Raw genomic sequence first — 505,000 nt, 5'->3', positions numbered from 1 at the left:
ATATATGAATGTGTGAGCACCGAGCAGTGCACATATAAAACGGTGTTGTCCAATTTGCAGACGGTTCAGCCATCCATGGCCTGATGAATAAATTAAATGGTGCCAAAGTTTCCAAAAACACACATTTGCAAACAATAAAATGTGTGCTGAAAGGAAGAAGGCGTTAAAACAGAAACACTGGATCATGCTCCCATTGATATGTATTATATTGCCACCAATGGGTGAGGTTCTGAGAGCCAAGCTGTTCCCCAGAACAAAGAAGTGCTTCAGGATACAAATCAGAAAGGATCGCCTTCGGCTACTGCCAAGTATTGCTGACACTGAACAGAATTTTGCCGATGCCTTAGCTTGGGCATGCCTGCAATCTCCAAATATGAACACAAGTAGTTTACATTTGTAGCCAAGCTGTATAATAGCATCCTTAAGACGCTGGAACTTAAGCACCGTGGTAAGGAATGCCTCTTCCAGACTGTGGTCAAATGTACATGCCACTTCCAAAATGGTCACTTCTCTACTGTCCTCATCAACAACAACAATATCTGGTGTATTAGCTGTGACACACACCTGCCCTCTGCAGTGCTCCAATAGCCCTTGAATATGATTATACTGTCATTATGGTCAACACTTCACATAGCACACACCATACCTGTAACTTTCATTAGCCCTCTTATCCCAGAATAAATAAATAAAAGATTATTATTATTATTTAAATTCTTCCACAGGCCACAAGGGAGCGCTCCGAGAGCATCCGGTATGAATCATCACATGTCATGCAATACCAAGAAGTACAATTTATATAATTTGACTATTAAATTTAGAGGCTCCTCTGCTATCCCAATTAATGGGTGTTAATAAACTGAAAGGTTCAATAAAGGAAGTAGCCCATCTGTGACATTCAGAATTTTGTGCAGTGCTGTGAAAACGATTTCCTGATTTTGAATGTCACAAAAGAAAGAGAAAAAAAAGGAAAAATTGATGGTGTTTGACTGCTTTGGAAACCACATACAAGTGGTGATCCATGACACATACAACTTAAGTATTGAATATGTTTGGTTTTGTGTAGTTAAATCTCATTCATTATTGACAGTGAGGTGTGCATATATATGCAAGCATATAACAGTTAACAAGGGTTGATCATATAGGCGGAGCTGTGGGGAAAAAAGCATGTGAGCAATAGTTCCAGGATGTGAGCAACCTAGAAACATTAAAGAGGAATGTGCACGGAGGTGTGGGCCCGGTCACCTGCGGAGGTTTGCACCATAGAGTATTAAAAGGATAGAGACTGAACTGGCGCGAAGCTCCGCCCCCTCCGCTATTTATGTTAGTGGAAGTTGCTCAGTGGCGTTTTGAAGCCCGCCGGAGGGACCGTCTATTTCCGCCTTTTTGGCGCATTTCCGCATTTGACCTCCAAAATTTGGAGGTCAAATGCGGAAGTGCAACCGAGCGCTCAATGTTAAAGCTCAGCTGCACAGGGTTTCCTCGTCATGAATCCAGGGGTCCGCCTGCAGTCCTTCCTCTTACCACTAGGGGCCCAGCGCTTCAACATTGGAGTGCCTAGCTGGCCCCTTGGTTTGCACCTGCTCAGTGTAAACAGGAACTGCGATGATGGAGTGTTCCAGCAGAGGTGCTAGATAGAAAGCTCATAACTTGTGATAAATAATGAGATCCAGAACAGTTGAGATGTTTTATATCATCCCACAGCACTTGAATGAACAGCATCCATGTTCATTTGTCATTTTACAAAAATAAAAGTTTGACACATGTACTACAATCATCATCGCAGTTCCTGTTTACACTGCACATGTGCAAACCTCCCGCAGGAGCCCTGGCCGCACCTCCGTGCACCTTCCTCTTTATTTTTCCTATAGTGAGGAACCAGGAACATCTATAATGCAGGAAGTGAGGCAACCAGGCGTTCCATTTATCAAGAGTGTTTGGTGGTGGTTTGTGAAAGAGACTCTTTAAGGCCAATACTAAACCACTATCAGAAATGGATAACCCACAGAGTAGTGGGGCTGGGGCTTTGAGATCGGGAAGAAGAAAGTTTGGTCACAGAACATTTCTGAGGGTTTAGCTCTGAATCCCTTCATGGCTTTTGGCCAAAGGGAAACCTGCTGTGGCCTCCTGACTTGAAGGTTGGGTGAGGATTCTTTTTTTTTCTCTTTTTGAGCAATGCATTGCCTTTTTATTTGATGAATTTACGGATGACTTGATTTTTGTAAAATATAAGATCTACAATTTTTGGTTATAGGGCCTAGATTACTTTTGGATACTTGACTCATTCGACATAAGGAACTTTGCGTTGCGGGACAAAACAAATCAGAGATTGAACATTTGTATTTTGAAATCTTCATTGTTCAATTTAATTATTTTAAGTCAAGTCTAAGTCAGATAAAGAATATTGCAATTTTTACTTCAAAGGCAAAAGTTTTGTGTTTTCCTTTTGTTCTGCAATACAGTGTGGTTACAGTATAAAGAATTACTGATGCAGGTACAGGACCTTTATTTATTTTATGTCTTTAATATAACGATTTTATGGTTCTGATTGTATGGTTCTGTGTGAACCTGTTAATGCAGATATTTACTATTTAGAGAGCACATTATTGAGATTCAGATGAAGCTAGGTTCACAATGCTCGCACACTGATTGCAATCAAAGTTCATCCGATTTCAACACACTTTCATGGCGTGCGGGCCACATACATTTACGTTTAGCGTTTTTATTGATTACTTTCAATCACCTTTCTATCCACCCGGACAATAGATCAGGGCCTGATCATACTGAAGTTGATCACATGACCGGGGTTTTGTGGCCTGATCATCAGGCCACAAAACCCCGGTCATGTGATCAACTTCAGTATGCCTCTCCCCCTCCCCTCCTGAAAAAGGCACTTTGTGTTTAGAGTATCCCTAATGGCGGTGTCTATGCCCTGTATACGATCTTAAAACTCCAGTCAGCCTGAATCACACGTCACAGTCACTGCATCCAGACTATAGTGATTGTAAAATTTTATTATTCATCATAATTGCCGCGATAAGACCGCAATGGACGCGTCGGGGACGTCGACCCGGTTCTAATGAACTTTTCCGCATCCTAAACGGTTTATATACGTTACAGGGGTGTTCATTGGGGCGACTGTGGCTCAGGAGGTAGAGCAGGTCGTCCAATGATCCATGGGTCGGCGGTTCGAATCCCGGCTCCTCCTGTCTACATGTCGAAGTGTCCTTGGGCAAGACACTGAACCCCAAATTGCCCACGATGTGCTGGTTGGTACCTTGCATGGCTTCCGCCGCAATCGGTGTATGAATGGGTGAATGTAATGCACAATCTATGTAAAGCGCCTTGGATAAAGGCGCTATATAAATGCACCATTTACCATTTTCGACAACGCGTTGCAAACTGATGATCGCAAGCTGACTAAAAAAGCCAATTACTGACGAACGGTAGATGGGATCAATGTGTTATTTTTTCCTCATGAAAGTAGACATTCAGGGCTTTCATTCGTGTTTCATGTGTTCAATTTGAAATCTGCCTGTCAATGTCTTTGAGACAAAACTGTGAATATCTCAGCTTTCTGTTCAAAAACACCACACGTTAGGTCAATAACTCCAGATTGGATGATCTTTTTTATTAGTGCCGACAACATACATTTTCTGTGGTTATTCTCGCTACAAGACGACGTTTGCTGTGGGCCTTGGAAAAACTTCTTTGAACCTAATCCCTCAGCACCCTGGGAGTGGGAAAGCAGTTTTCTGAAATGCTCAGCACGCTGTGTGTGTTAAAGGTTTATTCAACAGTTTCATTTAATGTAATGCCTAAAACACACCCATCACTAATTCAGAATCTAAATACAACCTCTTAGCCGAATTAGCGCCTGGCATGTGCCACCTTAGTGACCAGATAAGCACCATCTAACTCGCTAAATTGGCAGAGAAGCACGCCCAACGCAATTGCACTGTGCCCAGCACGGCCCATCGATCATCTTAATAGTGCCATCAGAGTGTTCGTTGAACAGAAATTGAGGATGCTCTTATACCGTATACAGTAATTAAGAGTAGGCTATAATAAGATTTGGCTTGGCAATAAAGCGTAGTTCAGCAATCGTCTCGTCCGGTTGCGAGTAAAAACAATCTCCTTGCATGGACCTCGCAGCCTTTAGCTAATATGAGTAAGGCAACAGACCTCCCTACAAAACATTTTTAAATAGTCCATGATCAGACAGGAAAATCACACCCTCACATCTATAAATGCACCAAGTCTCTGTACATACGTGTATTGCAGACATAGGTTTTCCAGAAGACTTTTAGGATTTAGAAGACTTTATTTTAGAATCGACCTCAGGACTAAATGGCTTTGTTAAAACTGTAAACAAAAATGACTACTGTATGACTCGCAATGATTTAGGAACAGTTCTCATGTATTCATTCATGTTATATGGTTTTCACTCTCGCCAAATGGCAAGACGGGCTACGGTAGCCTACAACAGCACTCATTCATCCCCTTATCAATTAGTGTTATGAACGATAATGTTTGTGTCATGTCTATGTGAATGACATGTCTGTCATCATGTACTGTAATCGTGTAAATAAAAGATGTCATTGTGTCCACCAGGCTGAAGGCATGGGGGGAGAGTAGGCCTATGTTGCCTTCCAAAGTTCCAATCGTCCGATTGTGGTGAAACTCTGCACATTTCCACTAGGCTGAGGAATAAATTATACTCTATATTTTTCAATTCATGGTGGTGCTATAACAGTCCCAGTCGTGTATCTGTGTAAAAGTTTGTATGCACACTCCCTAGAGGCCAAGGAAAAACGTCTGCCCTGCATTAAAAAAAATGTGCCTTGGCTTTTATAGCGCCACCAAGAGGCTAACTTATATAAAACACATTTATTGGTCCTCTACATTTTATCTAGCTCTGGTCCATAGCACTAATCATAGATCAAGTCCCGACATACGTCCCAGTAGGCTGTAGCTACCCTCGATCAGTCCCATTAGGGAAAGACCAGGGCCACACAATCCGTTGGAACTACTCCAGAACTACTCTGGCAGGGCTGGGAGGTACAGTACGCTTCTGGCGCATGGAAGGACTAGGCTCTGTGGGTTGACTCCTGTCCAGGCCCCTCCTATATGTCTCACCAGGTCCACTCCTGCTCTCACCAAGCCCAGGCACTTCATTCAGGAGTGGTGGATTCCTAAGCCGCGATGTAACATGTAAGCGATTGCGGCAACCACACTTTGCAATTTTCCCAAAATTGCGACTTTTCTAGTTGTCATTGTTTTTGGGTGCCCACAAAAGTGTTTCCACAGGGACAATAACATTCTATCATCTTTTATCATATCTTATTTATTTATTTATTTATTATTATTTTATCTTTTTTAAGTACCGGTAGGTTCGTGAGATTTTGGTGTATGTATATGTGTATCTGGGTGTGTGTATCTCCGGCAACTAAAATGATAGCACATGAGTCATGTCATGCAATATACTACAGTAGGTGCTTGACAAGGTGACAACACAAATTGTGGTCCTCCCCAAAATTGTGGTGTACATCCCCCCCCCCCCCCCCCCCCCCCCCCCTATACTGCACCTCTCCTCCCATATTGTTGCATGGTGAGGCCCCCAAAATATCAAACTCGAGGAGAAACTCACCACTGCTCCTTGGGAAATTGTCCATTATTCGGCCGTCCGCTGCGAGCCTCACATCAATGTGCCTGCTCTGTGCCAAAATATGGCCCTATGCAGCTCCACAATATTTACTCCAAGACATCAAAGACGACCTTGAAGCTCCCACACAATGGATTGGCAAGCTCCTTGCAACTCTAGCCTACGCAATCTGTCATCTACAGTAGATAAATAGAACCACATGTTAAATATCACAGCCCACACTGTCATGCCTGTCCCAGGTGAATGCACTGTTTTAGTGCTCACAAAGACACATCCAACGATGACACTCTAAAACGTATTTCCAGAAACGAGAAACACAATGAATTTTCAAGCTGTCTGAAAAACAATGCATCAAATTCTTTGTTCTGACAGCGCAAAGATTAATTTATTTTATGAACAATAGACACCCAAAATGAATTTCTCTCAGTTGGAGTTGCATTGCATCAGTACAAAATGTCTTGGTATATTCTGTTGTTTAATTTATCGATTTCAGCATTACTGAACCCACTGAAAAAGTTCAAAGGTGCAGGGCAATTTGGGCTGTGGCTTTGAAGTATACTGTACATAAATCTGGATTGTTTTATTTAGAACATAATCCAGTGGTAGTGTTTTTGTAGCTTGTTAGCCGGTGGCTAACTGGAATGGAACTCTGGGATCTGCATTATGAAAATAAACTTGATGTGGGTGCCAGTTTACCACATGATCCGCAGGATTATCGGCCCTCGCCATTGACCATGGGAGAAGCAACCCCCTTGCGTGTTGAAGCACATTTCTTCACCAACCACCAGGTCACCACCAGGGTTTGAGAACCCTTACTGACTTTAAACCCACCCCCTCCACCAAAGACTTTATCCCCCTCACTTCCCGACGAGTTAAACCATTTTTACTACAGATTTGAGCAGCAGAGAAAAGCCTCAACAACCTGCAGCTGGCAATACTAGCCCCTACTAAACCCAAGCGTTTAGGTTCTAAACACTTATTTGTAACACTTTTTAAACGTGTCACAGTGTTTAGATTATAAACAGAACAATGTTTAATCGTAACACTTTGCTGTTTTGTTGTTGTTTTGAATGTTTTGAATTTGCTATCTATGCTGCTATCTATCTATGCTATAGCTGTCTGAAGGAAGCCAAACAAAGCTTTTTAGGGCTCTGTTTGAGAGAGAGGGGAGAGAGAGAGGGGAGTTGCACCACTCGGTTCACACGGTTTAAATACGTGTGGTGGGGGGGCTGCGGCCACCTTTGTTTTGGTAGCAAAAACGTTCTTTTTATTTACACTAAAGACGAGAGGCTGGTCTGCATTCATGCGAGCGGCGGAAGTCGAGATTAACATATAGCTCTAAATGCAACGCATTAGAGCTATGGACCAGAGCTAGTGTTGAATATCCATATCGGTGTCTCCTTTATAAAATACTGACTGATTGGTCAACTAATTTAGATACTGTATACTGCCAGCTCTGTTTGGTTCATGGCCAAACATCATTGAACCATTTTTTTAGGTGCCTACGTAATGTTTAAAACTTAAATTGGGAGCGATGGACGGTTTATATATCATAGTCCAGCTTATGTGAAGCACTCAGAGCAGATACAACTCAATTTTATATATAAGTCTTGTCAAGGACAACTTAAGAAATACAGACTGACGCATGGACACAAAGAAATTTACTGCTGTCCTTGGCAGACATCTGCTCAGGGTCCGTTTTGCGTCCACGTGGACATGTAGCGGACCCAAAGCACACCCACATCCAGCAAGGTCGGCGCAGCAGTCAGCTTGTGTACATCTATCTGCATAATTTATGCAGTGTCCCCCCACACTGGGGAAGCACTGGGGAGGCACTGGGGGGGACACTGGGCACTGCGGAGACACTGGGGAGGCACTGGGGAGGGAGGCCCTGGGAAGACATTGGGGAAGGTACTGGGGAGGCACTGGGGAGGCACTGGGGGGACACTGGGCAGAATTTCTTCTATTCATGAACCCCGAAGCGGCTGCTTCGTCGGCCTGTAGGAAGGGCCGGGCCTGATTATTGGCTTATTATGATCTGGGCCTAACAGTGAGAAATACTTCTCATACAATAGGTCCTATGGGTCCTATACTGATCTTGGGAGGAATCTGGCACTTGTCCTACTGAGTACCTGTAGGACAAGTACCAGAAGATAATTTCATATCATCTGAAACAGTCACAGGCCACACAAGACTACTTGCACTAACACTGCAACACATTGTAACGCGTCGATCATCACGTTCAGGTTTCTCTCTCTCTCTCTCTCTGATTGGACTCTGGTCTTAGACTTTCACCTCACCTCTTAACGAATACCAGAACACCAGAACACTGGCCTCAAAACAGCCTTGGTTGTTAATCTGGCGGAACGGTAGAACGGTCTCTGGAATCAATTTCCTAAACATAACCTCAATGTTTGCTTTCGCAATCTTTGTTGAAGAAGAGTCTGGGCAATTAAGATTTAGTCTTACTAGAAGTACTAAAAGTGGTCATGGTCTGTATTTGAATCTAAATGGCTTTGTGTTTCTGCTATTGTCCTGGCTCTGCTCTAATTGAGAGTAATTTAGAGGTTTAGGATTCAATGGTTTGTTAGGGTTAGGGTTAGGTTTAGGCTGTCAATCACAGTGACTGGCCAATCACAGTTTCGTCGACTGCACAACCCGTGTAGGCTTTGGTATGTCGCGTGTGCACCGCCACTAGTTTCCTCCTTGCAGAAAAAAAATAAAGATAGGGGAGGAGGCACGGTTGGGGTGGGGGTGTTGACAGAGAGAGAGGGAGGGGGGGGGGCATACATCACATCACATTACAATTGTCATTGTATCGTGCAGGCACAGAATGTACTTGGGTGGGGGGCAGGGCGGGTTGTAGGTCTGGGCAACAAAAAAAAACACTACCCACACACGCCACCCTTCTGGATGGAGGGGCTGCGTGCGCGTAGGAAAAAAGTGAAGCACAGCCGGAGCAGGGGGGATGGTGTACGGGGGGGGGGGGGGGGGTGTAAAGACATGTGTGTCCATGAGAGAGTTAGATGGGAAAGTTCATTCTCATGTGTTTGTGTAATTGTGTTCCCGAGCATATCTTCCGAAGGCCATGTCACGTTGCCTCAAAGTCCTGCGCTATCATAGCGGGTTCAGTGGAAACGTCCTCGAGCACGGCCATAGTCCGAAGACACAACAGGTGTCAGGGAGGAGGGGGGGGGGGGGGGGGGGGGGCTGGGGCGTGTGATTTCTCTCCGCTGTCTCCTCTCTATCCATGAAGGGAAGCCGATTCAATGGCCGGTTAATCAGGATTCTTTTTAGGCGAGGAGATGAACTTTAGTCACCCTCTCCTCTGTCCAGCTGTAAGGTTCCAAGGTGATGTCCATTTTCCGGTCTTGGGCAATGAGTCTTTCAGAAAGTCTCTCCAAGGTGGTGTCCAGCATCCGATTAAGCTCCAATATTGCCGCAGACTGAGTGTCCAGCTTCCGATTAAGCTGTCTGAGATCCCACCACTCTGCACAGGTCGTTCACCACGGAGGTCAGCTTTGGAGCCCCCTCATCTGCTCCTGTCGAAATCTTCCGGTAGGTCAGGCCCAGGCCCAGGCCCAATATCACCCAGCCTGCTACCATAAATCCAATGAGGTAGAGGTCTTCCACATCTTCAACGCTGAGTACACTTAAGCACAAGATTCCCCTTTTTTCGTAATAAGGGTCTCTAACATTACCAGCAGAAAATGTCCCCTGCCTTTCCGAAAAAGTTTTGTCAAATGCGCTCAGAGACCAACTAATTAGTTCCATATTTGGCGAGAGATTTAGATGAGAGAGAGACTGTGTAGAGAGACACGAGTAGCAGGGAATACAGACAGGGAGGGAGAGAGGAAAGAAATGCGACCGCCCTCTTCAAGAGGCAAGCAGAAAACCAAATTTCTAACCTTATCCTCATTAAAACAAAAACACCAAGCGGTCCATCGGGAAAAGAAATAGAGCGAACGTGGCAAGCTTTCCGGTTACCCATTGGAACGAAGTTTGGCCAGTAGATGGTAGAATGTAGGGGGCTTTTGGGGAGATAGAGAGTGATGTTAAACAATGTAAGAATAATTATTTGGGCATAAGTCTTCTTTTTGTCTGTCTACAGGCCAGTCAGAACAATATTTTATTCATTTTATTATGTTCTGCCAATGTAAAGTCAGTGGTCGATAAAGTACTCACTTACTCATTTTTTACTTAAGTAAAAGTACCAATACTGCAGAAGTCCAGAATTACAAAATGTACTCATTATGCAGAATGTCTCAAAGTTTTCAAATGTATAAAAATCTTTTGAAAATAGCATAAAATAGCTCATTGTGAGCTTGTACAGTAGATCGGCTATTTTCAAATGGCTGAAATGTATTTATGGCTGAAGTGGTTAATGTATGTTTTCAAAACATGTTTTGTAATAATAATGAAAAGTAACTAGTAACTAAAGTTTTTAAATAAATGTAGTAGTGAAAGTGAAAGTATTAGAAATACTAAATGTTGTAATCTCTAATTGGACCCTTGTCTGGTTCTGACAGACTGGTATAGTGTGTGCAGGCTGGGTGGTGTGTGATAATCCGGTTGAAGTATTCCTTGTATGACTGCCATGGGCCCGGGAGAACAATAACGCGACACGAGACAGTATTACGCTAAAGGTTCACAGTTTATTACACAAATAGGAACATATAGTGCTGGATCATAATGACATAGTGACAATAAGATATGAGACAAAGTACTGTGACTAATGCAGCAAGGCTGACCTTGCTGCCTCTGAGATATGTCTCTCGTAGCCTATCTATAAAGTATGCTACAGTACGCTGTATCTCAAGTTCAAGTACACAGACTTAGATGTACATGGGCAACTCATAATATATCACTAAACTACAAATACCTAAAAAAAAATTATAAGTACAGTACTTGCGTAAATGTACTTTACTTTAAACCACTGTGTAAAGTGAACTGCAGCCTGACTAGCTAAGTCAACATGCCTCACCAAAAATCACGGGCTCAAAATAGAGACGACGGGAAGGTACACGCAATAAAATGAAAGGAGCAGAGAGGCAGTGGCCATGTCTGGCCAGAAAAAGTGTGAAGAAACACCAAGTGAAACTGAATGTTACAAAGGAGAGGAGCTAGGGGGAGCCTTAAGCCTAGCAAATTTATATTATTAATCTTTTAATCTTTATAACCACAAGAATGCTATAGTGTACCTATTTTGGGCTGAACATTCAACTAACTGTACAGTAGTATAGAGCCCATGAAGGACCCCATACAGCTAAATATATTTGGGTTTAAGTGGTTAATCTTTATGTAACATTAGCATACTCACTTTAACTAGATGGAAAAACACTGTTTCACCTTATAAATGAAGACTATTATATTGCAAGTTGCAACCTGCTGGTATTACTAATGCTTGCAATTAGCAAATTGTCAGCAAGAAAATGTTCAGACTGTCCCCATGATATCATCCTCAGCATCAGAAACTGAACAATACACTTGTGTCCCACACAGAGCAGGTCCACAGAGAGAGAGAGAGAGAGAGAGAGAGAGAAAAAGAAAAAGTTGGAGGTGAGCGCACATTCAGCAAAATGAAACTCATTAAAAACTAGATGCACTTCACCGTGAGCCAGGAAAGACTCACTGGACTTCATGCCATCCCCTCCATTGCGAGAAAACTAGTCCAAAGACTGGACTCCCAGGACATTATCATCAGAGACTTTGTTGCAAGAAAAGTCAGGCGACATTTGTACCAAATCACTAGTCAGCAGCACATCACACGTAATAGGATACAGGTGCAAAGATGTTACAATACAGCATCATCAATCATCCATTTGACAGCCATAATATACCCTATGTACAGTATTTCAGTTTTGCAGCCCTCAATATTGAATTTGATAGATGAAGAGTACTTTTATTTGTTCACTCATAATTCAATCTTATTTATTGCCTTGCAGCAATTTGATATTGTTGCTTTAAATGTTCTCCAACCACTCATTCTTATGGGGGAGGTTTTGTCTCTCCTTTCTTTTTAAGGTAAAATGATGTATATAACTGCCAGTCTAATTTGAAAGACACGTGTTCTCTGTGTTTTTAAATAACTGACTTTATAATCAAATTGAGTGTATTCAAAACAGATGGGTCTATATATCACTGGATTTGTAAATGGTTGTTAGAGACTCCATCTGTGTCACTACAGGCTTAATGCATGGCCAAGAGCTTATTTGAAATTGCCCGTGTTGGTATTACAGCTAAAGGGTGGGTGGGTGGGTGAGTAGTGGTTGTGTCGGAGTGGGTGTGGACGAGCATTGGAAACTGTTCATAATGTCTAATGGCTGGCCAGAATGCACCAACCTCATTGAGGCAGATTCCTCATATGAAGCATGGCCTGGTTTGTCCAAAACAGCACAATGTCGTGGATGGCATCAAATGATAATCATATAGTACAAGTCTTTGGTCTCTTCCTTAGGGGAATTTGCTTATCTTCCCAAATATTGAGTGAACTATCCCTTTTCCCCCCCTTTTTAATTATTATATTTTTTTATTGGGTGCCATTCATATCCAATTTGTCTGTACACACCATGAGGTATGGATCCACCAACACCATGTTGTTTAACCCAAAGTGCCAATGGCCTCTTTCATTGTTCGCGTTTGTGGTGTGTGACGTTGGGACTGATTTACAACATTTATAGCATGGCAAATTATACTGTAAAAAGCACCAGTACGTGTTTGGAATGAGAAGGAGATAATTAATAAAAAAGCCCACTAGCTCCCATCTCGCTACCATCAACACCATAAACAAGTAATGGTTATATCAGTTTAATATTGTGCCATATTTTATGGTGACAAGAGAATATAGTTTGTGGGGGGGGGGGTCTTTTTTGTTATGGGTTTTGTTCCTTAATTACTGTCCTATTTACTGCATGGTTAGGAGTAACTAACTAAAATTGTCAGGAGCCTTCCTTAAGGCCGTCCATGCCAAGCAGTCTCAAACTTTTCTGAGCTTTCTTTTCTTAAATGAAAGCTTTAGAACTGGGCCAAAGGTTGTGTATGTCCTTATCCCCCAGTGTTGTTCTCTTTCTCTCAATCTCCCCTCATTCCCTACATGTCATGTGTCTTTGAAGTGAAAGACAGCTTTTAAACTGAGTCACTTTAGGGGAAATGGTTGGTTTGATTGCAGCACTTAATCAAAAATCTAGAGCTCCTGGCACAGTGTGATGTGGAAAAAAATGACTTAGGTTTCAATCTGTCGCAGGCTATGTTATATACACACAATGTCTACAGTATGAATATATACTATGGTCACATACACCTCTCCACAAAATGAGGTGAATTAAAAGTCTTTAGGACAATATAAATTGCCCATCTTATAATAACATATTTCCATATGCTTTCATGCTGCCGTTACCAAGTTACCAAGTACATGCATTAGGAAAATGCAAGGAACACAATCAGTGCTATGACCTGAGAGAGAGGGAGGGAGGGAGGGAGGGGGGGGGGGGGGGTTGTAGAGCATGCATATCCATTTTGATGATCAGGTGCAGACAAACGGAAGATCAGCATAAAAATAAAAATAGAGTCCACACACTGTTGTTAACTCCCCACTGTTAAATGCAGATCAACATTTCCATCCTATTTTTATTTTGCGTGTGCGTGCATATGCTTGTGAGGAAAAATTATTACTGGTGTGCACATTTCAGCTCCCGCTGTTTATTGCAGAAAAACATTGTGTAGTCTGGGACCTGTAATGTGGATGTAGTAGATATAGATATGGTATGTGTGGCTGGAATGTTCCATAATTAAATTTCTATATTTCAGTTATCGTCACAAACACGCGTGATATTGCTTTTCTTAAGTTAGGCAGAAAAATAGCCGAAAATCCCCTTGAACAATGAACTTCAACTTGGCCCCTAGTTAATTGCTGTTATAAGTCCCTCTTGTTGTCCCGTGGAGGGTGCAAACATGTCTCCTAACGATACACATGGAGTCACCAGCTGCTGCTTTTCCCACAACAGTGAGGAGGAGCTGCACCAGCAGGGTTTAATGCATGTCGAGTAACGCATACGCATTATGCCTCCCAGTTCTTCTATACCTGATTGAACAGGCACCCTAATCAACCTGTAGGAGGTGTTGCAATGACAAAGAACACAAGCCTCTGCCATGATGCATGGGCTAAAGTTCCTGTCCACCGTCATGAATATCGAGGTTTGTGTCCACTCATTCCCAGCAAGTGCCCGGGGCCCCTGCCACTAGGGGGGCCCCGTAGGCCAACAAACTTTACCCAATAACAATGTATCAAAGTGTGGAAAACACACAGCGGCCACAATAACCGTTTAATTTACAATGACGTCTCAGAAGGAAATCTCCCTAAGGGCCCCCCCCTGCCCTGGTATAGCATAGCACTGTAAGAGGATGAAGTTAAATATAACAGTAAAACTACCGGTAAGCTGAACTAAGCTGAATTCTATCTGTCTTCTTCTAATGTCCTGTAAACTGAATCATATGGACTGGTACGTACAGTTGTACAACAATGAAGACAATAGAGAATAACACAATTTTCACATAATATTGACGAGGCAACAATGTGAAAAGAGTAGGCCTATTGAGCATTCTAATCAGCTAATCAGTTCTTCAATTCTTACTTTTCTTTGTAGTTGTTACGTCCCCTGCACCAAAGAGGTCGTGCAAAAGCTCCTTATTGACTATTTCCCCTACCATAAGCCCTAAATGAATTGCATTGAATTGAATGGGAATTGAATGGGGCTACGGGTTGTTTTGACACTTTACTACTTATTTCGATGGAAATAAGCGAATTAGCACAACACCCCATAGCCCCATTCAATTCCCATTCAATTCAATGCAATTCATTGAGGGCTTATGGTAGGGGAAATAGCCAATAAGGAGTTTTCTCACAAAAAAACATCTGGACCTCTTTGGTGGGGACGTAACGACTACAAAGAAAGGTAAGAAAGCCTTCTAGGATGGAATTCTCCTTTAACAACAGGTCCACGTTATATATATACATTTTCGGTGTGATGTTCTAACATTAAAATGAAGTGAGGGGCGCTCTTATCATCATACATCATCAATTCATCATACATCACACTCAGCCATATCATTTCCGTGGTACAAACACACAAAGCTGCATGGACATCAGTGTTGTTTTCGTCGACTAAAACTAAGACGAAAAATGTTCGTCGACTACCTTTTTTCACTGACGAAATGAAAACTAAGCTATGATGACTAAAACTAAGACTAAATATATTGACATTTTCGTTTACAAATAAAAACTAGACTAAAATGTTAGGAAGGGACTAGCGGACAAGAGATCCAGTAAGTCATTTTACACTTTGCATACTGAAAATAGCAGATCTACAAGCTCACAAAGCGTCGCAGTAAAATCTGTCATTACGACGGATTCAAGGTCGACTGTAGATTTAGTCGACTAAAATCTTATGACATTTCGTAGACTAAAACTAGACTTTACACAAAAACATTCCAGGTGACTAAAATGTGACTAAAATGAAATGAAAACTATTCAAGAGACTATGACTAATAAAATCAAAATTAGCTGCCAAAAACAACACTGATGGGCATAGGAGCGGCTAGCTTTAAAAAGGCCCCAAAACGTACACCCACAGGCGGTTGGAAAGCTGCTCCTACAGGTTAAGTCACCTGTTCAGCGGGGAGCAGAACTGGGAGGCATAACATGTTTCTCTATACACATGATGAAATTAAAATGCATGGTGATGAAACATCACAGTCGGGTGAAAGAAAAGCGTCTTTCGACTTCATGTGTTTGTTCAAGAGGAGGTTGTCTAGACTCTCCCCAAGACCAAAACATAAGGGTTGGCAGTGACAGGGAGTGGGACTACAATGGGGAATTAGCAGAGACCACACAGTCTCTTTAAAACATTTTCATGTATTTCATTGCATATCATTTTTGTTTTTTTTGGTTTTCTTTCTTCAGTAATTTGGAATTGGTCTTCTGCATCTAATCCACGATTTAGAGCAGAGGAGAGCAGAAGTAGCTCCAGCCCTAAAAACCAATATAGGAGTAACAACTTAAGGCAGCACTGTCATAGGAATTGACACTTGACAGTAGCTATCACCTATACAGTATGACCTCAGCTGTCATTCATAGCACTCATATTCTACAGCATTTACACCGCTCCAGAGTCTGTTTTATTCTCTCATGCATGCATAGTTACATACATCAAATTTCATAATAGAGCAGTAGCTACAGATAAAAAGTAGGCCTACTTAAGTCATTCACTATTACCAGAAAATCCCACAGCACATTGCATAACCTGCTAGTAGTTGATTATTGGTTCAAGAATGGTAAGAGTCAGGAGAGCTAGAGTGACAGGTGGAGAGGTGAGAGATGCCACTAATGGATATATAAATCTATAGTGGCAGCAAGCATGTGGGGTGCATGTATGAGTATGTAGCTCAGTCCATAGGGATTTAGCTTGGGAACTGGGGAGTGACTGGATCAAGTCCAGTACTGATCACAGTAGTGTGGATTGGCAGCCAGTGTTAAAATGTTCGTCGACTACCTTTTTTCATTGATGAATTTATTTTTTTAACTAAGCTATGGTGACTAAAACTAAGACTGAACACAAATAAAAACTAGACTAAAATGTTATGGAGGGACCAGTGGAGAAGAGAACCATGTGTAAAATCAGGGATTACGACGAAATCAAGGCCCGCCAAAACACATTTTGGTCGACAAAATCAACTGTAGATTACTATACACTAAAACATTTCAGATGACTAAAATATGACTAAAACAATTTTAGTCATATCAACACTGGAGACTGCAGGTTCCAATTCTGTCCCTTGAGCAAGGCACCAAACTATAAATGCTCCCTGGCAGAAAATCACTCGGCCATCTCTGCACATTACATGTCTATAGGCCCTGTGTGCTGTGTGTGCAATGCATGTCTGTATTTTGGAAGCGACCCTGTTTTTCCTACCCAGTTTCACAGCAGTGAGGGGTGGGAGGGGCTAGCCCACAACGGGCCGCAGCAGTCATCATCCTGTTGTAGTATGCATTTGAATAAACGTGGAACAATGGCATTTGCAAACACCTTGTCAACCTTGAGCATAAAAGGCAACTCGATTTAGAGACCTATTTTTTTTTTTTTTAATCATAGCGTAGCCATGTAGCATCTAAAACAGAGTACTGACATTTCCATCGTGATGCTATCTGAGCTAATAATTTATAGTTTTTAATACCTGAAATGAACATGGATGTGGTGTGTGGTAGGCATGCACTCAATATTTTCAAACGCTTAAATGGTCTCATCTAAAAGCCGGAGGCTGAGTTTCTCAGATGACACAATTGCCAATGTCCTTAGATATCTTGACTACCGTTGTTAATGCAGTAGTTTTTAGAAAAGGAAGCGGTTTTGGTTGTGTGTGCATGTTCGATCTTCAGCAAGCAAATGTAGTTTGATGGGGCCCGGACGGTTAGCTCAACCGTCTGGGCACCTATAGGCTGCTGAGCCAGCCTGACGGCATGCTGCGGGTTCGACTCACGATCCCGACGGCCTTTGCCACGTGTCTTCCCCCATCTCTCTCCCCATTTCCTTGTCAGATTACTTTCAACCTATCGACAAAATAAAAGTTTGATGGGGGTACTGTTACTGTAGATGGCGGGAAAGGGCAAACGCATGGGCTGCATTGGCAGATTCCGGTTCACGCTGCATGCATGCTCTCCTTCCCTGGTAAGCCTCTCCTCCGAGACTGCATTAAAGGATCCTCCTGTGCGCCCCGGCTCCTCTGAGCCGCTTCTGCCTCACTGCTGGGGTGTCGTACTCCACAATGAGATGGAAATGTGACACAGTTATCCAGGGGCTCCTGCCTGGGCCTGTGTGGAGGAGAACTAGGTGTGTTATGTGACACATTTCCAGCGACTTCTGGCTGCTCCCAGAACAGCTGCCGAGGACTGTTATGACAGCTCTCCGCTGAGAGCAGAGGAATCCGTCTTCCCACCGTGACACTTCCATTCCAGTTTCAGTTACCATCGTTTGTTTCTTCTCCCTCTTTCCAGAGCATTTGAAAGTGTGTCATTCAGCCGTCTAGATTTGGTTTGTCATGATGAGAGAGGGGAAAGTAATCCAATTCTAAATAGGCCTACCTTGTGACAGGTATAATTGCTCAATTCCGCTATTGGTACCAGATTTGAAATCGCATAACATGGCCTCTCTGAATGTTCTAACCACTTTGAACCAGATGGAGCGTTCCTCTATGATCATGGCATCATCACCTACCTTTTCATGTCACCGTTGACAGCTCTTTCAATTTAAGATAACGCCTTTGCACAAAGCTGACAGTATCAAATATAAGAACTCAAGACAAACCTGTATTCAACGCTTGAAAGGAATGTGCGGAGGCAATGCATATCTCTTAGCTTTTCTGTTGCTTCATCTAGCGCAATACTATGATTAATTTAAGTCACTGGGGAAAACATGCAACATGTAGGCCTATCTGTTTTCAGAGCCTTGATCTGGAAATTTGGGCAGATGTGAGCTTCTAGACACGCTTATTAGCTAGGAAATTTTTAAATAATAATAACACTCAAAACAGGCTAATTAAAAAACTGTGAGACATTTTGTTGGCACATAATTGTATTTCTATCTCTCAAATAGTTGACACTCTTGTTCTGCTGATATTATCATGCTCTGGGTAACAAAGCTGAAATATTCATCTAGCATTTGTGCATTGCATATGAATACAAAATAATAATAATACAAATAAAGAAAGAAAGAAACAGGTTAGCAGGCCCCCAGCTGCAAAGGCACCACTACCAGAGAGAGTGACCTCTTTTACTCTAAGTAATCCGTAAAACAAACTACATACATGAGTGAGACATCCGTGGTTGATGTTTTATCCATCTGACCACAGGTAGGTACATCACTCACAGGACAAGGATTACCTTGCCTCAGACATAAGCGAGCAGCAAGATGGAATGCCAGAGGAGCATTAACATTTTAAATGATGTATGATCTACTATCAGAAATTCTGAAATGTCTGATATAACCAGTATACCAACTATGTCCACAGCTGCATGTGCACCTTGGTCTGTTCCCTGAGGGCCTAAATATTAATAAGAACAAGGAGAGAATGATTACATGTTGTCTTCACTAAGCTAAACAAATCTTTTGGAAAACCCCAGATAAACCAGTTATCATACAATGGTTCAGGGGCTGGTCTTGCTCTAGATAAATTGACGAAGGAAAACATGACATCTTTCATGAAATATGGGGACATTTCCTACATTTTATTAAAAAGGATCAAATAATCCTTTTGAATTTGTATTAGCTAGACATGTGGTACTGTAGCTTTTTCGTATCGTATAATGTTGAAATGACGGTGTTGAAAAGGTGGGGTTATGCATTTTATAGTTTTCTGTCATAATCTATGATGTTCAAAGGCAAAGAAATATGTTAATTTGCAAACCAGAAAGTATTTCAATGCTGCTAAAGAAGAAATAAACAACAAAATTTTTTAAGCTTTGTGTGAAGTGACATGTAGCATATGCTTACTGGATATAAGTATTGTAACTCTAGCTACTGCACTTAAAAGTTAGGTGTGATGAAAATATTAATAATATCCAGTCAGGGTGAAGTCTTGACAATTTATTGAAGAATATTTGAGCAGAGACACGTACAGCATTTACAGCGCCTTGTAGCTTTGCTTTGAAAGGTGCTTTATAAATAAAATTTCCTGAGTTTTCATCATGGACACTTAACACAGAGATTTTATCCTCACCAAAATGGTCATATAAGGATAGGAGAAAAAGACTTCAGAAGAAAGATGATGCTGACTGGTTAAGTTATATAAAGACGTCCATGTATGTAATGTACTAAGGGCAGATTCTGCTGAGAGAGTGTAGTCATATTAAACTATCCATGGGGGGAGTCAGCTGCAAACTAGCAAAAAAAAGTGTTTTCAAACGCTGAAACAGGACTGGCTATACGACCGATCACTTGACATGCGCGTTTACAGGTGCATGATGGGAAGCCGGGTTTTTGTCGCACTGCTTAAACTTCTAGGGCTGGATTTTGAAGGTGCTAAAACCTATAGTGGTAATACATAAATTGGCCTCGCTCTGCGTATTATGAAAGCCTTATCGGCCCGTGTTGAACGCACACACATATGGCATACGACGTTCCTGAATATTTTAGCATCGTGGGAGTGTCCATATGTTAATTATTTTCGCTTTGCGCAATTTGCTATTAAGCCCCTTGACCTAAAAACACTCAGCGCATAACGATAAGACGTGGGTCTGACCACCTCTTAAATGCAAAAAGCACTGTTTGGTTTTACACTTGAGCGGCTCTGGGAGGCTGCTGGAGTGTTGCCATGTCTGTTTATTATAAGCGGCGTCTTTTTCTGTAAAGTTATTTGGGCTTTTCTCTGTTGTTTAAACCAGTGCTCCTCACACAGCACATTCCCATGTCAAGGATCCCCAGATGAATGCATTTGCCCAACTAAGGACGGCTAATCCAAAAATTAAATTCACATTTTCCAAGATTACTTTTGAAAATAGCAGATCTACCAGCTCACAATGCATCACATTAATTTATTAAAACTATGAACTCTGACTGCAGGGGGATATATAATGATCATTATAACAATGTGCAAGAACATATATTATTTAAAAAGAAGGAAGAACTTTATATTTGTGGACAATCAAAATATGTTTTTTTATTTTAATGTGGTGTCATTAAAATGAATCTGGATATGGCAGACTCACTATCTAGAAAATAAAAACATGGCACTTTATTTAAAATAGGTTACAGACCCCTGTTATATGCGCTTATTGTGGGATTATCTTTATAGACCTATTTACTTGTTTCTATGAGACATGGCAACAGCGCTCTTTGTTGCGTCTTTTTTTGGTAAAGTGTTGAGATTAGAAACGGCCATAATTCTTTCATTTCTCAACCTTTAAAATAAATAAAAACATTTCCATAATCCTTGGGAAGTTTGCTTTCATACGCTGTATCACAGCCGATTCAAGTCTTCTTCAATAAAATGCTACGAGCGAAGACCATATACCATCGCGGGCCACAGCATTACGCACCACCCAACTCATTACTCATTTCAAATATAATATAATTATAATTTAAATTAAAATATAATTTTACTGGTGTTTTTCAATAGAAACAAATTATTTTGAGGCATAAAGGTGACAGCATGCAGTGCAATAGGAATAATTAACCCAAATGTGACAAAGTCATGTCATGTCTTCTATGGTGCCAGCCTGAAGAAATGTAATACCACGATCCCCAAAGTGCGCATTCCGTATGTGACATCAGCTGACTGGTAAAGAGAATAGTACGGACATGTTGATTGGGTACGTCTCAAACACTCCTTAAACACTCCCATGACTAAAGGCCGTTTTGCGCAATCCACGGGGTGTCGAAAGCGCTTCTTAACATGCCCAAAATTGCTATATGACATTCCACACGCCCCCAGCTCATAAAACGGTAATATTATATGTAATATTATTTGACTTGCATAATCGAGCCCCTAGTGTTCTACAATAGCAGACTTTGGGTTAGTCCTGTTGTCCTGCCCTGAAAGGAACCCAAGGCGGTGGCATGAAATGTTTCAGGTTCTCCTGATCCATGTCTGTCAAGTTGTCATCGACCCCCGGGCCCAAATTAAGGTAACACAGGGCCAGGGAAACGTCAGCAAATGTGCTCTGCATAGAGGAAGATACTAAGGTATTGCTTGCTCTGTACGAGCCAAAGGTGGCGCCTCGCAGTCACGACTTGGGCCAAGGCTTTCCCATGAGTGAGAGGTTCTCCCTCCCCTGACCTGAGGCAATTAAGCTCTGCAGGTATACGCATGGAGGAGCATCACTGCATTAGAAAGGTTCAGGAAAAACTGAGCAGAACAGGCAGCCATTAGGGTGCCTCACCGCTTCCTCTGCATGGGCAAGCCCCAGGCAAAGCATGCAGGATGCATGCGCATTCCCTGCGGGAATGTCCCCACTGCACTGGACACAACATGGCTAACATCCTGTAGTGGACCTGTGACCCTGGCACGCTGTAATTCCCATAGTAACGGAATTGCTATGGGAGAGACCCAATGACAATTTCCGCCCGGCAAGTGTCACACAAACGGCAACAACAAGCATTGACCTTGAAGCTGTATACACTCTACTGGAGACAGTGGCCCTCATTTATCAAGGAAACATAGAAACCAGCTTAAATTCGAGCCCTCATCTTAAGACCACGTCCACGTGTGATTTATCAAACAATCTTATAGCCGATCTCAGCGTACTAAGAGTCTGAGGCTTGATAAATCTTAGGGCTGAAGCTGACCGTCATTTAAATAACACAGCCTTAAATATTCTCCAAACGCCCCGATTTTACGACACAAAGAACCGGAAGCAAAGCAAGCAAAGCATGGTCCAGTAAGAAAGAGCAACTTCTCCAATGTGGAGAGTTTCCTCTGGGAGAGTCGCACCTCGCAGAGTCACATCTGCTCCCAACTCACTCTCACACACACACACACACACACACGCACACGCACACGCACACGCACACACTTTCAACATCGGCGTCCTGTGAAGTTTTTCTGCTCAAGGCAATATACACGAGTATAGAAAAGGTGCTGCTGAACTTCAACCACTCACACCAGGGGTCTTCTACAGGGGGTTCGGGACCCCTAGGGGGTGCTCAGAGCTTTTTCATGTTTTTTTACATTAACCACTTCAACCCTAGCATCCCTATTCAGAAGGGAACATTAGCCCAAAAATGCAGTTAAATAATGTCTGAAAATACACAACATGAATTATGAGTACAAAAATGACAGTGCTGTTAAACAAGTCTGCCATCTATGAAAAGGTTTAATAATATGCAACACAATACAGACGCGTAAGCATAGCAGCAGATGATCATATTATGGATATTAGTTAAGGTGCAAGAATGATAAATATCATTATTCATATCATATCGTTGTACATTAAGATGTCGAGTGTAAGGAGTGTCAGAGCGTGTCAGTAAGTTACTATGTGACCACATAGTAAGTTCAGCCTGACGACAGGTGGTGATCATGCCTTGTCTTGACGGTAACCAGTTGCCCTTGCCCTTAGCACCACATTTCTACATTTTTGAGTGGTGCAACCATGAGCTATGTGTGTGGCTGGCTGGGTCTGAGCACGAAAACAGGTTGTTTTTCACCACCTGTGCGCACACACACAAACACACACGCACATATTAACTGTGTTGATTTCTGGTGTGCCAGTACAGTACAGTACAGTACAGTACAGTACAGTACAGTACAGTACAGTACAGTACAGTACAGTACAGTACAGTACAGTACAGTACAGTACAGTACAGTACAGTAGAGGGACCCCCACACGGTAACTCTGTCATTTCTCAACCATTTCGGACGTGGGGCGGCTTGCCGGAACCGGCCCGGCACCCTAGGTGTGTTCCTGTGGGTTTGGAACTTCCGGGACCCCCCCCCCCCCGCCCCCCCCCCCCCCCCCCCCCCCCCGGGGGACCCCCACACCGAGTTGCACCACGCACTTCACACGGGTGTGATTTTATATTTTACGGCTGCTGCCAAAAAAGAGTATTTGGAGCTCTCAACCCACCCCTGCTGAGCCATCAGAATAACAGAATTACACATTGAGTTAGTTTCATATCTCTCTCTTCTTGCCTTAGATATTTTCTACCACTACTTTACTGAGTATGCCTCACAGCACTGGCAAGACATCTCTCTCTCTCTCTCTCTCTCTCTCTCTCTCTCTCTCTCTCTCTCTTTCTCTCTCTCGCTTTCTCTCTCTCTCAATGTCTGTCTGTCTGTTTGTCAGTCGACCCCCTCCTCCCCCTCTCTCTCTCTCTCTCTCTCTCTCTCACACACACACACACACACACACACACACACACACACGTGTGCGCGCGCGCTGTTTTAATGCATTCATAACCATAACTTGTATGCCCATGTTTTATGGATGGGAAACGTAAACAGGATGCGCAAGCCATTTATATGACACACTTGTGAGATCACAAGACACAGGAGATTAGAATGGTCAAGCAAAGCTTCAGTGGGAGAAGGGGGGAAAAGAGAGAAAGTGAGGCTCCTGCCTATAAATCTGGTTCATTTTTCTCACTGCTATCCTCGGCGTGTCGTCTTGTAACCAATTACATTAAGCTACCACTCCCACTCTGGCTGGAAGTCTATTAAAACCGGCCTTAATCTAATAGAGGGCTTATGAATGTGTTGTTGTGATAATTATTCCTCTCATTGAGGGTGATAGCACCTTCATCAAACACAGCCTGGTTCAATAGGAGCTCCCTTTGCACCACTAAATTAAAATAGCTGTGCGCGCCAGCATTGTCATGCACTGCAGTTTTATGCTTGTGTGAATAATCACTCCCAAGGTTAGGAAGGGGCAAACTATTCGCTTCTCTATTAAATGATCCCCAACTTTATGGCTTGGATAGTATTCAAGACATCAAAGGCCCACAGAGCATTTGCCCTAATGGTTATGGAAACTTGGACTTTTTAACATTGGCCCAGGTAGTGGTATAATTGCAGTAGTAAAATGTCCTCTCCCTCTGAAAGTGGTCAGCATATTATGGTTTGATTGAAGGATGAAGCTCTGTGTTTGTCATAGACTAGATGTTTTTTTTACAAAGCTTTCCCAACACTGACCATTAGATCAAACTCGTTTAGACGGATACGGAATACTAATGTGAAACTTCTAGGACTTTCATGAGAAAATGAGGCAGTAGTATAAACCAATCTATTGTTCCAAAGCTAAACCTACTGCAACAGAATTGTAATTTAGTAATTTACCATTTCAGAAAGTTAGCGTATACTAATGATGTGCAGTTGGGAGTTTTGTGAGTGCAGGCCTAGGCAATGGATGCAGAAGGTTATGCATAATTACTGTGTGATGAGCAGTGGATGTGGCATAGAATCCAGCACCACTGAAAATACTTTGTTTGTGGTCAGCACATGAATTTTAGATATCTCACATGCATCTAATAAGCTAAGCAGAGGTCTGAATTTTCTATAACAGACATATCATGAAAACGGTGAAAACCGGCCCACTAAGAACCACCTATCACACCACGGTAGGGAATATGAAACATTTCATACCACACTCAGGGTTCATAACATCAAAGGACCCCGGCTGATGATAAGATCGCCAGAAAATTCCAAGGCCTGGGGAGAAAATTACACATATCTAGACAGCAATATCGCGGCCGAAATGAAAGTGATAAGTCTGTAGGTGAGAATAAAGCTATGAATATATCAGCGTGTTAGGTGACAATTTTTTACGATTGTTCAAATGGATTTGGAGCTTGAGCTTCATACATTATTGATATGGGTAGAATAAGGCGACTATGACCTTATTTACCAAATATGGCATGAGTGGTAAATCAGAGCAGCTTGAGATATGGAGCAGCAATCAGTAAGACAAGACATCAATACTGTAAAGCCTCTTCATGGATGTGATATCTCTGTAGACATTATTGTTACTCTGCCTTTTTGGACCATAGTACAAGTGATTGGAGATACCCTTAAAAGTGAAGATAAATTCTGAGGTAGCATTAATGCTTGCCGATTGGGTGGCGATTCCCATGGTGTTCATTTTGCTACACAGACAGACAACACAGAGATTATTTATTGATTCTTTCTTTCTTTCTTTCTTTCTTTCTTTCTTTCTTTCTTTCTTTCTTTCTTTCTTTCTTTCTTTCTTTCTTTCTTTCTTTCTTTCTTTCTTTCTTTCTTTCTTTCTTTCTTTCTTTCGCCAGCAGCATTACAGATTCTTACAGGGAGCTAGCTCAGAATGAATATCACCTTCTCTCCTGGGAGGTCCATGCCACATCAAATCAGAGTGGGGAGGGGGGACAAATCATTTCTTTTCTTGCCTTCGTGCATCTCATGGCCGCCCAAGACTGCAGGATCATGGTCACAGATGCCGTTCTAGTTGACTATAAGCACACTGCAAAGTCCTGAGTGTTCATTTATCTTTGGGAGTCCTTACGGATCCATGTTATGCACTCCCTGAGTTAGATTTACGCTCAGCATTTTTGCACCGCGCTGGTGCAATTTTTTAAGAACCAACTGCTGCGTTGCCTGTCAGCGGCATGACAAATACCACTCGGGGGTCCTCAGGCGCACCAACTTCTTCAAGTTGGATAAAGATGAATTAAACTTCTCAGATATATGCATAATTCATTATCATCCTTCTTTCTATCTTGTCACTCGGCGATGCTTTTGAGTTCAAGGGCAAAGATGAAATGATAGTGCAAAAGAGGTGGAATAACTCACAATGGTAAAATGGCATTATATCTCTTCCTTAATGTTTAATCAACCCTGTCACTGTGCCCACGCAGGCCTCAGTCATGCTACTCTATTTCAATGACTCGATTGAGTCCACTGTGTTTGTGTCTGCCTGCGTGCACGCGTGTACATGTGGGACTGTGCATTCATGTGTTCGTGTGTCCGTGTCCGTGTGTGTGTGTGTGTGTGTGTGTGTGAGACACCGGCTAGACCGCTAGACGAACATTCTTCATAACGTGTCCTAGAAACTTTCTCTTCTGTGAGCGTAGTTTTGGTGCAGAATAAGAGCTGCAAATCACCAATTATAATGTCAAGTCGCGAACCAGCAGACAATGACTGACTTTCATCACATTTGATGCAAAATGTTTCTCATATATATTTCATAATTACCTCACCAATTAATTTAATTGATTTCCTTGCTTTGATCCAAAGTAGACACACTGAACCACCAAACTTGAGTGGCTAATTCTTCAGGGAGAAAATTGTTACAGTCCGGTGGAAACCTTGTATGCACTAAAACTGGAAAAAAAGAACCTGTATTCCAATGCAGTTTCCCAAACATTAGTGGGTCGCGGACACACTTAACCATTCATTTAACTGGTTACATGAAATGGTTATAATATATATTTTTTAAGTCAGACTTAACCCCTTAACGACGGTTGGGTCAAATTTGGCACATACCAGTTAATGGCCAAATATAGGCGAGGTAGAAAAGGAAGGCTGTCAATGTCTATTGGGTCAGTTTTGGCACATGCACTTTGGCACCATCAAGTCGTTTGGAGAATAAATTACATTAATTTGAAAAAGCAGGAAGTGCAGACGACAGCACGTGGCTCTAGGCTGCCAGTGTGTGACTTACTGCCCAAATCTGAGATTAGTTGTGCTAAAATAAAAATACACACGAGCTAACTCGATGACTCAACTACAGATATATTAAAGTAGATTACATTTGACCTTGCATATTGTTTGAGATATTTGGCAATGTCTGGCTAATTGTCATCACAATAATAGAGATAGTAGTAACTGTAATAGTGTAATAGTGTGATTGTGTAATAAGTGTAATAGTGTAATGGTATAATAGTGTAATAGGTGTAATAGTGTAATAAGTGTAATAGTGTAATAATAGTGTAAATTGTGTAATAGTGTAATAACCCTAAATGTATCTATCTAAAATCTATTGTCTGTGCTAAATTCAATTTGAGTAATTATAGCATCTGATTGATGGCAGAAACACGAAGAATTTATTTTCATCATTAGAAATTAATTCCACCCAAAAGGGGTTAAAAGTAGGGCAGTGATTTTCCCTCTGTTAAAATAAGTATTACCTCTATTACTCACATAGTAATCAATGCTATAGACTTCACTAGAGAATAGTGTTTGTTCAGTAACAGGTCCCGCCTCTCTAGCTCTTTAGTAAACAGAATGCATTCATAGGTCAGGATACCAATTTTATCCAATCAGGAGAGAGAACTCGGACAGGATTAAGGATTAGCAAGTGAAATTGGAAGTGATGACACAAAGAAATGAGCGGACAAAAAAAAGACCCCTGCTACTGAACAAACACTATATAGCAATGACTTAGCAATGAAGACTATTTCAAGATATCTTAAAAGTATAGTGAAAATAGAAAATCAACAATCTCACAATGCATCACATCGTGACACGTACACTTTTATATTGGCTATTTTCACGATTGTGCAACGCTGTATGAAAAAATATAACTTTTTTATTTATAACATAAAAATATGAAATATGGAGTGTTGTATTTTCTAAACTGGACCCTCGTCTGGTTCTGACAGACTGGTTGAATTATTCCGTTGGTACGGCGACTGCGGGAGAACAATAACGCGACACGAGACGATATCACGCTAAAGGTTCACAAAGTTTATTACACAAATAGGAACATATATAGTGCTGGATCATAATGACATAGTGACAATAAGATATGAGACAAAGTACCGTCACTAATGCAGCAAGGCTGACCTTGCTGGCGCTGAGATGACTCTCGTATATCGCACAATATATGAAAAAACTATTAGAATATGCATTTGCAGGATTCAAATATTTGTTTGTCCTTAACATAAAGATGATTATTTTAGTCGTTATATGTCTAACTACCGATTAAGAATGTTGTTGTACATTATTGTTTAATGAAGATTCAATTAAATCCATCCATCCATGTTAGATTCATTATCTTATTTTTCTCCATCAGGCTGAAGGCTTGGGGAGAATATTTTGCATGCTGTCCATCCATCCGTCCGTCTTTCTGCGTACAGCTAATTACAGCTAATCTCCGGCACTGTTGTTCAGGTCGATGCCAAACTGCATGCCAATTCCGAACCTATGCCCCAAATGTTCCAGAACTGCCTGTTATAGTGCCATGAGGCTGATTATTGCAAAACACATTTTTTAATATTACTCCTACTGATTTTGTCCATTATCCATATACATCACGTAAATACACTATATAGTCCTGTGATCAACACGGATCTGACTGTACGATTGTCCATATTCCATAGCCTGTGTTCCAGCCTGAATCCCTGCATTCTGTGAATCTGTTTTGTCACTCTCACTACTCAGTCTGGCCAGCAGGCAGAGTGGTATTTCATAACGTCACCTGTTACGTAGCCACGTTTTGCTGATACATCATCAGCCAGCGGCACTCTGTCCATGCTTTTCTTCTCATTCGAGACTCGAGAGTAAAACTAAAACCTACGGTAAAAAGTAAACCCTAATTTGACTTGTCCACTGTGTCAGATTCAGTAGTAGGCCTACAAAAAAAAAACTGCCGGCTGTGTGCTGTGAGTTTAGTGAATGATACATATTGCAGGGCAACAGCAGTGCAGTATAGCAGTGCAGTGCACTGCACTAAATCATTTTTAGTGTTTACATGCCCCCCTACTTTGGAGATAAGACCCTTTCCTGACTGAGTATAGCAAGTGACAAAACAGATTCACAAAACGCAGCGATTCAGGCTGGAACCTATGCAGGCTACATATTCCATCCCAATTGCCTACGGTTGCCTTCCAGAGTTTGCAGGATTGGTTTTGAACAAAATGCCTCAAATCATGGACGCAGCGTGCAATTTCTGTGGAATTTTGCACGCACATTCCCACTAGGCAGAGGAACCAATTTAACATTGCCCTATTACAGTGCCACCAGGATACACATGTTTATATTACTCCTACACATTTTGTCCAAACGTTCCTGACCTCTTGAAGACTTATTTATGCTTGAAGTCTACATCATTAAGTTCAGCAGTTTATAAAAATGTTGCTGCATTCTTAAGTCACTGTTTCAAAGCATCTCACATCCTCTTATATTATTCTTTGATCATGAACAGCATTACTGTAATGCCATTACTTTGAGCATGTGAATCCAATTTCAGTCCATGCAGGCCATGAAGCTCATCTGGATGCACAGTATTGCTCTGCAGTAGACTTTTGAGATGGCCTAATGGGAAGTCATTACATCTGACAAGAAAATATCACTATCATTTCCCTTTCAAAAGCAGTCCCTTGAACACAAAACAAACAAGCCACGGCATTACCATACACAGCATCATGGGAAGAGGAGATTATGTTCTCTTGACAAGTCCTATTCAACTGTGTGCAGTAGAACACATTAGGCTCTTTATTTACTGTCTCTCAAGACATTAGGAACACTTTGTAGCGCTAGAGTGGCCGCCAGATCCGTGTCTCGTGTTTAAGATTCCAGGCTGCGAGTGCCTCCAATATTGGCAATTTGTGGGTACATGTGTAAACAACTCTATTTTGAAGTATTTAGAGGTGTGTGTTCATGATGCTGCATCAAACTGCCACCGTTGGCGGACGCTGATTATGAATAATTAGCATTTGCTATGTTAATCTTGCATGGAAAAGTGTCTTGTTGTTCATATGTGGTTTGGGGAAGTTGGAGGATATCTATACTAATACTATACGCCTTTTCATGTGGAATGCATCGTTCTGTGTGCCCATGTGGTGGGAAAAAAGTACTCACGTTTTACTTGGTAACAGGTCAAGTGGGCACCTTGGACATCTGGGCACCTCGATGAAAAATTGTATACTTTACCATAAAATAAATAAATAATAAAATAATTATATATATATATATGTGTGTGTGTGTGTGTGTGTGTGTATATATATATATATATATACATACATACATTACACGCACATTTTGGACAAAATAGCCAATTTTACATTGAGGTGCCCAGATGTCCCAAGGTGCCCCTTGACCTGTATCCGTTTTACTTATACTAAAAGTACCAATACTGCAATGTAGAAATACTCTGTTTGTTAGAAATAAAAGTCCAGAATTTACTTAGAATTAGTACAAAGGTATTGGTATCAACTTACTGTATGTTTTGTGATAATCAAAATCTACAAAGTAACTAAGGTTTTGAAATAAATGTAATGGAATAAATTACAATATTTGGATCCGAGTAGAAGTAAAGGTATATTGTAAATTGGATAAGCTCAAGTACAAATGCCTCATAGGCCTACTTAAGTACAATACTTTAGTAAATGTACATAGTTACTTTCCACCACTGTGTGTGTGTGTGTGTGTGTGAGAGAGTGCCAGTAGTACCACACCGGAGGGTGGACCACTCAGGGATGCTAATACTGTAGTGCTGTCCAGTCAGCAGCCGGGAGCAGAAAGACATCATCCAAGGGTCTTTTAATAGTGTATCTTCTTCCATCTCACCCAACATTGGAGGGGATTGTGTGTGTGTGTGTGTGTGTGTGTGTGTAAATGATGCATTTACAGTATAGCGCCTTTATCCAAGGCACTTTACATTCACCCATTCACCATGCACATCAGGAGCAATTAGGGGTTCAGTGTCTTGCTCAAGGACACTTTGACACTAACTCTGGGGGAGCCTGGGGTCGAACTGGCAACCTTGCGGTTACCATCCAGCCACTCTACCCATGAGCCACTGCCGCTGTGTGTGTGCGTGTGCACGCACATGAGTGATATGGATTGGAATTTGGGGGAGTTTGAAGGTGCTTCCAGCTCCCATGTTGTCAGGACCGCGGCAACCGATCTCGACCAGATGTGACTGCAGAATACAAAAGAAGTCAGGATTTAATGACCCTGGCGTCGTTCCAGAGATGCCCCCCCTACTCTATGAACTGTGAAAGTTACCTGACCGGGGAAGAGCAGAGCACTCTCTCTCCCACTGCACCCCAGTCAATTTGTGTCTGGTGTCTGAGCCTTTAGAGATCCTGCTGTTTGATGCAGCCCTGTCAGACCTCCTGTCTGTTCCTATGTGCCTTGCAGCGGCATCCACGGTCATCTCCCGCCTAGCGACCGAGGCAGCGTGTCACCTGTGCCCCGCACAGACACTACAGCATTTCCATTCACTCGGTTCTAGACAGGAGAACACGTCAACACAGATTCATCTCAACAACTATTGCATTTGTGTGAGTGAAGAGGGAGAGGGTGAAACGTGTGCGTGGATGCATACAGCATGTGCAATGTGGTTGTCCATTATGTTGTCTGAGCCAGTTTAATTTAAATTAGGAACAAAATAGCATACTCCTGAAGAATGAAGTCATACCTAAATACATGACGACGCCCAACTATCCTTTTGGATCCTACTTGAAAATCTTCTCAAATGGTGAAAATCTTGTATGGGTAAGTTGTAATCCAACTGAGAAACTGTGGTTGCGACTATTGTGACACGGTCCCAAATTGGTGTGCAGAATGATGATCAGAATAGCTATTAAAATGTTCTAACACGAAAATTCAATTGAAACAATTAGATACAGTATATGTGCCACACAAATAACCTAACCTTTGTCACTTGACGAGTTATGATAAAAATGTATAAAACAGTATAATTACATAAACCGTCATTATGTGTAATTATGCCAATTAGATCATGTCTGCATTTCATTATTCCACAATACTAAAACAATAAAAAATCCCTCATTCACTACTAGCTACAGTAGTTTTATTGTTGGTTTACTCTTGGCTTAATTACTGCAATGCACTTTTTTCTGGCCTGCCATAGAAAACAACTGACAGATTGCAACTCTTTCAAAATGTGGCAGTCAGAGTTTTAACTAAAACTATTAGATGAGACAACATATAACTCAGTTTTTAGCTTCACTGTATTGGCTCTCGGTTATTTTTAGGATTGATTTTGCCAATGGTCTGGCACCTTCCTACCTCTATGACTGCCTGCCTAGATATGTTCCAAACCGCCCCTCAGGTCTTTATTGATTGAAAACTTTATTGAAAATTAATTCAAAAGGATACAGACACAAGAAAGCCGTCAGGCTTGTTTCCGTTGTGGTCCTTTTGGGGAAAGGGGACATGGGGAGTAACAAAACAAAACAGACAAAAACAAAATACCATTTGTATGTTGCCCTTACCCTGTTCCTTTTAGGGAAGAGGGGCAGGAGACAAAGACATAACAAGAAACAAAAACGCATCGTCGCCGTATGTGTATGGCTTAATATTAAGAGACCATACGACGGCTCGACACATTGGCTGTTAGAAGAGTTTGTTGTTCTCGGTTTGACCTGAGAATTTAGTTGTCTTTCGTCTTCTACTGCTGTCCTTCTTGAAGTGCTTATAATGGCATATACAAAACACGGTGAAGCAGCTTTCTTCTTCTAACCTAAGTCAGGCAGCCTTTAAAACACAGCTCAAGACCTGTTTCACTCTTGCTTATAGCTGGATTTAAATTCTCTGTGTTGTTATTCATGTCCTTACTGTTTTGCCTGATTCACTGCCTTTTTTGGTATGTGTTATGCTTTTCTTTTTCTTTTTTCCTTTATTGAGCTGTAAAGCACTCTGTAGAGGTGCATGTCATGAAAAGTTTATTATTATTGTGGAACAGTCAAAATACAAATTTTCTTTTCTGTTCTGTACTTTTTGGGGTCAGTTCCTTGACCCCAAAGTTTGTATCTTCTAGTGATTCTGAAGTTTCTTGTGACTTCCCAGTGTGTGTTTTTGGGAATAAAACCTTGAGCGGCGATGGCTCAGGGGTAATGTGGCCGGATGGTAACCAAAAGCTTTGCCAGTTCGAACCTGGCCTCCCCCAGAGTTACAGTAGTATCGAAGTGTGCTTGAGCATGGTTTCCGCCGCCATTATGAATGTGTGTGTGTGTGTGAATGGGTGAATGTAATGCGAATGTAATGCACAATCTATGTAAAGCGCCTTGGATAAAGGCGCTATATAAATGCACCATTTACCATTATATGGTAAATGGTGCAATGGCGGCTTGCATACTGTGGTTTTCTATACTAAACAGAAATTTGCGTGCACAAGGGCTGCCAAAGTAGGCTATCTTTTGTTTTTCTTGTTTTTTAACCCCTCTCTTCAAAGTTAGACTGGGCTAGCTCTAAACTGACTGGGCCATGGTCATGGACCCTACGCCGGTGATATTCACTGCTCTGTCTATATACCTGTTCTTTCTGTAGTTGAGTCCTGTACACCTCCCAAACCACATTGTAACAGTTTTATAATATTTAATTAACTGATTTTGTTTGGTTTTCTTGTTTGGAAGTTCCTGAATTTATGGACTGGATCAAGTTCATTGGTGATCTTCACTTGTGATGTTCGGAACTGACGGAACTTTTCAGTTATTTGATGCTTGTTCTCTATAGAGCTTATCTTATTTTGTTGACTTTGATGCCTTTCATGCCCGAAGAAGGACAGTGTGTAGCTGAAACATCAATCAGTCAATAGGATAAGATAGTTAAACCTTCATTGATTCCTGGAGGGATTTTTTGAGTGGTGCAACCACTACTATAGACAGCTACGTATGTGTGTCCCTGGGTCCCTGGCTGGCTGTGTCCGAGCACGAAAATAGCGTTTGGTTGGTTTTCACTTTTCACCACCAAGTGTCACTGTTGCGCAGCCTAACACACATACATATTAACTGTATATATGATGATTTCGGGTGTACAGTACAGTAAGTACAGTGACAGTACAGTACAGTACAGTAGAGGGACCCCCTGGGGACCCCCACACGGTAACTCTGTCATTTCTTAACCATTTCGGATGCAGGGCAGCTCGCCGGAACCCGGGCCGCCCCCATGGGCGCGTTCCTGGGGGTCTGGAACTTCCGGGGACCCCCTGGGGACCCCCATATGGAGTTGCACCACTCACTTCACACGGGTGTGATTTCCTTGGACCTTTGTTATTTCTGATTAGTTCCAGTCAGACCCTCCAAAGTACTACTTCTACCTTTTGTGTGAACTACCCCATTGATTGCTCTGCTTTTTAAACAGTATCCTCTAAAAAGTAAAACAGGGGTTCTCAATGTTTTTGGCTGGGGACCCCCGGAAATGCTTTGGCCATGTCTCGTGACCCCCACCCCCAATACTGCTACAATAACCTTAATAATAGAGAAAATACATCATACATAAATACTGAAACCAGATATAATCATTAAGGAAAGTTTAATTTCCATTTTCCAGCCATTCAGTTGCCAATCTTCATTCAGTTTATAATCTAAGGACCCCCCCAAATAATTTGGCGACCCTCCCCCCCCCCCCCCCCCCCCCGAGGGGTCGCGACCCCCAGGTTGACAACCCCTGCTCTAAAAGCACCTATGCACTGAAGTGAGTTTCAGTGATTTAAATCTGTAGCATTTTGATGAGCATTGTAAATGCAGAGGGAGGAGGAAGGAATAGATAGTTTGCAGGTATGTAGTTAAGTTATCATGAGTCAAATGTTAGTATGCAATGCATTCATGATATTTGACAATTAGGCTTACATATTTGGCACCAACACCTTACCTGTCCTATTAATGTTTATTATTGTGTTATACTTAATTAGATGCCTCAAAGCCCTTTGTTTGGGATTCTTGCCTCCTCCAAGGCACACTTCCCTTCCTCTTATATTTTGTGTACTATTTTTGTATTGTTTTAAAAATTGTACAAAAACATATAACGTAAGTGTGCGTGCACTAAGGCTGTCCCAGAACATTCAGGGTTCGCTCGTTAGGGTTGCCACTCGAATCTTATTAATGGGCTTGAAGCCTTAATTGAACCATTCGTTTTTATTTATTTTTATTTTATTATTATTATTTTACTCGAAAATATGCGATATGCATAATAAGAGTACTATGTTCATGTTGTGTTTACAATAATTAGAAAGTCCTGCATGACAGCAGAAGAGACAAACACAGTGACACACACACACACACACAAACACACACACACACACACACACACACACACACACACACACACACACACACACACACACACACACACACACACACACACACACACACAGTATGTAGAGAGTAAAGAGAGTAAAGAGTTGAATGTGCACGCCGTGCACATTCAACTCTTCACAACTATTACATAGTTCCATGTTTGCAGTGCACAACAAATATTGCGACTTTCCCCACAGATCCAAGCTATGGTTTCATGTTTCAGGAAACAAGCCTACAGTATAGACTATTCTGGTTACATCAGAGAAAAGTACAAAAATGAAGGCAACACTCCTTTTTTTTGCACACAGATTGTAGAGCACAGTGACATTTTGATCCCCCCCTCCAAGTTTCATATTAATGATTTGGCTTTCGATGGGGACCTTCATAGACTCTGAGCCGCATGAGTGCAATTTCCGTCCGGGGGATGAAAGCACATCGATTGCCCTCTGATGGTTTTTATCCCATTCTGACCTGAGATCAGATTCATACGAGGTTTCCGCCGGACACACACTGGTCTGATGAACCCATTCTGACCTGAGATCAGATTCTAAAAATGTCAGTCGTTTTTTTTTTTTTTTTTAAATAGCAGACCTACAAGCTCGTATCGCGCCACTCGGTGGCGCGATATGAGCTTGTAGATCTGCTATTTTTAAATAGCTAAAGCATAACGTGATGCCGACACCAAAATGGGTGCCCGGTCAGAATGGGTTATGGGGGGCTGCTTTCATCCAGACTAAGACTATATTGAACTGATTATTGAACTGCGTTCACTATTAATGCCCCGGGCTGATTCAAGGTAACTACTATATCAACAGGAGCGCAAACAAACATTCAACATACAAGACTATGCAGTTATTGTGTAGTAGTAGGCCTATAGGGTTTAGGATTGAGGCACAGATGGCATGAGCTTCAATCTCAGTTTATACTAGTGGTTCATTTGAAACAGTGACTAGAAAGTAAAAAGTGACATATGGATTTCGATCTATGGAAAAGACACCAGAGCTTAGGGTTGGAAATTGTGGTTCAATGCACACACATCCAATGATCGTGATGTCCATTCATTAGTGCTTTATGTAAGGTAAAACGGAACAGCGACTCTTCCTCGGGTGACTGAGAGAGTGAGAATGTCAATGCAGGACCTGATCGGGCTGTTCTAGTTACAGTGCATAAACCCCTCAGTACAAAGACACATGTACAGTACATGTAAGAGTTCAGTGGTGCAAAAATGAAAGTGATATGGTCACATGAGTCAACCTTCACCATTGTTCTCATGTGGGAATAATGTGTGGGGAAAGTGCAACAAGAGAATGGTCCAATACCGGCCAGAATGCATGACATCTTCAGTTGACTCTGTTATGCTGTCAGAGGTATCCACTTGTCCCCTTGGAGGGAAGGGTCATCACCACAAATCAATACTATGAGTGATTTACCCTTAACCTATGACGAAACATTTCTAACCTGTTCTCTGAGTGGTCCCTTCCACGATAGCAATGCCCCCATCTCCAGAATCACTTTGAGTATGAAAATGATGTGAATCGTATGCTGCTATGAACTTAACACCTTCGAATCGATATGTTTATTTAGAGTTAGACAGATCTAGCTCCAGCATCAAAACATCAAATAAGGGAATATATGGTGTTCCATCCCTTCCACAATCTATGGCAAGGTGCAGTGAAGCTGTTCTGGTAGCTTTTTTAGTGTCCCACTCCCAGCACCCCTACTAAGTCACTTTACTGTCAGTTTGTCTTATTTCAATTTGTCACCCATGTACAGTATGTTATATGACAAAATAAACATGTTGTACTGAACGGTTCAGTACAAAATGTAACCTCTCTCTCCCCCTTTCTCTCTCTCCCCTTTCTCTCAGTCTCTCCCCTTTCTATCTCCCATCTCTCCCTCCCCCTCTCTTCCCCTTCTCTCCCCCTCTCTCTCTCTCTCCCTCCCTCCTCTTCTCCCCACCCCTCTCTCCCTCCCCCTCTCTCTTCCCCTTCTCTCCCCCCTCTCTCTCTCTCCCTCCTCTTTTCCCCACCTCTCTCTCCCTCCCCCTCTCTCTTCCCCTTCTCTCCCCCCTCTCTCTCTCCCTCCCTCCTCTTTCCCCACCCCTCTCTCCCTCCCCCTCTCTCTTCCCCTTCTCTCCCCACTCTCTCTCCCTCCCTCCTCTTCTCCCCCCTCTACCCCTCCCTCCCTCCCCTCTCTTCTCCCCCCTCTACGTCTCCCTCCCCTCTCTTCTCTCCCCTCTACCTGCCCCCCCCCCCTCTCTCCCTCCCCCATCTCTCTCTCTTCTCTCTATCACTGTTCTCTCTCTCTCTCTCTCCTTTTACACATAATCCAACTTGGACCAGCTCATATTCTTACAACAGTTTCATGTAGCTTCTGGACAGCCTGGTCAGCTCTCTGTAAGGGTGTCATCGCTCGGTATAGCAGCGTCCTTGAAGTTCAGTTTAGTTTTGTTGGGTGAATTTACAAATGAGGTGCTTCAAAGCAATGGCGCCAACCCAAATGAAACGAGTGGGGTATCCAAATGGCTTCTCAAGAATTGCCTGCAGTTCCGCAGCCTGAAATCCGAGAACAACAGGCACAAGAAGACAACTACTTCCACCAGACAATTAGGCTTGCTAACAATAAACACTAATGGCTATAATTTAAACACATCAGACACAGACAGACACCTGACAATTTATATAATATGATTGTACAGTCTGATTCTGAGTTCAAAGGTTATCTAAAGTCCAATAAACAGGCTGTAAACATAAGTCAAGGGAACTTAAGAACTGGCATATTTTAATGATTAGGCTACTGGGATACAGTATCCCAAAATGAATGGGTCCACGTGATATGATATGAACAGCAAATTAATATAGATAAAAGCAGATACGACCTGTTATATGACAAATCTATTTTCCGATCCATGGTCGGAGCTCTGACGTGTCTTTTCTTTTTCAGACACTCCTCCTCCCGTCTCTCTGTGACCTTGCTAAGCACAGCTATAGGGTGCACACTCTTATAAGTACTGCTAACTCCTTTAAAGGTCTATACTTTATATTATCAAGTCATGTAAACATACTGTATACATACTTGTTGTATCACAGATAAATGTACTTTTGTAATTATACATACAGTGTTTTTAGAAGTAGAAGTATAGTACACATTTAGTTATTTGTATCTCACTACTTTCTTTTGTTATTCTAATAACACATTCTGAACGGGAACCCATTTTGGTGTCAGCATCATGTTATGCTTTAGCTATTGAAAAATAGCAGATCTACAAGCTCATATCGCGCCACCGAGTGGCGCGATACGAGCTTGTAGGTCTGCTATTTTTGAAAAATCGAAGAGCGACTGACATTTTTAGAATCTGATCTCAGGTCAGAATGGGTTCATCAGGACCAGTGTGTGTCCGGCGGAAACCTCGTATGAATCTGATCTCAGGTCAGAATGGGATAATTGCTATACGATGCCAAGGAGCCAATTCACATAATGATGTACTGTTGATCAGGAATGTGAGCTAGTATCATTGACTACTGCTTATTGAGCTAGTATCATTGACTACTGCTTATTGAGCTAGTATCATTGACTACTGCTTAGCAACCAATTATCCTGACAATCTCCGAGATCTGCTGCCATGCATAGTTTTTAGATTAACGTCCCTGGACAGGGATATGAATCATAAAGGACAGGAAAGCCGGCAACAGCTGCACTTTGCAGTTATTCCTCCAGCCATGTTGGCAATGGGAACTAAAATGCTAATTCAGGAACTAAAGATTAAGAAAATGTTTCACAGCAACAGTCGAACACATCTGCCTTCTAATTAGCCATCGTTTGACTCCCTGTACATGTATGCATTTAAACTTTTCTCAACTTTTTTTGGTCGCAGACTCGCAGCCATTTTGTTGCCAGGCGGTTACTCAGCATAGCCCAGTTGGAAATGAATGACTGCCGGCCACTACTGTATGTTGTTTGTTGTTACTGCTGGTATCTGGCGTGAGTGAAAAGCATACTGTGAGTACAAATTCTCCAATAAGTGTTGTGTTGAGAGCTGGTGACTGCATATAGGCCATAGCATTATGATTCATCATTTTCATACTCCTCAAACTATTCAGTGTCTCCTCTCATTGGCCCTGTGGATGGGGGCATTGTCATCTTATAAAAGATCACTCCCCCCTCTCCATCAGGATAGAAATGTTTCATCATAAAGATGACCACTCAGAATAACTTTGTATTGATTCCCTTGGTCTGAAAATTGGAAAACCATGCCAGGAGAATGCCCCCCATAGCTTAACAGAGCCACCAGACCACATCCCTGGAGGGGTCATGCCTGTACCGTTCTCTTGGTGTACACACTATACACACAGACTCTTGCCCATTGTTGAGAATATGTTGAAGGATGAATACTCTGACCTCACATTTTCCCCCACATTGCTGTAGACCAGTGCTTTTTTTTGCACACCAATGTACACACTTTCCAACACAATTCCTTACTTATTTACTGATAGCATTGAATTCCCATAGATGGAATTGTTGGTGTCACTTTAGTCGCACATACTGTTCCTATTGAAACTTTAGCCATTTCAGCTGTCTTTGTGATTGAAGCTCCTGCCATCTGTGCAACAACAATTACAATTTAGGCATTTAGCAGACCCTCTTAATATAATGAACCCTATTTCATAGTCACTGTCACAGCTATATTGTCAATCCAATATATGTGCAGACATATAGAGGGCTGAAATCGCCTTTTCACTCAGCTTTCAGGAAGAAACCAAAAATACACAGGTAAGACATATTTGAATACTAGAAATGCACTCTGTCGAGATGCCAACTTGCGCCTTACGCACAAGTAGGCCATGTTTGGCCTATTGTGCGCAAGCAATGCGTGCCATGAGGTGCGCTCACCACTGGCATTGACCTATCCTATACCAAGCTTGAAACGTACCTTAGTTACGTCATCAAGAATGGTGCTCCCTTATTGGCTGTTGATGGTGACATAATGCTGGTCCCTGATTGGCCGGTGGAGTACACCGACATACATTCATACCCAGCCAATTGCAGTATTTGGTCCCTGATTGGCCGGTGGAGTACACCGACATACATACATGCCCAGCCGATCGCAGTACTTGCGCACTCTGCTTGCGCAAGTAATTATAACCACACCTGGGGGTCTATTAGAGTAATGTTAACTCCAACAGAAAAAGTACAAAAATCTGGACATTCCATCTTTAATGGCACCAATGGAATTTTTATTGTTCGTTTAGAGCACGTAAATAGTTTGCCAGATAATCTATGGAATTTGAGTTTGTTTAGAGCACTTTCGAGAGCACTTTATAACCAGCCAAGTCTATGGACTTTAATCCTTGTTTAGGGTACTAAATGACGATTTAAGTCCTCACTGTATTTACCGTATATCGACCACATGCCGCCTTACGTTGTAAGATAAAATGTGAGGACGCATAGTACTAAATTGGTAGTTGGAAATAAAGAACTTTGAGCTAAGAACCTTGGCTGTTGTCTGACCTACCTTTGAGCCTGTCACAAGGCTTATAGGCCTATAGGCCTAAGATTTGCATATATTGCAATTTGTGTGAAATTATTTATTTAACTACTATACTACTACTATACCTCACTTTCTTGAAGGGCACTTCCATACTTCGACAAAGCTCAAGTGATCCGGTATTAATACAGGTTGCAGGAAATCAACATAGCAGGCACACTGCCGTAAAAATGAACTTGTCATTCCCTGTAATTGATTAACAGTGCAATTAGACATTTCCAATTGGAAAACCCTTCTGCATTCACATTAGGGAGCTTAAGCCACTCTGCGTTGCAATGGGATGGATGCTGCTGGAAGCCTGTCAGCCTTCATGAATTCATTCTCAGCGTCTGTTTGGATTAAGGTCTCATCCGCAGCTGCCGCTGTTGCATTGATGGGGTTTTAGCTTGGGTTAAATGCTGAAATGAGCTCAAGTGATTCCCTTAAAGTCCAGACCTTATAGTGAACCAAGCCACACAGACATGGGGGAACGCAACTGTCGAAATGAATATGTCTAGACAAAAACTGCTCTTGCTTGAAGACATGTCACTAGTGCAAGTTGTGCAGCAATGTAGCCTGCAGTATATAGCTTGCAGTATAAGCATTAAAGCTTCTAAAGAGATGGATGTAGATTTCAGTTGGTGAAAATTGGCATATAGTGTTGCACAAATGCATTAGACCGTCTACTGTATATTCATTGTGGTGTATTTTAAGAGTTAATAATTTGTTTAAAAAAATGCTCCATAGGGAGCATGTTACTGTTATCACTATATGGTGATGTGGTGTATAGTTATACAAGGTCACAGTGACACTGACACACCACATCAAGTTCCAATTCCACAAAAAAAAATTACAATGGCAACCATCAGATGCAGTGCCTCAAGTTATGTTCAACATAGAGTTCATACATAATAAAAAAGGGAGGAGAGAAATATATTTAACAAGCTCCCATGCCAACTCAACTCAACAGACATGCAATATGCATGCATGCATGCATAGCTAACTGGCACAGCTGAGCGCTTTGTTGAAAGATCATTTCATCAATATTGGCACAGTATGGTAGAAATGACCATTAAATTAGTACCATTGGGAATAGCCTCCTTTTGCTTGTTAGTATGTATTCACTGTTGTTTTGAAGCAACAATTTTCTTCTGGTTTTCGGTCAAATTCAAGTGGACAGCATGGTTGCTGATATTTAGCACAAAATACAAGAGTGCAGTGTCTGCATGTTTTGTTTTCTTCTGGCACATAGAGTAATGACCTCTGCTCTTTTCACTTCATTTGCTGTCAAAATATTAATATGGAACACAGCGGACTCACATTTGTGCTCTCAATTGGCACAGCAAGAGGTGAGCTAGAGGGCAAGGGTGAATTACGAAGTCAGACATGTTTGCATTACAATGATATAAACACAGCCCTATATGTGTCAAGAGGTCTAATTAAGTCCTGCATTAGAATAGTCTGTAACACTTTATATTAAGGTCGCCTTAATATATTAAGGGGCACGGTGGCACAGTTGGTAGTGCTGTCGCCTCACAGCTAGAAGGTCCAGGGTTCGATTCCCGCTCGGGACGCTGTGGGTGCTGGCGGCGTGTTTCCTCCTCCGCGTCATCAGTGCCCATACCCGAAGGCGGGGTTGGCGAAAGGGTCTTTCTGTGTGGAGTTTGCATGTTCTCCCCGTGTCCCCTAGGGTAGGTACCCTCACAAAAAACATGCAGTAATCCTGGTCACTAAACTGCCTCCCCCTGGCCAGCCGGGGCGCCTGATGGAGGGGAAAGGAACTGGTTGGAATAACGTGTTCCTTCCACGCGCTACGTCCAACCAGGGAAACTCCCCCCTGTCAGGTGTAAAGGAGCAACTTGGACACTCAGGCATGAAGGAAGCATGAGTTCAAGTCCGTTGCTCTCCCCATGTCCCCCCATATATGGGGACTAGGTTGGTGGAGGGTGTGTAGAGCCCAGGATCACATTAGATGATTGACACAGGGGTGAAAATGGGTTACAAAATCGTGGGATGAAAAATATAGAAAAAAAAGAAAAAGTCGCCTTTATAATGCATTATAAGCTCATTTATAATGCATTATAATGTGCTTATATAACACTCGTTATAAATGTTTGTAATAATGTATAACAACTTATAACCACGTTTATAACATAAGTGCTCGTCATAATGCATATATGCTCAGTGGAACAGCACATTATAACTATTATAACTTAGGTGGTTATAAAGGCACATAGAGAAGTGCTGTAATGTCTGTGTCATAATGCATTATAACCAATGTGTTTATTAAATGGAATAATGTCTTATAAACATCAATAATATGCTATAGCATATTATACAAAGTTTTGTCACTTTACTTAAAGGTCACAAAGTCATTCTGCTATAGCATATTATTGATGTTTATAAGACATTATTCCATTTAATAATGCTAATAACCATTAAAGAATGTTGCCACTTTACTTAAAGGTCTCAAAGTTCTGCTATAGCATATTATTGATGTTTATAAGACATTATTCCATTTAATACACATTGGTTATAATGCATTATGACACAGACATTACAGTACTTCTCTATGTGCCTTTATAACCACCTAAGTTATAATGTGCTGTTCCACTGAGCATATTAATAATGCATTATGACCAGCACTTATAATATGTTATAAACATGGTTATAAGTTGTTATACATGATTATAAACATTTATAACAAGCGTTATAATGCCTTATGAGCACATTATAATGTATGCGCTATAAGGCATTATAAAGACGACCTTAATATAAAGTGTTACCGAATAGTCTACTATTTACTGTGTACAAAGCTCTCATAGTCAAAGAGCGTTCCTTTGTCAAAACATTATCCAAAACACAGAGTGGAGCATCCTCCCCGAAACAATCTATAGCAGATCATTAGTGGCTGTACTCCCCTGGATGATCCAAGACCAGCTTTACCACCTCTGTCTCATATATCTATCTAATAGTGAGAGGTTAGGGAAACATAACTGACACTCGAACAGACCTGATCACCCACCACACAAATCAGCACACCCACAGGGCATCTCATCTCATCCAATTTGCAATCTTGTTCCATTGCCTGTTCAGTTCTTTCTTTGTGTTTCCGTTTTTTTCTCTCTCTCTCTCTTTTTTTAATATATATCTCAGCTAAGACCTGCAATCCCTTCAGAATCTCAAGGGGCTTAATCAGTGTCTGTGTCAGACTACTTCACCGCAGCCTTTGGCCACAGCGGATATTATCCATCTTTTCCCTCTAACAAATCTGTCAATCCACGCAAGAGGGAAATGAAACTTCACATTTTGCAGACAAGCAGACTTGTTTGTCTGAAACAACACCGAAGAAGAATAAAACAATATTCAGGTTTACGTTAATAAAAGAATAATATGTGAGTGCAGTATAAGTCGCACGATATCAGGAAAAATAATAGTCTGAAATCTGAAATCCACATTGTGTGCAAAAGGGGAACCAGCCGAGGGAAGCTTGCTTTGATTTATCAGAATTTGCATAAACCCTCCCAAATATGCTTTTAATAAGTGATCTGCACCCAGGGAGTTGTCGGAGCATGCATGGAAGATTAGCATATCCCAGACAACATAACCATTGGTTAGTAATAAAAATAAAAATAAAGACAAGTAAATAAATAAGTGTGTGTGTGTGTGACGTCACATCAACTGACATCATCTCCCTGCATGCACGCATGCACGCACACACATTTACGGAATTATCTGTAATAGGCATGCAGATTGCAGCATTATCCTTACTGATTTTGGTGACCTTTCCTTTAAGCTACCGTTCAGGTCAGTGTAAGGAGCAGCACAGCCTCCAGGGCTGTTGAACAAGGCTTTTAAATGAACTATTCTAAGAAAACTCAGGGGGTAGAGAGAGGGGATGACATGGAACACAGGTCAGGAGCCGGATTAGAACCCAGGATACAGAATACTCATTGCCTATTGTGTGTGTGTGTGTGTGTGTGTGTGTGTGTGTGTGTGTGTGTGTGTGTGTGTGTGTGTGTGTGTGTGTGTGTGTGTGTGTGTGTGTGTGTGTGTGTGTGTGTGTGTGTGTGTGTGTGTGTGTGTGTGTGTGTGTGTGTGTGTGTGTGTCAGCAAGGCAATAAGTGAGTGAGTGAGTGTGATGGGAATAGAAGGTTTTAGCAGCGTGAGAGGGGAAACTTATCCAAAAGACCTATTTGTTTTTAAATTAATTCAGATTAACTGCACCAAGCGTTTACTCTCCCCCATAGGCCTAGAACTCCCATGTGAATGGCTGTGTTGTTTCACAGTGCCCCCTAGTGGCGTAAAGTGGTTCACTACTTTGTCAGTGGCGAAACAGATTGCTCTGAAAGGCAAATGGAGACGTGTTCACTACAACGAAACAACAATGCATTGCCCTTGCCCAGTGATTAGAAATGGCGACCTGGACCGTCTGTCTCTATGACTCCCACTGGGCGAAACATGACGCTTCAACGCCAGTAAACTACAGCTGTCAAAGTAAGTTTAGAGTAATATTTGAATTAATTGAATATGCTGAAACGAAAGCGTGGCTTTGACGAGATCGATGTGGATCTTAATTCAATTTCACACTAGGGGGGGCTAGATCATTGGAAGCAAACCACAAAGTGATTTTACAGTCTCTCTCATAATGCTCTTCTGACTGCTGTAGGATACGCTCTAATTCAAGAAGCTGATTCCTCAGACAGTAGGTGAGTATGCCTAGTGAGATATTTGCATTGACTCATGGTCAAATACCAAACTGTTACAGGGTCACAAGATTATAGGCCTACATATTCAAGTCATTTAATTAATTTCCCCTACCCTGGGGGCAATATGAGACGAGACCATGAGAAAAAAATAACAGCTCAGCTCAGCTCAGCTCACAATTCTCATGAACTTCTCAAAAGACAGAAACGAATTGGTATTACCGGTAGATTTTTGTAATTTTGATTGGGGAAAACCATCAGAGATCAGTATTGGCAGGTGCAGCCAGCAACACACAGTCTCAGAGTTATTTGACTGCCCTCGGCGGAGAGAAAAGTTTTAGTAATTATTAAAGTGGAAGGCGATGGCGTAATTAAATCCATATTTAATCACACATTCTAGGGAATTAATATTTACAGGTTTATTGTAGGAATTGTAGGCTATGACATCATGCCATGCAATGCATGCATTCAAAATCAATTTAAAGAACCATGGCATTGTATTTAGGCTACTGCCAATTGCATTTTATTGGCCTGTCATTTGATTTGATTTGACACTATTCTTTTCTCTGTCAGAGAGACTGTGTCGCAGGATTTCCATTATTAAATGTGGGACATTCTTTCTTTGTTCCAACTCCAAACATGACAGCTCTTACTCTTGAAACAGCAGGAAAAGCAGGCATTGTGGTAGTGGTAGCCTACTGGTACTGAAGGACAGCGACTCCATCTTCCTTGATCTTTGGCGACACTGCGGCGTCCACAGCCACGCACGCACGCGCGGGGCGCGCGCTCGTGCACATACACACACGCGCGCACACACGCACGCGTGCACACACACATACACACACGCAATTATTAGCATCCTTAACCACTGCAATCCCAATGACATAATAAATGAATGAGACTTTACAAATATTTTTCAATGTTAAATGAATAGCATTCTTCGCTAATGCAATGATGAATTCACACTTTTTCATTGAAGCAGAGCATTATGCTAATGCTTACAAATTGGTTAAAGTGTGGTGTGTGGCCATGCATGCAGTGTCCCTGTTTTTCCTACCTGATTTCTCCCCAGTGAGGGAGGGAGGGGTGGCAGGGCGAGACTCCTGTATGCAGATTCAAACACTGCCTATAACAACCTACAATTCTTTTATAGGTTTATAGGTTCAAGATTCATAATGCTATTGGCTGTTTGTATTCTTTTTGGAAAAATATAAAAAGATACTAAAGGCTATATTGTTTTACTTATATTGACCCTATAAACAATTTAGTATACTTTAGTATATATGTAAGGTTTTGCCCAAAACAGACGATTAGTGAGCTTGTATATAGATCTTCTATTTTTGGCTAATGTTCCTCTCAGAATATAGGGATATGCTAGTGGTTTAATGATATACTAAAAAAGGTTCCTATCACACAAGATTTGAAAGAAAAAGAAAAACAGCTCAGGCACAACACTATTGTAAATAAAAAGACGTACAAAGACGTACAAAAAGATATACAAAGACATGGCAAGAACAATTAACCATAATGGCAATAAGTGGCTATTGACAGACTCCCATTCAGGAAATGCATACATACTGTATTAAAAAGACAGACAATACAGTCATCGTAGGCACCAAATTACAGTGAGAGTAGACACATGCATAGGCGGCAAACCCCCCGGCAAACCCCCCCCCCCTCCAGACGGCAGGGGGGGTTCAAGTGGACTCTGAGGATTTTTTCCTGTGTGGATTTGGTCAGAGGTTCACAGTGAACATTCCACCCAAGGCCACCAGGCTGATTCATTCCAGTTTCCTTGACAACCAAAGCATGGCACCGTCAACGCTCTCCTCAACTGTATCCTTGGTGATTACGTCTTACGGCTATTTGTGTGACGTGTGAGTGCTTGGAAAAAACAATGAAGGAGAAGCAACGCTGCTGCACAAATAGAAAAAGTGTTAATTTATCAATTTGCAACTCTTGCGAGTGCCCAAAATGTAACATTTGATTTGTGCACTCTCAGTTAGGACTTTACTTTGTGTTTTTATTTCTATTTTCCATTGTCCGTCACTAGAAGTGTCTTGGGGAGCCTGTGTGTGTGTGTGTGTGTGTGTGTGTGTGTGTGTGTGTGTGTGTGTGTGTGTGTGTGTGTGTGTGTGTGTGTGTGTGTGTGTGTGTCAGTTTTGCAGTGTGAGTGAAGACAGATGTACTGTAGTGAGGTCTGTAGTGAATGTGGACAGTCATATTGGGAGGCACTGCTGAATGCCTCCCTCCTTTGCATTGGCAATTCACAATTTGCATATCCTTCCAATACCCACACTTCAAAATGCCATGATGCGCATTTATAATCTGATGGGTTTTGCAGGGTTTTCCGTGTGTTTATGACTGAATCCCAGTCAAAATTGCACAAATTAATTTTGCCCTTTAAAAAGAAAATTCATATAGAGTGGAACTTTCCCCAAAAAACCTTTCAAGTACTTACACAGTAACCGTGAACTCTTCTACTAAATGAAATCCAAATAATAAAGGTCGTTCTGCCGCTTCCACTGTCTCCTTTCTCAGACAGAATTGCACGGACCAAACGGCATCCGAGTAAAGAGGCGTGTTGATGTGTCTTGGACAACACTCAGCAGGTGAAATGGGGATACACTCGCCCTGCACAACCTCCAACCCGGGGGATCACAACCTTGCCAAGAAAGCAGATGATTAACATTTGTCCAACCCCCGTGAACAGGTCATGTCAGGGCCAACGTGTCGACACACAGGACAGCCTCAAACATCAAAGGTGAGCCTCATCAGTAACGTCAGCTGCTAACCACGTCTCATTTCTGTGTGGTCTATAAAGAACTCTCTTTGAAAGATTCCTGGATCCACAGTGCCCTTCCTTATAATGACAATGATTTCATAGATGGACTCTTTGTATCTGTCTGTCTGTAGTATACTGCCCTACGCCAAAGTGCAGTAACTGCGCTTTTGGACACAACTGACTTCGTGACTTTGGTTGATTTTGGATTACCTCAAGAACATATTTACAATTAGTGTACAGTAATATCACTTATTTGCCGATATCTCATTTGGCTGACCAGTTGAAACACTTTTAAACCCAAAATCGGCCAACTTTTTCGGACAGTATATAAAGCATGTATATGTATATACTGTGTATATACATACACACTGTACTGTACATATACACTGCACACACACACACACACACACACACACACACACACACACACACACACACACACACACACACACAAAATATAGGCAATTTGTCGACTGTCCTGGGTCCCATGTCATCCCCTCGCTCTACCCCCCTGAGTTTTCCTAGAATAGTACCATTAAAAGCCTTGTTTAAAGGCCCTGGAGACTGTGCTGCTTCTAACACTTGACCGGTACGGTAGCTCTAGTCTAAAGGAAAGGTCACTAAAATTTGTAAGGGTGAATGCTGCAATCTATTACAATATCAGATATCTTGTGTGAAAAGTTGACATTTTAGCTTGAGGGTATCGTTAGAGAAAAGGATGTGTATAGTCACCAAAACCAGTAGGGGCTTCAGGGAGCATGAAGGTGCACAATAAATTCCATGTGTTTCCAGTCAGTAGTGTTGAAGATCTTCTGTTTGGGACAGATGTGTGGTGGAAAGATAGACCGACGGATCACCATCCATCGTTATACACTTACACCCTTTATAGGATTAAAATGTCTTCACCGTTTCACAACATTGCGTTGTGACTTGTTGTTGTGAGCTTGCTATTTTTGGTGAATGAATGCCCCCCCCCCCCCCAATAGGGAGGCTGTGGGTCAAGGTGAAACCACACTGTTTTCAGCTCTGATGCTTGTCGATGATAGAAAGCATCACGCTTGTACTGCAAAACCTAGAGGTGGTGAAAATAAGGTTGAAGGAATGCATAATGTGGTTAGCGTTATGTAAGCCTGTCGTGGACCACGAACAAAATGTGAATAAGCATCTTCTATATTCAATGACAGCCCGGAACTCAGAGAATGTGCAGCACACTTCCCAGAAGAGAGTTGCATGTAACAACTAAACATGCAGTTGCTTGCGGGTGCACGCACGCACGCACGCACGCACGTCGCACGCACGCACGCACACTAAATTGAGGGGTGCATACTTATTTTAGACTAGTCATTGGTTAGACATGGGTTAAGGTTAGGTTTAGGTTTGCTGCCCCGTGGGAGGTTAGGGTTAGGGTGAGGGTTTGAGATAGGTTGTAGTTGTAGGACTAATGACTGGTCTAACCAATGACTAGTCTAAACCAAAAACTGTCTAAACTAAGTACTGCACCCTAAATTGATGCCTTACTCATAGTACAACCATAGACTGTAAAAAAAATATGGACAAAGCGTTCCCCGGGTCTAACATGGACGTAAAATGAAGCCTGTTATTCCTGCACTGTAAGTCGCCATCTTTCTAGATCGGCCGTTTGGGCCCAGCTGGCCATTGGCTGGCTCCGTTTTGGCCCAGCTGGCCATTGGCTGGCCCAGACACGAGGCGGGACTTCCCCCCTTCTTCTCCGTTGGTTTTTATTTTGACTCGAGTGGGAGGGGAATCCCGATCATAGACTGTAACGGAACATGCGCGACTTTATGGTCATTCTTTTAATAAATGGGACCATCATTTTCCAAAAAGAATATTATGACATTAGAAATGAGACTTTAAGCTAGTGACTGGAAGCAGAAAGTATTCATGACCATGTTTATTAAGGTAATACAGTCTAGGTGAAGTTGGGCCCAAATACATGGACTTCTATGGGGCTATGGGTTTTTCTGGGTCCAATGACAGCGCCACAACAGGCCATTATATGAACTTTCAGGAGTTTCAGGCTTCACAAAATATCTGTCTGACTGCCCCCCTGAGTACAACGCATTGTGAGCTTGTACTGTGGATCTGTCGGTGGGCTTTAGGCTAAATATCAAACCAATTAAAAGTATTAACAAGAGCCTGTGACTAAACAATATCAACATTGGATCCATTGGAACAAAGGTTCTTTTTTACATTCCCTGAAAAGTTACAGTTCCTGCCAACAGCGAGGACATACAACCATGCATTCGTAGTAGGCTACTCGTGAGAGCGCCCACGGCTTCGGTGAATGACAGTCAATACGTTGAACTTCTTTGCACCGGAGGACAGTGAGTGACGGCACATAACTCTGGACGTCCATTGCCCAGCCAAGCATGGAGAGGTTTGATGGAACATCTGTTTGGAGAGCGCTGGAGCAACAGGAGGAACCGGAGTGGAAATCTGGACTCGACAGTCTGAACGCTGGCATGCACATAGACGTTATACCATAATAATCATAACAGTGGAAAATTAGACTAAAGCAAACAGGAGTCTTATAATGTAGAATTAGAAGGAACAAAGTGAAGCCATTTAAGAGCATAATATGTGCACCAGCTGTATCAGAAATAGGCTCCTTGGTAGTTCTAGTGGTAGTTGGTTGAGGATGTTATAAAGGTGAGACAGTAGAGTAGCTAGAGACTGGAGGAAAGAGGAAGTTGAACTGTGAGTGCATGCGTGCGTGCATGCATCTTCGAGTTTGGAAGATATCAGAGAGAGAGAGAGAGACAGGAAGATGAAAGATGGGCGTGAAGGAAGCAAAGAGTAATTTAACCAATGTAAACTAATTTGTATTTTGCAGTGTGCAGCTGTCAAGCCACCATAGCATGGCCTTCACCTTGTTGCCAGGATAATTTAATTGCGGGGCACCTTCAATGACAAAGCATCTCTTACAGACACGGAGAAATCAATACCATTGAGTGAAACGTATACTTCATCTTATTATATGCTGACTTTGAAAATAAGAAATTTGTCTCATCCTGACCATTGAGAAACGTCAACAATAATAACAATAGTATGTCAGATATTCAATGCATGAATACTTATGTATAAAGTACTGTAGAACCGCCATCTCAACCACTGCTAATTCTAGGGCAAACATCGAGGGAAAATACTGATATTATTTCCATTGTCATCTTTCTATAAGCATAGCCTCCCGAATACATTTGACTACGGACGTATTGTTTCATGGTCAAAGCGAGAGAGAAAACATTCATATATTTCAGACAATTAAAGTTATGAATTTTTCATTAGAAGCAATTATCTCTGTGCTTTGAGATAATTAATCACAATGCCCTGCAAGGCAGCTAGCAAATTATTAAGTGTAGGGGAATAAAGCAAGACTAAAATATCGACTGCATATGAAATTCTAACTAATGATAAACTATAGTAATTGTATGGGTTCTAAAATAAACTAAACAGTAAAACAACTCAATTATAAATGCTTTATGAGTTGCATAACCAGTGTGGTACTGAAATGGCAGGGGAAAAAATCACTTGTCTTCGGGGAAATTCTAATGCAAATGTACTACTGAATTACTACAAGATTTGAACTAATTAAGACCAGAGCATGCCACGCTATGCAGATCTGTGTGGAAATAACTTTAAAGGAGAATTCCATGCTAGAAGGCTTTAGTTGTAGTTGTTACGTCACCACCAATGAAGTCCAGGTGTTATTTTGTGCAAAAGTGCATTATTGGCTATTTCCCCTAATATAAGCCCTTGATGGGGGTTGGGTTTTTGTGCTAATTCGCTTATTTCCATCGAAATAAGTAGTAAAGTGTGCCGCTTTGGATACTATTATTACAACATTTTAAACATACAGAGCATACACATTATGAAATTGGTTATGACTGATCCAGAAAATAATTATTATAACAACATAACAAATAACTGTGAGTAAAATGGATGATGCATTCTCATATACATTTTAACAGCAGGAGCCTCAAGAAGAATTTGGACGAAATTAAAGACTACTTAGCCAAGTTTAATAAATTCAACATCATAGCCCTCTCTGAGACCTGGCTGAGCGATAAGACAGACAAACAGACAAACAGACAAGAGGGGTTGCACTGTATGTGAACACAGATCTAAACTATAATGGAGTGAAATGTACGACTAACAATATTGAGGATATAATGGAACTCAATCTAGAAAAATCCAAAAATATTGTAATAAGTTGTGTGTACAGAAATCCCGGATCCTGCTTAAACACCTTTACCAACAAACTATAGACACCATGCTTAGCAACAAAGTACACATCGTATGTGGCGACTTTAATGCTGATTTATTTAATCCACACAGTAAGAGCAAAATAACAACCTTCGTTGACTCCATGTTCAGCAATATCCTATTCTGTGATCACTAAACCACCAGAATAACAAAAAACACAGCCACATTGATAGATGATGAGTCAAAACTCAGAAATGGACAAAATCTGGTCAGCATGACATCTCACACCTCAGAAACTACATCTCCCAGAATGCAGCAGCAAGATGGCTGCTCGTTACCTGATTAGGAGCACCTTAAAAGGAATGGAGCTTCAGTCATTCAAACAAACACCAGATGCAAACAGCAAAGACAACTCTTGCGTTCTACCTCCAAAGACGCCAATGGTCGGTGATATTGTATTGTTTTATTTATACTCATGTATGCACTGCAGTACTGTTTGAAATCTGGCTAATTGTGTTTAGTAGCTTCAACTGCTTCAGTCTGAAGTGGGGAGGGAACACATTAACTTGCTTGAGAGTTGGATTTCATTTATGTTTAAAAGGATCTCTTTACAACATTTTCATAAATACAACAGAACGTGAAGTAACAGCTGGAATACTTATCAATGATAACTGACCATCTCCCAGTTTTTGCCACTTTTCGTCATTTTCCAAAGAAGCACTCCTCAACAAACAAAACATATCTGCTAACTCGACTTATAACTCCTGAAGCCATCACTGCCCTCAAGGAGGACCTTAACAGACAAACATGGCATGATGTCTATGAAGTCAATGACCCTAATAGATCCTATGAGGTATATCTGTCAACAATCCTAGAGTCTTACAATAAACATTGTCCTTAAGAAAGTCTCCAAATAAAAACCTTGGATAACCAAAGGTATAGAAAATGCCTGTAAAAACAAGAATATTCTCTACAAGAAATTTCTAAAAAACAGAACTAATGAAGCTGAAGCCATATATAAGATGTATAAAAATAAATTAATAAATATTATAAGATTAAATAAAAATAATTATCATCACAAACAACTTGAACAATATAGAGGTAATATCCAAGCCACATGGCGAATTCTAAACAGTATAATTAAAAAGGCAAAGGGTGCCTTCCAAATTATTTCTTCAAAGATAACAGTGATAAACACAAACAAACAAAGTCAATCGCAAATTAATTCAATTTCTTTTTGTCAATGTTGGACCTAGTCTTGCAAATGAAATACCAGAAAATAGAGATAGAGGCTTGGAGGATAAAACTGTCCAGCAAAACTCACATTCCATCTTAATAAATAGTGTAACTGTAACTGAGATAAGTATTGTCAATAACTTTAAAAAATGTAGATTCAGACAAACAAAAGAAATCACACATACACAAGGTTCTGTACTTGGCCCCAAACTATTCATAATATAAATTATATATGTGCAGCACAGCACTGACATCACTTAAGTGTGTCCTATTTGCGGATGACACTAAGCTTATACAGCTCAGGAAAATACCTGAAACAGCTTATGTGCACATAGAGCTAGAAGCACTTAAGAAGTGGTTTGACACAAACAAACTATTGCTGAACTTAGCTATATAGCTATATAGCTATATTATATAAAATAAATGACCTAGTAAATAAAGATTCCTATACACGTTGTATTGTTCCCTCATACTTCCATACTTATTTCCATACGTATTGTGTGGAGGTATGGGGGAACACATATAAAACTATAACGTAACCAATTTTCATGTTACAAAAAAGGCCATAAGAATAAATAAAACTGAATATCTTGCAGCTACAAACCCACTATTCATCTGCAAACACACACTAAAATTTTAAGATATAGTCAACCTAAACACTGCAATATTCATGTACAAAATAAAATAAAAATACTACCATTATCCATACAGGAGCTGTTTGAAAGAGAGAATCCCAGTACAACCTCAGGGGGACATGTGTATTAAAACAAAAGGGGCATCTAAAATAGGGGTGGACTTGTTGAATAGCCTGGATAATGAACTAAAGCTATGCACATCACTTATCAAAGCTATTTAAAAGTAGGGTATTAAATAGATATAAAACATTATCATAAGATCATTATTATTATCATTATTAAACATTAACATAAGATTATTATCATATACTGTAAGTTCTAAAAAGATAAAGAAATGCTTTATTACTTCTTTGTATTTTGTTTCTTTTCTTAAAAAAGACTAGGCAAAATAAGCTTTGGCTTCAGCCTAGAGTCCCTAGACCTTTTCGGTGCCACTTCTTTGTAAAACCTTAAATGCAAATGATGAAACTTAACATGTAAATGTAGAGCACCGAAATAAACTATTCATTCATTTATATTATGAAGAGAGGATATATACAAAAAAAATATTTTTGAGCCATGGAAACAAGCGAATTAGCACAACAACCCATAGCCCCATTCAATTCAATGCAATTCAATTCAATTAATTGAGGGCTTATGGTAGGGGAAATAGCCAATAATGCGCTTTTGCACAAAATAAGGGCCGATTCATACTCCTATTTTACCACTGTTTCGGCGCTGTAGTGCCGAAATGATTTCGGCTCGTCAGAATTTTTCAGTAGCACCGAAGAGCCGACTTTAGGACGGTACCCGCCCCCCCGAACCTCAAATGACGTCAAATTGTAGGCTTTACAGCGCCGAACCGACTTTTATTCGGCTCTAAAATAGGAGTATGAATCGGCCCTAACACCTGGACCTCTTTGGTGGGGACGTAACAACTACAAATAAAGGTAAGAAAGCCTTCTAGCATGGAATTCTCCTTTAAATGGAATGGAAATTCCTCAAGGTTTCTATCATAAACACAAACATGAGTTGCCAAAGGCAAGGATATTAACAGCAGAGCACTCTCATCTGCAATCATTTGGTAGAAAGGAAGAACAATTTCACAGTTACAGGGAGTGATTTTACTGCATTAACTTATTTTATGTCCCACAACTCTAAATTAAACCCTTTTACTGATCGTCAACAAGGACAAACAACAAAGTCCCTCAAGCCAGCTTCCAATGTATTGTCAATGGATCTGCTCCGGTAAGAGTCTCCAAAAAGTTTTAGAAAGTATATATTATTTTATTGGCCACCTCTTATTCCAGTGATGTATGACAGGTTGCATTACTTGCTCTAGTCGTTTCAAGCCTCTCTCTCCTTGCTATGTCTTCCCTGCCGGTGATTTATGTAGGAATGGAAAGATTGCAATGTCGTAATTGCGTTCTCTGTGCATGTCACCTGAGGACTAGCATGCATGAAATCGGCCTGTAAAAGCAGATAGTAACGGCTTCACTTTAAAAAGCAGTTATTTACCCAGTGTGTTTACACAGACTAATTGTTGTATCAATATATAACAGAATGAGTAGCAATACTGTATAATTATGTTTTTGACATGCAGAATATCTAGACTCCTTCCATTTGCCATGTGTGTCAAACCATACACATTATAGAGGAGAAGGATTTTGTACTCAATGTACATCCTGTTTATCCATTACAGGCTTATGGGACCAAATGATCGGCTCTCAAAAGTGGCATTGTTATACGGTTTGGCATACGTGGATATTACATAATGTTCCTTATACTACCTTAAGTGTACTTACTCAGTGTACTTGCTGAAGGATGGCCCCTACAGATCTTAGTGACCCAATGACCTTTACTCTCACTCCACCCGTAGGCCAACCTTTCGCTGGCAGCCTGGCACACAATCAAAAGGGCAGTTTGTAATGAAACTCAGAGTGCATTCATGAAGATGAACCCTAATTATTTAGTAACCCCATCATCCAACCTATCTTCTAGTCACCTAGGGCTCCATTTTCGTCTGATCTTTCTAAATGCACTGTTTTGGGATTTAGCAGTGCATGGGGAAGGGGTGTTCCCCCACTAAAGTTGGTATTTTGGTTACCTGTCTAAATCCCTAAAACACCTCCGTTACCCGTTATATTATGCATAGGTGTGGTTTGGGCGTTACAATAATTAAACCAATCACCAGTCCACGTGCCATTGCCTTCAAGAGATCCATTATCCGTTGCCCGTTAGTGCTATATTGCTTCATAGCCTTACGGTCTATAGGCCGTGGAAGAGTGTTGCGTTGCTGCCTTGAAGTCTCACTTATGCCGTTCTTTATTTTTTCTCCACCCACACAGAGCCTATGTAAACTACGAAATTCGGGCTTTCATTTGGTATATAGATTGTGCGTGTAGGTCGTCTCTACAGAACGGTATGAAGCGAAAAGGAAAGTTCGGTCTAGATTAAACCCCATTTGCTGCTATGGGGTGATGAACTGAACGAGCAAATGGAATCGCACGCTGCACAAATAACCCTGGCACAAATAACTTCTTTGACTATACAATTATATAAACACAATGAAGTGGCAGGCACTCACTTCTGCTGATTATATGAAAATTACAAAGAGATGCAGGCATAGGAGAATAAGGAGAGATGACGCAGCCTGCACTACGTGGACATCTCCATTGAGGCGTGGTGCGCGCCGCTCTTTACCAAATTTGGCATACGGTTTCCCAAATGTGTTTGACCAAAATAGCAATTTAGGGGACCACACCTCTAGGCGCAAATACCGGTGTCGGCAAAAAAGATAGCGGGTGATGCTAGACAAATACCATTAAGGGACAGAGACAACTCCTATATTCGTAATTTTCGGGCAGCGGCTGAATTGCGGGCCGCGTTGCGGGTAAAGGCGGCGACGAAATTGGAGCCCCTAGTGACAAACTCAGGCCAAAGCATTGACTTTTCACCAAAAAAAAAATAATCTAATAGGCAGAGTGTAAGGAGAAGCACAGACGCTATAGGTCAAAACAAAAAACACCCCAATTTTTTTTGACCATTTCTGCCAAATGTATGCCGAAAAGGGCTACTGTAACTTAAGTGATGCATGCAACTAGAAGTCGAAGCCCTCTCTGCTGTGTGAATACGGTAAGGTGCATCTTTCTCTCTCTCTACCCCTACTATACCCCTCTCTGCTGTGTGAATACGGTAAGGTGCATCTTTCTCTCTCTCTACCCCTACTATACCCCTCTCTGCTGTGTGAATACGGTAAGGTGCATCTTTCTCTCTCTCTACCCCTACTATACCCCTCTCTGCTGTGTGAACACGGTAAGGTGCATCTTTCTCTCTCTCTACCCCTACTATACCCCTCTCTGCTGTGTGAACACGGTAAGGTGCATCTTTCTCTCTCTCTACCCCTACTATACCCCTCTCTGCTGTGTGAACACGGTAAGGTGCATCTTTCTCTCTCTCTACCCCTACTATACCCCTCTCTGCTGTGTGAACACGGTAAGGTGCATCTTTCTCTCTCTCTACCCCTACTATACCCCTCTCTGCTGTGTGAACACGGTAAGGTGCATCTTTCTCTCTCTCTACCCCTACTATACCCCTCTCTGCTGTGTGAACACGGTAAGGTGCATCTTTCTCTCTCTCTATCCCTACTATACCCCTCTCTGCTGTGTGAACACGGTAAGGTGCATCTTTCTCTCTCTCTATCCCTACTATACCCCTCTCTGCTGTGTGAACACGGTAAGGTGCATCTTTCTCTCTCTCTACCCCTACTATACCCCTCTCTGCTGTGTGAACACGGTAAGGTGCATCTTTCTCTCTCTCTATCCCTACTATACCCCTCTCTGCTGTGTGAACACGGTAAGGTGCATCTTTCTCTCTCTCTATCCCTACTATACCCCTCTCTGCTGTGTGAACACGGTAAGGTGTATCGTTCTCTCTCTCTCTACCCCTACTATACCCCTCTCTGCTGTGTGAACACGGTAAGGTGCATCTTTCTCTCTCTCTACCCCTACTATACCCCTCTCTGCTGTGTGAACACGGTAAGGTGTATCGTTCTCTCTCTCTCTACCCCTACTATACCCCTCTCTGCTGTGTGAACACGGTAAGGTGCATCTTTCTCTCTCTCTACCCCTACTATACCCCTCTCTGCTGTGTGAACACGGTAAGGTGCATCTTTCTCTCTCTACCCCTACTATACCCCTCTCTGCTGTGTGAACACGGTAAGGTGTATCGTTCTCTCTCTCTACCCCTACTATACCCCTCTCTGCTGTGTGAACACGGTAAGGTGCATCTTTCTCTCTCTCTATCCCTACTATACCCCTCTCTGCTGTGTGAACACGGTAAGGTGCATCTTTCTCTCTCTCTATCCCTACTATACCCCTCTCTGCTGTGTGAACACGGTAAGGTGTATCGTTCTCTCTCTCTATCCCTACTATACCCCTCTCTGCTGTGTGAACACGGTAAGGTGCATCTTTCTGTCTCTCTATCCCTACTATACCCCTCTCTGCTGTGTGAACACGGTAAGGTGCATCTTTCTCTCTCTCTACCCCTACTATACCCCTCTCTGCTGTGTGAACACGGTAAGGTGCATCTTTCTCTCTCTCTACCCCTACTATACCCCTCTCTGCTGTGTGAACACGGTAAGGTGCATCTTTCTCTCTCTCTATCCCTACTATACCCCTCTCTGCTGTGTGAATACGGTAAGGTGCATCTTTCTCTCTCTCTATCCCTACTATACCCCTCTCTGCTGTGTGAACACGGTAAGGTGTATCGTTCTCTCTCTCTATCCCTACTATACCCCTCTCTGCTGTGTGAACACGGTAAGGTGCATCGTTCTCTCTCTCTATCCCTACTATACCCCTCTCTGCTGTGTGAACACGGTAAGGTGCATCTTTCTCTCTCTCTACCCCTACTATACCCCTCTCTGCTGTGTGAACACGGTAAGGTGCATCTTTCTCTCTCTCTATCCCTACTATACCCCTCTCTGCTGTGTGAACACGGTAAGGTGCATCTTTCTCTCTCTCTACCCCTACTATACCCCTCTCTGCTGTGTGAACACGGTAAGGTGCATCTTTCTCTCTCTCTACCCCTACTATACCCCTCTCTGCTGTGTGAACACGGTAAGGTGCATCTTTCTCTCTCTCTATCCCTACTATACCCCTCTCTGCTGTGTGAACACGGTAAGGTGCATCTTTCTCTCTCTATACCCCTACTATACCCCTCTCTGCTGTGTGAACACGGTAAGGTGCATCTTTCTCTCTCTCTACCCCTACTATACCCCTCTCTGCTGTGTGAACACGGTAAGGTGCATCTTTCTCTCTCTCTACCCCTACTATACCCCTCTCTGCTGTGTGAACACGGTAAGGTGCATCTTTCTCTCTCTCTACCCCTACTATACCCCTCTCTGCTGTGTGAACACGGTAAGGTGCATCTTTCTCTCTCTCTACCCCTACTATACCCCTCTCTGCTGTGTGAACACGGTAAGGTGCATCTTTCTCTCTCTCTACCCCTACTATACCCCTCTCTGCTGTGTGAACACGGTAAGGTGCATCTTTCTCTCTCTCTATCCCTACTATACCCCTCTCTGCTGTGTGAACACGGTAAGGTGCATCTTTCTCTCTCTCTACCCCTACTATACCCCTCTCTGCTGTGTGAACACGGTAAGGTGTATCGTTCTCTCTCTCTACCCCTACTATACCCCTCTCTGCTGTGTGAACACGGTAAGGTGCATCTTTCTCTCTCTCTACCCCTACTATACCCCTCTCTGCTGTGTGAACACGGTAAGGTGCATCTTTCTCTCTCTCTACCCCTACTATACCCCTCTCTGCTGTGTGAACACGGTAAGGTGCATCTTTCTCTCTCTCTACCCCTACTATACCCCTCTCTGCTGTGTGAACACGGTAAGGTGCATCTTTCTCTCTCTCTACCCCTACTATACCCCTCTCTGCTGTGTGAACACGGTAAGGTGCATCTTTCTCTCTCTCTATCCCTACTATACCCCTCTCTGCTGTGTGAACACGGTAAGGTGCATCTTTCTCTCTCTCTATCCCTACTATACCCCTCTCTGCTGTGTGAACACGGTAAGGTGCATCTTTCTCTCTCTCTACCCCTACTATACCCCTCTCTGCTGTGTGAACACGGTAAGGTGCATCTTTCTCTCTCTCTACCCCTACTATACCCCTCTCTGCTGTGTGAACACGGTAAGGTGCATCTTTCTCTCTCTCTATCCCTACTATACCCCTCTACTCCTTTCTGAGCATATTCAGATGCAGACTGCATACCGTTAGATGAGTTTTTAGCAAACTGAACTTAGCAACATGCTGAAATGTAGGCCTAAATGTCTTTTAGCTATATATATTAGAGTCAGCTAATTAATATAATATTGATTTGTCTATGGCCTAAGGTCGGTGGTAGAGTACATTATCTGGGACTGGGAAGTACATTATGTGAAGCTGAAGTCTAAATAATTATGATTAATGTACTCAACTACTCTACTTAAGTACAATTCTGAGGTACTTTTACTTTTACTACACTACAATTATTTGAAACTTTAGATACTAGTTATCTTACTAGATTTTGATTATTATTATTACAAAACATAATTCACATTAGAAAATATCAGATTGACAATTAGCTTGTAGATCTACTATTTTCATTTCATTTTGTATGCAAAAACTTGGGACATGGAAAAATGGGACATTCTGCATACTTACTTTTTTACTTTGGCACATTGAGCATATTTGGATGCCAGAACTTTTGTGGACTTTAACTCATGTGAATTGTGAATAACAGACTTTTACTTGTAACAGAGTACCTTTTACAATGTATTGATATACTTTTACTCAAGTAAAGCATTTGAGTACTTTTCCCGCAAATTGGACATGAGAGAAAAATTATGAACTAGAGTTTATCCAGCGGATCAAAAATGATGCTTTAATGTGCTCCATACCAGGCCTTAAAAAAAGCCAACCCAGAGCACCTAAACTCCAAACTTGAACACATGGATTGGTGTTCAACAGTTTTGCTCTGCCAGACCTGACCAAAGTCAGTCAGTCAGCTTGACAGAGAAAATATCTTCAGTTAAACAAAACAATGAGAGCCAGTAGGAATCTGCCATCATACTGCAATGATGTATGGGCACTTTTAGTTGCACAATAAGCTCTATAGATAATTTCTAACATCACATGGACTATTGAAATAATGCATAAGTTAGTGTTATTAAGGAGGAATGAAGTAATTCATTTGTTACCTCTATTGAACAAAATGGTCACTTAAGTTTGTTTTATGTGCTTTATCCATGCTATAACATTATACGTTTACATAGAGTGCTTTAATTATGCATTAGCCTAAGGGCTGCCAGGACCACCTTAAATATTTATTGACTGTAAATGTCATATTACATTGTAAACACTCTTCCTTCATGGTTGGTTTACTCTGAGCTTCAGTTAACATTCTGACAGGTTTGCAGTTAGTTCTCTAGTTCAGCAATGCTTTACAGGGTCTATATTGGCCTTGCTTTAAACAGTTTATAACACAGTGCTAACAAGAACAGAAAGATTGTAAACAGGACGGCTACTCTCCCACATATTCCTGTTTCTTCTACACAGTGGGGTTCACAGGTTTAAGGGATTCCATGCTCAGTCAAAGAATGTAGCCTACCAAAAGAAAGGGCGAAAAAAATCATTTTTACGGAAGTGTCTCTTTGTGCCTGGATGTCAATCCTTGCGGAAAATGACATTCCATCACAAGATGCACCATTTTAAAATGACCACAAAATACACACACTGGCTAATGTTGGCCCCTAAAATAATGCAGCTGCCACATGTGGTGCGTTTGGCCAAGGTTTTTAGTAGAAATTGAAACATGCCTTTGTTTAGTCTTATTAGAGAGGACAGTTTTCTGGCGTTCATGTTCATTCACTTCCTGTGGAGCTGAGAGTATGTGGCTGCTGTTTGATAGAAGATGTACGGTGATAAATCCATCTGGTGGGTTTCACTGCAACATTCTTAAGCCTGCCTGATTCATTATTTGTCACACGGCTGTGAGAATAGCGGATCTACAAGCTCACTACAAGATAAATCAAACATCAGAGCAGATTGGAACATTTGTGGAATGGAGGCCATATTTGTATTAAATTTCTTTGCTGTTATACATAATTATTGTAAATTCACAATGAATTTAAATAATCTTACCCCGGCTTTATGCATGAATGCTTACCCTATTATTGTGAGTTATAGGCCTCTGTCCTGCCATTATTCTTTATGTATTGCTTTGGCAATTTGCATTTCATTTACAAAGGTAGTTAGTAAATTATTATTTATAATACATCTTACAATAAATGCACTGAATCTCTGTACATACAGTATGTACATATGTGTAACTCGAGAACCGTTCACCCCACTGACTTCAAATTTGACACACACAGATGATCCGGGTGAGTGCAGTGCCCAGCGTCGGGTCAGTCAGATATATAGGCCAAAACCACCAGAAATGGCTCTGGCCGTGGCCCAAATGAGACAATTGATTGCCATGGCAATAGCTTGATTTGGCAAGTTCTATTGCCAGGCCCATACTGATAACATCAGTATGGACCAGTAAGACGCCCTGCAGGGCGAAAAGTGCACGCATGCACAAGTCGTGTGCACGATGCGCCTGGGTGACAGCAGACGGCAGACTGCTGGGCGAGCGCTGGCGCTTTGGCATGGGGGTCAGATCAACATATGGAATGAACAGTGTTAAGTCCCCAAAAGTCTTACTTTGCATTTTCAACATTAGCAGCCCCCCCCCCCTATTCTGCATTGTTTATTTAACTCTGCACTGTAAATATATAATGTACTCTTTAAAATAAATATATATATATATATATATATATCATTTTTATCCCACGATTTTGGAACCCAGTTTTTTTCACCCAGTGCCAATTATCTAATGTAATCCTGGGCGCTACACTTCCTCTGCCATGAACCTGGGGGGGCAGCGGACTGACCTCATGCCTCCTTCTATGCATGAGGAGTCCAAGCTGCTGAGAGGAGGGAACTTGCTCCCAGCGCCCACAGTGTCCCCAGCGGGAGTCGAACCCAGGACCTTCTCGCTGTGAGGCGACAGCACTACCGACTCCGTGCCCTCTGTTTGTACACTCATTTGAATTCAATTAAGACTTTTACTGTGTATGAATTCATAAATTACAGACTAAATGAAAACCACAACTGGGCTCAAAATTATAATGAAACGCAATCTTCTGTTGTTTATTAAAGCAAACAAATTGTTATAGCTGCTTAAAGAAAAAGTTGGTCACAAAAGAACAAGGTGCTATAGGGCAATAAGACCACCATATAAACAACCACAGGTTTCAACACTCTATATACTGTATAAGTTTTAGTGCCACTACGGCATCAAATAACAGCCAAACAAGTATTTGTATTTTGAGGAGGGGACAGAATGGCCAGACTGGTAACAAGTTAGAATGTACAGCAGACCTGCTGTAAATAATCCAGTGGTCTCTGAGGTGCTGACAGCCACTCAGAAGCAAGCATCTCACATGGCTGGACACGGCAGAGCCATAGATCAATTGTTCAAATGCACATGGCTGCTGATCGTATGTCATACGTTGGGGTCCGGAGACCCAGTTATGACATAATAGCAAAATTCCATATGGTCAATAACAATATTATAGTTAACTGATTTACTCTTAGTAAGGGTATTTGTGATTCACTGAATAATTTGAACACCAATAGGTGATGATTGTTTGAATTAGGATCTGTATTTCGTTTTTAGGCAGTATATAATAACAAATTATTGTCCTGTTTTTATAAATGCTATGGCCTGAAAGGTCGTTTCTGCCTTTCCTGTAAACTGTAAAGTATTCTACTCTTATGCATTGCATTTATCCCTGCACTGACCTTTACACAGACTTACAGTGCCTAGTAACCAATTTCACTGTAACAAGAGTTGACTAATCAAATACAGTTAAATATTTGACACTGCAACTGTAGTCCCCGTTCCCAGTTACCCTTCATGGAGTGAATTTGTCCTGTGGCCCGAAGGCAGAATTAAGCCCTGTTTGCTACGTACAGCTCATCTCTCCAGCCTGCTCACTTGTCAGCTATAGCATAGTAAAGCAGGAAACCTATAGGGTGCCATTATCTTGGTTATGATGGAGATACACTCATAGATAAATAAACTATTCTTAAAATGAGTTACCATGCAGCAGCAGCAGGTCCTCTGCAGAACAGTCAAGCCTACCACTCCTCTTCAATATAGCCACAGTCGGGACGGGATGTGGAGACTGGAGAGACGTTAATTCGCATCCCAAGTGAGTCACCATAGTCTCTCGGTTCATTAAACATATCATCATTCCAGCAATGATCCTCCAGTCCCACATTCTCTGGACGAGTCCACGCCACTGAATGCCAGGCAAGATAACGTCTAAAACCAAAGCTAATGAAGCTATTATGGGTCCTTGGGTTATACACATAATCCATAGCGCCAGAATATCAGAGTTACTCGGACAACTGGGAAATAAAGAAGGAGAACAAATTGGATCCATGTGATGCAAATTCGGGAGAAACCCACTTGTTCCGTGAAAGGCAGTGAAATGTACTGCAGGGAGAATGCAATGAGCACAGATTAATCACAGGCATTGGTGTGAACGATTTGTCAAGTGTCTGCTCTCAGATCTGCGCTGTGCCCGAGGAACATCCCATGTTAGGAACCTTTCCCTTGGTGCTCTGCTCGCTCGTTTTATTTGTAGTAAAAAGTATCAATACTGCAATGTAGAAATACTCCGTTACAAGTAAAAGTCCGGAATTCAACATTCACTTGAGTAAAAGTACAAAGGTATTGGTGCCAAAATACTTAAAGTGCCCAAAAGTAGAAAGTACTCATTAGGCCCCTCATTGTGAGCTTGTAGATCGACTATTTTCAAATACCGGTAGCCAAAGTTTAAATAGGGCTGCTGAAGTGGTTAAAGTAGTACTTAAGCATACTTACAGTAAGTACAATTTTGAGGTATGTTTAATTTACTGGAGTATTTCCAATTTTCAATACTTTTTACTCCATGCACTACATCCTAGCAGACACAAATGTAGTACTTTTACTCCACTACAGTTATTTGAAAACTTTAGTTACTACTACCGGTAGTAGTACTTTGTAGATTTTGATTATTATTATTACAAAACATACACATTAACCACTTCAGCAGCCCTTTTTAAACTTTGGCTATTTGAAAATAGCCAATAGGCTACAGTACTAGTTACTACTAGTTACTTTACCCCACTGATACTGCACTCTTATCAGAGCTTGTGACGGTCTCTGTTGGCACTATTATCTTAGTCTGGTATTACTACCAGGTTGTGCGTCGTACTGTCACTGATTTCCCTACAGTCATTTATCACCTCCTAATTTGCCTGGCGGACTGGGCTGATATTTGACTGCCCCCTCCCGCTGCACCAGCCCCGGTCTATATAGGATCATATGATGCTCTTGTGTATTGCTTTGTAATGTTTTGCACATGGCCATGGGGCGAGCTAGGGTCCAAATCTCGGCTGAATGGTGTTATTGTTCGACACAGATCCTCCAGAGGAGTAAAAAACTGTGCACACAGCAGACTCAAACGAGGCTGTCGAGATGTCCGCAGGAGGCCCTATGCATGCACGCCAAGCAGATACACCACCACACAGCTGCTGCCTAGCTGCCAGGCATCCGTCTACAAATAATCTACTGTGGGAGGATGGTGTCAGTCACTATACTGCCAGGCATATATGGTAGGCTAGTACAGTAGTAGATCTATCCAAACCATATCTGATTATTGTGTGTTAAAGGTTCGGAATTAGCTTTGACAATCCTTGCTGAGTTTGGTGGGATTTTTGCATTTTTGCCATTATTGATATGGAAAGGAGGGGGAAGACATGCGGCAAAGGCCAACGGGCTCGGGACTCGAACCCGCAACATGCTGTCGGGCTGGATTACCGGCCTATAGGTGCCTGGACCGCTCATCCGCGGTCCAGGCCCATATAATGCTTAAATTGTTATAGATTTGTTTGTTATAGACATTGTTTTCTGGACAAGTTGCGAATAATGTGAATAATATCAATATCAAGTCTCCCACAAAATGGTAGTAGGCCACTAGGCCTACACAATGGCATAACAATTGTATATTTAAGACATTGAGCGAAACAACAATAATCATTGAGTCTGTCTCGTAAACAATATTTAGCCGTCAAATTCAATGCAATGTGATAGTTCTTTTGAGACATTTTTTGTAACTCAAGCCATCTTCTTTTATCATTAGGCCTACATTGCACATCACTTGTGCTTTCATTTGCTGATCAGATTTGACAGCCGAGGGATCAGGTGACATGTCAAACCCAAGAATGTACAAGCCACAGATAGGGGCCCTTGCAAGTAACCTCCAAAGTGGTCTATTCACATTTGTATTATTTTCTTCTTACCCATTCTGACCTGAGATCAGATTCATACGAGGTTTCCACTGGACACAGGCCGGTCTGACGAACCCATTCTGACCTGAGATCAGATTCTAAAAATGTCAGTCGTTCTTCGATTTTTTTCAAAAATAGCAGACCTACAAGCTCGTATCGCGCCACTCGGTGGCGCGATATGAGCTTGTAGATCTGCTATTTTTCAATAGCTAAAGCATAACATGATGCTGACACCAAAATGGGTGCCCGTTCAGAATGGGTTAACCATTTCCAGTTTGCCGAAATGCTGGTTTGGCCATCTCTTTAATTAACCATCTGGAATTCTTATGCATGTTGTTTGGTCTTATAGCGACTTTCCCTCTCCGGGGATTGCATTCAGAAGTTTTCGAGACAAGTTTACCAGCATTAATTTATATAAACAGCATGAGAATGCTGCATACGCTGCCAGCAAGTCGGTACAGTACAATATCTCATAGTACTGGCTGCCAATGAGCGTTGTGTAAACACTGAGGTGAGGAGGCAGATTCTGAGAGATGCCCACATGGGGATCAGAGGCTATAGCAATGATGCCAAGTTGGCACCTCAGGAACCAGACACTAGAGTAGCCATAACAAGTTGCTTCTCATGATCAAATGTTTAGGCATTGTGGTCTTCAACTGGGAGTCCGGGACCCTAGGGGGTCCTCAGAGTTATACTAAAGGGGAGCCGGCAAATCTTTGTGTGATATAGGAATCTTTTTTCTGTCTTTTTTTACATTAACCATTTGAACCCTATAGCATCCCTATTCTAAGGGGAACATTAGCCAAAAATAGCAGATCTACAAGCACACAACGCCTCGCAGCGAGCTTGTAGATCGTCTATTTTCAGCAAAGAGGTTATAGGTGTAGTAGGCGCCAACGGTCAAGGTTACTTATACTATTGAGTAGGCATGTAACTATATATCGTATATCGATATTATTTCCCGACGATATGTATCGATTTATAAAAAATATATATTGATTAAAAAAAAAAGAAAAGAAGAAGCTGTAATCATATTCCATCATATTAACGTGCTTTTGGACAGAAATGAGACAAACTCCATGCAGTCACTTTCAGTAGTAGGCCTGCAGAGGGGAGCTGTATGTGTCTGTGACACAGGTGATGGTCGTTATTGATGCTCATTAATAGTACATCAAGGAAGTCAATTATGTTTCTGCACTGTCAAATAGGTCTACATCTATCCTAAAATGCCATCAATGAAAAGAAGAAATGTTAACTCGAGCTAGCTAGTTTAAAACATGAAAGCATGTTTACAGTTGTTGCACAGAAATTAAGTAATTTTACATGAAAAGTAATGCTATACTTTTGCAATGTAGTTAAATACAAATTGTGAAAAAAGCTTGGGGGTGGAAGATAAATCCTTAAAAAAAGCCATCTAATGCCATTAGCTATATGGACCAGACTAGAGCTATGCCGGCCCTCCAATTAGAAGATGAGATGATAATGTTACCCTACAATAAGTTTAAGTTGTATATAGTCTAGTCTATTATTTTAGAGCATAACACCTGCCTACTATTTGTTCTGTTTTGCTAAGCCCCGCGGTGGTGTCCTCTGCTTGTTGGTGTGGTGATCCGTGGGGGGCCTGGGCCCCAGGCCCCCCACGGAGCCCTGGGGCTCCAGAGTCCAGACTCAAAATGGATCGCCTTCATCTCCAACCAGTCAAATTAATACATTAATTTAATACACTGTGGGGGAAAAGTCCGATTTGAGCAAACTTTTTATTTTCCCGTTTAGAGAATGGAGACCTTGTTTTAGTGGAGTTTGAAATTGAGCTGCCTGGAGAAACAAAAGCAGTCCACGTTAATAAATAAAAATAAAAATTGTCTCGACTCTCGAGTCGAAGCGCCTAAAGGGCTGTGACTCATGCAATCTCAGGTAAGAGAGTAAAGAGACTATTTATCGACGAGGACTCGAGGAGGACAGTGACATTCTTGGAAACCAAATGATCTTTGCGGAGGCTATCGTCCGGTGAAACCCCGCCCCTTATGTTAATTTCAATGTGATCTTGCAGCGTGTGTGTACTGTGCTGTGTGTGTGAGAAGAGCTGGATCCAGGCAGCCCGGTGTCGATGAGCCTGCATCACACACACAGTCACACACACGCACACACACAACCTGCCGCTACAGAGAAGGTGCGTCCGGGACCTTTATGAGCGCAAACAGCCAAAACGTGACCGCGCCGATATTATGTAGAGACGCAAACAGTGCAGTTCCCCGTCTATTCCCTGGATCCTGCAAAACCACCTTGCATCAAACCATGGGAGGTCAGATAACCAGGAATTCCTTTTACGGTAAGAATATTTGACATTTTAGACGCGGATACGTTTTACATGCTTATTCAGGGTTCTGCCTCTCCTATTCGCCAAGAGTCTGATTATTATGAAGTTTGATAGCCTTCTTGTATTTCTTGAAATAATATAACATGAATTTAAGCTAAGTCCCCAATTTATTTCAAAATACCCTGAGGATTTTGAACTATAGTCAGTGTACATTTGTTCAGTTTGAAATAATTTCGAATTGTGTTGACATGTGTATTTTTGTTGACAAATGGAATTGAAGCTGGTGAAACTGCTATGAAAGTGCTTGTTGTATAGGCTATAGCCTACTGTATGTAGCCTACTCTGTCTCATAAATTGAGTCACTTTCTGTAGGGGCAAATTAGGTGGCTAACTGAACTTCTGAATAGGCCTACTTCTTTTCTCACAGGTCAAGTAGGCTTATTTATCATAATAAGAAAAGTGTTATTGTTCCTTAAAGTTGAATTACCTCCAAAACAAATGACACTATAATTGTCTTTAGAAGTAGTCTAGAAAAGCATAGGCTATTTGTTTTCACAAACATGTTATTTTCGATAGTCAAATATATTTTTTATTGTCTCTACAATCTATTATAATTTTAAAAGTAGGGTAAGTGATTTTCTTTGGTTAAAATAAGTGTTAAATAGCTCTATATTGCTGTATAGAGTGTTCAGTAACAGGATTCTCATCTCTACAGAAAAAGCATTTTCTTTATACCAGTTGTATTCAATAGAGAACTCTGCAGTCGGAATACAGATTAAAGAAGTGAAATGGATGTGATGACACAAAGAAATAAGCAGACACAATTGGAACTGGAACACACACACACTATAACAATGAAGCTGATAAATAGATATACTCTCTCCTGATTGGCTGAAAAAGTGTCAGCTACTTGAAAATGTATTTTGTGTTTATTTAAAGACCTGGAGAGACATGGGAGACCCCTGTTACTGAATCAACACTCTAGTCTATAGTCTATATGATTATCAGAATGTAGTGCTTTAACAAAAAATATCACAAATATTTAATTAAAGTCTTCCACAGGTACCAATATTGTTTCTCCCAGCAGTTGAATCATAACCATACACCAATTGAAGGAAAGTGCACACATATCCTAAAAAGTCAAAACTAAAATGAACCTTTTAAAAGTGACGTGCAAGGGTCATTATGGTTTGATCATCATTAAAACTCTAAAAAAAAAACATAAATGTTCACCAGTTCTTTAGGATGATGCCCTGCCCTGGGGTGCTGCTCCCGTCCCGTGTTTGAGAGCCACCATGTCTTATTAATATCAATGATAAATCACATTAAGGGCCTACTGTATATACTTGGCTTGTTATTAAAACCAGGACAGAACACAGGACGTAGGAGGCCATGTGACAGCTGGCCAGACGTCGTCTCTCCAGTGTTTTTCCTCTACAGTTAATGACAGCAACCACAGTCATAATGTGTACGGCGGTGGTGCACTATTAGTAATATTATCCTTCCTTAACCTGCACGTCTGAAGTTTGCCGTGGCACCTCTCTTTATCATGGCGGGGGTCTGCTCAGTGTCACGCTTGACATCTCTGTCGTCTGTCAGGTTACATGGCTTGGTAGACACATGCTCAGCCTGTCACTGTGCCACCAGTGATGTAGCACTAACCAGAGCTGTTTTCGCTTCTTTTTTTTTGGTAAGTCTTTCGGTACAAGTCCAAGACTTGACTTGGACTTGCACCAAGTCCTGGTTTTCACAACTGCAACCTGACTCAAGTCTAAAGGGACGTTCACACCATGCACTCTAACTGCATCTATGAAGATAAAAATAATTCTATCTCAGGTGGATAGTGGAGTCCACACCACCACTATAACAAAGGAAATGTGAACGATATAGTTATCATCGTTGGAGTGCTTGTTGTGAACGGCCCTTAAGTCTCAAGTCTACACCTCTGGTATGCTGTTTACCTCCCGTTTTGGTGTTTTTAATTGAACCAGCCATTGTGGGTATGAACTGTAGGACCAGTGGTTTTCAAAAGTCCAAGTGTGCCTTTAGCATTTTTTGCAGCCGCAAGAGTTGAAATTGGCATATTGAAAAAGGCAAGATTGTTTCTTTAGAGCTGTTTTCGGCCATTGAATGGAATTCTGTGTTGAGTGGTTTGTCATTGATTGAGTACAATACACTGGCATTGTTTCCTCAAAGCCATCACGTATAACATGACATCAGGCGTACAATATGGTGAACAGACTTGTTATGACTTCATTTAAAGGCATTGTGCATAGAGCAACATTCGACAGTGTTCAGACGCCGTGTGAGGGCCTCAAGGCACCCATGTATTGTGTAAACAAATACTGTATGCTTTAACACTTGGCAAAGGCCGACTGTCTTTGAGAAAGAAAAAAGCTCTTTTGCTCTGCATTTGTGCCGTGCCTGAGGTCTGCTCTCAGAAGCCACATAATGAGTCTTTGTCTTCAGAACAGTATAGCGTCCCTCTTCAGTGGGGAGAATATATGGCAAACAGACGATCTATAAGATCTACAAGCTTCGGCAAGGATCTTTATGCTGAGTGAAAACACGAACAGGCCTAGTATTGAGCCCTGGGGACTCCAAGGTACTGTAGTATTTAAGTGGTTAATGAACCATACTGCCATTAATGTACTGTATGCATTTATTCGCCCATTATATCATTCGTCAACAAAGCTATTGTTTCCTTTTAATGGATTTATTTTTAGATTTACTTCAAAGTCATTAAAACCTTGCCAAACTGACCGGAATAATTGGGTCAGCAACAAATAAATAATAATACATGTTATTTGTCATGCCCAAAGGTATAGCTAATTGTTATGATCTGCATGATACTTCAAGACCCTTACATAACTGTTGCTGTGTTGTAAACACTTTTCTTTAACCTTCCGCATAATACTACTAAGCAATCATGCCATAGATGAGAATAAACTACTTTCAAAGAAATGCCTCAGTGATAACAGTACCATTGGCCTTGTAATAATGCTTTGAATCATGTGAAAATGTGAATGTGGAGTCTGGACTTTAGCTTAACCAAAGGGAGAGACGATGAATTTAGAGCTCACAATGGCTCCCAGCCAGGTCCTTATCGGTGTAAAAAGAAAAAAAGCCAGATGTGGAAACAAAAAGAAGTATTTTAGTTGTTGTACAAGTAAAGTAGACCGAATCATAAGTGGAACTTGTTCATTCATGATTATGTGGATTTGTTGTTGGCAGGTAACTGTAAGAATGTGGCTAGACAATGAGACCAGTTTTTCTTGATAAGACCAACTTATCGTGTGAAATGATCACAATGATACTGTCCTATTGTCTCTTCTACACAAGGTACGTAAACATAGATGATTGAATCCCACATTTGACAAACAACGATGTGCTTACATCATATTTTACAAAAAATAACTTACTTAATGACAGGCCTTGAGGCCCATAGGTCAGGAGCCTGTCTCATGTTTCTGTAGCGTGAGGCAGCTTGATGTACAAGTACACCCCCTGGACATGACACTATGTCACAGCGACTTACCCCAATCCAACCCTTGATGCTGAGTGACAATCAGGGAGGTCCCATTTTTAGAGTCTTTAGTATGACCCAGTGGGGGTTCACTCTTTTTTGTGTTCGTGAGATACTTGTACCGCATTGTCCCGAATATAAGACGACTCTGATTATAAGATGACCCCCATTTTTCAAGACTCAATCATTTGTGGAAAAATAACATTGAATGTCAAATAGTCTAGTCCCCGATTATAATACGACACAGTTCTTTTAGGATATTTCCATTGGGAAAAAAACGTAGTCTTATATTAGGCCAATAGGGGTATTTCATTTTTTATCATTTTTAACATTCATTGAAAGTCTTTTAACTCTCTCGTTTATTAATTTGATGGTTTATTGGCTTGTCTGTGAGGGAAAGTTATAGCTAATGGTACTGTAAAAAGTCTGCTCTAAGATAAACAGCCCATCAAAGAGACTTGTGCTCTCTTTGGGAGACACAGGTGGCGCAGAAAATAAAAGGACTAATCAGCCAATCTGTCCATGTTCTGTTCAGTGCATTCACTGTAATGTTAAAGGAGAATTCCATGCTAGAATGCTGTCTTACCTTTCTTTGTAGTTGTTACGTCCCCACCAAAGAGGTCAAGGTGTTTTTTTGTGCAAAGACTCCTTATTGGCTATTTCCCCTACCACAAACCCTCAATGAATTGCATTGAATTGAATGGGAATTGAATGGGGCTATGGGGTGTTGTGCTAATTCGCTTATTTCCATGGAAATAAGTAGTAAAGTGTGCCACTTGGGATATTATTACTTGCGCAAGCAGAGCGCGCAAGTAATAATTTCGCCCGGTCTTCGTTCACCGTGACAGCCAACCCGCCATTTGATGTGTATGCAAAAAAACAGCAAATCTGTGCCTGGTTTGCTGGGACCAGATCACATAAATGACCATATGTCTTACGTCATCATTTAGAGCTAGTCATACGTATACTATATACATAATCAGTAAAATAAAATAGCAAATTGTGCCTGATCTACTGGGACCAGAGTACGTGGTGTGTATATGTATGACTAGCTCTCAATGATGACGTAAGAAATATGGTCATTTATGTAATCTGGTCCCAGCAAACCAGGCACAAATCTGCTGTTTTATTTGCATACGCATCAAATAGCGGGTTGGCTGTCACGGTTTTCGGCGCAAAGTAACCACAGTATACCGCTAATCAACTTACAAGTATTATTACAGAAATTGAAGTTAGAGACACATATTACTCTGATCATGATTTAGTATTAATATCACTATATTCCAAGATGAAATACATTTAAAACAATTGCCAATTTAGAATAAATAATAGAATAATTATACTGTATAACATATTTTAATTCAGTTTATATACTTTTTTTCATCACATATCAATGATTTATTTTTCTTTAAAAAACTAAAAAGGGATCCAGAATATATCTACATCGATAAAACTGTATTTCTTATATAGATAGAAACTTGAACCATACTTAATAATACTAGGTGTTTATATGCATAAAGTAGGTAGGTAGCAAATAGTTACACCTAATAATTAGACATTTCAAACGTTCCTTCACAGAGATACTGAGATTCCACAGTTTACAGCGGTCGAAAGTACTTGCGCGCTCTGCTTGCGCACTAGTTGGCCATTTATGGCCTACTAGTGTGCAACAAGCAAGTATGAACTCGACAGAGTGCAGTTCTAGTTTACATTATGAAGAGAGGATATATACAAAGAAATAATAATTTTGAGCGATGGAAATAAGCGAATTACCACAACACCCCATATCCCCATTCAATGCAATTCATTGAGGGCTTATGGTAGGGGAAATAGCCAATAAGGAGCTTTTGCACAAAATAACAACTGGACCTCTTTGGTGGGGACGTAACCACTAAAAAGAAAGGTAAGAAAGCCTTTTAGTATGGAATTCTCCTTTAACTTAACCACTTGACCACATTCTGTCCAGTGAATTGAGTGTATAACCTGACCACTTTCTGTCCAGTAAATTGAGTGTATAACCTGACCACATTCTGTCCAGTGAATTGAGTGTATAACCTGACCACTTTCTGTCCAGTTAATTGAGTGTATAACCTGACCACATTCTGTCCAGTGTATTTATTCACTGTAATGCGAGGCTGCCATTATAATGTGCCTCTTAGGAGAACAAACCGCTACACTAAGTTCTTAATTCCTTCCATACACCGACAGCAGTCATTTTAAATGACTGTTACATTCCTTATGTACTTGGATAACTTCTGATGGCTTTCACTATAGTATGTACAGAATTGCCAATCCGTGTTATTTCACCATGTTGATCCGGGTGAGATCAGGTTTGATATTATTTACAGATTGGCTGATTAGTCCTTTCTGTGCTATTGGGTTACAACTCGGACAGGGCTGAGTCAGCTCTACCGAACTTAGCAACGTTCGACTCTGCAATACTGGTGTCTCTCGTGGCTCAAGTTTGGTATACGGTGCCCCTCCGCCACAGACAGTCTATGGGGAGGATTTCAGTGTAATATGTACGGAGTTTGGGGTTTTCTATATGGAATATATACTTTTATATATGGAAATGCCAATCTGTGCTATTTCACCGTGTTTGAGTGAGACTGGGTCTAATATATATATTTCTTTACTGCCATTTGTGGTTTCCTTACAGTATCTGTCGCCTCTGACATATTTTGTAACTAGTACTAACTGCTGTGTATACAGCAGTTGTAAGTTGGAAATTAATTGCCCTTTTGGGATAAATAACGTTGTCAGCATCTGAATAACCAATTAGATATATTTCCCCCCCAAACAACTGCATTTAATGTCTGCACAAAAAGTAATTTATTCTGAATTCATCATTCTATGACAGAATACTGTTTCTGCCAGCCGCCTGCTTTACTCTCATCATGTCTCATGTATGAAAATAGAGATTCACACGGTTCAATGCAAACAATTAAACATGGCCCACATCTAGGGTTTCACGTCATGAAGGGGGTTGCTGTAAGCATCTACTGTACATGTCAAGACCGACACTCACTCTGTACTGTTGTACATAATTGTCCTCTTAATACAATGAGTCTCTTAATGCTACACTAATACTCATTGTATGGGGCCGTTTACCTTGGATTATGTTACCTTTCAACCTTTCCAAACATAGAATTTTTCTCCTCCCTTTCATATTCACATGGTTATTAGTAACATAAATGGTGCTCGGTCACAGGGAGAAACAAACAGGCAAGTTTAAAGTTGGCAAAGATGAAGAAAAACAGACGGGTATTACAGGAGATTACCAATTACTGAAATTACCTCACAGCTACACAGTCTCCTCGTGAACAACGAACCCGGCTCTATATTTTCTCATCCAAGTAGAAAGTCGAAACAACCAACACAGCCATTGTTTAATTTAACCACAACTTTCAAGTGGATTCCTGAAAATAGTCCAATGTAACCTACTCTGCATACGCCCACTTGGTGGTTATACGGTGCAACGTTTTAGAATCTTGAAGCGTGGCCTGAGAGATTTTTCTCACAGAACACATTTCTTGTAGGCCTACGATGCTATTGAATCAGACAGTAACAGGTAGTACCTGTACACAAGTAAGACGCGCAAACGCGGGAAGCGAACGCAGCTCGTGTGTGTGTGTGGTTGTGTGTGTGGTTGTGTGTGTGTGTGTGTGTGTGTGCTACAGCTGCGCCCTGTGTGTGTGTGGGTGTGTGTGTGCTACAGCTGCGCCCTCTGGTGGCGGGCGGGTGGTGTCACAGCGGGACAGACACAGACACACACACAGACATGATCTGCAGGGTCTCATAGTTAGTGCTCATTGCGTTCGCAATCACTGCGTTCGCAATCACTGCGTTCGCAATGAGTAAGGCAAATGTTATGTGACAAGTAACAGGTCAAAACCTGTACCCAATCTCATGACAATTAAAGTGCAGTATAATATACTACAGTGCATCTAATGTATTGTAACTCCAGGTTGAAAGTGGATAATGGGCCCAAGCTGATAATACCTTTCTCCATCTTTGTGTTTCCACCTAGACTCTCTGGGCGGGCCCTTCCCCACCACAAGCCACCGATGCCACCACAAGCCTAAGCGCTGCCTGCCCATCCAGCAGTGTGGCAGCATGGCACCCTTCCCCCTCCTCTTTCACCCCAGCGCCAAGGGATCACAGATAGTCATGGACATGTCCCAAAGGACAGTCAAGAGACAAGCCAGCTTCTGCAACGCCATCACCTTCGGCAACAGACCCATCGCTTTGTATGAGCAAGTTCGACTGAAGGTAAAACAAACAGAACCTGAAGCGCTTTGCAGTGGGCAAGTATTTTTTTCCTCCCTCTTTTTTACCACTCTAGTGTCTCACTCCTGTCTCCCCCGGTGTAATTTTGGTCAGTTTTTCCCTGCTCCTGTGTGGGCCAAAGCAGCAGCTTAGTGCAAGTTTCCACTTCACCTATCAGGCCATCTATGTCTCTAAAGTGAGAGAACAGGGCAAGCATTGCCATGTGAGGAGCAGTGTTATCTTGCATGACAAATGCAATGCAAATGGGGACTTTCAATGAGACAGAAATAGCTCCTCTACAGGCAATAAACATACCAAAGTACCTAATCTTAGTTGTTGTTTAGTAAATATATGTTGTTTTCACCATGTGTTCAATAGCAGCATACTAGAGAAAAAACATGTATCACTCCATAATGACGTAATTCCCAAATGTTCACAGTGAGTTATCTTGCTCAACATTGCTCAAACTCTGTCCCCCCAGATCACTAAAAAGCAGTGTTGTTGGAGCGGAGCACTACGCCTTGGCTTCACATCCAAGGATCCATCCAGGATCAATCCAGACAACCTGCCCAAGTACGCCTGCCCTGACCTGGTCTCGCAAAGCGGCTTCTGGGCCAAGGCCCTCCCCGAGGAGCTCTCCAACGAAGGGAATGTCATCGCCTTCTGGGTGGACAAGAAGGGCCGGGTGTTCTACCGTCTCAATGAGTCAAGCCCCATGCTGTTCTTCAGCGGGGTCCATGCTTCGGAACCTCTTTGGGCTCTTATAGACGTCTATGGACTCACGCGAGGGGTCCAGCTACTAGGTGAGTCCCCCCCTGTAGAACGACTCGTGCCTTTCCTTTTCTCAATAATGTGCTTAAGTGATCTCGTTGGAGCAATGGTGAATCTCAAGGTTCATGGTTGTGCTTTATTGTTACATCTTACGTACAGGCACATAAGACTGTAAAACCTATTTTGGTTTGGCTTCCTTCAGACAATGCAGCATCATAGATAATAACAATAACAAGCTGTAACCTAACCTTGTGTAAACAACTTAAAGTTCACAGTATATTCTTTTTTTTCCTTCTTTTTTTAAAACTTTGTTCATTGGTCTTTTCACAGAAGCATTATTTAAATACTGGAGTTGAGAAATAATAAGTGGTGGCAATAACAGCTTCTCTTAATAAGTTCACAGTATATTCTATATACACACAGTACAGCAGATGTTGGCAGGTGCAGTTCAATCGTAATAGTGCAAGAAAAGAGTTGTGAGGGAATGGGCAATCAGCTGAAAATTGGGTTTACATTTTATTCTTCAAAGATGTATCTATTTACCACACTGAGGTCTGTAGTTTTAGGGCGGTAAGGCAGTGTGTATTGGCAGCGCAACTGATCGGTTTGTAATTTGGTACATGGCAGTGGAACCAGTACAGCTGTTGCTAATGGACGACGATCCTAATGAAAACAGACAACTCACCACATCCCAATTGAGAAACCACATAGAATGCATATGATTTCTCCAAATAAAAGGTTGCTGGAGCATTAGAAATGGAAGTAATTTGTCAAACTTGAACATCAGTGGAATATTGCTGACACACCTGCCACTTCCACAGCAACAGTTTTTACTCCAAACTTTGGAATCTTTGCACAGACGAGAAATTTGAGTAGTAGATGCATGGAAGTAAGAGAAAAGTTGTTATTGGCTGCAATGCTTCAGTTGGAAAGTTTTATCAGATTCGAGTTTTGATTGAGAATGATTGTGAGTTGAATTTTACATACTGTATAGCTGCTCTACTTTTCCCACATCCCACCAAAAGAGGCTAGTGGAAAAAGATGGTGAGAGATTAGAGAGGCTGCATAATAACCACCATCATTAGAATCAAAGAAATGTCTTAAAGGCGGAATTTGAAAATGGCTGAAATCCATTTTGAAAAGTTCACCTTTGTGTTTGAAGGGTTATTAGGTGAAAGAATTTTCCACACATTAGGACAAAATAAATTCGACACAGTCGTCACTTCTTTCCCTTTACAGTAAAAGAGCTGTTTTTGGTATTTTCGATCTTACGCTCAACGCAGCTTTGTTAAACTCATCAATTGAAATTATGGAATCCAGGCAAAAGTCTCTGGAAGTCTGCCTATTAATCTGTTTCCAAAAATTATGCTGGAAGCCAAAAGGAAGCTGTCAACACTATCAATAAAAATAGAAGAGGCTCCCCCGTATTGTGTAGATAGTGCCATTTAACCTAATTTCTTGTGGTGTTGGCTGACAACGAGCGACTGTCTTATCTTGCTTTGGGCTATTTGGTATCCATCGCCTGAGTGTGACTATCTGGAGTTCAGTGGCCTTGGCGGTGGCAAGACACCAGGTAGCTTACGACTCTAATTCTATGACGGACATAAGGAGAAATTATGTCAGGAAATAACACATTTTGGGACATTTTGAATGTTCCACTTTCTAGAGTCCACACACGATCCTACTGTATATTCTGGCTGTGTACAGGCAGGACATGAACTTGTGCAGTTTACTATAGTTGGAGAACCTGTACTAAATTCTGCCAACTGGATGCTTTAACCACTTTTAACCTGGGGTTCCTATTTTGGGCATATTATTATAGGTGAAAACCTATAACCTTTTCCACAATCATTATGTCCAACAAATGACAAATAATTTAGATTATTATTATGTTTTTCATCCAAATGAGTTCCAGTAACTGGCAGACTTCAGTAAGACTCTGGGCTTTGATTCTTCATTAGCCTATATTCTACCCTTACGCTATTGTTCCCACATAGATCTATACATACATCGCCTCTGTCTTGAGCAGATGAGCCCCTCATCCCTCAGTCAACATAAGGGTCACATCGCTATCAGCCTGCCTCTATAGCCCGAGAACGTCAGTAGTCAAGAGCATGGTATATCTCAAAGTCCCAGTATTGCCCCGGCGGTTGGCTGCAGTTCAACAAGCACTTACTGCCTGAAAATATGGGTGGACACATCAAAGTCTCTTGCGGCAAAGCGGCACATGCGCCTAGTTGCCTTTAACACAGGGCCATGTCGTTAGACTTAATGATGCTTATAATGTGGGCTGGCACTTACGCTGGCACTTGCGTTCACGTATCACATGAACAATTCTGCCAAATTTCACCTGTTAATGGGCAAAGTCGTTCATCATACAATCAGTCCATGAGGGATTATACCAGGTCTGGTCGGAGCAGATGTTTTCTTCTGGGGTCAAATGGAGGGTGCTGCTACACGAACAAACAGACTTGTACAGACTGTAAGGGATGGAATTGGTTAGAATAGATGACCTTGATTTGGCCCTCGCACTAAACGTGCAAAACAAATGGTAGTTAAAGAAGTTGAGTAAAGCAGCATTAAAAAGCCAGAATGTTTTTTTTCCTTTTTTTTAAGATTAATTATAATGTCAAACGATTCTTTTTTTAATCAGATTAATCACAGCTTAAAAATTTATCACCATTCGAACTATGTCCAAAATATGCCTTTTCTGTATATTGTTCTGGGAAAAAATAACAGAAGGCAATATATACTATATATACTGTGTGTGTGTGTGTGTGTGTGTGTGTGTGTGTGTGTGTGTGTGTGTGTGTGTGTGTGTGTGTGTGTGTGTGTGTGTGTGTGTGTGTGTGTGTGTGCATGCGCGCACGTGCGTGCGTGCATGTTTTATTCTTAATAACAAATGAAAATGCAAGTATTAATAATTATTCGATTTCCTATTAACCCTTATGTCATGGCTCTTGTCAGTGACTTCATTCTCAAGTTGAAATAGCCTACAACCATTTCCTATCCAACTAAACTTCATTCTCTTCCTATTTCAGTCTTAAGAATTTAACTGTAGTTGATAACATCCCTTCTCTGAATGGCTGCCTCGCCTTTCATGTACAGTATGATGGATTGATTTTCAAAGTGTCCCTGATCACATGTCAGGGCATATTAGTATAACCTCAGCAATGCCACCATGTCGTGCCAGGGCTCTATGCTAAAAATGAACACAACTCATGCCCCTTGATATTTGTTATGATGGAATAATCAAATGATCCAGTGGGAATGTGTGGTGCTCAAATCTAGGTATATTGAAGAGAGTTTAAGGAACATGAAATATTGCTGCTGTCATGGTGGAAAAGACCTCGTAACACTCATTGCATTACATGCAGAAATAAGTGATCATTTACATGTGGAGCAAGATGTATGTCCCCAGGCCTGTTGAAACTGACACACTATTGCTTTCACTGAATTCCTGAACGTTTGTCTAGGGGGGAGGGGGTAATTGCATTGAGCACATGCTTCACAGGATTCTTGCTGATATTGTACAATATCAAGGAGTTGACCAAAGGCCCTCACAATCTCTCAAATTTGTATTGCATCAGACCATTCTGATGTCTAAGGAGGATCTCTACAGTATTAAAGAGTAGTGTAATGTTTCTTCTTCAAGCACGGGGAGTGCAGTTCAGTAGTTAGCCACCCATGCAAAGAGTCAAAGGTGATCACTAGCCCAGTGAGTAACTTATAATGCCTGAAAGCTGAGATGGTGTTGCATAAGTGGAGAAGGCTAAATGAATCCGCTGTAATCAAACTGAGCCTCATGGGGTGTTCAGACCAACAATAATTGCCCCCGCATAAAGACAGACATGTTGCATCACCGTGCTCATATACGCAAACTGAAGAGCCCTGCTTTTGAATTGTATTAACTATTAACTGCATTGGATTGTTGGCTGTTAGGCGTCCATGTGGCACTCTGCTACAGGACACATCAGTCTGAGACCCACAAGAGGTCTCCTCTAATAATGAACATGATATGTTTTGCTTTCAAAGCGTTGATACGCTGTGGAATGCAGTCATATTTTTGTGCCTGCCTGTCATCTCTATTCAATGGATCAGGATGTTTCCCTAGGAAATGCAAAACGTTCAGCGATTAACAGTTTCTTATCAACACTTTATCCCTTACAGCAGGGGTTCTCAACATTTTAGGCCGGTTGACCCCCGTAAATGCTTTGGCCATGTCTCGCGATCCCCGCCCTAACCCCCTACACCACCCCCAATACAAACTGACTGCAAAAATAACCTTAATAATAGAGAAAATATATCATAAATGAATACTGAAACCAGATCATTAAGGAAGGTTTATGCATGTACTATGTGTACTATGGAAACTCAATTTCCCATTTCCATTTTCAGTTGAAAATAATTTGGGGACCCCCCTAAATCATTTGACGACCCCCCCGATGGGTCGCGACCCACGGGTTGAGAACCCCTGCCTTACAGTGGCGTTGTCCTCCACCTCTTTTTGACCTTCTTGGATTCTGAATTGTTTAATGTGTTTGAATACAAATGTTTTTAAATAGATGCCTGATGCCAAGTTCTCAGCTTTGCTGATGTTTTCTTGATAAGGTTTATTGAAAACGACCATGACAAATCAGGAACTTAGCTGTGTTTTACTCTCAGTTCCCAGAAGCAAAACACATATGGGAATGATACACCCTTCCCCTGATCCAGCTTAAGGGTGTCTGGAAATCACAGTTATCCATACTGTAGATACTGTATGACTACAGCCTTAACAGGATGAGTTTGTTTATAGGGGTGAATCCCAAGAGATCTCATGGCATCCACAGTTTCACTACAGGTGTGATGGATTTCCTACAAGGCAGATAAGCACGCCGAGAAGTTATCTTTTGATGGATGAGGGACTCTCCTGTTGGAGGATTGTTTACTAGAGGCAGATGAGTCACTTAATCACTGACAGAACGGTAGTGAACCGCAAGGGCGGCGTGAGCTAACATCATCTACAACCTGTCCCACTAGTCATTAGAGAAGAATCCAAAATGGCTGCCAGAGAGTTGAGGAAGCTGCGTACCTCTCAGGTGATTAAGTGGAGGCTATTGACATCAATCATCTGTGCGGATGATGGCACTGCAGTACATTAGGCCTACGGAGCATCACGGCAGGGAAAACTATGGGCTGTACGCCTTGCCTAACACTCCAGGAGCCATTACTAAGTCTGCTGCTTAGTAATGGGGAAAGAACTGTTACATAAATGCTGTGGCCTTGGTGGTGCTTGTACACTGTTTTTTGTTGCTTCTAGCATCAGGTGCGTCATCTGTGATACGTTCAGCTGTAGAATAACAGCCGGTATAGCCTAAATAAAACTCAAATGGTTTGAAACTTGTTTACAATTTACTTTACCTTTAGCTGATACGTTTTTGTCTTTCCTTAACTGATCGAGAGACAACCTGGAAATGTTGAAAAGGCCAAGTGCACAAACATGTTAAGAGCTGTCTGGACACGATTGTACTGCACTTTCCTTGCTTTGTGTCTATTTCTGTGTTCTCTCGCACGAATGCACGCACACACACACACACACACACACACACACACACACACACACACACACACACACACACACACACACACACACACACACACACACACACACACACACACACACACACACACACACACACACACACACACACACTATAGACCTCACTCATTGTTTGACTTGTCATCACTGATGCTATCTGCAAGTGCACATGGCTGTGATCTAGGGATAGAAATAGTTTTCAATCAGGACAAATCAGATACAGTAGGTGCAATCTGGCCGCAATAGAGAGAATGTCAAGTACAAGGCACTGTTGCAGTCAACCCATTTTGTACATGAAAAAAAGGCAAATAAAGAAAAAGATTATAATGTATTATAGTTAAAACTTAAAAACAGTACAAGCGCTCGGTGGTAAAGTCTATATACGAACACAATTGGCCCGTGTTCGGGGAGGGAAGACGGGCAGGGAGAGTGATAATTAGCCCTTCTCTAAATCCCATCCCAAAAAGCGATTGACCTTGCTATGCAGGTCAAGATTTTTCCACCTCATAGCTGTCAATGTTATTTTGCATGGCTGTGTTGTTGAACATTTACACTGCTTGATGTCGGGAAAGTTACACGACTGACCCACCCAGGTGATGGCAATAATACTAATTACTAATGACCGTAGTCTTACCGTGCATTGACGTGCAGCATGAAAACTCTTGTTGGGCAGTCGTTAAAAATTTATTTCTCCCTCATTTCCTCATATATTTCTAGTTTATTTAAATAATGTCATGCACATTTGCCCAGTGCGTAGCTTACTGCAGGCCTGGTTGACTATAGATTTAGAAGACATTTTGAAGGTTTTGCTTCTGAAATTACCCATTATTTATATGGAGAAATCCCGTCATTTAACATGCATCTCAATGGGTGAGAACAAGGACAGCTTGACCTGTCTCTTAGCTTCTAACGTGCCTAAGGGCAGGTCGGGGAGGGACTTAGCGAAGGGCTAATTGTCATTGCACATAGTCCTACAGGCTTGGGCGCCACCTGTCAGCAGGGAGTGTTGGGCGGGAGGAGTAGGACGAAGGCTTTATGTCCTCCCGGTGGGGGCTCCTCACTGGCAGGTGACTCAGTAGCAGAACGTAGACGACTAAATTGTGGAGAAAACTGAGGGAGGAAAAGCAATACTAAATACTTGCTTACAACTGGAGGGACATTTGTGAATTTGTTTTGAATTTATGTTGATGCTTTATATTAAATTATGTATTTAATCATCAAATTTGCTATTATGCGTAGAACATTGGGTTCCTTCTATAGTGTCCATGGGGCTGCATAGTGCATACTAAATGAGGGACCACAATAAGCTCTTTTGTTCATTATGATTGATGAAGTTATTTGATAAGCCTGAAGGATCTAACTGTACCCAAGTGAACTGAGTCTATACTAAATGCATCTAATGACTGGTCTGGTGCTCGCAAGCAAACCCTCCAAAAACAATAAACTGGAAATTCAGCATGGTAATAACAATGTGCAATGTCATCCGTCAAAAGTGTGTCTCCAGCCAAAGGCAAACAGCAGACACAGGAGAGAGACGGAGAAAGAGGCAGCGTTTGGGGAGAGATGCTAAGTGTCTCCATATTATAAACATTTAGCGATTTCTCTCAGCAGAAGTCTTTTGCCAGAATTACGAGAAAACTATGAATCATACTCGGGCCTCTTGTCTCTCTCTCTTCCTCTTGTTCTCGCTCTCTCTTTGTCCAGAGGTAGACTAACATTCTCTTTCTTGGTCTGCTGATCGAGCAAATAAATCATCTGAAAATGTGTCCTGTTTTAATGATTGGAGATTTAAACCCGATTAAAGTTACATTAAGGTTTTGCAAGAACAGGGACCCTGCTCCAACTTCCCCGATTTTAGAAATCACTATAATCTGCCACTTGTTTTGAGAACATTCAAGTCAAAACGCTACTTGAGACCAGCTGGTCGCCTTTCTGGGGTCAAATGCTTTCACGATAGGAGGGACTTGGGGTGCAAACATAAATTATCTTTACTTCTACATTATGAATGGGAAAGGATCAAATATTACTCACATATTAATACCCTGACAACAGCATAGTTAATTATCCATTTTCCATTATCTCACTTGTACCTCATGCACAATCTATAATGCTCATTTACATTTCCAGAGTAATATTGTTTGGCTAAACACTTTTTTTTGCTTCTGTATTTTAGATGGACATAATACCATGTGTTTATACCTCTCAATGTGACTCTGCACTGGGATAACACTCCTTGTTAAAGGACCACTTCACCACTTTTCAACATCTCTTCATATAATTGGTCCTCACTAATGTTCATGATAAAACACAACCATTTTTTTCTACTCTGTCTGTGTCTCATAGGAGGGCTGTGGGCAGTTCAGACACCCGTCCACCAGTGACATCATCGTTAGGCAGATTTTTTTTAAACAAGATTGGTTGTGAAATATATTTAGATTTTTATTATCGTGAGAACGATGGCTTCCATTATCGCGTTGCAACTTTTCAGGAAAAGAAAGCCTGCAGTTTCTATTAGCTTGGATTCCCGATCGACATGATGTCACTGGTGGACGGGTTTCTGAACTGCTCACAGCCCTCCTATGAGACACAGACCGAGTAGAAAAGAATTGTGCTTTTTCATGAACATTAGTGAGGACCAATTATAGGAATGGTGAAGTGGTCCTTTAATATTACCAGAATATTTTCTATTTGGGTTTTGTTGTACTTTTGAACTGAAGTAACATCGTTCTGTTGCTCACTATGAGATTCTGGTAGAAAGTTTCTAGAAACTGAAATGTTTTCAGGTCTAGGATATAGGATAGGCTACAAATGGTTCTGTAATGCATTTAAAAGAGCTCTGTCTCAAATTACCTCAGTGGTCAACTTATTTATTTTGAATCGTCAAACAAAAGTAATGGCCAGTCTTTGCACCTCATCCATGAGCCGTTCGGCCAGAATGGAATCAAACAGATTAAGAGAGAAATCAACATAGATATCATAATAGTGCCTGTCAGCTTTGGATCTGTGGAGCTGGGTCATACTGGGGGAAGCCTTCGAGGGGAAGTTAATCACTTTCAGATGGCTGTGTGTGTGTGTGTGTGTGTGCGCGTGTGCGTGTGTGCGTGCGTGCGCGTGCGTGCGCACACAGTACATTTCACTGGGGGTTTGCCCCGTCTTTCCTTGACCTAAACAATGAAATGAGACTGTAATTGGAGAAATGTTTGAGAAAGATTGAAACACCAGAGACCTCCGAAATTATCTGCTGAAATGAAAACAGTGAGGACACTGCAAAAAGTGAAGGGTTTGACAAGAATGTTAAATGCCTGATTGGGAAATTTACATTTTTATACTCTGGGGGCCTCAGTGTGGAATAGTCTACCACTTATACTGCTTTAAGCGGAAGCTAACCATGTTAATCACTCTTTTGGGCATGTCATTAAACATGGCATGTTGTTCCAAAGTACAGATAACCGATTTACAAGCTCACAACATGTCGCATCGGGAGCTTGTAGATCAGCTATTTCCGCCACGTGTGTAAAATAGGGCTTACATAGGGTAAGGGTTCTTGTGTGTTCTTGTAAAGCAAATTGTGTGAATAGATCTTATGTATTTATTTACTCCAGTCCAGCCTTAGTAATACTAGAGCGGTGCCTGTTGGATCCTCTACAGAGGTGCCCGCTGGGCACTGACCTACTTGGAACGATGCAAGTTGGAAATGCATGCCCCACCCAGATATTATTTATGTCTCTGTCGCTTTTATGCCCATATATGGAGTTCTTTGTCAGGCATGCCCAAATTTGGAGTCTATGCAGACGTCAGAGTGATGTCAGAACAGGCCAGCTCCATATATGGACACTGGTGTTTTTGGGTCGGTTCTGGACAACCGTGGGTCCGACACCGGGCACTGCACCCCCTGTGGTGGGGTGGAACGCGTGTCGAATTTAGGCAGATGTCAGAATGATGTCAGAAGTCGGTGGGAGGAACCCGTCATGGCTCTGGAACCCGTATACGTGGCGTCTATAGTGATGTCAGCTGTGTCCCCGTGTATGCCCATATATGGAGTTATTTGTTAGGCATGCCCAAATATGGAGTCTGGCCCCGGGAAGAGGCCTTTGTGGCGGTTCTGGACAACCGTGGGTCCGACCGACCGACATAAATTTACAACATACTTGATCATACGTACAGCGTCACACAAAAACATGAAGAGTAACAAATCTACAAGCTCAAAGCGTTTTGAGCTTGTTGACCGATATATATATATATATATTTTAAACATATGTTTATTCATTTTCTTTACAGTACAAAGAAGTATTTTCAAAACAATTGACATATATTTTTTTCCCCCACATCCCCATGGCAGCACACATATAAACAAAATCTTATCACAAAATGTTTTGACAATAATAAATACAGAACAAAAATAAATAAATAATAATGACAAAACGAAAAATAAAACGAAAATAAAACACATTACATACAGTTAAACAAACTAATGCCCAATGTCCGTCACAGTTGACCGATATTTTTTTAATTTGAATCCAGAAAAGTAACAGTTTTGGACATGCAAGGTTTCCACCCGGCAATGCGACAAAGACGATACAATGTGTAAAATAAATCTGCCATCACAATAGAACGACCAGAAAGAGCACAGAAACAACTCTTCTCATATGGTCTGATTACAGCGAAAAAACTAATTCTGACACACTGGAAGAAGGAGGAGGCTCCTGCATTTAAGCACTGGTTAAATGAAATGACTAGTACACTTCATCTTGAGAGAATAAGGTATTTCCTGAGAAACAGGGAGAGACAGTTTGATAAGGTTTGGCTGCCCCTTGTCCATTACCTGAGTAGAAACGATTAATAGACAGGATACCATTGATATGGTTGACTGTACGCCATTTTCTTTTCAGATGTTTTCCACGAGCTTTCTATCATCTTATTATATAGTATGCAGTGTCACTGAGCAGTATGGGTGGGAGGGTTAAGGGATTTCTTTCTGTCTTGTTTATTTTTTCTTTCATTTTGTTTCATAAAAAAAGTATTTCATATCATAATGCTTGTAATAATTTATAATCTGTTCAATAAAAACATATTTGACAAAAAAAAACAATAGAACGACCAGAGATTTGTCCAAGTGCACAGTGTTTTGTGATCAGAGATCTATCCAGGTGCACTGTGTTTCGTGATCAGAGATCTATCCAGGTGCACAGTGTTTTGTGCATGTGGTGAACTCACACACTTTACTGGCTTTTAAGTGACATTGGAAACGTGGTACTCTTGTGACATCGGCGAAGTGCTGCGCGTGCCTTTCTCTCGCGGCCGTCTATCACATTCAGCATGCCACCTATTTCCTTTCTTTGATGGCCGCCCAAAACATGTGGAAACACCTGGCACCAGGCCAAAGAATCTGACTGGGTCTCGCTACGTGTGTCTCCTGTTGCATTCGGCATGTCAGACATTCAGGGTTCATTCAAACCCATGGAGTTACTCTGCATATCAATAACTAGTTGACCCCCACCCACCCACAGAGACCACCACCACCACTTCTCCACACACACACACGCGCGCACACACACACACACACACACACACACACACACACACACACACACACACACACACACACACACACACACACATCTGTATCTGCACTGGGATAACACTCCTTAAAAGCTCATCAACATGGATGCTTCCCTCAGAGGTTTTTCTTCTTTTTTTTCATACCCGATAAGCAAAATCCCCTCTCTCTCCTTTTCTGGAAAGACAGACACTCCCCACTCCAAACCTAGCCCCCCCTCTTCTCACGACAGATGACTTCACTCTCTCTGGATGAAGCTGGGGATAGGCCCTCTAGGCATGCAAATCCTCCAACACACGCACGTACGCACGTACATGCACACACATGTAAGCTAGCACACATTCACACTCTCTCTCACACACGCGCACGCACCCACGCACGCACGCACGCAAGCACACACAGAGAGACATTTGGAAGAGCTGACTTTGTGTGTAGAGGGTGCAGCTATACTAAAATCCCCCAAAAGCTCCCTAATCCAGTTCCACTGGGCCAAGGAATGAACTGAACCATCACTGAACCGTACCTGTTCAACTGCACAGCAACGTCTGAGACTCTGAGTCACAGCTGCTGCAGTCAAAAGTTAAAAAAAGGCACTGAATGTATGGAATCACTGAGATCAGAATCAGTCCAGAATGATACTGCGTTGAGCTTGCGTTGGCATCCTGCAAAAGGATTTGACAGGCTGGGGTTTTGGATGATTGACACATACAGTTGAAGAGGGTAAGGCTTGCTGTTGGTACATCGATATTGAAAAGGCTCATGTCTCTACAATGAGACCTGATTTTGTTTAAATTAATTTGTTTAACCTGTAGAAGCAGATGCACCTGTTTGAGGTACTTATGTATTTAGGATCATCAATAGAGAAGAGAGGCAGATTTCTCCCCTTGTGTGTATTGTATGTATATTGTCTTGTCTTGTTTTGTTTTGTTTTGTTTGTATTGTCAATTGTCAGTCGTTTAGTTTTCATGTTTGTCTGATTTAAAATTCAATAAAAAGTCTATTGAAAAAATAAAACAAAAGGCTTTTACAGCTATGATAAGTGAACCGTTCTAATGGCATTCATGTTTGTGAAGAGAAACAGGATGCCACGTCCGATAACCTGGACGGCCCCCATTCCCTGTGTCTACATTCAACGTGGCTTGTTTTACTGGTTTGGGTTTAGAGTTTAGACTCTCTGGTGGATTTTCCCTTGTTTGAAGAGAAAGTAAACTAAGAATAGGTAGGGGTTATTTCTCCATGTTCCTTCCTCCTCCTAGAAAAGGAGTTCCTCCCTAACCTCCCAAACCGTCAACAAGGATGCATTGGGGAGTTCTCAGGCTTTTTCTATTTCGTTTTTCTCACGGCTCCTGTGGTAATAAGACGTCATTGACCCCTGAGAACAGGATGAGTTAGCTGTGTATTCCACAGATTGAGTAGCTGGAACTGTTCAAAGCCATTTGACAAAGGCACTTTAATCGTGCCTGCAACATGTATTGTCATGACAAAAAAGCGATTACAATTTTCTCCTGCCATTCAGAAAACTTTACAGTTTCAAAGTAGAATATAATTGCCCTTAATGCTCAATACATTGTATTATAAAACCACTGGCACTTTGCCAATGTACGCTGTAAAAGTGGATGGACAAGGGGCATCACATGAGGCCATAGTGAATGTCTCTGAATGTCAGCGTTAATTTCTTCTGGCACAATAAACTGCAAACAATCTTCAGAGGACAAAGGATGCAGGCCCACACCTGTCAGTGTGTGATTGACGTTTTAATGAGGGGAAACAACAAGACTCAGGGCACTCCATCTAAAAGAGGAACCAGTTATAAGCCCTTCGCTACCACGCTACTCACACAGTACTTGGCCTAGTGTCAACAGTAATAAAACAACAAAAACCTCTTGCTTCAAATCAGGACATAATAGAAGATGGTAAGCCATTAATTGTGTTAAGTGACATACGGTATACACCATTAATTATCTTTTAAATAGCACTTCCCCTTGGCAACAGAGCGTCACTTTAAACTTTAAGGTGACTGAGGGCATATCTGCATGCCCACACACACGCACGCGCACACACACACACACACACACACACACACACACACACACACACACACACACACACACACACACACACACACACGTGTTACCACACATGTTAACACAATGCAGTGCATAAAATACAAACAGGTTCTTGAATAAACATTGTATTTTATGCTGACACAGATCTTTCAGAATGTTTACGGCTTGTATAAGCCTGTGTCACAATCCTTTCTACAGTTTAAAACACAGTTCAAAGTCTCATAATGAATCGTGAGCTCCAGTAGGAGATCTCTTGGGAACCCCAAGTGCTCGGGCTAACTCTGCCTTGAAGATGATAAGCCTTCTAATAATAAGACCCTCATGGTTGTTTGTGCACACTCTGACTGAGGAAATAATTAAGGTCAAGCAGTTTATCTGTGGTGGGCCGGAGATGTGCTTGCTTTGTGTGATAAAGAGGGGGGGGCGGTGGGTGAGGTTGACTCTGTCTGCCGCTCTGCTCACTTCACCCTATCTGTTTTTCATTCTCCCTTTTTTCTTTCACACTCCCTCCCCATCTATTTCCCACCCGGGATACCTAAGAGAGAGAGAGAGGTTGAGAGCCACACAGCTTTAGCCATCATGTTTGTCATTCCTTGGCCAGTGTATGTCCAGTCTTCTCAAATGTCCAATCAGGCTAATTTTAGCCCATGTTTGGAGGGCCAGGCAACGTGTCCCTAAGCTGGCTATGATGCAGATCCGTTTGTACCAACCAAGGAAAGACATTTCCGGGTTGGTTATTTACATGACGTTGATCTTCCCACGTGGTTTTGTGTTCAACCGTTTGCACGGTGAAGGCTATTTATGAGTTCTTACACAGCACAGATAGAAATGTGATACAATTACAGAGTAGCTACAGTATCTTAGTTACAGGACTCCAGGAGTGAGACATTTTTTATATCCGGGTGCTGCGTGCATCATTCAAAGTTGTAAGGAATACAAACTATCAATGCAAATTACGCAATATAACTTAAACCCAGGACATACACATAAAAGCGTAATGAAACACTTATTTCCAACGTGGTCCTGTTTAATATGTCATTACATTTGTCTGCATTTCCTACTCCAGCCCCTTAAACATTCCTGTGGGTTACCGCATGTGTGCATTATCATGAAAAACCAAAGCTATGGGGACATACTCACCCATCTGCACATACTGTTGTCTAAAAAGTTACATCACTAATAGACAACAGTATGTGCAGATGGGTGAGTATAAATCAAACTGTTCACATATCACGTGCGGAGTGCCGCAGGGCTCAATACTAGGACCGAAATTATTCATATTATATATTAATGATATATGTAAGACATCCAGTATCATGAAATTTGTTATCTTTGCCGATGACACCAATATATTTTGCTCTGGAAAAGACATTCAGCAGCTGCTGGAGGTGGTAAAAACTGAATTGGACAAATTAAAGGTATGGTTTGATCAAAATAAATTATCACTTAATCTGAAAAAAACTAAATATATGGTCTTTGGCAAACAAAAAACACTGATGAACACAAACATTGAGGTCAAAATTGATAATATCATACTAGAAAGAGTTTTTGATAATCTGTTTTTAGGAGTAATAATAGATCATAAGTTCTCTTGGAAACCCCACATTAATTATATCCGGTCTAAATTAGCGAGAAATATTGGTGTCATGGGCAAAACAAGAAATGTCCTTGAGTCTAAATCACTATACACTCTCTATTGCACCCTTATAACACCATATCTCACCTACTGTGTGGAAGTGTGGGGTAACACTTACAAAAGCAACCTTCAGCCAATATATTTACTGCAGAAAAAAGCAATAAGAATAGTAAATAAAGTAAATTACTATGAACATACAAATCCACTGTTTCTAAATTCACAAACACTAAAGTTTTTTGATTTAGTTGATTTTAAAACAGCACAATTATTATTTAAAGAAAGACATAATCTGCTTCCTGGAAATATCCAAAAAAGGTTTAGGGATAGGGATGGGAGGTATGAGCTGAGAGGGGAACTAAACTTCAAACAAATAAGTGTTGAATCAACCTTAAAGAGCATGTGTGTTTCTGTCCATGGGGTTAAGCTGTGGAATAGCTTGTCTGAGACAATTAAGCAAAGCAACAACCTTAAACAATTTAAAAAGAGGCTCAAACAGGAATTATTGCATGGATATAACCTGGAATGAGTAGGGAGCTGAGCTATGTTTATGCCATGTAGAGTTGGACTTAGTATAACATTTGGCTTTGTCTGTTTTTTTGTCTTTTTTTCCTTTTGGTTTGTTTAATTTTCTATTCTTCTTTTTTTTTCTTTTGTCTTTCTCGTTGTCTGTTTTTATTTTTCTGTTTTTGCTTTTGGTTTGTTTAATTTTCTATTCTTCTATAAATGTCATTTGTTTTTTGTTTTTTTGTTTTTTTGTGTTGATTGTTATGCATGTCTTCAACAGTATGTTGGAGCACGTTGAGATAAGGATAGGCACTTATAAGCTTTAAGCTTCTGCCTATGCCCTTTTGATCACAAAAGAAAAAGTAAACTGTTTTTGTGTAATGTCTCCCTCTGAAAGATCGAAATAAACTATTCATTCATTCATTCATACAGTCATAGTGAGACTTAGCGGAGTGGTGTCCTGTGTTTTGTATGTACAGTAGGCATGTCACAACTATTATTGTACAATACATAATCGCCTAATTGAGATAATCACCATTATTTTTGCATAATTGTCGTTTCCACGTTGAAAAATGTATTTTCAAACATTTTCAAAAATAGTGGAAATAGCAGATGTACAAGATCAGTTATTTAATGTTTCCCTAAAAGTTATTAAATATGTCAGTCATTTCTTTAGGTTATTTTTCAGATCTGCCCTGTGCAACTTCAAAGCCTTAAAAGCCAAACAGAAATAGATTTTTTTTTTCATTATGTTCCGGTGTTCAGCAACAAAAACACAATTAAATCGTTAATCGCAATTATCTGTGTGACAATTCATCGTCAAGTGACATATCATAATCGTGACAGCCCTATTTGAATGTGGTTCAGCTGCGACAGGCTCGACTCTGACACTGGGTATCACTGGAGTGCCCACTACACACCTGAGCTTCACAATGTTTTTTGTACTGTGGCTTCAACTGTGATCATGGCCGTGCCTCTGATGTGTGCAGCTGTGACCAGTTAATGGTGTGCGGACGTCTGGACGATGAATGTAACAAGCTAATGGTCTGCATGAGAACACATAGAAAAACATGAAGATAGGTGTGCGACCTTTAGATTCGATTTTGTTCACGGTTATGCTCTGCTCTTCAAGCACTCCGGTAATTATTGTTGAGTTAATGTGTGTTAATGTGTGTGTGTGTGTGTGTGTGTGTGTGTGTGTGTGTGTGTGTGTGTGTGTGTGTGTGTGTGTGTGTGTGTGTGTGTGTGTGTGTGTGTGTGTGTGTGTGTGTGTGTGTGTGCGTGTGCGTGTGCGTGCGCTTCCATAGACAGTGAGATGGTTCCCATGGACTGCCTGCGTCCTCGGTCATTTACCGCTGCCCACCGCACCTCCATCCGTCGGGACGGAGACGACTCTCGCCTGTCCATTAGCCTGTGTGACCTCAGCCTCCAGCAGCACCAGGACCTCCAAGAGGAAGTCGCAGATGATGATGATAACGAGGAGGAGGAGAGGCTACGGCCCCTCAGCATCTCCTCCTCCTTCTCCTGCCATGTGCCGCAAAACTCTCAGAACTCCCAGCAGTGCTCCCTGCTGCCCGCCCTGTCCGACAGCGACCTGCGCTTCCACGCGGTACGCGGCGCCCACGTCATGGCCCTGGACGAGCAGACGGTGGCTCGGCTGGAGCCGCGCGGCGAGGAGAGGACTCTGGTGTTCACCAGCCGCCCCCTGCGCTGCTCCGAGACGGTGTTCGTGAAGGTGTCCAAGGCGGGCGCCGTCGCGCGGGTCGGGTCCCTCTCCTACGGCGTGACGTCGTGCGACCCCGCCGTGCTGAGGCCCGGCGACCTGCCCTACAACCCGGACGCCCTGGTCGACCGCAAGGAGTTCTGGGCGGTGTGCCGGGTGGCGGCGGCGCTCCAGAGCGGGGACATCTTGGGCTTTGTGGTGAACGTGGACGGGGAAGTCGTGATGAGCCATAACGGCGTCAGTGCAGGAATGCAGCTGTGCGTGGATAACTCCAGGCCTCTCTGGATGTTCTATGGTCTGCACGGCAACATCACACAACTCAGGATCTTAGGTAAGAGAGAGAGAGATTCTTTATTCATCCCAGAAGGGACATTGAGATTATGCTTAATACAAAGTACAATACAAGTCTCTGCAGTGTAATGTAACTATAGCATCATAAAGCAGCAAATAAATCAATGGTTTTGCAGAGCCCACTGTCACATTTATTATGTTGGAGAATGTAATAATGTGTGTGTGCGTTTAAACTTTGTACAAACAAAGTTAACTAACTAATAGTTGCTAACACACTGTGTGAGTGTTTCACTAAATTCTTCCGTTCAGAAGTAGAGCCTCTGGACCTTGAACGAACTGGGACGGCTGGATTCCAGTTCACCCACGACATGAAATTTCTTTCTGTGTTTGGCTTTTTATCATCGCGTATATCTTTCTTGGCATTCATAACTCCGCCCATAGTTTGCAAATGAATGCAAACTTTGATAAACTGAAACTCAAGAATGTCTGACAACTCACTTGTGATTTGATTCCAGGAGAAATTTTATACATCAATAATGAAATGAAATAATTTATAACAATCAACAGTTCTGGAATTGTTTATACACTCAATTACTAGGACACACATGCACACGTACATGCACACATTGTTGCTGCTCATTGTTCCAGACATTTGTACAAACACAAAAATGATCATACATTTTTCTCTTCTCTACCAATCCTGCATGAGCCTGTGAATACAGGTCTTGATTAATGCCTTGATTCAAATGTGGCGTTAAGATGCCAACTCGATGATTGTGGGGTTAGCTTGACCTTAATTAGCTTGACCTTGGAAAGGGGATGTTAATGGTAGATCATTTTTCTGTACTCTTTTTATGTCTACATTTTGCTATGGCTTCGATACAAAGGCTTAAGTGTCATCATTCTTGCGAAATTGCATATCGTAATGATGGATGCATTATTTGGATTTGAAGGAAATGTTCTGTTGATGTTCATGAGGTGAAACAAATGGTTATGGTTATGGTTATGCACTAGTAATCATATTTGTCTCGTTTGCCTCAGAAAGCTGGTATGCCTCAAAGCTTGCTTCTACTGTATGTCAACGCAAAACCAACAAAAGGCTTTTATTTCATTGATTTATTGACTCTGAAAATAGTGTTATTGTGTGCAAGTGCCTTGAGTGGAAAATATAAAAAACTTCCCAGTCAGCATGTCAGCACATCAACTGTGCATCAGCTTTTTATGGGTGGAGGGTCAATATGAATTGTGGAATCCTTCATATCACCTTTCATAACCACACCAACCCTCTCCCCATTACCAAGGATCACTGACACCATCAATACATCATTGTCATTAACTAATCACAGTTTCAGTCATACAGTATTCTGTATGAGTTGTTTGTTTACATTTTCTCCATGGGCATTAACCCATTTAGGCCTGACGTCGAAATAAAAAAAACGTTCGCTCTGAAAGAATTTATATTCAAATATTTGTGCCGCATTTTTAAGATTTTTCAAAAATAGCAGACCTACAAGACCTATGAGCTTGTAGATCTGCTATTTTTCAATAGCTAAAGTATAACATAATGCTTAGTTAAACGATGTAACGATGTAATGCTTCTGATGTGTTTTCCAAATCAAGCCATGCTGCCTGCATTTAAGTCAAAATATGTGCACTATTCATTTATTTACAAGCCCTGTAGCTCTTTTCTGGTTTTGCATTCCAAGTTAATGTTATTGATTCTGTCTCAACTTTTTGGGCAGTTCTCTAAACAGAAGCTAATGACAGTAGAAGGGAAAGGAAAGTTTCCTAAAATAAAAAGTATTATTTTAATTTTTATCATTATATTCAATTCGCTCACTTTCAAAGCCAAATGGAAATGTACTGTCTCTACTGTCTCCCTCTCCTCTCATCGGCTCTCCTTGTAGTCTGTTCTGTTTGACTGGGATAGAGGAGGTTTCTATCTTGCGTGGGCTCCCTGCAACCGGCATCATCTATCCGGAGGCGGCTGCAACATATTCCTTCGTATGCATTATTAAAATGTAATTGCATGTAGGTTTCATATGCTGCGTATGAGCGCTTCTCAAGCCATTACCCACTCCAGCTCGTGGGTGGAGTGCACTTGTGATGTCTCATGGCTCGCCCACTCGCTGCACCCGCTCAGCCACAGGTTACCATGGAGACGTGCAGCCACCTAGCAAAGTGACACGGTTGTCCCTGGCTGTGTGAGATGGAACAGATTGGAGTCGACCGCTTTGTTTCATACAGCCATTTAGTAACATCAGATATATTGAGATTATTCTAATCACGCACATCACTTTAAAAGATCAGTGAGTTTTAGCTCTTGCTGCATTTCAGCTTCCCCATATTGGCGAAGGTACTTTTATGCTTTATTTCAGATTGGTCAGAGAGAGAGAGAGAGAGAGAGAGAGAGGAAACCAAGAGAGAGATAACTAAACTATCCGTGCACTAACTGGCTGAGCCTCCATGCCAGGCCCCCCTCTGTGTGTGGGTTTTTTGCATGAGATGGGTCAAAATACCTTGCCAGTGCCAACACAGAATTAGAAGGGGCGCTCTTATCATCATAGATCATCATACATCATCTCATTCCGGGCCAATCAGAATTTGCGTCCTCACCTTCGTCTTCAATATTTCTGTTACGCAATGTTTGTGTTTACACAAACACTCAAAATTGTCCATTCATTGTCAATGGAATTTAATGTTTGTGTAGGACAAAGTTTGTGTTTACACACACACCAAACGCTGGACATAGGAGCCCCTCAAAAACAACCCAGAGAGCAGAGAGCCCTGCATTTGATAAGCATGTGATGAAAGCCACCATGAATTTGCTACATCATCACCAGTGGTTCTCAACCTTTTCAGGCCGTGACCCCCTAAAATAATCATATTTTAACAGGGGCTGTTAAACTGTTAAACCCCCCCCCCCCCACCCCCAGGGCTGTTAAACACCCCCCCACCCTGACAGGTGGGGGGTGGAATCGTAGAAGTTGGAATCGTAGAAGTTGGAATCGTAGAAGTTGAGGCATTACATTTTGTTTGACTCGTTTCAACAGATAAACATTGTGAAAATAGCAGATCAACAAGCTCACAACGCCTCTCGTTGCGAGGCATTGTGAGCTTGTAGATTGGCTATTTTCACAATGTTGGCCTCTTTCTTGCCAATGTTTGACAGAGTTTGTATTGTAGTTTATTGATTACCCCCCCCCCCCCCCCCCCCCCGCCCATCATGTGGGGACCCCCCTGGGGTACCCCTGTGCTACTACAACCACGCTACATTAATCTGGGAACAGGGAACCCCTATAGAAGCCTCTTATATGCATCAAAACACATGGACCTAAATGGATTCATTTGAAATGAACACTCAGTATTTCATAGTGTACTGCCTGCATACCCACGGACATTCATAGGCTTCCCATTCCTGGTCCAGGGGTGAATTTGCACTATAATGACAGAAGGTGAAAGCTATCCTACGATGTATGAATAGACATGAAGGGCATCTGTTCTCTTATTAGAGGGGACCAGGATATCCGTTAACAGCTGCTCTATCACAAAGGTCATGTTAAGAAGGTCTTAGTAGGGAGTTGTTTTCATTTGTACTATACACGGTGTAGTACAGTTGTTGAATTGATTGAAAAACAGATGACGCAGAAATATATTTAGTATGTCTGCTGTTAGCCACAAACAGTGGCCTGCTTTGTTATTATATGTCCAGTACATATTGGGTTCTCGGTTTTATTATTTGCATCCAAGACATTTAATAATACATTTTTAGACAACAATTAAGACAACCAAAGATTGCAGGAGAGGTCTCTGTCAATTTTGAATAGATAAACAACAACACTGCCCTGCATATCAAATGACCCAGTGTTTATTTATATGTAGTTTATTTATGTGTAGGTTCAGACTACAGCAGCTGGCGTGGTCTAAAAAAACAACAACAAAAAAAGACCCCAGCCCTCAGGGAAATAGTGTGTCCTACAGTGACCTTAGGATGGCCACATTTGTGGACCATATTTACGTAGGTCTGTTTTTATCACACAATATCCTCCATTCCACCCCTCCCCTCCTCTCTTATCAATTGATGCTGATTATAATCTAATATGATCGGTTAAGTGAGCACACGTCATGAGATAGGCATATTTACATTTGTGCACTGCTAAAATTGCAAATAGCAACTTTAGCACATGGAAGATACCATGCCACAGGTTACTGGCCCAGCCAAGTAACACTATTTTTGTCAGGGACAGCTGGAGGACAAAGTGTAAATAACAATGTTTTGTGCCTGGCAGACGCAGTAGGGCAAAACTAATCTGTGGGTTTTGGAGTTGGCATGGAGACCTGTGAGACGAGATAAGGTGATTTGCCAGCAGGAGGAGCAATGTCAGCCTAAAGGCCATGGTCAGGTAGTGTCCATGGGGGTGGGTGGGCTGGATGAGGATGGGGGGTGTTGGACAGACAACAGCTACTTTACAGTGCAGCTAGAGGCAGTGTTGATTTCGTCTACTAAAACCAAGACGAAGAATGTTCGTCGACTACCTTTTTTCACTGACGTAAACTAAATAGAAACTAAATGAAAACTAAATATACTGACAATTTCGACAACAAATAAAAACTAGACTAAAATGTTAGGAAGGGACTAGTGGACAAGAGATCCAGTATAAGTCATTTTACAATTAGTGAAAAAAAGTGAAAAACATTGTCATTACAACAGCGTCAAGGCCCGCCAAAATACATTTTGTTAGACTAAATCAACTGTAGATTTAGTCGACTAAAATCTTATGATATTTAGTCGACTAAAACTATTCAAGAGTCTATGACTAAAACTAAAATCAAAATCTGCTGCCAAAAACAACACTGGCTAGAGGAATGATGGGGGCTAGAGGTGGGGCGGGGGTCCCTGGTGAGAGTGCATTACCACACAGGCGCGTACAGTAACTCACCCACACACACCGTTGACTCTGACAGAGTCATCTGCAGAAAGATAACACAGACTTTGTGTTTGAGTGTGTAAGTAATGTGCATGGCTGTGTGCATGTGTGACAGGGAGAGAGACAGGGACACATGAGGAGATGCGTTATTTGCTAATTATCGGTTGTTCTGGCGCATGTGTCAGTGCAGTGAATGACAGCATTGGTTTCCAGTTACACCATTATGGCGTTGGGGCTCTGCATTAAGAGATTACAGATGTTGTCTGTCAATGCTCAGGAGCTTTGTTATGGCTGCTTACAGAAGAGTCAATTAGGCACAACGCGCTTGAGCCAAAACATTGTAAAAAGATGTTCGGTTGCTGACACTAGAACATTGGAAACACTTGATTGTCTGCTCTCACAAGGATCAATTCCATTGCTTTTTGATGCACAGCTGCAGTTATGTATTTCGTCACTTAGCCTTCAGATGCATGCAGGGACAAAGAAAACATGTTTTTCTTGCTGAAAAAAAACACAAAAATATGGTTCCAATCTTAGACTTTCTGAGCCAAAATGTAATTAATCCATTCATAGACTTGGAGCAAGTCATTTCCCAATCATTACGGGTTGCTACTTGCTATAGTGCCTTCCGGTCTAAATATATAATCTTTTCAAATTGTCCAATCTTTAATGCCCCATCTTTGACAGAACAAAATCGTAAAGCCCCCCCCTCCCTTTTCTGGATATAAAAGTTATAACTCCCCCTTTTAATGTTGAGGTCTGAAACTGTCCATTTTACTGACCATTCCAGTGAAATGTGACATTTGTGTTTCCAATGTATCCATGTATAGGCTCATCTCTGCACCCGGACATCCGAGGGCCATCAGTACCCAGCTCCCCGTCCTGTACTCCCAACGCATCCAACTCGGAGACCAACCTTGACACACACTTGAACATAAACCTCAACACCAGCTACCAGATGACCTACAGCTGCTCCACCGGTTTGTTTGTTTTCGACCTGTTGCACCACTTTCAGGCAGCTCTCACCGAATACACATTGCAGGGGAAGATGAATAAATTGATTGCAGTTGTACTTAGATAATATTTCTACCCAGACCCATATCGCTTTCCCTACAACAGCACTTATAGATAACTTATTGGCCTTCCTAACCTTATGAAACTGCAGTAAAATCAAATTGGGGACATGTTTTACCCCAAATCTGTTTGTCATTGGGATATTTGCACATCCCTAATGCATCCCTGTTTTGTCGTTTATCTCAGGTATGACGCCTGGCTCTCCCTTCTCCAGCCACCTGGAGTCGCCCTCCTTCCCATCCTTCTCGAGCTCGTGGAGTGACGAGTGCACCATTTGCTACGAGAATGCTGTGGACACTGTGCTTTATGCCTGCGGACACATGTGTCTCTGCTACGAGTGTGGGCTCAAACTCAAGAAGATGACCAATGCTTGCTGCCCCATCTGCAGAAGGACTATCAAAGACATTATAAAGACTTATCGAAGTACGTAGTGTGGCAAAGGCCCTCAAAGCCATTTGAAAGACAGGGGCCACAACACATCGACTTGAGACCTGTGTGTGCTAATCATGGCTTAGGTACACTGTCCCGACTCCCAAGACAGCAGTTGGGCCTACCAAAGAGTACAAAAGCCATTTGTGCATGAAATCTTGCTCAGGTACTGGAAGTCAAGATCTACAGTATATTAAATGACAATTACACAGTATGTCATGTCAGTATGTCTACAGTATGTCAGCCTTGGAAGTCTTACCTGGGTAACAGCCTGTGGTGTCTTGTTAAGGATCCAGCATTGATTGGTGATCATAAATATGTCATCTGAAACATGGTCAGGTCAACAAAAATAAAACGGTTTATCGATGCTCAAACTGGGGCTTCAGATTGTTCAGAACCAGTCCGAGAGTCTACTTATGACCACTGTATATGCCTATGGTCTCTGTATCCTTTCTATAGAGCAGTACTCTGAAGCTCTCTAACTCAATGCACAACAATAAACTCACTGGTGATAGCACCACTGCTAGGTGCCTTGAAAGTGGAGAAGCTGTCTTGAGCCGGGAAGGCAGTGAGGAACCACCATCTTGCTGATTCCATCAGGCACTACCCTTCATCATTCCTCAGAGGTCTCCACATTGACAAGTGTTGTTGTTGACAGCCATTAGAGTCAGTCTCCTGGCAAATCGAGGAAAAAAAATCAACACTAAACACTTTTATCTGGGATCCTGCAAGGAATCTCTCAGGAATAAAAAGGAGGAACAAAGAGGAATGGCCGTTGGTTTAAGTAGAGAGAGGTCATGGGAGAACGCGGTCATGGGAGAACCTGTACGTATTATAAATTACTGTAATTATAATTTAAGGGTTAAGGGAGATAAAATTATTATTTGTCAAACAAAAGCATAATTCACACAGTATATTTCCGCTTACTGTGCTCCAAGTGCCCTTTTATCAGATATGGCAGACTTGTGTGAAGGAGAAAATGTGTGAACGATCTCGCCTTAGAAGGTCACACAGTGAGCTAGGATGTAAATCAATGAAGAGCAGGGAGAGAGGAGGTGGAGAGAGGATGTCGCTGTGTTCACAGAGAGAGAGAGAGAGAGAGAGAGAGAGAGAGAGAGACGAGACACAGCGTAGGAAGGGGCACCTTGGCTGCGTGTCTGCAAGAGCGCCAAGACAAACGGTTTGCTCAGAGACACGCCACGGATATATCAAAGCTCCCATCTGATGGCTTGTTAAAATGTGGGCTCTGCGTACCTGCGTTGCATGTCCAGTCTCTCTGCCGTGTCTGGCTGCTTAGAAAGCTTTGGTGGATGGTGTAATGGGAGAAGAGTCATCCAAAATATAAACAACTGAAGGACAGTATAGTATTTTCTTTTATGGCTTATGTTTAAAGAGCGCACGTGGATGATGAATCAACCTTCCTGTTATAATAAGGTACTCATAAAAAGAGGTTATTATTCCAGTTTAAGGGTTTGCTTACTTCAGATTGCACATTTCTCTTTTAGAACTGTGTGGTACTGCATGGACAGTAGTAATGTAATGAAAAGTAGTGGAAAGAAATTAGAGCAGGAGATACAAGTTGTTTTGAAGACCATTGAAAAAATAAGCAAAACATGATTACAGTGGATTTGGGTGCACCATGTTTACATTTGGAGGGACTACAAGAGGGAGGGAACCATGTATACTTTTCACACATGTGTACAGTCAGTGACAAAGATGTAGCTTGTTATTGTTGGATGGTGTGTGAGATTTCCATTTGCATATCCATTGCAGAGTGCTGCTTCGTGTCTTTAAGGCAAATGTTTTTGAAGCTCTGTGGACATGTTCACATGAATAATGAGAATACATTATTGCTCTGAAATGTAAAGAGAAAAAAAGCCAGTTTTGTTGGTTATTGAATTATTTGTAAGATATTAAGTGGTGATTCTCCATGGTGTTTACTCGTGTCATCTCGCCACTCTTGAAGATAAATTATTAAAGGATCAGTGTCACAGTGATATCTTACTATTTCTGGGTGCCTTTTAAAAGAAGAGTCTTGGCAATGAGTCAGTTACAACACTGTAGGAACCAGTAGTGTATTGGGAAGAATATCCAGGTAGTTTCGAATCTGCAGTATACAACATAAATATACATTATAGCTATGTACAACCCACACAAGCACAAAGTTATGGTGTGATTTCCAAGAAAATGTTTTGGTGTGCTTAATATCAGTGTATTCAATTGCTGTATTGAGTGCTGTTAAATATCGCCAGAACCCAGCTGTGTCTTTGCATAATACTGGAATTTTATTGTGCTCGAGAAATGCCCAGCTTTAAATTTTTCTGCCCTTTTTGTTTTTCTGACCAAATGAGACCTTTCAAACATGAAATGCTATGAAACTTTTTAATAGAGAAGAATTATATTGGTGATATGTATAGTGTATAGTAAGTACATTATGAGATTTATTTATTTTGTCAATGTTGTTATTCACTATTTGTTCATGTATCATGTCAGATGAAACTGTTAAAGTATTGCTTATTTTATAGCCACTGAGGTAAATATGTTTGTTTTAGCTGATTTTCACTATAAAATATGCTTTTCACATGGGAATACAATACAGTGAAGCATTTGCTTACCTAATCTAAATATTTTTTGTATTGAAAATTATATTTTCCCACTTAAGCACATTTCAAGACCATATTGCAATCCTACAGTATCTGCGTTGAAGTACAGCAGTAGGTCTACTGTATGAATTATGCCAATAGAGTAGACATTCTGATTTGATTTTGTTTCTCAAATGTGACCAAAACCAAACCATTAGGCTACTTAAGTAAGAGGATTGCCCATGGCCTGGAAAAAGATATTCAGAATTGCTTTTCATTGATTGTGTGCTTAGATCAACATACATTGAATAAAACTGCTTTAAAGGTCTACTCTAAATATCTTTGATTTCATATTGCAATATCTAGCCCCACGGCCTCGAGATGGCGCTCTTGAGTCCTGGCTGGGCCTACTGATTAATCTGGAGAGATTGATACTCAACAGCGCCATCTCGAGGCAGTGGGGGGCCCACCCAATGTTGTCCAAGCACCAATATATTTTTTATTGAATCAAGCAAGAATGACTATAATGACAAAGGAATCGTTCAATGGAAGAGTAGGCCTAACGGTATATACCTATAGTATATACTCGAAGGGATAGCTAGGCGGCGCCATCTTGGGAGGTTTTCGCTATTTCTTTCAATGGGGTGACGTCACGTTCTCTTAGTAGGTCACTAGACGTCTAGACCTTAGAACAAAACAAAACCGAAAGCTCACCAAATCACTATATAACCACCAGACACTAATATAATTTATAAATGAAGCTGTGCTTTTAAAATAGTGTTAAAAATGAAAACCACGCGGTCCAATCATCACAACATAATGCTTGAGTGCACTGACAATATTGTTGCCTGCACTCGCTGCGAATGAGCAATGTTTTGTTGACCGAGGACAAAAGGGAGCTGGGTGGTGGAGAACACGTCTGCACCTGACTTTGATTTACTTCAGGTAGGTTTGTCGTTTGTGCATGGAAGGAGGATTACGTTTCTTAATGATTAAATGCATACCGTATTATACCGGTAATGGAACTTACCACACCGCTTTGCCACATTGAATTTACTAAACCATGCTGTTCGGATGGGCCGCCCCGCCCCCTGAAAGGTGTGTGGCACTGCCACTGGCATGTGTTCAATAAACTAATTAAGCTACGTTTTGATATCTAATTTGGATGACTGGATCTTGCTGACAAGTGAACCAAATGCTAGGAGCATTAAATAAAGGAAGACAAAAACCAAATTGTAAAGCTAGCTGAGGTGATTATGCAGTGTTTGTGTACATTATGCTGAAATAGTCAGCACAGCTCCAAGTAGATGTTTGGCACCATGGGGCTTAGCCCTGAAATATGTTGACTGTCTGTCATGACTGTCATCATAGCGTCATGTGAACCATGGCTACATGAAGCTCCATCATGCTACAGTACATTGCCTATTTCTAAGGGGACTACATTGCAAGAGGTTTTAGAATTTTATTTTAATAAGTACTGAAATGATAATGATAATGGATTGAACTGACGGGGCCTAGAAGAAGGACCAGTGGATCACCCATTTTGAGTTTGGATAACATTCAAATTCCCTAGCTAGCCTGTATGAATTAATGTATGTAAGATCACAGGCATTTTTGGATTAACAAGCAAATATTTATTATGAGGACTATAGTGATAGTCGCTCATTATCCAAACCCTTGTAACAGTTATTGTTATGTAGTGACTCTTCCTCACCCAGGACATGAGGAAGACAGATCAGTCATATCAAAACTTGATTATTGTAACTCTCTCCTTAATTATTGTCCGGCAGCCAACAAGCTTTTTTTGTTCAAAGTGGGAAATTTGGTATATCGTTTTATTTATTTATTATTTGTCAATATCGTTCGATCAAGGCATATGAAAATATATATATTTACACCCAAAACCAAATGATATTTATACTTCATGGATTGATTGATTGAATTGAAGTATTTATTAACAGTTTACAGTACATTTCAAGCACAACTCAATACAAAAACTGTTAACTGTGAGTGGATGACACCATAAAAGCATTACACTTGTTTACACTTCTATAGCCAAAAACAGGAAATCATAGAGGCAAAAAGGGAAAAAAATAGGGTGAGGGGAATAAGGGAGTGGGTGGGGGGGGGTGGGGGGGGGTCAGACTTTATGGGGGCCAGTTTCGAATTGCAGCTGTCCGTAGGTGCCCTTTGAGAGCGGTTTTGAAAGAGCGGTTTTGAAGGAGTCAAGGGATTCGCATGTCTTAATGACTGTTGGTAGGGCGTTCCACATTTTGGTGGCATAGGAGCGAAATTAATTTAGTCTCTTGTTAGTGCCGAATCTGGGTTGCACATGGTTTGTTGCGCTCCCTCTGGTGTTGTGGGTGTGAATTGTGAATGAATGCTTTTATGACATATTCAAAGTCAGGGCGTGATCTGTGGCGATGACACTTAATCCAACTGAATGGAATCAAGTATATGGTACAAGGGAGTCTCTGAGTCTGTATGGAAACAAGTCATTTGAAAGGGTACTTCCTTGTATATGAACATGAAGGACAGCCACCAGTGGTGCCTGGAATTGGACAGTTCCCAGTAACAGAGTGTTTACATCTCAATTCTGACACCATTGACAGTGTGTGTGTATCACTTGATGCTGTGACTGCTGTCTCAGTCAGAAGGTACCATACTGAACATTCTTGAGGGTCAATCGGTCAGCAGACCCCTCTGCAGGGCTATAACTGTCCGGCTCCTTCACAGAGATCACGTCACATGTTCATTAGATCATGCTGTATGTGCTATAGCTGGATGCGATAGCTTAATTGTGCCTTTATACCCCTCGTCTACTACAACATTAAGGGAGTATTTAGACAGGTACATGGGTATCTTGGTAGTGTATCGAATCTTGTGGACCAGACCCATTGCAAGATACTGTACTCTGGAGAGGGCGGCTTGGGTTGTCTGTCGAATATGTCCCGTGTCGGAATGGCGGGACCCTTGAAAAAAAAAGTAAAGTACCGCGGCCATTCCAAGAATTAGAAATCAATGTCGGTGTGTCGGGATGTTGAAATTGGAGGCTGATCCCTCAAAGGTTGAGGTTTTAAAATTTTCATGATTCTGAATCCATTCCTAGCATTAGTTTTGCACAGAAAACACTCCTTGGGCTAAAAATGGCAATAGCCAGTTAGCCACTTACCCAAATGTGCTGACCACATCACATTTGTGATGACGGATATGGCCGTTTTTTAGCCCAAGGACTTTTTCTTGCTTCATTTGGCAGGTGTGAAGGCTCAATCGAAGTCTGATGCGTATCAAGAACCGCATTCTACTCTGCCAAAAAACGGGGAGGTTTGCTTCGCTTCACTTCGATTCACTGAAGGTGTGAATGCAACCCGCATCAAATAAAGGAAATGAAGCAAACAATGTGGCAGATGAATGATGAGGAAACACAGTTGGAGACGGAGAAGGCATATTTTATGCAGCGGAAAGAAAAAATAAATTCTGTCTTGTCTGTAGTGCGTAAACATGGAGTGCTGTCACTGTCACTGTGTGGGGAATAGGGACTTTGATCTCGAACTTGTAAACGTCAGAGGTCGGATTAATTTTGCGCTGCTGTCTGTGTTCAGTGCGCTCAGCGCTGTGCCTCCATGCCGATAGAGGGAGAGAGAGGCCCGACGACACACTGCATGCACGTTACCGTAATTTTACGTGACGTCCTAACTATTAGTACTCTGAGTATATTTTTTATATGCATCATAGATTTCACTGTGTAGTTTATGAATTGAACACATTGATGAAGGTCCCTGCTGCATTTCCAATTGCTACGGATGACAGCACAGTGTGATGTGTGAAGGCAAACGCAGCAAATTAAATATGCAAAAATGATGCAACCATTCGCATCGAGTCTACCGAATTAGAGGTGTGAATGCGACCTCAGGCTATCAGCTGGATATCAGCTGTACATGTGCGCAGATTGTGCATGTAGGCGCGTGCGCGCGATGTGCCGTAGTACCGGGGGAAAAAAATCACCATTGATCACACCACTGATCTCGTGTTGCCAGACTGTTGCTCTCGCAACTTTCAAATGCTTCCGTCATACAGTCTGGTTGCAGTCGCGCAAATTTAATCCTAATATAATCACCTAAGCATATATAGCTTGTTGCTTAGCAGAAAAGGAAATGTAAAGATATTTAAAATATATTTTTGTGAACGGAAATGGCAGCTTCCTTTCCCTGGATTTCGGGAGGTGTAGTTCCAGAATATATAGCATTAGTGGAATAGTTGTCTGGCTACGTGAGACTACATGCTACCGTACGTAAAGCATATAGGTTGTTAATGATATGGTCATTGGTCACATAGATATAACCCCATATAAAATAAATTGCTCAATGGCAACAGCCGGTCAGCATGAATGTATACATATATAGACATTATTTTAGGGCAATAAAAAAAACTATATACGAAATTCCCACGCCCCCCGCCGGACTATTACTGGTTGTAACGTCCAGAGCTCCTGTATTACTGTATGTGGCTCAGGAAAGGATTCCCACTAGGCTATGCCTATTTTTGTGTTATTGTTTGCCATGGGAATGCGTTTGGGCTGGGATTTATGTTCAAACTTGTGATTAATGCACTTGTGGTTGAAGAGTCTGGCGAAGAGCATTTTATCCTCTGCCAACAACTTTTTCAATACATTTGATTTCAATATATGTACTAGGTTTATTGTTCAGTTAACCATGTTCAGCACCGATCAGCACCGAACTTGGCGCAAACACTGGTTAGGGCTTAGGCCTTAGGGGTCTGCCATCCGAATAGCCACACCAGTGGCCACATTACGGGCCCCTGGGGGCCCGTAATGTGGCCACAATAGCCGCACATGGGGGCACATGTGCTCCCCAGAATATCACACCATTGAAAGTAATTGCTAATTGGCATTGCCATTTACAGAGTCAGAGTGATAACTGATAAGATGCGATATAGAGTATTTTGCATGTATATTAAAACAGGTGTGCCATGAGTGTTTGACTTGCCTATGTGGTGTGCCTTGGGCGCAAAAGGTTTGATAAACACTGGTATACTGTATACACCAATGGACTGTTTATCACACATGCATCACAGACTTCTGGGTTGTATGCTGGGAAGAATGATTGATGCCGCTGGTTTATAATAATTTGTGTCCTGTGACTTGCTCTCTCCCTCCCTCCCTCTCCATTTGTGTGGCTGCCATTGATTGTATAAAGGTGTATGTTCATGGTTCATCACTCAACTTTCTCCTTCTCGCTCTGTTCCACAGGTTGAAGAGTACATGCTGCATGACAAGAGCTTCTCTTCATCACAGAGATAAGTCCTGCCCCCTACAGGAGTTTTTAATTTCCGTCAAACTCCCTGGTGGCACGAGTTGTAACTGACTTAGAACTGCCAAGAACCTGGATAGTGACGTTGCAATGATCACTCGGTCTTGTAGGTTTACATTTTACAACATCCGGAAGGATCAGACACTTAATTCTCACCAAGGAGTCTGCCTACAGTGCCCAGCTCCTTATCCAGGCTTCAGTCATCTACACAGTTGACTATTGCCAACTCCCTCCTTTTTGGAATCCTAGCATGCCCTTACTTAACTTCACAAAATGTTCACGTCTCCTCCTTTGTGTTCCCTTCATTGGCCTCTGCGTGGTGCCCGCACCCAGTACAAATCACTGGTGAGGCCCTACAAGGCAGCCAAGGGCATGGCAACCAAATATGTTCAGGACATGATCAAACCCCCAACCCTTCCTGCTCACTTAGATCAGCTACCACCGGAAGGCTGTTTGAGCCTTCCCTAATACAACCTGGCCGTCTCTCCGCACATCCTCTCTCCTGGCTCAAAAAATGTGGAATAAACTCCCACTTGTAGTCAGAACTAGGAAGTGTAAAGGGTATAAAAATCCAGGAATTCCATAAAAAGTCCTTGAGGTTAAGTTAAATTTAAATATATTATTTTGAGGGGAAAAAAGCTAAACTAGGTTGTAGGCATGTTTAGGTTAATCATGATTCCTATATACTCTGGGCATATACAGTACGTAGGTCTACTTTTTCAAAGTGAGAGACGCCGATGGACATACAGTAACATGAGAGAGGGAGCTCCTCTGGTCTCGTGGAGCCAGACAAGTAGCGGTATTCCACAATCTCTGAATGCTATATAGAGCCTGTACACCTCCCAAATCCGAGGCATATTTATATATATATTTTTGATTTTTGATTTCCATTTCTGCTAAGAAGCAAGCTATACTGTACATTATGCTTATCACAAAAGTTCAACTCAACTAAATGAGATCTGACAGTGAGGAAGTACAGATATTGAAACCTGAGGACCTCCTTAATTTATGTTTTAAAAATGGTATTCAAGAGTTTTGTTTTTCACGTAATTTAGGTTAAAGTTCAATTTAACTATATTGTTGCCTCCCCCTGGCCAGCCGGGACGCCTGATGGAGGGGAAAGGAACTGGTTGGAATAACGTGCTCCTTCCACGCGCTACGTCCAACCAGGGAAACTCCCCCCTGTCAGGTGTAAAGGAGCAACTTGGACACTCAAGCATGAAGGAAGCATGAGTTAAAGTCCGTTGCTCTCCCTAGGTTGGCGGAGGGTGTGTAGAGCCCAGGATCACATCACAGGATGATTGACACAGGGGTGAAAAATGGGTTACAAAATCGTGGGACAAAAAATATAAATTGAACTATATTGTTGTTGTTTTGAATGCTTTAAAATTATTTCTGCTTATGATATACCGGTAATACAAGGTTTGTTTATATCTGGCATGGTATATTTCCATTTACACCTTGAAGTTTCCTGGAATTTTGCAACCCTTCAGAACGTCACTCACTCGCAATTTTCTATCGCTGTCTGAAGACTCACCTATTCAGAATCACTCTATCCTTATTGTCAACTTTTATTTTTATTTTTTATTGTCACCTTTTTCTATAGATGCTAGTTATGCATATATGTTTCATTTGTTTTACCACAAATGTTAAGAATGGATATTTGGATAGCATGTTATTTAGACATAATTGCTAATTTTGTCCACGACATAATTGCTAATTTTGTCCACGTTTTTTTCTCATTTTCTTTTATCTTATTATCTTCTTTGCACTTATAGTTGACATTGAAAATACTTTTGATATATACATGTTGGATGCTGCTTTGTGATGCAAATGTTTTTGATGCTTTATTCTTTTTTATTATTATGCTTTATTATTTCATAGATGCTGCACTTGAGCATTTGTGGTATGCCCAAGCCTTCTCCAGGACCACCTGCTGTCATCTTGCTTCTAGCTACATCATCCACTGGTAAGGAAAGACTGGGAAGAGATGATATTGTCTTACATCATGTCAGCTTGCTTGAAACAGACAACCCCTGATGTTCCCTCAACTTCTCGTAATGTTTTCAAAGAACACAGCAGCAAGACACAGAAAATACAACTAAACATAACACAAAATAAAATTGTTAATATAAGGCTGGGAGCGGAAATAAAAGAAGGTTGCATTGCCATTCCCGGCTTGAAGGAATAATTCCTACGGCTATTATTTACATATTTTTCAACAATTAATCACATCTTTGTCTTCTTTGAACGTATGCCTGTGATCCACACAGAAGTCTGGAAGTGCAGCTGGAATGGTAAAAATGTATTCAGAGTGAAGCAACCCTTAAATAAATATTATAGCATGCAAAAATCTTTCCATCATTAATGGCTCCATGCTAGTGCTGCCACCTGGTAGCAAAGACAACGGCCATGTTTGAAATATACGTGACCGTGATATACATTTATTTCTACTAGTCCTTACCCTTTCGAATATATGAACACCAAATTATGTACAGTGTGGGCAATGCGATTTAATCATATTATTGTATGTATTTTGAGGTGTAAACAGTCTGGTGTCAAAGGCACGTCGGGCAAGTAGTACAGAAACAATTCTGGTGAAATTTCAAAATGTGGTTGGCTCAAAGGCACAGACTCCTTCGGGAATATAGCCCCCTCCCACTGATTTAGCTAGCCAATTACAATGTCCAGTCACCCCTGTGATCGTATATAAGTAATTTGGAGGGGATTTATCCCCCCAAAATCATGTTTTTGCAACAAACATTTATTTGGGGTGGACAAATTCCGTTTGTGATTTGGAAGCCGATTACGGCCGAACGATATGGACTCAAACTTCTGCCTGTGGTGTTTTAATTTGTAAGATTTGGACAAAATCTGTAGGTGTTTTGAAGAAAATTCAAAATGGGGGAAAATCGATCCTGATGGCTGAAGCAAATGGGCCTATATGGGGAGATGTGTCATTACCCAAATAATCCAGGGAAAGAAATATTTTGATTTGATGACCTATGGTTCAAGACATATTAGGCAAAATGTAAAGTGGGCTGTTATAGCTCCACCATGATGTAATTATTTATTACATTAATTTTAATAATTATTAACCTTCCGGTTTCTGAGAGAAAAATACTTGAATGTGACTTTTTGCATTTTCCTCACGGTTTCTGAGAGAAAAATACTTGAATGTGACTTTTCGTATTTTCCCTGTATAAGTCTATGGAGAAAATGTATTCACTAATTACTAATACATTTAATTAACAGTGTTAAATTTGTTGAGTTGAAAAAAGGGCTTTGTTAAGAACTCCATAATGTAATGGTCAGTGCCTGTGTGGAAATTCAGAGCGATTGGTGCAGCGAGTGAGGATGTGTGTTTCAGATATTCATTCAGACAGACTTTCCTTAAATTATGTTAGCTGTATAGCTACATTGATACTGTCAGTATTTATGATTGACTAACGTATGATGGAGATTACACAATTGTACAACATACAGAATTACCTGGGAAATGAGTATTGGGACTCTAGTCAGTAATTTGACTGTTATATTTGTGTATATTGAATTCATGCCCGGTTGTGATAAACCAACACAGACAGCAACTTGAAATGCTTTTCCTGTGGACAAATTAAGCACTTAAAATGTAGGCCTATAGCCTACTTTGTGGCACCGTGTTACTCAACCGACATAATGCATTTACAAATATAAAAGTGCCATCATGACTCACAACACTGTTTTCCCAAACAGTGGGTCGGGACCATAGAGTATTAAAAGGATAGAGACTGAACTGGCGCGAAGCTCCGCTATTCATGTCAGTGGAAGTTGCTCAGTGGCGTTTTGAAGCCGCCGGAGGGACCGTCTATTTCCGCCTTTTTGGGCGCATTTTACCTCCAAAATTTGGAGGTCAAATGCGGAAGTGCAACCGAGCGCTCAATGTTAAAGCTCAGCTGCACTGGGTTTCCTCGTCATGAATCCACGGGTCCGCCTGCAGTCCTTCCTCTTACCACTAGGGCCCAGCGCTTCAACATTGGAGTGCCTAGCTGGCCCCTTGGTCGGGACCCATATCTGGGTCATGGACCATTGTTTTAATTATTATTTCAAAAGATTTTCAAAACGTTTTTTTTTTCATTTATTCCAATATTTAGAGGGGAACAATTAAGACGTAGTAGTCATACAAGCTTGTAGATTTTGGTCCGGAGGAGACATCAAATTTCTTTTTTTAAGTCTCAAGCTAAAAGGTTTGGGAACCATTGGTCTAGGTCACAACCTCACACTACTGTGATCAGTGTGACGTTGATAACAACTAGGGGTGTGAAAAAAGTAATTAACAATAAATATTTAAAGTCACTTATTTAAACTGAAACATACAAAGGAATGTGTTGCCTATGGCCAGGTGTAATACTAATTTAGTAGTAGGCCTACATTGATAGGCTCTGTGCATAACTGTAATTCTGGGTTTCCAGAAGGTGTATGACGTGTAACCTGTTCCAGTTCATTTTCCCATAGCTAGATTTCAACTGGAATCACATTTTTCCATGTTGTTCGTTCGGTAGTACCAAATGTGGATATCAATATTATTGGCCATTTTTAAGCTGGGCATATAGCAAATTTTAATTCAGAACCCCTTGATAGTCTTAAAAACCAAATCAATTTGACTTCAGCACAGCACATTTTCCACAATTCTGCCTGGTCTACAACACTTGGTATTGGCTTTTGATACGTGCAAATTTCTTATTTGTTGGATAACATTGTTTCATGCAGTAATTTGCAGACAATTTCTTATTTTTCTAGCTAAACCAAGCACTTAGTTAGTTTACTAAACTAGTGTACTAGCACTACATACTCGTGTGTACTATTAATCCATTTAACGTGGAGAATGCCCCTGTACCCTGGGGATTTGGGCTAACTTGGACAAAGCCCTTATAATGCCCTTAACCTAGGCCAATACTTGTGTGCCTGTATCTGAAGAGACTATAGCATTTCCAACAGCTCCTACCTCATTGCTGTCCCAGTCAAGTGTTTAATGGAATTACACTGATTTTCCATGGAAATTTAAATGGCCAATAAAAAAAGGCAGTCACGTTTCAGCCTCTCTAATGCTCAAAGGGACCATTCTGCACGGTAGTATGCCTTGTGTTACATCCCAGCACATGAATAACAACGACAAGAGGCTTTTAGTAAACAGCCATAACTCACACAGAAAGTGTTTAGAGCGGAGGTATGTAGACCTGGCCAGAGTGAACATCATCTGTTATTTACTACTCTGCTGGCCTGGCGCTAATGTGGGACTGTTTTACACTGCACTCCCATACGTACAAATACTGCCCTGTGACGTCTGGATATGAAACAGGCAGCGGCGGCCATTGTTCATGGCCAAGTATTCTCAGGGGATGGATGTTGGATGGGGGGGCTGAGTGTTGGGGCATACACAGCCGGGGTTTGTGAAAGTGACATGAATACAGTATATCTCTCTCTGGTGTCTGTGTGTACGCACAGACTTTCCACTCAGACCTCTCAGTGAACCTGGCCACCCTTTTTCGAAAGGCTTAAAGGGCCTTGTCTGATATCTCCTCTCACCAGTCAAATGGTCAAATGCATTTGTGATGTGACAGGATTCAGGAAGGATATTGGATTTGTATTCCAGAAAGGTGGCGTACTAATGATTTCCACCCTCAATCAGACATCACATGCTGAGTGCTTGTGTTTGTGCATCAGCTGCTGCTAAGACTTTAAGCTTTGGGTGTACTGTTGGACAAGAAAGCCCTTTCCTTGAGCACTGAGAAAGAGAGACAGAGACAGCAGAGGCTGTCAAGAGCCAGCCTCTGCTGACAAGTGCAATTATATCAATATGAGCAAAATGTTCTCATTTTGTTCTGAGAAATGATTAAAAAGCAAAGTCATGATAATGATGATTGAGATTCCCTCACACACCATTGTCTCAGTTTGTTGATAAAAAGAGGGGAGAGAGAATTTCATTGAGCTGTTGGTTGTTGCTGCCCTCCAGAGGCCATGGAGAGTTGTACCGGCTTAATGTCTTCAGAATACATTAGCGTTGTGTTGTGTCAGCCATTGTAATTTAATTGCAAATGAGCAATCCATTCAGCCACTAACAGCTAAGGCTGTTAGGCCTATATAAAAGATTTATTTTCAACTACATAGAAAAATCATACTGTAAGCTCCTATTTGTGAAATGTTTGAAAGCCTGCGGCCCTGAACATAATGAACATATCAATCTTTGACCTTTCATATGACAAGAAACACAAGCACTGAACACAACCTGCCAACACTGCCATACAATTAGCTGAGCCAAGGAAGAAAGTAACTTACTTCAACCTTTTGTCGAATTGCCTCAAGAGGACATGTTTCTCACATTGTGTAGTCTGGCCTTGTACCTTGTGCCACTTTTCCTGTCTTTTAAAGATTATTTTTGGAAAGCATTTCTTGCTTTACAGTACAGTAGGAAAGAGTCAGAGAGAGGGTACTAGGGTAGGGACACTACTATTGGGCCTATGTACAGTACATCTATGTTATATAAATATGAACTGATTAAACAATCTAATATCCTAGCTCTCAGTTTTTAAGTGACATATTGTACTTAGAGTTTCTTTATCTTATTTCAGTTTCACTGCATCAGCCAGGTAAAGCTACGCAGGTCGAGTGCATCACAGAAACGGGACAATGGCAAGAGAGGACACTACATCTTCATCAGGAAGATGTAGTGTACCTCAAAACGTTGTCCATCTCTGTACTCTGCACTGCACCTATAATAAAAAGGCGGCAGAGTCACTCCAGTGCCTTCCTTTTCACCTCATTGTTCTTTTGATTTTGAGGATTTCCATTTCCATTTCAAGCAACAAACATTCCGAACGACAGGTGATATCTAAGACACTCATATAACTTACGTAGCACTAAGCTGCAAAATCTTGTGTCTAGACTGAATGTGGATGAAGTAGTCCATCCAACACATTTGACATGATAATCCTACAGGGTTGTACATTTTGTCATATTTCAGGTTAATACATTTCAGGTTCAGCATACAATGCTGTTTTCCAATGTTGGAAAATACACTTGTGTAGCTTCTGACTGTGGGACTGCAATGCCACGTTCATAATTCAAACCTTGACTCTGTCAGATGCTATCTTAAGCTGGCCACTGACCACTGAAAGAAATCCAGCCAAAGTCAAAATACAGGTCTTACTAGAACAGTGTTTCTTGGGAGAAGTGGGAAATGTTGTTTGACAAAAGCAGGAATTCATGTTTAAGGTAAGTACCTTAAATATGAATTCCTGCCTTTGTCAAACATTTCCTTTACTTTGAATAGACTCAACGAGATTTTCACTCTGTAACTTTATTCTCATTTTTATCCGTTCTGTCAGTCAAGTCATTCTGTAATTCTATCTTCATCCATGTTTCTCCTCAGCGAGTTGGCCAGTTGATCTGAAATTCACTGACCAGTGACATTACAGTATAGTACAGTATGTTCATGTTTGTTACAGCCCACTTTATCCAATAGTGCTGCACGATTCTTGCTCAAATGTGATTCTCATCTCATTACTACATAAAAAATGTGGCACATGGAGCCAACTACTGTGGCTTTAAACAGACAACATCAAAGTGCTTGACTTAAACCTCTTTTAAAGTCTCCCTTGTAGCAAAAACACGAGTAACTAAAATGAATTGGGCAGTCAGCTAGTGCTGCACGATTCTTGCTTGCTTTAGAAAGGAGATTGCATGGATGTCTGAATCTAGATCTCGATTTTTTCAATTAATTGTGCAGCACTACTTTCCAACCCGTTATACGCAGTATAACGGGTTGGAATACTAAAGCCCATCACACACCGCCTGCGAACGCCTCCGTTATTTTCAATGAACCTATCCCACACCGACACACGTTCACGCCTCGCCTGACGCTCCGTCCAATACGCCACTGTTCTATACTTCTATTTTCCAGGCGTTGCCGCGTCGCTGCACACCCGGTGTGTGTTGGGCTTAATACTATCCCCTGTGACCAAAACATTGCCCTTAGACCCAAATGCTCATAAATTGTTCACGTTATGGCACATTATCTTTTATACCAAATAGATGCCATATCATTTAGCATTTTGGGCACTTAATCAAATCTAAAAAGAAATGGGTAGTAAAAAGTGATGCTTTACAACACATACTAAAGAGAAGGTTCAGCGAAACTGCTGCTGATGCACTGCAACTTGCTATTCACAAGCTGACGGTCCTTGGCCTGCTGCTTCATGTCCTAACATAATGATTAAAACCATAGCATGACTAACAAAGACACAAAGAATATCACATACCTGTGAGAAAAGCAAATTAAAATGATGCACATCTTATTGTGCAAAAGTGCATTTATTTACTTCATTCATTTGGCACTTCATTATCATCATTGGTCACATAGTTACCATGAAACAAAAGTGAGTTTCCTGACACTACTCCAGTTTAAGCGTTGTGTCAGTTGTACTGCCCAGCAGAAACTTAGGTTAACATGCTTTATATTGAGTCCTTTTGGGGATAATTGTTGTAGAACTTGTAGTTGTGAACAGTTGTGAATCAAATAATAATATAGGAAGGAAAGAAATTATGCTGATATACGAGAACATTTCATTATCCAGACCATCATGTACAAAATGTGTTTTTTTGAGTAATGAATAAATATCGGTTACTCAGGGGAGTAACATTTTTGACAATTATCTAACAAATAAAGAGAAGAAATTACTGATATTTTAATTCAAATCTATATTAGGATCATCAGGGACTTTTCTGACAGATCCTTGATGGGCTCTAAACAGATTGAGGAATAGGGAAATCTCGTGACAAGCAGATACATACAATATATTCATTAGGCAAAATATAAAAAATATTGAAATAGGCAAAATATTAAATTTCACATGTAGGTAAAAGTAAATACATGCAAAAAGACAATATCAGGGAGAGACTAACACAAATAAGCTCTGGCAAAGACATATTAGACTATTTTACTTACAAAATACAAAAAAGATGTTTTACGTTATTTTCAACAGCCCAAGGCATTGTCGTTATAATAGAAGCGTTTCAGACATGCTGTAAGCTAAGTGCTTTAAAGTGAAATCAAGAACATAACCATATAAAATGAAAAGAATGTTCAAGGATTTAAAACTGAAGAACTGAATTACTTTCAGACGGTTAGGGTGTTTCAAGTTAACAGTAATCTCTTTAAAATGGTATAGCAAACTACTTAAAAGGTAAATAGTTGCTTGCTCGTATTGGTGTTCTTTTTTAGTCATCACCAAGCCTTAGTATCGCTCCCATTGCCTGTCCCAGGTGCCGTATCAAACAGATTACTTTTACACAATTTCACTTTTGGAGATATCACAAGTTGATCTGCCAGCTAATGCTGGCAGAGGTACCTATTATGGTTTAAATTCTTACTTGACATTATATTGTTAACCTTTTTATAAAACACACAAATAAATGCCTCTGTGTAAGTAGTCTTTACACACGTCCAGAGTTCTGCCAGCTCCAAACATGAGTGCTAGTGCTTTCTCTCAAGGTAATTTGAGGGAACCCATCCTTTCCTTGGCCTGCCACTGTCTAGAACTTTGCAGTACCACCAGCCATTGGGGTTTCGTTCCAAAACCTCCAGAGTGGTCCCCTCTGGGAATCCCATGGTCTCCTCATCACCATGGTAATCTGCTATGGAGACATACATCTCTCTGAGGTTGTTATGGATGATGTGGGGCTTTGGCTTCACTGTGGATACCGGGAGAGCGTTCTTGGGAGAGACGTGGCCGAGAGACTCTGAGCTACCAGTACCAGGTCTGCTCCTGTTGGATAATACTGTGTTAATGATTGCCTCTGTGTTGCGTGGCGCCATGCCGAAGGAGGCATTCCGCCGCACAGTGGGGCTGGAGCGTGGGTGGTCAGTGGAGTTGAGGGATTCATTCCTCCTGAGAGAACTGACGGGACTGGGCCGGTCCACGATGGGGGCTGATATGAAGACAGACTGAGGTCTGACCACCTGCTGCTGTTTGATAGCATTCTGCTTCAGAGATCCGTTGACCAGACTGGTGGGTTTGGAGATCCCCCCTGGTGGCTTGGAGGGTATGGGTGGTGTGACTCTCTTCAGGTTCTGGTTGATGTTGTTCAGGACCTGGACTCTCTGTTCATTCTTCTCAAGGCTGTTAGACTTGCTCAAGCTGCCCGGTTTGGTGGGGGTACCATCGGACTCTGACCCAGCAGCCATGTCATCTGGCTGCCTGACAGGCTCCAGGAAGTAAGTTGGAGCCCAGCCTTCGCTATCGCCCCAACGGACGAACCACCAGCCACTCTCCTGCTTCTCCACAACTTCCACCTCCACCCCTGCAGGGAAGCTGAGCTCACATTCTTGGACCTTGTCATAAGGGTCTGTTGTGCGATAAAGGCTGCAACCCTCCAAGTCAGAATCTCCCCGGCTGCCCTTGGAATAGATGGAGATGTCAGACGTGCTTTGGGAAGAGAAGGAGTCCTCAGAGGAGATAACCGAAGCAGTTTCTGAGTCCTCTCCTTTGGAGGCCTTGGTGCCATTCTTTAGCTGCCCTGTTGGCCTTAGCTGTCTTCTTAGGGTGCTGATGTCCATCTTTTCTGCACTGGAGGTCTTGGACAGCTGGGGTTTAGGCCTTACTACCGGCTTAGGTTTAGAAGAAGATTTGGTGGAAGAGGGCGTCTTGTTCTCCTCTTGGTCTTTCTTAGGTCTGGACTGCTGGGACAGGTCTGGTGTGGATTCATTAGAGGCAGATTTATGACTGGAGGCCTCCCCAGCTTTGGTCGAAGACGTGCTTCCATTCAAGTTGATCTTGAGCTTGTTCCCTCCAGCTCTTCTTCCCCCTAAAGTGGTCTTTAAATTTGCGGCCCTTCCATTTTCAGACAGGACACTTGTCTTGGAGGAATTAGAGTCTCTGCTGCACTGCCTCTCCGGAGTCTCTCGGAAGGGCCTGAAGCCGTCGTTCTCATAAATACACTCTTCCTCTGCCTCACCCTCTTCAAACGACTCGCCCATCTTGAAGGAGGCACTGTGAAGCGACGAAGCTGGGGAGGGCTTGGGAGAGGGCTGAAAACCCTTCTCTGATGAGGTGTCCTCATTCTTGCTATCCACCAAGGAACTGTCTCCTCGCAGGAATTCAAACTCGGACTCCATGTCTAGGTCGCCAATTGCCGGGACATCATATTCTGGCTCCTCATACACAGGCCTGCCAGGAGACACAGGGGATTCTGGAGCCTCAGAGCCAGGACTGCTGGGGGGTGCAGTCTCTACTGAGTCCTGCTTCTTAACGGGTGGAGCTGGAGGTGGAACTTTGGGTCGGCTCAGTGTGCTTGTTCTCCGGTTCAGGTTTGGCTTTTTCCGTTTGTCAATATAGGCGCAGGGAGCCCAGCCCTCCTTCTCTCCTATCTGGACATACCACCAGCCGCCCGAGTTCTTTTCAATCACCTATGATACATGCCCAAGAAAGAGTCAGTTTAATATTGGTGGCAGTGTAATATCCTTTAACTTGTTCTTTAACACAAGCTAGTGCCATTGCTAAGGTGATTCCACTGCTTTATACATATGTGTGTGATTATTATGCAAGAACAAGATGGTCATGTAAAGGAACATCTTGAAAATCTGATTTAGCTTACCTCAGCTTTCTGTCCTCCATTAAAACTGATACCATCTGATATACATGACTGAAATTCTGCAATAGTGTAATACTCTGCTTCAACAGTAGGGGGCTCTGGAGGTGAAGGCATTTGGAATCCCTAAAATGAGAGTGGCACAATTAATTATAATGCTATGCTGTGGACCAAAGAAAATGTGTGGAAAGGGGGAAGAAAACATACCAAGGTTGCATCTCTTCGGGGTGGTGGTTTTTGCCTGAGAATTGGTGAACCTGTTCCCAAAAACAACAGATGCATGTGATTGGTATTACTACTTTATGGGCAGATGCCATGCCAAGTATGAGCAAACAGTCACACAAATGCAACGTACCGATCTCAACTCTGTGAGGAGCAACACGGGCTACAGCTGGGGAAGCAGGCTCTGCTTTGCTCTTCACTTCTTGTGGTGTGTTGCCAGGGCTGGTGTCAGAGCAGGGGATAGGCAGGCTGATCTCCCTCCTAAGCACACGGGGGCTTTCCTCTGGGAGGCCCTCAGTCTGCACATCCTTTTCACTCAGGGCTTTCTTGTTGAGCAGGTTGCTGATCTCCATGATGTTGCCAATAATCTCCACTGGACCAGTCACAGTCTTCTTACGGGGGGAGAGCTCATCCTTCGCTTGCTTTAGATAGGAGGCTGGAGCCCAGCCCTCCTTATCTTGGTACCTGGTAGGGCAGAATTGGCAAAAGAGGGATATATATTATGTATATATTAGATATGCATAGGAAGTGAACCAAATGTCTCATGTCTGCCCTGTCACATTATCTGGAACCGTGACCCGACCATTACCTGATGAACCACCAGCCTTCTAGGTTCTTCTGTATCACCTCCACAATGACTCCTTTCTCAAAGGCGATCTCATCCTTCCCCTGGCCGGTGTAGGGCTGCACTGTTACATACTTCTCTTCTGCCAAGGTCAGAGGAGAAAGGTTATGAGAAAGGCTCATGTCAGTCTGGAGTAATGGCATATTATTCAAGAAGATAAAAAGATCTAAAGGTCTTTTATCTTGAGAGAGAAGAAAAAAGGAAGTGATGCATATCTAAAAATGTCATAATGGTATCATCAGAATCCCAGGCAATATGTCTTTCTCGTCAAATACATGGCACAATGGTATGTAATAATAGTAGTCGGTAGTCACTGACATTTACTTTGATCAAGGGTAACTACGCTGTGAAACTCTATGGTAAACTATTTGACACGTATGCGTCAAACACAAGTACAATAAGTGACACTACACAGACTTCTGGCTTTGGGACAGCTAGCATCTCTTAACTCTGCAGGTAGCAGCAAACAGAGGCACCATGTTGATTTGTGACTTCCCAAGAGGCCAAGGGGCAAACTCTTGACAGTCTTTCATACCATTACAGAGCAGAGGTCTCTCCTCACCATATAACAGCACAGGAAAAAAAAGATCATTTAAAATAGAAGAGACAGTAAGCTTGTAAGCGAACCTGTCAGAATAGAGGACTGTAAATCTTTTTGATTTATTTTTTAACCGTCGTTCCTTCTCCGCAAGTTCTAAAAGGGGTGAAGGGCTTTGGGATAACTTTGATATCCTACCTGTGAGTCATTTCAAACCCTATAGTCTCCCACATGAGAGACCACATTTCTACCACTCAGGCAAGAGTCACTCCTCACTTGGCCTGGGGAGATAATTTGTGCTCATGAACTTCTGGCAGTACAACTTGTTAACCAGTAGGTGTCCTACTCAATGGAAGAGTGGGTAGACCACCTCCAGATGTGCCACTGCAGATGTGCCATACTGTAGTTATATTGTATTAACATATTATTAATTATATTAATATGTTCATATTATTAACAAGGAGTCTATAGACTTTAGATCATACAGAATGGTTAATGTTCTGAACTACAGATTTAAAAGACAAATCTCCAAATACAGATACTGGTATGCAAATGGGAGGTTAAAGGACACATCCTGCATGCTTTGCTCTGCTCTCTTCTGAATTCTGGGTCTTCCGGTCTCCTTGTTTCAGAGGTAGTAGAACACTTCCCACTCAGGGAAACCCTGTTCACGTGGCTCCCCTCAACCTTTAGTGATGTTTAACAGTGGGGGGAAATTCTGAATCAGATATTATGTTAACCTCCTTTTTTTTGTGTATTCCGCACAATTACTTTTTTTCTTTTTAAGCAGGATTTCGTTCCTAGGGTGGAAAAACCTCTGCATTCCAGAGACACCAACTTTCACTTGTGTGGAAACAGGCACAGACGTTAGGCGTGAACTCAAATGGCCTATCCTTGCACTTCTGTCAGTAATCCAACTACATATCCTGTCAAAATACCCCTTGGTATTTTGGTAAAGGGAATTATGTGCAAGCACATTCTCTCTTTAAAGTCTTTATAGTCTTTATAATCTTGATTGCTATAAACACCACAGCAGAAAACATGTTGAGGTTCCACCGCACTGTGAAAACGACTACATATGTACATTTACATTTTTCATTTGCTCATAAAAACTCAGAACATTGCAAGCTATAACATGGCATATCGAGGTCGTTTACGCCAATGAGAAGGAAGGAATTTTTTCCCCTTCTGTAATTCAGAAAAGATGGTTTTGGCACATTCTGCTGATGATAATAAACCACTTACAATGCATGGAGCAACTTTGTTAAATAATGCTGGTTCACTTCTCTTTATTACTATATAAAGTTGCTGATTCCATCTTTGCTTACATGCTTTGCTTGCGTTTGCATCAGTTAGTGGTTACTTATGTGGGTTTCTGGTTCGTGATCATGACCTTGACAGTAAGGTAACGAGACTGAACATGCACTGACATTTTGCAGACCTGGCAACTTTGAGTTTTCTCTTTTAAAATATTGGACATTCTGTAGGTCACACACACAGTGGAATCTTAAAAACCAAGAATGCAATTACAATTTTAAGAATCTATGTATCTTAATGCCATACTGTAGGTGTATGAAGTCATGATGTACATTGCATGTACTGTATTTGTCGAAATGAGCCGATCTACAAGCTCACGCGTGGTGTTTTCCCTATTCATTGTTTAATAAAGTATATAGGGCATTGCATGATTGTATGTAAGGGCTTAAGTGGCAAAGAAAATGTCGCCCCCTTTGTTTTCTTCTTCCATATTGAATTCTGAAAGAATGGGGACGGCACGGCAGAGAATGATAAACCTCCTGGGTTGACCAGTGACAGAGCGATGATGATGACAATGGATGGTAGGGAGGGGGGATGGGGGTGGAGGGCGGGGGGGTCAGGAGGTGTCGCAGCATCTCACCACGGCTCTGTTGCCTGCTGATGACGCCCCCTAGCGTCCATCTGCGGTCCAGTCTCTTCAGATGGGCCTTACGGCGCTTAGTGACTGATGGACACAAATGCCGACCAGACACACACACACACACACACACACAAACAAAGAAACAAACATGGGGAAACATAAAAAGCAGGCACAAACAACATCATGATTGTTGACAGGGTCGCCATTATTAGTTACATGGATGGAAGACATGGAGGAAACAGGACCACAATCGGACATGATGAGGCGGCTGGTGAGGAGAGTTGAGTGAATGTTACAGAGGAAGTGTTAAACCGAGCTATCATCTCTGGGCCTTGTAATTAGCAGCATGGTTTTCCCATGCTGTCCTGGTTGAGCATCTGGGACACACATTGCTGTTCCAGGAATGCCATCGCATTAATAACGAGGCTGAGAATTCCACTGGTTGGAGTGGTGTGTGCCACAACAGGTCTATAATTCTCCACAGCCTTTTCTTATACGTAAAACACAGATGAGAATGATTAGCACCAACAGGAAGACCTTTTGTCATGTGCCAACATTTGAAATTGCAGGGTACACATTAAATTGTCTTAATTTAAGGAAACACTTTTATCAGTAAATGCCATTGACCGTATTCACACGCATCGTTCCCAAGTAGGCCACGGCGCCCCGGTCTAGTAGTGGAAATAGCAGATCTAAAGCTGATATTTTCACTATATTTGAAATGGGGCTTAAGTTGTTCATAATGTGATGAGTTGTTCAAACAGTAAGTATCCAAAAATACAAATACTCAAGTAACGTACACATACTGAAACAAATTATTTTGTTACTGTCCACCACTGAATTAATGCGGTATGAAAAGAACCTGCGCATCACTAACCCATTGATAAGGCAAAACCAATTAATTTAATGGACTACAATTAATTTATGTGTGAAATATGACCACTGGGAGGCAGAAGATATACACAGTACTGTCATCTTAACACTACTTTTAATAAGAAGAGGGGGGGGGGGGCACAACTCAAACTGTTTTGAGCTATCAAAGTGTCCATATCTTGGCTCTCGAAGACTTTATCATGAGCTCCAGATCCAGGTTTCCAGAAACGCGTCCCCATTTTGGTGACAGAGAGGTGGCAGAGGCTGCTGCAGTCTATGGGATTGACAGAACGATGGTGCTTTATGGGCTGTGGGCAAATCCCAGGGCTGACTAGACACATAAACACTAATTACACAGACACGTCCCCCCCCCAAAGCACTTTGGCAGCCTGCTATCTGCAACGTGTGTGTGTGTGTGTGTGTGTGTGTGTGTGTGTGTGTGTGTGTCATGAGTGCGTGTGGTAATATTTCTGTGGTATGCATCAATCTTGGATTGAACAGGGGAATGAAGACGTTCTGTAGTCTATACGTCCCACTAGGGAGGCAAAGGGCTAGTCAGCACATTGTGAAACTGTAGAGCTATTTAGCCAAATGCATTCTGTTTCCCTCCCTCCTCAAGTCAGAAGATATAAAATTGCCAAAGGGATCCGGGGTCCCATTGTTAGGGAATACACAAATCGTACACACAAGATTTCTTGGCTAGAGTGCTGGAAAATCTGAATGTTTGTTTGGAAGTGTAAGATGCAATGATTTTTTTCTTCTTTCGTACAAATATACTATAAAACATTAAATGATAAAGTTTTCTGAATTTGAATGTGATATTATGAGGTTGGAGTTCCATTGTGCTAGGGCAGGGCAAAGTATCACAATAACCAGAAGAGAAAATGGATAAATATCAGAATATAGAATCACATATCAAATTATGTAGTTATTATAATTATCTTGACTGCTTGGTATTTGGCTGGCATTCTTATTAGGCCTGGCAGTAATAGGCTACCGGTAAATAAATATGACTTTGTAATCGGTAAAATCTCGATTCACCTTATTTGGAAAAATATGATACGATTACAATAAACAAAAAAATGTCAATATGTTACCCAGCCCTGCATTGCAATGAAACTTTGTCTGAGGTTACAATGAAAATATTTAAAGAATGCAACAAGGATATTGGATTGGCCCAGAAGCTGGCTTGATAAGTGATAATTGTGAGAAGAAATCAAGATGATTGCGTGACTGAAGTCTATCTTTGCCAGCTTCTCATGTCAGCATGGTTGTCTGGCAAATTGGGTCCTACCTGCCTGTTTTATTAGGTGTGTTCCCTAGCTAGTATGAAAATGTTTTGAAATGAAAATGTTTTGGGAAACAAAATGTAGGAAACCAATTAAAGGGACCCATAAAAATTGGTCTGTGACCCAACCTTGGGTCTCGACCCAGTGTTTGGGAACCAGTGCATTATGGCGTCTCATGCAATGTCCTCACACTGAACTAAACACTGGTGGAAATAAACACCCCAACGCTTTTCCTGAGTTTACTCAGTAACTCTGTGGAGGGTCACACGGTTTTTAGTGTTAGACTGTGTCTCTCTCTCTCTCTCTCTCTCTACTGTACAGTGCTTCACTGTATGGCACATCACTCAGTACACGGCTGTGGCTTGGTCTCCCCCGGCTCCGCTGCTCTGTGTTTACTCAAGGCTCAATCCGCGCTCTGTCTCTGGGATGCTTACGATGGCAGCAGGACAGAGGGAGTTGTTCACGCCGACCCCGGGCGTCAACCTTCAACGTAGGTCGGCGCTGGCTCTTTGGGTGGGTTCGCTGCGTTTTGTCTGACACGGAGGACTGAGTGCATGAGGGTAGAGGTGTGTGTGTCTGTGTCTGTGTGTGACTGTGTCTGTGTGTGTGTGTGAGAGAGAGAGCTTGTAGATGCTTACATACATGGCATGCACGTTTCTACAATAATGAGATCAGCTTACGTGTCATACCTTCCTCGGCTTTGGAGGCCCCCAGCTCCAGATCGTCTCGCGTTGCACTGTGGGAGTTGAGATAGGTGGCAGGAACCCAGCCCTGCTCCTCCGCTGTACTGACAAACCACCAGCCTGAAAGGGGGGGGGGGGGGGGGAGAGCAAAATAAGGTCAGCAGGGTCAGTTCAGGGCAAAGTAGAACAAGGCCATCAGGTGTACTTCCTGAGGGAAGGAAGTTAAGGTATCGGAAATGTACTGTATAAAGTACAGTACAGCACAGTCATGGTAATGTAATAAGGGAAAATCATGTTGTGTCCTGTTTTCATACATAAACATGTGCTTACACTGACCCTGACATGTTTTGTGACTATAGACGAACATCTTACAATGTGATTCCTAGTGAATGTATGATTTGAATGATGCTACTCCTTTACCCCATTGCCGGAGTTGTTTCTGTTGTAGTCAAACAGAGCCATGATTGAAAACACTCATTTGGATCATAGGGGATCACATAGAAATGCACATGAGCATGCAGACCATGTAACCTTGATTCCGTTGCCAGCGGACTGCCTCTATAATGGTTTGGGGGGCGACGGGAAAGTCGGACTGACCTGCCTAGCTATATCTCACCCGGTGATGAGGTCCTCTCTTTCACAAGCATCAATCATAATTTCAAAGGAATGAACTGCATGGCCAAGATCTCCATTAGGCTTGTTGTAGCTTGATGTGATTGGATTCCTTGGGGTATGACAGCATCGATTTGACAGCTGCTTCGTGACAAACGTTGTGATTGAAGAGCTGGTGGACATGGACAACACAGTGAACACACTGCATTTCTTCTTTACGAAGACAATGAAACAAGCAGAGTGGGTGGAGTAAAGTGATACTGTGTTACATTAGGTGCATTTTTATTAGGCTTTTGGGTGAATTCGAGTCTGTATTTGATCTGAAACAGGAGAAAAAAGATAAATCACCTGCTAGCAGCGGGTGATTTATCTTTTTTCTCTGTTCTGTCTCTGTTTGATTGAAAGCATTAGGGAACTTTGTTTGTTGTAGCGGCCCGCTACAACAAACAAAGTTCCCTAATGCTTTCAATATTACTTAGGCCTAACTTACTAACCCCATGCAGCTCTGCCATGACATTCATTTAAAACGCCCACCGCAACACTTGACGTGATTTCATGCCTATTCTCTGCAGGGGACAGAAGTGACAAAGACATCACTTAAATAGTCCTGGACATGGAATGCCACATACACAGTATTTGTTGTGGTAACGGAATACAATATGGCTGCCAGCCCTCTTGACAACCCATAAAGAGGCTATGAGTGTTCCACCACGTATGCACAGCTGGCCCATGCTTCCAGTGTCCACTTTTCAAAGGGTAGAATGGAGCGTTTTTGAGCATTGTTTAGCTACAAAGGGATAGTAGTAGTTTGTCCTACAATAAATTAAAATGTCTGGAACATACGTAAATGTTGGAATGGTTAGCTTATTGCACCAGCTAATACATAACATAACAGTACATACATAACAGTACTAATAAGTAATGACGTCATAATACAATACATAGTGTTAGTGAAAACTGCAAGGTGAACGTTCAGCAAATCGCTCTTCTACAGCAATCAGTTCTCATCCAAAAATGTGTCTCTCTTGTCTCTTTGCAATCCTTAATGCATTACCCTCAGACAGGTAGCAATTAAATGTCTATTGGTGAACCATTGGGATTAAGGGGATAAGTGCAGGGACAATTACTGGAGGCTGATAGTGGTTTGAACTCTCCACCACAAACCCCCAAGCAAGCAGAGTGCAGGGTGAGAGCCAAGTTGCAGGCTCCACCTTTAATCATTTTCAAAGACTCACTTCATCATGTCCATTATCTGTTGGCAGAAGTTCCAGATTCATCCATCCATTGTTGAAACGTACACACATACAGTACATCTGTCTGTGCCACACAAGTCGCACCCTCAGTTGAACGATGTGACTACTGACTGACTAAACTTAGCTTATATGGAGTTTGGGTAGCTCCACACACACACACACACACACACACACACACACACACACACACACACACACACACACACACACACACACACACACACACACACACACACACACACACACACACACACACACACACACACACACACACACACACACACACACAGATGATAATGCCTGTGCTTGTTGGGTCCTCCTGGCCCTAAGCCTAGCATTGGCCAATGCTCAAGGACCTAACAAGCCATGTAATGTGCTCAATCTTTACACCAAAGCTGTGGCTTCAGAGAAACCTTATGCCAATATATCACACTGAGAGCTGTGAGGTAAAAAAAATAAAAAATAAAAATAAAATGGTGACATTTTCCTTTTCCACCTCAGAACTGAAAGCTCATGCACATGTGCCGGCGAGTAAAGAATGATTATTGGAAATATACAGAAGATTCCAGTATTTTCCCTTCATGACATTAATAGTAGGTGACATGGTAATTGTCATGTGTTCCCAGCAGCATAGCCACATTTGTTATTTTCAAGATGTCAAGATGTCATTATTTACTTCCATCGGTCATTGCAAATTATACAAACTGACATGAGATTTACATATGCTGATATTGACCTGACTGCGACAGTGATGAATAAAGTAAAATGGGCCATTATAGAGCTTGGTAAAAAGTTAAAGTCCATAAAGGAAAAAACTGCTCAAGTTGACAAATTGCCATTCTCACGTTGGCATTACAACCTGGGCAAATGTCATTTTCACACTTCTGCAACCCTGTGAGTATAGAAGTGAAAAGTAAGCGTGGCGATGATGTGTGTGGGAATGCACCTTCATTGAAAGCACTTAAGCAAACACCTGAGTATATATTCTGAGCAATGACAAACTGTCACGTTAAGAGGACTGCGTAAATAATATGCTGTTATTGATGGCTAGGCCCGTCTTGCCTGCATTTTTCAACCCTGATCCCATATAGCAGGTGCTTAGGTTGAGTTCACTCGGCCTCAAAAGAGGCAATAAAAAGCACTTTCAAAAACACACATCCACTACACGATTGCTGATTTCCGCAGCTTTATATCAAACAGGTGGGAATTATGAGCACACACAGCTAAAACTCGTCAGTGAGAAGTCTGCTTCGTGTCTTTCATTACATGCATCCATTCAAAGATCAACTGAAACCCAAGCTCCCACAAAAAAGAAAAACTTGGCTCAGCAGCATTATTTGAGTTACAGAACATAGACATAGACAACAGTGAATCCCATCAGCAGTGTAGTAGGTAAAAGTGAAGCTGTTATGACAGGTGAGTGAATGGAGTAGAAATACAGTAGATCCAACTGTGGGAAGGTGAAATGGGAGACAGTGGGAATGAGATTAGGAGAGCTAAAGCATATATTTTCCCCTTTTCTGAGTCACATGGATTGCCTGTGCAGACTGCAGATGTTGGAGGAACGTGTGTGTGTGTGTGTGTGTGTGTGTGTGTGTGTGTGTGTGTGTGTGTGTGTGTGTGTGTGTGTGTGTGTGTGTGTGTGTGTGTGTGTGTGTGTGTGTGTGTGTGTGTGTGTGTGTGTGTGTGTGTGTGTGTGTGTGTGTGTGTGTGTGTGTGTGTGTGTGTGTGTGTGTGTGTGTGTGTGTGTGTGTGTGTGTGCGCACGCAATGTTGGTATGTAGTTGATGCATTGCATTTACCATCTTGACTCCCGAAGCAGGGAGATCTCCCTGCATTATCTGTTTGTGTACTTGCTGAATGCTTGTGGACTATCATCTCTTATCTGTGGCCTGCCTGGGTCTCATGCAGCCGAGTCTTTTAGCCTATAAAGTAACTCTCCACTTCTCTATCACTTCTGCCTTGTCATCTGTGTCAGGGAAAGATGGATCACAGAGAGCTGCTGAACATTAGTTCAGAGATGTTCACCTCAAAGAAACACTGATTTATAATGTAGGCATTTAACACGCTGTTATCCAGAGCGACTTACAAAGTGCAAGTATAAGAGTTGGCACTAAGAACCAACAAATATAAGTGGTTGAGTAATTACAGTACTCAGAAAACAATTATGCCAAATAGCAATGCTAAACAATAATCGGTCTCACGATTACAGTGCTTCAGTATTTTATAACATTTAAACGGTGTTTATTATATTTCAATCCTCACGTTTTGGCCAGTGGTTGATGGAGACAATAGTCAACGACCGCAAACCCCTGGCAGGGATCTGGTGTGCCACCGCTACACCATTCCATCACGACCACAACCTCAAATGTCACAGTCTCAAACTGGGAAAGTCCAAATGGTTTGTCTTGACGACAGTGCTGCTCTGGACTATGAGGAGATTGTTTGGCCTTTATGACAGATATTGTTGCTGCCGTGGCAAAAAACTGTTTGTATTTTCAAGGCATTACCCCAGGTGAAGGAGTTTTAAGTATCTCGGGGCCTTGTTCACGAGTGAGGGGAGGACGGAGAAGGAGATCAGCCGGAGAATCGTAGCGGCAGGTGGCGGTATTGCAGTCGCTGTACCGCACACTTGTGACGAAAAGAGAGTTGAGCCAGAAGGCAAAGCTCTCTGTCTACAGAGCAATCTTCATTCCTACTCTCACATATGGTCATGAAGTGTGGGTCATGACTGAAAGAATAAGGAGCCGGCTTAGGTGGTTCGGGCATCTGGTTAGGATGCGTCTCGGGCATTGATAACTTGGTGAGGCCTGCTGGTACAAACACAAACTAGATGCTTGCCAATTATTCCAAACCGACAAAAAAAGGCTAATTGACAGAATTTTCAGAGACCAATAACAAACGGCTAACAAGAGGGAGAGAAAGCAAAGCTGGCTGCATTGTTGTAATGTGGCAGCAGGGGTTGGAAAACTTGCCATTTGAGATGTATATTCCTGGACGGAGAAAAAGAGCACGAGAACAGATGCCTGGCCCAGAGATCAAAGTAATAAAGCTTTTGCTGTACCCCCATTTGTCCTACATTCTACACTATCTCTGCGAGCAAAAAAGACTCCCAGACAAAAGAGAGGTGAGCTCACTTCTGAGCTGTATTTATCTCCCATACTGTACCTGCCATCTGGAATATCTATCAGGTTAAAGAGCCATGCCTCCTTTTTACTGTAATCAACAACAGATTCTCTGCTGAGGCAAAGAATTGGAGGCCTGCCATCCATGTTGGATTTAGTTTTTTTCTGCCTTGAATGTATTGACCAAAGATCAATATATAATATACTATATAGCTGTACCATGCCAGGTAGTTAAACGCATGCATAATGGATCACAAATGTAACATTGCTCTATATAAAACATCAACAGGATGTGATCCTAAAATCTATCCCTCCTCACACAGTACAGCATGCATTTGACCTAGAATCATTTGCACTATATTTCAATCCAAAATATTTTTTTACAGGGTCTGAAATGAGGAATGCAGTGGCTCAGCAATCCTGTAGATATAATCTGACACCACTGTTGTGCACGACGGGAAGGAGGGAGGTAAGACAACACACACACACACACACACACACACACACACACACACACACACACACACACACGCCACAAAAATGTCCAGCTTCTGTATTTATTAACAGTATATCCACTATCAAAGCTCAGGGGGGGGGGACATATCCAGCTCAATGCACAGACTATAAGTTCCAGTTTCCATAAAACACTGTGTTTCAATTATTTGCGTGGGTCTGCTACAAGGGGAGGTGAAAACTGCACAAAACGACTTTCAAGAGCTAATGTTGACCCAAGCAACAACCTACTCTCTCCCTCCCTGCCTCTGAAAGGATCCCCTATGGTCTACAGTACACCAAGCCATGGGTCCTGTCCTGCAGTCTGCACTAGAACTACAGCATAGTTAGAAACCCATAAAATACATTGGTCCCTGACAGCACTTCTCCTTAAAATGCTCTTTACCTGTAGAGAGAGAGAGAGAGAGACAGCTGCGATGTCCACTTTGATGTTGATGCTACAGTGTATGCACCAAAATTAGGCCTAATTGTTAAATTCAGGACTTGTTCTTGCCTATGGTTCTCACTTCCCTCTGTCTCCACCTCATTCACAACCACGTGGTGGTGTTGTTGTTGTAAGTTGTGTTCATGGCACTTCATTGGCAATCCATTCTTTGTAAGACACTCTGGATAAGAGTGCTTGCTAAATGCTTAAATTGTATTTGTATGTAACATTGTTGTCTTCCACATCAGCCACTGTGTCGACATAATAACGTAATCAATTACGTTACAAAGTACCAGTTGTCCTGGCTCTTTAAGTTTGAAGACAAGATCACTATCACTTAATTTACATCCTTAAACAAGGTTCTTCCTGAAGTCACCTGCAGACCATGTACCACCATGTATTGTACACACATTGGTGGTGTGGGGTTGGCCCCCCTCTAACACAGACAGACATTCCTGGAGTTCATTTGGCAAATTACAATTCAGAGAGGGTGATCGAGACTTGGAGCGTGGCCAAGGTAAACCCAGACCAGCCGGTAGTAGAGGGATATTTTCTGGGTCAGACTGGTCAACGCCAGCCCTAACAGTGCCCTTGATGTGTAAGCAGACAACAGGCATCTATATATAAAGTAGAACTGCACTTCCACAGTGAAAAGAAACTGCTAAATTCCCATATCTCTCCCATGCACGACTCCCACAGCACGAGGTTTAAACTGTTGACCACAGTGCATTTAGAGTGATCTGCAATGCAGCGGGGGCTGTGGCGCTAGCTTAGCTCTGGTTAGCATCCATCCTACATACTGTAAACTGAGGAGGCATCCTGGAGGATCCATTAAGCCATTATAATGAACCAACCTCTCTGAACCACTAACTTTGGCAGGAAATGGCTTTTTCCATATTCCCTCCGAGTCTTTCCCTGCACTCTCTACTCCGGGCCAGCGCCTCTCCCTGGCAAACTCTCATAAAAAAAATAGACAAATAAAATGACCACAATCACACAGTTAGTGCAAGGACAAAGCTAATATGACTGTCAAACATACTTTCACTTAGTAGTTACGGTACAGTAAAGTCTTAAAATTACAGTCATGGATTATCTTTATGTATACGTTTTCAATTGAAGGTCGGCAAATTTGTTGAATACTTTACCAAGGTACTAGGATGCCTTTAACGGCATCAGGGCCTGCCGAAGAAAACTAGTCTTTCAGCTTTCTCGGGTGAATTTATTTTTCAAATATATAGACAGCTAGTGTATATTAAATCAAATTAAAATGATTGAATCACCACCCCAGAACGGAAGGCATCAACATTACACAGCCCATTACACATTTGCCCATGCCCATTTTAAGGCTGCCTTGAAAAGACACTTATTCTCTCATGGCATATAGTTTTTGATTGTTGTTGGTGCATTTTGTAAAGCGTCCTTGGGTTCATGAAAGGCACTATATAAATTCAAGCTATTATTATTGTTATTATGCCCATGCCCTTCCGTCCCCTACTGATTTTAGCACCATACTGTACCTTGTTCAAGTAACAACAAAGACAGACATGGTCAAACTAGTCATTACAAACTATTACACTTCACTGTACTGCGCTCCAAAATATAGGCCAATAGGCACACAGCGCAGCAGCATCGGTAACGGAAAATACAGCCTTGGCTCGGGACTACAGGCTGGAAAAGTAGAGAAAGCTGAGCTTGCTTATAGGTCTGACCTAGATTCAGTGCCCTGTCAAAGGCATATATTATCTAATCCAAGGTAAGGAAAACCACAGCCGGCGCACGAGGCGCAGCCACAGCATACAGAACAATGGCTTTATTCCAGAGTGAGACAACAGTTGGACAACTCCTATTAGTTTAACTGTAAGTAAAAAAGCTCGGGTGCTGTGAAATGTCAACACTAGATCTATGGCACGATGGCAATCCCGCTCTGTGCACTCACAACTCTTGTTGCACAGCTCATATAAAACAAATTGGGACCATTGAGATTGAATTAGATGAGAATATGTCCATGTGAGGAGATTTTCCGTACGGCCATCCCAAAATCTCTGCAGGGGAACCATGCTGACTTAAATGCGTGGTGTTGCTTCACACAGGAAAAAGTCCATGTTGTAGGCTACAGCTCAGACATCCATAAAACCCAATTCCAACTTTTTGTCATGATATCTGACATTTTAGTGCCTCAAGTTCATAAAGAGCATACATTCACCACTTACTGTAGCTCTGTGATTCACAGATCAGTATGTCAGAACCTATAAAAGGTGCACAATTGTGCTGCTATAGCCATTGGATGCTGAACAAAACGAGACATGGATTCGTTAGCATTAGCTGAAGGATAGAATGATGTCACTTAACATAACAGCTAGAGGTGCTTTTAGCCTGCTTCCAATGCAGGAGGCATCAACGTTTGAATTAGAATCCTTAGTTGTGCTCATGGAAACAGCCCCGCAGCACCTTGTATTTACTTCAAACCACTGTGGAACTATCAAGCTGAGCCTAATATAATATGTCCAATAGCCTTGGGCTCTGTTTTAAGTAGCAGAGACCAGTGTGGACTACCGTTTTGCTCTGTGTAAACTGGCGACAGATTTGGAATAGCACACAAGATAGGAAAATGACTGTATCAGAACTGAGAATGATGTCATATCAGTTGCGAGAAAGGGACAGGATCTTAAGGGTCTAAGTGACGAGGTTCAGTAGTGTAGTATCGCCACACAAAACACAACATGGCAACGACAACTGTTGAGCTGAAATAGTGAAGAGGCATAGCATTCTGCTAAAACCCAATGCACACCAAGTTCAAGCAGATTCTGGAGGAAGGGCCTCATATAAGGCCCCTGGTAAAAAAAGGACTTCAAGGTGTTGGAATATCCGCCTCACGGAGGCTCCCCAGTGGGTTCAAGTCCTTCTAGACCACGGAGAGAAAACAAATAGGCCCAGTCAAAAACGGACACACGTGACACTTCAAAGCAGTCCCACTCTATTGACTCTCTTCCGTAAGGCCACTGTGCCTTGGGCTTTCACTCATGCCCAAAGTTGAAACCCAAGTCCAGTTGCTTCCATGGTCACCATTTCTCCTCCCTCTACCCTCTGAAGAACACATGAGGCCCATTACTTTTTTACTGTCTCAGCACACCATTAAAGCCATACGTCAAACCCTGTTAACTGACTGGACCCATCCCTCTCCCTTCACCCCACTGATGAAGAAGACATATCCTATTAAAAATAGAAATATATAAGTGGGTATCCTCAAGCTGCTTTCTATGGTGATTTGAGGTATGGTCTAAAAGGTGCATTCATTACAATTAGCCTAAAGTACAAAACATAATTGATCAGTCTTACTGGTGCAAGATCTAAGAACCCCCCCACCCACCCCCAATTTAATTTGTAATGTTTACGGGGAAAATGTATATATTGATTTATTCATGATTTGAAGGTACTTTTCTTTTAATATTTTGGCTATTTTCCAGAATTAGCACATGAACCTAGGCTAGTATCATTATGTTCTCAATAACTCAATAATTAAATGGACAATCTGTAGGTTGTTTACATACTGGAGTTTGACACAGTTGACACACTGATTGTTGAATAAGTTCAAGTTTGCAACAAAAGCTCCTCCCCACACACGTGCACACACACACACACACACACACACACACACACACACACACACATGCGGAAGGATCATACCGTAGATATTCCTGCAAAGTGTTCAACTGTATAATGTGCATATTCTATCAGTGACAATCAGCAATACTTGTAACAGTAATGGCATAATGCTCCTAAAAGGCAGCCTGTTTCCTAGGCTTCTCCTGTGGTTAAACAGCTGACTAAGGACTCTTCCACAGATGGCATTTGTAAATCCAGCATTGCCTTGCCTTTCTTTCCGTTGGAGTAAGGCAGAATAATTAATATATGAGCCTGGAAGACATTCCTCCTGCTAAAGGCAACATTCTGGCCCACAGCCTAAACCAACAATGGGGGGGGGGGGGGGGGGGGGGGGGGGGGGGGACAGGCCTGACTGCAAGCCAAAGTGAGCCTCCAGATGGGGCTAAGGCACAGCTAGCAGGCTGAGGACAAAGAGAGAGATGCTGTAGTAGAGTGTATCATAGAGAGAGGCTAGTTTAGAGGATAGGACAGAGAGAGAGAGATGGGGGGTGTTTAGGAGGAGGAGTGAGGGAGGACTTTTGGGGATGCAAGAACGAAAAGGAACCATTGATTGTTTTCATGGAAACGTCCGTGTTTGTTTATTTTGGAGAGGTGTGTGTGTGTGTGTGTGTGTGTGTGGTGTGTGTGTGTTGCGTGCACGCGCATGTGTAGTGTGTACTGCATAATGTGTGTGCGCCATGCGTCCGCACATCACTTGTTTCGGCGCTCAGTGTGTTTTGTTGTGAACACTCACCGGTCTCGCTCTTGTCAATGACGTCCACCATCTCGCCGGCCTGCAGGCTGATCTCGGCCGGTTCCTGTTTCTCATAGTTGGCCACCACCACGTACTGCTCCAGCAGCATGGGGTCCGAGGCGTCCAGACCTGGGGTGGAGGGGAAGAAACACGCCGTCAGCCAGCTGCCGGCCATGGGCCCGCGAGATCGGCCGCCGCCGGGCACCCGTTGTGCCATAGGCCAATTTGTCAGCAGAGCTGAGCCAATGGGAATACACACAGGAGGGCTCAGTACATCTTCCTAAGAGTCTGGCCATAGAGGTGCATCCCTCTCTCCAGCCCAACAGTGCAGGGCAGTTGGAGAGCTTGAAAGCATAGGGGGTGAAATGTCTCTACTCCAGCAGTTCAAGCATCAATCGGTCAACTGAAAAGAGTCCATTCTACGCCCGTGGGTGGGGGTGCTTATCCATCTGGTCCAACAGAGTAGCTAGATAGAGGTTAATGTTTTCAGGGGGAAATGGAGATGGTAGAAGAGGATAGAAAACAGAGAGAATTGGGAGAGAGAACCGTATATAGGATGAAAGCGCAAGGAGCTATTGCCAGTTGTGGACAGGACAGTGGAGTGGGAGAGAGAGTCGGTTTCCCCTGGAAAATAAACAGTCTGCTTAAAAAGCCTCCTTCTTCTCAGTTGGGGCTGGAGCAGGAAGAAGGGTAGGGGGTTGTGTACGCCAATCATATGAGTCGACACTGGAGGCCTTAAATAGAACCATATGAAGGGGCTGGAGCTGGGCTCTGAGGGCGGCCCTCTGCCTCCGTGAAACACTAGAGCTCTGACTACGGCATGCTAGGCAAGCCAATGGAAACCTCCTGCATTTCTCTGCTCCTCTAGGTTAACCGTATGAGCTCGGGCAGTGACTTATATCTTGGGAAGACATTGAAGCATTACAGAGCAGGTGAATGACAGGAAATTATTCGTTTTTCATTTGTCAAGGTGTATGGGTGAAATATTGTGCCCAAGCATAAATGAAAGCTATACTGTATGGTCAAATCATGCACCTATTGGATTGAGCAAGATCTATTGACGTGCCCTATATATATGCCCTGCTGGAGTTTATAACTATGAGTGATATCCCATACGTACCCAACCTAAACTCTAGATTTAGAGCCTGACCAATGCCAGCTTTTTGGGTCAGATGCTGATCCCGAGTCCCGACTATGTTTTGTACAAAGAATACATAGATACCGGTATGTAAATAGTACATCATTTAATAATATTATAATATTAATAATATTTTCACGTTCAAAAACAGCTCACAATGCCTAGGATCATGATGTCTTGAGACCCTAAAAAAAATCAGGACATATATTGCTGCACAATAAATATTGTTACCGACGTAGTAAAAAAAAAAAAAAAGGCCGATATATTGGCCAAAGCCGATAAATCGTTCAGGCTCTACTAAACTGAGACGACCCTTTTTTTAGGAGCAGAACTAACAAACATCAGCTGGAGTTGAGAATCAGCCACACAGCTGAGATTCAGTTCACACATTGTGAGCTACTGATAGCCACAGAGCTCACAGACCTAAGAACACAAGGGTCACATCCAATCCACGCTTTAATGTCAAGGACCCCCCCAAATTCTATATATTTGGCTGCGGACCCCCGCCCATCTAAAAATATTCTATTCCAGGGACCACCAAAGCAAAGATTTAAGTAAATTAAAATCTTCAAAGATGTGCAAATATAGAAGATTTACAAGCTCATAGCCCCCACAAAGTGACACACTATGTGCTTGTATATCTGCTATTTTGAAAGAATCGTGACACCCACACATATCAAATCTGTTTTCCCGGTCTTAATGATTTAATATGCATTTCTAATCCAGCATCTCAAACTGATCTATGAGATCAGTCTGAATGGCAGTATACGATTTACAAACACAGAAAGACAGAAACCGTTAGGAAAATATCTTTCACCTAACTGTCAGTGAGCTTGCCGTGCTGCATCTCTCCTATTTGAGATCAATTGCTCACGAGTCACGAGAAATATTAAATATGTGAGGTCTTAATCTTGAGAAATGTCTTGGAAAAATCTGCCCCGCAAGCAGATCAGAAAAGCCAAAAACAAGCCCCAAATGAAACTATTTTTCACAGGGTAGTAAACTGAGTTTCTGGAACAAGCAGCTCCCATTTAATTCAGAAGATGGAAAATAACTAAAATCCCATCCAATAGACAGACGGTCTTAGGCCTAGATAAGGAGTGTTTCAGACAGATGGGATTAAGATGCCAGCTCCAAAAAGAGTCATCCAGACAAACACTGCCAAAACAAGAGATTAACATTTCTGCAAATTAGGATTATATTCCCATTCAGCATTCCCATTCTAAATATATGAAATGTCAGGGAGCAAATAACACGCAAGGGTGAACTCACAACATTAGCGCTAATCTTGCCAAAGATTCTGACAGTGGATTTGTGCGGTGTGTCTCTGGTTTTTGAAGCTTTCACATTTTGTTTGTGCGAGATGTTTCATTAAATTGTGAGGGTGGGTGCAGAAAAATGGGAAAGTCAAATTTATTTTAAATCTGGGTAATATCTTCGTGGCCGTACTTTACTGTATGACATGACATAAATGACTACCAGTAAGATGTCTGAGGGTGAGAAGCAGGTCGCGTGCACGTATCCGCCTGGGTGACAGCAGACTGATGGGCGAGTGCTGGCGCTTTAGAATGGGGGGTCAGATCAACATATCCGCCTGGGTGACTGCAGACTGCTGGGCTAGCGCTTTGGCATGGATCAGATCAACATATGGAATGAATTCTGTACTGGCCATATATGGAGTGTGTCTTGAGTGTACAGGGTTTGATGAGGTCTGATCAACATATGGAATGTCAGAACAGGTCAGCTCCATATATGGAAGGGTGGCAGTGAGTCCAGTGTCTTGAGTGTGCAGGGTTTGATGAGGGCCCAGGTAGGGCCGGGCCTTAATTTTCGGGCCCGTTGAGAACTCTAGTTTTCGCTGCTGGGCGTAGCTGCACTAATAACTTTGGGCAGGCCCGTCTAGAGTTTAAATGGACCGGTATCAGTCAAAAGGGAGACATCGAAGAGGAAGGATGGATGGGGAAGGATCAACATATGGAATGTCAGAACAGGTCAGCTCCATATATGGAGATCTAAGGGTTTGAGGTTTGAGGTCAGATGTAGAGTTGTTGGCCAATATTGATGACATCAGGGATCTCCATCCCCGTGATGATGTCACCATATATGGTACCAAACAACTGACTGACGGGAAATGCACGATTTCATAGTAAATGCGAACTGCAGTCTCATATAATACACATTACAAAATGTCCACAAAATGTTTGCGCATCCCTACAGTAAATGATTAGAGTACATGAGTAACTGAATGAAAAAAAACCCCCAGAATAAAACAGTTTTGTTGTAAATATTGCACATACGGTACGTACATAAGAGAAACTACTGAGTGAAACATGCCTGTGGTTGTCCATTCCGTTACTTTCATCCAAAGTAGAGTCTTGGAAAAACACTAAAATATTTTTTATGAGCTGTCATGAGTCGTTGTAAGAGGAATGGCTGACAACCCATTATCAAATAAATGGCATATCATGGACACCATCATATCAGGGATAGGAAACAAGTTTTATATCACCTCTCTCATTTCCAGGAAGATGTGCGTAAAAACCTAGTGTCAGTGTGTGTTGGGTAATCGACAATCTACGTCAAAAACATCATTAAAAGAAGAGGTTTGCACAACACATACAGTAAAGCCGAGACTCTGGGCGAGTCAGTAAAGACTTTGTCAGCAAAGTCAGTAGGCCTGAAAAACAAAAGCTAATATTTTCAGCTTCATACAGGAAATGAAATGTTTTGCATCAGCAGAGTCAGAATGAGGAGTACACGAGTGAGAAAAAGGTGGTGAAACAACCTTGGCCATAATGCTGTAGTGTGTTTTTTGAGTAACTAACCAGATACATTATTTTGCTTCATCAGTCAATTACTGAAAGATGTGTGTGCGTGCGTGTGTGCTTGCATGCATGCGTGTGTACGTACGTACGTACGTGCGTGCGTGCGTGCCACATAGTTGTGGACATTGGACAAAGTACACAAACCCTTTACTCCTGCTCAAATATTTACTTCACTTGAAATGAAAGCTTGTTCAGTAAAAGTAGTTGAAAAGTAGTTAAAAGGTTAAAACACAATGATAGTCATCATTGTTATAGACCTGAGTGTTGTAAAAGGAGTCTCCCTGTCTCTCCAGCTCTTTGATAAACAGAAAATATTCATTTTCAGGTAGTTGAGAAAAGGTCAGCCAATCAGGAGAAAGTACCCATTTATCAGCTTATATTTAATAGTATTCCAGTTCCAATTTTGCACCGTACAGAAGAACCACTGTGTTACACCTACAGTATAGTCTCTATTGGTGTGTAACTTCTTTAAGAAAGTGTCAACTTTATTTCTTTCCTACTAATTTGGCATTGATTATGAATGATAACACAGCTATCCGTGTTTATTCGTATTTAGACTAAATATTGCATTTATAAAGCGCCTTTATCCAAGTCCCTTTACAATGTGCATTACATTACCAGACACACATTCACACACCGACTGCGGACTAAACCATGCAAGGCTTATCGGCAGAAGTTAGGGGTTCAGTGTTTTGCTCAAACACGTAACTTTGTCATAGTAGCTTGTTTACAACTGAAACGGACTTCCTGTGCACTAACTTCCTCTTCAAAATAAGAGCCACATGTAATGATTAGTCAACACTAGTTGTATTTTTAAGTCTACTTACAGGACATTAACATCACATTTGAGTTCCTTTTTTCCTGTTGGTGCGCAAATGCGCCTTGCATGCCTTTGATCTACGGGCAGAAAACATTTTGACGACGTATGCGCACTGGCGCATCGGTTGTGTGCCCCCCTGATTATTAATAACATCTAAACATGTAACACGTAAACACAACATGAACATAGTACTCTTATTATGCATATCGCATTGTCGCAGAGAAATATTTTCGAGTTAAAAAAGGGGGAAATAATTAAAAAAAACAAGAACAAAAACTAAAAAACAAGTCCATTCATTAAGATTTCGAGTGAAAATTTAAATGCCAACCCTAACGAGCGAAGGTTCGAACCCCGAATGTTCGGGGACAGCCTTAGTGCACACTGCACACACATGTACATCTATGTCTGCACAGTGCACACATGTATTAGTCAGTCTCCTCCTGTAAAGTGCATGCACAGCAGCATATAGGCCTATACACTTACAGGATTTATGAAGTGAAAGAAATGGTTCAGCTCCGGGCCGCCGTCATCAGATAGCCATATTAGCCACTCGCTTTGTTTATGTCGCTCCCCTCTCAGATTTATACATGTGCTTCCTGCTCCCACCCTCGCGCTCCTGGTCGCCACCGACCCCTCCCCTCCCCACCCATCATCATCTCCGTCCGGGAGGACGGCAGTTGGCAACTTTTGCAATAATGCGTCATGTAGCGGAGGAGGAAACCAGGGAGTGAGGGATTTGAGGCAGCCTGCACTAAAAAATCCTCAGTGTCAATTTAACTTCCGACTAGTGTACAAAATGGACCCGTGACATTTAACACTGCGTGCTGCTGCGAGCACCAGTGGCCCTTTTTGCTTTGCTTTCATATTTCAGGATCTGACTGTGACTGCCGTCACCCCTGACTCTGGGGTTAGGTATAGACTCCCCGTGTAAAACGCTGCCATGCTTTGAATGTTGCGCAATTGTTTCTAAGGCAGACCTAGCCGTTGTGGAGTGAAATTTGGCAACGCACGATGCCTTTGTTTGGCTCATGATCAGCTGCAGATGTGTACAGTAGGTGGACGAGGAACGGACTCTGCACTGCCGTTCAACAGAGTGTACAGATGCACTCATGTCAGGGAATCAGTATGTGATCCCTTAAGGGAGGGGGCGACGACAAACAAACGAGCATGTCCAAAACAAACTTACAGAGAGGAAAATGGCTTTCGGATAACACTGAAAGCTGTGTGCACGCATGGCATATTAAGAAGCATGTAAAGTTTTCATCAAGCATTCTTTTCCAATCAGCAGACTCCCACGCAGCACTGCGGCATTCTTTCAACATGCCGACACACACAACAGCAGCTGTACACTAACTCAGAGAAACCGCCAGACCGTCCTCCTTTTGCCCCATTTAGTGTCGGGAGGATTTCGTAACCTTTTCTCTTTTCTGGACTGCGCTGGGTGTTTTGGACATGAAGCTTGCTTTGCATGCTGCTGGGCTGGGAGGGTGGGAGGGTTGGGAGGGTGTCCTCCGGGCTGGAGTCAACACTGACAAATGGTCACTGTCAGAAACCGTACAATCTCTGGCAGTGTTGGAAAAAGTGCATTTTGAAAGTAAAATGCCAATACCGCAATCCAGAAATACTCAGTTACAAGTTAAAAGTCTGGTATTTAATACTTTACTTGAGTAAAGTACAAAAGTAAAAAGTACTCATTATGCAGAATGTCCCATTTCACGAGTTCAATATGTGTTCAAATCTTTTGAAAATAGCAGATCTACAACAGTAGATCTACAGATCTACACTTCGGGCTAACTTTCCGCCTTAACTGTCAAGTTGATTTGAATTTAATTTAAAAAATCACACCCGTGTGAAGTGAGGGGCACTCTTATCATCATACAGTACATCATCTCATTCTGGCCAATCACAATCTGCGTCCTCACTTTTGTCTTCAATGTTTGTGTTTGCACACTTTTGTATAAGCACAATTTTGAGGTATTTGTACTTAATTTCCAGTACTTTTACTTCTACTTCACTACATCTCAAAGGCAAATATTGTACATTTATTTGAAAACGTTAATTACTAGTTACTTTGTAAATTTTGATTATTACGGCAAAACATACAGTAACGACTTCAGCCCTACTACATTTCAGCCATTTCATCACAATGCGTCACGATGCGATGCATTGTGAGCTTGTAGATCAGCTATTTTCAAAAGATGTTTATACATTTGAAAACTTGAAATTGCACATTCTCCATTCTGCAATGACTAATGAGTAATTTTACTTTTGTACATTTTGATGCCAATACATTTTGAATTCCGGGCTTTAACCCATTTTGGGCGGGAACCCCTTTTGGTGTTAGCATTATGTTATGCTTTAGCTATTGAAAAATAGCAGATCTACAAGCTCATAGCGCGCCACCGAGTGGCGCACTACGAGCTTGTAGGTCTGCTATTTTTGAAAAATCGTAAAAATGTGGCACAAATCTTTGAATATATATTCTTTCAGAGCGAACGTTTTTTTTATTTCAACGTCAAGTTGTAACAGAGTAGTAGAGTAGTTCTATAATGCAGTGTTGATTTGATTCTTTTACTTTCTCCACCACTGTCAAAGGGGCTCAGTATTCAATAGCTGTTTATTGAGAATGTATTTGTGTGTTATTGCCGAAAAAGTGGACAATAGTTGGTTAGGGAGGGCTCATTCGTCATAATAATTCTCGACGCCATGCTACAGTCATCTGCACACGCAAACAAACATACACGCACGCACTCACCTGTGCATGTGCAGGATTGCGCACACAGAGCGATACGGAATTTTGTGACCAATACGATAACCGATACGATAGAGGGTATACAATCACCGATAACCGATATGCAACCGATATAGTGGTATTTTTTACTGGAATAAAAACAGGCCTTTTCTGTGAGGATTGTGCAAAGATTTTGCAGGTACAGTCACAGTGACAGTAGTACAGACAGCCCTGCTTTCTTAAACCAATGACTTTATCCAAGGCTTTATTCAAATCAGGGTCCATTTGGTTCCATTTGTATGCTCTTGGAGTACACCCCCCCCCCCCCATCATATTTTAGTGATTTCTATCCTTGATAGTCTAGTCTAGTTTAGTCAGTTTTAGTCAAAAATAAAATATGTATTTTATTTTTGACAGTATTAGCGCAATCATATCTTAAACTAGAAAAAGTGGTCACAGGTCTCCACCAGGAGGATAGGAGTGTGTGTGATGCTTGGCAAAATGTTTAGGAGTAATATATGTTTTTTTGTTTGTTTCTTGCAACAATTTTCTTCATTTTGTTGAGGAAATGCAGAGCCAGATCACTCATAGCATCTCTGAGGATAGAATTCTGGATGAGCAGGACATGTGCAGCATTTTGTACAAAACGGGCTACTCCTGAAAACTAGAATCTGAGAAATCCAACAGGCTCGTCTTGATCACATGACTACAGAGATCATGTGTACCGATTTGCGTGAGATTTGGATGAAATCTGTGCGACTAACATAAACAATGTGTTTTGCAGAAATCGGCCTCATGGTGGCGCTATAATCGGCAGATGTGGAGGGATGCAGGGAAAAAGTTTTTCCATGGCCTCTAGGGAGTGCGCTGCGCGCATACATAAGTTGTATACAGATGATGCAGTTATAGGTAAAAACAGGCATTGGCCTGTTATAGCGCCACCGTGAGGCTGATTTGGGGAAAAAATAGTGGCATGTCGTCCGCGGCCTAGTGGAAATGTGTGTGTATAATTTCATGGAAATTGGACACTGTTTGTGATTTGTGGCATTTTGTTCGAAACGGACCAATCATGTGAGTATGGGGTGGGATTCGCAGTGAAGAACACTCTGCTTCCCATGATAACCCCACCGACAGGAGGCTCTGAGAGGATCCTTACAATCCGCCTTTCCACCAGTAGCGGGCCAGCCAACCTGTTGAGTGCCTATGCCCCGACTCTGCTCACCACCAGAGTCAAAAGATAGGTTTTACGAGGAACTTGATGCGGTTGTCAAGACCTTCCCTAAGACTGAGCATTTGCTCCTCCTGGGAGATTTCAATGCCAGGGTAGGTGCTGACCATGAATCCTGGCCTGACTGCCTTGGTCACTTTGGAGTGGGTAACATGAATGAAAATGGACAACGTCTGCTAGAATTGTGCTGCTACCACAAGCTTTGCATCACCAACACCTTCTTTCAGACAAAGCCCCTGCACAGGGTCTCCTGGAGACACCCCAGATCTAAACGTTGGCACCAACTCGACCTCATCATCACGAGGCGTGAGGCACTTAACAGTATTCACCTCACACGAACGTTTCACAGTGCTGACTGTGACACAGACCACTCGCTAGTCCTCAGCAAGGTCAAGCTACAGCCAAAGCAGATCCATCACACCAAGCAGAAGGCTCGTCCACGTATCAACGCCAGCCGTTCTTCCAACGCTGATGTCACACATCGCTTCCTCCCCTCCCTCGACCAAGCGCTCTCCACATCTAACCAGCGGAGTGCTGTTGACAAGTGGAACTGCCTACGAGACACCATCTATGACCAAGCCATTGCAGCATATGGAAAGAGAACAAGAAGAAACGCAGACTGGTTTGAGGCAAATGCAGCAGTGATGGAGCCAGTCATAGAGGCTAAGCGTACTGCTTTCTTCAAGCACAAGGAAAACCCCTCCCAAAGGAACCTTGATGCCTTGAGAGAAGCTAAGAGCAAAGCCCAGCGATTGGCTCGATGCTGTGCTAACAACTACTGGCTTGAGCTCTCCTCAAATATACAGGTTGCCTCAGACACAGGAGATATTAGGGGCATGTATGAGGGGATAAAACAAGCTACCGGCCCGTCCATCAAGAAAACGGCGCCACTCAAATCTAAGTCTGGTGAAGTCATCACAGATCGCGATAAGCAGATGGAAAGATGAGCTGAACATTACATGGAGCTATACGCTACAGAGAACACAGTGTCAGAGGAGGCTCTGAATAGAGTTCCAAATCTGCCCGTCATGGAGGATCTTGACAAGGAACCCACGCAGGAGAAGCTCAGCAAAGCCATCGACAGACTTGCTTGCGGCAAGGTCCCAGGTGCAGATGGGATAACACCTGACATCATGAAACTTGGGGAAACCTTCCTTGCTTCCTCATCTTCATGACCTCCTCTGCCTCTGTTGGAATGATGGTGCTGTCCCCCAAGACCTGCGTGACTCCAAGATCATCACACTGTACAAAAACAAGGGAGACCGCAGTGACTGCAATAATTACCGTGGCATCTCTCTGCTCAACATCGTGGGGAAGATCTTTGCCCATGTTGCCCTCACTAGACTCCACGTCCTTGCAGAGCGCGTCTACCCCGAGTCACAATGTGGCTTTCGGGCAGAAAGGTCCACAGTGGATATGATCTTCACCCTTTGACAGCTACAGGAGAAATGTCGGGAACAGAGGAGACCCCTGTATCTCGCTTTTGTCGACCTCACAAAGGCCTTCGACCTTGTCAGCAGAGATGGTCTCTTCAAGCTGCTTGCAAAGATCGGATGCCCCCCAAAACTCCTTGCCGTCATAAAATCCTTTCCTGACAACACGCAAGGTTCAGTCTGTTGGGAAGGTGAAACATCAAAGTCCTTTCCAATCCGCAGTGGCGTGAAACAGGGTTGCGTTCTTGCACCAACCCTCTTCGGAATCTTCTCCCTAGTACTGTCAGCTGCTTTTGGCTCATGTCCTGAAGTTGTCTACCTACACACCAGAGCTGATGGCAAACTCTTCAACCTTGCGTGTCTGCGCTCTAAGACCAAGGTGACCAGTGTCCTCCTGAGGGAAATGCTTTTTGCTGATGATGCAGCACTAGCATCCCACACCGAGTCTGGACTCCAGGGGCTGATGGACAGGCTTTCATCTGCTTGTAAGGAGTTCTGTCTTACCATCAGTATAAAGAAGACCAATGTCATGGGACAGGATGTTGGAACTCCACTCTCCATTGACATCGAGGGTCAGACTCTGGAATGTGTTAACACCTTCACATACCTCGGATCTGCAATCTCCAGCGATCTTTCCCTTGACACAGAACTGGGCACCCGTCTTGCAAGAGTCGCCACAGTGATGGCCAGGCTGTCACAAAGAGTGTGGTCAAACAACCACCTATCTACGCGCACAAAACTCCAGGTCTACCAAGCCTGTGTCGTCAGAACCCTGATGTATGGCAGCGAGGCCTGGACCATATACACCAGACATGAGAAACGACTCGACAGCTTCCACCTGCGTTGTCTACGTCGCATCCTGGGAATCTCTTGGCAGGACAAAATTCCCAACACAGAAGTCTTGGATCGTGCTCACTCCACCAGCATGTTCACCATGCTGAGCCAGCGCCGCCTCAGGTTGTTTGGCCATGTCCACAGGATGGACCCCAGCCGGCTCCCCAGGGCCGTCCTGTATGTCAACAGGCTCCAGACCTCTTGGTCGCCCACGCCTGCGCTTCAGGGACGTTTGCAAACGTGACATGAAGCAGGCAGGCATTGACCACAACAGCTGGGAGGAAGCTGCAAAGGCGTATGGAGGCGGACTGCAAAACATACTCTCTCCCCATGCCTTCGGCCTGGTGGAGACAATAAAAATATGTGAGCCTCTAGAAAGGCTAGAGACAGTGTTGCCAAGGTTGGTCATTATAAGCTACTTTGGACTTGTTTATCTGTAATGTTTCTTTAAAATATTGGTGGTCCTTGACATGAAAATGTTTGAGAACCACTGGTCTAAAACAACATTGGACAACGGAGTTTGACAGTCAGCCCTATAGTTGCTTATTTTAGACTTAGACTAGATTTTCTGACTGATTGATCTGGCCTATTAACATTTTCATAGACCTGGTTGCTTGTTTCTCTCTAACATGTGGCAACCCTGGTCAAAGCGGTGTTTGTTGGATGTGTGCTTAGCACAACAGATAGCAGGAGGCTGCAGCAGGCTGCTGCCGTCATGAATAACAGTATTTAGCGCAATTTTCTGTCCCAGAACTTATGAATATGTGTGCCTGCTCCTCTTTCTTTTCTAGAAGTAAAGCAAACAAAAGTACTTTTAACATGTTGTGGCTGTTTTCTGTCAGCATGGAGTGGAGTGCAGTGCGGATCAAAGTCAATCAAAGGGTGTGTTTGTGTGTGTGTGAAGATATGTGAAGACACACACGCACACACACACACACACACGGGACACCTCGGTGCGCTCTGCTGGAGAAAATAAATCATTACGCTAGGTTCTTTTCATATCGGACGGCCCATATTGGGGAGACACACACACACACACACACACACACACACACACACACACACACACTTACTCCCTTCTTACTCCCATGCACAAGCTCTCATACAGATGGATACACACACAAAAAACACAAATCCCACACATTGCGATGTATGTGTTTCATTTAGTCTTGCTGCCCTTTTGGATTATGATTTATTACAGTTATGTTTTTTTTGTTTGGTCATCTGCATCGGTTGGAAAGCGCTTTGTGTCAACTCCTGTTGTTTTTAAATGTGCTATATAAATAAAGGTGACTTGACTTGCATAAGTTGCATTGACTAATACTTACCCCCCCCCCCCCCCCACACACACACACACACACACACGTCCACTCCCTACGGCCCCCCCTGAGCCCCCAGCTCAAATAAAGACAGCAAGGCTGCACACATAAACACACTCCCTCAGTCTGTGCGTAACACTGAAATGGTTTCCACTTGCCACGTAAACCTCCTCTCTTCTCTCCATCTGCTTTTCACATGCACTGCGCCCCCGAGTGCTCGCTCGCTCCCTCTCCCTCTCTCTCTCTCTCTTGCTCTCTTTCACTCTCTTCCCCTCACCCCTTCTCTGTTGCACCCTCACCATGTGAACTATCCCCAACGCTCCGTCGGAAATATAAGTGTGAAAATTGTGTGTCAGTGATGACCATCACGTGTACAATGTAGCGGGTCCATTTGGTTCCATTTGTACACGACTCTGAGTTCAATTAACATTGCTTTTGGGGGTCCCAGAGACAGAAATGCCCTTAAATGGTGGGCGTCCGTAGACTAATGCATGTCAAACAGGGGGTCCTTGAAATTAAACGGGTTGACAATCATTGCTAGAGCCGTAAAAATATTCTCTTGTGGGGGGTCCCTGGGGTCTGCAGGCTAATTTGTGTCAATTTGGGGGTCCTTGACATGAAAGAGTTTGGGAACCACTGCTTTAGGACATCTGAGATCATCACACCATTCATTTCCTCTCCCTTGTCCCTGTTCTTTTCCTTTCATCTAGTAGCCTAAAGACTGAACCAGGAGTTAACACGGGGCACTTTTATTTTACATCGTTTTAAAATGACATGATTATGTTTTCAAGGCATTTGAGGATGATATAGCATGACGACTATGTTTAGGATACTAATCCTATCCCTTTATGCCTAGTCTTTCCAGTAAAACAGTCGGACGGGGGCGGTGATAAAATACTCTGCTTCGACAACATAAACATTCCATCATATCTCAGGCAGGCCAGACGGTACTGTAGCTCTGCATGTCCTTTACTGAACCTCTAGAAGATGGAGGGCTCAGATATGGTGTTGACTCAACAGCATGGACCCCGTCCAGCCAAGAAGAGCCCCATAGGGCTTCTGATTTGATTGCAGCGGAGGTCACAGTTGGAGAACAATAACTGAGACGCAGGCCAGAGTCTTTACTGAAACCACATGATAGGATGAGATCCCCTAAACAAACACTAGCAATCCACTCTCAAAGCGGGTTGGGGGCCGTTCAAGTTGTCTCTGTCATCTATCAATCCCTACACGAGGAAGACATATCCACCGAGAAAGAGAGGATAAAGAAAAGACACAGAATGTGAGAGAGACGGTTATGGTTGGGGGGCAGTGATGAGGATAGAGGCTGGCCATTCTTTGATGGACTGCGTTAACCTAAGGCCACTCTCTCGTACGTCTGTGATTCCTTCTTCATGCCAGGTAAACAGAGTTCCTAACCCGCGCTCTGACCACATGCAGTTTTGTGGCTGGGGGCAACATTCTCCAGTTAGGGCCGGGGCTTAGTAAACTCTTAGGGGAGACCTGCACCGTGTAATTATGGCCACCATAAGCTGCAGCTACAGCACAAATTCACCACAGACTCACGGTGCAATTTCTCCGCTGTGTCCGGCTCTAATAGAGAAACGAGCAATATTTCAGCTGCAGTTTAAACCCCGTGTCCAGCACAGGAGGCCCCGGTGAAGGTTTAGAGGTGTTGGCAGTGGCGGAAATTAAAAATGTTTTTTTAACCTAAGTAAAAGAATCAATGCTGCAATGTAGAAATATTCTGTTGCAAATAAAAGTTCGGAATTCAAAATGTACTTTGTAAAAGTACAAAGGTATTGGCATCAAAAATGTACAAAAGTTAAAGTACTCATTGTGCAGAATGTCCCATTTCACAAGTTCCGAGGTACAAGTTCACAGTGCGTTGCATTGTGAGCTTGTAGATCTACTATTTTCAAACTTTGTTTTGTTATAATATATAGGCTCATAATATATAGGCTCACTCCACAAATTAGGTTCTTAGTTACTTTCCACCACCACCTAAACCTTAGTTACTTAGCCGGTGTCAAAATATCAGATATAAGCGCATTGTGCGGTGAGACATTGTGAGCCTGTAGATCGGTTATGTTGGGTATGCAGTCGATGCAATGTGCAAACGAGTATAACTACTGTGTATATACTGTATAACCAGGCAACAGGAATCATGGAATTCCTTTTTCCACTGAATGACTTGAGCCCTCGTGTCAATTACAGTATGTGCTGCAGGATAGATACTGTAGGCTTGACGCTCTTCATAACAGACACACAGAAAGCAAGCCTGCATGTAATTAACATTGGACATTTGTCATCTATGCAGAATAGACCAGCTGACTGTCATTTAAAACCACACATGTGAATGAAACACACGGCATGAGTGAGTTTCCAGGCAGCCAATCTGTCTAAGTGGGAGCCAATCTAATATCTAGCACAGTCTGAATGTAGGGCTACTACGCACGCACACGGTGCGCGCGCACACACACACACACACACACACACACACACACACACACACACACAGCTGAAGCTAAGACAATCTTTCCATTTCACTATGTGGCTGGAATTCACTCTTACGTAAAGCCCCAATACCATGGAGCATATAATGAAATTAGTAGGAGTCTTATTTCATTTGGAGACGGCTCCGTTGCAGCCTTTCAGCAGAGAGGGTCTCCTGGAACAAAATGAAATGACCCGGGTAGAGGACACTTAGAAAGATTACCATATAGCTAGGCTACATCATCACACATGGAGAGCAGCAGATCGGTAACGAGCCTAGTTTGTACTTCGTCGTACGACAACGTCACTCGCCGAATACCTGTTATTTTTCAGCGAGCGCAGCTGTACAATCAAGTATGAATTAGCTTTATTTAATTACTGTTGCCAAGTAATGTAATGTACTGTATGTGGGCTTGCTAAGGTTGTCTGCAAGTGTAAACATGCACAAGGAAGTATGCATGCATGCGTACACACACGCACATATTTATTATGCACGTGCACGCATGCACACACAATTTGTACTGTACGCACGCGCGCGCACACACACACACACACACACACACACACACACACACACACACTGCACAACAAGCACAGCTGTTCATTAAACTCTCAGTCTCCTCCCTCTAAACATGTTCCAAGTTCTTGCTCCCATTGACATCAGCTGAGTCACACACATAGTTATGTGCACACACACACTTATGTACTGTACACCCTTACAGTACACACACACACACAACATTTTTAACAAGTTAGACCTCTGGGAGATTGCTGAGGTGGAGCGCCACACCTAATACCATCAGCTCCCACTGAGTACTTACCACCTGTCTAGTTACCCAAGCCATGCTACTACATATACAGGACGCTGAGTTGGCAGTGCCCGCGATTGAACCCAGAACCTTGCCATTCAAAGCACACACACACACACACACACACACACACACACACACACACACACACACACACACGAGAGAATCAGACACACACACACACACACACACCCAACCCCAAGCCCAGTGGATACAGATCATAGCTGCAGTAACAGGTGGTTGCTCCCAACCATTGCTGTTTGCTTAACCCTTTCATCACAATAACACTGGGTTCACTCATGGGTGTGTATTGTAGGCACAGTGTACTGATACTGTATGGTAGACTTGCATCCTTCTGCACTTTACTTTTCTCTGCTTTGTGGAACAAAAGGTTGCCAACTGCTGTCAAGTGCTCCATTGTTGCTGTCAAGTGTGCAATTGTGACCTTTAAACCATTTTGACCTGAGATCAGATTAAAAAACATGTCTTCTACATCCTGACAGTTTTCTGAAAAAGCTATGTTTCTATGTCAGTCGTTCTTTGATTTTTCAAAAATAGCAGACCTACAAGCTCGTAGCGCGCCACTCGGTGGCGCGCTATGAGCTTGTAGATCTGCTATTTTTCAATAGCTAAAGCATAACATAATGTTAAGACCAAAAGGGGTGCCCACCCAGAATGGGTTAACACAGACTTTATTTTTATTATCAATCAACCCTATATATATTCCCTCGTGATAAATGATAAATTATTGAAATACAGTAAGAAATGTATTAATCTAGTGTATGTAATATGCCTAATGTAATACTCTGTCATATGTCGGTATCCTACGCTGACAATATCAGACCTACAATCTCACAGCATGTGACGTTGTGAATTTCTAGATCTGCTAATGTCGACATGGGACACCGTCGCACCACTAGCATAGAATAAATACGTTTGAATGCAAACGGAGGTGTGGCTGATTTGACTGATGGAGGTTACATTATGCTGTATAGTCTCTGAGGTTCTCTTACCTGACTTGCGCTTGCAGGATCCTCCACAGTCTCTGAAAAGGAAGCAACACCACAGAGGCATGGTCAGTGTACATACAGTATGTGTGTGTGACTGTGTGTGTGTACTGTTAGTCTCAGCCCTTTAGAAGGACCATCACAGCAACCGGCACACTCCATACACCCAAACCTGTCACCATAGAGCCGCTATCAGCGCTATAGACAGCGGCCAAACCCTCATTAAGAATGCCTGTAGAATTTGACCCACTCTCTGAGAGAGGGGGTGTGATAGGACACAAATAGGGGAGTGAAGAGCAACAGTGACTGAGAGAGAGAGAGATAGAGAGAGAGAGAGAGAGACGTTGTTTACTCAAGTAAAAGTATCAATACTGCAATATAGTAAAATTCCCGAATTCAAAATGTAGGTCTACTTGAGTAAAAGTGCAAAATGAATGCAGAATTTCTCAAAGTTTTCAAATGTATACAAATCTTTTGAAAATGTCAGATCTACAAGCTCACAATGCGTCGCATCACAAGCTTGCAGATCGGCTATTTTCAAATGGCCAAAATGTATACAGGGTTGAAGTGGTTAATGTACCGGTATGTTTTGTAAATTTAAGTAACTAGCAACAAAAAAAAACGTTTCAAATATTTGTAGTGGAGTAAAAGTACAATATTTACCTCTGAGATGTATAGTGGAGTAGAATTAATAGTATTGAATATTGGAAATAGTCCAGTAAAGTATTTTAAGTACCTCACAATTTTACTTAAATACAGTTCATGTACTAAGCTCCTGGTCCATATACTGCCGTGTCTATATGTACTGTATATGTGGACAAAAATGCATGAGTCGCCGCTCATGTAGTTCACAGCATTGCATTCATGCTTTAGTGTTGTATCCTCTTGTCGTGCACCGTTCAATTGCGTGTCCCATTCGGGGGTTTCAATGTCAAAGTGCCCCTCTGTTCCAGAGCTCACAGTAAAGCACGTCTTATACTGAATGCATGGAGCTAGTATAGAAACGCATACTGTTCCATTCTGTATAGCAACACAATGACCGCGCTCTGTTCTCTGAGCTGCCCCAACCCAGAGGGCCCAGTGGGAGGGAGGAGACGCTGTGCGCTGCGCATGCATCGCAACTGCCTCTGGGACGCCTAACTGTATATGTGTGTGTGTGTGTGCGTGTGTGCATGTACACACATACCATTGTATGTACATATATTTCACCTTTTTTATGTTTTTTTCTTTTTGTAAATGCGCCTAGTAATTCATTTTCAATGAGAGGCCTGCGTTTTTTTCCAAGAAGTTGAGGGGCGACAACGCAAGCGTATCTATTCACGAGGGCGCGGTCCCGTGAAATTGTCGCGCGCGTGCTCATTTTGTGCGCACGCCCGCGACTGACTAGACCTGGATTTTGTCGAGCTTTTTGTTTTCTCCCGCTATGCGAGTCACACCCCTTATGAGCAGACCTGTCGTTGATCCAGGCGACAACGTCTGCGTCACACACTCCCTGTCTGAAAAGGCCTTAATACTACCGTGAAAATTAATGCCCTAGGCCTGGGCCGTGGCTCAGAGGTCCAGGCACCTTGGCTGGTAATCCAGTCTGGCAGTGTGCTGCGGGTTCGACTCCCGATCCCGACGGCCTTTACTGCATGTCACCCCCCCCCATCTCTCTCCCCATTTCTTGTCAGCCTACTGTCTGTCCCTCCATAAAAAATATAAAATAAAGGCGAAAGCCACAAAAGAATACATAAAACACAAAAAAAATAAAAATGAATGCCCTACTTATCACAGTGTGATACTACGGTGTCACAAATTAAAGTAGTCAATCTATAAGCTCAGGGTTAGAGCATGTAAATCTGCTCTGTTTGCTATTTTAAATGTCTAACAAGATCAAGCTTTTGACTACTATACTTTATTATTGGAACACAGGTTCTTTTGTTCCGTTTCCTGAGAGGTAACCGTCTTGGACATAGAAGGTTTCCACCCGACAGCGACGGTGATGTGTGTGCTGTGTAAATCCTGGCAGTCTGCCGGTCCTTATGCAGTTACGGAGGACGCACTGCAGTGTTGCCATGTCTGCTTATTATAAGAGACTTTGGGCTTGTTTTTCTGTAAAGTTGCTGGAAAATATTGGTAGTTTCTTTGGGGGTGCAATGCATACGTTTGTTAGACATACTAACAGTCCGACAGGCACTAGTCTGACAACACCGTCGCTCCCGACATGCAGGTTAAAACTAACCCGTGGCCGTGTTAAAACTAACCCGTGGCTCCCGACATGCGTGGCAAGTTACAACTAACCCGTGGCAGGTTAAAACTAACCCGTGGCTTCCTGTGGGTTAGGTTTAGGGTTAGGGTGTCGGACGCATGACTGTAGGACTGTTAGTCGGACCAAACACATGCATCCGTTTCTTTGGCCTAAAGTGTACAGTTGCTTGTTTTGGGCTTGTTTTTAATGTTACTTAAACCAGTGGTTCTCTTAACATTTTCAAATCAAGGACCCCCCAAATGTACTAGAGTACAGACCTGTACTAGACCTGTGCCCGTCGGGCACCGGCCTACAATACATACCCCACCCTAGTATGCAAGACCCGTTATATTCACAGTACCCGTTTTAACCGTCTGTCTGTCATAAGTCCTTGTGCAGTGGTAAACATCCGTGGAGAATGTATGAAGAGTGCAAACTGACTGAAAAGTAGACTGACTACGTAAGTAATCAAATGGCGGGATTGGGGAATAAGGCGGTGGTTGCCATAGCAATCAATTGGCCTGGAAACAGGTCTGGTGATTAGGCTCATTAGGTCCACTGGCAGAGCCTGCCCAGAGCCTTTTGTGGCGGTTCTGGACAACCGTGTATCCGAGCGACTCAAGGCCGGGCACTGCACTCCGTGTGGTGGTGTTGAACGTGTGTGTCGTATATAAGTGACTAGTATTTGAAGTCGGTGGGGTGAACGGTTCTTGAGTTACATGGATTACAGACCTATGTACACACACACACACACACACACACACACACACACACACAGAAAGACATGGTGCATTTATTGTAAGATACCCCTGTATCATACCCCTGTAAAATGTTTCCAAACGTATTCAGATATTTTCTTTATGTAGATCGACTATATTCAAATATCCGACGCATATAGGTTTAAAGTGCTTATGTGGCCTCGTCGCTGTTTTCATAGACCTCATTGCTTACTTCTCTCGCCAACGTCCTCTGGCAACACTGCGGTGGTGCTGAGAGAGCGAAGGTCAAGGCAGATGGGGAACAGACACACCTGGCTCGCTAGCGAGGCCAGCAGCAGGACTATGGAACCTTGTGGGCCAGCTATGGATATGCAAACATGTTTGGATAAACCCTGTCAAACATTTCCCAGGTCGTGGCCTGTGGGTCACCTTTCTCTGTGTGTCACTGGAGTACAGTAAAGCCTCAGAGAAAAAAGGGGGATTTCAGGTATTTGTGACAGACAGGTCTGGGTTTTTTATGGACTTGTAGGAGCCTTTTCCCTTAGAAGTCCATCGGAAGTATACTATGTGTTTCCCTGTTCAGTACATTTTTAAATAAAAAACCTGAGGACGATTCTACAAATGTCTTCAAAATCCTAACACTTTTCTGAAAAACATATGTTTTATCAGAAACCTTTTCATGTCAAGGACACCCAAAATGATATGTTTTTGGCCCGCTGACCCCCATCTCAAAATATTTTGTTCCAGGGACCCCCAAGAAGCAAAGATTTGAGTTCAAAAGGTTCACTTTAAAATAATAATTAAATCACGCTTTGAGCTTGTATATCTGCTATTTCCCAAATCCACAGTTTAAATGGTTTGAACCCTATGGGCTGTATTTTGCGCGTCTTAAGTACCAGGTCTTATTCCCTAACTTGAGTAAACTAAAGACCTGGAGTCGTGATCAATGCTCTTTGGCCACTCAGAATAGCCAAATGGCATTGATCACGCCTCCAGGTCTTTAGTTTACTCAAGTTAGGGAATAAGACCTGGTACTTAAGATACGCAAAATACAGCCCTATGGGTGCCATTAATTGTTGTAGGGAATACATCTCTTGGTAAATTAAAGCCGGATTGGCAACAATAACACATCTCTTTTTCTTAAGCGAAAGTCATTTTTTGAACAAAGCTTTCCAATTTCCAGATGTATGACGAAAGCTGCCATGAAACATCTCTCACGAGGCGTGTAAATAGCCTGTGTGCTTCATAAAAAATACAAACAAATTAACTATTACCTCATATTGAAATATAACTCTATACGCACTCAGCTGTGCGGACATTTGTTTGCAATTACTGACGTGAAACTTTATACGGTAAAAGAAATGTTTACATTAAATGCACGTGTAATGTCCACCATGCTTTAGGAATTTCACAACTTTCTATATGATGAGTGGTAGGGGAAATCATGTGTATCGCCGATACTCAGCCAACACAAACCGTGTTTGCAATTTAGTGCTAAAATACAGAAGAATTTACACTCTGAGCTAAATGATGCAGAGTCAGAGTGATAACAATAGCTGTTAAAGTGCCAAGATACATCAAATAATACGGTTTACTACATGTTATGTAATAAGTTGCAACGCTAAAATGTCCTCTTATATGAACAGTTCACATGGTATGGTAAGAAAAACCTTTTATTGATGCCCGTTCAGTTTGAGTTATCGGGGAGATTGTGGTATGGAGAGAATCAACTAATGGCGGTAATTATTTAAATAATGCAGCACACGCGTGAGATACTGTGCACTTATAGGAATACTTCACCGCCCAAATGCCCCCCCCACACACACACACACACACACACACACACCCATCCCACCCATCAATTACTCCCCCTGTGAAGCCTTGAATTCATGGATAATTCTTGTTGTTGACTCATAGTCATTATTGCGGTGAATGGAGAATCTCAGCACAAAGAGAATACTTGCCTAAATAGTTGCCTATGATTTAGCAGCAAAACTATATAAAGGTTCATGTGTTGTGGAAGTAGTGAGGACATGGACCAATCTAAATGCTTTCGTTGGATTATATACTGTGAGAGGTGGGTTGGGGTTCATGAACGAATGTTCGCTTTAGTTTTTCTTCGATTCATCATGTATTTTCTTGATTCTATTTTGTGATTCTTCATTCACTGTAAAGGAATGTAACGCGAACAAAAAACATCCATGAATGAATACAAGGCTCCATATGGGGTGAGTAATCGATAGGATGGAGGTCAAGCATTCCTTTAATGTGTGATTGATATTTCTCGCCACTAAGCTGAATATCCCTATAAGTAATAGGATGACAAAGGGAATACAAAGCCTTCGTTATTAAAAAAAAAAGAAAAAAACATTCATGACACATGATGCATGCTCTAAATGTCTTTGCCAAGGACACGGAGGCTTGGGGTGTATAGAGAGGAGATACTGTATGGGACTGGCCCTGCTACACTAAGTGACCCATAGCACAGACTGGGAAGAATATTCTTCCCAGGAGGAGACTGAGCACACAACCCTGGCTCTGTGTGCGCTTTCCTCTCGACGCCTGTAAAAAAAAAAAAAAAAAAACCCAATAGATGTGGGGAAGGTAAGGGGTGTGAGAGGGAGGAGGAGGAGGAGGAGGGGGCGTAAATATGTCCAAACACTATTAAAATGTTTAAGACTTTGTAGCCTGTGTTTTCTGAGCTTTTTGTTGGTTAACTGCAGGTAGTCTAGTCACAGAAGTCAGTGGAGATGGTTCAGTTTGAAACCCCACTGTGAAGTGAGGGGTGCTCTTATCATCATACTGTACGTCGTCATACATCATCTCATTCTGGCCAGTGACAATTTGCGTCCTCACTTTTGTCTTCAGTGTTTGTGTTTACACACTTCGGTCTTCAGTGTTTGTGTTTACACACTTTTGTCTTCAATGTTTGTGTTTACACACTTTTGTCTTCAATGTTTGTGTTTACACAAACCCTCAAAGCTGGACACAAATATATATAGGCTACATATAATTTCAAAGATCACAAGTCGTTTGGATCATAACTTGTTTGCAACGCATTGTTAACTTAGATGTTCTATTTACGCTATTAAAAAAAGATCATACAGCGGAGTATATATGGCTTAAGATCATAGACGTTTGGATATGTACATGCGCGTAAGCGTGCGCATGTATGTGTGTGCATTAGACACACAGTCACACACACACTCTGCAGGGACTGAGCACATCATTAAAATCCAACCCTGGGTTGATCCCGGGTTTGAGTTGAGAATAACCATCTGTTTGCGCATAGCTGCAGCTCACTCTTTGTAGGTGGGCCTATTAGACATGGAATGTGTAAGTTATTAGTCTTTTGTTCACGCTTCTCCGCCATCTTGGGTCAAAGCCAGAGGACCAAAGTGTCTGCTCTGCTCTGGGGCTTACACCATACAGACGCTCCCGCCCGAGGATGACCTAAGATTAACCCCTGCAAGCGTGACCTCCGACTCTGGGGTCAGTGGGTCCATGACATTGGACAGGAAATCATTATGATCAATAGGGAGCTGGGCTGCACGCGCGAGTGCATGTGTGCGCGCACGTGCTTGTGTGTGCGTGCATGCACGCTCAAGCATTCATGTCCTTGAGAAAGAAATGTGATTTGTATAGCAATATAGAGACACACACACGCACACACACACGTACAGCATTATATACCCACAGGTATATATTATATACAGGCAGAAACGTAGTGTATTAGATTCATAGACACACAGTCACACAGCTCCAACAAAGCTGGGTCTTGATTGCACAATGATGTCAAGGAGAAAGAATGTTAGTTTTACCACATATCGACCACTAATGCCACCCCATGTGGTGAAACACTGTTTCAGACTCGCTGAAGCCCATGAAAGACTGTTTACTGCAACTGTAATGACACTCACTGTAATTTTCTTCATGATCGATGAATTGTGTGTGTGTGTGTGTGTGTGTGTGTGTGTGGTGTGTGTGTGTGGTGTGTGTGTGTGTGTGTGTGTGTGTGAGACTATATGTATACCTGCATTGTAGTGGAAACAATTCTACCTTTGCAGCTTATATTCCAGGAATTATTTGAATAAATGAAACGTTATTTTAAACTAACCTGTGTGATAGATCACTGCTATAATCTGCAATGGTTTGGTCTCCCAACTCTTCCATTGAAAAATGGTTGGCCCCGGCACAGTGTTTTTGAATAGAATGTTTTTCAATCTAACTACCGGTAACATTATTTGACCATTAAAAGCACAAGGAGGAAAAAGCACAACTTACAATATCACATTTCTTGTTCTTTCCTCGTCCGAATATACAAATATATATAATATATTCCCCTCTTTTTGTTTAGTTTCTTTTTTCTTTTTGGTGTTGGAATGATCAAATCCTGCAAATGCACTGCATGCCACTGAGCAGGACTTCCTAACGAGTGTTGATTCTGACAGCAAAATTAGGTTTGGTTTTGGTCATAGTCTTTTGAACACATTTTCATTTAGTTTTAGTCAATAGTCTTTTGAATACATTTTCATTTAGTTTTAGTCATAGTTTAGTCACCTGAAAAGTTGTAGTTTTAGTCTAGTTTTAGTCAACTACATATCCTGAGATTTTAGTAGACTTTAATGTACAGTTGATTTTGTCGACAAACATGTATTTTGGCAGGACCTCGACAGGGTCGTAATGGCCGATTTTACACTTGGTTGCACTCTGAAAATAGCCGATCTACAAGCTCACAACTCGTTGCAGCAAAGACACATTGTGAGCTTGTAGTGCAACACCCAAGCGCAACCAAACATAACATGCCTTGTCTTTTAGTTCTACTGGATCTCTTCTCCACTAGTCCCTCTAGCATTTTAGTCTAGTTTTATTATTATTTAGTCTCAGTTTTAGTCGTCATAGCTTGGTATTTATTTAGTTTTTGTTTAGTTTTCGTCAGTGAAAAAAGGTAGTCGAAGAACATCGTCATAGTTTCAGTCCGTCCTACCAGTTCCTACCAGACCTTTATGATTAAATTTTTCTCAGAGGCCTGTTATCATCCTCAATAATGATGTGCATGAGAGAGGTATCCGTATCTGTTGGAAGAGTCTGTTGTCTATTTGTTTTGTTTGTTTTGTCGAATAATCTCAGGTGCAGATGGAGATTGACAGCCTAGATCCACAGAAGGTTGACAGGGTACAATTAAGCTCAACAACTGCTTCTTAAATATTAAAATCTACCGCATAACTAACAGACTAACTAAGCAATGCATTCATAATGGTCAAGAGCATTGCTGTATGAGTTATTAGAAGTCAACTAAGTCAATCAAACGATCATTGAAGGACTTCTTTTTAGAAATGCAATGAACAGTGAAGTTGCAGATAGGAATAATACAATAAATTTTAATGAGCCACCTACTGTGAAATATGTCATTTTCTGCTAGAGTCTGAAAACGTACCACCAGTGCCCCTAATTCCTTAGTACGCATGTATGTATGCCATGTACTGTATGTTAGTGAGATAGATGTAAGCTCTTTGCTTGTCCACAGATGCTGAGTATGGTCAAATAGTTGAACCCATTGAAACAGGGAAAGCATCCGTGTCATTTTAGTTTTTAGCTATAACTTGACCGGTGCCCGGCTATAGAGCACTGAGTCGGTGACGATGGAAGTTGGAGATCCATGCCCCACACGACTATGCTATACCCATCCCACCTATCTGTCTGTGCCCTCCATGCCCCACACGACTATGCTATACCCGTCCCACCTATCTGTCTGTGCCCTCCATGCCCCACACGACTATGCTATACCCGTCCCACCTATCTGTCCATGCCCCACACGACTATGCTATACCCGTCCCACCTATCTGTCCATGCCCCACACCACTATGCTATACCCGTCCCACCTATCTGTCCATGCCCCACACGACTATGCTATACCCGTCCCACCTATCTGTCCATGCCCCACACGACTATGCTATACCCGTCCCACCTATCTGTCCATGCCCCACACGACTATGCTATACCCGTCCCACCTATCTGTCTGTGCCCCACACGACTATGTTATACCCGTCCCACCCATCTGTCTGTGCCCTCCATGCCCCACACGACTATGCTATACCCGTCCCACCTATCTGTCCATGCCCCACACGACTATGCTATACCCGTCCCACCTATCTGTCTGTGCCCTCCATGCCCCACACGACTATGCTATACCCGTCCCACCTATCTGTCTGTGCCCTCCATGCCCCACACGACTATGCTATACCCGTCCCACCTATCTGGAGATCCATGCCCCACACGACTATGCTATACCCGTCCCACCTATCTGGAGATCCATGCCCCACACGACTATGCTATACCCGTCCCACCTATCTGGAGATCCATGCCCCACACGACTATGCTATACCCGTCCCACCTATCTGGAGATCCATGCCCCACATGACACGACTATGCTATACCCGTCCCACCCATCTGTCTGTGCCCTTTTGTGCCAATATATGGAGATTTCTGTATCTGTCTCTCTGTATGTGTCCCTTTATTCCTATTATATGCAGTGTTGTGATGTCAGGAATGACCAAATATGGAGTGTTGTGATGTCAGGACATAGAAAAACTGATTTAGTAGACATTAGAATCGACTTAATTAAGGTCTTTTTAGGTAAGCTAAACAGTTAACTGCACTCAAAAAAACGATCAATTGCCCCATTTGTATGGAAATCATGAGAAATAATTATGTTTTAAATTGATGGCTTGTTAAGATTCAAATATAATTTTGTGTTCAGGCAGACAGGTGAAAAATTATCCATGAAAAAAGTAACAAAAGTTAACAAGAGTGGGCAATTTGGGATGATCATTGCCATGAAAAACTACAGAAGCAATGTTTCTGGTAGTAAATCTTAATCATCTACAAGATAATTAAGGATCAAAAGTTCAAACAATTTCAGTTGTTGTACCAGCTGACAATGAACATCAATCATCCAGTTACCAGCTCTCTCATCTCTCAGGTAGATGTATGGCTCCCTCTTGTGGAATGCGATGGTGTTAAATGGTGGAGGTGGAAATGTGATCGATTGTGTGACGTAAACCCACTTTGAAGTGGGATTACCAATATCGCACACTGTTATGTGCATGTACAGTACCCCACTTCCTTAACCCATTCTGACCTGAGATCAGATTCATACGAGGTTTCCACTGGACACACGCTGGTCTGACGAACCCATTCTGACCTGAGATCAGATTCTAAAAATGTCAGTCTTTCTTCGATTTTTTTCAAAAATAGCAGACCTACAAGCTCGTATCGCGCCACTCGGTGGCGCGATATGAGCTTGTAGATCTGCTATTTTTAAATAGCTAAAGCATAACATGATGCTGACACCAAAATGGGTGCCCGGTCAGAATGGGTTAAACGCTCTATTTGACACCTGTATGATGGTGATAATAGCTGACCTACAAGGTATAGGCCTACAACTTGTCGTGACTGCAACGTGGTGTTGTGAGCTTGTTGATCTGCTATTTTCTGTATTCATATAACGACATGCGCAACATGCGCAATCATGGCAGGTTTAATGTGGTTAAATGGAGGCTGCTGTGTAGGTGAGTATAGTGGTAGGGTGACCACTAAAAGAACCCTCACAGGATGTGTTGCTATAGTACAAATAGTGTAAAGTTAAAGTTCTAGGTAAAGAAAATAAAAATCTATAATAATATCAGAGAGGCGTTCAGCTGCAAAGTCGCCACGAGGCAGGCAGCCACACACAGGAGCACATAAATCAAAAAAATCCTAAGCCTTAAGGAGAAACCTCATCGATCAAAGGTCCCGCGACACCCGTCCACGAGGACCACTCTGCAATTCACTCTGCCGTTCCTCCCTCTGACGAGGACCTGACTAAGACAAATGGTCCTCGCCTGATCCCAGAGCCCCCGAACTTACCCTTGGTTCTCATAATACCTTAAGCACCGAGGCTGAGATCAGATGTCACGCCCCCACACACATCATCATTAATAAAACGACACTATCCCTCAGCCCACTATCAGTCACTGCTGAGCCGCGCACTGACCTGGGATCAGGACGGGTCAGTGTCGCTGATGTCTCACCGCCGCATGCACACATGCGCACGCACGTACACGTGTGCGACTGTGCACGCACACACACACACACACACACACACACACACACACACACACACACACACACACACACACACACACACACACACATACAATATGGTACACGGTATTGTACTACAATTGAAATGTTCCCACCAGAGGGCAGTGTTCAATATGGAGGGCATATAACGAATGTTAATGTTTCAATGAAAGGCTAATGTAAACACGCCGATGTGCCTAAAAGTAAACTGCCAATAAAGACTCACTCTTTTGGAGGGTTGAGGTCCTCTGCGTTAGTCTCAAAGAACCTCAGAACCTCTTCGCTTTGGGAGAGGTGGGAGGGAAGTTTCATCAACGCCTGCGGGTTGGGAAGGGAGGAAGAGAGAGAAACGGTTTATTATTCAACACATTTCCCAGTTTATTGAGGAGTCATAGTGCCGTCGGTCTATAGATGAGAGGATGACACACAGACCTTGGCCTCCACTGAAGGGCGTGGAGGAGAAGGAGAAGGGTTCACTTCCCAGAGAGTGGGATGAGAAGACAAGAAGGGACAAACATGGAGGGTGACACAGATCACTCTGCTGCGACTCTGAATGAGCAACGGCATGCATTCAAACACTTCACGCTGTGTCCACTCACTGTAGACAAATGTTTATGTATTGATACTGTACAGAACTGTACTGTCAGCAAAGCTACAGTACATTACATTCATATTATTTGCTATCTGGATGAAGTTATACTGTCATTTGTTTAGTGTTCCATATAGCTCTGTTGTTCATGTTGTATACACATTAAACCGTAGTAGTGTGTGCTAGTGTCACATAGCCAAAATAGCCAAACCAGCTCACAACCAGGGGGGCAGTCAGACAGATATTTCGTGAAGCCACTAAGGAAATCGGGACCGCCTGTTGTGGCGCTGTCATTGGGCCCAAAAAAACCCATAGCTCCATAGAGGCCCATGTATTTGGGCCCAACTTCACCTAGACTGTATTACCTTAATAAACATGGTCATGAATACTTTCTGCTTCCAGTCACTAGTTTAAAGTCTCATTTCTCATGTCATAATATTCTTTTTGGAAAATTATGGTCCCATTTATAAAAGAAATTACCATAAAGTTGCGTATGTTCTGAGGGGTGTGGCTACCATTACAGTCTATGAACGGGAGCCACCCCCCGTTCAGTCAAAATAAAAACCAACGAAGAGTAAGGGGGGGAAGTCCCGCCTCGTTGTCTGGGCCAGCCAATGGCCAGCTGGGCCCAAACGGAGCCAGCCAATGGCCAGCTGGGCCCAAACGGATCTAGAAATATGGCGACTTACAGTGCAAGGAATTACAGGCTTCATTTTACGTCCATGTTAGACCCGGGGAACGCTTTGTCCATATTATTTACAGTCTATGCTCACAACGCGTACATTTTTGCCGAAAAAGAAGTATACAGTACAGTGAGTACTCTACTGTACACTACAGTGAGTCATACTTAGCATCACGCCTGCTTCACACGTTCCCATATCTGACCTAATGGATATAACAAGGTCAGGGGGATAGGCCAGCACACGCTCGCGCACACATGCACGCTCGCACACACACCTCGGGTCCGGTGATTCACTCTCGTTCTGTGTATGTGACGCTTTTGCCCTGTGTGTGCCCCTGTATCCTGTATCTTTTGCCCTGTGTGTGCCCCTGTATCCTGCGATTCCATCATAAGCTGCCTATTTACATGGGTGACAGGAAGTGACCGCCAGCACAGATAGAGCCGCTGCTTTCCTGTGGAGGCTCGTGCTGGCAGAACTGTGTGTGTGTGTGTGTGTGTGTGTGTGTGTGTGTTGGGTGGGATGGAGTCACTGGAGGGTTGTTTGACACATTATGCAGTCAGGGTTGGGAAATGTTACGTTCAATTTTATAGCTAAATATACTGTACATTTATGTGAATTCAACCCGTAATCTAATAATTACTGACAATCAACAGTTTACACTTTTGCACTGAAAGAACCACAATACAAAAAACTTTTCATCCTTTTGACAGATATGTACAGATGTTCATGTATATGCATTTTTGTCAATCAGTCAACAATACGCTGTTAAAAGTAATCCAAAGGTTATACATTTATTATTATTATTATTATTATATATTACTTTAAGTAATCTGATATCACTCATTAGGTTACTGATTACAATTCCAGATACAGGTCATTAGTAATCGTTATCTGGCAACATTTTGAATGTCTTCTTCCCAACGGCACAGTTAACAAATAGAAACTAATAGAAACGGTACTGTGCTGGCTCTGGCAGTGAGTAGAGAAGAGTGCAGCAAAGCAGTGGTGGACAAAGTACTCAATTGTTTTACTGAAGTAAAAGTATCAATACTGCAATGAATATAAAAATACTCTTTTACAAGTAAAAGTATGGAATTCATAATGTATTGTATAAAAGTACAAAAGTATTGGAAATTTGGCATCAACATGTACTTAAAGTATCAACATGTAAAGTAAAGTATCTATATCTGGCTATTTTCAAATGGCCAAAATGTATATGGGGCTGAAGTGGTTTACTGTATGATTTGTATTAATAATCAAAATCTACAAAGTAACTAGTAACGTAAAGTATTCAAAGAAATGTGGTGGAGTAAAAGTACAATATTTGGATCGAAGATGTACAGTAGTGGAGTAGAAGTAAAAGTATTGGCAATAGGAAATACTCTAAATCACAAATACCTAAAAAGAAATACTTAACCCATTTTGGGAGGGAACCCCTTTTGGTGTTTTAAACATTGTTATAATTTAGCTATTGAAAAATAGCAGATCTACAAGCTCATAGCGCGCCACTCGCGCTATGAACTTGTAGGTCTGCTATTTTTGAAAAATGATTTAGATTATATATTTTTTACGTCAGGCCTGAATGGGTTAATAAGTACAGTATACTTAGGTAAACGTATGTATCACTTTCCGTATTACTTTTGTAATGTCAGAGAGAGAAAGCTGTTGTCGTACCTGGCAGTAGTTATCCAGGTGCCGCAGTCGTTTCACAGCCACGTCCCTGATGTGACTTCGGCGAAATAAGACCTTGCCTGCATGGAAAAACACGAGCGTGATGATGATGAACAGAGCATGGTCAATTAGCACTGCATAGTGCGAACAGTTAACGGTTATCATCACAGCAAGGTCCTCAGAGTTCATAACCCCACTGTGTTTCTTATGTCAGTCGTTCTTCGATTTTTCAAAAACAGCAGACCTACAAGCTCGTAGCGCGCCACTCGGTGGCGCGCTATGAGCTTGTAGGTCTGCTATTTTTCAATATCTAAAGCATAGCATAATTCCAAATAACAAATAATTCCATAACACCAAAATGGGTTCCCGCCCCAAAATGGGTAAGATCTGAGGCCGATTCTACAAATGTCTAAATCTTCAGTTTCATCAGTGGGTTCTGAAACGTTTTCATGTCCAGAACCCCCAAAATGGCTGTATTTGGCCGCCGACACCCACCTCAAACAATTTTGTTCCAGTGGTCCCCAGAAGCAAAGATTTGACTTAACATTTTTCACTCATTTTCATCATTTTTCTAGATAACTTGTTCTACTAATTGAATGTAGTTTTGCTGACTGTGCTGTATCTACAGTAATCCCTATTCATAGTGGCACAGTGGACACACAGTAACGTGTTCTCATTATGAATGCATGCTGCTACTCATTTAGAGTGATTTGTATCACCCTGTTTGTCCCTTTGTTCTACAAGCTCATAGTGTGCCACAAAGTGACGCTATGTGTGTGTGTGTGTGTGTGTGTGTGTGTGTGTGTGTGTGTATATATATATATATATATATATATATATATATATATAGCGCCAGGGGCCACAACTGTAGAATGATTGTGTGTGGGGGGCCGCACAGCGTACGTGCACGAAGCGCGAAAATCTGTGGGTTCTGAAAATGCATTTTGTGTTCAAACGCAAAGATTCATTGTAATACATTTTGTGCACAGTATGAGCACAGGGTGATATGTCTATACAAGTATATGCTACCTTAAAATAGATGTAGATCTATTTGACAGTGCATAAACATAAAGGCCTTGACATTAACGAGCGTCAACGAGCACCAGCTGGAAACACACACCAGCAGTAGTCTAGTCTAAAGTGACTGTCTGTCTCATTTCTCAATCCCTTGAATATGATTAAGGATTACTGTCAATTTACAATTTAGGCATTTAGCAGATAATCTCACATCATCATCACATTATCATTATGATAATATCACACTTCACATCGCACACACCATACCTGTAACTTTCATTAGCTCTCTCCAAGCCCGCCCCCCCCCCCCCCCCACAAGGGGGCGGGCCACCATTTGAATACCCCTGCCTTAGCCCATTGGTTGGCTATTCAAAAATAGCAGTATATATACAAGTGATACAGCAACATAGGTTTTTCAGAAAACGGTTGGCATTAGAAGACGTTTTTAGAATCAGCTCGGGTCATAATGGGTTAATTAAAGCCTGGTACACTTACTGTAGCTGCACGCCAGTGTTTTGCGCAACTAAAACAGCAGAGCTTGTAGATCAGTGATGTCCAGTGTGCGACACGCTGGCCGGCACAGCGTATAAATCAGGCAATAGGGCATTACAGTCAGTTCAAAACTGGCCAGATTGGGGCTTTAGAGTTTGACTAAACAAAGGGGCTCTTCACTGCTCTGGGCCACGCTGACTTTTATCAGATTAGATGGATCCCTGTCTCTACCAGCCTCCTACTACATCCATACCAGACCCACCACTGACTGGGCTTGGTTGGAGAGGAAAGTTACTGTAGTAGTAGGCTGTACTGTGTGGTAGGTCAAGCTATGGACAGTATGGAGTATGCAGGCAGCAGTACAAACGGATATCTGTTATGCATAAAAAAAGTGCAAGGCCTGTTTTGTTGCTTTTCTCGTTGCGAAATGTCTTTCCGACCGAAACTGAACACCATGGAGGCACAAGCTAGTGATAGAATTTACAGAATAGATCAGTGGTTTTCAACCAGTGGTCCGGGGACCACCAGTGGTCCTTGAGGGGGTTCCAGCCTTCCAGGTGGTCCCCAGCTATGATGGATAGTTGGTAACCAAATGGAGCCTTATAGATCTTCAACTCTTGAGAGCGTAAAATCAAACCAAAATTTGGTTTCATTTTACACTCAAGAGTTAGAAGAATTATTACTTTGACTGACGTTTGCCATCTCTCCTAACCGTACCACATCAAATATGACATGGAAATGTGGACAAAATCTTATCCAACGATAACAAAATATTCAACATTTTGGGTCTGAGAGGCTAAATGACATCAAGTGGTGGTCCGTGGCTCAAATGCCGAATACATAATGGACCTTGTACACGAGCTCACCAGGAAGGAATGGAATGATCCTCTTCTTGGGGTCTTTCTGGCCACCCTCAATCGGGAATTTGTCGAGGATCTGCATCTGGAGAAAAAGAGAAATTAACTTCATAGCATTTTGCTCGCTTATAGCTCTAGGCAGTGGAGTGGTCTGACAAATCTCCACCATTAATTTCACAAGTTGAGTCATTCAAAAGTTGGGTGGTGCTATAACGGGCTCATTCACGTTTCTTCCATATAACTGCACCGATCTGTGTAAAACTTTGCACTCACACTCCCTCGAGGCCAAGCGAAAACCTTTCATATTCCATCCTAATTGGCTAACATTGGCTTCCAAAGTTTGCAGGATTGGTCTGTTTGGAAAAAATGCCTCAAATCATGAACGCAGTGCGATTTCCGTGAAATTTTGCACGCACATTCCCAGAAGAAATTCCACCCTTTCCACATTGCCATTAGTGCCACCAGCAGGTTGATTTCTACAAAACACATTTTTGGAACAAATGCTTCAAATCATGAATGCAGCATCTGATTGCCGTGAAAGGCCTAAGAAGAAATGGCACCATTTTCACATTGGCCAATTATAGCGCCACCATGAGGCCACAATAACCTACCTGACCTGGCAAAGACCTTTTTCTAATCTATTTATACATTGACTATTCAAAAATAGCAGATGTACAAGCTCACAGTTTTTCTAGCAGTTTTTCTAGCAGACCTACAAGCTCATAGCGCGCCACCGTGTGGTGCGCTATGAACTTGTAGGTCTGCTATTATTTTTTTTGCGTTAAAATGTGCCTCAAATCTTTCCGAAAATTGTCATGATTTAGATTTTTTTTTTATTTTATTTCGACGTCAGGCCTGAATGGGTTAATGGCTAGTAATTAAGTTCAGGCCATCTGTTTGATGGCTAAACCAACGCAAGTTGTCTTTTTTACGCAGCACCAGTTAATCTGACAGAGCTCAGTGGTGGAATCTGATCTGAGATCAGTGATAAAACCACATGGGGGTCGTGAACTCCCCCGCTGCAGACCAACCCCATGTTAAATTACTGCAATACGGGGTGTAATTACATCGCCTCTGAAGAGCCACTACGTTAAGTCGGCAGACAAGAGGTCACTTTGATCTGTGGGGTGACCGAGGGGGGTTACGTCATCTGCAGTTAAGTGAAACCTCCCCTCCACTGCAACTTACTCATAAGAAGCTTAAAGAGTCAACAATCAACTCTGTGATTTGTCAACCATATAGGCCTAAGTGGGTTTTTTCCCCTCACTGTCTACTAAATTAACCCATTTAAGACCCGAGGCCGATTCTAAAAGAATATGCCTTCTAAATCAGTAGTTCTCACTCTTTCAAGATTTTTTCTAAATGTTCCAAAATAGCAGATGTACAAGCTCACAGTGCGGCACAAAGTGATGTGCTGTAAGCTTGTAGATCTGTTATTTTTTAACTCTAATATCTAAAATGAGTCTGACACAGATGCTTTCCTGGTTTTAATGGGTTCAAAGAGAATAAAGACAATTGTTTTAAGCATATATTTATACAGTGACAGCACTCAACGCTGGGAGCAGGAGATTGATTCTCATCCCACAGTTGTTGCAACAATGATATGCACCCATGAAAAACCCAGTAACCGAATAATGTAACTGGGTCAAAGTTGCAGCTGTGCGAGAGCCGAGAGGGAAAGTGTAAACTGTGCAAACTGTGCACAGTCTTGTATAATGACACCATAGAAACACTCACGTTTAGTACAGAAGAGTGTTTGTGTGTTTGCACATACTATACTGTATGTGCAGGTGAATGCGTATGCACGTACAAATACAGCATGTTCCCCAGTGCACTAGCAGAAACTAGGGGCCATTTGGTTATACAGTACATGATGTATGAGATGATTTTGTTGAGTGTTAAGTGTATGTCTGAACCACCTCTATTTTCTTGGCACCTCATCTGAAAAGATCAAATGAATGTGCATGGGAGCCATCCTGAAGTAAAAGAAAATAATAATAATAATAATAATAAAAATAATAAAAAAAGAAAAATCATGCTCCATTTCATAATGTAGCTCCTCCTTGCCCCTGTCTTGCCTCGTTCCAGATGTGCTCTACTGAGCGGCAAAGGCTGTGAGCAGAACTAAGCGAAAGCATTCACACATCTAGGCTGGGCCCAGTAGGCTCTGGGCCAGGGAGTGAGCCAAAAGGAACCAGGTGGACAAACACAATCTGGCCCACTTGGAGGGTAACGTTGGATCCACTCTGTCTGGGAGTGTAGGAGTTGTTTATGGGAGTTTTCCCAGTGTGAGAGGGAGGTTTGGTTTTCTCTTCTTGTGGTTAGTGTACTGTACTCTTTACTGCTCTACTGCCATTTGCTGAGACTCTTAAGTCTCTTTCAGCCCTTGGCATTTCCCCCCCCCTCCTCAAAAAACACAAGACAGCAAAACGAGGAGTGGTTTCCTTTGAAGAAGGCGGCAGCCATTATTGTGTTTTGAGGGTGCGTTGAACTGCCAGATATAAAGAGTTGTTTTGGTTAACCAAAACTGCCTAAATAGGCAGAAATTCACAGAAGGATATTTGAGTTTCTGGTTTTCTTGCTCCTTACATTTAAAAAAAAAGAGAGACCCTCAAAAGATACATGAACCCTGACATTTGACATTTGGCTAAGGGAAATGGCAACAATAACTTAGACAACATTATTTGTGAAAACATTAATAAATGTTTGTTCTGAATGCCAAATGTTTATTGTGGGCATTAATGTTATTGCACTGTGCAGTGTACACTGTTGCATCATTACACACTAATGTTCAGTGGCTGAGCATGAAAAACAATATTTTTTGTAAAACATGTGGTAACAAACAGTTTTTTTTTTTCCTGTTTACGCTGCGGTGTGTGGGTTCCCGTCCAACCGCTGTAACAATGGCCAGCAGTGAAATGGCATAATCCCTCCATATATATATACCTCTATAAAACAATGTGAATGTTTAACACGGCACATGGGGGAATTGGACATTTCTGCCGTGGCCTGACAAAACGAACCACATCGTCTATGTCTTGTGGAAACCCCCTGTGTCCAAAACTGTTACTTCTCAGGATTCAAATTCAATAATATCAAAAGTAGCAGATCTACAAGCTTGAAACCTGTTGCTTCGCGCCGCGTTTCGAGCTTGCAGAACTGCTACAGGTGGGAAAGAACTGCTTTGCCATGGCAACACACCAACACATCTCTTGGAGTGATTTCACTCATTCTCACATTTCCGACTCTCGTAACGCAGCAGCAGCCGCAACTTCGGGCCATTCGTCCCAGCACTGTATGTATTTAATATATGTGTATTGTATCACTTTCCTAAACCGCGTGGGAGATACTTTAATGTGTAATGTCTCTGTGTCAGCCAAAGTCTTCCCGCAGGGAAAATGAACTTGTCTGTGTAGCAACAGGTGCCATGTGCTCATTCTTTCCCCCCTGTATTTCATTTTCTTTCCCCCCTTTTTCTTTTTTTTACAGTAGGTCCTATTCTTTGTCCTACATGTTTTGAGTAATAGCCTGGTGTGCAATGATGTGCTTTCAGTCTTCAATTGTGTCTCTGTGGCTTGACATTGTGACACCCTAAATTTGAGTCATTATGATGGAGGCAAAACACCACTGCAGCTTCTGTATGCTAAGATGATTATAATTTGAGCCCTAAGAGAGAACTGCGGGGAGAGAGAGACAGACAGACAGACGGACAGATAGAGAGAGAGAGAGAGAGAGCTTGTTCTGTGCAGACAAAGACGCTGTTCTATTCAGAATCTCATATGGGGGGAGTTTGGAGGAATGTCGGAGTGGGAAAACAATCCAATTCCATCCCTTGTTTGGGTTTTGACAGCCACTTGACATTTGTTTACTGCAAAAAGGAGCATCTCCAACTGCCCACTTGGTCAGTAACCTTTTCCTAACATACTTCAGAATTCACCCATGAGTATTCTGAGCATTCATCTTCATGTGATAATCTATATGATAATATGAAATCTACGTTGCAGTGCTAACTAGTCTCCTCAACAATAATATAAAACATAAACACAGATTTGAAAAGAAAACGGTTCATTGCTTTTTGGGGCCATTTGTCTCAAACCACAGTCTCAGACTACACTGTTTATTGATTGTGATTGATTGTCAGTATTTGCTTCTCTCTGCCATGACACAGCACATTAACCACTTAAACCCTGGCCTATAGCCTACTTGGTGGGCCACGGCCCTACATTCTATTCTTGGCCCCCACATTTTGTCTCTTGTGAGCTTGTAGAGCGGCCAGCGAATGTTGGCCTAATTTTGTCGAATGTTTGCCCATTATGATGACATGCCAATGAATAAGGACACTAGGGTTCAAATGGCTTAAGTGGTAAAAGCTCAACCATAGGAATGCATATACTGTATGTTATATTGAATGGACATGTCCATTCATAGCGACACTTTGAATCTGTGTCAAACGTTTTTTTTTACAAGAGGAAATAATCAAACCATGCATTGGATATATCATATCCATAGCAATAAGCGTTATTGGGTCCCCAAGCAAAGTTCAGTATGGGCTGTAGTGGTTTATTTTATACAGTATCTATGTAGCTGAAGCATTAGTTCCTATAGCCTTATATGTACCTCAGTTTCAATGCAAGTGCACACTGAGAAAAAAATAACATTGTTAAGGACACAGCTTATGACAGGAATGCGGTGCAGACAAATTACAGTGCAGATGGGGTAAGATCTGACCCTGTTCCAGTTCTACGATCCAAAAATAATGGCGACTAAAGAGATCTTTGGAGGGGGTTTCTTCTGTCCAAGCAGACACCTAAAGGAAAACCAGCTTGCAACACACGCCACAATCCCCTTGTGGAATGCACTGTGGTTGACGGGTGTGGAATGGGGGGAGAGGGTAAACTCTGACACACTGACCAACTCTTACTCCCTTTCCAACATGTGTGGGTCAGAACCCTTTCCTCCTGCCGGTGTTGGTTGTTGGACTGCAGACTCAGCAATGTTCTGCATAAAAAACAAATGGACCCAAACATGCTTTTGCGCTGCACTCGCATGCCCACAGAGCTTTTACGACACGTAGTCAGCAGAAACGCTTAGGGGAGAGGAACCAGATGAGGAGAAATGCCTTATGATTTACGATGATTGTTTCCCAAATGAGCAGTTAAGAGTTACACGATAGTCCAGTAGAAAGGCTCTCAACATTAGGAGCGTGTGTACTTATGACACTGTACCACTTGCAAAGGGATACTTAGCCACTTAAGCCCTATACACTTTGTCATACGGTGAATAGCGGAAGTAGCCAATCTACTATAAGGCTCACCGTATAGCGCTACCCAGCTATTGAGACTACTCCTCAAGACTCCCTCTGAGTAAAGCGCGCCTTCGGCTTTTGATCTGGTGGGAGATTTTGTCCCTAATCTCACATACAAACCACACAGCTAGCTCATGTTGGCATTTTAAAAGATCAGGTGCACAAAACCACCAGTGACCCTCCTCTTCTGCCTAACAACCTATTATCATTCACCTAATATTGTTACATCATATTCATCACTATATTCAGTTCAGTTTAAAAAAAAAAACATTACATTACATGTATTCATTTCGTCGTGTGTTTTTTACACTTTCTTTTAGTTTTTTGTAGAGACCAAAAGGGTTTAGGCTGAAGCCAATGGCTTATTGTGCCTATCCCAGGGGGGGAGTGGGGGACATAAAACTGACAGAGAAACAAACAGAAGAGAGTTTCATCGTGGAGTTGAATTTTCTTTCTAATATATTGCAATGAATACGTGAGTTATGTTCCAGCAGTGTGAGCTCAAAGCAGAAAAACACAAAGACCTCTGTGCTCGTCTCTGGCATCTTGGGCTCCATCTTGTGCCACCCTTATCCCTAAACGATTTTTTTTACCATTTTGAAAAACATTTTAAAATAGTTCAACTAGACCAGTGGTTCCCAAAGTGGGGTCTGGGGACCCCCAGGGGTACTTTAGGGAGTTCCAGGGGGGACCCAGCTAAATTATAATTTGGAACCAAATGGGTCTGTAACTCTGTATGTAACTCTTGAGTGTAACAAGCATTTGTACACTCTCAGAGTTAAACTAACAGATAGAAATGCCATTAAATGGGGGGTCTGTAGTGTAGACTAATATGCATGTCAAACTGGGGGTCTGGCATTTCTTTTCAAATGGGGGTCCGCGGCCTAATAAATGTCGATTTGGGGGTCCTTGACATGAAAAAGTTTGGGAACCACTGAACTAGACGATCTACATCGAGACATTGTGAGCTTGTAGATCGGCTATTTGAACTATTTTAAAAGGTTTTTTTTAAATAGTAAAAAATGGCAAATTAGTTTAGGGATAAGGGTTAAGGGGTGGCGCAAGATATAGCCCCTTGTCTATAAAGTATTGTCACATTTGTAGGTCATAAATATGCCATAAAGTTGTTCAATCTTGATTGAACTTAGATATTTAAAATTGTTATTAATTCAGTTTTGGAAAAGTGTTGTTCAAGACAAGGACGTTCCCCTTAGCTGAGAGACAGATGAAGCAGAGACCCCCACTTCATATTGTATGAAGTAAACCTTTTTCTAGATTTAATAGATAGCTTCATAGACGTGTTTGACAGCACTATCATTGTGTAGTGTTGTGTAGAGACGGTTAACTTAAATAAAATACAACCCTCAAAACATGCACTTGGTCTTCTTTTCTTTCCCTCAACACCAAGCCTCTTTGCCGAAAATAGCCGATCTACAAGCTCACAACTCCTCGCAGTTGTTGATCTGCTAATGATGGCTAATGTTCCCCTCAGAGTAGGGAATCGGGATGCTAGGGATCGAGTAGTTCATGTAAAAAAAAAGTTTAAAAAAAATGCTCAAAAAGGTTCCTATCACACAAAGATTTTGTGGCTCCCCTGTATTAACTCTGTGGACCCCCCTAGGGGTCCCGGACCCCTGGTTGAAGACCCCTGCTCTTTATCTTACAGAGACAACTGGCAATGAGGTTTTACCAGTGCCAATTGTTCCATGACTTTGTTTGACCTGGCTTAGCTTTTAACTAGCCAAATCATGTGAAACAGCATCAGGATCACATTGCATTCGTTCATTCTCAATAATGCATATCAGATGCGATCGCTGTCACGTTTGTCCGTATACTATTTCTGATCCCTTTTCCAACTTCTGGCTGAAACGTGCAATTGTGCATGTGGGGACAGAGTCGTGCAGACTCTGAAAATACTGTACTGTAGGTGTCAGTTGGCGAAGACACAATTTTAGACAGAAAAGCATTGTCTGGCCCCCAAAAAAGGCAATTATTTTGGAGTAAGGCACTTCTTCTGAGGATGAATTGCTGCATCATAAATGTCAGAAAGAATAGCGGGAATGACAGTAGACTTTGTCAATGCAGTACTTAAGTATAACTGCTAATATGGAGATGGTACCTGATTGAATCTACTGAGGGGAAACATCTTTCACCGATTCTGAATAATGAGATCAAAATGGTTAAATGCCAGATTGCTAATGTTAAGATGTGGGACCACAGTACACTTTAGCTAACTACCGGTACTTGCTTTAAGTAGGAGGACCAGTACTTCGTATCCACTATCAAAGCCTGGAGTCATTTCACTCCCCAGTGATTTCATTCCCTGGTAGTCATCTACCCCCCTTCCTGATCACAACTTCCTCCAATTTCTTTCCACCAGCACCCTCTGGTATTTTCCCTGATATCTTCTAAATGGCATCCTATTTCCTTAGAGAAGGTACTGCAAATCATGCCAGACCCCAAAAAGATTGATTTACAGATGGTTCAATCTTATAGTGTGGGATGGTTTTCTTTATTTCATTTGTTTTTCCTGCACCTGCTCACTGTTGACGCTAATGATGGATTCTGGATCAGTGGATCATGGCTGTTCTCCTTCCTGGCATGTATGAACTATATTCATTAGAGAGACCAATACAAATTCACCATCCCCACCCATCTTGTATAGACAGCTGTTGGAAGGGTCACTTTTTACTGATTACCATAGCCAGGCAAGCAGAGCCGGGGTAGTAGGGATCTCTGCACAAGACTAATGTTTACAGAGACAGGAGAGAAGCTCTGTTTCCATCAAACAGAGCAGAGCAGGGCAGGATTTTCCTGGCTATTAGCAAGGGGCCCTGGAACAAAGGGTTTCCTCTGCCGCCTTCAGCGCAGTCAGACCGACAAAGCCCTGGTCTGGTTTGAGTGGGTTGAGCATGTCGTCTGAGAGGATCCAGAGATACATCGTTTTTCAAGGGAGCTACAGACTACATGTCCATTTATTGCATGACCTTCCCATCGCCATTTCCCGCCTCTATCATTACTTACTTGTGCCGTTTATGGCGGGGTTTAGCTATATTTGTCTCCCTCAGTCTTAACAACCACGTTAGTGTAGAAACGTTTGAGCACTGTAAACATGTCCAGCTGTAAACATGGTTGGGTCAGTGATTCAGTGTGGGACATTTTCCCTTTAGTCCCTCTAGTTTCCCTCTATAGTCCTTAGGCAGAGTGAGATATCGGTAAAAGGTGGTATCATTTTGTTCGTCTGACATCCAGGAGTGAGAAAATGTGTGATAGCAGTTTCAGAAGAGTAGCTGAATACTGTATAATCTGATTATGCAAAACCACATAATTCATTGTTGTCTAAACTCCAAAAGTAGTCACTTTTCTGCCCATTTCTGATGTACTGTACGATGAATGGACATAACCAACATCATAATATAACAACAGGCAGGCTGAATTATATTGCTTCTTGCCTGTGCCATTAGAGGGGAGGCTGATTCCAGTCAACTTCCACCATGTAGAGAATGTCTATTTCTCAATGCCCTCATTGCCCTCCGTGCCAATTACCAGACTCGAATATGGAGATGCTCCCTGCAGACTCACCCATCTGCACCAGATCCCATACAGAGTGGATGGACAACTGTTGATTGTGGACAGTTAGCAATTCACTGGATGCGCACAGCCCATGCACCAGATGTAGTTTTGGGCTTGTAAATGTGCACGTCTATGCAAGCTTCCTAACTGCAGTTGTCTCAGCAATGGGTTGACATGTACAGACCTCTGCAAACTCCAGAACTGTACAAACCAAGCAAGATTCATGCCTACAGTTGAACAGGACAGTTCTGAAGAGGAAGAGGTTGCATAGTTCAATATTAACTCATTAACTGTTTCTCTAGAACAGTCTGCACACACTGCCAGCATTTTTACTAATCTTTCAAGACCCACAGAATATTTTGTTCTATGAATTCAGAAAGGTCTCCGGAATTATTATCATCCGATTAGCTTGGGGTTACATTTCGGGTGAATTAGATTGCGATAGAGATTGCGAGTTGATCCGTTAGCCATTTGCTAACTTCCGTTTTATGACCTGGCCTAATTTTCGCCTTAAAATAAGGACCTGACTGAAAAGGCCTTGGCAAGGGGAGAACAGATGGCAAAATAAATTTGGCAGTAAACTAGACTGATAATTTGTGATTATCGTGCATAATAAAATAAACTATCTTGAGCTTATTTGTTGTTTATTTGCTACAAAATGTAATTTCATTTGCTACGTATTATTGAGGACTAGGTCAACAAAAGTCAAGGCCAAGATATGCCAGTTTTGTTAACATTTTTTATCGAAAATGACCTTGACATTGACCTTCGACCTTCGACTGAACTTGAATTGCTTCAGTTATCTCATAAATCAACTCGGCACCCCATAAAACCTATACTTTGATAGCAGAATCATCCAAATCGGCCCATTAGTTGCCGGGTTATGCCATATGTACCAATTTATCAGATATAAGGGCTGAAAACAAATAATCAGCTACTATTTTGAGATTGCTATCATATATTTTCATAAACTACAGACAGAAATCATATGCAACCCATTTAGTGGTACCCAAAACCCCAAAAGAGGCCTCTGGCCCGAGGACTACTAGTCCAGCAAAGCGTAAGCCCATTTTATTCTCCATAGTAATGACACAGTGCTGCTTTGCCAAACAGAACAGAGTGACACCCTTGTGTGATGTAGTATAAATCCAAGCTTCAAGGGCAACTTTGTCTCATGGCACATTCAAGAGTGAGATCATGTTTTCCTCTGGTTTCATTATTTAACTCCGTATGACGCATATAGCTGACAGGATTTCCCCCCCATGTCCCCCGTTTCCGCTCGTGTCAAATGGTCTTAAATGAGACCTTTTCAGGGGGAGGACACTGGGGCACATTGAGGCTTGCCCTCCACCCACCTGACCACCAGCGATCCGAGACTAAAGCCTGGTTTATAGTTTGTCATGTGACCGTGTCGCTTTTTGTCATGCTTGTCAGTTGCAAATCGGTTACTTTGGGCGAGCAGCACGGTCGTATCACTAGACTGTACGTATAATTTCACCATTACATGTCACACACTGACCTCGACCGAGCCCAGAATAAAAACACCAGCAACCACTTTGTTGCACTGGGCTTCCTAACATCACATTCATAGTAGGTCAGTGGTTCCCAAACTGTGGGTCGGGACCCCCACAAATTATTTTGGGAGTTCCCCAGATGATTGGCTAAAGGTGTATTGTTCACTCAACAGTAAACAAACCAACTTACAGAATACGGTAAGTGTATTACAGGGTATCTGCACATTTCTAAAGTTACAATTGAATGATTTTTGTCTTCAATTTTTTCCCTCATAGCTAGAAGGTCCTGGGTTTGATTCCCACAGGGGACGCTGTGGGCATTTTCTCTCCTCCTCCATAAGTGCCCATACCCGAGGTGGGGTTGGCAAAAGGGCATTTCTGTGTGGAGTTTGCATTATCTCCCTGTGTCCCCTAGGGTAGGTACCCTCACAAAAAAACATGCAGTAATCCTGGTCTCTAAACTGCCTCCCCCTGGCCAGCTGGGGCGCCTGATGGAGGGGAAAGGAACTGGTTGGAATAGTGTTCCTTCCACTCGCTCCAACCGGGGAAACTCCCCAACTGTCAGGTGAAAGGAAGCGGCTTGGACTCCTCATGCATAGAAGGAAGCATGAGGTCAGTCCGTTGCTCTCCCCAGGTTGGCAGAGGAAGTGTAGCGCCCAGGATTACATTAGATAATTGACACTGGGTGAAAAAATGGGTTACAAAATCGTGGAATGAAAATTTAAAGAAAAACAGAAAGAAACAATTAGATGACTTTCAATACCCTTTAATACCAAATTGGCTACGTAAAAACAGACGTAAGAAAGAAGCAAATATTGTGAAAATAGCCGATCTACAAGCTCACAACGATATTTCATAAGAAAGAGGCAAACATTGTGGAAATAGCCGAACTACAAGATCACAACGCATCGGCGTTGTGATCTTGTAGAGCGGCTATTTTCACAATGTCTGTGGAACAAATTTAATGTAATGCGTACAATTCCAAATGGTTGTCAGGGTGGGGGGTCCCCAGTTCAAATATGATTATTTTGGGAGAGGTCTTGGCCTGAAAGGTCTGGGAACCCTTGTAGTAGACTTATGTAAAGGCATGGCAATATCTCGGCATTGTCGAATACGAACACAGCCAAATGTCATTTGGATAGAGTGCTGCTGTTAGGACAAAGACGTTGTACCTGTAGGTCGAAGAATTTGCTGTATCTCCTGTAGATGACGTGGCTAGAGGAATCAGAGTAAGTGACATTGAGGAGATAGACCTGTGGGGAGAGAGAGACAAGCGCAAACAAAGGACATTAAGAAAAGCTACTTTGTCAAAGATGCCACGGCACCGGCACCACTTTAGCCGGATTTTCTCTAATGACACAAAGTGCATTCCCTCCTGACTAAACTTCCACAGGTCATCGGAGGTCAAACAAACTAATTTAGGCCTGTCGGTTCCAGCCACACCTCATTAGAAGTTCTGCCAGACGTTCAGAAGAGAGCGGCAATGGGTTTTCAACTTGTTGTGAAATTCATACACGGTCGTCGGTTACACATTAATATAGAGTTTATAGCCAAGTCAGGAAATTGATTTTTTGGGACATGGCAACATTTGTTATTTTCCCTTGAATTCTACACCATTATCTAAGCTCCATGCTATGCAGCAACAACTAGAATAAAAAATCCTTTCATCTGCACGAGCACACACACACACACACGCACAATAAGAACGATTATGTGGATGAGAAACCCTAACGTTCCAATTTCATCGTATAATTCCCAGCTTAGTTACCATTGTACTTTTCAGTCCTTTTTAATTTAGTGTCTAATGAAACACATGTTGGTCCCATTATGTGATATATATAAATTCACATTCAATGTTCAAGGAGATCTAAATCTGTTTTAGAGCAAACACCAAGCGGTGTCTAAAGTTGTCCCAATGTCCCACAGGACACATTTACAATGAACGTTCCACAAACAACCAAGCACACCCTGAGGTATGCAACACTTCCTTGTGGCCATATGGCACTGAATGTATATGAAATGCAACATTTTACACATGGTGACAATCTGCAAAGCCATTGGTTTTCCATTTGTGATCAGGTCTCGAATTTTCTCTTTGCAGTTCATTAAAGAAAGGAGTTTGTGCCTCCCAGCCGGAACAAGTTCTCCGGCAGCTTGCTAATTAGATACAGACAGCATGACCAAATGCTGTAAATTTACGAGACAACACTGTGCAAAAGGCGGGTGGTCTGTGGTCAAGCGACATCCCCATGGGTTTGCGTCACATGTAGTGACCTCCCCACGTGGGAGGTCACTAGGGATGCCTAAATAAGAATATCATCAGGGCAAAAATCTAAAAATGTACTTACTGTTCATCAATTATTGACTTTGCCACCACTGGATCTAACATTTGTACAGTATGTGATAGTTCTCCCTCTCTCTCTCTCTCTCTCTCTCTCTAGTTGCAAGATTGTTAATAGATTATTATCATATTTATAATAGCATTGGTAGCTTATAATTACATGCAATATTATTGATTTATCTCTGGGGAGGGGCAGTGTGGTCATAATATGGTTCCAAGATGCACGTTGCTAAATTGTTATACAACACTAACCTGGCCGTTGATAGCCAGGTTGTGACATAATACCATAGACATTACTTTAAATTCATAATTTAAAAAGTTTAAAAAAAAATGACGAATGAAAACGCAAGGTAAATGGAAACAAAAGGTCCCATCCTCCTCTCTCCACTCTCCACACATCTCCTGTCTGAGTGTGTGTAAACAATTGGAGCTGCCATTTGACCACTCTGGGTCCCAGTGCCTCCGGCAGACGTCCCTCTCGTGGAAGGAAGTAACACTTGAACCTTGCGGACGAAAGACAAAGAGTTTCTTCTTTCCTCTCTCTCTAAAACAGGATGAGCATTTCCAGTTGCTGAGCTCATAGATAATGAGATTTGATCTCCCCCCTCTCTTAGGGGACTTCCCCATACTGACTGACTGACCCATCATCTTCTCCATGTGCCTTCCTCCTCCCAAGGGAAAGTCTCTGTGCTGTGCCTATCGTATAGTGGCCTCTCGGTGAGACCCCTTTCAGCGAGTGAGAGATGGTTTAATTGATCCCCCAACTCTCGGGTTAATTAATCCTATTGAACCCAATTGATTTTTCTAGTTCCACTGAGACCCAGAGCTGCTGCTGCAGTCGTGTGTCCCAAGAGACTTTATATAGCATTATACTCAGCACTGGTAAATGCCACTAGGATTTGTCACTCAGTCAACATTGAACAGCAAGTCAGCAAAGGCGTGCGTGTGCGTGTGTGTGTGTGTGTGTGTGTGTGTGTGTGTGTGTGTGTGTGACACACCTTTTGCATAGAAAAGGGACTTTGACAGACATACAGAGTTTGAACAGCACTTACATAGTGTTTGGAGGGATTCCTTCGTTTCTGCACGTCCACCACATTAACTTCATGAACAGTACGGAGCTGCATCTTGACAGGTCAAGGCTGTGTGATTTACACCAACGAAACAAGCTGTAAGTCCTGCACGGCTGGCTGGTCACCCATGAAAAAGCTGCAATGGTTGGAAGTCATGGGGGGAATGCGCTGGGAAGAGAGAGAGCAGTCACAGGAAAAGAAGAAGAAAAACTAAAAACAAAGTTGTAGTCAAGATGTGATAATGCTGCCCTGCCAGCCAGGAGGTCTGTCTTCGCTGAGGGATCTCCTGTCAATGTGTCAGAGTAATAACACAACACAGGGGCGTTTAAAGCGCCTCCAAAGAGTCTACTCCTCCTTCAAGAGGGGTTGGACCTCCAGAGCCAAGCATGGGATGTACTCTACTACGGTCTGCACTGAGTACTTCAGTCTTTTTCTGCTCTGCTTAAACTTCAAGACAAGAGGAGGGAAGAAAGACTGGAAGGAGAAATTTGAGTAGCCTATTATAGTAGACCAGTCTTGAAGATTGATTTTTTTTTTATATATGAAAAAGTGTATCCTTCACTGGACTCTTTTTTTCTACTCTGCTTAAACTTCATGACAAAAGGAGGGAAGACTGTTAAAACAAACATTTGAGTTGTAGCCTATGATAGTAGACCGGTCTTGAAGATAGATTTTTCTTTTAATATGAAAAAGTTTATCCTTCATGGGGCACATTTGACATTATGTTTTCCAAATTAAGACAAATCTTTTCAGACTTCCTCAGACTGTTTTGGCTGCAAAAAAGGTATAGAATTGTCTAAACAACAGATAAGATGGGATAAGCACTATTAAACCCCAAGGGCTGAACTGGGTTCATCACCAAACCCATGCATAAAAGGCTGATCACTTAGTCCATAAAAACCACAAGAAGGAACCAAACATTCCAAGAGGATGTGAATATTGTCCAGGAGCCAGTGTTCAGTACCACTGTAGGCTACAATGCCAACACAAATATGGAATGATGTCCTAATTTAGGCTAATACAACACAGCCCAATACAGCAATCAAAATCCTATTAGCCAGTCATACACGCAGAGGGAAAGCGGACACGCGATCAAATGCATATAAAACAGACACACAAATCTCCAAATACCTACAATATTTAGATAAATGAGGGAGGGGGGGGGGGGGTACAGCAATATCAGAGATCTGCTTCTCCAATGACTTTGTCACCCTCTAGCGGAGGAGTCAAACAGCAAGCAAATACATTTAGCTTTTTCAATACTTTTACTTCTACTCCACTACATCTCAGTCAGAGACAAATATAATGAGTACTTTTACTTTAGTTACTTAAAGTACATTTTGATGTCAATACTTTTGTACTTTTACTCAAGTAAATTTAGGACTTTTACTTGTAACCAAGTATTTCTCATAGTATTTCTACATTGATTTCAGTATTGAATAGACATATATATCTATTCAATAAATCAGTATCAATACCATGGTATTGATACTTTTACTTAAGATGAATTGAATATGAAGGAACCTAATGGTAGTAATGGAAACAAGCCAGCCATAGTGCTTTCTTGGGTTATAATTCCTCTTAGCAGACGTTGCATGATTGAACTGTACTTTTCTGTGCTTTCCCCCCTTCCTTGTATTCAAATTCAATCAATCAAACCAGTCAAACTTACATGCGGTAAGTACAGTAGGTACTCTTTCCACCACTTGTGGGCGCTCGTTTGCAAAGCAATCATACCTCCAATGTGCTGATGACACCATGACACCACAGACACGTGACTGCATCCCTGTGCCGACTTCTTCCTGGTTCAGTTTTTATGTTGTCCTTTTACTCAATGTCTAGTCATTACTAGTCTTAACGTGTTATTGTTTGTTTCTAACCGCGTTTCTTTTCATGCGAGATGTACGTATCGCGTCACTGTATGAAGGCCTTGTGGAGATCTGTTACGCCAACACCTTTTAATTGTGCTATAGTTTCATCTTCTCTGTGTAAAATACCGTTAACTCATCGGGTGAGCGCCCGGGGGCTCATAATACAGACAAGAGCACACAGCAGGACTGCGCAGACTAGTGAGTGAAATTAAACCAATTCGTCTTTATATACTTACTTTGCAACCATGCAATGGCAATTACTAATTTGAGTTCCACACACGTACCATTTCAGCCTCTCAGATCCAACTATTTACACTCTTGTTGTTATGGCTCACCATAATCTCACCATAAACTTGCTTCACCTAATCGCCTGCTGCACCTATATTAACATAATTTTGTTCACTGGGTTTGCTTTAGTTTGCTTCTTATCCTGATTGAGGCCAGCACTGGGAGGTGTGGAAAGTGAAGTCTTATCTCACAATGTTATCTTCCTCCCAAGGAAAATTAGTACGGAATGGAGAGGAGAAGAAAACAGTGGTAGGTGTCTCTATTCCTTGGATTATTGTTTTTAATATACATTTAAATGGCTGGATTTCTTGACACGATCCATTTATGCTTTTATAAAAAAAATGACATTTACATTTAGAGAATCCATGTCTGTGTTTTTTCAGATCTGTATAGAGGGCAACATTGCCAGTGGAAAGACCACATGTCTGGAGTATTTCAGTAAAACTAGCAATATAGAGGTAAGACAAAGGCAAGGATCACATTCTGATGATAAAACTTTGCAGTTGTCAAAAACACAACAGGGAAATCTCATAAAAACTGTTTTGTTTTGTTATTGTGATGCTGTTACTGTAGTTTGCATCCATCCCATACCTCTTAACCAGTGCATTATCGTCATATATATTCACAGTAAATAATGCCTTGGGTATTGCTACTTTTGGTGTAAGCTTTGCAGCTACATTGCGTATGCAATGGTATAGACTTCAATTCTTTGTTTTGCTTAATGCAAAGTATGACATCTAATATTTTTGTCTTTGCTAAACATTAAATAATGTAAACATATCAATGCCATATTTTACCCCATTGTGCAATTTTACTAAGGATATTAATGTGATCTGGCATAATATAGCCAATACTGATAATTTAAAATAGACCTTGAATCTCAGCTCCAATCTTATAGATCACACCCAAGACATGAATGAGATTAAAAGATACCATGGCTGCCATGTTTTGGATACTGTGGAACAAAATTATGTTAAGTAATTATACTGTACTGTACTGTACAGCTGTTACCTGCCCCTTTTGACAACCATGGAACAATTATTATCAGACAAACAAAATGCTTAAATGAGTTAGATATAGTTTTCTTCTATATTAATTTATTTCTTCTTCCATGCTCCTTTCTTGTCCTATATTACACCAGGTCTTAACAGAGCCAATTTCTAAATGGAGGAACGTCAGAGGACACAACCCTTTGGTACTGTATGAATTCACTGTCAGATAGATATTATTATTATTGTTAATAATAATAATTCTTCAGTATACATTTATTTTTCTATAAAAAAGCTCTTCATAGGTTCAAAGTGACAGATCTGAACCCTAATGGACCCATCCCAGTTACAGGCTACTGAGTCTATTATATCATGCAATCTAGCAGCTACTTCACAGCCTACAATAACTGTACATTATGTGACTAAATCACTACATTATATGCAGACTGCAATGACTATTGGCTCATGGGCATTTTTGTCTCTATAGTGAAGTGATGAAAACCATCATCGAGTAGTGTAATATCTTGTCAAGTTAGCTTCCACATGTGGCCATTTTGTATTAGCCATCCTGAGAAGTCGCCCTATCAAATTTCCAGTGAGCCCCTGTCCCGTTGAGTAGCTATGTTATGTTATTTTTCTCTCTGTATCCTCCAGGGACTGATGTACCAGGATCCTACACGATGGGGCATCACATTACAATCATATATACAACTGACAATGCTAGACAGACACCTGTCGGCCATCGTAAGTCTCTGAATACCTTTCAACAATCGCATCTCTCTCACGCAGGTGCACACATGCGTCAGAGGAAGGATAGATTAAATAATGATGTTTATTGGTGATGCTAGCTAGCTGTGGTACTGCATGTTTTCTCTTTGTTTCTAGAATGATCCTGTGAGGATGATGGAGAGGTCCATCTTCAGTGCCAAGTACATCTTCGTGGAAAACCTCTTTAAAAGGTCATTTTGGGAATTCAATAAAATAATGGCTAATGGGATTCTATGCCCAGTACAACGTTTAATATTTATTGGCTTTCATTTATAGTAGCAAATCTTTCTTAGCATACCGACTTCAAATTACACATTTATGCCAACTTGCATCTTCCCTCCCCAACTGCATCTTCCCTCCCTTCAGTGTCACATAAGTCCTTTTCACGTTTGACACACTTTTTCAATTTAGAAGGCCTGAAGTAGATTTTCTGAACCCATCTCCTGTGTTTTTCAGTGGGAAGATGCCTGAGGTGGACTATGCCGTTCTCAGCGAGTGGTTTGATTGGATCGTGACTAACATATCTATTCCTGTTGATCTGATTGGTGAGAATGCAGCAGAAAGCTTACATGTGAAACCCCGATAGAGGCCTTTCATGGAGTATGTATGCATACTCGTACATACAAGCTCAACTCATGATTCTTGTAGTCTACTATTCTTGTAGTCTACTATTTTCAGTGCACAACATCATCATGGCCATTTATCCTCCATGTTGGAAGAAACAAAGTTTATTACTGGTTACATACAGCCATGCTGAAAGAAATGACTAGAAACACTCTGTGCAAGGCCTCTATTGACTGTTTTCAACATGGGTTCACTTGTAGATTTTTGTTTCTGTCTACAGTAGAAACAGGGCAGGTACCTTGTTTTTACATGTTTCATAATTTTATTTCCTAAAGGAATGCAGTCTTTTGTTTTATTTTTTTATCAAATGTTTTTTATTTTAAGACAAATCACAATAAGACACGTTAACATCATAAATGACTTAAAGAAAACAAAACACATAACAGCAAAAGCAAGGAACACAAAAACAAAAACAAACAATCCCACCCACCCCTCCCCCCCCCGAGACCAAAGATGCCACAAAATGTCATTACTCCTACTACTGTGCAATGGAAACAAAAAATAAATAAATAATGATAATAATAATAATGATGATTAAACCATGCCCTTAACCAAATCTGCAATACCAGACCAAATCTCAATGTTTTCCTCTTTTGCACCATGTAATCTTGCTGTAGACATTTCTAGATAAATGATATCCATAAAGGTCAAAGCCCATTGGCGAAATGACAATGTATGAGGCGGTTTCCAGTGCGAAGCAACCATCTTCTTTGCGGCCGTTACGCCAGCAAAGAAGACACGAATACGGGTGTTATTTAATGGCAACTGTGATACATCATTTAACTAGAAAAAGTGCCCTTCTGGGCACAGGTCTCCACCAGGTTATCCACAGATCCGTGCAGTTAGAGGTAAAAACACTTTTCGGCCAGTTATAGCGCCACCTTGAGGCTGAGTTGAAATTGTTCATGTGGCATTTTGTCCTGGGCCTAGTGGGAATGTGGGTGCACAATTTGACGGAAATCACGCGATGTGTTCATGATTTGCAGCATTTTGTTTGAAACTGAGCACTCCTGTGAACTTTGGAAGCCAATCTTAACCAATCAGGATGGAGTCTGAGAAATCTGAAAGACCGGTTTAGGTCTAGAGAGACTGTGTACCAATTTGCGTGATGTTTGGACAAAATCTGTAGGTGTACTGTGCAAAAACTTGTTTTGCACAAAGCGGCCTCCTGGTGGCGCTATAACAGGCCGTTCTGGAAAGTTTGGGGCAGAGGTTCATCGTTGGCATCCAGGGAGTGTGTGTACCAATTTGCGTGATGTTTGGACAAAATCTGTAGGTGTACTGTGCAAAAACTTGTTTTGCACAAAGCGGCCTCCTGGTGGCGCTATAACAGGCCGTTCTGGAAAGTTTGGGGCAGAGATTCATCGTTGGCATCCAGGGAGTGTGTGTGCAAAATTTGCCATCGACCGGGTTAACGGTGGCCGAGATTAGCTGTTCACGGACACACGGACGGACACACAAACGGACGGACGGAGTGCAAAACATACTCTCCCCACATGCCTTCGGCCTGGTGGAGACAATAAGAATAGAGATGGGGAGGGTGTGATGTTAACTTGTAGAATAGTCGAAAGGTTAGTAGCAACCAAATTCCAAAATGTGAGGACAGTATGCAGTCCTTTTTTTTCAAACTAGAGAACCAATTTCATTGTGAGCTTTTAGATCAGCTAGTCTGACTTTTTCTTTTGTCACGTGCATGAGGGTATGCACGTGACAACATCATCATACCCGGAAGTTATGCAGGAATGCCTACTGAAATGGCAAAAAAACGATTTTCTGGCATTGACTTCCATCCATCCAAACTGAAAAGTCCTATCTGACTGCATTAAACAACGTTAAACTCACTGTGCTACTCTATTTGCCACCATCTATGCATGCATATTTCCCTCTATTGACCCTCATATCATTTTTCTCCATCTTTCTTGCTCTCCAGTTTACCTCCAAAGTTCTCCTGAGACCTGCTATGAGAGGCTAAAACAGAGATGCAGGGAGGAGGAGAAAGTCATTCCTCTGGTGAGACCAATCACATAGCTGCTAATGTGTGCTATGTTATGATGTTAATGGGAAAAGTCTGGTTGGGTTATTAGATACATATGTCTAGGTTATTAGATACGTATATGTAAGGTGCTGTAGTTTATTAAATACGTAAGTCAACTACTATCAATTTCAGTCCATTTGTCACAAACGCCAACTTACAGAGGATCTGTCTCACTGTGTGTGTGTGTGTGTGTGTGTGTGTGTGTGTGTGTGTGTCTATCTGCCCAGGAGTATTTAGAGTCTATCCACCAGCTGTATGAAGACTGGCTAATCAACCGCACTTCCTTTGCACTTCCTGCTCCTGTCTTAGTGAGTAACTGATAGCAGGGCTTGTGGGGTGGGACATTTTGTATAGTCTTTTTTTTTTAGTAAAGATAATGTCTAAATAGTATAACATACATTCATGAATCCACTTGCTGACCGGCTGTCAGTATTGAGCAATTTTTTATAGGGGTTTCTTGTGACCCTACCATTAACATTAACAATATAAGGCAAAAATGTCAAACTTATGGGCCTGGGCTGTCAATCTCGCATCAGGGCCCGTGGGACATTCCCTCTGCCACTGGGCAAGTGGCTATGGCTGTTTTTAGCCCAAGGAGTTTTTTGTGCAAAACTATTGCTTGGAATGGATTCAGAATCATGAAAACCCCCTAGTTTCAGTAGTTTGACAAGTCACATGCTACTTAAAGCATAAGGAGCATAGGATGTTAATGGTAGGGTCACAAGAAAAACATTGCTCAATACCAACAGCCAGTCAGCAAGTAGATTCATGAACGTATGTATATAGACAATATTTTAGGCCAATAAAAAAATACTATATACCAAATTTCCCACTTTAAACAAAATAATCCTGTCGGCTGCTGGACTATACCTTCTGCTGTGCTTCATACTTCTTAACTTTCATGTTGCCACTTAAACCTCACTCTTATTTGCAAACGACTCCATCCCACTGCATAGAAGAGTGAAAACATTGAAATTATCACTTATTTTAACTATGCAGTTTCTGATAGAATGTAAAGTGAGAAATAGGCCATACATTTGCTCAATCTTGAGTAATTCCGCATGTACAGTACATAACATGTAGGCGCAAGCCACGCAACCACCAAATGTAATGTATGTATGTGATGTTTTTTTTATCACATTAATGATGATAATAATTTATACCCTGATGACCCTCATGAAAATCAAATTCCCTCCTAATTATTTGATCTGTGTCACCTCTGTGTTAATATCACATCTTGGTTGCGTGAACATTGCAAAAAGCCTCTGTTGTGAGTGACTAAGATTATTATAATTCTTTTGCAAAAGTAGCAGATCAACAAACTCAAAACGCTACACTTTTTGAGCTTGTGGATCTGAAACTTTTGGTGCTTTTGTGTGACACTAGTGTAGTATGAAAAAGAATGGAGCTAAGAGGTTTCTGCCCGACGGCAGCTTAATGCCTTCTAAAGCTTTTTTTTTACAGTTTTCTGAAAAACATAAATCTAAAACTACACGGTTGCTTTCCAGGTCTGAATGCTTTCAGCCTAATAATTGAATACAATAATGGTGTATCTCTCCTCCATTCAGGTCATACCTGCTGACCATGACCTTCAGAAGATGATTCACCAGTTTGAGGAGAACAGAGACAAGATTCTAGCAGCCAATCACATCTGATACACACAAACAGTGTGTGCTCTGGAAAGAACATTATTTATTTATTTTATATAGTGAGTCTGGCCATTATTTTTCAGGTCAATAATACAAAATATCTCTTGTTTGTTTACCTTTAGATTTTCAAAAAGGACAAATAATCTGAATCATGGCTTTTCATTGCGTTATGTTTTCTCCAGACTCAATTTTAAACTTGTCATGTGACTAAAAACGCAATTTAGACAACAATCATGTTTATGACTGCATTAATATAGTAAATGTTTTGCTATCAATATCAGCACTTGAAGTTGCCCCCATGAGGCATTAAAACAAGATTTTCTGTACCTGTGAAAATACTGTAGTAGTGCAGTAATAATGGGACCATCATCTTGACATTTTTTTTAAACTTTAATCTGTTCCAATGTTCCGGAATACATATAACCATGTTGTATGATTATTTGCTATTATGTAGGATTGTAAGGGAGTCGCTAGTGCGTCGACAAATAATGCACTCCCGCGTCCAGCTTCCCTGTCGCAAACGTGGTCAATTGTGTTTATTTGAAAGCCCAGTCGAGCTGGATGCCTCGTAGAGGATTTCAAACCGATAGTAGTCTCTACGTAGTGGTGAACAGGAACTTTACCCCTGAGACCTAAGTACAACTTCTGTCACTGAATGTACCCTATTACTTCTTATATGTTCTGGACCAAAGTAGCCATGTATGCCATTGGTATAGTTTCCATGGCTAACCAGGATTTACTACAGGGTTAAGCATGGATTACTCATTATTTGTATCCATTGAGATGGACTATCAGTTTATCCTCAGACATGAATAAACTTAAACGAACTTGTATGTAAAGAGTAGTATGGCTTACTGTAATCCTATTGCCAATGTTCGGGTCTTTTTCTATTGCACAAGATAAAACAAAATCATTCCCAAATAGAAGCTAATGGGAACTACACTTTTTTCTTAGTAGTAAACTGTGTTCCTTTTAGTAGATTTGAAAATGATCTGATGCTAATATAGAAATCCTAGAATTCGATATTGTTTGAATAAAGTCAATTTACTGCTTGGATGGACTGAAGCAATTTAAATTACACTATCTGCAATTTCTGCATTGTAAAATATTGCTGCTAAATAAATTCCAATGTCAATTTACTGTTTGGATGGACTGAAGCTATCTAATGAACACATCAAACTATCACAGGATTTGGTTTATTCTAAGTAATGTGTAAGGGAGTGGATCTCACATCAGAGTTGGCCCACACCCCCACAGATCTTAAGGCCAGCTTGCCTTTGTAAAACATATCACTTCAGACATCATTAGCAGGAGGCACAGAACATAAGGCACTTTGCACAATGCACATACAAAATCAGGTCTCAGTCAAAATACAGCAGTGGATCTGAAACACAATCCAGAAATAAAATCTTAAAATACTCAATACATTCAAAATGTCACCCGTATAACCTTAAGCACAAAGACTTAAGATCTTTCTCCTGAGAATAGTGCCACATCACCTTGCCATCAACAAAAGGTGCTATAACAAGCATTATGGCAATATTCAGTCTAATAGGCTGTCATGAGTAAAAATCCATGAAGACATACAAACTGTCAATAGGTTCAACACATTCCATACATATAGTTGACTGAATTATACATATGAATTATATAAATAGTCCATGACTTTGTGGTGGTGATTTGTGCCCGTTTCCGCTTTCTCCTCCACCACCAGTTCCCTCTTCTTCCTTACAGCTTTGACAGTCGGTGATGTTGCAGGTGATCACTGCAGAGGGGTGACACAGTATTGGCTGGTTCCCCTCTCTCGGTCCACCCTGACCTGGATAAGAGCCATCATCATCTTCATCAACGCTCTCCTCGAACGAATACCGGACGTTCTGTAGGGCTGGCACATTGTCCTCTTCATCCTTCTTGCCTGTTCTCTTTTTTTCTTCATTCTTTGTCTCCCGATCTCTTCTCCTTGATGCTTTTTTCCCTTGGTGGATGTGACCTATTCTCTGTGCAAGATCTTCCTCTTCTGTGGAACTCATGGAGGGTTGCTCTTTGCTGGACAATACACTCTTTGGCAGACCTGCAGCAGACAGAATATGGACATTTAAATTAAAAGGTGAAACTTATTTTCCTTTTTGCACAGGCACAAAATGTTGATTTGTATGTACAGTAATACAAAATTGATTATTTTTGTGTCACAAAGCCAGTATGCATATGAAAACAACACAACCTAAAACGTGCTATTTAAACGATTCAGTTGCTTAATATTTACACAAAATGTAACCCCACTTGCCAGATGTTACAGATGTCACTCTCCCTAACCACACCAAAGGGTCGACTCGAGACGGTTTTAGCGTTGTCCCTGCGGTGTGATATGTCCTTCCCTAGCGATTCAACGCATGGAATTCAATGGCCCAAACCACACCAAAGGGTCGAGATGGTTTTAGCGTTAACTAATTGCAACCGTTAGGCTTTAAAGCCTATACTTCGTCGAATAAAAAAAAACTTAAAAAAAAACCTGTAACTATGAATTTGACTTTACCTCCTGAAGACTGGTCCCCTATCCTTGCTACAGCCCTGGGAAGAGGCTCTGGTCTGTGATCTTCAAACTTCAGAGTCTTGTCTTCTGAGGTCTGTGCCTGTGTTGCTCTCAGTGTAATGTGCATAGAAATGGCAGCAGGACCACTAAGATCACTTTCAGAAGAGACACCAACAGTTCTGCTTTTATCACTGCTGCTGGTGGTATCACCACCAGCTCTGCTTTTATCACTGCTGCTGGTGGTATCACCACTACTACTACTATTTTTCCTATCAACACTTGCAACTTGGTTGCCTGCTTTGCAGCCATCGGCATTAATGTTGCTGTGCATTTTACTTGCTTTGCTGTCACTTCTACTAGTCGTGGTAGTTGTGGTAACATTATTACCAGTTACATTATCAGCTTCATCAACACTAGCAGCTTTGACATCATTACCATGATCGCTACTACTGATGTTGGCAGTCTTACTACCGCTACCCTTACTATCAGTCTCCACAGTAACAGCTTTAATACTGTTACTGCTGCTGCTGCTTCCTGTGCGTGTTTTGTTTCGTAGAAGAGGTCGACCCCTGATGGCCAGGTCAGGGTAGTTCCTCTGCATCTCCAAGATGGATCTGTCCTCGTTGAGTAAATGCCTGGTGGAGGACATTGCTGCAGATCCCTGTCGCCACCTAGGTTTGACTTTAGGCTTCGCCTCCAGAGAGAGAGGTACCTGGAAAACACAAACACAATATCTGTTTATAATATGCATTACTTATCATGTTTATTCTGTGATATTACATCATTTCCATTGTACTGCATATAATATCACTATCGCATAATAAACACATTTCTGTGAGCTCATTCTTTTTGGTGGAAGCTACAGTGTTGTGAATAGAAAGTAAATATCCACTAATATTCTACATGCTTCAAAAGAGGACCTTTTCCATGGCATTACTCCTGTTTTCATATATGGTTCATAACAACATACTGTATAAAATGACACCCACCCTTGATGTTTCCTGTATCCCTCCATTGTTTAAAGGAGTAGTTCACCCCCCAAAAATACTGTTGTTTTTTCCCCGTCACATTCCTAAGCAAGCCAACTCGGCCATAAAATTATTGGCTAAGGAATGTGACAAAGACAAATCCATAAATTTGGGTTGTGTAATTTATAGAAAATAAGTAATTGTTTGGGTGAACACAATAGAACGTGTTTTACTTATTTATTTGTAAATGTATTTATATGTTCTCACACCTGTGAGGCCTGGTTGGGCTCTTCCTCGTCAACCTCTTCCTCGTTCTCCTCCTCCTCCTCCATCTCCTCTTCCTCTCCTATCTGGTCGTTCTCTTGTCCAGCTGTTGTTGTCGTCTCTGAAGGCAGTCCTAAGGACTCTACGGTGTGGCTGCCACCATGATGCCTGGCTCTCCTCTGAAGAATCTCTACCCAGTCCTGCCATGTCAATTTAACAATGGTTATGATGTGACTCAGACAAGGCGGGCACACAGACAGGCAGATCCAGTTTTAAAATCGGGGGAAAGCATCGGTGTCATTTTAGATTGTATAGATATAGCAACAGTTTTCAGAAAACTCTTTGGATTTAGAACAGTGGTTTAGAACAGTGGTTCTCAAACATAGCAGATATACATACGTACAAGCTCACGTGTATAAGCTTGTACATCTGCTATTTATGAAAAGTCTTGAAAGTGTTTTAAAAAATCACACCCGTGTGAAGTGAGGGGCGCTAATATATTAAAGTCTAACTCATGTTGATTAGGTGATGTAATGGTGATGTAAAACAAAACGGTGCCAACACAGACATTAAACGCCATTAACAATAAAGAGACAATATGACGTAAACGACACATCTTCTCTTCTGGGGGTCCCTGGCAGGAAACCAGATGGGGAGTCTGTGGGCCAAATAATACATATCAATTTGGAAGTCCTTGGCAAGAAAAGGGTTTGAGAACTACTGATTTAGAAAGCATTTTCAGTATGGGCCTCAGGTCTCAATGGGCTAAGGCCCCAAGTTACCTTACCTGTGGTCCTTGTTGAGCCTGCTCTGTGAGACTCAGGATGTGCTGACATTCCAGCCGGGCCAACAGCAGCTCAAAGCCCAGTGCCATAGCTCTGTCAGGATCAGCCTCCTCACTGAGTCTGTACTGGCTGCTGGTCCTACAGCAAAACACAATGTAACTGCACTAGACTGCATGGTACCAGTGTTGATTTAGTTTTAGTCATAGTCTTTTGAATATACATTTTAATTTAGTTCTAGTTTCGTATCTGAAATGTTTTAGTGTTAAGTGCAGTCTTTCACATGACAGATTTCTTCAAAGGCTGGGTGTAATTAACTTTGTCCTACCTTTGTTTTGTGTCTGTATCAGGCAGATAGCCTATTAAAGCCAGGACTGACTGGATGGTGGAGTTGCTGAGAACAGCCAGGAGACTGTAGACAAATGCGCCTGTACAGGTCTGACAGAGACAAACGGCATGATGAAAGAAAGCTGTCTGCTATGAGTAGAAAATGAATTCCTCTGGTTTATGACCAGAGGAATTCAATGCTTCCAGTAAACATGCAGGAAGTGTCAAACATTGGCCAGCAAGTAAGAGATAAGATAAAACTATAGACAGCCTACATTATGATGCAGCCTACAATAATCTTGCATTTTAACTGCAACATTTTAAAGTGATAATCATCACATTATGCATCATCATTAATTTCAATCCAATATCCAAAATAGATATCCAATCTATACTGTCTACATTACAAGGCTATACAAAATAATCACTTCTACCAAGAAAAAAAAAGAAAGGAATAGAAGGAAAGAATGAAACAAAACAAAAACGTTCGACAATTAAATAACAAATGACCGGCATTTGAAAACTTAAGTTATAGTTACTTTATTGAATTTGATTACAAAACAAACATTTACCACTATTTCAAAGTTATAGCCTACCTATAAATTATAGGTAGGCTATAACTTTGAGACTATAGGCTATAATCTCACAGTTGTGAGCTTGATCTGCTATTTTCAAAGGCTTTTTAGACATAACAGAATAGTTAACTTGTGAAATGGGACATTCTGCATAATGAGTAGGCCTATAACAAAACAAAAAAGTTCGACAAATAAATAGCTTGATGATCGAACCTTTATGGTCTTGAATTCTTTCTTCCACGGATAGAGGAAAAGGTTGACGCAGAGCCGCTCCAGGACTTCTGCCGCTTTGATGAAGCCCTTCAAGTATCCCCTACAGTCTCTGGCAGCGGCAGCTTCACTTATTCCCTCGCAGACGATCCGATAGAAGGGCAAAGTTTCGAATCTTTCCCTCGATTCGGTTTCTTCCGACAGCAAAAACTGCACAGCTTTCGTTATCAGCCGGGCGTCATTACAAACTTTCCCGTGACCCTCGCTCCAAGTGTGACTGTAATATTTGATATAATCTTCTAAAATCTCTTTGCGAGACATGACCATCCCCGGCTGTTCGTCGCCCCCCTCCGAGTCCGCCGGTCCGTTTTTCATCGTTGTATCAGAGAGAATGCGTCGGTTCTGTATTATAAAAGCATGCCGAATCAATGAGGAAGTGAATGCAAGTGTGGGTGTACTGTTAATGTGACAACATTATGAGAAGAATGCTGTTTGACGAGGCGACTCCTCCTGTAATATTAGTTCTGTCAGTAGATGGTGGTAGAGAGCTGTTGTTATGACAAAGGCCTACACAAGACGTATAAGTGCAGTCATTATAAATGTACCTACTACTAGTAATAATACAGTCACCTCCTAAATCGTTATTTCCATCCCTAGCCTTTGGCCTGGCAGAGGGAACAATACCCAATTTATTTCCTTACACCCAGAATTCCTTCTATATAGCCACACCAAATTTAAATCAATATTATAGAAATGATAAACAGCAAATACAGTTCACAGTCAAGAAATGACAGCATTTCTTCCAAGTCTTTGTTCCCTTCTCTCTTCCTCGCCTAATTGTAAACTCAGTGGCCTGAAAGCAATGCATTATCATGTTTGAGTAGTGTCTTCAACTAGAGCAGTGGTTCCCAAACCTTTTAGCTCAAGGCCCAAAAGAGAAATGAGGCGTTTGCCCGGCCGGGCGGACCCACAAACAATGTGTGGGTCCGCAACCCACAAATTGGTCCCGACCCAGTGTTTGGGAAGCAGTGAATTAGAGCGCAGTCTGATTATTTTGCTTGAAATGCATGAATGTGTTAAAAAGTGGCTAGCCTAATGAGACTGGGCGATGCAAGAGAAGTACTCCTGGATGTCTTGGATAGTAAAGTCCATGGTGATTTCAAATTCAGGATAACAGCGGCCAATCAGGTCTTCAAAGTGCTTGTATTTACGGATGAACTCCTGCTCCATGGAGCACCACACTACCTGCAGAAGACCCTCCTCTTCACACAGATGTTTGCCCACCTTCTTGTGCAGGTTTTTGAGGCCTTTCTTCACCTCCTTGCCTGGGTACTTCTTGATCACCTTCCGCAGCTCCTGGTTGGTATGCTGGTAGCTCACCTCGTCATGAATCCCCTGTGCCTTAGCCCCTTCAAAGAAGTGATTGAGTTTATCCAGAGGCTGGCCCAGGGAACTGATGACATAGGACTGTAGGTGGTCTGTGTACTTGCACTTCGCCTCGCGCCTCTCACTCTCCAGAGAGATGATCTTCAGACGAGACAGAGTTGAGAAGATGCGGTGAAAGTTCTCCATCATCACCACATCCCGCGGTGTCCTCTGGCTTTCATTGGCTACCTTCTCCACATTCATGAAGACAGCCTTAATGAGTTTGATGTAAGCAATGTCCACATCTCCCTGGCCCTCCGTGTTAAGGAAGATTGTTTCAGCAAATTTGGTGAACTCCTCAAACCCTGTGACGAAAGGCAGAATTCCCACCTTGCTTTTCTTGGAAATTTTCACCTCTTCCATTTGTCTGATCTGACCAGAAATGCATTTGTCAAAGTTCCTCTTGACAGTGACATGGACATTTCTCAGCGTGAGGCTGAGGTATGAAGCAGGGTTCACATTCTCAGCCATCCACACGTGGTGATTCATCTTCACCAGCATGTACAGCGAGTGAAAGCTGTCGATCTTGACAGCCAGGGCGATGAAGTTGTTGAGCTCTGGCTCAATGCTTTGGAAGATCTTGTTCATCAGACATACTATGTCCATCTCTGATGACAGGGAATGTCTGTATTCTCTCTGAGGAATACACCTAGACTGCACCACTCCATCCAATTCCTCCATTTCTGACTGAGTGAGGGGCGATGATATTGCTGGATGCTGCGGCAGCTTGAAGAAGTCGCTGATGAAGTCTTGTTCTGCGAGACACAGCGCATACAGCTCACTGAGGATCTGCTCAAGTATCTTGTCAAACTTTGTGTGTTCGGCTACATCTATCTCAGACGAGGAGGACTGAGAACATCTGCTGCTGGTGTCCTGCACTGCTAAATTGTTGAGACTGGACGTCGAGCCTGTCAGCTTCTCAGAGCTGCCATGGCTTTCCGTTTCTTGTTTGAGTGCACCCTGTGTCTTTGAAAGTGTGGCAAACTTGACTCTTGCCTCCTTGGTAGTACTCGCCATCTTTATCTTGGCGACCTCAAAGAAATATTTGATTTCCCGTTCATATAATCTGGTCATGTAGTCTACATAGGTCCTAGACAGGCCTTCATACTTCTCACAGTGTGTGTTCTTGAGCCATTCCATGAGCTTAGCGTAGCGCAGCAAGTCTCTGTGGAGAGGGCTGTGTTTTGGCAGGGTGAGCCCAATGGTGTGGTGGGACATGGTGGAGCTCTGGCAGTGGCCCTGGTGAACAAACACATTATTGAGGTGATTGGTGAGTCTTTGGGCAAAGGTGTCTCTCAGTTCGCTGAACAGATCCTGCTGTTGTGTCACAGCCATCAGTTTGTCATGGCCTGGCTGGAGAGCAATGCTCATGCGCTGCAACAGAGCTTCAGAGGCGTTGATGCAGGCCTCGATGCCTTTAGGGGAGGACAGGTCTCCCTCCCGTAATGCCATGACGTGTTCCTTTGATAGGTCCATGTAGTTCACCAGGAACTGGATCTCCTCCAGCAGCTTGCTGCTGTTGGTGTTGAGGCGGTTGCTCAGGGACATCTGATCCATCTGATCCTTGATGTTCTGCAACATCTCATCATAGCTGCTCAGCTTGCCCTCGATGGTGTCCACCTTGGCCAGCGCCTCATCCAGGATCTGCATCAGGCTGTTCACCTGGTTATCTGATGCTGTGATGGACTCAATGATGGCCCCATCTAGCACCTGCAGCTCGCTGGTAAGCTTTCCGGCGAAAGCCTCTGCATTGGAGATGGCGCACTCACACATCTCCATCATGCTCTCGATGTCCTTCTCCTCGCATGCGTTCAGCTGTTGGTAGTCATCCAGAGAGCCCTTGTCGCCCCCAGCAACACTTTGACTCTTGCTGCTTAGTATAGACTCCTCCTCAATCAGGTGAGAACTGACGTTCACAAACTCCACCTTCTTCTTCAAGTAACTCTGACTGAGCTTCCAGATGCAAGAGATGAAGGCGTCCTTCTCAGCTGTGCTGCTGGCCACCCAACGGTAGACCTTATCAAAATGAAGATTAAAATCTGGGGTTTCCTTGCTTGAATCTATGGAATCCACTGTCGTCAGGCCCTGAAGCTCCCAGGCCATATGTCGCTTATAGAAGTCCCCTTCGTCAGACTTCTTCACCATAACCACCTTAGCCAGGACAGGCCTCTCTGTTGTAACTGTAGCACACAAGAAGCGGCTCTTCTTCTTTCCTGCCTTGCAAACATTAACAATGCTGAGCAGGCACTCATTGTTGGGTGTGAAGATGTCCCTCTGGAGGGCATCCTTGATGGCTGTTATGATGGATGCTTTACTTTCCATGGCAGAGATAAATACCTTGTTCTTGAAATGTGCTTATATAAAAACGTCCCTCGCCTTGGTCTCGTCGTAAACATTAAACTCAGGATTGAAAGTGATAGACCACACCTTCTTGTAGAACACTTAGTTAAATGTAAAATTAGGAATAAAAATATGAATTCTGAGGGTCAGCTCATGTTCCTCTGAAGCGTATATGAGGCATAATCAGACTACTAGCTGTCATCTGTGTTGAATGAACATAAGCTGCTCCTGCAGCAGCTTTTATATGACGTCACCCATGACATCTACCACATAGTTCAGACCTTTTGATTGGTCGATAATATTTCGACCAACCTCTTCAAAGATGAGTCTGATGACGGTTATGGCTCTCTGGAGAAGCCATCTTTACAGCCAAAGAGGATCCCCAGATTCTCCACCCCTGAAGTCTGTGACTATGTGCTTTCTATGAACAACAAAGACAGAGTTTGAACATACTGTACATAGCAAAATAACTATACACACACAGACACACACACACACACACACACACACACACACCCCTAATACCACAAACAAGGCTCTCCAAACACAGACTGCTGGTTCTTGCCTCAGAGCGCAGGGCACTGAGAGACAATATGGAGAAGAAAAGGCTTCTAAAAGCACAGAGGTGAAACTGGAAACCAGAGGTGCTGCTTTGGAGCTTTTCATCATGAACAGGACGTGACATCTTTGTTGTTTTTAGTGCAATTCACATATTGTACACAATTGTAAATACCGGTAGTTAAAAACTGACCTTCCTCCACTCAATCATTTTCAGTAATGTTTTTTCAAATGTCATGTAGTAAATCAGTTAATTTGTAATCCGTTTTTGTATATATTGTATATAGTTAAAATTATTTTTGTTTCACGATCATTAAATATAAAACCAACGTTTTGGAGTCTTAGTTAATTTATTCACATTAATATCCCAACATAATTCATATAATATTAATGTAAGATCTAAGGTACAAGCGATCACTGTGCTGTCATATTAGAAGTACTGCCAGTATTAGGGTCAAATATAATTGACAGTGACCAATGTGCCTCCATTTGGAATTATCGAAATTAAATAGTAAATATATATAAATGTGTAATGCCATAACTGAATGAGTAACGATGCCGTCTGAGAAACAAGGTTTGTAGTTAGGATTGGTAAATGCAGATAATACACTTCATGTGCAAAGAAGGCAGCTAACACAAATATCCCAGTGCCAAGATAAGGAAACAGCAAACTGACTTTCAAAGCTACATGCCATTATTAGACAAAGTTATGTTCCAAAGAGTTATGGAAGCCCAGGTTTCCTTGATGCTTGCTATCAGCTCTCCTTTATTTTGGGGTCTGGTGCCCCTCATTTTCCTCTTGATAATACCCCATAGATTCTCAATGCACTGTGATGGCATGGGCATCAAACCAGGTTGTGGTGCTTCTGGCGGAAGCTGCAAGATGAAATCTGCATCTCCATACAGATCCTCAGCAGAAGGAATCATGAAGTCCTCTAAAACATTCTGGTAGACTGTTGTGGTGACCTGCGGTAATTGCGGTGACTGACCGCAGTGTCATGATTTGGGGTGCAATGTCCAGTGCAGGTGTTCGTAAATTCTGCTTTCTTAAATCCAAGGTCACCGCAACAGTCTACCATGAATGTTTTAAACTGAGCACTTATGACGTAAATTGTTTGCCAGCCAAGTCTATGGACTTTAAGGTCTGTTACAATTACTTTCTCGTGAAACGCTAGTTTTCCTGGACTGATAAGGAATAATTCAATCACCACCAAAAGTAGCTTGCGTTAACTGTCAAGGATGAAAGGTTTCCCAATTGCCTAAAGCATTGGTATTAGGAAATACCAATGCTGCTCTTCCACAGAAATCTAATATAAAATAGTAGTTATATTCATCCCTGTAAGATTCCTACATCTTAGTATAAAATGAGAACACATCTAACAAGGTGAATGACATTCACAGCTCAAAAAACTTGAACGTGTATTTTTATCAACCAATGTTTAATCAAGGTTCTCATTGATTTTAGCAGTTTTCCATATTTAATACAAATATTTTCACACAAAAACAAAAATGAATATTTTTTTAAAGGTAAAGCCAAGCAGAGAATACAATTGAACTTGGTTGCCATTGTATGAATCTTCATAACATAAGACAGTAAAAGTCTGAAGGCAGACAAAATATTCGCATATATTTTAATTATACTGTGATTCCGGCAGTTGCCTTACCTTACCAGATTGTGTTTTATTTATTTGAATTAAGGAATACAATTTTGTTGTGAAACTCATTCTCTGGCAGTGGCATGATTTGGTTCACCAATGCTAAAGGTGAAACATGTACATGTACAGACACATACTCATCCCTATCCTATCAGGCCATCACCATGGTTGTACTTCTTTGTCAGAGACAAATTTTCCATGGGGCTGTGTGGCTCCTGGGGCCAGTAGGGACAGGTAGACTGGAGTTACAGCGCCCTCGTCTGGTGACTTGGGAGCTTTAGAACCAGCCATGTCTGTTCTCACCCATCCTGGACAACAGGCATTCAAAAGTATCTGCAATATCAAAAATAAAAAATAAATATGAGCGTAAAGTGCAGCGAGAGAATATTTTGTTAGTTAATTTAAAGCTGTATTTCAGGGCTTACCTGGTCACCTGGTCTCTCTTTAGACAGCCGGCGGGCCAGGATCATTGACAGAGCCTGTAAAATGTAAGCAGGCATCTATGGTTTCTTATTGATTGATTGATTGAAATATTTATTAACAGTTTGTAGAATTTACAGTACATTTTAAGCACAAACTCAATACAAAGACTGTTAACTGTGAGTGGACGACCCAATTAAGCATTACACTTGTTTACAACAGGGTCCACATTGTTCAATTCATCAATTCATCAATTCATCTTACACTTTTATCCCATGATTTTGTAACCCATTTTTTCACCCGGTGCAAAACCTCTCAGGATTTCCATTTTATTGCAGACAATCTGGCATGCGTAGCCAATCTGGCATGCTTAGCCAGTCTGGCATGCTTAAGCATAATGATGTTTCACAATATTCAAGGCAGCCATTGGATTCTATTAATATCAGTACAGTATGAAAATCTAATTGAAGAGACTTGAATCTTTCTTGAGATAAGGTAATTCAAAAATGTATGGTGCCTTTGTTTTTCTGTTGTAATGCATTTTAAAGAACACAACTCAAACATCCATTACTTCTTAAGTACACACTTATTATATGGTTAGCACTGACTTGGTTGTTCAGTCATTTGAATGCCTTTGGAGAAAATGTGAACCAATATTAAATAAAGAAATCACCCCGTGTGAAGTGAGGGGCACTGTTATCATCATATACATCACATAACGTGCTCAGCCAATCAAATCATCACAAATGTAATTCCGGCCAATCACAATTTGCGTCTTCACTTTTCTGTCCTCACTTTTGTCTTCGATGTTTGCGTTTACACAAACACGAAAAGCTGGGCATAGGAGGGGCTAGTGCCCCTCAAAAATAACTGGAAAATAGTCAATGCATGATACATAATCTTAGCCTGGATTCCAGCCTGATTCGCTGGGTTCCGTGGATCTGTTTTGTCACTCGTAGCGAGTGAAATATAATTTAATATGGGAACACATTTCGACACAAAAAATGTATTCAATTGGTTACAATCTGTACACTCATTTGAATGTTAAATTAAGCCATTAAGACCAGAGGCCGATTATACGGATGCCTTGCCTTCAAAATCAGTAGATCTCACACTTTCAAGATTTTTCAAAAATGTAAAATCAAATAGCAGATGTACAAGCTCGCAGCACGGCACGAAGAGGCGCGTTGCGAGCTTGAATACATCTGCTATTTTTTTAATAGCCAACGCAAAAATAGAAAAATGACACAGATGCTTTCCCGGTTTTAATGGCTTAAAAACAGAGTATGTTTCCGTGTACACACCCACCTTTACACTAATTATAATAACAGTTAGATCATACCGTTAGTCCGGTCTTAGACACTCCGTATGCGGTTTCGGGCCAGCCCCCTGCCTTGTGCTCGGCCTTCTTGGTCAGCTGGACAAAGCTCTGCATCATTCCCACCAGCTCGTCCTCCGTCAGGTCCTCACTGCGGAGACGCTCCTGGAGGGCGGGGCTACACTGGTTCAGGGCGCGAGAGCCCACGAAGCTGGAGACGTTCACCACACGACCTATACAAATGCACGCATTAAAAATAAACACATACATGTCGTCCCAATGGTTGCGGGGACCCCCCCACACGGTACAGTTGCACCGCACACTTCACACAGGAGTGATTTATTTTTTAATGGTACAGCAAGATGCCAGGATTGTGGCTCTTTTGGAGCTGGAACTTTGGGGGGTTAGAGGGGTGGGTGCGTAGCGTTACTCCGACATCCCAATAGTCCAACATTACTAACCCTACCCCTAACTGCATGTGGAATCCACGCGTGAGTCTTAACCAGCCACGTATGTCGGACTAACGGGACGTCATACCCCCCTAGAGGGGTAACAACATACACTCTTTTTGTATGCTTTTGTTTACTGACCTGTATGCGATTTGGAACATAGTACCAATAAAGAAACACATACATAATAACATAATACATTGTCGTACCTCCGGGTTTGATGAGCGCCATGAAGTGAGTCAACATGTCCCTGGTGGCAAAGAAGTTGGTCTTCAGAGTCACCTCGGCCTGCACGTCAAATGGATCAGTGGCTGCAGCTACAGATACAGAAGACACGACGCAACAAGACAAGACAGGGAATGAGACATTTTCTGTCTTTCCTATTTGACAATTTCATTTCATTTTAATTTGGGATCGTAATGCCATTACGAAAGCTAAAATGATGATCAATCAGGCAACCTTTAAATGCTATCCCAGCGTTGTTGACGAGGACGTCCACTCCTCCATATTTGTCCTTGAAGTACGTGGCTGCAGTGGTAATGCTGTCCAGGTCATTGATGTCCAGCTGGTGAAACATAGACTTGTGTCCCTCTGAGGCCAGTGACTCCACCGCTGCCTGGCCACGCCCACTGGAAACCAGAAACAAGTCTCAATTTGCAGTCTGCATTTTCTCAGAAACATATTTCTCATAAAGAAAACAAATGTGCACGTAGATTCGTGGTTTTATTTCAGCAGAAACATGATTTGTGAAACTTGTGCTAGTGTCAACAAAAAATCAGGCCCCTGCCTAAATCAATTATTTTACACAATGTAGCCTCATATTTGATTAAATTAAATTATGTAAGCAGAGTTAGTGTCCTCTTTTTGGGTATTCAGAATGTGTCAGTGTTCAGTGGAATGTGACGATTACAGAATCATTGTGCCTTTATATTAAGTAATACCTGTCTCTGGCAGTGATATACACATCTCCCTGGAACTGCTGACAGAGTGCTCTGACTATGGCCAGGCCAATCCCCTTGTTACTGCCTGTTACCACAGCAACCCTGGTAGACATGGCTGCGAACAGAGAGAGGAGTCTGTTCCTCTGAAGGAGGAGAAATGAATGATCCCAGAGAGAGGACTGCATGCTGACAACCAATGGGAATGTTTACATATCAAAATCAAATAAAAATAAAGTTAACGTATACGTGTTGATGGCCCTGTGCTGCTCAATTAACACAAAGATCCAATTGGGAGTAGGAATCCTATGGTAGGAACTAGGAATGACCTGTGTGGTCAATCTAGCATTCAGACGGACCAGCCGCAGTCTCCCACACCCCTCTGTCATGTGCAAAAGTGTGTGTAAGTTCACCATGACTCAGCATTGTCAGCATTGCTCACAAATTACAATATGCTTATCCAGGGCGGGCATCTCATCAACAGATCTTACACGAAAGTTACACAATAATCCTGACTGAGCATTTTGATTGATTGATTGAAATATTTATTAACAGTTTGTAGAATTTACAGTACAATTTAAGCACAAACTCAATACAAAGACTGTCAACTGTGAGTGGACGACCCAATTAAGCATTACACTTGTTTACAACAGGGTCCACATTGTTCAATTCATCAAAAGCATATTAGATCCTGCATACTACAAAGTAATCACAGTGCTGTTAAGTAAGTCTCATTTCAATTAATTTATTCTGTGGACAAACTATAGTACTACCCATTTGATTCACATCAATTATCATCTCATGTAAATGTGCCAGATTTGTCCAAACTATTTCTATCTGCACTGCAGGTTGAAACGATTACAATTAAACAATTTCAAATGACATTGAATTGGATGAAATAAAGATAGCGTAACGATAATATGGCTATAGTTATAGCCACTTGGAAAGTACATGTTCTGCAACATTGCAAGATAGCTTTCAAACTGTGCTATTACATAAAGGCTACTAAAGCTTTGTCTCAAAATGTTCATGCTTATTCAATCCCTATGTCTATTTAAGTCTAGTTAAATAATGCAGCCTATTAATATGCAATCGAAAACTATAATTCCCAATCCTTACTTTAGAATAGCTCGTGTGCTGCTCGACGGGATGTTGTGACTGTGCGTGGTGCTCTGCTCTGGTGGGTGAAAAACCTCCTTTTGTGAAAAACTGGGGAAAAGCGAAAGCGATCGTACAGCAGACAGCAGATCTACAAGCCCACAACTCGTCGCGGCCGCGACGCGTTGTGGGCTTGTAGATCTGCTGTTTTCCGGGCAGAAGAGAAGGAAAATTTCGCGCACTGCGCAATGGGGCTGCTGCGCATACCCGGAAAAACACATGCCCCACATGCACATGGCTATGCATGGCTAGAGCAGAGATATGAAGCAGTGGGCACAGGACTAAAAAGGTAACAAACATACTAGTTACAGACAATATAATTTATTATGTTGATGATTAACCTCTATGTTGACATTAGCACAATATACCCCACTCCCCAGTGAGTTATGGATTATGTTTAGAGCGGCTGGAATGACCAAACTAATCAGCTGTTTATCAACACTGCCACTCAATGTCAGAATCTATTTTTACATATATGCTATGATAGTCTTTCTTAAATAGTTATCGGGTAATTCCAGGAGCTGTCCACTTCCACAAAGTAAAACGTTTAGTTTAATTGCGTAAAATAGATGGATGCTCTGAGCCTCTGAGGTAGAGCTAGATACATTAGCATTGTGATAATGCGAATAAACATAAATGGGCTTTTGTTGATCCTAAATATCGTGATTCGTGTGCTTAGTTTGCATTTCGTGGTCTTACAGCTGCATTACAGTTAAGTGATGTCCTGTGTTCTGAAATATATTCCCATGCAGGTTATAGCTGAATGCAATGAAGAATAAATATTATTTAATAGTTAATACCTGTCAAAAAGCACTTGCAGACTTTGAGACCTTACCTGTATCTTCATAATATTAAGGATATTTTCTCATAATTGTTAGATACCATGCAGCCACGGTTCACCCTCAGACTAGATTTAATATTGCATGAAATCACCAATAGTTATACTCAAAATGTTATTAATGTAATGAATGGTGTATTGGTGTAAAACATTCTTGTTATACCGACAGTGTATACAGTACTTCTATGGGAGTCTTTGTGAAGTCCTTATTGCCCAAATGTTTTCAGGCAGATGTATCAACCTCTTTCTGCAGATGACAACTGTCTCTGAACAGTAAGTAAGTACAGAGAGTTCACGAGTACTAGTAGACATTGCTGTCTTCTCGTCCAACCGTACCTTCTAAGTATTGTGACAGATCTATTAGGCTGACGAGTGACGATGTCTTATTACCACTTCCAACACGGCATCCCTTATTTTGGCATGTAGTAAAAAATAAAAAGTCTCTTGCACACCTAAAGGCGGGTGCATAGGAGACCAAACGAGGGTCCATCCAACCCACTGAAAAAGGAAAAAAACTCCTGCACAGTGTCTTCAAATGCAGTTAATATGGCTTTATTGGAAAATAGCAACGTTTCATCAGGCTATCTTTATGAACCAAACAGAGAAAGACCATCTTTTGTAGGCTGTCTAACCTAAGACCGCCTAGCTAAGGCATGTCATGTAAAGTAGAATACAAATATGTTTTTCTAAAAATTGCAAAAATAGCAGATATACAAGCTCAACGCATCACATAGCGATGTGTTGTTAATTGTGAGCCTAAAATCGGCAAAGTATAACATAGAACTTGAGTGGTTAACATTACGTGCTAATTCGTTTGCAGGTTCTCTTTTTAGCATCTAATTGTATTTATTGCGACCAAAGGTCGCAGTTAACTATGGAATTGTGCGTTTTTTTGGCCGTCAGTGTATCACTCAAACTCCCTATACATGGGGAAAGCCCCCATATATTGTGCCCAGGTCTCATGACATCATCAGGGATGATAGTAAATCAATGATCATAGTAAATGCGATCTGCTGTCGTAATTTAGCCCATATATGGAGATCCCTGACGTCATCAATATTAGTATATGGATATATGTCAGAAACTGTTCTGACATTCCTTATTGTGATCCTTCCCCATCCATCCTTCCTCTTCGATATCTCCCTAACTGGTTGTCTTTGAATTCCAGTTTCTCCAGTTTCTTTCAGGACGGGAACCCCTTTTGGGGTTCTTGTTATGTACAGTATATTAACAGCATAACATTATTGTCATTTTTCAATTAATATTAAATTTAGAAGGTTTGTACTTTATGTCTTGACTTGAACTTTCTTCCTGAAGATATACTGTAAACATGTTAAATGATTGATTCGCTTGATTAATATCACTGATTAACACACAGAACGTTATGAAGAAGTGTGGCTGTCGTACTGGACGAGCCACGAGGAAGAGGCGAAGGAAGAAAAAGAGCTCCTTCCAGTCAGGTAGTGTTTTTTTTCCCTTCTTTTTTCTACTAGGTAATTGTCTCCACCAGGCCGAAGGCATGTGGGGAGAGTATGTTTTGCACTCCGTCCGTCCGTGTGTCCGTGTGTGTGTCCGTGAACAGCTAATCTCGGCCACCGTTAACCCGGTCGATGCCATATTTTGCACACACACTCCCTGGATGCCAACCATGAACCTCTGCCCCAAACTTTCCAGAACGGCCTGTTATAGCGCCACCAGGAGGCCGCTTTGTGCAAAACAAGTTTTTCAATGCCATATTTTGCACACACACTCCCTGGATGCCAACCATGAACCTCTGCCCCAAACTTTCCAGAACGGCCTGTTATAGCGCCACCAGGAGGCCGCTTTGTGCAAAACACGTTTTTGCACAGTACACCTACAGATTTTGTCCAAACATCACGCAAATTGGTACACAGTCTCTCTAGAGCCATTCAACGAAACGGGTCTTTCAGATTTATCAGACTCCATCCTGATTGGTTAAGATTGGCTTCCAAAGTTCACAGGAGTGCTCAGTTTCAAACAAAATGCTGCAAATCATGAACACATCGCGTGATCTCCGTGAAATTGTGCACCCACATTCCCACTAGGCCGAGGACGAAATGCCACATGAACAATTTCAACTCAGCCTCAAGGTGGCGCTATAACTGGCCGAAAAGTGTTTTTACCTCTAACTGCACGGATCTGTGGATAACCTGGTGGAGACCTGTGCCCGGAAGGGCACTTTTTCTAGTTCCTTAATGTATTGTCTTGGTGTTGTGTCATGATGAGTTATGTTGTTTTGTGCTATATGGTTATGTATTGGTTTTTTTAACAGACTGTGAAGAGAAATCACTTCAGGGACAATAAAGATTATTATTATTATTATTTATCCTTTATTGCAAACTTCCCTTCGTCCTTATATACCATTCTTTCTCTCCCTTTCCAGTCTCCTTGTGCCATCAACCCCAGTATGTTTCTTTAATGAAGTTTCTCCACCAGCGTGGATTCACCTCAATTCTGCTGCAGCCAAGCTACTTCTCTGGTAGATTTCTGGTATTCTCTAGTGAACATCCTCTTTCATATTGTGTGTACGTGCATTGACCAATGTCTTTTTTTTTCATAGACATTACACAGCCATCTTATTTTGTGTTTGTTTACCTATATTTCCAGATACAGGCAGAGGGCTGCAGGCCCAGAAGACAATAAAGGTAAATCGACTGAACATTCATTGTGCTATTGAGTAAGCATGATTTACTGTTCACAAAATAATATTTTATGAAGTTGGACGCAGGCCATGATTCCATTACAAAGCTCCATCTGACTGGAACAATCTTCTGTTTTCACTCTTATTACCTCTCTTGGATGGGAGATGGTGCCTTGTGTATTGTGCATTAGTATGTATTTTCTTTTACATATGGTGCCTTGTGTATTGTGTATTAGTATGTATTTTTTTACATATGTGTATTTGTATACAAATAAATTGTTTAAGACGGCACATTGTTGCATGCTGTTCATCGCACATGACATATTCTATCCTTTCATGAATACTGAAAACTAAAATAATCACGGTTTGGGGAAGGGTTTGACCATCTTGTGGAAAAAATAGTTATTTGAAAGAATGAATCAAACAACTTTGAGTATCTTGAAACATCACTCTCTCTCCTGTCAGCCCGGCAAGATGTTAATCTCTCTTCCACTGTCATGCCTCCTCACAACCTCAACTGTTCTGAAGAGCTACCTTGGACATTACATCAAGAGGTAGTAACTCCCACAAACAGTGATGCCTTCTTGTAACCACACATTCAGAACTGCTAGAAATGTGATCACGCTCTTACTCACCTATTGTCGGCTATACTCTTTAAGGAAAGATAATTAATCTCAAACAAGCCTGTAGACAAACATGCATACATCCACATACATTCTGCCTTTTCATTCACAGCTGGAAGCCCCGTCTCTCTCCATTATTATCTCTCTGTGTCTTCCTTGTGTGTGAGCGACACAGAGGAGATAATTCTGACTGGCTCCCATACATCGGCGTCCTGCCCACCACTTACACATGCCCTGCTTATTTCCCTGATGACGTTATGGCTCTTCTGCCGACCAGTGTGAGGAAACAAGCTATTGAGCAGAGGGAGGCGGTGTTAGAAATTCATTCTTCAAATCAGGATTTTTTCAGGTGGGTCTGGTCAAGCAAAGCCAGTTAAACAGTTGAATACACAAGAGGGAGTGCTATACTGTGTGTAGAGACCTTTTGTCCTTTGTGTGTTTGATTTTGAGTACCTTTTTCCACTGACTGGCTTTGTACAGCAAACATGACCAAAAAAGGGAAATGAGGAATGTCCAGACGAAAGGTTAAAGTTGAACTCAAAAGGGTTTATTCCATCCAAGTTGAAAACAAAATACAAATACTTTTAGCATAGAAACTGTAAATTAGAATAGAAGGAGGTATACAGTAGGAGCAACAAAAACCAGATGGAAAAAGCTGTGAACCTCCAATCAACTACACCTGGCCCTCTGATGGCCAGGTTCTTATGTCCCCTCTACCATGTCTGTAGAGGGCGACAAAGCACACTAACAGGGATGTTAGACATGGCACATACATGATGTGATGGCCTATTATATATATATATATATATATATATTGTAGATCGGCTCCTACACTATGACACATCAGCACTGGTAGAAAGCCAAGTGCCATAGATTAGCATTCCATTGCCATTATCACAGTATAGCACAACCTGCTTGGGTGTATTATTGTGATTTGTACCATGAGCCGATGAATATTTATGATAGGATGTCATAACGTATTAGTTTAGTAGGATACATTGTCGATTTGGCTCAATTGAGTTTCAAGGTTGTTGAAAATAGTCGATCAACTTTGAGTTCGGGTTGCACAGTGGTAAAGTGCCTGTCCACCACATCTGTGGTTGTGGGTTAAAATCCATGTGGTGCATCCGGCTTTGCCGAGCGTCTATGTATGTGAACACAATTGGCCTGTGTTCGGGGGAGGGTGATAATTGTCACATACTCCTACGGGATGTGGTTGGCACCTGTCAGCAAGGGAGTGTTGGGCGGAAGGAGTAGGACTATGTCCATAATGTCCTGGTGTGCCAAAACGGAATAAATGGAATGAATGTAGTATAAAAGTCATCCTGGCCTATCAATAATTATTACTCAAACTCCCTATCAATGAATCAAACTTGATACGTTTCTGTGTACAATGAGTGCATCAAACTGGTCCTGCATCAGTTAATTCTAATCTCTATTATGTTCTGATTGGCTAATACAGATCCCTACAGCCAATCCTGAGCAAACCTGCAGGGGAGGTGTTAACGTATGAAGCTTTGAGGTGAGAAGAGAACTATGAACACAGTACACTCAGTGTGCCCAAACAGTAGCATTAATATGCTGCCTAGAGCAGGCATCTCTTCAGGGTTTTTTAAACAGCTGGTGGATTGAAATGGCGCTCGGCTGGTGCGCGGCTGCTACTTGACGTGTCGGCAAAAAAACGAAAATGCTTTTCCGACACGTCAAGTTGCAGCCACACGTGAGCGTCATTTCCATCCACTAGCCGTTTTAAAACCCGGAAGAGACGCCTGCTCTAGGCGGCATCTTGCCGCCTCTTGACGCTTAGTCAGTGTTTGGGTACACTGTCTCACATCCACACAGAATAGTATTATATCCAGATTCCATAGTGATGTCATACAACCATGTACAACCTGTATCCAACTGGAGTTATTCCCAAGTCCTCCACACATACATCTTTAGTTTCTACACAATAAAGACTTTTCTCTATGCAATGCATCATGTAGAAGTTGTTGAGAATCACTGAAGTATTGAGTAGATGTGTTGAGTCTGTGTCTCTCTCTCATTAGATGTGTTGAGCCTGTGTCTCTCTCTCTCTCTCATTAGATGTGTTGAGCCTGTGTGTCTCTCTCTCTCACTCATTAGATGTGTTGAGCCTGTGTCTCTCTCTCTCTCTCATTAGATGTGTTGAGCCTGTGTCTCTCTCTCATTAGATGTGTTGAGCCTGTGTCTCTCTCTCATTAGATGTGTTGAGCCTGTTTCTCTCTCTCTCATTAGATGTGTTGAGCCTGTGTCTCTCTCTCTCTCATTAGATGTGTTGAGCCTGTGTCTCTCTCTCATTAGATGTGTTGAATCTGTGTCTCTCTCTCTCATTAGATGTGTTGAGCCTGTGTCTCTCTCTCTCATTAGATGTGTTGAATCTGTGTCTCTCTCTCATTAGGTGGGCATGGTGCAGCGTCAACACGCGCTCTGTCTTCATGTCCCACCCACCCAACCCCTTCCTGTCTGGAGAGGATGTTTATGCTCTGGCTCCCTTCCTGGACCTGCTCAACCACCGGCCTGACATACAGGTTCATATCACCGTACACAAACCTAGTAGTTGTTAAACCATTTAGATCAGATTCTAAAAATGAACAGTTTTCTGAAAAAGCTATGTTTCTATGTCAGTCGTTCTTCGATTTTTGAAAAATAGCAGACCTACAAGCTCGTAGCTCGCCACTCGGTGGCGCGCTATGAGCTTGTAGATCTGCTACTGGGTTTTTATAAATAACTGACGCTGGTGACAATTACATTGTTTTTAACAGCTGATGCAGATGTAACTTGTAGCAAGTGAAAGCAAGTTATTTGTGTATACTGTATTATATGTGTGTATGTATTATATGTTCTGTGTGTATATTTGTCCAGGTGTCAGCAGGTTTCAATCACGCATCAGGATGTTATGAGATCAGCAGTGCTATCGGGGTGCAGCACTACCAACAGGCCTTCATCAACTATGGCTCCCATGACAACCAGCGCCTGTTACTGGAGTATGGCTTTGTCGCCTCCGGCAATCCTCACAGTGTTGTCTATGTGGACACAGGTGACATGCTACAGTCAGTCAACAAATCCATTGTGGCATGTGGACAATCCATCAGGATGCCACCTGCAATGTTGTCAAACACTTTGAAACTGTTGCATGGCAGGGAATTTGAGTCTGACTAAGGCCTGACTCACGTGCACAACAGATTGATGTACAGTATAGCTGACTTATTGACTGATGCAAGCTCGCAATGCATTTCCAATGGGAGTCACATGGTTTGACACAACATTTTTGTTGTATGAGAGGGATGGGCGCAGTCGAAACACAGCCGAAAGCCGTACAACAAAAATGTTGTCAAACCATGTGACTTCCATTGGAAATACATTCACACTTACCCTTTGTTTACATCTAGCATGCATCTAGCATGCATCAATGTTGTATGCTAGATCGTAAGGTGTGAGTGAAGCCTTAAGCCTAAAGCCTATTATGTTGTTTTTCGCTTGATAAATTGGACTCAAGGCTGGGCAATTATGAACCAAGTCTGTTGATTGTTTTTGTGTCCAGACTGTATGTCAGAATCTTGAATCTTAATTGTATTACAAAGTGTGTTTTCATGCAAGGAATATAACTGGTTGCCGTTTATTGTCACACAATACTACAGTAAAAGGTTAAGAAAGTTAAATCTACTGTAAAAATACATAAAAAGCCTTCCTATTTGGTTCTCCAGGGGTTCTCTGTGAGGTTGTAAGAGGTGACAGAAGTTTGGAGCAGAAGATGAAGTTCCTGCAAGAGAACAACTTCATACAGTAAGATCAGCTTTCTACACTAGACCCTACAGTACGTAGAACTTTACACACCAAACAAACACATTTGGCTTTGGTTGACTGCATAACTTCTGTTGTTTACTGTTAACACTGTCTTAATGCCACCTACGGAAGAACACAGGGTTGCATTTTACATAGATTCAATGATCCCATGGAATGCCTCAAACTTTTCCCTTCTCTTTTTCTATCAGTAACCTAACAGTGTCCAGTGACGGTCCCAGTTGGAGATTGATGACTGCTCTCAGAATTTTTGCACTGCCTCAGACACTATAGTAAGATAATTTCGCTCACATACATTATATAGTTATATTTAGTTTTTAAGGGCCAGATTTACCTGCTCATTCTGTAAAAAGTGAACCTCTCTAGATGTGCTTTTCATTCAGTGTTCTATTTCTTTTCCATCTTCTGGATATTGTATTGATTTACAATGGAAACCCATATAGGGATTTAAGTGTTATCCTTTTAGCATCATTGTAAAATCATACCACTAATAAACTAATCAATCAATCAAAATTAGTCTTTATAAGACAGTAATTATGGCTTGGTCTGTTTCTGTGTGCATCTGTGAAGTCCCCAGTGGAAGTCTGTGTTACTTGGTCAACCATTGACTGAGGAGAGAGAGCAGTGGTGCATGCAGACTGCTTGGACTCTGTGTCAACACTTACTGCTGGACACACACACAGTATTAGATAAGGTAAGTAGTAAGCACCTTTATCCAATATCCACACACAAAAACCTCTGCCTATCCCATCCAATAAGGCTTTAAGAATGTTTGAGTGAGCCTCAATATATTTGTGTGCGCATGTAGATTTCCCATCTCTACAAGCAGTGTGCTGTACCAATCAGAGAACAGCTGGATGTGGTCAGATCAATCAGAGAAGAAGAGAGATGTATTTTGGGAAGGTGTTTGGAGCTGCTTCAAGGCATGCAGAGACAGCCATTGTCATCCCAACCTGAAGACACAACAGTGACTACAGTATAGATAGGGATATCTGACAGAAAGTGTGGACTGTCTCTTGTGTATTTGATTATCCAACTGTCATGTGGTCAACATGGTTTTGCATCTGGTATGAATAGAAAGCGCTCCAGTATCAAAGACTTCCTGGAATGCCAGTTGAAACTAAGTGCGACAGACTGTTGCACAGCAGGGCTACACCTTTTCAGCAATGACCCAGAAACATATCCATGCTGGTCATGAGTCATGACCCAACCCAAGAAGTATTTATTGTTTGACTGCTGATAACGGCAACGTTTTTAATAATAAATAGAAAGGGATAAAGCATATGTGCACAAAAGAAAAGACAGTTTTTGCAGTGCATTCAGGACAGACAAGCAACATGTTGCTAAATGCCAAGCTTTTAAACCCTGCTCTTAAATCTTTCATATTCAACCCATATAAATGCATCAATCAAATGTATTGCCGTATTGTCTTCCCATGTAGCTAGCAAAGTTTATATATCATTGTCAGTGTCAAATATGACATGTTCCCTTGAGAGCTGTCTGCTCCCAAAATCCTATGAACACATCAAATCACAGGAAGAATACATTTTACTGCCTTGTAATGCTTTCTAAACTTGATATATACTGTAGTTTACATATATTTTTATATATATTTTGTCATAATGAACTATGGAAACTATATATATATATAAAACTTGTTAAATTAAATCACTGTTACTGTTCAGTTTGTCTAGCAAAGGTGTGGGAGTTTCACTGGAGGTTGTAACCAATTATGTTTGTAAGTTGCCAAGATATGCCATCCCACACAAATGGTCCCCTACAACAACCGTTGGCGTAATTGCCTCCTAGTCTCCCTGCCCCCCACCCCGTTCACTTAAACATCAAAACCTACCTCTGGTTTCCTAAAGGGGCGAGCACCTATGCCACAGGTACAGGAAATTCAATCGAAGACGGCTAGTCTTGATTTCCTATTGCAGTGGTTCTCAAAGTGGGTTCCTTTTAGGGGGGTGTCTAAATTGACCCATACATCACCTAAAGGTCTAACCCTAACGGGTCCATTTGGTTCCATTTGTATACTGTCAGAGTTAAGGGGAGATATTGAAATTTAAAGGTTTGATTAACACTACTATATTGTATTGTCTTTGCCATAAACTGCCATAAAGCATGTTGTGCTCCCTGCTAAACAGGCACCCTGACCAACCAGTAGGAGGAGCTAGTGCAGCCCGGTTGGCTTACCACCTGTGATAATACATAATCAGGTCGATTTTGAAGGTGCAGTTTACCAGGTCGTGATACATAAATTGGCCTCGCTCTGCGCACATTCGTATTATGAAAGGCATATCGGCCCCGACGGCCCGTGTTGAACGCACTCGGCCCGTGTTGAACGCACACACATTTGGCATACCGCGTCCCTGAATATTTTAGCATTGTGGGAGTGTCCATATGTTAATTATTCTCGCTTTGCGCAATTTGCTATTAAGCCCCTTGACCTAAAGACACTCAGCGCATAACGATTAGACGTGGGTCTGACCACCTCATAAACGCAAAAAGCACTGTTTGATTTGACACTTGAGCGGCTCTGGAAGGCTGGTAGAGTGTTGCCATGTCTGTTTATTATAAGCGGCTTATTTTTCTGTAAAGTTGCTTTGTGTGGTTGCTTTTCTTGTTTCTAAAGTGGTTATTTGGGCTTTTCTCCTAATGTTGTTTAAACCAGTGATCGTCACACAGCACATTCCCATGTCAAGGATCCCCAGATGAATGCATTTGCCCAACTAAGGACAGCTAATCCAAAAATCAAATAAAAAGATTACTTTTGAAAATAGCAGATCTATACCAGCTCACAATGCATCACATTCATTCATTAAAACTATGAACTCTGACTGCAGGGGGATATATAATGATCATTATAACAATGTGCAAGAACATATTTAAAAAGAAGGAAGAACTTTATATTTGTGGACAATCAAAATATGTTTTTTTATTTTAATGTGGTGTCATTCAAATTAATCTGGATATGGCAGACTCACTATTTAGAAAATAAAAACATGGCACTTCATTTAAAATAGGTTACAGACCCCTGTTATATGCGCTTATTTTTATAGACCTATTTACTTGTTTCTATGAGACATGGCGGTTTTGCGTCTTTTAAAAAAAAATGTTGAGATTAGAAACGGCCATAATTCTTTCATTTCTCAACCTTAAAAATAAATAAAAACATCTCCATAATCCGTGGGAAATGTGCTTTCATATGCTGTATCACACCCGATTCAAGTCTTCTTCAATAAAATGCTACGAGCGAACTCAGCGAAGACCATACCATCGGGGCCACAGCATTACGCAGCACGCATTCAACTCATTCCTTCGTCGTGACTTGAATGAAATAAAATATAATAAACGTTATTTTACTGGTGTTTTTCAATAGAAACAAATAAAGAGCGTGTGTAGGCTACTGTGTGCAAGTGCAACAGCTAGTGCATATACATGCATGCACTAGGCTATATTTCTTCCGTGTCGGGATGGTGATTGAGCTCTTCAAGTTCACAGCCCGTTTGGTCTTTCATAAAAAAACGTTGATATTAGCCTATAAACACTCATGGTTCTCTCATTTCTCAACCGTTTTATTAAATGTAAAAATCTCCATATTCCTTATGAATCTTGCTTTCATTCGCTGTATGGTACATGGTTCTATCGTTATCGAATTAATTAATTACGCATGGATTGGCAATTTGCCAATATGCTGCTATCTACTCGCAATTCCATTCCGATCTGAAAGGTGGGTCTGTTCTTTTGAGGCATAAAGGTGACAGCATGCAGTGCAATAGGAATAATTAACCCAAATGTGACAAAGGCATGTCATGTCTTCTATGGTGCCAGCCTGAAGAAATGTCATACCACGACCCCCAAAGTGCGCATTCCGTATGTGACATCAGCTGACTGGTAAAGAGAATAGTACGGACATGTTGATTGGGTACGTCTCAAACACGCCTTAAACACACCCATGACTAATTCAAGGCCGTTTTGCGCACTCCGCGGGGTGTCAAAAGCGCTTCTTAACATGCCCAAAATTGCAATATGACATACTACACGCCCCCAGATCATAATACTGTAATTAGATTAGTAATATAGAAGTAAGTAACATAGAAGTCCTAAATCGACCCCAATGTGTTTGATGGAGCTCCAAATAGCTACTATTAAACCATCAAGACCTGAAGCAGATTCTTAAGCCTTCCAAATCAGTAGTTCTCACACTTTCACGATTAAAGCAAAAGTTCAATAGCAGATATACAAGCTCGCGGCGTGAAATGACACGCTGTGAGCTTTGTATATCTGCTATTTTTGAATGGCCAATGCATAAATCTAAAATGGCACGATGTTTTCTCGGTTTTAATAGTTTAATTTCTGATAAAATGGACAGATTTTAACTAGTCCCAAACTGTACAAATGTGGTTGTGTAGTTTGTTTTGATCTTGACAATTACATCTGGAGATGGTAGTCAGTTGACATTTCCAACCCATTGAGTTTTTTTAATTAAAAAACAACAAAAACAGATGAAATTCAGTGTGGATTACTATTAGTTATGAGTGGGTGGTTACTTCCAATTCAACATTTAGGCAAACTGATTCTTTGATAATTTTTTTAATTTTACGTGGATATGGCTAATCAAATCATTTTGCAAGAGTCCTGTGTCTTTAATGTGGGTACGGATAATCAAATCAGCTGTGTCGGGGTCAGGGAGTCCAGAGAATTCACATCTTGTGACGTACACAGTTGTGCTGCACAGAGGATTGGGCATGTTTGGTAATGGGTGCAGTAGTCTCAGAGTGGATGTGCTGTCATAGCTGAACAACGGCCGTCCTCTTTTGGCGAAGCTGGACCATCTCCATGGCAACCGTGGCTTCATATAGAGGGACCGGCTCCTGAGGCTGGGGTCTGGACAGAGAGAGAAAATTACTACTGATATATACCCATTTCTTTTTTTTATTTTACAATAAAAAAAATTAGATCTTTTTGTCTTTATTGATAGATGTACAATAGCTTCACAGGAAACGGAAAACTGTAGATTTAGTTGACTAAAACTAATGACTTTATTTTATTCACTCCCTATGTCCCAATATACTCACTCATACTGTACATACTGTACGCATGCTTTCTGACTGTTATGACATGGCTGCTTGGATTACCGTAGGTTTTTTTTTACTTAGCGTTTTCTCAATGCTGTAAAGCTGGTTGTACAACATATGTATGACAGTCATAATGCTAGTGCTCCATTATTACTGTATGTGACCGAGTTTGGTTATAGGTATTTCAAAATTCCTATGTCATTATAACCTAGCTACGTAAGTCACACTGAGCACCCTTTCTATATCATCCCCAGAAGTTCAAAAGAAAGCGGTTGATGTGCATTTTAAATCCCATCCGATTGGAATAACCTAACAAGTTCACTTAGGTCTATCATCTCCCTTATTTAATGTGTTTAAAGAATATATTTTCACTCGCCTTCAAACAGCATGCTTTAATCGTTCTTAGCAATTATTCTTAACAAGCTACATGTCTCTAAAGACCTGAACTTAGCTGTCAGAATGTTTGTGCATTTCTTTTTGTGCAAATACATTGTGAATGTTTGGTATTAGTCTTACCTGAGGATTCCGGCTGATAACTTCTCCACAATGTCCTTCAGGATGTCTATTACAATATTGTTAAGACTTATATACGGGAATACGTGTGTTGGCACAAAGGAAATGCATGCATTGTGTGTACAGTATGTTATGAGTGAGAATATTAAAAGTAAACAGCATATATATACCGGTATATATATTAATGTGCATGTATATGCATCGTTGTCGAGGTGTTTTGGATACGGAGGTATCGTCCTTGCTGAGCTGATGAGGCTGTCCAGACGTCACCGTTGATGAAAGACACAGAAGCTGACTTTAAGTAGAGTAGTCTGCTGTCTGGAGGATCCAACTACGGAAGCACAAAAGAAAACGAAAACATCCAACTTTCATAACAGCACTGATGAAAGACAGAGGACACAGATACAAGACCGCATGGTCTTCACTCTCCAGTGTAAAGGCAAGTGCTGCTACAACTATCAATTATTAATTGTATATATATATATCGATTACTTTTTCTATTAACGGAAAAAAATTAGAAGCACTTAATTTGGAGGGGGTGGGGGGGAGGTAATTTAATTGATCAATGAATCGATGTGAAATTATTCAAACTTATGTTATTATCGACTGAATCGACCACTTAAGCTCTACGTCATACTTTGTCGTACAGTACCGACAGTAGTCGATATAAAAGGTCATAACGCATCACGTGCCAAAAATAGTCCATCTACAAGCTCATATAAAGCATCACATTGTCACGTGTCGTGCTCTTCTACAGTACATCTGCTATTTTCAGACTTTTACTATTATTTCTATATTGTGATATTGTCATACTCATATTGATACTTTGAAGTAAATGTAACTGTTGTTACTACTACCTGCAGGTCTTGGTGTGATGTAACCCAGTGCCCCCCCACTCCCAGCACGCTGATTATGTCATGTTTGTGTGGGAGAAGCTTCGTCTCGGCTGACTCATCCTCCTCGTGGAGACGCACTGAACCAACAGGAATACAAACGGAACATTTAACATGTTAAGCCAGAGGTTAGTCAAGTTGTTTCATGTCTCTAATGGGTTAAGCAAGGGTGTGACGACCGTGCTGTGATTTAGACTTCATGCACCACATGAACATAATGGACACACACTCAGTGCTTTTACCTCCAGAGTCTATGACTGTATCCACGCCCAGGCCGCCCGTCTCCTCCAGAACAGTAGACAACAGGTCTGATGAGCCGTCATAGACTGGAATCACCCTGGCTAAAGACACACACAACACGAGCTAGTGGGCTAGTAGCCTGGAACTCACCTATGCTTTCTATGGCATAGGCAGCTCCCGGCAGGATCCACCGGGAGAAACTGTGCACAGCTGCTGGACATGAGACTAATTAAGATTTTGTGTGTGTGTGTACAGGTGTGCGTGTTTGCGTCAATTTAACAAAGGTGAAGACGATCAGAAATCAGCAGAGAGTGATCGACGTTTGCGCTACTCTATGCCGTATTGAAGTGGATTGGGGCCCAGACTTTTTTCTCCCTGGAAATAAAAACGTCTGGGTTTCCGAGGCTAGTGGGCTAGTGACAGCCAGATTGTACTGTCGATGCAAAGCATTAAAAGCCTTAAAAAATCTAATACCAACTCCAACCATACAGTATAAAATATCCTTAAAAACAAAACGTCCCTACAAGCCGACATAGATAGAGCCTAGATAATACAGTATATTGGACAAATATTTGCCAGGGATAACATTAGAGCATCACTTTAGATAGTGGAGACAATTGCATTTTAAAGTTACAACATCCAGACACAAAAGACAAAATTGTTTTACTGCACACACTGATATAACCTTCAGCACAGGATAGATATTAATGATACACAGCGACTTCAAACATTAAGGAAAATATCACATACCGGTAAATGCTATTTACTGTACTGTAGGTACAGGTAAGCAATTAAAGGTGTGGTTAAGTACGATTTATTTTGTGAAAACAAAAGGTTATTTGTTAAATACGTAAAGCTGTGTGTTTGTTCAGTAATAGGGGTCTCCCAGGTTCTCAAGCTCTTTAGTAAACGTAAAGTAAATTTCCAGCTGGGACAGTTTGCTCTTTTCTGGTTACTAACGAACTAGAGACTGGAGCTATAGAGAATTTACTCTACTAGCCCTTACCCGTTGTGAGATATTGCCCCCCCCCCCTTGTGGCCGTGGGGGGTACTGCGCCCTGGGTGCGTTTTCGCATTTTTAATTCACTAATAAATTAATTATTAATCTATAATTTGTTAAGTTGAAAAAAGGGCTTCATTAAGACCTCCATATTATTATGGTCAATGCCTGTGTGGGAGTGATTGGTGCAGGCAGTGAGGAGCTACGGCAGTGTTTCTGGCACACATTCAGACATTTGGTTAATTATATAGTATGATGATGATGATGAAAAAAGGGATTCGTTAAGACCTCCATATTATTATGGTCAATGCCTGTGTGAAAAGTGGGAGTGATTGGTGCAGGCAGTGAGGAGCTACGGCAGTGTTTCTAACACACATTCAGACATTTGGTTAATTATAGTATGATGATGATTATAGTATGATATGATGATGATGACGACAACGATTACTATCAGAATATATAGAAATGTAACACTTTTTTTTAAACAAAAAATCACTTTCATGCACCCCCTTTAAGTTTAGAGCGACAGAAAGAATTGTCTCACCTACTAGAGGTTCCTGAACGCCTGAGGAACAATGAAGGGGAAAGACAATGAAGGGGAAAGGGAACAGGTGATGAAGTAACAGAGGGTAGAGTGAGAAAAGAGATAACAGCAAAGCATGAAAAAGAGCAGAGCCTGGAGAACAGTCTGAAGTTACGTTGAAAGCAGTTTCATTACTGCAATTCAAACTGTGGACAACCTGTGGACATACTATTGTCGTACGGACCTACGCTGGGCCGCAGCTGCTCCAGGAATGTGTGCTGCTGTGGTGTGTGAGATGTGGCCAGGACCTTGACTCCATGGTAACACGCCAGCTGAATGCACAGCAGGCCAAAAGGCTGGGAACACCCAAAGAGGGAGAGTTAAAACACATTATGCAGACAGACAAGCAAATCAATTCAACAGGGACCATGTGCATGTCAGACCTTCCCTGGGAAGAGAACAAGATACACATCATCTATCTCCACACACACACACACACACACACACACACACACACACACACACACACACACACACACACACACACACACACACACACACACACACACACACACACACACACACACACACACACACACACACACACACACACACACACACACACACTTTACTGTTTTTACATACACTAGCTCCATCCATGATCAGGAGTGTGTGTCCGGCTGCCATGCGAGCGTGTGTGTGTAGTGCTGTGTAAGCTTTCACACTGTCCTGCAGTGCACCTGCCACACACACCCAACCCAGCTTCTCTGGCTTCTGAACTGGAGGAGACACAAATTGACCCACACACACACACATTTTAGAAAATGTGAAGTATTCAAAATATTGTCAATATCATATTATCTACTAGCTTCTTACAAGGAAGAATCGATCCAAATGATAATCGAGTGTTTCCTTACAGAGGTTTCTATTGGCAACAGAACGTTTGTTCCCGGTTGCCATGTGGATTAATTCTACAAAACCAACATCCATATGACATCCAACTTTTGACTTTTTATTGACAAATGCATATACATGAATATAAACTCCTCACAAAAAGTTTGGAAACTTAACTTAACCTGCAGGGCCCATGCTTAGGTGTCAGTCACAGGTGTCCACATTTTATTTGTACAAAAGACAAATTGTGGTACTTTACTGAGGATGCTACCACAGGCTTCTCCCTAATGTCTGAAGAGAACTGTGTGTGTGTGTGTGTGTGTGTTGCTATTACCCAGATAGTGTTCATCTATATCAACAACATCGCAGAGTCCCGAGCAACAAGCGTCCAATGGCAGGATACCTGGAAATAAAATAAGCAGGGCAAGATTAGAGTTTCACACACAGAATAGGAAACAAACAAAAAATAACTGTTACAATCACACGTTTCTTACCTACAACCTCATCATCAGGCTGGAAGAAGGAAACACTGGAGCCCACTGCAGGAAGACAGAAAGAAGACAATACAACATCTAATGTAGTTTAAACAAAGATGGAGAGAGCTTTGTTTAAACTGTGATAGTGTTTTCCAGTTTACTTCTTAAATCCTCTAGACCCGGGTTGTAGTCTAGTACTTGTGAGGCTTTTCCTCACAAGTCAGATCTGTACATTTTTGGCGAAGACATTTGGTGTAGACGGGGATCTACACCAAATGTCTTTGCCAAAAATGTACAGATCTGATATTTTTGACTAATGTACCCCCGGAATATGTTAGCTGGGGTTCAAAATGGTATGTGAGAGAGGAAGAGAGTCAGACCTTTCAGAATTACCCCAACCACCGCTCTGCCAACAGGAACTAAATCTCTCTGAATGCCCAGGTCACCTAGCAACTATAGAAACAGCAAGGCGGAAATGAGACGGAAACAGAAATTAGTATTTAATTGTATAACATAACTAACTTCAATAAGGCAAATGCATAATGAAGCTTTTGAACTGCATACTGTAAGCATATATAAGGCAGGCTTGAATCTACTTTTGTACTTTTGTACAAAAAGACCTACATAATGACACCATAACAACCATCTGTTACCATAACAAATAATCTGACATTACTTAATACTTACTTATGTTGAACAGAGTACTGTAATAGTAACGATGATGACGATTATAACAATACTATTATTACATTATTATCATTACGGTATTATAATGACTGAATTACCTTGAAGTTCAGTGGACTGAGTCCACAGGCCTTGACCTGTACCCTGACCTGATGGCTGTCTAATAGCGCTGGAAGTGTCTAGAGTATGTGACACAGACAGAGAGCTTTAGAAATTATATTCAGACACACATCTTCAGTTATTTGTCAATACAGTAATGACACTTGCATTACGCACGTTTTCCAAGACTTTATGACTAGACACAAACACAATTGACTGGTTGACAACACAGACACTGCCGCAGAATGAATAGTAAGACTATTACTAATATTATGGATATATAACCCAGTAAACCCACCGTCTCTTGAATAATGAACTTGGTCTCCGCATCATTTCCTCCGGGTCTGCAGTACAAGCCTTTCATGCTAACTAACTATGCCAGCTAGCTATAGTGTTTTAAAACGTCAACCCTGCAGGACCTACTTGAAACATAAATCTAACCGTGCACTCGATCTTTATACCTTTCAGCAATGCTTTCTTTGTGCTTTTAGGTTCCTTAATAATGGATTTATTTAATTCGCCCGCGTCGCCCGTACCAAGCAAAGCAAGAAAACGATCAGCTGACTGTTGTTGTCGTGGTGGGTCTTCTTCTATCTGCCTTACTATGGCTGAATGTGTCTAAATGATTGCGTTATTGCCTACTACTGGTATTTGTGGATTACTGCACCTGAAAACAATGAGAAACAACAATCAAACCTCTTCATTTTGGGAACGGATATCATTGTTTGTCTTTAAATGTCTCGATGAAATGAGATATTTAAAAAGGAAATATTAAAGTATTCAATCAAACAAACAAACAAACAAACAAACAAACAAACAAACAAGCACACAATCAATCAATAGACCTATACACAGCAAGCAACCACAATGGAAATAAGCCCTTTTAGCACCATTTGTATATCAATCATTCAAAAAGACCAAGAAGAACGGACTAATGATAATCCTTATAGCCATCAACCCTACCCTACTCTCAAGAATACCCATTCTAAAGGACATCCACACTGAAAATTGTAGTAACCTAATATGTTACTACTATTATATAGTCATACTGACATAATTCTCAGAAACTGACACTGACAGATCTACGGCCTGTCTACCACACAGAGCGAAGCTAGCCATAGGCCTACTTCATGATTTCTGACATGTTTCAGGGCTAAGAGAGAACCCAACCTCAGCCCCACCCAATTGCACAATGTTAAAGGAACACTCGAGGGAGGCTCCACTGTGACATGATGAACCCACTATTAACAGAAAGAAATAATTGCTATATTTTATTTCTATATAACAAAAATATTTTCCTAATTACTATGTATTCAAAACAACTTCTGATATAATGTCATTTTTCCCATAGGATAAAGCTTATTTGTATAGTCATTGAATGAGGTTTTCTCATTTCAAATTGTCCCTTTCACTCCCCTCCTGACCTCTGGTCCTGAGAGAGAGAGACCGAGAGAGAGAGAGATGCAAGGCAAGTACAGGGCAAAATATCGCTTTTACATGGAATCTCGCGACACTATAGTAACCTCAGGCAACCTTTTGCAAGATCTCGCGATAACTGGCTCCACCGTTACCCCATTTTCCAACTCTTCCTCGGTCGGGAGGGAATGATTTCATTCGGTTCATCGGGGAGAGAGAATCACAGGAAAGGGTTTCGCTGATTTAAAAAAGGACATAGTTTGGGAGAGGAATCCTACGTCCTATGGTTTCACAAACACACAGCGGACCGCCCTGTCAAACATCTAAGGATGGAAGTTGAACTAGTATGAGGTAAGAGAACAGAATACAGAACACAGACATGTTATTATGATGTGAAAGAATGTCCCCTGAGCGACGGGGCTAACAGTTCTGACGATAGCTTCTAAACTGGTTAGCTAGCTTGCCATTGCTGGTAGGTAACTAACATTATGGTATTGGCATGGACAGTCAATTTTATTAGCGTGTGTAGTTACTAGCCAGCCAGTGTGGGTTGTATATGTGTTGTATACTTTAACATGGTTATCTGATCGCGTTTAGCCTGTGCAACCTGAACCTAGGCAGGGACTGCTACCTAGCCAGCGGGCTAAATCACTGCATCAGCACTGCTGCTGCTGAGTATTCGCGCTGATGTTAAGCTTGTTTTATTTAACACGTACATACAAATATATGGTGGTACTTTAAGCAGAATGTGGGTTAGTTCTTGTGATCTTTAATGTTGACGAATTGTCCAAAGTTATGCATCATCACAGCAGACACTGTCGGCGAACATCAACATCTGTCTCACGATCACGAATAACTGTTGTTCAGCAGCAGCAGTGTAACATGAGGCTGTTAAAGAGAAGCTGCAGTTTAATAATCCAGAGTAAAGCATTCCTGTAAGAAATACAATTATGATGAATGAATTGAAAACGGTGGATCCTCTTGTAAACAAGTGTAATGCTTTATGGTGTCGTCCACTCAGTCTCACACAGTTAACAATTTTAGTATTTGTGTTGTGCTTGAAATGTACTGTAATTCTGCAAACTGTTAATAAATACTTAAATCAATCATGCTATTTAAACTGGAAGAGTCCTTCCTATAGTTGCAATGATGCTTTAATACCAGCGCGAATGCACTCTCACCCCGGTCAAACCAAACCATCAACCACTGTCATAGATTACACACATCATGGTCTGAGACTGGTCTCTATGGGAATATACCGTTATCTCTCATGTGCATCGTGCAACGCTCTAATGTAATTCAATTATTTCACCCCATATCCTTAATTCTTTAGGCTTGCTGGCCCTTTAAAAAGCCAGGGGTCAGCAATGTCACAATCATGTCCAGAGTTGTTAGTATTTACCCTGGGATCTGAAAGGGTGCAGGCCAGGTCAGCGGTGTGTTTGGTGCTATAGGACTCAAGGTCATGATACTCTCGGACAGTCACGGTGTCAGTGACCAGTATACTTGTGAGGAAAAGAAAGGTGGAGATATTATATTACTAAATAAGTGAGGGAAAGAGAGAGTGCGGCTGACAAGAGACTTGACAGTGACAGGACTCCTGTCATCTCAACTTTCACAACTCTGGTGTGTGTGTGTGTGTGTAAAGGAGGCTGTGGGGTCGGTAGCGGTTGTGTGTTAGATGGAAAAGTGCGAGTGTGTGTGTGTGTGTGGCAAGATTGTGTGAGAATGCTGATGATGAAACGACGCCGTAGTTATTAATAATCACGCTGGCATCACCTGACTACTGTCCTCCCGTCACCACACAAGAACACCCACTACATTTCAGAAGCTACAGCAAGCTTGTATGTAACATTAGGCTCTAGGGGAGGGTAGTGACACTCACTTCTGGAATGTACTTCAGACAGGTTCAATAAAGTATCTACAGTATCCAACCATTTTTTCCCCAGTTGTAGCCAGAGGTTTTCTTTGGTTTTCGGGATCTTCTAACTTCATTTGTGGAACGCTAGAAGTGAGCGGGCCGAAGGCCACGCATCGCCAATCGGAAGAAGAAGAATTACGGGATTTCACAGCCGTCCATTTACTGTTTCAGCTCCATTTTAAAACCCTTTATTCTGCCCACATCTATTAGCGGATGGCCGCACATCGTAGACACACGCACACCCAGGGTAAATAGTATGTAGTTTATGTAACAGGGTATCTGCATGTTTAGGCAAGTCAGATTGAAATAGTTAAAAATACTTACTATATTTAATAGTGTAAGTTTGTTTGTCAATCACTGCTGTAAAACAACATTGGACAATAACGTTTGACAGCCAGGCCCAGTTTCTTTGCTTATGTTAACCTGATTGCTTGTGCTTGCTCTAAGCACAAAATCTGGCAACCCTGGCCAAAGTATCTGGTTTTATAGACCCGATTGCTTGTGAAATCTGGCAACCCTGTTTGTTTTGGTGGTGAATGGTGATCGTAGCACATGACGGGAGCAGGATGGCGTCATGAATAAATACAGTATTTTGTGCAATTTCCTGTGCACAAATGTGTGGATATGTGTGGCAGGCTACCGTGCCATGTAAATCAGGTAGGGAAACTGTGTGTGTGTGTGTGTCGTGACTCGTAAGGGGGAAAACTGCTGGCCAGCACACGATGCACGTGTCACGTGGCCGGCCGGAGCCAATTGGAAGCCGTACTGTATATGATCCAATGGGAGGCGGTGAACACGGAAAGATAAGAAGAACTCTCTTGCCCTGCATGCTGTGCGCGTGACACGTGATCGGCCGGAGCCAATAGAAAGACGAATATCGGTCCCCTGTCCCTTCTGGGGTAGCCGGGGGTACAACTCTTCCGCATACGACTGGCGCGTGGGCGTGGAAAAAGTCCAAATGTAATATAGGATGAAAGAATTAAACAATGAGGTATAGTAGTAGTGTTGTGTTGTGATTTCGATTGACCAACCATGTGGTCTTTTAAAGAGTCTCCCTTTAACTAAGGGTGGTCAAAGTGACGTTTCAGTTGAGTCGCGTGCACGCAAACCACGATGACACCGGGCTGTTTCACACGACAAGTTCTTAAGTTTATTACACACAGATATATACAATATTGGACACATGACGTGACCAGAAGATAAGAGACGAGAAGAAGAGAATGTATAGGAATAGAATATGCATCTCATATCAATGACCACAGAGCACAGACATCAGTCTATCTGATAAAGTAGTTGGTGTCAAACTGTCAACTCAAGGGTATATCAATTATGCTTACGCAGATCAGAGTGATTCACCATTTTTATGTACTGGGTCAAGCAGATGAATGAAGGTCATAATTCATAACATTAATGTGTAATACAGCCAGGCACCAGGGAATAGTGACTGGAGGGGGGCGCCGCCGCCGGGGCAGTGACAGCAGGGCAGTAGGGCAGTGCAGTGGCGGGCGGTTAGATGGATATTGGATGGGGAGAGAGTCTGATCCCTAATCTGTATCATGTTTTGAAGCCATCTTTGGAGTCTGTGTATTGTGTACCGTATGTGTATTTGTGTTTATGGTATCTGTATTTTAGGGGCTTATAGACATGCATCTGCCACAGGCCTTTAAAAAGGGCTTGATACTCGCTCTAATTATATTGAGTAATCCCCCCCCCCCCCCCCCCACGCACACACACTAATCAAGCCCACAGACATACAGTACAGTATGTAAACAGTACAGTACACACACTTACTTACACTTCCTACTGTACTTCCTAGAACTACAAAAGGGATGAGTGAAAGGGAGAGAGAGAGACATGTAGTTAACATTTAGATACAAGTCCTGTCGATTTATTTGATCCATTTATTGATGTGAGATTTATTGATATGATCATTTTATTCATATATTTTATATTCTATATTTGATATTTATACTAAACCTTTCCTGTTTTGTGTCAGAATCTAGTCAATTTCTACCTTTTAAAATATATTTTGTTTTTGTCGAGTAATTGTTGAACCCCTACTAGTCTTTCTTGACTCATACTTAACTCTTACCTGTTCTTGGGTTTAACTTGTAGTCTTCTACTGCAGCTGTTGCTTCCTTAGACACCTACATTTATCTCAGGTGATCAAATACATGTTTATCTTCTTATCTTATAAACAAACTGGCTTTTTTTCACAAAGCCTTGTGAATGGAATTGCAATTTGCAACGCTGGCCTTTCTGTCTGAGCTACGCTAGTATATGAAATACAGCCAGGCTAGGAGGTCACACTCCAAAATGGAATCTCTTCATGCATAAGAGAATCCCTGACAGGAATCGCAGCAATGGCCTGGGCACCTAGCCTGGTAATCCAGCCTGACGGTGTGTGGCAGGTTCAAATCCCGATCCCGACGACTTTTGCTGCGTGTCACTGTCACCCCCCCCCCCCCCATCTCTCTCCTGTCAGACTACTGTGTACCTATTAACACTTAAGTTATTGTGCCCAAAACATCCCCACACGTCTTCATAATTACACCAGTAGGAAGCCCAAGACGTCTGGAGATGTTTTTAAGTCACTTTTAATGGTATAAAACATTTTATATATCTTTTTTTTTTACAGGGCTGTTGCTAGGCAACGCCTTGTGCAGCGATCCCGGAAATGTTTTGCGCATGCGCGCAGCCATTCAATTCCTTGTTTACAGGCCGGAAATCTACATCTACATACGCTGTCCATGGTTTTGATCGGAACGGCAATGTTCTGTCCTAATTTCTGACTCTGGAATATTAACGCTTCTAAAGAGAGATCAGACGAGGTAGCGCGAGGTAGTAATGGAACATTACACCTCCTGGTTTTGGGGGGGGGAATGGAAGATGGGTCTGACCCTCTTGGGTCTTGTCAATTTAATAACAAATGTATTTAACTATTTAATAAGATGGGCCCAAATCAACCTACTGGTCCCGTCTATTTTCCTCTTTATACTGTCCCTCATCACTGCTGCTCAAGAGTTGGCTCAATGTTGAGCACCAGGTCCATCACTCACACATTTCTTATCTGTGCTCTTTATTTCTTGTGACATTTTGAAAATGTCAGTGCTGCCAAGTAAAATGGCTAATTTAATTCAAAGGTGACTCTTTTCTTAGATGTCGACTGGCATACAGTATCAGGGAGTAACTGTTATACACAGGCTGTCTGTGAAGCAACAAAGTATCAAGCCTGTGTGTGTGTGTGTGTGTGTGTGTGTGGGGGGGGGGGCTTTGTTTCTGTGACCTAGTTAAGATGGTTATTTTGTCCCCCCAACTCTGATCATAACACACACACACACACACACACACACACACACACACACACACACACACACACACACACACACACACACACACAGAGAGATGCACAGACTTCCAGTCTTCAGAGTGCGAAGAGTTGGTTCTGAGCTGAGTGTATGAAAGTATGTACGTCAGACACCAGGGTGTGTGTCAGTGCAGTGCAGTGAGGCCAGAGGGCGGTGATTCAAGTTTACACACACACACACACACACACACACACACACACCCTTGCCAAGAGTCCTGGTCTGCTGTGCTGATGATCAGATTATTTGTTATTGATATTATTGCATGCCTGGTGGTCATAGAGATAAGGGGAAGGCATGTCTGGATCTGATTAACATAACTCTGCAGATGTCATAGGCTGAGGATTGATTTGTATGTTGTTGATGGTGTTTCTGTGTGTTTTGTATGGCCGGCCCATGTGTTCCCCAAACTATCTGAATTGTGGCAGAAGGAAATGAAGGAATAGCATTTATTTCAAGTAATTTCAATATATCGTTCCATTTGAAATTATGTAACGGACAACTTAATGCTCAGTCATGACAATGGGTACAAATATTGCCTACCAGTGACATCATCGTTAGGCAGGTTTTCTTTTTTCAAACACGATTTACATTTTTGTATTTTGATTATTACTTGATTATTACAAGAATTTGGCTTCCATTATAGCATGCTAACTTTCTAGGATAGAAAGCTTGCCGTTTCTATTAGCTTGGAATCCTGGATTCCCCATTGATGGTAGGCGGTTCTTGAAATGTCCTCAGCCCTCCTTTGAGACACAGAGTCAGACCGAGTAGACGAAAATGGTCCCATTTTATAAAGAGCATTTGGATCAATTAGTACTGTCTTTATCTAATAAAATTAAATGAATGAATTAGACAGCTTAGGGACATAGTATTTATCTTGATGCTTTCTTATTCTAATATATATTGTTAATCAAAACTTGTAGTACTGGGATACATTGGTGTGAATCTGAAGTGTGTCACTGAGACAGAAAGAAACAAGCACCCTATCTTCACTTCTTCAGTCAGTTGCCAGTAAAGGTGGTTAACATTTATCTTCTGTTCACAGCTGACATTTTATGTGGTTTTCACCAACAATAGCTGGTGAAGTGAAGTGGCCTACAGACCAGAAAGTTTGTTTCCTGGCTGCATCGGCTGCTAGCAGGAAAACATATTGTTGCCGCAAGATTGAATGTTTTGTCTGGCTGGCCATGATAGGGTGCTGTAACGGTTTTTCATTTTTAGTTTGTTTTTTAAACTTGTGACCTGTGTACAGTTACAGTATGTCCGTGTTCTTATCAATGGATGTGAGCCTGCGGGTATTCAAACCAGTGGTGTCAAAAATAATCCATTCAGCATTGCATCGCGATTCGAATGTACGATTCTGCATTGATGCTGCAGAAACGTGACAATCGATTTATAGCTGTTTATATTTATTGTTTATTTTCTGGCCTCGGGAGGACAATAAAGTTGTCAAGTTTCAGTTACTTACGGTATTGCACAACAGTTTCTAAATACAATATGTTGTTCAGTATATCTGACTCAAAAATGTGCCATGATGTGTGATGCAACGTTTATGAACGATGAATCGTTAACTGGTGAATTGTAAAAAAACTAAAAAGGGGGGTGCCAATGCACATCTCTAACTCAAAGTAACTGTTTTTTGCTGGAGTAAAATCAATCTTGTGACCACACTCTTCTCCTTGAAAACATGCTGACGTCATTGTTGATAATAATAATATTATCAATTATCAATTAATTGGTTGAATGAAGTTATGTTGTTTGCTATTTTTAGTTTTATATACTTTGTAGTCTACTTTATTTGTCTTGTAAAGCACTTTGCGCTGCACTCGTGTCATGAAAGGTGCTCTATAAATAAAGTTTATTATTATTAAACGGTGGCCAGCTTTCCCACAAAATTGTAGTGAGAAAATACTTCTGCAAATGGAATTTGCTTTCTGGTTGACTGAACGGGGCATGTGGGTTTATCATGTCACCTGATTTTATAAAGTCTGTCTTTCATACAAACATTCAGTAACATTGCAGGATTAATCACTTGTTTGTTCTATGATTTTCAAGTGTAAATATAATCAACTAACCACACAATTCTGTTAAAACCAGTAAGACGCCCTGAGGGGAGGAAGCAACCTCGCCCTTTAGGGCTGAATCAGCAGGTCTGGGAATGCCCATATATGGATTTTTTGAATGGACAGGTATCGGTCAAAAGGGAGACATCGAAGAGGAAGGACGGGTGGGGTATGATCAACATATGGAATGTCAGAGCAGGTCAGCTCCATATATGGAGATCTAAGGGTTTGAGGTCAGATGTAGAGTTGCTGGACGGCTCCATATATGTGATGATCCAGTCTTCTCCATGTATGGCTATCCTGGGTTTGATGAGGTCAGTGTCATGATCTTCATATATGGAGACGGCCATATGTTATGGAGCGTGTCACGAGGCGTGACGTACTGACTTCCATATATGGAGAGTGTCACAGGGCGCGACGGACGGACTGACATGTTTTTCAGGTTTTGAAAATTAGTAATCTCTGACCTACAGTCGCAATAAATCCTAGATTTAGAATGTCCCCTTTTGTTCATCGGATCAGCAACAAAACAAGGAAATCACTGAGGTCTACTCTGTAGTGGTAATGGAGATACATAACAGACTAGTATTCTAAAAGTTTAGTTTTGCATGGGACAGTATTCTAATTAAAAGTTTAGTTTTGCTTTGGAGATGTACCGTGTTCAAACAGACATGTGATGCATTAATATGGACACTGGACAGTAGTGTACCGTATACTTTACATTTTTCAGTTGGCCTCGGATCACGTATACTCACTGCATTTTTTTTAGGTACTGTAGGTAGCAAGCTAATTCAAGAAAACAACCTGCATTTTCCCCTCCGCATCACAGTGATACAGGCCACACACATACTGTAGTATTGTGTGACCTGCACTGATTGATGGGAAAGTGCTTTTGAGACCTTAGTGTCAAACCTTGCTTCATGAGTTGTATTGTGTTTCAGGTCTTGTATAGCTGCAGCAGAAGACTGACTGAACCATGGCGCAGTTCCCCACTACATTTGGAGGTCAGTACGTGTGTCTGTGTGTCTCTGTGACATGCGCATGCATGGGTTTTTGTTGACCTCTGAGTCTCTTTTACTTTGAACTGATCATCGCCCATTTCCTTGAGATCGTTAGAAGATATTCCAAAACCGTTTCGTAAATCCACTTTCCTTTCACTCGCATAACTAGTACTACAAAAAAATCCTCCTCACTTTTGTCTTCAATGTTTGGAATCTCCTGTAGATCCACAGGGACTGAGACAATGGAGAACAATGTACAAAACATATAGATTATCACACAGGCATTTATGCTTTTGTATAATAAAGAGAAATAAAAACAAATGTTCATTGCCTGAGGTTGGATACCGATGGCAATGATGCATGTTGGGCACATAAAACCTTGGAAGTTTTCTATTATGATTATTTTGTGCATTAATCCCGTCGTTTTCCGCATGTCGGAACAATGACTGGTCGGAAAAGCGTACGGATCCCGTCCTTAGCACTGAATTTTGCCCTGCAATAACCGTGTTTGGCTACTGAGGTTTTTCATGATTGACATGGTCACTCAGGGCCTGTGACAGTTGCACTTTGGTTTACAATTTCTGAATGCAACAGATCTGTCCCTATGTATGTCAACAGTGTTAAATAGACCCCTACTCTGGGTCGCTTATTTTGTGTTGCAATACTAGTCAAGTATTATGAAGGTTATCGACTAGTAAGTTAACTAGTCGATAACCTTTGAAAGTATTATGAAGGTATATGCCGTACCTATACACTTCTTTTTCAGTGGGCATTGCGTATACTATACACACATTCTTTTTTTGTGTTGTACATTTTTCAACTTCAATACTTATTCTGAATATTAGATGTTTTGAAATGGTTTCAGTTCTCATATGCAGAACTAGTATCGATGCCAGCTGCATATTTCCCTACGACTGTTTTTGTCTCTACCTTGCGGAAAAGTCAAGAAAACATTAAACAACCAGCATTTTGTTGTCTCCGACTCCCGCAGCAACACTTTGTTGTTGCCCACATGTAGCAGCCCCGCCTCACTCACAGTGCTGCACTCAGCTCTCCTCGCTCCACTTGTTTGTTCCCCTTGGAAATATGCCTGTCAAAAGTATTTCATAATCGTAAGTTATTTTGCGTAATCATAATCGTTTCCATTCATTCGTGTATACAAAAATATACAGGATACGACCGACCGACGGATGGCTGGCTAACGGATGGCTAAAATAGGTTCTTTGGACAGAAGAACTGTCCGTGGGTACTTGGTAACTAAGCACAAGGCCGCAGTAATGAAGCATGGGTGCAGCCTGCCCTTTTCACTGCCTCCATCCTTTTGAACATGTATGACTCACCTTTCCAAGGCAATCCTCTACAGTCTACAACACAGAAGTGAAACCGATGACTAATGCAACGAACACTTATCCTTCCTCCTCTGTGGTTAAGTCATCTGGCTTGGTGGGGAAAATGAACTCTTACCACATATCTTGTTGTCCGTCAGGTCCGGTATCGGACGTCTTTCTGATCTCAGTGGATGAGAGAGCCAAACATGATCAGCAGTTTCACAGCCTTGCCCCTACTGCTGCTGGGTACATCACAGGTAGATGAACACATGTTCACAAGGCACGCACGCACGCACACACAGATAAATACAGTTTGTGTGTGGTAAGCATTGGTAAATAAATAGTCAATGTAAGATCATTATCGACATTACATACGTACTAAACTCCCACATTATACTATTACGTGTGACGTCTTTAGTATATTCCATCCTCCATGTCTTTGCTTGTTAGGGGAACCTTTTTACAAACAAATATATCACTTACACCCCTTTTTAATTGCCCCTTTAAGATTGTCCGTTACTTTGTTTGAAGGTGAAAGCAATGAAAGTAATATACTGTTCCTGTGTTGTCTCTAAGGTGACCAGGCAAGGAACTTCTTTCTCCAATCAGGACTGCCCCCTCCCATCCTGGCCCAGATCTGGTGAGTCACGTGACTACAATACAAACTCTAGCTACTGTAAGATCATTATCCCATTCTGACCTGAGATCAGATTCATACGAGGTTTCCACTGGACACACACTGGTCTGATGAACCCATTCTGACCTGAGATCAGATTCTAAAAATGTCAGTCGCTCTTCGATTTTTCAAAAATAGCAGACCTACAAGCTCGTATCGCGCCACTCGGTGGCGCGATATGAGCTTGTAGATCTGCTATTTTTAAATAGCTAAAGCATAACATGATGCTGACACCAAAATGGGTGCCCGGTCAGAATGGGTTATGAGAGCGGGTTTAGATATCACACAAATGAACACAGAGCATTTGTTTGTCTGTGAGGAAATTATATTAATATTGTATATCAATAAACTTTCTTAATCTCATGGTACAGTTTTCTGAACTTCTACTGTATGTAGGTATTATGAAGTTCAGTTATCCCATTACTCTGTTATGGAGATGGATGGACTTTCTGGTAAACTAAAGTATGGGATGAGAGTGTGAGACTGATGGTGAACTAAATGAAAATACTAGCACTATTTCTGTGTCAGGGCAGTGAGTGTTGATGTTATCAGTGTTGTGGAAGGGACATTCAAACGGGGCTTTGATATTCCATGCCGATTGCCTGTAATTGGCTTTCAAAATGAGTGGGAGTAGTCAACACTATACTGTATATCATGGACACATCATTAGAATGGCATGCAGGGTCTCTACCTTTAACAGCATTTCCACTTCTGCCCAAATGTAAACGGTTGCACTTTGTTCCTGTGTATTTGCAAATGTATAATGCGTTTGTTCGGCAGGGCTCTGGCTGATATGAACAGTGATGGTCGTATGGACATCCATGAGTTCTCTATCGCCATGAAGCTGATCAAACTGAAGCTTCAGGGTCACCCTCTGCCCCACAGTCTACCCCCCAGCATGAAGCAGCCACTGATGGCTATACCACCACCACAGACGGGGTTTGGTAAGAAAAAATGGCACATTTTCATGCTATATAATATGCAATATGCAGATATTTTTCTTGTGGCCTGTTGGTCCCAAAGAATAATAGACCTACTTAAGAATAATAGTGTAGATTTGGGTTAGAATAAAAAATCGATGTTCATATATGTAATGAATGAAATTAAAATGAGCCACTTCATTGTTGTGCATCTGTTGTATTTTCCGTGGGATGCAGCCCATGATTGCCTTACCTTCTGTGCCAGTATCAAGACAATGTATAGCAAGGTTTTTCATTAAATTATGAACAACATATTAATTATGATCTATCTTTTAGGCATGCCCCCCCTAGCCACTGCCCTGCCTCCTCTCCCTCTGCCACCTTTGCCTGTCGGCGTATCGCCTCCCCTCGTGTCCTCGGCCCCGCCGCCCCTCCCCCCGCCCATCGCTAATGGAGCACCGCCATCCTCCATCACAGGCTTCTCCCATACAGGTAACATTTAAAGCCTTGAACCCTTTGACATCTAAGTGTCGTCAAACCGCACAGCTACCCAGGGCTTATCTAGGCAAATTTCACACAGGCTGCCACTTTTTCATAATCAAACATGGTAGGCATGTCTGTTAGTGTTGCGAGGAGCATTACGTCATTTTTGTTACAATTAGTTTGACAACTAGTGTAACGTATTGTAAAGTCCCTTCTCTCTAGCGATTTCTATAAACACTGCAAACAACTTTATTTTGCGGATAAAGTGATGTTTGCTTTGGTCCGACATGCGTTGTGAACTTGTGACGTGCTTGCGGTTATGTTTAGGTTTGGGGTAGGGTTAGTATTAGTAATAATTAGTAATGTTCGACATACAGTACATGTTCACCCACATGCTGGCGACGTGCTTGCGGTTATGGTTAGGTTTGGCTGTAGGGATGTCCCGATAGACTTTTTTCACTTCCCATCCGATACCTCAATTTCTGTGTTAGCCGATACCGAATACCGATACCAGTGTCGTGATCTCATGTTGTGTTTATAGCCATCTAGCTATATATCTCGTGTTGTGTTTACAGCAGACTCCTCACTCAAATGTGCACTTGCAGTTTGGGCAACTCCAAAGCAAACTCCAACATTTTATTTACCTGCCATAGTGTCAACCCCTTACCCCTGTGTGGTATCGGTGGATAGACTGGCATATTCACCGATACCGATATTACCCGATATGACAAATAAGGGCCGATCCGATACAGTATCGGGACATCTCTAGTTTAGGGTTTGGGGTAGGGTTAGTAATAGTAATGTCCGACATACAGTTCACTCGTGGATTTGTGTGGTGCCACTCAAAGTGACTACTGGGTTGGGCTTGCATGTTCCAACCCCTAGCATGTCTGTCAGAAGCAGCTGAGGGGTGAAAACACCCGAGTGCGCCTGCTGCGACCTATCCATTGCACAACAACTGACCTACAGTATGTGTTCACAACTTCACATAGTTTGTCCAACATAGCCTGGAACTAAAACATAGCATCCTCTGTCTCTTCCAGGCTCCTCCCTTAACAAGTCTTCATCGTTCAATCGTTCCAGTAGCAAACTTCAGAAAGGCCCGTCCTTCGATGCTGCCGGGTAGGTCATATACGACCGGAAATGTCTTACACAGGATGCACACTGTACACAGTAGGAATTCCTTTTTGATACACTAATGCTAGTCAGCCAATGTTGGCTTTTGTGTAACAAACTTAAAACTTTGGAGAAAGTAAGCCAGCTAAAAATGTCGAAACGCATTGTTCTCTTTGCCTTCCAGTGCTCAGACCCCTCCCCTTCTTGATTGGGCGGTTCCTCAATCATCCAGGTTGAAATACAGACAACTCTTCAATTCCCATGACAAGATGATGAGTGGACATCTCACTGGTACACATGCACACACTCATAGACGTACACATATTAGCTATGGTGGTACGCCACAGCTTACGTTTGCACCGCCACAACAAAAGATTATGTGCTTAACAAACAAAGAGTATTAACAACGTGGCCTCCCTATCCTATTGCTATTGAAAGCACTTAAAACCATAGCAAGTTAAAAGCAGATGCTCCCTCTGTCTCGCTCTCTCCCTATGACCCTCCCTCCTGTGCCTTATGCGTAATTGTACTTTTTCCCCCCTTATTGTCAACATGAAAATCCCAAGATGAGAAAATGCATTTCACCTACTAAGTATGGTCAGTCTTGCCAGACAAATGTAGCTCATATCCCAGTCCAGAAGCCATAGCTCCATTGTTGTTCAAATCCCAGAGCTGTAATGTAATTATATCAGCCAGGCTTATGTTTTAGCCGTGTTTTTTAAATCATTTAGCTTCCACCAGCACCACAAATGCTACAAATATCACACTTTTTCCACCAAATTAATTATGAATGTTATTTCCTGTAATTGACAATGTGTGGGCAGGGCCTATTTCTTAAAGGCATATCTCATGAGTGCAACATCCAATCGTACCCAATTTGGGCCTCTATACGTGTTGTGCTGTTCATGAACGGTTCATTCAAAATGATTCAGTCTGTAGTGTGAACAGGAATGAATTTGGTCACTTTCTCTCCCTGTTGACACGAGGTTCAGTGAGTCAGTGGCAAAATGCAACATTTTTACTGGATTTGAACGATGTAGTGTACGAAATAATTTGAGCACTGAAATGATTAACGAACGGTAATTTCCCACCACTACTCTATAGATCGGACCTCGTAAAGTGCTTTTACTTTTGCTCAAAGGTGGTATGAGCAGGATAATCAACTCCGAGCTGTGCAGTCAATAGTCATCGAAAAATAATGCATGCTGCGGAGGCAGAGCTTCGCCTCCGTTTCATGCAATTCTTTTTCAATAACCGCATGGCTTGTCATTGATTATCCCTTGCATAATTATATTACATATTTTTCCCCACAACACATTTTAATCTTGTTTGTATGTTTTCCAGGTCCCCAGGCCCGTACTATTCTAATGCAGTCCAGCCTTCCTCAGACCCAGCTGGCATCAATATGGTCAGTACAGTGAAATATTCCTTTAACCCATTTAACCCTTTTTGACCTGAGCAAAGATTTGAGTTAAAAACGTTTGCTCTGAAAGAATCTATATTCAAAGATTTACGCCACATTTTCACGAAAAAAAAATAATAGCAGACCTACAAGATCGTAGCGCTGCACTCGGTGCCGCGTTATGAGCTTGTAGATCTGCTATTTTTCAATAGCTAAAGCATAACATAATGCTTAAAACACCAACAGGGGTTCCCGCCCGATATGGGTTAAACCGGGAAAGTATCTGTGTCATTTTAGACATTTGCTATTTTTCAAATTTTCACCTCGTGTTTAGCACAAATTGCTAATGTTTTTCTAACAAACAGGGCCACTAAGTGCTTGTATTGTACAGTAAGCCAAGGACATGAATGCAGATAATACAAAAAAACAGACCTGGAGTTTAGGAGCCCTGACACAGAACTGGTGCTGTTGTTTTTTTTTTTCATGTTCTGTAGCATAGAGAAAGCTGTTGACATACAGAGAATGATCAGGAGATCCCTATAGATCCCGTCAGGCGAGAGTTTGAATACCCTGACTTGGATTTAATAAAGCAGTGATACATTCAGTGTCACATAATTTCTCATTGATCGCTAATAAGACAATTAAGCATGTTCATTTACACAGCCCGTAGCACTTGCCCTAGCCTTGACGACCTTGCTTATGCAAAGGCAAAAATGTAATTAGATAGCATGTTATGTAAACGGATGCCAGGCTCATTTGTTGACCTGGCATACTATAGTGTGTATAGTATAGTTTCATCAGATTATAGATTTTACCGTTTAGACTGATGATATGTTCTCGGTTTACCTATGATCCTAGATTACTATTGCTATATATTTGATGTATTACCTCGCGTTAACGCTCTGGATTAAGAAAATTGTACACAGAGACAAAAAGAGAGGATAAAGCCTCGCGTGGGAAAAATAGTGTGTTGCGATGCGTTGTATTGAACATGAAGGTGGCCAAATGTTTATCTCTATAGTATTGTCAACTTCACTAGTTTTAAGAGCAGTTTTCTCTTGGATTCTAATCTAATTGTCTCTGTAGGAGTCTGTCTGACATTGACACGGATGGGAAGCTGACGGCCGAGGAGTTCATCCTGGCCATGCATCTCATAGACATGGCCATGTCAGGGCTGCCTCTACCGCTGTCGTTACCGGCAGATTACATACCACCTACCTTCAGGTAACACTGACCCATTGACCGGCCGTCTATATCAGTGGTTCCCAACCTTTTAGCAGAAGGGAAAAGGGAAATTTGATATCTCCCCAGGAACCAAAATGGCAACATTTTGCAGATGTACAAACTCACAATTGGCTAGCTGCACGTTGCTGTATTAGGCCTCAGACATTTTTAGAAACGCTGTTTTAAAGAGGAAACATGTCCTCTTCTTAGTTTGAAACTAGAAAAAGTGCCCCTCGGGGCCAATGTGAAAAGGGTGGGATATATTCCTCAGCCTAGTAGGAAAGTGTGTGAAAGATTTCACATAAATTGCACGCTGCGTTCATGATTTGAGGCTTTTTGTTCAAAACGGGCCAGTCCTGCAAACTTTGAAAGCCAATTAGGATGGAATATGAAATATCGGACAGATCCGTCTTGAGCACATGACTATAGAGATAGTGTGTAACGATTTGTGGGATTCTTGGGGCAGAGGTTCATCGTTGGCATCCAGGGAGTGTGTGTGCAAAGTTTGGCCAATGGTGCCGGAGATTAGCTGGTAACGGATGGAGTGCAAAACAGACTCTCTCCCCATGCCTTCGGCCTGGTGGAGACAATTAACAAAGCTAAAGATTGGGCCATAACAGTAGTTATTAAATAGACAGGACAGCATTAAAAACATCCAGCATAGCATATCTAATATATATAAGGCTTTACAGGAGATTGGCCCTCCTCTCTTGGATAAAACAAAATCAGCCTGGGAACAGGACCTGAATTTAGAGCTGGAGGAAGAGACGTGGGAACTCTCTTTGAGGCGTATTCATACTACCTCTTTATGTCTTAGACATTGCCTAATTCAATTCAAAATAGTACATCGTTTGCATTTCTCGAGAGAAAAACTATCTAAAATGTATCCTGACATTGACTCTACTTGTATAAGATGTCATCTGGAGCCAGCCTCTGTTGGACATATGTTCTGGGGATGCACTTCCTTGAACCCATTTTGGAATAGTGTTTTTGATGCTTTCTCAACCATCTGTCATATGCCAATTGCGCCCAACCCGATAACTGCTATATTTGGAGTTCCCAACGACGATGCACCAATTACCTCTCCCCAAGCCAATTTCATAGCTTTTGCTTCACTCATAGCGAGGAGACTTATTCTCCGCAATTGGAAATCTGATAAACCTCCAACATTTACAAGTTGGGTCAAGGATGTTCTATCCTTTATACCACTGGAGAAGCTCAGATACAACAGGTTCAAATCTCGCCAGAAATTTGTAAAGGCTTGGTCCCCTTTCCTTGAATTCACCCTTTCACTGTCTTCCGACTCACTGTCTTTTGATGATGTGTCCTAAGTGTTTTTCCTACATGTAATTTGGTTCACTGTGTAGCCCCTTAATCTAGTAAAAGGCAAATTTTATTTTATTGTATTTATTTAATTTATTATTTATATCCTTTACTACCTGTTTATTTTATTTTATTGTTGTTTTCTTTTTTTTCTTTTTCTTTTTTTCTTGTTTTGTGATGAAACCGGGGAGGGTGGGGTATATGTGGGGTTGTTTGTCTACAAAAATTGAAAATCTTATAAATAAAGTTATATATAAAATAAATAAAAACATCCAGCATGTACTAGGTCGGCCAATCGGAGGCAGTAACTAGGACGTGCAGCTAGCCAATCACCGCATGGGAGGCGGGACATAAGTCACGGAAGAGAGAATTTCAGAGAAGCCTACATTTCCTATTATATGCTATTATAGGCTTAAATTGATCTACTGCTGTTAAAGTATTGAAATGATTAAATGTCAGTTTTTTTCTTTGACTGTGAACTACTTGGAGGTAACACGTGTGTGTTTGTTTTAGGCGTGTACGCAGTGACAGCATTCAGTCAGACGCAAAGAGTGTCCAAGAGGAGGCGGAGGAGGAGATCCAAGCGTTACCAGGTACTCAGACCCTCACATCTATTACTTAATACTCACCAATGTCGTTGAGACATTGAAGCTGTCGGTAGCAAAGTCTCGTTTAGTGGCTACTGGCTAGCAAATATGTTGTCTTCTTCAAATCCTTGTTCTGACCATTATTTATTGTTTTTTACTTTTCTTTTATGCAAGGCACTTTCTAAGCTATGCTTTAGTTATGTTAAAGCTTGTTTTACCGTACACAATCTGGGAAAGAATCCGACATAAATGGATTTAAAAAAATCAGTTCACCTTATTCAGTCAGATGAGGTGAACTTTTCACTTCTGGTTCCTTTTTCGGTTTTATCAATCACCTAGAGACCGAGAGCTACTCATACGATGGTGAAGAGTATTATCAAACGTAATCAATTAAAAGCAATACATGACGGAATATTCCATCAATGGCTGTAATGTGTTAATATATCATCATTATGGATTCACAAGTGATGTCATAGCCATGATATTTCTTTGTATCTAAACCTGCCTCCTGTCTGTGTTCCCTCCCTCCTCGCCCCCCCACAGTGTCCTTTGAGGATAAGAAGAGAGAAAACTTTGAGCGAGGGAACCTGGAGTTGGAGAAAAGACGGCAGCTCCTCCTGGAGCAACAACGGAAAGAGCAGGAGAGACTGGCTGCACTGGAGAGAGAAGAGCAGGAGAGAAAAGTAAAAATAATATTAAACACAATACCTAAAAAACAATATAAAACACACTAACACAGCCTATTCACACAGCTGCCATCTTGCCCTTATGTCCTACTCATAGACTGTAAAAAATATGGACAAAGCGTTCGCCGGGTCTAACATGGACGTAAAATGAAGCCTGTTATTCCTGCACTGTAAGTCGCCATCTTTCTAGATCCGTTTGGTACCAGCTGGCCATTGGCTGGCTCCGTTTTGGACCAGCTGGCCATTGGCTGCCCAGACAACGAGGCGGGACTTCCCCCCTTCTTCTCCGTTGGTTTTTATTTTGACTCGAGTGGGAGGGGAATCCCGATCATAGACTGTAACGGTAGCCACGCCCCTCAGAACATACGCGATGTTTTTTTTCTTTATGGTCATTTTTTTAATTAATGGGACCATAATTTTCCAAAAAGAATATTATGACATTAGAAATGAGACTTTAAACTAGTGACTGGAAGAAGAAAGTATTCATGACCATGTTTATTAAGGTAATACAGTCTAGGTGAAGTTGGGCCAAAATACATGGGCCTCTATGGAGCTATGGGGCTTTTTGGGTCCAGTCCAGCGCCACAACAGGCCATTATTATGAACTACCGATTTCAAATGAGGCTTCACGAAATATCTGGCTGACTGCCCCCCTGGTCCTACTCCGTCTAAAAGCCTTAATTAATGTGGGATATCAAGGCTTTCCATCGTTTTAAGACCTACTTAGATTACAGTTGATGACAAGGACGCGGCATCATAGAGGCACACACACTCGCTGACGATCAAGGACTGAGCATCGACGACCACAGGATTATTTACATTCAGATTTGTCCAGAATCCAATCCGAAGAATCACAGGTTTGATTAATCATGGCAACACCCCGATTGGTCAATCTGGAGGTGACAGATAAAACTCCTGCAGACGACAAGATGTCGTGTAGCCCATGATGACCTGCCCTAATAATTGACACGTTTTACATTATTGGAACTAGAAAAAGTGCCCTTCTGGGCACAGGTCTCCACCAGGTTATCCACAGATCCGTGCAGTTAGAGGTAAAAACACTTTTCGGCCAGTTATAGCGCCACCTTGAGGCTGAGTTGAAATTGTTCATGTGGCATTTTGTCCTCGGCCTAGTGGGAATGTGGGTGCACAATTTCACGGAAATCACGCGATGTGTTCATGATTTGCAGCATTTTGTTTGAAACTGAGCACTCCTGTGAACTTTGGAAGCCAATCTTAACCAATCAGGATGGAGTCTGAGAAATCTGAAAGACCCGTTTGGTTGAATGGCTCTAGAGAGACTGTGTACCAATTTGCGTGATGTTTGGATAAAATCTATAGGTGTGCTGTGCAAAAACTTGTTTTGCACAAAGCGGCCTCCTGGTGGCGCTATAACAGGCCGTTCTGGAAATTATGGGGCAGAGGTTCATCGTTGGCATCCAGGGAGTGTGTGTGCAAAATTTGGCATCGACCGGGTTAACGGTGGCCGAGATTAGCTGCTCACGGACACACGGACACACGGACACACACACACGGACGGACACACGGACGGACGGAGTGCAAAACATACTCTCCCCACATGCCTTCGGCCTGGTGGAGACAATTATGATATTATGGGTTCAATCTTAATGTGTGTTCTCAGCTAAATCGGAGTATGATGTGAGAGAAAAAAGCCACCGTGTAACTATAAACTTTTGGCGTCGAAGACCAATCAGTTTTTGTACAAGCCATCTTAGTTTATGTTCCTTAAAATGAAGGAAATGAAACAGGATTAACGGTTTGCTTGTGCGTTTCAGGAGCGTGAACGCATGGAGCACGAGAGACGACGACAACATGAGCTTGAAAGGCAGTTGGAGAAACAGAGGGAACTGGAGAGGATGAGAGAGGAGGAGAGACGCAAAGAGATAGAGAGGAGAGAGGTACGGAGCAAAGGAGGGAGGGAGAAGAAAGAGCGAAGTCATCTTTGCTTTTTACAGTTTCTACATTTTATATCAAATGTGTCTCGGGTCTCCTCATACCATAGCTGCTAGAAGCATCTCCATCAAGAACCAATGTCTAGTCTACTGTACATGGGCTTTTTATTTAAAGATTAACTTCCCTAAATGTATTATATATTGACACATCTTTCCCCGGTTAGTTCTCATCTGGTTTAGAATGTAAAGCTAGGATAATGGAATCATAAAAGTGACGGTACTTTGTGTGTGCTTGTGTGTTTATGTGTGGGTGTGTCTTTAGGCTGCTAAAAGAGAACTGGAGCGGCAGCGTCAGTTGGAGTGGGAACGCCAGCGCCGGCAGGAGCTGCTGATACAGAGGAACAGAGAACAGGAGAGCATAGTGCTGCTAAGAGCCAGGAAGAAGACCCTGGAGTTTGAACTGGAAGCTCTGGTACGGTCTCACACCTTCATTAAACTCATTACACTAATGCACACACTACACAGGAGAGCATAGCGCACACACCAAACGCCACAGAAGTACTTGCTGAAACCACAGGCTGGTGGTCTACAACTTCAAGGTGTACCTGTCTCTCTAGAACGACAAGAAATCCCAGCTGGAGGGGAAGCTCCACGATGTTCGGTTTCGTCTAGCGGCTCAGCGCAGAGAGGTGGAGCAGACTAATCAGACCCGGGAGACCCGCATCGCTGAGATCACCCTGCTGCAGCAACAGCTACAGGTCTGCATAACAAATGCATACTATATCTAAACACACATCATTCAGCACAGACACATTCAGCGTCATCTCACTCGAGCATACTGTACACTGTAGCAGCAAATGCAGGTATGTTTATCGTATCAAAGTTGTTAACTAGCTTGCTGGCTGGTCAACTGGCAGTCTCACTAGCTGGCCATAGAAGGGATGACGCCCAGTCCCGTGGACTCGCCTCATGAACAGTGAGATCCTGCCAGGCTGCCAGTGACTCTAGCAAATATTGATCAACATCAATATAAGAAAGGGTCTCAACTGTAATGTCTAAAGCTTGGTTAATGGGTTGATATTGAGGTGAGGTTGACATACAGACAAAGTTTGAACAAAGTGAAATACAGCTTCAACTAAACGCCACAAAGCTATAAATGGCCTTAAAACGGTGGTCATCTCAGCCTGGGCGGTTGGCTCGGCCGTCTGGGCACCTGGGCTGCTGGGCCAGCCTGGCGGCGTGCCGTGGGTTCAACTCCCGGTCCCAACGGCCTTTGCCGTGTGTCTTCCCCCCGTCTCTCTCCCCGTTTCCTGTCAGTCTGCTTTCAGCCTATCAATAGAGGCAGAAAAGGCCCAAAAAATATATCTTAAAGGTGCAGTGAAATGAAAAATAAGTTTTTCACACTTTTACACCATATCCGTGGTCATCATATGGCCATACCTAACAATGGATGCCAAAAGAATGGGAAAATTCTCATTTCTGTGTGTTTTTATATCAAAGGTCCATAAAAACGATTGTTTTATTTATTTATTAAAACGAAAACGTGCTGCGTGATGACGTGTAGAGATACACATCGATAAAAGCCAATAAAAATGAAGCTCACCCATTTAATTCCCCATATCTGCGCATCTGTCCAACACATCCGCATCCGTCCAACACTGATTGCAGAAATCCTCCGTTTTTATTCCCATTCAAGATAACATCCAGACTACTCGGTTTCAACTTAATCATCACGCTAAAATATGTATCTGAAAACATTATAGGGTAGAAATAAGCCACATAACAGTAAACTGATACTGCTGGCCGACAATCTTATTTGTAAACAAACACACACCATGCGTGTTGCGGATAGCATAGCTACCGTCCCTAGCTACCGTCCCATCGCCTGAAGGGATGCGACGCTCTGATTGGTTCAGAAACGTCATACCGGTGTTTCATGTTGAAACTTCTAAATAAATTGATCACCATTTCCGTTTCACTGCGCCTTTAACCCATTCTGACCGGGCACCCATTTTGGTGTTAGCATCATGTTATGCTTTAGCTATTTAAAAATAGCAGATCTACAAGCTCATATCGCGCCACCGAGTGGCGCGATACGAGCTTGTAGGTCTGCTATTTAAAAAAAAATCAAAGAACGACTGACATTTTTAGAATCTGATCTCAGGTCAGAATGGGTTCATCAGACCAGTGTGTGTCCAGTGGAAAACCTTGTATGAATCTGATCTCAGGTCAGAATGGGTTAAAGAAAAGAAAATGGTGGTCATCCCATTATGACCAAATGAGCAAATAATAATACAATTATAGAGAAAAAGGAAGTTTGTGTTTTTTGTTCTTGTTAACATAATTGTTTACTTTTGTATCCAGGACTCCCAGCAGTGGCTGGGCAGGCTCATTCCCGATAAACAGTGTCTCAATGACCAGCTGAAGCAGGTTCAACAGAACAGCCTGCATCGTGAGTACCTCACATACACAAACGCAGACAAAAATGTTAATACTGTTATTAAAGGGATTGTGACATTTAAAACACATTTTTGTAGATTTTTTGGCTTTTTTGGCTTTTCTTGACATCGATGTCACCAAAAAAAAACGAAGTTTGAACATTCAGTGTATTCTCTGCTTTCTGGACTTCTGTGAATAATTATGCAAAAATGTCTCATCTGGTTGGACGGCAGAGATATACGTAGATCTCCGCTAAAGCTCCGCCCCCTCCCCTCTGCTCCCTGCCTAGTGCCTACCCTCTCTTCTCCGCTTCCTCATTGTGATCGCGACTTTGTTTCTTTGTAATACTTACTAATAAAGGCTTCTAGAGAAAAATCAATCTGCTCTGTTGTTGGCTGTGTCAATCAACACAAGTCCTTACACTGGATACCAACTGGCCTAGATGACTCTTTTATTTTTGACGATGACTTCCTACCAAGTTGTCAAAGTAGCACATCTTGGGTTGACAGGAAAGGGGGAATTACCGACATCTACAGGCTAAAATAATGTGTTTTTCCATGGCTTTTCAGGATGAAGATTAGACATACACAAAAACGAGAAAAAAATAAATACTGGAGTGGAGTTGAGTGTTCAAACTTTTTAGACACGTTTGAAGGACCATGGCCAAGACTTTTAATGTTGTTAAAATTATGTTATAAATCATGTCATAATACCTTTAAGGGGTTCCAACTGATTTAACATATTTTCAGTATTCACCTGTCAATGACTTCAACGTGTGTGTGTGTGATAGGAGAAGGATATCAAATGGAACACAACCACCCTAAAGACTAATCATTGTGTATATTCCTGCACTATACCTGCATCGAGTGACCTTGGTACATAGAATTTGATCTATTGAAGATTCTGACCTTCAAATGTACATCATTTTTGTTTTGATTGTATTGCTGTATTGTTGTATTGTTCTTTCTGCTTTGGCAATGTAAACGTATGTTTTCTCATGCCAATAAAGCCCTTTGAATTTAAGTGTGTGTGTGTGTGTGTGTGTGTGTGTGTGTGTGTGTGTGTGTGTGTGTGTGTGTGTGTGTGTGTGTGTGTGTGTGTGTGTGTGTGTGTGTGTGTGTGTGTGTGACGTGTGTAGGTGACAGTCTGTCCTCCCTGCAGAAGGCTGTTGAACAGAAGGAGAACAGCAGACAGCTGCTCAGAGAGCAGCTAGACGCCGTGGAGAGAGAGACCAGGTCCAAACTGCTGGAGATAGACGCTTTCAACACTCAGTTAAAGGTAATGGTCAGATAAAGCTCAAAACCCCAGTTCTGCTATACAGGGTGGAGACACTGGAGAGTTAGACCACGTCCAAGCTATTTAAAATACACACCGTTTCCAACTGATGGCTAGTACAGCTGGCCAACTTGACTTACCGTTTTTATTGGGCCAAACAGGTATGTTTGTTTTCACAAAAGTAAATTACCTTCCCTAGATGAATGTTTTCCTCATTGTAAGCAGGTTTAAGTTAGGTTGATAATCTAAAAAACTATTACTCTAACTAACCAGCTAACTTACTGTTTTTGTACCTCCTTTGTGACTTCTTTTTTTTTTCTTTTTTTTGTGAAAACTGGTGTTCTTTCTTCAATATCGAATGAATGAATGAATGTTTGTTATCTGGTGTTTGTGTTGTGAGATTGTGATGCCTCTGTGATGTGATGCTGGTGGTCATGCTTTTGGAAGGCGCTGCCCATGTAACATGACGTCATACATACATTCATCTACTGTAGCTCTCAAGGAGAGAGGAAATAATGTGGAGGGAAGGAGGGGTCTACTTGACTCCTCTGTCTCTCTCCCTCTCAGGTTGGGTCTCAGCAGTCTGTTTATGCTTCCTATCCTCTGATCTTCTCCACCAAAGAAAGAGTTGTTTTTCTGCTGTGCGCTGTGCGATGAGGAAAGAAGGCGTGATCTGTAGTTTTCCCAATTGTCATAGCCATGTCTAGTAGTTACAGTGAGATGGCAACAGAAGAGCCACTGCTTGAACACATATCATAAACAGTAGGTTTGAGTGCAGGTTTCTGTTGGATAATAAGAGGGTCTGTTTTAATGGTTCCGTAGCCCCAACGCCAACGGTGTTGGGGCTTTGGATTTGTAACTTTGGATTAATTTCAAAACAGATGGAGACAGCTCAGATGTGAACCATGTTTTGACTCTCCGCTCCTGTCCCTAAAATACCTCTCTTACTTCTACGTGGCTGTGCTTCTCTTCTCTCTCAACGCTGCCTCTCCTCTCCTGTTCTCTGTTTCTTGTATGCTTGTTTTTGTCACCGTTCCATCGCTCTACCGTTTTCCCTACAATGTGCCATCTGTCTTGATGGTGTCTCTTCCACTTACTACTGACCTTACTTTAATTTGTCTCATGTTATGCCATCAATAACCCCATCCTTATGCATTTTCCATGTCTGTATTCTTTCTCTTTCTGCTTCTTGGCTCTCTCATTTTGCCTTCTTGCTCTCTGTTAGTGTCTGTGTGAATTCTATGCCAGCCACTGTGCCAGGATAGAGGCCCTGCGACACCACCTTCAGGACCAACAAAGAGGGAGAAAGGTAGAGCACGCTGCCTCTACTGGCCTGGGGCGGTACTGCAGCTGGAATATAATTTTATAGAGAGTATGTATATATATAATGTCTGATTTTGCAGGCCCCTAGAAAGGTAGCCAGGCACCTTTTTGTGTTAGTGTTTTATTCGGCCTATCTTAACATGGCAGTGTTTTCTGCCACTGGGACTTAAACAAGTCTAAAAGATCTTGAAGCAGGTTTCTCATAAACATCCCTGTTTTATATGCATACTGCTCTGTGCTGCCCCCTGCCTGGCAGATTGTGGTGTTGCAACTTGTTGGCGTTTGATTGTAACTTACTCGGAATGGTTTGGTTTGACCACGAACACCCTCAATCACACAAAGACTCATATAAACTAGCCCAGGTGTGCTGTTTGCTGTTGATCTCACGGTACTAAACACATTTATGTCGATGAAGACGGTAGGCGACAATAAGGCAGCGTCTGTTTTGGCCATTTTTTGGATGCAGTGTCTTGTGGACAACAGTTGGAAGATGTTCTGTTTGGCTAGCACTGGCACATTAAAGGGACATTGATTAATTTGCACTGAGAAGCACAAAAAAGCACACACAACCATTTAGGCATTTAGCAGACAGACAGTCTTTTTACAGTATTAAGCAAGGATAAGATGAGGTAGGTATTGGTAATGCATCAAATGCTTATGCAGGCATAGTAATCTAGGATCATAGGAAAACCTGGCAATAACCTATCATTAGTCTAAACGGTATAATATAAAAAATACAATAATCTGTACATTGAAGCTATACACACTATAAGGTGTAGTACAACATTAAGCCGATGATGATCAGTAACCCAGCTAAAAGAGGTAGAGCAGTAACTCGGCATGAAGAAGAACGGAGAGGAATATTATCATGAACCAGAATAACCACATCCCATTCTAGTCCTGGGCAAGATTGGGCGGACGGTTGATAGTTTTTACTCTGAATTGTACACCGATGGTATTGGCACTGTATTTGGCTTTGTTGCCAAGTCACTTTTCCACCTGTTTCTGTTTCACCCATATTTTTGACACGTCATTATAGATGACAATGTTTGAGAATGGAGATTAAATGGTAGTGAAGACCCATAGCCACTGTAGGGACGTCATAATGCTCCAGTCAACCCTTATTTTATTTATTTTTAAACGTTCTAAAACCTTACTGTTTTCTAAAATGGCCAATTCAGAATGTTAAAAATAAATACAACATAACAGTAGAGCTTCTGTTTTCCAAATGGGAGAGGGAACAGTGTGCTTGCCTTGTGCCTGTCTGGTTGTGTGCAACAAGCTGCAGCAGGAGTTTAATTTCCTCAAGCTGCTGCCACCTTCACATAGGAGTGTGATGTGGGACGATCGACAAACTTTGTAGCATAAAGTTTGCATAACCCATTTAGACCTGAGGCCAATTCTAAAACGAAATGGTTTTCTGAAAAATCCATGTTTCTATGTCAGTGGTGCTCAACCTTTTTCATGTCAAGGACCCCCAGAATTATCTGTATTTGGCTGCGGACCCCCAACTGAAAATATGTAGTTCCAGGGACACCCCCAAAAGCAAAGGTTGAGTTAAAAAAAAACGCATTTTCAAAATAGCAGATCTACAAGCTCGTATGTGAGCTTGTAGATCTGCTATTTATCAATAGCTAAAGTATGACATAATGCTTAAAACACAAAGGGGTTCCCGCCCAGAATTGGATAATATCACACGCCTATGTCTGTGATGTTAAAACATGCAACGTGACACATTGTGAGCTTGATGTGCTATTTTCGCCAAGCAACACTGTGGTATACCGTAAAATATAAATCAGGCTTTATGGATTTAGTGTTGCCTATGACGCTGGTAAAACGCTCAGACTGTGTGCTACCACTGTGCAACCCATGTGAAGCAAGACTAATATGATGATGACCCATTTATGAAGACGTCACTCCAGTGTAGGGTTCCCGAGGCTACTCCAGTGTGTCTGACAGTGCCAGGAGTAGAGTGTGGGTTGTCGGTGGGGAGCGACCATAATTCTGAGACGTTCACTTCCCTAATAGCCACACACAGTGCTTAGGTGTGAACTCTAGAGTCCGGTGTGGCTGTGTGTTCACATAGTTGTTTCAAACTCAGCACCTCGGAAAATAAACGATATGCTAGCACTAAAAGTGTGTGTGTGTGTGTGTGTGTGTGTGTGTGTGTGTGTGTGTGTGTGTGTGTGTGTGTGTGTGTGTGTGTGTGTGTGTGTGTGTGTGTGTGTGTGTGTGTGTGTGTGTGTGTGTGTGTGTGTGTGTGTGTGTGTGTGTGTGTGTGTGTGGAGCATGTCTTTGGGTTGGACGGACGTGTGTGTGTGCGCACGTGTGTTTGGTGTGTGTGCTTGCATGTGTTTGGGTTGGACCGGTGTGTGTGGGTGGGGTGCGTGCTTGCTTGCATGTGTTTGGGTTGGATGGACGTCTGTGTGTGTGTTTCAGTGCCAGGTGCATCTACAGGAGTGTTTGTCAGCTGTCAGGGTCTGTCTGACACGGCTAGACTCCATTATTCAGGTGGACAAACAGACCTTCATATCCCCTCTCCTTTTGATTTTCTTCTTTCTCTGTCTGTTTTCCATCTCTGCCATAGTCCATTTGCTCTCTCCACTGTTCCCTCCTTCCTTCCCACTCTATTACCACCTCTTTCCTCTCCCTCTGTCTCTCATTGTGTCCTCATCTTCCTGTCACTCCCATACTCTCTGGTGTTAGCTCCTAGCTACATGGCTATTGGCTAATTACGCTTCTATACCGTGTTCAGTGTTGTCAAACTCGCCACTAGGCCAGTTATGCTAGCACACTCACTGTATGTGGTCCGCATTGCTAAACTAGCAGTTGTGCTAGTTTGCAGGTATCTGAGACTAGTTAACATTAAGCTGTTGTCCTGCTAGGCTAGCGTTCACTTTTATGTTTATTGTTTATATGCTATAGCTTGAGTATGTTTCAGCCAGACGAGTAGGAGAAGCTAGTAGAAGCAGGGTGTAGACCCAGAACCTTGAAATCAAGATGGGTAAAGCTAAAAATGATTTACGTGAGTTTGTGTGCGCGCGTGTGTGCATGTGTGTGCCCATGCTCTTAGCATGTAATGTGTTCATATTTCTGTGCGTGTGCCCTTCAACTCTCTCACTCAGTAAATGTATTTGTAGTTTTCTCTCTCACCAGTTGTATTTTGAATCCTCCAGTGGTTTGCTCTACAATTTGGTTGCTGAAGGTGTCTTCACATTGGTTGTTTGGCTGAAACAAAACAGCTGCGATGTATTGTCATAGTAACGGGGTACGTCCTAACGGCACAGCTGGTTGTCATAGGTGCACAGAACTGACTCCCCCCACTCCTGTCTCTAACCAACCCACCCCCCCAAAGCACGCTTGTGTTCCCTGCAAGCTCCTTCCCAGTGGCCGAGCCACAGTCCTGTGTTAGAGGCCAGTTTAACACCCCAGTCTGTAACCGTCTTTAAAACCCTCTTCCACTGACCTCATTCAAATCATACAAGTGATGTGTTATTGTTTTTCTTTTTCTTTAAACCATGTCATTGCTATCGCAAAACAACATAACGTGACCAGGGCATCTCATGTTGTCCCGGTTTAGTCATACCTGTAAAAAAGAACAACAACATGTGCACCAATCATTCTGAATCCCATTACTCTGAAAAAGCCAATGTCCAGAGCAGAAATACCCCGGCCAACAAGTATGATGTACACAGTAAAATCATCATAAATTTTAACTCGAGAGTGTACAAATGTCACCAAACTCACCAGTAAAGTATGTTTCCGAGCTAACACGGAGCCAGAGGCTGTCTAGTAGTAAAGTTGGCTTGCAGGCATCTAATCATTCCTTGCTATGATGATGGTGCCACACCATGTACACTTTTGGAGTAGCAGACATATAGTTTTGATGTTCACAATATGAATTGTTGAGGTCAATGGAGAGAATCTTTACACTGTACATGCTGGATGTAAATTGAATCTGGTCAGGTGACGTTTGAACGGTGGAAAGGGCTCGGGTGACGCAGTAGAGTTGGGGAAAATAATATGGGAATCAATATCACAATTATTTCACAATTTTGCCCCCGATTATGATTAATGAACGATTATAAAAAATATAAAAAAGACAGGGGAAAAAAGATCTACAAGCTCAACAAGTTGCGATGCGTTGTGAGCTTAACTACTAGAACTTTTTCGTATTGATACGTTGATATATATATTTTTTTTTAAATGGTTGGAGGCTTTACTTCCTTCTGGTGGTGGATCCTTGTTGAGCCAGTAGGGTACAACAGCACACACATAAATGGGGGAGGGTTAATTGACATGACGAATAAAAAGGGAGTAAAAATGGAGTAAAATAATTGGCTTGTTTAGGTCACCTGACCACTACTTACTGCTGCTTTCGTTGTTGACGGTAACCCATAGCGACCAGCCCTCTCTGACCCCACTTCCTCCTCCTCCTCACTGCTGTACCTCCCTGTATCCCATGATGCCTTGCAGGAACTGAGAGAGATTCACTGTCGACAGCAGAGGCAGAAGCAGAGGGACCTGGAGGGAGACATGCACACACACTCTCTGACACACACATTCTCTCACACACACACACCGGTCGAGAGGACGTCTGCTGAGCTGCATGAGGAGAACAGGTAAAGGAGCAGAGCCACAGAGGAGAGCAAATATCACTGTCTTGTTGCATACGCCCCGTACAGTGAGAGAGTGTTTGTCAGTGGCAAATCGAACAGTAACATATAATGTTCAAATAATAATATTAATATATGAATAGTAATTTTCTTGAAAGTCGAAACCAATCAAAAGAGTGCAGTGAAGGCAAAGATTTCCCTCACAAGTGATGGCTTAATCTTATCAGAATTCATTGAAAGGATAGGCCCATGTAATGTCTCATTTGCATGGCGTTACTATAGTTAATAATAATATATACAACTTTGCCATGCCAGTTTTGCCATGTTTATACAGTGAATGATTGAACATTTTTAAAATAACTATCTGAAATAATTATGTTCCAATGAGATCCAAAAAGAATATGGCGTAATTGATACACCTACTGTATGAGAAGACCATAAGACAAAGTTAAAAGTTTTTTTTTTGTCTTCACATGTATCCATGCTGTATGCATGCGCTCATTTGAGGTGGAAAGGTTTTAATAAAAAAGTGAAAGCAATGAAAACATTTTGTCACAAATCGAATTATAACGTGACCCTTTGTGTCCGCGTGCGTCTGTCACAGGTTGTCGTCAGACGAGGGCGTGGCCTGGAGAGATGAAGTGGCGAGCTCTTCCCCCAAGCCACCCAGCCCCGCCTCCAACTCCGCCCCCCAGGCCTGGCTGAACAGAGTGACGCAGGAGGAGGAGGAGAGAAAGAGGAGAGCGATGGAGGAGGAGGAAGAGGGCAGGAAGAGAGGAGGAGAAGAGGAAGAAGAGGGAGGGAGAAGCAAGAAGGACATGCAGGAAAAACTGAACAAGCTGTTTAGCCAGCAGCCTGACCCTTGGGCCTCAACAGGTGTTCATCTCTTGTCGGTTTTATAGTCAATGTAGCAACCGTAAAAGCCAGTGAATATGATTTTATTCATGAATTTATTGTTGCCTCATTTTGATTCCGTACTAGCTGCGTCAAAAGCACGTCATTTAAATCCCTTTTCCATTTTGGCCTGTACTCTGGCTCTTTTGGAAATACAATGGTGAGATTACAAAATAACACAAACGAGCGTGATCCAATAGCTGAATGGTTTGGACTCCTGAACCTGGGTCCACCCCCCTCTCTCCCAGTTTCCTTTCTCTCTGTCCACGATTATCACGATAATCACCTGGCGAAGTCTAGTTGAAATTCTGCAATACAAATGTGGGGCTGCTACTGGCTGCTAGTATAGATTCTCAAGCACTCATTGCATGCATAGAGCCTGTTAGTGTGAAGTGTAAAACATTACTATGCACACACACACACACACACACACACACACACACACACATATATATATATATATATATATAATTATTTATTTTATCCCAATTTTACGTAATACAAAGTTGGCCTAATGTGTTAAAAAGGTGTTTTTTGTGAGTTACTTTTTGTGTTTTAAAATGACATTGGTTTACCGGGGTCGTGAACTGATTACCCTCCGATTCCCAGGCGACCTCTCTACCCACTAAACAGTCAAAGTGATGTTTATTTTTTACAGGTGGATTAGTTGGTAGTTAGGCCTAATTTCTGGGGGACCAAAAGGTTGTGCTGTGGTTTTACTGGGAGTGAAAGGGCTTACTTCAATCGTTTTGATACAAGTTTTCACAATCCCACGTCTTTACTCTGTTTCTGTCGATCAGGAACCGAGGAGAAGGCACCGGCGTCCAGTCTCTTTGAGCAGAAAACCCCAGCCAGTCACTTTGAGCAGAACACCCCAGCCAGTCACTTTGAGCAGAACACCCCAGCCAGTCACTTTGAGCAGAACACCCCAGCCAGTCACTTTGAGCAGAACACCCCAGCCAGTCACTTTGAGCAGAACACCCCAGCCAGTCACTTTGAGCGGGAGACCCCAAACAATATGTTTGAACAGAAAACCCCAGTCAGTATGTTTGAACAGAAAACCCCAGTCAATATGTTTGAACAGAAGACCCCAGTCAATATGTTTGAACAGAAACCCCCAGTCAGTATGTTTGACCAGAAGACACCGGTCAATATGTTTGACCAGAAGACACCGGTCAATATGTTTGACCAGAAGACGCCGGTCTGTAACTTTGATCAACAGCCACAAATCAAGGTGGTCTATTACAGAGCTCTGTATCCCTTTGATGCTCGCAGCCACGACGAGATCAGCATCGCCCCCGGAGATATAGTCATGGTACGTAATGTCACACACGCACATATCCTTTTTAACTCAATACACAGAATTTTTGTTTGTATCACATTCCTTTCTGGTGAATGAATTAATAACAAAAACAGAACTACTTTTAAATTCACTTCTGGTGTAAACCGTGTCATCGAGAGCAAGGACCACCCCTGGGTATGAGCGTTGTTCATGCATGAGATGATTTAATCAGGACATGAAGGGCACAACGTATGGTTTTCTATCTAGTTGCAATTGATCACATACACTACACAGCTCATGGCAGCTGTTTTTTCTCTTACGTTAGCATAATTGTGTGTTTGGAATGTGTCATTGTGTCACTTTGACTTCTATTCACGACTTGCTTGAGTTAATTAATTGTAGAACGCTTTCCCTGTGATTTGGGAGTTGCCCGAGTTATGTTATCATTGTTAAATCCTCGTTTTTAATCAGTTTTAACTTTTAAGTCATACGGGCAATCCACCGGACAGAATATGGGATATGAGACGCGTTTTGATGAAGTCATCGCAAAAAGGTCTGTTGCTCTGACGTGCAAAGGATTATGGGAAATTGAGTCCCCATTGTTTACAATGGGAGAGCTGCCTAGCAGCGCGCAGCTGCCCCGTCCGTTCTGTTGTTGTGGTCGGCACTTTGGAATATTTACACTAAAACAAGCGATTACACCGTTTTAAAGTGGATTTTCATGACGAGCAACTCAGCGATCGCCGATCGGTGCACTGGTTGTTCAAAGGTAACTTTAAACATAGGCAGTCTAGCCTGAAAGACGGCCGTAAATTGTAGGCATTCAAGCTGTCTGACTGGCACTGCACAGACAGTCACACTACTGTACATGCACACATACTGTAGATGCATACATGCGTGGGTGCGTACGTACGTACGTACACACACACACACACACACACATATACATATTCATTACAATACAAATTGACATTTTCTGGTTTCCTTTTTTGTGGGTGTCTGTTGGTAGTTTAAGTCTGTGTGTGCATGTGCATATACGGTATTTGTTTCAGTGGTATCTCCTCTATATATATGGTGTGTGTCTGTGTACGTATATACGCGTGCGTGCGTGTATTTGTATTAACGGTCTCCTCTCTCCTCTGCCGTCCTAACCGAAGGTAAAGGGTGAGTGGGTAAGTTCTAGCAGTGCCTGCCCACTGTGCTGCCTCCACCATTCAGCACGCCACACTCATCTCAGTCCCCACTGTCATTGGTCCATCTCATGCCATCCAGTGGCTGCATGCCATATTTGATTAGTGTTATCTCATGTTGTTCATGCTTTTTGCAATAAGTTTCATTGTTTGAATGAGCGTGAAGCAGGACATTGCGGACTGACTGGCCAGTGAATAAACTGAATATAATTATAATAATGATATAATAGCAAATGATAGCTGATTAACTATATATTCTTCTAAAGTACAAGCGTGTGCTGATGGTGACTTATTAATGTGTTAGTATTACTATATTGTTATAGTAGTCATTCAGTTAAAGGAACTACAGCATGCATTTTAAAACAGATTTTAATATTTAATATAATGTCCCTCAAATTATTTCTAATGGTTTGAGCGTGAATCACCACTCTGATCATATAGATCACATATGTCATTTCTGTCTGGCATCTAAAGCAGTTTTAGTTGCAGTACCTCAATGTCCTGATGTGGTGGGGGTGCTGTGTATGCAAATTATTTTCTCTGTCATACCCTCATCCCAGCTACTCTCCTCCCACATCGTTGACTCATTATAATTAGGCCCACCCTCCCTCCCCTCCCACAGTCTCCAAAGACGAAATGCAAATTTTTGAACTGAAGATGGGGAGGTATTATGCAATGTAGGGAGATAGCGATGACATCACGTGTCGCACCAAATCAGTCGGCCTGTTGTGAGACCACTGTACAAAAACCCAAATATGATGAGAGAGCCTGATTGTTCAAAATTGGGTATTTGTGGGGATAGAAGACATGTAGGCACTGTAGGGGAGCCCAAAAAATGGGACAAGTTAAATGTCATGTTGTAGGACCTTTAAGTTAAATGTCATGTTGTAGGACCTTTAAGTGATCATTGAGTGTAGATGTTTAGTACTGTATGATCTGAGGAAGGGTCACATTTTTGAGTGGACTGATTTGGAACTTTGAAATGGACAATAAACGGTTTGCCTTCGTTTTTGTGTTTATGTCGTCATGCTTTCCCATCCTGGAGTTGCCAGTTTAGTCAAAGTCAAGGTCGTACGATTTGTCACACACATTACCGCAGTGAAATTTGTTCTCCGCATTTGACCCATCTCTTGGAGCGGTGAGCCGCAGCCAAGGGAGCGGTGAACCCATAGACTGTAAAAAATATGGACAAAGCGTTCCCTGGGTCTAACATGAACGTAAAATGAAGCCTGTCAGTCCTTGAATTGTAAGTCGCCATCTTTCTAGATCCGTTTGGGCCCAGCTGGCCCATTGGCTAGCCCAGACAACGAGGCGGGACTTCCCCCCTTCTTCTTAGTTGGTTTTTATTTTGACTCGAGTGGGTGGGGAATCCCGATCATAGACTGTAACAGTAGACACGCCCCTCAGAACATGCGCGACTTTATGGTCATTTGTTTTATAAATGGGACCATAATTTTACAAAAAGAATATTATGACATTAGAAATGAGACTTTAAACTAGTGACTGGAAGCAAAAAGTATTCATGACCATGTTTATTAAGGTAATACAGTCTAGGTGAAGTTGGGCCCAAATACATGGATTTCTATGGGGCTATGGGTTTTTTTGGGCCCAATGACAGCGCCACAACAGGCCATTATATGAACTTTCAGGAAATCCCGATTTCCTGAAATCGAACCCTGACCTCCCAGTTTCAGGGTGGACACTCTAACCGCAAGGCCACTGAGCTGGTTAAGAAAGCTGAATATATTTTCTAGATTCTACAAATGTCTTCTAAACCCTATGTTTTCTGAAAAACCTATGCTATATCTGTGGTTCTAAAATGTTTTCATGTCAAGAACCCCCAAAATTATATGTATTTGGCCGCCGAGCCCCATTCAAAATATTTTTTTCCAGTGACACCCCAGAAGCAAAGATTTTAATTAAAAATGTTTGCTTAAGATATATTATTCAAAGATTTGCACAAAAATAGCAGGCTTATAGAGTGGCTCGAAGTGACGTGTCATGAGCTTGTATATCTGCTATTTTTTAATATCCAACAGATATATTTAGCTAAAATCTGAAGTGACATAGATGCTTTCCTGGTTCTAACGGGTTAAGTAATTGACAGAGAATTCTATACGACATGAGCATGTGTTAAACCTGGTGCTATGTTCCTGATAGGTGGACGAATCACAAACGGGAGAACCTGGTTGGCTGGGAGGAGAGTTGAGGGGGCGAACCGGCTGGTTTCCAGCCAACTACGCCGAGCGGATCCCCGACAGTGAAGCGCCAATCAGCCTGCGCAACTCTGCCACGGGTACGCCCACACCGGCCCAACAACAGCCAATGTCGACGCCTCCCCCAGCCCCTGGGCATCCTTCCACTGCCCCCTCGGCCAATAGCAACTGGGCGGACTTCAGCACCACGTGAGTAACATTTTTCTGTCATGTAGAGATCACTGGTCAGTGGTTCGCAAACGCTGGGTCGGGGACCATTTGTATGGGATCCCTTTATTTTTTGTTTCCCACATTTTGTTTTTAATTATTATTTTGAAATAAAATTTTCCCAAAAAAGCGAAATTGTTCATGAATTGAAAGTAATTTCAAAACTCCATATATATTAGAAAATAGACCTACTATAGAACTACTATTTTCACTAGTCTGTTTTTTTTTTACATTAACCACTTGAATCCTAGCATCCATATTCTGAGGGGAACATGAAAATAGCAATATTTAGGGTGGTTATTTTCAGCAAAGATATATTGAAGTGATTAACTGTATGAAGATACTCAATTACATGAATCCAACACGACACTACACAATGTGTACCGTTACAGTAGCATTGTCAAACAAGTCTATGAAATGTATGAAAAAGTTGAATCTGCAACACAGTTTTATACGATAATGTAGTGGGGATCCCTGCTTCATCTCTAGTCTCGACTAAGGAGTCCTTGGCCTGAAACACATTGAAGACCCCTGATGTAGAGGTTATAACAGATTTGAGTGATACAATTTGTATATAATGCAGTTTAATGTTATAGATTTTTTTCCTTTTCCGTATACCATGTACTGTACCGACGGTATATTGGAGAAAAATGCATAGATATATAGAAAGCTAGATGGCTCACCCGCGCTGCTGGCCAATGAGAGAGACGTTGCTACGTGGCGGCCATCTTACCGAGGGGCAGCATAACATTGTGTCTATGGGCATATACTTTTTAAATAACCATAACTTGCTTAATTTTCAACAGATTTTCATATATATTTATATATATATATATTATATGTTATAAACGTCAGAGACGTCCGCATACTTATATGCTTTTATATGACATAAAATAGCAGAATCATAGCCACGTTGATAACGTTTGTATTAAACCAACCCGTTTGTAAATCCGCCAAGATTTGAGCGAGTTATGACTATTTTAGTTTGAGCTGCCATAGAACATACTGTACTGTAGCCCCTCAGCAAGATGGCCACCGGGTGAACTACGTCAGAGACTCCGCCTTGAGCCATCTAGCCTTTATATATATCTATGGAAAAATGTTCCAAAGTGTCTGTGTGCAAACATATGTGTCCAGTTGGCCCTCGTCTACGGCTAACCAATCAGACAGTGAGGGGTGGGACGCCTGGCCGACGACCTCTTCTACCAATCAGAACCCTTCGCTCAGTGTTCCCTCAGCACAGCTACGGCAACGGTCTGCCTTCACACCCGCTACTATGACAACAGGCTCCTCCCCTTCTCCTGTACTAGGACAGGTAACACACACACACACACACACACACACACAGTAGTTGTCTTATAGAATCTAGAAAAGGCGAGTACTGACTGGTTCCTGAAATTAGGGCTTCCCAAACCTTTTTAGCATGAGACCCAAACTAAAGGAATTTACAAACTTAAAACAACAACAACATTCTAATCACGTACAGTACGTCCCCCATTTCAGAAATAGTGAAAGTGCCAGATCTAGACGCTCACATGTTGCATAGCATACCTTGTGGATCTGCTATTTCCACGTTGCATTTAATGACAGAAATGTGAGAATATTTATACATTGCTGGTCTCTTTATCTTCCCCTCTGTCTCTCTCAGGGAGAGAAGGTAGAAGGTCTCCAGGCTCAGGCTTTGTATCCCTGGAGAGCCAAGAAGGACAACCACCTCAACTTCAACAAGAACGAGGTATTCTACCGCACATGAATGAACCTGTGGGTTTGCCTATTGTAGCTCTCGTGTAATGCAGGCCATACCAGACAATAACAATGCATTATTGTTCTTGTAGATAATTACCGTGCTGGAACAGCAGGATATGTGGTGGCTCGGTGAACTTCAGACCGGACAGAGAGGCTGGTTCCCTAAAAGCTACGTGAAGCTCATCTCTGCTACAAGTACAGTCACCAGCACCACCCCCACGCCACGCAGCAAGAACACCAGGTGAGCTCAAACATTATATTTAAGGGACCAAGAAGACACGCAGTGACTTTGGTCACTTCTTATTTTTATTATCTATTTAAAAATGCTCTCTTTGGTTTATCGCAAGAACTTTGATAACGCACATACAGTAGGGCTCAATTTTCGTTACCGCTAAACCCCTTATCCCTAAACTTTTTTTACTATTTTGAAAAACATTTTTGAATTGTTCAACTAGCAAAGAAGTTTAGAGATAAAAGGGTTTAGCGGTGAAGAAAATGCAGCATTAGGGCCCTATCTTGCGCCACCCCTCTTTCAGAACGACGAGTGGCCCAGGAAATGATTCTCCATTAATTTTCTCCACAGGCTTTTCAAATAGTATTTATTTAAAGGTATTATGACATTATTTATAACATAATTTTAACAACATTAAAAGTCTTGGCCATGGTCCTTCAAACGTGTCTAAAAAGTTTGAACACTCAACTCCACTCCAGTATTTCTTGCCAGGAGTTTTTGTGTATGTGTAATCTGCATCCTGAGAAGCCATGGAAAAACACATTCTTTTAGCCTGTAGATGTCGGTAATTCCCCCTTTCCTGTCAACCCAAGATGCGCTTCTTTGACAACTTAGTAGGAACGTCACCGTCAAAAATAAAAGAGTCATCTAGGCCAGTTGGTATCCAGTGTAAGGACTTGTGTTGATTGACACAGCCAACAACAGAGCAGATTGATTTTTCTCTAGAAGCCATTATTAGTAAGTATTACAAAGAAACAAAGTCGCGGTCACAATGAGGAAGCGCAGAGGAGAGGGGCGGAGAAGAGAGGGTAGGCAGGGAGCAGAGGGGAGGGGGCGGAGGTTTAGCAGGGATCTACGTATATGCCTGCCGTCCAACCAGATGAGACATTTTTGCATAATTATTCACAAAAGTCCAGACAGCAGAGTACCGTATAAACTGAATGTTCAAACTTCGTTTTTTTTTGGTGAAATTGATGTCAAGAAAAGATCTACAAAAATGTGTTTTAAATGTCACAATCCCTTAAAGACGGTTACGCCGCGGACAAAGCCAACTCGGATCGTGACAATGAACACAATGTTTTGGGCCGATCAAATAATTTATAAGAAGAAAAACAAAACAAATAGTGTTGTATCCTGCCTTTATTGATCTGCCCAAAATATTGTCTTAATATAAATACTTTTTGAAAAGCCTATGGAGAAAATGAATGGAGAATCATTTCCTGGGCCACTCGTCATTCTGAAAGGGGGCGGGACTGTGACGCTTAGTCTATATCCATAAACTTACTTGCCATTTTTTACTATTTTGAAAAACATTTAAAAATATTTCAACTAGCCGATCTACATCGACACGTTGTGACCTTGTAGATATATATATTTTTTTAAATGGTAAAAAATGGAAGATAAGTTTAGGGGTAAGGGGTGGCAAGATATAGCCCTTCATATCCAAACTACGATAAGCAATTTTTACCGTATTAATTGACTAACTGGGTTTTTGTCTTGCAGTGAGTCTGGAGCTTCAGAAAGCCCTCCCAGTGGGAAACGCCCTTCACCCTCCCCTACCAAACCCTCCGAGTCTGGAGAAGGTGACACACATGCAAACTACACACACACACACACACTGTCAAGCTGCAACCCCCCCCCCCCCCCCCCTGCAACCCCCCCCCCCCCCCCAAATAATCATATTTGAAAAGGGGACCCGCCCCACCCTGAAAAGCAAGGAACTGTAGGCTTTGAGGCATTATATTTAGTTTGACTCAGTCTCAAACTACAATCTCAAACTACAATCTACAAACTACAATCTCACTGTGTGTGTGTGTGTGTGTGTGTGTGTGTGTGTGTGTGTGTGTGTGTGTGTGTGTGTGTGTGTGCGTGTGCGTGTGCGTGTGCACAGAATTCCTAGCCATGTACACGTACGAGAGCAGTGAGCAGGGTGACCTGAGCTTCCAGCAGGGGGACGTGGTCATGGTAACCAGGAAAGAAGGGGACTGGTGGACGGGCGTGGTCGGCGGCAAGACCGGCGTCTTCCCGTCCAATTATGTCAAACCACGGGACTCTGCTGCGTCTGAGGTGAGAGGAATAATTCTTGAGTTAAAAAAAAGAAGCAAAGATTTGAGTTAATGCGCTATGAACTTATATCTGTTATTTTTGAATTGCCAAAGTATATAATATGGTTAAAGTGCTTAAGATAAGCACATAAGCACCATATAAATAAATAATCGATGATCGCGCTTACAAAATAAATAAAATAATTTCGGGTGAAAGTAAATACGATCGTGCAACACTTTACACAGCCTTTGTTTACTTCCGGTTCACGTGAGTTTTGATCAAAACTAGATTAAAGCAATAACTTACAGCAGGCCATGGTATATTGTCATTATATGACAGTCAAGAGAGTTGCGGGAACAATGCCCCGTAGCTGTGAAAATATGACCTGTTGGTTATTGTCTCCGGGAAGCATACTTAGTTTAGACTAGTCATTGGTTAGACATAAGGTTGGTGAGGGGTGCGTTAAGACGACCGGATTAATTAAGGTTGGTGAGGGGTGTGTTAAAATGACCGGGTTAAGGTTGGTGAGGGGTGTGTTTGTGTTAAGGGTTGGGAGAGGGTTAAGGTTAGGTTAGGTTAAGGCATGGGGAGAGAGTATGTTTTGCAGTCCGTCTGTCCACGTGTTGGTGTCTGTGTGTCCGTGTGTCAGCCTGTGAACAGCTAACCGGCACCGCTAACGCGGTTGATGCCTACTTTTGCACACACACTCCCTGGATGCCAACGATGAACCTCTGCCCCAAAACTTCCTGAACGGCCTGTTATAGCGCCACCAGCAGGCCGACTTTTGAAAAACACATTTTCTTTCCTCCAGATTCTGTCCAAAAATCCCGCAAATCGTTACACACTATCTCTATTGTCATGTGTTCAAGATGGATCTGTCGGATATTTCATATTCCATCCTAATTGGCTAACATTTGCTTTCAAAGTTTGCAGTATTGGCCCTTTTGAAACAAAAAGCCTCAAATCATGAACGCAGCGTGCAATTTACGTGAAATCTTTCACAGACTTTCCTACTAGGCTGAGGAATATATCCCACCCTTTTCACATTGGCCTGTTATAGCACCACCAACAGGTGGATTTTTGCAAAAGACATTTTTGGAACAAAATGCCTCAAATCATCCAATTGCCATCAATGGTGTAAGAACAAATGGAACGCTTTTCACATTGGCCTATTATAGTGCCACCAGGAGGTCACAACCTGACCTGGCCTGGTGGAGACCTGTGCCCCGAGGGGCACTTTTTCTAGTTGCTATATTGAATTGGAATGCAGCATTTGTTTAGTACGGGTAACAACTTGTTTTGTTATTTTGGTCTAATTCTACACAACATTTGTCTACAACCTTTCTCATTTTATGCCTCTCTCTCTAGTGTTTGGGTCCAGCAGGGAAGACTGGCAGTCTAGGGAAGAAACCAGGTAGGCCGGCAGGCACGGTTTACTACAGTTCACTACCACCACACAAACAAAGTTTATTTCCAACTCTAAATGTCTCGTTCTGCTGAATACGCTATATCGCTTTGATATCGACTCTGTCTTGATCAGAAAGTAATCTTATGGTTTGTCATCTACTGTACCAATCGGAGACAAGAACATTAGCCAGGTGACTCCTTACTCCTTAACATCCTGAAATTTCGGCAGACGATGAGACAAAAGTGAGAATCGGCATAACATTTCAACATTACTGTCAGTGATAAATTCACCAGTACTTTGAATTCACTTAATTAAATTGTGTCAGTGTGGGTTTTACTTTGGCTTGTACGACTACGTTTTATTCATCCAGTCGCACACTGCGACTGGATTACCAGTCGGGTGCCCAGACGGTTACGCCACCGCCTGGGCCCACACATACATTGTTGCCCACAAAATTCGCCTTTTACCCTGCCTCATTTTGCTTGTCAGTTAATATTGCGTTTCCTCTTTCAATCTATTTCTCGCACAATTTCGACTCGACTTTTGTTCAGAATTGGCCAGAGTCACGAATCCTACAGTATATGGAACTACCGGTACATGGCTTTTGAGGCGAATTACCAAGGAAAGACGGAAATATTACACGACGGCCCATGGGCAAGCAATATAGAGCACTACCACCCAAGGCTGCTAACATTTGCTGCGCTACTTTGAAATGCCAGTATGATGATGACCAACTCTCAACCTCTCATTGGTTCTGTTTCTGTCCGTCTGTCTCTCAACCAGAGATAGCCCAGGTGATTGCCCCTTATAGCGCTACAGGAGCAGAGCAGCTGACATTGGCTCCAGGACAGCTCATTCTCATCAGGAAGAAGAACCCTGGGGGTTGGTGGGAAGGGGAACTCCAGGTACACTTGCGTACATGCAGTACTTGATTGAATGCATGAATATGACTGAACGTGACTCGTGTCTGGAAATGTGTATGAATAAGTAGCGTAGTATTGACCATGACTGTCGTTCACAGGCCCGAGGGAAAAAGCGTCAGATAGGCTGGTTTCCAGCCAATTATGTCAAACTGCTGAGCCCCAGCACCAGCAAGACCACGCCCACTGAGCCCACCCCGCCTAAACTGGCCCCTCCCAACACAGGTATACACAGCAGTACACGCACACACACACACACACACACTCCATACTCACTTTTAGTAAATAATAATAATAACTTAAATGACCCAGCCCACAAAAAAAGGATATTTGTAGTGATCCCGGGGGGGTAAATTACTACTCTACATTTGACTCGTCCATATTGGAGCAGTGTGGGAGCAGTTAGGGTGTAAGTGTTTTATTCAGGGACATTACAGTCACAAAGCTGGAGCAGCTTGTGATCAACACGGAGACCTTACGGTTTCCAGACGACCACTTCACCTCCTGAACCACATTTCTATTGGGGCGATCAATATTGAGATCTTCATTTCCACTGTATCCCTCAACAGTGTCAAGGACAACATCTCCTCCATTGCTTTCTCTTTAACCTGTACAGAAGCCTGATTTCAGAGTATCTAGGTTTACTGCCGAGTTGTTAGATTCAGGGAATTTAGCGCTTTGAAGGTACTAAATACTGATGTCTCACTGAGCAATAGTCTGCTATTAGACGGCCATCTAAAACCGGGTTATAACTGGTCTAAAAGTGAGAATTTATTTTTGCCGTCCAGGTTTAGCTCAGATGTTCATTAGCTGTTCTTAAGCGTCTATTTATAGACCGTCTATATAGCTGTTGAAACGACGTTGTTTTAACGTCTAATCTAAGCCTATACCACAAAAGTTCTGTTTGTGGTCTCTGTTTGTCGTTATAGCGCTGTGTCAGCTGATCTCTGTTTGTCGTTATAGCGCTGTGTCAGCTGAACTCTGTTTGTCGTTATAGTGCTGTGTCAGCTGATCTCTGTTTGTCATTATAGCGCTGTGTCAGCTGATCTCTGTTTGTCGTTATAGCGCTGTGTCAGCTGATCTCTGTTTGCCGTTATAGCGCTGTGTCAGCTGATCTCTGTTTGTCATTATAGCGCTGTGTCAGCTGATCTCTGTTTGTCGTTATAGCGCTGTGTCAGCTGATCTCTGTTTGCCGTTATAGCGCTGTGTCAGCTGATCTCTGTTTGTCGTTATAGCGCTGTGTCAGCTGATCTCTGTTTGTCGTTATAGCGCTGTGTCAGCTGATCTCTGTTTGTCGTTATAGCGCTGTGTCAGCTGATCTCTGTTTGTCGTTATAGCGCTGTGTCAGGTGATCGGCATGTACGACTACGTGGCGCAGAACGACGACGAGCTGGCCTTCCTGAAGGGTCAGGTGATCACGGTGCTCAGTAAGGACGACTGTGACTGGTGGAAAGGAGAGCTGAGCGGACGCGAGGGGCTGTTCCCTAGCAACTACGTCAAATTGACCACGGATACTGACCCAAGCACGCAGTGTGAGTATGCGCACATAAGACACAGTCCAGCCCCAGCACGTCACTCAATAAATGGATGTTAAAACACGCCATTACACACACACACATGCATCAGGAGCACACGCCATCACCGTGCACTGTCTCAAACAAACATGCACACACACCCTCCCCAGAGCCAGGTGTGGAGATGCTGTCCCTCTCCTAACCTTTGCCCTTTGGTTGTTTTGTACCTAACAACTGTCACCCTAACACCCATAGGGGCCTCTTTGATACCCTTCCAATCACATGCCACATCTGCGTGGTGTGTTGTGTGCGTGCATGTGTGTTGTGTGTGTGTGTGTACATGCAAATGTGAGTGCGTGCTTGTGCGTGTGCCCCACTCTCCCTGCATGTGTTCTTTTCAGCATGATCCACCATAGACTAAGAGCTTCTAGAGTGGATTATTGGACAGTTTTTCTGTTGATGTTGTACAGATGTTTAATTGATTAGATTAGATTTTGTGTTCTACACAATATTGTTTACACAATATTCGTCAAAACAGCAGTAATCGGTGCGCTAGGACAAATAAATCTGGCATTGATCGGGCTCTATTAAACTCCAAAGTTATAAGGCAACAACATTGCTTACTTTTACTCTGATACTCCGATATTGCACTGAGGATTATTGTGCAATTCTGACATAAAACGAATCAGTCTGTTCAGTATCTTGAGAACTCACTCTCTAGGCACTGCCAAAACACTGCCAGCTTATGTTAAAGAGCCAGACTTCATTAAAGCTGGAGGCATTTTGCCAGAAGCTAGAGAGGGTGAGCTCTCAAGAGACACAATTCATTGGAAAGCGTAATGTCTGACTATGACACATCCTCCTCACTGTATACAATGATAACATTCTGGTTACAAATGGGCGAAGTTGCCTTTTGGCATTTCTTGACAGTGAGTGCATTGTCAGCAGGGACATAATGTGTGAAGCCTGATTCATACTTCACCGTTTAGTCCTACAGCGCTGTCGCATGCCGAAATGAGCTCACCTCGCCCAGCTTGTAGATGACATAATCATACCACAGAGTATAAAATAAGCATACAAAATCAATATACCATATTATGAGAAGATATTTTAAATGTAACGCAAAATGACACTTTGGTAAAGGTTTGGTTGTGAGGGTGCCCTTGCCATGATGCACCTCCTGCTATTGGTGAGATTTCTTCAATAGTTGCTCTATTGATAGCAAATCACACCTGTGTGAACTGAGCGGTGCAGGCTGCTCAACAACACCACTGGCTGCCTGCAGTTGCAGTGCTCAGTGTAAATGGCCCTTTAGGCTGCTCAACAGTGCCACTTTAGGTCACCCAGCGGTATTGCAACTGTTCGTACTCCAAACAGACAGACAGATAGACATACACCCGCGGCCAGTCATTGGAACAGTCAGGCACCGCACAAAAATCTGACAGATCCATCTTAATCACATGACTATAGAGATGCTGTGTAGCGATTTGTGTGATGGACAGAATCTGTAAGAGTAATATAAATATTTCAGCTGTTCGTACTTCAAGCAGACAGACAGACATACAGTACATACATACTGTACATACACGGCACTGTCATTTATGATATTCAGTTACATTTAATATTAAACGTCTATGTTTGGATAAATTAGTACTTTTTCACCGTCAGTTGGTGGCGGTGCTTCATATCATATGAGTGAAATCGCCTGGCTGATTTGTTTATTTTTGGAAAACAGTTCTTGACGTAATCTAAGATTTGCGTATGGGAATTCCAATACCAACAATAACTGTGACCCAGGGGGATAGCGCCCTCTAGCGGCAGTGATGTCTGACTTCAGTGCTCTAATAGTACAACATTGCAATATTTTATTTTACAATTTGAATTAAGGAGAAAATCCGGACCGGATCTTCAAATAGTAAAATCAACAAGAAGTTTAAATCTTTATTTAAATAGTAAAAATAAAAATGCAGAGTCTGGTTTAGTAATATTGTCGTCAAAATCGACTTTTCATTAGTTTATGCACTAAAACGACTAAAGGATTGACTTTAGTTTGAGCTCTGTTTCATCTGACAATGCAAGTCATTGTAAAATGTAAAAATCAATGGAGTAAGTACTGAAGATATCTCACCAATATTTGGAGTTGCATCATGGGAAGGTTGAAGGTAACTTCACAACTCAAACCAATCTTAGTTTTAGGCGAGACATTCTGTGGCTACATAGAAACTGTGTCTAGTGAAAGTCAATCTGACATCAGCATGTTGTCCTCTCTAGAACCTCTAGTTCTATGCTAGCGTAGACCACACCTCCACACTTCCTGCCTTGCTGCACGCCCCGCCCACCTAGCACCCAATTTGTTGTTGTTGTTGTTTTGTTTAGTTGTTTTTGTTGATGTTGTTGTTGTCGTCCTCTCTCTAGGATCATATCATTACCCAGAACCCCCCTCTCCTCAAAGCCCTCAAAGAGACCCACTAGGCCACGCCCACTAGGCCACTCAACCAATGGGACAGCAGCAAGAGGTCACATGACCAGGAAATGGCGACTCTCCACCAATAGAAGCCAGAGAGACAGACAGACTGTAATGTTAAAGCCCAATGTTGGCCAAACTCTGTCTATGCATGGCTTAGACTGGACATGGCCAAACTCGTGTTTATTTAAGGCTCTGGCTCCAAACCTGCAATAGGAGGGAGAGCAATAGAGTCACTGCTCCTCTCATATCCTCTCTCCTCTTCTCCTCTCTAGTCCTGGCCTCTCTTCTCCTCCTGGCCTCTCTCTCTTTTTTCCTCGCCTCGTGTTTCCTCCACTCTCCCCTCCTCTCATCATCTATCACTGTTTGAACAATTGGGGAGGTCGGCTCCTTCCCACCTTTTAGATGAGGAAGGAAAGCAGGGTGCAGAGGAGAGGAGGAGATTGATGCAGAGCAAAAGAGTAGAGGCTAATTTGTCCTCCTTTCTCACAGATTGGACTGATTTTACATGAAGTTGCTTGACTGGAAACACATTGGCTGTGTACCTACAGACACACGTTGATACACAAACTCTCTCACGTGCAAACACACACACACACACAGCCAGCCCTATCCTAGCGTGGTAAAAGTGGATAGTGGGTCATTTTGTGGCTTTCTGGGAGATCCTGTCATAGAATCAGTAGCTTAGCCCCGCCCCACCCCATCCCCTCTCTTTAACCACGCTCCCATTGGTTCAGCAGCTTCATTCCCCATGTCAGTCAAAGCGCTGGCCTCCATCTCATCCCCTCACTAACCCTTACCCCCCCCCCCCCCTCCCACAGCTTCACAGAAAGACCCACTATCTGCTGGAGGACAAGTCTCAATGTTGAAGTATTTTTTTTATTCCCTCCTCCACTCTCTCCTCTGTGCCTCCCTCACACAAAGCTGCTGGAGGGCAAATCTCAATGCCAAAGACTGCTCTGCTCTATTCTATACCAGACTTGTCCTTGCTCCTCCTATGTCTCTATCCGTTTCTTCACCTCCCCCTGCCCTCCTGTCCTCTGCCTTCACAAAATGGCTGTGGAGGAGATGGGAGCTCTATAGGGGAGACTGTGAGGAGAGGGGAGACATCAAGGAGAGAGGAGAGGAAGTAAGGCAGTATTGAGATGTGTCCCGCAGCAGCCACAGGCTGAGTTTCAATCCAGAATGCCGTTCCCTTCGATGTTTCACTGCCGATCACAAGGGAGCAGCTCTATCGTTGTCGTCTGTCAGAAACCTTGTATCCATATTTTAAGGTTTTCTTTTTTTCTCCTTTTTTTTCTCCGTAAATTAATGCCCTACTTCTTCATACTACAGGGTCCCACAAAAGTGGCAAAACTAGCAGATCTACAAGCTCAAAGACACATCGCATTGCGCTGCATTGAGCTTGTAGTTCTGCTATTTTGTATGAATCCTGAAAAGTAGTTGTGGATTATGAGGTTTCCGCCCGACAGCAACGATATGGAATGTGACTCAGTCTGAGGCTCAGGACAAAAGTATTTAAAGCCAATGCTACAAGTGCTTAGCATACCAGCTAACCAAATGCCACACTCACACACATTCTGTACACACAGACACTAAACACACAAAAAGAAATATACATGGTACAGAGTTTGTAGAATGCATGTGACTTTTAACAGTGTGAAGGGATCACATACCCAGACATACACGCAACCACACATATCTCTCACATAATATTTTTTTTATCCATAGTAGTTCATTATGTTGAATTATGTATTAACTTTAAATGAACCGTTTTATGCTCCGTTTTTGTTTACATGTTGTATTGTTTTGTCTGTTGCTATGACGATGAGATGCTGTCACTGTGTAGGGTGGTAAGGGTGACTTAGGCCGACGGGACAATGACATTTCACAGACACAGACTTGGTACTATAAGGTGCAGAACGACGGTGCCTTCATCCCCAACTCATCTGGTTTTTACTCCGTTCCACTACGAGTTGGCTGTTTTTATATACTGACAAAACGTGTTACGTAAGCTTTTTACCCGTTTCAGTTCCCGGCCATGCACCGCTGAAAATAAATTAAGCATCTCAACATAATATATATTTGTGCTGTTTTGGCTAACCTGCACTTGGTCATTCGAACCACCCAACCACACTGTGTGTTCATCATTATGAAATGTTGGTAGCTAAGGCAAATGGAAAAACCAGTGTCTTTCGCTCGTTTGGAAATTCATAAATGCTGCTCAATCTTGGAAAAAGCAAAGCTGGAATGTACTGTAGTATAAACTGCGGAGCAAAAACGGAAACAAACGGTTGTGCCAGTTGTTTTTACACCATGGGATGTCCATAAGTTTTGTCACATCAGCTTTTGGCATAAAGTATGCTGCTGCGTTTAGCTAGTTGCGTGCACACCTGCTGTGAAGTGACTGATCACAGCCGTGACTAGACGGGCCAAATTCACAATATGTCATTGTCAGTTGAATAGAGTGACCCAGGTTCCCATGATTAAAGCAGCATGATCATTTTTATCATGTCCGTTCTTTATATGGGAATTGCACCAAATTGTTCCATTAGCGAGGTAAATACCAAACTGTGACTTGTGAATTGTTATACCCTTGCTTGAAAGTGAACAAAAGACTTTGATCCATAATATTATGGTTTGGAACTCATAAAAAAAGGACAAGACAGTGAGACATACTGAGGACTGAAAGGACTGGTCAATTACAACATTTATAATCAAGACACTGTCATGGTACAGATCTAGAGATAAAAATATGTAGACAGTTATTACGGTCAAAGTGTTATCACTGTCTGACTACTTGAATTTTACAGTTTTCGCCTTGCAGTTGCAAGTGTTTAATGCTAAGGTTTGCCAACATGCGTCCCTATTTTGGGCAGTTTTTTATATTTTTAATTTTCTAAAATAAAGAAAATAGCAGATCTACAAGCTCACATGCAAGCTTTTTGTTGAGCCATTTGTCGTTAATTTGCGCAAGGCATCATGTCTAAGGCAATTCAAAGTGCTTTGCATAAAATGTGAAGCATTAAGACATTAAGACTGACAAAATAAGATAAGAGACACAAATTACAGTGCAGAAGAATGATTTAAAAAATAATCTCAATTAAAGGCAGTGGCAAACAGTCCTTTTAAATCAAAGCTAAAAATATTTTGAAGAGTTCTAGCATACCTTCAGTTTTCTGGGAGATTGTTCCAGATATTTGCATAAAAACTGAACGTTGCTTCTCCACTTTGGTTTAGACTGCGGTCTGGATGGTTATACATGATATAGCACAATGTCATTGTGTATATTGGCCTTATAAAGCCACAGTAGTAGTTTGAACACAGAAATGGAATGAGACACAGCCTATTAAAACAGACCCACATATAGCACTGTTCTCACCTCCTTTAACCCATTAACTAGCCCATTTTTAGTTCACAGCGCGGCAAGAAGTGAAGCTCTGCAAGCTTGTGCATCTGCTATTTTTGAATAGCCAACGCTAAAAATCTAAAATGACGCAGACGCTTTCCCAGGTTAAAATGACAGAAAACCAGAGTAAAGACGTGCATGGACACAGGAAAGCTGGACACACAGACAGAGACTGGCACAGTTACAGATGGGCAAAGCACCCATCCCTAGCAATTTATGGTATGAGTTAGTTGGTCATTTACACCCACGGTGTAGCTTTTCCAGACCCACCCTTGTATCTGTTCCCATAGCAACAGACTAGTTAAGTATTATTAGTGTTTGCCATATCAGATTTGTATTTCATTGTTGTTGTTGTTTTGTTTTTTCTTTCTTTCTTTCTTTTTTTCTCCAGACGACAGTATTGTGATTTTAATGTTTACTTTTGAAAATGATGAATGAAATAATGAACTACAGCAGCTTTTTATACAACCAGCAATAGAACTATTATTAACCTGGTTCATTGGCTCCTCAGAGTATTGTTAATGCAATCTTTCGGTGAGCAGTATCAGTGTTGAAGGTGGAGTTGTTCTCTGATTGGGCGTTAAACCTTTTGACCAGTGGTTATTAAACTTTGGCTCCGAGAGTCAAGAGACAAAATGGGGGGTGGATGACTGGTAGTTGTACGTTTCAATGAACCTTGGTCCTAAAGATGAGAGAAGATATTTGTACAGTTGGTGTATCGGAGTATGTATACGTTTTCTAACCGCTGGTCTTGCCGACTCCCAGTCAGCTAGCTGCTGTTCTTGAGATTGAAACAGGGAACCACCAAGACCACAGCCATACTGGACACCGCTTGGGTTTATGTTCAATGTTATGATGTAGCTCCCATTTGCTGCTATTTTGTTGAATCAGTGTTAATTTTGACAGCAAAGTCAGTCTTTTGAATAAAATGTAATTTTAATTTTAGTCATCTGAAAAGTTTTATTTTTAGTCTATTTTTAGTTGACTAAATATACGATTTCAGTCTACAAAATCTACAGTTGATTTTGTCGACGACAAATATATTTATCCTGACTTTACACTTGGATGCATGCTGAAAATAGTAGATCTACAACCTCGCGACTCATGGCAGCTCGTTGTGAGCATGTATATCTGCCATTTTCAACACCCGAGCGCAACCAATAAAATGACTTGTCTAAAGTTCTACTGGATCTCTTCTCCACTAGTCCCTCCCGTGACATACTAAATACAGCTTGTGCTTATAACCACCATGTGGAAGTGCGTCTCGTCTACAACAACTGCACGGAAGAGAATTTCCCATTCATTTTTCATAGACGTTTTGACCTTGAAGAAAAACAAAAATAATTGTACCATGCCCTTTTTCTTCTTTCTAATTATTTGTTCGGCCCAAATCTTTTTGTTTATTGTCATGATTTGTCTGGAGCCGAGTTGGCTTTGTCCGAGGCTTTAAACGTCTTTAAATAAATACTTTCTGAAACATTAATGGGGAAAAATGTATGGGAAATTCTCTTCCGGGCCGCTTGTCAGGGGCGGGACTGCGACGCTCTATAGCAAAACATGTTCTGGCGAGAGCGTTTCCCCCGACTGCCACTCAAAGTGGCTACTGGCCAATCACAGCGCGTCCTTTCACAAGCTGTATTAGATTTATTATGACGCGTCCCTCCCTAATATTTTAGTCTAGTTTTTATTTTTTGACGAAATTGTCAATATATTTAGTTATGGTTTTATTCATCATAGCTTCGATTTTATTTAGTTTTCGTCAGTGAAAAAAGTACTGTAGCTGAAGAAATGTTTTCGTCATAGTTTTAGTTGACGAAATTAACACTGGTGGACTGGATACACGCAAGAGGACAGCGCATTGCTGTCCAAACGTTACGCTGATACAGTAGAACGATTTTATGATGCAAACGAGCTGGAAGATTTTACTGTTTTTAATACACATGCATAGACTCTTAAGCATGGTCTATGGTATGGCTATGGTCTGGTCAGTTAAAACAATTATGTATGATCTATAGTTAAAACTAATGAATGGTAACTGATGCTTTACATTGTTATTAATTGCAAATCTAATGAATGGATGAACAGCCAAGCCAAATGTAACAAGACTGCACTTGGTGTGTGTGTGTGTGTGTGTGTGTGTGTGTGTGTGTGTGTGTGTGTGTGTGTGTGTGTGTGTGTACAAATGAATGACCAATATAGAGTGGACGGATGGATACTAGACAGAGAACGTAACAGATTACTTGAATGAATGGGTGAAATGTACAGAATGTTAGACCACAATCGCTAGCTTTGATACAAAAAGATGTCCGGAGATTTATTGGTGGAAAACTCTGATGGAGAAAATCTGATTGGTCTAATGATTAAACACTCTGAGACAGACTGGAGTCTGCCAGCGTCGTTACTCAAACTCACGTGCGTCGCTCTCTCACACACACACACACACACAGGAAGGCAACGATACATGGGGGCGTACATTGCTCACACGTGCATCAGAAGGCACACATACATGGAAGAATACATTGCACTCATTGCTAGGGCTGCCACGATTACTATGAATGCAATTTTAATATCCGTTTGGTTTTTAGGCTTCATATTCAAATTGCACAGGGCAGAGATGACAAACAACTTAAATATTAAATTAAATTACTGACACATTTAATAACGTGATGTGTTGTACTTGTAACAAGCTTGTAGATCTGCTATTTATTTATTTTTATAAAAAAGGAAACTATGACGTTTATGCAAAATAATTGCGCTTATCTCAAAATGATGTGACAGACCTATGCATATTTTATATACTGTATAATGCAGTCTCAGGCACATTATTATGACACAGTAGATTATTTCAGAACATGCTGGAACCACATACTGTAATAAACTGCACATTTCCTGATGAAGACCGTACATGCCATGCTGTGCTATGTATGTATTATGTTCACACATTAACGTTCAGCAATGTCACAACCCCTTCCCAGTCACTGATGGCAGGTATGTATTAGTGTGGTATGTATTACAGTAGGTTTTGTGAATGTGACCATTGTCGACACCGGTTGGGAGGGGGTAAAAAAAGGTGTCTTTCTCCAGGGGCATGTCCCAGAGAGACATCTTCATGTCACACAATCCAGAAACAACTCTTATTTGTGTTATTGTTTTAACACAATTTGGTTTTACTGGGGACAAAATAATTCCATGACAATGGTAAGAAGATGCAACTGGGAGCCAAGAAGTGGTGTCATTTAATGTGACAGTCAGTTATTGTAGTGACTGTGTGACTCTTAATGGGGCAAGGAATTTATAATATATACACATGAGCTTCAAAACTTATTTAATGATAAATTCCAACCATTGTCGACACCGGAAGGAAAAACACAATGATATGTATGTGTACAGCATCCAAATCCCATTTTTATTTTTTACTTGATATGTCATTTTCTCTGAATATTGTAATGAATCCGCCTCCGGTCTATGGTTGTCTTGCAGGGTGTGCTGACCTCCACCTATTGGACATGCTGAGTCCCATGGAGAGGAAGAGACAGGGATATACACATGAACTCATCGTTACTGAAGAGAACTATGTAAACGATCTGCAGCTGGTCACAGAGGTACAGTATGCACAATCAATGTACGCTAACAAAGTAATGAAGGGGATATAAAACTCCTGGAGAAAAAAAAGCATAGCACCTTAATGACTTAAACCTATGTTACCCGGGATCCCCCAGGGGTCTATACTTGGTCCTCTCCTTTTTCCCCCCTCTACATTGTAGTAGCCTATCGCTTCAACACAAATGGCAGATCTACAAGCTCACAACTCATTGCGTTGCGACTGGTTGTGAGCCAGTACATCTGCTATTTTCACAGAAGGTTTGCCTATTATGACATGCCGGGGGGATAGGGATGCTGTTAAAACACGAGCACATCTGTATCATATTATAGGCTACTGTACCACATGGGAAATCAAACATTTACTGCTCGGCCACAGGTGAATTCCCCCTTGGACAAATGAGATTATATTCTTCCAGGACATTCTCCACTGGTGGGCCTCAGAGCAGTTTCCACTGGAAGGTGCTGCCCAAATAGTTTAATATATAGATAGATTTCTTCATTGAGACGTTGCAGTTTAAACATATTTTGCAGGCAAATTACTGTCCCGGCATAATCAAACATTGCTTTTAACCAGAACAAATATTATGCCAATTTCAATCTATATTTTTATTTATTTGTCAATTCATATACCCAGAAACTAACGTTCTGCTAGGTGCACATACATTTAGGCCATGCTTTAAGGTCTTTACATGTGTTTGTGTGTAGATCTTCCAGAAACCTCTGTTGGAGTGCGAGTTGCTGACAGAGAAAGAAGTGGCGATGATTTTCGTCAACTGGAAGGAACTCATCATGTGCAACATCAAACTCCTCAAGTAAAGCCCCTCCCCAACACACACACACACATGAATTTGGACGGGAAAAACACAGACTAAATTCACACTATGCACAGAACAATAAACTATGCTTCGATCTCCTAACTACTGTAATTGGAGTTGCACACATAAAAAACTGATGCACACTGATAAATGAGGTACACTTATACAATATTAAACTGATGAATTGGTTTTGCTTGCAGGGCTTTGAGAGTCAGGAAGAAGATGTCAGGGGACCGCATGCCAGTGAAGATGATTGGTGACATCTTGACCAACCAGTTGCCTCACATGCAGCCCTACATCAGGTTATTCGACAATAATTGTATTCATGTACCCTTAATTTTGCCCATTAGAGAGAGTAAATGATTTTCTTTGGTTAAAATAAGTGTTAAACTTATTGAACTTATTGAACAAACTCTCTATAGCAATGATTACTATCAGAATATAGTGATTTAACCTTTTAACAAAAAATCACCTGCCTTTAACTAATTATGTTAGCTTTTCTCAATAAAGAGAAAAGTTCATGTTTTTCCCCTTGCCCCTTGATATATCCAAATCAAATTCCCCTATTCAGTTCCTAAACAAAAACAGAGATATCTGTACCTTCTGATAGTCAAATGCAAGAAACAAAACTTAGAAGGCTGAGGTATAAAGTCTGAAGGGGGGGGAGGGGGGGAACACTGTTTGGGCTTTTATTCAGTGGCTGAAAAGGCCTTCCATGATGTAATACTCAACACTGAGTGTCTTATTCAGGTTCTGTTCATGTCAGCTGAATGGAGCCACGCTGATCCAGCAGAAAACAGATGACAACCAGGAATTTAAAGATTTCCTCAAGGTACTGTAGATTGCATGCACTTCAACACATTGCACTAACGCAATTTATTAGTTGGAAGGCATTTTCTCAAATCCTTGTTTTGCAGCATAACATTTGAGTTAGCCTCAGATTGAAGTGATAGTGATGAGTCATGGAACCGATTCCTGGCTCCACCAGTTCCCAACCCTAGTAGTGACCGTATTTGTGTGTGTGTGTGTGTGTGTGTGTGTGTGTGTGTGTGTGTGTGTGTGTGTGTGTGTGTGTGTGTGTGTGTGTGTGTGTGTCTGTGTGTCTGTGTCTGTCAGAGGTTGGCCATGGATCCCAGGTGTAAAGGAATGCCTCTCTCCAGCTTCCTGCTCAAACCCATGCAGAGAGTCACACGCTACCCTCTCATTATCAAGAACGTATGTATACCACATAAACAACCGAAAATGCGGTTATTATTTTACTCAAAACGATGTTAAGTGGTCAGATGGATTGCCTGCTTTTATTTTTGCTTCTGCTATTAATATACTTTAAAAAGTGTCCATGCATCACAATGAAGGCTTTTAATGCAAACATCCCATACCAAAGTCTCAGTGTTTTTCCAATTATTTGGGGGGCGTCCCACTGCGTCCCACAGCTTGAGAAACGGTGATCTATCTTTACATTGTGTGCTTTTGTCTTTCATTGATATGTAGATCTTAGAGAACACTCCGGAACCCCATCCAGACCACAGCCACCTGAAGGCTGCTCTGGAGAAAGCTGAGGAGCTGTGCTCCCAGGTACTGTACACCAGTGTATTGTTTTTTCAGTAAGGTAATGAGAGAGTGAGGACTCAACTCAGTTGTCTGGAAAAGAGCTGAATGTATTGATATTGATACTATTGAATTTTACTGGTATGATACTGTATATTGTTACTCTGTGTGTGTGTGTGTGTGTGTGTGTGTGTGTGTGTGTGTGTGTGTGTGTGTGTGTGTGTGTGTGTGTGTGTGTGTGTGTGTGTGTGTCTCAAGGTCAATGAGGGTGTCAGAGAGAAGGAAAACTCTGATCGACTAGAGTGGATTCAGTCTCACATCCAGTGTGAGGGACTGTCGGAGGTACACGCACACATTTAACAGTCATCTTTATTTGCATTCACATTTTACAAGAAAAAAAACACAAACAATAGTGGATGCGCAAACTTGGAAAACTCTACAACTGTTGAAAGAGCTTCAGGATAAAGATCACGGGTACTGAAAGCATCGCCTTCTCCATATATGGCGACTGCCAATTATTGAACAGAATTTTGCCTATGGCCCAGGCCGTAGCGTAACGGTCTGGGCACCGGACTGGTGATCCAGTCGCGGTGTGCCGCGGGTTCGACTCCCGGACCCGACACGGCCTTTACCGCATGTCATCCCCCCATCTCTCTCCCGTTTCCTGTCAGCCTACTTTCTATCCCTTAAAAAATCAATAAAGGCGTAAGCCGCAAAAAAATATCTTAAAAAAAAAAAAAAAAAAAAGAATTTTGCCTATGCCTTAGCTCAAGGTTCAAGGTGTTTTATTGTCACATAGATGTACAGGTACAGCATTGTGAAAAACTTTCGTTGGGTGATGCTCCACAATACACATAAGTAAAAATTTTAAATAACAATACTAAGTATAATTTTTTTTTAAGTTTTAAAAAGTTTTAAAGGACAGTATACAAGGCCGTAATACCAAGCTCTCGGCTTGGGCATGACGACTGATTTATGGACATTACAGAGACTTCCAAATATGAACACAAGTAGTTTACATTTGTAGCCAAGCTGTATAATAGCATCCTTAAGACGCTGGTACTTAAGCACCGTGGTAAGGAATGCCTCTTCCAGACTGTGGTAAAATGTACATGCCACTTCCAAAATGGTCACTTCTCTACTGTCCTCATCAACAACAACAATATCTGGTGTATTAGCTGTGACATCTGAAAAGGCATCATTATCATTATTGTGCATGAATATGGCAGTTGAAACACACACACACACACACACACACACACACACACACACACACACACACACACACACACACACACACACACACACAGAGAGAGAGATGAGTACTATACATGCCTGTTGAAAACGCAAACAAAGTTGCACTTCTTATGACCAGAATCACATTGTGTATTGAATAATTCTCACAAGCTGAATTCCGACTTATAGCGTTTCTTGTCATTTTAATTGCTCCTTTGTAGACTTTCTTTTGTGTATGTAGACTGGAAGGAGAAGAAGCCCTGTCATGGTCATTCTAAACACTTTCCAACATCTCGCCTTGTCTGTGTCTACAGCAACTGGTCTTCAACTCAGTCACCAACTGTCTGGGTCCCAGGAAGTTTCTCCACAGTGGGAAGTTGTTTAAAGCAAAGAGCAGCAAAGAGCTCTACGGCTTCCTGTTCAACGACTTCCTACTTCTAACACAGGTTGGTGTCATGGAGTTTTGTATTTTATTTTATTTTATTTAGACCTATTGCTGCCCAAGTGGTCAGACTTGAGCGCAGTGGGGGAGCGGTTAACGGTTAAGTGTCTAAGCTTACTCAGTGACACCTCGACACATTGCCACGGCCGGGAATCAAACCTGACATTGTAGATGGATATCTAATGCAAAGAGTGCATGTTAAGCATTATGTGATTCCTCTGGGAGATGGAGCTTCAGCTTTGTTTTGAGCAAGCCGATGGCTACTGCATGTTGTGGGGTGCTTCACATTTTAATGCCAAGAGAAACAGTACATTCTGATGAGCATCTTAAAGTCAGTGAAAATATGTCCAAATCTGAGGATATACCATAGCATACATATTTATCAATTTATCAATCCACCTCAAGGGCCATAACATCTTCTCAATCTCTCTCTGTCTCTCAGGTGACAAAGCCTCTGGGGTTTTCTGGCTGTGATAAAGTCTTCTCCTCCAAAACACACCTACAATATCGCATGTACAAGACGGTAAGTGAACACACACACTCTTTTCTTTCAGTCTGTCTGTGCATTTGTTTATGACAAACCAATTTAAAGCCCTTTCAAGTTTCAACATAAAATGAAATGGCTCCATATCCTGTAAGAGTCCTGTAAGATACATATGACTATAAGATGCGTGTGCCGTCTCACCCCTTCCAGCCTATCTTCCTAAACGAGGTGTTGGTGAAGCTGCCTACAGACCCATCAGGAGATGAACCGCTTTTCCACATCTCTCACATAGATCGAGTTTACACTATCCGAGCTGAGAGCATCAATGAACGGTAAAACATGACACACACACACACACACACACACACACACACACACACACACACACAAACAGGCATAGAACCCTCTGTTCACCCAAATGTTTCTTTTTTTCATAACTGTAAACCTCTTGCATGGAAACGCCATCCAGATGCAGAAATAGTAAATCATAAAGGCAGATTTGAACAACTTGACTTCAGGCAGGAAACTGTGATTTTCAATTCAAAAGCAAAACTGCACATGAATTCATTTCAAGATCGAGTAAGAATGGTGGATTTACAGTATATTGTATTTTCAGATGCAAAAATCCATTATATCCGTTGTATCTGTCCTGACAGAGAGAGGTACAATAATTGCAACAATGCCCGAATTACAATAAAGATGGTAACCCATATATATTTGTGTGCAAATTGGTTCTCCATCTGCTTCAAAGCTGGGTTGAAATTTCTCAATAGAATTAGAGTAGGTAGACCACCTCCAGCCACTGCAGATGTGCTAGTTATATTGTATTCTACAACGTACTCTACAATAAAGATTAGTTAAAATCCCGGATTGTTGTGTGTGTGTGTGCGTGTGCGTGTGCGTGTGCGTGTGCGTGTGCGTGTGCGTGTGCGTGTGCGTGTGCGTGTGCGTGTGTGTGTGCGTGTGTGTGTGTGTGTGTGTGTGTGTGTGTGTGTGTGTGTGTGTGTGTGTGTGCAGAACGGCATGGGTCCAGAAGATTAAGGCAGCTTCAGAACTCTTCATTGAGACGGAGAAGAAGAAGAGAGAGAAGGCCTACCTAGGTATCCATCCCTTTCCCTCCCTGCACCTCTACCTCTACTAACTAAAATATTACAACACCACTCGCACGTCCCTGCCGAGCAGTGAAAATGTGAAAGATTGTATTATTTAAAAATGTATTAATATTTATTATTTAAATATAAAAAACAGAATTCCTAACTCATTTGCATGCCTAACTGTACTGAACAATTACTGCACTGCATTGTAATATATATATATTTGTATATAATCCAAATAAGCAAATGTCGAACAATTGTGAGGCATGCTGTTACAGTAGGTGACTGCAGGATAGTGTGTCGACCACATAATCTTAGCCTTTCCCATTCTCTCTCCTATCCATTACAAATTAAGCAACACATCCACAATTCAGTTCCTTCTGTTTCTCTCAGTTCGTTCTCAGAGGGCGACAGGGATTGGCAGACTGATGGTCAACATTGTGGAGGGAATTGAACTCAAACCCTGTCGTTCCCATGGTACGTACAGACGCCCATACGGTACATACATACTGTACATACCACAGACATCTCCACTTACATCTTGTAATGTTGTTCTGGTGTCTTCACTGTCTTGAATGAGAGTGACCTAACAATCACAAAGCCTGTTTAGTAGTCTTACCGATGACGGATAACTTGATAACTACTGAACTAAATGTGTGTTTCCAGGGAAGAGCAACCCATACTGTGAGGTGACCATGGGTTCTCAGTGCCATATCACTAAGACATTGCAGGTATTCATATTATCATCATTACTATTCCAACCCATTATCCTTCTAATGACTACATAAATCAAATAGAACATAAAACTAATCTGGAAACTTTGTTATTTTAACTCAAATCTTTGCTTCTGGGCGTCCCTGGAACAAAATAGTTTGAGATGGGGGTCGGCGACCAAATACATATCCTTTTGTTCAAGTTTGATAACCACTGATATAGTAACATGCGTTTTTCAAAAAAACGGCTAGTATTTAGAAGACATGATTTGTAGAACCGGCCTTCATGGGTTCAACAATGATTTAGTGTTTAGTATGTATATGTACAGTAGTCATTTTGATGTTGTTACTGTTCCTTTAGGACACATTGAATCCTAAGTGGAACTCCAACTGTCAGTTCTTCATAAAGGACTTGGAGCAGGACGTCCTCTGTGTTACTGTGTTCGAACGAGACCAGTTTTCACCTGACGGTCAGCACACACACACACACACACACACACACACACACACACATATACAACATTTGCTTTTCATGCTAGGGGTTAAAGGTTAAATCTTTTCCAGTTCAAATAAACTGAAATGAACACTCACTCTTATTTCCTCCAGACTTCCTGGGCAGGACAGAGATCCGATTGGCTGAAATAAAGAAGGATCAGGGCTCTAAAGGACCGATCACGAAGCGGTTGCTCCTCCATGAGGTTCCTACAGGAGAGATCGTGGTCAGGCTCGATCTCCAGCTGTTTGAGGAGCCATGATGACAATACCGGACTGGGCTGGACTGGATTGTAGCGCTGCTTAAAGAAACGTAGGATTTAGACTTGACTTCTGGACTCAACTGGACTAGATTAGACTGGACTGTATTTTTTTTTTCATGTTCTGGTCCTGTTTATCTTTAAAGGGTGTTTATAGTGTTTAAAAGAGTTGATCCTGGTTTATATGTCCTGAGGCACGTTGTGACTTGTGAGATTGTAGATCAACTATTTTCGGCACACAGCACTGCTTGCAACAAAGTATAAATCAAGTCCTATTCTAGCTTTGGTGAGTTGAGGAGGGCATTGAGTATTTCAGACCAGATCAGTCTCTGTGATATTAATAATTTGCACTGAGCAATTGATTCAATGCCAGCCAGCTCGTCCTACAACTGGGTAGAGATTTGATTTGTTCGAAAGCTCCACAGTGTTGCTAACTAGCTAGTAACACCCCATGGAGAGTGAATGACCTAATCTTGTCCAGCCTGGCCTAGATTTTTCTTTATCCATACATTTCATTTTTATTTATTTTTCAGTCCAGTACAGTATTCAATTCAGCTCAGTCCATTCCTTTTGGTTTTATCCATGTTCTGTTCCTCTTCTACATCTGACAGTCTTATCCCACTCTTGTGTGTGTGTGTGTGTGTGTGTGTGTGTGTGTGTGTGTGTGTGTGTGTGTGTGTGTGCGTGCGCACATGTGCGCAAATTGAGAGTGAAGAGTTACAGAGGGGTGGGTATGTTAAGGTACAGTTTGATGTTATTTTTCACCCTTTTTTAGTCTTAAGCTAGTCCGATCATCACGTCTTCAAGTTTTAACTTGTCAATGAATCAGCCTTGAGGTACTGCAATTAAAGCGACCTTTGACATTTTGAATTTTAGTTTTAGTTGTGTCACAATATTGTGGCAAGCACTCCTGTTTGTTGTTTCATTGAGTAACATAAGCTAATAAGCTATTTATATTTTCATAATGTGTCCGGTGAAGATAAATAGCTGATTTAAATTCAAAATCTCTATCACTTTAACTGAATAATAATGGTGGTTATGACTGTCACAATTATGCTGAAATGTTAATGAAAGGGACCAGGTCTGATGGTTTGAATTTAGGTACTGTACAGAAAGACTTAAGGTACTGTACAAAAAGTCTTAAAAGTGTTTGTTTCATTCTGATGTGAGAGGCTGAGAGCTAGTATTTTAAGGTAAATTCTTTCACAAACATTGTTACACTTTGCTGCAAGGCAACTGCCACTAAGTCTCTGTGGCAGCTCAGTGAAAGTAAATTAAAGATTTTATGTTCTATTAAAGCAGACGGTGATGTTGGAATCAGGGACCAGCAGGGGAGACGAAAAACAGGACATTTGCCAGTGACACTTGGTTAGTTAGCTAGAGTTTTACTGTAAGATATTTTAGTTACTTAGTTTTCCATTTAGCCAGTGGGTTATTTTAATTAGCTCTCTGGGATAGCTGGGCCATTGAAATGACATGGTTGCATAAACTGCTGTGGTACCATTGAGATGACTGAGAAATATCAGTGACCACTCACTGTCCAATCAACATTCTTCACGATTCAGCTGATCACAGTAGTTTGACCATCAAGGATTAAGTGTATGTGTTTGCGAGGAGAGAGTGTGTGTGTGGCTGTGAATGTGTGCGTGTCCCCAAATCCAGCTACTGTCTGTAGGATCTGACAATGACGATGGATGATGAAGAAAATGTCTTACTATCACCAACCCCAACCCTCTTCTGTATCTTTCTCCAGTATCCCAGTGCCCCTACCCTACTATCGTCAGTCCTCACTGTACTATTACTTAAAACAGTTTAAACCCGTTGCAGTCTACCAGGTTGTGTATAATACTTACTGCTATCTGAGAGTTAATATATGAACGCTAGGGGGCGATAGAGACAGCCTGTTGTTAATTATCACTGTAGATGATGTATGTTGTTGTCTTTCCATGTTGAGAATAAACTTCAGTTGGACCAAGACTGCAGCAAGCTGTAACTGGTTTATATGGCCTCATGTATTTGTGTATAGGTTTCTTGTGGCTTTTCACGATGCTGCTTAAACGGATGCTTTGATGCAAGAAGGCACAAAGCAAAACATTTTTAATAGGCTAGAATCAACTGAGGTCACTGACTGTGTATAAACTGGTTCAACCTTAACACAAGGTTTGTCTGAATAAAAACACAGGTTATGCACACTGGGCAATGAAAATCTGTTATTTTTTTAGATTTCAGAATAAGGGGGAGTATTATTGGACTGATTTACTGTAATCTCATTTACATAATTACATCCCATGTTTATATATCTTATTATAAACATTAAGGCATTATAATCTGCTCCCTATGATCATAGTGCTCGTAAATATATAATCATAATGCTTTATAACTTTAACCATAACAAAGCTTATTATAATAACTTATAATATAATACTTCAAGTTCATATTATGAAGTATTATAATACTTTACATTCTAAGTCATTGGGCTATATATAATGTGACAAAAAAAAGAAAATCAACCAGTTGCTCGATGGAGATGCAAAATATAATGTAAAGTAGGATCTGGTGCTTCAAAGATCAGTGGGACTGGAATACTAAAGACAAGGTGGCGATCCGAGCACCCAAAAAGTTAAAAATGAGGAGATGGAGGATAAAAATAGATTTAAGAATAGATATAATAGTGCAGTACTTTATTTATAAAAGTTAAAAGAAGCCGACATGTTTCTTCCTCAAGGCAAGCATGAATACAAGTATGAATATTCATTACTTGCCCTGATGAAGACTCTTTACTGTTTGAGTCGAAACATGTCGACTTCTTTTATAAATAAAGTACCTTGTATCTATTTGTATCCACCCTCTGCTCATTTTTAAGTTTTTGAGTGCTCGTATCGCCGCCTTGTCTTTAGTATGCTGTATAATGTGTTATAGCAGCCATATACTATAACATTTTACATACAGCATTAAAGCCTGTAGTGCCTTGTCTCTTATGTTCTACCTGAAGTATAGGCCTATATTCTCTTACACTGTTCCTGTATTTCAGTCTTACTATAGGCCTTTGTCCATTCTTGTCCAGAACAGAACAGATTTCCATAGAACTTGCAGGGACTGATCAGTACTAGGCTTCCCTGGAGAGACACATCACTTTTGGTATGAAAATGTTCAAGGTCAAAATCAAGGACAGGTGATTTCCGTGACATTTGGAGGCTGCACGAAGAGACGTTCTGCAAAAAGAAAAATCCACTTAAGAGTCTAGTGAAAAACTACTTTTAGGCCTATAACGTATCCATGCTGAAACCGGTTAAATCCAATTATGTCACGTCAGTCAGTAGGCCTAGTTAGCTAGCTTTAGGACATTTTGTAGGTTATATTATTAGGAGCTCTGTCTGAACATGTTAAAGATGTCGGCCTAAGCTTTTATTTTGTTTGCTATTCAAGCTTGCTTGAAAAAGCTCTTTCTGTCATTAGGCTATTCTGAATGATAACTATACTTACTGATGGTCATTCATTCATGCATGGTCCTGTTTGCCATTATGAATGGGAATGACTGTCCGTTCTATTCATTCTAGTTCTATGAAGCGCTTGCGGACACGCTGCGGTCTGTTGTGAGAGGGGGGCGTTGCCTGTTTGTTTCATTCCACGGACCATCATGCACTGAGTGACTGAGAGCTTTATGTAACTAACCTTAGGACTAGCGAATATACATATACGACGGGCAACTGAGTTATTAAACTGATCTATTTGGTTAAACAAACAGTAGTAGCCGCGTGAGAATACATGATATTTAAGCTGTTTAGTAGACTCGATTTATATCCAACTGAGCGACGTCGGTAGTAGCCTCGGTCTGGCTTACTTATCTGCGTCGGTAGAGTGTCTAGCGTTGGAGATAGCTATCAGTCCGTGTTATTCAGTCTGGTAGTATTTTTTGTGTTTTTGCAAAGTGAAGTTGGGCCACAGTTTTACTGGTGCTCATATCCCAGATTATGCGAATATGCGGTCGTTGCACTGTACATTGCAGAACAGCCATGCTGCTGTCGTATAGTTTCCCTGGGAACATTTAGTTCTGTTCCACCATGACCATGCACATGTCGTCCTCTTGACATTCCGAAGTCCGAACCAGTTTCCATTCCTGCTGCTCCAGAAAAATTTACACTTGATTTGTATTTGTCTGTCTGTCTGATATTGGTTTTATTATTCACTGAGACAACCATGGCTGCAGCTCTGCTCAGAGGAGGAGGGACAGGATTATGTGTCAATGTAAGTAAAAGCTTCACAGTCAGCCACCACCACAACAGGTCAGGCTGTCCCTTTCGTTATCTGAGATTAATATTGTTTTCATTTCAATCATTTGTTATAGTCATATAAAATATATATATATATATATAAGATATATATATAATATAGCTTTTCTGCATACAAAGCATAAAGGGGAATGCAAATATGCACCCATTCAAAATCCAACCAACTGTAGGCTATAACCTTCTAGAGGTTGTTATAAACATTAATTGTTAATCTGATTTTAGGCTAACTGTTTCCATTCCATTCAGCAAGTCTATATTGTGGTTGTGGGTGTTGCTCCGTGTATGCAGAATTACATTAATTTGATCATGATGAGATGATTCTGTGTTTACTCTAGTGCATTCGTAGGGAGTTGTGTAGACTTTCCTGGCGACCTCAGATTGCTCTGCTCAGCTCCAAAACATCAGATCCCAAGAAGCCATTGAGGCTTCCTCGCAGAACACACATCAGTAAGTTATTGGCTGTGCCTCTCTCTCTCTCTCTCTCTCTCTCTCTCTCTCTCTCTCTCTCTCTCTCTCTCTCTCCTATCACTATTTAGTACAGATTGAGATTCAAGGATTCATCTGATTATTATAATGCTGTGTCCTGCCAGAGAAAGCCAAACGCCAGCCTGATGTGGACGTTGCTAAACTCCTGGAGCAGCTGTTCTCTCAGAGAAGACCTGACACATCACCCACTGCTAGAGGTCAGTGCAAATACCCCCCCTACCACTGTGTGTATCTTCTTGTACTATGGAATACTGTGCACAAGGCTCGTTGTTTTGAAGTGAGTTTCATTAGCTGTGTTTTCTTTTTTTCTTTTTTCATGTTATTCTGTATTCCATCGTTATGTGTCCTAAACAGTAAAATATTAGTCTTGAGTTATTTGAAAGCGTTCATTCTGAATGTGTTCTAACTTGACCTCTTTCTCTTGCATATTCTTCCTCCCCATACCCTCTCTGCCCCCCTTTTCTTTGATATCCTTTCCTCCTCTATAGGTTCCGCTTCCAGGACATCCTCCAGACCTCCACTTGAACCACATGTGTCCACCAAGCCTACCTCTTCATCAAAGGCTCCCGTGTCCGCCTCCTCGGCCTTCCAGAATGTCCAGACCTCCTCCACGTCCTCCCGAACAGAGCACGTGGCGCCTGCCATTCCCACTGCCGCTGCTCACACAGCGATGACGGCGCCGTCGGAGTCGCCAAAAACGTCATCCTCTACGATTCTGGAATCTCCAGCGCCAGCCTCCGAAACTAAACTGGAGACACCATCACCTGTTGTTACCACAGCTTCTCCGTCTGGTGATGTGTCTTACACTGCTATACCTCCCGCTGCAACCTCAGTAACCCCTCCAGTCGTCAGCACGCCTGTAGCACCATCAGTGGTTTCGATAGAACTCCCATTAGCTGTGACTATGACAGAAACCACAGTAGAAACATTATCTGCTATCCCTGTACAAGCTCATATCGCAGAGAGTGAAGTAGAGACATTAGAGTCTACACCTGCCACAGTAGACGTCATCATAGCAGAAACTCCAGCAGACCTCACCTCCACCCCAGCCTCTAGCCCTGCCACAGTTGAGCACATAGAAGAACCGATTGTAGATGCTGCTACAGCATCTCCTGTGGGAACAGTAGAATCTGCTGCTGTATTTGCTGAGTCAACGGTAGACCCTACCCTAGGCACAGCAGCGGAATCGGTAGAAACAAGTCTTGAAGACAATGCAACGGCCTCTCCATCTAGTGACGCGTCTTACACTGCTGCACCTGCATCTTCAACCAGTACAGTAGTACCTTCCGCTGAGCCAGTTGAATTATTCCCTGCAGTCCCTGTACAAGCTGCATCAGCTCATATAGCAGAGAGTGGCGTAGAAACATTAGAATATACACCTGCGACACTAGAAGCCTTGGCAGAAACTCCAGCAGCCCTCACCTCCACCTCAGCCTCTAGCTCTGCCTCAGTTGAGCACATAGAAGAACCGATTGTAGATGCTGCTACAGCCTCTCCTGTGGGAACAGTAGAATCTGCTGCTGTATTTGTTGAGTCAACAGTAGAGTCAATGGTAGACCCTACACTAGGCACAGCAGCGGAATCAGTAGAAACAAGCCCTGAAGGCAATGCAATGCCCTCTCCATCTGGTGACGTGACTTACACTGCTACGCCTGCATCGGAATTATTCTCTGCTGTCCCTGTACAAGCTGCATCAGCTCATATAGCAGAGAGTGGAGTAGAAACCTTAGAATCTACACCTGCCACAGTAGAAGCTGTAGCAGAAACTCCAGCAGCCCTCACCTCCACCCCAGCCTCTAGCCCTCCCTCAGTTGAGCACATAGATGAACCAATTGTAGATGCTGCTACAGCCTCTCCTGTGGGAACAGTAGAATCTGCTGCTGTTGAGTCAGCAGTAGAGTCAACGGTAAATCCTACCCTAGATACAGAAGTTGAACCAGTAGAGACGAGCCCTGAAGACAAAGCATCTGATGCCCTCACACTCAATGCCTTACTTGATACTACAATAGAGCCTACAGCCATGTCAGTGAAACCCAAAGTAGAGTATACAGTGGAATCTAGTACTTGCTCAGGGACAGGTTTAGAGAAGAGTGAGGATAGAGGATCTGATCTGACTTTACAGCCGACCAAGCAGTTGGATGTGCCGGAAGCCATGACCCTGGAGTCAGTAACTCTTGCTGAAATCACAGCTCTAGTGGAGTCTTTACAAACTGATGTTCTCTTTCAAACTACATCTGCGCTTGACAATAAAGCTGACACATTATCCCAGGATGCGCAAGCCCAAACTGTAAATGGAACACAGCAGTATAGTAAGGCTACCGCTGAAACTGCTGAGAACTTAACAGAAGCCCTTTTTGAAAATGATTCTCTGTTTGAAGAGGTTGCGGCATTAGAAGCTGAAACAGAACTTTTAATGGAAGAGCTCCTGTTTTCTGTTCTTGCATCAGATTCCAGAAATGACCAAAAGCCAAGTTCAGTCCTGCACTCTGAGAGTGGGAATGAGGATGTGATCGTAGCAGAGGCTATGACCCTAGAGTCAGTAACATTGGCAGAAGTTGAGGCCGATGTGGGTAGTCTAGAGGCTGATGTTTTAAAAGAAACTAAAACTGCCCTTGAACAAGAGGCTGAAATACTATCTAAGGAACAACATACAGGAGAGTACACAGCATTAAAGGATGGTACCACTGTGGTCGAGGAGAAGGCTGAACCTGACAATTTCACACTAGAATCTCTCTCTGACGCTGCAGAGGCACTAGAGGCTGAAACGGACTTGGTTCTTGGGGCCTTGTTCTATTCTGGCTACGGCCCTGTGCCTTCAACCAAATCTACAGCAGTACAACCAGAATCACAGAGCACATTCAGTGATAATGGAGTGTTGGTAACGGAGCAGCTGATAAGTCAGGAAATAGTGAGCATGTCTGTGATTGATGGAGAGGAAGGACACGTTTTAGAGGCCATGACAGTAGAATCGGTGACACTGGCTGAAGTTGAGGCTGTTCTGGGAACTCTAGAGAACGTGGCCCTGACTGAAACTATGGCCCAGTTGGAGAAGGAAGCTGAAGTTCTTGCCAAAGAGGAGAGGATGGGAGAGGAAAGTAAAGTGGTTGAGGATGTTGCTGTGTCTGAGAATACAGAGGCTGCCAATTTAACACTAGATTCTCTCTCTGAAGCCACTGAGGCTTTGGAGGTTGAAACTGATTTAATTATGCAGGGCATGCTCAGTGTTGCTGGTCCAGTGCTAGAGACCACACGAGAATCTACAAATGCACCATCAGAATCACAGAATACAACCAGAGAAGCTGTCCGCAGAGAGGTAGTAGTAGAAAACCTGATTAGTTCAGATTCAGATTCAGAAGAGGAGAGTGTAGGAGAGGAGAAGACAGTGGTCAAAGATGGTTCTGTGTCTGAGAAGACTGAGGGTGAGGTGTTAACTGAAGAAACTCTGTCCGAAGCCACTGCCAGTGGTCTGCCTGGTGCTGAAACGGACATGTTAATGGAAGAATTACACTTTTCTGCTCCTGGTCATAACGCAGTAGTAGATGATTTGGTCAGTCTGGACATAGAAAAAGATGACAAACTAGATGGAATTTGTCGTGAGGAGAGTTTAGGAGGAGAGCAAACTGTTGTGGATGAAGCCCTGACTATAGAAACACTCACTATGTCTGAGGTTGAGGCTCTAGTGGGGGCTTTGGAGGGGGGTGTTTTGACTGACTTGGTAGCAGAGGAGCCACAGGAGCAGGAGATGCGGGCGGAGCAAAAGGTGTCCTCTGAGATTGTCGAAGCAGACATTCCTTCTGAAGCTGAGATTTTAAACAACGCTGAAGTTCTTGCTGAGGCAACAGAAGCTTTGGAACATGCGTCGGCTGTCATTCTGCAGGACCTGCTTTGTTCTATGTCTGGAGCCACGACTATGATGACAATTCAAACTGCACAACCAGACTCGCCACCTCCTCTTACTGCTCCTCTTCCTACACCAGAGCCAGAAGTGTCTCCTTCTACTCTGAATGCGCCATCAAGACTTGGTCAAGAAGAGGAGGGAGAAGGTTCGCCTTCTGTTCCTCCTGCTGGGAAAGGAGAGGAGACTGTGACAGAGGGAGGGATAGAGGAAAGTACACAGACTGAGGCCTTAGCAATTGATGAAGGTACTGGAAAACACACGCGCACGTGCACACACCAACATCTATAATAGTGTGTTAACAGTAGTGTGTTGTGTATGTTTCAGGTTGGGATCCAGTTCAGAGGCTTTTCCTGGAGAAAATCAGAGAATATAACACCAGGAGCAGGTGACGAGAATGACAGACAGACAGGCATATTGTCTGTCCTCAACTTCCTACTCTGTTGTCTAAATCAATCCAAATACTTAAAGAGACTTCGGACCTACTACTTTTTCTATTGATAGGCTGTCTGACAAATTCTATCATAACTGATCATAATTTAACAGTTGCAACTTGCTTACTATTAAACGTTCTATGACAGCAGAGCATATTTACAACCTCTCTTATTCTGTCATTTCTCTACCTCTCTCCTTATCTTATCTCTCCTCCTATTTTCACCTGCTCGCGTCCTCTAAGGATGTCTGGCGGGCCGGTAGAGGCAGGACCAGACTACGAGAAGCGCCTGTCGGAGGAGAAAGCCAAGCTCCACAGACTGTACGGGGGAGGAGACCTGGAGAGCTTCCCTCAGTTCACCTTCACTGGTGAGAGAGATGCTAATGTAGTGACGAAGAATACATTTCACAAACTTTGCCATTAGAAAATATTTTTGAGCGGTGCTAACCACTCCAACATGTGGCTTGGTGTGTATGTCTGTCCACAACTTGCCGTCATGTTGTTGATGTAGTGATGCGCAGGAGCGGGGATTGATCCCAGTCTCCCACTCACCAGACCGACGCACAACCTGTAGTGCCAATTGGGCAGGGCTGTTGTGGGGGACGGGTCTTGGCTGGGGGCTACATAGAGCGTTGCAGTCCCGCCCCCGACGAGCGGCCCATTTTTCCCATAGACGTTTCAGAAAGTATTTATTTAAAGCCTATTTTAAGCCTCAGACAAAGCCAACTCATGACAATAAACACATTTTTTTGGGCCAAACAAATTATTGGAAATTCTCTTCCGGGCTGCTCGTCATCATGAAAGGGGGCGGGACTGCGACACTATAACATCATCAGACATCATCATCATGATAATATGCTTTGAATTGTCAATAATTAACCTGTGTGTCCTTCACTTTATGTTCATGCTACTAACACTGCCCGTACTGCTGTTTACTTCTGACCCCTGTTTCAAATCACTGTACTGTACTAGTCTCAATATGCTTGTCCAAAAGAGTTGGGGGATGGGGGAGTGGGTGGGAGAGGATGAGCAAGCTAACTGTATCTGTACATGTCTGTATTGTCTATTGTGCACCGTCTATCTGTGTAACTGCACTGTACTGTATGTAATGTTTTTCCCTGGACCCCCTCTAAAATGAGATGCTGCATCTCAAGGGGCTATCCTTTCAATAAATTCTGACCAAATTCTGACCATGTTCTATTTTTCAGAGCCGCTGCTGGGTGAGGACTCCTCCAAATAAAAGTCAGAACTTCTATCTCCTCATGTCTTCGCTTTTTCTCTTTTCTCTCCGCTGTTCTATTTGGGAAGAGAGAAGAGGAGGTGTGAGAGGAGAAAAAACTAACTTATTTGAAGTGATATGGTGTAATTTTGAGGGCTATAGCAATAATAATTTCATTAAAACAGAATTTTGGACTCTATGTGTTTGTGTGTTTTTAAAATGCCAATATTTTATTGTTGGATGCGGCGTAAAAAGAAACCAATGTTTCTGCAGGTAACTGGCTGCCTTCTTCATACCCTAGCTGGCTGGCCTGAATGATTTTGTTTATTCTGCCATGGGCCGGCACCATGCACCGGCTATAAAGGACTTTGGTGTGCGTAGCATTCTCCTGCTTTGTGTGTTTAGTTTACACATAATTTTGAAATGACCTTTCATTCACCTTTCAGTAACTAACATTATAACATAGAGAGACAGGAACCATGACCAGCAGGTGGCACTGTTTGTCGCTCTGTCTTTCACCCCCCCCCCACCCCCCCTTTCTCATTTACTCAGTTATTCTTCTTCAACCACCCCTCTCTTTCTTCTTTCATTTTTCTATCCGTGTGTGCAGTTATCTAGTTATCTTCATTTCAGACCTGCCTGTCTAATTATGTGATAGAGCAGCCTTGGGACAAGACTCCACTCACTCAGACTCAGTCACGACTCACACGACTCTATGATGGAGACCGTGTGAGTCACATGCGCAGCTGTAAACTGAGCATTAACACTCAACACCATCCTACTTAATGCTTTACTCTGCTATAACGGGACACGCATAATATACATTACACAGAATCAGTCCTAAAGAATTAAAAAAATTAAATTAAATAATAACTAGAGTAGTTTATAACATGCTAGAACAAGATACACATACAAATAATAGTCTATGGCAGTGGTCTGGGGACCAGGCACCAGTGGTCCTTGAGGGGGTTCCAGATGGTCGTGGTCATCATGCAGCTGTAACTGATGAGATTATAAAATGAAACCAAATGGACGAATAAAGTATTGTTAAACTGCATTACTTAATTTAATTAATAAGTTTATACAATTAGTGAATATAGAAGAATTGTAACTGATCAACCTACCACGTCAATACAGCATTGACGGAATTGTGTTGATAAAACAATCTTATCCAACAATTACAAAATATTCTGTTGGGCTAAATGTGGATCTTTAATGCCAAATATAAATGATGGATGGTCCTTGATATGAAAGAGGTTGAAAACCACTGGTCTATGGTGTAAACAAGGTAAATGTTTGTTTATTTGTTTATTTTTAGATTAAAATGGTACAGTAGACTAACACAGGGGGTGATGCGGATCATCTATAATTAATCATACATAATTACATACCATAGAATTTGTGTATATAATATTACAATACAAACTGTTTGCTCGCTATATGTTGCATATTAACTACGTAGAGGGATGACATTGTCTGAATTTAATACACAATTAAATTAAATGTAATCTCAGTCACGAGAAGAAGAGGGCTGTCATCATCATGCGTGTCATTCACAATTCCAGCTGCGGCGACGACATGGTGACGTCAAGTGGTTTAGGTGGCAGAGTTGCCATATCAGTTTATTATAAGTGACAGCTTGTTTTTTGCTGTAAAGCCGCTTGTAAGTCTCCAATCTGAGTACCCATCGGCAAAACATAAAGGAAAAACAGCGCCCACTTTTCCTTTTTTTTTTTTTTTTCCTTTAATTTGCTCTTGATGCGAGTCACTGTGTTAAGTCACTGCATGGTCGCGACCATCGCGACAGACTGTTGACTCGAATCTGTTGACTGTTGAACTCAAATTCAAAGGTAAAGAGGGCGCTGTTTCTCCTTTATTTGCCGATTGGTTCTCATATTGGTCGCTTGTTGTAGTTGAGGGTTGCGTTTTTTCAGCTTGTTTCTAATCTTAAGTGTAGTGTAGTGTATTTGTGGCTTAGTGGCTTGTTGTGGTTTCATTACCGAGACGGGACCCAATTCAATTCAATTCAAAGGGCTTTATTGGCATGAGAAAACATACGTTTACATTGCCAAAGCAGAAGGAACAATACAACAATACAGCAATACAATCAATACAAAAATTATGTACATTTGAAGGTCAGAATCTTCAATAGATCAAATTCTATGTACCCAGGTCACTCGATGCAGGTATAGTGCAGGAATATACACAATGCTTAGTCTTTAGGGTGGTTGTGTTCCATTTGATATCCTTCTCCTATCACAGCAACTCACAAATCTTGCTGCTGTGTTTGCACATTGTTGTACTTCGCCCAGCAGATATGGGATTTTTTTGTCGTTGGTCATGTTTTCAAAATCTCTGTGTGTGGTTGTAATCAGTGGGAAGTATGTGTCTCTGATGTCTTGGTACAATGGACAGATGGTTAGGAAGTGTAGCTCGGTTTCCACTTCATTTTGTGTGCAGTGAGTGCATAGTCTGTCTTCTCTCGGGATACACGTCTGCCTATGACGTCCTTTCTCGATCGCGAGACTGTGCTCACTGAGTCTGTACCTAGTTAAGATTTTTCTTTGTTTTGGGTCGGTCACGGTGCTCAGGTATTCTGCCACTGTGTATTCTCTGTTTAGGGCCAGATAGCATTCTAGTTTACTCTGCTTTTGTGTTGCTTCTTTCCAATGTGTCAGATAGTTTTCCTTTTGCTGTTTTATAATTTGGTTTAGTCCAATGGGTTTTCTATCTCGTGGCTCTGTTTGTGTTTGTGCCCGGAGTTCCAGGGCCAGGTGGCTGAGGGGGCATCTCTCTAGAGTTTCACTGTGTGTGAGTGCCTTGTTATGGAGTGCATCTAGGTCACTTTCTTTTAGGTGGTTGTAGAACTTAAGTGCTCTCTTTTTTATTTTGATTATGAGTGGGTATCGTCCCATTGTGTTGTTAATATTTCATATTTTCCACTTTTTCCAAAGATTTTTTGAAAATAGCAGATCTGTTAAGCTTGTTTTCACCTTAGAGGTTTTCACAGACCTGGTTGCGTATTTCTCTCACACAATCTGGCAACACTGTTAGGTGGTCGAACAGAGTGCCTGTGTAGAATAGCCGATGTGTGTTCGTATCGTCTGCTGTCTCTCGTCTGTCGTCAGTGCGTGTGGGTGTGCGCGCGTTTCTCTGATCTGTCCTTGGACTGAGTCCTATAATAATGGTGGTCCTAAACTAACTGACCTCAAACGGGGGGCTATATTCAACCGTGACACAATTTTCCGGGTTATTTATAACCTTTTTGAAGCATTGTTTTTTTTGCATCCATAACATCATCCTCTTAATTGTTCTGATTCTGATCGCCTGTGTGTGCAACACATACACGCACGTACGCACGCACGCACACACACACACACACACACACACACACACACACACACACACACACATCACACACAGCCATCGTGACAGTCAGCAGCGGGGCCACAACAGCTGGTGGTCTGGTCAGCTAGCCACATCTAGCTAGTATCAGCGTTGTTGTTGTTAGTGATCTCATGGTTGATCTGTGGCTGTCCTAGCTTGGTGGTTTCATATTGAAATAATAACGGATCGTCATCATCTGCGTCGCTCCTCATCCTCGGCTGGCTGAGAGAGAGTCGCCATGGAATGTCGTGTTCTGTCCATCCAGAGCCATGTAGTCAGAGGATATGTGGGCAACAAGAGCGCCTCGTTCCCTTTACAGGTAAGAAGTAATAGCCACCCATGGCACAGGATGGCATTAGAGTGTGTATATTATAGCCATATAGGCCTTTTATATTATGTTCCATGCCATCATGGCACATGCTAATATAATGGTATAATAACACTCTTGACTTGAGAGTGTACAGTGTACACATGTTACGGATCCGTTTGGTTCCATTTGTACACACGACTCACTGTTTTATACTGTACTCCATTGGTGCTCTATCTAGTCTCAAAAAGTGTTTTTATTTATGTATTTATTATTTTAACCCAGACTTGCATTGCACACTGTCGCCACCAATCAAACGGTGATGAATGTGGCCATGAGTAGCCCTGATGCCAGATGCGGAGGCGGATTCATTTCATTATTGACCAGGCAGGGGTCATTTACACTACGGTATGATGCATATCGTTTGTGTTGAATACTACTAGGCCATATTGTTTCCTGTCATAAACATGACAATACTACTGTACTGGTCATGTTGCAAAATTATCCCATGTGCAAGCCCTATAGTCTTATTACTTAGATCAATGGTTCTCAACCTTTTCAGGCCGCGACCCCCCCAAAATGATCACATTTGAACTTGAACCCTGATAAGCACTTGGAATGTAAGAAGTTGAACAGATCGTTTGTTTGATGCAGTACATTTTAGGTATTAAAAATACTTAAAAAGCCCCCCCACGGGAGGTCCTGACCCACAGGTTGAGAACCACTGCATGGTCTCTATATCAGTGTTCAGCATTCTGCTATGGCATTGGACACGTTGTTACTACTGACAGACAGTGACAAGCAGCTAGGGTTCTAAAGGACACATGGACTTGGAGCTGGCATGGTGATGAATGTGGTTGTCTAATGTCTAATTGTCTATGTCAATTATGTTTACCATGGAGTTGACAGTCGACGGCAATAGTTTGCCACAAGTCTGACAATGTCATTAGATAATCGTGAAGATGATTGATGACTGATGTAGGTGTCATGTCAGGTGCCAAAATATTGATGACCTATGATTATGATTGCTATGTCCTCCTTCACATTTTCTGACAGTTTAACAGCCTTATTTGTCCCACCATTGGCAGTCAATCGTAAGGGCTATTCAAGTCTTTTTAGACTGTAAGTCTCAAGATTGTTACTCTACTACAGTGTGTTTATAGTATGGCTAATATTATCCACAACAGCTGAAAAAGGCCTTTCTAAGACTCTCTCGGCTAGTAACTTAACCTTAACCTCAGCAGTTTGCTGAGGTTAACAACAGCTTAACTGGCACAACTTTAATGACACTTATCAGTCAGTGATGTCGTGTACTGGGGGTGGCTCACTGATAGTCTTAAAGAACATGCCCTCGTTTTCATATTTAGGCTGTACATTTAGGCTGTACATTGCTAGAATTAATATCCCATCTCTCTCTTTCTCTTATGGTCAAATTGTTGTTGAGTTGTGTAGAAAGTGTGTGTCTAGATTTATGCTTACAGTACCATCAATTCACGAACTTCAAAAAATGAACATAAACCACTGACCAAATGCAGGTACATTGTCTTTTGCTGGTCAGCCTGCTTGTCTACTTTGGCAGGTGGCAAGCAAGCATTTGGATAACCTATTAATTGGCCAGTAAATTAGTGACAGTGGCTGATGACTTTTACAATTTACCAGTCAACATAGGCTGAAGACCAAACACTTTTATTCGGCTTATAGTATACGTAGGAGTGCACAAGAGTTATTGGGGATGTTTGTGTCATTTAGATTAGTACTGATAATGATGATGATGACGATAGTGGTGTTGGTGAGTGTGTGGCTGGTGGGTGGCACTCCTCTCACATGCTGTGAGGGACGAGGAGCTTTCTGTCAGAAATTGTGGGAAGGAATACGCTGTTGGGTAGGGGAGCCTGCTGCATTCAGTACACTCAACACTGCTGCACGAGGAAGAGTGAGGAGCCTGGGCTCTGATTGGCTGCCACAGGATTCCTCTGAATGACATCACTGAATATGGAGACAGCAGCTTCCATAGAAGTAGGATCTATAGAAACTGAGTGGACACTGGATAGGAATGTCGATTTGCCTAGTACAGAATTAAACTAGAAATGCACTCTGTCGAGCTGCCAACTTGCGCTTTGCACACAAGTTGGCCATGAATGGCCTACTTGTGCGCGAGCAGAGCGCTCAACTTATGCGCAGTGCTTGACCGTTCTGTTTGTGCCCCGGCTCTCCACCGTCAACTACTGCGCTATAAGCAGACCCCAATCAAGTTATTGAAACATCTGACAAATCAGCAAATTCCCGATTGGCCGAGCGTGTCAGCGACAATTCACAATCTCTGATTGGCCCGAGCCAGTCACGAGCGTACGCACGCAACGCCCTGATTGGCCAAGGGTGTCACCGACATACTCAGCCGAATACGGTACTCACGAAAGTAATAGGGATTATTGTCTATTATATATTTTTGAGGAGCGCTAGCCCCTCCTATGCCCAGCTTTGTGTTTGTGTGAACACAAACATCTTGGCTGATCACCCTACAGTGATGATTTTATTGGATGAGTAAAGTGCATATTGAAGATAAAAGTGAGGGCAGAAAAGGAAAGTGAAGATGCCAAAAGTGAATGACATTTGTGATGATTTGATTGGCTGAGCATGGAATGGGATGTATGATGATAAGAGTGCCCCTCACTTCACACTTTTATAGACTACTACAGTTTTCACTGTAGAATGCAGTCAGACATTTTAGAGACGCTTGTCTAAAATGTTCCAAACACCATCAACATGTCATTGAAATGTTTGTTAAATTGTTAGTAGTACTTGTGGAAACATAATACATTGAATTAATTTATTACTCTGATTCTAATCACAGGTAAACAAAGAATTTGCTGTTCTTAAATCAAAACACTGCCAAGTAAATGTATAAAATAAAATATGTCCCCAAAATCAATAATATACATTATTGTAACATAATCCTCCTACATTTACAATATGACCTTGTACATTATGGTCATAAGTCTTGGGAAGTGGTCAAGTTGTAGGCTTTCAGTGCAGTAGACCGGTTAGATTACTGTGTAAGATGCTGTAAAAGTTAACTAACTTAATTCAGAATGTCAATCTATGATTCATTCTATAGGCTACATTCTATACTAAATGCAACAGAAAGCAATTGATTTATTTGAGCTTTGTCGTCAAATCAGGACGAAATGTTTTAATGTAGTTAACAGTTCATTTTGTATTTTCCTCCCACTCTGAAATCTGAAATTATCTTGTATACAGATTTATTTGATTTTATAGTAGTCGATCTCTATGCACACATTTCTTCCATGTAGCCCATGTTTTGTAATGGCATCATCATGCTATTATGCCCGTGGATATACAGAGTGAACTTAACAATGATAAATTAATATGATAATACCTTTTATATAATCAATCACCAACATGAATTTTGAAGTAGAGTAGTGGGGCGAGATGGAAAAGGGGCGTACCTGTTACCCTTCTATGTAAACCAAGATTCAATAGCCCCCCTCTAAATAGCACCCCCAGTCACAATTCCCTGGAGCCATCGCTGGTAATTGATAACTTTAAAACCATGGATGTTTAGGCTAGCCAACAATAATGTATACAAGCCTATCTCATGAGATACTTTCAACAGGTAGTGTGTCACTTGTTCCTTTCATATTTGTTGACAAGGGCTTAGGCAGCATTTTGCTTAAAAACCTGCACAAAGTTTTGATGTGCACTACACTTCAGTTCCAAAGCATTGACACGACACACACAATAACGGTAACGGCTGCATGCATCGCAATGTTTTGCCGGGGTAAGCTTGGACAAGCATGAAAAAAGTTAAAAGGAACAATTGCCGCTCCATTGTACAGCAACACTGTCAGCTGGGTTATGATAGTTATGTGGTTAATTATGGATAATAATTAGATATTGTATAAACGTCCCCGTAGGAAACATTATATAAGAGCATCAGCAGATTCTTTTTCCCCCCTGAATATGTTACAGGCCGGGGTAATTGAGTCTTTATCTCAGCGTGTGGTACTAAATGTAATGAAATCCAACACTTCATGCTTCCAGACCATAGACTGTAAAAAATATGGACAAAGCGTTCCCCGGGTCTAACATGGACGTAAAATGAAGCCAGTAATTCCTTGCACTGTAAGTCGCTATCTTTCTAGATCAGTTTGGGCCCAGCTGGCCATTGGCTGGCCCAGACAACGAGGCGGGACTTCCCCCCCTTCTTCTCCGTTGGTTTTTATTTTGACTCGAGTGGGAGGGGAATCCCGATCATAGACTGTAACGGTAGCCACGCCCCTCAGAACATACGCGACTTTATGGTCATTTTTTAAATAAATGGGACCATAACTTTCCAAAAAGAATATTATGACATTAGAAATGAGACTTTAAACTAGTGACTGGAAGCAGAAAGTATTCATGACCATGTTTATTAAGGTAATACAGTCTAGGTGAAGTTGGGCCCAAATACATGGACTTCTATGGGGCTATGGGTTTTTCTGGGTCCAATGACAGCGCCACAACAGGCCATTATATGAACTTTCATTTCCTTAGTAGCTTCACAAAATATCTGTCTGACTGCCCCCCTGTTCCAGACATATTGTCAAGTAATTGTCTCCACCAGCCGAAGGCATGGGGAGAGTATGTTTTGCACTCCGTCCGTCCGTGTGTCCGTGTGTCCGTCCGTCCGTGACCAGCTAATCTCAGCCACCGTTAACCCGGTCGACGCCAAATTTTGCACACACACTCCCTGGATGCCAACCATGAACCTCTGCCCCAAACTTTCCAGAACGGCCTGTTATAGCGCCACCAGGAGGCCGCTTTGTGCAAAACAAGTTTTTTCACAGTACACCTACAGATTTTGTCCAAACATCACGCAAATTGGTACACAGTCTCTCTAGAGCCATTCAACGAAACGGGTCTTTCAGATTTCTCAGACTCCATCCTGATTGGTTAAGATTGGCTTCCAAAGTTCACAGGAGTGCTCAGTTTCAAACAAAATGCTGCAAATCATGAACACATCGCGTGATTTCCGTGAAATTGTGCACGCACATTTCCACTAGGCCGAGGACGAAATGCCACATGAACAATTTCAACTCAGCCTCAAGGTGGCGCTATAACTGGCCGAAAAGTGTTTTTACCTCTAACTGCACGGATCTGTGGATAACCTGGTGGAGACCTGTGCCCAGAAGGGCACTTTTTCTAGTTTATGTTTGAGAGGGTCATAAAGACATATTCACATACGTTGTATATGTCTCTCTCTCATAAAAGTAGTGAAATGTTGGTGTGCCATGCCCTGCAGACTGTGCTAACTTGACATTAACTATACAAGTTAAGAAAACTAGGAAAAGATGAATAAAATATCAATCATTATAAATCAATAAAATTATCTTGCTTTAAAATAAATTGAAGGTGAATCTTATTCTCAGTTATGGCTCTGACTCGCACATAAAAATGACAACAAACAATGAATCAATTCTAGAGAGCAGTGTAATGCTCTAGAATTGTTATGTTATGTTGCTAATGGCACAATTGTAATGCGTTCATAGGAGGCCTTAAGTATGTTTCACCAGTTTCAATTGAAACGGGCCTCCACCCTCAGGGGGGCCTCAACAAAATAATGATGTCATAGGTATATGGGGGCCTCATATTTGGTCTTGAAACAGGCCTCCAGATTCCTAAGGCCACCCCTGAGAACACACAAACACACCAAGCTGGCCATAGGGGGCGCTAGCTCCCCTCAAAGAGCCAGAATGCAAAATGCTTGTCATTCAGCCTCACTTTGAGTTGCTCAGTGGACTGTCTCTCACACAGTGATATGGAGAAAAATATCACACCCACGTGACGTGAGCGGCACTGTTATCACCATACATCACATTCCGTGCTCAGCCAGTCAGCTTGAGCACATTCCGCGCATGTGCGCACGCACACACACACACACACACACACACACACAGCCTCAAAATGCAACACAGCTCAGTGTTAGGGAACGCTGTAGAAATTTACAATTTAGGCATTTAGCAGACGCTCTTAATCCAGAGTGACTTACATTAAGCAAGAACAAAAAAGCATGGGAATGCATCACATAAATAGCATTTATCATGAAACATGCATAAGCTAAGAACATAACAGTGGAATATCTATATATATAAACTATATTATAAACTATACATATATACTATACTATGCTATACGTGTGGAAGACCCATAGATCCATAGTCCCCAAGGTAGCCGCAATGAAGTAATAAATATAGCAATAGAGTTCAAAGGGTGCAGATGAAGAACAGCTGCACTAATTGGCGTCGTTAAGGCGTGCATGGCAACAGTTTGTGTCTCGTGTGATTTCACACCAGAACATATAAGATGATGCACCGTGTTGAAAATGACTGTAGACGTCGAGAGAGAGACAGACAGACAGACAGAGTGATGTTGTCTTGGACCGTGTTCAAAGAAGGAGGACCAAAGCGATCCGCTCATGATGCTGTAGCAGTGAGGAACAAACTGTATTACTTTGCAGGGCCCTTCGACAACATGGAACAGATGGATGTCCATGTCTTCAACACAGTGTCTTTATGCTGGAAGAAGTTACCTCCAGTGGAACCTGGAAGAGGGGACGGTCACCTTGAGGTTCCATCCATGCGCTTGGGCCACACAGCTGTGTTGGTTGAAGATACAGTCTACATCTGGGGAAGGGGGCCTTGCTACAATGTGCTTTATGCATTTGATGTTGACTCCCACAGATGGTTCCAACCCAGGGTTTCTGGGACTGTTCCAGAGGGGAGGTGGGTGTACTCAGCCTGTGTGTTGGAGAAGGTCATATTTATCCATGGAGGACGCAACAAGCTGGCTAGATTGACTAATGACATGTACAAGTTGGACACCAGCACAATGGTCTGGACTTTAATTAACACCAGAGGAACACCACCTCCTGATTCATCACTTCACTCTGCCACCATCATTGGTACCAAGATGTTTGTATTCGGGGGCATGAGGGTGTACCAGGGGGTCTACTGCAACAGCAGCATCAGAGTGTTTGACACAGAGACAAACGCCTGGCTGGACACACCTTCTGCACAACTTCTACCAGAAGGACGCTGTTGTCATTCAGCATTTACCTACAATGGAGAGCTGTACATATTTGGTGGCTGGAACGGTAACCAGAGTTTCAATGATGTGTGGAAATTCAGTCCAGAGACCTTCTCCTGGAAGAAGGTTGAGCCCAAGGGGAAAGGACCATGTCCAATGCGTGGTATGTGCTGTTGCATTGTGGGAGATCGTATCATCCTCTTTGGAGGTAACAAAGGACATCACACTATCTCTGATGAGCTGTTCATCTTAGACTTGAGTCCTTCTCTTAAGACGTTATGCAAGCTAGAAGTTATTCAGTACGCTCTGGACATATCAGAACTCCCACACAACATCAGGTGGGAACTGGCAGCCATGGCAACCAACGACAACAGACGACGACAACAATAACAACCGAGACCACATTCCAGACGAAGGAACAGCAGAAAGATCAAGAAATGATGGATCAACATCTCATCCCACCTGATGGTGAGCCACCTCTCAGCATCACTTACTGAGATTCAAACCTCAGGAGACTCCTTCTCTCCAGACAAGCTCTCCAACCATTCAGCTAGGCATCAAACAATGACAATTGTTCCGTCCAACACAATGCGGTGGAAACACAAACCTGTGTCTGTATGTTCCAAACTGAACACGGTAGAACTCTCTTTATTGTATATTTATTTCTATGGTCTTTTTTTATTTAAAGGACCAAGGAGTCCTGAAAGGACTTCTCCTTCTGCCAAAAAAATAATAATCGCGAAACTCGGCCTACAGAAAAAACAAAACTCTTAAGGGCGACTGTGGCTCAAGAGGTAGAGCAGGTCGTCCAATGATCCATGGGTCGGCGGTTCGAATCCCGGCTCCTCCTGTCTACATGTCGAAGTGTCCTTGGGCAAAGACACTGAACCCCAAATTGCTCCCGATGTGCTGGTTGGTACCTTGCATGGCTTCCGCCGCAATCAGTGTATGAATGTGTGTGTGAATGGGTGAATGTAATGCACAATCTATGTAAAGCGCTTTGGATAAAGGCGCTATATAAATGCACCATTTACCATTTAATCTGGTACACAGCAAGCTAAAAGGAATCAACACACCAGCACGCCAGAGACCAGAATACTTCAAACCCAAACAAATAGTTAAAAATAGAACTACAAAACGCACGTTGGAGATTAAACAACAGATAACAGCCAGCACCAGCAACTGTTTATTTAATCACATGTGAAAAATGTGGCTTACAATATGTCAGAGAAACGAGTAAAACAATAGCTGCAAGGCTGAGACAACACAAATACAATATTAACAATGCAAAAAAGACAACTAAAAGGATTGTTCAACATTACATGGCACATGGCATTGAAGCTCTAAAAGTATACCTGGACTTCAACACAATCCCAACTGGACAGTAGGACAAAGACGTTTTAATGAAACGGTGGATCAAGAACCTCAACACGGATTTTCCTGGAGGTTTAAACATGCCAAAATATTAGACAAGTTGTTTTGATTTTGTACCAAAACTCCACAGCCATATATATACATGCTAAACACAGCCAACAATCAATGGAAATCAGACTTTGAATATAGGGGACAAATTAGCACATTCCACACCAAGCTAACCTGGGACACGAAGCAAGAGTGTACAGTGCACTGAAGTCCCCTCAGTCAACCCCCGCCACTCTTGGCCCTCTCTCGCTCACTCACTGCCTTGCTCTCCCACAATGTTAATGTTAGTAAAGTTACACCTATTTTATGTAAATAACATGGTAAAATGTGCAGCATTGGGAGGTAAAGGGGAGACACTTTAATTGTGAAGGGACGACAGGATGAGGAAAGGTGTTGTTGCTAATTGTCGAGAGTAATGGCTGTGTGTGATATTGAACAGTCAAACTATTCGTCTCAATATACGGCTGTATCAACAAAATAATGATGTCATAGGTATATGGGGGCCTCATATTTGGTCTTGAAACGGACCTCCAGATTCCTAAGGCCGCCCCTGAATGCGTTGTGTACATGTACTGTATAATACTGTAACTAAAACTCATGACTATGTCTCCAGGTGTTGGGGTTTGAGGTGGACTCCATCAACTCTGTCCAGTTCTCCAACCATACAGGTGAGACCTACAGTGTGAAACTAAGCGAATGTGCACTTCAAACTGAAGACGTGTGTGCGTGCGTGCGTGCGTGCGATGTCGGAATCATTTCTCTCATAGAGTATCTTGTCAAAGTTATGATGAGATTGAATGAGTTGATGTACCGTAGTCTGATTGTCAGTCATGTTTTGGTGCATCTTATACATTTGTAGGAGCTATTTTAATGTATGTCTCTCGGTAAAGGTTTTTGATTGTGTGTGACTGTGTGTGTGTGTGGGAGGTGGGAACGGGGACAGACCGCGTGTTACCGGCTAATACAGACAATAAGCCACTCCCGACCTACTTTAAGATTACTGACTTAAGATTTGTTTGCCGTAAAGGAGATAACATAAGTATAATATGACTTCAATCCAATCCACCTTTGAATCTCTGAGGAGCGACACATGCTACACAGTCTAGATTTGATAGCACAGCCAGCATCAGTTCAGGTCATGATGGCAGTCAATAGTCATCCTCTCCTTGCCTGCCTCCTCAGATAATGCTCAATTGATTCCCACCAAGCTGCTGGTCAGCTGGCTCGAATACGAGACTGCTCGCCCCTTTACCAACTCGCCCCGGGCATACAGCCGGCGGAACAGCGCGGCCTGGTATTCCTAAAGTAATCTAAGTAAATTATGCTTAAACGGTTAAACCTATGTGTTGGTGCAGGTGATGCTCTTAGTATCATTTCATAATAGACCGTATATTTTTCCACTATTTTCCAATATTATTCCACACTCAAAATGTAAGTATTAATACCAATTCATTTCCACGTGCATGTGACAGCATGTGGATAAATCCCTGGCCATGTTGAAACAGCTAATGTTCTCAGTTCAAACTGCAGATATGGCGTTTACAAATTCCTTCTTTCGCTGTGTGTAAATCCGTATTCCTAAAGTAATCTAAGTAAATTATGCTTAAACGGTTAAACCTAACCTTATTCCTAACCTCAATCTCAGTAAAACGATGCCTAAACCTAACCCTATTCCTAAACCTAACCCCAGTAAAACTATGCCTAACCCTAAACTTATTTCTAACCTTATTCTCAGTAAAACTAAATAAAGAATACAAGAACCGCCCCACCAAGCTGTTGGCGTGAGGTCGGCGGAAGAAAGCTGGGGCGAGTTGGCAAAGGGGCGAGATGACCTGTTACCGCTGGCTCCTCTTTTACTTGACCTTATATCAATGACATTGATTTGTGTGTGTGTGTGTGTGTGTGTGTGTGTGTGTGTGTGTGTGTGTGTGTGTGTGTGTGTGTGTGTGTGTGTGTGTGAGTGAGAGAGAATAATGGATGTTCTGTAGACCCTGCCCAAATCTAAAATAAAGTGTTCTTTACATCTGTTGAACTTGTTTTTATGCTGACAGGGTCAAGGTCTATATTTAATGTGCGGTTGTTTGTACAGAGCCGTTTCTAAACTGGTTTCAGGTTAGTAAATTCAGCTACACCATTAGACTAGGATTGCTATCAGCTTGCAGAGCTGAGAAAGTAATCAGACTTTCTAGTCTAGTCTGACTAGTCACGTGGTCTAGTAGCGATGTAGTGATGAGATTTACATGATTGGCTGGCCTGAGTCTAAGCCAATGGGAGATTACTAAAGTACAATATGCAAGAGAATGGAATGCAAGCTGATATACGGTATAATGACTTGAGTCATTTCTTGTTATTCAACAGGTTGTTTTGTCAGTGTCCATCATGCCATTAGAGACCGCAATAGTTATCATGTAATTTCTTAACTGCCCAGTCTGTTTCTCAGCAGTGTTTACTGTTGACATTGGTGATGTTGGGTTTGAAAATTATGTTTTGACTTCTGAGCCAAGTTATAGTGTAGGGCAGTGGGTCGAGGACCCCCAAATTAATATGTATTTGTCCACGGACCCCCATGTAATACCGGGGAAACTCCCCCTTATCAGCTGATAATAAGCGGCCTGCTCACTCCTCATGCATTAAAGGAAGCATGAGCTCAGTTTGGGGCTCTCCCCAGGTTGGCAGAGGGAGAGTAGTGCTCAGGATTACAGTTTAAAGGCAATTGACACCGGGTGAAAAATGTGTTACAAAATTGTGGGATAAAAATATTTCTTGATCGTTGTAATAAATCTTTAAGCCCCACAGAGTGTTTCTGTTAATTTCTCCAAAATATCTGTGACGAGAGGTGATGAACTGACAAATCCAATAACATGCTCTCTAACATGAAAGCCACATGCTTTGATTCTACGTTCAGTATATGCACCAGTGACGATGTCAAACGTTATTGGTTCACCCATCGATGGAAGGTGGCGTGTAATTTGATAATCCACACTGATGATGATGACGATGTTTTTTTTAAAGTGAACATTTGTAACAAATCTTTTGAGTTAAAAACCCCAAAGTTGAGCTGGGGTTCCACATAGTTGTAGTTGTCCTTGACATGAAAAATAATTGACATTTTGTTGCATCGGCCTCAGGTCTTAACCCATTTTGGGCGGGAACCCCTTTTGGTGTTCGCATCATGTCATGCTTTAGCTATTGAAAAATAGCAGATCTACAAGCTCATAGCGCGCCACTGAGTGGCGCACTACGAGCTTGTAGGTCTGCTATTTTTGAAAAATCGAAGAACGACTGACATAGAAACATAGCTTTTTCAGAAAACTGTGGGTTAATGGCTTAACAGAGGGACAATAAATGATGACGTATCAACACGCAGCTCTAGCTACATGCATATGGCACACTGCGCTTTGTCTGACTGACGCATAATATATCATCTTTGAGAGAATGTACAAGACAGAGGGAGGTCAGAGCAGTGAGATGTAGCAGACTGGGAATTGCGACAGCAGCAAATGATGACGACAGACCACACACACACACACGTGAACACACACAACTGCTCTCTTTTTTTGGGCCCTCTGGCTTTTTGCTGGCTTGTTGCTTAGCAACCAGCACCACACCATGTGACCTGCCTGTGACTCACCTGGAGCTGCGATATCGTCAGCCTGCAGCAACCATGTCACATATCAAAACACACACACACACACACACACACACACACACACACACACACACACACACATACGTTTGATATAACACGCATGCAAAAGTGTGCAAAAACACATACCTGCTCAGTTCTCACAACAACAACAACCTCACAACAACATGTGAGCAGCACATGTGTGACAGACATAATAAAGCATAGTTGTAGAATGACAAGCCACATAAACCTCTCCAACTCAACACACCCATGCTGGGTGATCTGCATGTATAGTTCAGGTGTGCGTATACATACAGTATGTCTTATGTATGTACGTATGTACTCATGTTATGTCTTCCATTTGATTTATGTGCATTAGTTCAGAGCCAGCAGCTTATTAAACTGTCAGTGAGGCTCTCTGCTAACATCCAGTCAGGAATGTAAATGTGTCATTTTGCTGACTCCAGCCACAACCTAGTGCTTTAGTGCGAAAGCGAAGACCGGGCATGTCACGATTTTGATGGGAAAGCTCTGGAAAAAAAACAGACAAACAAACATTTGCATAGACAGACGTGGCAAACGGCATGGCTGAAAACCTGTGTGTCTGGTGGGCCACAGACAAGTGCATTATTTGAACAGAGGAAGAAAACCATCAGATTGGAGTAATACAATTAACTTCAACATAGATCACAGCGGATCACCTCGATCAACTGGGCGATAAGTGCCTGGTTAAAGGCCACCGTGGCAGTGTACATTAGGTAATGACAGCCACTTCGCAGTGCTCCGCTTGAATTTTATCATCCTGACAGTGTCTGTGATTAAACCAATGCCTTTGTGGTCGCTGCTGAGTGTTTGTTGTTTCAGCATGTATCTGTCACCTCAACCCTCTCGGCTGTACATTAGGCCTGGTTTAGATTTTGTTGTACGACCATGTCGTTCGCTGAACATAACAGATCTACAAGCTCACGACGGGTCACCCGCCACGGCACATTGTGAGCTTGTAGACGTTCTGCCTTTGATGAGCAACACCGTTGTAAGACAGCACAATTAAGCAGCTCCTGACGTGGTGTTTGACAGCAGCTCACTATGTTTTTCTACTTCAGACACTTTGGCTGTTTGTTGGTACAGCAAGGCACAGGAACAGATGCTGGGCTATAATGTTAGCTAGCATTAGAAGCTTCATGACTTAAAATATCACATGACAACTGTGTTCCAAAAAGAAACAAATGGACGCGTCGGTTTGGTATGGATATGAATGATCAAATAAGGCGAGAAAGAAACCGATAAGGTTTCCACCGCTGAGTGGCAAACTATACAGAGACAGTTTGTTCGTTTTTGGACCACAATTCTTATGAGACCCAATGTTATTATCCATAGATAATCAACTCTATGGAGGTGAATGATGTTGTCATAAATCATCCTGGAGCGAAAGGACACCACCATGCTAGTTTTAACGTTAAAATAAAATAAATGTTTTGATGAATTGAACATGGTGGACCCTCTTGTAAGCAAGTGTAATGCTTAATTGGGTCGTCCACTCACAGTTAGCAGTCTTTGTATTGAGTTTGTGCTTGAAATGTACTGTAATTCTACAAACTGTTAATAAATATTTCAATCAATCAATGACTCTGGGGGATCCTGAGGCATTCCCAGGCCAGTGTGGTACTGTATAATCCCCCCACCTGGTCCTCTGTCTGCCCTATGGTCTTCTTCCAGCTGGACATCACTGGGAAACCTCCCTGGGGAACTGACCAGGAGGAATCCTCATCCTTAATAGATGGCAGAAACCACCAGCTGACTCCTTTTCTATGCAAAAGAGCAGCTGGCTCTAGTCTACACTCGAGTCCCTCAACGGATGACTAGTGGGCTTCTCCCCAAACCTTTATCCCTAAGGGAGATGCCAGCCACCCTCCTGATGGAGGAAAACCAATTGGGGCTGCTTGCATCAGTCCTCCTCACACCATCCTCTCCTCTACTCTCCAGGCTACTCTCATTGGAAGGGGCAGGTGTTGACGGCAGACGAGCTCCATGTTCTCTATGAGGGAATCAAACTGAACAACGTACACCACTATGATTACGTTCTAACAGGTAACATGGTTCATGCAAACAACACTATAACAGGCAGTACTTAAATTCAAATTTTAATTTTACTTGAGTTTCCAATACTTTTATTTCCACTCCAAATATTGTACTTTTACTCCACTACATGTATTACATTGTACTAGTAGATTATTATTATTATTATTATTATTATTACAAAACATACATTACCTTCAAACCCTATATGCATCGATGCTATCTACAAGCACACAATGCATCGCGATGGGGCGCATTGTGAGCTTGTAGATCGATTATGTTCATGTTTTTTGTTGTTGTCAGGCTACATCAGAGCCTATGCACCTTAACCACTTTGAGCTAACCATCTGGGCCCTGAAAGAGTCTTCTGAATGGATGACAGCTAGTAGTAGTAGATTACAGTATCCTGATTCTGATGAATGTTAAACAATGATTATATGTGGTGTGTTATATTCAGGGTACACCAGAGACACGTCCTTTCTGGAGATGGTGGTGGACATTGTTCAGGAGTTGAAGAGAGCTAACCCCAACCTGGTTTATGGTGAGCAGTATTTAACTCTTCTGTCTTCATCTACATGAGATTTTCTTTTTTTTTAAAGATATTTCTGGGGGCTTTTTGCCTTTATTGATTACAGTAGTTTGAAAGGAAAGGGGGGAGAGATGGGGGGGGGGGGACACACGCAGCAAAGGTCGCCAGGATCGGGACTCGAACCCGCAACACGCTGTCATGCTGGATTACCATAGCCTGGTTAATAAACCAGACCGAATCAGCCGTTGGCAAAAAAGAAAATTGCCTGCCGGCGGATTACGGTCTGGAGAGGCTCAATTGTACGCCCATTTCCTACACCAGAGAAATGGGGCGGCCAATCGGGACACGGTATGCAATATGGGCGGGCTTTGGTACAGTGACTTTCAATGCTTGAGACCTTTGACTGACAGTAGCTCTGACCAATTGCGTCAAAGAGAAAATGTTTCAACCCGCCCCCCTGGAAATGAAATCCAAGCTGAGCCTCCCCAGACTAATATCCCGCGGTCCGTGCGATATTAGTCTGGTTTATTAACCAGGCTAGGATTACCAGCCTAGGTGCCTGGACCGCTCGGCCGGCCCAGGCTATATGAGACTTTTGATTTACTTCATCAAGAAAGCTGACTTAAGACAATAACTTAAAACAAAAAAATCGATTGACAATGTTTGAAAATATGTTATAAAACTTATAATATATTTTTCAAAATTTCAAAATTATTGACTATTATGACGATTATCCAAAAAAGTATTGCGATTATCTCAGATACTTGCAATTAGGCGATTACGGTATGTATATGACAGGCCTAATTTTGAATTCAGTTCAGCAAAACAATGCACTTCTGTAAATGTCACTTCTGTTACTGTGCAGACTATTGACGCAATCTAACCGTAGTGTAGTCAAAATATTTCTCCGTAGCCTAATTAACCTCTAGAAAACGGTGCCTAATCTTCACCTTTAGAACATCCATCCATCTTCAACCGCTTATCCGTAGTCGGGTCGCGGGGGCAACGGCTCCACCAGAGAGCTCCAGACTTCCCTCTCCAGAGCAACATTAGTATTTTCCTCCTGGGGGATCCTGAGGCGGTCCAAGGCCAGTGATGTAATCCCTCCATCTCATCCTTGGTCTGCCCGGGGGTCTCTCCTCCCAGTGGGACGTGCATCGAGGACCTCCCTAGGGAAACGCCCGAGAGGTATCCTAACCAGATGCCCGAACCACCTAAGCTGGCTCCTTTCCAGGCAAAGAAGCAGCGACTCTACTCTGAGTATCTCTCTCGTGACTGAACTTCTCACCTATCTCTAAGGGAGATGCCAGCCACCCGTCGGACAAAACTAATTTCGGCCACTTGCTCGGTAGATGGAGAGCTTTGCCTTCTGGCTCAGCTCTCTTTTCGTCACCACAGTGCAGTAGAGTGACTGCAACACTGCCCCTGCGGCTCCGATTCTCCAGCTGATCTCCTTCTCCGTCCTCCCCTCACTCGTGAACAAGACCCCGAGATACTTAAACTCCTTCACCTGGGTTCGAACTGAGCTCATGCTTCCTTCAATGCATGAGGAGTGTGCAGGCTGCTTCTCATCACCTATCAGGGGGGGAGTTTCCCCGGTAGGACGTAACGCGTGAAAGGAACACGTTATTCCATAAGAGCGTACCAAATTGTGCTCTTTACAGGTCTATTTTATAGGGTCTATTTTATAGGGTATAGACAGAGTGTTTAAGTAGTGCTGAATTTGCAGCTCAACAAAAGCTAATTCATCCTAATGTATGACGGAGGACAATTTCACCATAGATTAAAATCACTGTGGTACTTATCTGTACAATACAGTACAATACAGTAGCTGACACATGTAAAGTAACTAAGTACATTTACTTAAGTACTGTACTTAAGTACAATTTGGAGGTATCTGTACTTGTATATTTCCAATTTCCAATACTTTTACTTCTACTCCACTACATCTCAGAGGCAAATATTGTTTTTACTCAACTACATTTATTTGAAAACTTTAGTTTCTAGTTACTTTGTAGATTTTGATTATTATTACAGCTCACAAGCTTGTAGATCTGCTATATTCAAATGATTTTTGAAAATTTGAACTGGGACATTCTGCTTTTGGTACTCTCATCACATTTTGATATTTCTGTACTTTGATACTTTTGAATAGCGGCCTTTTACTTTACAGCATTGATACTTTTACTTAAGTAAAAAAAAATTGTGAGTACTTTTTCCACCACTGTGACACTCACTGTTGTGTCGTTTCAGTGTGTGATCCAGTCCTTGGAGATCATGGATCTATGGTGAGTTACTGTGTGTGTGTGTGTGTGTGTGTGTGTGTGTGTGTGTGTGTGTGTGTGTGTGTGTGTGTGTGTGTGTGTGTGTGTGTGTGTGTGTGTGTGTGTGTGTGTGTGTGCTCAAGGCTATTGTCTCTGTGACAGATGGCTTGTTATGATGATCCAACAGATTCATTCATTCTGTATGACTCACTGGAGCTGCAGTTGTGTATCTGCGACTGTGCACGTGTGTGTGTGTGTGTGTGTGTGTGTGTGTGTGTGTGTGTGTGTGTGTGCGTGCGTCTAAGCCATGCTTCTCTCTGTCTCCAGTATGTTCCTCAGAACCTCCATCCTGTCTACAAGAACAAAGTGGTTCCAGTTGCTGACATCATCACTCCTAACCAGTTTGAAGCTGAGTTGAGTTGTTGACGTTGAGCGTGTACAATCTATTTGCTGTTTTTCAATAGCCAACGCTAACATCTATAATGACACGGCTGCTTTCCCAGTTTTAAAGGGTCGTATCAACAGATATATATATATATAGACGTTTAAAAAACAGCTAATCATTTTTAGACCAGTTATAGCCCGGTTTTAGACGATGCAATAATATACAGTATATACTCATCCATATGGCTTTGCACAGTATCACTACTGTAGGGTGAGTTGAGGTTGATTTCCCTGTCAGTTGGCTCCACCTAGTGGTGGCTTAGGCAAACTACAGAAAATTGCTAAAAAGGTTATTCAGGGCCAGCCCTGCGTCTGCTTCTAGAACTGGTTGAGAGCTAACACTGGCAATTTGTTTTATGGCTAAATAAATAGTCATAAAAGCATTTTACACATAAGAAAAAAACAATCCAAGTAAAACTACCAAGTGCTAGTTTTACATTTTACAGCTTACATGACACATGATATATAGTCATAGCACGCCATAGTACATATGTATAGCATAGTAGTAAATATGTATAGTTTATATGTATAGTGTATGTATAGTTTCATTATATAGATATTCCACTGTTACTTTCTTAGCTTACGCATGTTTCATGATATTGATAAATGCTTTTATGTGATGTATTCCCATGCTTTTGTTCTTGCTTAAATGTAAGTCGCTCTGGATTAAGAGCGTCTGCTAAATGCCTAAATTGTAAATTGTAATAGGAATTCATTAGTTCATAACTATTTCTTCCTGTATAAATGTCTGTTGCTTTTATTGGCTTTGTGTGTATTGTATTGTTAACAGGATGCTTGTTTCTTTGATTAATGTTAGGTTATTGACAGGAAAAAACATTAGCACGGAGAAAGATGCTGTAGAGGTAAAATATCCACTTATCCACTTTATTTCTGAGTTTTACTGTTTACAGGCTGACTAATCTTCAGACTAACTGACTGTGTGTGTGTGTGTGTGTGTGTGTGTGTGTGTGTGTGTGTGTGTGTGTGTGTGTGTGTGTGTGTGTCCAAGGTGATGGACCTGCTTCATGCTATGGGTCCAGACACGGTGGTCATCACCTCCTCTGACCTCCCCTCCAGACTGGGAGATCGTTTCCTGGTCTCACTGGGAAGCCAACGCATGGGTATGTCTGTCATTGTTGAAAGTGGCTAAGTCTTTGTGTGGGTTTTATAAATGGTATAACCAATGAAACGTTTTAACTGAATAAGTGACTGAATAATGAATACATTTGATCCATTGGAACATTAACCTCACGTCACCAGACTTTCCACCACAGAGAAAAGCCTGGTATTCGTTCTAAACTGGCCTGTGTGATTAGAATTAAAGATGGATCATACCAGCCGCGTCATGTTCCTATAACGGCGGTGGGTGCCCCCCCCCCCACATCTGCTGACACATTCCAATGTCATATATGGGATTTGTGGACTCTACCTCACAATCCACAGGCAAATCAGAGCACTTGTTTGAGCCAGAAATCCCGGTCTGGGCCGTGGCTCAGTGGTCCAGGCACCTTGGCTCAGTTGGCTGGTAATCCAGTCTGGCAGTGTGTCGCGGGTTCGACTCCCGATCCCGACGCCTTTACTGCATGTCATCCCCCCCCATCTCTCTCCCCATTTCCTGTCATATAAAATAAATGCAAAAGCTACAAAAATAAATAAAACCCCAGACCACAAAATCTACTGATTCTCTGCTACTGTAACTGAAAAATTACAAAACTTTTCTTTAAATGTCACAATACCTTTAACAGTCATTATTTAACTGAGATATGCTAGTGGTCCAGAGCTCAAAAATAGATTGAGAAGCACTGATCTATTCCTTTCCCATAGTTGCCCTTATTCTGTTCTCTTAACCTTCCATATTAAACTCATGTTTGATTCATTGCAACACATTTCTTGAGCAAGCAGACACATGCGATTGCATGCGAGGGCACATTTCCTAATAATGGTGATGACTCAACCAGTCAATCCAGTACAGTAACTCTTCTCTGTGGAGACTCCGACTTCCCAGTAAATGACAACATTGACGTGTCACGACATCATACATCACCAGGTCATTTAGTGCAGTTTCCCCACTAGTGGTCGATGAAAACAAATCTTCAATTTCCTACATTACTAAATGTATGGCCAGGGACCACATGATGCAATACCTTCACGGACCACCAGTGGTCCACCACAGACCACCAGTTGAAAATGCGTGATTCAATACTACTTCCGGTCCGGTAAAGACCCCGCCTTCCGACACTGCCAGTCTGCCCCGTCGTTACCAGACTCTCCACCGAGGTGGATAGTCTGGTGACACTGACACGAGGTCACTCCGTGGTGGGAAATAAATATTGCTTGTTGTTGGCATTGCCTTGGGGGAAGTTGCAACTCGAACAGGGCTAGAGTCGGCTCTAGCGAACTTTGCAACGCTCGGCACGGCAACTCGCGCGTGTCTCCCGTGGCTCACTTTTGCTAGAGACGGCGCCCCTCCCTCTCCGTCTAAAACTATGTAATAAGCCAAAGAAAACTAGTCTGCGGTTGTTGGAACATAGTCTAGTGATTAGACCATTATGCTAGTGAGTTGGCTGGCTGAGTTGGAGGCTGTATTAGAAGGCGAAAATGCTCCGCTCTGTGGGCGCCTAATACTTCTTACTCTAGTAGTAGGGAGGGGCAAAGCCTCTCCCTACTGCCAATCAGAGGTAGGCGGGGGGCGGGTCTTTACCGGACCTGAAAGTAGTCTAGTATTAGGCGTTGAAAATCTCGATCCCGATCCCAATGACGTAAAGTTCTTTCCGCTCCAACCGGATCAGAAACCCCAAAAATTGTATTGATCCCAGGCTATTGGAACATAACAAGGTTTCTACCTGACAGCCTGTTACTGTTCAGTTCTTCCAGATGGCAGCCGGACAACGCAGAGAGTTCGCATGGAGGTTCCCAAAGTAGATGCTGTGTTTGTAGGAACCGGGGATTTGTTTGCTGCTATGCTGTTAGCATGGACACACCACTATCCCAATGACCTAAAGGTACACACACACACACACACGCACGCGCGCACGCACACACACACACACACACACACACACACACACACACACACACACACACACACACACACACACACACACACATGTCCGTCCTAGAAGGTGGTCAGCTCTTTCTTTCTTTTTTGTTTTTTTTATGGTGTGGCTCCTAGGGGGCAAGCCATCTAGTGATGATCAACCTTTTCACCCCAAAGTAATCATAATTGAACTGGAGACCTTCTAAAATAATATTTGAACTGGGTACCAACCACCCCCGAAAAGCACTTGAGGAGTTGTGGCATTACATTTAGTTTGAATCGGTTCACAGATAAATGTTGCGAGGCGTTGTGAGCTTGTAGATCTGCTATTTTCACCATTTCTTTACCAGTTTTAATAGTATAGTTTGTTGATCACTGGACCGATCAGCGCTACGGATGGAGCTCGTTAATTTTTTATTGATGATGAGCACCTTATCGATCAGGCTTATTGAACCAGGTTCTTATCGAGCCCACTATTGAGCATTTTCTATTATTTTGTGGAAAGACGAGAGACGACAATAAATTCTGAACAGAACCAGCATCTTTTACTAGGGCCTTCAAATACAGTACTTTTCTAACAGACAGAAGGCAATTGACCTTTTTTTTATTAATTTTTAATTGTTTAAAGATGATGTCATGGGCCGCTATTTCTTTTTTTTTAATACTGTTTTTATTAGGCATTTTTTGTATATGACAACTTCAGAATATCCTTGACAATGATAATGAGTTATTCAGTTATATAAAATGCAAGATAATGACAGGTAATGTAAATTCCACATACAATACATAATAAAAAACAAAAAACAGTTAAACAATGACAAATGTGAACAGACAAACAAAACAAAGACAACAGGACAGACACTCTTGCTCTCAAACTTTCCCAACACGTTGTTGTAAATTAACTGAATTACAGACATTTCTTTTTAAATGAGAAGAAATAAAATAAAGAAGAAATACTCAGTTCCTTTTTTTTCTTTTCTTTCCAATTTTCTAATATGTTATCTATTGTGTAGGAGGGGTTAGCGTGAACCTATTGAAATGGTCAATGAAGGGTTGCCATGTCTGGTAAAATCTATCTTCACTCCCTCTCAATTCAAACTTTGGGCCGCTATTTCTTGATAACAAGCTTGATAAGCCCAACTCGCTTTTACTAAAATTTATTCTGAATACCAGACTGTGGTATTGATACTTTTACTCAAGTAAAACATGTGAGTAGGACTGCTTTGAGAAGGATTAATGCAGATAACGCGACTTGACTCCAGTTTGTTCGTGTCTCTCTTTCAGATGGCCTGTGAGAAGACATTTTCAGTGATGCACCATGTTATTCAAAGGACCATATCGTATGCTCATGGTAAGAACGAAAAATGTAGCCATGTTGTAAATGTTGAAATCACTAGGTTTAAGATTTGGGCTATTATTTCTTCCCATCGGTTATATGCACGAGTGTGTCAATGTCAAATGCTTTAGGCATATTTGTCACCACAGTATTGCCACTTTGACAAACGGACTAAATCGGAATTCTCTGTCAAAATTAACACTGTTTGGCAACATTGGGCCTGATTCACTAAGCTGTTTACGCCCATATTTTGAACAGTCAGTAAATTTTGCGGGAGGTCTATTTCCTGTTGCCTTTCATGGTGTGAAATGGGATGTGGAACAACGCAAACGCACTTCTCGGGAACGCGCTTGTGATTTTACGATCACGTGGCAGCCGTCCAGATTCATCATGACATGATTACGTGATTAGAGAACATACTCTCCTCCTTTTAGTCACTTTATTTACATGTTATTTATGGCCAGCTTACTGAACCAGACCCATTGTGTTTCCCAAGTTTGGGAGTAAAACCGTCCCCACACAGCAACGTGCATCTTTTCTAATATTTGTATGTGCATAAAAACTGAAAGTGTTTTAAAGTTCTTAATATTTCTCTGCCTCTTTTCTCCCGATCTGTCCCCTCCTGTATCTATCTATTCCCCCCCCCCCCCCCCTCTCTTGTTCCTGTCAGAGTTAGCAGGTCCTGGTAGAAGGCCTAGTCCACCCCAGTTGGAGCTAAGAATGGTTCAAAGTAAAGCTGACATAGAAGACCCTGCTATAGTTATGGAGGCCACAGTCATATCCTAACATTAACAACATTCTACACACTGAATCCCTTAAATACCTACATCAAACCTACAACAAACCTGTGTCCCTATAAGTCCCTGAAACCTCATCATTGCCTCATCAACGGTGACATTTCTTAGGCTTAGATGTCTTCATATCCTAAATCCCAAATATCCTTTGGGATCCGTATCCCGTATCCCCCTCTCCTCCGTTCATTCCTCATTATCCCTGACCACTCAAACCTTAACCCATGACCCCTGCATCTCAAACCTGCCCTGTACTTCTCCCAGTTGTTCTGAACCAGTGCCATAGATAGAAGGTTCTGGGCAGAAAGATGGTCAACATTCTGGAGATGTCGGTTCTTCAAGCTGCCGTAGAATCACTGCTTGAGCTGACAGAGCTGCTGCTGAAGACATGATGCTCCATCTCTTGTCTGCTGTATCTCAGTGGTTCTCAACCCGTGGGTCCAGACCCCCAGGGGGGGACCCCGCATGATTTGTGAGGGGTCCCCATGATGACAGTTAAGTGACAATTTATGGACTTTTAAGAGCTTTTAAAACTTTTTTTTTTTAATTGAAAAAAATAACATTACTGTATCAAAAGTAAACAACAAACTATACTAATAAAACTGGTCAAACATTGGCCAAATTGTCAGATAATATAATATAATAATATATTTATCTGTGGAACCGAGTCAAACTAAATGTAATGCCTCAAACCTGAATAAAACGATTTTGAAAAGAAAAGAGAACTCTTACAATTCCAAGTGCTTGTCAGAGTGGGGGTCCCCAGTACAAATGTTATTATTTTGGGGGGTCAAGGCCTGAAAAGGTTGAGAACCACTGATCTAGGGGCTCTGTTCCGATGCCCCGCACCATGTCCCCTACCCCTCTTGAAAACCAATGATTATATGGAGACATACAACCAACCACCAACCCCCCCCCCCCCCCTCCAAAAAAGAGAAAGTAAAAAAACAAAAACAAAAAAACGCACAATGTATAGTTGTTGTATAGATGTTGTACTATAATTGTATTGGACCATTTCTGTATGATAACTTCTATCTGACCTTGTCTATTGGACCATTGTGTTGATTGCTAACCACAATATCATTCCAAACAGAGATGTGGAGCACTTCTGACACTCCATGTGTAGCCTCCTGTAGTTCCACGAGTTGCCATCAGCTAGGTAATAGTTAGCTGTCTTAATAGTCTGTAATATAGCAGGAGCTCATTCATTCCAGGAGTTCCACTCGACCACATCATATAGCTCATTATCGTCTAATGAGCTAACGTATCTGAGCCGTCATAGGCCAGCGTGATCTGTATTAGGAAAATAAAATAAAAAAGATAAGCCTCATCCGTGTCAGAACCTGCCCATAATAAGAAGGCTGAACCCAGAACCCTATATCTCTTTGAGTTGTGCCACTGAATTTTACCAGAGGCCTCGGTATGCAACAAACATGCAACGTGTCACTTTGCAGAGAGTAAACGCAAAGTGCAGACACCGATCACAACTTTTTCTTTATTTTTTTTTCCCAAAGATAATTCTTTTTTGAGTGACAGTGAACAGAAAAGGGCAGGGGAGAGAGAGGGGGATGTCCGGTTGGATTCAAAGCCAGAATGGAAAAGGTGTCACAAAGTGACCAAAGACAAAACTTTAACATGAAACAACAATAAAATCTGCACACCAGAATACTTTTTTTTAGCCTTATGTATGTGTGTTACCAGGTCAGCCATCGGGGAAGCCCCTATAAGCAGCTTTTTTTACTTTGATTCACTCTCCAGTGTAATTATATGAATACAGTACATCATTAAAGATGGAGTGCCACGATTTTTTCCACCCTAAAACATGATAATCAGGTATTATTATACTATAAGGGGGAAGAACTTTTTTCCAAAAAGTGTACAGTATTTGTTAAAATCATACTTTCATGTGGATACGCCCACCAGTTCATTAAGTATGCCTGGTTTGCCTGGTGGGTGGTGATGGGTGGTGATCCACCTGAACTGAAGCCGCACCCACAGCTGTAGTTGTATGATAAAGGGGGAGGGGTTAGGGGAGGGGCACATAGTGTGGTGTCACTATATTACCGTTTATTTTATTGGCCCGTTTGACTGTCAAGGGTTCAGCCTCCAGGAAGAAACCCTAAATACAAAGTTAATACACCATTGCACATTAAAACGACTCCAGGGTGTCTAATGAAGTACTGTCACCTCATAGACACATGAAAAATACAAAAATTGTGGCACTCCATCTTTAACGTTCTGCTTTTCACAAACAAGGAAATGTCGGAATTTGGATTATTATATATATATTTTGTAACCATATTTTTTTAGAACCATTTCTGTTTTATTGGATTATACACAGTGGCGAGTGTGTCTAGAAAGTAGTGTGAACATGACCTGTGACAATATGGTCATGAATGACGAGCCTGATTCATACCCATGATGTTGTGAGTACACGCCACGGCATGTGCCTTAGCCCGCCAAGCTTGAGATTAGCATGATGTAACCCACTGGTTCCCAAACACTGGCTTGGGACCCATTATTTCCTACAATTAAAAAATATATATATTACGGTATTTAAAAAAAATCTCAATTAAAAACATCGAATTTCCATAAATTAGCATATCTACAAGCTCATAACACGTCATATCGCGATGTACTGTGAGCTTGTAGATCAGATATTGTTCACTAGTTTGGGTCCCAGGGAGACGTCAAATTTCTCTTTTTAGGTATCGAGCAAAAATATTCGGGGAACCAGTGTGTTAACGTACTACAGTAGGTTGCTGTGCTTGTCCACAAGTGACGATGGGGCGTCCGGAAATATGCAGATGACATGTAGATCTTTGTTGCATACAGATCTCATTGCTTCCTGACAGAATGTTAGATAGTGAACGCTCAAAAACCTGGAGAGGCCTAAAAAAAGTCCCAACATTGTGTCAGTGTCCCAACTTTGTCAGGTGTATGGCTCTGGGCAGGCCATTGTAATACTGTACCGCTGTTGTTTTCTTTATGGACTGTACTGTGATACTGCCTTAGGAATCTGACATTACGACCACAATAGCACTCACCGGGGATAGATTAAGAAGTAGAGGGAAACGGGTGGAGAGGAAGCGACTCGGGCGTAGCAGAGAAAGAGAAGGGAAATGGCTGGGGAGGGCTGAATATTGCAGTATAAATTGTGCTACATGTAGATACCACTTTTGCTGCATCACGTAGTTTGTTTCATCATTACTCGGATAAGATGATAAAAGATGAGACACTTCTGCTTATAGTTCTTTTCAATATATGCCTTCATTTATTTTTATTTTTTATTTTTTGTTTACTGTAATAAACAGATGTTACCAATGACACAATTTAAGGTTGTGCTCCATTCTGGTCGAACGGCATGTTGGCTCACTGGAAACTGGAAAGACTGCTACACCAGTGGGGTACAGGGACCCTCATGGTTCCTGCGGGGGATTGAAAAGTTTGAGAACCACTGTGCTACACTAAATGGAACAGCCTTAATTAGTATAAGTGGTAAGACCTGTGAAGGAAGTAAGGAGGAGGCCCAATTTCTTTCCAATATGGCTGCTAATGCATAGAGCCTATTTGATTCGGGGCCAGGGATTTGGCCCAGCAACCAGAATACTTAGTTTAGAAAACTGGAAGCTCTTGCTCTTTGAACAATGCAGTAGTCAACAGTGCAACTTTGTAGGACTACTGTATGATGATGATTGATTATTGTGTTCCACAACATAATTATGGATAAAACAGACTGCTGTGTCTGTGCACTGTGCACTGCTCGGATCTGAACATGCAGTTTTTCCTTCTACGTTGGGTTAACAAACTAGTCGTATGTGGTCCAAACTTGTCTGCCCGTAGTGTCTGTGTGTCTGCGTGTGTCTGTGGTGAACGGTCTGTGCTACAGTTGATTTCTGTGTGTGTGTGTGTGTGTGAGCGTGACTAAAAATATTACTGTATATTTCCTTTACGATCACAGGGTTTGTGTGTGTGTGTGTGTGTGTATGTGTGTGTGTGTGTGTAATAGAAGAAATCACTTAAAATCTAATTGACCACTTTCACCCTTCTTTTTAAAAATAGCAAACCTACAAGGCCCCAACGCATTGATGCAAGACGTTGTGAGCTTGTAGATCTGCATTTATTATTATTCTTTGAGTAGGGCCTATTGCCTAATATAAGTGGTTAACAAAGAGGGAGGACATGGGAGAGTGCGCGGCGAGGAGAGAATATGGGTGTTGATTTGGGGAAGGTGGGCAAGGGGTGCATTCGCCCCTTCCCTTGATTAGGACAATCATTCTGTATAGTCAAAGTCATGCCTCCAAGAGGAGTTAGCTGTATGTAAAAATATGCTGTTGAGTCAAGGGGACCTTGAGGAGTTTGTTCTCATGTTCTTAACAACCTTGCGTTGAGTGAATGAATATCATAACCTCTTCAGCGTTGCATGGTTCTAATGCACTCCATCCTCGCTGTTTGCTTGTATAGTTTCTGTTAACAACTTTTCCTGGGCCAGCTACAGCTACATCAGTGGTTCTCAAACTTTTGTCATGTCAAGGACCCCCAAAAGTATTTGGCTGCCCTTCTCAAAAATGTTTCCTGCCAGGGACACCGGCACCCCATAATCTAAATTATGAAAATGTTTCTGTTACTTTCATTAAAGGGGTCGTGAGTCGTGACATTAATTTTTTTAAATAATCTAATTATTTTCTTTAGCTTTTCTGAGCTCAATTGCACCAAACAAAAACTGAACTTTTAACATTCAATAGATGGTTTTCTGGCTCTGATTTACCTGTGAGGTACAGTAAGAGTCCACAAATCACATATATGACATAATACTTTGCCATGTCACTCTTAACGTGTTGAGGGATTTTGCCTGTTTTCATTGCCGGTCAAAAGGCTTCAGAACACCACAGAAAATCCACTGAATGTTCAGGTCTTGTGGGTGTAATTGAGGTCATGAAACCTAAAAGAAGAACGAAAAATAAAAATAAATGAAAATGAATGTCATGAAACCTTAAAAAGAAAAAAAGTGAGCTTGCAGATAAGCTATTTTAGGCATGCAACTGCGTCGTATGACTACATATAAATCCGACATACCCCGCCCTCCCCTTCCGGTTTGATTGTAAACCCATAAAAAACAAGGCTGCCACGAAAATCTGCGATGGCTGAACTCTGTCCGTGGCTGTTGTCCTCTCCTGTCCTCCTAAATAAGACAGTTTCATCTCTTCCATCATTGTTTTTTCTGTTCTTGGTGGCCAAAACAAAAAAACTAATGTGAAACGAGGACATGTAATAATCAATGTTTGGTAACTGTTTTTAGTGCTATGTTTTTGGAGCGTTACGAGTATTTTCTAACATGTTACAATAAAAGATTGTAGTGTACAAATTCACATTTATAAAATATATATATAGATATATATATGAGAAATGTATGTTCTAATGCAATAAAGAGAGAGAGTAAGAGTTATTGAAATCTAGTGTTGTCTTGGTTAATGGTCTGCATTTATACAGTTTATATTTTACAAAATACATTGTACCATGCATTTGATTACATTCATCCATTTATGCGAGCGCACACACACACAACAGGGGCAGCCATGCAAGGCACCAACTGCTTGTCAGGAGTTACTTTGACATGAGGCCACAGAGGCCATGTGTGTGCTGTCCCTATAATTCCATAGCCTGGTAGACCATCCCAGTCGCGGAATTCACATTTCATTTGATGTGAATTCCATGACCAGGAGGGTCTACCAGGCTAATAGTTCCATACATTTATCATATTATTTACCCATAAGAGCTGAGGCCTTCTAAATCAGTAGTTCTCATATGCCAGAGACCCCCCCACCCAGAAGAGAAGATTTGTGTTAAAAACACTTTCAAGATTTAAAAAAATAGCAGATTTGCGCTGCAAGCTTGTAGATCTGCTATTTTTGAGAACCACTGTTCTAAAACACTGTTCTAGTTTTCTGAAAAACACATGTTGCTATATACAGTACTGTATATAGCTAATATGTAAAATGACACTCCTATGTACTGTAGTATTCCATCACGGTTGGGTATGGCCAGGTGTTGACAACTGTAGAAGCCAGTGCTACATTCTTTTAATGTTCTTTAAAATATGAAATACCATCGTGTGCTCTCCTGCACTGAGAATAGTCCTTACATTTGTGTAGGCTTTCTGTTTATAGCGTCGGGACGTGCATGTGTGTGTGTGTGTGTGTGTGTGTGTGTGTGTGTGTGTGTGCGCGCCTGTGTGTTTGGCAGAGTAAAATAAGGTTTGACTACAACACAACTGACCAAAGGGCAATATCCCATGCGCACACACACACACAGGAAGTAGTTAATTGTTTTGAGTGACAGTGACAGATGAGATCAAGTACTCTGTTATCACTCTGAGAAGATCTTCAGGTGATTATTGACAATCCCCCTCATACACACACACACACACACACACACACACACACACACACACACACACACACGTGTATGTGTATTTTAGGCAACACTCCAAAGTTCACTGTAGTTTATAGGGTAGGGCTGTGAAGTTCAACTTCCTCACCTCTCTTTCTGTGGTCGCTTCATGCAGTCTCTTCGGCAGACTTTTACACTCCACGACTACATATCACATATGCACCTCAGGTCTGTTGGTTGAGACACGTCTGAGGTAAGTAGAAATGTTAATACGGCAACATACTGTCTGTAAGATATTAATATATTTAAAATTCTAAAAATGGGCCAGCAAAGTAAGACTACTGTACTTAAATGTAACAGCAACAGCCACAGTGAAAATACTGCTAGTTATTTTGACTCTTTGTCTTGACAGTGTTGAACTCTCGTTGAACTCTTGTTGTTGAATTAACACTCCGAACTTTGCAGTGTAGCTGGAGGCGAAGGGAAAACTTACAGTCTTACATAATCATAATAGTCTTATATAATCATAATAAGTGCACTACATGCATATTGTACATTTAAGGTGAATTACAGATCCAACAGTAAAGCATATACCGGTAGTATGCATGTACAGTAGAGTGATTGATTGATTGATTACTTTATTAACAGTTTGCCAGGCACAGGGAAGTACAGTACAATACAAGGTTTGCTAAATGCAACCAGAAAAGCCTTTCGGGCTCGTTTCCATTGGTGTCCTCACCTGACCTCACGTACTGTATAACTCAATTTAGACAAACATGGGAGATGGAAACACAATTAAAAGGAAAGCTCCTTTTTTAAGGAAGGGAGACAGAGAGTGTATTGGATTCATACTTGATACATTTTTGCACGTTTAACCCTGAAAGTTCATTGCCTTACATCAAAAACTGTGTAACCAGGTATTAGAGCCATCTAATAGAAGAGTTACGATATTGAGGGGGCAGAACCCGAGCGCTCGAGCGCTGTTCCTGAAAGGGGGACAAGCTGGAGTTTGAAATACATTGTTTATCAACGAGGGTGGCGCAAATAAGAGCAATTTTAGGCATGTGAGCAACATGCCAACTGTTTTAAAGAATTGTACAGTAACAACTAAAATCTCTGTAATGTTTATGTTGTACGATTAATACAAAACAATCTAAATTAAAGGGATTTAAGATCATTAAAGCTGGGCTGTTGCCTGGGTCCAATGCATTGCTGCCTACTTCCGGTCCAGGACTGTCCCTATTTGTTGTCCCCGGCCTATTAGCAGGGGAGCCACAGGCCCAAAAGCTCAACGGTTAAGGATTAACCTGTGATGTCATGACACACTTTGTGTTTTTGAGTGGTGCAACCACTCCTATAGACAGCTACAGTATGTGTGTGGCTGGGTCTGTCCCTGTGTCCCTGTGTCTGAGCACGAAAATAGCGTTATAGCGTTTGTTCACCACCAAGTGTCACTGTTGCACAGCCTAACACACAGACACACACAGGCCAGGGAGGAAGTACAGTACAGTACAGTACAGTACAGTACAGTACAGTACAGTACAGTACAGTACAGTACAGTACAGTACAGTACAGTACAGTACAGTACAGTATTAAGGTCCAGAGAATGAGAGGTCTCCTCTGCCGGAAACATCCTGAAAAAAAGTTATGGACATTTTTGTATACCACACCATGCCATAGACAACCAATATAAGGCAACATTTCATCATACTTTAAGGAGCATGTGACATGTCAAACTAGGGGGTTTTCATGATTCTAAATCCATTCCAAGCATTCATTTTGCCGAATAAAAAGTATGTCATGGTCCTCTCAAATTTCGGATGGCTGGCTCCCCGGCTATAATGGCCCCATGAAGTGAACAGAGTTTTCGTAACTCTGTCTTACTCTATGGCTCTGGTTACTAGGGCAGCATCAGCCAGGTGCTCCTTGTTTCAAATTAAGGGTGGGGTTTATTGGCATACAGCTAGGGTTTAAAAGGGCAGGCGCATTCCTTCAAATCCCCTTGCTACATGTGGAACGGCACAAAGAGAGAGAAGCGACACAGAAGTACAGAAGTGCATTAGAACATTTTTATTTTTTATATAGGCTACTTTTAATAATAAAAAACATAACCACTGGTGGGAGTTTATTGTGGGGAACTACAGGTACACTAGTTTCAACCTTCTTTCAGCTTATCTATCAATGATAACTTCCCCCTTTTTACACTTTATTAAACTCTAGGTCACTGTTACCCCTAAAGTCAGAGGACATGTCTCTTTGTGGGGAACTATACTAGTTTCAACCTCCTTTCAGCTTATCTCTATCAATGATAACTTGCCCCTTTTTGCACTTTATTAAACTCTAGGACTATAGGTCACTGAACACCCTGGTGTGCCAGATGGACGGTGAGCCTCAGTCAGAGTGGGTAATTTACAATCAGCTGTTTGGGGTTTGGGCAGGTCAAATTGGGAGACAAGGTATGCATCCAAGGCTGTTATCTGCTGTTGTGTTTGTCAGACACTATGTCAGAAATTGGAACACCGCCAAATGGGTTAAAGGCTCTGTGGGTGTGTGGGTGTGTAAGAGAGAACCACTGTTGCAAGAGATGCAGACAGTACGTACTGTACGGTATTATGTCACACTCAACTCTCGCTTCTCTCTCTGTCTTTCTCCCAAGGTGTTAACAGTGCTTTCAGGCAGTGGTGGTGTACACGTCGACTCGTGGCTGAAGAACTTCACTGAGGTAAAGTGTGAGGATATGGGTGTGTGTTTCTCTCTGTATGGTTAGTACATATCTGTGTATTAACATTTCATCGTGCCTTGTCTTTCAGTGTGTGTGCCGCGCATGCGCATGATCAGACCATGGCGTGGAAAGAATCGTTCATCCTGCATCTGATGTTTGGCCTGGTGTTCGTGGCCAGCGGGCTGATTATCAACTTCATTCAGTTGATCACATGTGTGCTATGGCCAGTCAACAGAGTGCTTTACAGGCGGATCATCACACGGCTGTCTTACTCGCTGTGGAGCCGTAAGTACAGTTTGTTTTGCGTGTTTATGTGTGAGAAAGAGAGCGAGTGAGGTGTACTGTATATGTGATAAGCTTTTGGTGACCCGATCTGACCCTTATCACTCCGTATCTCTTAAACTTTGAGCCCTCTGATAAATGGACTGATAGGTAGATGTTGCAGACCGTAAGATAGACATAAATTAGGTGATTAAGATTTCATCAAACTTGCCTTTTACATTTGTCTTTCTTGATCCCAGATTTCCCCTGTATCTCATAGTTTTGTATGTCCCTGTCTGTCTCTCTCTGTGTGTGTGTGTGTGTGCGCGCGCGCGTGTGCGTGCCTCTCTGTGCCTCTCTGTGCCTCTCTGTGCCTCTCTGTGCCTCTCTGTCTCTCTGTCCAGAGATGGTCGTGTTGTTAGACTGGTGGTCGGGGACTGAGTGTACCCTGTTTGCAGACCAGAACCTGGAGGATTTGGGCAAAGAGCACGCCATCATCATCCTCAACCATAACTATGAGATAGACTTCCTCTGCGGGTGGAACATATGCACACGCTATGGTGTTCTAGGGGTGAGAGAGAGGTTTCTTAGAATAGAGGTTAGAAGGAGGAAAAGCCATGGTGTGCAGATTTTAGAATTTGGTCTGGGGGATGGCGCTAGATGAAAGGCTGTTGGAGCACCAAATCAGTAGGTTTCATTCAGACTGTAAAAAAAAAAGAAAGAAAGAATGGACAGCGTAATGAAGACCGTAAATGAAGCCCATTTCGCAGAGATTTCAAATCAGAATGTGGGTCGGATGGACAGAGCCCAAGGTCTGAGAACTCAAGCCTCTGCTGTGATTTGTTCATTGGGGTATATCATTTGATGGGATTTGGGAAACTGACAGTAGCTGATCACGATGGAAATGTCACCTTCCTGTCAGGAATTATAGGGAGACTGGATCATACCAACGGCTCAATGCACTGATGGGATGCAACTGCTGTTCAGAATAGCTTCAGGGATGTACGTGGCTTGTGCTCGACACCCTCCAAGCCGACCTGTAGCAAGCTGCTCATCTGCTTTGCAAGTTGCAACCATCATAATTCAAGGTTCAATGTTGTTTATTAGTGTCCCCGAAGGGCAAAAGGTTTTACAGCAGGTCATAAGGCTTGAAACAATAAATACATCAATCAAACCAAAGTTATTGCTGCTGGTCGCAAGCGTGCGCTGCGCCCGGCCTACTTGCATCTTCAGAAAATAAAAGAAAAAGGATAGGGGGGTGGGGGGAGGCAGAGTTTGGGTGGGGGGTATTCAGGGAGAGTGAAAGGGAGGGAGAGAGAAAAGGATGCGACTGCCTTCTTCAGAGGCAAGATAGTACAGGCCTCCATGCGAGACAATCTGTTGATTCTGATAATTATTATAGCTGCTATACCGGTCGTGCTGAAACTTGGCCTACTTTCCAGTCAAAGAAGTGCAGCTGATTCCAATTTGACAGTTGAGGGTATAAGTGTGTGTGGTTCGTGGTGATAGACGCACACAAATGGTGTTACGAAGGAACGAAGTGCCTCTCCGACATCATAATCGTGGTGTCAGAGGTGACGTCACCTCTGACACACTAATTAAGCTTAAGAACTACGATCGTGACTTCGACCTAAGGACTTTACACAAGCTCGCCTCAAGAGACCCTATTTCCATCCCTTACGACTGAGCTAAGGTTGGTATCTCTCGGCATCAACTCCCAGACCAGATCAGGCCCTTGACTTAGGCCTTACAAATGGCATAAACCAAATTCACAAATAATAATGAACATGCTTCCCTAATTATAACTGCCAAAACCCACATGCTGTTGATTTGGAAATGGGGTTTTTTTGCGTAAAGAGAAAAGAACAAGAAAAATGCTTAAGTAACTTGAACGCATGTTGCAAGTGGTAGCAAGATAAAAGGGTCTCGTAACATTAATTGGCCTGGACTCTGAAGTTGCGTCCTCCACTCCCTAGCCTCTGTTTCGCACTCTCCCCTCCGTTTACAAGTGTGTAACACTACTAGAAGCGTCTGTAGGCTAACTGATAGACGGAGCCATGAAAGCAAGGCTATTCCTAAACGTAACCTCTCAGTAAAACTATGCCTAAGCCTAGCCTTATTCCTAAACTTCACCTTGGTAAAAATGGGTCCATAATGGATCTGTGTCTCTGAGAGTGTACAAATGTACAATTTCTTACTATTTTTTTTATTCTGTTAATTTCATTCCAATTGTGTATCCGTCAGCCCCAATATTTAACTTTGGAGCCACGTACGCCATTCCCATATATATCACCAGATCCAAATAATCCAAATAATAATTTTACCGTATCTTATAGTAGTGTTCAAGTGTTGGGATTCAGAAGGCATTTTTAGAGCCTCGGGTCTAAATGGGTTTAAAATGAAGGAGTTTGCTGTTAATCAAGCCTCTGCTTCCGTATCTACAGAGTTCCAAGGTGCTGGCAAAGCATGAGCTACTGAAGATGCCTCTGATTGGCTGGTCCTGGTACTTCCAGGAAATGGTGTTCTGTAAGAGGAATTGGGATGAGGACAAGTGTGCCGTGACCAACGGGCTGAATCGGATCAAAGACTACCCTGAAAAAATGTGGGTGAGTGTGGGTGAGAATGTGTGTTATTTCATTTCTACTCTGTGAAACCAGTGGTAGAAGTAACTAAGTCCATTCACTAAAATACTGTATAATTTACTGGAGCAGTTAAAATTGTACTTTTACTCCACTACACTAACAGACTTTAGTTACAGTAACCATATATAAATAGATGCCTCGCTTGTCTTACAGCAGCTACTAAATGGTAAAATGCTAAATGGTGCATTTATATAGCGCCTTTATCCAATGCGCTTTACCATTATGGCGGAAGCCATGCAAGGTACCAACCAGCACATTGGGGGCAAAAAACTATGCCTAAACCTAACCCTAAAATGTAAAACAGGGGAGAGAAACAAATTCATCTTTGTAAGCCCATTGAATCCTAAACCTCTAAATAGCTCTCAATTAGAGATCTGTCTCCCAGGGCAATGGCATAAACACAAAGAGCCATTTAAATAAAGAAAATCTGACCACCAGCACCCACTAATGGGTGTAGAGATAAACATGCTTAATCCCCCAAAGGTAATCACACTTTAAACATTTGAACTCCAGTAACCTCAGAGGTTACTAGATTAAGCCTCAGACCATCTAAATGTAAGATTTAGAAACTTTTAGTAATGCTAGTATAAGACTAAAAGTATTTTAGCAGCTTAGGGTTACTTTTAGCAGCAAATTCTGATTTAAGCTCAGTCTTTGAACACACTATTGAACTAAATAAAACTATAACATAATTGCCCAGACTCTTCTTCAACAAAGATGGTGAAAGCAAACATTCTTTGTTAACTATGGAATCGAGCATTTCCCGTCAGTCAGTGTGTCGGCCACCATACTGAAGTCTGACGTCAATATCGGTAGAGGCCACAAATCCACGGGTCCATGTACTTTTTATTTGGAGGAGGATTTTAGATCAATGTGAAATGTCATCCCGGCTGCTTCACTCGTATGGATAATAAGAATCAACTGACTGAGAGAAAACGCTATTGTTACTGCTACTGAATTAGTTACATTTTCGCTAGATGAGTGACTGACTGTCGCAAACGATACAGAGACACCTCCCTGACAATAACGCAGACAGCTTGTTAATTTTTGGACCACAATGCTTATATGAAACGATTTTAAGATGAGCCCATGTTATTCTCCATAGAGAAATTACTTCCCTGAAACAGGCAGAACCAGGGGATGAGCGAGTGACGTCATGACTTCAGCGTTCTATATGGTGCCCAGTTCTCGTGACATCATGTGACATGGGGCTGCCCCAAAGTTCTTAGTGTGGCCACGCCTGTCAGCCGGCGAAAACTAATTCTCAACAGGCCCGGAAATAACCCTGTACACAAGAGAATGTCCCCGCTACCACCCTTAGATATACTGTATGGAGCTAACCTGTTCTGACATTCCATATGTTGATCTGACCCGGTGACCCCCCCCCCCCCCCCATGCCAAAGTGCCAGCACTCACCCAGCAGTCTGCCATCAATGAGGTGGATATGTGCACATGACCTTGCCCTCAGGCGTCTTACTGGTTCTGTACTTATACATTAATTGTATGGTACAAAACATTGAAGTCCTTAAAGGACAACTTTCGTTTTTTTCAACCAAGGTTCATGTTTTAGCTTGTTATTAGAGAAACTAAAAGGTGAGTGTTAATTTCTTTTCATTTGCTGCTTTCTTTCGTTTTGGGGATTTTAGCAGTTTTTGACAGGGGGGCGGGGGCATTCGAGCATGGGGCTAAATATGTATTTCTTTACAAAATATTATGGCGGTTTATTTTTTTATTATTTACTATAGTCTTACTAGACCCCAAGAAATTACATCTGGCCACAAAAGATCACAGGATCTACTGAATGTGTCAAACTGACATATTGAGCCTATACACACAGTATAAGCCTTCCCCCAGTAGGCTACCTTCACATTCAGTAGATCCTGTGATCTTCTGTGGCCAGATGTAATTTCCTGGGGTTTATTAGGACTATAGTAAATAATAAATAAATAAATCACCATCAAATTTGGTAAGAAAATACATATTTAGCCCCATGCTCGAATGCCCCCGCCCCCCTGTCAAAAATCCCTAAAACGAAAGAAAGCAGCAAATGAAAGAAAATTAACACTCACCTTTTAGTTTCTCTAATAATAACCTAAAACATGAACCTTGGTTGAAAAAAAAAAAAGTTGTCCTTTAAACCAGAAACCTAACCTGTAAAACAAGCGCCCCCTCAGCGACCATAGTCTGCCAAGCTCTGCAAAAAAGAGTCTCCCTGCTGAAGGCATTTGCTGAAGGCCCAAGTGAGGTCACTCATGTGACTCCTCCATGTCTCACGCTGCCACTCAAGTGACTATACTGACCAATCACAGCGCGTCTTTTACGCGACCTCTGTTACGCATGTGGAAGCTTGACAAGCTTCCGCTCATGCTTCGCAAGGATTGTGAGCTTGTAGATCCGCAATGAGTACTTTCTATTTTTGGTACTTAAAAATAAATACATTTTGATACCAATACTTTTGTACTTTTACTCAAGTACATTTTGAATTTCCAGACTTTTACTTGTAACTTGAGTATTTCTACATTGTAATTTTGATACTATTTAAGTTAAAAAAAAAATGTAAGCACAGTAAAGTACTTTTCCTGTCCATATCCAGGTGCTGTTGTACTGTGAGGGCACGAGGTTTACTGAGAAGAAACATCAGATATCTATGGAGGTTGCTGACAGGTAGTTCTTGTATATCAGCTATTTTCACTATTTCTTAGATTTGTTTGTTTAACAAAAAAACCCAAAACTGTTATTTTCATATATTTTTACTTGAGTTGTGACTCATACAAATTGTTCCATGACCCGGCCACAATCAAATTGAATAACATTGATATCACTGCTTGTTATTATGCTATATTAGTAGTGTTATTAATAACATGATGAATCATAATACTATTTCAGTAAAGGGCTTCCCAGACTAAAACACCATCTGCTGCCTAGAACAAAAGGATTCACCACCACACTGCACTGTCTAAGAGATACAGGTATAGTGAATACACACACACACACACACACACACACACACACACACACACACACACACACACACACACACACACACACACACACACACACACACACACACACACACACACACACACACACACACACACACACACACACACACACACACACACACACACACACACACACACACAACACACACACGCACGTACTTACTGTACACAGTGGTTCCCAAAATGTTTAGCTCAAGACCGAAAAGAGAAATTTGCTTGGGAAAACAGCAGATTTACAAGCTCACAATGCATCGCTTCGTGCCATGGTGGACCTACTATTTTCTCTACTTAAACATTTGTTTATGGAATTTATTGGATTAGTTTTATTTCATTTTATTTAAGAAGTTATTTTCTTTATTTAATTGATAAAGTTAAGACTTTTGGTCCCAACCCACTGTTTTGGAAACAGTGCTGTACACAGCATTGCTTCTCAAAGTGGGGTATGGGGACCCCCAGTGGTCCTTGAGGGAATTCCAGGGGGTTACTAGCTAAATGATAGATGGGAACCAAATGGACACTTGTGGGTCTGTAATGTGTACAAATGGAACAGGGGAGCCTGTCGCATGTCCACGAGCTATTTAAAATGTAGGCATTTAGCAGATTCTCTTAATACAGAGCAATTTACAGTAAGCAAGGAAAACACGAGGTAATACAGCAATGCATAGAAATGGTAACCTAGGATCATTCTTTGTTAAACCAAGAACACTGGGATAATGTGGGATATCTGCCCAGTGTCTGCCCAGTGCCCCCCCCAGTGTCTGCCCAGTGTCCCCCCAGTGTCTGCCCAGTGCCCCCCCAGTGTCTGCCCAGTGCCTCCCCAGTGCCCCCCCCAGTGTCTGCCCAGTGCCTCCCCAGTGCCCCCCCAGTGTCTGCCCAGTGCCCCCCCAGTGCCCCCCCAGTGTCTGCCCAGTGCCCCCCCAGTGCCCCCCCAGTGCCCCCCCAGTGTCCCCCCAGTGTCTGCCCAGTGCCCCCCCCAGTGTCTTCCCAGTGCCCCCCCCCAGTGTCTGCCCAGTGCCCCCCCAGTGTCTGCCCAGTGCCCCCCCAGTGCCCCCCCAGTGTCCCCCCAGTGTCCCCCCAGTGTCCCCCCAGTGCCTCCCCAGTGTCTGCCCAGTGTCTGCCCAGTGTCTGCCCAGTGTCTGCCCAGTGTCTGCCCAGTGTCTCCCCAGTGCCTCCCCAGTGCCTCCCCAGTGTCTGCCCAGTGTCTCCCCAGTGTCTCCCCAGTGTCTGCCCAGTGTCTGCCCAGTGTCTGCCCAGTGTCTCCCCAGTGCCCCCCCAGTGTCTGCCCAGTGCCTCCCCAGTGTCTGCCACTGAACCAATGAAATCCTATAGATTATAAAGTACTGTCTGTTCAATAACAAAAATAGACAATTTACAAGTTCATGACACACAAGTCGTGAGCTTGTTAATCTGCTCTGCCAAATATGTGACAAATGTCCACCAAGATTTGATGCATTTGTTGCCTGTTTTTTGCAGAATACTGAGCTATAGTGACTTTCCCCAAATTAGGGAATAGGGTGAAAAATGTGTTTAACAGAAACCTTCTGCCAAAGTTTTTGCAGAGATCTCCAGTGGGTAATTGGTTGCCATTATTCACAATGGCAACCAATTATATATTAGATATTTTCCTTAACATCACCAAATACATCACCAAATATCACTTATTTTTTTGTTTTGTTGTGATAATCCTCCCTACTATAGAGTGTGCTGGCCATATAAGGAGTTCCTCCCTGTCCCCAGTTAACCCATGGGGGTCAAAAAACCTTAGGTTTCGTTTTTGACTCTCTATCCTGATTGGACGAAAGGCTGGGTCCCACAGCCAAAAACGAAACCTAAGGTTTTTTGAGTGAAATCACTGAACATACCTTTAAGTCCATTAATTAACCCTGTGCACTATACTATAGCAATTGGTACAGCTGGTGCATGGTCTAGTCATTGGCTGCAATCAGTAACTAAGTACCTTCCTTAACTATACAAGTGCTTATTGTTTGCAATACACTGTACAATATTGTGGTACTTTTACTTTACTTTTGTTACATCTACTCCACTACAATTACAGCTTTACATTTGACAGCTTTAGTTGTTACTTTACAGATTTTATTTATACAAAACCCACATACAGCCAATCTACAATGTGAGTTATGAGCTTGCAGATCTATTTTCTGAAAACTTGGTACACAAAGTATATTTTGTAGCTAAAATATTTATACATGTCAATTTCATTTTGGAAATCTTTTTAAAGTAGGCTATATTGTGATGCCAATACTTTTGTACATTGTATTTTCATTGGCTCCTAAAACCTTAATTTCTTTCACTTAAAAACTAGTACTATAGATTCCCAGACATTTTCGTGCATTTTGATCAAAAGTCCTGGGAGGAGATACATTTGAACAGATTTTCATATAATTCAAAATGGTGGGTGATCTGGAGGTCAGGTCAAAAGTAAGAGCACAATACTTGTTCGGCATGAGGAGACAGATACTGTATGTGTATCGAAGTTTCTTTGCCGACGATGGTCAAACGGTTCATGAGCTATGCGTGATCACCCTTTGGCCAATGGTTGTAGGCTTCGCATCCTCACCGTTTGGCATGGCCCTCTACCATATTACAGAGTTTCACGGTTCAGCCAGAACTGCTATTTTTGGCAGAAGGAGAAGCTCCGTGCTCAGCCAATCAGCTGAGCACATTCCGTGCTCATGCACACAAAGCTGTGCATTCCGGTCTCATACACACAGCTGTGTCAAAGATCAATAATCTGTACATTGGTGTTACAGTTGGTACTAATTAAGGCTCTGTTCCATTTAGTGTACAGTGGTTCTCAAACCTTTTAATTTCAAGGACCCCCATAACTCTTAGAGTGTACAAATGGAACCAAATGAACCCTGACTCTGTTTGACCACCAGAATGGAACAGAACCTTCATTAGTGTCATCTGTAACACAAGGAAGTAGGGAAGGGGCCAAAGTTCTTTCCAAAAGGCTGGTGTGTCCATAGAGCCCATTCTCCTTTGGTTGAGCAGTAGATGTTTGTTACGTACAGTATGAATCGTATGATGCTAAATAAATAAATGGCTAATAACCAAGCCAGCAGTCGGTTATGAACCTTTTTTTCCTCCTCCCTCCATCCAGTATCGGCGGTGTATGATGTAACTCTAAACTTCAGGGACAGAAAGGCTCCTACTCTAGTGGATATCATCAAAGGACGCAAATTCCATGCTGATCTGTATTTAAGGTTGGTAACGTCACATAATATTCAGAGATTGTACTGTTTTCAAGATATCTTGTTTGGGAAACCTTGGCCTAATGGTGGCGCTAGAGGAAAGATCGTGGGTCACTCAAATCAGCCCTACGCTAGGATTTGAGAAGGTGCACAGATAAATCCATAGCAATCCAGACAGTAGTTTTCAATATGCTGTTTACAGGCGTATTCCAGTTGAAGAGATTCCTGAGGATGAGAAGGAATGTGCTGCCTGGCTGCACAAACTCTACCAAAAGAAGGTAAGGTTTAGGAAAGGTTTATTTTGGAGGTGAATAATAATAAAAAAAGTTCTACTGTTGTGTGTGCAATCTCTCGAATCACAATAAAAAAATTATTAAATGTTACACATAGAAATAGAAATGTAGGCCCAGGCCGTAGCGTAACGGTCTGGGCACCGGACTGGTAATCCAGTCGCAGTGTGCCGCGGGTTCGACTCCCGGACCCGACATGGCCTTTACTGCATGTCATCCCCCCATCTCTCTCCCGTTTCCTGTCAGCCTACTGTCTGTCCCTTCAAAAAAAAATCAATAAAAGGCGTAAGCCGCAAAAAAATATCTTTAAAAAAAAAGAAATAGAAATGTAACGATTTTATAAAACATTATGGTAGCTTTGACGTTCTATTGGCCTCATTTCAACTTCATGCATGGCCAATGATGGTTTAACATTCTTTTGAAAGCTACGGTATTTGTTTCCTCCAGTGGTGTTTCATTAACTGGATTCAGGATAGCTTTGGTCACTTCATTAACAAAAAAACTGTACATTTCTGTAACCTGCTGGTTGGTTGAGTGATGGTTGAAAGGCTGACTGGATAAGGGTGTGTTAATGCCTAGTTTAAAGTTTCACTCAGGCGTCCATTTTGTTACGTCAAATACCTGAATGCTCCAAGGTTGTCCAACTTTGGAGTTTCATAAATAAATAAAACTTACATAATGTGTCTCTCCATGCAGGATGCATTACAGGAAGAGTATTTTACCACAGGCCGTTTCCCTGGCAAGCCTGTAGCTGCTCCACGTCGCGCCCTGCCATGGTCACTCCTCAACTGCCTTTTCTGGGTGGGGCTTTTGCTGTCGCCTCTTGTCCGATTGGCTGTTGGTGTGGTCACCAGCGGCAACCCACTTCTCATCCTTGGCCTCTTGGTCTTGCTGGTTGTTGGTATGCACGCACGCATGCACGCACGAGCGCACGCACGCACACAAACACAGAATTATTTAGCATGTTGACAATGATAACCTATTAGTCTACAGTACAGTTACTAAAGTACTGTACTTCTGTACAGTTTTAGGTATTTTTTTAACTTAGTATTTCCAAATATTGTAGGCCTACTTTTACAGCACTACAATTATTTGAAAACCTTAGTTACTTTGTACATTTAGATTATTACAAAACATACAGTAACCACTTCAACTCAATATACATTTAGGCCATTCGAAAATAGCCGATCTACAAGCTCAGAATGCATCATGAGCTTGTAGATCTGCTATTTTCAAAAGATTTTTATTGTGAAATGGGACATTCTGCACATTGAATACTTTTGCTTTTGGTACTAAATGTTTAATTACGGACTTGTACTTGAGTACTTCTACATTGAATTATTGATACTTTTATTGAAGTAATAGAATGGATTACTTTTACTACCACTGAATGTGTGTCTGTACGTCTCTCCCTCCAGCATCAGTAGCTATGAAGACGCTGATGAGTGTAACAGAGGTGAAGAATTCGGGATCTAGTTATGGGGTCCAGGAGAGCAAGAAACAAACATAAGCACGCACGCACGCACGCATGAGAGAGCGCGCACACACGCACATGCACACTTGAACCAGTCATGCACTCTGCCAGGTCTTCCCATGGTTTTTTGTTAAAAAAAAGAAGGAAAAACACACAATAGAACACAGACACATGCGCACACATGCACACACGCCATCATCATCAGCAATCACTGTCGAGTATGATGGCCCTCTTATTGTGGATCCTCAGATGACTGAAAAGTTCAATTCTGGAACCACACACTTTTGTGCAGTGTGGGCATTTGTATGAGGTGGTATGTGGAACACACAGGCACGCGAACACACACACGCACACAAAGAGTGTGTAACATGTAAATGGTAACTTGTGATGAAACCAGTAAAAACAATGTTGTTACTAAGGACTCCTATATTTTCACTGTGGCATGTATGACATGTATAGTTTTTAACTGGAAATAAAATGTGTTTTAAGCCAGATGGTTTCATGATTCAGCATCCTTCCCCTTGTGCCACCTGTCTCCCTTTCAGCTTTCTCATTGCTTTCTCATTTCTCATCTCCTTTTTAAGTCTCTAAAATAATTAAATATAAATGGGAAGTCACACATATACAGTATATATCAACAACCCCACCTGGTCTAGCTGGCTCCAGCGGCTCCAGCCCCTGAATTGAACTGAAGCCATGCCAATTCAGGAATAATGGACAAACAAAATTAGTCAGCTAGCCTTGGAGACTGCAGGTGTTTTGTAGACTAGACCTGGTCAGGTCATCTAATCTTTCTTGAGAAAGTCCATATCTTTGCCTAATGAACGTAACCAAATAATAAATTGGTGATGTAAAGTATATTGAACATTTGCCAATTAAGGTTCAGATTCAGGTCTAATACTAGGGTCTAATATTTCTACCATTGCTACAAAACTCAATCGAAGGGTAGGCCTATACATTTAAGTCTGAATGTGCATGTTCAAATCATGTATAGGCCTACTGTCTGTACTTTACATCACATTTTACATGGAGGTGCCTACTCTTATTGTAGACCCGAGGTGGACAGGATAGACATAGGACTGCCACAGGCCCACAGCTTGTTTCTACACGAACTATTCATTGTAGCAGATAAATAAATCAAACTTAGCTTGCCACAAGCTGGTATCAAGCTTTTTGTGTTATATTTTTGGCTAGCTAAAATCAGGAAATCATAAAGGAGGTAAAAAAGGGGAAGAAGAAAAAGACATACAGTGAGGGGGGAAAAGGAGTGGGTGGGGGATTCAGGTTTTACAGGGGCCAGTTTCGAATTGCAGCTGTCCGTAGGTGCCCTTTGAGAGCAGTTTTGAAGGAGTCAAGGGATTCACATGTCTTAATGAATAATGACTGTTGGTAGGGCAATGCATTCTGTCCATTTTTTCCCTTGTGGGTTTGCCAATCGATCTGAAGAGCACTTTGAATTGTAGCAGTTGAGGCATTACATTTAGATTGACTCAGTTCCCACAGTCCACAGCTCACAATGCCTTCGTTGTGAGCTTGTAATTTATTATTTGACATTAATTCTGGCCAATGTCTGACCAATTTTTACCAGCTGCGAAGCAGGCTGGTCTACTTTCTATCAGGTTGGTAGTGGCAACTTATCATTTCATTGGCTGCCGTAGTCACCTAGTGGCAATTTATCATTTCATTGCCTACCGTAATCACCTATCTTTCTGATTATAGATGCCTCGTCTCTAGGCAACCAGACACTGCATCTAGCCGACCTGTCAGCCAATGGGATAGCATTGCATTGCAGCCAGCAAGTTGCAACAACAACCCACTATACTGTAGTGTAGTTATTTCACCCACACAGCTGGTAATTATAACTATGTCATCAATTCTTGTTATAGTATTTGTTTGTTGATTAGCCAAATCAAACGCAGCACGCGGAGCGGCGGAGTCAGTTCAGTCAGTCAACCTCAAGGGAAGTTCTTGCTTGCTCAAAGGCCCATACTATGCTCAAGGGGTTAACATGCTGCATTACTATGTGGGAGTATACGTGTGTGCAAGTCTCTCACGTCATTCGCTGATGCGGCAGTCAGCTGACTAAGTGGGCAGGCTACTTAAGCTCACTAGACCCCATGCTCTTCCTGCCTTCCTCTGCTCATGGTTCCCCGGTTGTTGTGATGTTTTCTCCCACCACCACCCCAGCACCACCGGTGGGCTCTGCTATCTATGCTCCCCATGGGGGGGGTTATTGTATATCTATCTCCCTGCTCTTATGTTTTAGGATGTTGCTTAATCATGCCGAGCAGGGAGAAATCCAGCAGAGCCGAACGCCAAGTCAAATATCATATGCACACTCATTACTCATTCTTCAATAAATATTGTTTAATCTATTCGTGAGTTGTCTGACTGAACTTGTTTTAAGGGCCTTTAGAGGTGCTGTGGTAGGCCTACCAGGAGTCCTGGTACCACAGCACCTCTAAGGCCCTTAAAACAAGGCTCCAGACTTCCCAAAACAAACTGGTCAGGCTACTACTTGGCCTCACTCCCCGAACCCACCTCACCCCTGCCCACTTTGACAGGCTGGAATGGCTTAGGGTTGACGACAGAGTACAGCACCTTGCAATGGGTCTGATCCACAAGATTCGCTACACCACCAAGGTACCCATGTACCTGATAAATACTGAAGTCCACACCCACAACACCAGAGGGAGTTCAACAAACCATGTGCAACCCAGATTCGGCACAAACAAGAGATTAAATTAATTTAGCTTCTATGCCACCAAAATGTGGAACGTCCTACCAACAGTCATTACGACATGCGAATCCCTTGACTCCTTCAAAACTGCTCTCAAAGGGCCCCCATAAAATCTGAATCCCCCACCCACCCCTGTTTCCCCTTACTGTAGCCTATATGTTTCTTTTCCCTTTTTACCTCCTATGATGATTTATTTTTGACTATAAGTTGTGTATATTCGTACGTCTCTAAATGTTTTGATGAATTGAAAATGGTGGGCAATATTGTAAACAAGTGTAATGCTTTATGGTGTCGTTGTACTTGAAATGTACTGTGATTCTGCAAACTGTTAATAAATCAATCAATCAATCAAACTAGTAGTATGACGTTTTCAGCTTTCTGCGCATGAACAGGAACTACACCGGAAAGGGAGCCCGTGTGACCAACAGCCAGTTCCGCAAACATTGGAATCACCAACAGCCCTTGCACAAAGGGAGTATGTTGCCATAATTTGCAATATTCCAATACATTTTCGCAGTAAATAGTCGGTCGATACAAAAGTGATGATGTCGGACTCCCCTGACGCCGGCAGCCTGGTGTCTGCGTCCTCTCAGCTCAACTTAATGGAGATCGACGCGGTGAGTGAGTCTGAGTGGAGGATCATCTCACCTGACATGTCTGTCTGTCAGCTGGAGTTGGTTCAGGTTTAGCCTAAGATTTAGACTATCGTAGATGTATTTAATCGATTCCGACATTAAAATACATCTACGACTAGAGTAATACTTTATTTGTACATGCTCATGTGTACTTGTGCAGTGAAATGTCGTTGGTGCAGACCCAACAGACTACATACAAGGTTAGCTAATACAAGGTAAACATTTACTTAGCCCCACAAGTCAGAACCCAATGGTACTGAAGTTTCTGACATTTTTGAGACCCAGCTACCCGGTTCGGTTGAGATTGGGCTGACCCAGGGGGTTCCGAGAGGGGCTAACATTCACTATACTGTATAGTATTGTAAGAAGTGTCAACGCAGTAGAAAATCTTAGTAGACTAGCATCAATACACGTACAGTTGGGAAATGACCATATAGAAAGCATAGCTTCATTTAGAATTGGATATAGAGGTTATGGTTAATTATATCTAATAAGGTGCAGCCAAAAGTAAGTAATGTTTTCTTAATAATACAATATAGAATATGCAGACCACATTATATATTATGTTGTAGGAGTAAATATTATATGAACTTACTATATAATAATAATAATAATAAACTTTATTTGTATAGCACCTTTCATACTAGAACGGCTCTTGTTGTTACATACAGTATGTACAGTATTTCACATACAGAGCCATAGAACACACAGGTTAATTTCAGTTCGGGTTCTACATGGGCGGCCTAAATGTGATGAATGCTCCGTTTGTACTAGCCCATTCAATTATTCCAAAGACGTGGTGTGAAAAATGGTCCTCTAGTTTTATATCCATGTGAAAGTTCTGGCACAAAACGCTTATTTAGTGAATTATCTCCACTTTTTCAAGAGATGCACACGGACATCTTTCTCTCCGGGCGAGGGGGACCGGAAAAATCGATGAACTGATTTGACAAATGCGTCATGTTTACAAATACGTCCCCTCGCCTGGAGAGAAAGATGTCCGTGTGCATAAAACTATAGGACCATTTTTCACTCCACGTCTTTGGAATAATTTAATGGGTGAGTACAAACGGAGCATTTATCACATTTATGCCGCACATTTTCAAATCGACCAGCTGCCGGTGCAAGTCATCTATGCCTGAGATACATGAAAATTTACGAAGTATAATTAAATGATCACAGGCATTCTAGGTCTACTTTCATACATAGTAGTTAAAGTAGTTAAAATGATAGAACAATGGCAAAGAACATAAAATAAATAAAAACAAATAAAAACACCACAAGCAGCAATCAGTCAGGGCAGGGTAGGAAGTCCACACCCACAACACCAGAGGGAGTAATAGCGTAATAGTAAATGCGTAATAGCTTTTACTATCTTTTACTATACCATAACAATTCAAATACAAGAATTTGTGCGAAGAGATGTACAAATTATTGTAAAAAGTAATATATTTATATATATATATGTACTAACCTCGCGTCACCAGGCTAAGCCTGGTCTGTGTTACAACATCTTCGTATGATCCAGTTGGGAGCGGATGATATCGTTACGTTGTGTGTTGTAGTCATTGTTTTGTAGTCATCAGGCCGGAACCATCAATCTGGAACTCACTTTCTCTCAAACCGGAAGAATAACAATAAAAGCATGACTCGTTCTCTTGTAGCCTGCAGCTTTTATTGGGAAAAGTGAAAAGTCGTCTAGAGGGAAAGGAAGTTCCAGATTGATGATTCTGACCTGATGACTACAAAACAATGACTACAACATGACACTCCCGACCGGATCATAAACCCGAAAAGGAATGCAGCCCAGGCTATATAAATATGAATGATATTGTTTGCACTGCATATAGCAGTACAGAAAGTGCTGCAAGTCCGTCAAACTGGTGTCAAAATGAGGCGTGTAGGAAAGCATAACAGAAGTCTGTGACAGATCAACAACATAGAGAAGAGACTTGGTCTTTCTTTGACCAGTTCTACACAGTAAAATCCTCAGTATTAATTGAGTCTACAAAACATTTGTATGCTCTTATTTGACCGTGTAATCAATCACAAGTTCTGTCTGTGCCAACTGCTTTTCTCCTCAGATTGATGACAAGGAGTTTGACATTCCCCAAGTGGACACACCTCCCACCTTAGAGAGCATCCTGAATGAGGTGCGGTAACTATCCTTCACTCTGTAGAAGAACATCCTTGACCATAACCCATTGAAAACGGGAAAGCATCGGTGTCATTTTAGTTTTCAGCTATATAGCAAAATAGGTTTTTCAGAGGACTCTTAGGATTTAGAACAGTGGTTTAGAACAGTAACTCAAAAATAGCAGATATACCCACACCTTCCAACCCACTGTTTGGGAAACGGTGTGCTATAGAGAGTGTGTTTGATTCGTTGTGCTGTGTGTCTCTGCAGCCGGAGGATGAGGAGGAACCGTTTGTCCTGGAGGACACCTGCCTCCTCAACACAGAGAACATAGACGCTCACTCATGTGAAACCTCCTCTCTGGCCAGCTCTGACAGCGGAGACCCAGCGCACCTAAAGCGGTATGGGCACACACACAAACACTTGCGTAGCCAGACAACTATTCCTCAATCTCCGAATGCTATATAGAGTCTGGAACTTCACCTTAGATGATTTCTATTTATATTAGGATAAATTTGCGCAAATGTAAAGACAAAACGGAAGTGGGGAGGAGGCTTAATTTCAACTTTATTTAGTAAATCATTTTCTTTTTTTTTAATAATAAGTGATTAGAGTGCAGGGCAGGCTACAACATTATTGTTCTTAGTAGAGGTAATTACACACAGTGATTAGGTTGTTCAATAGCCTTGTTTGACATTGTTGTTTGTAATAAGAACTTTTGTCAAGCTGTAGCTCTGTAAAAGTGACTCTTTTGACTTGGTCAGACACAAAGAACAGCTATTGATTTAAAAAAATCACACCCGTGTGAACTGAGTGGTGCAACTCCCCTCTCTCCCCCCCTCTCTCTCTCTCTCTCTCATTAGCAGCCAAAGTGCAGCACTATCTCTCTCTCTGTTTCTGGCACAACAGCGCCCCTACTGGTACTAATTGTCATATACAGTCACATAGGTGCATGGGTGGGTTAACGTCACATAGGCGGGTGAACACGGACATTGCTGTTCCTTGGAGTGGTTGCACCACTCAAAAATGTGTGTGTATGTGTGTGTGTGTGTGTGTGAATGAGAGAGAATTTGCACTGGCAACAAAATGTAAACTGTGAAAGTCACAAAAAAGTTATCATGGAAAAAGGAAATCTGTTTTGAATGGGAACTAAGGCTGTCATGCTTAAGTTACTGTGTGTGTGTGTGTGTGTAGGAGGAAGAGGACGGTGGAAATGAATACGACAGTCCACGGCTCTGTTCTGAGACACAGCCTGTTGAAGGGAATATCAGCTCAGATCGTTTCTGCTGCTGTAAGGGACTCACTCACTCACTCACTCACTCACTCACTCACTATTCATTCATGCAATGATTTGCATTGTTCACTGTGTGCCATTTAGGCCTGAGATCAGATTAAAAAAATGTCTTCTAAATCCTGACAAACCTGAAAAAGCTATGTTTCTGTGTCAGTCGTTCTTCGATTTAAAAAACATAGCAGACCTACAAGCTCATAGCGCACCGAGTGGCGTGCTATGAGCTTGTAGATCTGCTATTTTTCAATAGCTAAAGCATAACATAATGCTAACACCAAAAGGGGTTCCCGCCCCTAAAATGGGTTAACCAACATTCCTGCCTAACAATATTAAAAGGAGAAATAATTACAATTATTCAATCTAACAAGCCAACTCACAGAACATAATGATCAAGCCTTCCTGATTGGGTAAACTGAAAGGTGATCACCGATCACTAGCCGATATGATCCGTATGATCCATAACTCCCCCACGTAGTTGTGATTATAGGAAACTACCATTATCCTAAAGCCTGTGTGCGTATCTTCCTCAGGACAAGGTGGATGCTGGACTTCCAACTGCCATAGTAAGTATTGTTTCTTTGTTTAGTTTAGTTTATTTCGAACCTTTCACATAACAATACATAATACATTATACACTTGAGTGGCCAGAAAAGGTGTAGGCTGAAGCTAAAAGCTTATAATTGCCTACCCTACAGAACCAAATAAAAAAGAAATAATAATAATAATAATAATAGACCTGACAAAACTATCAGACAGTAAACTAAGAAAATAAATAACATAATAATAATAATAATAATAAGTAAAGTAAAAAAAGAAGAGTAACAGAAAACTCAAACCTCATACATTATTAGTTGTCAATATGGTCCGTTGCAGCGTGATAATAGGGAAGTATTGCCATCAAGCTGCACCAAACCACACCACACTAGCTACACCACTAGGTGGAGAATCGATAATTAGTCTGACATATACAGTTTGCACATTGAGTTTGTGTATGGAATGATAAGACTCAGACCCTCTATATACTGCTTCTTTGTAATAATACATTACTTACTAATAATTGCATTTGTATATATTTAAATGTATTTAATTATTTGGTTTGGATATTTTATTTACTAATTAAAACCAAATAATTAAAAACATTTAAATATATACAAATACAACATTGCTGCTGTCGGGCAGAAATCTTGTATCTCCATATTTCAACTTTTATTCTTTTTCTTTCATATAGCTTGTAGATCGGATATATTTATCACTTCAGAAAAATGGTGAAAGTGAATGGTGCTTAATCTGCTTATATAGCACCTTTTATCCAAAGTGCATTACAATGTTTATTACATTCACTCATTGTCTCGCCCCCTAGTGGGGTCTATGGCCAGAACCAAATAGCCGCGTGGTTTGCTTGCCACTAGTTCACTATCTGACTTTGTCTGTGACCCGTGGTAGGTCCCCATAGAGGTCCACATTTCTGATGTGGTCATGATGTGACACCTAGTGCCATTCGTAGCAGTCTTGTGTAGACTCCATCCAGGGCCCTTTCCTGTTTCCTCCAACCTGTGCTATGTCTCTCTGTGTTCAGACAGTATCTGGTGTAATCGCTGTGGGAACATCACATGGGCTGGCGCTAGTGTTTGGTGAGTTGCACTTGAACACTTGAATCACTCGGACACTGCCTATGTTTTTTGTTCAAATACAACGTCAAGGAACACACACAAGCAATCATCATCATCCGTGATCACTCGGTGTCGAGTATGATGGTCCTCCTGGGGGGTCCTTATTGTCGGTCCTCAGATGACTGAAAAGTCCAATTCTGGAACCACACACTTTTGTGCAGTGTTGTGCTGGGGGTTGGATGTGGAACACACACACACACACACACACACACACACACACACACACACACACACACACACACACACACGACAATAAACACAATGTTTTGGGCCGATCAAATTATTAGTAAGAAGACAATAAGTGATGCCTTTTTTTTCTTACTAATTATTTGATCTGCCCAAAACATTGTGTTTATTGTCATGATTTGTCACAGCAAGAGTTGGCTTTGTCCGTGGCGTAAACGTCTTTAAATAAAAACTTTTTGAAAAGTCTAGGGGGAAAATGAACGGGGAATTATTTCCTGGGCCCTCGTCAGGGGCTGGACTGCGATGCTCTATAACAGTGTTTCCCAACCTGTGTGTCGCGGAGCTTTGGTGCTCCGTTTGATGTGTCCAAGTGCTCCGCGTAATTTGACAGAAATTAAGTTATAGTGTTACTTTCTGTCAAATCAGGCGGCACACTAACTCTCCCCCGAAAGCAATATTATAGCTACTGGGCTGCAGGCTTCTTATAGTTGTGTCGTTGTTGTCACACGTCTAACCATTAGACGTGCGATAACATCAACACGGAACAATAGACTAACGACCCTCGGCCATTGAAATGTTAATGCTTAGATGCATGCACTGGAGCGCGCAGAGCGCAGCCACATGCACGTAGACAGCAGACACATACAGTCCTACATGTCCCGACCTAGCCCAAACATTTAGATTCTCGTAGTCCCGACCCAAACACGTAAAGTAAACGTGACGTTGTTGTGATTAAACATAATGTGCCACGAAAAATAGCTGTCCAAAATAGCTGTCCATAGATGTCCAAACATGATCGCCTCGTTCGGCCAACAAAATATATCTCCCTCCCTCCACAGAAGCGCAGTGATGCCTGATTTATTCTTCGTCGTACACATGTTATGCTTGCATGCTGAAAATGGCTGATCTACAAGCTCACAACGCGTTGCGGACGCAACGCGTTGTGAGCTTGTCGATCAGCTATTTTCAGCACGTGAAAATAAGCAGGCTGTGAGAACTGAGACCCTTCACAATAAAAGCATGCAGCTTTCACAAGTTGGCCCATAATAAAGACAAGGAAAAGGATTAGGTGGCATTTCACATTGCATATGAGCAATTTTTTGAGAACTTTTCATTCTCGTTATTTGATGAGTGCTGTCATGTGTGTTTTTATTTTATTATATTACTTTTATGTATATATTTACTTTTAGTATAATATATATATATATTTAATATATATGTATATTTTATATATATATATACACCCCCCCCCCCTAGGTGTTCCCCGAGATTTTGAGGCTATGAAAAGTGTTCCCTGGGACAAAAAAGGTTGGGAAACACTGCTCTATAACCACTCCTACAGTTTGAATTGTACATGTACACACGCACATACATACTGTATAGAGCAAATATAGACCTAATGGTGTGTGTGTGTGTGAGACTGACTGTTTGCAGTGCAGTTATTGTCAAAATGTGTTATTGTCACTCTTATTCTCACTCTTATCCTCAATGTACGGTTGAATAAAGGATAATATGTTACTCTATTCATTAGCCTACACGTCTTAAATTGACTAAGGCAATAAATAGGAATACAACTTTTTGTTAAAGGAGCATTCAGTGATTTGTGTGATTTGAAAAAAAAAATCCGGTCCGCCCCGGTAACAAGATGTGCACATGCATGCACTACAGTGGGGGGGACACGCGACAGGCCAACAGCACACACACCAAGGCCCGCCCGCCCCCGCTCGATCATGATTGGTGGAAGGCCCCTCTCTATCCTGATTGGATGAAGGCTTTGCCACCTAGCCAAAAATGAAACCTAAGGTTTTTTTGACCCCAGGGGTTAACTGGGGACAGGGAGGAATATCCTTATATGGTCAACACACTCTATAGTAGGGAGGATTATCACAACAAAACAAAAAAATAAGTGATATTTGAATTAAGTGAAATCACTGAATATACCTGTAAATAAACATTTGACCTCTTATTTTTAATAAACATTTTAAGTTATTTTATACTATTTGGAACCGAAATAGGGAACCGTTAGGAACCGGAATCGGTACCGGGTTCACAACAATCCCGACGATACCCATCCCTACTCGTGACTCCCCCCAGACAGTTTTTGTTTACATCGTGTCAACATTGTGGGTTCCGTGGGTCAGCGAAATAAAGTAAAAGCGCTGGCGGATGAATTAATACATTTATACCTGGCAGTTGATGTGTTTTAAATGTCAAGTGATAAGACATGTTTTTATAGCAGATTAGCACAAACTCAAACGTATCTTTGGGCACTTTGGGAATGAATATGTGAAAAAAGGAATTGATGCATTGACTCATTTATTTATCCATTTGAGACATATGTTGTACAATGTTGTACAATGTTGTACAATGGTCAACATTTTTCCTTATTGCTAAGAAATGTCATGGTAACACTTGTCAGCTTCCAATTTGTACTGTTACACACTTAAACACAGAAAGTGATCAACCCCAAGCACTCTATTATGGTACAATTAACAGTTGTCAAACTCTTCCATTAAACTTTCAACAGATTTGAAATGTATTGATTGAGTTTCATAATATGAAACTGTACCACATATTATGTGGTACATACAGCATACGATGCTTGGTATTTAGTATTTTTGTTTTAATTCTCCCCCAATTTACTCATTGCCAATTCCCCCCATACGTATATAGACGAATCCATAGAGCAGTGGCCTGAAGGCCAGGTGTAGCTAATCAGTACTGCAGAGTAAAGCTGCGCTTAATGGTACACCGCAGCTATGGCCGTGCCCAGGGCACCCCTCCGTGGGTTCGTCTATAGTCCATTTCACTGCTAAGTAGTAAGTGCTAACCCGTACTATTTGGCCCACGGTGGTAAGACTACTTTCCCCCCGGCACCACCCAAACTCCGCTATCCTATTTGTTTAATAGCCATATCCGCCGTCGCCGTAGCCGCCGCCAAAGCCAGGGTCGCCGCCGCCAAACCCGGGGTTTCCTCCGCCAAACCCGGGGTTTCCACCGCCAAACCCGGGGTTTCCTCCGCCAAACCCGGGGTTTCCTCCGCCAAAGCCGGGGTTTCCTCCGCCAAAGCCGGGGTTTCCTCCGCCAAAGCCTCCGCCATAGCCAGGGTTGTTACAGTTGCCGTTGATTTCTACCCTCACTGTAGCTTCATGCCCGTCTGACATGGTGGCGCTTATCCTAACACCTTCGCCATCATACTTAATGGAGGAGCCGTCGGCCTTTCCTCTGGCGAACTTGTCTTCCGAGCCATTATACATGGTATCATAAAGGTTGTAATCGCAATCGAGGCCTCTCTCAAAGATACCCACGGCAAACCAGTTGGAGTAGAGGTTGCGGTCGTAGGGCACGGAGAACATGACAGCCAGGCTGTGGGTGTAGTCATTCGTGTTGGGGTTGATCAGGTCATAGGTGAAGACGCCCACGGCTCCTGTGGCCGCGCCTGTGGTCTTGCTGAAGAGCGCGGTTCCCTCGGTGGAGGGGTCCACTGATGGTGGCAAAGGCACCTCGCAGCAGCCGCTCTCGGTGAACACCCTGAAGCAACACATGTCAAACACCATTGATATTGAAGGAACACATGTCACCCACCATTGATATTGAAGGAACACATGTCACACACCATTGATATTGAAGGAACACATGTCACACACCATTTATATTGAAGGAACACACGTCAAACACCATTGATATTGAAGGAACACATGTCACACACCATTGATATTGAAGGAACACATGTCACACACCATTGATATTGAAGGAACACACGTCAAACACCATTGATATTGCCGAAAGCTCTTATTTCTTGTTCTGCTGTTAATGAACAAGCTGATCTTTCCACTAGAAAGCAGGAAAACAATTCCACAGTACAGCGCATTGGACATTGATGATGTATTGTGAAATGGAAAAGAAAAAGACTCCAAAGAAGTTTTTGGTGAAATACACAGTAAAATTCTGAGTGTTAATTAAACTCAGAGGGTTCCTTTTATACACTTATTACACAAATGAATACTCAGGATTTTGCTGTTTATTTGGAATTATTTGTATAATATAAAAAAAAGATATTACCTTGGGTTGGCAAGGGTAGATGATGACTGGTTGTTAATCTCTATAGAACAGTTGCGATGAACCATTTTCACAGCAGTAGTGCACAAACTGCAGGTTAAGTGTCTGTGGCTGTTGAGAATAGGGTTTGAGTCAGGTTAGTATCAGTTAAATTCAGTCTTTATAATGTAAATTGAATGTGCCGTCCATGTATTAATGGTCATGGTATCTGTCTGTACTGTATCAAGTCAATATGATGTACCGATATCTATTATCTATCTATTACCACAACAGATTGTATCAATATAAAAGTACGCACCTTTTTCGGATACGAAGGCTTTATCCGGGCACTCTGCAGAAAGTTCCCAAATCAGTTGATCTTTGTTTGAGCTGAGAGGACTATGGTTCGATTTCCAAGCAGGTGTTCCGAGCGGCTGTGGTGGTCAAGTCACCTTGAGCAGGCGTATACCTTTTTATTTGCTCAGTTAATCAAAGTCTCCTTATCTCCATGCAGCTATGAACATTCTTCTCTGCAAGACCTCAACACCTGCATCACCAAAGCAAATACATTATACTGCGTATAAATCTCGAAACCTTGCCCCCCCCTAGTGATCACACCCACAGTACAGTAGCGTTATTTGATCCCTGCCAGTGATTGGATCAGACTGATTGCATCCTGGTTGGCTTTTGTTGTATTGAATCCCTTTTTATTTATACAGGGAGTGACGGGGCCAGATCACATTTTAGGTGTGCCCTGTTCATAAGCAAAATACACATCGACATACTGATCTATCTGTGCAAATAAAATATAAAAGGTGTGTCAAATAGATTATCATAAAATAATGAATGACCAACCTCTTAGTTTTATGGCAAGTTTTGGACTTTGGTGATTGTATGGGCCGTGGGCTTTTTTTTGTCTTTGCACATGAATAATGTTAACGACGATACATTAAGCATTATACAGTATGTGATACAAAAGGGCTATTCAGCTAAATTCTTAAGGAGTTCAGATTTAAAAAAATATATTTACCAGGTGCTTGATTGCATGAAAGTTTCTGTGGCATTTTGAGCTAAACGCTCTTCATCAGAATCAAGACTCAGACCTTTTTTCAATGTCAAACAATGTAATTGTTGGGGTGCATTGGACATTGGTCATGTCAATAACTGTTTCATCTTTCGTAGTTGACATTGACATTTATCCAAATGTGTCTGTGAGCATGTGCAAAACTAAGTTCGCTGAGTAGGAGTGACTAACACCGGGGCTCCACCGGGCGTGTCAGCGTCGCGTCTCCGTCACCGTCAGGGAATGTTCCCTTTTTAATCAATGAAGAGTGGCTCCACTGCCCGCGTTGCGTTACGTGAATGCATTAAAATTGGCCCGACTCGTTTATTGACCCACGCGACGGAGACGCAACGTGCCCGGTGGATCCCCGCCGTGAGGCAGAAACATTAGACTAATGTTGTGGTGCCAGATTGCAGTCAGATGTTAGCAGCTTGATTGAATGAAACAATTCATGTTATATGGCAATATTGATTCTCGACATTTACTATAATAGGCTGGTGTACAGGAAAACAGATGATCTCATCATGTTCTGTGCACATTTTTATTTTAGGGCACAAAACAAATATACTTTTATTTACGTTCATTTATCAAAGGGCCAATTTTCATTGTCATGGGATGGATCTGGCCCATGGAGTTGAATAGGCCAGATTAACCCCTACCATATATAGTTTATTGTATGATGAAACGAAAATCGATTTTTGTTGTTTTGGAACATTTAAGTATTTGCCTATAATGATAATTTGTCTTGCCCAAAATATGGATGCCAGGCAGGTTGAAAGTGGTTAATACTATTTTAAACAAAAAAAGCTGGTCCTGTACAATGACCATTGTTCGGTGACATTAACTGGATTATCAAACTCATTGATTGGCTTCTGAGCACTTGCTTTGAGGCCCGGTGTCATCAATATGTCCGTACACGGACAAATGTGTCCGATTTGGTCTTATCCGTGGCAAAGTTTAGATTTTCCTTTATTACACACCATTATAATGTTCGCATTTTGATCATAAGACCCGATTACTGAATGTCAAGTCTCCAGGTTGTTACGGTCATTCGGGGCTATCTCTTTGTGTTCCTGGTAATACTCATTTTGTATGTCTGTCCAAAAAGAATAATTTTGACAAAAATGTCCACCACAAGCCAACATGGCGATGACCCCTGAGGCCAATGTTGATAGGATTGCTTACATTCTGGAAATCTTCAAGAGTCGAGACACATAAAGACTATTGACAGACCGTGACCTCTCTGTTCCCCTGTATATATTGATCTGTCTCTGTTAAAGGAGAATGTAATCAATTACTGTGAACAGATGAACACTAATTTGGTTTGAAAATGTGTCCATCAATAGGTGTTGTCTGCAGGGCACCATCCATGTATTGGTTAAGTGCAGCTCTGTAGAATGATAAAAATGACAAGAGAGGAACACAAGTGAATGTGCAACTCCACTTTTGTTAGATAAACGGTGCATAAAACATAGAGATGTCCCGATACTGTATCGGAAAAGTATCGGTGTCGGCCCTTATTTTTCATATCGGTATCGGCGAATATGCTAATCTAACCACCAATCCGACACAGGGTTAAGGGCTATGGCGGGTAAATAAAATGTTGGGGCATGTGGAGTTTGCTTTCGAGTTGCCCAAACTGCAAGTGCACATACTGTATGAGTGAGGAGTCTGCTATAAACACAACACGAGATATATAGTCTGATGGTTTCCAACAGACATTTAAATTGTTCCAATTTTCAATTTTCAATTTTCAATACCAAAAAAACTAATCACAATATAATAATTAATACTGACAATTAATCGTCAACTTGTAAATTGTATAGTTTAGTGAAATTATTAATAGAAAGACATGGGCTATTCACTGCTTTGTTTCACCTCAGCTGACCTCACAATATTGTCAACACACCTTCACAACAAGGTACTAACTTATTATTTTAACAGACAGAAATACATTTTAGTATAGATGCTTTAAATTTAAATCTTTGTCAATGGGTCCATCCAACTGACAAAATGACAATGTGTGTGCTTCATATAATTCCATGCGTGTTATGCTCATGACCTCACGTAGTGCACCTATTAATGGAAACCCGCTCCTTGTTTGTCCCACCCTGTGTAAATAAAGAATGAATGTGAATGTGTGTTTTTTCCCCACACATGAATAGCAGTATATACAGTATCTGTGACCCAGCACAACCCTGTGCTAAACATAGATACTTGTATAGGGCTGTCACCATTACAAAATATAAGTTGACGATGAATTGTCATACAAATAATTGCAACCAACGATTTAAATGTGTTTTTGGCATTAGAACATATGAATACTAATACAATTTCTGTTTCTGTAATAAAAAAATGCACTTTAATTTTTTTTTTAAACAGCCGAAATAGTTGACACAATTGTGACACTTTGTAACTAACATTAGAGATTAGATGATTACTGTATGTAATAATAAAAGGATTGGCTTATCCTTGTGTACTGACTGAACTACAGACAGAGTGAGAGTAACTTGATGTAACGGAGCAAAAACATTTCCCCTCTTAAAAAAAATAAACTGGCACGTCAGTACAGTTTATACAATCTAAACATATTTGACACATTGCATGTACATAGTAACATTGATCTACTGCAGGGGGTGTCACAGCTGCCATCTAGTGGACGAGTAGATGCTTGCACATTAACACTGATTATAGACCAACGTAAGGGACTATGTGAGGATTAAAATAAACGTGCGTTTTTTGGTGTGCGTTTGACTACCCCCACGCAAGGCACAAACAAAACAGACTCTGTCCAGGCCTAACTGACATTTCATACAATCTGGAAGATTTCATGCATTGTTTGATGGCGCTTCCATTGTAGATTTGTAGTGTTGATACATTGTCTTTTTATACGCTATCCAAATGATGCCTATGCAGGAAAAGGTACTGTATGGACCTTCCTGATGGAGGGTTATGCATGCTTAAAGCCATGGTGACATTTGGTAGAGTCTTGGGTTGTAAGCTACCTGGCCGTGATGTAGACTAAGTTCAATATATCAGCTGCTGCTTACATCTAATTCTTCTGTGCTTCATGAGTGGCTCCGGAAGGGTGATTCAATTCACTCTCATTGGCGATATGGAGAAATCTAATAATACAATATTTTTTGACCAGATACTACGCCATTACTAGGATATTGTGGCGATGACTATTTGGGTCTTTCACAAGACAATGAGTTTTATAAATAGAAAAAGCAATATCTGCACATTCCTTTTTGTTCTTTTGCCTTCTCCTAACTTCTCCTTCTCCTTCTCCTCCTGATTTTTTTAAATAAATAATTATCAGTAGTGCCTACAAATACAAAAAATCTACAAGCTCACAACGCGCCGTCACATGTTGTGAGCTTGTAGATCTACTATTTCTGCAGTCTGTTTCTCTAAGAATAGCGTCTTCATAAGTGGTTCATGTACAGGCAGTTCTACAACCCAAGGATCTACCAAAGTTCAACATCTCATTACTCAACATCTGGCTGGCTGTTGACATCCTCAGTGTTGACACCTTGGTTTTCACCTGGCTGTTGTGGTGCATGCTTTATTGTATTTAATCTTTTCCAAATTGTTCTTTCTTTCTTTCTTTCTTTCTTTCTTTCTTTCTTTCTTTCTTTCTCTCTTTCTCTCTTTCTCTCTTTCCCTCTCTCTCTCTATCCATTTTTTATCTGATCTTTCTTTATTTGGTACAAGAATGTTTTGGAGTTCGGATTATTGATGCTTATCTTATTTTCTTTTTCTATTATTGTGTGTGTGTGTGTGTGTTGTGCATGTTGTGCCAGCCTACTTCTCTGTATTCATCATTAGGTTTGTCGGAATCATTTCACCTTTATGAACGTATGTCTGCCCCCCCTCCTTATTAATGCTTTAATAATTGCTTATCTATGTTTTGTTTGTGTGCTGCTAACCCCCTCGTCTTTAATCACCATAGATGTCAACCAGGCTCTACGGCTCTGTCTGGGTACCACGGCGACGGGGGCGGAGTTTGGAGCTGTGTCCGCCCTCAGCATTAACCATGACTGCTCACGACTGCTTTGTGGCTTCGCTAAAGGACAGGTACATGCAAGCGCAAACACACACGTCACACGCTTTTCGTTGATTTCCACTTGTTGAATTCCATCCCCAACTAACCATATATAACCTTAGTCGTAACACACATTTTAATCTATAGATGGTGTAAGTGTTTTTGTTAAAATTATTGTTAAATATCTTTACATTCTGATAGTGATCATTGCTATAGTGTTTTTGTTCGGTCACAGGGGTCTCTCGAGCGCGGTTAAACGTTTTTAACAAAAAACATTTAACCAAAGCATATCAGTTACAATTTACAATTTAGGCATTTAGCAGACGCTCTTAATCCAGAGCGACTTACATTAAGCAAGAACAAAAGCATTGGAATACATCACATAAAAGCATTTATCATGAAACATGCGTAAGCTAAGAAAGTAACAGTGGAATATCTATATAATGAAACTATACATATATACTACTATGCTATACATATGTACTATGGCGTGCTATAACTATATACAATGCAATTATAGTGCTGTCTACATAACATGCACCACCCTAAAGGTCTAACCATAGCTCCCGTAAAATAATCTCAAAATGACTCTGGTGCACGTACAAAATGTGAGTACTTCTTCCACCACTGGTCAGGTGCTGGTGAACTATACTGAGTGCTTCGTTGTACAGCAGTGATTACAAGTATAAGACTGTGGCGTTTAAGCATGATGTTGAATGTTACTCCGTTACTCATACAAACCTTACTGCCCCTCTGTCCTGGTGTTTGATTGGTTAGATTACCATGTGGGATCTAGCCAATGGGAAACTCCTCCGAACAATCACAGATGCCCACCCCCCGGGAACAGCTATTCTACATGTCAAGGTAACGCATGCACGCACGCACGCACGCACACGCGCACTCACGCACGCACGCACGCACACACACTTTAGCAGAGCTACCAACCTGCACACATTTTGTGTACCAACCACGCAATTCTAGGTGTCTATACGCCTAGAATTTGCGTGGTTGTTACACAAAATGTGTGCAGTTTGGTAGCTCTGCTTTAGTATCATTGGCACAACCACACACTGTTTACCTCTCGACAGAATCATTTACATGTCGGGAGCGACGCAGTACAAAGTCACAAATTACATCTGAATTTTTGATGGCAGAAGATCCACCAAGGACAGCTATCCTGGATTCCGACTTCTGGATTCGGACGTTTGAAAATCCTGCTTGTAACCGATTTAAACGGTGATCAGATTTTACGTCCCATAGCTGGTGGTGATGGAGCGTTGCCATAGCAACCGGACCAATGTTAACCCATTCTGAACGGGCACCCATTTTGGTGTTGGCATCATGTTATGCTATAGCTATTGAAAAATAGCAGCTCTACAAGCTCATATCGCGCCACCGAGTGGCGCGATACGAGCTTGTAGGTCTGCTATTTTTGAAAAATCGAAGAACGACTGACATTTTTAGAATCTGATCTCAGGTCAGAATGGGTTCATCAGACCAGTGTGTGTCCGGCGGAAACCTCGTATGAATCTGATCTCAGGTCAGAATGGGTTAAAAGCTGCCATGGGGCTCAACCATTATATACACAGAGTATATGATGATAAGGTCCCCTAGCGGCGGGATTCGTATATATACGGACCCGGCGCAAAAATATTACAAAATTGGATTTAATTTAAATTGAAAGGGGAAAGTCAACACTCCCCTTACACTCTTGTAATTGTCTCTCTTTTTTATTTTTATAAAGTATATTTATTGGTTTTTAAAGACAAACAAACATTACACAACAAGAACATAATAACAAACAAAAGAAAAGAAAAGAAAAACAGCTCAGGCACAACACTATTATAAATAAAAAGATTGAATATACACAGACATGACAAGGACAATGAACCATAATGAGTGATTTTCAAATTTTCATAGACTCCCAATCAGGGAATACATCCATACAATACATTAATACATATATTAAAAAGGCAGACAACAGTTATCATAGGCACCAAATCATTACAAGAGCAGACCCATGCATGCTCCACTCAAAGGCGGCAACCGCCACCCCCCCAGGCGGCAGGGCCACCGCCCCAAGAAGCGGCCCCGACGCAACGCATCGAGACCCCTGCCCGGGCGACCACCCCCCCATACCCAAAGGGCAGACAAGCCCCCGCCCCAAAGCAGAGCACCCACTAGGGAAGAATGCTGGCATATAAGATATCTAAGGTTGGTACGGAAAACCTCCAAGTATCGTGGCAGACAGTGTGGTTCCAATATGATTCAAATAAGGGTCCCAAATTTTGTAGAAAGTGTCCAATTTAGAATGCAACATGCATGTAATGTATTCACAAGGAATACAGCCTAATTGTCTCTCTTAATTCCTTTCTTTTCTTCTCTCTCTTGTCACAGTTCACAGATGACCCAACTCTAGCAGTGTGCAATGACAGCGGAGGATCAGTGTTTGAGCTGGCTTTTAGGTAATTTCACACACATTTACTGTACTCATCCACTTACCATCTGCAGTGGTTTCCACTAGAGCTGGGACTCGATTAAAAAAATTAATCTAATTAATCAGAGTCCTTGCGATTAATTAATCTAGATTAATCGCATTTTAATTGCATATCATTATTTGACCCGAGAACAGTGAGAAAGCAATTTTTTCAAATGGATTTTGTTATACTAGTTAATCAATTAATAGTGAATACATAAGTTTAAGCAATAAAACATTGTTTTTGTAGTAATAGGGGTAATAATTCTTTATTGAATAATTGCACACAACTGTGCTGTAATCCACGCTACCATCGGATAGCCTTTTAAATCCTATTTCCAATCAACGGGGACAAGCAAAGTGATCTCAGCGACTTCCCCCAGTCTGGTGAACTGTCTGCGGTTTCTGGTGGTGTTATTGTCTGAAGAGGACACGGACACATGGTGCGCAGGTCTGTCTGAAAACTGTCCAGTGACAACGTTCCGTGGTGAAAAAAATAGTGCGATTAAAATGCGTAATTTTTTTTAATGCATACATTTTTCTGTAGATAATTAATCGTAATTAATCGCAATTAGTCCCGGCCCTAGTTTCCACACTTTTTATCTCAAGTCCCACAAAAGAGAAATTAGACACACACACCCCGTAGATTTGTTTTTGTCTGGCCACCCGCCAAACACGTAAACTAATTATTTCACGTAAATCGGTGTTTTGTGCATGTTTTGAATTGATCCGATCATTACTCCTATTAGCATGGAGTGTGACACTGTTGTCAAGTATGACACTGGAGCGTGGCATCTTAACGTGCGCGCGCATTCACGTGCGTTCAATGTGCTGTTTTCAATGGCTTGTAACTCCAAATTGGCGCCCGCAATGACGTTTTTCGGGTCAAAACAAGATTTATTCCACGACCGATAGCCGGCGCTGTGATTGTCGTGGTCATGTTTTTTCTGCACCAAGCTAAAGATCAACAACCGGTAAAGACAATGAACACACACACACCATTACGTCATTGTAACATCCTGTTACGGGTATTTGGCTCTTCAAGATAAGGGTTGAAAGGGGAAAAACCTTGGCAATACTTGTTAAAATAATTAATTTATCCTACCGAGTTTTTCTTCCCTTAAGCATTTCTTCCCAACCTGCAAATCTGGTGTTAGAGCAAAATAGGCCACTGTGTGAATATAGTCTATGGAAGGCAGTGTGCCGCCATGAATAGTTTTTTGCATGTTTAAAGGGCCACGTCACCCCTTTTGCAACCAGATCTTATTTTAATGAAATTTAAAGAACTCAAGAAACTCTTTCCTCAGGTTTGTATGTACTGTAATGTGTGTTTTTAGATATTTTAGTCATGTTCATGACCAAAAGTTGTCATGAAAATGTGGTCTCACTTCCTTCCTGGACTACAAGTCACACCTCCATGCAGCCAGGCACTGCACCAAAGCATTATGGTCATTGTAGAAATTCAGCAATCTAGTCAAACCCTAGTCGAACACACACACACACAAATACTAACAATTAACATTGAGTGACTGCAGTTTCTTTCAGCTGTGAAATGTCCCTTTAATAACTACACAGAAATCGGCCATTACAATAGTAAAAACAACAACAAAACTAATTTGAACAGACAAGACAACAAAATCACAAAAGGGTTATGACTGGTGAGCTCATTTAGTATGTATTATATTATACAGGGTTATATGCACTATAGTGTACATTATTTACTGCATTCTTTTTTTGCTCTGAACCGCTTTGGTTCAGAACAACGCTTTGAAGAAGAAATTAAAAGTGCTGCGACTTCAAAGGGAGGTCAAAGAGCTTATCACAGCCCACAGCAAGTGTCCTCATGGAAGAGGAGATTCATTAGAAAACAATACGTGTGTATCATAATAAGAATACAGTACGTGTATGGACTAATTTGTGATCTGTCTGGCTTTCATACTGTAGCGCTCTGCACCAGACTTTACCAGAAATATCAACCAATTCAGAATGATTTGGACCGAAGAGAAATGTCTGTTTCACATCATTATAATTGATGTGAAAGTAGTAGCACATTCGTAGCTGGTCGGGTAGAATATATAAATTCAAAATGCACCACTGACGTCTAATGCTGCAGTTAAATGTTATTGGTCTCACAGAAAACAAACTATTACAGTCGTGTATGAATAGCAAACTATATCATATTTAAAATTGTTCCTGTATGATCTCCCCTCATGACTCTCGTTAAATAGATCCTAGCCTCAATACCCAGGCTTTCATTTACACATAGATCCTAATATTTAATTATTAATCAGAATGATGGCTCCATCAGAATGAAAATGTAAAGACGCATTTTGGAAGAGACTGATCCGATCCAGTGCGATCAAAAGAAACGTTCAGTCGGGCTAAGAGGGGTGGTGAAAACACTTTGATTATCTGATCTACAGGAATATTAGTCTATAACAACCATATAAACACTTAAACAATTTGTCTCTGGTTAGAATAACCTCATTCATTCAGTGCATGTTTGCAGTGTTATCATTTTGACATGACATTTTTTAGTCTTTTGAATAAAATGTCATTTCGTCATCTGGAATGTTATGTTATAGTGTTGTGACTATTATCATTGGATTTTAGTCGACTACTACCGGTAAATCTACAGTTGATTTCGTCAGCAATAATGTATTTTGGTGGGCTTTGATGGCGTCGTAATGCCTGATTTTATACTTGGTTGCATGCCGATCTACAACGTGTCGCTCTGCAGAGCCACAGTGATAGAAAGGTAGTCCACGGACATTTTTCATCATAGTTTTAGTCGACGAAATCAACACTGCATGTTTGCCCCATGTGAAGGTAACGGTGACAAATTTAATTATGATAATAGTATACTATAGTTCATAGTGTGAACTCAATAGAATATCACTTCAATAGAAGTGAAGCCCAGTCCCACCAGCATATTATTAACCACAGCCTGCCGGGAAGACTATTATAAACAATGCACTGCTGCAACCATGCATTATTTATTACACCCAGAAACAGCATAGAAAATAGTAGAAAATAAATGCTTTATCTGAGTGTTTTTTTAAGCACCCCCCCCCCCCCCTTAAAACACATACCTACACAGTACCCAAACAAATATAATACGTTATCTATAACTGTCTATAAACCACATACCTACACAGTACCTAAACAAATATAATACGTTATCTATAACTATAAACCACATACCTACACAGTACCTAAACAAATATAATATGTTGGTTATCTATAACTATAAATGCACCAAGTCTCTGTGTGTATGTCTGTGATCCAAATAACTCGAGAACCGCTCGGCGCTCGCCCCACCTACTTCAAATTCGACACACGCGTTCCACACCCCCACAGGGAGTGCAGTGCCCGGTGTCGAGTCAGTCGGACCCACGTTTGTCCAGAACCGCCACAAAAGGCCTCTGCCCGGGCCACAGCTGACATCACAAGGCCTCTGCCTAAATGATTAACTGTTCATTGTAGTACTGCACTCTATAATCCAGTGTACAATAACAAACTCCCGGCTGCACTACTGGCTGTGACCACCAGAGGGAGCATTAGGATGTGCTGTATACCACTAGATATATTGACTCACCTGGAATCAAAAGTGTTGTGTAAATTAAAGGACCACTTCACCACTTTTCAAACTATCTTTATAATTGGTCCTCACTAATGTTCATGATAAAATACCAAAAAGGAAGAAGAAACATATGCACACTAGTTTCTAGAGCTCCGCAAGATACTTACTTAAAATTCAATGTTTCGACGCTCTAGGTCTTCATCAGCCAAATATTAGGATGACAGAGAACAAACACAAAAATCATTGATTAATGATCATGCATAACATCTGGGAATGGGAAGGAACACGGCAACCTAAACCAATCCCAAGGCTAGAACCTGTAAGTACAACCCCCAGACCCCCAACCCCCAGATCCCCTTTCCACCGGTTAGTTCTTTTTGGTTCTTAGTCCATGAGCCAGAGCTCCAAAATTGGTGGGACAAAACTAGACCTATATTAAATTGTTTATAGATCAATACAAGTAAATTAATACATGATAACCCTTCCACAGTAGTAGCTTTTTCATATTTTCAATTATTTTGCATATTTTCTACATAATGACTCATTTGCATATTTAAAAATGTAAAATTTGTAATACAATAAATCATGTGTAAGTACTCAAATTTGGAAGTTTCATGGTGATAACAATCTAATATAGGTATGGTTTTGCACACTCAATTAATAATTAACGTTCCAATTTTGGAACTCTGGCTCATGGGCTAAAAAATAAATAAATAACTGAACCGGTTCCCATTTGGAACCAACCGGTGGAAAAGGGGCCTCAGAGGAGAATTACTGTACATTCCTGAGCAGAAAACTTTACACATTTAAAATCAAGTACTTGATTTTTATATTGATTTTCTTTAGTGGAAACTCAGTACTCACCCTACAATTGTGTGATTTAAGTTAATAACAGAACAGTGCCCCTTTTAAAATAATAGCTAATTACCAGCTCACAATGTATACGATTGCAGTGCGTTGTGAGCTTATTTGCTATGATTGGCGAATATTCGCCCCCAGAATAGGGATGTTGGTTAATGGAATGTTTTGGGATCCTTGGTCTCTAGGGGCTGATAGTAGAGAGAGTGGGGTCTTTTCGTCTCAGTTTTTTATTTTCATAAAAAGTTCACTTTCATATATTATATTCAAGGGTAGAGCCAGTTATGTGAATTCATCTTGCAGTTTCGTACCTTACTGTTCAGATTTATAGCTTGCTACGGTTTATTTGCTAATTGATAACATGTCGTGCTACCTAATCCCTCTGAAAGGGAAAACAACTTCACATAGGGTCAAATGTATTTACTCAATTCGCAACCTAAAATAACATAACTCATTGTCTTTATATATTTTTATTATATGATTTCATAACATACATTTAACACAATGAGCTTAGCTCTTTTAGATTGGGTTAGTGATTATAGCCCTTGTTCAGGCCTTTAATTAGGTAAAAAACCTGCATGATGAGACAAATACACATAATACATTCGTCAATTACAGGTTTACAGCACAACACATAGATAGCATTATTCATTAGTTATTGCATGAATTCATATTTACCATTGGTCAATGTGAGGCTGCGTTTGGTCGCTGTGCAGTGTAATACACAGGGCTGGTTCATCGTGCTTATCACACGAGGTTGGATTCAGCTTGGTTTGTTATAGAATCTGGTCCAAGGGGATACAGGCTAGGTGATTTAAGCCCTCTGTTCTGCTAGGCCTTCCTCCAGGGTGTCTACCCCCTCTGGCCATCAGCTCTTCCTGTGATTGGCTGTTTGTGCCCCAGGAGGAATTTGGGCTGTGGTACCAGGAAGTGAAATACATGTGCCGCGTGGCTGTCTTGCTCTCAGGGACAGTGGACTGTGCCCACCCCCGCTGTGAGTTGAAAGGAAGTTCCTTATCAGATCCCATGCTGTGAGCAGGGTTTGGGATCCCCTTGGGAAAGGACATTTTAACCTTCTCATAGTCTTTGTATGACTATACTTCAAGATTATAATCAGTTCAACCCATGACATTACTGCTTTACAATAATTACATTCTATGGATTATTATAACTTGTTAGTAGTTTTAGAAACAGTTGGTGCTTCTACTGACTTCCCTTTGAGAGAGACAGAAGTGTCCCATTTCACACCTCTATGTTAACTCAGCAAGTCAGGGCTCTGGGTCACAGGTCTATAGTGACAGTTTGTATTGGCAGATTTTGCAGTGCACATCTTATTAATAGGAACCCAACGCTGAGCGTCATACTCAGCGCCACACTTACTAACTTACTTAATGGTACAACTCTAACTAGGTCAGAACTGGAACTAAATCAAAGCTCTCCCTCTCCGCTTTGTTGGAGAAACACCTCATCCAAGGGGAATAATGGAGCGCACCAGATATGCTTAAATGCTCATGGGAATAGGAAATAGATAGACTACCCCCCCACCCCCAACACACACACACACACACGCACGCATGCGCACACGCACACGCACATACACACACACTCGCACAATCACACACGTTTGTATTACGATACATTTTAGCGACATTTTGGTACCCCAAAATAGCCGATCTACAAGCTACAATGCGCCACGTTGTTAGCTTGAGCTTGTAGACCTGCCGTTTTTGTCTGTGACACATTGCACACAACTATATGTATCATATAAATAAGGCATAACCCCCAACCCCTAAACCTAACCTATAAATGCCAAACCCCAACCTGAATATTTTACTAATTGTAAGCACAGCTTAAAATATATTTTTAACCATACAACAACCAGTTCGCTTGTGAAGACCATGAAAATGTAGCCTGGCATTAACGCGTGAGTGAATCCACGTTATCAGTATTACTGATAACGTGGATTCACTCACGGTATGGCTAATGCAGACAGTTCTCATAATGTCAATTTCTCAAATTCTACTACAGGATATACTGTATTTGTGGGGACATTGGGCTCTCACAAGTATAGAAATACAAGCATGCAAACACGCGCGCGTGCGCGTCATGTGCGGCAGAGCTGCACTCACAGACATGCAGTGCTAGTGTGTGAGTATGTTGGTGTAATATAATGAGGGGAAAGCGCGGTATAGTCTTGCTCAGATTACAGCAAAAAAAACAAATGAAAACGGGTCTCTATGCTTTACAGCCAGGACACATTGAGTGTGTGATTATGCATAGCTTATTATGATTGCATTCCTGTATATGGCTACAGCAGCGTTGAATGTTAGAGCGAAAGATAGAATAGCTTTACGCTGACTTGTGTGTACTTGCACGTGCCACATCCACCGATGTATGTACGGTATATACTGTGTGTGTAATGTGTGTGAGAGGATGTAATGCAGTAACCCTCAAGGGCCTCAGGCCAATAATGTTGCCTTTACTAGTACAAGAAGTGAATTACACTCATTCACCCACTCTCTCACTCTCACACACACACACACACACACACACACACACACACACACACACACACACACACACACACACACACACACACACACACACACACACACACACACACACACACACACACACAGAGAGAGTGGAGTGCTGGTCTTGTTAGTGCGTTTGTGTCTGACTGTGACGGCCTGTCATCTTGTCTCTCTCTGTTCCGTCAAACCCTTGACCTTCACCTCGACATTGTGCACAGTCTGGGGCCAAGCAGAGTGCACGTTGCAGGGTGCACGTTGTGCTGCTGACTCCCTTGACAAGCTTCATAGATATTTCACAATGCACCACCGTATACTGTATCTGGCTGCCTGGCTGTCAGTGAGCCTAGCCTGTCTGTCGGCTGGTCTGACCGCATTTTCATTCCAAACTTCGATTGATTGATTGATTGACTCAGTTCTTCTCAACCTTTTCAGGCCGTGACCCCCCCCCCCAAATAATCATAGTTGAACTGGTGACTCCCCCAAAATAATCATAGTTGAACTGGTGACTCCCCCAAAATAATCATAGTTGAACTGGTGACTCCCCCAAAATAATCATAGTTGAACTGGTGACTCCCCCAAAATAATCATAGTTGAACTGGTGACCCCCCAAAAAACTTGGGATTATGTGTGAAACATTAATTTAGTTTGACTCAGTCTTACATATCAATATTGTGAAAATAACAGATCTACAATAGCAGATCTGAACTTGAAGATTGGCTGTTTTCACAATTTGGGCCTCTTTCTTTTATTATTTGACAATTTGGCCAATGTTTGACCAGTTATAGTATATCTTGTTAATTACATTTGATGCAGTTATGGTATTTTTTTAGGGGCGCTAGCCCCTCCTATTCCCAGCTTTGTGTGTCTGTGTGTGTGTACCACGGAAATGTTTTGATTTGCTGAGCACGGAATGTGATGTATGATGATAAGGGCGCCCCTCACTTCACACGAGTGTGATTAATTTTTTTAGGTTTGGCCTGTGACATCATGTGTGTGACCAAGTCTGTGTACCTTTTTTTGACAAAGTCATCGCCAAATTACGTCACGTGAAATATTTGTGTGACGTCATGTGAGTCAATATCACAAGTAAGACGCGCAAACGCGTGAAGCGAACGCAGCTCGTGTGTGTGTGGTTGTGTGTGTGTGTGCTACAGCTGCGCCCTGTGTGTGTGTGTGCGTGCGTGCGTGCGTGCCACAGCTGCGCCCTCTGGTGGCGGGCCGGTGGTGTAACAGCGTGACACCACACAGCGTGACACACACACACACACACAGACACTCAGCCCCTGCTGTCATAGTAAGTGGCTCACTGCGTTCGCAATAATACATACATCTTCATGTAAAGGGCGCTGCTCACGTCACACCAGTGTTGTTGATTAGGTAGTGAAATGTCTTAAAAGTCCTTAAATTCAATAAATTGATGTGGCAGTCACGACACAGGTTAAAACCACATGATTAACTGATTGACTGGCCTAGTGGCCTATACTGGATGTCTTTAGCTGAGTGAGATTCAGTTGTTGTAAATCGTGATGCTTGTTCAAGTGCTTTGTCTGCGTATAAAGAATGATCAAGTACTGCACACATCATGGGACATTGCTGACAAAGGCAAACTCTGATTTGTTGAAATCTTCAAAGATCAAAAGAACAGAAAGAGTCGGAACGGAGGAACGAGAGTGGGAAAAAACAGAGAAACAGAAAAAACAGTGGTTCTCCAAGTGGGGCCCAACAAAATGATACTGTATAATATACTATCATCAATTGAACCACTTCAAGGTCACCTAGCTTTGCGATGCAATGCCTTGTGTTTTGCTATACCCCCCCCCCCCCCCCCCAAATAAAATCAAACAAAACAAAAACAAAAAGGAAATGAATGGAAAAACATTAGATATGTTTGAAACATTTGAAACAACACAGATCTTGTATAGGGGCTCCTGTCACAAATTATTTTCTGATTAGGGTCCGTAGCCATATTTTGGGGGTGCTTAGCATGAAAACGTTTGAGAACCACACTGAGATACAGCGGACCTGTCTCAATTATTTTTTGCTTCAGTGCCCCCCATTTCTGGCTCAAAGTAATACCTTAACCCAACTACAAGACGTTGCTTAGAAAATAGAAAAGGACAAAACTATATCTAGCATATCGTTGCTGTCGGCCAGAAACCTTATATCTCCATATTTTACTTTTTTTTTTGTAAATTAATACCCTACTTCGCGCTTTACATTTTGATCTTGTAGATCTGCTATTTTTGTCACTTTTGAATTTGAATTCTGACTGACGAGGAACCATTTCGGACATATGAGGTATCCATCCGATGCCATGAATGAACAATAGATAACCCACCTTTTGAATAATATAACATTAGTGACAGACTTGAAATGAGAGCATCCTAAGCACATTTACTTTAAACCGTGTCCAGCATTTTCATTTTTCTAATTTCTCTCACCCCCTGTAGTACCTCTGCGTACCGTTAGGGGTACACAACGTACCCTCATTTGAGAACCACTGCAGTAGACAACGGAGATTCAGAGTGACAACTGAAACGGAGAGCAAGGGAGTGCGAAAGAGAGGCGAGAAGAGGCCTCTCTTTCACACTCTCACCTTTTACCCCTCTGTTCCAGTTGTCTGTCTTTAACTCTCCTCTGTTTTTCTATTATTGACACATTCTTCCAATGTCTCTATTTTCTCTCGCACTCCCGCTTCCGTCTCCCTTTCTGTTTCCTCATGCCCTTTTCCCCCTCCTCTGTGTGTCCAGGAGGGTGATGGGGATGCGCTCCTGTGACTCTCGTTGTCTGTTCAGTGGGTCCAAGGGCGAGGTGTGCTGCGTCGAGCCCCTGTACACACCCCCAGACCTCAAAGAGCACCCCATCACACACTACTCTCTGCTGGCCATGGCCTCGCTCACTAAGGTGTGTATATAGATTGCCACGAGTAAATTTACACATTCTAAGAGTGAAATTAACACTCTGTATGTGTATTTTATGTATGTGTACTTTGTGTATTGTATTTGTTTATTACTATTTTCATATGGAAAACTCATTGACAGTAACTATCATAGGGCGGCAGTGGCTCAGGGGTAGACAGTCCGGTAGAGCGGCCAGATGGGAACCGCGAGGTTCCCAGTTCGATCCCGGGCTCCCCCAGAGGCAGTGTCGAACCGTCTTTGAATACGACCCTGAACCCCTAATTGCTCCCGATGTGCAGGTTGGTAGCTTCGCGCGGCCAGACTACGGTATATCACTTTTTTTTCTTTTTTTTAATGTTTTTTTTTTTTATATATATATTTTATGGAGGGACAGACAGTAGGCTGACATGAAATGGGGAGAGAGATGGGGGGAAGACATGCAGTAAAGGCCGCCGGGATCGGGAGTCGAACCTGCGGCACACTGCCAGCCTGGATTACCAGCCAAGGTGCCTGGACCACTGAGCCATGGCCCTTTTTTTTCCTTTTTTTTTTTTTATATAATTTTTGCACTGGCAGATTCGTGTCTGGCCATGCGACTCTAGCGGGTTGGTGCCTTGCATGGTTTTCACTGCCATTATTTATGAATGTGTGTGTGAATGGGTGAATATAATGCACACTATGTATTTCAATCTATGCACTTTGGATAAAAATCGCTTTGGATATCATCATAAATCAACCATTTACCATTTCACCATTTACTATACTTTGTGTATACACATCATGTGTTGAACTTAAACATGTTGAATGTGAACAAAGTGTATATACACACACGCACACGCACACTAGCACACTTTTGTGACCTATCTGTTCTTAGGTCACGGAGGACACTGACACAGTCTGAACTGACACATTTCAATTTATTTCATTTCTCTCAGATTCTGGTGATCGGACTGAAGCCCTCGCTCAAAGTCTGGATGACTTTCCCCTACGGCAAGGTCTGAACTCCTATTGTTTGTCCGGCAGCTGTCTGTCTGTCAGTCCTGTATGCTCCTCTGTCTGAATTACCATCTGTTCCGCGAGTTTGTTTATGCATTTGAACCTACGGTACCATAATCACAGTAAATAGTACATTACGGTACCATAATCACAGTAAATAGTACATCAATGGTTACCGGTGCAAGGCTGCAGGCGCGCCAACACATGTTCCACAACGCTGTGTGTGTGTGATTTGCATACAAGTTTAGTTCCATTTTGGAACGTCGGATTATCATTCGAAATCCTTCTCTGATTTTCAGCATGGCTGTTCTTCACTTGGTCTGCCTGTGAGTCTGGCGTTCACGGATGCTGACATTTCTTTAACTTTTTATTATGACTCAGTCCACGCGATATAAATGATGAATTTGAACCCATTAAATCCGAGAAAGCATCCGTCATTTTAGATTTTAGCGTTGACTATTTAAAAATAGCAGATATACAAGCTCACAGCTCATCACTTTGTGCTTGTAAATATTCTTTTAATATTTTTTTGAAAAATCTTGAAAGTTTGAAAACCACCGATTTAGAAAGCATTTGTTATTTGTCATGTTTTCTTTTTTTTTTCTTTTTTTTTTAATTACGAATGGATACGTGTCTTCATATACGCTAAGAAAACAGATTGTGCTTAACTCCCCTTTAAGATGGTGCGGTCCAGTGTCACACTTTACACTGGGATGCTAACAGCACTCGGCTATCGACTCGATCCGATCAAAACATGGATTAAATAATATAAAGACCCTTATCACGTAATTTACGTGGATCGGTGGAGCGCCAGACTAAAGCTTATTTACGGTATCTATGGGAACGGCGGGCTTCGTGTTAAGTTGCGATACGTTTTGGTTGTGTCACTGTGTGTCTCCCCCAGTCACACTCTGATAAGTGTAGAGACTGTATCTGGCGCGAAGTTCTGGTCATGTGTCTCCCTCAGTCGGACTCTGATAAGTTCTGGTCATGTGTCTCCCTCAGTCGGACTCTGATAAGTTCTGGTCATGTGTCTCCCTCAGTCGGACACTGATAAGTTCTGGTTGTGTGTCTCCCTCAGTCGGACTCTGATAAGTTCTGGTTGTGTGTCTCCCTCAGTCGGACTCTGATAAGTTCTGGTTGTGTGTGACTGTGTGTGTCTCTCCCTCAGGCCGACCCTTCCAGTGTCCCTCAGCTGGCCTGGCAGTTTGTTCCAGTCCAGAAGGTGGTTAACCCTGTGTTGGCCTTCTGCAGAGGGAACTCCGTGCATTTCCTCCTGGTAAAACACTCCACTTCAGTTGTCACTTCATTTTGACAGCACATTTTGATAGTTTTGAATAGAATGTCATTTAGTTTTAATCATATTTTTCTGACACCTGAAATGTTTTAGCGTCAGTCTAGTTTTAGTCGACTAAATATCGTATGATTTCAGTCTACTAAATCTACAGTTAATTTTGACGACTAAAATGTATGTTGGTGGGCCTTGATGGCATCGTAATGGCTGATTTTAGACTGTTGCATGCTGAAAGTAGCCGATCTACAAGCTCACAGCACACTGCGATGCGGCACGTGAGCTAGAGCTGCTTTTTTTTTTTTTTTTTTTTCAAACGGGCCAAATAATGTATAGATTTGTCTGTCCTTTTGTGAACCACTGATGCAGATAATGCTGCAATATGGATCAATGTGAATGCATAATCACTTTGTCTTGTTTAATGATTTGCACTAATCTCTCAGCAGATCACAGTGAGGTTATTAATGACAGCAGTTTTCAGACAGGACACATGAGGTTTATTGTTAGAATAACCATTGCTGCAGTGGCTTCAACACAATAAGATGCTGTGCCGCTATGCCACTGGTTACCAAACACTGGGTTGTGGGTCGCACACACATTTTCATGGGTCCCTGTCCCTTTATTTTTGGTTTCCCACATTTTGTTTGCATTAAAAAAAATAAAAAGATCCACAAAAATATTTTTCATGAATTAAAAACAAACATGAAGAAATAAAAGGAAATTACTGTATAAGAAATTCCGTAAAAAGTAGTGAAAATATTAGACGATCTACCAACTCACAACGCATCGCTTCGTACCGCATTCTAACTTGTAGATATGCTATTTGGGTCCCGGGCAAACTCTTTGGGGTCTTGAACTAAAACGTGTGTGAACCACTGCACTAGACACACACACAAAATAAGAGAACTAACTAGACCAATAAATTATACTGAGCACAGCAAAGACAGGAGTACGGTAGACTTCTTGTATCCTTTTCTGACTGAGCGTTTTGAAGGAACTGACTTTGTGCTCTGTTGTTCTCAGGTGAAGAAGGAAGACTCTGGGACCATCCATGTCATCAAGCAGAGACAGCTCACCCTCAACAGTGATATCATCAACCTGAGTGTGAGTACTGTGCACACAAAGTAAAAGTACACACGAGTAAAAGTACAAAACTATTGCCATCAAAATATAGTACAGAAAGTAACAATTTGCGCAATGTCCCATTTCACAAGTTTTCAAAATGTATAAACATCTTTTGAAAATAGCTTACAAGTTACAACGCGTCGCTTTTGAGCTTGTAGATCAGCTATTTTCTAGTTGCCAACAACACGTCACTTTTGAGCTTGTAGATCAGCTATTTTCTAATTGCCAAAGTACATATATAGGGCTGAAGATTAATGTACAAAGTAACTATAAACTAAAGTTTTCAAAGTAAAAAGTAAAAAATATTTTTCTCTGAGATGTAGTGGAGGATAAGTAAAAGTATTGAATATTGGAAATACTCCAGTAAAGTAAAAATACCTCCAAATTGTACTTGCATACAGTACTCAATTAAATACTTTGTTACTTTACGCCACTGGAAATAACTGGCTGTAGCATGCCTTGATTGACCTGGGGGTCAGACATCAGAATTGAGTATTCATCAACTCTACATCAATGTAATAAATTGCATTATTGATCCGTTAAAAACCTGTGATACACGCATTTCCCAGTGGTTCCCAAACTGGGGGTCGGGACCCCAAATTATTTTGGGGGTCCCGAGTTGATTAGCTTAATGTGCAACATTTTCTCACTCAACGGTAAACAAACCAACATACAGTATAGAGTAAGTGTATACAGGGTATCTGCTGCACAATTCTAAAGTTACAATTTAATGACTTTTAAGACTTTTTTTTTAATACCACATTGTCAAATATTACGGACGAAAGAGGCAAACATTGTGAAAATAGCTAATCTGCAAGCTCACTGCAAGGCGCTGTGAGCTTGTAGTTCGGCTATTTTCACAATATTTAATATGCAGAACCGAGTCAAATAAAATGTAATGCCTCAACTCCTACAAGTTCAAGTGCTTGTCAGGGTGGGAGGTTCAAATATGATTATTTTCGTTTGGGTCACGGCCTCAAAAGTTGTGAACCCTTGCCCTATTGTGTCAGTGTGTTTACCTTTCTGAAACTTGTGTGTGTGTGTGTGTGTGTGTGTGTGTGTGTGTGTGTGTGTGTGCGCGCGTGCGTGTGCGTGTGCCTGCGTGCGTGCATGTGCCTGCGTGCGTAGTGGATCAACAGCCGCACCCTGGTCCTGGTGGACAGTCATGAGAAGCTGCAGGTGGTGGACCGTCCCAGCCAGGAGGTCCTGGAGACGCTGGACTTGGACCAGGTGCAACTGGTCTATAACAGCCGACACTTTAAATCGCTGGCCACCGGGGGCAACGTCTCACAGGCACTGGTGAGGGATTCAGAGCAGGGTGCTGGGTGTTTAGGACCAGAGGTCAGTGTAGTTTATGGTTCTGGATTAGGGAGTGGATTTCACTATGGTTCAGGATTAGGTTTCACTGGTCCAGGATTAGTTTTCACTATAGAGCACCGAAGTCCTGACGTAACTCGCTCATCCCGACGATTCCCCTGGTTCGCGGAAGTAATTTCTCTATGGAGAATAACATGGGGTGATCTTAATATCGTCTACTATAAGCGTTGTGGTCCAAAAATAAACAAGCTGTCTCGGCGTTATTGTTAGGGAGGTGTCTCTGTATCGTTTGCAACAGTCAGTCACTCATATATGATACAGTCTGCTTCTAGCGAAAATCGAATAATTCAGCAGCAGTAACATTAGCGTTTTCTCTCAGTCAGTTGATTCTTCATATCCATATGAGTGAAGCGGCCAGGGTGACATGTTTATTTTTCAAACACAGTTGTTATATGAGGCGATCTAAAATCGCCTCAATGGGGATTTCAATGCAACTAAACAAATACATGAACCTGGGGACTGACGCCCTCTACTGAAAGTGACGTCAGACTTCGGTGCTCTATAGTTCAGGATTAGGGATTAGATTTCACTATGGTTCAGGAATAGGTTTCACTATGGATCAGGATTAGGTTTCACTATGGTTCAGGATTAGGTTTCACTATGGTTCAGGATTAGGTTTCACTATGGTTCAGGATTAGGTTTCACTATGGTTCAGGATTAGGGATTAGTTTTAACTATGGTTTAGGACTAGGTTTCACTATGGTTCAGGATTAGGGATTAGTTTTCACTATGGTTCAGGATTAGGGATTAGTTTTCACTATGGTTCAGGATTAGGTTTCACTATGGTACAGGATTAGGTTTCACTATGGTTCAGGATTAGGTTTCACTATGGTTCAGGATTAGGTTTCACTATGGTTCAGGATTAGGGATTAGTTTTAACTATGGTTTAGGACTAGGTTTCACTATGGTTCAGGATTAGGGATTAGTTTTCACTATGGTTCAGGATTAGGGATTAGTTTTCACTATGGTTCAGGATTAGGTTTCACTATGGTACAGGATTAGGTTTCACTATGGTTCAGGATTAGGGATTAGTTTTCACTATGGTTCAGGATTAGGTTTCACTATGGTACAGGATTAGGTTTCACTATGGTTCAGGATTAGGTTTCACTATGGTTCAGGATTAGGGATTAGTTTTCACTATGGTTCAGGAGTAGGGATTAGTTTTCACTATGGTTCAGGATTAGGTTTCACTATGGTTCAGGATTAGGTTTCACTATGGTTCAGGATTAGGTTTCACTATGGTTCAGGATTAGGTTTCACTATGGTACAGGATTAGGTTTCACTATGGTTCAGGAGTAGGGATTAGTTTTCACTATGGTTCAGGAGTAGGGATTAGTTTTCACTATGGTTCAGAGTGATAGTGGAGAGGTGAAGCAAGGCTAGAGGGTCACCACTATGGGTGATTGTCACGTTTGATTTCTTCCTCTGAAGATTCAGTCTCAACTGTAGTGTAAATTAACGATGTCTGTGTGGATCGTACCAATTTGGCAGTGGGGGAGACTGTTCCTTCAAAGGGACTGTGCACGGTCCAATCAGGAGGCAGGGCTCCAAACTCTAATTCTCCAACCCCCTGCCTCTGTGTGTGTGTGTGTGTGTGTGTGTGTGTGTGTGTGTGTGTGTGTGTGTGTGTGTGTGTGTGTGTGTGTGTGCTCTAACATTGTTGATGGGTTTCAGGCTTTAGTAGGTGAGAAGGCCTGCTACCAATCAGTTTCCAGCTACGCAGGACAGATTGTCTATCTGGGCACTAAGGTACTTGTACACGGTGTGTGTGTGTGTGTGTGTGTGTGTGTGTGTGTGTGTGTGTGTGTGCGTATGTGCAAATGTCACTTATGTGTTGTCAGGAAATGAGATCACACATACTCTGAGTTTCCTGCCGACACGGTGGCTGGTTTTGATGGTTATCAATGGTATATTTGGCTCTGTGTGTGTGCAGTGCACACATGCATGTCTGTATGCGTGTGGTGTGTTAACTTTCAAATAAAAAGATAAGAGAGATACCAGGATGCAGAATCACATAAATGTCACAGGGAGTACATTTGCTCACGTAAATAGTGCATAATAGGCTTACATCACTCCGGTGTTCTAGTCATGGATATAAAAGCAGGCTAGCTTTGTGTAGATATGTAGTTGAAAGTAGGCCAGTGTGCAAACAAGCCCAGTAACACACACACACACACACACACACACACACACAGAAGCTGGTCCTGTTTGAACATGCAGTGGAACCTTGAACCGGCTTCGTTTCAAGCAGTGTTCATTTTGTCAACTAAAACTATGAAGAAAAATGTTTGACTACCTGTTTTTCACTGACGGAAACCAAATAAGAACAACCGATACAAAGTAGACTAAAATGTCAGGGAGGGACTGGAGAAGAGCTCCAGTCATTTTATGCTTTGTATAATTCCACAACCGCATATATCGGTATCTGTTGATATCAGTATCGTAAATTAGGAGTTGTGCAGTATCGGGATATTTGCAAAAAGGTTAATATCAGACATCCCTAACTAAATTTTTTATATGACTGAAACACGTTTCAAGTTTGACCTCAAGCCATGCAGGACAGCTCTGCTCCGCCACCTCTGTGTGTGGTGGAAACACATTCAGTGGTTTCAACCGGAGGCGACTGCTGCACCAATTGGAAAGATTCTCTGAGAGTGTGATGATCAGAATGTATTTCTAGTACTCGTTGATCCGTAATTAATGCGTTAAATATTGGGTTGTGTCCTCTTGGTAGAAAAGACATCTGTGTGCTTGCTGGAACCCGTTCCTGTTTCGTGTGTGCGTGTGTAGTGCGTGTGTACGTGTGAGCGTGCGTGCACTGCATATAGACGATTGCGTGCGCGCACATGCGTGTCTGTCTCTAACCAGTGCTGCGTTGCTCTCTCTCTCTCTCTTGCAGTCAGCTCACATTATGACTCTGAGGAACTGGAGAGAGGTATGTGAACCTGAACCAAAATGACATAATTCTGCATGGGTGAATATCATGAATACCAGTTTGTACATGGACTACTGCCTTTTCACTTCTCTATAGGTAGAGTAGCTTTACTACAGTATGTCATTAGGAGCATAACATACTGTACATACCGCTAAAAGTGTAGCGTGAAACATCAGCAAAGTAGAACTATCACCATCAGTGACCAGGGAGCCCATTGTCTAACATGTAGCTTAAAGGAGTAGTTCACCCCCAACAAATTACTTATTTTCTATCAATTACACACCCCATGAAGCCTTGAATTATTTTTTTGTCGCATTTCTGAGCCAATCATGTGATCATCATATCAATAGGACAGAGTCCTATTGATACTGCTATCAATAGGCTCAGGAATGCGACGAAAACAACAATCACTATGAATCCAAGGCTCAGAGCTGCCAACCTGCACACATTTTGTGTACCAACCACGCAATTCTAGGTGTCTATACGCCTAGAATTGCGTGGTTGGTACACAAAATGTGTGCAGGTTGGCAGCTCTGAAGGCTTCATGGGGTGTGTTGATAGAAAAGAAGTCATGTTACTGTGATCTACTCCTTTAAATGCTTTGAATTGGCATTGATTGTGTTTTATTTCTAAGGCCTCCGTCCAGTGTAGGCTATATTATTTATTATTATTATTATCACCATTTCTAGTCGTGGGTGGTTCTGCGATGACTGCTCTCTCCCTTTTAGTTATAATGAGAGGCAGTTAGCACCGGAGTCAAACGGTGTCTATGCATACTAAACAGAGTAGGAGACACAGATGAGTGAGGCGTAGGATCAATGGAGGATTGTGTCATTTACATGGAAACCAGCCAAAACGGGAGACTAAATCTTGCTTTCTCTCTCTCTCTCTCTCTCTCTCTCTCTCTCTCTCTCTCTCTCTCTCTCTCTCTCTCTCCACAGCGTGTGGACTGCTTGTTGAAGCAGGAGCGTTTCGTGGAGGCTCTGTCTCTTGCCTGGTCTTTCCACGAGGGCACTGCCAAGGCTGTGCTGGGTAGGCACACTCAGAACACACATTCCACCAACGCACCAGTCCATCAGCTCATCAATCATATTGGCAATCAGATCTGATACAGCGGATTAATACCTACTGTCACGGATATATATTTACATTGCTGGCCCACAATAACCTATACCTGACCTGGCTGACCTCCCTTTCTCAGATCCACCGTCCCTCTCTCGCCTCCATAGCTGAAGGGAGAGATGATGACATCATCAATATTAATAGGATGTCAGAGATTCACAGGGCCCTTTAGTCCCCATCTTGTTTTGTAAAAAAAATACAGTGTGTGTGTGTGTGTGTGTGTGTGTGTGATCACAAAATGATAATGTTGATAAATATGAGTCCCAGTCCCATTATGAATATAGTATGATGCACCCTTTAGGTCTGACTCACACCTTTACAACAGACTGATGTACTGTATAGCTGATGCATGAGACTTGTTTACTGATGCAAGCTCACAATTCGTTTCCAATGGGGAGTCACATGGTTTGACACAACATTTTTGTTGTATGAGGGGGAGGGGGGCAGTCGAAACACAGCTGAAAGCCGTAGGTCTGTGTTTACCTACAGGCATAAGAAAAGACCCGCCCTACTCTGTCAGACTGTCTCTGATTGGCTTACCCTGAAATCTGGCCCTACGTTAGCCAATCAATGACCTCTTCTGCGACGTGCTTTGTTCATGTTAGGGTGTGAAGCCATGTGGGCTCAGAGTCTAGTATGAGAGGCAGAGCACAAACGAAACTGTCAACACAGAGAGCGCTCTCTCAGCAGCAGTCAGCACAGAGACGCCTGTGTGACAGTCTGACTCGCAGAGACGCCTGTATGACAGTCTGACTCACAGAGACGCCTGTGTGACAGTCTGACTCACAGAGACGCCTGTGTGACAGTGACTCACAGAGACGCCTGTGTGACAGTCTGACTCACAGAGACGCCTGTGTGACAGTCTGACTCACAGAGACGCCTGTGTGACAGTCTGACTCACAGAGACGCCTGTGTGACAGTCTGACTCACAGAGACGCCTGTGTGACAGTCTGACTCACAGAGACGCCTGTGTGACAGTCTGACTCACAGAGCTGCATGGCCAGACTTTTCACTTGGATCACAGAAGTTGACATAGTAACATAATAACGCCATAACGCGGTTAACACACGCACAGTAAATAGAACGCCGTTATGGAATGGGGAAAAGTAAGGCGTTAGGTTACAAGTTATTGCAAATAGTTTTTTCGTTATGTAACGTAACGTGATGTAAGGGCGTTAGTTACAACACTGCTGATGTATAGCTGATGCATGAGACTTATTTACTGATGCAAGCTCGCAATTAATTTCCAATGGGAGTCACATGGTTTGACACAACATTTTTGTTGTATATGAGGGGGTGGGGGGCAGTCGAAACACAGCCGAAAGCCGTACAACAGAAATGTGTCAAACCATGTGACTTCCATTGGAAATGCATTGGGGCAAGATGTAAACAAACCCTTTGCTTACATCTAGCATGCATCAATGCTGTATGCTAGATGCGAAGTTGTGAGTCAGGCCTTAGCCTTCTGTTAAAAAATAATAGACTGTGTGTTTCTGCTAGGTCTGTTTGGAGACCCAGCAAAGAGGAAAGGAGTGGTCGCTGACAAGGTAGGATGAGAGCCTCTGATCATAGTTTCCCACCCCCCCTCAAACCAAAATGTTGTGCGACTTTGTTCTGCTGTCAGTGTTAATTCTGTCAACTAAAACTATGACGAAACCACCCTTTTTCCAATGACAAAAACAAAAATAATTACCAAATAAAAACTAAGCAATTATGACTAAAACTATGACTAAATATATTGACAATTTCGTCAACAAATAAAAACTAGACAAAAACATTTGGTTGTGCAATTTATGCTTGGCTGTATATGCACTGCTGTCTTTCTCCGAAAATAGCCGATCTGTAGTGGTGCGACATTTTGTGAGCTTGTAGATGTGCGATTTTCGGCACCTATACCAAGTATAAATCAGGCAAGAGACATTTTATTTTATTTATTTATTTTACCTTTATTTAATCAGTAAAATCACATTGAGACCATAGTCTCTTTTACAAGTGCGCACTGGCCAAGAGAAGAGGCAAATAAATGTTACACAGCTCAGATACAGGACGTGACAAGACAAACATATGACATCTGTAATACCAAAAACCTACTACTACCAGGGAGGCTCAGAGAGAGTCTAAATAGCTAACCAAGACTGCAGACTAAAAAAAGACTAATAAGAACAATACATCATGAAACTACTAAGCTAATATAAAACTAAGAACACAGCAATTGCTACTCGTCAAAGCAGGAGCAATGGAGAGAGTGTGCCAGAGGTAACCTTTTAAAAGTCACTAGGGGGATCAAGGAAGCCAATTTTAATCTGGTCTGTAGAGCGTTCCACACCCTGGGCCCAAAAAACACAAGGGTTTTTTTTCCCTGCCTTTTCCTGCCTTTAGTGGAATAAAATCGTATGATTTTGTCAACTAAAACTAGCCTAAAACAAAACATTTCAGACGACAAAAATATGACTTGAAGTATTCCAAAGACTATGACTAAAACTACACTTTCTGTCTTTGTGCTGTTCGTGCATCATCTTTCTGTCTGTGTGCTGTTCGTGCATCATCTTTCTGTCTGTGTGCTGTTCGTGCATCATCTTTCTGTCTGTGTGCTGTTCGTGCATCCAGATGGTAGAGATTCTGTTCCAGTTTGCAGAGCGCTCGCTGAAGAAGTGTCCGGAACACGGCAAGATTCAACTCATGGAGCAACACTTCCAGGTGCCAGAACCATTGTTGTTGTTAAAGCTCTTTGAGGGTTTTGACTTTCACTTATTGTTATCACATTTCTATATCTGTAAGACATTACAAGTACGGTATGCGCCTTGAGCATGGCATGAACCCCCTCGAGTATGTCTGCATGAACTAACTCTGCAGGCTACTCTCCATTTATGTTCTATATCTGATGTTTTGGAAACGTCTTTAAAGGCTTTTAAGCTGTAATCAAATCCAATCCAATCTTATTTTATAGTGCTCTATGAAGTTGAAAACCATGATTAGTAAATCCCTCTCTCTTTCTCTCTAGGAAGTAGTCCCTGTCATGGTCGATTACTGTCTGTTGCTGCAGAGGACGTAAGTGTCTCATGCACGCGCACACACACACACACACACACACACACACACACACACACACACACACACACACAGTACACACACACTGTCTTGTCCTGTTTTGCACTTGTCCTAATGCTGAAAATGCACTCTGCTGTCCACCAAACCAAATTCCTAACATGTCATGGCAGTAAAGGCTTTTGATTATGATTAAAGAGGGAGACTGACACAAATAAATTACACCAGTATCTTTTCTAAAAGATTTGTGATAGCACTATGCACAAAAGCAGAACCAGAGAGGCCCGATCACAGCATACCCCAGTCCAAATATGATTATGTAAGTAAAGGGGGTCACGGCCTGAAAAGGGTGAGAACCACCGCTATTCTGCTGTTCAAGTGCATGCCCCCCCGGCACATGTAGCTATATTCTGCTCTCGCTATAAATAAGCCATCTTGGTGAACTTACAGCCTACATGAAGACCTGTAACAACCAGTACCATGTACTGTATTTTGTATTGTGAGCCATGTTTTCCTGAGCAATACTATAGTCTTAAGACTTTTCTTTTCAACAAGGCATTTGGCTAGTTGGACTTTTAGAAGCCCAGTGTGCTTTTAACCTTTTAGCAGAAATGCATGAATTGTCCTTATTTTAGTCCTTTTATATACTTATGCATTATTTTATTCTTCTTCACTCAATGTAGCACTTTGAGATTTGTTTAAAATATAAAGTGCGTTATAAATAAAATGTATTATTATTATTATTATTAGTAGTCCTTAGTTCTGTGCTGTGCAAGGCAGTCTAGAGAAGTCTAAGACACACACACACTGTAATGACATACCCAAAAGAGGGATCAATTAAGATTATCAATATGTTTTTATAATCCTTTAAATGGATTGCGTGCGCGCGTTTCTCTTTCACCCTCCATCCAGCGACCTGCTCTTCAACCAGATCTACGGTCGGCTGGTGGAGAACGTGGTCGCCAAGGGCGTGTTCCTGGAGTCCCTGGAGTCTTACATCATCAGCGAGCGCCTGGGTCACCTGACCACGGCCGTCATGAAGGACCTGCTGGCCCATTACCACGGCAACGGCATGATGGACAGCCTGGAGAGCTGCATAGTGCACCTGGACGTGACGAGTCTGGACATACAGCAGGTCTGCGTGCATGCATGCACTTACACGTGTCAAACAAATCAAAATCTACAAAGTAAATGGTCACTAAAGTTTTCAAATAATTATAGTGGTGTAAAAATACAATATAAACATGCCTCAAAATTGTACTCGAGTACAGTTCAGTAAATGCAGGCCTACTTAGTTACTTTCCGCCATTGAGCTAGATAATGTTAAACAATCATTGGCCACGGTTTTTCCACCGCCATGTGGTCTCCCAGAATAAACGGTTCTCAGATCAACGTCTTTTCTTTGTTTTTATAGTTGATCTTGATCCAGAATACACTACACAATACTGAGGTGTTGTCACTTGTTCTAAGTAACACCATTTTGTGTGTGTGTGTGTGTGTGTGTGTGTGTGTGTGTGTGTGTGTGTGTGTGTGTGTGTGTGTGTGTGTGTGTGTGCGTGTGCGTGTGCGTGTGCGTGCGTGTATTGCTCATGTGACTAGGTGGTCCAGATGTGTTGGGAGAACCAGCTCTATGATGCTGTGATATATGTTTTCAACAGCGGCATGAATGAGTATATTACACCTATGGAGGTAAGACCACATCCTGCCATCGACATGTACCGTGCATTGAAATCAACTTTATTGGACGTTCAATTATCCATGAATTAATATTAACCACACTATGGTATTTAGCCAACGTTGACTAAATTATGTTCGGTTTTAAGCACTATGGATACAATGTGCTATATACAATATTAATATATAATAATTATAATAATAATAATATATAAAAACAATGAACAGAAAGATTTTATGTACGAAATGTGGCTGAAGGTGCGACCAGACAATGAAATATATTGACGTCAGTATGGTCCTACAACACACACACTGTGTACAAAGAGTAGACACAACCCCGCTGTCTCTCTGCATATCTGGAGTCAGGCTGCATCCGTCTTTCTCTTTGTCCTCGCATTCAGTCAGACCTTGTTGTGGCCTGTATTGCCCTCTTTTTCATTTGCTCCGTTTTGGGAGAGGGAGACCTTAAGAGAAGTTGAAAAACACCCCATAAGAACTTGCCCTACTGGAAAACTAATTGAAATTGAACTGAAAGGGCAGTCAAAATTGACAACATAGAAACTTTGTTTTCTATTCGTTTGTATTGACGTGACCTTTGGTTTCGCATGCCGAAGGAAAAGATTAAAGGACTGCCTCCGACTTCTCTCTTATTTGGTCCTGCTTTAAGCAGACTGTTCAATAGAGATGAAAAGGAAGGGATCGAAGAAGACGTGTGTGGGGGTTGAAAGGATGCTGTGAAACATGTCGTACTCGAGCACACACTTGCGTATGCATTCATGGGACTGTGAAAAAAGGGATTCCAACAATGTTTCTTTTTGAGCATTTCAAGTGAAATGTTGAAACTGGATGCATGGAGGATGTGCTAAACAAGAGCATACCTACTGTACCGCATGTCCACTTGATGGTTTTCTGCCTGTTAGCACCGTCAGGACACTGGGAAGCACTTTTTATTTCACTGGAAGCACCCAGGTTGTCAACACACCGCAAGGGTTGACAGACACACGCCAGTAAAAATAAACAGCCTGGCTACCGAGGCTACACAACCAGAGTTGTACTTAACTGTGGAATAATTTGACAAGCCATAAAAGCCAATCTACGAGCCATAAAAAGCCTACCTACCTAGTACCTACCTACCTACCTACCTCGTATAGTGCAGGGCAGAAACAGAAAAGGTTAAAGACTGGTCAAAGTAAAACATTTATACAATATGTTAATGTCTTAGTTTTTAAAATTACATAATTCATACAAATATTGATCACACTAAAGAAGATTTACACATGCCACAAAGTAAGTAAATTAGTAAATGCCATTGGAGTGCAAATCCTGCCCACACTAACATCTCTTGTTCTACTTAACCCCATTCCTGAGATAATGACCTATTGGCCATGGGTTCGATTGTAACCTTGACCATGAGCTCTTCAAATGTAATAATATTTTCTGCGTTTTCCTCACCAGTTCTCATGAACATCTGCACATTCATTGGTTCACACTTATAGACACAAAAACAACACATGTCATTAACCCATTTTGGGCGGGAACCCCTTCTGGTGTTAGCATTATGTTATGCTTTAGCTATTGAAAAATAGCAGATCTACAAGCTCATAGTGCGCCACCGAGTGGCGCGCTACGAGCTTGTAGATTTGCTATTTTTGAAAGTTTTTGAATAGCTTTTTCAGAAAACTGTCAAACAGACATTTTTAGAATCTGATCTCAGGCCAAAATGGGTTAATTGGACAAGATTCATAGCATAAATTCAAGTCTTACTGTACAATAACAGTATTACCATGCTGTAATAACCAACCCCGTTTCATCACCATATTTTCCAGAAACTCTTTGCAGTCATTGGTCCACCACTTAGAGAGGGGAGGGCCCTGACAGGTATTCCCAGACACTACATTTCCCAATAAGAGACACTTTAACAGTGAAATAGTTTTTAGAGGAGTTGTAATTTTGTTTTAACTATCTTTGGACAGATGAGCAGGTGACAATGGGGAACAAGCTGTTGGTGTATATAAGGTAAACACACACACACACACACACACACACACACACACACACACACACACACACACACACACACACACACACACACACACACACACACACACCTTCAGCCATTAAGAGGTTGCTGAGATTTATCAAATGCTTTCCATTTCAAGTTATTTTGCTGTTCTGTAGAATTCATATAAAGGGCATGTGATGCATCACGTTTCACATATTTAATATTCAGAAAAGAAACATCCTTGCCTAGGATTCGTGCTTACTCTGCTTACTCTAATTTTGCACCTGTAAGTCGCTCCGGATAAGAAAGTCTTGTAAGTGTAATGGTCTCTCTCCCTAGTTGCTGTTTGGCTGGCAGAGCCTATCCATTAGGGGACATCCCTGAAGACTTGGTACCTCAAGTCAAGAACCAGGTGGGTGTACTGTGTGTGCATGCGTGTGTGTGAGACGGGGAGAAAGACAGAGCACAACCTTGGGTGAAATTATATAACTGTACAGTAGGTTTGTGATATACGCTTATATTTGTGATGTACATCATTTAACCGATTGGTTTAGTTCAGTGTTGAGAAACTAGTACAGTATACTGTATCTCATTATCAGCCTCCAATACTGTCCTTTAGTGCAATGGTTTGCACTGTCACACAGTCACACACCTATATTTTTGAGCAAGTATATACAACTATATCATTCTGAGTTAGTTAAGAGTATCCTATGCAGCAGTACACACACACACACACACACACACACACACACACACACACACACACACACACACACACACATGCACACATACAAAGATACACCTTCCCCATACCTACCCCCTGCAGAGAGGAGAGTGAGAAGAACATGTTGCTTTTCCTAATGACACACAGAGTGAGCGGGTCATGCTGATCTCCACTGACAAAGGGATAGTGGAACGGAGTGGACCCTGCTGCCTGAACCGATACTGAGCCACTGACTTACCAAAGTGAACTTTACATGGGTTTTATTTTCTGTGAATTTGAACAGAAGGGTGGATTTGTGTGTTTTGTGAAAGAGAAAGTAAGGAGATAAGATGTATGGGGCGTTCAGTTGCTTTTCTATTGCCATGAATATGAGGCTGGCTTTGAAAGAAACTTGCATATCTGATACGGTCCCATTCTGTGCACGAGAGAAGCTTCACCACTTGAGCTTTTGATGTGGAATTTTTTGCAGCATCAGCTCCACATGGCATGGCAGTTTTGACTGTTTGAAGATATCCATAAACTTAAAATGTAAAATCTTTCATCGCTCTTTGTGGTAAATCTATTAGTTCTTTGTGTTGCATTATTACTTTTGACTATTGTGTCAGTATATACATTTATACTTTGACTAGGTCGGAATATAGTATATTCAGGGACTAACAGACACCAGAGGAGTGGAAAAGGGGAAAGGTTTACACTTTCCGTATTGGTCATGGCACGTGGTAGAGTACACTGTAAAAGGGTCAATTTTTTAGATCAGCTATTTTCACCGAGGAGGTTTGGTTTGGTGTACAGCAAAGAAAGAGCAAACGAACTGCAGAGCCAGAGGTCAGATTCACAAAGTATTGAGTTTTAGTCCTTAAATGTCAGAAGATATACATCAACATGAATCCGTATATATAGCGAGGGTGCTTGCTTCATCTCTTTCTCAGGTAGGGAGTCCTCGGGCTGAAAAATGCAGAAGACCCCCTGCTCTAGATGCGTAATACTCAGTGATAGACAAAAGGTGATGTTTGATCAGAAAATGGAACATAATGTCCCCCTATTGTCACTCATCTCATCCATGAAACGCCATGGCAACTACCCTCGGGTGTCAGAGGTCGGGCAATGTACAGTATGTGGTCACCATGGCAACAGGCGGGCCACAGTGGGATAGTCGCCTGTGGTCTGTTTAGTATAGTACAGTAGGGCAGAAAGGAATTGAGAGATTTGGTCAGACCATTGTAGCAGCAACATGCTATTAGTATTAATACAGTGGTTTTCAACCAGTGGTCCTTGAAGGGGTTCCAGTGATGGAGTTGGTAACCAAATGGACCGTTATAGATCTTTAACTCTTGAGAGTGTAAAATGAAACCTCATATGCTCTCAAGAGTAACATGATTGTTCTGCATTACTTACCTTACAAGAAGCAGAGAATGTAGAAGAATTGTTATTTTGATCAACATGTGTGGCTGTTATCTCTCAACGACAACAACATTTCTATGTTTTGGGTCTGAGTGGCAAAATCTCATCAAATGCAGAATAAATATATATATATATATATTGTATATATATTGATATGAAATAGGTTGAAAACCACTGTGTCGATACTTAACCTAAACCTATGCAGCACAACTGAGATGTACAGTAAAGCTTTGCAGACTCTCATGTTAAGCATTAGTGACAGGAGGAGCCTCTGGGGATGGCGTGTTGAAACAGGAAGGGAAAGCCTGCCCATGCGTCACGTGGTTATAGACATCAATCTGGTTCCATGCTTGTTGAAGCTCAGGAGACCAAAGTGATAGCTTTGTTCTCTGGGATGAAAGCCCACCTGCAACATGTCATGTACTGTAAATCAAATTAGACTAGTTTCCGACGAGTCGACTATAGAGGGTATGCGCATGTTTCTATGTCAGTGATAGTCAAAAATAGCAGACCTACAAGCTCGTAGCGCGCCATTGTAGATCTGCTATTTTTCAATAGCTAAATTATTACATAATGTTTAAAACGCCAAAAGGGGTTCCCGCCCAAAATGGGTTAAAGTAAATGGCACATCGAGTGGCAAAGCAACAGGCAAAGTGAGATTAACATTGTTTAATGTTGTTTAATGCAATCAGATAGGACTTTTCTGTTTGGAATGCGTGGGCTGTCAAGGCCAGAAAGTATTTTTTTGCCACTCAGTAGGCGACGTTCCTGCATAACTTCCGGGTTTGATGATGATGTCACGCGCATACACTCAACTATTCAACTAGTCGACTAGTAAATCCACTAGTCGACCTTATTGGTACTAGTTGACTAGGCAACTAGTAAAAATCACTAGAAGTGAAAGCCCTATGTTTCCCCTATTTCATATCCCTATCACCTAGTTTTCCCCTCATATCACTATTCAATATACACACAACAATACACAAAGCATATGAATCATTGCGTCAGATCTGTTACTATACGATACTGATAGTTACATGAACAGGTACTGTCAATGTGAGAGGACAGCAACGTTTTAAACAATTGAAAATATAACTTATTGACCGAATATGAAGAGGAAGATTGTTCCAGTCAGAAGGAGCTTTTTTTTTAAGTAGAGGATTTTTTTAGATACCGTTGGAACATCAAAGAAAACCTGTGCACAATGTCTCAGTTGATGTCTAGAAGTGAAATGATCCATATACCGTTTGTGATACTGTGGATAATTAAAATAAATAACCAACCAGTGCTGCTGTCGAGAGCTCGACAGCAGCACTGGTCTGCTATTTTTGAAAAATTGAAGAACGACTGACACAGAAACATAGAAAACATTCAGAAAACTGTCAGGATGTAGAAGACATTTTTAGAATCTGATCTCAGGTCAAGAAGGTTAGATTTAGACTACATCAGCATAGGGTAGGTACCCACACAAAAATACATGCAGTAGTATAGTGGTATACTGCCTCCCCCCTGGCCAGTAGGGCATCTGATGGAGGGTAAAGGAAGTGGTTGGAAAGGAAGTGGTTGGAACATGTTCCTTCCACGTGCTACGTGCTACTGGGGACACTCCCCCCTGTCAGGTGAAAAGCGGCTTGGACTCCTCATGCATAGAAGGAAGCATGAGGTCAGTCTGTTACTCTCCCCAGGTTGGTAGAGAGAGTGTAGCTCTCTAGACACTTGACACTGGGTGAAAAGAAATGGATTACAAAAATCATGGGATAAAAATGTAAGGGGAACATAATCCATAATAGGTAGTATCAGTTGAAGAACCAGTTTTTGTGCAAATTTGTATTAGTTAGTTTTGTTTATTTATTTATCTTCTGATGCCTGTTTCGCCTGTGTGTGCTTGTGCGTCACTGTGCATGTGCGTGTATGCACACGTGCGCTTTCCATGCACCAGGTGTTTGAGTTCCTGATTCGCCTCCACTCGACAGAGTCTGGTGACGGTGAGGAGGAAGTGTTCCCCTTCATCCGCACACTGCTCCACTTTGACACCAGGGAGTTCCTCAATGTTCTCGCCCTGGTAGGCAACATCTCAGACTCCAACCAGGAAGTACAACACAGCACACAGGTAGAACCTTGCATTCCATAGGCCTGCCGGACCCGCCAATCAAACCAAACATCCAATCAGCCCGTCCGCCCATTGGCCCAGGAACGTATTTGATTTTGTAGCCGTCGAGCTGTCCAATGCTTTCAGGGCTTTGACAACTGGATGGGTGTAGCTTAAATCACAGTGACGTTAGTTAGTGTCAAGTGCCAATTGACTGTCCATTTATTCAATCATTTATTCAAATCATTTTATTCAATTTATTCAAATGAGATTGAATTCTCAGGTATTTTTTTGATACATTTGTTAAAGTTCTTGTGCAAAGGATTTTAATTTCTCACACGTCAAAGCGGTTTAAGAAAGGAATAGTTGATTTTCTTTGAATGTCAGTGAACCTGATCAATGTGTTTCTCCCGTATTAATTTTGTGATTTGTTAGACGACATCCAGTTTGTCAACAGCCTGATGTTTGCCATACTTCTACCTGCTGAATGATAATAACAGAATGCATCTTGACATGAGCAGATACAAGCTGGCTAACAGATGTTGCTTCCAGACAAATCTTCAAAATCTACACAGACAGAATAGATTTTCAACATCATTCCATCATTCGTCAAACACACTTGCAATTCATTTCTATATTTTGTTGATTTGTTTCACGCTTGAACTTGATTTGTTCACTCAATTCACTCTGCCTCTCCCTTCATCCCCCGTAGACATTTGAAGACTTTAAGAATGACAAGCAGGCTCTGGAATATCAGCAGAGAATAGTAGACATTTTACTACAGGTAAGACCCAATTCAGATCCCAATATTTGGGTTGCTCACCTAGACTGTATGGTGTGATGTACTGCACAATATTCACTTGATGGCCGTATCCTTTGAACTATTGGAATGGCACTATTTTTGCTTGTTTGTTTTGTAAATATGAACAAGGATATTTGCTGGAATATCTAATCCATTATATCTCCTATATCGACCCATGTTTGAGTCGCAGAGCACTTTTGAAAAAATAATTTTCATCAATTAAATGTGTCATATTTCATGAATGAAAAAAAAAAAAAAAGATTTACAAAAATACATTTGTATAAAAGTTTAAGAAGTAGAGAAAATAGCAGATCTACGCGACGTGCTGTGAGCTTGTATATCTGCCATTTTCACTAGTTTTGGTCCTGGGCAAATTTGGTTCTTGGGCTAAAATGTTGTAGAATCACTGTGTTATATCACCCTTGGTCTTTTGGAAATGTGTGTATTGTATTTACTGTATGCCCCTCCCTCTCCAAGGTTCAGGTTAACTAATATGTGCCTTTATCTTGTATTCTTACCCAGGTGATGGTGGACAACTCTGACTTCACCCCCTCCCAGGTGGGCGGGCTTTTTACCTTCCTGGCCCGTCAGATGGCCAAGCCAGACAACACACTGTTTGTCAACAGGAAACTCTTTGACCAGGTAACAGTGTCATTAGTTTTGAACTGGACTTTACTCTAAAAAGCCCTTTTGTAAAACAGATGTTTCTGATTGGCAAGAGCCATGATTGACATCTTTCCAGAGGGCTAATATCTCTGTCTGTCTGTCAGTCTGTCCCGGGCGTAACTTTGAAAGTCTCATATTTGGCCTGTGTGTCTGTCTACTGTCTCATATGAGAGAGTGTGTGGTGCAGAAAAAACTCGGGTCTGAGGAGGACGCACCGATTCTCTGTGTTTTCGGGAGATGGTATTTCAAGGCATTTTTAAATGATGGCATACGAGTATTCCACATGCACTTCCACTCAGCCTCCCTTCTGATTGGTGGTTTAGGTTCTGGAGTTCCTTTGTAGTCCTGATGATGACTCGAGACACACTGAGAGACAGCAGGTTGGTGAAGAACACGCACACCTGCACCAGATGACGTCTGATCTCTGAAGACGATTGGCTAAGTTAGGTAATGTGATCTTTGATGTGATTGGCTAGGTGCTGCTGGAGCTTCTTCAAGTTGGGGGCGCCGTCCAATTTGATGAAGGAAGGCTATTGGTTCTGGCAGAGAAGGCGGAATTGTGAGTAGATCATGTAACGGACACAACCCATTGGAAAGACCTGTCTTGCTCTTTTACTGTGTACTGTAATGTGTTCATTTGTGTATCAGTATTGTACACAGTACTGTTTAAAGTGAGCTTTACTCTCCCTCTAGCTACCAGATATGTGAGTTCCTCTATGAGAAGAAACATCTGTTTGACAAGATCATTGACTGCTACCTCAGAGACCCTCTCAGAAAGGTGACCTCCCCAGCACACGCACACACACACACACACACACACAAACACACACACAAGCGCACACACGCAGGCACACGCACACTCGTGCACACACACGCACGCACGCGCGCACACACAAACACGCTCGTTCGCACACACACACACACACACACACACACACACACAGTGGTTCAGTATTCAAAGTCCCTACGTGTCTCCGAGTGAGCCGAGAGTTCTGAATCCTCTGTAGTGCGTATCGTAATTATTTTTGCATTAATCGTCATAATCTTTTCCATGTTGAAAAATGTTCATACATTTTCCAGAAATAGCTGGTCTACAAGCTTACAACTCATCACAAAGTGAAAGTACAAAATTAACATTATTATATCTGCCTTGTGCGATTTTTGATTATAAAGCCTAAAAGGCCAAACAGAATTATGTTCCAATGTTCAAATGCCAAAGATAATTATTTAGTGGCACCAGAAAACCGTGCCCACTGCTATGCCTATAGGGACCGGCTGTAGAAGACAGTGACATGGGACCAGAATACACTGGATCTGGGAATTGACAACAATACAAGGACTAATCTGGCAAGGGGGAGACGCAAATAATTTTTAATTGTGTGTGTGTGTGTGTGTGTGTGTGTGTGTGTGTGTGTGTGTGTGTGTGTGTGTGTGTGTGTGTGTGTGTGTGTGTGTGTGTGTGTGTGTGTGTGTGTGTGTGTGTGTGTGTGTGTGTGTGTGTGTGTGTGTGTGTGTGTGTGTGTGTGTGTGTGTGTGTGTGTGTGTGTGTGTGTGTGTGTGTGTGTGTGTGTGTGTGTGTGTGTGTGTGTGTGTGTGTGTGTGTGTGTGTGTGTGTGCGCGCGCGCGCGCATGCGCACACCAGGATGAGATCTTCAGCTATATTCACAACCTGCTGTCCATGCCTGGATACAGCACAGAGGAGAATACTACTGTCTGGGTTAAAGCCCTGCAACACATACAGGTCAGTGAACACACACACACAAAAGGCTTATGAACTAATTCAAAGTTGGATATTGTACAATACTGCAAGGTTCTGTCTATAAATATATGTACTCCATGAGCATTTTTTTGATCTGAACCGCTTTGGTTCAGATCAACGCTTTGAAGAAGAAAGAATGCACTGCGACTTCAAGGGAGGTCGAACAGTTGATCACAGCCCACAGCAAGTGTCACAGCCAACGGAAGAGGAGATTCATTAGAGAACAATATACGTGTGTATCATAATTAGAATGCTGTACGCATTTAAAGTGCTTTTAACCCACTGAACCCACGTATCAACATACGTTTTTCAAAAAGGGCGTTATGTTGCTTTTTGTGTTTTAGTGTCTTGAGTGTACAGGGTTTTGATGAGGTCAGATCAACATATGGAATGTCAGAACAGGTCAGCACCGTGGGGATGGCAGTGGGGGCAGCGTCTTGAGTGTACAGGGTTTGATGAGGGCCCAGGCTGCCGGGCGTGGCTGCAATAATAACTTTGGGGTGAGCCCGTCTAGAGTTGGAATGGACAGGTATCAGTCAAAAGGGAGCCATCGAAGAGGAAGGACGGGTGGGGAGGGATCAACATATAGAATGTCAGAACAGGTAAGCTCCATCTATGGAGATTTGAGGTCAGATGGAGAGTTGCTGGCCGGCTCCATATATGCATATCTAGGTGATGATCCAGTCTTCCACATGTATGGCTATCCAGGGTTTGATGATGTCAGTGTCGTGATCTTCATATTTGGAGACGGCCATATACAGTATGGTTGCGTGACGTGTCACGAGGCGTGACCATATATGGAGGTGTGACCGACCGAACGACTGACGGGAAATGCTGGTTTTCATAGTAAACTGCGACCTACAGTCACAACATGCACACACACACGCACACGCACACACACACATGTCACACACACACTTTATTATTGCAATCATTTCAGGAGTTGGTGACCCTTGACCCAAGCAAGTCAGCTGACCTCGTGGCGTGTCATTTCCCTGAGGAAGTGCGACCAATCATCTCCCAGCTACAGGTGAGGTTATGGAGAAGTCTACTTGTTATTACTTTTCTGTCAAATTACATTATCAACAGTTGAGCTTTATTCGTCTTAATGTGGTAGTGTATATTGAAGAACCACAGCAGAGAGGGAAATATACTTTCAATGTTTCCATTCATTCACATTATATTACATTCACAATAGGTATAGGGTAAGTGATATCAGTAGGTGACAACATTTCTGCCAATCTGGAAAGAGTACCCATGTATCAGTTTCATTTTTATAGTGTTCCAGTAACAATTGTGTCTGCTCATTTCTTTGTGTCATCAATTCCAATTTATGGAGCACCATGTTCGCATTGCAGAAGGTATACAACATTAACATCATCACTTCCAATTTCACTTGTTTAATCTGTCTGAGTTGAGTTCTCTATCCTGATTGGATAAAATTGGTATCCTGACCTGAAAATTCATTTCATACTTCATACTATCAGAATATACTGTTTAATACTCAGATTAACCAAATAAAATCAATTACCCTACCTTTAACATTGTCACACAAACACACAATCCAAAAATAAGAGGTCATCTTTTGCCATTTCAGATGGTCAGTGCCAAGTGTCGATGCCGTTTTTGACACATCCAATTGACACCTTGTGTGGCTGCAGATGTTTAAAAAAAAATAACGTTTTGATGTGTCAGACGCTTGCTGTGTGTCAGGAACTGAACACAAAAGGTTGACCTGAATTATTTTCAGCGCTGGTAGGCTTGTAACATTTCAGAGAGAAGAGTAATGGATGAAGTGGCATTTGATTAAACAGGTTAAGTGAAGTTAATATAATAGAGCACCAATGTCACTGTCAGTAGAGGGCGGCAGTCCACAGGTTTGTGTACTTTTTATTTGCATTGAAATCCCCAGATCTCTTCAAATAAGAACTGTGTTTGAAAAATAAACCGATCATCCCGGCCTTTTCACTCGTATATGAAGCATTGACTGAAGGTAGAAATGTACAAATATACCACAGTAACACAATAAGCGCTAGAAACGAGTCAAACAACCCAGAGACTACATTTCTGGCTATGCGGGGTGGCTGCAGCTGCCCGTCGCACAACATAAAAGACGTTTTTTTTTAAATATTTAATGTTTCGTGGTTTGTACGAGTCGAGTCACCGCCAGCTGAGCTTACGTCAACGAGGAATCTCAGGAACGCAATGTGTTGACAGGCTGACAGCTGGGCGTGACGTATATTAGCAGCAACATTGCTTTCATAGTTTCAGGGCTTTTGCGGCCAAATTAATTCCATTTTCTCCAGAAACTGGCCGTATCAAATATGAATGCACATCATTAACGACCCCCCCTGACAGAAAGGCCGGGATGATCGGTTTATTTTTCATGGGGATTTCAATGCAAATAAAAGAATACATGAACCTGTGTACTGGCGCCCTCTACTGAAAATGACGTCAGACTTCGGTGCTCTATATATATATACATTTTGCATCTCCATCTGGACTGTCACCCACAAAGCCAATGGTCCTGCAACCCATTTCATAAATAAAGCAAGATACTTGCAATCATCTCTCACTCAATTTCCTGTCTCTCTACATGGTCTGGTCTGAGTAAAAAGCAAAACATTAAATGAAACAAGAAGGAAATAAAGAAAATGCTCACGGACATGAAATGCTAAATCTAATTTGTTGGTGGCTGCAGACTTGATAGGAGAAGCATAATCTAATCCTTAACCCATTAAAACCGAGAAAGTATCTGTCATTTTAGATTTTCCGTTGGCTATTCAAAAATAGCAGAGATACAAGCTTGTATTGTGTACTATTTTTGAACATTTTAGAAACATCTTGAAAGTGTGAGAAGAACTGCTGACTTTGAAAGCTTTTGTAGAATCTGCCTCAGGTCTTAATGGGTTACTATTAGATTCCAGGAACACTAGGTTACAAAATGGATTATAGAAATCTCTATATTTAAAGATGTTGTGTGTTTCTCCCATTCTGTGTAATCAATGTCCTGATACTTTCTGAGGACAGTGTGATTGGTGCTAATTGGAAACAAGTTCCCAGATCTCTTGAGGAGTGAGGTATGCATGTGTGTGTGTTTCCATGCATCCTGTCCACTTTCACATCCAAATGTCCAACAACTCATTGAACTGATGAGATTTATTCATTTTCTATGTGTTAATTATATCCAACATTAACATTTGGGTGTGAATGCCCTCACTATTGGGAGATGACTGGTCTATTTATTTATATTTAATAATTTTTCGGCACTGGTAACACTGTTCCCATTTTGTTGCGCAATCGTCGTCGTATTGGCTACGCGGTGCTTGTCTCTCGCTCCAACAACCATTCTGCAGTTAGTTGCTCAAGGTGCCAGACAAGCTAATACACAACAATCGTCGTTCTTTGTTTGTATGGGCAGGGGCTAATTGGGCTGCTAGAAATGATCTGCTGTGACATGCTTACCAGGGATCAGATGATTGCTGCAGCGCAATATATGGGGGAACAAAGACTGTTTCTCCGTTAGTTAACCTGAGATCAGATTAAAAAAATGTCTTCTACTGTACATCCTGACAGTTTTCTGAAAAAGCTATGTTTCTATGTTAGTCGTTCTTCGATTTTTCAAAAATAGCAGACCTACAAGCTCGTAGCGCGCCACCCGGTGGCGCCCTATGAGCTTGTAGATCTGCTATTTTTCAATAGCTAAAGCATAACATAGTGCTAACACCAAAAGGGGTTCCCGCCCAAAATGGGTTAAAGTGAAAAAGAGTGCATGCATGCACACACAAAAACGCAATCCAACCTCTGCGGACTCAACCGTGTGACTGCGTGATCATGGATGACTTTTATTCATCGAGGACGAGGTGAAAATATGCGATTTAATTGTCATTCCATTGCGTGGGTGCCTCTTTTCTTTTTTCTCTTATATCTGCTCCACTGAACTCAGAAGGGACCATAATTTTGAACCCGTGAAGAGCTCTATGTGTATACTATAACTACTGTATATAATTTATTATTTATAATATGTTAATTTCTGACTCCCCTTAAGTGATGTTTATGCAATCCAGTGTTTCATGTAGTTGTAACTTACTCTAACATAGAGTAGGCACATGAGCTTGAATGTCCCTTAAATAGAAAGTCAGGAAATTATGCTTAGAGAGTCACCTAATTAAATTCTGAGGAGCTGGAGGACTCATCCATTTGATTTGGTTACACTTTTCGGAGATGCATGAAAACAAACAGCGAATGTCATGACGTATCCTTTGGTCGACTTAATCGGCTTATTATAATGGACATCAACGTGCCTGCCTCAGAGAAAAGCAAAAAGGACCCCAAACTCTGAACTCCTATGATCTTTGCGAGCGAAGAACCAGCCATCGTGTGTGTGTGGATTGATCTTATCACCCTCAGAAATCTAATTGGATCAGAGTGATTTGAATTTATTGTCAGAGCTTTTGCTAGCATTACACATCTGTAGTTGAGAATGCATTTGTGAACATTTACACAACAAGTGTAAATGTAATATTAGTGTTTCATATATGCACTGGGAACTTTATATTTCAATGGGAAATTGTTATATTTAATGAGGTCATTTAAACTAAAGGACAACCCCTGCCAACTTCTCTTCAAATCATCTAAATAAAAATAACCATTTAGTTTCAATTCAACTGTCAACATTGATTAACAGTAACCTTTGCTATACAGTACTTTCTCATATTGTTTCTGCTTGATTGTAAATGACTACCACTGGGTCTACACTACAGGGAGGGCTCTGAAAAGTGCTTAGAAGTCTGTCCCTTCAAACTTTCTTTTCCAAGTTGGAAGTGTTCAACAGGCCGTGGATTCATTATCCTCTGACAGAAGATACTTCATTTGGTAGATCTGTTCTTGCGCCGTAAAGTGCTGATTTGTTGGAGCGTGTGAAGATTGAGCTGGTCACTGGTGCCTGGGTGGAAAAGCTCAGCTGATGTCCACTGACTTATCTGTCTATATTAAGGCCATCAGTCAAATGGTAATTCAGTGCTTGTTACATTTAATCTCATGTGTTTTTTCTCTCTCTCTCTCTCTCTCTCTCTCTCTCTCTCTCTCTCTCTCTCTCTCTCTCTCTCTCTCTCTCTCTCTCCCTCAAACGATTTATTTCTGGTTCCATCCAGAATGACCACTTGGTTTTCCAGTTCCTCGGTTGCCTTCTGGAAACAAGGTACGTGTGTGTGTGTGTGCGTGTGTGCGTGTGCGTGCGCGTGCATGTGTGTGTGTGCGCGCACCTCTGGTTGTGATCAGTCCACTGACCCACAACTCCCAGTGTATCTTTAGCTGAAGGAAAACACTATAGCCTTGTTCAAAATCTAAACCAGGAAAGAGGAGTAGTGCTGTTGTTGTTGTTTTTTAGGTTATTGTCGTTTTGCTTTCTTTATATGAGTAATTGTCTTGTAATGTTGATTGTTGTTTTTTTGTATATTTGTATTGTCATTTGTGTGGGGGAAAAAGGAAAATCAATAAATACATTGTTGGAAAAAGAAAAATCTAAACCAGGGCTGTCCTCAACTAAATATGAATTGTCATAGGAACTAATTAAGATTTATTGAACAGATATCTACAATTGTGTTTGCTGAATGCAATCACACAGAGACCAGCCTTCTGAGGTTGGCAAGGTTGAAAACTAAACTTTCTGATGCTTATTTCACAATGGCTACCGGCATTTGAAAGTTATAGACTGGCACAATTGGGTTACATTTAGATTTAATAAGATGTGCGTGGAGAAAAATATTGGGATGTACAAAATAACAATGCACCAACATACTGTAGTTCAGGGGTATCTCTCTCTTTCATTTGCATTACAATGACACTCATTTATGACTGGGCCCACATTAAACTAGAATTCTCAAATCCTGCCCAAAAATAAAAAAAACAATGTTTTGGCCATTTGGCCATTACCTCTGGAACGAAAGCTAAATTTTGCTCAGTTCAAAGCTTGTTGGATGCGTGATTTTGAGGATATTAAGCACATTGATTGGTGTCCTCCAGTGAAGGCAGTCATCCAGGGGCCATCCTGACTCTGGAGCCCGATCTCCATGAGCTGCATGTGGGATTACTCTGTCGCTTCGCCCCCCTGCAGCTTCTGGACTTCCTCCAAAGCTCTCAGCAGTACAGACTGGAGGAGACCTTACAGGTATAGAGAGAGAGAGAGAGCGGGTGTGTGTGTGTGTGTGTGTGTGTGCGCGTGCGTGCGTAAAATCCATCAAAGCACTTAATCCTTGAAGCACACTGTTTGGGTTGACCAATCCGGTAAACCAATGCATAAAATCCCCTGAACACCTCCTCCTCAGACCGGCGGTCAGACAGATACAGATGTTTGTGTTTTTTCTGATTCTCTGAAACCGTTGGTCTGATTGAAATGCCATGATTTGGCGGATTACACCTCCGGGGATCTTATGAGACGCGCACGTGCTAGGTTTGAGACCATTTTTCCGACGCTGTCCGAGTTATGCCGGTGAGAGACAGAGATTTAGTAGAGGGATGTCTTTGTATTGTGCTATTCCTACCCCACATACTACATACATACTACATACATACATAGACTAGGGAGGACATGAAAAATGTCAGTGAAATGAATGCTAGCCACTCTCAGAGTTTGTAGGATTCATTTGGCTTTATCTTGTGACATTTTGGTCACGTGTGTCATATCGGCAAATGTGTCATCATATCGGGATATACTGAATAATACATACTGCATATAAACATTGTCCCGGTATAGAGGGTATGCATGTGACATCATCATACCCGGAAGTTATGCGGGAACGCCCACTGAGTCGCAAAAAACTACTTTCTGGCCTTGACAGCCCATACATCCAAACAGAAAAGTCCTATTTGATTGCATTAAACGACATTAAGTAAGGGATAATGTATGGCTGGGTGGTCATTGTTGATAGATAAATCACCGACAGGGTGATTAATCTAACAATGACCACCATACATTATCCCGCTTATTACATTGTTACTTAATACAAAATGTATAAATTGACCCAAAAGTGTTTCCTTGCTTACGGTAATGAAAGTATTCCAAGTTGGCTCCTTAGAGCGCAACGAGTCGCCTCGGAAACAAGGAAGTGAGCGTTGATCAAATGGAATAAATGGAACAAGCAGACTCAGTTGACCAGTAAATTCATATTAGTGAGGTTCACATGAACAGGGTTCTTCTGTAATTCCTCCAGAGTAAAAGTCCAGTCACTCATGGTCAGGGGTGTCAAACTCATTTTAGGTCACTGGGCCTGATTGGCTCAAATGCAACTTCATGAGGGCTGGATCAGTTGTGCATGCATGCTCTCGCAGCTTTTGTTGTTTTTTTTCCTCTTTTATCTGCTCTTGTGTGTCTCAGTCTCTGTACAGTATAACTACAAATTGTGTTTCATTTCATTTCTTATGAAGATGATTGCTTACACCACAGGGGTTCCCAAACTTTTCAGGCTGTGCCCCCAAAAACATTCACATTTGAATAATGTGAAAATAATTAAGCTAATCATCTCCACTTTGGGGACCGCTGGCCTACAGTGCCAAGCATTATTTTTATGATTGTATTAACTTACAGTCGTATGCTACAAGAACGTTGTGAGGAGAGATTTAAAAAAATATATGCTATTTTGGATAGGATTGTTTTGGGAACCCCAACCTTTCCATGAACCTTTGAAATCCATTTGATATTGGGTGACACAAAAGTAAAACTAATGGAATAAATTGTAAATGTATGTACACAACTGCACCAAAATGTTACTGCAGTAGCCAGACCAACCGTCAACGTCAGACAATGAACACCACCTCGACATTTGTATTGTAGTGGTCACATTTACACTACAGTAATGGAATAGTCAGAACATTCCCATGAATCACATTGTTATGACATTCAGTATTTCGTAATGCATTTGGCTTACATGTCGAAGTCAGAGTTTAGTCAGCATCTTCTAACTAATCACCTACAGTACAGTCTCTATCTCTCTCTCTGTCTGTCTGTCTGTCTCCCCCTCTTTCTCTCTGTGTGTCTGTCCTTACTTCTGGACATGTGTCCAACCCATAGATAACGCAGCAGCATCACCACAGTGAGGCTACAGCCTATCTGCTGGAGCGGAAAGGTGATGCACACGGAGCCTTCACTGTACTGCTCAAGGTAGAGATAACACACACACACACACACACACACACACACACACACACACACACACACACACACACTGTACTGTGCTGTACACATTTTACTTGCATTTCCAAATCATGTCCCTCCTCTCTCTCTCTCTCTCTCTCTCTCTCCAGACACTGAATGAGAAGCTGACTCTGCTCACGGCTGAGAGCCAGGGAGGAGAAGACGGAGGCGAGGGCATGAGAGAAGGAGAGGAAGAGGAGGAGGAGAGGAAGAGTGAGTCATCTTTGTCAAGAGTAGAGGACTCACTGAATGACATCATCGCCCTGTGCCTTCGAAGTTCCCAGAATCTCAACCAGCAACAGAGAGAGGTAAAGAACATTGTGTGCGTGTGTGCGTGTCAGGTTGACTGAGTAAGGCAGAAAGAGTAATGTAGTGTACTACTCACAGAATGATGACACAGATGCCTGGAGGTGCAAAAAGCCATCTAAATCTGTGTCAGTCTTTCAATCCCAACGGCACGTCAGAAACTCACAGTGGGGAAGCGGCTATTCCTGAATGAGTACCATCAAGATGCCCTCAAGCACGCGTATATCTTTTCTACGTCCGAGCATAAACATGGTAACGCTCCGCCTGCCTCTGATTGGCCTCAAGCACAAGTCACTTAACCCCCGACCTGGCCGCTGCTGTGCACTTGCTCAGAGGTTGAAAAAGGCAGCAGGAGGTTGCTTTATTAAAAACGAGTGCTTCCAAACTTCCAAAACTTAGAAAAGAAATCACCTGCAAAGAATTTCTTGACAGGAAGTAGCACATAACAAGTCTACAGCTTAGAGTATATATTAATAGAGACGGCACCCGGAGGAAACCCTGAGGCGAAATGGACATAGTGGCCGAATTTGTCATTGCAGCTCAAGCCCAGCGCTGGTCCGTTGACTATCATTGCACACGTTCATGTTATTGGGCCCAGACACGTGAACGAATGTTTCATACGTGAACGCGCGCAAACGGCGCAATGATAGTCAACGGCCAGCACGTTCATGTTATTGGGGCAATCCATCCCAGAATGCACTCTGTTCCTACTCTCCTCTCCTCTTTCTCCTCCATTCTCCTCTCCTGTCCTGTCCTCCACTCCTCTCCTCTGGGCAGGTTCTCTGGTTTCCTCTGTTAGAGGCCATGATGGATCCTCAGAAACTACTAAAGGGACCAAATGCCAAACAAACATCAGAAGGTAAATGCAAGGACTCTCTCTCACACACACACACACACACACACACACACACACACACAATGGGCCCTATCTTGCGTCCCTGTGTTGGACTTTTTTTATGTGTAAATGTCTAATACAAAATGTATTTTTTTACATTTTAATTAATAGCCTAAATGACAAATATTTAGTAAACGATTAGTATAGGGGCAGCGCCGCTTAAACCATTATATAATATATATACAGGGCTGCACACAACGTTTTTGGTCTAGTACTCAGATTAGCACCTGGAGGAGTTACTTGGTGCTCCTAAAATGCGGCGACCCGTCTTGCCGGATGGATAAAAGAGGGATGCATGAATAACTTATCGCAAAACGATATTTATTGGATAAGTGGGGACTGGGGAGTCAATGGAGAGTATTGCAACTCTAGATTAATCCCATTATTTAAAAAAATCTAGAGTTGCAAATTGCAGCTATAGGTCCATGTGTATTCCTGCCCTATATGCATATTCTAATACAAACTTCTTTATACTTCCTAAGGATAATATGAGCATCAAAGCAATATTTAGATACTTTTATTTTTTTTAAATATACTAGCTCACAACGTGTTGCGGAGGCGACACGTTGTGAGCTTGCAGATCAGCTATTTGTTTAACATACGACACGTCGTACGGCGAAGCATACGTCAGGCTTCCCTTTTGTTTTCAGCCGAGGCGATGTACACAGTCAACACAGAGTCAGACAGTCAGACACACATGGCTCCTCGGTGCAAAATAAACAGTGTACACTACCAGACTTTACGATAATAAGGGACAGTATGTCGGGACACGTTGTTGTCATGTTGATAAGCTTCATGTTGTGCAGCAGCAGTGCCAGTCTGCAATGCTTTGCACTCCTCCCACTCCACTATGTCGGAACTAAAACCTGTACCCGTCGGTGGGCGGTGCCTAGGCTGTGAGAGACGGCATCGCACACGAGCAACTTGCTCCAGCAACCGGAAAACAAACACAAGCACAGTGGCGAATGGGAAGAGTGCAAAGCATGCCCTTTTACAACTTTTACTTTTTAGTTCGCTCCACATCTGAAACGGAGAAGCCGAACCATTTGTGTCAGGTTTTCTCTATCCTCGTATCAACCGCCCTCCTCCCAGCAGTGAGCAGCATGGAATCCTCCCTCGTTTGAGTAAGGATGGGCTGTGATTAGCCACAATGGCCAGTGCACTTGTGCAAGACGTGCTGTGATTGGCCAGTAGTAGCTACTTTGAGTGGCAGTCAGTGGGAAATGCTCTCGCCACAGAATTTACTAGTATTCTGGCCATAATAATGTTTCTGGGCGGCCCCAGCTGTTGGTACGCAGAAGCGCTTCCCGGCGCTTGATTGACAGCGCATAATGAATGTTGACGACGCATGAGCAATGGCGCACCGCTTATGTGCAGCCCTGTATGTATATATATATATATATATAGCTACATGTATATATATATATAACCGCTAATAGACTAGTTGACTATTCGTGCACATCCTTATGCTTTTCTATCACACACAGTATGATCTAAATGTGCTTACGCAGCTAAAGATGTGGCCACTTATGGTATGTTCCTACCAAACTATCACATTTTTGAGACATAGCTTATGCTCAAACAAACCATCTCTTTAGCTGGAGCAGCACTCCAAATCTCCAAACAGAAATGCTACATATGTTTATAAGTTACAAACAGTAACAGTTAGTTGCAAACAATGGAAGTGAATGGAGTTATCCAGTGTGGCACGATGCTAAGTGTGTGTGTGTGTGTGTGTGTGTGTGTGTGTGTGTGTGTGTGTGTGTCAGCTTTGAAGGAGTTGACTATGAAGGTTCTCAACAGTATGAGCAGCTTCATCCCTCTCCCTGCTATCATCCAGCGAATATTGCAGGTAATGCAAGTGTATGTGTGTGTTGCACGTGGGTTTTTGTGCACATAATGTACAGTTCTTACATATGTGTCCTGGAGTCAACGTGCGTGGGCGTTTGTGTTTGCTGGTGTGTGCTTCCTTGATTACCCTGCCCCCTCCATGTGCCTCTGTATCTCTGCCTCTCCGAACGTGTGCACATTATTATTCATTAATTATGTCTTCCGTACAAAGTAAGGACATATACACAGTACACACACACCACTGCCCACATTTCTCACTTCTCACTTAAAGCCCTGCAGGGTTCAGAGAGAGTTGGTGAGTTAGACTTAGACATGTGAATGCACTTCTAAATTCGCGTAAAAAAGAGTAATAAATAGCATCACAAGACAGCCATCTGGGGGGGGGGGAGTGAGAAAGCAGAGATGGGAGAGGAGAGTTTATGTTAGGGCAAGGCAAGATGACGAGAAGTGAGGCCCTTCTCCAAACCAGTCCCTCCATTTTACCATAACTAGAGTGGCACTGACCTACTTGGAACGATGCAAGTTTGAAATTAATGCCCCACCCAGATATTATGTCTGTGTCCCTTTTATGCCCATATATGGAGTTCTTTGTCAGGCATGGCTAAAAATGGAGTCTATGCAGATGTCAGAATGATGTCAGAACAGGCCAGCTCCATATATGGACACTGGGCAGGGACCCTGTCCCAGGTGGAGCGAAATGCCTTCACGACGGACGACGTACGTCGCGACGTATATTTTTCCGTCGCAACGTATATTCGAGTACGTCCTGGCGTAAATATCAATTCGTCCCGGCAGAACGGACTCGTCGCGGCTATATCTACCCGTTTGCGACGTAATATGTTGGCTATTATTTTCCGTCGCGCCAGAACGGGACTCGTCGCAGCTATATCTACCCGTTGTGGCGTAAGCTGGACTCGTCGCGGCAGAACGTGACTCGTCGCGACTATATCTACCCGTTTGCGACGTGCGCCTCGCCGGTCCGGTCTCCAGGCGAGCCTGCGTCCTTCATATATTTTTTTTTCTGCTCTCGTTGGACTTAACTTTAAAAGTCCAATGGAACACCTCTTTGTAACGGGTCGCTGTAGTATAGTGGTCTAATTCCTCGCCTCTCTATTCTTTTTTGCTGAGGACGCTGGTTCAATTCCCGCTCGCGGCAAACCAAAATTATTATATTTTAGACAGACAGACAGACAGACAGACAGACAGACAGACAGACAGACTGCCTGTCTGCCTGCCTGTCTGCCTGCCTAATGTATTGTAAATAATGTATTCATTCCATACGGCTATTTTTTTTAAATATAAAAACTTTTGTCTTTCGCGCGATTCGAACCAGCGTCGTCAGCACCAAAACATTGAGAGGCGAGTGATTAAACCGCTGGACTACAGCGGCCATACGTTACAAAGAAGTGTTTCATTGGACTTATAAAGACAATAGCACCCAGCTGCAGTCTCGCAAGGGGAGGGACCGGAAGTGCTTTTATTTCCGGCTTCCACGTGCACAAGCGCACATACACGCACGCGAAATATAATGCAATATGTAATAATCAGCTCATACATTATAAAGACATTATTGCATTATGAAGTTTTATTACAGTATGAGTCGCCTATGTGGAGGTTCTTAATGTAACACATTATTACATTATAGAAAAATCTATTAAGTTATGTGCTCGTCTTTTAATTACATTATGAGCTGATTATTACATTATGAGGTCAGATGTAGAGTTGCTGGCCGCCTCAGCTCCATATATGGAGATCTAGGTGATGATCCAGTCTTTTCAATGTATGGCTATCCAGGGTTTGATGAGGTCAGTGTCGGGATCTTATATCATATGGAAACGGCCATATATGGCGGTGTGACGTGTCATGAGGCGTGACCATATATGGAGGCATGACACGAGGCGTGACATGACACACTTACTGACTGACTGACGGGAAATGCAGGTTTTCATAGTAAATTAAATGCATATGGTCGTGTGTCTGTGATCTATGGTCTGGACATGGTGTGTGTGGGACAGGGGTACGGGGTTATAGCAACTTATTACATTACTTAAATGCCTTGATATCATTATGTTATAATCGACCATATAGGCCTAGCCTATTATTGCATATCATTTTATTATTGTTAGATTTGCATTTCTTCAAATATGCACACTTATACCACCAACTAATAAGCTTTCAATTAAAATATTACCTACAACAAACTACTTCAAACTTTTCCAAACCGACCACGTAATTATGTTTAAGCACAGATGGTACTATATACACCCGGCATTTAAGCGCGCACCAGCAAGTGCGTGTCGTGCACGCGCATTATATTTCGCGTGCGTGTATGTGCGCTTGTGCACGTGGAAGCCGGAAATAAAAGCACTTCCGGTCCCTCCCCTTGCGAGACTGCAGCTGGGTGCTATTGTCTTTATAAGTCCAATGAAACACTTCTTTGTAACGTATGGCCGCTGTAGTCCAGCGGTTTAATCACTCGCCTCTCAATGTTTTGGTGCTGACGACGCTGGTTCGAATCGCGCGAAAGACAAAAGTTTTTATATTAAAAAAAAATAGCCGTATGGAATGAATACATTATTTACAATACATTAGGCAGGCAGACAGGCAGTCTGTCTGTCTGTCTGTCTGTCTGTCTGTCTGTCTAAAATATAATAATTTTGGTTTGCCGCGAGCGGGAATTGAACCAGCGTCCTCAGCAAAAAAGAATAGAGAGGCGAGGAATTAGACCACTATACTACAGCGACCCGTTACAAAGAGGTGTTCCATTGGACTTTTAAAGTTAAGTCCAACGAGAGCAGAAAAAAAAATATATGAAGGACGCAGGCTCGCCTGGAGACCGGACCGGCGAGGCGCACGTCGCAAACGGGTAGATATAGTCGCGACGAGTCACGTTCTGCCGCGACGAGTCCAGCTTACGCCACAACGGGTAGATATAGCTGCGACGAGTCCCGTTCTGGCGCGACGGAAAATAATAGCCAACATATTACGTCGCAAACGGGTAGATATAGCCGCGACGAGTCCGTTCTGCCGGGACGAATTGATATTTACGCCAGGACGTACTCGAATATACGTTGCGACGGAAAAATATACGTCGCGACGTACGTCGTCCGTCGTGAAGGCATTTCGCTGTCTCTCCCCTGTCCAGACCCCGGGCAGAATCTTTTTTTGGGGCGCTTCTGGACAACCGTGGGTCTGACCGACTCAACACCGGGCACCGCACCCCCTGTGTTGGGGTGGAACGTGTGTGTCAAATTTGAATTTGGTGGGGCGAACGGTTCTCGAGTTACGTGGATTACAGACGTACGTGTACACACACACACACACACACACACACACACACACACACACACACACACACACACACACACAGAGAGAGAGAGACTTGGTGCATTTATAGTTGGATGGTTTCACTCCCAAGTGACATCTGAGGAGGTCACTCTTTTAACCACAAACAACAAACATTGGGCAACAATAGGCAAAAATACAGCATGCAAACATTTGTTGAAAATAGTGTTTTCGAATTAAGAAAGAATTAATGAACTGGAACAAGCATAAATCAGGCTTAACTCTTGCTGTGATATACAGTAGCATTAATGTTGAAGCACAATGACTCGTTGAGTCGTCGGTAGAGGTTTGAATTGTGCAATTGCCTTGCCATGATGCAACTCCAAATGTTGGTGAGATATCATCAATATTGATTGTATCCTATCTTTCTCCGTTGATTAGACAATGTTAATCCAACATGTTAATACAACACACTCCATATTTAGGCGTAGCTGCATTGGGAACTCCTTATGGTTATTGTAAATAAATGAAATTCATTCATTCATTGTGGTTGAGTCATAGTGACCTTGATAACTTGCAGAGCCTGCGAGTTACAAGGTAAGTACATATTTAACCCAAACCTATACCAGTTGTCATTGGGAGTGATGCAGAGAACTCAAGCAGGGTTGTCTGTTACTACCTGAGTTGTGTTAGCCTGGAAACCAGACGAATCTGTCACAGGAAAAAAACATGCCCTCAGTGATATTAGTCTGGCCATGCCAGACTAGAGTTGTGTGACTTGGGAAGTTTATTTTAATCAGCCACATTGACAGGCAAAGCAGTTTTGTTATCATGGCTTTAGTAACACTGTTTGCAGCAATCTGAACAAGCTGAGTAGCTAAATAATCTGGGATGGTCACTACTGGTATATAAGTGATTCTGAGGCATATAGATGCACTTCATTCCATAATAATGTTTAGGGTTGTGTGGCCTTCTATGCTCTCTTTCCATGGTAACATTTGACATATTAAAACACATTGAGTGCCATCTGGTGGACAAAAGTGGTGGTGCTTGGGTGCCGGGTGTTTTCAGGCTATTCCACTATGACTCGCGTCCGGTTTTGGCTTCCATCTTGAATGCTAAAGTATTAGCGTTAATGCTACTGAGCTAAAATAAGGCCAATCCTTGCTCTAGAAAACGGCGCCAATGTTCCCATCGCGCTCACCGGATAATCAGAAAATACCCCCGAACATCGCCGTTCTGGTCAACACCACGGACAGCGCATTAGTTATAGAGAAAAAAGCTTGCGAAGCCTAAAACAGAAGCTAACGGCTATTGAGAAACAAAAGCAGTGCGGGCGGGGCCCTGGCAACCGTCCATAGCAACCAAAAATGAAACGCAGCGAGGCAATGTTATAGCTATCAAACGATACGGCACTCACTTGGGGAGCAATTAGGGGTTGCTCAGGGACACACATTGCTGGCCCGGAATCGAACCTGGGACAACCAGTACCCCACTAACCACGCTGGGTCAGGACTTCATTAACACATGACATACAGTACTGACTGTATAAAACGATATGTTTTAACATTGCTCAATATAGGAAATGGGGATACACACTTGCCAAAGAAATCTTGTAAAAATAGGTAAATAGGTTTTCAATGTAATGAGTCCCGGGATGCAGGGATGGTCTTTTAGATGAGTCCCAGGGACATTTGATGAGTCCCACTTCAGCAACGTTAAGAGTCATATTTTGTCATTTTTACAAATTGCAGCATTTAACTACCATTTCATTTCATATTGTTATAATGTGGTTATATTCATGTAGAAAACAGAATAAATTATTATTATAACTAAAGCTAGTGTGTGTATTATTTACTGTACATGCCGAATACAGTAGTGCATCCCGGCGTGGATGCAGAGGTCCTTGTTTTATTGCGTCCCTCAACTATAAACTGCGTTTTGGGATGCAAAATGCACCCTATTTTAATCTCTGTAAACATGCAGTAGTCTAATTGAAAGTTTAAATGCTTTTAAATGCACATATCAACGGGACGTTTCCAGCTAATTAAACCACAGAAACAAATTGTGTACTTTCACAACCACATGTACATTTATTTAGCTACACAGTTTAAGATACTACCTTCTACTATACCTTCTATTGCATTTCATTTGGAAATACCTTGGAGATAGAGAACTGAAATATGTTTGTGTATTTTGACCTCTCCTTATAAAGATGAAAGATTGTACCATATTCTAAATGGCATGAAAGATGTTGAAACTCCTGCTATTTCAAAGTAATTTGACTCCTTTTCAAAGTAATTGGGAGTATTATACCTTTATTCCATATACTGCATATCATTAGATATGATTTGTATGATTATCATTATCTTTTACTTAGTTATTATCAATTATAATACTATAAATGAATGTAATGTATACATTTGTATGTATGTTTTAATCCGTCTTTCAACTTGTTTGTGTTTGGTATGCGTGTTTCTCAGGACCCAGTATATGGAAAAGGGAAGCTGGCAGAAATCCAAGGCCTCATCTTGGGCATGCTGGAGACTTTTAACTACGAACAGGTATCCAACTGTGTGTGTGTGTGTGTGTGTGTGTGTGTGTGTGTGTGTGTGTGTGTGTGTGTGTGTGTGTGTGTGTGTGTGTGTGTGTCTTACTACTTACACTGTGTGTGTGTTAAGCTAAAGGCTAGCATGCATTATTTAGCTTGCCCATGCTGTAGCACTCCAGAAGCATATCATTAGCTGCTAATTGCTTCATACACGCATTCAATTATATATGATTCCATTGGACTCATGGTTCTACGCCGCTTATGAACTTTGCATAACCATTTTAAGTTTGAAAAGGGGAAAGGACTCTTAAATGGTTCTGTCCAAGGGCTGTTGAGATTTGCCATCTTCATTTGAGAATTGAACGCACTTTCCTACAGCCAGCAGAAAGAAAACGTTTTCCCCACCCAACGCTAGTGTTCACATTTATACTGTATGAGCTTAATGTACATTTCCTTCCTCATTCTACTAGCAGTCCTATTAACCCATTTTGACCTGAGATCAGATTCTAAAAATGTCTTCTACATCCTGACAGTTTTCTGAAAAAGCTATGTTTCTATGTCAGTCGGTCTTCGATTTTTCAAAAATAGCAGACCTACAAGCTCGTAGCGCGACACTCGGTGGCGCGCTATGAGCTTGTAGATCTGCTATTTTTCAATAGCTAAAGGGGTTCCCGCCCAATGTAGGTTAAAGAAAATGCGTTCCCCACCCGACGCTAGTGTTCACATTTATACTGTCTGAGTTTAATGTACATTGAAAATGTAACAACTGTATTCCAGTGTGACATCACATGTTTGAGTTTTACACCCAGAGAGAGAGAGAGAGAGAGAGAGAGAGGATATAGTATAGAGAGGCAGGACCATGGGCAAAGAGGGGAGACACACATGACTTGAAGCTGGGGGTCAGATTCGAACTGACGTCATCGCAACTCAAAAGCATGTTGTCTCAATAATAAACCTAAAGCATTGTGGCATTATATAAATCAGTTCAGAAGCTATGCACCTCGTGTAAGGTCACATCCATTACCACAATCCCTTTTGGCCAATCGGTGTGAAAATCTGTTTATCTTGGCCGTGACCTTTCCACCAGGTTTTGTGCAAATCCATTCATAACAGACAGACAGACAGACAGACATCACATCCTTGGCTGGGCTAGCAACACTAAAAAACATTTAAAACAGAACTAAATATTTCATTTTGAGGAGGTTGAAGGTGAAAGTAAAGGAGTAAGACCGAAGAAACAAAGGATATATTATTGCACAGAGAGAAAGGAGAAGGAGAAACTAATAGAATAGTATTTATTTCACATTTTCTCACTGGAGAAAAACACTCTAGACTCTAAGCCTCTGTACGATACATTCATCCTGATTAAAATCATGGGGGTGGGTCATGGAGAGAGAGAGAGAGAGAGGTGAAGGTGGAGAGAAAAAAAAAAGGTTGAGGAGAGACTGGAGGCAAAGAAGATCAGAGACCTGTAGAAGCATGTGCACACACACACACACACACACACACACACACACACACACACACACACACACACACAGTGTCAGCCAAGGTGACTGATGTGGCTTTTCCTGCGTAACTTTGACAACTGTATCCGTATAATGCTAAATTTATGCTTTGTTGTACGGCGGTGGTGCTCACCAGAAATAGCAGATCTGCAAGCTCACATCACACAACGCCCCATCAGTTCCTCTCCACGTGCCACATCAAATGTTATATTTCACACCATTTCATCACTCTTTATTGGAAAGGCGAGAGGACGCCAGGCTCTGGTGTGTGGCTTCTGTAGGAGTGCAACACCGTTGCGCTAATGATAGCAGCAGCTATGGGTAGCGGAGCGCACTTGTTTTTCGTGGGTGTGCCACTTAACCCATTAAAACCGGGAATGCATCTGCCATTTTAGATTTGAGTGAAAATTATGTCACGCTTTGGCTATACTAAATATAGCTCATAGTGCGCCACTTTGTGCCATGCTACAAGCTTGTAGATCTGCTATTTTTTTTAAATAGTGAACATTTGAATATATATATTCTCTTCTCCTGAGTTGGAGAGGGCCCTGGCAGTCAAAGTGTTTTAAACTGAACATTTTTACTCAAATCTTTGCTTCTGGTGGTCCCTGGACCAAAATACATATCATTGTGGGGGTCATTGACATGAAAGGGTTTTGTCAGAAATCTGTAGGGATCTGTACATTAGAATTAGGCCCCAGGTCTTAATGGATTAAAAGGAAAACTGTCTCCTCATGCATTATTCCTTTGATCTCGGACACTTGGAGACAAAACTCTCCCTGAAACGGGTCTGCTCTCCCAAACACCAAGCGGCGCTTTCCAGATCAGCTCCATAGACACACCATTGATTTGAAAAGCACCTACAGTACAGTGCAACTGTTGATTAGAGATTATTTTATTGATTTATTTGTTTTTTTGTGGCGCTAGCCCCTCCTATGCCCAACTTGGTGTGTTTGTGTGTACCCCATAGCGATGATCATTGGCTGAGCAATGTGTGTATCCCATAGCGATGACTTGATTGGCTGAGCAATGTGTGTATCCCATAGCGATGATTTGATTGGCTGAGCACGGAATATGATGTATGATGATAAGAGCGCACCTCACTTCACACAAGTGTGATTTTTCCAGTAAATCATTGAATAATTTTGAAGCATTTTATATACTAGTCCTTACCCGTTGTGAGATATTTGCCCCTCTTGTGGCCGTGAAGGGTACTGCGCCCGGGTGCGTTTGTAATTGACTAATAAATAAATTAATAATCATTAATGTGTCAAATCGAAAAAAGGGTTTCGTTACGCCCTCCATATTCATATGGTCAATGCCTGTGTGAAAAGTGGGAGTGATTGGTGCAGACAGTAAGGAGTTACGGCACTGTTTCTGACAGACAGACACACACACACACACACGGACACACACTCAGACATTCGGTTAATTATAGTATGATATATATATATATATATATACACACACACTACAACTCAGAGTGTACAACAGGGTTCCCCAATTAATTTCCCTCAAGGGCCACATTTTAGGGTACCAGGCTGGGGGCCGCGTCGGCACGCGTGAGGTCGAGGTCTTGCCCTGAAAATTTATTTTCAGGGCAAGACCTCATTTGAAAAGGACCCCCAGTTTGACAGGCAGATGCTACTGACTACCCATTTAAAGAGTAGGTAACATGTTTGGTACTACTTTCCCCAATTTAATTGTGTAATAATTGTGAACACAATGGTCAATACAACTATAGTGTCATTGTGTGTACTTTGGGAGCTGTCAGAAGAAGGAGGTAACAACTCCCGAAGCACCGCCCATTCACCTCGGAAAGTCACGAGTCAATATGGCGCGTCATCAAGGGGGGTTATTGTCGGGCCCCCATAGGATTACATTGAAAAGTGGCTGTGGGAATTACCATATTAAACACTCTACTAAGGGAGTAAATATATAACTTTGTTAACGACCATGACCGGGGATATTTCGGCTATCACACGTTGTGTTTTCTTAATAATTGAGCAGACCGTTTTTGCAATATTCATAGTGAAACAGGGCTAGCGTCGGTGGCTAGTTGCGAGGGGTGTGTCTTAACTCTTCTCCAGGACAGAAACAGTGCCGTAACTCCTTACTGTCTGCACCAATCACTCCCACTTTTCACACTGGCATTGACCATATGAATATGGAGGGCGTAACGAAGCCCTTTTTTCGATTTGACACATTAATGATTATTAATTTATTTATTAGTCAATTACAAACGCACCCGGGCGCAGTACCCTTCACGGCCACAAGAGGGGCAAATATCTCACAACGGGTAAGGACTAGTATATAAAATGCTTCAAAATTATTCAATGATTTACTGGAAAAATCACACTTGTGTGAAGTGAGGGGCGCTCTTATCATCATACATCATATTCCGTGCTCAGCCAGAAGACATGAAAACTTTTATATATTGCAGTCACATCATGTGCTTGCTTAATAATATCAACGTTCCCATCTTTTATCATCTACATGCGTCGGTCTTGGTTCAAATTATACCTACTGTTGGTTCCAAGGTATAATTTGAACCAAGACCGAATATCATTACGTCGGATATGAATTGCAAAAGCAGATTGAACGCTGGCGAGCCATAGTCTCTCTAGACAGACTGCATGTTGACTCGTAGGGCCGTAGAGATTATACATTATATACAGTATAATTGCGGGGGTGGGGGTATTGTATAATATAGGCATACCACACCTACCAACTGGCTGCGTTCCTAATGTTATTAATTTATTATACAATGGTAATTCTAACCATTCTATCAACGCAGTTAAAATATTTAGCTATAGGCTACAACATGATTTATGATGTACAGTAGACGACCTAGAGTCTAGGTCGTCTATTTCTACTACTGTACATCATAAATCTAAGTCTAGGTCCTAGACTATAATTATGCAAGGAATAGGCTAGCTTGAAATGTGTGCAATTTCTGGTTGTTCTGCAGTGATTCTCAACATCGTAGAATGTCATATACATTATTATATTCATATAGGCATTTATAGTTATGTAGGCATACGCATACCTCTTCAAGTAGAGAAATGTACATTGCTCAATGCTCAGCTTCAAATGATATTGCAACAAAATGTGAAGTATCACTTTTATTTACAATACAAAAATATATATGACGGACAATATTCTGCAGTCTCCCCGGAATCCACAGAGCTCTGGAGTCTGGACCATGGTGGCGGCATTCATGACACAGGCAATGTCCCCCTAAATGACAAAAGACTTGATTAGAACGGTAGACTAGCCCACTGTTACGGACTGGAATATATCCCACTAAATATTAATTTCATTTATGCAAAAGAAAAATACTTGGAGGCTATTTAGCTTCCATGTTTGGGTTGAATGAATGCATGTTCTCATACACGAATGCCCCCGTCCCTACCACAATATTCCCTTTTGATTATTCAATTCTTACAGTAAATACACACTTGCCTGATAGACATGTAAAAGGAACGCTGCATAGAATAAATTATTATCAAACCGATGCAATCGCATAACGTGCGACGCTCCACCATGTATCGGCTGGTTAGCATAGCCAAGTTGGCAACAGCTAATACTAGCAAAGTTTACTTACACGTGAAACAGTCCCGCTGGTGGCTGGAGTCTGGACAGTTACAGGAATCGGTGGCCCTTGTGTATGGAAGACTCAGCTTTCTTCTCCTGGCTAATCTTTATTATTTGCGCTTGTTATTAGAATAACAAGCTGCTTTCGTCCACATAATGTTGCTGCATACTGTAGTGTAGTTAAGTGTGCGCCCGCCGCCCGGCATCCTGGCAGTCGATGGGCGTGTCGAGTTAGCATTCCACCGAGACAAGATTTCGACATCCCTTGATGACGCTGCGGTGCGCATCATCAAGTTTATTTCTCCAAAATGGCGGATGTCGATCATTTCAGTTGATAAAGCTAAAATATCAAATGTGGCTCCTCCCCAAAAAATGTTTTATATATAGTTGACATACTTAAGGGTTTTCTGAGAGATGTGTCAACAGTTTAGCAAATAAATAATATGTTACCCTCTCTTTAAAGCCAAGGCCTCAGATGGCCCGCGGGCCGCTAATTGGGGAACCCACTGTACAAACTGAATCAAATGGCCCGTACATACTGTAAGGGTCAACATCCACAGTGTTTATTTACAGACTAAATGCTCGGCGGCACCGAATGACGGCTCGTTTGGGACAACCAAGGCATGGGTGTGTTTTCAATGACAACTAATAATAACACATTCATGAATATAAAAATCCCTTTTTGGCCACAACGAGTAGTGTAAAAGCTCCGTTCAGGGGCAATTCTACAAATTAGACCCCATGGCATTGGCAAGTCATTTGGGATCAATATCAATATAAGTAGGACAATTTGCTATTTTATTTAGTCTGAAGTTGTCCTTTAACTACCGTACTACAACTTTGAGAGTGTACAAATTGAACCAAACTGAACCGTACTCTCTCTGCATTACAGACCTGTAAGGGTTGTTCATACTGTAAAGCCCTATTCATTCACCTTATCACCAGAACGGTGGTTTTGATGGCGCCGCTCATAGTCCATCACCGTACTCGTATCTCCTACCCTCCATGGCCAACACTTCCTCAAATTCCGTCCATTGTTTTCCCTCTGTTTTCGCTCTACTGCCTATCTGCCTATATTCTATTCCTTTCTGGTCCTTTTCTGTTCCTTTCCTATTCTATTTCTCTCGCTGTCTCTATTATTTCATTCCTTTGTTCTCTCGTTCTCCCGCAGCTTTGTTTCGGGAGTTTGTTTGTTTTTATGCCGGGAGCTCAGCTCACAAAACCACAACGGAGCAAAGCCAGGCAGTGCTGTCCTCCTGGCCGTAATATGTGCGTGTGTGTGTGTGTGTGTGTGCAAACATGTTTGCGTTGTGCTGACTATACTGCGAGCCTGCGAATCCCACCTGCCCGTTCCTCTGTCCCAACACACACACATGTCACGGCCAGGAGTGCAATCATTTACAGTAGCTGGGCAACCCCTGGAACCTCCTCAAGGACACCCCCAGGCCCAGACCCCACATTGAGAACCAGTGTGTGTGTGTGTGTGTGTGTGTGTGACTGTGTGTAGTCATAATTATGGATGATTATGAGATTATTTTAGAAAGCAATAGAGGTATTATCACTATTATGTTGTATATATTTTTTCTATACAGTACATTTACTATATAGGTGTATATTTTTGGAATAAGGTTTCAAGATATCCTCAAAACACACCAAAACTAATAGTCACAATTTGCAGTAATTCAGAAGGTTGTGGCAGGGAATATTGTCAGTTGATAGACAATAGCCTACTGATTGCAATATTGAAATATTATATATTTTTTTATTTGTGGATAAAATTAGGCTCAAACTAAATACTTTGACTATACACCCACCCAGAACTAATTTATTGCATTATTTACTCTTAGTGCAGAGTAGTCAGAACCTAAGTCTCTACCGGGTGCAGAGGGGAGTATGATAGGTGGGGTTGGGTGAGGAGGTAAAGGGGGGTCCGGACTAGGGTTGGGATTTGCTAGGACTTTAACGGTTCCGGTTCCTAATATAATTTTTTCCCCTTTTTTCTGACATATATTATGCTTATATTATAACTAACCTAACCAAGTACTTAATAAACACAAATTAAATTATTGTATTTGCACTTTACAATTATGAGTTGGCACTATTATTTAAACTTCACCACCACCAGCTAGCCACCACGACAATATCATTGTTGCAATTTGTACTGTATATTAAATATACAGTACACATTGCAATAATGATATTGTTGTGGTGACAAATGTTGTCTTTAATGTTCAGATTAATTTAATATTATTTTTTATTGTACTGTAGGCTATGATCCTGTGCTTTTTTCTGCAAACTGTTTATAAAGTAATCAATGTATGTAGGTATATATGCACCTAAACGCTGGGCTCTCAACAGTTGCGCGATTAATTTAGAGCCAAATAAAAAGCAATTGAGTTGCTTCTAAGTTGTAAAAATAAGTGCAGACAAATTGATTTTTATTTAATTCATGGCTCTATAGTTAACGTGATTCAGACAGAAAGACTTCGAGTCATAATAAAAGTTTTTATTTTCTAACGTTATTCGTGTAGGTGTATTGATTTTGAGATGTTTCCTCAATGTGGACGTGCAACTGGTGCAAGTTGCAACAACCTTTGCAGGAAACTATGGCATTGCATTTATTGCACTTTGCGTGCTCAGCCTCAAGAGTAATTTCCCTCTCTGTTAACCACACTCGCAAAGTGCAATAAATGTGATGCCATAGTTTCCTGCAAAGGTTGTTGCAAATTGCACCAGTTGCATGTCCACATTGAGGAAACATCTCAAAATCAATACGCCTACATGAGTCACAAGATTAATCATCATGCATGCACAGACACAGTGGAGCTACTGTAAATGACGACTGATGAGAACCGCTTGGGGAACCGTTAATAAAGAAACTATGGAACCGGCTCCGGATCCGCAATGTTGGAACTGGGTCTGAAATGGACCCGGTTCTGAATCCCAACCCTAGTCCGGACTAGAGTTTAATGGGCCTAGAGTTTTCCTCAAGTGGGTACAGGGGAGTATGGGGAGTGGGGGTCACTGGATTTCTCCCTGGGGACTTGGAGCACAGAAGAGCAAAGTTAAGAAGACCCTCATGGTCTTCTCCTCTCTGCATGTCCGAGGTGGCTCATACATGTCCCATTAAAGCTATGGGCACTTGAGAGCCCAGGACGAGTGCTCATTAGGCAGTTAAAGAGATTGGGGCTTGTCTGTCCCTGTGGTGGTAGTTCTAAGACCTCCATGTTGTGCATTGCAATAGCCACGTTACAATATTCAAGTATACATTCTTCATGTCCTCCACTCCCGCCTTAGCCCTGGCGTCGAGCGAGGAGGGGGCAATAGACCTGCATAATTTTTAAGTGACAGCAATTATGACGTGTCACACAGTTGGATTGTTGGACCATTCCGGAGCTCCGAGGATTATCATGTAGAGGAGGAGAAATGATACGCCACACATTTCAACAAAGACAGTTATGCAAACAATACATGAAAGATCTTTGCCAGATCTCACTCCAAGTGGCTTAGGGAGCCTGCACTCTCCTCGTTCTCAACTCCTCAAATCCAAACAATTTCTAAGTCACGGCATGCTGGGGAACGGAGTGTGGAGGAGGTAGAAACTAAGGAATTGGGGTTTAGCTTAGGCTGGGAGGAGTGTTCCTATATATGTCGCCTGGCTCACTAGTCCCACTGGTCCCATGTGGACCATGCTGGCTCTTACTCCCGAGATAGGACCTCTTGAGTTGGCATAGGTAGTGAGGACAGTCTCCACTGAAGGTGGTTATAAGACCTCCACATGTTGCAAGACTGTCAGGCAGTCGTGTTCCTAAATGTATGTATGCTGGTCCCAAATGGACCTTCTGCTGGACCCTAGGCCTGAGCTATAGGCGCTTAGAGTGGGCATAGGTATACAGAAGGGTCAGACCCACATAGTGGTGGTTATAAGACCTCCACGTGGTGTATGATTGTTTGTCAGGCAGACAGGGGTGTCCCTATGTCGGACTGGCTCACAGGAGAGTCAGTGTCTGGTTGGTGGCTGACCATTAATATTACTGGGGCCCCCAGTGACTGATCATTATGGCACAGAATATCCTCTCCCCTCTCCTCTAGAACAGCTACTGTAGTACGAAAATGCTAAAAGTGAGTGAAAAATGAGGGGCGCCCACTGTATTTATATTGGCCACATGGCATCCTACGTTGTCATTTAGTGTGCCCTAAACAAACATTAAAGTCCATATTCTTGGCTGCCATATGACTTAAAAAGCCATGCATTGGAAGGCAGCAATGCTTGTTTGTTGGATAGCAGCAGGGACACAGCGGAGGTTAGATTGGGATTCTATGGGGAGACCAAGACTGGAGCCCAGGGCTCAAGGTTATTGCCAGCAGTACCAAACACAAAGTAAATGTGAAATTATTTTTACACACACAACTACTACAGTCTCGGGAATAAGAAGATGTCAGTGACAAGCATAACTGAACCCTATCCATGCCACACTCCACCACCTGCCTATATACCAAGATACATGTGTGATAGCTCTGGACTGACTTACACACCCTCTCTAGTCTCTAGGCCCATGAGGGCTCTCCAATGTATCCCCACTGAGGAGTCCATATTCCCCATAGACCAGACAAGTGGCCAATTGGTCCTATACTGAGTGTGTTTGGTGCAAAGACACTCTTTTATAGATCGCCTATTTTCACAATGTTTGTCCCGGCCCACAGTTTGGGAACCACTACCCTAGGGGACATGTTTTTATTATTATTATTGCCAGACACCTTTACAAACAAAATAGTGCAGACATTTCTCTGTACATTTCTTCCATGATTTGTGTAATATTCCCAGTCTAATGAGTCTATCACTTGGCAGCCATGCTTTGACAAATGTCACATCATATGACAGTACCGCCTAGTAATAATGAATGTATTCCTTATTGTTATGGTATCAAAATAAATCTCCTGAAAGCTTCAACAGAATGTGAATTTTGTATATGTGATGAATTCACCAATCCTGGCCAGTACGGCATTATAGAAAAGGGTCCTATTACACTGTTATAACCTTATAACTAGGGCCGGGACTAATTGCGATTAATTACGATTAATTAACTACAGAAAAATGTATGCATTAAAAAAAATTACGCATTTTAATCGCACTATTTGTTTCACCGTGGAACGTTGTCACTGGACAGTTTTCAGACGGACCTGCGCTCCAAGTGTTCGTGTCCTCTTCAGACAATAACACCACCAGAAACCGCAGACAGTTCACCAGACTGGGGGAAGCCGCTGAGATCACTTTGCTTGTCCCCGTGGATTGGAAATAGGATTTAAAAGGCTATCCGATGGTAGCGTGGATTACAGCACAGTTGTGTGCAATTATTCAATAAAGAATTATTACCCCTAATACTACAAAAACAATGTTTTATTGCTTAAACTTATGTATTCACTATTCATTGATTCACTAGTATACCAAAATCCATTTGAAAAAAATGCTTTCTCACTGTTCTCGGGTCAAATAATGATATGCGATTAAAATGCGATTAATCTAGATTAATTAATCGCAAAGCCTCTGATTAATTAGATTAATTTTTTTAATCGAGTCCCAGCTCTACTTATAACCAATTGCTTTAATATATCATTGTACTTGTAATTGCTTGACTATAATTTATATATGCTAATTGGATTCCTAGATAACCAAAACATAGGGTTAGACACCAAAATTACTTTTCTAGGATGAATAATGGAGGAGTAATGGTATTTTAAGAACTGGCGGCGGCCATCTTGAAAGAAACACATTTCGGGTGGTCAAACTTTGGTAAACTTTTAGTATGTTATTTAGGACACCTAATACTACAAAAATCAGTTGAGAAACCTTTTGTTAAAAAATGTTTAGGGTCAAACCACATTTTTACCCGCCTAATATTCTTTCTTCTTTGCAACCCTGCCTCCTGTCTAATTTTAATGTATACAGAACTGTGTGAATGCTTTCTGTGACATGAATAATAAAGCTCTCTCTGTCCTGCTCTCTCTCCCTTATCTCTGTAATTCTACTTACCACTGTGTCTCACTCACTCTTTCCCTGTTACTCCCCCCCCCCCCCCCCCCCCCCCCCCCCCCTGCAGACCTTATTGGAGACCACTACCAGTCTATTGAACCATGACCTCCACTGGTCCCTGGCTCACCTGCGTGCAGCGGTTACCAGGGGCCTTCACCCTAGACAGGACCACTGTAACATCTGTCTGCAGCAGTACAAGAGGAGGCAGGACTCGCCAGACGAGATCATCATATTCAGGTACAGTACCATGACACAACACAGGGTCTCTCAGAGTGGAAGGCCTTGACGCAAAGTCCCAGGGGTGCCTTGGAATGCTTTGATACATTATCAATGTCACTTGCACTTGGTGCATTCTTTTTCAGTCTACCGTACACCAAGTCTCTTCACCAAATATAGCAGTAGATCGGCTATTTTCCATCCCCCCCCCCCCCTCCCCCCCAGAATGGGGATGCTGGGGTTTAAGTGGTTAAACGCCAAGTATAAAAGTTATTTTCAATCTTTTAACAATCAGCCTTTTGCTCTGAGGGCTAATCGTTAACTAAAGGAAAAAAAAACAACGGGATCATCGGGTTAACTCTGTGGTATTTATAGAAGCCACAAACTGAAATTGACCAAACAACAATGACAAGCAATAAACACAGGGAAACAACTAGGGGGGCAGTCAGACAGATATTTTGTGAAGCCACTAAGGAAATCGGGACTTCCTGAAAGTTCATATAATGGCCTGTTGTGGCGCTGTCATTGGGCCCAAAAAAAATTGGGCCCAACTTCACCTAGACTGTATTACCTTAATAAACATGGTCATGAATACTTTCTGCTTCCAGTCACTAGTTTAAAGTCTCATTTCTCATGTCATAATATTCTTTTTGGAAAATTATTGTCCCATTTATTTAAAATAATTACCATAAAGTCGCGTATGTTCTGAGGGGCGTGGCTACCGTTACAGTCTATGATCGGGAGCCACCCCCCGTTCGAGTCAAAATAAAAACCAACGAAGAAGAAGGGGGGGAAGTCCCGCCTCGTTGTCTGGGCCAGCCAATGGCCAGCTGGGCCCAAACGGATCTAGAAAGATGGCGATTTACAATTCAAGGACTGACTGGCTTCATCTTACGTCCATATCAAACCCGGAGATCGCTTTGTCCATATTTTTTTTACAGTCTATGGAAACAACTGAAATCAACAGCCAAAATCACAACTCGTGTGTGTGTATTTGTCTACTGTATGTCATAGCTGTGGCCACCTGTACCACTGTCAGTGCCTGCAACGGAAGGACAGTGGGAGTGGCCTAATTTCGGATCGCTCGCAGGGGTGGAGCTGCTACAAGTGTTCCTCCAATAAAGGAGGAAGGGGCGGAGTCGGCACAGAACCTGAAAGGGGTCGCAGCGCCTCTCTGGCACAGGTGTGTGTGTATGTGTGTGTGTGTGTGTGTGTGTGAGACAATTGATTGCTTTTTACTAAGTCCTTGAGATAAACAAACGCCACTCCTCTTCCTCACCATCATCACCTTTTTCTTCCTCTGCTGTTTCATTCTTCCTCCTCTGCCATGTCTTTCTCCTTCTCTTTTCTCCCCCCTACATCTTCTCCTCCATTCGTCCCACTCTCCTCCTCCCTCCCTCATCCCCTCCCCTGTTCTTCTTTCCTTCCTCTCGCAGACTCGTGTGACGTCAGCACTTCGGGAGACGGGAGCAGAGGCTCATGGGAAAAAGGTACTTTAGAGCAGTGGTTATCAAACATGTTCATGTCAGGGACCCCCACATTGATGCGTATTTAGTCACCATTTGTGCCCATAAGAGAAAATGTGTCAATATTTGTCCAAATGTTTGGAAAGCAGCAAATCTACGGTTGGGTTCCCTTAGTTTCAAATCTGGATCTTTAGGTTTTCGTAGGTACCTCTCTGTACTTCTCCTCAGCCACACCCCTAGTCCAACCCCCAGATTCTTAGCCACAACCCTAGATTTATTTAATGTGCAGTTTGGCCATTAAGCCACAGAGTGGCGTTTTCAAACTATTGAGCACTAAGATTGATTGAGTGTTTGTGTGTGTGTGTGTGTGTGTGTGTGTGTGTATATATATATATATATATATATATATATATATATATATATATGAATGAATGGGGGAGTCCACCTTCCGAGAGTAAAACTTCTTTGATAATATACTTTTTTTTTTAAACATGGCAACCCATGATGTTTTCGTATACCCAGTTGCTTGGAAAGTGCAAACTTGGCAACCTGGCTGAGTGGCCCTATTTTTTGTTTTGCTTGTATTTATTTCCGTATAAAATCAAGCATGGCAAGTGGCAATGTTTCTGGGCTCTCTCCAACGGCCCCAGTCTTCTAAGATCATGCATCTTAGGAAGGCCGTGCGAATCGTCTCCCTGGGAATTTTTGGTTTCATTCTGGCGGCCCTGGGTGTCTGGGCCATGAGTGACTTGAAGTGGTGGACAGGTCGCGATGAAGGCAAGACGAGTCACGATGAATCGCCACCCTGTACCCAGGTTTTGGATCTGTGCCCGTTCCCATGTTCCTCGATTCGAACTTTAAGCGATTCCCCAACATCAGAGAGTGTGGCCTTCCATTTGGAGTTAATTCACACGAAGAGAAGATCCTAGAGGACATTCTTTCGGCTACAGGAAGCTACGGTTTAGGGGAGGACCTGGATAGTTTGGAAAAAAAGAGTTGCGTCGTCATCGGTAACGGAGGTATTTTGACCAACAATCTCTGGGCCAGGTGATCGATACGTTTGATGTTGTTGTGAGGTTGAACGCAGCGCCGGTGAAAGGGTACGAGACGGATGTGGGCTCCAAGACTACCATGCGCATCTTATACCCCACAAGCTGCCCCATGAAGATGGAGCAGATAGAGGACCAGTCACTGTTTGTCCTCTCTGCAGTTTTTGCTATATTTTGAATTGCTAAATGCTTAGTTTAGTTTATTTAGGATCCCCATTAGCTGTTACACCTGGCAACAGCTATTTTTCCTGGGGTCCTGTCGTTTACCTGTGTAGGAAGGTGTCAGGGCACTTCAGCTTCAGCCCAGTCAGTGGTTTTCTAACACACTATGAGTAATGAGGCTTTTATTCACAAAATATGAAGAGAACATGAACAGATTACTGTTGCAAATAAAACAAATATCAGAGGTAGACCAAGATGCCAATACTACTGATATTAATAAGCCATATCACAGTCTCATGGACTGGTATATATGTATATAACATATATTTGTCCTACTTTTTGAGTGGTGCAACCACTCCAAGGAACAGCAATGTCCGTGTTCACCTACCTATGTGTTCACCTACGGTACCTATGTGGCCATGAGCACCAGTATGACTATGAGTACCAGTAGGGGCGCTGTTGTGCCAGAAACAGAGAGATAGTATTAGTGCTGCACTGTTGCCTGCTAAGAGAGAGAGAGGAGAGGAGGGGGGAGAGAGGGGAGTTGCACCACTCAGTTCACACGGGTGTGATTTTTGGTTTTTAGTGACATTCAGTCACACTTTACTAATTACTGCTTACAAGCTCACAACGCATCAGCAAATTGCCGCAAATAGTGATTCAATGTTTAAACTGTTCCTCATTTTGCTGGACCTCCTGGAACCCCTTTAAGGACCCCTGGGAGTAAGCTTTTAGACTGGCTCAGAGATTTGGTGTAGGGGTGCAAGTACAGAGCCCTTTGGGATCCCAGTATAAGCTTTACCAGTGGTTTAACTGGAATGTGATATGTTAAAGAAAAAATATACACACATCCTCAGTTTTTTGGCACTGAGCCAATCTGCAAAAAAATAATCATGAAAAGCAAGCGGGGCTCACAACTCACTTTTAAATCCTCCAATTTGTATTCACAGCAGCAATAAACAAATTGCTGTTGTGAATAAAAATGAGAGCATTTAAAAATAATTGTTTTTCATATACTGTAATATTGTAAACACAACTAAAGTGTGGTTGCCACAGTCGCTTACATAGGCCCCTCCCACTAATATTGCCAGCCAATTACAATGTCACGTCACCCCTGTGATCATGTGTAAGTATTTTGGAGGGTATTTATGCCCCCCAAAAAAAGAACTGCAACAAACGGTTCTTTTTTTTGAGAACACCATTGGTTCTCAAAGTTGGGGTCTCAGCTGGTCCTTAGAAGGGTAGAAACTAAAATCAGCCAGAGAATGTATCATTCATATACTGTACAGTACTATGCTGCGTGAATAAATATACAATTTGATAGCATACAGTAGATCACCCAGGTTTTATGGTTTTTCACACGTGTGCGTGCGTGCTTGTGTAAGTGTTGCAACACTTAAAATGTATATGAAATTTTAGCGGTAATATCATATCGATATCGCAATATTTGGCATGAATACAGAGATATATTGATATGAATACTTGTAATCCAGAGCCCATTGAGTATAGACAGAGTTACGACAACTCCGTTCACTTCATGTGGCCAGTCCTCTTCTACATAGACTTCTATTGGCGAATAGGGACACCGGAAGTTCACGGAATGTATTGTAGTCGATAGGGCTCGCGCGAGTACATGACCACGTGACCGGGCTGTTTTCTGCCCCCTCAATGTCGCAACTCTGTCTATACTCTATGGCTCTGTTGTAATCCAAACGTACACGCGTGTGGGTATAGGGATAGGGTGGCCTGGCTGGGTGTATGACTTGGTCAGCATGTATTGAAAGGATAGCCCCTTGAGATGCAGCATCTCATTTTAGAGGGGGTCCCGTACACAGGGAAAAACATTACATACAGTACAGTGCAGTTACACAGATAGACAGTGCACAATAGACAATACAGACATGTACAGATACAGTTAGCTTGCTCATCCTCTCCCACCCACTCCCCCATCCCCCCAACTATTTTTCGACAAGCATATTGAGACTAGTACAGTACAGTGACTTGAAACAGGGGTCAGAAGTAAACAGCAGTACGGGCAGTGTTAGTAGCATGAACAGGTTGTTTTGAGGTGTGGGAAGTGAGGGAAGTCCTGAAGCGGCCGGGAGAGGTAACAGATCTGAGAGAAAGGGGAAGGTTATTCCAGTCAAATGGGGCTTTGTAATGGAATGACCTGCGTCCGGATTCAGAGAATATTCTTCTGGGAATATTCTTCTGGGAATAGCAAATTAGGGATGTTGAGTATTTCTAAGTGGGTATGGGGATGTATATACAGTAGTACCAGTTTCAGGTATGGAGGGCAGTTGAGGTGCACACATTTAAATATGAATTGGTACAAGTGAAGTTGTCTTCTTGCCTTAGGCTGCAGCCAGTCAAGTGAACTGTATAAGGAACAGTGGTGTGTTTGGTATGGGCATCTCAGTACAAATCGGCATAGTGAGTTATTTAATACAGAGGTTTGAGAATGGTTTCTGTGGTGTTCTGATAGACTACCGCAGCCTGAATGATTCAGCCCTGCAGCCCTGGTGTGAGATATGATCTGGACAACAGATGTTAATATGAAGTTGAGGATAACATTGACCACTTCTGTGTCTTAGTCATACTTCTCTCTCCTTTCTTTCGTAATCTTTTTTGTCATCAGGACAGCTTGGTCATATACTTCTCTCTTTGTTGCCGTTAACCCAGTGGTGGAAAGTAACTAAGTACATTTACTCAAATACTGTACTTAAGTACAAGTTTGAGGTATTTGTACTTTACTTGACTGTATTCCAATTTCCAATACATTTACATCTACTCCACTACATCTCAGAGACAACATTTGTACTTTTACTCCACTACAATTATTTGAAAACTTTAATTACCAACTACTTTGGAGATTTACATTTTGATTAGAAAAACATACATTACTGTAACCACTTCAACCCTATAAACATTTCGACCATTTGAAAATAGCTGATCTACAAGCTCACAATGCGTTGCGATGCATGGTCAAATATGAATATGAACTAGAAACGTCGCAATTTTGAAGAAATGCAAAGTGTGATTGCCGCAGTCGCTTACATAGGCCCCTCCCACAAATTTTGCCAGCCAATTACAATGCCACGTCACCCCTGTGATCATGCGTAACTACTTCGGGGGGATTTATCTCCCAGAAATCCAGACAAACGGTTACATTTCTCGCATTTGCGGCACCCCCTATGGATGAAAATGGAATTGCTTTTGGAACTTGGTTGATTGAACCACCCGCAACATACGAAATTTGGAATAGATCGGACATTCCGTTCGTGATTTATGGCATTTTTTGTAAAATAGGCCCCTCCTACTCTCTTCGGACGACGATTACGGCCGAACGATACGCACTACCAGAATTCTGCAGTTGGTGTTTTAATCGGATAGGTCCGGAGATCATGTGTGCCGATTTTTGTGATCACACGATTCCTGATGAAGCCGGTCAATTTGACATATGGCTTGAGTGTGTGCGGCAAAAACTGTGGGAGGAGTAGTGCGGCAAAGTATCCTCATTTACAATAACAATAGTGGTTGCCCTGTTAGGGCACTAATAAACATATCTTTGCCTGGTTCGACCATATCATCTTCAGCAGGAGAGCAGAGTAGAAACCTTGTGCCAGCCATGAAAACGTCCAAAGGGCATCTCTCTCTGTATTACAAAGCTCCCTCACTTCCAGATTATTTTGGGGTGACTTGACTGCAGTGCAGTCAATGCAGTCTTCTGCTTTTTAACAGGCTATTCAGTTTGTGAGTGGAATTGCATAATGACTGATTTATGATTAAGGCCAATGCTAGCTGTCCAGAGCAGGCAAGTACAGTATATGAATGCTGCCTTTATGAACATTCTCGCTCAAAATTCTCTTATCGCCTGGATGTGCTGGTTGAGCTTCAGACAGAGAGAGAGGTTTGCCCTTAATAATTTGACCACTATTGGGTTTGGTTTTGTTGTACACGAACAGCCAATTTGCACGATAGTTTTAAGAAATGAGATGTATTTTCCAAGCAGCCCTGTTACAATCAGAAGGTCATTTCATTGCAGTATTCATCTGACTGGGACTCAAAAGCTGTGGGCAAAATCATTTTACTTGGATTTCTTCCCTGTGATTTAGCTTATTTTGAGTTGGATAAACCCTCTTTGCAGGGAATTGTAGGTGACTGATGATTTTTTGACATTTAAAACAGTAAAACTAGCATTTAGGATTTTCTCAATGTACTGTATCACTGTCTAATAATGAACTAACTTAGCAGTCCTTTCAAGACCTGCTTTCCGTTGATGTTTTTCTGATTATTATTTATGTAAGTTGCAGATTACAGCTACTACAAGTGCTTTTGTTTAAGATGTTAAGTATACGTCAGTGTTTTTTTGTCAGGTGTAACCTGACATACAACAGGCCAGTTTTTATTAGCGACCTAGTCATGATTGCCTGCCTCCTAAGCCAATGGGAGTCTGACCCCATACTACTGCCTAAGCCAATGGGAGTCTGAACCACTCGTGTAGCCAATCGCGTAGTAGCGACCTAGTCATGATTGGCTGCCTCCTAAGCTATGACACGCGCACCACGGAAGTCACTGCAACAGGGAGCGGCTGACAACAGCGAGCCAGCGGCTAATGTTATGAGCTAACTGTAGAGCAGGAAAGCCATGACAAAACACAGTGATTTAACCAACAAAAGAACGTTGCAAACAAACAACTTTGTTGAGATTCTGAAAGTGCTATTACGATTTATAACATTAGGCTACTAATACTATTTGGTTTGAACTTTGTGGTGGACTTATTCTAAGCTGTTGATGCAGACATGACATTAATGGAACATAATGTGAAAATTCATATAATGTTTTCCCACTTTTCCACCCGTATATAGAATGTGTGTATGTGTCCATTCATGTGTGGGTATGTATGCGTGTTTCATATGTGCACGTTATGTGCAGCCATCCAGAAAATTACTTGATATTTCAGTAAGTGATATTTTGGTGCAGTTCATAGAACATTAATTCGGTTCAGGAGACATGATTGCTGTTGTTTTATTAACCCAAAGCTCAATGTGACAGAAAACTTAGCAGTTGTAGTGAAATCTTGAAAATGCTGAAATTGGGAGAAACAAAATGAACGGCATTGTTCAAGTCTGTTAGATGTTCAAATATTATTTGCATACAGTATACTGTAGTGTAGGTCACCCCTGCATATGCGTATATTTTGCATACTGTTTCACAAGTCAGGAATCATTGAAACTTAAATCCAGAAATATCTATACACAACAACAACAACAATGAGATGAAGTTATGCTGCGTCTGAAATGGATGCTTCTCTTCACCGCACGATTCATTTTGTTCTTTCGGGTGTTCGTCGCTAATTAGCCATATGGAACGTTGTTATTAGTCTGTCATCAAAAGAGAAACACCACAGGGAGCGTAGCAGGTCTAGCTAGAGGCTATCATAACAACTGTAAAGAGAGGCGAGAATTGTGTTGTGCACATTACATCAACCTGTCAGTTTATGAAGATGTTCTGTGGCTTGAGAAATTAGGGTGGAAATGTGGCTACAAGGCACTTAATTGTGTGTCTGATCAAGTTAAGATAAACTGAACACATAATTCATCACAGCAGCACCAATTAATCAACGTATATTCTGATATTGCTATAGAGTGTTAGTTCAGTAACTGGGATCTTCCAATCTCTCCTGCTCTTCAATAATTTGATTTGATTAGATTAGATGTCGTACAGGAAATACACATGTTACATCATGTTCATCGGAGAAACGTCAAGGATACAAACACAAGAAAGACATCTGACTTTTTTTCGATTGTGGTCCTTGGTCTCTTTGAAAAAAAAAAATGCATATAGGCAGACAGTACATCAATAAATATAAAATCAAGAGCTACACTGCCTACAGCATAAATTCATACAATCGCATTACTAATGTAATAATGTAGGGGCCTACAGGGGACAATAGAGGTGGAAAAAGGAATTCAAGTGATTTGCAATTAAGTTTTTGTTGTACACTCGATTACCATCAATACCTAAAGAGATAAAAGGACTCAAAGCTTTAGTTTTGGTAGTGCAACTCAGTAAAGAGACAATACATTATACGGTGGCGCGTAAATTTCATTCAATGGGGAAAAAAGTACCCATTTATCAGCCATAGAATTGTATAGTATTCCAATTCCAATGTTGTCTGCTCATTTATTTATTTAATCACATCCAATTTCACTTATCCAGACATGAAAGTAAATTTTCTGTTAAAGACCTGTAGAGACATGGAGACCCCTGTTACTGAACAAATACTCTATAGCAATGATTACTATCTGAATATAGAGCTACTGAACACTTATGGTAACAAAACAAAAAACACTTAAAACACTTTTAACATATGTTTTGACTCCGTAGCGGGGGATATCCAAAAGGCTAGTTTGATGTGAGAATAATACCAAGTAGTTAGAAACTGACTCTGGAGTAGAATGCATTTTTAAAACAGAACATGTACAGTACATAGAGTATGCATCCTGGCAGTTTACAAAAACATGAGAAAAAAAATATTCGCAGTCAGCCATAGAGCATATACATTATTTAAATGTCACAGCCAGGGGATGGATGGATGCGTAACCCACAAAAAAAACGCAAATCAATAGCTTGTCTGCTTGGCTGGATTTAATCAATGTTCCAGCATCTCTCTTCCCTTCCTTTCCATTCCAATCTGTAGGACATTAACTTGTACATGGACCAAAATTGTGTGGCTAAAATCCACAGATGGATTTTCTGAAGTCTTAACCCATTCTGACCGGGCACCCATTTTGGTGTCAGCATCATGTTATGCTTTAGCTATTTAAAAATAGCAGATCTACAAGCTCATATCGCGCCACCGAGTGGCGCGATACGAGCTTGTAGGTCTGCTATTTTTTTTAAATCGAAGAGCGACTGACATTTTTTTAATCTGATCTCAGGTCAGAATGGGTTCATCAGACCAGTGTGTGTCCGGCGGAAACCTCGTATGAATCTGATCTCAGGTCAGAATGGGTTAAAGGTCACATAATTATACAATTTCACGTTTCACGTTTTACTCATAATTTGGGGTCTGACAAAAAGAAAAGTGAAGGTAGACATATTCTTTCCACATCTGTCTGGGTTTTTCTCTCATCTTGTCTGTAAAGCAAATAAATATTCTTCCAAAAAGTTGCATTAATAATAATCTGTTTACGGTATGTAAAATAGATTTGTCATGGAATAGTGAATTAGTTATACCAACATTGTTCTTGTGGAGCAGTTTGTTTTACTTGTTTTTGAAGATTTTAAAGAAATTGTGACTCCTAGGCAGTTGAACCAGCAGCCTTGCAGTGCCTCATAGGCAAATGGAAATCGGTTTTAGAATACTGAACCTCTATGAACATAATAAATATTATTTCTGAGGCTTTTCTTCCCTTGAGAAGTCCTGGAAAAATCTATTAGTGCTGGAGGATATACTTCTAATAATGCCAGAATAGTATAAATAAGACTTTGCTTATCGCTGGCTGTGGTATAATTTGGAATGTATGAGAGTCCAAAAGGGAAGCACGCACATCTCAAAATAATTCCACAGGTGCCGAACAAACGATGCGGACATTGAAAAAGGAAAGCAGTCTGCACACTGTTCTGGAGCTCTCAGGTTACTTGTTTATTTTAAGACACAACGCTTCGACACAGAACGGGTATGCATACCTGACGAAGCCTGCTTTCCTTTTTCATAATTTGGAATGTAGTCATATTAGAATTGTATATGTTATGATAATTTCCCCATCTTTCTTCCTCAAACAAGCATAAGTCAATTGTGTCATTTTTCCGTGTCGTGATTATAAAGATTGCTACAGTATACACACACACACACACACACACACACACAACAGTGCAATGATGTCTTGTCATTACAACAAGACTTCCATGACCCTGTGGCCTGCCTGTATTTACACAAAAGAGTCCAAATATATAATTAATTGTTTCAGATACAGTGTTGTAGCAACTTTTAAAACATGTTTTAGGGGCTGTAACAAGGGGGGGACGTTATCTTCAAAGTACGAACATGTTGGTACCTAAAGCTTTACACCAAATATGAAATGGTCTAGCGGAAAATCACCTTTTAACTTTGGCCCGGTTGCTAGGCAACACCTCCGTCACTGGGACCAACTGCCCCCATAGACCTCCAGTCAAAGTAGGATCTTCAATGCCTCATATCTCTGAAACTACGAGTGCTGTCTGTGGTTATCACTGCGCAAAAAGCATGGAATACGGATGTGTATATTACAGGAAACTCCCATTAAACTTTCCGACAGACTCCGGTAAACTCCCGAATTGTACCATCACACCTGTATATTATTGTATATGCCTGCTATCTAGCAAATCTAGTGCCCATAATTGCCCGTTAACTCGGATGTGATTTGTGATTTTGTACATGTTAACGTTTCTGGCGAAAGGTAAACGGCGTGAGCTAATGGCAATATTAGCCGATCTTTACAAAGGTGGTCTCCATGCCGGTAAAGCGGAAATGAAACTACCCAAATATACAGAAAAGGCCCTGGCAGGGTTTAACTACCTTCTGCCAGACAAAGAGTTAATGGCCTTTTTAGTGACCTTTAGATTAAAGTATATTTTAGGTTGGTGTGTGAAGTGATGTGTGATTGTTACTATTGCATTTTATAGTTCCCATGGTGCTCTGCTGTGTTGCAGGTGTTTGTAGAAGCAGCATTGGACCCCCAGCAGACACAGTCCTGGGACCAGCTACGCTGTTTATACAGAGGACCATCCAGGGTACTGTACACTACACTACAGTACATGTGTATGTGGGCATGGATGTCTCCTTGTGCATGTGTCCTTGTGCACGTTCAACCCATGCATCGACCCCTTTCTGCCCTCCAAATTAGTTGGCTCCTTTTTCTGCTTTTCTCACACATTTGCCACCTCTCCTGGCATGTCCTCTCTCCTCTCCCAATCTTTCCACTCCCTCCCTCTCTCTCTGTCACTGATTTTACTTTTGCTCCCTCTATCCTCTCCTCTCGCTCTCTTTCAATCTATCTTCACCTCTGCCCCCTTTCTCTCATCTCCCCCCTTTCTCTCTTTTCCTCTCTGCCAGTGTGTTTTCCTTGGTTTTTTCTCAATCCCATCACACCATGATGGAGAGCTGAATAGTGTGACCAACTGCTCACACAGACACACGCAGTATTCCTCCAGTATTCCATTGTGAACAATATAAAATCTTGTTTATTTTCTGCCCCTTCTCGCTTCTCTCTGCCTCCCCCCGCTCACACTGACTCTCAACTGATGTTGATAACAGTGACATTGTACCTTTTTAACATTGTATGGGTTAGCAGTATAACTGCAACACAAACATGCACATATTAGCACACATTTCCTAGCTGTGTGTGTGTTGTTCGGGTGTCTGTCTGTCCATGTATCTGGAGCCAATCTGGGAACCCATCGTCAAAAAAAGGGAAAAACAGTGCCCTCTGCTGTTTGTTTCCTTTGAATTTGCACAGCTTGGAATCTGTTCTTGAGAGCTTAATCCAGAGCTAATCTCATACCAATCAGTGCCAGATTTTTTGTGCACACTGCCAGTAGGGCAAATAAGTACCCCCTCCCATGGGCTCGGATCAGGCTGAAACCTCGCCTATATTTAGAGTTATATTATGCCATCTGACGTCCCAGTCTGACCACTGAATCACATCGGATCCCCGAGAATCCACAAAGATACGATTTTCTTTCTCTTAAACTTTCCTGTCCATCCATCCCTCTTTCTTGCTACATTATCTATTTATCTTACTATAGTATAATCACCCGTATACTTTTGTTTCCTCTGTCTTTAACGCCGAAAATAATGACAGCCATGTGTGCATTGTTTGTCTATCCTTCTCTGCTACTCTCTCGATATAGAGCATGTAATTACAAGGAGCATTGGGTTCAAATGCATCCCATCAAACGTTCAGATGCTTTTTTCCTCCCAGCGTGGAGGAAGAAGCTTGGTTTAGGATGGACTGTGATCTCTCGCTCTTGAAATATATATATTTGGTTTATGTTGTGTGTAATCAATATTTGCAATACTCAAAGCACCTCCATAGGGAGGGCTCCCTATGATCATGGCACCAGAGTCTTTTTGATCGCGCAGCTGTAGCACCTCAAACCTAATTCATGCTCCGCTGTGCAAAGGTGTTGTGTGCAGAGAAGAGCAGACCTCCAAGCTCACAACGGTCACATCTGTTGACACGATGTGACCTTGCATGTCAGCTGTTCCCTGCGCACAATACCACTGCGGGTGAAGTTTATATCTCGCTAGTTAGTAGTGTCTCACCAGCCAACACACAAGAGAATGTTGAATGAACAGAAACCAGCACTCCCCAAAACAACAGGTTTGGGGATCTGTTGGGAAGTGATTACATGAAACAGGCGCCTGCGTGCCGTGTGCAGTCTCTGTGTTTGTAAACAAAAAGGCGTCTATGCATTTGGTGTATTTTCCTCGTGTTTTCCTTGCTTACTGTAAATCGCTCTGGATTAAGAGCGTCTGCTAAATGCTTTAATTGTAATTGATATATACGTGTGGGATAGATGAATGAGAGAATGGAGGGGGTGTCATCGCTACTGTGCTGTATACGTTTTTCTCATTTTTACCATACTGCTTTCCTTACGTTGTCTCTCACTTTACCTCCAGCTCGCCATCCTCTCTGAACTCTCCCATTGCCATGGCAATGAGAAGGCGGGACTTGTAAACACTGCTCAGCCGGGAACCGCGAGCATCTTCCACAGCGAGACTTTCCCGCTCAAACTGTCCCCTCCGCCGCTGGTGGAAGAGTAGCGGTGGGACTACTAGCTATAGCTGGAGCTAAACGTCGTGACCCAGATAGGGTTGGGATCGGGAGGAACCGGATCAAACATCGAGGACCCAGGAATCGGTTCCGTCACATTTTGGAACCGTTTTCAGGAACCGGTTTTTATCACACCGTCAGAGCTAGCGTGAGGACTTTACGACGTCTATTGTGCAATTGCAATACTGGCGGATCTGAGACTTAAAAAATTCTCAGAGTTACAGATGTGTACGGGTCCATGTGGAACGCCCTATAGAAATCATTAAAGGGAACCGTTAGCAGGAAATCGATAAGGAACCGGAATCGTTATACAGTATAGCATACAAAGGTCCAAAAACAGACCTGTCCGTGATAGTTGTGACTTTTGCAGCAAATACGATTACGTCCTCTGTGCATGTTTGAACAAAATACTTGAGGACAGTAGCTGGCTGCTACACCACATATAATAAAGATACACAGTAAAGTCTTGTGTTCATTTCACTCCTAAGAGCAACGTGTTTCAGGCCAATGACCCCTTAGCTGAGAGAGCGATGCTGCTCTTTTTTCCCTCTACACCAAATTGGCACCTCCGCCCGGTCCGTGTAGGCCAAAAAAGAATAGAAAACCACGAAAAGACAAACATTTATTTTCACAACAGAGCAGATCCTCAAAGGAGGCATTAGTCATGCTTCACGCTGCTGTTCCAACCCTATTGAAAGCCCTTTTCGCCGAGTTCTAAACAAAATGCATAGCTGCTCTCAGTGCTGTCAAGATTGTGCCAGCACCTCATTGTGTGCTTGAAGAGAGAGAGAGGGAGAGAGAGAGAGACCAGGGCTGTAAGGAAAAGGAGGGGTCTTGGGCTCGTACTTGTCAGGCCAGGAACAAGTCACCTTCTGAAACACAACATTCTGGCACTTTTCCACTGGATCATACAGAAGCCACTCTACTGGACTCGATTTTTGGTACACGGTAGTTTGTTTTCCACTTCAGATTGTACCCCCTCTTGTGTCTTCATGTCTTCTTCTTCTCCTCCTCCTCCCCCCTTCTGCCTCTGTGCATTCCCTCTGACCAACTAGTAGTCTGCAATGTTTTCACATCATGACTTTTTTGTTTTTGGTGTTGTCTCGGCTCACTTGGTAGTAGGTACCCAATAAAGTCCCAGGCACAGTAATACTTTTGACCGATGGAAAATGAACAAAGTTGAGTCGAGCCAGTGCCGTGCAATGGGAAAAGTGCCATTATGTTTTAGCTTTTACGTCCGGAGACTCCCGTCCAGGACAGGCTTTAGACGCGGCTCCTCAGGAGACTTGGCTCAGATCATTCTGAACCCATTTGATTTGGCGTTGGGGAAACCTTTGCGAAGTGCCATATAACGTACTGATAATAGGCTTAACTTTCAAACTAATTTGATTCATAGATAATTGTCTGCAATGTGATGAATAAATATATATGTGTTCTTAATTATTATTGCACTACAGTGTCAGTTTGCTTAGGATAGCAGCCGTGACGATGTTTTGTGTAGCTGCCTCTTGTTTTGGGCTATACGAATAACGGCAAATAAAATGTGTTTCTAACATTTTGACAGGTTCTGTCTTTTTCCTCATAGATGCACGTGCGCGCACACCCACACACACCCATAATAGCGCGTTCACACAGAAGCTCTGCTGTCCTTAGATGTTCTCTATGGACACACACACACACACACACACACCATAATAACTATTATCACAGTCTCTTTATGTAAGCCACTTAGGCCTGAAAGATCTTATTGATTGTGCTTTCAGACAGCTTCCTTTTCACAAAGAATAAACCCCTGAGTACCTTGTGACAAACACACGTACTTGTGCACGTGCACACACACACACACACACACAGGTGCACACACATGCGCGCGCACACACACACACACACACACACACACACACACACACACACAAATGTATTGTAAATGGTGAATCGCTGGTGGCTTTCTAGGATGAGTACTAACTTGTGACTCAAGCACACACAAGCACACACACACACACACACACACACACACACACACACACACACACACACACACACACACACAGAGAGCACTCTGTCTGATTATTGTGAAGCTTTCCATGACGTTTTGTCAACGTTGTACAAATGTACTGTAGCATTCTATTTCTGAATCTGCACTCGTGGCAATAAAATGTAATATTGTTGATATTGTAGGTCTTCAGAGCACCCAGTGCGACAGCATATTGTGATGTGTCTGGGCGATTTTGTCGATGAGTCAGTGCCGACCTTCAAACTAAGTACAGTGGGGACAAAATGATGTCTGGCACACACAGAACCACAACTACACCTGCTGCTGCTCTTGTTCATTTAATTATTCCTATTCAACAGCTTGTTGTACAGTATTGAAGTTTATGCTTGGTTCAAATAAACTTGCCTTACCTGTTATGTCTAAACTTTTTAGGCATTGACTATTTTGCATATAGCCAAGATAGGGCCCTGCGTGTAGAGGGAAAGCATTAAGGAGGTGCTACTTAACGTAATTTAGACCTCTGGGGGACACCTGTCAAAAACGCATATACTGGGTAGGTTTTAAGTGGTTAGAATGGCCTTTGTCAAGATAGAATAATACAATTCTGAATCTATTGATTAGAATAGGTGTCAGATTCTGGTCACATGGAGCTACCTGGTTGAATTCATTACACTGATCAGATGGCTGAGTGAATCCAGCTGCCAGCTGGGGGAGATAAGGAGATTCACAGTAGTACATGGAGTGAGGACTATGTTTGGGATACTCTTTTCCTCTGTTCCATGGAATTACACTCACCTTCACTAATGAACAGATGAACTAATGAACAGACAGTACAGCGTTGGACCCAGAGACCAGAGCTGGCCAGGAGAACAAACTGCTGAGCTGCAAGCAACACTATATGGGAACCAGGTAAATTCCTCCATGTGTGTATCTGATATGCCTGGGGTCTTCAACGTTTTTCAGCTCAAGGACCCCCTTGCTGAGAGACAGATGAAGCAGGGCCCCTCACTACAAATTGTATAAAACTGTTGGATTCATAATTATTAGTAGTATTTTCAGTTGACAGTTAGTTAACCTTTTAAACCTTAAAATATTTAGTCAACATGACCATTGGCTCTGTACTTGGTCAGCTCTTTTTTTCCTCTGCTCTCCCCTGCTCTTTTTGAATGGTGCAACCACTCCAAGGAACAGCAATGTCCGTCCTAACCTACAGTATGTGACTATGTTTAGAGTACCAGTAGGGGCAAAAGTGGCGTTGTGCCAGAAATGGAGAGAGAGAGAGATAGTGTTGCACTAGCCTCGATACCCAGGCATTCATTTCGTCTGCGCGAAAGATGAAAGCCTGGAAAAAGCCGTGGGCTGAACCAGTCTAAAAGTGGGAGTCAACCCTTCCGGGTGGGCGTCGCTCTAAATGATGTGACGTACCGCTGCACTAGGGGGGAGAGGAGGGGCCGGGGTGACGGACAGATCGATGAGATCCAATCAGGGTGCGCGCATTTCTGAGGCGCGACCCGCCCCTCTAGACCAGAAATGTCTCTGCTTAGGTCAGGCTAGTGTTGCACTGACTGTTGCCTGCTAATTACACAGAGAGAGAGAGAGAACCCCCTGCTGAAGACCTCTGTGCTAAGCTAAATGAAGTTCTGACATTCACAAAGTGCTGTAGCCAAATTGAGCAGATCATTGTCTGAGGAAGACTATTATAAATGTAAGAGAATTTAGTGATCTAGTGACTGGAGGACAACATTAGGATTTTTTGGCCTAATGGCGTTACTCAAATTATTAGGGATCATCCACAGGTGCAAACGTCTCTGTTGGCAACATGTCAGTCTGTGGTACTGTACATTTGATGGCGATCTGCCCATTAGGTTTTTACATAACTTAGTCCAAGTTTTTTTCATGTCTAAAAATCTTTTTAAATCTTGTTTTCAAATGGCTGAAATACATATAGAGCTTTAAGTCATTAATGTGTTTAGTAATAAAAGAGATGTAGTGGAGTAGAAGTAGAGTGCCTGCTGTGTGTGTGTGTGTGTGTGTGACTACAACACAGATTGTGAGGCCGCCCTTAGGCCGGCGCTTTGGGATAGTAGTAGCCCCTCTCGGAACCCCCTGGGTCAGCCCAATCCGAACCGAACCGGGCTGACCCGTAGGGTCCCTGTGCGTTACTTTTTTTCGTATGGGAATGTCGGAACGCGGACATAAATATGCTCGTTAACATCGTATCTGCGGCGTTTGACGGCCTTTTTTTGTTTGAGTTATTCTGAATTCGTGAACTAAGTACCTATACATACCGCTGCGAATATCTCCTGTGGCGCGGAAGCCGTTAAGTATTTTTAATCTATGTTTGACCGATTTGGAAGCTTGGATTCTTCTTGTTTATTTACCGTTCATTGTACCGCCTCCCTATGTGCGGTTGGCTTGTGCCGGCTACGTCCCTGCCTCTGATCTGCTCTGTCATACTGTAGCTATAGCGCCACTAGCTAGCCAGATAGGCGGTACAATGAGGTGTCAATAAACAAGGAAGGAAAAGAAGAATCAAAGCGACCAAATCGGTCAAACAAAGATTAAAAATACTTAACGGCTTCCGCGCCACAGGAGATATTCGCAGCGGTATGTATAGGTACTTATACTTCACACATTCAGAAGCCCTCACACGAAGAAAAGTCCTGAAAGAGCGCAGACAGGCCTTATCCACGGTGTTTATGTTTTATTTATGTCCGCGTACCAGGTGGCAGGGTAGAGCTGGAACAGGACCCCATGGTCTGGGTCTAAAAAATGTCAGAAACTTCAGTACCATTGGGTTCTGCTTGTAGGGCTAGGATAGAAGTTGCTATAGAAATGCAGACCATTTACCATTCATGATGAGTGTGTTGAACTAATATGAGATGCCAGGGTTTTCATGGAAGTGGAAGAGGATCAGTATAAAGTATTTGGGGAAGAGTGTGTGCTCAAATGGACTGAGAAAAGTGAAGCAAAAAAGTGTTGCTGCATAATGTGTGTGTGTGTGTGTGTGTGTGCGTGTGTGCGTGTGTGTGTGCGTGTGTGTGTGTGTTCGTGTTCGTTCGCGCTCGTTCGCGCGTGTGCGAGAGAGACCCGGCCGGGGATCAGACCCGACCTCCCAGTTTCAGGGTGGACACTCTAACCACAAGGCCTGGTATGGTTAGCCGCAATTTGCAACGCTAGATTTTTTTATAATGGGATGAATCTAGAGTTGCAATACCCTCCATTGACTCCCCACTCATCTTTTTTGGTTTGCGATCTGCTTGTCTTAAACGACGTTAAACTCACCAACATTGCAGCTGTAGTCCAAGCTTGAATTATCCTCTTTCAATCTGCCGAGCTTGTTTTTCATAAAAATCCACCGTAGAGATGTTATGAGCTACTTTCTGTCAAGACATCCTCTGCAAGTGATTCTTTGCTGCCAGAGTTTGGAAGCACTCGTCGTACGTCACTGAACGGCCCTGCGTTCCACCTGTTTTGAATTTGCACATAATGCAGGAGACAGCAGCACGACCCGTTTATAAAAACGCCAAAATCCTGCATCTTCCGCCCAAAACAAACGATACCGTCCACAGCGTAGGTCTTGCCCAGCGTGCGGCTGGCCGCTGGCCAGGGGGAGCAACGGTTTATGTTGAGAACCATTTCTGTGGACTGGGTGGACTTTGGCATTTATGGCACCCCCTATGGGTCAATGTTAAATTTCATGTGTATGTGCCGGGAACATTGTGGGAGGAGTAGCAAATTTGGCCGAAGTTTACATTTTATTTACCTCCTCATCCGGTAACCGCTCAGAGTGCATGCCTTTTGTCCGACGGGGCATAGGTCCGATCCATTGGTCCCATCGACTACCTACCCCAAACCCTCACCCTAACCATAACCGCGAGCACGGGGCAGCACACCTAAACCTAACCCGGACCAAGTCGGACCAATGCTCCGTCGAACCAATGGTCCGTCGGACCAAAGTATGCCTCCCGACCGCTCGCCCCCATTTCTTTCCACGGACTGCTCGCCTCCAGGTTCCTGTATTCTTTTTACTGAGGTATAGACGTAGGAATAAGGTTAGTTTTAGGCATAGTTTTACATGTTACATTTACATTTAGGAATACCTGGTGGCGACCGTTACGAGGTCGCCGGAATTGACCCGGGGCGAGCGATATTGTATTATCTTATCCAGCATTGACTGCCGTAGAATGAGCTTTGTGCATGGCTGATTGTAATGCAGATTTCACACGTGTGTCTGCCCAGTCATGGATTATATGGCGGGCATATGGGGCTCAAACATGAATATGAAGGGACAAATGGTTCAGAATAGAGCCATACGGTACTTTTTAGGAGTGCACAAATTTGCGCCTATATTAGCAATAACAGGAGACATGGGTTGGGAGCCATGTGAGATAAGGTGGAGAGGCAGCATGATGGCCTTATGGAACCGACTAATCAGAATGCCAGAGAACAGAGTTGCTAGGAAGATTTTCAACTGGCATGTATCAGTAAAAGGTGCATGGGCAAGTGCAATAGAGGACACTCTTGTACGAACTGGGTTACATGACAGCTTTCTAAATAACAGGGTTGTAAACATCTCCATGGTTAAAGACACACTTTATAGTTTATTTCAGAACAAATGGTCACAGGACATATTGTACAAACCAAAGTTGAGAACATTTGTTACGATAAAAAGCTGTTACGCTAGTGAAAAGTATGTTTGTGCCCCATTATCCAAAAGACAAAGTTCCCTATGTGCCCAACTTCGTTCTGGGATCTTGCCCTTGCACCTTGAGACTGGGAGGTATAGAGGAGTTACAGAAGAAGAACGTATTTGCACCTACTGTGATATAAATTATATTGAGAATGAGTTTTCTTTTCTATTGCCCGTTGTATCATGAGCTACGGTACGTCAAAAGTTATTTAACAGATGTAAACATATAGATCTGATGTGGTTAAGTGATGCAGACTGAGATGGATATTCGAACAAAAGATATTTGCATTAGCAGAATATATAGAGAAAGCTTGGGACATACGAACAAAGAAAACTTATATGTGATGTATTTTATTTTATTTTATGATAATGCTTATTTCTGTTCAAATACTTTGTGTAACTTCTGTGTGGGAAGTGAAACGTGATATTGTTTATTTATGTTGTTGGTGTCTTATAATCCCGTAAGGGATGGGTCTTAATGACAAGACACGAAAATAAAAGTTCATTCATTCATTCATTCATTCATTGCAGATTGTAAAGTTCTTCGGGACATGCTGCCAACATTTCACTGCCTGTGACCCCGTATGAGCGAGTGACAAATAAAACCGATTTTGAATCTGTTGAAATAGCATGGTGGTAATGAAAGCAGTGGAGGAGGATGAGAATAAAGTATAGCTGTGTGAGAAAGACGATGTGCTCAGAGTCGCTGTAAGAAAAGTAAAGCCAAAGAAAAGTCATGCTGCATAATCAACCCCTCACACTGTCTGGAAGAGTTCTGATTCACCAGCCAGCCGTCTGTCAGAGTAGCACTGTGTGTGCGTTCATGTGCGGGCGGGCGCGTGCGAGTGTGTGTGCACACTGCACAGTACACATCAGGACACATCTTCATCTGTTCCTATAGATATACTTGCATTTTGCCTCGAGAAACAGGGTCTTGAGGGAGGGTCTTGAGTGAGAGCCCTGGAGGAGTGTATAAGTGTGAATTAAGGACAGAATTTAACAGAAATTTACATTCACCATCTTAACAATTTAACTGACCTTCCTCATCACAACTATGAGCTTCACTTCCTAGATCCCCAACATTTTAAACGGCCACCGGTAATGAATTCAAGCCAAGGGTCTGATGCCGGAGACGACCTGAATTCAAATGCAGACTGTCGCATGATTCTAGTCGACTGGAAACATGTCGATAATAATGACTACAAATGTAATGTATTCATGAGTTGTGCACCATTTGGATGGTAGGATGGTTGGGTTTCTACGAAATGAAATGATTATGGTGGTATCAATCCAGTGCAAAAAAGCAGTGAAGAGCATAGAACATAGATAACAAATAGTCAATATAATACACTATGCAGTATGAATAAAAAATGACACAAATAGCTGGAAAGTTGTAGCCTGGAGTCCAGACCGTTAAGTCTGGACGTAGCTTCTCAAAAGAGCGAAGTGAGAACAAAATCACAGTTCGTGTGAAGTGAGGGGTGCCTTTTAAGTTTGTTTAGAGCACTTTTACCAGGCAAAAAAGTACTCTAAACAAACATTAAAATTCCATAGACTTGGCTGCCGCATGAAGCAACGTTTAAAGTGCTCTGAACAAACATTAGAAAGCCTAGATGTGGCCGCCATGTGACGTAATTCCGAAAGCCTGAATTTGGAGGGGCTAGCGACCCTCAAACAATCTGCCAAACCGAGCAAATCAGTCTGGATCCTGGGCTAAAATTGGTGTATTGCCCAAATGTCTATATGATACCCCAGGTGAAGGAGTTCAAGTATCTCCGGCTGAAAGGCAGGACGGAGTGTGAGATCACCCGTTGAATCTGAGCCTGTGCCGCTGTGATGAAAAGAGCGAGCCAGAAGGCAAAAAGCATCTCAATCTACCAGTCGATCATCATTCCTACTCTATACCTGTGGTCAGGAAATGTGGGTCACGCGGCAGAATATTGCAGACACGGAGCAGCTGAAATGGGTTTTCTCAGCAGGTCGGCCGGCTGGCCATCTCCCTCAGGGATGAGGTGAGAAGCTCAGTCTTCCATGAGAGACTGGCAGCAGAGGCACTGCTTGTGTTAAATGAGTCAGTTGAGGTTAGGGATCGTATACGACAGGAAAATTACTATGTCGACATTATTGTGGCAAAACTCATTGTGATAATCAAAATATGCATAAAGCTTAAATTGTCAATGTTGTTATAAACCACTTGAATCATAGCCAATCTATAAGCTCACCGCGTTGCGCTGCAACGAGTTGTGAGATTGTAGATCGTCAATTTTTTCGGAATCGATTTGTGTTTTATTAAGTATAAAGGGGTTTAAGTGCCACTGCATTTGCAGCTCAACAAAAGCCAATTCATCCTAGTGTGACCGAGGACAATTTCGCAAAAAGATCTCTGCGATACGATTATCGTGATCGTTTTTTTTTTATCACGATAAACAATCTAGTTGAGGGCATCTAGGTAGGATGGCTCCTGGTCGACCTCGCTATAGGGAGGTTTTCCAGTCCCGTCCAGCTGAGAGGAGGCCACAGGGCAGACAGAGGACCGTGTGGAGGGATTAGAACCCCACGCTGGCCTGAGAATCCCTCGACATCGCCCAGGCTGATGTCCAGTGGTGTAAAGTAACATGGACATGTACTCAAGTACTGTAGTTAAGTACTTTTACTTCTACTCCACTACATCTCCGAGGCAAATATTATACTTTTACTGCAGTACAAGTAGTAACTGTTACTTTGTAGATTTTGATTATTATTGCAAAACACATATTAACCTCTTCAGCCCTATATACATTTCGGCCATTTGAAAATAGTCAATCTACTGTACAAGTGACTCATTGTGAGCTTGTATATCGGCTATTTTCATTTTGATACCAAATACCAAGTAAATTTAGAATTCCAGACTTTTACTTGAGTATTTCTAGATTTCATGTTTATACTTTTACTTGCAGTATTGTAAGTACTGCTTTTTTTAAGTACACTGTACTGTACTTACGGTAAGTATAAAATGGGGGGTAGCCTATACTTTTTCCACCGTTGCTAATGTCTAAGGCCAATGTGGCCACGCAAGGAAAGGGTTGTCTGTCTCGGACTGGCACCGCTGGCTACGTACCTCTGTGACTGTGAATACGGATTAGCCCATGAAGAAGGATAGATGAATGAAATAGTCCAGACAGTAATGGAGTCCGAGGGAGAGGGGCAGCGGAGGACGGGGGATGAAAGGTGTCCTTTTAGGTCGGAGCGATGAAGGGAAGAAAGGTAGAGGATAGATGAATAGAACATAGAAGTCCAAACAGTAGTGGAGTCCTTTTAGGTCCGAGTGAGGGAGAGGGGTAGGGGAGGACGGGGGATAGAAAGGTGGGTCACAATTCATTAGGATGACGGACAAGTAAGAAGTACAAACGTAGCAACAATGCCACAATGTAGAAATACTCTGTTATGAACAGCGGTGCAAATTAATCGAGTACATGTCCTACTCAAGTACTGTACTTAACCACTTCAATCCCATAATGGTTGAGCGGGGTCCCTCAGGGCGTACTTTCTGTTTTGTGTTATTGTGGGGAAAGCTTTTTGATAATTTCTCCTTACTGGCGTATATACAGTATATCCAATTTTCAATACTTTTACTTCCACTCCACTATACATCCGAGAGGCAAATATTGTGTTTTTACTCCACTTATCCAATTATTTGACAGCTTTAGTTAGGAGTTGTAGGATAGATTTGGTTTCTTTTTTAAATCATACATTAAAGATGGAGTGCCGTGATTTTTTTCCACCCCAAAACATCAAGTCTTATTGTTATATAAGGAGGTATATTGTTTTCAAAAAAGTGTACAGTATTTGTTAAAATGTTGTTTTTATGTGGGCACCCCCACCAGTTCATTAAGGGCGCGTTCGGAAATGCGCCCTGAACGCACTGGTGTGCTCTCTTGTCGTTCGTTTATTCAGTGCACTCAGTGTGTTGTCGTTCGAAAATCCAGTGCGCTGCGCACCGGGTGTGCCGAGTGCACGCACTGAGCGACCCTACCCTGAAGCTGGGGTTGTCCGGTGTGATTCGTGTGAATGCGTCACAGCTGTGGTCGTTCGGAAATAAGGCACACTGAACGCACTCTGTGACGTCACCGCCCACCACACTCAACAAACTGACCACATTCCCGGTGCGCGTTTCCGAACGCGCCCTAAGGTTTGCCTGGTGGGTGGTGATGCGTGTGATCCACCTGAACTGAAGCCGCACCCAAGTTGTATGTTAAAGGGGGAGGGTTTAGGGGTGGGGCTGATAATGTGATGTCACTTTATTACCGTTTATTTCATTGGCCCGTTTGACTGTCAAGGGTTCAGCCTCCAGGAAGAAACCCTAAATACAAAGTTAATACACCATTGCACATAAAAACGACTCCAGGGTGTCTAATTAAGTCTGTCACCTCATAGACACAAGAAAAATACAAAAATTGTGGCACTCCCTCCTTCAGCCCTACAGTATATACTTATAAGTAATTTTTACTTTAAGTACATTTTGATGCCAATGCTTTTGTACTTTTAGTACCCACGCCAATTTTGAATACCAATAGCTTCCAGCCTTCCACTAGTAACAGACTATTTCTACAATAGGGTAAAAACTGTGAGTACTTCTCCCGTCATTGCTCTGGCATAATGTTGAAGTGTCCTTGAATATGACACTGACTACAGGGACTGTTTCCTATTGGGTTTGACAAATGAGCTCTCTGGTCTCTCGCCCTCTCTGGTGTAACGTAACTGAGTGCATTTACTCAAGTACTGTACTGAAGTACAATTTTTAGTTATTTGTACATTACTGGAGTATTTCCAATACTTTTACTTCTACTCCACTACATCTCAGAGGCAAATATTGTACTTTTACTCCACTAAAATTATTTCAAAACTTGAGACAGCACTGGGGATCGCTCAATATCGCTGCAATGTCTATAATAAATCGCTTGGTCGCCCTCTGTTATGAGTGTAGCATGGATGTACTGTATTTTAGCTTGCTATAGCGACGGCCGAACCGGGCTGAAAATGCGACATTGGCGCTATATCTAAGCGATGTAGTTATATCGTTAATCAGAGTTTCATAGCGCCACCGATTTGAACAATTGTAGGATGGCATTTCTTCCTTCGCCTAGTGGGAATGTGCGTGCAACGTTTCACAGCATTTTGTTCAAAACGGAGCACTCCTGCAAACTTTGGAAGCCAATCTCAGCCAATCAGGATGGAATATGTGACTATAGAGATGATGTGTGCCGATTTGCATGAAGTTGATGACGCTATAACAGCTCGATGTGAAACATTAGTGCCAGAGCTTCTGCTCTGGCCTCCAGGGAGTGTGTGTGCACAGTTCCACGTCGATCAGGCCAACGGAGCCGGAGATTAGCTGTACACAGACGGACGGATACACACAGGGGCGGAAACATAGTCTTGGCCATGCCTTCGGCCTGGTGGAAACAAAAAAACATATTCATTTCATATCCTAAAAGATTATTGGTGGTTGTTTGATTATATTTATTAAATGCTGCTTGAGTCCAGTCCGTTGTCATCCGTTGTCATGGTTTGGAGACCATTCACTTCCAAATAATATATTCTCAAATGGATTTTCGGGATCATCTTATTTTCGTTTTATATTATATTCAATAATAATGGACACATTTATTTAAGGATGCATTGCACACTCCTTTATGAGTCGTTGTGGAAATTATTTACATTTTGAACCAGTCGAGTGAATTGGACACCAGCTGAGAGCTAGAACTGTATGCTGCCATATTGCAGATATTTCTGTGCGTATATCCCATCGTGTTTTGTGTCTCAGTCATGTGTTATCACACATGGAAGTTACAGAAAGAAAGGATGTAAAAAAAAGAAAAACCTGATTGTGGAATGAGAAGAATACAGAAAGATATTTATTGTTTGGTTAAATTATTGACATAGACCTTCATTTATTTATTGGTCATGTATGATATATTTAGCATTATGTACAAATAATTTGACGTTGATATGAGGTTGTGTCATTGTGTGGCCCCAAATAAACTCATAGAATAAAGTATGCACACTCCAGCCTCAATATGGCAAATATTTATTTGGGCTACTATTTGTGCTATTGTAGTTGCTCAAATAAATAAACCTGTCAAAAAATAAATCCAAGTCTACATGGCCATCCTTTAGATATATATTTCGTCCTCTGTATCCCATACAGTATGACTGACTGACAGCATTATGATTCTTTTGAACAGTGGCTACTGGGCCGGCTATAATTTGGCAACAGTTTTGACAAAAGATGTCTTGAATTCAGTGTCAATTTCAAATGACACATTGTGGTCTGTGGGCCACATGCCTGAGAGAGGTCTGTTTTAGCTCGAGACCCAAAAGGGAAATTTGACGTCTCCCGAGACACAAGTAGTGAAAATAGACGATCAACAAGATATGGAGCTTTGCAGATAGCCGCGACCCAAAAAACTCCTCCCGACCCAGTGTTTGGGAATCCTCCTTTTGTGAACTATTTATTGATTTTAAAAAGTCTGTGCATGTTTACAATAATACTTTGTATAAGATGTCACGGTTTGACATCATAGAGATTACTGCTGTGCTAACCTACTCAGGAACCACTACTCTTATTTAATTGGTGTCCATTGGCTGCTTTTCATTAAACCCTGAAACATGGACCTTCTTTAAATGATTTAAAATGTCTTTAAAGAAAGCCATTTTAAATCAGGACAAAGTAAATTTACATACTGTAATTAAGGGGTCATACAGCCATACTGTATATAGTACAAGATACAATTGTTAGTTATTGTATAATTCTTGGGAAGATTACCCGTCTACTGTATATTTCCACAATATGCTGCCTTTACACGGCCTTGTTATCGTAATGATTGTCAGAAAGCATTGTAGGGACCTTACATAATTTGTCATAACACACCAAATATACTGCATAATATACTCCATATTAATAATGCAATAATGATGGAAATAGCACTGAGACAGTTGTGTTAGTATTGCAGGCACACAAGGCTCTTACATAAAATAAAATAAAGTTCTTCATTAAGACACTGTAGAAATCAAGGTACAGTAACTCAAAATATAAAAAAAGAAATCTATAAATATAAGTGATTATTTGTTCCTATTTCAGATCAAGAGATTAATACCTTTCAAAAGCTCCCGGCTGTCAGTCGCCATCAAGTATTTCTGCAGTGATGCAAATAGCCTGCATCCTGCATCCTTAAACTCACTAAATTGAGAAAGGACACGATCATATCACCCTCCGGGGGTCCAGGGATGCAATACTGTACTCAGTACTGTACTCTAACGTCGTTGAAGTAAGACTCATAAAATGACCCTGGGGTCCCGGGACCCATTACATTGAAAACCTACTGTATTTACATCACTGTTTCTGTCAAGGATGCATCTTTTAATTGAGAGAGGACACAATCACAAATAAAGTTTCACAAGAGTACAGCGGGGGGCAAAGGGGGGACACGCCAAAACCTACGCTGTGTTACACAACTGTCTCAATACTCTTATCCAGAGATTGCAATGGCAACCAAAATGTATTCAAGTACTCTCTGGTCCAGTGGTTCTCAACCTTTTTCATCAACGTAGCCTACATTATTTATTCGGCGTTTGAGCCACGGACCACCACTCTTGAGTACCGTTTCTTGAAGGACCAGCGCCTTATATATTGGTGGTTCATATACATATTATCAACAGAATTCAGTAATACCGGCTAGTGCGGAACTCTTCTTTAAAGATGGGAGCGCCGTAATTTTTGTGCTTTTTCTGTTGTGTATGTGTCTATGGAGTTAACAGGTGTGGTTATATTATTCAAATATGTCTTCCCTGTGTATTTTTGGTTGGACTGAAAGCCTTCGAGTCAAAAGGCCCAATCCATAAAACACCATTTTAGTGTCATCATAACCCTAACCCCTCCTCTAACCCTCCCCCCATTATCATATAGGCGAGGCTTAAGTTCAGGTGGGTGGTGCTAAGGTGAAAACCAGGTATACTTAATGAACTGGAGGGTGTGGCCACATAAAAACATCACTTTCTGTACACTTTTGTGAAAACAATCTTCCTCCTAGTATAATCATTGTACCTGATGATCATGTTTTAAACAATCACGGCACTCCATCTTTAAAAATCTATTAGGGTGGATACCAACTTTCCATCATTTTCCTGGGTACCACATGGAACCCCCTCAAGTACCACGGGTGGTGCCTAGACCACTGGTTGAGAACCACTGCTCTAGTCCATGTGCGTTTGTGGTGTGTCACCATAGTTGGACCAACACTAAGAAGATATATGTTGGCCTGGAGTTACTTGGCTAGCTAGCTAGCATGGCTGCCATGGAGAAATCCCATGGCCAAGTGCTTTTTATCATTCAACTGTGCTATTATTTATGTCTCCATCACCATGGTAACAGACTCTGTAGCCTTTCAGGCCTGCGTGTGACAACATTGTCTTGATTATGATGAGCGTGACGAGCACAACAGCTGGCCTATGTGCTTTTCAACTTATAATGCATGTATTTGCAGGCATGTGTGTCTTACTTAAAATGTGTCCATTTCTATGTACTGTAGTAAGACACTTACAAAACTAGTTTGCAAAAACGTAAGGGAAATTGAAGAACCTATTTTATGGACATAGCTTGAAACATTTCACTATTTGTACGTTTCAAATATATGTACTGTACTCTTATCTGATCTACTTAGTTGACTGGAGTCTCCCAGGGCTCTCTACTAGGTCATCTCCTTGTTTCTTTCTACACCTAATCTTACCGTCTACTAGTCTACACCAACTCTCTGCAGAAAATTGCAGAGATGTGCAAGCTTGCAGAATGATCTCACACATTGTGGGCTTGTAGATCTATTATTTTCACCGAATGTTATCTCCAGAATGTCGATGCTATAGGGTTTCAAGTTAATGCCTCTGCCTTTTACTCACTGCGTTGGAGAAGTACATGTTTAATATGAAACGCAACCATAGAGTTATGTAACGCAACAAGTTGGAGGACATAGCACACAGAGGACAGGAAGGACCCGTTTTCATTTGTTGTGATCATCACAACAAATTAAAGGTCTGATAGCCATTTGCCCCTCTTGTCATGTACTGAATAATTGCCTTTGGTGTGTCCATACCTTTAAGTCTACTTATTTCACCATTTCTCTGGAACGTTTGTTGATCTGGCTCAAGACTGTCTGCATCAATATAATCAAACCTGGCAGGAAGCGCTATTTGCAGTCCATTCAAAATGTTTTCCTGTCTCCCACAATGGAGCCGGCAGAGTGAATGCCGTGGAACAAAAGGAGACGTCTATTCAATGAGCACTTCTTCTGGCCATACATCCTAACTAAACTGATGCTCTTTGGTCATCTAAGGCAGAGGTTTCCAACCACCGGTCCGTGGACCACCGGTACGCGAGAAGGGAATCCCGATTCCTGGTTGTCCGCTTGAATGAAAATACCAAAGATTCGTCAGGGATCTGACTGTGATTTATAAACTGCTTCAAGTCCGTGTTACTTCCATGTTGCGTAGCATAACAGTGACGTCACTTTGGAATCCTTTGGTATCTGTTCAGAGCTTAGAGTATATATTAATAGAAACGGCACCGGATTTCTACTCCCATCCACTTGCATTAAGTTGCTCAAAAGCGCATGAGGCGATTTCACTCCTCCTAACGGGTAGGAACAGAGTGCATTCTGGGATTGATTGCCCCAATAACATGAACGAGCTGGCCATTGACTATCATTGCGCCGTTTGCGCGCGTTCACGTATGATACATTCGTTCACGTGTCTGGGCCCAATAACATGAACGTGCGCAATGATAGTCAACGGACCAGCGCTGGGCTTGAGCTGCAATGACAAATTATAGGCCACTGTGTCCATTTCGCCTCAGGGTTTCCTCCGGGTGCCGTCTCTATTAATATATACTCTAAGGTTCAGAGCAGCAGCAGCTTAACAACAACAAACTGCAGAATATTTTGTCACGCTCGTGCTAATGAAACAAAACACTACACGGTGCGGGATTATTATTTCATGTCAAAACATATTGTATCAGAAGATGATGTAACCCAGGTAACCCATGTTTAACTAAAGTTTTCCACATGTCCAAAGTAATTTCTGAATTAAAAAGACATAGGCCTATGGTTTTTTGAATCATACTTTCCTTGTTAATATAACGCCATTTAGGTCAACGATATAACATGTTGTGAATGATATATTATAGCAGCGCAGCGGGTAGGCTACGTAGGCCAGTCAACGGTCTTCCCCGTGGGTTAGGTTTTGGTGCAGCGTCCCCGCCCATGCCGGTCCGCGGACATTTAATTAACTGTCAGCTGGTCCGTGATAATAGAAAGGTTGGGAACCCCTGATCTAAGGTAAACTTGAATTTCAAATGAAGGATAACGAGGTGTGTGACATGCAGATAAAGCAGCCATTTGATTCCAAGAAAGTGCTATTGTTGTCCACAACCTTGGTATCCTTCTTTATAGACATTGAAATTTTATCCAACTTTTCATACACCGGGGGACTGCCGAGCTATATTCAATATTCGGGTCATAAATTTTTCCGTTAGAATATCTGAGGACAGCCAGTTCTCCACAAAGCAACACAACAGTGATTCATTTTACATCTGGATGCCACCAGACGATCGGTCTGGCGGTCTTTGTTTGTCCAGTGAACAAAGTGCTCTCAGTCCCATGTTGTCACAAAGGCGTTTGGATTGAGTTTAGTGGCTGTTGGTCCCTCTTGACTCTGCTGTGGAAATGGAATAGCTTAACAATAGCAGTGGCAATAGGCTTGTATTGCAAAAAAAGGAGACCATGCGTGAAAATCAAGCCTTTACATTAAACCTGGAGGGAATTGGGAGTGAATAGGGAAGGTTGACAGCTCTGTCGTCGTAGCAGCTAAGACTAGTTAGTGGTCGTGTGTGTGTGTGTGTGTGTGTGTCTGTGTGTGTCAACTAAAATTATCTCAATTATACGTTTTATGCATTTGCTGGGATTAGCTACACAGTTTATACAAAGGACCATTCGTGGCACGCACTGTTTGTGGTGCACAAGTATTTATGGTGTGTGTGTGTGTGTGTGTGTCAGACAGTGGTCTCTATCTTCTCTATAATCTCCACTAGAGACCTAGACGGAGCCAACAGGGAGAACTCCTCGTTCCCCCACAGAGAACCCCGACTTGACTCCACGTCACTGTTCGTCTCCTCTTCCTCATCTCCTTCCTCGTCCTCCTCGCCGTCGTCCTCGTCGTCCTCGTCGTATGACTCCGTATAAGTCCCGCCCACCGCGTTTATCCCAGAATCCTCCGAGCTGGAAGGGGAGGCGCAGGGCTGTGACTTCTGTCCAGTCGGACGCGACTCCGACACCGCCTTAACTATCTTACCGTAGTCCTCCCGAGGGCTGCGATCATCGGACGGCCGGAGCTGTGGGCGCCGTGGCTGGCACTGCCGTTTCTTCGGGGTCGACGCTGCAGGGGGAGGAAATCTGGGGCTCGGCGGCGAGGAGTCGCGCGACGTCGCCGCCGCTGGAGCCTGTTGCGCCGCCTTGGGGGGCGGAGTCAGGGGCAGCCTCTGGACGTAGCACATCTTGCCGTTGATCCTCTTGACCACATAGTCGTCCACGAAGAGCTCGGCGATGACGCAGAACCTGGTCTGGCTGGCCGGGGGCGGGGCCACCAGGGCCGGAGCGCTCCGCAGGAAGCGCTCGGCCAGCGACACGGAGAGGCTGGAGGAGGAGGAGGAGTGGTGCTCGGGCGCGTCGGAGGGAACCGGCGTGCTGGGAAGCTGGCACACGTTGGTCATTGGCTGGTACACGTATTTACCTGCCAGGGAGATAATGACAATCAGAGGCATACCTTCAGAAGGGACTGTTCTGTGTGTGTGTGTGTGTGTGTGTGTGTGTGTGTGTGTGTGTGTGTGTGTGTGTGTGTGTGTGTGTGTGTGTGTGTGTGTGTGTGTGTGTGTGTGTGGCTCTACGGAAAACAAATCATATACTGTACTTGTTCGCACTAAAGAGAGATGACAGAGCAGTCTGTCCTGACATGATTATACAAGTTGAAAGACGGAGAGATTGAGAGAGAGAGAGAGAGAGAGAGGAGAAGAAGCAGTGGATGGGTAGAGGGATGGAATAATACAACTGAGAGGTTGGATGTATGTTCAGTGTAGGCTTTCAATTACTTTTTCTCTCTCTCACACACACACAAACACACACACACACACACACACTCACACACACACACACACACCATATTAAGCTATCCTCATTTATCACACACAAACACACAGTGTTTACTGCACATCACGGGGGGCCCGGGGGGGGAGTTAATTCAGCGTCACGGTCATTTGAACCACTTCTCCATTTATACATCGGCTATTAAAAATAGCCGATGTACAAGCTATTAAAAAATAGCCGATGTACAAGCTATTAAAAAAATGCCGATGTACAAGCTATTAAAAATTGCCGATGTACAAGCTATTAAAAAATTGCCGATGTACAGTACAAGCTATTAAAAAATAGCCGATGTACAAGCTATTAAAAAATTGCCGATGTACAAGCTATTAAAAAATAGCCGATGTACAAGCTCGTGCCACGCTGTGAGCTTGTACATCAGCTTTTTTTTCCTTCAAAAAAATCTATATAGAAAATGTTTGGACGATTTTGAATAATTCTCTAAATGTTTTAACATAAATCTTCTCTTCCGTGTGTCCCTGGCACAACACGTTTTCAGATGAAATACAGATCAATCCTTTCTTCATATCAATGTGGTTGTCCTTGACTGCAAATGGTTTGAGAACCACTGCAGTTATACTGCATATATTGACAAGGATATACTGTACACACAGGGCCACACAGTAAATGCTGTCACTGCTGCTGCTCCAGTCCTGCTGTGATATATATATATATATTGCAGCCTCCTTGTTTGTACAACAAACAACTCTCTTACAATAGGAAGTATTTTCGAGCAGCTTCTGCTGCTACAAGGTGCTAAAGTAGTTTTGTATCACTGCCGTCAAGGTTCCTAACTTCCTAGGCGAGGCTGAGGCAATAAATAACAGATGGTGACAGACAAGTCAGTCAGTCAGATAATCGTCACTAGCGCCATTGCGTCATGACGGACTCCCTATACTGCATGGAATTGGAAGCCCAAGAATATAGCGTTGGCAAACTTTCAAACTAACGTAGTAAATGGGAAATGTGCAATTTCTTACTGAAAATCTGAATCTGTTTTCTTTGGGCTGTACATGGACTTTGAATGTCTAGGAGTTGGTCAGTTCCACTGATACATATTGTGAAAATGGCAGATCTAGCCAAGCAAGCTTGCAGATATTTTCGCAGTTGTCTCTTTCTCATATTATTTGGTAATTTGGACAATGTTTGACCAGTTTTTATATATTGTTGATTATGTTTAATGCAGTAATGGTCTTATTTCATTTCTTTGTTGAGGTTTTAAAAAGGTCTCAAACGTCCCTATTGTCACTTTACTGTCATCTTCGGAACCCCCAAAGTCATGTTGGGTCCCACATGTTGAGAACCACTCCCAGAGCAGTGGTTCTCAAGTTTCATTTGGTTGTAACAGCTGCACATGCTAACCTCTGATAAATATGTTACTTTGTACTGGCAGTTCAAGCTCGTTATTTCCATCTTCCCGTACACTCGTGAAGCAGGGAAACGTCTGTGCGATCCTTTGATGGTCCCTACAGAATAATTAATTAACAACACAAACACATCCTGTCATTCTGGACCCAGAAGAAAGAAAGGATGAGGGAAACGGGTCATTGGAATTGAGATTAATGTGAGAAGGATGTGAACGGGAGGGACGGAAAGGAAAGGGCGAGGGGAAGGAACGAGGGAGGGAGGGAGGGAGGGAGGGAGGGAGGGAGGGGGAGAGAGAAAAAGAAGAAGAGGAGGAATATAGGTGAGAAAGGGGAGAGGGGGATGTGTGAGGAAGAGGGAGGGAAAGAGAAGATGAGGAATAGGTGAGAAACGAAAGAGGGAGGGGGATGGGAAGAGAGAAAACGAGGAATAGGTGAGAAACGAAAGGGGGAGGGGAATGGGAAGAGAGAGAAGACGAGGAATAGGTGAGAAACAAAAGGGGGAGGGGGATGGGAAGAGAGAGAAGATGAGGAATAGGTAAAGGAGAGGGAAGAGGGAGGGGGATGGGAAGGGAAGGGAAGGGAGAGAAGATGAGGAATAGGTGAGAAAGGAGGTGTTGAGGAAGGAGAGGGGGGAATGGTAATGAGGACCGAAGGAGAGGGGGATAATGAGCAGCGGAGAGAGAGAAAGCCTGATACTGTAGATAAAAAACATAATTGATAAGTGGAGCTGTATGCGATGTAGACAAGCGAGAAAGAGAAAATCACACGTGAGAAGTGAGTGGTGCAACTCCGTGTGTGTGGGGGGGGGGAGTTCCAGACCCCCAGGAACGCACCCAGGGCGGGCCGGTTCCGGTGAGAAATGACAGTTACCGTGTGGCGGCCCCTCTAATGTACCCTCTACTGTACAGTACTGTACTGGCAAACCCGAAAGCATCATATATACCAGGGGTCCCCAAACTACGGCCCGCGCTCTTGTATTGCTATTGGAGACACTGGGGAGGCACTGGGGGGACACTGGGGAGGCACTCAGGGGGACACTGGAGAGGCACTGAGGGAACACTGGGGAGGCACTCAGGGAGGCACTGGGGAGACACTGGGGAGGCACTCAGGGGGACACTGGGGAGACACTGGGAGACACTGGGGAGGCACTGGGGAGACACTGGGGAGGCACTCAGGGGGACACTGGGAGGCACTGGGGAGACACTGGGAGACACTGGGGAGACCTTGGGGAGGCACTCAGGGGGACACTGGGAGGCACTGGGGAGGCACTGGGGAGACACTCAGGGGGGCACTGGGGAGACACTGGGGAGGCACTCAGGGGGACACTGGAGAGGCACTGAGGGAACACTGGGGAGGCACTGGGGATACACTGGGGAGGCACTCAGGGAGGCACTGGGGAGGCACTGGGGAGGCACTCAGGGGGACACTGGGAGACACTGGGGAGGCACTGAGGAGACACTGGGGAGGCACTCAGGGGGACACTGGGAGGCACTGGGGAGGCACTGGGGAGACACTCAGGGGGACACTGGGGAGGCACTGGGGAGACACTCAGGGGGACACTGGGGAGGCACTGGGGAGGCACTCAGGGGGACACTGGGAGGCACTGAGGAGACATTGGGGAGGCACTGGGGAGACACTGGGGAGACACTCAGGGGGACACTGGGGAGGCACTCAGGGGGACACTGGGAGGCACTGGGGGGGGGACTGGGAGGCACTGGGGAGACACTGGGGAGGCACTGGACATTTCATATCACACACACACCATGATTCACTAGGCCCCTAAAAGAAAAACTGCTTGGCATGGCGCGATTTATTTCAAGCATGGCGCAGCGCCATGCCAACAACATTGTGCAGGAAACCCTGGCACTGCTGCATGCACAGTACATGCACTATGCAGCCCTGTAGTGCTGCATGTACAGTACGTGCACGGGTTATTAATATTTGGTTATGTGTGGCTTTCTGGGGAAAAAAAATGTTTACGTTTAGGCACCCCTGCGATCGTCACACTTTTTCTGTTACAAACTGACCCCGGCCCCCATCAGAGAAGGGAAAGGTTATGTGGCCCTCACAGGAAAACGTTCGGGGACCCCTGATATATACAGTTAATACGTGCGTGTGTGCGTCAGGTTGCGCACAGGTGGTGAAAAACAACCATGCTGTTTTCGTGCTCATACCCAGACACCCACCCAGCCAGCCAGCTATCCACACACATACGGGAGTGGTTGCACCACTCAAAAACAGAGAAGCATTAACAAATGTATGTGCGCGGCTGACTGATATTAGGGAGTGAAATATTGGCCAATATTGATACATCATATAGTCTCTCTCTAAGCCTCTTAACCCATTAAGACATTAGGCTGATTCTACAAATGCCTTCTAAATCAGTAGTATTCACACTTTCAAGATGTTTGAAAAATGTTTAAAAATAAGCAGATGTACAAGCTCGCAAGCGCGGCACCAAGCCATGTATGCATGCAATCTATAAAATGACACGGATGCTTTCCCTGTTTTAATGGGGTAACTAAGAACCTTTTAGCATCCTGTTCTATTCTAGACATAACATGCACGGATGTTTGGCAATCCAATTTCTGTTCATGAAGTATAGGCTGTCGTTAACTCACACGTTAAGTCTCTGTCAAAACACCTGTTTTGGGGGATGTTGAACTTAATGCGTTTTAATTGCATCCCACGGGGTTTGCGGTTCTGCGCTGTGTGGAGGAGTCGGATACAGACAGTAGTGTTTTTCAGGGGTGACAGACTGGCAGCCCTCGAAGGGGTCCTATCTGGCCCGAGGTTGGATTTGGGGTAAATTAAAAAGAGAGAAGGGGGGGGGGGGGGGGGGGAAATAATTCAGTTCAGTTATTATATCTGTGCACAGCACACGCTCTCACTCTCCTTGCCTATACGGTGCCTCAGCTCAGCTGCTGGGCCTCCTAACAATGGAGGCATCAGGCAGCCAACCACACGCAGTGTGGCGCCTCCCACCAGGGACCCACTTACATCATCTATCATCTCACCCGGGCTATGCACCGAAGACCACGAGCCAGAGAGAATCAGATCCAACATTCAAGACTTTGGGCCGATTCATACTCCTATTTTACCGCTGTTTCGGCGCTGTAGTGCCGAAATGATTTGGTTTTGGTTCCTCTGCAATAACAAAGTAGTGCGGTATAAACTATTCAAACCGGGAAAGCATTTGTATAATTTTAGACTATATGAGTGTGTCACCATTTTTCAAGATTTTTCAAAAAATCTTAATGTGTGCAAATCTTTGAATATACCGGTATGTTTAAACTGAACATTTTAAACTCACATATTTGCTTCTGGTGGTCCCTGGAACCAAATACATGTTTATGGGGGTCTGCAGCCAATTCATATCATTTTGGGGGGTCCTTAACAGCTCCAAAATGTAAATGAAAAATGATTTTTTTTCAGGAAATGAATGAAAACAAAGCAATACTGTCTCATCAAAGTTGGTGTTGTGACTTTATATATTGTCAATTACTTGCATGAGAGGGGGAGAGGTGCTGGTGTGAGGTGCTTTAGCAGACAGTTTGAGTTATGAGGTTTTGTCCAAAGCGCTATTTAATACTTTGGTTTAATAATTTTTTAAACAACACACAGAAGTGTGTAAAACCTAAAAAATTGAGTTAGGTGGTTTCCTTCTGACAGTAACAAAAACTTATGAAAGTCTTTCAGAAAACTGTTAGAATTTAGAAAACATTTTAAGGGGTGGGCGATATGTTGACAAATATTGTTGAGACGATACAATGTCTCCATGATATGCCTTTGCAGAGATATCGTATATATAGTGATACAGTGAATGCAGTGATTTGCAGGGCTATAGAACTGCAAATCTTATTGTAAACTGTGAACTTTGGCGAACGGAACCGTTGTTCTACAGAAGTATCGTTACACGGTATCTCTATAGTTATGTGCATGTCCGATATCTGATATTCCATCCTAATTGGCTAACATTTGCTTTCAAAGTTTTCTGGATTGGCCCGTTTTGAACAAAAAGCCTCAAATCATGAACGCAGTGTGCAATTTAGTTTTTCACGCACTTTCCTAGTGGGCTGAGGAATATATCACACCCTTTTTTGCAAAACACATTTTTTTTAACAAAATGCCTCAAATCATCCAATTGCCATCAAAGGTGTAAGAAGAAATGGCACCCTTTTCATATTGGCCTATTTTAGCGCCACCAGGAGGCCACAATAACATGACCAGGCCTGGTGGAGACCTGTGCCCCAAGGGGAACTTTTTCTAGTTAATAATGTATTGGGTAACAGGCCGTATTAGTTTCAATCGTTTAAACCCTGATTGCCAGAACTTGTCATTGAAAAACCTGTTTTCCTGTGGGGGACATAAATGAACAAGGGACCCAGAAGCTTATTAATCAACTAAAAGACAAAGTAAAGTAATGCATTGCCTTCTCTGCTGCAGCTGACGAGAGCAGCAAATGTGATCAAAACAGATCATTTCATTACATCAAATTAAATGGAATCAACGCTGGGTTCATGAGCACCAGTATGACTGATTACCAGTAGGGGCGCTGTTGTGCCAGAAACACAGAGAGAGAGAGATAGTATTAGTGCTGCACTGTTGTCTGCTAATGAGAGAGAGAGAGAGAGAGAGAGAGAGACATAGAGGAGAGGAGGGGGGAGAGGGGAGTTGCACCACTCAGTTCACACAGGTGTGATTTTTCCACTCGCACTGCGCATGTACTGATTGGTGGCACAACGTAGGTGTGAGCGGCCCGAACCTAACGTTACTTAATTGTGTACTGCGTCTGCCACTTGCAGGGGAATGTACAATGAACAATTGCTGGATTGGCCCGTTTTTAACAAAAAGCCTCTACAGCCTCTACTGCACAACGGTTTTTGAGTGGTGCAACCACTCTTACAACCAGGAATGTCCGTGTGTATCAGTCAAGAGCACGTGTGAAATTGGAACACGGGGTAATGCTGCGTGCATGCATCTATTAATACCAGTAGGGGGTGCCAGAAACAGAGAGAGGGGTAGTGCTGAGAGAGAGAGAGAGAGAGGGAGAGAGAGAGAGAGAGAGAGAGAGAGAGGGGAATTGCACCACTCGGTTCACACAGGTGTGATTTTCTTTTAGGTGCCTGTGTATTTAGAAAATCACTATATACTGTATTTTTATTAAGTACTTTAAGTGCTTTAAAGGCTGCTTGCTTTGAGTAATTACTACGTGGTGACTACAGTTGTCACTATGCAGTACTTTTCTTAGATCTCTTCCCCTGTAACACCTCTCCCTTTCTCTCACACTCTTTCTGTCACCTCGTCCCCACAACACGTAAACTAATGTGCATGCACGCCAATCATTTTAATTGCCACTTAGCATAACTGCATCGCTAGCTATAGGTGAGGCTTTGCTTGGCGATCACGGACACGTTTAGGATGCTAATCATTATTAACCTCAATGGGCTGTTTACACAGTCTAAACATACCCTTTGACATTCCATGTCACATAACGTGTTCGGCAATGCGTACCTTTTGCATAATACAGGTTCATGGTTCAAGACCAAGTGCAGAGGTATGCAGAGACATGCTTTTCTGGTCAGCTGAGGACGTGAGCGGCGTTCAGAATGAGCTAGAACCATGTGAAGGTGGAGAAGATGTACAGTGGTGTAAAGCAGTGGTTCTCAGGGTCAGGACCCCCGGGGGGATTTCCATTATAACACCTTAAATGTTATAATCTATAGAAATCTATAGAGTACCGAAAGGCTGACGTCACTCGCTCATCCCCTGTGTCACAGAACGTTTTTCCTTTCTCTATGGAAAATAACATTGGGTCATCTTAGAATCGTCTCGCATAAGAATCCGGGTCCAAAAATAAACAAAATGATCAGGAAGGTGGCTCTGTATGGATTACGATAGTCAGTCACTCGTATTTGATACAGTCCCGTTTCTTGTATTCATTTCAAGCCGTTCAAAGTGAGACGACTTACATCACAAGCTTGGCCACATAGTCCCGAGATCCACATTGGAATCTCACCGTTACTGTATGTGGAATTGTGGTTCCTGAGTCCTCACATCCATATAATTGGATTTTCTTTACTGGAGCCAAATATACAGTACAGTACACACAGTATACAGATACGCCCTGTACTGTGTTATGGCCCATTTAGACACGGAGCTGAGTTTTGTGATTTTTCTACTGAGCACATTCAAAGCACATGCTGTGTGTGTGTGCTCTGGACCTGACCTGACCACCGCCTGAGGTCCTCAGGCTGGGCACTTCATCTGGATAGCTTGCAGCCCTCTGCTCAAGACTAAAGATAATGGCAGTGTATCGTCTCTGTCGGGTGGAAACCTCATATGTCCAAAAATTTTACTGTTCAGGATTCAAATTAAGAAATGGCAGAAGTAGCAGATCGTTATGCTCGAGTGACGCTAGTATCAAGTGGGGCATTCAATAAACTATGGAGATAGGAGGTTTCTGCCCAACAGCAATGATATGCTTTCACCATCAAGAGGACTCCCAGACTGTGGAGAGTACACACACACACACACACACACACACACACACACACACACACACACACACACACACACACACTGCTTCTTTCACTTGTTAGTAAAAGGGAGCTGCTTGTGGTTGCCATGGTGCTAAAAGCATAAGTTCAGCACCAAACTGTTTTTTTTCTATTGAATATTGTTCAAGCACGCCGCTCGGGTGGTATAGCCTGGAAACCAGACGAATCTGCCACAGGGAAAAAGAAATCCCTTGGGAGATTGGTCTGGCACTTGAATTTACATTTCGTAACCGCCCCTTGGAAATAAATCTTCCATGCCGAAGTTCCAGACTAAAATATCTACACGGAGATACCCTGGCCATGGCAGGATACTCGAGTGGCGCAGTGCTAAAGTGCCCGCCCACCGGCACAGAGGTCAAATCCACTGTGGTGCATACGGTTTTACAGGAACACATTGGGCCTGTGTTTGGGGTAGCCTATAGGGAAGCTGGGTGTGGAGAGTGATAATTGGCACCGCATGTGATCCTACAGGCTGGGGCGGTGCCTGTCAGCAGGGAGTGTTGGGCGGGAGGAGTAGGACGAGGGTTCTATACATCCTACCTGGCGGGGGCTCCTTACTGGTAGGTGAGTCCGTAGAATACATCGGAGGTGATGACACCAAAAGTAGTAAATAATAATAATAATAATAATAATATATTTTTGGCATATCAATATAGGTGTGAAAGAATTACTCCTTCAAACTCCTATTGTAGATGTATATCCAGGCTATTACAAATACATTTTGACATCTTTCATTCTGTGTTAAGGTGCAGTAGTACGTCATCAATCTGAGAACCCATCATCAAAAAAGAAAGGAAAAAGAGCGCCCTCTTTTCCTTTGAATTTGACAGAGTCAACAGTCTGTAAGCTAAGAAATCAGAGCATGCTAACGTGCCACTGCGGGCTGAACTGTCACAGTGAGGGACTTTGCTGCTGAGGTAGCCTCTGTACCCATGCTTTTATTTTCGTCCGCTAATTGATTTTTTTTAATGTCATATGAAAGCACGGAATCATAGCTTCAAATTGACATATTGGTTGTTCAGTTTGGCCCACCAGTTTTGGAGATGGCTTCTAGAGTAATGTCTTGCAGAAAACAGCGAGTTGAGAAAACAGGCTTGAAAGGTTCACTTGTTTACACCTAGCTACATGTTTAAGCATTTATTTCATATTTACACGTCGATTTCAGCTCCGACACTTATTTCAGACATGCTCTAGTTACTAGATAGTCCCCTACACCTACAGTACAATGAGGGGAGAGAGTTGGCTGAGAACACGGCAGGTTGGCAGATAAACTCTGGCGTCTCGTCAGGTGTGTATTCTACCAACCCATCTACAGCAGTCATGTTTGGTGGTCAAGTTTCGTGTGTTTCACATGTTGAGTCACTTCAGCAGTAGCCTGGCTAGAGGGCATGAGAGAGCATGGAGCAAGCGCTGGGGAAATATGTGACCAGATTTGACTGAGAGCTTGCCATCATGCAAAATCCAACTTTTCACCAGAGGAGAAAAACTTTTTTTTTCTTTTTTCAAAAATGAATTAACTCCTTTGTGGCCAAGGCTACGTCAAGCCCATAGATTGCCATGTTAATTGACGTAGTAAATCAACAAATCCCTCCAAGCCAATGACGTTATCTGCGTAGTAGACGTACTGCCCTGTCAGTACGTCTTTTTATAACAAAATATTGCAATTGTTTGACATTTTTTAAATTATTTTTATGTAATCTACCAAAAACCGGCCGAAACCCGCGCGATCGTGCACTATCGTGCACGCGCGCCGTCTCTATGTGATCCGCGGCAAAAAATGTGATATTTTGGGATGTTCCTGGCCGTTTTTAAGCTTAATCTGACTAAATTATGACAAAGCTAATGTTAGTTTAGCAATCCGGACGGCCAAGCTATAAGCTAGGGGTCAAATTAGCTTCCTTTGTTTACCTCGTTTGACAGGAAGTGATTTAGCCAGATTTAACACTTTTGTCAAAATCAGAATAATAGAACGTTCCTGCCATCAGGTGGAACTTCTGGGTATTACTTTGAAATCGAAAGTAAAACTTGATGTATTGTATTTAGATCGCTGATCCCTCTTATTGCATTAAAATGACGAATTAAGAAATGGGGCATTGGCCAGCATTGGCCAGATTTGGCGACTTTTTGAATGGCAATCGAAAAATGTGAGATATGACCACAATGTCACGAAATGTCTCATTTTATAGCTCCAAGTCACTACTTTACAATGAAAAAATAATTATGATTATAGCTTGTTCCATCGTTTACTTATAAGCTTTTTAGTAGACCTTGGTTTCAGTGATAAGTCAAACCAAGGTGTACTAAAGTGCTTATAAGTAAACGAAGGAACATGCTAGGAACATATTTTGTTTTTCGGTGTAAACTAGAGATGTGCAGCTTTAAAATGAGATATTTCGTGACATTGTGGTCATATCGCACATTATTCTATTGTCATTCAAAAAGTCAGCCAAAGCTGGCCTAAGGCACAATAAGATGTTATTAAGGTTGGCAACTTGGCCATTAGTGGGTTAATAGCACAGGTACTTTTACTCCCAGTATACATAATTAGAAGAGGGACCACCGCTCATCTGCTGAAAAAAAACTTTAGGGAGGTGCTGGAGCCACAAAAGGAATATGAGGGGAAATAAAGGGAAACTCCGCACACTCAGTATACATGAAACCAGATATCGTGTGGCATCGTCCGCAAAAAGTGACACATTGTGCCAGAGGTGAAAATCTCTATCATTTTGATATGATGTCTACAGTATATAATATCAGAGGAAAATTGAAAGGAAGTTTAATCAATGAATACACTTAATATGCAGTGTTCCTCTTTCATGTTCTTCCCTCCTTCATACATTACCTCAACCCTCCTATCTCTCTCTCTCTCTCTCAGCATGTTGAATTAAACATCAAGACTAAAGTTTCTGCCATGTAGCATTCATCAGCTCTCCCATCCTCCAAAGGTCTCACCCCCCTTTCTCTCTCTCCCCTCTTTTCATCACACCAAATGCCCCCTGGGTACTTTCTTTCCCCCATTAAAAATCTGTTAAGACTGTAACACTATGACAGTGAAAAGTACAAATGTATCTAAAGAGTAAGAAAATAAAAGCCTATACAGTATATGGCTTAGGAATTGCCTAATGACTACATATCCCATTACACCTGCTCCATCAAATAACCAATAAATCAAAAATATTTTGTGACATTGGTTTTTTCAGTGAGTGTTATTTGGTTTGAGTGATCGATTGATTGAATACTTTATTAACAAGCTTTAAAACAGTACAGCCACAAAAGCTAATACTAAAAGGATAACACAAACAGCCCTGATGGAGACTATAGTTCCTATTGTGGTACATTGTGCTCAATCATCATCTACGGAATCTCAGGAATGTTATGACAGAGTGCTACAGTGGGAACAGTGAATTACGTGATTCCCTACTGTATTCGTCCAGAGATACTTCTGGAATTAATTAAAGTTTCTCCAAACATGGACTGTATCTGCAATAACTAAATATTGTACAGCATTTAAAGCCACCTACCTGACATAATTGCCAGACTATTTTTGAGTGGTGCAACCACTCCTAGAACCAGCAATGTCCGTCCGTCATTATGTATGTTTAGGGTACCAACAGGGGCGCTGTTGCACCACTCACTTCAGACAAGGTCTGATCTTTTTTATTGTATTTTTGGAAAATAAATTTACATTACATGATTTTTTTTTAAGTATGGGATTTTGAATGGGAGAAAATCTTCATGACCCCCAGGGGGCGTAGGTTTAACGTCATGTCTAGTCTAGAGTATATATGAATAGAGACGGCACCCGGAGGAAACCCTGAGGCAAAATGGACATAGTGGCCGAATTTGGTATTGCAGCGCTGGGCCAAACTCATGAACGCGCTTGTCCGTTGACTAGCATTGTGCACGTTCATGATGACACGTGAATGCTGTTTCATACGTGAGCGCCGCTGTTTCATACGTGAATGCGTGCAATGATAGTCAACGGCCAGCGCGTTCATGAGTTTGGGGCAAATCCATCCCAGAATGCACTCTGTTCCTCAGTGAAATCGCCTCATGCGCTTTTGAGCAACTTAATGCAAGTGGATGGGAGGAGATATCCGGTGCCGTCTCTATTCATATATACTCTAAGGTCACATCCCCCCAACACACACGTCACATACAAACACCCTTTAGGTACTGTAACACACACATGCACACGCACACATGCATAAACATGCTGTACGACACACACGCTCATGCGCGCGCACACACACACACACACAAACACACACACACTCTCTTACACAGTGGTAGCAGACCCCGGGGGGATGGCACTGACAAGCAGACTGTTAACTCTACTAGCAAGTAGGACAGTGACACTTCTCCTCTCTCTCTCTCTCTCTCTCTGTCCGTCTTCCCCTGCCTTCATTTATTGTCTACAATCCTTCTCTTCTTCCGTCCATTCCCTCCTTCCATTCCCATGTGAGCTCCTTTTCCCCCATCCCCCACTTCCTTTCATTGCTTCCTTGGTTTTCCTCTTCCTTACAGCCCCCACACTCCCTCCCTCTCTCCCCCATTATTTTCTCTTCCTCTCCTCCCTTCCTCTTACCCCCCCCCCCCCCAGTCCCTAAAGGCCTAGCCTCTATTTACAGCAACATCATCATTTACTTCTGTTATTAACCCTTACCAGACTTGACTCACTCTATAAGCACTCTGTTATTCAGCCAGCTGTCTAACAACAAATCTAATTACCCAGGCTTGTTGATGAAGAGCACACACAGCACTTTAAACCAGGTTAAGTGACAAAGAAAACAGTCTTATTTAAATCACAGATTTATTCACACGCGGTCACGCCAGGAAGCTGGCCTCTCTATCTGCAGTCCCCAGACGATGACCACGAAACACCACAACGACATTCGGTGTAAAGTAACTAAGTACATGTACTCAAGTACCATTTTGATGTATTTTTACTGTACTGGAGACAGTATTTTTTTTTTTTTTTTAAAGATATTTTTTTGCGGCTTACGCCTTTTATTGATTTTTGAAGGGACAGACAGTAGGCTGACAGGAAACGGGAGAGAGATGGGGGGATGACATGCAGTAAAGGCCGTGTCGGGTCCGGGAGTCGAACCCGCGGCACACTGCGACTGGATTACCAGTCCGGTGCCCAGACCGTTACGCTACGGCCTGGGCCGGAGACAGTATTTCTAAGACAAACATTAAACATATGTATAGGAGGGGCTAGCGCCCCTCAAATAAATAAATAATTATATAAAACAAAACATCACCTGTGTCATCTAAAATGACACGGATGCTTTAGTGGTTTTAAGTGGTAACTTAAAACTACTTCGGACATTCAGCTTGAAATGGCAGTTGTGGTTGCAAGTTTCATGTATATTTTCCCCACCCAGATCATCCCAGGCGGTCCGTGTTTTCAAACCAGTAATCTTCCAGCCGTGAGTCTGCTTCTCGTCTATACGCTCCAGACTACTGCTGCCTGCGAATGATGCAAAGTGCAATGATGTCATGTTCTCTCAGGGCCTCATGTTGACTTGTCTTACTGCTACGTTATCTCTCGGCAACACTCTCGTGTCACGTTAAACTAACATCACTCTAGGTGTGCTACAGTTAATTGAACTAATCCATTTAATTAAAAAAAACGATGCGATAAAATTATAAAAAAGGTGGTTAATCTGAATAATCAATTTAGTCGATAATAAGAAATACATTTTAATTGTTTCGTGTTGAAAAAAGCAAACCAAACACGATTAGATTTATGTACAGTTTAATGTACAGAGTTTGGCTTGAGGCGCGGTGTAAGTGAACCCCTTTTCTTCTCAAGAATGTTTTTGTTGCTTTTGTGCCTTTATTGATAGTTACAGTGAAGACGGACAGGAAAGAGGGAGAGAGAGAAGGGGAGAGACATGCAGCAAAGGTCGTCATGAACGGGACTTGAACACGCGACACGCTGTCAGGCCAGAGCCCCAGGAACCCCTTTTAACCATATATCCTGTTTATACGATCTGTCATAACCAAATGATTAAAAGTTTTGATTTAAGTTTATTTGACAAAAAGTCATCGATGAAAAGATTTGAATCAGGATTACGTGAATCCCATTAAAAGTCCTATCATGGTGTTTCCACCTTGCTGTGTGTATGCGGGAGCCCTGTCAAATACAACTTGTGAAGACGTGTTAAACGCTGGAAAAAACGGAATGGGGCTCGTCTACAGAATGAATAGAATCAGAACAAACTACCCACCTGATGCAACCTGGCTCGTTAAATCTCTCTAGAAGGCTCTGACAGAACAAGCTCTCTCTCTCTGTCTCCTTTTCTCTGATGCAAACGCACACTATGACACACACGCACGCACGCACACACACACACACACACACACACACACACACACAAACACACACACATTTTACTGCCCTCTTCAAAGACATGAACAACAAAGACACAGCTCCTCCAAGACTAGTACTGAGAGATGCACCATCGATATCACTCCCGCCAACGCACACACGCGTTCACACACACACACACACACACACACACACACACACACACACACGCATGTGTGCCATGCCAGTGCTAAACAACACACGTATTTTATTTATTTATATATATGTATTTACTTTATGACGAGGCCAAGTTGGATAAAAATGGAGGGGACATAATCATCCCCCAAACATTTTGTGCTTATGGATTTAAATTATAGCCTACAATTAGGGTGGATGTATTTTGTCTCCCTGCTCTTCTATTGAGACATTTAGATCGTATCAAAGGTCATGTCTCACCTAGACACATCTGAATTGAATTTTGACCTGAAGGTCAAGATTAAATTAATCCCCTGAGCAAGCATGCAGGCTCTATTAGCTCAATGGTACAAATGTCAGCACTGTTACAGTATATTGCAGTGCAGTGCGAGTCATGTTATTAAATCATGTTTTTCATCAGATGGACTTGCTTTTCTTCTTGATTGGTCATTAAAAATGCAAACCTTGCCAGTTTTTGTTTTCTCCAAAGAATTAAAAGTTAGTTAATTTGTTGTCACTGACTTGATCAATTTGCCTTAGCTACATTGCATCCAATGTCAGTAAATATTGCATGTGTACATACACGTATACACTGCGATGCCGATTCTGAAACGATTGTGTGGCCCTGTACAAAATGACCTAATAGCAGAAAAGAGACAGAACAGAGAACCAGTCTGAAAAGCAATGGTAACATTAAGTCAAAAACATTAATAAAGTCACTTTCCACTGTTTCTAACTCAAGCTCAAGCTGGACAACGTTTGGGGCTCCCGCTGGCCAAGTGGTCCAGGCGCATATAGGCTTTGGCCTGACAGCGTGTCACGTGTTCGAGTCCCGTTCATGACGACCTTTGCTGCATGTCTCTCCCCTTCTCTCTCTCTCTCCCTCTTAACTGTCCATCTTCACTTGATACTGTATCAATAACGGCAGAAAAGCCAAAAACTAATCTTTAAAAAATAAAAGCTGGACAACGTTTATAGTAATTAATTGCATGTTTATAGTAATTAATAATTACTGGAGATAAGAATGTCAACTAATGCTTATGTGGGTTGTATTGTTTAGGAGTGTGTCAGCTGCTACAATGTGAACGCGTTCCAGAGACAGAGGTCAGACAGCAATCAAAGGAGTCATTGTCATTAACAGCACCAGCTGTGATCTGCCATGACTAATGACTTCTGTCCATATCAATTTTAGATTTATTTTGCCGTTTTAGTCAACAATCTTATCTAGACCAAATTATATACCATCTATTCTACTTGATTTTGAACATCTAAAACAATTTTTATTCTAACTCAATTCTATTCTAATTTCTAACTAAATTAACACGAACACAGATAAACACAGATAAACGCAAAGAACCATAGCTAAGGAAACCTTTCCGGTTTTGTTCTGTGGGAGATCTGACGTGAATTAATAATTTATTTTGTACCGATTTGTCTTCAGGCATTAAAAGCATCATTTCGATTGCGTATAGGTCAAAGTTTAAACGCAGCTGAAAAACAGATGAGGAATAATCATTTCTATCTCTATTGGAGCCTTATAGAGCTTCCGTTCACTTGTATTTAAATATAGCATCTTGCCCCATCTAGACAGTAGCTACCCTTTATCTGAAAGTAGGCTATCTGCTCCCTGCACTCACATTTACCCTAATTGATGCATTATGCATTTCCTTCCCACATGACTCACACCTCCTCCTCCTTGTACAACTTCCCTATGAGCTACAAATATGAGGTACATTAGTCCATTATAGCAGGGGTTCCCAAACACTGGGTCGGGACCCGAGGTTGGGTCGCGGACCAATTTTTATGGGTCCCTTTATTTTTTTATTTCCAACTTCAATTCGTTTTTAATTACTATTTCAAAACACTTTAAAAAATGTCATGAATTAAAAACAAAATTCAGTAATTTCATGGAGAAATCAACGAGAAATCTAAGAAATTCCATAAATGTTGTGAGCTTGTAGATCTGCTATTTTCACTAGTTTGGTTTCACTAGTTCTCTTTTGGGTCACGGGCTAAAAGGTTTTGGAACCACTGCATTATAGGACACACACACACACTGACAGACCAGGCATCTGTGTAGCACACTGCACTTTACAGACACGCTTCCCATACTGCATTATTAACACCTGCAATGGTCTGAAATGACACATCTGTGCACGCCAAAGCGTCTAGATGTTATTCAGTAGTACTAGTCGGAAGGCAGTGAGTGCACTGAGAAGGCATGCATGTTTCTGAAGTAGTCTACCACCTTAGTGAAGGCATGTCATCTGGAGGGGCGTATACGTACTTACTATACAGTTTGTCGAGGTACAGTTTAGAGACGCCCGCCTTTTTCTAATCACCAGTTTGTTTTAATGAGACAACTTGGTTTCATGAGACTAGAATAAATCACAGTGAGCTAAAGTTAACATAGCTGAATGGTTAACATAGCTGAATGGAATTGGCTAGAGAAGCTGTCTGGTAAACAAAAGGTCGCCGGTTCCCCCTTGGCCCCCGGCCTACTGTATGAGGTTCACCCCTTGGCCCTGCATGGCCTACTGTATGAGGTTCACCCCTTGGCCCTGCATGGCCTACTGTATGAGGTTCACCCCTTGGCCCTGCATGGCCTACTGTATGAGGTTCACCCCTTGGCCCCTGGCCTACTGTATGAGGTTCACCCCTTGGCCCCCGGCCTACTGTATGAGGTTCACCCCTTGGCCCTGCATGGCCTACTGTATGAGGTTCACCCCTTGGCCCCTGGCCTACTGTATGAGGTTCACCCCTTGGCCCCCGGCCTACTGTATGAGGTTCACCCCTTGGCCCTGCATGGCCTACTGTATGAGGTTCACCCCTTGGCCCTGCATGGCCTACTGTATGAGGTTCACCCCTTGGCCCTGCATGGCCTACTGTATGAGGTTCACCCCTTGGCCCCTGGCCTACTGTATGAGGTTCACCCCTTGGCCCCTGGCCTACTGTATGAGGTTCACCCCTGGGGCCCTTGGCCCCTGGCCTACTGTATGAGTCCAAGGGCTGTATTTTGCGTGTCTTAAGTACCCATTTGGCTATTCTGAGTGGCCAAAGAGCATTGATCACGCCTCCAGGTCTTTAGTTTACTCAAGTTAGGGAATAAGACCTGGTACTTAAGACACGCAAAATACAGCCCCAAGTGTCCCTGACAAAGACGCTTAACCCAAACGGCTCCCTAGGTGCTGCATGTATTAATAGCCCAACAATGCTCCTGATAGTTAGGATGTGTTAAATGCAGAGGACAGAAACACAGCCTAAGCCTAATCAGCAAATCTACCGTGACAAAAAAACATAGCAGGATATGTATGTACCACAGCATGTTTTATTGAGTGCGCCTATAATGTCTCTGAGACAACAAGAGGTCTTTGCTTTTGTTTTTTCCTTTTCTTTTTTGTGTTGTCTTTTTTTGTTTTGTTGTCCTTGTCATCAATACAAATTAAGTGGAAAGAAAAGAAACAACAGAGGCCGCAGACTCATGAAGTTGGTATTTTGTCTCGTTCAGCTGAGATATATATATATATAAAACAAATTTTGTTTACATTTTTGCCACTAAATGCCCTGATCAGCAGTTTCAGCATGTACAGTATCGGTACACTGTAACTGTCACTCTCAGAGAGAGAGAGACGGGGGACTCCATTCTGTTCCGTTAGGGAGGGAAGAATAGAATTCAGTTTGACTTAATAGCCAGTCGTGTTCTATGTTATTCTACTGTAGGCCTGCCTGTAGTATAGCTACACAGTAAACTCTTCTGTGTTTTGAGAACTAATAGAAATGGAAGCTTATGGAACGGTTGGAACCAAATTGACCCTTCATTTAACGGAGAGTGCAGTGTAATCTACAAACGGAAACAGGACCCAATCCTATTGTGGTTCCATTTTGTTCAACAGCTGTAGGCTACGACACTGAGGATATTACTGTGAGTATAGCCAGTATGCCACTGTTTCTCAAAGCAGGGACTCTCTACAGGGTTCCTTCTAGGTCTGTGTAACTCTGAGAGTGTAGGCTACAACTGAAACCAAATGGACCCTCACGACTGGAGTCCATTTGGTTTCATTACATTTGTATACCGTCAGAGTTGAAATTAAAAGGGTTGAGAACCACTGGCCGGTTCTCAAAGTGGGATCCAGGGACCCCCGCGGGTCATTGAGGGACTTCCAGGGGGTCCCCTGCAAATGATAGTTACAAACCAAATGGACCCTTTTGGGTCTGTAACTCAGAGTTTCCAAATAGAACCAAATGGACCGTGACGGGTCCATTTGAATATTCTATGAGTTAAATTAACATTGATTTTACAATGTAAATTGGGGTCCCAGAGATAGGAATGCCATTGAATGGGGGGTCCGTAGCTAATCCATGTCAAACTGGGGGTCCTTGAAATTAAAATAGTTGAAAATCACTGCTAGAGCAGTATAAATCTTCTCTTATATCATTGGGGGGTCCGTCCCTGGCATATCTTTTCAAACGGGGGTCCACTAAATTGGGGGTCCTTGAGAGAGAGACTTGACATGAACTTCAACTTACAGTGACACCAGCCCAGGTGGCAGCACCAGTGCAGTTTGAAACACTTCCCGTGGCTGTGGGTGGCGCAGGCGGACTGTCCGCCGTCGCACGGCAGAAAGTCCGGCCGCCCGGCGCAGCTCTTCGCCGAGGCTTGAGCCTCGTCCAACTTGACGCTCTTCGATCCCAGCACTCCTCCAGAGGTTGCCATCGTTCCTCCTTCCTGTCCTGTGCCCACACTGTCCCACTTCGGTACCAGCAGAGCACCTCGCCACCTCCGTTCTACCTGGAAGCCGAGTAGTAGTAGTAGTAGTCACTAGTCTCCCGCATCATCGGAGAGAACGGTGCGAATAACGGCGCATCTCGCAACAAAAAATGTGTATAGGAAAAATAACGGTGTCGCGTTCACGCACGGACCATCATCATCGTCATCATCGGGGAACAAACAATCCAAACGGAGGGACTCTCTGTCTCTCTCCAAATAGCCTGGCCGTCGAAAAGAGTTGTTGAGCGCTCATTCACGGCCGCCCCAGAGCTGTCCTCGTGTCCAGTTGTAGAGAACCACCGTGCACAACACGTTCAACTTGGCCATTCGACACTGTTGTACTGTGTTGTTGTAGGCTACGCCTGAGTCCTGACTGGTGGTTAATAAAAGCAACGGATCGCAGCATTCGATCCCCTCGCTCTATCCCTAGACTCCCGTCCCTCTCTCTTATGGGAGGTTCCTATCAGCCGAACAACACCCCCCACCACCACCACAACACCACCTCACCTCTCTCTCTCTCTCTCTCTCTCTCTCTCTCTCTCTCTACAATTTTCACTTGAGTATATGTTTCTAGTTCACATCTGGGCAGACTAGAGTAGGCTAATATGGTTGTAGGAAGATTCATAATTATTTGAGCTCAGCCTGGCTGCACACATCACATCAAAGGGGGGGGGGGGGGGGGGGGGGGGCGATGACGTGGAAACACTTTTCATTCACTTGCCCTTTCCCTTTGGATGCAGTTTGTGAAATCTAATTTGTTGCAGTGTGCGCACACCTGGAAAAGAGTCCTCAAGCTTTTCCCTTGGCAGTGTTCAGATCTATCTGTCTCCTCATTTAAGCCTCATTTTAAGCCACTCAGTTGCTTGCTGGTGTTGCATGCAGTAAATAGCAGATACAAGTTCACAATGTGTCACGAATATAAATGAGGAAAAAAAAGATTTGTAGAAGTCAAACATTACTTTGAGTACCTGCGTACCATATGGTACGCAGGTACTCAAAGTAATCATATGTGATATGCAAGGTATTTGTGTGTGACCTGTCTCTTGATGGAAAACACAAGTGCTAAAACAATACAAACTCTTGAAGACACATGCACACACACACACACACACACACACACACACACACACACACACACACACACACACACCAACACACAACACACAACACACAACACACAACACACACACACACACACACACACACACACACACACACACACACACACACACACACACACACACACACACACACACACACACACACACACACACACACCGGGTGTTTAGATGTCCCAGGGAGCCTGCAGGGTCAACACAGCTGTGGCTCCCTCTTCTGACATTCAGCATTGTTTGTTTTTAATCATGGTGCTCTTCTCTCACCTCTCTCTCTCTCTCTCTGGACGACCCAATAAAGCATTACACTTGTTTACAAGAGGGTCCACCTTGTGCAATTCATCAAAACATTTAGAGACGTACAAATATACACTTCTATACAGCCAAAGAACAGAACAGGAATTCATCATAAAGGATGCAAAAAGGGAAAAGAAACATATACAGTAGAGGGGAAAAAGGGGTGGGTGGGGGGGATTCCGATTTTACGGTGGTCAGTTTTGAATTGCAGCCGTCCGTAGTTGCCCTTTGAGAGCAGATTTGAAGGAGTCAAGGGATTCACATGTCTTAATGACTGTTGGTAGGGCGTTCCACATTGTGGTGGCATAGGAGCGAAAATAATTTAGTCCCTTGTTTGTGCCGAATCTGGGTTGCACATGGTTTGTTGCACTCCCTCTGGTGTTGTGGGTGTGGACTTCGTTAACATTAAGGAAGTATTTGGACAGGTACATGGGTATCTTGGTGGTGTATCGAATCTTGTGGTCCATTGTAAGATGCTGTACTCTGTCGTCGACCCTAAGCCATTCCAGCCTGTCAAAGTGGGCAGGGGTGAGGTGGGTTCGGTGGCTGAGGCCAAGTAGGAGCCTGACAAGTTTGTTTTGGGAAGTCTGGAGCCTTGTTTTAAAGGCCTTTGAGGTGCTGTGGTACTAAGAGGTGGATGCATAGTCGAAGAAACCTTGTACGAGGGCTCCTGTTAGGGTCTTCAAGGTGTTTTTGCAAAGTGGAACAAGACAATCAAAATAAAACGATGTATTTACAAATATATATTGCATTTAAATAGGAATTAAAGGTGTAAACAGAGCTGTGTTACATTCACACTTTGGGTAATGCTATCTTGTGAAACTATTTTAAAAAAAAGATGACATTTTCTGTCAGAGATACTGTATCTCTGTCCCCTTGATAGTTTCCTTCTCTCTTCTGTTTCCTTTCTTCTCTGCACTCTCTCACCCACTCTCTCTCCATCTCTCTATGGTCATTTTCTCTTCATGGCAGCGTGCCAATACACACAAAACAAGCAAGAAATGAAAAGGATATAGCTTGTATACTCACTAAATTAAATAAAGAAAGCCATGGATCATAGCTCTCAAGAGTCCAGTATATTTATCTTTTTAGAATGTCAAGGCTTAAGTCTTGTTTTAAACTACCTTAATATTTGCTTCCATGGTCTTAGAATCCTTCTCCACGCCTCCTCAGAAATTTTGTTTCCCACTGGTGTTTGTTTTCCACTGGCTTCCCGATAAGATGATTGTATTATCTGAGTGATTCAGAAGCATGGAGCACTTATTTTGTAGCCTCAAGTCTGTTTCCTCATAAACCAAGAATAGAAAAGGGAGTATTCGGGTCAGGGTTTTTTGCCAAATATCATGTGAACTAAAGAATGATGCCGCCATGCTGCTGTTGTCGTAGGTCAACTAATGTTTAGCCCATTGAAAGCGGGAAAATGTCATTTTAGGTTTTAACGTTGGTTATTCAAAAATAGCAGATATACAAGCTAACTTCATGCCAATTCGTGCCATGCTGTGAGCTTGTACATTATGCTATTTTCTATATAGTTTTTCTCTTGAAAGTGTTTCTGAAAGTGTGCAAACTACTGATGTAAAAGGCATTTGTACAGTAGGCCTCAGGTCTTAATGAGTTAGAGCTGCAAATGACTTGTTCACATTATCCCTTTCATAGAGGTCCCCCAAGACAAGACAATGATGTCCCTCTCCATCCAGGCCTTTCAAGTAAATGGTTTATTATCTATGTTAAGCTTATAGGATTCAACCCAATACCCCGGGGGGGGGGGGGGGGGGGATTGAAGAATGGATTAACATGAGTGTTACCGAGGACCTTTTCCAAATGTGCGAGTGTACCTGCAGTCATATAATGAATAGAGGAGAAATCCTCACAGAGAGTGATTTCAATAGGACAGCAAGGTGGAGCATGCTCAGGGGGTCTCTGTACTCATTTTCACCTCTCCACCACCTTCTCTTCTCCTCTTCCCCATTCTATAATTGCTCCTCTCCTCTCATCTGCAACTGTAATCATTGAACAATTAAAATGAGGGAGGTTGTTTTGAATGAGTTTTAATTTGTCCTGTTAAAAAAAGCAATGACACATGGAGTGTTTATGCCTAGATAAATCTCCTTTCTCTCTTCCATTCTCCTCCTCTTCTCACCCCGCCATCACCATATCTGACAGTCTGACAAGCAGTCAATCACTCTGAGGCAGCCGCCCCGGCCGTCAGCATGTGTTATTAAGTGCCAATGTTCCGCCCACTCTTCTCTACACCTTCCACCCACTCTGAGTTGACGAGTGCTGTGCCTATGAGGAGGTTAGTGTTCAAGGAAAGCTAGCCTAGAACAGAACCCCCCAAAATAACTTCCCTAGCTGTCCTGAGCGAAACTCTTTTGAACTGGTCCTAACTGTAGGCCTACTTCCTCGAAAATACTAGCCATTCTGCAACCTCAGCACATGTAACATTATGACACGTGGTTGGCTAGTAAATTGGTTCTTGTTTTCCCCTTCGAGAAATGGATCTATGAGGAATACAAATGCTCTCTCACTCTGCTTTAAAAAAAATACATGTATCTGCGTGGGATTAATATTTAAAGAATATTTTTCACTGATTGTGTATTTATTATTACCCATAATCCCATTTTAGACCGTTAAAATGAGGTCCTCAGTTTAGTCATCCTGAAAAAAAGAGTTAATCTAACTCAGAGTGTAAAAAATGCAACACTGAAGATACTACTATATAGGCTACTGTGCATATCATGCTGGATGCGGATGATGCTTGTAGCAGTGCTACGGAATCAGACTGTTGGTGGTAATTGATTTTCAGCGGAATTGTGTAAATTATGAGAGCCTGATAATGGGGGTGCGTGGGTGGGTGCAGCGTCCATGGGTGCAAACACCCACATACACAATTAACACAGATGTTTCCATAGGTGTACAGAGCATTGCTTATGGACGTATGAGAAGATTGGAGTCGTTTCACACACACACACACACACGTGCACGCGTGCGTGCGTGCGCGAGCGCGCCGCACACACACACAGGCACATCATTATGCTGGCTACTTGTATCAATGAGATGAGAGAGGCAGAGGAGAGGGAGCTGGAGAGAAGAGGGAATGAACACATTCACACGTAGGGTCATGTCATGACTCATATTGAGCATTTGTCATCCATCATTATATTGCATTGTTAGTCTGGAGAGTTACTGTAGAATCGGGTGAAGGGAACAACAGAGTGGGCGGACAAATCTGGGAGGGATGGACTAATCAGAAATCAGAGTGCCGCAATGTCAACAAGAATTGATACGTGTAGATGAGCAGAGTGATGGACAATGGAAGGGTTGATGGATAGTTTGGACATTTGTTCAAACCTTGGAACATTTGATGGCAACGTGGTATTGGTGTTATTGATCCAAGCATTGGAATCGGTATTAAAAACTATTTATTGGAAATTCTTATCGTCCCCTTGTGGAATGACGTGCTGAGATGGCAACACATCACAAGATTAGCTTCCATATTGCTCTGAAATAAGATGTTTAGGATACAATTACAATTTGGATATACCCCAGGATGCAAATTCCAGATGGTTTTTAACCAGTTAAACCTCAGAAAATAGCAGATCGATGCGCCACATCATGAGCTTGTCAATCTGATATTTTCCATCGATGTTATTCCATGTTCTACAATGTTTTCTGCCGATGTTGATCGGCTGTTTTCGGAAAGTTTTCGGAAAGCTTTCCCCACAATAACAGAAAACTGACAACACACTACCATAGAGCCCTGAGGGACTCAAGTGGTAAACAATTACCAAATTCCCCGTCTACTGGTTTGTAGCTTCCTTCCAAAAGTGGCAAACATTCAGGTACACCTGAGCAGCAATTCCGACTGATCACTAAAATCAGGATATTAAATGATATTGTTACATCTCACTCAGCCTCACCAAGGTTCTGATCTTCTGAACCTTTCCCTCTTGTTCATTTAGTTGTGATATATTTGATTGTCTCGGATGGTCATAGACTGGACGGCCATAGGCTGAACAGCCAAAGGCAGCAGTACAGACTATGTTTGGATTGGATCATAACTCAACATAAAGGCCCCATTCCAAAGTTTGCAGGCCCTATAGGTAGGCAACCTGGCCTGGTGCAGAGACCTGTGCTCGGAGGAGCACACTTTTCTAGCTTTGTTCCATTTCTTCTTTGGGATCTGGGGGAGATGGCATAAACCTCTGTGCCCATTACATTACCCCAGTGAAACTCCCCACTGTCAGATTGTTGGGAGACATATGTTGTCTAATGTCTACAGCTATATACACACTGTCCCCAGACCAACAGTGGGGGTTGGCAGAAACACGGAGTAAGCTAATTTAAAAAGTAAAAAAAAAAAAGATTTCCGTAATCATTCTAGTGCTAAACTACAATGCTTGAAGGACATTTGTTGTAGTAATTAAAAATTTCCACATGAGCAAGCTGGTTTTTAAAGTAAGATCCCTGATAAAAGGGGTTGTTAGGAGACAGCTGTTGGCGTTTTTTAGTGGTGAACATGAATCGAAGAAATGTTTTGAAGTGTCCTCGTTAAGGGAGACCGAGCTGCTGCTTCTCAACGATTAGTGGGCATGTAGCCATGTACGATAAAAACCTTATTTTAAACGAGGTTGTGCGCTGTGTCACCAACCGACAACAGGCAATCCACAAGCGCTAGAAGATCTGCTATTTTCGGTGCATGACACTGGCGTGCAACTACGTTTAACTCAGCCATAAGGGTAGAGAGAGTAGAGAGTAGTGTGGTGAGTATTGCCATCCCTTCTCACTTGATGTGCTGCTGCATAGCTGTGCTTCCTCAGTCTCTAACATTTCCAGCTTTATCAGAACCAGTGGGGCTGATTTTAGTGTTGTGAGATAAAGAAAACAGCTCGTAACCACCCTTGAACTGCTAAACTAACTGCTGGGTTTTTTAAGTGAATGCACTTATTCAAAGCAGGTTTTGTGCAGCAGGGGCACCACCAAATGCGCTACACAATGATGGTGTGACACGATGTGCATCTTAGCCCACACTGAGCCAGTGGGATGTCATGTAGAGGGGTGTTTTGGTGCAGTTTGCCTCCTGCTAGGTTTTGAATAAGACATCCACACAGCTCTGTGGGTTTCTCCTGATGAAGGGAAACAAATGGCTGTTAGAAACAAAGTACTGCTTGTAGTCTGTTTCACATGTTGGTCTCTCTGGGACTATCACAGACATTGTTAGAGGGTGTCGGTGTTGAATATTCTCTCTCTCGCACACACGCACCCACACTATATTTGTAATGTCCTTTGATATCTGAGGAGATGGGAACATCGGTGTCAGAGACACTGACAGCTTGGTTTTGGGGCAAGTTGTGCCAGGTTTATAAGCAGAGAATCTATCGGCCTAGTCGCTGTATCTACAACAAAATCATCTTAAAGCTGTATCCACACCACTTGAACCCTGATGTGACGTGACGTCCCTATTTTGTGCATGTCATTAGAGACATCTTTCAAAAATATCATACAGTACAACCTCACATATTTATCTTTTGAAAAGTGGTTAATGCCTAATCTTAAGTTTGTTTAAGGGTGGATTCAATTGTTTTGTTGTTATGGTACTGTTACGATGGTGCAATAGCCATATTTACTAGTAAAGAGAGAGTGGTCATGAACAACAATCGAGGACAAAACAGAAACGATGAAGACGGGCAGAGGGACAAGAAATGAGAGAGAAGGTATAGAACAAAAGTGAGATGACAGAAAACAGGAGCGTGCAGAGACATGCAGGGCGGATGGACGTTAAGCAGATGTCTTCTCCAGATGTTCTTATTCTTGTGACAGCTTTCACATCCTCTTGACGTCAAGCACTTCAATTTCATGTTTCAGTTCGCTGGGTTGTTCTCTGAGTTGTTTACGGTAACAAATACAGTTTGTCCAACAGTATGTCCACCAAATTTTCGTATTTTTACATTGAGCGGTATTGATCTCTTAACCCAAGACTTGAGGCTGATTCAAAAAATGTCTTCTAAATCAATCCATCCATCCATCCATCCATCCACCAGAGTGCTCCAGACTTCCCTCTCCAGAGCAACATTAGTGACTTCCTCCTGGGGGATCCTGAGACATTCCAAGGCCAGTGAGTCGATGTGTTTCCTCCAACTGCACCTTGGTCTGCCCCGGGGTCTCCTCCAAGTGGGACGTGCATCGAGGACCTCCCTAGGGAGACGTCCGAGAGGCATCCTAACCAGATGCCTGAACCATCTAAGCTGGCTCCTTTTCAGGCGAAGGAGCAGCGGTTCTACTCCGAGTCTCTCTCGCGTGACTGAACTTCTCACCCTATCTCTATCTCCTAAAATTATATGTATTTGGCCACGGTCCCCCAACTTCAAATATATTTTATCCTGGGACCCCCAGAAGCAAAGAAAAATGGTTACTTTTAAGAATATTTATATTCAAATATTTAAATAGCACAGCACAGCATGACACAGATCCTTCACGATGGTAATGGGTTAACACCACTGGGACATAAACGGGAAACCCGGTTTGTGTGTGGTAGACGAGTCATATAAATATTCAAACAATGTCCATCCGCTTCTGAATTATACATCAGGAATGCAGGAGAGGATTCCCCCACACATGGCATTATGAAACATTCACTCTTTCAGTAGCTTACTGACTGAGGCTAAATATAGGCCGCTCCCTTTTCTTATGTTTGGTTCAAAGAATTCTACCACTTGCATTATACATATTTGCTGTCGCCGCCATATAGCCTAGATCGCTCAAGACGTGTCATGCCTCAGCCACATGCTGCCTCTTAAGAGATTAATACATTTCCCTTCTGGTACTTCTATCACAGAACATATAGCATAGGATATTGTAAAGGCATGCGTTCAGTCACTGGTGTAAAGTTCATATACTTAAGTAGGCTACTGTACTTAAATACAAATTTTAGGTATTTTTTACTTTACTCGTATTTCCAATTTTCTATATTTTACTTCTAGGCCTACTTACAATTATTTGAATATACTAGTTACTTTGTAGATTTAGATTATTATTATTACAAGACAAGACATACATTAATCACTTTGACTTCAGCTTTCTCACAACGCAGTATCAGCATGAGTTTGTAGAACTTTTGAATGTCAAGGGACAGGTCCCTCAAATTGATATACAATTGGCCGTGGCGTGGACCTCCTTCTGAAAAGAGTTTGTGCCAGGGACCCCCCCCCCTGAAGAGTTATGTCTGTATATTGATATTATTTTTCTAACATTTTCAAAAATAGCAAACGAGCTCGCTGCGTGGCTGTGAGATTGTAGATTTGATGTTTTTTTAATAGCCAGTATAGAAATGTTTAAAGTGATTACAATTATTCTGATGCTATATTACTTTTGCTGGGGACCCCTATGGAAGTTTGGAACCCAGCCCCAAGGACCCTTGGGAGTCCCCGGACCCCACTTTGAGAACCAATGGCTTCTTAGAGGGTCTTGTGTGCCACCCTCTCTTTGGAGTCTATAGACTTGAGATTATTGTATGACAACACTGCTCCCTGCTGGACTCTGTGTGCGTGCGTGCGTGCGTGCGTGCGTGCGTGCGTGTCTCATATGAGTATGTTTGGGCTGAAACCTTGGCCAAATAATGGGTAATGATTACTTGATTGAGCTTTAAACTTTGAACCATATAACCATAAACTTTTTGTTTTGTTTAATATGAAATACAAATCACACCTGTGTGAAGTGAGAGGCGCTCTTATCATCGTACATCATCATACATTCATCATCTTATTGTTTGCATTATGCAATGTTTGTGTTTAAATTAAATTAAATTGTCCATTCATTGTCATGTTTTAGGACAAAGTTTGTGTTTACACACACACACACACACACACACACACACACACACACACACACACACACACACCAAAAGCTGGACATAGGAGGGGCACACTTGTGTGAAGTGAGGGGCACTCTTATCATCAAATTATGTCCGTGGTACACACAGAAGTTGGGAAGAAAAAGAAAAGTATAAAAAGGCCTCTCTGATATAGGCATCTCAACCTGTGGGGTCCCCACATGATTGGGGGGTGCAGGGGTCCCAGATGCTAATGAATTGATAACCTTTTTTAATACCTAAATGAAAAGACCATTACACAAGTATAAATAAATACTGGTCAAACAATTTGCCAATTTGTCAAATAATATAATTTTTGTGAAAATAGCACCTTGCAATGCCTGGCACATGCCAGTAGGCCAAAGGAAGTAACTCCCCATATTTTCATGTTTTACATATTTTGAAATATTATAAATTATATTTAATTAAAATATTATATACAGCCTATTAGGCCTACTACTTGAATGCTGAAGGTCTAAGGTCCCTTTTATGCCCATATATGGAGATCCCTGATGTCATCAGTATATATGTACAGTATAGGGCCCATACATGGGCATCTCAGTCAGATCGGTCATTCTGAGCAGCAGATCTCCATATATGGGCATATTGGTGCAAGTCGAGAACGATGCATGCATGCCGCACCCAGTTATCATGCAATACTACAATACGGTGGGTCTGGACTACCGCATATCCAAACAACTCAATGCCAGGCACCTCACTCCCTCGAGTCCTCGCCGAGTTGTGCGCAGAGCTTGAAGTCGGTTGGTGCCATTTATGCACAATGCCATATATGGGCATATTGGTGCAAGTCGAGAACGATGCACCCAGTTATCATGCAATACTACAATACGGTGGGTCTGGACTACCGCATATCCAAACAACTCAATGCCAGGCACCTCACTCCCTCGAGTCCTCGCCGATGTGTGCGCAGAGCTTGAAGTCGGTTGGTGCCATTTATGCACAATGCCATATATGGGCATATTGGTGATATGCGTTTTTTTCCCCATACATTTTCAAAAATAGAGAAAATAGACGATCTACAAGCTCAAGGCGTGTTGTGAGCTGGTTCTGCTATTTTATGTTGAATACCCCTGTTGCCTTGAGATCTGGACATTGGTTCAGTGCATTGGTTGTCATGCATGGCATGTTTGAAAAAAGAAAAAGGCGGCATGGCATGGCCAGCACATGACCATTTTAATACCCTAATCTTCATGTTCAGACTCTGTCTCTTCTTCATCACTCCGCTCATCCTTAATGTGGCTGCCCGAAATGAACCTTTTGGCCGCGACCAGGAGATGGTAGGACCAGTATATGTTCAGACCCAGGAGCAGAACCAGCAGGCCGTTGAAGAAGCAGAAGCCAAAGAAAGGAGTGTACAGGGTCAGGGGATGAACCAATGTTATGTGAATGATCCAGAACGGGAAGATTACGAGGCGGGTGATGATGAAGGTAGACGCGAACATGACGAAGATGACGTCGCTGGTTTGGCTCCAGCCTGAGTAGACGCACATCTTGGCCGACTCCAGCATGTAGTCCGAGGCATCGTGCACCAGCATGATCAAAGTCCCTGCCCGGATGTAGTTAACCAGCCAGGAGAAGGTGATGAGGCAAATGGTGGTTATGTGGTGAACTTGCATTTCCTTGAAGTCTTTGCGTTTCACATCCCACGCCACAGTGACCACCAGTGACAGATAGAATCCCAGTTCAAGCATGTAATACCAGTATTGGGAAGGCAGTATTGGGGATTTCGGGTAGTCATTCCACATGTTCATGAAATCAGGTGATGTGAGAAACCAAGGTTTGTCGAACATAACTGCAAGGCCAGCAAAGAAAGCGACAAAGTAATATGTGAATCTCCAGCTGGCTTCACAGAACTTCTTGAGTTTGTTTGGTTGGCCCTGGTTCCTCCGTCTCCTGAACCATCTCTGGATCTGTCGTACAGACCAGCCCGTCAGTTCGCTGAGACTCTCCAGTTCGCTCCGCGAGGGATGTTTATAGATACGGAAGGAGGACTCGAATGCTGGATTCGGCTTCACTCTGACACGTTGCTTGTCCGTCACCCCAAGTCGAGCACCAAGTGGACAGCCAATAGTCTTCTCAAATATCCATCTGGTGAGCAAGAACATCACCGCAATGGGGATGGTAATCCACAGGTCTCCTGACTTTGGGAAGATCTTATCACCATGGTCCTTCAGGTCAGCCCAGCCCATGCCTTCAGGAAACCACAGCCAGTCCTTCCAGATCAACTCATTGAGACAAGACACCATCCCCTGAGCGTGGTGGAGAGCACGTGTGTAGTAAACAGCGACACCTGCTACAGCTATCAGCAGAGAGTTGAACATGGTCCTCTCCCGGGGCTCAAGCATGTAGACCCCTGTGACTAGCTGATACTGGTAATACAACCAGGAGATTCCTTTCCAGCAGTATCCTAACACCATGCCATTACCTTCAATTGAACAGAAAAGAGAATGATACAATTGAGTTTTTCTGAATGGTGTGAATTCAATGCTCATTATTTTATACTTCAGCCACACTGATGTCACACTGATGTCACATTGATGACATCAGACGCAACGCTGTGATTGGACGGTCGCTGTCCGATCACTCTTCTCTGGGCACTGACCAATCACAGTGCTTTGTGTCGGGACTGTCAAGGTGGCAAATTCCGCATCCCTATACTGGGAAATGCACCAACTCTCTGGAGCGCACGTTGTAATCACTTCTAAAATATCACACCCGTGTGAAGTGAGGGGCGCCTCATCTCTTTAAACGAACATCATACATGTTTGTTTAAAGTGTTCTAAACAAAATTCATAGACTTGGCTCAGTTGGCTGCCATATGACGTCACATGGGGTTCTGTTGTTTTTTACGTCATTAAAGGTCCATATGATGTCTTTTCCGAAAGCCAGACATTGGAGGGCCTTGCGCCCTGCAAAAAACGTATCTTTCTTGTGCGTACCTGTCCCGGTGGAGCTCGGGAACCGACCAATGGTCTTCAGATTCAAGGTACAGACTAGAGGGAGTGTGACGTCCACGGTGTGAAGTCATCGTATCGGCTAATTGTTCAGAACTGACGTGCGGCAATCCATCTCCATATATGGAGTTCCCTGGAGAATTTACACAATGTGTGAAACTTTTGATGTCAGTACTATGACGTCATATTGGCAGACCAATACGGAAATCTCCATATATGGGCATAACAAGGACACAGACAGACAAGTACAATTATAGGACCAATGCATTGGTCCAGTGGTTTGCGAGATTTGCTGCGTGTAGACACACACAGACAGACATACAGGGGAGAAACACATAATCTCCGCCTCCTGGCCTGTCGGTCGCTATGATATGAATGATCATGAAGCAGGATGATTCCATTTCTGGCTGGTTCATGAGCTCAAATACAGAAAATTCTCTTAACTCATCCCATGCCACATGACGCCTTATGACGCCTATCTCTTATTTGCACAATCAGTCTGTCTATTTGTGTGCTCTCATATGCTTGTTTTATGTAGTCCTCATGGAAAAATAATGACCACCAATAACATCAATGTGGCACTGGTGATAGGTCTAGGCTTTGAACTCCTATACTTGCTTACTCACTTAAAGTTGCTCTTGATTTTTATTTGATTTTATTTAGCACAGTATAAAAACAGTACAAATTGGAAGATTCGTCGGAAAGAAAATGAAAGTGCTAGGAGGAGGCAAGAAGCCAAAAGGGCTTATACGAGGCCTCAACCTGTGTACAACAAAACATTGAAATTATTTGAATGCAATTCATATCATTTACAGATGACATGATGGCATAGTATAAAGAAAAGGTCTAGAACAAAAACGTGATTATCTATAATATAGATAATCTATGTCAATCCATTTTCGATAATCATGATATAGATTCTATATCATGATTATCGAAAATGGATTGACATAGATGGCATATTGAGAAGAACTTCAGCTGAAATGCCTGCACACACCATTCACTATGGTGACCGACCTGGTGTGTCTTAAGAAAACAGTAGGGAGTGTGGATTTTTTACTCGGAGACAGCAAACAAATAACTTTTTCAAATAATACTATATTCTTTATGGCATTTTGAATGATGTCTTATAAAGTGTGTTATTGGTTTGATTGTGGATATGACGTCAACAAGGGTCATTTAAAATGTGTCCATCAGAGGGAGCTGTAACACTACTCAAAATAATGACCCCCAAAATAATCATATTTGAACTACAAGTTCACAACAGTGAGCTTGTAGCTTTTTTTTAACCTAGATTTTTGAGGGGCGCTAGCCACTCCTATATACAGCTTATGTCCTCACATGTCTCAATATTTGCCATTGACAATGAAAGGAGAAATTAGGTCAACTTTGTGCCAACACAAACATTAAATGCCATTGGCAATAAATTAGGGGCTCCGCAGGGTAAGTGAGGAAACTGGTGTGGTGCATTTTCTCTTCACTCTAGTCTACTATGAGAATGGTAGGTGCCTGAAGACTACACTATGTGTAGTCAAGCATATCAAGCATTCTTCAACATTCCTGATTGGACTGTATTCCCTTACTGGGAATTGTCCCAATAAGCCTCTGCTTCCCACTGGACATTTGCTATGAGAACTAGTCAAAACGTCATTTTTTCCCATGTGTCCATTTGTCTATTCATAGAACTTCTCAGCAGCCTGCCTCGATCTCTGTTTATGTGACTGTCTAAATTCTCGAGTAGATTTCTGCCCCATTATTGAATGAATGTGAGAACGCAGTCTGTTGTATCAGTTGAGACAGTTTGACTGCATAGCATAGGCCATATGGTGCACTGCTTGTAGGGTGGGCTGAGTGGGGACACTACAGCATTGCATTTATTTTTCCCACCTATCCAGTTCCCCTCTATGAAATTAATGTAAGCTCCTCTAAATTCCTTTGAACGGTTTCCCTCCAACCAATGAGCATTTTAAATGAGATCTAGATGCATTAGAATCATATCATCATATAGAGCTTAACTGGAGAAAGTATTCCCTGGAAGTCCATTCACTTCCTGCCTGGGCAGACAAGTGCCTGTTGCCATGAGGCAACAATTAGGAGAAATTACAGTACTACACCAGGAATGATGCAAGTTTTGAAGTTTTTGTAATGCCCGTTTTACCCGTTCTGTTGTACTGTACCTACCTGCTGTCTGTGTCCCTATTATGCCCATATATGGAGATATCTGTATCTGCCAGCCTGTGTCCCCTTTATGCCCATATATGGAGGTCCCTTGCTGTCATATGCCCATATATGGGCATACATTCCCATATACCAATATGCCCATATATGGGTCGTATCAGCAGTTCTGGATAAAAGGATCTCCACATAGCTTATTCTGTGTATTGGCACATGGCACATCAGTCGGATCGGTGCAAGTTGGGAACACCGACTTCCCAAAGTTGGGAAGTCGGTGCGAGTTTGAAGTCGGTCGGTCAGAGGCTTCTCGAGATATGTGAACTACGGACATACAGATTCTGTGCTTTTATTGTAAGATAGTGCCGTTATATCACACAGTGAGCTACCATTTATGTCAAACTTAGGCTACAGTAGGCCTATGTTTAAGCATGCTGATAATATTGCCAAAGATTTGACAACCAAAAAACTTCTTATTACAATCTAGTAAAGTTTAATTCATTCCCATTTGTCTCATGGCAGGCAGAATATAATAATATCTCAACATCAGCAGTACGTAACAATGTATACTGTATGCTATTGCGCAAACAAAATATATCGCCTCTCCAGTGGTGCTAGTAATTGTGCTTTACCTGGAATAGGTACCATTCCCATGGCTAAACTACAATTTAAAAATTAGGCATTTAGCAGATGCCCTTAATCCAGAGCGACAGTAAGCAAGGTAAACACAAGGTAATGCATCAAATGTTTGCATATAGAGATTACAGACAGTGTAGTGCCTCAGTAAACTAGCGTCTTAGTGTAGCTCAAAGTCAAATGAGTCAGCATCCTGGATGTACGATTGATACAAGATAAATAATGTGTTGTAATAAAGTGCCCTGAAAAAAATCTAAAACAAAACATTATGAAATTGTATCTTTAACATAGCCACAGTTAGGATAATGTTTAGCAAGAGCCTTCAATAAAACAGTTAACTAATATTGGCTGGCCACAGTTTTAACACTGCATGCACAAACTACAAACTGAATCACTTGCGGCTTAATGATATCCTAGACTCCTTTTTACTGTAGGGATTTGGCATTATAGGTGGCTGTTCAACAGCTTATCCTGAATATACCATGTACATTAACATTTCATTTGAATGATTCATTGATTCATCCCATGTTGTACCATGAGTTGTTTGCTTCCAACATTTTTATGTTGTGGTAATTTAAATATGTGCGTACTGTACTGTATGTCCTCCTCAGACAAAAACGTCTTGTGTCTCGTGTAAATTCATACTTGAAAGAGAGACAAGATTGTGAAACAACACCTTAAAGTATAATTATGTGGAACATTTGTGTTCCAAATAATTTGTGTGGACTATAAAACATCAAGCATGTAATCTTTCCAAAAGTGGAGAGACATAAAAGTAATTCAGAAGGCTAACGACTAGTCCGTCCTTTTGGTAGTAGAACTAGAACCTTCTTTCAGTATTCTAGTCATTCTGACTGTCTGCCTGCCTTATTGTTTCTCATCCAATCTCAGTCTGACAAGAGGAACAGCCAGCTAACCAACCCCTCCGGCCCAGTGCCTTATTCAAATTAATGTTAATAGTGACAAGGTCAAAGGACAGGCGGACAGGGGACAGACGGACAAACAGGAAGTCAAGCAGAAATATAGATAGACAGATGGTTATTCAACCAGACAGGCAGGATTAGCATATGTGCTATATCAGAAAGCTCTAATATCCTCAGCTGTCCTCATCAGCTGATGAGAATGTGCTGTTCGGTGTGTGTTCCTGCTTCCACATTTATGTTGGTCTGCTTGTAGCTATATACAGTATGATGTGTATGTTTGATTTACTTAAAACCCCTCACTCTGGCTTTGAGGCTACAAAGACTATATTGCAAGCCTTCTCAGTTTCCCCCCCTACTGAAGCAGGAAGCATCAAAATGTGGCCTTTCGACCTTTGCTCAAGGCATTGACAGGACCAAACCTGCTCGTGCTCAACAGCACCCGCAAGCATAGTGCAGTGTGTTTGTCTGTGTTCATAATGGCCATAGCTCCTACAGCTCCAGGGCAAAAGGTTAGCCACAACCGTATCGACGAATAGCCTACATGTAGCGTTATCCACATGGATAGCAGCACGTGCATATTTGATTAGAGGCTTTGCCCATACTCGTGTGACTGATAGCGTTACCTATCACCACAATTCACCTGTGTGTTTGAAAACGCAGTTCTGTCTTTTTGCAAAGTCAGACTTCCCAACTAAACAGCTAGGTCGTCTGCCCTGGTTCGGCTGCTGGTTCCGCTGATTTTGCTGAATCGCCGTTTGTCCTTCTGGCAGACTCCTCCTCCATTCTGACTGAGCCCCGGGCCGCCATTTTGTATCTGAGGAGGACAGCCAGCTTCACCGTTTTTAGGGCTGTAGCACTCACTACCGCTACTCTTGAGAAAACCGCCATCTTGAACCCCAAGTGTGTAGCAGGTCATCTGTAGGAAGTTCTCCTCCACTGCAGCAGCCATTTTGTTCCTCTCGGCGGCCATATTTTCAGAGTTCTGCTGGTTGGCCAAGCGGTGATGAGGGAAGGGGAGGGGCATGAAGTGAGAAGAGCTAATTACACACTGGTTGAAGTCTGGGGGTGGGGTTGACGGGGATGCAGGGGGTGCCAGTGGTGGTGGGGGGTTGGCATCGCCGGGGGAAACACCCCTCCTCTTGTTGACCCACTGTCTGTAACACATAAATACAAGATTCAGAGATTCAGTTAATATTTATTATATAAGTTTAATTACAGGAAGTAAAAACTGAATGAGTGGATCGAAGTTTTAAATAGTTCCAGATCCTTATTCATACAGCAAGGTCTTTGTGTACTTTCCATTTGTATCACCTCCAGGAACTTCCCCACCTACAAACATAGGCTACCCTTATTACCCCCTTCCTTCACAAACGCATAGAGATGCAATCATAAACGCTCAATCTCGCTCCCCCATACCGACCTGCAACAGTGTCGCCATGCTAAGTGTTGGAGTTCCACCACACTGAGGGCCAAGGAGACAGCCGACACGGCCAGCATGAACACGATGAAGACGTTCTTCTCTGTGGGTCTGGAGATGTAGCAGTTGACTGGATGAGGACAGGGCCAGGCCTGGTATGGAGCAGAGCGCAGGGGTGTTTGTTGGGAGAGAAGGAAAGCAACGAGGGAAAGTGATAAGAAAAGGGAGGCTATGGCATTTCCTGTTTTGTTTGTTTCTTTCTTTTCTTTTTTTGTACAAACGATTTGTCCCTTTGTAACTCTGTTAAAGGAGTGCTATTGTGTATCAATTACACACGTTTGTTTTATTTTATAAACATTCTTTCACATTCCTGAGCCAATAATTTGATGGCCTGTGGAGTAAGAGTCTCCATTGAGTCTCCTATACCGGAGAGACCGATCAAATTATTTTCTCAGAAATGCAACAAAAAACTGATAGATAATAAGGTTTTTGGGGGGTGAACGAATGGCATGAATGGAGAAGGGGTCTGTGGATATTATGTTTAAAACGCCACCCTGTGGTTTTACCCTGCAGACGTAGAGTGGATGGAGGAAGATTCCATACATGTAGTACTGTAGACACAGGAACACCACCTGCAGCATGTGACATCACAGTTGCTTTTACCATTGCCCCGATTCACAGTCAAATATTTTCAATTTCATATTCTACGTCACAATGTATGCGTCTCTGTGCCTCAGCGGGTGTCATTCAACTAGTCAAAAGTTCTCAAAACATGAGCATCACACAAGGCATGAGCAAGCCATAGAGAAACAAATGGATGTACTATGTAGTGTACACCAGGGTTCTCTATCGTATCAGAGACTATCTCTCCACCCAACATATTTCATATGTATGGGGAATGTCCCCACCTCACTTGTGACGTGGATACCTCTTTAAGACACACCAGTGCACTGGCACGCACGGGTATATAAGGCCCAGGTGGTGCGTGATTACACTGCTTTTTTGATCTCCACCGAGCAGTCCAAGACGTGGTCTCCTCAACGGAAGTGCAGAGCAAGTTATCAACAATAACTGCATTTTTTAGACTTTTTGAAAAGCAACTACTCACGAGTTCTGGCAGCCGGATTAATCCACTGCTGGAGGCAGGTTAGAGAGCTGGCGTGGATCGCTCCTCTCTGGATTGCTGTCACACAGCTCGTTTGTAGGTATAGCAAACAAAAACAGGGTAACACCAGCCAAAACACCGTTACAGGCGTATTGCTGACATAGTGTTAGTTTACGCGTCCTGTGGTGTAGCCTGTCTGTCGACCTGTGGGCAGGGACACAGACAGGACCATTGGCTCTGTAATCCTGTAAAGCAGCGGAATAATCGCACTATACGTTTGTATCACTGGCTTGGTGTCAGTTAACGCATCCGTGATGCATATTCCGTGGGCTGGAGTGGACCTGCGGTTGGCGCAGCGAAACATCAGCCCCGCTATAGGATCATTGGCTCTGTAATCCTGTAAAGCAGTGGAATAATCGCACTATACGTTTGTATCACTGGCTTGGTGTCAGTTAACGCATCCGTGATGCATATTCCGTGGGCTGGAGTGGACCTGCGTTTGCGCAGCGAAACATCAGCCCCGCTATAGGCTTATCATTTAACACAGCACACTATACACTAGTGTATAGTATACAGGCGTATTGTCGCTGGGGCGGCTTCCGCGTCTTTGGTGCTGTGTTCTTTTGCTTCGCCTCGTGAGAGACAGAGCTCCCTGGGGTGTATTGCGGCTAAAGCCGTTCACACACCCTGGTGTAGACTGCGTGGTAGAACCCGTACGGACGGGGGAAGCCACGGAGCAAGCTTATCCTCCGAACCGTGGGTCCTGTCAGTCATAGACAGGACGAGCTAATTCCACAACAAACAAAGTTTGGTCTCCAGTGCACGGTGATATATCGTAGGGTAAATTGTTGCCTGGAAAGTCGAGGGAGACTCTCATAAATCCCTGTTCTAGTGGACCGAACAGTGGAAATTGGTATACGTATATACACTATATAATGCAAAACGTTTGGAGCAGAGTGTTTGTCTCCAACTCAAACACTCTGTGTCTCAGTGCAGCTAGGAAATTCAGGTGCAACCTCCTCCAGAGAGAGAGAGAGAGAGACTATAGAACTCAGCTGGCTGTTGTTTAGTTATTTTTCTATTTGGAAAGATCCCCATTAGCTGATGCCATGGCAGTCAGCTAGTCTTTGGGGTCCACATGAAACATGTTACCGAGAAAAAAAAAAAAACAACACATGAATATCAATATGTGACTGAGAGACAGCAGTGTAAATTGCACATAGGGTAAATTGTGCCCTCACTTCTCAAGCACATTACTATACTCCCCGTTTTTTGAGCATGTTTAAGCAATTAAATTTGTATATATTTAATATAACATATTAAAATAATAGTGTATATAGGTATTGAATTAAATGGAAACAGCAGGGGTTTCTCTGGGGCTGCGTGGGGCACATATGCCCACAGAGGATGGCCATGACCAGTGGGTGACCTGTGGGTTCCCTGGTCATGCTGATAGCAGCTCATGAAGATCCTGACTCCTGTATGTTTTTCTTCCTCTTGCCAGTTGAGGCTAGGAGGAATGAAGGAATCCGACGGCCATATAACACACTATACAGGGGTATTGCTGGCGGGGCGCCAGTTTACGCTCCTGTGGTGTAGCCTGTCTGTCGATCTGAGTGCAGTGACACAGACAGGACCAGTGGCCCGGTAATCCTTAAAGGCAGTGGAATACAACGCACTATATGGGTGTATTATTGGCATGGCGTCAATTCACGCATCCATGCTGCATATTCTATGGGCTGGAGGGGACCTGCGAGTGCGCAGTGAATATAGTTGTGTATATTCGTACGTCTCTAAATGTTTTGATGAATTGAAGATGGTGGGCCCTATTGTAAACAAGTGTAATGCTTTATGGTATCGCCCACTCTCTGTTAACAGTATTTGTATTGAGTTGTACTCGAAATGTACTGTAATTCTGCAAGCTGTTAGTAAATCAGTAAATCAATCAATCAAAACAACAGCCCGGCCAGGCTATAGCATTAAAACGCACTATACAGGCGTATTGTCGCTGGGGCGACTTCCGCATCTGTAGTGCCGTGTTTTTGCCTCGCCTCGTGAGAGAGAGCTCACTTGAGTGTATTGCGGCTAAAGCCGTTCACGCACTCCGGTGTAGACTGCGTGGTAGAACCCGTGCGACGGGGGACGCCACGGAGCAAGCTCATCCTCCGAACCGTGGGTTCTGTCATAGACAGGATGAGCGTATGGCTGCCGTGGCAGTCAGCTTTCCGCGTTCAGGTGTAGTAGCGCACTATACAGTGTATAGGACGTGCTGAGTCTGCCAGGAGCAAGCCCTGAAATCACAGCCATTTGCACACTACTGTATATACGGCGTATTGCTGACCGTGTCAGCTCACGCGTCCGTGATGTAGTTTCGCCAATGTTGGCAACTCGAGTGTGCCGCGGCTGTCGGGCGGAATACTCTGTACGGTGTATCACGGCAAGGCCGTTCACGCACCTATAGGTGTAAACTTGCATGGTATAATCCGGTTACCGGTTCGAAACCACAAAGTAAGCTCCTTCTCATCCCGAGAATGCACTATGGCTATCTAGGCACAGCTAGTCAACACAGGGTTATTCTGTCACTGCTTCAGCACCGGCTTATATGTGGCACTTATGTGACCATTAGGGCCCGGACCTTATTGAGGAGCTGCAGCGACTGGCTTTCAGGCTCCCCAGGCAGTGGCAGCAGGCATGCTATTGATGCCCTTTGGTGAGGTGCCGTCTGTGGCAGCCCCAGGCCAAGCTGCGATAGGAGGACAAGCTCCCCCACGCTGCCTATTGAGCCACCGGCCATGTTTGGCCAAAAAGGCCAGTGCTTTGCTACAGCATCCTAAGGAGGCTGTGGAGGTGCACAGGAGGTGCAGGAATGCTCCGGCAAGGCCATGAGTAGCCTGCCTCGGTCACCCCTCAGGCTGTGCAACCCCAGTCAGGTTTGGCAGTTCCAGGGACCTACGGGTCCGGTTACAGGCCAACCGGCAGGGTATGGCTAAAATGTGCTCGGCGGGCTAAGCCCATACCTCAGTCCTGACAGTTAAGGCCCCAGACCCCACCCGCTGTCTCTCGGGACAGCGGTTGTCCTGGAAGACAATTCAGGTGGACCCCTGGGTGGGTTCCACTATGTCTTCGGGAGGGTGGGGTGCTGCTTACAGCACTCCCGGCAAGGAAGGGCTGAGGGTCTTACAGGCCATCCTCCAAGGCGACTGGCTTGCCATGCTCGACCGGGGATGCTTATTCTCAGATCCCGGGTCTGACGCACTGACCGGCTTGTCTTAGATGACAGAACCTTCGAGTCCCGTGTCCTCCCATTCGGCATATGTCTAGCCCCCCGATTGGACATAGTCCTTGGCGGGAGGGCCTTTGCATCCTAAATTGGATAACTGAATGGTGTGTGCTCGCTCAGAGGTGCAGTGCCACAACAACGTGGCCAGGCACCTGCAGCACTTTGGGCACCTAGGCCGGCACCTCAACAAGAGGCCTTGCAGGCGTCAACTCTCACAGTCCGCAGCGCTCCTCGGCATGTGTTAGAGGGCAAAGCAGGGACTCTGTCCCTTGCTCTAGTGAGTCGGGCCACCCTCAGGTTGTGCCTCCGCCCCTTAGGGCTGAGGGCAATCATGGTGCACTTTGTGCCTCCGGCTCTTCTGAACATGCAGCCAGTGCATTATCTGTCATTCACAGTCATGCACTACGTGGGCGTATCGTTGACAGCGTCAGTTTACACGTTCCACGTTGTTCCAGCGAATTCACACTGCTGTTCACACAGCAGAATGTGACGAGACTGTCAGGGGTGAGCAGAACCACCATAAGGTTGTATTACGGCATGGCCGTTTAAACACCTGGGTGTAATTCTGTGTGTTGGAGACCGGTTGAGCTCCCTCCTCATCCAGAGGTAATCGTGTGGCTAGGCCAGGGATCTGGCAACATGGCGGGCCGCTGTCCCACACAAGGGCGACACAATAGTCACCCAGTTGGTCCTCATACCGTTCATCCCTCACACAATAGGCCAGCAGTCCCTCCTCGGGGAGTGGTATTGTCTGCCTTACGGCATGAGCCAATTAAGCCTGTGGAGACTTGGGCTGCAATGGCTTCTCACAGGACAGCATTCTTGCTGTTAGCACTGCAGTGTCAGCCACAAGAATGTCTCTGTCAGTGAGGGGTGCTGCCGCTTCCTACATGGCAATGCTTAGGTGTTGTCGCCGTCAATCCCTGCATTTTGCCTACGGCCTGATCAGAGTGTGAGCCAGTCAGTCTATTGATTTTCACCCTTCCCACCCTCCTATAAGCAGGGTGGTGGAGCAGGGTAAATGGGCCTAACTGTCTTAGGCAGATAGTCTCCAAGACTGGACTTCACTCATTGGCTTGTGAAACAATCCAGCAGGCATATAGGTGGGCAGGCAGGCCAGCCCCAACGGGAACATGTGCACATTCCACACAAGGCCTCGCTGCCGCATGGGTTTACGGCGAGATGCCCTCCAATCTGAGTTTTGTGGGACAGCCTCTTGATCGATGCTGTCAGCATTTATCAGGTTCTACCATTATGTGGTATCAGTGTGGCATCCAGCACCCTTCTCACTGGGTGTGTGCTTAGCTCCGCAGCATAAACGCGATGGGAACTATGCACAAAAACGAAGGCCATCCACTTTTTACTTGTAAAACCGTGATGTGACATAAGGATCATTCCGGTTCAGAGAACAGGGCTTCAACAGTCAGCTGACCGAGTGTTCGGCAGGCTGACTTGAGCGGGAGCGCAGGCCCTGCAGACTGCAGTAACCTCGTTACAAAGAAAGGAAGAGCATTTCCTGAAGGGTGCCCTGAGGCCCAGAGGAGCTCAGGTTAGGGACCCAATCAGGCCCATCTGGGGTTAGCTCCGGAGGCTCTACGACCTTTAGTCAGTGAGCGTGACATGCTCAAGACAGCAGTCTTGTCGGTGTCACATCTGCAAGGAGAAATGGGGGAGTTGCGAGCTCTGTCAATCCATAATGAGCTCTGCAGGCCTATGCCGGATGATGGTATAGTCTTGCCCCAAACCGGCCTTTCTCCCCAATGTTTTCAAAAGGGCACGTCTCAATCAGGTGATTGAGCTCTGTCCTACCATCGTCATACAGACAGTAGACATACAGAGACGGAGTCGGTCCTCACTCTGCCCTATTGGAGCATTAGATTCGTATGCCAGGGCCACACAAGGCCCACAGAGTAACGAACCAGCTCTTTGAGTGCTTCAAGTGAGAGTGCATGGATCACAGAGGTTATCCAGCACACAAACAGGTAGGAGTACCAGTGCCGCCTGGAGGGCAGGCACACTCCACCTGGGGACGCTGTGGAAAGGTGCGTCTCTGACAGACCTGCACAGCGGCGACATAGTCTACTCCGTCTAATGTACATTCACCCGGTTATACCGGCTGAACATGCAGCATTCGCTCCCTTCGGGGAGTTGGTCTCGCATGCTACTCAGCGGTGGGTGTCATTGTCACCTTCACCAGTCAAGCCAGCCTTGCGTCTAGTGGGCTGGCTTGGGCGGCCCTTCACCCCTGTGGTCTCTGGCCTTAGCGTCTTGCAGGGCCGGGCTCTGGGTGGCGCCTAGCGCCTGAGCATTTGGCGGCGGATGGCGTCTGGCTGTCCGGCCGTTCCAGGGGTTGTAAATACATTACATTGAACATACATGATGAATCATTCCAAATTCAGTATGTGCTGGGTCGAAGCCCACTGGTGTTGTCTTTGGGGTTCTGGGACTGCTTCGCTTCCTCACGAGGTGTCTTACAGAGTTCCCCATACATATGAAATATGTTGGGTGGAGAGATAGTCTCTGATACGATAGAGAACGTGTGGTTACGTGGTAACCTATGTTCTCTGAGTGAAGAGACTATCTCTCCACCTCGATGTCGCTCAGAAGCGGTGTCGATCAAGTAAACCAGTGTAATCACGCACCACCTGGGCCTTATATACCCGTGCGTGCCAGTGCACTGGTGTGTCTTAAAGAGGTATCCACGTCACAAGTGAGGTGGGGACATTCCCCATACATATGAAATATGTTGGGTGGAGAGATAGTCTCTTCACTCAGAGAACATAGGTTACCACGTAACCACACGGTCTTCAACGTTTTTCAGGCCAAAGACTCCTTAGCTCAGAGAGAGAGATGAAGAAGGGACCCCCGCACTACGTTTAATTGTGCTGCAGATTAAACGGTAAGGTTTCATAGATCGCTTCATTGACTATCATCAGTGTTGTGTAAATGTTCTTTGTTCATTTCAGACATTTCAACACTTTTGGTGTTTCAAACATTATGTTATAATTTAGCTATTGAAAAATAGCAGATCTACAAGCTCATAGTGTGCTACGAGCTTGTAGGTCTGCTATTTCCTTTAAATCGTGAAAATATTTATTTCAGAAAACTTGAGGATTTAGAAGATTTTTTTATTTATTTCGAGGTCAGGCCTAAATGGGTTAAACTTTCAATACTTGGATATGGATACTAGGGTAGGGTTCAAGTGGTTCATGTAACTCCCCATAACCACTGCGGTACACAGTAAAATGCAGAGTGCTCATTTAATTTCACCTCCATGATGCTCCGTATCAGTATGCTCAGGATGTAGGTTTGCAACAGCGCCCCCCTCAGGTGAACTCGACCCACCGCTGGACCGTCTCCCTTCTCCCCACCCTTCACAGTCTTCCTCTCTTTCTCTCCTCCGCCCCCGCCGGGGTCCTCCTCTCTCCCTCCTCCGCCCTCCTCTCCTCCTTCCTCTCTGCTCCTCCTCTTCTCGTCGCGCCGCACGTTGTGCATGGCATGGCCCATGTAGATCAGACTGGGAGTGGACACGAAGACGATCTGGAGCACCTGGGAACAGAAATAAATCACACCCGTGTGATGGCATACATCATCTCAATCTGGCCAATCACAATTTGCGTCCTCACTTTTCAATCTTCCCTTTTCTGCTCTCACTTTTAGCTTCAATACTTTGCTCAGCCAATCAAATCATCGCTATAATGGGGTGATCAGCCAATCACAAGCCAAAGTTTGTGTTCACACAAACCCGGAAAGCTGGGCATATGGGCTAGTGTGGCAGGCTAGCAGCGCCCCTAAAAAATGCAATACAAATATACACTGCATGCTATTAATTATTTCTAATTAATTATTTCACTTCTTGTGAAATTGCTGCCATCTGAATAATCTAAAGGTGTAATCTTTTCAGCCCCCAAAAGAATCATTTTTGAACTGGTGACCCCCCTCCCTGAATTATAGCAGTTGTGGCATTACATTTAGACTCTGTTCTACAGATAAACACTGTGAAAATGTAGATCAGCTATTTCCACAAATGTATAATATTACATTACATATTTGTACTAGTACAATCTCCAGTCTTACCCAGTATCGTATATGTGCTATAGGGAATGCTTTGTCATAGCAGACGTTTTCACAGCCGGGCTGTTCAGTGTCACAAGTGAAGTCTTCCTGCTCGTCTCCCCAGGAAGACTCAGCAGCCGTCCCAAGAACCAGGATACGGAAGATGAACAGAATGGTCAGCCACACCTGGTAGAGAAAAGTACAGTATATAACCATGCTATAGTTGCTACGCGTCAAATGATTATTATGATAACTATGTTTCTCTCCCTTCGTGTGTGTGTGTGTGTGTGTGTGTGTGTGTGTGTGTGTGTGTGTGTGTGTGTGTGTGTGTGTGTGTGTGTGTGTGTGTGTGTGTGTGTGTGTGTGTGTGTGTGTGTGTGTGTGTGTGTGTGTGTGTGTGTGTGTGTGTGTGTGTGTGTGTCTGTGTCTGTGTCTGTGTCTGTGTCTGTGTCTCGCGCGTGCGCGTGTTACCTTGCCAACAGAGGTTGAATGTTCCTGTACTTCCTCCAGGAAGTTTCCCAGCAGGCTCCAGTCTGCCATGGCAAATCAAAGCGCAGATCCGGTTTCTAAATACACTCTCTGGGTTTAACAGCACCAATCACACTCGCAGGATCAACCTGGAGAAGACAGGGCAGTATTTGTGGTCCTGGTCCTCTGTACAGTGGTACACTGTAGGTGTTTTCTCAGTACAGAGTTATGTTTGTTCGTTTTTCGAGAAAAGTAACTGGCACAGGCACATGTAATCAACAATTTTTTAGTGTTGGTAAACCCGGCCCATATTTGCATACTGGCTCCTGATTGGTGCCCCAGCCCCACAACTTATTAATATTCTTTTTTGTTTTACTGGTTTCCAGGCTATACTGTTCTATTTTTGACTTTTTATTAGCCGTATATTTGTTATTAGCCTATATGGATGTTCTCTGTTATTTGATTTAAAATTTTATTTGGTTTTTGACACTGATTAGTTTATGTAAAGTGTGTGTGTGTAGTGTATCGAGACAGAGAGGGCAGTGAGAGGAGAGATGTGTGAGATGGGAGTCAGATTGGAACTCAACACATCTCTCTGTTTTTACTAACCACCGTTAGTGGTCACCTTATCACCTGAAACTGGAGTATGAATAGGCCTTGACCCTGCCATCCAGAATGCGTAAATATACGCTGAAGTATATATATAAGGAGTTAAACTGACCTGTCTGGTCTTATTGTCCCTTGCGGGAAATTGGTTTGCAGCCAGATCATAGTAAAAGTACACACAACAACAACATTCAATACAAGACTAAGATCTAAGAACAGGGCACTAGAGACAGAGAATTCATGACATACAATAGTAGCAAAGGGATGGGTGGTGGTCATTTAGGATGC

At 42.3% G+C, this 505,000-nt stretch overlaps 17 protein-coding genes across 28 annotated transcripts in view; 8 read left to right on the top strand and 9 right to left on the bottom strand.

Moving 5' to 3' along the window:
- The first annotated feature begins 68,836 nt into the window (after nucleotides 1-68,836).
- LOC310866220 (E3 ubiquitin-protein ligase NEURL1-like) lies at nucleotides 68,837-104,255 on the top strand. Its single transcript, XM_083775707.1, has 6 exons — nucleotides 68,837-69,018; nucleotides 76,563-76,804; nucleotides 77,283-77,604; nucleotides 94,224-94,970; nucleotides 100,689-100,838; nucleotides 101,119-104,255. Exons 1-6 carry the CDS (start codon nucleotides 68,877-68,879, stop codon nucleotides 101,361-101,363), a joined length of 1,848 nt encoding a protein of 615 aa, XP_083631833.1. The 5' UTR covers nucleotides 68,837-68,876; the 3' UTR covers nucleotides 101,364-104,255.
- A 13,331-nt stretch (nucleotides 104,256-117,586) lies between these two features.
- Nucleotides 117,587-184,453, bottom strand: LOC310866077 (SH3 and PX domain-containing protein 2A-like). 2 transcript variants are annotated; one of them, XM_083775382.1, is made up of 14 exons: nucleotides 184,155-184,453; nucleotides 181,934-182,014; nucleotides 170,379-170,454; nucleotides 168,007-168,083; nucleotides 165,287-165,378; nucleotides 153,994-154,025; nucleotides 137,348-137,476; nucleotides 127,032-127,145; nucleotides 124,181-124,264; nucleotides 121,710-121,827; nucleotides 121,254-121,585; nucleotides 121,106-121,155; nucleotides 120,905-121,024; nucleotides 117,587-120,716 (listed from the first exon to the last, which is right to left on the bottom strand). In XM_083775382.1, exons 1-14 carry the CDS (start codon nucleotides 184,224-184,226, stop codon nucleotides 118,785-118,787), a joined length of 3,309 nt encoding a protein of 1,102 aa, XP_083631508.1. In that variant the 5' UTR covers nucleotides 184,227-184,453; the 3' UTR covers nucleotides 117,587-118,784. The 2 variants fall into 2 exon arrangements, with proteins under 2 accessions (XP_083631508.1, XP_083631509.1); XM_083775383.1 differs by lacking the exon at nucleotides 124,181-124,264.
- A 1,577-nt stretch (nucleotides 184,454-186,030) lies between these two features.
- tk2 (thymidine kinase 2) lies at nucleotides 186,031-193,535 on the top strand. Of its 2 annotated transcripts, none has more exons than XM_083775262.1 (10): nucleotides 186,031-186,241; nucleotides 186,543-186,580; nucleotides 186,715-186,789; nucleotides 187,473-187,526; nucleotides 187,975-188,064; nucleotides 188,206-188,279; nucleotides 188,545-188,633; nucleotides 190,643-190,722; nucleotides 190,975-191,055; nucleotides 192,316-193,535. In XM_083775262.1, the coding sequence occupies exons 1-10, from the start codon at nucleotides 186,073-186,075 to the stop codon at nucleotides 192,400-192,402; spliced, it is 837 nt and encodes a 278-aa protein (XP_083631388.1). In that variant the 5' UTR covers nucleotides 186,031-186,072; the 3' UTR covers nucleotides 192,403-193,535. The 2 variants fall into 2 exon arrangements, with proteins under 2 accessions (XP_083631388.1, XP_083631389.1); XM_083775263.1 differs by having other exon boundaries at nucleotides 186,114-186,241; nucleotides 186,461-186,580.
- A 112-nt stretch (nucleotides 193,536-193,647) lies between these two features.
- On the bottom strand, nucleotides 193,648-198,441 carry LOC310866001 (uncharacterized protein). Its single transcript, XM_083775261.1, has 6 exons — nucleotides 198,056-198,441; nucleotides 197,269-197,378; nucleotides 196,946-197,081; nucleotides 196,164-196,358; nucleotides 194,930-195,638; nucleotides 193,648-194,467 (listed from the first exon to the last, which is right to left on the bottom strand). The coding sequence occupies exons 1-6, from the start codon at nucleotides 198,425-198,427 to the stop codon at nucleotides 194,043-194,045; spliced, it is 1,947 nt and encodes a 648-aa protein (XP_083631387.1). The 5' UTR covers nucleotides 198,428-198,441; the 3' UTR covers nucleotides 193,648-194,042.
- Nucleotides 198,442-199,144: 703 nt separating this feature from the next.
- LOC310865825 (exocyst complex component 1-like) lies at nucleotides 199,145-201,799 on the bottom strand (the record flags this gene model as incomplete). The annotated part of the gene is made up of 1 exon (XM_083775035.1): nucleotides 199,145-201,799. One exon carries the CDS (start codon nucleotides 201,797-201,799, stop codon nucleotides 199,145-199,147), a length of 2,655 nt encoding a protein of 884 aa, XP_083631161.1.
- A 2,031-nt stretch (nucleotides 201,800-203,830) lies between these two features.
- cbr1 (carbonyl reductase 1) lies at nucleotides 203,831-208,359 on the bottom strand. 2 transcript variants are annotated; one of them, XM_083774196.1, is made up of 7 exons: nucleotides 208,275-208,359; nucleotides 207,159-207,273; nucleotides 206,677-206,846; nucleotides 206,427-206,534; nucleotides 205,793-206,001; nucleotides 204,456-204,509; nucleotides 203,831-204,363 (listed from the first exon to the last, which is right to left on the bottom strand). In XM_083774196.1, the coding sequence occupies exons 2-7, from the start codon at nucleotides 207,269-207,271 to the stop codon at nucleotides 204,190-204,192; spliced, it is 828 nt and encodes a 275-aa protein (XP_083630322.1). In that variant the 5' UTR covers nucleotides 207,272-207,273; nucleotides 208,275-208,359; the 3' UTR covers nucleotides 203,831-204,189. The 2 variants fall into 2 exon arrangements, with proteins under 2 accessions (XP_083630322.1, XP_083630321.1); XM_083774195.1 differs by lacking the exon at nucleotides 208,275-208,359 and having other exon boundaries at nucleotides 207,159-207,287.
- A 164-nt stretch (nucleotides 208,360-208,523) lies between these two features.
- On the top strand, nucleotides 208,524-220,557 carry setd4 (SET domain containing 4). 3 transcript variants are annotated; one of them, XM_083775798.1, is made up of 15 exons: nucleotides 208,544-208,602; nucleotides 209,379-209,424; nucleotides 210,530-210,611; nucleotides 211,556-211,651; nucleotides 211,780-211,817; nucleotides 212,279-212,367; nucleotides 212,549-212,785; nucleotides 213,899-213,958; nucleotides 214,856-214,985; nucleotides 215,320-215,494; nucleotides 216,162-216,240; nucleotides 216,450-216,530; nucleotides 216,829-216,952; nucleotides 217,067-218,444; nucleotides 220,352-220,557. In XM_083775798.1, the coding sequence occupies exons 3-14, from the start codon at nucleotides 210,536-210,538 to the stop codon at nucleotides 217,238-217,240; spliced, it is 1,359 nt and encodes a 452-aa protein (XP_083631924.1). In that variant the 5' UTR covers nucleotides 208,544-208,602; nucleotides 209,379-209,424; nucleotides 210,530-210,535; the 3' UTR covers nucleotides 217,241-218,444; nucleotides 220,352-220,557. The 3 variants fall into 3 exon arrangements, with proteins under 3 accessions (XP_083631923.1, XP_083631924.1, XP_083631922.1); XM_083775797.1 differs by lacking the exon at nucleotides 209,379-209,424 and having other exon boundaries at nucleotides 208,524-208,602; XM_083775796.1 differs by lacking the exon at nucleotides 208,544-208,602 and having other exon boundaries at nucleotides 209,333-209,428.
- A 158-nt stretch (nucleotides 220,558-220,715) lies between these two features.
- On the bottom strand, nucleotides 220,716-227,292 carry cryzl1 (crystallin, zeta (quinone reductase)-like 1). 2 transcript variants are annotated; one of them, XM_083774662.1, is made up of 13 exons: nucleotides 226,960-227,292; nucleotides 226,664-226,741; nucleotides 226,259-226,331; nucleotides 225,897-225,941; nucleotides 225,737-225,805; nucleotides 225,154-225,287; nucleotides 224,753-224,864; nucleotides 224,530-224,550; nucleotides 222,988-223,086; nucleotides 222,710-222,825; nucleotides 222,078-222,183; nucleotides 221,856-221,901; nucleotides 220,716-221,148 (listed from the first exon to the last, which is right to left on the bottom strand). In XM_083774662.1, exons 1-13 carry the CDS (start codon nucleotides 227,023-227,025, stop codon nucleotides 221,052-221,054), a joined length of 1,062 nt encoding a protein of 353 aa, XP_083630788.1. In that variant the 5' UTR covers nucleotides 227,026-227,292; the 3' UTR covers nucleotides 220,716-221,051. The 2 variants fall into 2 exon arrangements, with proteins under 2 accessions (XP_083630788.1, XP_083630789.1); XM_083774663.1 differs by lacking the exon at nucleotides 224,530-224,550 and having other exon boundaries at nucleotides 226,960-227,290.
- Nucleotides 227,293-228,290: 998 nt separating this feature from the next.
- Nucleotides 228,291-290,146, top strand: itsn1 (intersectin 1 (SH3 domain protein)). Of its 2 annotated transcripts, XM_083775167.1 has the most exons (46): nucleotides 228,291-228,428; nucleotides 236,371-236,433; nucleotides 237,917-238,015; nucleotides 238,335-238,398; nucleotides 239,215-239,378; nucleotides 239,691-239,846; nucleotides 240,881-240,959; nucleotides 241,138-241,244; nucleotides 242,298-242,361; nucleotides 243,442-243,579; nucleotides 245,416-245,495; nucleotides 246,033-246,172; nucleotides 247,972-248,094; nucleotides 248,411-248,560; nucleotides 248,706-248,846; nucleotides 250,453-250,540; nucleotides 251,666-251,805; nucleotides 253,028-253,111; nucleotides 257,602-257,747; nucleotides 258,346-258,617; nucleotides 259,436-259,950; nucleotides 263,268-263,512; nucleotides 264,668-264,845; nucleotides 265,179-265,265; nucleotides 265,366-265,517; nucleotides 267,012-267,091; nucleotides 267,400-267,575; nucleotides 268,923-268,968; nucleotides 269,746-269,867; nucleotides 269,984-270,107; nucleotides 271,220-271,414; nucleotides 280,750-280,871; nucleotides 281,578-281,684; nucleotides 281,888-281,989; nucleotides 282,438-282,519; nucleotides 282,804-282,902; nucleotides 283,179-283,262; nucleotides 283,494-283,577; nucleotides 284,786-284,917; nucleotides 285,356-285,436; nucleotides 285,608-285,729; nucleotides 286,415-286,497; nucleotides 286,885-286,968; nucleotides 287,158-287,222; nucleotides 287,566-287,674; nucleotides 287,811-290,146. In XM_083775167.1, exons 2-46 carry the CDS (start codon nucleotides 236,406-236,408, stop codon nucleotides 287,957-287,959), a joined length of 5,688 nt encoding a protein of 1,895 aa, XP_083631293.1. In that variant the 5' UTR covers nucleotides 228,291-228,428; nucleotides 236,371-236,405; the 3' UTR covers nucleotides 287,960-290,146. The 2 variants fall into 2 exon arrangements, with proteins under 2 accessions (XP_083631293.1, XP_083631294.1); XM_083775168.1 differs by lacking the exon at nucleotides 253,028-253,111.
- A 1,509-nt stretch (nucleotides 290,147-291,655) lies between these two features.
- LOC310865497 (uncharacterized protein) lies at nucleotides 291,656-298,477 on the top strand. 2 transcript variants are annotated; one of them, XM_083774643.1, is made up of 7 exons: nucleotides 291,656-292,201; nucleotides 292,581-292,692; nucleotides 292,836-292,928; nucleotides 293,220-296,873; nucleotides 296,954-297,014; nucleotides 297,303-297,427; nucleotides 298,268-298,477. In XM_083774643.1, the coding sequence occupies exons 1-7, from the start codon at nucleotides 292,154-292,156 to the stop codon at nucleotides 298,297-298,299; spliced, it is 4,125 nt and encodes a 1,374-aa protein (XP_083630769.1). In that variant the 5' UTR covers nucleotides 291,656-292,153; the 3' UTR covers nucleotides 298,300-298,477. The 2 variants fall into 2 exon arrangements, with proteins under 2 accessions (XP_083630769.1, XP_083630768.1); XM_083774642.1 differs by lacking the exon at nucleotides 298,268-298,477 and having other exon boundaries at nucleotides 297,303-297,711.
- A 2,929-nt stretch (nucleotides 298,478-301,406) lies between these two features.
- On the top strand, nucleotides 301,407-325,506 carry pdxkb (pyridoxal (pyridoxine, vitamin B6) kinase b). Its single transcript, XM_083775855.1, has 11 exons — nucleotides 301,407-301,984; nucleotides 311,094-311,148; nucleotides 316,092-316,196; nucleotides 316,642-316,725; nucleotides 318,967-319,001; nucleotides 319,305-319,390; nucleotides 320,239-320,284; nucleotides 320,431-320,542; nucleotides 322,287-322,423; nucleotides 323,743-323,809; nucleotides 324,465-325,506. Exons 1-11 carry the CDS (start codon nucleotides 301,904-301,906, stop codon nucleotides 324,578-324,580), a joined length of 924 nt encoding a protein of 307 aa, XP_083631981.1. The 5' UTR covers nucleotides 301,407-301,903; the 3' UTR covers nucleotides 324,581-325,506.
- An 8,052-nt stretch (nucleotides 325,507-333,558) lies between these two features.
- On the top strand, nucleotides 333,559-345,063 carry agpat3 (1-acylglycerol-3-phosphate O-acyltransferase 3). The gene is made up of 10 exons (XM_083774194.1): nucleotides 333,559-333,697; nucleotides 333,786-333,982; nucleotides 334,363-334,529; nucleotides 336,403-336,564; nucleotides 339,194-339,264; nucleotides 339,487-339,569; nucleotides 342,727-342,829; nucleotides 343,020-343,095; nucleotides 343,804-344,008; nucleotides 344,526-345,063. The coding sequence occupies exons 2-10, from the start codon at nucleotides 333,817-333,819 to the stop codon at nucleotides 344,615-344,617; spliced, it is 1,125 nt and encodes a 374-aa protein (XP_083630320.1). The 5' UTR covers nucleotides 333,559-333,697; nucleotides 333,786-333,816; the 3' UTR covers nucleotides 344,618-345,063.
- Nucleotides 345,064-347,749: 2,686 nt separating this feature from the next.
- On the top strand, nucleotides 347,750-441,234 carry vps8 (VPS8 subunit of CORVET complex). 2 transcript variants are annotated; one of them, XM_083775187.1, is made up of 45 exons: nucleotides 347,750-347,938; nucleotides 350,041-350,109; nucleotides 350,364-350,494; nucleotides 351,288-351,384; nucleotides 351,915-351,947; nucleotides 352,961-353,015; nucleotides 362,297-362,421; nucleotides 363,167-363,253; nucleotides 364,787-364,854; nucleotides 374,591-374,744; nucleotides 375,676-375,735; nucleotides 376,908-377,015; nucleotides 378,051-378,131; nucleotides 379,281-379,451; nucleotides 381,204-381,278; nucleotides 382,429-382,464; nucleotides 383,406-383,496; nucleotides 385,087-385,133; nucleotides 386,194-386,283; nucleotides 386,588-386,634; nucleotides 387,544-387,766; nucleotides 388,231-388,320; nucleotides 390,132-390,183; nucleotides 390,279-390,321; nucleotides 390,647-390,719; nucleotides 394,372-394,494; nucleotides 395,234-395,305; nucleotides 395,846-395,965; nucleotides 396,313-396,369; nucleotides 396,466-396,548; nucleotides 396,683-396,767; nucleotides 397,632-397,730; nucleotides 398,689-398,778; nucleotides 402,902-402,948; nucleotides 403,773-403,917; nucleotides 405,817-405,906; nucleotides 406,050-406,247; nucleotides 407,023-407,104; nucleotides 408,910-408,992; nucleotides 414,760-414,840; nucleotides 426,031-426,200; nucleotides 427,194-427,362; nucleotides 427,616-427,669; nucleotides 437,554-437,634; nucleotides 439,526-441,234. In XM_083775187.1, exons 1-45 carry the CDS (start codon nucleotides 347,864-347,866, stop codon nucleotides 439,667-439,669), a joined length of 4,254 nt encoding a protein of 1,417 aa, XP_083631313.1. In that variant the 5' UTR covers nucleotides 347,750-347,863; the 3' UTR covers nucleotides 439,670-441,234. The 2 variants fall into 2 exon arrangements, with proteins under 2 accessions (XP_083631313.1, XP_083631312.1); XM_083775186.1 differs by having other exon boundaries at nucleotides 394,372-394,542.
- On the bottom strand, nucleotides 356,144-357,679 carry LOC310865198 (DELTA-stichotoxin-She4a-like; the record flags this gene model as incomplete). The annotated part of the gene is made up of 3 exons (XM_083774223.1): nucleotides 357,594-357,679; nucleotides 357,303-357,404; nucleotides 356,144-356,771 (listed from the first exon to the last, which is right to left on the bottom strand). Exons 2-3 carry the CDS (start codon nucleotides 357,365-357,367, stop codon nucleotides 356,144-356,146), a joined length of 693 nt encoding a protein of 230 aa, XP_083630349.1. The 5' UTR covers nucleotides 357,368-357,404; nucleotides 357,594-357,679.
- Nucleotides 441,235-452,241: 11,007 nt separating the features above from the next.
- LOC310866089 (UPF0524 protein C3orf70 homolog A-like) lies at nucleotides 452,242-478,218 on the bottom strand. 2 transcript variants are annotated; one of them, XR_014569878.1, is made up of 3 exons: nucleotides 477,555-478,218; nucleotides 452,768-458,179; nucleotides 452,242-452,701 (listed from the first exon to the last, which is right to left on the bottom strand). XR_014569878.1 is itself a non-coding variant. In XM_083775406.1 (2 exons), exons 1-2 carry the CDS (start codon nucleotides 477,739-477,741, stop codon nucleotides 457,443-457,445), a joined length of 924 nt encoding a protein of 307 aa, XP_083631532.1. In that variant the 5' UTR covers nucleotides 477,742-478,218; the 3' UTR covers nucleotides 452,242-457,442. The 2 variants fall into 2 exon arrangements, 1 of the variants encoding a protein (XP_083631532.1); XM_083775406.1 differs by having other exon boundaries at nucleotides 452,242-458,179.
- Nucleotides 478,219-488,276: 10,058 nt separating this feature from the next.
- LOC310865824 (ceramide synthase 2-like) lies at nucleotides 488,277-489,341 on the bottom strand (the record flags this gene model as incomplete). Its single annotated transcript, XM_083775034.1, has 1 exon — nucleotides 488,277-489,341. The coding sequence occupies one exon, from the start codon at nucleotides 489,339-489,341 to the stop codon at nucleotides 488,277-488,279; it is 1,065 nt and encodes a 354-aa protein (XP_083631160.1).
- A 3,308-nt stretch (nucleotides 489,342-492,649) lies between these two features.
- LOC310865480 (gap junction alpha-5 protein-like) overlaps nucleotides 492,650-505,000 on the bottom strand; it is a 15,788-nt gene continuing 3,437 nt past the window's right edge. The window contains exons 2-7 of one of the 2 annotated variants that reach the window (XM_083774622.1): nucleotides 504,110-504,255; nucleotides 503,660-503,824; nucleotides 502,853-503,131; nucleotides 495,764-495,829; nucleotides 495,201-495,349; nucleotides 492,651-494,934 (exon numbers count right to left, since the gene is read on the bottom strand). In XM_083774622.1, coding sequence (XP_083630748.1) covers nucleotides 494,472-494,934; nucleotides 495,201-495,349; nucleotides 495,764-495,829; nucleotides 502,853-503,131; nucleotides 503,660-503,824; nucleotides 504,110-504,178 — 1,191 coding nt within the window. In that variant the 5' untranslated portion in view covers nucleotides 504,179-504,255 and the 3' untranslated portion in view covers nucleotides 492,651-494,471. Of the gene's footprint in view, nucleotides 494,935-495,200; nucleotides 495,350-495,763; nucleotides 495,830-502,852; nucleotides 503,132-503,659; nucleotides 503,825-504,109; nucleotides 504,256-505,000 lie in introns of both variants that reach the window. The other variant, XM_083774623.1, reaches the window with a different exon arrangement.

The sequence above is a fragment of the Protomyctophum parallelum genome (assembly GCF_964188405.1).
Source record: "Protomyctophum parallelum genome assembly, chromosome: 10".
In the NCBI taxonomy this organism is placed as follows: Eukaryota; Metazoa; Chordata; class Actinopteri; order Myctophiformes; family Myctophidae; genus Protomyctophum; species Protomyctophum parallelum.
The sequence above is the reverse complement of the archived record's forward strand: the minus strand, read 5'-3'. Positions and strand labels throughout refer to the sequence as shown.

Excerpts from the sequence above, each read along its gene's own strand:
- LOC310866220 (XM_083775707.1), top strand. The coding sequence starts at position 68,877 with ATGAGCGCAAACAGCCAAAACGTGACCGCGCCGATATTATGTAGAGAC. Across the intron at positions 76,805-77,282 it reads ATGAGCAAGTTCGACTGAAG|ATCACTAAAAAGCAGTGTTG; the intron begins GTAAAACAAACA and ends CTGTCCCCCCAG. Across the intron at positions 100,839-101,118 it reads GACCTACAGCTGCTCCACCG|GTATGACGCCTGGCTCTCCC; the intron begins GTTTGTTTGTTT and ends CGTTTATCTCAG.
- LOC310866077 (XM_083775382.1), bottom strand. The coding sequence starts at position 184,226 with ATGCAGCTCCGTACTGTTCATGAAGTTAATGTGGTGGACGTGCAGAAA. Across the intron at positions 182,015-184,154 it reads GGAATCCCTCCAAACACTAT|GTCTATCTCCTCAATGTCAC; the intron begins GTAAGTGCTGTT and ends CTCTCCCCACAG. Across the intron at positions 121,025-121,105 it reads CCCGAAGAGATGCAACCTTG|GGATTCCAAATGCCTTCACC; the intron begins GTATGTTTTCTT and ends CTCTCATTTTAG.
- tk2 (XM_083775262.1), top strand. The coding sequence starts at position 186,073 with ATGTACGTATCGCGTCACTGTATGAAGGCCTTGTGGAGATCTGTTACG. Across the intron at positions 188,065-188,205 it reads ACAGACACCTGTCGGCCATC|AATGATCCTGTGAGGATGAT; the intron begins GTAAGTCTCTGA and ends CTTTGTTTCTAG. Across the intron at positions 188,634-190,642 it reads TATTCCTGTTGATCTGATTG|TTTACCTCCAAAGTTCTCCT; the intron begins GTGAGAATGCAG and ends CTTGCTCTCCAG.
- LOC310866001 (XM_083775261.1), bottom strand. The coding sequence starts at position 198,427 with ATGAAAAACGGACCGGCGGACTCGGAGGGGGGCGACGAACAGCCGGGG. Across the intron at positions 197,082-197,268 it reads GATACAGACACAAAACAAAG|GACCAGCAGCCAGTACAGAC; the intron begins GTAGGACAAAGT and ends GTTTTGCTGTAG. Across the intron at positions 194,468-194,929 it reads AGGGGACCAGTCTTCAGGAG|GTCTGCCAAAGAGTGTATTG; the intron begins GTAAAGTCAAAT and ends TGTCTGCTGCAG.
- cbr1 (XM_083774196.1), bottom strand. The coding sequence starts at position 207,271 with ATGTCTACCAGGGTTGCTGTGGTAACAGGCAGTAACAAGGGGATTGGC. Across the intron at positions 206,535-206,676 it reads CGCTGGGATAGCATTTAAAG|CTGCAGCCACTGATCCATTT; the intron begins GTTGCCTGATTG and ends CTGTATCTGTAG. Across the intron at positions 204,364-204,455 it reads AAGAGAGACCAGGTGACCAG|ATACTTTTGAATGCCTGTTG; the intron begins GTAAGCCCTGAA and ends TTGATATTGCAG.
- setd4 (XM_083775797.1), top strand. The coding sequence starts at position 210,536 with ATGAAGAAGTGTGGCTGTCGTACTGGACGAGCCACGAGGAAGAGGCGA. Across the intron at positions 212,368-212,548 it reads CTTGGACATTACATCAAGAG|CTGGAAGCCCCGTCTCTCTC; the intron begins GTAGTAACTCCC and ends TTTCATTCACAG. Across the intron at positions 216,241-216,449 it reads CAAGAGAACAACTTCATACA|TAACCTAACAGTGTCCAGTG; the intron begins GTAAGATCAGCT and ends TTTTTCTATCAG.
- cryzl1 (XM_083774662.1), bottom strand. The coding sequence starts at position 227,025 with ATGAAAGGCTTGTACTGCAGACCCGGAGGAAATGATGCGGAGACCAAG. Across the intron at positions 226,332-226,663 it reads TCAGTCCACTGAACTTCAAG|TTGCTAGGTGACCTGGGCAT; the intron begins GTAATTCAGTCA and ends CTGTTTCTATAG. Across the intron at positions 224,551-224,752 it reads GCAGCTGCGGCCCAGCGTAG|GCGTTCAGGAACCTCTAGTA; the intron begins GTCCGTACGACA and ends ATTGTTCCTCAG.
- itsn1 (XM_083775167.1), top strand. The coding sequence starts at position 236,406 with ATGGCGCAGTTCCCCACTACATTTGGAG. Across the intron at positions 263,513-264,667 it reads TGGGCGGACTTCAGCACCAC|TTGGCCCTCGTCTACGGCTA; the intron begins GTGAGTAACATT and ends ATATGTGTCCAG. Across the intron at positions 267,576-268,922 it reads GGGACTCTGCTGCGTCTGAG|TGTTTGGGTCCAGCAGGGAA; the intron begins GTGAGAGGAATA and ends CTCTCTCTCTAG.
- LOC310865497 (XM_083774642.1), top strand. The coding sequence starts at position 292,154 with ATGGCTGCAGCTCTGCTCAGAGGAGGAGGGACAGGATTATGTGTCAAT. Across the intron at positions 292,202-292,580 it reads GGACAGGATTATGTGTCAAT|TGCATTCGTAGGGAGTTGTG; the intron begins GTAAGTAAAAGC and ends TGTTTACTCTAG. Across the intron at positions 296,874-296,953 it reads GGCCTTAGCAATTGATGAAG|GTTGGGATCCAGTTCAGAGG; the intron begins GTACTGGAAAAC and ends TGTATGTTTCAG.
- pdxkb (XM_083775855.1), top strand. The coding sequence starts at position 301,904 with ATGGAATGTCGTGTTCTGTCCATCCAGAGCCATGTAGTCAGAGGATAT. Across the intron at positions 301,985-311,093 it reads GCGCCTCGTTCCCTTTACAG|GTGTTGGGGTTTGAGGTGGA; the intron begins GTAAGAAGTAAT and ends CTATGTCTCCAG. Across the intron at positions 320,285-320,430 it reads CGGAGAAAGATGCTGTAGAG|GTGATGGACCTGCTTCATGC; the intron begins GTAAAATATCCA and ends TGTGTGTCCAAG.
- agpat3 (XM_083774194.1), top strand. The coding sequence starts at position 333,817 with ATGGCGTGGAAAGAATCGTTCATCCTGCATCTGATGTTTGGCCTGGTG. Across the intron at positions 333,983-334,362 it reads GTCTTACTCGCTGTGGAGCC|AGATGGTCGTGTTGTTAGAC; the intron begins GTAAGTACAGTT and ends CTCTCTGTCCAG. Across the intron at positions 334,530-336,402 it reads CACGCTATGGTGTTCTAGGG|AGTTCCAAGGTGCTGGCAAA; the intron begins GTGAGAGAGAGG and ends CCGTATCTACAG.
- vps8 (XM_083775186.1), top strand. The coding sequence starts at position 347,864 with ATGATGTCGGACTCCCCTGACGCCGGCAGCCTGGTGTCTGCGTCCTCT. Across the intron at positions 351,385-351,914 it reads CTCAGATCGTTTCTGCTGCT|GACAAGGTGGATGCTGGACT; the intron begins GTAAGGGACTCA and ends TATCTTCCTCAG. Across the intron at positions 379,452-381,203 it reads GCAACGTCTCACAGGCACTG|GCTTTAGTAGGTGAGAAGGC; the intron begins GTGAGGGATTCA and ends GATGGGTTTCAG.
- LOC310866089 (XM_083775406.1), bottom strand. The coding sequence starts at position 477,741 with ATGGCAACCTCTGGAGGAGTGCTGGGATCGAAGAGCGTCAAGTTGGAC. Across the intron at positions 458,180-477,554 it reads CCACCTGGGCTGGTGTCACT|GTAAATACGTGTACCAGCCA; the intron begins GTAAGTTGAAGT and ends TCTCCCTGGCAG.